We start from the raw sequence: 557,537 nt of genomic DNA, 5'->3' as shown, positions 1-557,537 counted from the left end.
TATCACTGGAGATGCGGCAATGCTGTATATTATATATTATGCCTACGCTTCCTGAATCGCGTAGTTCTGGCTACCGAATAGCGGGATGATCTATACTATTGTGTTTTGTTTATCGAAGGACATCGCGCGCGACTAAGGAACTTATGCCGAGTTTACACGAGGACAGTATGCATGACAGGTGCTATTTAGAATATAGTTCAGTTAAACACATTTTTAAAACTATCAGGTCACGCTGGACTTCAATGTGACATACCCAAAACTGAGTAGCCTAATCTTATTGATGAGGTTATGTACGGTACTTCGTGATTAAAGCCAAATACAGTAGAGATAATACGTGACACTGAGCGAGATATCGAGGGACAACTATTGGAGCTCACTCTAGTGGATAGACCTGAACAGTACTGATTCTCTCATAAGAGCACGTGTATTATTGTGTGAAGTTTTTGGTGTTATTTATGCGTTTTCAGTGAGTTGACATAATTAAATAGTAGCGTGTGTCATTCCTTAACATCTCCTCTCAACATGCGGGGAAAGATATGTGCTGTGTTTGGCTGCAGTAACTATGAAGTAGAGAAGAATGCGTGGTCGTTCTTCAGGATCCCTCGTGATAAGAACTTGTAAGTAATATTGTGTTTGCATATATATTTTTCCAGTGACAGAGATTTTTACAGTACTTCATAATCTTCTGACCTGCTCGACCCATATTTTAACTGGCTTAAAATGTGTTGTTGTAGGTGTGATCTGTGGGTTTTGAAATGTCACAGAAGCGATTTGGATAAGGTGTACAGAAAGAAGGGACGTTACGCTTATATAAGAATTATAGGATCTGTTCAGATCATTTCCAGGCCAGCGACTTTAGAAATCCTCGACAATACAGCCAAGGGTATGTTACATTTTTGCTCTAATTGTACGTACATATTCCTTAAAGAATCACTATCGACAACATTTTCATACTTTTCTTACTTTTATCCCTCTTCTCAGATCAAAGCCTGAATTTTATAGATTTTCTTTCTGTTAGTAGGCTTCATATTAAGAGAAAAATTGTCCAGATTTTAATTGTTAATTCATTGCATCATGTGTGTGAGGAATGTGCTGATATTTTTATTGACAAGTGCCTTAATGTGATGATAAAATGTTTTTTTTAATGAGAAAAAAGACAAATCCAACCGTAAAAGTTCAGGCAGGAATGCTAAAGCTAAAAAAGCAATGCATAAATGAAATATAAAGCCATTTCACAGCAGCCCATTTCATATCTTGTTTATGTGTCTAATTTCAGTCTTTGAATAATAACCTTTTGAATAATTCTTCATTCATTTATCCAGAATTGCTTTAGCAACTTCGAAGTTAATATCTCAATAACACTTTCTTTCTAGACATAATTTATTTATCCATTTCCGTATATACATTTCCACTGATATTTGAATTTAGCGCGATTTGTTCAGGTCAAGTCACTAGGAGCGCCACCGACGAATTGTCTCCCATTTTAGGAAGGCGCAATCCGTATTTGTCTCTACTGTATTTGTTAAAGCTGCAGTGTGAATTGCACTTCCTCAAAATAATACAAAACTTGCTGTTACCAAATCAGAGAGGCAGAAATGATAATTATCCAGCAGCAATGGTTGCTCTTGACTGCACTCATGTTAAGGCCGGTCTCCACTGATTAACATTTAACAACAACGTAAAGGTTTGTTAAATGTTAACTGGTGACACCATCTACATATTAAATGTTGAATACTGTTTCATCTAACATTGTGTCCACACTTAATAAACATGATAACATGACCCTCTTTGTTTATATATAGGTAGTTCATCATATCAATTTGCGGTAATACATTTAGGTGGTGTCTAGCATTTTCAGACAAGGACAATGGACTCCGATGAAGAGGATTTGGCCTTTGTTATTGCCACTGTTGCTTCTTGTTATGATTTAGAAATGCAGTTTTATTAGACACATATCCTCCCCTCATCCTGCTCATCGCTTGAAAAGCAAACTTCTTTGAAATATAAACTTCGTCCGCTCCCCCCCCCACCCCCACCCCCCGACTTCCAACTTTTCAGATTTTGTTGCAATACTCGACTCTACTGGGTGCAGAGGGACGCTAGGGTTTTCTTCGATGCACTCGCGGGAATATTTATAGATAATTTAGAGTTATTGAAAACTGTCGGCTTTCTTCGCTTTACCTCTGTACTCCTTTGATGAGACATCCCACAAACAAGGCCTTTCTATTGTGTCATTAATTAAGTCCAAAGTAATCTTGCTCCACACCATTTCTGACTATAATTTTTTGTATAATGTAGAGAGAACGATACACGTGCGCACACAGGTACCGGTACTGTATTTGTAGCTTATAACAAAGAGAATGAGTGTTGCGCAGTGTTGTAACTATAATCCTAGTTCACGAGAAGCAGGTCCTTTGCGTCGTTTGGCTATCTGTTGACATGGAAACGGCAAGGAAGTTGCCGAAGCTGTGCCAACATTTCACGAACAACGAATTGACTTGACATGTTTTCCGCTTGGAGCGGAAAGCACGCCAACATGTTAATAGTGTTAACCTCAACATTCTGAGTTAACATGCAAAGTCAATTGGAAGACACAATCACCAGATACATGTCAATTGTAACATGTTAAATTTAACATGTTGGTGTTAAATGTTAATCAGTGGAGACCGGTATTTAGGCCTACATATTAGGGTGGTAAGTCCGTAAACTAGAAAGGTAACAAATGCATTTTCCTTCTGGACTTTTATGATCATTCAGAATGCTAGGCAGGTGTTTCATTTGGAAGATTCAGTACACAGGCCTAGATATAAGATAAAAATTTATTTTTACTCTCACTTTCACATTAGGCCTATTTATCGACCGAGCAAGTTCGCTACGCTGTTTCGGTCACATATTAGTTAAATCCTGGATTCAAGATATAGGGGTTCGATCCCAACTGTCGGCATCTTAGAGGATGGTTTTTCTGCGGTTTATTTTCTTACTTCGCAAATCCTGGGGCTGTACCTTGGTTAAGGCCACTTTCCTATCCCATGTTCGCCGTAAGACCTATTGTGTCGGTGCAACGTAAAACAAATAATAATAAATATCATTTAATTATTCTTTCGTTCCTCCTGCACATTACTTGTAATATGGTTTGAGTTAGGCCTAATCCCAAAGCCTCAGACATTTCCTTCCGAGATTTATTAAAATTATGATGAGTATAGCCTAGAAAGAAGGAAGGTAACGGTAATGAAAGTATTAACATGCATGTGTGGTTAAAGTCGCACATTTATTTCACTCTAATGTTCGTGTTATTTATCATTTGAGTCGTCGTGCACATTTCTACGCTCTGCCCTCGTATGGCTTGTGTTTTGGTTTAAAACATTTCATTCAAAGTTTCGGATATTATGCTAATGAGGAAATACTATGAAACTCTTAACGTACCGTAGACTACATGCACTAAATTACATTTTAATTCATTTTCATTTTCGTATTATTTATCTTTAACATTATCGCACACGCTTCTACCTTCTTCAGTACCAGTACCCTGCTTATAATTTGTTTTAAACGGACTCTGGAGCGTCGGACTGTAATTACAGAAGAGAATATTCCCGCAAAATGTTATTGGCGGAATATTTGCCATTGCTATGAGTAAAATACAACTTGATGTGCATTCAGACGGTTCCGAAATGGTATCGCTCTCGTTGAGATTATGTATGATGACAATCTTACGCAACATGAGTACCTGCTCAGTTTCAAATCATCCTCATGGCGGTGCGTTTAAGTACCTACTACATTGAAAGAGAACATTCTTATTCTTACCAAATGGAGTGCATACTACTTGGACTGATAATATACTCCTACTAAGTGGTCGTACTCCTAAGTATAGCCTATATTTTGAGTAAGAACTCAGGTTTTATTCATACCACCCATTCTCATCAAGACGCGCCGGTCGCCTACGGGAGTCAACTTTTCCTCAAACTCTCCGGGCACTAAAAGCCATTTCATTTCATCTCGAATAATTAAAACAACTTGTTTACATTTTCAGTCACCTTTCCTTTTTAAATTATAACTGCGCCTATGAAAGATGGAGTCTTACGTATTTTTTAAAAACATACACAATTTTATGTTATTTATACTGGTGAGAGTCTTTCTAAGAATAACTGAACACTATAACACCTAACACTATTCAGATGGCCGTTTGAATTCCAAACTTTCAGAACTGAAACTATAAAAATTCTAACATGAAACATCTGATGAAACCCGCAATCCTAGTTTATTTATTTACGGTACAAAACCTTCTTCTAGACAGTAAAGAAATATTGCAGAAGCTTGAGCAAGCTCTTGGAAACGCACACCCCTGGTTAAATTATTAAGAAATATTCTAGCATACAACAGTGTAATTCTTAACGACTCCACATCAAGTTTCTCTGAGATCATCCAAACAAACGGAGTTACTGGGAGACCTCATCAGTCCGCCAGTGTTTAACATCACAACCTCAGACACTGTGAAAGCAATCGAGGAATCGACTAACTTATCACTGTACATGTACGTAGATGAGATAATTAAGGCTAGGAGCGTATTCTGCGGGTTACCGGGGCTACATTAAAAATAAATAACACTTTATTACAGTTTCAACAGAGCATTAAAACAATCTTGACATTCATGCGCATTCTTCTTTATCAAAAGAAATGATGGTTAGAGATTAGTGAATGCAGCAAAGTTGTGGAAACCGCGACCGGAGAGTGGCAGCCTTACGCCACTCTCCCCCTCACTCCTCACTAACACTCGTTCAGTGAAAGCGAGCCAGTTGCTACATGTAGCAGTTTTTTACCAAGTTAAAAGCGCTTAAAACAATAAATAGCCTCCAATAAATGTACACTATAATGATCATAGATGTGAATATGTTTTAGAAGTTGTAGTATTTTCAATTTGTGATTTGATTAAGTGCCTGTATGCTGAATAATAAGCTTACTTATAGTGCCTTGTTTTAACTAGTCCAGCTTTGGTTTTGTGAGAAAATGACGGAACCAACATCTGCGGGGGCTGTTAATCCCAATTACTGTATAATAGAGAATGTGTTAAAAGTTTCTTTTTTCAGTCGTCGTCCACGCAGTGACAAAGCTCAAGTTATAGATATGACAAGAAATTCATACGCCTGAACTGCAATTCTGTGCCGAAATGAAGGAAAACAGCGTCGATATACAAGCCATTTCATATCACCTACTGTACATATGACGGATGGAATTGGTTGTCTGGTAGTTCTCAGTCGAAACTGTATTGCTGGCCATGTTGTAATAAATTCGAAAAGATAGTCGTGAAAGGATGAACTCTTGGCGCACAGCAGTTCAAAAATATGATAAATCGAAGGCTCACATTTGCAGTAGCATGAAATTTGCAAACTTTGGTGATACAAGAATAGATTTACAACTAGATAAGGATCATGCTCTACACACTGACCAAAGTAAAGCTCCTGTAAAAAAATCGTAAAAGTTTACTACGAATTCCATTTTTCGAAAAAACCGTTCATGAAATTATTTCCGGTTATATGAAGACAGGCTAACCCAAGTTATTCCTGAAATTCAAAATTGGCAACATTAATTGTGACAATACCAGCAACCTCAGCATCTCTAGAAAGTACTTTTCTGCGCTGAAGAGGATAAAGTCATAACGCAGACATTAATGTGAAATGAAACGTCCTTCCATCAGAAATTTCGCAAGTGACCCGACTACAACTACTACGATGACAGCATCATGAAGAAATTTTCGTCCCAAACATATAAATAGATAGATATAAATAGATAAGGTTAAAAATTATATAATTTAAACATTTATATATTACTGGGCTGAGTGGTAGCCCAGAACTTCAGACCAGTATACGCCACAGGTTCTGGCTTCAAAAAAACAAAGAAGACCTTCAGACGGGACTAGACAGCAAATGCGACTGGGCAGATGATAACAGCTTAAAAATTAACGATAAGAAAACAGTACAGATGATCTTCAGAAAAGGGGAAAATAGATGCGAAGGACGGAATAACACGTCCTTTAGAGCCCATATAAAAGATGCCTAGATCTACAGCAGCAATAAAAGGTATACACTATATAAAGAACGTACCACAACTATCGCTAGAAACTGATATGAAAAATTTCTACGCAAAAATTGTACCCGGCCTAACGTACGGCATTGAAGTTGTGTGGTCCAAACTATCCCTCCATGATCTAGTCCACCCTTCGAGGAATGCCAGCCAGCTTCTCAGGTTAGATTCGATTAGTCTAACTTGGATTCCGAAGAAGGAGAGTGGATGCCGATGCGCCGTCTGCAAGGTTATCTAACTATCATTCGCTCTGATGAATATCCATCCATCCTACGCGTGGCTGAATTTAATGTACTCGAAGACTTGTCATCTTAATACTAACTCACCTTATAATAACGTAGAATTCATAAATAGACACTTCAAGATAATTTTAACTTAGACTTATTTATTATACAAAGTATGAAAATAATATTTAGGAAGAGAAAAATAAAGGTAATATCGTTTATCAAACTCGTAACTGGTCAATAAATCAATGTCTCTTACGTTCAATTCATTCAGCTCGATCCTGTCCCTCTCACTTATTTACATTGAAATTTCACTGAAATTAGCTAAAGTCTGCGTTATGTTCAACGTTAATCAGTTATAATAATGGACTTATACACTCTTCTCTTAAGGAAAAGGTAAATTAATTTACACAAACAGTTGCTCAACTTACAACATTTCAATATCTGACCTATCACTGTATGAAGCTAGCACAGTTCACTAATATGCCACTTCGTGGGTTAATTTCTTTTCTTTTGGATTTGTGGTGTTATCTCATGCTCGTGCATGGTCTTACAAGCTGCAGGATATAAGATAAGTCTCCATTTATTTCAGCTCAAAATACGCTGACAATACCTAAATTTAATCCATCATCTATCATAATATCTTAGAATTAGCATTCATTCGATTATCCTCATAACTTCTCAATTCAAAGAACCTGTGATCCTTATTGACGTCATTCTTTTCAATAAATATTCGATATAGTCCATTTCTTACTTCAACTCGACGTAGAATACGTTTAGATTTACTCTTCCATTCGCTTCCTTTACGTAACATATTACTATCGTGAATAATCTCTCTCCATTCATATTTCTTGCGATATATGCCTCCTCTTAATATTTATAACTATTTGGAATGTATCTTCGAACATATTTATTAACATTCAACTGTTTGATATATGTACCAACACAAATATTTACAAGAAAAGGTAAAAATTTCCCAAACATACCGGCCACCAAAAGGCACTGGCCTTTTAAGAAGGGAAGAAGAAAGATAATTCACTTCAGGAATAAACACATAACACAGATAGTCAGGGAGTTCATAAAGGTATAAATCACATCACTGTGTAACTCGAAACTTTTAGTATTCTTTCTCATTCTCAGGCAAAACACACAACTTCTTGATGGGTCGTTTTATGATACCGGAATTTGTTCTCACAGTGGCGACCCGTACGAGGTTGTCTTCACCAGGATGAACAGACTCTATTATGCCCATTCGCCATTGCAGAGGTGGTAGGTTGTCATCTTTGATGAACACAAGATCTCCAATTCGAAGATTAGGATGTTCCTCAGTCCACTTGTGGCGCTGCTGCAGAGTGTTAATATATTCCCTATGCCATTGTTTCCAGAAGTCCTGGGTCATCTTTTGAAGATGTTGCCATCTGGAAAGTCTGTTTATGGCACAGTGAACAAGGTCATGATCAGGAAGTGCAGTAATTTGTTCCCCAATTAGGAAATGAGATGGGGTTAAACAAGATAAGTCTGCAGGATCATCGCTGAGTCTTGTTAGAGGACGAGAATTCAGGCAGGCCTCTATTTGGGAAGAAAGGGTAGTTAATTCTTCAAAGGTAAGCACCGTGCTACCCATAGTTTTTCGCAGATGGTACTTGAAAGATTTCACCATGGACTCCCAAACTCCGCCGAAATGCGGTGCTGATGAAGGGATGAAATGCCAGGCTATCCCCTTTGTGGTTGCAGCTTCGACAATATTTCTGTTTTGATCAGAATCTTGGAGAAATTCTTGCAGTTCTTTCAGCTCCCTTGCAGCACCGACGAAGTTAGTGCCATTGTCGCTATAGATATTTGATGGACATCCTCTGCGTGACGTGAAACGTAGCAGTGCGGCCATGAATGCATCCGTTGTAAGGTCTGAGACAACTTCCAAATGGACAGCTCTTGTGGCAAGGCAAGTGAAGATGGCGACGTAGGCCTTGTCCGTTCTTTTGCTTCGCAGTGTTCCAATTCTTATAAAAAATGGACCAGCATAGTTTACCCCCACGTTCAGGAATGGTCTTGCAGGGATGATTCTTTCTTTGGGAAGATTTCCCATCTTCTGTTGATTTGTTATCAATTTTAATTTGTAGCATGGCAAGCATGGATGAATGCACCCTTTAACGACTTGTCGAATTCTTGGAATCCAATATCTCCCACGTAATGATGATATCAGGAGTTGGGGTCCAGCGTGGAGTAATCTTTGATGTTCACTTAAAATAATAAGTTTCGTGAGGTGATGCTTGGGAGGTAATATAAGTTGATGTTTAGATTCATAAGAGATGGATGATGCATTGTACAGTCTTCCACCAACACGAAGATAGCCATGTTGGTCCAGAGGCTAAAAAATTCCTAATTTTGTTAGCTGAGTGAATGTTCTTTCCTTGCTCGAGGCAACGAATTTCTTCACGATAGGATATTGCTTCAACAATATTGATACATACATTGAGGGCATTACTTATTTCTTGAGGCCTTAACGGGGGCATGTCGCGATCATCGGGGTTTCTCCTGCAGTTTGAAGCAAATCTGAGGCAATAGCTAATCGTCCTGAGTAGTCGGTTTAACGAAGAGAATGTGTTTAGAAATGAGTCGTTATGTTGCACCATAACAAGTGAAGTTAATATTCTTTTGTCTGGTATCTTGTTAGGGTCGGAGATAGTTTCTTGTTTCGGCCAAGCTGAGGGGTCTAAGCATAGCCAAGCTGGACCGTGCCACCACAGCATGTTGTTCTTCATGTCTGTTGGTTCAATACCTCGCGAGACGAGATCTGCTGGGTTATCCTGTGATTTGACATGAGACCAGTGATTCGAGGGAGCAATTTCTTGAATTTCTGCAACCCTCTTTGCTACGAACGTCTTCCATTTAGTGGGGCAGGCATTTAACCATGGTAGTACAATTGTCGAGTCAGTCCAAAGCTGTATTTTAGTGAATGGCAGTTGTAGAGAGGCAAGTGTTTTCTTCAGGAGATGGGAGAGCAGTAAGGCACCACACAATTCTAGTCGGGGAATTGAGACTTGCTTTAAAGGAGCGACTCTCGATTTTGCGCATAACAATCTGATAAGAACGTCACCCTTGTTGTTCACAGACCTTACGTAAATACAGGCGCCATAAGCGTGATGTGAAGCATCGCAGAAACCATGGATGTCTATGGACTTGATTTTCCCTTTAGCGAGAACACACCTTGGGACCTTGATGCTATTAAGCGTGGGGGTCTGATCATATAATTTCAACCAAATATCAAGTAAGTTTACTGGTAAAGGGTCATCCCATCCTGACCTTTCCTGCCAGAGACGTTGCATGAAAAGCTTGAAGCTGATTACTACAGGGCTTATAAATCCAATTGGGTCGAAAATTGAGGATATCTTTGAGAGCACCATTCTCTTTGTGAACGTCGTATCACCCATTAATTCTTGAAAATTTGCGTTACAGTTTATTTGAAACATGTCCGTGGATGGATGCCAAGTCAACCCTAATGTCTTTACCATGTCACTAACGTTGTCAGTTAACGAGTGCTTAGTTTCTCGTAAGCTTTCTGGGATGGAGTTCAGTAATTCAGGGCTATTGGAACACCATTTTCGCAAAGGAAACCCTGCACGACTGAGAAGCTGTTGTAACTCGATTCGCAGCTCCAGGGCTTCTTCTAAAGTATCTGCTCCAGAAAGACAGTCATCAACAATGAAGTCACGTTTGAGGATCGCGGCCGATCTCGGGAATTCGGACGCTTCTTCGAGTGCTAATTGCTGGAGACATCTTGTGGATAGAAACGATGCTGCAGACGTGCCGTATGTCACAGTGTTAAGAGCATAAGATTTTAGATTATCTTGAGGATGTTCTCTCCATAGGATGCACTGTAAGTGTCGATGTTTAGGATGAACCATTATGTGGCGGTACATCTTTTCAATATCAGCGGTGAAAGCAATGTTGTGAGTGCGGAATCTCATAACTATTGAGCAAAGATCTTTTTGAATTGTAGGTCCTACCATTAAGATATCGTTTAAGGCAGTACCGTTGTCAGTCCTTGCTGATCCATCAAATACGACTCTTGTTTTAGTAGTGCTGCTAGAATGCTTGACAACAGCGTGATGAGGCATATAATATCTTTCTCCTTCAACGGGTTCTGACTGAAGTTCCGTCATGTGTCCAAGGGTCTGGTACTCTCTCATGAAGGTGATGTAATTTTTACGAAGGTCATCTTGAGTTTGTAATTTCCGTTCTAATAGATGAAAACGTCGGCTGGCAGTCTGCATTGAGTTTCCAAGTTGCAACTCTCTCTTAAGGGGTAGCTCTACGATGAATCTCCCGGTTTCATCTCTTCTTGTGGTGTCCTTGAAATGGGCTTCACATTCCTTCTCTTCAGGTGAGTGTGTAACATGGTTCACTTCCTCGAGGCTCCAGAACTTCTGAATTTGTATTTCTAAGTTGAGGTCAGGTCTGATAAAAAGCGACTTGGTTGGTGTCTTCTCTTCCCTTTCTCGATTGAGTTGTGAATATTCTTCGCTTAGAATCCATCCTAGCTGTGTGTTCTGTAGGCATGGGTACCCTTGTCGACTTTTTCTTCCGGGTTGCAGGAGCTGTAAGAAAAACTGTGCGCCAATCAGTAAATTGGTAGCCTGAGGGATGTGAAAGTCAGGATCAGCGAGAGTGATGTCTTGTGGAATGTTCCAGTCCTTGCAATTGATATGTGAGACAGGTATATTGCCAGTTATTCTGGGAAGAACAATACATTCCATGTTGAAGTGATAATCGTTTATTGTTGAGTGAACCTCAATATTCACTACTGTGTTTGCTTGGGATGTGAGTTCACCAAAAGCTTGCAGTGTTATGGCGCTGGTCTTTTTCTTTTTCAGTCTCAGTTGTTGCACCATGTGTTCGGATATAAAGTTACTCTGCGAACCATTGTCGAGTATGGCACGAACTAAATGGAATCTTCCCTGACCGTCCTTGATCATTACTAAAGCCGTACTCGGTAGTATCTGATTCTTGGATGTGCCTCTCAGAGAATGATAAGATGATTGTTGTGGATTGTTGTTTTGATTTGCAGGAGATGATATATGGTCAGTCTCATGATGCAACAACGTGTGGTGATATTTGTTACATAATCTACATGTTGTTTTTGATGTACATGCCTTCCAAGTGTGAGATGAGATCAGGCAATTGCTGCATAGATTTTTATCCTTTACTACTTTGAACCTTTCATCACAATCTAATTTAAGAAAGTCTGGGCACCTATAATGCTGATGTTCATTTGAACAGATGCAACATTGTCTTGACTTTGTAATGTATGACTGTTGAGATGCGATTTTTGACCTTGAACCTGTCTGATGGTTTTGCGATAGACTGGGAGAGGGGTTAGAGGCACAAAGTTGCAATGTCTGACAACGTCTCTCCAAGAACTTAACAAGTTCTTTAAACTCTACAGCTTCTAGATGAGAATGTTTATTTTCGAATTCTCTCAATTTCTTATCCACTCGCGATAGTAAAAGCTCGTTTAGGAGAAGATCTAGAATGCTTATCTTAGTATCGAGTGCGTTCAGCGCATCAATGCTACCTCGGAATTTATTTACGAGTTGGCGTATCTCTGTTTCGGTTGAACATACTTTACCCGGTGATTCTAGGATCTGTTTAATATATTCAGCAGTTATTAATTTTGGCGAGTGATACCTGCTAACGAGAAGGTCATAATCTACAGTAAAGTTTGAGTCTGAAATGCCAATATTCCTAATAGCATCCTTGGCTTCACCTTTAAGCGACGATAACATATAATGAAACTTCTCAACATTTGACAGATCATTGTTATTAACTATCAGGTTCTGTAAGGTGTCCTTGAAGTGAAGCCAATTTGTTAATGTACCGTCAAATGTAGGGAGCTTGATTTCTGGCAATTTTATTTGCCTTGCTACATCATTGGTTGAAAGAGAACGTACTTCGTCAGCTAAATGTGAAGTCTGGGAAATGATAGCCTTTCTATTCTTAGCTTCAAGAAGATCGCTCTTATTTTCGAATTCCTGGTGGTAATCGATATGTGAATCGATACTTTCGTCATCATTTAGCTCGAGTTCAGTTTGAATGTATTTGAAATCTTCCTTAAGAGAAAGTAGCCTATTCAGTTTTACTTCGCTTAAAGTTGTGTCTGCCGTATCAAGTTCTGAGCTCACAAAGCTTTGTATGCGTGTTAAACCGGCTTTAAGAACGGATCTTTTCTTCATTAGAGCTCTCTTTCTATCGGGATCCATGTTGCATGTAGAGATTAATACGAATGACTGGTGTCGTCTTTACGTGTCAATTCCGTCTAATTTCCTCCTTCTAAATCATGTGGCACGAATGTAACCATGTTGGAATTTCCGTGCCATAGATATTAGTTCTCATATGTCACACTAGATGACGCTACTTGTCATTATAACGATGTGCAATCCGTTGTTTTGTACAGGTCGCTTATTCTCTTTGGTACAGGTTAGTTTGTAAACACTACGGTAGATGTCATAATCGAAATGTCCAAGGCAATGCGTTGAAACACACAAAATCAACATGTTTCACGAAATTGATGCAGTAAGTAATAGTATTTCATTAGATTATATCCTTTGATACCTTGTAAATACCAAAACTTGCCAGGTTCATGGAGTTTGCCGTTGAAATCCATATCCAGGCCGGAGGACCAATATTGGGAATGTATCTTCGAACACCATATTTATTAACATTCAACTGTTTGATACATGTACCAACACAAATATTTACAAGAAAAGGTAAAAATTTCCCAAACAATAACCTCTATTGACGCATAAATACCTTTCTATAGGGAGCGTGCTCGGCCGCTCTTAGCGCCTCTAGCGGAAGAAATCGGTAACATTTTGGTGATCTTGTCTTCAGCGGTCAGTCCAGGCTGTGTAACTGTGGGTGTGAAATTGTGGTGATAGTAGTAGTAGTAGTAGTGTATCAAAATGCCTAAATCAAATAGAAACTGTTGTGCAGTGAACAGCCAAAACACACAAAGAAACACGGATGGAAAGGAATTACATTTCACACATTTCCTGGTCGTCCATAGGAATCGGACAGATGCAGGAAGTGGATTTTGGCTGTTGGAAGCATAAAGTAAGTACAGTAGGCTACCTTATTTCATTTGTGACGTAAATCACACATTTCATATCACACATTTCAAACATATCAGGTATGCCAAGTCAAGAACACGTTCATTTAAGTACACTTTGTAATAGATTTCATTTCAATTATGCATTGCAGCAGGTTCGTATGTTTACATTCTAGTCCTTCCATGCGCACGTGTCTTGACTACGCCGAATAATAATAATAATAATAATAATAATAATAATAATAATAATAATAATAATAATAATAATAATAATAATAATAATAATAAATGTTTTCCTGCATTTCAGTCAGACGGAACTCCATTGGAACTCACCAAATGCTCCGTCATTTGCAGTGAGTATTTTGTTGGAGGAAAGCCAAGTAATATTGAAAATCATTCATCATATATACTATCTGTGTTTCATGAGAGCTGTAAGAAGAAACCGAAAAGAGAATGTGATGTATCCCGGTTATAAGAGCGAGTAAACGAATGAAATGTTCAAATATAAATACGTCTTCTAGTCAGGAAACTCATGAATTTATTGTGAAAAATGAGTGTGAAAAACTACATAAGTCGGTGCAAGCAGCATTTGAGATTGAAGCATCGACTTTCGAATGGGGAATGATGTAGACACACAGTGCTAGTCAATCACAGTACCTCCAAATTTTTCGGAAAAGGTGGATAAAAGTTGTGGTCCCAACATTCCCTTGGATATATGCAGAGGATTTTATGGATACCAGAGCATAAAAAATGAGACACAGTTTAATTTGAAACATTCAGTTTTTTTACTTTCTCTCCTTGTTTCTTAAGTGCCTGTAAATATAAGTAATAACGATGTTTGCTTACTTTTTAATGAAAATGAAATTGGGTATAACCTATGCTGCCTTGGCAGTCATATTTGGTGTACATCGGACTACTGCTGTGCGAATATTTTTTACTGCTCTCGGAGTAGTCAAGAAACGCCCTACTAATTTTCTTTTGTGGCCTAGTAAACAATCCCTGCATAACACTATGCCTAGCGCTTTTAAAACATTTTATCCTGATGCACGGGTTGTAATAGATTGCACAGAAATGAAATCAGAAACGCCAGCAAGAACATATGAGAGATGTTACATGTATTCTTCGTACAAGTCATGTTATACATTTAAATTTCTATTAGCTGTGGCCCCAAACGGAACTATTATTGTGGTGGAAGAACTAATAATACTTTTATTGTTAACATTTCAGGCTTCCCAAATCTTTTGAGTGAAGGGGACGTTATATTAGCCGACAAGGAATTCCCAGGTTTTAAAACACAGTCACATCATTCTTTACTTGTTATGCCGCCTTTTCTTCATAATGGGAGATTTACAGAAGATGATGTGTTACAAATTCAGAGTGTAGCAAGTGTGCGAATTCATGTTGACAGATGGATACACAGGGTGACCGTTTTCAAAATCTTGAAAACTATTCCTCAAGAATTGTTTCGGTATATCAGCGACATTGTTTACGTAGCTTGTGTGCTAGCAAATTTCTTGCCACCAATAATAAAGAACGTAGAACTGTACGGCCCTGCACATAATCCACTCATATAAATCTTTCTTATCAGAACTTCGCTTAGCAACATGATGTGTTATCTACTTATTCCAACTGAATTCCTGTTTATTTGCTTACCGGATGCTGCCTGTCAATAGTCAATTTCACCGGAAATCTTACTCGCGAAATTTGACTTTTTACAGATCCATAGATATGAAGTAGTTACAATATTGTTCTTCATTTCGTCCTGTGACAACAATATCAGGTTTGAATGTATTTTTATATGTACAGCATTACAACTTCCTTAGAATTACTTCATATTTATCATGACGGCAAGATGCAACGATATTTTTTGCCGTAACTATAAAGCAGATCTTCCAGCGGAACGCACTCTCACCGTATTAATTATCGGAACTCCACCAGAGCGCTCTGTTACTAGTACCGTGCACGCCTCCCTATAACATAAATATTCTCAATTGGATCCTTAGCTTGTCAATACATCGTAACATTTCTCTTCTGTGATGTTTCAATTTCACATAAACTTCCTTAACACAACAACGTATTCCTACATATGCTTTCTGAATCACATTGCCTACAATCATATGACATTGCTACTTAGAATATAATTCAATTCCAACCTATTTTATAATGAGAACTACAACATTGGTTCTGGCACAATGAAATTTAGGCTGAATTTGTCTGTCCTTATAATCGATTTCTAGTCAAGTTACTCGCGAGAATATCAAGCACTGTTTATTTTTCTGACTACTTTAGCGGTACCACACCTAACTTTCAATCACGTGAGGTTAAGACAAGTATTATCTATTAAATATGTATATTATAACCGTTCAATAGCGAGTGAGTCAGCTGTTGAGACATTGAAGGTTATGCCACAGAAATGATTAACAGGAATTACTTGGAAATACATCCAGTTGTATCAAATACCCGGAATAACTCGCCCATTCAAACAGGAAATTGGATGGATATAAGTTGAGGAACGAAATTCACAAGCTCAGAACCCCGTGGTCACCGGACGCTTACAGTCACGAAATATTATTTTATATGTGGGCAGAAGTTAGTAAAATAAGTTTACATTCTCAACAGCATTAAGAAACAAGTCTACCACATGGTACTCAGGTCCAGCGATGACGCAGATGAGGCCATGACTTGATACTACAGGTTAAATGATCAAGAAGGCGCTGAAGAGGATAGATCAATTACATACGTCATGAAGACAAAATGGTGAAGTGTTCCTTTGTGCACCTTTCCAATCGGATGGGATGACGTTATCTTGGAATTCACTTTCTAACTGTCAAAACAGATGGATGCGAGGTTACAAGTCAGCGAGTTGACCTAACATGAAATGCAGACCAATATTATTAGTATAATAATTTCAATAAACTTTTGTTTTATGAACAATTGTATCGCATAAAAATTGAGATTGAAGGTTGAACTGATAGTAATTCGCACGTCTTTAAAGGGTACGCCTGCATTAGTAGGACTTAAAATGAATATTAAAGGACGTTGTAAAAGATAATATTACTGTATCGAATAGCGATCTGAGATTCTAATACTGAATAAGGCGCGTCTTCTAGAATAATTGTGAGATATTGTAAAACGCCTGTGTCACTGTGTTAATTTTGTTTCCTAAGTTTCAGGTCCATGTACTCAAGCAGGTGTGAAGATTTTTCCAATTATGTAATGATGAAAGCGAATATGAGGGCTTAAACAACCCAATGTCCTAACAGGCCCGGAAGATTATGCCAAAAATGAGGGCCAAACTATGATCAGTGGAACGAAGGCCTGAGAGCGGTGTGACATAATCTTCACCGATAAGTACCAAGATTTCATTTCATTACCCTATCTTCTTATAGTTGCATAGCGGTAGAGTAGAGTGTATTTTAATTTCATGATGAAGTGACATAAAATTAAAAATATTTGAGTGACCTAATGCGACTGTCACTAGGGTTCAATTATTTGTGATTACGGTTAAGTCTGATATTATAATATCGAGATCATCTGTCATACGCAAGATTTAGCTTGTAAATGCGTGTCTTACCGTGAGTTACCCGGAATTTTCTTCACGTTTCCGGTGAATGTAAGAAGGGGTTGTCCTCATTAGTGAATCATACTAGTATTGCAAATACTTCGTGAGGTGATATAATTTAATATTCATTTGTAGAAGGTCTTCTTGCGTAATAATACCATGTGCTTTCGTTGTGCAGTTGCGAATATTTTCGTGATATTAGTGTTGCGTTGATTGTGATATATTGGTGATGATAAAATTCTTCGGACAAATGCTTGTAAATTTCTTGGGTAAGTAAGTATGAATATGTATGGTGTGCTTGAATATGGTGAATAATAAGGATAGGGTCGTCGGTAAAATGTTTATGATGAATTAATGCTGTTATGGTAAAGTGGTTCGTTGAGAAATAGATAATGGGGGCGTGACAAATAATTCTTCGAGATTTCAATGAACTTACGATTAAGAAATGGACTTAAGCGCTCGTCATACAAATTAGGAACCCGAAATAGGCAAGCAGTTATGTCGTCATTATTCTCTACTGTGTAATATGTCCGAAAGTTAGGAGGAGGGTTTGATGTGGGGTCATCGAGACACTGTTTTTCGCGACATGATACGGTACAGATACCGCTTAGTTGAAGGAATGGTCACTAATAAGAAGTCTTCAACATTTAATAAGCATAATACACTGACTGACAGAGCAAATGCAACACCAAGAAGGAGTGGTCAGAACTTTATGCCAATTGCAGGGTAGACTGACGTCACTGAGGTATGCTCATGATGTGAAATGCGCCGCTGTGCTGCGCACGTAGCGAACGATAAATGGGACACGGCGTTGGCGAATGGCCCACTTCGTACCGTGATTTCTCAGCCGACAGTCATTGTAGAACGTGTTGTCGTGTGCCACAGGACACGTGTATAGCTAAGAATGCCAGGCCGCCGTCAACGGAGGCATTTCCAGCAGACAGACGACTTTACGAGGGGTATGGTGATCGGGCTGAGAAGGGCAGGTTGGTCGCTTTGTCAAATCGCAGCCGATACCCATAGGGATGTGTCCACGGTGCAGCGCCTGTGGCGAAGATGGTTGGCGCAGGGACATGTGGCACGTGCGAGGGGTCCAGGCGCAGCCCGAGTGACGTCAGCACGCGAGGATCGGCGCATCCGCCGCCAAGCGGTGGCAGCCCCGCACGCCACGTCAACCGCCATTCTTCAGCATGTGCAAGACACCCTGGCTGTTCCAATATCGACCAGAACAATTTCCCGTCGATTGGTTGAAGGAGGCCTGCACTCCCGGCGTCCGCTCAGAAGACTACCATTGACTCCACAGCATAGACGTGCACGCCTGGCATGGTGCCGGGCTAGAGCGACTTGGATGAGGGAATGGCGGAACGTCGTGTTCTCCGATGAGTCACGCTTCTGTTCTGTCAGTGATAGTCACCGCAGACGAATGTGGCGTCGGCGTGGAGAAAGGTCAAATCCGGCAGTAACTGTGGAGCGCCCTACCGCTAGACAACGCGGCATCATGGTTTGGGGCGCTATTGCGTATGATTCCACGTCACCTCTAGTGCGTATTCAAGGCACGTTAAATGCCCACCGCTACGTGCAGCATGTGCTGCGGCCGGTGGCACTCCCGTACCTTCAGGGGCTGCCCAATGCTCTGTTTCAGCAGGATAATTTTATAATGCCCGCCCACACACTGCTCGCATCTCCCAACAGGCTCTACGAGGTGTACAGATGCTTCCGTGGCCAGCGTACTCTCCGGATCTCTCACCAATCGAACACGTGTGGGATCTCATTGGACGCCGTTTGCAAACTCTGCCCCAGCCTCGTACGGACGACCAACTGTGGCAAATGGTTGACAGTGAATGGAGAACCATCCCTCAGGACACCATCCGCACTCTTATTGACTCTGTACCTCGACGTGTTTCTGCGTGCATCGCCGCTCGCGGTGGTCCTACATCCTACTGAGTCGATGCCGTGCGCATTGTGTAACCTGCATATCGGTTTGAAATAAACATCAATTATTCGTCCGTGCCATCTCTGTTTTTCCCCAACTTTCATCCCTTTCGAACCACTCCTCCTTGGTGTTGCATTTGCTCTGTCAGTCAGTGTATGTGTGTAGTAGAAGGTCATACAAATCAAATTATCGCCACCTGGTAGTAGGTTGTATTCTTGTATAGCTGCTTATAGTATGTTTCTTGTAGATAGTGTGCCTTCAAGAATTTTCTTTCAGGAGGACAGTGCCGGTGGAAGCAGATGCCGTTAATCATTTTTTAGATCAATGATTATTTTAGTATCAGCTAGATATTGTGTTCTTTTAGGTGGCTGATGTGAATTCCTGGGAATGCTGTTGTCTATTGAATTATGTCATCGTGAGATCCAATTATTATGTATTTTTACACTGTATGATCGCACTTTATGGATAGTCATACTGGCAACTGGTCACCATTAGGGAACTCAAGTTGGTTAGCAGTTAGGCGATTTATGAGATGACGGATGAAGTGTAGGGCATTGAAGATGAAATATTGGATAATTTATGATAAAAGCAAGTGAAGTGAATTTGATTTTGAAATTTCATTCACTTCTATTATTTATGACGGGTGGACGATTAGTAACAAATATTGATGAATTGCCTTCATCAAGTTTGTGTTTCAGTTCAAGTAAGATTTTGATAATGATGGATTATAAATATTAGCCAACAAAAACTTTCATTTCGTTTATTCAACTATTATCCAATCATCCTATGATGTACTTATCATTGTATTAACTTAAATATTTGACTTCATTAAACAAAAAATCCTTCCAAGAAAGTAACATTCATTTTCTTATTTAAATGAGATACACTTAGCCTTGCATAGTCTATTGGATATTATTATTACGATCATAAGAATTTTGGTTACGAAGACTGATAAAGGAGGTTCAGTAGTACTAATGGACAAAGATACGCACAGTAAAGAACAGAAGAATTCTTCAATCATAATAATTACACAATAGTTTTAAAGGATCCATTAATAAGAAAACAACGGATTTAAAACCTTTAATTAAGAAATTAGCATTTTTATTTAATGAACAGGACCGGCAGAAACTCATCAACATGAATCCTAACATTTCATTAGCTAGAGCCTTACCTAAAGTACATACTAAATTTATCCCTATCCGACCTATTATTAATTGTCGTAATAGCCCAACTTACATGGTATCTAAATGCATCCATAAATTCCTAAAAACACTACGTTTTTAATAATAAACAACCCTTGAAAAACTCGGTCAAATTTTGCGACATTTTAAACAAGTTTACCTTGAAACCCAATCAAGTAATGTGCTCATTCGACGTAGTCAATATGTATGCTAATATTCCTGCTAAAGAAACTGTCGAAATTATTTACAATAACATCTCCAAACACAGTGGCCTTAGTAAATCGGAAGTGAATGATTTTATGAAGGTACCGTATTAGAATTCGTATTGGACAACAAGTTTTTTCATTTAACGGTAAAATTATTCAACAAAATGGACTGGCAATGGAAGACCCTATATCTGGTATCATGGCGGACATATACATGGACACGTTCGAACACACGAAGATAAAGTAAAAATCAGAGGCATATACTTATGGTTAAGATACATAGACGACACATACATTATTATTGATAAGGACATCACTAATAGTAATGTGCCCGCTGCATTTTCAGACGTGTTCCAAAATGGCGCCTAGGAAAGGTATAGACCACTCAGACCAAAGAGAGTATACAGCAAAGTTTTAACATTTAGATACAATAGGAGGCCATGATTAAGAACGACTACATTTGAAAGGCGGTGCAGAACAGAGCAAGGTCAAGTGAATTCTTTCAAAAAACAAGTAAAATAGAATAGATTATTGAAAAACTTACTTGAAAAACTGAACTCGAGAAGACAAGAAGCAAATTGCTGTTGCACCGTAGAAGAAAGGAAATTGTAAAAATTCTGGCAGAAATTCTGAAGAAAAGCTATTCTAATTTAAAAGAAAACGGTAAAACAACCTGAAGAAACACTGTGGAGGATATAAATACAGAGAGATATATTTAAATACGTATACTGATAGACCCGAGGCGCAAGATCAGTGATACTTCGGGAAACAAATTGGAAGCCGTAAGAAGAGAAAAGGATAGGAGAGATTTACTCCATTAGAAGGAAAATCGAGGAAGGAATAATTTTAGAAAATAAATAATTTAAATTTGAAGATTTTCGTAAGACAAGACTAGAGATCTCACGCAGACTAAGAGAATTGGTCAATTATAACACAAGAGAAGACTAAGAGAATAGTTTAAAAGAAATATGATTCTAAGAAAATCTAAAATGAATATTTACTTCTCGATAATATTTGACTTTATTGGCATTTATTCCGAAAAGAAGATGACTTGCTAAGCATCCAGATGGACCAATCTCAAGGGAGATATCATCCGAACAACTGAACCTACCCAAGATGAGAGGAAGGATTCGCCCAGCCGAACCAAACTAAGATGAGGTGAGGAGTCCAGCCGAACCTCGAACCAGGGCCAATGAACCAGCCATGTGATGAGCAGGAGGAGAGCAACTGACGGCTGATATGATGAAAGACGAGCTAAGTGTTTATAATAAGTAATATAATTCTTAATATAGCTAGGCATATGCATTAGAATAGAATATTCTAAGTGTGAAATATTTAAGAGTGCAAGTGAAACAGTGAAGTGCGTTACATTTAAGCTGCTAATTAAGTTTGTATATGATTAAATAGATATCTTTGCTTTGGATTGGTGGGGTAGAACTGAACCGACGTCCAGGGGAAATATGAGCTGGGAGGACATGGAAGCAATTAGAAAAATCGTAAAGGAGGTGGTAGCGGAGGCCTGTCCTTTTGAGCAAATCAAAAACATGATCCGGGAACAAACGAGGGAGTTTAAAAAATGAAGGGGTGGTTCCAAGAAAAGGCAGAAGACACAGCTTCGCAGGTGAGGAAAAATGGCGCAGAAGTTGTAGCATTAAGAGAGAAAATAGGGCGATTAGAAGAGGAGATGGCGAAACTCAAAGCCGAAGTAGTTACTAACACTCGAAATCGTAGAAATAAATGCCTATTTATATACGGCGTGCAAGAGGGGAAGAAGGAAGATAAGACGAGTATAATTTATAAAGTAGTGGACCTAATTCAAGGGAAAATGAAAATAAATTTCAGTCAAGTGGACATAGATGATGTGCAGAGAGTGGGAAGATTTAGAGGTAATGGGCCTATCAAAGTGCAACTATTTTCTACATTGATGGCTGATATAGTGGTTGGTAATGCAGATAACTTGCGGAGGGAAAATATGGATAAAGAGGGACATGGGAACTGAAGCGAGGAAGAACGAAAGAATCCTTAGAAAACATAGGATACGAACCAGGCAGCATGGGTTGAGAGCAATCATTAGAGGACAGGAATTAGCGGTGTCAGGCAACAACTGGAGTAAAAACTGGTCGGTGGATAGACTGATGGACCTAGAAATGAGTATGAAACAAGACGAAGAGGCAAAGAGAAGTGTAGAGAATAGTGGGGAAGATAGACAAGTGAAAGATATTAGGCAAGTGAAAGATATTGAAAATGGAGAAGAGGAGGATGATAGAAGTGTAATTATCGAAAGTATTAGTGAAAAATGCGAAGAGAGACAGGGAGAGGTGCTAAGTGGAAGTGAGTGTTTGAACATCGACAAGGAAGGAACAGGACGGACAGTGCCGTGTGGAGATAGAAGAGCACGCGAGTGAAGGGGTCAGGGAGAGTGAGCAGCAAGAAACTGTGAGTGCAGAGTGTAGTGGTGTTGTGAGCAACAAGGGTTCCGAGAAGACTGATCAGCAGGAAGGTAAAGCAATTATGAGTAAAGGAAGAAGTAAGGGTTTAAAAGACATCTGGGGAATAAATACAAGGAGCAAGAATAGAGAGGGAGACTTAGAAGGGAGGGAGAGAAAGTTATAACTATATTGGAAAATAGGATGTGTGGATATTGGGGGAGTAATGAATAAATTACGGAATAAGAAAGTCCGGGAAGTAATAGAAGGTTTCGATGTTGTGGCACTCTTAGAGACGTGGCTGGATACAGGGAGGGAGATTTCATGGAAGGGGTTTGTGACAAAATAGAAATACAGAAGAAAGGAGAGGAATAAGGGTCGCTCCCCAGGAGGGATGATAGTTTTAATAAGGGAAGATATTAGTCATCTGGTAGAGGATATAGAGACGGATATGAAAGAAACTATATGGTTGAGATTGAATATGAGAGGGGTTGCGTGAAAGGGGAAATTAATAAATCTAGCTTTCGTTTACTACCATCCTAGTAGTTCAGCATATGCAAACAAATATTTTTGAAGAGTTATTGTTGGACATTAGTAGGATAAGAGGAAAGTTTCCAGGAGAAGAGGATATGTTGTTATTCGGGGATTGGAACGCGAGAATAGGGGAACAGAGCCCAGTATATAGTAGGGAGGGTGGATTGTGTATGTTGAAGAATAGAAGGAGTTAGGATAAAATTATAAACAGTTATGGGGAAAAGCTCTTAGATATGTGCGCTGTGGGGAATTTGTATATCCTGAATGGATGGATGGAGGGTGACAGTAAGGGGAAATTGACATATGTTACTGAGAAGTGTGGTAGTGTGATAGATATGATCTTAAGTTCAGAAGGAGTGACTGAGGATATTGTAAGAATGGAAGTAGGAGACTGGATTAAATCACACCATTTCCCAGTGTGGGTTATGTTGAGAAGAGGGGAAGAGAAGGGTACAAGGAAGAACGCTGAGACGAAGGATAAACACGGGAGTAGATATAATAAGTATAAATGGACGGAGGAAGTGGGAAGGGTTTGGAATAGGGTAGTAAAAGAGGAAGTACAACTTCTTAAATATGAGTGGGAAGGGGCGTTAGAGGAGAATAATATTGATAAAGCCTTGGAATTGCTGCTACATCCTATAAAGATGATAGCGCAGAAGGCGGAATGTGAAAAGAGAAATAAGAAAGAGGAAGAAGCATGGTTTAACAGAGAGTGTGAAGAACGCGGAGAAAAGTGCTGGGCGCGTTAGGAGAATACAGAAAGAAAGTTGGGGCCAAGAAAGGGAGATTTTCTACAATTTGAGGAAGGAGTATAAAAAGAAAATTTGTGAGGTAAAAAGGCGTGGTTAGAGGAACAAATTGAAACCGTAAATAATTATTGTAAGTCTAACAACTTTTAGAGAGTATGGGATAAGATTAATGGAATAATTAAAGGTGGAAGGAATATAGAGAGAGCGTGTATTGAGGAAGTTCAATGGGTGAGGTACTTTGATGAATTACTGGGGGAGAAGGGGAAGAAAGATGGAGAAGGGAGGGGGATGAAGTAATTTGGAGGAATAGGAGAGTGCCAATTTATGAATTGGACATGGAAATTACAAGGGAGGAAATCCTGAGAGTGATAAGCAGAGTTAGAGGAAAGTCGGCCGGGGGATGTAATGGGATAAATAACAAGTTTTGGAAAGAAATTACCAAAAATGAGACTATGATAGAGGGCATAGTTAAATTATTTAATAAGATCTATGAGGGAAGTAACTACCCAAAGGAATGGGAAATAGGAATTGTATGTCCAATATATAAAGGTAAGGGTAGTAGGAACAGTGTGAACAATTATAGAGGAATATCACTGTTAGACTCCTTAAGTAAAATATACACTGGGGTGTTAGCGAACAGATTAAGCGGGTGGGCGGAAGAAAACGAAATATTGACAGATTTTCAAGGGGGATTTAGGAAAATATAATAACAGTGAAGACTGTTAAAAGTACAAGAGTATGGCTAGAAGTACGGTTTATGTGGCAGCAATAGCTTTTGAGAAAGCGTTTGATAAGGTGAATAGAGAGGCCCTATTAAAGAAATTAGGTAGGCTGGGGATTTCAGACAAGATGTTGAGGGCAGTAGAGGGTATGTATATATATATATATGGTTGTTAGGTTTTGTGTAAAATTGGGAGATGAGAGACAGAGTAGACCCTTAGAGTCCAGGGTGGGTTTAAAACAAGGGTGCAAGTTATCGCCAATATTGTTTATTTTATTTATTAACGATATGGAGGGGCATGGGGCAAACAACTGGGCTGTGCCGGTAATTAATGGCCTGGAGGTACCGGGACTGATATTTGCTGTTGACGTGATATTGATGACTCTAACTTCAAGGGGATGAATAGAGCTTTAAATGCAGTGTCGCTGTTTGCGAAGAAATGGGGCTTGAAAATTAATGGTAATAAATCTAAAATATTAGTAGTTCAGGGAAACAAAGGTAGAAAGATGGAAGGGAAATGGATACTCCAGGGAGAAAGATTTGAACAAGTAAGGAAGTTGGAATATTTAGAAGTTATTTTTAACAATAAAGTAACGTGGAAATATCAGATTAGAAGGATGAAAAACAGAGGATTGGCAGCCCTAGCCTCAGTCAGAAACTTGATAGCCAAATTCCCCGGTATTAGTTATAACACCTTGAGGCTAGTTTTAAGATCGGTTATTTTTGGGAGGGTATTGTACGGCGCAGAAGTTTGGGGGTTGGATGAGAGAAGAGGGGAATTAAGAAGTATTATTAGTAATTTTGGTGAAATAGTAATGGGTTTGCCGAGGTGCACAGCAAATGCAGGGGCGGAATTAATGTGTGGGGAGGATTTAGAATCCGAGGGTGTGAAAAGAATAGTTAGATACTGGATGAATTTAAAAAGACAGGAAGGTGGGAGGGTTTTACAGGCAGCGTATGAACAGCAAAGTAAGAGCATGTATAAGGGCAGATGGCTAGAAAAAATTAAGGGATATTTGGAGATGATAGGATTAGGACACCTGTGGGGGAGGTATGGACGAAGACAGAAGTTAGAGGGATGAAGATCCTTGACAGGAGGATTGGAGATATTAATAGGCAGAAATTATTGGGGGAAAGTAGACTGAGAAATTCGCTGAATGTTTTGACGAAAATAGAGGAGATAGCAGGGATGAATATTAGATTCATTGACAGGTCTAATATGTATGGGGTGATGTGGTGGCTCTTAGGATTGCATAGGAATAAGGGGTGGCTGCAAGGGAGGGACAAGACTATGTGTATACTTTGCGGGGTAGTAAATGATGATTTTCACTTATTAAGGGACTGTGAAGATATGAGTAAGATAAGGCAAAGATTATTGAGTGCCGAGCATAAGAAACTATTGGGAAGAGGGGACGAGCAATCAATTCTGAAATGGATTATTAAGCAGTGGGAAAGCGGGGGTGAGTTGAACAGGTATTTATGTGCGGTAAAAAGTCCTGTGAGAGCAGAATGAAAGAGGGTGAGTTAGAGGGTGGACAAGAGGGCAGGTGATTAGAATAGGCATGTAGGTTGAAGGGAAGAGTGAGTAATAAGCAGTGCTTAGGCAATGGAAGGAGAGAGTACGATAAAATTGAATGGGAAGGAGAGTATATGTGTGCAGTATATTGTTAAGCATGTGGAGTTGGGTATTTGATATGTGATTTCATAAAGGCAGGGTCTCCTTGTTTATGTTATGGCGGGTTGGAATGGAAATGCTGAATGTTGCTGTTTTGGTATCGATCGGGAGTAGGTCAGGGAACAATGATTGTGACGAAAGTGCTGAGTACATAAGGACACGTGAAGTGTATGCTAAGAACCTTGAGACAGTGACTGATACAGCTAACAGTTTTACTCCTATTATTATTGTCATTAGTATTATTATTAGTATTGATATTATGATTATTATTGTTTGTATTATTATTATTATTAATACTATGAATATGTTGGTATGCTAAGAACCTTGAGACAGTGACTGATACAGCTAACAGTTTTACTCCTATTATTATTATTGTCATTAGTATTATTATTAGTATTGATATTATGATTATTATTGTTTGTGTTATTATTATTATTAATACTATGAATATGTTGGTATTATGCTTACTACATAAATTGTATTATTAATATTATTATTATTACTATAATTATATGTCGTTTATTATGTAAGGGTGGGCGTAATGGTAAGGGCTGGGTATTTTGAAGTGATTATTTAAGGCTGAATTTTATGCTGGAAGGTGGTGCAGGAGAAGTATAGAGAAATGATGGTGTAGATGGCAAGGAAAGAGGGACGAGGGTGAGGAGAACTTCACCCGTAAGAAGTCTGGGTGGGGAAGGGCCCAAGACAAATATACTTAGGTGGGACATGACATGAAAACACTGAGGATGACTACTGGGTGACCCTATCAGAGGGAGTCACATATCCGGAGTATCCGACGGACTTCATGGCATGTCCAAGGGGTACGTTTAGAAAAGGAATGGTGAGAGGGAAAACATTGTCATCGGGATAGATCTTGGGGCCTTCAGGAGGTCTTCACGGGCAGGGCCGGTCGGGTCATCATCGGGGGGGGGGGGGGTGGCCTTCTCACCAGGGGTGATGACTCGGCCGGGCAGTAGGTTTTTATCTTTGCCTATAATCTGTGGTGTTCTTTTCTTTATTTGTTTGTATATTAACTATGTCTGTTTGTTTTAAAGTTAGTAGAAGTTTGTGTGTGTGGCTAAAGTTGAACGCTGTTATTTTTCTCATTCAACGGATCAATTTGGTATTTGTTTACTGTGATCTAGAGAAAAATATTAATAATAAAGAATAAAATAGATATCTTGTGAAGTATGACTATGTATGAACAAGTGGATCAACGAGCTAGTTAAGAATACGAGTAAGAAGAAAAGTTATATAACAGCTGAATGCATAGATTGTCATAGGGTAAATAATATCTATGAATCTCGCGAAACCACTCAGTCAAAGATTACGTCATAGGTGGACCGCATGTGAGAAGTAAAAGATATAGTCGAGTTATTCCTTGTTAAGTAATGTTGTTAAATGCACAAACGCAGTATTTAAGGTTAAGCATCGTAATTTTGGAAGAGAATTGATCAATGTAAAGGAGTATTTATGTACAGAAGAATGTTATATCTCAGTAGTAGCAATTATTATGAAGGAGGTTATGAATGATGAATAGATATTGAGAAAGATGAAATGAAATTAATTGATGGTTGTATCAGGTAGTAAGAAGATATGTGAATTGATTTGAATAAGATAATGTGCGTTGTGGTAATTATGAGACATATATATGGATGGTAGATGCTAAATATGAATGATATTGGATCAGTTAGACGATGCAAGCACAGGGAAAGAAATACACCGCGGGAGTGACATGAAATAAGGTACGGATGGTGAATATTCGTATATAGTTGAGATTTGAGAGGTGATGTAGTATCGAATACAGCTGTTAATATTAAGATATATGAATTTTGTGACGTATTCTCGTAACATATGTGAAGTGTGAGGTATGTTAAGACGATATACAGGGTGTTAGGTGTATACGTGCAGATATTTATTGTAGCAATAGAGAACGATGTGACGAACCACTATATATCAAACTTTTAGTAATCCTCGGAAGTTATTTCCGAGAGCAAAGGGGTACGATGTTTTTAGAATAGGTAGTATGCCTTGTTCTTGTGAATGAATAGCTTTCCTTTGATAACAGGCAAGTCACGCGCCATCCCTGCCAAACTGGTTTCTGTTCTGTTTATGTTTAAGAGCAAATCTACTACTGTGACAGCTGAGCGCTCCCTATTCAATGCCACGAGATGTTACGTAATATACTTGCCAAACTGGTTTTACGTTTACGAGCAACTGACCTACGGTAACAGCTGAAGGCTACCAGTCTACAACATGTTACGTTACATTATCGCCAGACTGGTTTGTTGTTGTTAGTATTTAGTTTTCGTCTTAGGGGTTTCAGACAACACTAGTTATCGGTTTCGGACCCTGGAGATGTATTGAATTCTCAGCGTTAATACTGGTTCATTTGCTGTTACGTCCTTTAGGGGATAGGGATATCTGTGGTCGTCAGCCCTGTGATCTAGTGAGTATGGAAATGACCTGAAAACCTGTTTCGGTGCGCGACCTGTACGAGCGTGTGATATAATTATTGGTTGGGATACGCACGCCGGGACGTGAAATGCGGTACGATCCCCGTTGTGCATTGCGTAAAGGTAGAAGAACGAACAAATGCATGGCATAGGATATCCATATGAGTAGAATCAGAATTGAATTATCGAAGCACATCGAACGTTTTGTTTCAAACGAAAAATGGACATATTATACAACTAAGTAAATTAAACGTACCTACATTTCGTGCTTCCTGCCTGGTTGAGTGGCTAAAACGGTTGAGGTGCCAGCCTTTTGACTCCAACTTCGCATGTTCGAACCTGGCCCCGTGCAGTGGTATGTGAAGGTGCTCAAATACGTCAGCCTCGTGTCGGTATATTTACTGGTACACCGAGCTCGATAGCTGCAGTCGCTTAAGTGCTACCAGTATCCAGTATTCGGGAGATAGTGGGTTCGTACCCCACTGTCGGTAGCGCTGAGGATAGTTTTCCGTGGTTTCCCATTTTCACACGAGGCAAATGCTGGGGCTGTACCTTAATTAAGGCTATGGTTGCTTCCTTCCCACTCCTAACCCTTACCTGCCCCAAAATACCTATCTGTGTCGGTGCGACGTAAAGCAACTTGTCATTCGAGCCAAGACACCACTGCGGTTCAGAATATCCTCTGGTGCTTAAACATACGTTCACGGAGGTCATCCGAAGTGGTTACCTCAGTTCGGTATACTTTGTTTCTCATGTCCCCCCAGGCATAACAATCCACTGGAATAAGGGCTGGCCAATTGATAGTTCCACATCGTCCTGTCTACCGTTGAGGAAATGTCTGCACCATCGTGTAAAATCCACGTGGTTCGGCGTAGTCGAAGCGACACGTCCTCTGAAAGCTCCAGTAACGTACTGTATCTACTGTACAGGAGCAAGATAACATTAATAAAAAGATGTAACCGACCTCCAACTACACCCATCCTGATATTAATTAGAACCGGTGCTGGAAACTGCCTTGTCCTATTGAATGGGGATATTCCACAGCTCATGAGTGGAATATAGTGGGTTCCAACCCCTATGTCGGCAGCCCTAAAGGTGGTTTACCGTGGTTTTCCATGTTCACACCAGGCAAATGCTGGGGCTGTAACGTCATGAATGCCACGATCACTTCCTTTCCGATACTAGCCCTTTCCCGTCCCATCGTCACCATAAGGAAAGCTACACCGATCAAATTTATGCAAGTAAGGTGATTGGTACCGGTCTGAGTGTCTGAGACCGTTGAGGTCCTTATCTTCCGACCTCCAACTTGGCAGGTTCAATCTTGGCTCAGTCTGATGATATTTGATGGGGCACACATACGTCAGTCTCGTGTCGTAGAAATACTGGCACGTAAATGAACTCCTGCGATATGAAATTTCGTCACCTCAGCGTCTCAGAAAACGGTATAAATAGTATGTGGGACGTAAAGCAAAATAACGCTAATAAAAAGACGATTGGTCAAAGAGACAGACTTCCCACTGCATCCATCCAGATATTAATTGAGAGCCGGTGCTAGAGGTTGCCTTGGTATACTAAATATTAAACACTCCTTCTATAAAAATTGCCTCATGTGTCACTAATACACTTGACAGAAATTCTGGATTGAGTGCTTGATCAATTAACCAGCGGCAGAAATCCAATCTTAAATCATCACCGAGCTTGATAGTAGCAGTCGCTAAAGTTCGAACAGTATCCAATATTCGGGATGTACTGGCTTCGAATCCCTCTGTCGGCAGCTTTAAAGATGATTTTCCGTGGTTTTTCATGTTCACAGCAGGCAAATGCTGGGCTGTACCTTAATTAAGACCACGGTTGCTTCCTTCCCGATCCTAGTCCTTAGTTATATCTGTCGCCATAAAACCTATCTGTGTCGGTGCGACGCACCGATACAGATAGGTATTATAGGACGATGGGATAGCAAAGGCCTAGGAGTTGGAAGGAGGCGGCCGTGGCCTTAATTAAGTTACAGCCCTAGCATTTGCCTGGTGTGAACATGAAAAACCACGGAAAACCATCTTCTGGGCTGCCGACAGTGGGATTCGAACCCATCATCTCCGGGATGCAAGCTCTCAGCCATGCTTCTCTAACCGCACGGCCAACTCGCACGGTAATAATAATAATAATAATAATAATAATAATAATAATATTTTTTGCTGCCGGGCAGAGTGGCTCAGACGGTTGAGGCGCCGGCCTTCTGACCCCAACTTGGCAGGCTCGATCTTGGCTCAGTCCGATGGTATTCGAAGATGCTCAAATAAGTCAGCCTCGTGTCGGTAGATTTACTGGCGCGTAAAAAGAACTCCTGCGATTCTAAATTACAGCACCTCAGCGCCTCCAGAAACAGTAAGAGTAGTTAGTGGGACGTAAAGCAAATAACATTACCGGTATTATTATTATCAGGTCATTAGGAGCTGAAAGGCAGGGAAGAAAATAGTAAAATATGCGTGGTGTAGGAGGAAACAAAATGAAATGTACTTCACCCGTGCCTACATCGCTCGCAGTAGTTTACTACAGGATAGTATGCGTAAGACCAGAACCAGGTCTCTTTGCGATGAGTCAGGTGTATCTTCGTTTTGTGGTTAGCACTAGAGGACAAAGTGGGACAAACAGGTTTTGTGTATAAACATCAAACATGCACAGCAACAGACACACACACGCAATGTACCCAAACCAGTACAGTGTAGAATGAAGAACTGCCATGCTGTGTTCAAGGTCAATATCTAGCGTTTTAACAAGCACGTCTTCCGTGTGTTGTGTTCAGCTTGCGCCACGTACAAGGCAATCGCGAACTGAAACTCTAGATTTATAATTTTTGTTACCGGTACTTCAATTTTTCTGCTCGGATTTATGAGAATATCGAACTATCGAGACTCAAAAGACTACATCGATTGAGAACTGAATTCCCAACTCAATACGCTGCAGAAATGGTGTATCATCTGACATACCAATGTGAAACACGTAGCAATTGTTCAAGTGACCTCCCTGGACTACTCTGCAGGCTTCACTTCTCCGTACCCGGCGAGTTGGCCATGCGGTTAGGAGCGCACAGCTGTGAGCTTGCATCCGGGAGATTGGGGCTTCGAACCCCAATGTCGGCAGCCCTGAAGATGGTTTTCCGTGGTTTCCCAAGTTCACACCAGGCATTGCGGGGGTTGAACCTTCATTAAGGCCACAACCACTTTCTTACCATTCCTAGGCCTTTCTTGTCCGATTGTCGCCATAAGACCTCTCTGTGTTGGTGGGACGTAAAGCAACTAACAAAAGAAAATCACTTCTCCGAAACCAGTCTTCCGTAATATCCATTGGAGATCTGGCGGGCCATTTGATGGGTCCATGTAGTTCTATTCGCCATAGACCAAAGGACTGATCCAAATGATCACGCAGTAAGCGGCTTATATCAGGTGGTGGACCATCGTGTAAAAACCACATGTTTCTGCGTAGTCGAAACGGAGCGTCCTCTGAAAGCTCTAATAACATACCTATGAGGAACTCCAGGTAAGATACCCCTATGAACTGTGCAGGTAAGATGATGATAATAATGTCATTGGCTTTACGTCCCACTAACTACTTTTCACGGTTTTCGGAGACGCGGATTTGCAGGAATTTAGTACCATAGGAGTTCTTCACGTACCAGTAAATCTACTGACACAAGGCTGACGTATTTGAGCACCTTGTCAAGACTGGACTCAGAAGGCCAGTGCCTCAACCGTCTGAGCCACTCAGCCCGGCAAGATGATTGGTGCAGCACTGCGTAAAGTGCTGGGCTTCTGAACCCAACTTGGGAGGCTTGGTCTTGGCTCAGTCCGGTGGTATTTGAAGGTGCTCAAATACGTCAGTCTCGTGTCTGTAGATTTATTTGCATTAAAAGATACTGCGATAAAAAAATTCTGGCATTTCAGCGTCTCCGAAAACCGTGAAAATTAGTTAGTGGAACGTAAAGATATTATTATTATTATTATTAGTAGTAGTAGTAGTAGTAATATTATTTTTACGGAAGTTCTAATTAAACGGGTCCATTACAGTCATCATTTTACCTATCGGTACTTGCTGTTCAGTAATAAGCCTTCCGTCCGCCTCTGTGGTACAGTGGTTAGTGTGATTAGCTGCCACCCCCGAAGCTCGGGTTCGATTTCCAGCTCTGACAAGAAATTTGAAAAGTGGTACGAGGGCTGGAACGGGGTCCACTTAGCCCCGGGAGGTGAAATGAGTAGAGGTGGTCCGATTCCCACCTCAGCCATCCTGAAAGTTGTTTCCCGTAGTTCCCCCCTTCTCCAGGCAAATGCCGGGATGGTACCTAACTTAAGGCCACGGCCGCTTCCTTCCCTCTTCCTTGTCTATCCTTTCCAATCTTCCCATACCCCCGCAAGGCCCCTGTTCAGCATAGCAGGTGAGGCCGCCTGGGTGAGGTACTGGTCATTCTCCCCAGTTGTATCCCCGATCCAATGTCTCACGCTCCAGGACACTACCCTTGAGGCGGTAGAGGTGGGATCCCTTGCTGAGTCCCATGAAAAACCAACCCTGGAGGGTAAACAGATTAGGAAAAAGAAGAATAAGCCTTCTATTAGAAATGCCCGGCGGCAATTCCACAGTAGGTCTTTTTCCTTCGAGCAATGTTCACGATGGATGCAACTACGGTTTTTGAAATTTGTCTCATTAATAACAATTTCACTGAATACTTATAGCCTTTTCTTTCAGTGTCCACCGTCCTTTCAATGACCTAAAAAGTTTATGAATAAGCATTGACAACCCGCATTGTCTATTGTCAGAAATTAATCGTAGACTGTCGCAATAACAGCACAGAAATGTTGCGCCCATATTTCATTTACTTATTAACCATCTCCTTTCATTTTGTCAGCTTGGATCACTGAGTAATGCCATTGACGTTTAAAAATCGCACACAAATACACAACACTTGATTCGCACGTATGTGCTTGTACGGATCTTCGACGTCACTGTAAGGATTCTGTGTACTTTTCACACAGAGTACCCTACACCGGTTTTCGAGTACAGCAAGTGACCTGGCACGTGAGTCATCCTCTTCTACTTGCCAAGCCTTTAGGGGAAGTGCACAACAACATGTGTTGGCCTGCGATAAGAAACAGGTTCAACAAGCTCTATACTCGGCTACTGTACTTCCGCTACGCGTGGACAGAATGACATCACCGGCGTATCCTGCTACGGCCGTTCAAAACACATTAGGTCCTGAAATATTTGGCTCAGTTATGGGCAAACTAATAGGACAAGGTAAAAAGTACATAGCATATATTATGAGATGTATTTTTCTTAGCCGACTAGCTTAATATCTGCACGTATACACCTAACACCCTGTATATAGTAGAGGCGACGTATATACATAGTACCGAGATATATTAGAGCAGCCGTGATTTAAGAGGGAGTAGGGATGTAAACCTTAGCACGTCAGTCATCATAATACAGTTCTTCGCAATGATATTCTACATTAACGAATTCAGATTTCATGACTTAAAAATTTATAAATTATATGGAGGAAGTCCAAAAAATTTAATTATAATGTAATTGTGATACAGTGATGCATGTGAATGACTAGTTTAATTTTTCAAAGATGATTATAGATATGGAAACTTTAGTTCATTTCAGAAACAGAGAATTCATTATTTCATATTATTTTGCTTAGTAAGCCAGCGTTGACTTAAATATTGAATTTCAGGAATAATTATTGATTAGTTTAATAGTTTAATACATATGTTTTCTCATTATTTTGTAATACAGTGCAGGGGGTCTCTTCCCGCATCGCGCTCACTTTTTCTCTCCCTGGCCGCCTTCTGCGTGACGTCATGTGATATGAGACAGCGCTCGCCCTTCCTGCTGACACGTATTACCACTACAGTCTAAAATGGTCATAACTTCTGAACCATTCATGCAAATAATGTTCAAGGTTATTCTAATCCTTATAAAATACTGGAGGAGGTCAAACAATTTATTCTGATGAGGAACTCGAGGATAAATCGAAATAATTATTTAATTTTAAGGAGTTATATTATTTACCGCGAACTATTGCATAAAATCGCTTCTAGAGAGCATCCGGTTGGAAATAGGTATGTGGCATCGCGGACTTTTTGTAGAGGTTTCTATGCTCTACATTTAGTACGCTTATACTTGGGGTCTATCGTTGATGGTTTACGCAGCGTTAGCCAAGAGAGCAAATGACCGACCGACATTTTTAATTCTTGCTACGTATTTACTGTATTTCGGATCACGGATACATAATACTTTTATAGTGGTTTACTACGGGAACACTGTTCGTGTTGTCGGTATTTGAAGTAGAACCACTGTACTGATTAAAATGTCGTCAACATATTATGGAAACGTGTGTGGCGCTATAAATTGTCGGCACGTAAAAGAACTCCCGTGGGACAAAATTACGGCACCGTGACTCTCACAAAACCGTAAATGTTGTTAGTGAGACGTAACACAAAAACATTATTATTATTTTGCATGTTATAAAAACAATAAAGACAACAACCATCATAGCCAGTTAGTTTGCTACTATGATGGCATAACAATCTTCTCGTCAGCAATGCTTGGTTGTTGAAACACTTTGTAATAAACTCTTGAATATCTCCATTATTACAGCTCGTACGGTAAAAAGGTCTCAGATATAAATGACTGAATAAAAATCATATTTTCTATAATTATTGTTATGTACTAATAGCCGGGCTGAGTAGCAACTCAAATGGTAGAGCGCTGGCCTTCTTAGCCCAACTTAGCAGGTTCGATCCTGTCTCAGGCCGATGGTGAAAGTGCTCAAATACATAGTTAGTGGACGTAAAATCCAATAACATTAACATTATTATGTGGTAATAACTTATATTTCTGAATATATTTCGAAGCTCGTGAAATAATACAGTATCCGTGATCCGATATATAGTAAATACGAAGAAAGAGACAGAAATGTCGTGCGAAAAGAGACCTGTTACTGGATCTCGGTTAATTCAAGAGGGGGCCTCCAACATCCCAGATGAATAGTTAAATAATATAGTCCAGTTCGAAATTTCATATGGTGTGTTTCACGGTAAGACTGTATCCAGATGCAAAAACGTAATGAAAACTCTTATTTCTACTATTTAGTCAAAATTTATAGTATTCCATGACAAAATAATTTGTCTCTAGGTAAGGACCAGAACATTTGTTAGGATATGGCATTTTAATGCAGAGAGTAAGGAGCCAGCACTGAGAAAATATGCTGGTTCATCAAGTAATTAATTCTCCTGATACGTACGTTTTAATGATTTAATATAATTCCATAAAGATGTCCATATGATGTATATTTTCCTATGCCATTTGATATAAACATTTACTTCATCAGGAAATACATTAATTATTTTGAGTTGAATGGCAATATTTTATTTCTTATCGTATTATATGTCATGTATTTGATAGCTGCTCAGCATGTGACGAATTTAACGCATTTTCACGTTTTTAAATCTATTGGAAGTGGCGTTACTTATCGAATCGGACTAAACCAGACTATTATTTGATGAAATATTGAGAAGATGTTTCACAGGCAAGAGAACCCACAGGCTTGCTGTACTGCGACTGTGTACCTTACTCGCTATCGTTCATATCCCGTGAAGTCATAGCACTCCAGCCAATGGAAGCTTCAACCGCCGGAGTAGCCTACCTTTTATTCTAGTTACCTTGAATACAATGAGTGAAAATTTGTAGTAGTTTTTAGTAGATTGACTTAGATTTAAGCTGTTTATCATGCGATTTGCGTTAGAATTATGCGGTCGGTGATGAATTAACATTTCTGTGCGATAGGATGGAGACGTTCATCGGTGATTATCGCGTACGGTCCCTACCTTTTCTTCGAATTCACGTAAAGCCTAATCTACAAGAAAAAATATATATTTTTCTTATTTGATGAGATACCCTAAGATTACATCTGACTGTCGGGAATTTATGGCTGTGTCTTACTTCAAGCGGGAAGGGCTCAGTTATTTTTGGCAGCCCAACGTGGAGCTCGAAGAGAAAAAATCCGGGGTGACTAAGAAAGAGAGAAAAACACTGTGGGACTTGGCAAGAAAGTCGCCACAAATTAAAAATTGATTGATTTACTAATTGTGGGACCTGAGTTGAAGAGAAAGATATCGAAAGACTTATCAAGAGAGAGAGATATTGAAATAGATTTCTAAGCAATTGAAATTAATGCGCAATATGATTGTAGCTAGAAGAGGAAAGTATGACAGGACCTTACATGAAGAAAAGAGATAGAGCTTGGATGAAAGTTTAATAATTTAATACGGGAAATGGAAATTGGATGATATTTGAGAATGATTTGTTCTTCGAAAGTTGATTGAAAATGATTAGAAGTAGGATATTTTATTTTTTCTCAGAATAATTTAAAATATTTTCATTTTAATTCTTTATTTTAAAATATTATTGAATTGATTCTTGATTTTATGATGAATGATTAGTATGTAAGTGAGTGATTAATACCATATAGTGAATAATTGTTTCTTTTTGAGAATTCATTCTGAAATGAACTCAAAGAAATGCAGCCTGATTTCGTTTATAAGTGGCTCATAGTTAAGCTGGTAGGATGATATCGATGTTCAGGAAAGTCCATATATTAATTTCTTGGAAAAACAAAGCTAATAACTAGTGTGTATGATTTAAATACCGAATTTTGTTAATTCATTAGGGTAAGAAATTGAAGAACTTTTATATATTTTGTTGATATTGTGTGATATTACAGAACTTTAAAAAAGATTAGAGAATTTGTTAGGAAATTAGAGAAACCATATCGAATATGCCTTTTTAATTAAATCATGGCAACTCAAGGAATAGCACAAACTAAGGAGCAAGAGGAGGAGTTGAAGAGAATAGATGAAAGGATAGGAACAATGAGGAAGAGATGAAGAGAATAAGAGAGAAACAGGAAGGAATTCAAGAATGGTTCGAAGAATGTATGAAAAAACAAGAAGATAAGGAGAAGAAGCGAGAAGAAAAAGAAAGCAAGCAGAGAAGGAGAAGAGGTGGGATGAAGAGCGAAGGAAAGAGAAACAAGAACGAGAAGAAGAAAAGAAAAGGCAGGAAGAAGAGAAAAAGAAAGAGAAACAAGATCAAGAAGAGAAAGAGAAGAAGCAGGAAGAAGAGAAGAAGAAAAAGAAGAGAAGGATAGAAGACGGACAGAGAAAGAACAAAAGCAACTCGAAGAAGGAAACAGAGAAAAGCAAGAATTATTGCAGGATCTCGATAGAAAACAACAAGAATTGTTAAAGGAATTTAGTAAGGAATAAGAAAGGAAGCACGAAGAATGGCAGCAGAAACAACTCGAGAAAAGGAGAAAAGAACAACAGGAGTGGCAACAGAAGCAACTCATGGAAATAAGAAAGAAACAAGAGGAGTTGTTACAAGAATTCAGTAGAAAACAGGATGAGAAAGAACAAGAACGGAAAGAAAAATATCAAAGACGCATGGAAGAAATGAGAAAAGAAAGAAGAGAAGATCAACAGAAACAGCAGGAATCGTTAGAGGAAATCATTTGGAAACAAGAAGATAAACAAAAAGAGATGATCGAAGCCTTAGAATAGAAACAGGAAGAGATGAATGAAGGATGGCAGCAGAAGCAAGAAGAGTGGCAACAGAAACAGAGGAGCTGATGGAGGAAAAATGCAAAAATTCTGTCAGAAATATCGGGGATTAAGAACGATATACAAGATGTGCGAACCGAAATGACCGATAACATGGAAAGTAAAAACAAGGAGAAGCACGATGAGAAAAATAAAATAAAAGAGTAAGTAACGGAAAGCCGAAGCGTCATTCAAAAGCAAATGGATGAAGGAATTAGTAAATTACCCGACAACCTGGACGAATTAAAAGTTAGTAATGAAAAGAAATGGGAGGGAATAAATAAAATAAATGAAAAAGTAACGGAGATTCAAGAAATCATGATAAAATTGTAGGATGAAGAAATTAATGAATTAACAACCGGCATGGAAGGATTGAATGTCAGGCACCAAGAGTTAGAGGAAAAAGTCAATCAAGCTACGGGCCACCTAACCGGTAAAATTAATGAATTAAGAGAAAAGATGGAAAAAGATAAAAATTAAGCAGACAAGAAAATGGAGAAAACAGAAGAGGAATTGAAACAAATTGGCAAGGAAATGCACGAAATGAAAATGGAGAATCAGACGACGAAATCTGTTATTTCGAATCCTAGCGAAAGACAGATAGCAATTGAACTTCAAATCAACGAGAGGGAAACCACATCAGGGACAGCAGATCCGAATAAGCAGAATTTTGATTTAATAAACGGAAATAGCCATAGCAATAGTCCGTGCTTAATAAATAATTTAAAAACTTATGACGATCATCCAAACGACTTGGATAATACAGCGAAAATATCCCCAAGCAATTTTTGAGAGAAATAGAAAAACATTTCCGAGAGAGTATGGTGCAAAAAGAAAAAAACGTGCGGATAATAGAGAAACATCTGGACGGAAACCCAAAAATATGTCCAAGCCTCTAAATACTGTTTCCAGAGCTATGAGTAATTTAAGGCATTACTCATTACTTGAGTTATAATCGAGAAAATTTTCATCAACAGGCCAGACGCGGTAGAGTGATTATTTCTCCTACCAATTCCACCGATTTCACGACTTAGACTCAGCACCAAGCGAATTAGAGGCCATAAAGACTATCCCGAGACAGTTTCCACCTGAGGTGCAAAGATTGTTGGCGGCCTCAAATGTCGAAACTGCAGTCGGCGTGGAAAACACGTTAAAGCAGATTGACATGACATCAACATATTTAATAAATAAGAATCCACGGAATACTAGCTAAGGGGAGACCATAAACGCTATTAATCCCGAGGACATGAATCATACAGAAAACAAGAAGTCGGAAAATAGATCGGAGAATTACAACAGAGAAAGAGAAAGAGGACAGAAATGGTGCAGTTGTCAATGTAGTGGAAACCCAAGTGGAGATATGGGCAGAATGTTTTTAGGTATAATCCACACTATAGAATTAATCCACGATACAGAGGAAATAGAAACCAACAATACTACAGAAGTAAGACACGGTTCAGCGACAGACGAGGACAGAATAATTATAGGAGAAATGAAGAGAACCGACGGTATATCCAAGAATTGAGAGAAGAAAGACGAAATAAAAATCGTCGGGAAGGAGCCATCAGAGATAAATGAGATATCGAGGGAACAGAAAGCCTGGAACTGCAGAGTTATAAAGGCAGAAAGGCAGAAGAGGTGAGGTTAAAGCCAGATACTCCAGAATTTACGAATAATTCAGAGTTATCTGAGAAGAAAAACGCCGATTTCAAATTGAGGAATGGCGAAATTGTAAATAACGAAATAAATGAGACCTCGGACAAAATTCACAGTTGGATTATCGCAATTGCATGGGATAATCAACCAGATGATCTAATTGAGGATAATATTCTTGGCGAAGAAAGATCAAAATTCAGGTTACCAGTGGTAATAGTAACAGTGGCTGACGTTAAGTTACATTGCTTCGTAGATTTTGGGGCTAGCATCAGTGTCATGGCGTAAATCGGTAGAATGTAAAATGCAAGCATATCTATCATGATCGGGAAGCATAAATTTGAGCATCCCTTCATGATTATGAAAAAATACAATACAATACAATATCATTTTCGAAATAGATTTCATGCTAGCAACACGGGTGACTATAGACATGGAGAAACGAGAAGTGCGATTTCCAGTGATAGAGAGTAGTGGAATACACTCAATAGAAACAATCCTAAACAATAACACCGTAGATGAGAATGAACACCTGAAGATAGAGGGAAAGGAATTTGATACTATAACCAAAGAAAGTCAGTAGCCGGATAGAGTTGATTATAGTCAAGAGATGGATTTCGAATTAATCGAAGGAATCGAGAAAATTAATATCGAGGAGCAGGAAGAAGAAAATTCTGGAATTTGGAATAGCATTGCTGAAGCTGAAGTATCATCTGTGGAAAAACGAAAATTATATGGGATTTTCGAGAAATATCAGGAAGTATTCAAGAATAAACCAGGATATATACCCAATTTCAAGTATAAGCTGTTAGTCAACGATTGGACACCTTATAAAGTGAAGATATACCACGTCCCAGAAAAATATTCTTCGGAAGTGAAGAAAATTATCGATGAAATGTTAGCCGATGGGATAATCACAAAGACAACCACTCCATATTTAAACCCACTCGTAATAGTAAAGAAAAGTAATGGGAGTCTTAGGCCGTGCCTTGATGCGAGAAGGATCAACGAAAAGCTCATCCCAGAATACAACCAGGTACCAAAATTTAACGATATAGTGAAGAGATTTAGGGGCATGCGATACTTTTTCAAGCATGGAGTGTACCTCATCATTTCACTACATCGTATTGGAGGAAAAGTTAAGGTTATTAACAGGATTTATGCCTAATAACCAGACATATGCGTACTGGAGATTACCATTCGGTTTAAAGAATAGTTGCGCTGTGTTAATAAGAGCCTTGGACAGAAATTTAACAACTGAAGTGAAGGAATTCGTGAGCTGTTATGTCGATGACTTGGTATTTGGTAGTGCGACATTCGAGGAACATTGTGAGAAATTGGAAATATGATTAAGTAACTTACAGAGAACCGGATTTAATTTTCATTTGGCAAAGTCTAAATTCTGTCAAAATCAAGTACTTTTCGTTGGACATGTGATAAACGGTAAGGGAATAAAGCCTAACCCTGTAAAGATAAAGGCTATTTGTGAATTCGCACGTCCTTCGAAGGTAAAACATGTTAGGCAATTCCTGGGAATGACCGGATTCTTTTCTGACCACTGTGAAGGTTATACCGAAATAGCCGCACCGCTACAGAATCTATTAAAGGTAAACAACAGGTGGAAATGGAACGAAGAGACTGAACAAGCTTTTATCAACATGAAAGAGCTAATGTGGCAAAGCATTAAACTAGGATGCCCAGACTATGAGAAAGAATTCGTTATCCAGGCAAACGCATCGAACGTTGGTGTTGGAGCATGCTTATATCAGGAAGAAAAGGAAGATCAGAAGCGGACGTATCTAGAATTTACTAGCAGAAATTTACGAAAACATGAGCAGCATTACACAACAACAGAGCTAGAACTTCTTGCTATCGTACATGTGCTGCAGCAATGGAGACGAATCATTTATTGATATCTTGTGATCATCAGAACAGATCATAAGGCACTTACATTCAGATTGAAAGCAAAAATGGTAAGCGAGACGGCAACCCGATGGATGTTGTTCACCCAGCAATTCGACATAAAAATTGAGCATTGCAGTGGTAAAGAGAATCTCTTGGCAGATGCATTAAGTCGAAATCCGGCAGACCAAGAGGAAAATATTTTACAAATTGTGTTAGATAATCAAGATGAGGAATTGTTAAAGAAGTTAGGAAACCTAGAAGAATTTCAAAAGTCGGACAAAAGATTAAAGACCATCATTAATAAATTAACGGATGATGAAGAGGAATCGTAACTCAAGAAAGGTACGAAATGGTGGGCGGCATACTGACAAAATATATGGATAACACCATGGAGAAGAAAAGGATAGTTGTACCACAAGAGCTGCAACGAGAATTGATATGGCATGCACATAAAATAACAGGTCATGCGGGAATAGATACGATAATAGGAACTTTAAAAGAAAAACTCACCTGGACAGGACTAAGAAAATTGGTCGGGATCGCAGTAAAAACGTGTAACATATGCAAGCGTTTTGAACAGAACAATTTCATTAATAGCCACCAGCCTATTGCCAGGTCGGAGATATCTATGCGATTGATATTTTTGGAAAGTTACCAACAGCCAAGAAAGGCAGAAGATATATATAGTTAGTAATCGAAGTCTTCTCAAAATACATATCTCTGCAGCCTATACAACGGTCAAATACAAAGCAGGTTCTACGATGCTTAGAAAACTAAAGTCATACCTGAAATGGGAAAGGCCGACAAGATATTGACAGACAGGGGAACGCAATTCACGTCTGTAATGCTCCGTGAGCAGATGGGAAGTATGGACATAAAGCATATACTATGTTCAGTACGACATCCCTCAGCTAATTCGGTGGAAAGATATATGAAAGAGATCGCCAAATTCTGTAGAATATATTGTAGTCACTGTCACTGGAATTGGGTTGACGTACTAGAAACCATAAAGGAGAGCTTAAATAACACAGTTAATGAATTAATCGCCCAGACCCCAAATGTTGTACACAATAATAAAAACCCACATGGTTTACTTGCTTATCAAATAATTGGGCATCCACGTCAATGTCACCGCTTCCAGATCTGTACACCTCAAAATATCAAGTATCTTTTGTGCAAGACCCTTATACATAGAATTTCAGAATTCGCATACTTAACATTTTCATAGCTTACAAATTCTTCTTTCTCCAGTATAAATGCTCATTTATCCTATAGAATCTATCCTAACTCTGGGATAAACACTTCGGTTCCGGGAAAATGTTTCGTCAATCATTATGTCACTTCTTAGTCATGATTCAACTCCTTGTGTAATTCTGCCGTATAAATAGGTATTGAATTACTTAATTCTGTATGTTTCCTTACAATACTTCTACAGTTTAACACTACCTAATTATACACAATTTTTAATTGACTTCGAGCTCCCAGTACTCTCATCACCACTCCATACCTAACCTCGTGTCCATGAATGAATATCCCTATAACTCTAAACAAAATCTATAACATAAATCTACAATTGCAGTTAAATTTAAGTCTATTGGCGCGTAGATCACTAACGCCTACATATCTACCAATCTCACTCCCGATTTCCTATGTACCTATTCTGTGACGTGTGCTGCGAGAGTTTATATATTTGGCCTACTTCAGAGATTTTCTGGATCATTTTAAAATTGTTTCAACGTCAACATTTGTGGGACATTCTGTACCGCACGTGTCGATTTTTCTCGGACTTGCACAAGATACACGCTTCGAGAATTTTCCAACGCAAGACAACAAGCGTCAAATTAAAAATACGTTTGTTTGTTTTAAATAAATCGAAAGGTAACTCCCGTGCGATAATTTAACATTAATTTTGCTGTGCCACTTCTTGTTGCATCACCCAGCGCGGGCTACCTTCGGGAAGCGCGTCTCAGGAGAGCTACATTCTCTGTCTTCCAGATCATGTAGAGCGGACGTGTTGTCTGGGAGCTCTGTCTTCCATGGGAGCTCTGGTTTTCCTTGAGGTAAGCAAGCCTTAAAATTCCTAATGTAATTTTATTTTATTTTGTTTCAGGATTTAATATGTCACAGAAGTTTACCCGTCGAACTGTGTATCAGAAATCAATTGTAATTTATGGTGGTGTAAAGACGTTTTATATCCATCTTCACGTTGGCCCGTGGCAAGGTTTTTCTAACAGTTTTGAAACAAATAAATTTCGCACTAAATTTGACCTCAGTAAACCTGCTTCATTTGGAATTGTTTTCCTATGACCTGTATTTTTTGCTGAATGTGGTCACTTCGCATTGTCAACGTGTAATTTTCTTTGAACACTGCGCAGTGGAACAGTTTGGAAGTATTTTCCATAGACTAGTACCGGCAAGATTGTAAGAATGTAACTAGATAACATCAGTGTTTTTATTTCCATTTTGTGTTTATGTTACATGTAATGTTCCTTATTTTCTTTTCTTAGATGTTTTTAATAATAGATAGGTATTAAGTATAAGTAGGTATTAACTAAATTATACATCGGTCGAGGTTTCGGTCACAAAAGGCCTTCAATCGATAACCTCGTAGGGTTCCTTCCGCTGTCATTTTGCAGTCCCTTGCTGTGTATTTCATTCTGTATAACGTTTACGGTATTTTATGACTACCTGATGTACCCGTGCTTCACTACGGGTTTCTCAGAAAGACTGACCTTGTGGTTTTCCTAACTGAAGTCAACATAGGTCATTACAAAAACGTCAGTAGGAATGTAGCCATTAAAAGGACTGTTATCGATCAGATGAAAAACTGCACATTTTCTCACTTTTAACGAACAATACTATGGTGCACATCTAACAGTCCAAAGTTCCAGAACTGGAATGACCAGGCCAACGACAGCCGTGAACACTTTTCTGCCATTATTCCGTTAAATAAGCACACTTCTCGTTCCAATCAGTGCCTCAGAGTAGGGATTGAATAACTCGAATGCTATGATGAACCAGTGTGTTAGGTACCAGTAGTATCGAAAAAATTATGAAACAGAGGAATGGCACCAATCAATCAATCAATCAATCAATCAATCAATCAATCAATCAATCAATCAATCAATCAATCAATCAATACTGATCTGCATTTAGGGCAGTCGCCCAGGTGGCAGATTCCCTATTTGTTGTTTTCCTAGCCTTTTCCTAAATGATTTCAAAGAAATTGGAAATTTATTGAACATCTCTCTTGGTAAGTTTGCCCCAGTTTGTCCTCTTGGATTCCAACATTATCTTTATATTGTGATCTTTCCTACTTTTATAAACGCCATTCAAACTTATTCGTCTACTAATGTCATTCCACGCCATCTCTCCGCTGACAGCCCGGAACATACCACTTAGTCGAGCAGCTCTTCTTCTTTCTCTCAATTCTTCCCCACCCAAACATTGCAACATTTTTGTAACGCTACTCTTTTGTCGGAAATCGCCCAGAACAAATCGAGCTGCTTTTCTTTGGATTTTTTCCAGTTCTTGAATCAGGTAATCCTGGTGAGGGTCCCATACACTGGAACCATACTCTGGTTGGGGTCTTACCAGAGACTTATATGCACTCTCCTTTACATTCTTACTACAACCCCTAAACACCCTCATAACCATGTGCAGAGATCTGTACCCTTTATTTACAATCCCATTTATGTGATTACCCCAATGAAGATCTTTCCTTATATTAACACCTAGATACTTACAATGATCCCCAAAAGGAACTTTCACCCCATCAACGCAGTAATTAAAACTGAGAGGACTTTTCCTACTTGTAAAACTCACAACCTGACTTTTAACCCCGTTTATCAACATACCATTGCCTGCTGTCCATCTCACAACATTTTCGAGGTCACGTTGCAGTTGCTCACAATCTTGTAACTTATTTATCACTCTATAGAGAATAACATCATCCGCAAAAAGCCTTACCTCCGATTCCACTCCTTTACTCATATCATTTATATATATAAGAAAACATAAAGGTCCGATAATACTGCCTTGAGGAATTCCCCTCTTAATTATTACAGGGTCGGATAAAGCTTCACCTACTCTAATTCTCTGAGATCTATTTTCTAGAAATATAGCAGCCCATTCAGTCACTCTTTTGTCTAGTCCAATTGCACTCATTTTTGCCAGTAGTTTCCCATGATCCACCCTATCAAATGCTTTAGACAGGTCAATCGCGATACAGTCCATTTGACCTCCTGAATCCAAGGTATCTGCTATATCTTGCTGGAATCCTACAAGTTGAGCTTCAGTGGAATAACCTTTCCTAAAACCGAATTGCCTTCTATCGAACCAGTTATTAATTTCACAAACATGTCTAATATAATCAGAAAGAATGCCTTCCCAATGCTTACATACAATGCATGTCAAACTTACTGGCCTGTAATTTTCAGATTTATGTCTATCACCCTTTCCTTTATATACAGGGGCAATTAAAGCAACTCTCCATTCATCTGGTATAGCTCCTCCAACCAAACAATAATCAAATAAGTACTTCAGATATGGTACTATATCCCAACCCATTGTCTTTAGTATATCCCCAGAAATCTGATCAATTCCAGTCGCTTTTCTAGTTTTTAACTTTTGTATCTTATTGTAAATGTCATTGTTATCATATGTAAATTTTATTACTTCTTTGGCCTTAGTCCCCTCTTCTATCTCGACATTATCCTTGTAACCAACAATCTTTACATACTGCTGACTGAATACTTCTGCCTTTTGAAGATCCTCACATACACACTCCCCTTGTTCATTAATTATTCCTGGAATGTCCTTCTTGGAACCTGTTTCTGCCTTAAAATACCTATACATACCCTTCCATTTTTCACTAAAATTCGTATGACTGCCAATTATGCTTGCCATCATATTACCCTTAGCTGCCTTCTTTGCTAGATTCAATTTTCTAGTAAGTTCCTTCAATTTCTCCTCACTTCCACAGCCATTTCTAACTCTATTTCTTTCCAGTCTGCACCTCCTTCTTAGTCTCTTTATTTCTCTGTTATAATAAGGTGGGTCTTTACCATTCCTCACCACCCTTAATGGTACAAACCTGTTTTCGCATTCCTCAACAATTTCTTTAAACCCATCCCAGAGTCTGTTTACATTTATATTTACCGTTTTCCACCGATCATAGCTACTTTTTAGAAACTGCCTCATGCCTGCTTTATCAGCCATGTGGTACTGCCTAACAGTCCTACTTTTAAGACCTTCCTTTCTATCACATTTATTTTTAACTACCACAAAACAGCTTCATGATCACTAATACCATCTATTACTTCAGTTTCCCTATAGAGCTCATCTGGTTTTGTTAGTACGACATCCAGGATATTTTTCCCTCTGCTTGGTTCCATCACTTTCTGAATCATCTGTCCTTCCCATATTAACTTATTTGCCATTTGTTGGTCATGCTTCCTGTCGTTCGCATTTCCTTCCCAATTGACATCTGGCAAATTCAGATCTCCCGCTACAATCACATTTCTTTCCATGTCGTTTCCTACATAGCTGACTATCCTATCAAATAATTCTGAATCCGCGTCAGTGCTACCCTTTCCCGATCTGTACACTCCAAATATATCAAGTTGCCTATTATCTTTAGAAATGAGCCTTACGCCTAAAATTTCATGTGTCTCATCTTTAACTTTTTCGTAGCTTACAAATTCTTCTTTCACCAGAATGAACACTCCGCCTCCCACCCTTCCTATCCTATCTCTACGATACACACTCCAGTGCCGTGAGAAAATTTCTGCATTCATTATATCATTTCTCAGCCATGATTCAACTCCTATTACAATATCTGGTGAATATATATCTATTAAATTACTTAATTCTATTCCTTTCCTTACAATACTTCTACAGTTCAACACTAACAATTTTATGTCATCCCTACTTGATTTCCAGTTCCCTGTTCCCTTATCACCGCTCCCTAGGCCATCCCGTTTCCCTGAATGTACCTCCCTATTACCCTTCCAAACAAATTTCCTAACTTATACGTACCACTGCGGTTTAAATGAAGGCCATCTGAGCGCAGATCCCTTTCTCCTACCCACCCATTTGGATCTAGAAATTTCACTCCCAGTTTCCCACATACCCCCTCCATAGTCTCATTTAAATCCCCAATCACCCTCCAGTCAGTATCCCTTCTACACAGTATTCCACTAATAACAATCTCCGCTTTCTTAAACTTCACCCGTGCTGCATGTACCAGATCCCACACATCTCCAACTATGTTGGTACTTATATCAGCTTGCGTTACGTTGTTGGTACCAACGTGAAACACTACCACCTTCTCCTTCCCCTCCTCCCTCTCTTCTACTTTCCTCAACATCTGCCTCAACCTAATTCCTGGATAACACTCTACCCTGGTACCCTTTCCTCCACACACTTTCCCCACGTGTCTAACGATGGAATCCCCCATGACCAGAGCCTCAACCCTACCCACCTCGTTTGATCCCCTCCCCTCCTGGTCAGCCCTATCTTTCCTGATAACTGCAGAAGCTACTTCCTCCTCCCTTTTCTCCTTCCCATGACCCTGTTCCACCTGTCTTTTCCTATCATCTACTCTACATTTTCCTTTCCTACCTTTTCCCTTCCTCCTACTCCCACACATCTCAGCAACAGTTCCCTGTCCCTCATCTTCCCTCTGTTGTTCTACCTGGAGTGACTCGTACCGATTTTGCACAGACACCTGTCCTGAATTCTGATCCTGAATAGAGCTCTTAGCCTGCAATCTCCTTCCCCTTAGAACATTAGAACACCTGTCTTCTACAACTCCTCCCTTTCCTTCCCCTCTTGTACACCTACTGTAACCTGTACGTTGTTTGAGGGAGTCCTATCTTCCTTCCTGTCTTCTGTGAGAATCCTAATTATCTCCCTCAAACTTTCCAACTCCTCCCTCATACCCCTCAATGCCTCGCCACACCCACAGAAACTACACTCGCGCTCCTTAGCCATTCTTTATGGGGGGAAAATGAAATTAAAAAATAAAATAACTTATTTGCAAAAAATATATGAACGGAGGGATATATTGTCTGGGATAGTACACAACAATAAGGTAATTAATATACGACTACACTACAATACTACTTAGTCGTGCTCTAGTTTTTTTATCCTACAACCCCTGACAGGATAAAAACTGCTGTTAATTACTGAATATCGAAAGTAATAGCCTACACGAGAACTACACAATTCCAAACTGTAATTAAGCCTATTCTAATTACAACAACAGTATTTTAGTACGAGTTTCTACGGATACCTCTACTACACCAGTACTACACAAATATTTTACAATAATAAAATAATCACACTAAATTCTAATAGGATATTACTCGTATACTACTGTACAGTACACTACAGTAATGTTAAACTACTTTCAGACGTATCCTAATTACGGAACCGTACCGTATGTCACTAAACTAAGCACAACAGAAATGAAATTTGCAAGAACTACTGTAGTCAAAGATTACCAACGAAGATAAATGCTTAGACAAATTATTATTAGTATTACGGTCTAATAGATACACACGAAAAATAACACACGAATATAGCAGGCAAGATACGGCACTATCTAAATGTACTGTATCTATACTACAATGTATCTACACTACACTACCCTGCGTTTAGTTAAATGCTTAAGTATCGAAAAGATTGCCGTACACGAAGAAAAACACGAGTATAACTGGCAAGATACTATCTAATATATTATACCTTATCTTCACTACAATTCTACTGAAATGTGGTTATGTGATTATTACAGCTGGTGGATTACTATTATTTTCCCTACTCCACGGGACGGAGAATAAAAGTGTCCTTAATTAGGCCTACTGAAAAATACGAGGTTGTCTACAGCAATTTCGCAAATATTTCTATCAAAACTACTACTACTACTACTCCAGGGACTTGAACTGCAATTACTGGGATATATGAACTTTATTATTATTAGCTAACCGCTCATAAATACTGAAAGATCGAGGGAGCGAAATATAAATTACGGATACTCTAACTACCTACTTAGAAGTACCAATGAATGAAATACAAGATCAGCTGATTTTTATTTATATTTACTTGACTACACTACACCCTTTGTTCACAACTTAGCCAACAATGCAATATTTGAATATGAGGACCGACAATAATCAATAACAATACAACGACTGTTAACTATTACCGTGTAATCTCTTTAACGTCTTTTTAAATGGAGGTTTACAGGCGTATCGTGTTTTTTTTATGTAGTAAATTATTACCTTCGCGATAGTTTGAATGGATATCTATACGAAATACCGGAGAAGTTGCTGCAGAAGTTACGGTACTATTCCTTATGATAACCTACCTTTGTAAGTATAACCAACGAACCTACAGATATTTACAAATATTTTTAAAGTTAATATTATTACCTAAAGTATTTCCTAAACCTAAAATCGAAACAAGGTACACCTAGCTAGCCTACTTAACCTAGAAAACGTAATTTACTGAAGACCAACTGAATTACTTGTTACAAAATTTAAATAAATGTCACTACTCCCAATTTCTACCAACAAGCACTAAACACCACTATATAAACAGCACTAAATGAATCAGATATACACAAAATTTAGCTATTTCAATAGGTTTTCACTACTTTATCACTACAATAATGCAAGAGCTCTCTCAACAGCCAACCGTTCTCAAGCGCATCCAACAATGCACACCAAAGAAGAAAATTTACTAACTCCCCAGCTATTTCCCGCCAATATTTAGGCAGACTGTTACACTCAGTACGACATGGCGAGTTGGCCGTGTGGTTAGGGGCGCGCAGCTGCGAGTTTGCACCCGGGAGAGAGTGGATTCGAACCCCACTGTCGGCAGCATTCCTTGGTCTCCCATTTTCACACCAGCCAAATGCTGGTGCTATACCTTAATTAAGGCGAAGGCCGGTTCCTTCACACTCATTGCCCTTTCCTATTCCATCGTCGCCATAAGACACAAATGTGTCAGTGCGACGTTAAGAAAATTTAAAAAATACGCAGTATGCAGCAGTAATCCTATCTATCGGAGATGAGTGGCAACAGAAGACAAAGCACATCACACAAACAATGGTCAATGTAATGTTATTGTTGATCCATTTTATGAGATTTCTATATTGTAGGCCTTCACAGTTAGTTTTCTTTAGACTCTGTGATATTAGGGCGTCTTATAAAATAATTTATAGCGTAGACTGTAGTTTCTTATTCTCCGAATTAACATACCGATTTTCATTAAATCCTGTTTACTCATTTTCTCGTGACTTGCCGCTGATAAAGTCTTAGTAACAAAATTCCAAATTCATGAATATCTATGATCATAGCCGGCATGGCAACAATGTATAATACATAAATGTTCGAAAATATAATACTATATAACTTTAGTTGTACAGTACTTGTCGATACGACCACTAATAATATAATTATTTGGGAATTAAATTTTGGGCCTTCCCCTAAACTACCACTTCAGTCAGCGTGAATAAAATTATTTAAGGTCTAGATTGTAGCGAATTATCCCCGACTTTGCATACTGATTTTCATTAGTTTCCCTTCGGCCGTTTTCTCGTGATGCATGTACATACATACATACATACATGCATGCATACATACATACATACATACATACATACATACATACATACATACATACATACATACATACATACATACATACATACATACATACATACATACATACATACATACATACATACAGGCAGACAGAGAGACAGACAGACAGAAATTACGGAAAAGTAAAAAAGTGCACTTCCTTGATACTGCGGGCACGACTTATACAGAAATACCATCCTTTTTAAATTCAAATCAAAATCTCTTCATTTGCAAATGAGGTTTCTACCTCGTTGGCAAATGGTACACTAAAATACATTATTGTAGAGCACTAAATTTTAAATTAACAAGAGAAGAAGGAAATATTCCTAGAATACAATATTATACAATTTATGCTAACAATTTTTTCTATTAAACACACAGCTCATCCTTAATAATTTATATTGTTTACAACATTCTACTTATAATATCTCCTGTACTTACAAACATAGTCAACTCATATACAGTATGTGGAATTACTTCAAATAATACTATACAACTGGTATAAGATTAAAATTTACATTGCATTTATTTTTTACCCCTTTTGGAACCTAAGTAGCATAACGAACTGCTGCGTCTTAACCAGAGCCCTTTTCGCCACCACTTTTCAGACTTCCTCAAGGGCCTTCCCAGCTACCGTAGCGGTCCCCGCGGTCCTCGAAGTCCCAACTGTACTTCACCCCTACAGGCAGTCCCCTACTTCGGCTATCCAAACTCCATAGACCAGGGGATGGAATTAATTTATTAATTTATTCACACACATTTTTTATTCTGAGCAATGTACAGACAAATCACTTTTATATGGCCTATATAAATACAGTTTTAACGATTCTAATTTCCTATGTTCTAAATTTGTTTAATTTATTATCGCTATGTTAAGCAACCAATAACCGCAACACACGCAATATTGTCTTATTTACATACGCGATCACCTTCTACTAAGTATATCAATCACTCACTCAATCAATCAATCAAACAATCAATCAATACTGATCTGCATTTAGGGCAGTCGCCCAGGTGGCAGATTCCATATATGTTGTTTTCCTAGCATTTTCTTAAATGATTACAAAGAAATTGGAAATTTATTGTACATTTCCCTAGGTTATTCCAATCCCTAACTCCCCTTCCTATAAATGAATATTTGCCCCAATTTGTCCTCTTGAATTCCAACTTCATAATCATTTGTGATCTTTCCTACTTTTAAAGATGCCACTGGAAATTATCCGTCTACTAATGACATTCCACGCCATCTCTCCGCTGACAGCTCGGAACATACCACTTAGTCGAGCAGCTCGTCTTCTTTCTTCCAATTCTTCCCAGCCCAAATTTACATCCTTACTACAACCCCTAAACACCCTCATAACCCTGTGCATAGATCTGTACCCTTTATTTACAATACCATTTATACGATTACCCCATTGAAGTTCTTTCCTTATATTAACACCTAGATACTTACATTGATACCCAATAGGAACTTTCACCCCATCAACGCAGTAATTAAAACTGAGAGGACTTTTCCTATTTGTGAAACTCACAAACTGGCTTTTAACCCTGTTTTTTATCCAAGTTTATCATCATACAACATTATCGAAGTCATTTTGCAGTTGCTCACAATCGTGTAACCTTTTTTATTACTCTGTGCAGAATAACATCTTCTGCAAAAAGGCTTATCTCTGATTCCACTTTGCTAGATTGTAAATGTCATTGTTATCATATGTAAATTTTAATACTTCTTTAGCATTATCACCTCCTCTATCTGGACATTATCCTTGTAATCAACAATCTTTACATATTGCTGACTGATTTTTCTCCATTCTTCCACAGCCATTTCTATTTCTTTCCAATCTGCACCTCATTCTTAGTCTCTGTATTTCTCTATTATAATAAGGTGGGTCTTTACCATTTCTTACCCCCTTTCAAGGTACAAACCTGTTTTCACATTCCTGAACAATTGCTTTAAACCCATCCCAGAGTCAGTTTGCATTTTTATTTACCGTTTCCCACCGATCATAGTCACCAGTACTTTTTAGAAACTACTTCATGCCTGCTTTAACAGCCATATGGTACTGCCTAATAGTCTTTTTTATGACCTTGCTTTCTATCGTATTTATTTTTAACTGCGACAGAAACAGCTTCGTGATCAATAATAACCATCTATTAATTCGGTTTCTCTATAGACCTCATCTGGTATTACCAACACAACTTCCAAGATATTTTCCCCTCTAGTTGGTTCCATCACAATTTGAAACAGCTGCCCTTCCCATATTAGCATATTTGCCATTTGTTGGTCATGCTTCCAGTCGTTTGGATTTCCTTCCCAATTGACAATTGATAAATTCAGATCTTTCGCTACAATCATATTCTTTTCCATGTCATTTCCCACATAGCTGATAATCTTATCAAATAATACTGAATCCGTGTCAGCGCCACCGTTTCCCGCTCTATACACTCCAAAGATATCGAGTTGACTATTATCTTTAGAATTGAGACTTGCGCCTAGAATTTCATGTTTGTCATCTTTAGCTTTTTCGTAGCTTAGAAATACTTCTTTCACCAGAATGAATACTCCCCTCCCGCCATTCCTATCCTATCTCTACTATACACACTCCAGTTCCGTGAGAAATGTATGCATCCAATATATCATTTCTCAGCCTTATTCAACTCCTATTACAATATCTTGTAAGAATATATTATCTATTAAATTAGTTAATTCCATTCCTTTCTTTACAATACTTCTATAGTTCAGCACTAACATTTTTATGCCATCCCTACTTGACTTCCAGATCTCTGTACCCTTATCACCGCTCCCTAGACCAACCCATTTCCCTGATTGTACCTCCCTGTTACCTTTCCAAACAGATTTCCTAATTTATACGTACCACAGCGGTTTAAGTAAAGGCCATCTAAGTGCAGATCCCTATCTCCTACCCACCCATTACGATATAGAAATTTCACACATTGTTTCCCACATACCCACTCCATAGTCTCATTTAAATACGCAATCACCCTCCAGTCAATATTCCTCCTAAATTGTATTCCACTGATAACATTCTCCGCTTCCTTGAACTTCACCCATGCCGCACTTACCAGATCCCACACATCACAGTTCAGCCTAAGCCACTGACGAGTGCAGACGTACGGAGTGGAAGGTCCCAGGAGTGGGAGAAAGGAGTGCAGGTGCTGAGTGCATGAAGGCAGTGAGAAGTTTGCTGGCAATGATTGGTGTGGAGCAATACAGAGCGAGCATAGGAGGATGGCAGGGAAGAAAAAAGAAAGAAGAAGTGAAACCAGGAGGGCGTAATAAGGAAATGGAAACGAAAGGAAAATTAATGCTAGCAGCGGCGGTGATAATAGTATTGCTATGGATCGGGGGTCGAGCTGAACCCAGGTCCGGCTTCGAGCGGAAATATGAGCCGGGAAGACATGGGAGCAATTAGAAGAATTGTAAAAGAAGTGGTCGCAGAAGTCTGCCCCTTTGAGCAACTCATAAATATGATTCAAGAGCAAACGAGGGAATCGAAAAAATGAAGGCATGGTTCCGAGAAAGGGCAGACGACACAACATCGCAAGTGAGAAAAAATACTCAAGAAGTTGCAGCATTAAGGGAGAGAATAGGTTGCTTAGAAGAGGAGACGCTGAAACTGAAAGCAGAAGTGGAAGCCAACACTCTAAGTCGAAGGGAGAAATGCCTGTTTATATATGGTGTGCCTGAGGAGAAGAGTGAGGACAAAGTGCTTACAATTTATAAAGTAGTGGACCTATTTCAGGGGAAAATGAAAGTTAATTTTATTCAAGTAGATATGGACGATGTGCAAGGAGTGGGAAGAATTAGAGGGAACAGGCCTATCAAGGTACAACTGTTTTCTACGTTGATGGCGGACATTGTGGTTGGAAATGCGGGTAATATGCAGAGGGGAAAAATATGGATTAAGAGGGACGTAGGAGCTGAAGCGATCAGGAATGAAAATTTTTTGAAAAAACATATGATGCGTGCTAGACTACAAGGGTTGAGAGCAATTATCAGAGGACAAGATCTAGTGGTGTCAAGCAGCAACTGGAGCAGAACCTGGTCTGTGAATAGATTGATAGACCTAGAAACGAAGATAAAACAACATGGAGAAAAAGAGAGAAGTGTAGTGAATAATGGTGATGATAGGCAAGTGAAAGATAGTGATATAGGAGAACAGATTGAAACGAGTGCCGGAGAAGGCAGACATTATGAAAAGGCAAGTCCAGGAACCAGTGCGAACAAGGTAAACAGTGAGTTGAGTGATCTTAATGTGGAATTGAGTCCGGAGGAAAGAAGGAGAAGGCAACAAAGTTTCGACGAGTTTTGGTCTGACACTGAGAAAAAGAAAATGTGGGCCAGAGAATTAGGTAGAGAAATAAGAGGAGAGTCCGGTGGGGGGACTGTTTAAGACCAACTGGGAGTGAATATATTGTACGGAGTGAGAAAGTTAATAAGAGTGAGGAAGTCAATAAAAATAAGGTTCTACATAAAGAGAGAAGTAGGAGCTTAAAAGATTTATGGGGGAAGATAGATAAAAGAGAAGAAGGTATAGTAACTAGGAGTCAAAAACTAAGCAATTTAGGGCTAATGTTTTGTTTGGATTGCTGTTCTTGATGGTAAGATGGTTTTTGATGGTTTGTTATGATGGGTAATAGGATGAGTGTGATGGTGGTATGTGTTGGTATAGAAGGTATAGTGAATTAACGGAATAAGCTGTAATTGGTATGTAGTAATGTAATTTGGGTGTTAGTAAATTTTGGTTTGGTGGACGTGATGGCAAATTTAATGTGGAAGATGGCTTGGTATTTAAATTGATTAAGCATGGTTGAATATAAGTGTGTTTATTTATTGCTGAAATTTGGAGATGGAGAGGTGGTATATGAGGTGGAGCTGAAGTTGTAATTGGTGTGTTTGTATAGTGAACTTGATGGTGATGGTGGTATGCGTTGGTATAATAGGTATAGGGTAATTATGGAGTATGTTGTAAGTGCTATATAGCAAGATAATTTAGAATTGATTGGGAATGTTAAGTGTAAGTGAATTATTGCAGAGTTGGATGGAGTTTCCGGTTGGTAATGAAGTATGTTTATTTATTGCTGAAAGGTAGAGATGGAGAAGTGGTGGTATATGTAATGGCAGAATGTAAGTGTTGAGAGAGATCAGAATGGAGAAGTGGTGTTTGTTTGTAAGTTTTGATTTGGTGGACGTTGTGGCAAATTTAATGTGGAATATGGCTTGGTATATAAACTGATTAAGCAGGGTTGAATATAATAATAATTTCGTGTGGCTATTTCTAGCCGAGTGCAGCCCTTGTAAGGCAGACCCTCCGATGAGGGTGGGCGGCATCTGCTATGTGTAGGTAACTGCGTGCTATTGTGGTGGAGGATAGTGCTAGTGTGGTGTGTGAGTTGCAGGGATGTTGCGGACAGCACAAACACCCAGCCCCCGGGCCATTGGAATTAATCAATGAAGGTTAAAATTCCTGGCCCGGCCGGAAATCGAACCCGGTACCCTCTGAACCGAAGGCAAGTACGCTGACCATTCAGCCAACGAGTCAGACAGGGTTGAATATGATGTGCAGGAACAGATCAGTAGTACAAGGATAAAGTTGCAACGTGAGCAGAATATATAATTGCAGAATGTAAGTGTAGCGAGAACATTATGATGAGGTACACATACCCGGCTGGTGATGTAACGTAAGTCTGGACTCAGCAACCCCGAGTGGGTCAAGTAAAAAGGTAAGATGAATGGAATGTGCAAGGGCTTGCGTGTCTAATCAAGAGGGGCATGAAGGTCTTTGACATCCTTAATGCCGCTTATTTTATTTCAACTTTATTTAATTAGATTTTATTTAAACTGCACATTTTGGAAAGACAATAGAAATATTCAGGGGAGACGCTGGACGTGGCACGAAAGGGCCGAGGATGGCTTCCGTGGTAACCCTCACTTTATTTTTAGTATTATTATTAATTTTCTTTCCCTTTTCTGTACAGTATGTAGAGTTTGAAAGAGTGAATATTGGCATAGGCTGGACATTGTTATTTTTCTCATTTAACGGATCAAATGAGTAGTTGTTACTGTAGATCTAGAGAAAAAGAATAAAGTATCAGTATCAATATGATCACACACATCCCCAACTATGTTGGTACTTGTACCAGCTTGCCTTGCATTGTTGGTACCGACGTGAAACTCTACCACCTTCTCCTTCCCCTCTTCTCTTCTACTTTCCTCAACATCTGTCTCAACCTAATTCCTGAATAACACTCTACCCTGGTTCCCTTTCCTCCACACACTTTCCCCACATGTCTAACGATGGAATATCCCATGGCCAGAGCCTCAATCCTACCAATCTCATTTGATCCCCTCCCCTCCTGGTCCGCCCAATATTTTCTGATAGCTGCAGAAGCTACATCCTCATCTTTTTTCTCTCTCACATGACCGTGTTTCACCGGTCTTTTCCTATCATATACTCTATATTTCCCCTTTCCTACCTTTTCCCTTCCTCCTGCTTCGACACATCTCAGCAACAGCTTCCTGTTCCTCATCTTTCCTCTGTTGTTCTACCTGGAGTGACTCGTACCGATTTCTCACAGACACCTGTCCTGAATTCTGATCCTGAATAGAATCCTTAGCCTGCAATCTCCTTCCCCTTAGAACATTAGACCACCTGTCCTCTACAATTCCCCCCTTTCCTTCCAATCCCTATTTTACTCCTACTGTAAACTGTGCATTGTTTGAGGGAGGGCTACCTTCTTTCTTGTCTTCTGTGAGAATCCTACTTATCTCCCTCAAAATCTCCAACTCCTCCCTCATACACCTCAAAACACATTATCGTACTGATGACAATGTAGTTTAAGTCCCCTGTAACCGTACAACAGGGTTACAGATTCCATTCAGTATTTATTATTATTATTATTTTTATTATTTTTTATTATTATTAACCCGATTCATTAGATTTTATATTCTTTTTCTCATCATTTAGACTGTAATAATTAGGTATCACGCATATTATTGTATTTAATCATAGGTTAAGTGAATTTTGTTTGTAATTATTCTGTATTGTAATAAGCGAGATTTGTTGGTTTCAAATAGTCATGCTGTGCCTTGTAACTCTAGCCAAATGAGCTGGCAGAGTATTTTGCAATAGAGGATAAGTTTAACTGAGAATCTAATGTGTAAGTAGGTTTTCCGGTGACGCATGCAGCATAGTCATCTTTAGTCCGCTTGGGGACGCTTATACGACACATGACTGATGACATCAGTGCGTGGGCACGTGATTGCGACCAAGTGTCTGTATTCGCCAGCTACTGTATGTTGAGGTGGAAGGGATGAACCGAGAGTAGAGAGACGAGTGGTCATCACGAGGTTATATAAGTCGATGCAACGGTGGTGAGAGGCATCAGAACATAAAAATAAAATGGAAGAAGTGAGGGAAGAGTGATGGTCAGTGGTTTTAGAGTAGTGATCAGCGCTAACAGTTGTGTTTGAAGAGGTTTTGGATTCATCGAGGAGGTCTACAAGTGGTAGTTGGATCCGAGTAGAGACTGGTACTATGCTGATAGTGAAACATCATTTACTTGTGAGGATGGACTTCACAAGGTGTTTCAAATATATTTTTCAATTTCTTACGATCTATTGAGTGGACGTAATTACATTAGAGATTCATACACGCGTACATGGTATGTATGTCAACTCCTTGTTACATAAGAAGATAACAGCAGACGGCTCCTGACTTCAACTCATAGGTTTTCCAGGAATTTCAAGTTCATCAGCGGTATATGCAAACATCAGGTAATGAAAGCATCAGACATGTTATGTATTCATAACATGAAGAAGAATGTAATCAGCGGCGATATCACATTTCACTTCAAGTTCATGCCCATAGCTTTCTTTGTTTAGATTAAATTTTCTTTTTATTGTTACCGCAAATCTCACTAGGCCTATATATATTTTTGTTAAATTAGAATAAGTCAATGCTTGTTCATTGTGACGTTAATTATAGTCATAAACTCAGTTTTATTTTAATTATAATAAGTGATTCTATTTCCAAGTACAATCCTCAATTGTGGAAATGCAACCGTAATCTACAATTGTCCTGATCCATATCCCTGTATATTGCCAGATGTGTGAGTTTATCACCTCACGCCTTGATATAATTGATATAAGAGGTATGCTCCACCGAATTTTGTTGATTTTTAAAAGCAACTGGCGCTCAAACAAATGTTATTTATATTGTGTGGAAGATATGAAGGTATAAGAGTAGTGGTAGCCACACCCCGATCACCCTTTAGTTAGTATCCCACTCATAATAATTTCCACTCCGTTAAAATTTTCTCAAAGGCGTCATATTCTCACCACATATATACATATCTACATTAGTACCTAACCGTACTTGCCTTACGTTGTGGGTACCAAAGTGGAAAATTACTACCACCTTCTCTTCTACTTTCCTCAACATCTTTCTTAACATAATTCCTGGTAGCCTTCAAGTATCTACTTGCTCCTCTCTTTCCAACATCTTCCGACCCTGCTACACCTCTGTTTTCCAAACGTCGTCGGTACTTTCCCGTTTCCTACACTAGTGCCATTTTCTTTTGTCTCACCACTCCTCCGTAACACTTCCCTTTTCCCCATCTTCACTCTGATTTTCTACGTGCTGTGACTCAGACCGATTCCTCACCGATACCTCTTTTGAACTCACTCCTAATGAGAAACGTTAGCCCTCATTTTCCTTCTCCTTTCTTCCAAAACTTCTCCCTTTCCTTCCCCTCCCTCTTGCCTACATATCTCATACTGGTGGGAGAGTTGTAATAAAAGATAGCTCTAAATCAGGGGTGAAAATCATCACCTATATTATTCATACATTTTATTAACGATGTTCTTTTTTAAATGAGGGAAATTGGAACATGGCAAACCCAAGTCTCTATAATAAAGGGATTCCTGGCATAGTCGTCGTAGATGAAATCCATCTGGTTTCTTTAAAATCGTTTGGTATGCAAAGGAGCATACCAAAAATGCAGAATATAGCATAAAATGGAATTTAAAAATTAACATTACTCAAACGAAATTTATGGTATGAAAAAAGGGAAATAAACTAAAGAGAATGGAAAGGTGATGGTTAGAAGGTGTAGAGTAAGAGGTAGTCAATAAGGATAATAAGAGGGAATATTTAGGAATAATACGAGTACTAACATTTAATGGCATGTAGGAAGAATAAATAAGAGGAGCAAAAATGAAAGGACTGGCAGCTTTATCTAGCACGAGAGATGAAGATGCCAAATACTGAATATAAACTAAGTAAATGAAATGGTAGTCCGCCTCTGCGGTGTAGTTGTTAGCGTGATCAGCTGCCACCCCCGGAGGCCCGGGTTCAATTTATGGCTCCGCCACGAAATTCGAAAAGTGGTACGAGGCCTGGAACGTTGTCTACTCAGCCTCGGGTGGTCAACTGAGTAGAGGCGGGTTCGATTTCCACCTCAGCCATCCTCGAAGTGGTTTTCCGTGGTTTACCAATTCCCTAACTTGAGGCCACGGTTTCTTCCTTCTCTCATCCTTATCTATCCTTTGCGATCTTCCAATCTTCCCATGCCCCCAAAGGTCCCTGATCAGCAGAGCAGGTGAAGCTGCCCGGGCGAGGTACTGGCAATCCTCCCCTAGTTGTATCCCCCGACCTAAAGACTCAAGCTCCAGGACACTGACCTTCATGCGGTAGAGGTCCGAGGGAAAAAGTCAACCCTGGAGGGTAAACAAATTAACAAGCAGAAGAGGAAGAAGAAGAACTGAAATGGCGTATGGCTTTTAGTGCCGGGAGTGTCGAGGATATGTTCATCTCACCATGTGCAAGTCTGTTGATTTGACTCCCATAGGTGACCTGCGTGTCTGTTGTTATTGTGTGCACGTACAATACATGTCGTGATACAATAGGGTACTCGAATCAGGAAATGGCAGACATGCACTCTCTGTATGGATGGGCTTAGTGTAACGCAGATGAAGCACGGCGTTTGTGTGCGGAACACTTTCCTAATATAGGTTTACCGAACAACAAGACGTTAAGAAAGAATGCATGAGCGTCTTTGCGAAATAGACACGTTTAGCAGACGTGTTGCTGACAATGGACGACCTAGGAGCACAAGAACACCTGACACAGAGGAACGATTTCTCAACCATATTGAGAAAAATAGAAGGAGCAGAACCAGGGAATTAGCTGCAAAGGTGGATATGAGTCACATGACAGTGTGGAGGATTCTACCAGAACAGCACTTTTATCCATATCACCTTCGAAGAGTCAAAGGTCTTAATGCAGCTGACTTTCCACCCAGAGCAGCATTGTGTACCTGGTTAGGACAGGTGTGTGTTCAGGAGAAACATTTCGTCTCTGCTATTTTACCAGAAATGGAGTGTAGAACTTTCACAATACACATGTATTGCGAATTAAAATCCCAGAGAAGTTGTAAAAACCAGATATCAACAACAGTTCAATATTAATGTTTGGGCTGGAATAATATGTGACACATCCCTCTAGTACCCAAGACAATTAATACTGGCTTGAGAAGTTAACTTTTTCTCTGAAAAGGGTTGAAATTGTTTTTTATTGAAGGCAGTTTATAAAGATATTTAAAATTTGCTTTTATAACATTTTATAGCCTTTTTTACTTCGTTGTTACAACTGTGTAACAGTAGGCTTTAAGGGATACTGAACGTTCAACTTCAGTATTAAGTATATACATGTGTTTTAGTTCAAATGAAAGAATTTATTGCTTATTTGGCACCACAAACATCTTCAGCCTTTACATTCTATCAATTTACACTCCTGATAAAGTTCACAAATTTACAGAAATACAGAAATACCTTCGATTGAGGACATTGAACAATAACTGTTACATTCCTGAAATGACAGTAATTAAATTTTTAGTCATCACAGTGAAGAAATAAGAAAGGAAAACTAAAAAAATGCATATTTTAGAACTAAATCCGTAAAAACCTCAACTCTCTAATAATGGAATCTCCTGAAACAGTTGCGGTCTCTGTTCAGACAGAGGAAAACTTTGCACTGAACAAAAGAGTTCATATTTTGTCAAATTTTTCACCTTCATCGTTCCACTGTGGAAGTGTTCATACTTATCCTTCTGGCAGTCCGGCACGGGTGTAACTCTAGTTGCTAATTTCATCACTTTCTTGGACATATCCTAAGCACTTGGTCGTCCCCTCTTCAGCTTTCCCTGACCTGCAGAGATCAGTGCACTGACAAGGTCAGTCTGAAATATTTTCAGAGGGGCATGTTTCTCACACAGTACCTTGCAGTCTTCCATGTATATCAACCAGCGGTTTACAACGGCAATCGTAACAATGTGCCAAAATATGTACAGGTCCCACCTCCTTGATGTTATGGCAGACTTGTACAGGGAAGTCAGCATATCGTGGAGATCAAAACCTCCCATATGACTGTTATACTCGTGAACAATGTTTGATCTTGGGATGAGAATGCTCTCTTTCTTAGTCTCAGTATCTCAGTGACAGCGGCGCTTACTTTAAATTTCAGCAGCTCGGCTATACACTGTCCTGATAAACTCGATCGTGTTGCTGTTGTCTCCATAATTTGCTCGAGGTACTCGTCGTGGAATTAGTTTCTTTCCTATTTATTCTAAGTCGCACCGACACAGGCAAGTCATCATTTTCATTGAGATCCGAAAGGTCACTCAAATTTGGATCATTTACAAGCTCGGTTACGTCAACAACAGACAACTGTAACAAATAAAAATTAAATAAACTGTGATTCAAGTAAACATGCTGAAAATATGTAAACATAACCACGAGTACCCAACGTTACATATATGTAACATAACTTCATTGAGAGGTATTGTACTCATGTAAAAACTTTAAATGTCATAAAAACTAATGATTTATTGTTTCGTTCATTCCTGGAAAGGAGATATTTTTTATACATCCATGTACACAAAGATAATGAAGTAAATAAATAGTAATACATACCTTGTGTTTCATGCTAGCTGCCATCTTGCAAACTGCTCACCAAGGAACATACAAAACAGTTCTTCAAGGAATACCTGCATATTAGTTTTTAGTTATGTTCACAGAATGCGACACATACACCTCACAAATATGTAACAGTGGGTATTAGTGAAGGAAAGACACCCGGAGGCCAGTGGGATATATGTAACAGTGGGTATTAGTGAAGGAAAGACACCCGGAGCCAGTGGGATGCTTGAAAGCGCAGTGTTACATATATGTAACACAGGGTCCTAGATGGATTGGTCCTTTCATTTTACCGATAACATTGAAAGGAGCGTTATACTGCGCCTTATTAACAAATAATTTACATAGTTTGTTGGAAGACGTTTTACTGAATTTAATTCAGCGCATGCGGTTCATGCATGATGGAGCACCGCCTCATTTTGCTCTTGTTGCAGGAGCAATTTTACATCAGCGATTTCTCAGACAAGTGTTTAGGGCGTCAGGGACCTACACCGTGGCCTGCTCTTTCTCCCGATCTGAATCAATTAAACTTCTACTTACGGGGTCATTTGAAGTTCATTGTATATGCTACACCTGTTCGTAACGTGGAGATGCGAGAAAATAGTGCAAGGATGTCAGCAGATACGACAGTCTTCTGGGATATGGGAATGAGCGTGACAGTCAATGATGCGGCGCATAGACGCCTGCATTACAGCTCGTGGTAGCCAGGTTGAGCTCCTTCCGTAGAGAACTGTAAGTAGTAAATTACACCTTATCAACACAAATGGCCAACCTGCATAGTGAAGTGGTCTGAGTTATGAACACTACAAACAATGCCTGTAACACGGTAACGAAAGAAAATAAACCATATGTTTACAGGACATGTTCTGCTTGTTTTCAGATCCTCTATCGAATCCCCGGAGCTTTCCCACATGTTTAGTTACACCCTGTATAAGAATGTAGGACCAAAAGGACATTACGGGAATTCAGTGATATTTTGCCAAAACTGTCCATTAAGTTTTAATTACGAATAGAGATGTAAGAGTTATATTACGGAAACTAATGGGCGCGTATGGCCTCGGGGTGTAGGGGTAGCGTTCGTGCTAACTCACTCAGATGCCCCTCGTTCGATTCCTGAACTGGTCAGGTATATTTTAACTAAATCTGAGGGCTAGATCGAGGTCCACTCAGCCTATGTGATTACCATTAAGGAGCTACCTGACGGTGAGATGGCGGCCCCGCTATAGAAAGCTAACAATATTGGCCGAGAGGACTCGTCTTTTTGACCACACGATACCTCGTAATCTGTAGGCCGTCGGAATGATTAGCGGTCGATTGTTAGCCTCTAGCCTTTTGGGGCTGTTGCGCCATGGGTTTCTTTTTAGGTTTTAATATATACCTATAAGAATAAGAGAGACGCACCGGGTAGGTCAGCAAAAATTGGGATAGTAAACAATATGTGGCAAAAAAGAGAATAAGCACTAAGTCAACATTTAGATTTATGGTTGTGTTGTTGTAGTCATTGTTATTCTTCTTAAGGTAAATATATATCAAATTGCATGTGAATTTGCTTAGGTTACAATAGATGAAATGTTCCTTCCTCAGATATACATTCATTCGCTCATTCATTCAATAATCAGGGCACACTCCCCAGTTGATGGTTATCCGTGACAGGGATATAATTATTTTTCATGCATGCATAAATTCAGTTCATTCATTCCTTCATTAATTAATTCTAATCATTTATTCATCCGCATTGGGATGTTCTTAGTTTATCAGATGAGATACGTAGAAGTAGGCTGAGAGCATTCAATTCATTCAATAATGCAATCACTCATTCAACAATGAATGCTCTCTCCCCAGTTGGTAGCTATCCGTTACTAGGAGATAAGCGTGTTTGTACATTGATGCATGCATGAATACAATCTAAATGCAATCGCACTTGTATTGATAACACAAATAAAAATAATAATAACGAATGAGATTTTTAAATAGAGTAATAAACTTAAGGTTCAACAAAAGCATGGCCGCACAATACGTAAACGAACATGTTAGGAAACATGACAGCTACAGAATGGATGTGGAAAGCGACATGGAACCTTGAGAGGCAATGGAACGTAGCCTTTTTCGAAGAAAGAAAACGGAGATTGTAATTGCTCTTGGATTACAAACATTTATTTTAAAAAAGGAAACAAATACAAAACTCAAAATAGAAAAATCTTTATAAAGGGCAATTCAAGAATTAACAGCGCCTGCAGACGTGGGACGTGCATTAAAAGAAATGTAATCACTGAATTTCAATCAAAAAGAAAACCTATTCAACGATAGGCCTACATGTCGATTAAAATGAGGACTAATTCCAATCTATACAAATATTGAAATAAAATCAGACGCAGAGGTACAGTAAATTTGCATCACTATCTAAAACTCTTCAACTAATGTACATATATTTCCATACTAATGCAAGTGATGCATAAATACCGGAAAAGCAAACCCAAGGGATAATTGCATTATAATTATAAGTTATAAAGATAAGAAAAAGTGCATTCCCTTCGAAACAAAAGATATAAGATAATGTATAGGATTTGCTGAAAGTCTAACTCATTACGACAAATTTAGCTGTGAACGTGAAACACAAGGATAAACTCCTGCGTAGGAAAAAGGAAATTTTCACATTTGAATGACGTCAAATACCGAAGGAAACGTAGAAACAGTGCTTACCCTGAGACTGGATTTCCCATGAGAAGACCAAAGAAGGAGCACGTCCGCTCACTAAGGTGGTCAGATGATCAAAGACCCAGATACTACATCGCTCCCTCAGAAGGAGCGGGGTAAAATCGAGAAAAAGGAAATGGTGCTATCACCGAAGAGAAATCAGATTCAGAAATCACCTTCGACTTTCACATTCGTCAATTATATTAATTCGTATTTTCTCCAATCAAAAGTCGCTTCGTTCTTCGTTTACGCAACAGGAAACGGGCTTCCAGAACTGCGTAGGTACACAAATTTTAACAATAAAGAACGAAAATATTAAAATTCACAGATAAATTATAATTTTGATACAACCCACATATAAGATTTTCTAAAACAGAATTTAAAATGATCTGAATATATCTAGGTTTACGACATCGAAACAGTTCTTCGAAGTCGAAAGTTCCAAACAACAAAATTTCATACAAAAAATTAATTTTTAGTACAAAAAAATAAGAAATTTCAATCCATTCCCACTCCTGTCTTTATACTTTCACATCCTCCATCTCAAAAACTCGAGCTATGCTCGAAAACTGACACAAAATTTTCACATTAAATGGAGGGTTTTCCACACGACACACAATTCTGATGTCATTCACTGTGGGAACGTCAATATGAATCCACATCCTTTCCTTTCGGGTATCACTGATTTAGGTAGCTGTCGACACCAGCCGTTTGCCAACAGACTACCCGTACACGTTCAGTACAACCATGGAAATCATGAACATTCCGTCAGCTCCGATCCCAGTATTGGACCGCTGCAAGCAAATAGTGTAGTGCAGTATCCAGACGGTCACATTAGTACGTCCATCAGATGGACATAAAATTTGCAGCAACTGCAACACAAACAGATACCCAGCAGAAAAGAGAATATGACAGACAAGGCCAACGTGCAACAATATTGAATGGTTTTGACGAAGACAAAAGATGAAATCCAAGACTGTTTTTTACTACTACAATAATGAAGCTATAATATAAAAGCATCACCCAACCGGTGACTCAGTATGTGCTCCAATGAGAGACTCCCTCTCACACTCGGGATACCGATAAACCCAAGGCAAACAATAATTTATTAATTTAGAAAAGGACCAAAGATAAAAATCTACAGATCTATAGATGAAAATCTACAGGAGTTTACACCAGAACCTCTAAGTTACAGTTATAATTTCCTAAGTCATGGCCATAAAAACCAAATCTTACATGACCTAATCATTAGCACACAAAATCTACTTGCATTTAAAAAAATCCCTAACGAGGATACCTAATATAATCACAATTACAATGTTAATTCCATAAATCATTGATACTTATCATACACGAATGTTTATATACACAGGAATAACACGTATGATGGCTGGCCAGCAATTAAATTAATACAGACGTTTCTTGCAACTAAGACGTAAATGGTCACAGATAAATGAATACATATCAATAGCCATAACTAGGGTATCTTTATCTGCGATAAATGCACTTTACTGCTCCTTTTCCTTTCAGGATAACTCACCAATAAAGATACCGGGGTAAGAAGTTTCAAAACTGTCCTGGGACTTCGAAACCTGCGGGCTAACTTACTAATGATATGGTCCGCAGCACTGCTAACAGGATGAGTTAAAAATTCCTGGTCACCCACAGACAAATTGTGCGGCCTTCGCCCGTGATTGTAGTTCTGTTAAACTTTAGCGTAATAAACCTTAAATTTTTTCGCGCACGATGCCAAGTAGCACGGATCGTTTCTGGGTTTACGACGTCAGGAAGGAGATCATTAATAGACCATAGATTCGAAAGTGTACAATTAGGAGCAAAAGCTAGCATTAATGAGGCGTGGGTTTGCATGTGTCTGTCATGAGCAGCAGTATTAAAGGTAAAATACAAATTGAGCCATGAATGCCACGTTGTGTCGTCAACAAATCAATAGGCAATAAGAGCAGATCTAAGATTTCGGTAAACACTTTCGGCTTAATTAGGCCTCGGATAATACGCGATGGTGGTTAAGTGAGAAATTGACAAATCAAAACTGAAATTACTGAATTGAACAGAGGTAAAACTTTGGCGTTGTCGCTCACTAGGAATTGACAAGGTCCAAAAAAGCAAAGATCTGCTTCAAACAAGCGATAGTAGAACTAGCGTTAGCCAAACGAGCTGGGAACAGCTACGTAAAAGGTGAGAAGGCGTCAAAACACACGAGTATGAAACGTTGGCCGGTCCGTGACCTCGGGGAAGGACCAATGTAGTCTATGAATAATCTCTCCATAGAACGAGAAGCTTGCTCAGATTACAACAGACCTAGGTGAGCATTAGGTGCAAGTTTAATAATGTTACAAGTTTTCAAGATTCGATAAGAGTACGGATTTCACTGCCCATGAATTTTCAAATGATATATTTACAGGTATCCTCTCTAGTTTTTAAAACACCAAGATGACCACCAACTGAGTATTCATGTACATATTTGAGAAGAGCAGGAACCAGGTATAATAATGGCGTATGGCCTCCGAAGAGGCCTGGTGCAGGTCTTTTTCTAGTAGACCGCCTATTAGGCGACCTGCATGTCTGTGAAGAAGAGGGCCCTGCCTTGGATGATTTCTAATGTTGAATACGCCACACACAACCAGCCCCCGAGCCATTGGAATTAACCAACTAAGGATAAAATCCCCGACCCGGCCGGGAATCGAACCCGGGACCCTCTGAACAGAAGGCCAGTACGATGACCATTCAGCCAACGAGTCGGCAGGAACCAGGTTAGATGGAACAACAATTTTTGGGTCTCCTCTACCGCGAACAGAACAACATAGAACACTATGCTTAAGAACGTAAGGTTGAACATAAGGTTTAACATGTACACCAGATTTAATCCTGTCAATAACAGCATTCAATTCAGGATCATCTTCCTGTTGTTTGGAAACATTTTGGAAAAGAAAAGGCGAGTTAGTTAAAACTAGTTTCACAAAGGCAGAAACCTGGTTAGGAGAGGGATCTGATGACTCTGATTGAGAATCAGAACTACTTAGATAGAACATTCTGAGGCACAACATTTTCAGTGCCACAAATGTGACGAGCTTCAAACTGAAATGCTGAGATATGTACTGCCCAACTCGCAAGACGACCGCTACATCTTGATTTTGCCAATACCCAACTTTTTTTGCTGATTTATTTACAAACAACAGTTAGTACATAGATAATAATTTCCAGTAGTTTAATAAATTGAACACGTAAAATAGATAGGAAGAACACAATAAAAAACCATCCTTGCAACTTCCTGTTGCCTGAAGTTCGTGAACTAAATATAATATGACCCTTTTTGCAGTTTTTTGTTTTTTGTTTTTTGTAACTTAAAAATATTTATTTTAAACTGACAAACACAAATAATTGAACGATAACTTGTACAACCAGGAAAATCAAGACATTTTAAAAATATTCCACACTAATGTCAAATAAATTAAGCAAATTCAAAAGAGTCACTGTTCCTTTCTTCTATTCCTTTTTCACGTTCACACTGTAATACTGGAGCACTCATTTTGTGAAACCGCCCTTGCATTTGGTTAACATAGGCCAGCGACTGGCATAATTTCCGAGGCACATCCTTTTCTTCGGACAAGTAAGAGCTTTTCTTATCCAGACACTCTTATCCAAGAAGATATCTTCTTCTCTCCCAGAACTTTTAGTGTGAAACACGCTGTGAACATAACACCCTAGTAACAGCACTACTGCACTGTTCAATTCAGATGGCCTCAAACTGAAGGTCAGACGGATTAACCAGTCAGACGCAGCGTAGATATGTGACTGATTTATGATGGTTTGTAATAGCCCCCTCAATTTTCTCCACACCTTTTGGATGATTTCAAACTAAGCAAGTGTGTAATGTATGGTATCACTATAGTTCCTAAATAAAATGCACAACTCGCTTTCTTTCACATGGAAGCGGTGTAGTTTACGATTTGTAGGTTTTTTTAATCATGTATTACTCTGTACCTGATTTTCTGAAGTGTTTCGGGAACTGCACGATTCCATGCATTAATCCAAACACGGTACCAGCTGAAAATCAGCGCCGTCTTCATGATATTAAGGGCTTGATATTATTGTAGAAGCATATGGTTGTACAACTTCGTTGTTATTTCTGTAGATGTAAGGAGGTCCTGAGGAAGATAACTCAGTTCACATCTTAGGTACTGTCCAAGCGGCGCGTGGTGATTGATATCATACACTGCGGGTGAATTATTACTTTCGCTGGGGTTTCACCATTGCATTAGGAATATTTTTGATGTGGGGTGTCCAAGTGATTGCATCAATTGCAAATTTCGTTAAAGGTCTTCTGAAAGCAAATACTTCTCCAGAATAGTGACCGTATTTCCCTAGTTGCGTTTCAAGCTCTTAGAAATCAGTGTTGTGGTAAAAAGAATCAGGGTGGCATCATCAGCATAAGTAAATATATCTAAAGTTCCTGGTGAAAATGCGCGCTTTAAATTACTAATCAAATGTTCTAACGAGATAACAAACATTACCATAGATTAGGGACTACCTTGCCGAACTCGTCTCCCAACTCTGATTGCACCTGTTAGGTAACCATTTACATTGATCTTGGATGTTGCACCAATCACTATTTACTCAATTATTGACGTGAATTGTGCGTTGAAACCCAGAGCTTTAAATTCCTTCAGCAGATATCTGTGACTTACTGTATCAAAAGCATGGTAAAAATTCAGTGAAATGAGCTGTCCACGTTGACTTTCGGCCAATAATTTGTTAATTGTGTCTCGAATATCACAGACGGTATTAAGGATACTGCGTCCTTGAACTGCACCTGATTCATGACTGAATATTACGTACTCAACAAAAGCGCTAAGTGTACGTTTCAAACATCTGGTATCTTATTGGTGGTGTTGGTGGTGGTGGTGATTTTTGTTTTAAGAAGAAGTACAGCTAGGTAATCATTCTCTCTGAACCAATTAGTGGAAAATAAATTTAAAATAAAACAAAATTATTTATTCAACAAAAGACTTTAGAAAAGCACTACAAAATAAGAACAGTAAATAATTTAATTAGGTTAAAAAAATTACTAACCAATCAAAAGGGAACGTGCGTTCCCTGAACAACAGTACACTTGTAATTTAAACACCCGTGATTAATCCACTGTCGCATGTAAAGTGGATGACGAGTCATCGGCTAATATGCGTTCTAGCGTTTCCTGCAGGTCGAGGCTCCGTCTTAGGCCAGAGAGATCGGCGCACTTTGTAAGGATGCGGGCCACGGTGAAGTCGGCACCACAATAACACACTGGGGGGGGGATCTTCGCTCTTTATGAGATAAGAGTGCATATCGTCCATGACCTATCTTCAGCCTACAAAATACTATGGCTTCTCTTCCTGATGGCCGAAAAGGGAACCGCCACACGGTAGTTGTCTTCTTAATTGCTCTCAGCTTGTTGGGAGTTCGGATAGCAAGCCACTCCAATTCCCAGGACGCCAAGATGGTTCGACGTAGCTGAGAACAAATATCTTTATCAGGTATATTGATATGACTTGAAGGTAAAAGTACCGCTTCCTTTGCAGCTTCATCCGTACGTTCGATTCCCGCAATCCCAACGTGGCTTGGAAGCCACGCGAAAGTGATTCTGGTGCCGGTGTCACTTAACCTGGGTGACTGCCCTAAATGCAGCTCAGTAGTGATTTATTTATTGATTGATTGACCAGGCGTTTTATAAGCGCAGTTACTCGATTCGAAGAACAACCTCAGCAATAACCTGTCTAGAAGATGATGAATCTGCTGCACCAGTGGGTGTTGCGAGAAACAGGTTTCAATAGACTCCAGAGAACTTAACGGGTCGGTACACATAAGAAAATTATTTCTTTCGTCATCCAGTGCAAACTGCGGAGGTTCTAAGGTAGCGTAAAGCTCCGCAGTATACACGCTGCATACACTAGGAAGCGAGATCTTCATACCCATATCATCAGTGACGAAAGAGAAACCAACATTTACTCCGATTTTAGAACCATCCCTGATGATATGCCTTGCGGCCGGATACTGGTGAACGAAGTCCTGGAAAAAATGACTCCGATAAACGGAGGAATCCATGTTCCCCTTGGGTCCACGGAGTAGATCTAGAAGTATATCTGGTCGCGGAACAAACCACGGAGGTACCCCCTAAAAGTATGTTCAAGACAACCACCGATATCTATATTTAATTCACGACACAAGCTATCAATTCGAAACCCAACCGGCCGTGTGGCAATCGGCCGGTCTTGGTACCTCTGGCGGTACTGGGTACTAAAGATACATTGATAACTTGGATGTGGCGGTATTTCATGAATTTTGGCAGCGTACGTGAGGAGTAACTGCTGCCTCCTTATCCGTAAATATGGAACTCCCGCTTCTACGAGTAGGCTGGGAATGGGGCTAGTACTGAAAGCTCCCGTTGCCAGCGTAACTCCACTATGGTGAATACTGTCTAAAAGGCTCAGCGTAGATTTTGTTGCTAAGCCACGACCCACACTACCAAAGCCCATTCGGTATTGGACCGTTGCCATGTAAAAACGTAGCAGCACCACACGTTCAGCCACCCACGAAGTGCCGTTGAGAAATTAAAGCATTTAAGTCTCTTCATGCAGGCAACCTTCAACTGACGGATGTGGGGTTGCCACGTTAGTCTCCTATGAAATTGGACACCCGGAAATCTGCAGGTGTCTACCACTGGTAAGACACTGTTTCGCAAGCGCAGCTCTGGTTCATAACACACAAGCCGACATCAACAGAAGTGTACAGCTGAGGTTTCCGCCGCTGAAAATCGAAAACCATGTTACAGGGCCATCTGTCGACTCGGTTAATATCTTGCTGTAGCTGTCTCTCAGCAAAGGCCAACTTCCCGGAGTTATAATATATAGCTAAATCGTCTCTTCGTTCTTGCTTATACAGTGATAATAAATGTTAGAGAAAAGTCTTCGTTTACGCAACAGGAAGCGCACTCCCAGAACTGCGCGTGTAGGTATACACATTTTCACAAGTTTTGACAACAAAAATTAAAAAAAACGAACATACTCAAATTTACAGATAAATTATAAATTGATACAAACCGTACGTACGTGTTTCTAAGTCAGAATTTAAAATGATCTGGATAGATCCAGGTTTACGAGATCAAAGCAATTATTCCAAGTCCAAAGTTCCAAACAGAACAAAATCTTATACAGCAAAAAAGCATTTAATTCAATAAAATAAGAAATTTCAATACATTCCCACTGCTGTCTTTATTCTACCACAGTGTCCCTTGTCTGTTTTGGCCGATACCTTCATATTTCGAAGTATAGGATCCCTTCCATTTTGTCTGTGTGATTAATGTTGCATAGAGGATCATAGTTTCACTGGCCAACAGAACAAATGAAAGGTGTATGCTTTCCTTACAAACATAGTCCATTCCAACATTAAATCTGTCGTGCATATAACATCAGAACACATTTATTAACCCTTGGATTCAAATATATATCAAGGGTATATCAGAAATGTTGGAAAAATCTGAAATTGTGCAACGTACTAGGTATGGGTAGCAAAATGTCTAAAAAGCAAGCCTTCTCACGTGGCGGGTAAAATCATTAAATGTTTCATAGTACCATATTCGGCTTTACTAAAAATGCATACACGCAATTTGTTTTTACAACATGACCTGTAAAATAATGCACGAGAAATCACGCTGTGAAATCTGTAACTCTACAGACTTCTTGGGTTGTGAACAAATATGTATTTTTTTTAGGCCTTCCTTCCCTATTCACACGCTCGAAACGTGCTGCCTAATTCCCATAGTGTCCGAAACGACACCCAAAATTTCAGACAAATTCTTGAAATTGATTAAGAAGTTAATACCACCCAGCGCAATGTAATAAGCACTTCAAGACATTTATCGATATTTTTATGTTTGTACAACTACATGATCTTTATTTTCTAACAGTCAACTAATGGTCTGCAGCAGCGAAATAACATTTTCACTCCCATCGGGATTTCTGGTCCTACGTCAGTTCGCATTGATGTTAGCTAGATTTACTCCAAGAAACAAAGACCAAATTTAAAAGTTCCTTAAATGTGAAAACACTTCTTCTTCTTCTTCTTCTTCTTCTTCTTCTTCTTCTTCTTCTTCTTCGTTTTGCCTCATGACTGAGGCGTCGTGACTATCATAATATTCAGCCCTCTAGCCGATGTGAAAACACAGCCGTTACTAAATGTGGATGATGTGCTCTCGTACCACCATTCTCTTAATCCATTTGTCTCCAAATGTTATTGCATTCAATGGGCCAACATTGGTATGAATACGTATTTTATACTATGAATACAGTATAATAAATATAACGAATATTTTATCTGTCCCCATCAGAATAAATGCTTATCAGTGAACATGGGGTCACAATCAAATCGATCGCGAGATAATAGCGGAAGAGTGCTGACGTTGGTGCTGGTGTTATATCCTGTAGCCTACACATGGAAACAGCGGGTGTTTACAAGTTAGTGCACCCGGCACCGTCGTTCTAGTATATTCCTAGTAACCTAGCATACCATAAGCCTTATTAACAATAGCCTGTTTTCGATGCTATATATATGTTACGTTACAGTACAGCACTTATCTGTTTCAGGAAGATGTGAAAATGTGTCCTCGTCCTTGTTCAAAGCTGTAGAAAAGACATTAAATTCATTAAAAGCTGTTGTTAACGAGGTGTAAGGTTTGTTTCGGCTATCTGGTACTGTCTAGTCCGACAGCGCCGTTTGTACAAACGCACACGATGTATCCATGTGTACAAGCAATCATGAAAGAGGCAAAACGCTATCATACGTCCGCTATTATCTTGCAAACAGTTCGATTGCAACTCCATGTTCACTGGCATTGTTTTTGTTAGAGTGTACGTTCCACTCATCGGCTATGCCATCACTATCGATATATTTTGTGTATGTATACAAGTACCTAAACGAATACGTGGCTGCGCGGATTTCGTCACATTTCTATCAGCTTGTGGGTTCGAACCCTCCTGAAGGCAACCCTGAAGATGTTTCTCTATGGTTTCCCCATTTTCACACCAGACAAATCCTGGGGCTGTATTCTAATTTAAGTTCACTTCTAGCTCTTTCCAATCCCATCGTCGCCATAAGATCTGTCGATGTGACGTAGAGCTAACTGTAAGGAGAAAGGAAGCAAAGAAAAAACCCAACAAGTTGTTGTGGAAATCCTCCCTATTCTTTATTACGTAAGAACCTGTAGTGTTCACTGGATCGTTTCTACGCTTTTGCTTTTCGGTTTTGGTGTACTTTTGGGACATCACTTATTTCTTTTGATAAATAATAATAACAACAGCAATAATAATAATAATAATAATAATAATAATAATAATAATAATAATAATAATAATAATAAGAAGAAGAAGAAGAAGAAGAAGAAGAAGAAGAAGAAGAAGACATGGCGGCAGGGTAAGAGTGGTGTGATGATCGGCTCCTGAACATTGTGTAATATCGTGTGTAACATAAAGATACGTATCCTGTGCAACCAGTGTAAATGTGAAATACTGCAAGCGTGAACGTATAAACGTAACTAGAACTAGTTAAGAACGGCAGTTTCATTTATTATTAATAATTTCTTTGTGGATCCAACGAAACACAAGAACATGGCAACCTGTGCTGTGTGTGACAAGGAGCTGGGCAAGAAGAAGAAAGTACAGTGTGGACTATGTGAAAAATGGGCTCACGGTAAATGTAGTGAAATGAAAAATGGCAAGTGTTGTGGGGCAAGTACGAGTCAAAAGCAGTGCTATTCTATTGAGGACGTGGTAAAGTTGCTACTAGAGCTGCAAAGTGAAATAAGGGAACTCAAATCTGAGCAAATGAAGAGAGAGTGAGCTAGGGAAGTCTATAGATCTCTGCCATGAAAAGACAGACAGCAACACTAAGTCTATTACTGAGCAAAACGACCTTATTAGGAAAATTAGTGAACAGGTGGAAGCAATCCGGGTCGAGAATTCTAATCTCAGAGCTCAGTTGAAAAGTCTCGGTACTCGATTAACGGAGTCTGAACAATATTCTCGCAGGAACACACTTGAAGTATTTGGTGTTCCAGAGAAAGCCAACGAAGACGTGCTGGAAACTCTACAGGGCATAGGGAGAGCTCTGGACCTTCAAATAGAAGAACATATGATTGATGCCTGTCACTGGTTACCTGGACTACCCGGCCAGTCTCACAGTGAGATCATCGTGAGGTTTGTTCGACGTTCCGACAAGGAGAACTTCATGCAGAGAAGGCGAGTTAAATACAACTTATCAACACGACACCTAGGACTTCCGGACGACAACATCATTTATGTGAACGAAAGCCTGGCGCCGGAGAAGAGGAAGCTGTTAGCACTCGCTCGCAGATTCAAGACGGAGCACAACTACAGGTATCTATGGGTAAGAAATGGAATCATACGACTAAGAAAGAGTGAAGGTTCAAAGATATGTGTAATTAATGAAACTGATGACTTGAATAAGTTGAATTAGAAATGCCAGCTATGAATTCAGTTATGTTTCATGTCCTTTGTATTGTCTGTAGTATTAGGAAAGTGAGTGTACTCCGAGTCAGGTATGTTCAGAGAGCAGCGGGCCTAATCTTCTTTACTTTCACTTTGCAAGGGCTTCTATTCAAAGTTACCGGCATTCCTCCCTGCATTACTTGAAGAATTCTCTCTAAGTAAGTCATTAAACGTGTATTACCAAAACTGTAGAGGTCTAAGGACCAAGCTTGATTTATTTTATACAAACTTATTAGGTGAGAACTTCGATCTGTTGGCTTTGACGGAGAGCTGGCTAAATTCTTCTATTAGCAATTATGAGCTCTTTGATCAGAGATATAATGTATTTCGATGCGATCGTAATAACATATCTACAGGTAAAGAACTTGGCGGAGGTGTTGTACTGGCTGTCAGCAACAAATATAAGGCCTCACAGGTTGACATAGATGTTTCGGCTGAGCATGTATGTGTTAAACTTCTGAGGGAAAATCTTGATAGTATCTTTATTTGTGTGGTATACTTTCCGCCTAGTACTAAACTGGCTGCATATAATGAATTTTACGAAGGTATTGAAGCCAGTCCTATTTTAAATAGTAAACAGTTAGTAATATTAGGAGACTTTAATTTACCACAAATTATTGAAGAAAACTATATAACGTGTACATCCGTACGCATGAATAATTTCTTACAATTCATGGGATTAAGAAATGTTAACGGAGTTGTTAATAACAATGGCAGAATGCTTGACCTAGTATTGTCGAATATCACTCACATTACTGTCGACCAAGACTTTCATCCTCTCGTACCAGAGGACAAACATCATCCGGCCTTAAACATTACTTTTTGTTACCAAAAGAAGGGAGAAAAATGTAATGATGCGGGAAATAAAATTGTATACAATTGTAACAAGGCAGATTTTGAATTGTTATACAGAGGACTTTCACACATAGAAAGTTATGTTTCATGTCCTTTGTATTGTCTGTAGTATTAGGAAAGTGAGTGTACTCCGAGTCAGGTATGTTCAGAGAGCAGCGGGCCTAATCTTCTTTACTTTCTGGAAAATTACACTGATGTTAACCAGGCACTAGATATATTTTATTCTAAATTTTATTCTGTTTTAAATGTCTGTGTTCCGGCAACCGTCAGGAAAAAGAAACGATACCCTTGCTGGTTTACGCAAGAGATAATAAGAAATATTAGGCGGAAAGCATACCATCACAGGAAAATGCGCGAAGGGCAGAAAAATCAGACTTCCCATTTTTTGAAATTCAAAGAATTGAGAAGAAGTGTTAAGAAAGATATAAGCATCGCGTATAAAGCCTATATCGGGCAGGTAGAGCACGAAATAGGCGTAGATACTAAGAACTTTTGGGCATTCGTCAAAAGTAAGCAAAGGAACCCCTATGTCAGTGTAATGAAATACAATGGAAAAGTACTAATAAGCGACAAATCTGTTGCTGACAGTTTTGCAGGCTATTTCTCATCTGTATACTCAGAGAAACGGGCGCGGTATGATTTACCGAAATATGAGAATACGGAAATAGATCCATTGATGAATGTACTAAATGTTAATGAAATTAGTACTACCGAAATTCAAAACGCAATACGCAAGATGAAACCTAAAAAAGCCGCAGGCCCAGATCTAATCCCTCCGTATGTGATTAAAGGCTGTGGAGATATTTTATTACACCCTCTCTCAATTATTTTTAACATTTCGCTAAAAACTGGAAGTTTTCCTACAAAGTGGAAGACTACGCGAGTTAGTCCACTTCACAAATCCGGGGATAGGTCAGTAATTAATAACTACCGACCCGTTGCAATTTCTTCCGCATTAGCAAAAGTCTACGAACAAACCCTATATCGGCATCTGTTCGAACATGTAAAAATTATCATCAGTGACACCCAACATGGCTTCAGACCGGGGAAATCGTCAACGACAAATTTGTTGGAGTTCACTCATGAAGTGTCGGCAGCCATGGATACAGGAGGCCAAGTGGATGTAGTTGTCACAGATTTTAGAAAAGCATTCGATAAAGTTGATCACGATGTACTTTTAAATAAATTAGCTTATTATGGACTCTCTCACAGCTTAATAAAATTATTTGCGTCATATCTCTCTGATAGACAACAATTTGTGTCTTATAAAGGATTTGAATCTGAGTATTACAATACTCGATCTGGTGTCCCACAGGGCTCAAATCTTGGACCATTACTCTTCTTACTCCTTATCAATGATCTTCCTAAATGCGTACAGTATTCAAACATATTGCTATTCGCAGACGATGTAAAAAATTTCAGAACCATTCGTTCACAGGTGGACTGTAGATTTCTTCAGAAAGACCTCAATAGCATATCACATTGGAGCGTTATTAACAAGTTAGATTTTAACATTAACAAGTGTCATGTAATGGTATTTTCCAGGAATAAAAATAAAATTAGTCACTCATATAATATTTTGAATACTAATCTGTCATCAGTGAATTTTATCAAGGATCTTGGCGTGCATTTTGACGCTAAATTGACGTTCTCTCTGCACGCAAACGAAGTAGTTGCAGATGCTTACAGAGTATTAGGATTTATTAAGAGATGCACACGTGACTTCACAAATCCCGAGGCAATAAAGCTATTATACAACTCCTTTGTAAGAAGTCGGCTGGAATATGCACCAACCATTTGGAATCCCACCTTTAAACTATATGAAAACAAAGTTAAAATGGTGCAAAACAAATTTCTTAGATACCTTACGTACAAAATAACTAAGAATTATCCTAAATTTGATTCGTATGATGACTTAATGAAACAACTTGGCTATAAGTCCTTAGCAAAAAGACGAGTAATTGCAGTTCTTCTATTTGTCTCCAAATTATTTAACAATATTATTGGTAGCTCTAACTTGCTCTCTCTGTTCAACTTGTCTGTCCCTAATCCATCTACACGCCAGAAATATGTTACTTTCTACTGCTCTAGATCAAGAACCCAACAACATAGTAATTCACCAGTGTTAAACTCAATGAAAATATTTAATAAATATAGCAATGAGTATAGAATAGATATATTTGCAACTACATACACATCCATAGTAAAACAATGTACACAAATAACATAATTGTTTTCTGTTCTAAGTTAAAATCCCACTTTGCTGATTCCCATTGTTAGCCTCATAACTTTAGTTAATATTCTAGTTTCTAGTTATACCATCTAGCTCATCATCATTATTATCTTCGATAACATCACTACCATCATGTATAATTACAGTACTAATGCAGCTTTAAAGCAGTTCGTAAATAATTTTAATTGTAATATTTTAAATACCTTGTTATAATATGTGCATATGTAACTGAATATTTGTAATAATATGTTACTGAAGAAAAGTGTATTTTTTATTTCATTTATGACTTTATTTTACAAGGACTTTCATAAGAGGTATTATAATTTTAATTTAATATTTGTTTTTATCTAATGTAATAGTATATGTATATGTGTTTCACATCATTAGGTTTGTACCTGTCTGAAGCACAATAAATAAATAAGTAAATAAACAAATAAATAAATAAATAAATAAATAAATAAATAAATAAATAAATAATAATAATAATAATAATAATAATAATAATAATAATAATAATAATAATAATAATAATAATAATAATAATAATAAGCAAGCATTGCTGTAAACTACTTGCCTTGATACCGTATTTCCATTCACAAAGTATCCTAGTGAAAGCGCTTGTCAGGCTCGGCACTCGAAGCACCATAATTGTTTGGAATAAAGTTAAGATGTAATTGAAGATATTGATTACCGGGCGATTTGGCCGTGCGGCTGTAAGCTTGAGCCCGGGGGATTTTCGAATCCCACTTACGGAAGTCCTGAAGATTGTTTTCCGTGGTTTCCCATACACATCAATCACTACTGATCTGCATTTATAGCAGTCGCCCAGGTAGCAGATTCCCTTTCTGCTGTTTTCCTAGGCTTTTCTTGAATGATTTCAAAGAAATTGGAAATTTATTGAACATCTCCATTGGTAAGTTATTTCCAATCCCTAACTCCCCTTCGTATAAGCCAATATTTGCCCCAATTTGTCGTCTTGAATTTCAATTTTATCATATTTTGATTTTCATACCAGGTAAATGCTAGAGCTGTACCTTAATTAAGGCCATGGCCACTTCCCACTCCCAGGCCATTCCTATCTCATCGTCGCCATAAATTATATCTGAGTTGGTGCGACGTAAAGCAACTCCTGACTCCAATGGTCCTCAGATCAGTCTCCACATCCTCCACCCATTTCCTCCGGGGCCGACCTCTCCTTCTCCTGTTCCCAGGGTGTCCTGTCAGTACTTTCCTTGGAAGTTTTCCCTCATCCATCCGTTGTACATGCCCCAGCCATCCAGTTCGTCTCATTTTGATTGAGGTTACCAAGTCCGGCTCCTTATACAATGATCGTATTTCTTTATTTGTTCTGATTCTCCATAAATCTCTCTCCTTCACTGGTCCAAATATCTTTCTCAGTACTTTCCTTTCCCACGCATTTAATTTCCTCTCTGTGGCCTCAGTCAATACCCATGCCTCACTCCTATACATAAGGTAAGGGTTATTCTGCCCGAAGGCAGGTCCGAACCTCCGCAGAGGTGTTTCTGAGCCGGAGTTTACATGAGGTAGGGTGGCCAGTTCCTTTCCGCTCCTCCATTCCCTTAGCCCCCACCAACAGCGCGTGGCAAACCATTCAACTCCTGACCACGCCCAATGTTGCCTAACTTCGGAGATCTCACGAGATCCGGTGTTTTAACACGGCTACGGCCGTTGGCCCCATACATAAGCACTGGTTTAATTATTGTTTTGTAGAGAGTCAGTTTTAATTTCCTGCTTAAGTTTTTACTTCTCAGAAGGGGATATAGTGCCCTGTAGGATCTGTTATCAGCCTTAATACGATTTACAACATCTTTCTCAACTTTATTTCCTGGTGTTGTTGTTGAGCCAAGATATGTGAAGCTATCTACTGCTTCAAACGTGTAACTATCCACTTGGAGTTTTTCAGTGTGCCTTCCACTTCTCTCTGTTACCATATATTTAGATTTAGCCTCACTCATCTCCAAACCCAAGGATCCAGCCGCATCTTTCAGCTCCCTCAAGGCAGTTGTAACTGCCTCGTTACTTCTAGCAGATATCACCACATCATCTGCATAAGCCAAAATTTGGATCAGTCTATTGTAAATATTACCATCCGGATTAGTAGTTACTGATCTTACAGCTTTTTCCAACACTCGATTAAATAACACTGGTGATAAGGAGTCTCCTTGCCTTAGGCCTTCTTCGGTTCTGAAAGATCTTAACAGACTTCCCTGCACTTTTACCTGACTTCTGCTGTTCTCCAGGGTCATTTTAGTCAATCTTATTAACTTCTGTTGGAATTTAAACTCCTTTATTGTTTCCCACAATGTCGATCTCTTTACTTTGTCATAGGCTTGTTTAAAATCTATAAAAAGGTACCGGTATCGTAGTCGAACGTTGTATTCATATGTCTTTTCCAGAGTCATTCTCATGGTGAAAATATGGTCCATCGTCGATCTTCCAGGTCTGAAACCAGCTTGGTACTCCCCTATGATTCTTTCTGCTCTACTACTAACTCTCTTTGTTATGGCTGTAGAAAGGATTTTGTGTACTATACTCAGTAAGGATATACCTCGATAATTCTTGCATTGCATGCGTGACCCCTTCTTATGTATAGGGCATATATTTGCTAGTGTCCAGTCCTCAGGCATTGTACCTGTTTCCCACACCCTTTTAATTATCTCATGTATTTTCCTCACCAACACTTCTCCTCCATATTTTACCATTTCTGCCGTTATGAGGTCATTCCCTGGGGCTTTACTGCTCTTCAATTGTTTTATAATTTCTCTTATTTCTTCTCTCGATGGTGATCCCATATCGTCTTCATCCTAATCTCCATTCTCCTCATTCCTCTCTTCCCCCTCACAGTCATCTCCGTATTTACCCTCCTTATCTCTCTCTGAAGTTTCAATACGGCCTGATCCTTCTCTTTCTTCATTTATTGGTCTGACAGAAAGTAATGTTTCAAAATGTTTTGCCCATTTTCCAGAATTCGTTCTATCAGTCTCATCCGTAAGCATATTCACTCTAGGTTGATATCCCTTCTTTACTTGTCCATCCCCATGGAAGGATTTTCTACCTTGTTTGTTTTCAAAATTCTTCTGCATTTCATCCACTCTCTCCCTTTCTTCTATTCTTTTCTTGTTCCTTATGAATGTCTTTGCTGTTCTCCGTTTCTCTTTAAAAACTGCTATATTATTTCGAGTGGGTCCCTGTAGAATTCTTTGTCGGCCAAGATTTCTCTCTTCCAGAACCTGACCCCCTTCTTCGTCATACCATTTATTTCTACTCTGTTTCCTTCTCACTCCAGGCAGCACTAAAAGCACTATGTGCAGTTAAAACAACATCAAAATTGGTATGGGAATGCCAAAGGATGTTAGATCAGCTGTGTGAATTTAGCTCAGTTACCTTATTATGGGTCCCTGGGCACACAGGTATCAGTGGAAATGAAGAAGCTGACAAACTAGCGAAACAAGGCTCAAAAGGTTCTTTCACAGGACCAGAGCCCTTCCTGGGAGTTTCACTCCGAAGTGTGAGACTGGTAATATCCCAGAGGACAAACCAGTCTCACTTAGATATTTGGAAGAGGTTAACTATAGCAAGGCAGGCACGTGAACTTATCAAAGGGCCTAGCCAAAGTTATAAAAAGGTCCTAATGAATTTGAATAGGACCAGAATGAGAATGGTAGTTGGACTGTTAACAGGCCACAATACCTTACATAGACACCTACACATCATGAAAATCACCCAGGATCCGATGTGTAGAAGATGCGGTAAGGAGGAGGAGACCTCCGCGCATGTGTTATGTCAGTGCGAGGCTCTTGCAAGCACCAGACATCGATACCTTGGCTCACATTTTGTGAGCCTGGAAGATATCAGGAAAGCCAATATCCGGACACTAGTATCCTTTATACGAGCACTAGGGCTGGACTAGGCAAACCTGTTTAAGGGGCACAAAGGGTCTTCATAGACCTACGTGTGGAGCTCTGCGAATACAGGGCTCACCCATTTCTTATCTATCTATCTATCTATCCTTCTATCTCCAAGTACTTCCTGCGCCGTTGTATTTATTGCTAGCTTGGTTTCCTCTCACATTGTGTTGATGTCCACATCTCCGTTACTGCGCATCTGTAGCTTTCTTTGCAGCCGGTCTCTATACTCTTCCTCCTTCTTCTCATCCCTTAAGAGTTCTATATTATAGATCTTGCTCTGCTCAGCTCTGTCCCTGGGTTTAATTGCCAGTGTTTCCCGGAACTTGGTCCTCACCGGTATGTAATCTGAATCACTGTCTGCACCACGCATGCTTCTCACATCCATTATATTGGAGGCATGTCGCGCATCTATCAGCACATGGTCTATTTGGTTCTTTGTCAGACCATCCGGTGATATCCATGTCTCTTTATGGATCTCCTTATGAGGAAAACACGTGCTCTTAATCACCAGCTCCTTGCTGAAGGCAAAGTCAATCCATTTCCACCAGTTTTCATTGGCTTCTTGGTGTTTACTGTGATATCCTACCACTGGGTTGTTTTCTTTCTCTTTGCCTACCTTGGCACTAAAATCCCTTAGGGCAACTTAAACATCATACTTGGGCAACTTGTCATATATTTGTTCCATTTTTCATAGTACTGTTCTTTCTCTTCCTCTTCGGCATCCTCTGTTGGGGCATGGACACTAATAAGTGATATGTTGGCAAAATCTCCCTCTCAATCTTAAACAGCATAGTCTGGGGCTTATTGCTTCACTAGCTGATGTACCCGTGCTTCGCTACGGGATTCTCAGAAAGATTAACTTGGTGGTTTTCCTAACTGAATTCAACATAGGTCATTACAAAAACGTCAGTAGGAATGTAGGGATTGAAAGCAATGTTATCATATAAAATACTCTATCAAATGAAAAACCGCACACTTTCTCAATTTCAACGAACAGTACTACGATGCCGATCGAAGAGTCCAAAGTTCCAGAGCTGGAATAACCAGGTCGCAGACTGCCGTGAACACTCCTCTGTCATTATTCCCTTAAATATGCACACTACTCATTCCAATCGGTGCCTCAGAGTAGGGAATGAATAGCTCGAATACTATGATGAACCAGTGTGTTACATAGGCCTACCATATATATCAGAAAATGTATGAACCAGAGGAATGGCATGCTAAAGAAGAAAGTTATCTTACTCCCCAGCTACTTCCTGCCAATATACAGACAGGCTGTTACAGTCGGTACGACCAGCCGAGTTGCCCGTGTGGTTAGGGGCCCGCAGCTGTGAGCTTGCATCCGGGAGATAGTGGATTCGAACCCCACTGCCGGCAACCCTGAAGATGGTATTCCGTGGTTTCCCATTTTCACACCCGTCACACCAGGCTGTACCTTAAAGCCAAGGCCGCTTCCTTCACACCACTATTCATTTCCTATCCCATCGTCGCCATAAGACCTACCTGTGTCGGTGCGACGTCAAGCAAATTATGAAAACCTCGGTACGCTGCAGTAATCCTATCTATCGGGGATGAGAGAAAACAGAAGACAAAAAGCACATCACAACAAACAATGGTCAATGTAATGTTATTGTTGATAAAGTTTATGAGCTTTCTATATTGCAGGCCTTCACATTACTTTTCTTTCGACTCTGTGATATTAGGGTGTCTTACAAAATTATTTATATCGTAGACTGTAGTTCCTTATTCTCAGACTTTACATACCGAATTTCACTAAATTCTGTTTACCCATTTTCTCGTGACTCGGCGCTGATATGGACTTAGTAACAAAAAATCCAAATTCATGAATATCTCTGATTATATGCGGTACGGTAACAATGTATAAGACATAAGTGATCGGAAATTTAATAACTTCTTACATAACTACTACTAACTTACGACATAACTAAAGTTATGTTAGTTATGTAGTATTTATCGATACGACCACTAATAACATAAATAACTTATTTGAGAATTACATTTCAGGCCTTCCCCTAAATTACCATTTCACTCAACGTGAAGAAAATTATTTGTAGCCTAGATTGCAGTGGTTCATCACCAGACTACACATACCGATTTTTATAAAATTCTCTTCAGCCGTTTTCTATTGATGCGAGTACAGACAGACAGACAGACAGACAGACAGACAGACAGACAGACAGACAGACAGACAGACAGACAGACAGACAGACAGACAGAAATTACGGACAAGTAAAAATGCATTTTCTTGTTACTGTGATCATGACCGATACAGAAATACCATTCTTTTCAAATTCTGAGCAATGTACAGATAAAACTCTTATTTTATATAGATTACATTTCAGGCCTTCCCCTAAAGTACCATTTAACTCAGTGCGAATAACATTATTGACAGTCTAGATTATAGCAACCTATTCCCCGACTTTGCATACCAATTATCGTGAAGATACGACCACTAATAAAATAAATATTTGACAATTAAATTTTAGGCCTTCCCCTAAACTACCATTTTTCTCAGCGTGTATAGCCTATATTGTAGCGACTTATTTCCCATCTTTGTCTAGCGATTTTCATTAAGACACGACCACTAATAACATAAATATTTGAGAATTAAATTTCAGGCCTTCCCCTAAACTACCATTTCACTCATCGTGATTAAAATAATTTATAGCCTAGATTGTAGCGGATCATCACCCGACTTTACATTCCGATTTTAATTAAATTCTCTTCAGCCGTTTTCTCGTGATGCGTGTACATACATACATACATACATACATACATACATACATACAGACAGACAGACAGACAGACAGACAGACAGACAGACAGACAGACAGACAGACAGACAGACAGACAGACAGACAGACAGAGAGAGAGAAATTACGGAAAAGTAAAAAATGCATTTTCTTTTTACTGTGGTCATGACCGATACAGAAATACAATGATTTTCAAATTCTGAGCAATGTACAGACAAAACTCTTATTATATATATATAAATATTCAATCACATTATGACTGACCGATTTCTTGACCATAAACCATGTTCCTATTCTATTTTCTTCCTCCCCACTATTGAACAAAATATAGTGCTGTAGATCTGTCACCTCGATTGTCTTCCATCTTATCTCCTGTAATGCTGCCACATCTATGTTTGTCCAACCCTTGTCCCGTTTCCCTACGGGGTTGGGTATGAGGTGAGATGAATTTGTCGTGGCGGTTTTTTATGACCGGATGCCCTTCCTGACGTCAACCTCATCAGAGGAGTTAATGAGAGATGAAATGAATGACGTGATATATGATAGTAGGGAGAGGGTGAAACCCGGTGCCGGCACATAGCCTACTCCTGTCGAATAGCACCAAGGGGTCTGCTCAAGGCTTAACGTCCCCATCCGACGGACGAATCACCATCAACAGCGTCATATGCCCTCACTCCATATGAGCACTGCGGAGAGGTTTGGAATTTAATCCAGGCTTTTGGCACGCAATCTAGTGATTAGAAATTGCATACCACCACCTCCCCTACCCTGCCGGCCAACATTCTGATGGTGAAAATTTTTTCGACCAACGGGACTCGAACCGGCTAACCTCGGTGTTAGACCGTTTTTAAACTTCAGCGCCTTAACGATCATGGCCACCAGGCGGGCTGCTGCCACATCTATCTGATATTTAATTAATTCCTCCTCCAATTTTCGACTAGCCCCAGCCTGAAAGATTCTTTTCACATTCCATGTTCCAATATATCGGTATCGTTGCCATTTAGCGCGCTTTAGTCGTCGTAAGTTTGGAACCGTCCGGTTATCTTGATTTGGTTTCTGAACAATATGTTGTTTTGTGGTAGTGGAGTTGTTAGCCCCACGTACCAACCCCCAACCTGGAGGACCAGGGTATCACTCTTAGTCTGGATTATTACCTTAGACCTGCCCGGCTTGGGTGGCCCTACCAGGAGCATATGCTCCCGCCGGCATAGCTCTAAGGATCATTTGAACACGCAAGCCTCCAAAACACCCGGCAAAATGTATTTTGCCTTCGTCAAAGTGGTGATACCATCGGGAGGAAGGTCGCACTTAACACTAAAATAAATATACGACCGCTCAAGAGTTTATCCAACGGAAACTGCTGTTAGTAACGCACTAATAAATTATTAAACACTTTGAGGAAGAAATAACATTGGCAATTATTCTGCACAGTTCAAAATTCAACTCAGTTTGAATTAAGTATCGCTCACTTCAACCCAGTATTTGAAGAAATAATGAAGTTAGCAATTATTATACACAGTTGTAAATTCACTTCATTTTGAAACGAGTATCGTTCACTTCTACCCATTTCTCTTGTGTCGAAGTACACGAGTATAAATTGTGTAATAGATAATCACTTGCATTCATGGTAGTGAAAATTTTAAACACTTTGATGATCACTTCTACTTAATAAATGAAAGAAAATAAACTGAGTTTTAAGAAATTCCACAGTTAATAATATAATGTAGTAGTGTGTCACCTTGAAATTCACAACACTTGTTGATAAGAAACTAAGTTCCACAATTGTAAAGTTGTAAGAAACTGTTCAACGATTGTAAAGTGAAAAGAAATTAAGTTCCACAATTATAAAGATTTGTCACATATCGAAGTTTCTACACGTGCACAATTTCTGAGTTCCAGTCAACTGTCAGAATCTAAGTCCACTGTAAGACCTGTCACATATCGAAGATTTTATACGCGCACAGATTCTAAGTTCCAATAAACTGACAGAATCTAAGTCCACTGTAAAGTCTTGTAGAATTCGAAGATAAATTTGGACGGCACTTTGTCTCGGCGAACAGAATAATGGTGCAGCGTGGTGAGTCAGATTGGACTCCCAGCTATGACTGACTGACTTGGTTTTTTTAAATTTTTTATTAATCGGCGGGGGGGCGAACCCCGCTCCCCCCCCCCCGCGTGACCAACGACTCAATCTACATGGCCCCCGACATGCTATTAGTTCTAAGAAGAGAAAGATAGCAGGGAGGAGTGGAAGTGTGATATACTACAGGAGTATCTGCCTGTCCCCATGCTCAGCATGCTACCAGGCCAGATGTGGTGGTGGGTATCAATAGTGATGTAATCGGGTAATAAGGGTCAGGACAAAACCACATAGGCGGAAATAGAAATATGCCTACATGTAAAACCTGACATTTTGTAGATAGCACGTGCAAGGATGTGGTTCTGGAGAGGTCCAGGTAATTGCGTTAGTTGGGAATAGGTATCATGCTCAAGTCATAAGCCTATTCCACGCCAGTCCAGTTATTCAGGGGATCAGTCCTTCTGGGCACTGCTGTGGCTAGCGCGGGCCTTGTCGGCTGCGGAGCCATGCGTCGAGTACCACTAGGGGTCGCCGCACAGCGCCACCTCCTTGGGGTCCCTCGTACCCAGGCTCCGATCCCGGAGAATGAGGCCAAGCCCACCGAGGCGGGAGCCTCCTGGAGGGGGGTGGGTCATGGTGTCAGGCCTCCTTCCTCTCTGCCCGCTCCACGGCCCGGTATACTGGGCATCTGCGATGGGAAGCCGGGTGGCCCCCCGCGCAGTTGGCGCATACCGACGCCTCCATAAGTGTAGCGAAGGCCGTGTAATGATGATCACCACCACAGCGGTTGCACCTCACTTGGAGCCCACAACTGACCTGACGATGGCCCCACCTCAAACAGCGGAAACACTGCAAGAGCTGTTGAGGGAGACGTTTCAGTCTCACTTGATTGCCGCTACCCGCTGAGGTCCTCTCCTGATTGGCTCCTCGGTCGACTGCTGTCCAGGGGGCAGTCCTGGGTTGCGGCTGTGGCGCCCTCTCCTGGTAGGCCGTCGTCTTCTTCTTCCTCCTGGTCCGGGGGCGGCGTCTCCTTCCCGGGGTTCTCTTCTCGACAGGGGAAGAGGCCTCGTCCTGGTGGCCCTCCTCCCGGCCTGGTGACCTCGGGATAGCGGACGGCCCCACTGCGTCGCTGTCGTCTCACTCCTGGCTGGCGGCTGCGTCGCTCGTTGCTGACATCTCTGTGCGATCCCTGTCTGTGGGGCGCATAAGGATATCTGTATTGTGATCGAGGTGCTAGCAGGCCGGGCCTTGGTAGCAGCCTCTGAACGCCCGCGAGCATCCGCGTCCGTGCCGCATTCCGCCGTCCGGGTCGCCTTCCTGGTCTGCGTCCAGGTGGCCCGGGCAGATGGTGGACGTTCCTGGTTAGTGGTCTTGTTGGTCTGCGTGTACTTCGTGAAGTACAGCAAATCAACCTGGGTCGCACCTTCGCAGCGCTCAGGAGCGCTGCCTTCGTCATTGGCCCTCGGCTCCAGAGGAGCCAAGAAGCGTGGGTCCGTTCCCACCTGCTTGTGCCTCTGCCTCCTGGCTGTCTGCGTCCCGACTGTAAACGTCCTCTGTGACGTCTGGGTGGCTGTCTCCTGGCTGCCAGTGCCGGTAGGGAAACTTCTCAATCCTGGTAGTCGGGTGACCTGAAAGTAAGCAGAAAAGCTCCTCTCGTAGCGGCTGATCTGGCCTGGGTCTCTGGGGCGAATGATAATCGCCCAGTTCGGGATGTCCATGATGTCGTTGGTAGAGAGCTCCTTCCCTGTAGCCCCCTCCAGCCTAGTGAGGAGGTCGATGATGAGGTATGCCATCCTGTAGGGGTCGCTTCCCTGCCGGTACTGCACCAGTAGAGCAGGAAGGGCCATGTTCAGTGGGACGGTCCTGTGGTCGACCCAGTGAATAATCTCCGCCACTGCTTCCTTGAAGTTCTCTGGTAGGTCGTCTCGCAGTTCCATCATCCCTGTTGCTTCCTGAAATAAAAACCTGAAAGAGAAATAGCACTAAGAAGTGCTTCCTGACAAGCTCGTACTGCGTACTTAAAAGTACACAGTAGACAACGCTCTTTCGGAAATGTACCGTACTAACAAGTACAGCTGCCTGACTAGTACTACGAAAGTACAGTTCGCATGGCGAGGAGAGGGACAGCGGAGCGAGAGACACGTACGTGTTCTCGCTAGCGCAGTCAGGCTCGTCCTCGACTGACTTGGTCAAATGAGCAATGATTTTAATTAGATCCCAGTACCGGTTTCGCTTTAGCGATCCTCACCTGGGCTGTTTGGGAAATAATAATAATAATAATAATAATAATAATAATAATAATAATAATAATAATAATAATAATAATAATAGATGGATTGTGATATTGGCATTCGTGGGAAGAAAGTCGGTTATTAACATTAGTTTGGCGAGTGAATTTGTGGCATCGTGCCATGACTGTTGTAATAGTTCCTGTAATATATTTGTTTCAAGGACAGGTAGCAGACTCGGCGGTCACCCATCCGGGTACTAGCCATGCCCAATGTTGCTTCACTGTGGAATTTGCAGTGTTGGCGCCAGAGGGCCCTGTCATTGTTGGTTACGCAAAAATTAGTCTGCGTGTGCGAGGTGTTAGTAGCACTGTAAATTTTGAACTAATTTAAGGTAGCATCGTAATTTGCAGCTTTGTGTGTGACCCGCCTCGGCATCCAGTTGTTTTCAGTGCTTCTGTTATGGTGGATTTTTGGTTATTTCTTATGGTGTTTGTGGTAGGTATTTGTGGTTTGTGAGTAGGTTATTGCGGTTGGGATCTTCTTGTGTGGTTGTTGCAAGGCCAGAAGGCTGCTGTTGTTTGGTAGGAAGTGAGGACCCTTGGCGGAGTTTATGCTTGGTTGGGGCTGGGGGTGGGAGTCGTGATTTTATTGGGGGGGGGTGTGGAGGTAGGTTGGTTGATCTGGTTGGAGAGTAGGTTCAGTATTAATAAGTGTAGAAGTGTACTTGTATCAGGGCTGTGAGGGGTGGAACTGATTGTGATGGGTCTTGGGTTCGGTTGTGACTGCGGTGTAATTGTGAGGCTAAGAAGTGAGGGTGGTGTTGGGTTTGGACGTAAGTAGCGGGATTGTCTATAGTGCGCCTTAATTGCCTGCTTAATGAAAGGGCAGCCAGGAAATGAGGCCGCGTGACTGCCTTGGCAGTTGGCGCACCTCGGCTGGTCCCTGGGTACCTTGCAATCTGTGTGACGGTGCGTACCGCCACACCTATTACAACGGGTAGCCTCAGAGCATGAAGCTGCTATGTGATTTAATTGAAAGCAATTAAAACACTGTGTAATTAAGGATGGGCGTGGGAGTGTGCGGGCTGGTGTTGGTGGTGATGAGTTGTATGTGCGTGGTTTGGTGACAATTTTTTACGCCTGCTTTCTGTCTGAGCATGTGTCTGTGTATGTTGGTTTCGGGTTGGTTTGGGCAGGAGCGGACTTGGTGGGTAGTGGCGGAAGTGGGGGTGGTGGGGGAGGGGGAAGGGGATTGGTTTGTGCTTGAGTTGACTCGGTAGATGGTGGTGGTTTGGTTTGGGTTTCGATATTTCTGGTGGCTGATGGCAGGTTGGTTTTGGTCGGTGCTGAATCGGTAGATAGTGGTTGGTTAGTGGTACTGTTTAGCGGGTTGATCACTATTGGGGTAGGTATGTCGGTGTTTGTGAGACGGTTTAGGATATAGTTGAGAAATATGTTTTTGATTGGGGTTATTATGAGGAGGTTGTTATGGGTTTCTTCTATTACATATATAGAGTGTGGTATGATTAGTTTTAGTGCTTCTATGATTAAGCGGCGGATGATAGGTATTGGTCCTGTGTTTGAGAGTGGAAGAATGATTGATTTGCATTTAGGGGAGATTGGGAAGCGGGTGTCATATTGCAGGTAATGGTATGGTTTTTCATAGATGTCTTCTTCTTCTTCCTCCTCAGCAGGTTCGGTGGGATGAGGGGATTTGTATGGGTCCCAGTTACTCAATCCACCGGGATTGTCCATACTTGACTAGGGTGAGGAGGTACTGGGTTCGATACTGTTGGATAATGATCTTGCTAGGTCAGCGAAGGCTTGGAGATAGTCGAAATCAGGTGGGTGTTCTTGGTGTGGGTTCATGTTTGGGTACAGAGGTGCGTGAAGCACTGGAAACGGTCAAACTCTTTTGAGGACCGGCGCTAGTCGCACACTCAGTGGGCACGGTCGGAGCAAGTGTAGTTTTACCGTGTCGCAACGGGACGAGCTCCGAACCAGTGACCACACTGAGGGCTAGACAAATGCTCAAGCCTGCATGTTCTGGGCTTACATGCCACTGGTTATACTGCCTCAATTCTTGGTTGGCAGTTGGCTATTGTTGAATTCGAATAGGCTCTGGCAGGTGGCCTATCTACAGGAGCGCGCTGGCTGGCTTCTGGTTCTTGGCGGACTGCTGGTGGTTGGCGAGCTAGGGCTCATCGAAGGTCTTGTTAGTGGCGGCGATGTCGCTAGCGGTCAGGGTGCTAGTGTCTTGGCTGCCGGTGCTTGGCTCTCGCGATGTGCTCCGTTCGAGCGCTGGGCTGAAAATCGTCTGTGTTCCGTGTTCGACTGACTTGGTTTGGTCGAGCTCGTCTTATATACGATTTGTGCGCCTACGTCATCAGATATCATGATTTCTATGAAGTGGAATAATTCGAGAATCCCGCAATGGATTTACTTGAAACTTAATATTAGAGACGTTTACACGATTCTCTACAAAATGGCGTATCCCTCGAGTTGATACGATCATCATTACAGTAGTTTTGAAAATTTCCCAGTCGAACATTCGGGAAGGTGTGACGTTTCTTCTAGAACACGCCAGTTCTTGCTGGGTAGCACATGGCGGAACAGGGGGGTTGCCTATCTTGCTCCTGTGTCCACGTCACTCGTACAGCTGTAGCTGTCTCAAGCCGACTCGTTTCACCGAGCGTAGACAGACTAAGCTCGTAGAAAATGTATTGCGTGATGATTAAATATTATTTATCTAAAAAATACGACATGTACCGCGCATTACTGGTACAGTACTGATGAATTATCTTACCATGAGGAAAATTGCGTCCCGTTGGTTTCAACAACAACTTACTGTCGTACAGAAATCGCACCGGTATGCCCTGGCTGGCTTCCACTTGGACATATACCGCAACGAAGGAGACGCATTTCTGCAGTGTATTGTCGCTGTTGATGAGAGGTGGGCACGAGCCTATAAGCCTGCATTAAAGCGTCAATAGAATGAATGGCGTCACCCAGGTTCGCCACGTCCACAGAAATTTCGATAGGAATCCAGTCGGTTGAATCTTATGTTGATTGTGGCATACGACTACGAGGGTGTTATTCTTACGCATGCAGTGCCTGCGGACAACCGGTCAGCAGTGACTACTGTTGCCGATTTCTGGAGTGACATCTGCGTCCGGCTATGCGGCGCAAACGTCCACGTTTATTGCGGGACAATTGCCCTATTGTGTTGGATGACAAAGCACGTTGTCATATCGCAAAAAAGTTCAAGCTCTTATTGCAATAGTAACATTGTTAGGTATTGGAACTTCCTCCGTACATATGCTACTAGATATGAGTCCTTCGTGTCTTCGACCTGTTTCCGAAGTTGAAGGAACCCCTCTGAGTCCGCCGATTTTCTGACGTGGCATCTGTACTTCGTGCAGTAGTGCGCTCTGTCACTGTCATAAACAGAGAACGTCTTGCCAACGGTCCGCAAGGGCTTCCCGACATTTACAAAAGTAATAGACTTTGCTGGTGACTACGTTGAAGGATTGCGATTGTACTTGTTCGTTCGTTAAATACCGTATAGCTTTCTATCAGTATTGCCACTACCTTATTTACAGCCCTTGTATGTAGTATTTTCTTAAATGATTTCTGGGAAGGTGGAAATTGATGGAACATTTCCCTTGGTTTATCATTTCAATTCATAAATACCCTTGCTAAAACGAATATTTTAACGCATGTCCTCTTGAATTCCAATGTTATCTTTCTACGTTATACTTTTTAAACTCAAGCTTATTCACCTACTAATGTCATTCCATCCCATCTGTCCACTTAGAGCTTGATATATAGCGCGTATACTAGTAGCTCGTCTCCTTACTTTCAAGTCTTTCCAGACCAAAATTTGAAACATTTTCGTAACTATACTAATTTGCTAGAAATCACCCAGGACAAATTGTACTGCTTTCCTTTGGCTTTTACCAGTTCTCTCGAATCGAGTAGTCCTGGTGAAGGTCCCGTACACTGGATCTGTGCTATAATAAAATTGGGTTCTTACAAGTGACTTATACGTCCTTTGATTTACGTCCTCACAACAACTCCTACATACCTTCATAAGCGTACGAAAAAAGTATCAGATGAAAGAATTACTGTACACTATTCACGGATTTCAGGACAGTAATGCAAGCAAGATACTAACTGATAGAATAACTATTCTACATTTTCTATTTAGGCGTGTCTTATTTATAAGGTAATAGGATTAACAGTCTAACTGAAACTACAGCAATGCACAGTAGTTACACTTAATACGTAATTATGCACACAGATTATTTTTTATAATAAATATTACTATGCGCAAACCGAAATTAATCTCCAAAGAGACTAAGCATGACTTAGCAGAAAATTCCTTTAAATGAAACATCGCCATACGCGTCTTGAAGAGATGAAAATTTAAGATTTACAATGCAAAAGATCATATCTCACCGTTTTTTTACGGTTTCAGTAGTGAGTTGTTTCGTTGTCGTACCCAATTCGGCCAGGAGGATGCGCGATTGCTCGCGTCATGTACTTTCGTTTCTCGTCAGTGAAGCACATGGACGTGCACGGAGAATAATAAGGATGTGCTTTTTCTGTGCTTTATGAAGTGTAGCATGAGCTGAAAATTGACATTTCAGTGGTGTTGTGGATATTTATTAAGAAAGACACATGCGCAAGGTAATGCCGTTTTATTTTGAGGTGTAATAAGTCGAATAATCTCCTGTGCGTTATTTTGTTTTGTCTTCATTTCGTTTTGCCGCTAGATCACTATACTTTTAAGGGCAGGTTTACATTCAATGTTGTCGGTGGCATGTGAATGGTGAGAGCAAGGTGAATGCAGTACTTACAGATGGGATTTACTGTTGTGAACTTGTGACTGAGTTCGTCAAGAATTTTTAATTTGGTTCATAGACATCAAGAAATGTCTTACTAGTAAGATGAGTATTAACACTTTGATTTATAGGTTATGTTCTGTATATTCCGGTTTACCTCATATTTATTATAATGGCCATTATTGCTACAGCAGTATTTTTACAGGTATTGTGTGGCCTTAGAACTTAATATTAGTTGTATTTTGACGTGGAATGCTTGAGGAAATCGTTCAATTTTGGAATTGGTGTTATTGTTGGGTCCATGTTGTGGTACATTTGTTGGTTTCAGTGGGTAAACGTAATATGGTGCAATAAAAATAACGCATATTCGGCGATTCATTTCGACATAAATTTTGCTATCCTTCAGATGTACTTGATTGTAGTAATATTACTTATTTCATGTGGCATTTTAAAAGTAATTTAGTGTATTAATTTCCACCTGATACTTAATTCTCCAGATGATACCTCTTCAATGATTCTGTAAATATCTAGTAACTACTTCTTGTTTTCTATAATTAACTCTGACAGTATCAATCAGTCTAAAGCAGCCCTCTTGTAAACAGTAGCCTATGACATGAAGCAAAAGTACAATAGCTGTGTGTGTCTTGTGTATATGTGGGCGTTTGGTAGTAGTGCTGTACAGCTGAACAAATGGCAACAAAACATTCTCTCAATCTTAATTTTATAGTGGGACATGATGTAGCTATGATTATTAAAGTGAAAAATTGGCATTTTTACTGGCAATGTATGGACTAGTGACTCACTCTCACCACTAGAAAACATTTATCAGTTAAAACTTTAATATAATCTTATATAGAGAGCATAAATTTGGAACAAATGTCAGGCTCGTGTGTATTTACAGTAATAATCTGTGGCAGGAGCCACAAATATCAACTTTCTCCTGCATAGAAGAATATCTGTCAAACTTTGCTTACCTTATTCTGGACTGTGATTTGTCTTAATAAAATATTTTTTGCCTTGCATGTTAATATGTAATGCCTAGTGTTTACAGTGCACTGTGTCTTCTGGTATGGGCTAGGCCAGTTTTGTTACTTTCATTGATCTGTCTGTCTTATCCTTGGCTTTGACAATATGAAAATGACTGAGGTATGAGTGATGCTAGTAATGCAGTCCCTGGTATGAATGGTGTGAAAATGTTGCTCAAAGGGTCAGTTGGTGCATGCATTTCAGTCAGCTTGGCAGTTTGATATGTAATTACAACTTTTGGCTCTGTGGCAATTGTAGTACGCGCACCTTTTAGTGATACATGCACACCCTAGTGCTGAATCAGTCGACCTCGGTTATTTTCGAGATTCGTATTGGCAACCTTTGAAACACAAACCATGAATCGCTTATGCATCACTGTGCAACATCTGGCGTACACTTTACGTACTTTTTTGCTTTACGTCGCACCAACACAGGTATGTCTTATGGCAACGATGGGATAGGAAAGGCCTAGGAACTGGAAGGAAGCGGCCGTAGCCTCAATTAAAGTACAACCCCTGCATTTGCGTAGTGTGAAAATGGGAAACCACGGAAAACCATCTTCAGGGCTGCCGACAGTGGGGCTCGAACCCACTATCTCCCGATTACTGGATACTGGCCGCACTTAAGCGACTGCAGCTATCAAGCTCGGTACTTTACATACTATTACTGTTGTTGTTTACACAGCAAAGCCAAACTATAGAATTCATGCTAGGAACAAAATTCGCATCGAGAAATGCTATATAATGTTAAATAATGTATGTGTGACACAGTTGTTGGCGTAAGCTAATAAATGTTTAGAAAATTGATATTGATCGATCATATTATCGATTAATTCAGATTTAATTTCCATTCAGTTGGCAGTATTACTGGAACCGGGAGAGCTCCCTCCTTACTCCTCAACCCCGTATAAAATAATATTGCTAAAAGGTGCGCGCACTGTACCTCAGTCCTCATTTCCTTAGTACGCCTCTTCAGTAATACCTAGGCCATCTAAGACAGCTGATGGCGGAGCTGTTGAGGATCCAACTAGCCTTAGGGCTTAAGACTTAACATACACGTTAATATAATTATATTTGCCTATACACTTGTGTAGTTCTATTATAGTAAAATTGCAGCAAGCAGTGTTTCAAATAGTTTATAGTGAGTTATCATTTAAACTTGGTTCTAAAGCACAGAAGTGTGCCCTTTTATTGGCAAAGTGGAGATAATCTTATTTACATTAACCATCCAAGAAATCTCTGCACAATGCCCTCTTCCTTTTTGGTCAGATTTGTACTGAGGGGATCACTTTTTGAGTCAGGAAGTGTACCTAATACAGCCAAAGTGGTAAATATGAATTATAAGTAGTAATCGAGTAACTGTGGCGATGATGATGTGTCAACAGTGAATATTTTAATGTTCAGAATTGATAATAGGTCTCGTGCAAATGGATGGTGATGCACCCTGGTGAGAAAAGTGGAGTTCTTAATTGGGAGAGTAGTGCTTGCTTGCTCTATTGTTGCATGCGGTTTGCATTGACATTAGCTTCTATCTGGCGTAATATGACGTCCAAAACTGATTGTCATTCCACTATTTCTAACAGTAACAACAATTATTGTTCCTGGAGTTGGGTGTAACTTTACATACAGCAACTCTCCTCCTGGAACTAAGTCTTTCTCAAGTTTCCGAATGACAAAATGTGATCAGAAGGAAAGCGTGGACTAAATCTTTGAAATGAATCACGAAGGATGAAAAACCAAGACGAACGATTCCAGTATTTACATCTATCATTTTGTAAAATGAATGCTTTGAAGTGATTCTGGCAGCCCTGTGTAAGTAGGGCTACTTAGATTACTTTTGACCGGGCAAGTTGGCCATACGGTTAGAGGCGCGCGGCTGTGAGCTTGCATCTGGGAGATAGTGGGCTCGAATCCCACTATCGGCAGCCCTGAAGATGGTTTTCTGTGGTTTCCCATTTTCACACAAGGCAAATGCTGGTGCTGTACCTTAATTAAAGCCACGTCCGCTTCCTTCCAACTCCTAGGCCTTTCCTATACCATCAAAGCCATAAGACCTGTCGGTGCGACGTAAAGCCACTAGCCAAAAAAAATACTTCTGACATCAAATTCAAACAGTAAATGGAAATTGCTAGAAAAAAACATTGCTGAGTGTTTAAAAAAACTAAAATTAAGGCATTACATTGACAACACAGCCAAAAATTTCATAGGTATTAATGTCTGTTTGATTATTGACGCAGTTGCACGGGCTAGTGAGATAAACGTTTGATTATTGATGCAAGTGCACGGGCTAGTAAGATAAACAATTTTAATACCATGTTTTGCTCATTAGAAAATGATGCAGGCATCCCAATTAACCTTCCAATGCAGTACCAGTTAACAATCAGACAATTACGGACAATTGATTGACAATGGACGAAAATATCATAAAAGGTTTCTATAACTTCTGTATCTCTTCACCTTTATTTCTGTTCTCGGGCATACATTGCTTTTTACCATTGTTGCAAGTACGTTGTTTTGGAAGCGTCTCTCTCAGTGTTTACAAATAAACACAAGGCAGCAATGAGCTTGCACCTTTCTGACAAGCCTGTCTTACATAGGCAGTTCCCAGATACCAAACATCTATCAGAGTCAGCCTGAAAAATATTTGTACACGGAAAATGTGTTAATGTCTTTGAAGTGTACTGTGTTTTGAAATTAGTGTTCGTATTTCTGCTTTTAAACTTACACTGTAGTATGCAACAATTCTCAACACACGGTGATTTATTAATATTTGTCTCCCCTCAACACAGGTTGGATATTTCTCCTGATCTTTCTTCAACGTTAAAAACATTGGGATTGTCATTCAACTGCTCTCCTTTCCTTACTGTAGAATCCTCGAAATAAGCTGGGTTCCATTTCACAATCTCACTGAAATGCTGCCCAGACTAATGATTGTCTACTACGTGTATTCGCTACTCTCCCGTCTAGGTTTGCCTTTCCTTGCTGCTAGGGGCACCATGGGCACCAAACAGCTTCATTCGCACGTGGCATATAGAAGAACAGTGATGACTTTTGTACCACAAGTGTGAGATTAGTCTGAGATCATTCTGTGTAGCTTAATGACATGCAGCATAGGCTAGTTCTTTTAAATTTGTAATCATTAAGAAATATCGTTACATTCAAGATTAATTTTTAGTTAGCCTATGTGGGTGTATTCAGGATATCTTATTCATAAGTTAGAAGTAACAGACATGAAAATAGCGAGAATGATTGCTGGTACAAACAGGTGGGAACAATGGCAAGAGGGTACTCGGAATGAAGAGATAAAGTCTCAGTTAGGAAATAATTTGATGGATGAAGCTGTATGCATAAACCTGCTTCGGTGACGGGGTCATGTGAGGCGAATGGAGGAGGATAGGTTACCTAGGAGAATAATGGACTCTGTTATGGAGGGTAAGAGAAGTAGAGGGAGACCAAGACAATGATGGTTAGACTCGGTTTATATCGATTTAATGATAAGAGGTATAGAACTAAATGAGGCCACAGCACTAGCTGCAAATAGAGGATTGTCGCGAGGTTTGGTAAATTCACAGAGGCTTACAGACTGATGCTGATGTATGTTGTTTTCTTCTAAGATATTACATAGAGAACCATTTGCTGGCTTTTAAACCCGACCCTCAGAATATTCTAACTCCGTTTAATAATTCCGCCCTGTTGAAAACCGTTCTGTCATTTTATGTCAAGAAATGATTTTTTTTTTAATGGTCAGAGTGAAGGAAGGATTAAAACACTTTTGCTGTTGTGATCGGTAATATTTTCTAGAAGAAAGGTTATCTGAGAGAATTGGTCGTGGTTCATATATTGCATAAAGTAGTTGATCGGTTCAAGTCCCACCGTTGGCTGCCCTGAACAAGGTTTTCCATGGTTTCCCATTTTCCGTCCAGGCAAATGGTGGGTCTGTACTTTAATTCAATTCATGGATGCTACCTTCCCAATCCGAGCCCTCTTTCATCCTTGCATCGTTGAAAACCTTGGATTTGTTCGTGTGATGTTAATAGCACCCCGATCTGCTGTACACGAGCAAAAGGAATGTGTTAATAGTTATAGAAGTAATAAGAATGATTGTGCTGGTGGGAACAATGACAAAGGATATTTGTAATAAGCTTGAAGAGATGATATTTAACTTTGATGAATGCGAATGGGGCTGTGGTCATGTATTCAAGTATTGGCTTTGAAATTGAATGAATGGAGGAGTTTAGGTTACTTAGGTGACAGAGATGGATTCTGTCACAGAGGAGAGAAAGCCAAGGAATTGATGCAAGTGCACGGGCTAGTAAGACTGTGTTAGTTGAGGGGCTTGAAAGCAGAAGAAAACACAGTTAACTGATAAGGGAGGAATGTTCATTGAAAATGGATTCTGTCACAGAGGAGAGAAAGCCAAGGAATTGATGCAAGTGCACGGGCTAGTAAGACTGTGTTAGTTGAGGGGCTTGAAAGCAGAAGAAAACACAGTTAACTGATAAGGGAGGAATGTTCATTGAAGAAGCTTGTAGACCAAGTGCTGAAGGGCATACCGTTCTATAAGTACAATGTATGAATGTTTTGTTATGGATGTTGCTCGCAGTAGCTTTCATTATTCGAAGTTTTATGTTTTGTAGCTGTTTTTATTTACAGTATATACCCGCTGAAAGTGATTTATGAGGGTCCTCCTTTGTAATGATTCGAACAGGGAGCTGAAAATTAAAAAAAAAAAAAATTGTTGAAAGTCTCTTGGTAAAAAAAAGTGACAAAAATTCTTGCCTGTCTAATATAATGTGTGCTGGGATGAGTGGCTCAGACAGTTGAGGCGCTGGTCTTCTGACCCCAACTTGGCAGGTTCGATCCTGGCTCAGTTCGGCGGTATTTGAAGATGCTCAAATACGTCAGCCATGTGTCAGTAGATTTACTGGCATGTAAAAGAATTCCTGCGGGATTAAATTCAGGATGGTTATGAATTTCATGTTTTTGGTCCGTATTGAACTGAGAATAATATATAAGTAATAATAATAATAACGTAAATGTTTCCACCTTTTCAATACAATATATTCACAAAATTACAAAATTATACGGTACTAGTTTCGACCCATCTAGGGGTCATCATCAGCTGTATTGGAGCAAAGATCATTTGTGGCGAAATCCTAAGACAGTATTATTTTAAAGAATAACAAGTGAAGTGAGATGTTATGGTAATAGTTAATAATACAAGGAATATACATACTAAGAGGTTTTTAACAAAGAATAAAGTATAAATGGGGTGTTGTAAAAATTATAATCATGGAAATCAGTAAGTTCTTGTATTGAAATGAAATATGGCTTAGGAAGAGGGCTTAAGGTGGGGCTGAAGGGTGCGGGAGAAAGTGTAATTGTCTTTAATGCCAGTCACAATCTCAATGAAATCTCAGAGAAACCCAACATACTCTTCGATCTATTTATCACTTTCCTCAGAAACAATAATGCAGCCAACCTAAACTCAATCCTAAATTTAATCAAAGGTACTTTTCCAAGACAATTACACTTTCTCCCGCACCCTTCAGCCCCACCTTAAGCCCTCTTCCTAAGCCATATTTCATTTCAATACAAGAACTTACTGATGCTCTTCGTGATGCCACACGACTTTTAAGATTAAAACCTCAACTCAGAATCAATTGCGATTTGAATCTTAGCTTTCCATGTGTAAAAGCAGTAGCTGAGCTACTGAGCTAATCATCGTCATTTTCACTGCCGCTTGTTCAGCTCCTGCCAGGTCAGGGTCTGATGAACACTTCTCAACCATTGCCTCTCCTTCCACCACTCCTCTTCAGTAATTGTATTCCAATCCAGTCTTCTGTTTCTAATACTCTTCTTGACAGAGTCCATCCATCTTGCTCTGGGCCTCCCTCTTTCCTTCTATTTTTGTCTCCAACACTTGTTTTGGTACCTTTCCCTCCTCCATCCTCATAACATGTCCAGACCATCTCATTTTATTCTTCTTTATCCTATTGCTCCAATTTTCTACCCCTATCTCTTTTCTGACCTCAACATTTCTTACTCTGTCTTCCTTGTCTTCCCTACCATACTACTCAGGAATTTCATCTCACTGGTCTGAATTTTACTCTTAATTTCTTGCTGTCAGAGTCCAAATCACTGATGCATATGTTAATATAGGAATGTAGTACATCTTGTACATTATCTCTTTACATTTCATAGAAACTTCTCAATACCACACCAGGTTCTTCCATTCTAGTAGAACGTATTTCCCGCTTGCACCCTCCTGCTTATCTCCTTATCCAACCTTGCATCTTGCATTATTTTACTTCCCAGATGTTTGAAGTATTCAACAACCTCAAGGTTTTTTCCCCTGATACTAAAGATTCCTTCTCTTTCCCTCTTGTCATCACCATTGTTTTGCTCTTCTCCACACTGATTTTTGTACCATATTTCTTGTTGTTGTTTTTTGAGTCATCAGTCCATAGACTGGTTTGATGCAGCCCTCCATGCTACCCTATCCTGTGCTAACCTTTTTATTTCTTCATCCTACATTTGCTGTAATCTGCTTGTCATATTCATATCTTGATCTACCCCTTCTGTTCTTGCTGCCTACACTTCCTTCAAGAACCAACTGAACAAGTCCTGGGTGTCTTAAGATGTGTCCTATCATTCTATCTCTTCTTCTTGTCAAATTTAGCCACAACGATCTCCTCTCACCAATTTGATTCAGTATCTCTTCATTTGTGATTCGATCTATCCATCTCACCTTCAGCATTCTTCTGTAACACCACATTTCAGAAGCTTCTATTCTCTTTCTTTCTGAGCTAGTTATCGTCGATGTTTCACTTCCATACAGTGCCATGCTCCAGATGAGTCTTCAGAAACGTCCTCCTAATTCCTAAATCAATGTTTGAAGTGAGCAAATGTTTTTTTCTTAAGAAAGCTCTATCACGTGTATTCCACTGGTTGGTTCCACTGTGTTCAGAATGGGTCTGCGTTACCTGTGAGTAATACCACTTTATAAGCAATACGCCCGTGATTAGTACCACAGGTTTTAATTTGGGGCCCTTTATAAAATGAGTATCATCCCAGTAATTAACGCATTGTGAATTGGATTCACAGATTGTTTTTGTGTCAGGATCATTTTTCATAATCATTTGTTTTAGATTCTAATCATTGGATACATTTTGATATTTTAATTTTCGCTTCATTCACCTTGTACCATTAAGGGCCGATGACCTAGCTGTTAGGCCCCTTTAAGCAACAAATATCACCCTCATCATCATCTTTCCTTCCTTCCTCTCATCCTCCTCTCTATTATTCTCTCCAATATTTTGTCTACTTGTGACAACAGTGTTGTTCTTCGTTAATTGTTATGTACCTTCCTGTCACCTTTCTTAAATACTGGTATTATTACACCTTTACACCAATCACCAGGTACTTGCTTTTTCTTCCATATAACTTACACCTTAGCAGCCTGTATAACCATTGTATACCTTTATTATTTCCACACATATTTCATCCATCCCTGCTATATTTCCTGTTTTTATTTAATGGTTATTTCCATCTTTGCCATTGCAATATCACTGTCCATTTCTGGATCATCCTCATTTACCACTACACTCTCTTCTGCATCACTTCTCACATTCAGGAGTTTCTAGAAATAATCTTTCCATCTATTCCTTATCTCCTCTGGGTCTATTATTACATTTCTATTCTCTTCCTTCACTTGTTTTGTGTAGATATATATTTTTTCAATCCATACATCCTTTTCCAACTCTTGTGTGAATCTCTCCCAACATTTTCCCCCCTCATTTACCACTTTTACTTTTAAAAGTAAGTAAAATTGAATTGAAAATTCCTGATAATCTTACTTCCTTCTTTCCTATCTCTATTCTCATTCTTGCCAAGCTTTCTTCTTTTGTTTAACAACCTCCTTCACATTTTTATTCCATTTTTCCTTCACTCTTTCTGAAGGTCTGCACAAATCTTCTCTGTACAGCTTACAAATGTGTGTTTTAATTTGGTCCATTCTTCTTCTACACTTTCTATTTCTGTTATAGGGATGTGCTGTTTTAATTTCTCCGGACATTTCTCCTGAGTTCTTTTAATTTCCATACTTTTATTTTCTTCTGTCTTATTTTTTTTTTACTCTCACAATTTTACCTACTTTCAATTTTGCTACCACTATTCTGTGGTCTCCCATCAAGTGCCTTGCCTGGTAGTGCTGTAACTGTTTACATTTCATTTTCTCAACCAAATTATTATTTAGCGTATGGCTTATACAGACAACACTTAATGCACATGCTACATTTATTTTTGTGTTATTTTACTTCTGTCTAATTACTTACCAGTGTAAGATTATATATTACCTTTAATAATGTTATTGGCTTTACGTCCCACTAACTACTTTTACAGTTTTTGGAGATGCCGGGGTGCCAGAATTTAGTCCCGCAGGAGTTCTTTTACGTGCCAGTAAATCTACCGACACGAGGCTGACGTATTTGAGCACTTTCAAATACCGCCGGACTGAGCCAGAATCCAACCTGCCAAGTTGGGGTCAGAAGGCCAGCGCCTCAACTGTCTGAACCACTCAGCCATTTTGCCTTTAGCAAAGATGGCAAAATTTTGCAAAACAAATGATATGGTTGAATAAACGAATGAATGAGTGAGTGCATTGAGTAAGTCGAATTATAATCTCAATTATTATTATTGTTGTTATTATCATCATATGGCATTTGCAAGCATAGGCCTAATGTGTAAAAATATACAGTTAACATATAAATTAAAATAAAGAAGTAATTAAACTTTAATGTCCAGCTTCGACAACCAGTCCACTGCACTTGGTGTCAATTCATGCAGAGCCTGTAAACCGTCCTTAAATGCTGACAGTGGACAGCTCTCAACGACATGAAGCAGTGTCTGCTTCTTAGCACCACACTCACACGCAGCACTTTCACAATATCCCCACTTTATCATCATATATCAGCACCTGCCGTGGCCTGTTTTGAAACGGTTGAGGTTTGACCACTCATGTTGAGGAAGATTGAAACCTGGCACTTTTTTCGTTGGGTCTTTAATCAGAAAGGCGTTGGTGGGTGGACATTGTTCCCATCGCTGTCTCCATTCTGCTATTACACTGAATTTTTCATAGGACTGTAGATCTGTCCAGAGTAGATTCTGGGATTTTAACATCATCACAGGTGGATCTCGTAAGGCATTGAACAAGAGTGAGTTCCTGTATGCAAAGGTCTTCTTAAGCAACTGTACTTTCGCTGCTTTTCTCCTCAGATCTGGAGGAGCATATGTTTGCTAAAACAGGCAGCCACTGAGTAGAAGTGGATCTCACTGTACCAGTAACAACTCTCATGGTTTCATAGATCTGTACGTCAATCTTGCTCGAATGTATGCTGTTTTCCCACACAGGAGCGCAGTACTCACCAGCCGAGTATGCTAGAGAAAGTGAAGCAGTGCGAAGAGAATTTGCATCTGCACCTCAGTTGCTGCCTGCTGGTTTATGCAGCAGATTTACTCTTGTACTCAGCTTCTTACACAGATTCAAGCAATGCTGTTTGAACAACAAGGATTGATCCAGTGTGACACCCAGATATTTTGGTAAGAAGTTGTGGGAGACTTATGTTCCGTTAAAAACCACATGTAGCTTCTGATTAGCTTCCATGTTATGCAAGTGGAATGCTGTTACTTCCGTTTTACTAGGATTTGGGTGGAGTCTTCATTTGTGAAAATAGTCGCACATGGTAGCTAGGTCCTCTGTAAGTACAGCCTCACAGAGTGCCAAATCTGTACTCTGAGTAATTAAAGCTAGATTGTCTGCAAACTGTATCTTCTTTGAAATTGTTCTTGGCAGGTCGTGGATGTAAAGATTGAATAGAATGGGAGGTAATACTGACCCTTGAGGTAAACCATTATTAGAGATCTCTACCTGCTTTTTTCACCGTTCAGAAATACAAGAAGTCGAGGGTTGGATAACGTTGTTTAGTAAGCATGCTAGCTTCTGACAAGGGATGACGTGAACAAACTTGAGCAACGGTCCCTCTCTCCAGACCACGTCATAGGCTGATGTGAGGTCGACAAAAGCTGCAGCAGTCTTCAGTCTTTTCTGGAATCCTGCTTCAATCTGTGTTGTCAGTGTTAACACCTGATTACAACAACTACGATTCTTTCTGAAACCCCCTTGTTCAACTGGGATGACTCTTCCTATTGCCTCCTGGATATGGTTAAGTATCATTCTTTCAAGCATCTTGCACATTACGCTAAGGAGTGAAATTGGTTGATAATGTGAAGCATCCGTTCCTTCCTTTCCTGGTTTCAAGACAGCAATTACTTTGGCTTGTTTTAACAACTTAGGTAATTTACCAGTTCGTAGAATTTCATTGAAGTTGACTAGCCAGTGTTTTGTGCCAGGGCCTATGGCCTTCAGAAACTTAGGATAGATTTCATCCAGACCAGCAGCTTTATTTATCTTTATCTTGGATAGAGCCTTGTCCAGTTCTTCAGTACTGAAGTCACAGGAATACTCCGGATGGGATGTCAACTGTGATCTTCTCGTTCTTAGTTGCTTCTTAACACTTCTTGCGTGTACCTTATCCATCTTCGCACTAGAGATTTGTGTCAGTCTGGAGGCAATGGTGTTTGGGTTCATTGGCCAACTGCTGCATTTCGTGGTACGGTCACTACGAAGTTTTCTTATGAGGTTCCAGGCTTTTCAACTAGAGTGTGTGAAGTCCATCTCTGCCGTAGTTCTGTGCCATTTCTGTCTCCTAGATTTATTTATAGCCCTTAGCAACTCATCAACTGTCGTTTTATTAGGAGAGTTCTGATATTCGGTGTAGAGCTGATTACATTCTTCTGACCATCCTGGTATATATGTCTTATGATATCCCCAGGAAATGAACTTCGTAGCATTAGCTTTTATGGTGTTGACAAATCTACTGTAATTTTCAGGAACTGTTTGTATCCACTGTATAGTGTTATCAAGCCCTTTTGCAAATTTATCCCACTTTGCTAGTCGAAAATTCCAACGAGATTGTGGTACTAAAGGCACAAGAGGGATCTCAGTGCCATAGTGAATAATAACTGGTCTGTGTTGACTGTGAGGAAAGGAACTGATGACCTTTCGTTGTACCATGTGTTGATTCTCAGAAGTTGACTGTGGCACTATGCACAGGTCAGGAGAATAATCCTTTTGCCATCTGCCAGAATGGAATGTGCCAGGATGTGTTTAGCATTGTGGACGAGTTGTAGGGAGTTTGCTTCAATCCAGTTATTTAGGTTGGACCCATTGTCATCTTCGAATTCGTATCCCCATGCTGGGCTGTGACTATTCAAATCTCCGATGTACAAAACAGGGTGATCAAAAACTTTTAAGGAAGGGCTAGACCAACTGACTCCTGGTGGTTAATAGACATTCACAACAGTAATGCCTGAGATTTCCACTGCCAGGACAAAGATATCTGTTGAGCTGTCTTCACAAACAACTTTACAATCAGTTAATTGGGATCTGATGTTAGTTGCGATCCCATAACGTTCATCATTGATTGCCCCAACAAGATTGTACTCACCTATTTTTCCTCTTCTGAAGAGATCTTCACTGTCACTGGTGTGTGTTTCCTGTAGTGCTATCAAATCCACGTTGTTCTCCAGCATAAGGCGAGACAGATACTGACTCTTTGGTGGTGATATTGATTCAATATTTAAGTGACAAATACGGAGGTTGTTACCAAGTCTGATCGACATGTGTTCTGGTTGGTCCTGAAAAGGACTGTTAGTGGACTTAGTACTTGCTATCATCTGCTTGTTACTGTGTAGCAGCGCCTTCGTGGAAGAATCAGCCGGTGTACCACCGTTGCCCAGGGAACACCCGAATGCCTTATTTAGCAATCTTCGGGGAGGCTCCTTGCGTGTTCCCCATATAATCTCAATAGTAATTACTAATGGAAATATTTGTTTAGTATTGAGTAGCTGGTCAGAAATAGGTACGAATATCATCACCTAGAACCCCAGCTTCACCATAAAGTTCTAGCTCCTCCATTGTAACATTTTTTGTGAACAAGCATGATGACTTAAGTTTACACTACTCAAGGTGTGTTCGCATATCACAATGCTAATCACTGGCATAGCTTCTGATCAAATGACTGCACATAAAAATTTATGTTAAAAAAATCATGAACCAAAATATTCTGCACTGTTGTATTGTAACATGCTAGCATCATTTTCTGTGCAGGGTGTGGAATAAGATTTAAAATTCTGTTCTAATGCTACATTAAGAATCAGTCACCCACAAAGTAGTCTGCAAAGTTTTTTCTATGTTAGTGGGATGTTTTCTTCCCAATAATGACAATCACCACTTCTTTCAATCAAGGGTATTATGAGGGATGTGACACGTCTTCTTTTAGCCAGTCAAGTAACCACTGACCAAGATTTCCTGCTACGTTCATAAGGCAATGGTGGTGTTTTTTTTTTTTTTCAGAGGAAGAACTGTTGTATTAAGGCTTGATACCGAAGTATTGGGCATCTATAAATAACCTGACGCTCTAAGGGAACCCTATAGCTTATGGCGAATGAGTTTGTTTAGGATGATGATGGAAGCTTGGTGGAGGAAATGTCAGTAGAATTCATCAGGCAGTGTCTCTGCACTCCAGATTAGGAGTGGCTGCCAAAGGCATCTGTTCTCCATGTTAGGGACAGCCTTCCATTTCATTTCCAATGGCAGGTGAAGCAACAGATCAGTTAGGAAAATTTCGTCCGTCACATCAACTGATCATGCCACTTCGAAGCTAATAATATTATTAACTCGGAATTTGCTTCATTGTCATGTAAGATCTCTGAACTACCATGTTCACTGTTAAAAGAGGTGAAATTCACTTGTTTTCAAGGTGAGATTGTATTACTTTATGTTGACAACACTAACACAAATTTCGGTGGTGTCAACAGGTGTGAAAATATAATGTACGGCACAGGCTTCAGTCTAAGTTGTGTAAGGAATTAATTTGGTTTTGTTGCAGTGTGCAGTTCTTGCACAATTGTTTACAAACTGTTGTGGATTGTCTTCCATGGAAACACTAGTTTCTTGTAGTTAGGGCTGGCACTAATATTGATCTTCGATATTCTTGATATGCTTTTACTTCTGTTTTGAACAGCACTTTGTTTGTATTTGTAATGCATCAAATTCAAGTGTTCAAAGAAACAATACAAATGAAAGAGATGGATGATAAATCAGCCACAGAAGTTTCATTGTACATTTCTTCATTAGAGAAGGTATTAAGAGGGAGACTGGATAAAAAATGTCTGACAATAGTGGTCAAAACAAACTGAACCTTTTAGGTTATATCTGCATCAGAAAAGCAGAATTTCTCGTCATGGTTAAAACTGAGAAATTTTAGTGAGTTCTCCAAAGCGTAATAGTTCCAATATTTAGAACAATTCCTAGTAGTTTAGTGAAACCTAATATCTTGTCTAGTTCAGATTCAGGAACATTGTGCAGCTCGAAAATTGAAAGCAATGGAGGAAAATTTTGATGTATTTGGTAGACAGATGGATACATATAAACTGGAAATGGAACAAATTAACTATAGTGATCGGCAGAAAAGCCGACCCCGTGGTGTAGGGGTAGTGTGCATGCCTCTTACCCGGAGGCTCCGAGTTCGATTCCTGGCAAGGATTTTTACCTGGACCTGAGGGCTGGTTCGAGGTCCACTCAGCCTACGTGATTAGAATTGAGGAGCTATCTGACAGTGAGATTGCGGCCCAGTATCAAAAGCCAAGAATAACGGCCAAGATGATTCGTTGTGCTGACCACATGACTCCTCGTAATTTTCAGGTCTTCGGGCTGAGCAGCGGTCGTTTGGTAGGCCAAGGCCATCCAAGGGCTGTAGTGTCATGGGGATTGGAGGGATTGGCAGAAAATATCATTTCAATTTTTTAAATGTTTTATTTCTTTTCCTGGAACCATGTTTTTCATTGATTACACATCACTCGTATTAACTGTGCCCAGTGCACATTATTTTAATCGTCACGAAGTTCAGTGTTAAGTTTTTAAAAATATTTTGGGACTTTTTCCTAAGAGTTTCAAATGTTTGCAATTTCAGTGAATATAATTGAATTAAAGTAATTCACAATATTGCAACCGAGCATTCTCTTGCTGTCACTGATTACTTTCCTCACACTAGTATAGATTTTTTCCATCTCTAGCGATGATCACAGAATCCGTGCACTGCGACTTGCTATTCACAAGGTCCTGGATTGTTTTCTGGGGTTGGTGCATCCACTCCTTCAGTAATGTTGGTCTCATTTTGTTTGGGGTGTCAAAATTTTAATGTTAGACATCTTACCGAAGCATATCCCATAAGGTGTTTTTGCAATTTGTTTTACGTCGCACTGGCAATGATGGTATAGGAAAGGCATAGGAGTGGGATTGAAGTGGCCGTGGCCTTAATTAAGGTAGAGCCCCAGCATTTGCCTGGTATGAAAATGGGAAACCCACAAAAACCATTTTCAGGGCTGCCGACAGTGGGGTTCGAACCCACTGTCCCCCAGATGCAAAGCTCACAACTCCGTGCCCCTAACCACATGGGATTGATGTCTAGGCTTCATGCTAGCTAGTTATGATTCGTATTCTGATGTGTTAAAGGAATTTCTACTTCAGGATAAATCCTGGATCGACAGAAGAGACAGCTACACATGTCAAAAAGGTTTTGCACCTTGTGAATTGCTAAGATACTAGGCTGCTTGTGACCCATTGGAAAGTATGGGAGAAACATACACATTTTCTGTTAAGGAAAACTTGATTGCTTTGAAGAATACACACAAACGTATGAAAAACACAACACCTTATTTGACAAAGAGCATCTGTTTAACAAACCTGGAAATTACAATCTGCATCTTCATGTGGTGTTACTCCATACTGTGTATTGAGACATGCTTTGATTATGCTGCCTACCTGGCAGTTGAGGCTGTCCTGCTCCATCTTGTCCCATGCTTCGACAGCAGAACTCCAGAGGTCGTTCAGGGGGAGAGATAGGTTCCTGCGTCTTCATGCTGGCTATTTCACCGGACCACAGGTTTGTTTAACTGGATTCATGCCAGCGTATTTCAGTCCTGATATTATACACTTGCAATAGTGCCCTCAATGATGAGTGGTGTCCTACATCCATACATAATGCCGGCCCAGAATAGGAAAGATTCTTCTCTCTGCTGGACATGTAGTGGTGTGTTTATGAGCTGTGTGATGTTACCTTGCTCTCTCCTCACTTTCCTCTGATGATTAAGTGGTGTCAGACAAGTTCTGCATCTATCAGTGAAGAAGGCATGTTAGTCGAAGTGTTACCTATCTGCACCTGGTGCCGTGGTGATGAAATGTATGTACAAATTAGAGAATGGCAAAGGCAGCTGATACACGCACCCGCCAGTACCTGGAGAAACATTTGCAACAGGCGGGAGTCACACTGTCGAATGCTGGTTGTGAGTGAGCTACCCACCCGAAGGTCAATGTAAGGGGGGCGTATTGAGAGAGGAGCTCGCTTCAGGTGGCAAGAATTGGAATGCAAGTAATATAGACAGTTTCATTCAATGGATGATATTCTCGTAAACTCCAAGTACAATTCCACTGAGTCTTCTTCAGAAAGGATTACATATAATACCGTAAATGATAAATAGCGTATTGTTATTCACAACTGTATATACAAACATCTAAAACGAACAAGTAAATGTGTAAACTGAAGAAAAAAAGCAGTATATATTTTAGCACCGAAAATTGCTGCTAAATAGGGGACTAAATTACTTGCGTTCTGAAAAATATACGTTACGCTCAATTCGTTGCAACTATCGTAGGCCTAAGCAAAAGTATGTTTCATAGAGCTACAGGAATACAAAATAAAATAACAAAGGGAGGCATTAACTCCAACAAACCTTTCTTAAAAGTGAATTAGATCCGACATTATAAACGAAAAACGAGTATTTATCTTCTCAGCTTCACGCATAAATATATAAAACGAACAGTTGAACATATGAACCCTAGGAAAGAAACATAAAATAATATTAGCACTCTATTATATACAGGAAATATAATTATATTTCCTGAGAAACCTAAAATCTGCTTCTGTATTAACATATTGTAACTGTCGTAAGCAATAACATGGAGCTCACAGCTACAAAATACGGAGAGAAATGGTACAGAAACATACCGATTCTAGACACACGATGAGAATGGCATCCACGGTTTCCGGAGATAACCACGTTCTTCTCTTTTGTACAACAATGCCTGCCTTACTAAAGTTCCTTTTGCTGAAAGTAATGATGGCTGGAATACAAAGAAATCTTTTGGCCAGTATTGCTAATTTTGGGTACTCGTGTTCATGTTTTCCCAACCAGGAAATAACTTCTTTTTCTGCGATATTAATGTCAATGGCTGCAGAAATATATCAGCTTTCATCCCTTCCTGCAGGAACCGGAAGCCACTCGTCAAAGTCGGGTTCAGTTAGACTTCTTTTCTTTGACGGTTCTTCTGTTTCATTTTCTGAATATTACATTTAACATATGAGTTATATACCGAGCTCGATAGCTGCTGTCGCTTAAGTGCAGGCAGTATCCAGTATTCGGGAGAGTGGGTTCGAACCCCCGTTTTCACACCAGGCAAATGTTGGGGCTGTACCCTAATTAAGGCCACGGCCGCTTCCTTCCCATTCCTAGCCCTTTCCTGTCCCATCTTCGCCACAAGACCTGTGTGTGTCGGTGCGACGTAAAGCAAATAGCAGAAAACAAAACAAAAAAAGTTATACAAATATCGTTACTGTTCCTTTACATACTATTTAAACTGCATGATTTAACAGTTTTACCTTCTCAAATATCTTTTCTGACATTAAAATAAACTTCTTTCTCTTCAGACGACAACATACTCATATTTAAATGATGGAAAGGTGGCCATAGAAATGTTCGTGTTTTGTGGGTCATTGTTATCAATCAATCACTACTGATCTGCATTTAGGGCAGTCGCCCAGGTGGCAGATTCCCTATCTGTTGTTTTCCTAGCCTTTTCTTAAATGATTGCAAAGAAATTGGAAATTTATTGAACATCGCTCTTGGTAAGTTATTCCAATCCCTAACTCCCCTTCCTATAAACAAATATTTCCCCCATTTGTCCTCTTGAATTCCAATTTATCTTCATATTGTGATCTTTCCTACTTTTAAAGACACCACTCAAACTTATTCGTCTATTGATGTCATTCCACGCCATCTCTCCACTGACAGCTCGGAACATACCACTTGTGATGATATAGATGTTGATTCCCATAGGGAACCTGGTCGAGCAGCTCGTCTCCTTTCTCCCAAGTCTTCCCAGCCTAAACATTGCAGCATTTTTGTAATGCTACTCTTTTGTCAGAAATCATCCAGAACAAATCGAGCTGCTTTTCTTTGGATTTTTTCCAGTTCTTGAATCAAGTAATCCTGGTGAGGGTCCCATACACTGGAACCATACTGTAGTTGGGGTCCTACCAGAGACTTATATGCCTCTCCTTTATATCCTTTCTACAACCCCTAAATACCCTCATAACCATGTGCAGAGATTTGTACCCTTTTTTACAATCATATTTATGTGATTACCCCAATGAAGATCTTTCCTTATATTAAGACCTAGGTACTTTAAATGAACTCCAAAGGGAACATTCACCCCATCAACGCAGTAATTAAAACTGAGAGGACCTTTCCTATGTGTGAAACTCGCAACCTGACTTTTAACCCCGTTTATCATCATACCATTGCCTACTGTCCATCTCACAACATTATCAAGATCATTTTGCAGTTGCTCACAATCTTGTAACTTATTTATTACTCCATACAGAATAACATCGTCTGCAATAAGCCTTATCTCTGATTCCACTTCTTTACACACATCATTGATATATATATACAGGGTGAACTTTAATAAAACCAACAAACTGCAGGGACTTGTTCCTGGCTGGAAATGGAGGAAAAAATTTCCTACGAACATGTGTCCGGAGATGGGCGGTGTGCGTGCAACGACATCAAATAGTCCCGGAACACAGTACATAGCTGAATCGCATCCACATCACAGCAGATGTTCAAAGTGTGCTGAAATTCACGCGTTCAGACGTATCATGGATTGCCTCACTCTTTCGCACATTCCGGCCTCTTGCCGAATAGTGTCTCAGGCGTCGTGAACACGCTGTTGAAGGGTCTGCAAATCAGGAACTGGTTCAGCGTACACAATGCTTTTCAGATGTCCCCAGTGGTAAAAATCCAGGGGGTTTAAGTCCAGTGATCTAGGAGGTCATGCAGCAGGGCCTCTGCGTCCTATCCAATGCCTGGGGAAGATGATGTTGAGGTGTTGGCGAATTGTATTGTGGGAGTGGGGTGGTGCTCCATCGTGCAGAAACCACATAAACTGTCTTCTTGCCAAGGGCACATTCTCAAGCAATCCAGGCTGAGTATTCTGCAGGAAGTCCAGGTACGTTCCTCCGTTGAGGCGTTGTGGAATAATAACTGGTGCAAGTATGTGTTTGCCAAGAATCCCTGCCCAAACATTGATGCTGAACCGATGCTGGGGAGACGCTTTAACCATTCCCCAGGGATTTTCTGTAGCCTACAGATGAAGATATGCCATTTCTGGTAAGGTTGCTTCATCGTTAAAGAGGACTGACGACAGAAATCCCTCAGCTTAAAATATCAAGGATACCCTGCTTATGACTGTATGTACAGGAACCAAGAAGATAAGTGTGTTCTTGATTTTTGTTTAAAAAACAACCAGTTCATAACAATACATGGTTTTAGAAGCTGCTGAACTGTAAAATTACAGGATACAGTTGAAATAGGGAACAAAAGTATATGAGCAATAATATTATCCCGGATAAGAGATGCAGGCCCTTATTGGTGATCTGAGAACTGCTTGAAGAAAGCTTGGGCAGTGACTACAGGTTATTAATAGTCACTCTTGAAGAAATCAAATTGAAGAAGGCTTAAACCTAAGATCAAATTAGGAGAATAAAAAACTGGAGGGAAAAAATCTAATATCCAAGGGAAGTCTGTGACCAGCTACTGAAATGTGACTTTGAATCAGGAGTAGATGGATGGAACAAATTTGAGAAGAATTTTATTGACTCTACAATCAATATAGTAGGTAAAACAAATAAAAATAGGGAGTTAGAACAATCACATGAAAAGACAGTGATCCCAGTGATGAAAAGCTGTATGATGGTGTTAATCAAGTTCATGGATCAGAGCAAACCATGAAGACAGAGAAGATCCATTGATAGGAAAAGGAAAATTCCATAAAAGAACATGAATAGAGCCAAGGTGGCAGGTATTAATGAACTAACTGCTGACATGATCAATGGGGACAACCCACATACGTATTGGCAGAGCAGCAGATTTTTTGCATTGCACCCAGCCAAGACAGACTCAACCATGAGAAGCCAGAGCAAACCTCCATCACTGCTGCTACCTTCGCAGTGACACTACTGTGATTAATTTGCCGCTTTAGTGGCAGCAAAGCAAATTCTGTCTAACTGCATAGTGTCCTGGGATCGTGATTTGTCTATGGCATTGGTCGCTGTAAAACCTAGCCCTGTCACAACTGAGGCAATAAGTAATCATACACTGTCCGGTCTGGAAGTGAGTTTGACCACCACGAGTGAAGTACAATCAACCACAAACAAAATTGAGTCCACAACCATCAACCAGCTGCAAACTCAACTACTACTTTGACAAACTGTCCTAAACCAACAATAGTCCAGCAGCCAGAACCCCTGGGCACGTTCTGGCCTCTCCCTCCAAATACTGGAAACCTCCCAGATAGACGTTCCCCACCGTCCAACACCTGGCATTGCACCTTCTGAACCCAAGGACCCACCTTCGAACCTCATCAGAAGCGGTCTATACCACTCACAACTCAAACCAATCTCCTTTTGAAACTAAAACCTGCTGAACATTCCTGCCAGGCTGAGATGGTTGAGGCGCTGGCCTTCTGACCTCAACTTGGCAGGTTTGATCCTGGCTCGGTCCTGTGGTATTTGAAGGTGCTTAAATATGTTAGCCTCGTGTCTGTAGATTTACTGACGTGTAGAAGAACTCCTGTGTGACTAAATTTGACACCTCGGCATCTCCTAAAAGTGTAAAAGTAGTTAGTGGGACGTAAAACCAATAACATTCTTATTCTCAACTTAGTGTAATCCTCCTAACTACTAAACAATACCAAAAGTCCACGCTCCAAGAGTCCCTCATAGGGTCGGTTAGTGCCATATTTGACTGGGCTGTACAGACTGATATATATTAGTACCTTCTGGCATGGCGAGGAAAGCAATAGAAAACTACCTAACTCTCATTTCCCTAGTATGCCTCGTTAGTAAAGCCCAAGCTTTCAGTGACAGCTGATAGAAAAGCTGTTGAGTATCTAATCAGCCTTCAGACTGAGTACTAAACATGTATTTTTTAATGGCCATAAGCATTACTGAATTATAATATTTTTTTTTTTAGCTGGGCTGAGGCGCCGGACTTCTGATCCCATCTTGGCAGGTTCGATCCTGGCTCAGCCTTGTGTCGGTATATGTGAAAGAACTCCTGCAAGACAAAATTTTTTTCATGTTCTAATTTATAAAAACAATTGTTAATTGACTTCTTGTGTTAAAATTTTAGCCAAATTTTCATCATTATGAAGATATTACTGTGTTTTGGACGTCAATGTCATTAGAATTAACGAATATTCCAATTTTAGTATTGTCATTCATATTGTTAAACTGTCCATGTGTTCACAGATTCCTATGTTTATGTATTTTACTACTTAATTTTAAGCACAAATTTGCCAAATGCAAATTAACAATGACAGGTCTTAACCTTGAGATGATTACAGAGGCTGAGGATGCTTGAAACCAAGCGAAACATGTCCCTATAAAGTAGTGTTGTATAATATGAATTTCTAACAACATAAAATCAATTGTATTGAAAAGGTGGAATAGAAAAATAAAAAATACAACATTGTAAGCATATTATACAAAACCCTGTCGGCAATTAGACCTGTAAAATGGAGACAAGAAGGCAATTCCTGTGAACGCTTGTTTTTCTCGTAAAAGTAAATATATATAAATAGATTGATCTACTTACGATATAATCCCAAATTCCTTTCATCTTCAGAAAATGGGGTGTCTTTTTTGTCACACTCTGCAAAACAATTCTGAAGGCACTACTACAGTCCACGGATCGAATGACTTCTGTAGTGGGCGTTTTGTTGTATCTAGGTGTAAAAAATCAAATATTACCATACATGGTTAAACATGCAGTCACCATTCTTAAAAATTATAAGAAGTCAGATTTTACCTGTCATTGTAAGAACGTTGTCTCATCGGACGACTAATCATTGTGCACCTCTTGATCTGCTTTGACATTTCTAATTGGGAAGATACGAGGTATGTGCGAACTGCAGTGTACTCGTAGTAAAGAAGTGTGGCCGGGAAGGGGGTCATTCATTTGGCTCGAGCGAGCAGCCCGACTATACACTGCTCGCGTCCGCTGCTTCGCTCCTCCCTATCTCTCTGCCACACCTCGATACTCCCGCGGCACTTTTAAATTTACGACTATTTATTTGTTCAATGTTGGCATTCAAACTTGTGCTAGGCACATGGAGGTTTCACCTTAGCATTCTACAGCCTCCCATGAATACTCCTAATCAATTACAACCAGATCCGAGTGTAACACATGTATGTGTTCCCTCGTCAAAGATTAAGCTGGATTATGTTATGTAAATAATAAACTAGCTATAAGAAACTGACAAGTATTGGAAGGTGGGAATCTCCTTGTAACATAACCTTAGTTGGAAGATGATAGGTTCGAGCTGTACTGTTGCCTGCCCTGAAGCTGAACATGATTTCAATGGTTTCCCCATTCTCACATCTGGCAAATGTTGAGGCTGTACCTCAAAGTTATAATCGTTTCCTTTCTAGTTCTAGCCCTGTCCAATCCCATCGTTGCTGTAATACTTCTCTGATGTGCGATGTAAAACAGATAACAAAACAAAACTGCTGTGGATTCTGTAACTACTCTTATTATATTAAGTTCACCTATTTAATTATGTTCATTCAGTCCTGTGAGATTTTGCAGCAAAATAAAAATAATCTTTTTAAAATTTGTTTCTCGATGTTTGTCAATATTTCCTAAACAAAGCCTGTTGAAAATTTTGAACAAATTTTTCTTTAAGTTATTGACAGTTCAGAATACAGTTTTGTTGAAGTAAAATTATGTTCATTTGTAACATCTTTCTTGATTGAATTTTCTTTGTGCTAACTTGTGTTTTAGGAAGATGTGATTAAGAAATATTCATTTATCGCTGAAAATGGAATATAGCAGCTTATATTTGCTAATATTATTGCTGTGTATAATTTTGTTGACTCATGTCTCTATCTCTTGTTGGCCTTGTTGCGTGATTTACAGACCTCTCGCATTAAATTGCTGGCTTTTATTATTGCATTTGTATCAATTATTTACTTATGTGGTTGGTCATTGCAGATTGCTTGTCTGTGACGGTTTTCTTCCGTTTCGTCAATATGGAAGCCTTATCTGAAGTAACTGATGTTATGGTTATCTTGCGACAGTGGGAAGAGGAACATACACAGTATGGCTATGATCCTGTTCCTACTCTGACAAGGTAGGTATTGCTGTCTTGTTTAAATTTTTATAAAGTCTTTCTTGCTAATATGAAATTAACAGAGATCTGTGCAGCCATAGTAGGCTATAGTTTCTGTTCATGATTTTTTTAAAAATTTTTTATTGTAGGACATGTATATCATAGTAGGTGGCTCCACAGAAATGTTTAAAATAGATGAAACATTGCAAATGGTTGTATTTATGAAGTTAACTAGTGACCTTGATAATTGTCATTGTAACAACATTGATATCTCACACACTGTCCCCACTCCACCAAGGCATCTTATGGCATGGAGCCCTATTAAGGCTGCCAACAATCAGTGATACTCCATACACTAGCCGTTGGTTGCCTGGGTGGAAGAGTGAGGATTGCAGTAGCTCGTACTTACCTCGGTGCTTGCTCCCTCGTTAGCCACAACACTGCACGCCGCGTTGGTGTTTGAAAGGTGGTCCTTTGATTATATTTCCACCTTCCCATACGACTGCAATGTCACAAAGGAAAATTTGTGTGATTTCTCAGGGTACTTTGAATTCTGACTTCTCTGGATATGCAGGAATGCAAAAACATATAAACAATCAATATCCCCCTCATGTCCCTCTCTCGTAACATTGATCTTCAGCAATTATCATTCTGTGTACTGGGTATGTATTTCTGGATCATCAGGTTGCACTAACTCAATTGAAAGGTTCATAGTTTGGTGAATATATTCCTCACATTGGAACTGGCAGAGCATCGTCTGCCCATTGTAAATGCTTTCATATCTGGAAGTAAAGAAGAGACATACATACATACATATGTAAATGATTGAAATTGATATATAGAGAAAAAATTTTATTAGATGAGTAATGCACATCACCGTTACTAAAACCCACTAAAAGAACAGGGAAAAATCACACTGAAAAGTTTTGCATTCCACCATATAGGCCCAGAAGGCAAGGACTGTTGGGAAAAAAACAATTGTCACTATCAGCTGTCAATGTAACAAAATCTAGTAATCAGGAGACTAGAAGAGACAAAATTAATACTTTTTAGACACGTGGTTATTACCAATAACTACCCCCTCCAGTGTTTGTCGTTGTTGTCATTATTATTATCAGGGAACGGATTTATATGTACTAATAATTATTGAAATATGTACTGCGCCGTTCCCGCGTCCAGGCAAGGACACAAGAGATCCTGACTAGCTCTAACTTCAATAAATCTGGTAACTAAGTTCTACGGGTGTGAGTTCCGTAACAGAAAAACGTCCAGGTCGACCAACGGTAGTCTCTAACTAACGCAGAAAGACGTCTCTTACTCGTATCTGGTTAGGTACCATTCTCATTATTTCTTATGGAAATCGTCGTCGCTTGTTACTACTACAGTCTTACAACTAATCCTTATTCTAAGAACACAGAGAAAGAGTGTTTAGGTTTCACTATTCCATATTTATTCAAATATTAAATAAAATATTCAAGAAATTATCTCAAGTCTTACTAATGAAGAAGCTCTTGTAATGAGTGACTCTTTGTCAATCTAATAATTCATGTCCTTCCACAACTTTTAAAGAAATCACATCTTTCGACTTCCACCTAAATGAGTGCCTTCTCGGCTTAAATTGCTTCTTTTCTTAAAAGTCATTCATCTCCGAAATCCTCAATTGTCAGTATAAATTACATGTAACTTCTTGGAAGATTCTTGAAAAAGCTACCTTTTCCTTCTCTTGCAATTCACCTACCGAGTTGGGTGATGACTAAATAAATTAACTTGAACACAGTGGTATTTACAAGTGCCTTCTTGGCAAGAAAATAAACATTAAGATTAAGTACATTAAAAATATAGGATGCATCCTCAGAAAAAAAAAAAAAATCCTACTAACTATTATTTACAGTCTTTCTAGTGGTATTCCTTTGAGAAATAAAGAATCGCACCTGGAATTTCTGAGCTAATGTTCAGTCAAGAAATGGAGTTCCAGTCGTTTAAGTCAATTATTCTTGGAAATCGCATTAGATTCTGGTAATCAACACCTGATACCTACTCGAAAAACTGTTACATTCCTTAAATTTTCACTGACTGATTGTCTGATTGCAGTTTTAAGACTATCAATAAGGCTATTATAAAGTTCTTCTTGCATTGTTTTGACAAGTACACACGTAGATGTTTACATTTTAAACATTCCTCACTGCCTACTTATTTGCTTCTTAGTCACTCATATTTCCTCGTGGTACACATCATGAGCTAAGCTACGTCCATTGTAAGCCGTAATCGCCCTATAAGTAACATTTTCGCAAGATTTAATTCATGAACTTAAGGTAATATGACCTTATCTTATTGACATTAGACTACGTGCGTACGAAGTAGCAAGAAACGTCACCACACTGGTCATACAGAGTTATAATAACACATACTACTAATGGAAAATCTATTTAATCGTATGACACTATCTTCAGCTAAAAGAAAAATGATTCTTCTTTGAAAATCTAGGTCACCAGTGATCAGTCTATAGGTTGAAATTTATACAGAAATGTAATTATATTCAGTGAGAGTTTTTCAAGATCGTCCTAAGTAAATCAGTGAAGGCTCAAATCCTATCCAGAATACATACATGCTTCTCTAAGTAACCTAATATGGATAAAAGAAAACACTGCAGTACACGTCTTGAGATCATGTCCTGAACTAGGTAAAAATGCGTAGGCTTCAGAATCATTGAGTGGAATTGGCGAGAAATCAGTGACCTTCTCAACTATGACATTAGAAGTCACGAGACCTTACTTCGTACAACTATGACTATCTCTCTCGAAGAAACAATAACTACAACCATCATACATCATCAACAACTCTATATCATATCCATAACGCGTCAATTAGTACTCATATTTCATATAAAGCCACATAATCACTTCATCATGTAAATTATTACCTTTACTTGCACATCAACGTGCCGTGACGTTACAAAAATGCCTACTCTAGAAAATACCGTCATAGTGCCAAATTTTAACGTGAACTTGGAGTAGTCTACTGCCATTCCTTCATAACACACATCCTATGCATGATCTCGAACAGATTGACGTTGCTTAAATTTAGTACACGCAGGTATTAATGCTAACTTCACTCTATACACATCACTGATAATAATAATAATAACTCTAGCGATCTCTCCTCACATATCTCTGGAAAACATTACGATCGGAAAATCACTTGGTGACCACGCCTACAAATGGAATTGACGTTTCATACGGATGAGTACCTACTTCCAATCAATTCCGCTAGATGTTTATCTACGCACAGTGTTCGCACAAACAAATATTAATAAGCAATAAAAGAAATGATATATTCTTACTTACGAAAACGACTTGGATAATGGACTTAGCTTTGCTCTAGATGGTCTCGGCGCTTCCTCCTCCGGTCATCTGAGACTAGGATCTCGTCATCTGGTTCCTCCACAAGTGGTCGGGTACATCGTAGCTTCTCAACATCGATCACTGGTCATCCGGGACAGCCAACATCGTTTCGCCTCGTCAGGATCCAAGCAGCATCGCCTTGCTTCCTTACAGACCCATGGTGAAGACTCGTGCGTATGGAACAGAACAATGATAGAATATTTGACTCATTGCTGACATCTTCCAATTACTATAGCTCTTGCGTTGCTCAAATTGCATAGGTTTTACTGGGGTACAGTTGATCCAATAAATAGTTCAAAATTCTCTAAGACAGATGTTCGGTATATTCTGATTTGAAAATAAATTTCTTTCCGCTGTCTTTTATTAGCCTAAATGCATTCAATTACTGGTCCGTAGGTGTCTTTCAATGTTAAACGATATCGGGAAAATTTCACCGAGGGCTTGCGTCACTGCGTGACGTAGTTCCACTGTAGTATATCTTATCTCTTCTTGTTCACGTATTAAATCTCCCGCGGCGTTTAAATCTTGATCTCCGCAAATTAGCGTGTAGTCGGGAATTAATCTTCGTTTCCAATCCCTTGTATACAGCTCCGCTGGATAATTCCTTATAAAATGAGTTTTACGTCTTCTTAACACCTCGAAGTTAGATTAGATAATAAATGATGAGCATTTTTTTTCTTGAATAATGGTTTCAAATAATGTCCATCTGTCATTTTTTTCTGCGCCTTCTATACGCGGCCATTACCGTAACTGATCGACGAAAAGACTTGCAATTCGGCCCGTACTGACGTTAAATGTATTTTATTTGACATATTGATCGCAGAGACTCCATCTTTGTTGCTCTAGCTCTTATAAAGAACTGTGAAACGGCACATTAACTTCCCCTACGTTGAAAGAAATATATGGCTTGCCATATATTTATTATATTCGTCTTCCTTCTTATAATGGGACTTTTCACTGTTCTTTAGGAGTTCTCTTTTGCCTTACTACTCCTTTCTTCGGAACAATCTGTTTATTCATGATGTAAGTGGCTTCAATCTGTACTTCTTTGACTCGTCATCACCTGAGATGGTTTGCCCCTTCTCTATTCCTTGAAATATAACTTGATGTTTGCACTGTTATGTACTCCTTTACTGTTTCCATTTAAGTCGTGAATTTCGTATGCATTATTTCTGAATGAACGGTTAATCCTAAATGGTCCTTCGAATAAATGCAGGAATTTCGCAAAGATTTTGTTCGTTACACTGGAAATTGCGGGTTTCTTTATTAATACAAGGTCGCCTTCCTTCAACTCAGGTTTGAATTTCTTATGCTGTACTCTCCTTAACCTTCTCTGTGCTTGTCTGTACAGCCTCTCTCGAACCAGTTTGTTAATTTCGTCGATATCTAAGTTAGGTTCAGCAGGTAGGTGAACAATTGCGTCCCAAGGTCTTTCAGGTTTAATACTATGATGAATAATTTTAGGTATCTGTCCGCTGGATTCATGTATTGTGTTATTCATGCTGTCTTCTATTATTCCAATTACCTCTAACCACTTCCAGTGTTGGTTTGGACAATAGATTCGACAGAATTTCGCTATTTCTTTCATGCATCTTTCAACAGGATTGGACGCTGGATGTCTCACCGAGCAAAGAATGTGTTTAATTCCTAACTCTTCCATGGTTTCTCTGAATTGAAGCGACGTAAATTGTGTCCCTCTGTCTGACAGTAATTTCTCAGGCTTTCCCATGTTAGGTAAGGTGTTTTTGATTAGACGTTGTAATACCTGCTTTGTGTTGGCGCGTTGAATTGGTTGTAACGACACATATTTAGAGAATACATCCATCACTACGACTATGTACTTATGTCCCCTTCTGGCAGTTGGGAGTCTGCCAAAGATATCTATAGCATATAATTCACGAGCTTTATGCGGTAGTATAGCTCTGGGTTCGTGTCTTACTGTACCACTGCCATGTTTGACCTTTTGGCATATGTCGCATGTTCTTACTGTATTCCTCACAGTTCTTCGAATACCTTTCCAAGTAAATTTCTCGAGTATGACTTGTGTTACCTTTTCCACGCCACCGTGACCTGTAATTCTGTGTATGTGCCAGATTACTTCCTTGTATAACATCGAAGGTAGTACTATACGTATCCTCTTATGACCTTTACCAGATTTAGCCATTAGTATTCCTTGCTCTAAGCTGTAGATTTTCGCAATTTTCGACCTTGTTTCACTTTCACAGTTTCCATCTTCCAATTTATCTATAATTTGTTTCAACCTTTCGTCTTGACGCTGCAAGTGTACTAGGTTCAGTAGTTTCTCTAATGTTTCTTCATCGTCCGGGACCAATTCAATTTTATGAATTACTTCCTCTTTCTCCACAGGGTTACGACTTAAGGCGTCAGCAAGGATGTTTTCCTTTCCCTTACAATACTCGATTTTTATCTGGAATTGCTGCGTGAACAACATCCACCTTGTTATCCGCTCATTAGTCATTGCAGCTTTCAATCCAAACGTTAATGCCTTATGGTCTGATCTGACTGTTATTGGGTATCCGTAAATAGTTTTTCTCCATTGCTGTAAGGCGTAAATGATTGCTAATAGCTCCTGTTCTGTCGTAGTATAGTTAACCTCGTGGCTCCTTAATTTTCGGCTAGTGAATGCTAGATATATCCTTTTGGGAGGTGTTCCTTCTTCTTCTTGGTACAAACAAGCTCCGATGCCAACATTAGATGTGTCTGACTGTATTATAAACTCTTTTTCATAGTTAGGATAGCCTAATTTGATGCTTTTTGTTAACAAGGTCTTTAATTCTTGGAATGCTCTTTCTGCCTTTTCATCCCATTTCCACCTGTTGTTGATCTTTAACAAATCCTGTAAAGGTGCGGCGGTCTGGGTATATCCTTGACAATGGTTAGAGAAAAACTGCGCCATACCAGGAAATTGTCTGACGTGCTTTATACGCTTCGGTCGGGGAAAATCGCATATGGCTTGGATCTTAACTGGGTTAGGCCGTACTCCTGTACCGTCTATCATGTGACCGACGAATAGGACCTCTTCTTGACAGAATTTTGATTTTGAAAGGTTGATCTTAAATCCAGTGGCTCTTAGGTTTCGAAACAACTTTTCAAGCTTGTCACAATGTTCTGTAAATGTTTTAGTTGCTAGAATTAGATCGTCCACGTAGTAAGTTAAAAACTCCTTTACTTCCGGCGCTAAATTTCTGTCTAATGCTCTCACCAAAACAGCACAACTATTTCTCAAACCGAATGGGAGACGACAGTAGATATATGTCTGATTATCAAACATAAATCCGGTTAACAATCGGGATTTTTCCTCCAGAACGATGTGATGATATGAGGATGTAAAATCCATGGTTGAAAAATACTTCATGTCACGGAATTTCTGAATAATGTCCTTTATTTTTGGAGTTTGATTATACTCTGGAATCAATCGACCATTCAAAAAACGCGCGTCAAGGCACAAACGGAGTTTCCCGTTGCTTTTCACCACAATTACCAAAGGGTTCAAATACGGACTTGATGTCTTCATTATAATGCCATCGTCTTCCATTTCCTTTATGATCTTCTTCACTTCTGGGAAGTGTTTCTCCGAAATTCCATAGAGTTTGCCCTTATAGGGTGTCCAATCGTTCACTATTAGTTTATATTTAAAATTTGGAATCTGTCCTGGTTTATTCCTAAATAAATCGGAATATTCCTGTAAGATTTCATGAAGTTTTGATTTTTCAGTCGAGGAAATCTTAGCATTCGCCACTGCTTCCGCTATGTTCGGCCTGTCTTCTTCCTCCTCCATAGCCATCACCCTTTCTATGCTTGCAACAATGTTTTCATCCGCCAGAGATATCTCTCCTTCCTCTAATTGAAAGTTCGGATGCTCTTCCGATGGTACGTTTTCTTCTTCCGATACCTCCTTGTTATCTATGATCATAATGTCGTCATTGATCTTAATCCGTTCTTGGTTTTCCCTGGTGTGTTCGTCAGATATAGGGAACCTTATTTCTTGTTTCTCCATATCGATCGTCATTCCAGTACCGTCATGAAGTCTATTCCTAGTATAATATTATATTTAATCTTGTTCATGACTATGAATGGATGCTCAAGGTGCCTGTTTCCAATATTTATTTCCAAATATGTTTGTATATTGCATTCCACTCTTTTATCCGGAATTATACCTCTTATTTTAATTTTCGAAACTGGGATGGTTAATAATTTCATTCTTCTACTCATATCTTGGAATAATTCCTTCGAAAGCACACTGATGCTAGCCCCAGAATCAACTAAGCAACGTACTTTCAGCTCTCCAACTCTTGCTACGATAATAGGCAATTCATATTTTCTTTTCATGTGATGTACTGTCAAATCCTTTATCAGTTCTTCCGAATCAATTTCCCATGAATCAACCTGCGTTATGAAATAACTGTGAATTTTGGAATCCAATGCGTTCTTTATATTCTCAACCTCACCTTCTAATTCAAAATCGGAGTTTTTTTTTTTTGCTTGTTATCTTTTCATTTTCTCTTCGACATTCGAATTCTCTCGCGTTTGGATCGAGGATCTGTTCTTCCTGTTTCCTCTTTTTGTATCTCTGCAACTCAAGACTCTCCGCTCCCTCTACATCAGCGTTGACGTCCTGTTCTCTAATTGCTTTTTCCCACTTGATCTTTTCGTTTCGGTCCTCATTTACATCGCGTGTAGGTCTCCGATTATAAGTTTCCCTTCCTTGGTCATCTCTCACATTTCTTCTTCCGTAACCATATCTTCCTCTGAAATTATTTCTTCCTCTGTTTTCTCTATACGGGTTCCTGTATCGCATGTTGGGTCTATATGCTCTATTTCCCCTATACTCTTCTTGGTTGTAGGACCCTTTCCTGCAATAGCATTTTTCTTCATCTCTCCTTCCATTCTCCTGGTTTCCCCATTGTCTCTTCCTGTTCATTTTTCCTCTTTCTTCAGGGGTATTTCCATCGATGTTTTCCTGTGTGAGCACATTAACCGTTTCTTCACCGTAAGCATTCCTAATCATTCTTTGAGGGTGTGGTGCTGTAGTCATATCGATCTGTCTAAGTGTCGTTTCCATTTGCACTGCCGTAGTTGGGTTAGCAGTAGCCAGCAGCCTTTGTATATCTGAGGGAAATTGTCGTTGTATCGTCTTGATCGCTTCAAGCTCACTGGGTGGCGAATCAAGGTCTTGAAAACGGTGAAACTGGTAGGCGAAGTAATCACTAAACCCTGTTTGACCGTTCGTAGCATACTTACGAGAGTACAACTCTAGGCGTAAATTCTGCTGCATTTCCGGACTCCAAAATTTCTGTAAGAACGCCGTTTTAAAGTCACTATACTCATGGAAAGTATATTTAAATGCTTGGAACCATAAGCTTGGATTAGCATCTAAATGCTTTTCCACTATTTTCAATTTCTTCTCCTCAGCGATGCCATGTTCCTTGAAGTAATCCTCCATTTCCCTAAGGAAACGTTTGGGCGAAATACTGGTGGAATTATTAAAGTGCTTCGGTCTATCATCGAAGGTTTTTATGACATTAATAATCGTAGGATAACCACTGTTTCCGTTATCCACATGTGTCTCCCCCATACTGTGGTTAGAACGTGTGGCTGGTATGGGTGTCACTTCTCTTTCATTTATTTGAAACTCAACTCCTCTGTTCCGCTCGCTACTAGACATCATAACAGTCTTTCCTGTTCCTTCCTCCCGAATTTCTTGTAACTGAGCTTGCATTTGTCTAAGCCCTTCTTCAGATTTCGTTATTCTTTGGTTTAACTCATCCTTGTGTTGTTCTATTTCGTCTCTTATCTCCGTTATTCTGCTTCCAATTTGGTTTGCAGCTTGGTCGTATTTCTTTTCCAGACTTGTACTCGTGGTTAGCACGTCCTCACCTAGTTTTCCTATGCTTTCCTCACATAATCTCCACTTTTCTTGGGAATCCAGGCTTAACTTTTCCATATTATCTGATAAATCCTTTATTACATTCTCCTTTAAAGACTGGAGATAGTTATTGTTCCCTGTCATTTCTCTCCTAATTTAGTTTATTTCTTCTCGTATCTCTCGGTTCTTCTCCTCCATACTTCCACTAATTTCAGCTTTCCATTCATCTATATTGTTCTTCATCTCCTCCATCATTATCTTATGTCTTTCTTCTTGTTCCCTAGTCACCTCTTCCATCTTCTCCTGATATTTATTCATTTCTTCCTTTTGTTCTTGATGACCTCTCCTTATTTCCTCCATCATTTCTTTATGTTTCTCTTCCATAAATCTTTGGTATCGTTCCTCTTGTTCCTGCTTCTCTCTCTTCCTCTCTTCTTCCTGCTTCTTCTCCTTCTCCTCACGTTCCTGTCTCTCTTTATTCTTCTCTTCCTCTTGCTTCTTAGCCATTTCTTCCATCATCTTCTTCAACGTCTCTTCCTGCTTTCTCATTTCCTCCTGCCTCTCTTTCTTAGCTTCCTCGTCGCGTCTTCTAGCTTCTTCCTCGCGCTTTCTGTTCTCTTCCAACCTCTCCTTTCTAGCTTCTTCATCACGCTTTCTGTTCTCTTCCAACCTCTCCTTTCTAGCTTCTTCATCACGCTTTCTGTTCTCTTCCATCATTTCTTTTATGGCCTGCAACAATCCCTGATGCTCTTCTTTCTGTCTTCTTTCTTTCTCTTCCTGTTCTTTTTGATATTTCTCTTGTTTCTCTTCTTGGTCTTTCCGATACTGTTCTTGTTCTTCTTGTTGTTCCCTTTGATACTCCTCAAATTGAGCTTTCAAATGGCTTAACGTCGTCATATCGATATTCAATTAGTATTCTAACTTCTAAAAATCCTAATAAACTCTATGGTTTCCCTAAATTCTCCACAACTTAAGTTCTCCAACAATATCTCTCCCACTACTCCAATCAACAATATATATATTCAGCAAATACACAGGCAGGCTTCACTACTTGGATCTGATTCAGCTCACGATGTTGACCCAATCACACTAGGAAATATGAGGTACTATGTACTTATGACTCCAATTCTTAACTGAAAATAACTCAAATAACCTCTTACAATCTATCTCTTATATCTAAGTTACATCTAAATACATTGACGTATTAGCAGTAATCTATCCTTCTTTCCTAGTTCTGACTGCTACCAACTATTTTCTGTCATCCTCTTCAGAGCAATCATCCATTTCTTCTTTCTCCTATTCCATTATCTATACTGGGCATCTACTCGTTCTCACAGTCTAATATCTTGCTGTGTCCACTTCGATCCCCTAAGATAATAACACATAACAGTCCAGTAAGAAATTACCGTACGACATCTCCATCTCCATGCAATCATCTTGCTGATGCCATTAATAATTCCTCATCCATTAATTTCTAAAATATCTCCATCTTACCCACTTCTTTTGAGTAAATTCTCCCATTTTACTCTAATATTGCACCAAAGATCCGTCATTCGACTATCATCTCTGTCATCTTCTTACCAGGTTTCCCGATGTTTTCCGCATTCTTATTGCTACATATGGGAATCGACCTCTTCACAGTTCTGTGTCGTATTCTTTCTCTTGAATTCCCACGACGACTTTCTCTTGAATTTGCACATACATGAGTATCTCAAAAAATTCTATTTGGTTTGCAACCAACAGTTCCTGTGGCGTTTTTCTCCATTCGCATCACGTTGAGGCGCCATTTTCTATTTGGCGACCAACAGTTCTCGACCACGGTGTCTTTCTCAAATTGCCCCACGTTGGGCGCCATTTTCTACTTGCGCCGTTCCCGCGTCCAGGCAAGGACACAAGAGATCCTGACTAGCTCTAACTTCAATAAATCTGGTAACTAAGTTCTACGGGTGTGAGTTCCGTAACAGAAAAACGTCCAGGTCGACCAACGGTAGTCTCTAACTAACGCAGAAAGACGTCTCTTACTCGTATCTGGTTAGGTACCATTCTCATTATTTCTTATGGAAATCGTCGTCGCTTGTTACTACTACAGTCTTACAACTAATCCTTATTCTAAGAACACAGAGAAAGAGTGTTTAGGTTTCACTATTCCATATTTATTCAAATATTAAATAAAATATTCAAGAAATTATCTCAAGTCTTACTAATGAAGAAGCTCTTGTAATGAGTGACTCTTTGTCAATCTAATAATTCATGTCCTTCCACAACTTTTAAAGAAATCACATCTTTCGACTTCCACCTAAATGAGTGCCTTCTCGGCTTAAATTGCTTCTTTTCTTAAAAGTCATTCATCTCCGAAATCCTCAATTGTCAGTATAAATTACATGTAACTTCTTGGAAGATTCTTGAAAAAGCTACCTTTTCCTTCTCTTGCAATTCACCTACCGAGTTGGGTGATGACTAAATAAATTAACTTGAACACAGCTAATGGTATTTACAAGTGCCTTCTTGGCAAGAAAATAAACATTAAGATTAAGTACATTAAAAATATAGGATGCATCCTCAGAAAAAAAAAAAAAAAATCCTACTAACTATTATTTACAGTCTTTCTAGTGGTATTCCTTTGAGAAATAAAGAATCGCACCTGGAATTTCTGAGCTAATGTTCAGTCAAGAAATGGAGTTCCAGTCGTTTAAGTCAATTATTCTTGGAAATCGCATTAGATTCTGGTAATCAACACCTGATACCTACTCGAAAAACTGTTACATTCCTTAAATTTTCACTGACTGATTGTCTGATTGCAGTTTTAAGACTATCAATAAGGCTATTATAAAGTTCTTCTTGCATTGTTTTGACAAGTACACACGTAGATGTTTACATTTTAAACATTCCTCACTGCCTACTTATTTGCTTCTTAGTCACTCATATTTCCTCGTGGTACACATCATGAGCTAAGCTACGTCCATTGTAAGCCGTAATCGCCCTATAAGTAACATTTTCGCAAGATTTAATTCATGAACTTAAGGTAATATGACCTTATCTTATTGACATTAGACTACGTGCGTACGAAGTAGCAAGAAACGTCACCACACTGGTCATACAGAGTTATAATAACACATACTACTAATGGAAAATCTATTTAATCGTATGACACTATCTTCAGCTAAAAGAAAAATGATTCTTCTTTGAAAATCTAGGTCACCAGTGATCAGTCTATAGGTTGAAATTTATACAGAAATGTAATTATATTCAGTGAGAGTTTTTCAAGATCGTCCTAAGTAAATCAGTGAAGGCTCAAATCCTATCCAGAATACATACATGCTTCTCTAAGTAACCTAATATGGATAAAAGAAAACACTGCAGTACACGTCTTGAGATCATGTCCTGAACTAGGTAAAAATGCGTAGGCTTCAGAATCATTGAGTGGAATTGGCGAGAAATCAGTGACCTTCTCAACTATGACATTAGAAGTCACGAGACCTTACTTCGTACAACTATGACTATCTCTCTCGAAGAAACAATAACTACAACCATCATACATCATCAACAACTCTATATCATATCCATAACGCGTCAATTAGTACTCATATTTCATATAAAGCCACATAATCACTTCATCATGTAAATTATTACCTTTACTTGCACATCAACGTGCCGTGACGTTACAAAAATGCCTACTCTAGAAAATACCGTCATAGTGCCAAATTTTAACGTGAACTTGGAGTAGTCTACTGCCATTCCTTCATAACACACATCCTATGCATGATCTCGAACAGATTGACGTTGCTTAAATTTAGTACACGCAGGTATTAATGCTAACTTCACTCTATACACATCACTGATAATAATAATAATAACTCTAGCGATCTCTCCTCACATATCTCTGGAAAACATTACGATCGGAAAATCACTTGGTGACCACGCCTACAAATGGAATTGACGTTTCATACGGATGAGTACCTACTTCCAATCAATTCCGCTAGATGTTTATCTACGCACAATGTTCGCACAAACAAATATTAATAAGCAATAAAAGAAATGATATATTCTTACTTACGAAAACGACTTGGATAATGGACTTAGCTTTGCTCTAGATGGTCTCGGCGCTTCCTCCTCCGGTCATCTGAGACTAGGATCTCGTCATCTGGTTCCTCCACAAGTGGTCGGGTACATCGTAGCTTCTCAACATCGATCACTGGTCATCCGGGACAGCCAACATCGTTTCGCCTCGTCAGGATCCAAGCAGCATCGCCTTGCTTCCTTACAGACCCATGGTGAAGACTCGTGCGTATGGAACAGAACAATGATAGAATATTTGACTCATTGCTGACATCTTCCAATTACTATAGCTCTTGCGTTGCTCAAATTGCATAGGTTTTACTGGGGTACAGTTGATCCAATAAATAGTTCAAAATTCTCTAAGACAGATGTTCGGTATATTCTGATTTGAAAATAAATTTCTTTCCGCTGTCTTTTATTAGCCTAAATGCATTCAATTACTGGTCCGTAGGTGTCTTTCAATGTTAAACGATATCGGGAAAATTTCACCGAGGGCTTGCGTCACTGCGTGACGTAGTTCCACTGTAGTATATCTTATCTCTTCTTGTTCACGTATTAAATCTCCCGCGGCGTTTAAATCTTGATCTCCGCAAATTAGCGTGTAGTCGGGAATTAATCTTCGTTTCCAATCCCTTGTATACAGCTCCGCTGGATAATTCCTTATAAAATGAGTTTTACGTCTTCTTAACACCTCGAAGTTAGATTAGATAATAAATGATGAGCATTTTTTTTCTTGAATAATGGTTTCAAATAATGTCCATCTGTCATTTTTTTCTGCGCCTTCTATACGCGGCCATTACCGTAACTGATCGACGAAAAGACTTGCAATTCGGCCCGTACTGACGTTAAATGTTTTTTATTTGACATATTGATCGCAGAGACTCCATCTTTGTTGCTCTAGCTCTTATAAAGAACTGTGAAACGGCACATTAAATATATATTTAGTTACTTTTATTGAAATATGGAATTATATATGGACTTAAAATTACACATATAACATTAATTTCTATTTAATATCAAAGTTCGAAGAAGCTAAACAAAGTAGATCTACATGCAACATAATGTTGCATTTCCATTTTAATGTATTTGAAGAACACACAATCTTTTATTCTCAATTACCAAAACAATGGATTACAAAATGTTCTTGTAAATGCTGGAAAGTGAATCTTCTCCTATTATCTCTAAGGACAGATTTATATTGAGTGAAACTGCGTTCAACATTGGAAGAGGTAATGGGGGCATAATTCACTTTTTCACAATATCTGCTGGGGTTAAATCCAATGTTAATTTTACACTTAAATCTCCACACAGCATTGCAGAAACCTTTGTCATTTCTTCATATCCAGGGTTCTTTGAAAGTACAGTGGCCATCTTCATGTTTGCTACATCTGCAACTTTACCTGTTGTTGTTACCTTTAGTTGTTCCACAGTTTTATTCACAATTTCACAACTTTCAGAAAGTGAGAGATGCGAGTTTCGGAGCCTTTTCAGTGTTTTTGTGATGCATGAAAAACTATGCTGAATGTAACATAAGTCATTTCTCACAATTGTATCGCAGACAACTGTTTTCGCGGCTTCAAGTGAGGCTGCATCTTCAGAGTTCATGGCATGCAGAACGTTCTTAATACAGTCTATATATTCAACATAATATTCAACCGCTTGCAACCACGTACCCCACCTAGTTAGAATCGGCTTAGGCGGCAATGGAATCTCTGGGTACATTTCTTTCAAAAGATGAACTATTCTGTGGGCTTTGAGAAAAACATTTTTCACTGAGTAAATCAATAAATCTACTTTGGGGTAACTGCCTCTTATCACTTCTGCCACACGATGAAAGGCATGTGCTACACATGTTAAATGAGTCATCTTAGGATATACAACACATAATGCTTCTCCGGCTTTTATCATATAAGGTGCGGCATCGCTAATAAAAAGTAACACTTTGGCCAGGGGATACCCATAGCCTCATTGAACAGTTTTGCTATAGTTTTGTTATCGCACTTTTCTAGAACATCGCATTGTAAGAGAATCCGTTTACAATAATCTTTGCTTAACAAACCAATGATTACGTTGCCAATTAGCCTGCCTTCTTTGTCTGTTGTCTCATCAATGGAAACCCAAATTGGACCGACTTTAATCTCTTGCCTTATCTTCCAAACAGTTTCATCGTATATGGCTGAACAGTACGTTTTTCTGAACGTTGACTCATCCGGGATGGATCGTTTAGTACATTTCTCAAGGAATTCCCTGAAGCACTGATTATTCGGTTTGAATAGAGATATGTCAGCAGAGATGAGAGCACGGCAGAGATCGGTGTTGAACTCGGATGTTACACTGGAAGTTGCTGGTTGTGTCGGAAACAACTGTCTCTGCTTGGAATCTCGTTGTTTGTTAGCCTGGTGTTTACTGGTTGAAACATGCTGTTGCACAAGGAACCTTTGAGTAAATGTCACTGTACAATGACACAAATTACAAAATAATATCTTACTGTCAGTTGATAAACCATCTTCTTTAAATTCTGATACGTAACTTTTCAGTTTTAAACTGGTTGACTGAGCTACTTTAGGCATATTGTAACAACGTTAATGTCTTCTATGAATATCACTATACAACTGCACACACTAAACGTACAAGAACACTATGATCCGTCTCACTGCTAATTCAAACTGTGAATGACTGGTAGTGAACTAGATGGAGTTATGAATCAATCAAAGGGAATGCCAGAATTACGAACTAATCCGGAAACCACTAGGACATCGTCGATGAATGAGATTTCCCTAGTTACAAAATTACGTCACAGACACAGTCGATGTTATGTAATGCAGCTTATCTGTGCTGTAAGTGTGATTCAGGTAGTCACGGTACTGACCGGCTGATCTCCACCACTTCCGGGCTCAACCCCTCTCTTTCTTCGCACTGCTTATGAGCTTATTTTACCAGCCCAGACGTAGACAGGCGTGATAATGACCTACACACCAGTTAAAATATTAATTTTTTGAATATAGATTTTTAATTTATTTCTCCATTATTGAGAGGACTACTTTTTAGTCGAAATATGGACTATATTGATTTTAATGACGAAGAATATGGAACATATGTGCTAAACTCCAAAATATGGAAAATGAATACTCCATTTTTCAACTCCACACGTCATGATTCGTAAAGATAATGCAAAATATAATTCATTTTAGCTTCCTAAAGAGATATGTATTTACATATAAATCCGTTCCCTGATTATTATTATTCACAAATACATTGCATTTGGGAGACACCCCAGTGGTAGTGCTTGCTTGCAGTTGTATAACAGTGAAAATGAATTAGAACACAAGTTAGATAACAGTGACACAAAAAATTCAACAAACAATTTCATTTTACAAAGGTAAAATTAAGTGTTTCCTACTAATTCAAAACATTATATAATTCCATCACTAGGCCTAGATGGAGTAATGAAATTCAAACATATTTTGACTCATTTGAACCATCGTCAGTCGTTTTATAACAATTCAAAACAGGAATAAGGCAAGCAAACCAGCCAACATTGTGCTGTTGCTGATCCTGGATAAATAAATAAATAAACAATAATAGAGAATGGGACCGCTAGATTGAGAAGAAATTGAGAATGCTGCTATTCTAAAGTTTTAAATTTCATCGGCGTTTTTCCATCACTTGTCACATGCATTTTCGCCTGAACGTTATCTCAGGCTTGGTTTCTCAAACATTTTCGCTCCCACTCCCAGCCATTCGATCTGATGGTGTTTCTACAAAGGCAGACTTTCGTTCTGAATTTTTCACACAGCGATTTCATCCTGTTTTGAATTGTTATAAAACCAAAATTTTGTAGATTAAGAGGCCCGCAACCTCGCTATGTGCACTTATTGTTCGTTTCTGTATCATTTGTTTTCATTTCTTTTCTTCTTAGGTTAATACTGTTTTTAGATTCAATTATGTTTTGTATTAACCCCTGTTTTCACTGAATTTTATCGTAGCGAGTTGTTTATTTCTCCATGTGATGATGCAATGCCTTTGCTGGCAAGGCCTAGTGATTACAGTGCACTGTGTCTTCTGGTATGGGCTAGAGCAGTTTTGTTACTTTCATTGATCTGTCTCTATCTTATCCTTGAATTTGACAATATGAAAGTGACTGAGGTATGAGTGATGCTAGTAATGCCATTCCTTATGCAGTCAGTCCCTGCTATGAATGGTGTGAAAATGTTGCTCATAGGGTCGGTTGGTGCATGCATTGCAGTGGGCTTGGCAAACTGATATGTAATAGCAACGTCTGGCTCGGTGAGGAAAGCAAGGGGAAACTACCTCACTCCTCATTTCCCTAGTACGCCTCTTCAGTGATGCCTAGGCCATCTGTGACAGCTGATGGCAGAGCTGTTGAGGATCCAACCAGTCGTAGGGCTGAAGACTGAACATACAAATACATGATGATGTAAATATTGTATATTGTGCTGTTTTTATTTCTGTCATGTCTCTCTTTTGTTTTTTCATTTGTTCCTTCATTCTTTTTCTTGACACATTTTTAGCTTGTGTTATGTAAATTACTTCAAATACCCCCCCCCCCCCCACTTTCACTGAAGATGGCTCAAACGAATCAAAACATGTTTGAATTTGATTAATTTGATTACTCCATCTAATGATGGAATTATATGATGTATTGAATTAGGAGGATACTCTTAATTTTACCTTTGTAAAGTGAAAACCGTCAATACGGAATGATACTAATATCTTGTAAACAAAATATAACAAATTTTATAAAACAAGAATTTTTATGATATTGAAAGAAGAATAAAAAGATAACTTCGGACAGAGTAGTGTGTATAAAATCACCTGTGAAACTGTGAATGTTTTCACATTGGACAAACTGGAAGAGAATTTGAGATCAGATTTTTTTCAAGAACACCTGGTGACACGTCGGCTGCATAAGCATTTACATATGACACTGGACATGAAATATCAATTATTCAAAATTCTCTCAGTTTTACACACACACATAACCAAAAGGGATAAAATTGAACAATAAGGCCACCAACTAGGACTCAAAATAGATAGAGGGATATGGAGTTCTCAATAAACATTGGTAAATCACCCCATAATCCCCACTGGTATAGGGTGGAAATAATTGCACACCACCAGGCAGTATTGTAAGCCTGCGCGAGGTCAAAGAACACGGCGATCAAGTAATCTCTCTAAAGAAAGGCCACAGCCGCTTCCTTCCAACTCCTAGCCCATTCCTGTCCCATGGTCGCCAAAAGACCTATCTATGTCAGTGTGACGTAAAGCCAATTGTAAAAAAAATTAACAGTGATAATTGAATAAAAATGTTTTCTGGTATAGAAATACGGGTTTCTTCCAGTGATACTACTATTTTAGTGTGCATACAATATATTATTATTTTCTTGAAAAATATAGAAGCCCCATTTGAAGTTTTGATTATTATTTATTTTATTTTTTTCATTTTAAATTTTTGGCATGTGATTGTTGCTTTGGTTGGCATTATTGTGTTAATGCATAATGTTTTGGTCACCGTTTCAGTCATGGTGGATTGTGTGGAAGGAGAGTGAATTTGTCACTTCAGCTACATTAAGGAGAAAGAAGTTGTGACATAAATTTCAAATTGCTGGTTTTACACAAGGCAAAATGTACTATTAATGTACAGGCTGCAAAAAAGTTTGAGTATAACATATAATGGTGGATAGTGGACCTGTAATTGTTTTTAGAAATTGCAATTGTGTTTTGTAAGCTTTTGATAAACATAAAATAGAGATTTCCCTCCCCCCTTCATAATTAAATTATGTGTATGGGAAGGTTTAAGTACACTCTGGGCCCTAGCATCCATATATATTTTTCAAGAAATCCTTTGAAGGCTATATGCTTCACCCTGTGGAGTGGAATTCCTGCCTGTTTAAAAGCTGCACAGCTACACAAATCAATATTAAATACCTTTAAATTTTGGTTCTTGGTAGAATACTCCTGAAAGGCATTTCGTAGCATAGGCTGATGGTATTTGCTACAAGGGGGGTGGGGGATCAAGTATAAACTGGATTTAATTTCTTTTAAATTCATGTATTGAAGAACACAAGGCAATTACAATTTATTTTTCCACATAGTTTCCTGCTTTGGAAATGCATTTGTTCCAGTATGGGCAGCTCTTTTTGATGCCCTCATCGTAAAAAGAACAGGGTCATGTCACCAGGCAGTTGCGCACAAAGTCTTCCACACACTCGTCATCTTCAAATCATTGCCCTCCTAGAGCTTCTTTAAGCAGTCCGAACAGATGGAAATCGCAGGGCGATAAGTCCGGACTGTAAGGACGACGATCGAGTGTAGTCCAGTGTATTTCCTGTAGCTTGGAGACAGAGCTGCAGTATGGGGCCGCGCATTGTCGTGGATGAGGATGCCCTGTCGAATCGGTTGGTCTCGTCTTTTGCGGTGATATGCAACTCTCGCCTTGTTCAACAGCTTGCAGTAGTAAGCAGTATTGATAGTGCGTCGCTCGTGCAAAAAATCAATAAGCAAAATGCCTCGCCGATTGAACAAAACGATTGAAAGAACATTGCCAGCTGACAGTCGAGTCTTACCTTTCACTGGTGCTGCCTCCCCTTTCCTCCGCCACTCCTTACCGGCTTTCTTGGATTCGGGAGTGTAATGGCGGACGCATGTTTCATCGCAGGTGATGATCCGACTCAAAAATGTATCACCTTCTTCCGCAAACTTTGTTGTAAGCCTCTGACAGACCTCCAAACGTCTCAACTTCAGATTTTCAGTCAAAAGGCAAGGGACCCATCTGGAACACACATTACGGAACTGTAGGTCATTTGTAATGATTGATTGACAGCTCTCATAACTGATTCCGACTTGTTCTGCAATTTCTGATAATCTCGCCCATTGATCGTCGTCAATAGTGTCTTTAACCGCACAGATGTTTACGTCTGTAATGCTGGTTCGAGGAAGGCGATCGTGTCGCTGATTTTCCACACGTTCTCGCCCTTCCTTGAACTTTTTATGCCAGGCAAACACACGCATCCTTGACAATCTTTGATCACCAAACTGTGCAGTCAATCTCTGGCAAATTTCCGCCGCTGTAACTCTCTCATGAGCAAGAAATCTTATAATTGTGCATTACGCAGTGGAGGGGTGCACCTGTTGCTCCGACATCGTGAGCGTTATTGATGAAACGGGGAGAAATATCTAACAACACGCTCTCCCCACTCCTAATGGTCCTGCCTAAGCATAGCAGAAGTGCGGGGCCAGTCCTACCAACTGTTGATGTTCAGGAACAAAAATTCTGTTTGTATTAGATTAACCTTCGTTTATTGGCTTAAATATAAGGCACTTGTTTTTGTGTGTGTTAAAATTTACTAATAAAAACCGTAATTGTCTTATATGCGCAGCCTAACATTTAAAGACTCGTTTTTGTAAAAGTCCATTTGTATCATTCCCCAACTGTATTGGTTTGTGCGACGGGAGTTGCCACCACACACAGCAGCTGAGCTCAATGTTACAGATAAACTGAATCAAATCAAAATCATTTAACACTGATCTGCATTAGGGCAGTCGCCCAGGTGGCAGATTCCCTTTATTTTGTTTCCTACCCTTTTCTTAAATGATTTCAAAGAAATTATTAAAATTATTGGAATTTTTCCAGTTCATGAATCTAGTAATCCTGGTGAGGGTCCCATACACTTCAACCATGCTCTAGTTGGTGTCTTATCAGAGACTTATGTACCCTCTCCTTTACATCCTTACTACAACCCCTACACACCCTCATAACCATGTGCAGAGATTTGTACCCTTTATTTACAATCCCTTTTATGATTACCCCAGTGAAGATCATTCCTTATATTAACACCTAGATACTTACATTGAACTCCAAAAGGAACTTTCACCCCATCAACACAGTAATTAAAACAGAGAGGACTTTTCCTGTTTGTGAAACTCTCAACCTGAATTTTAACCCCGTTTATCATCATACCATTGCCTGCTGTCCATCTCACAACATTATCAAGGTCATTTTGCAGTTGCTCACAATCTTGTAATATATTTATTAGCCTACTCTATACAGAATAACATCATCCACAAAAAGCCTTATCTCTGATTCCACTTCTTGACTCATATCATTTTTATATATAAGAAAACATAAAGGTCCAGTAATACTGCCTTGAGGAATTCCCCTCTGAATTACCGTATAATCCTGAATACCACCTGCCACCGAATAAGACCCGCACCCTAAATTTTAGACGGCAAAATACGGAAAAAGAAAATCAAATAACTTGCATACCTATTTAATTTTCTTCAAATATGCCACAAATATAAATTCAAACAGCTTACAATTAATACAATCATCACAAAAATCGTAAATTAAGTCGGTACAATACTCAGATCATTCACAATTCACAGTCATCTGAAGTTTCACCATAGGAACTTTCGTCACTGGCATCTTTCCACAAATAGTCGTCCTCACTACCATCCACTGAATTTGAATTTCCATGTTTCATAAAGCTTTTGGACACTAGATCATTGGGAATAAGCGCTCATGCGGTCTTGATCCAGCTACATATTAGTTCCACTTCAGGCCTCTTCATTCGTCCGGTTGGTGTTAACGCGTGATCACCATCAGACATCCATTCGGTGTACAATTGTCTCATTGCAGTTTTGAAAGGCCGGTTCACTCACACATCCAACGGCTGTAGAATAGAAGTCCTCCGGGAATTATCGCAAGATCGGATTTTCCTTTCCTTGTTTCTTTTACGGCGTCGGTTGTATGTCCTCGGTAACTGTCCAACACGAGCATGTTTCGTTTTTGTAACAAAGCTCCCGGGTGACATTGCCAAACGCATTTCACCCAGTCCTCAACTAACGCACTGTCCATCCAGCCGGACTCGTGTTCTAACAATAACACCGGGCGGCAAGTTTCCGTTCGGAAGTATTTTCCTTTTCAGAACCACACCTGGAGGGAGTTTGGTTCCATCCGCTAATACGCACAACATTACCGTGTGCTGTTGCTTTTCGTTACCACCTGTTCTGATGGTTACACTTTTACAACCCTTCATAGCCACTGTATTTTCCATCGGCATTTCAAAATATACAGGTGTCTGGTCAGCATTCCTGATTTGCAAAAGGAAATAAGAATTTTGTTTCCTCAAATGAATAATGTGACGCTGAAAGGCCGTTAATTTTTCTTCATATGCCCCAGGGAGACGTTGTGAAATAGACGTACATCTCCGAATGCACAATCCCTTTCTTCCATAAAAGTTTCGGATCCATCCACGGCTTGCAGTAAAACCCTGTGTTTTGAGTTTTTTGGAAATCTCTAGTGTTTCAGTTGACACATTTCACTAGAAAAACCATATGCTAACTCACGTTTTTGTATCACAAATTTGTGGAGTCGTTCTTCAATTTCTGGAATCACTGCACTCCGCCCGCGGAACGCTCCGCGATTGCCGTTACTGTTTAGAAGTTTCTCCTTTTTCCGCCAATCACGAATACACGATTCATCAATATCGTACTTTCTGCCAACAGCACAATTTCCGTATATTTCAGCTTCGCTTACAACTTTTAAATTTCTCATGCACATTAAATGACAGCAGACGCCGTTTTAAAACCATCGCTTACTATCGAGACAGCAGTTTCACGGGACAGATACGGAACTCGAATGTGGGCGAGGTAGACTTCAGTAACCAACAGTCTCGACTCTCGCAAAGTACGATATTCCATGAGATCAGCTATTCGCGCACCCAGCATGCCCGCAACACTTGTGAAACAAATGACGATCGAGCATCCGCAGCAGCGGATTTCATATTTATTGCATATTTACCCATATTCTTTGATTTACCATATTTCATTACCTTACATTATGCGTATACATGCCACTGTAACCGTATTCAGAAAAATTGATCTTGTTTTCTAGAACGCAACTAAAACACAATAAGACCTGAATGCCCGTGTAGATGTGGTATATTGAATACAGTCACCATATTAAAATCTGTTTCAATACTCCATGTAAACGTAGTAAATACGATAGTTGGGGCAAAAGTCATGGCAACTAATTTTTTTTCCTTGAAGATACCAGTACGGTTGGAAAATGTGACATATACAGACGAAAGGACAAGGTGTTAACTACGTATGTGGACAATGAATAGCACTGAAATGTCGTAACACATTAATTTATTACGGTTGTATAACGTGCAATATGGCCTTCCCGGTGCAAAAGAATGACAACACAGTACACATAAAGTTGACATGACAAACCTGGGCCTAAGGACCCTCAGGTAGTCACCTGCTACTGACACCACACGCTGCCAACGATATGGGGGACCCTGAATACCATCTGCCTCAGCATTTGCCGCACCATGTGTGAATAGGGTCACCTGTTGGCGCACATCATTAGCAATGTCCTCTCGTGTTGCAAACCGCCAACCACATAGTGATTCCTTAATCTTTCGAATGAGATGAAAGTCACAGGGCGAAATGTTGGGAGAGTACGGTGGGTGCTCTAATTCTTCCCATCCCCAACATTGCAGTAGCTGCCCTACACACTCTGCTTTATGTGTTTTTGTATTGTCGTGCAGGATTATTGCACTGTCCACAAGATACGGACGTTTCTTCCGAACACCACGTCGTACCTGTCCCACCAGGAAGTCCCTGTAGTACTGTGCGGTCACTGTTCTGCCATGTGGAACAAAGTGTCAAACAATGACACCCCTGACGTCATACGTGACGATTACCATCAATTTGACTGGGTAAGGATTCTGACGGACCTTCTGCCTCCTTTGTGATCCAGCATGTCGCCACTTCGCAGACTGACGTTTCAGTTCTGGTTCGTATGCCCTGGCCCAAAATTCATCGATGGCGATTATTCGTGACAAGAATTGATCACCGTCCTGTTGCCAGTGTGCAAGGTTGTCGGAGCATATTGCATAGTGCACCCACCTTTGAACTTCCGTCAGTGCATGCAGTACCTACCGCGATGCGGTTTTGCGTAGTTGCAGCTCATTACGCAATATCCTGTGGATGGTGCGTTTCTCAATGCCACTTGCCCTCTCTAACTCCAGTCCCGTCCATCGTCTGGCTTCATCCAGGAGCTGCTCGATGACGGCATGTGCCACGTCAGTCCGCACACTGACAGGTCGTCCCGGACGTTGCTCATCACTGGTTGACACACGTCCTTGCTGAAACTTTTCCTACCCACCGTGCTACTGTACGGTATGGTAGGGCTTCCACTAATTCACTGTGACATTCCATCGCATTTCTCCCTCGGAGAACAGCTATTTCGATGTAAGCACGCTGCTCAACACAGGTTACGTCCATCTTGCACAACACTCACCAACTGACTGATTTCACAGCCCTCGCTGTGATACTACCAGCTATCGCAGAGCCATCTGTTGTTCTGCATACACACTATGGCTGGAGAACTTCCACAAGACTCATATACGTTTGTGATCCGTTCACATATCTACAAGAAAAAAATAGTTGCCATGACTTTTGCTCCAATCCTCGTATTAACAGGAATGAACGGCTTGAATATGGCCTGCACCCAAGATTTAGAACGAATGTTTTGGGGGAAAAGTGCAGGTGGTATTTGGGATTATACGGTATTACGGGGTCAGATAGCCTCGCCTACTCGTAATTCTCTGAGATCTATTTTCTAGAAATATAGCAACCCATTCAGTCACTCTTTTGTCTAGTCCAATTGCACTCATTTTTGCCAGTGAAATTCCTTGAGCTTCAATATTTATTTATTTATTTTTCAATTTATAGCTTGTGACCTATTGTTTGTTTTTTTGGTTTGCATCATTCTGTTAATGTATTGTGTTTTTGTCACTATTCGGTCATGGTAGATTATGTAGGAGGAGAGTGTGTTTGTCTCTTCAGTTAAAAAATGGAGAAGGAGGTCATGACATATAATTCAAATTGCAGCTTTTGCACAAGGCAAAATGTACTAATAATGTACAGGCTCCAAAAAAGTTTGAGTGTAATTTATGTCGTTGTTGGTGGAAAGATGAAGAAAATTTAACATTACCGGCACATAAGGAGAAGCATTCAGAGGATGAAAGATGCAGAATTTAATTATATTGATGGATTTACTACTAGATTCATGGAGGAGAAACTAGACTGGGGTTATCAGATAAGTCTCAATGTTATTAGAATGAAGGCTTTGCAGGTGGCACGTGAGTTAAAAGTTCTGGTGACTGATTTTAAGGTGAGCCTGTGGATGTAAACAAATGGTACAGTGTTCAGGACTGTATTTACGACATTGCGTTGTTGTTGTTGTTGTTGTTGTTGTAGTTGTGCTGTGCCTACCATTTGATTATGTTGATAAATGTTGTCGCCTATGAGTTTAATATAATAAAACTTTTATTCTTAGATTTACCATAGAGCTTATTAAATTATCTTAGTTATAGGAGAACATGAATATGTTGTAATTATATTAAGTAATTTGTTTCGTAAATACCTTCCTAAAATTCAGGATCGACATATGCGAGGCTGTCTTATATTTGGGCCATGTGTTATTTGTTTCAAGAGTCTAGGGTCTATTTAATTTCTTGAGCTGGAAATACAGTATGTTGCTGGATGTGATCTCACTGAAATGTTTTGTGTACCATGATTTTTGCATCTAAAAAACAGTAGTTTTATATTTCCTTCAGCTTCATTGCAATCTTGCTTAAATTCCTGAGCTAGGACAAAAATCAGATTTGGATATATTCAATATTACAGCACTTTGTACTGAGCTTGTCAGGTAATAACTATATATTCACTATGACAAGAGACTACTGATTGAAGTGAAAATGTGAGAATGGAAAGTACATACATTAGTAAACTCCCCACACAATGAAGTATCTGTGCACTTGACTGGTGTAAGATACGTAAACTTTTTTTACAAAAAGATTGTTACTTCATAGACAAATTTAGCGATGTGATGTCGCGTGACCTCTGGAGAGGCCTCAAGCAGGTCTTTCAAGTTGAAACCATGGGCGACCTGCCCATCTGGATGTTCGATGACAGTGAGGTAGGGAGAAGGTTCCTTGAAGAACTGCATGGGCAAATTTATTACTAGGATTTGTTTTGGTTTTCTGATCCTAAAAGGTGGCCAGCCCTAGTGGTAATGAGGGTTGTTAGTCTGTCTTTCCTCTGGACACAAGGGGCGCATGCCATTTAAAAGGCAAGTGAGCGCTGTCTGTCTAGAGGATGGTTGTCATATTTCGTGTTGATTATTTAAACATATCAGCATTTCACTTATTCTTAAGACAAAATATAAATATAAAAATCTGGTTATGAACTGAAGCACAAACTAATATGGAAGAAAGAAAAACAGGCAGACTGATAGACAGAAGGAATTGGCAAAATAAACTCGACAAAGAACTTTCAAATAGATGTAAATGATTGCCATGAGCTATTTATACATGTAAATAACAGGTCTTCCAAAATGCCAAACTTTGATTCATATCAAAGTAGGCCTATTAAAGTATTACTTTTATGCTAGTAATATCAGTGTCTCGCTTTCAGTAAAGAAAATAAAATAAAAATCATGAACTAGGGACTGGAATGATGATGATAGTAGTACTATTAATGATATGGGTAATACATCCCTTTTAACTAATGCAGCTTAGATCAAAGAACAGCACGTCAACCATTTAGCCATGGAGCAAGACAATAATAATAAATCATCATCATCTTGACTCTGGAGGCCCTGGAATGAGCTACATTTCTAACAGGGTCTCTCTATCTTGATTCTAGTTGCTATGGAGTGACAGTTGCCACTAAATTCTTCATTATTGCTCTGAAGACAATCCTGGTTGCAGGTTCAAAGTATATCAACATACAATAAGTATTACAGGGAGCCTGTTCCATTCTGTTTTATTGAGATACATACTGTTGTTAATGACGTCTTCCAGTGTCCTTCCCCGGGCTGCAATATCCAACCTTAACATTGCCATTCATGGAAGGAAACCAAATCAGCTGCTACAAATGATAGCTTGGGTTGTCCATCATGGTTACACAGTTTTGGGTCACGTGATAGGTTCCTTAGAAGATGGGACCTAAACCAGTTTTCAAAAACTTGAGCTGTCATTTCACAATGGCTATCAGCTTGCAGTTTCAAGTGTTTTTAGCCAATAAATAAAGACAATTCTCATCCCAGCCCTCGCTGTTTCCAGTATGCAATACCATAATATGCTTTCCTAGCATTGTTGGTACCTTCTGTATGCAATTAAAAGCTTCATCATCCCATTTTTCCTTCACAATTTCATGAGTGTCTTAGCAAGTTTTGTCTAGATGGACAGCTCTGCACCTGTCTGAATGCAACTTCTGGAGATTGTCTATGAATTTATATCGCCAAGTTACTTTTCTGTCAGATTTCATTAGAGACTGTTTTTTTCCACTCAGAATACAGAAACTAACCCAAAGTTTAATAACAGCTGTTGTAGCCTAGAGGGTTTTTTAATTTATTTTTGTCATAAGGAAAGCCACATGCACTTTTCAAATGCCTTAACAGTTCCTGAACGGTTAGTGACTTACCTTTAGTAAAGAACTAGCTGATGTACCCGTGCTTCGCTATGGGATTCTCAGAAAGACTGACTTGGTGGTTTTCCTAACTGAATTCAACATAGGTCATTACAAAAACGTCAGTAGGAAAGTAGCGATTGAAAGCAATGTTATCATATAAAATACTCTATCAAATGAAAAACCGCACACTTTCTCACTTTCAACGAACAGTACTACGGTGCCGATCTAAGAGTCCAAAGTTCCCGAGCTGGAATAACCAGGTCGCAGACTGCCGTGAGCACTCCTCGGTCATTATTCCGTTAAATATTCACACTACTCATTCCAATCAGTGCCTCAAAGTAGGGATTGAATAGCTCGAATACTATGATGAACCAGTGTGTTACATAGGCCTACCATATATATCAGAAAATGTATGAACCAGAGGAATGGCATGCTAAAGAAGAAAGTTATTTTACTCCCCAGCTACTTCCTGCCAATATACAGGCAGGCTGTTACAGTCGGTACGACCAGGCGAATTGCCTGTGTGGTTAGGGGCGTGCAGCTGTGAGCTTGCATCCGGGAGATAGTGGATTCGAACCCCACTGCCGGCAACCCTGAAGATGGTATTCCGTGGTTTCCCATTTTCACACCAGTCACACCAGGCTGTACCTTAAAGCCAAGGCCGCTTCCTTCACACCACTATTCATTTCCTATCCCATCGTCGCCATAAGACCTACCTGTGTCTGTGCGACGTCAAGCAAATTAAAAAAACCTCGGTACGCTGCAGTAATCATATCTATCGGGGATGAGAGGAAACAGAAGACAAAAAGCACATCACAACAAACAATGGTCAGTGTAATGTTATTGTTGATAAAGTTTATGAGCTTTCTATATTGCAGGCCTTGACATTAGTTTTCTTTCGACTCTTTGATATTAGGGTGTCCTACAAAATTATTTATATCGTGGACTGTAGTTCCTTATTCTCAGACTTTACATACCGATTTTCACTAAATTCTCTTTACCCATTTTCTCGTGACTTGGCGCTGATATGGACTTAGTAAAAAAATCAGAATTCATGAATATCTCTGATTATATGCGGTACGGTAACAATGTATAAGACATAAGTGATCGGAAATTTAATAACTTCTTACATAACTACTACTAACGACATAACTAAAGTTATGTTAGTTTTGTAGTATTTATCGATACGACCACTAATAACATAAATAACTTATTTGAGAATTACATTTCAGGCCTTCCCCTAAACTACCATTTGACTCAACGTGAATAAAATAATTTGTAGCCTAGATTGCAGTGGTTCATCACCCGACATTACATACGGATTTTCATTAAATTATCTTCAGCCGTTTTCTATTGATGCGTGTACATACATACATACAGACAGACAGACAGAAATTATGGGAAAGTAAAAAAAATGCATTTCCTTGTAACTGTGGACATCACAGATACAGAAATATCATTCATTTCAAATTCTGAGCAATGCACAGGCAAAACACTTATTTTATATATAGATTACATTTCAGGCCTTCCCCTAAACTACCATTTCACTCAGTGCGAATAACATTATTGACAGCCTAGATTATAGCGACCTATTCCCCGACTTTGCATACCATTTTTCGTGAAGATACGACCACTAATAAAATAAATATTTGACAATTAAATTTTAGGCCTTCCCCTAAACTACCATTTTTCTCAGTGTGTATAGCGTATATTGTAGCAAATTATTTCCCATCTTTGTCTAGTGATTTTCATCAAGACACGACCACTAATAACATAAATATTTGAGAATTAAATTTCAGGCCTTCCCCTAAACTACTATTTCACTCAGCATGATTAAAATAATTTACAGCCTAGATTGTAGCGGTTCATCACCCGACTTTACATTCCAATTTTCATAAAATTCTCTTCATCCATTTTCTCGTGATACGTGTACATACATACAGGCAGACAGAAATTACGGAAAAGTAAAAAATGCATTTTCTTGTTACTGTGGACATGACCGATACAGAAATACCATTCTTGTCAAATACTGAGCAATGTACAGACAAAATTCTTATTTTATATATATAGATTTATATACCTTGGATCTCAGCAAGTCACAGCAAAATTCATCAATTTTATTAAAAATAACCCTATTATTACCACACTTTATCGGAGTTGTAGGGCCCCTTTGTACAATTTTCCTAATAGTTTTCCTGTCAAGTTTCAAAATTTTATCTGTCTCTAAGTGTTATACCACTTGCCTACGTTGTTCCCCGTAACGTATTCGTATGGAGGGGATACTTTGTTTACTTAAAAGTTGTAGTTGCCTTTCTTTTCTTCACAGAACTACTTGTACTTCTAGGTTGGGTATCACTCGTGGGCACGGAGCCAGTACTATTTGGTCGAATATCGCTGGTGCTTGGTTGAGGATCGTTTGTAAGCGCTGGTAGATTTCATTTCCTCTCTTGTAGTGTATTTGTTTCCAGGTTTGATTCCCACAACCTACACATTATTGCAAGCTAAGTGAAAATCAATACACTTTGCAAATATTCATTATTGAAGCTTATATTACAAGACTTTCAAACAGCAAACAAAGCATGTGCGAATTGTGTGAGTGAAATAAAGAGATTGATGTCTATTCAAATAAGAGGTGCATTGGCAACAGAGTTGTGAGGATTTCTGTTGGGGAATGAGAAGTTCTGTTTTGAAGCCCACTATCATCATAAATAACCCCCTGCTCGGCAAATGAGGGGGCAGGAGATCAGACGTATGCAGTTTTCTTAGCTGCCGTCTGGGGATACGTTCGCTGTCCCAACTTTATTGATGTTATTTGATTATAAGCCATACGATTAATAGTGTAATCCACCATTATTTATTTACTGGGTACTACTATTACATGTGAATCATCCAGTATATGATTAATATTTTCTTCTGTTTCATAGAATTGCTGAGATAATTGAAGCCGAGACTGAGAATTACATGAAAATGGACCCAGATCCATTTGATGAAAGACATCCATCAAGAGCTGACCCTGACTGTGCTTTGGGACATATTTTGAAGGTGTTGTTTCGGAAGGATAATTTCATGACAAAAGTAAGTAAATATTTATCATCATTTAACCGTATCCAGTTTTCTGCGTGTGGTGCTAGAGCTCTCTCCACTTATGTCTATGCAAGTACACTTCTTCTTATTCTTCTTATTTAGCTTTACACAATTCCACTCCTCTTCCTTGCAGATAATCTTTTATTTCTGTGATCCGTCGTGTCCTTGGTCTGCCCCTAGGTCACTTTCCCTCCAGATCTTTGTTGAACCATTTTCGTGTTACCCTCTTCAGATCCATCCTCTTCAAGTGACCGAACCATCTCAAGCTTGATGTTGCTAGAATTTCATTGAATGGTTTCAGTTGGATGTCTTCGTGGACTTTTTCGTTCCAGATCTTGTCTCGTCTCGTTTTCTGCAGCATTGACCTCAGGAATTTCATTTCAACAGCCTGGAGTCTGCTGTTATGCCTTCTGTTGATTGTGCAAGTTTCCAGACCATATGTGGTTATTGGTACAAAGTAGGCCTGATACGAAGTTTTCTTAGATATTAAAGGAATTTGGCTGTCCCAGAGGAGGTTCCTGACTTGATGGTACAAATTAGCTCCTTTCTGAATCCTATTGGTTATTTTATCTGAGCAATGGCCATCTCGAGTTACAATGCTTCCAAGGTATTGAAACTGATCAACTTCTGCTACCTTCTTTCCATCCATCATAATATTCATACTTCTTTGCCTGCTAACCTTCATGGCTACAGTCTTCATAGGGCTAAATTGTAAGCTGAACTCCTTAAATTGGTTATTGCAGGCATCTAGTTTCTGCTGTACTTCATCCTCTGTGGAACCCCAAATCACCACATTGTCTGCAAAAGCCAATGCCTTGAAATTTTGTCCATTATAGAGATGAATAGCAGTGGTGACAATGCACTGCCTTGTTGCACTCCCTTCGAAGTAGCAAACCAATCTGAATATCCACTCCCTATACGGACACATCTCTGACAATGGGTATACAGTATTTTCACTTTCTGAAAAAAGAGTGTTTGGAAAGTTTCTTCTAGATATTATAATTAATTAATTTTTTACTCTTATAATCTTGCTGTTGCTTGTGTATTTGGGACTTCTTGAAATTGTTACAGTTAGTTAATGACTACTTACGAGACAACTATTGGGCTCGAGCTGGGAACTCTTCTAAAGATTCCCGTAAACTGAATATCGCTGTATGCCGCCTTATGTTAGACCTTATGCCAGGTCTGGAGACTTCTGCAGTATTCCAAATGGTGAGTAAAACATGTTTATCATCTATCCATTCTCTTTAACATTATCAAAACCGAATATTTTAATGCCTTCTCATTACATCTCTGTATAGGCCAGGGCACATGTGGTTTGAATATGCGTGTATCTAGTGCACTCTTTTTGTATGGATGTTGGCAGTCTGTTCAGATGCTTTATGTGTGCTTGCCAGTTTCAAACCTGACATCATGCAGTTTGTTTTGCTGTCTTACCTTATATATACCAAATTAGTAAGAAACACAATCATTGAAGAAGGCACCCTGGTAAGAGAGGAAGATATATTCATAGCCGAATCTATGCTGTATATCGCCGTCTCAGAGAAGACAGTGGTAAATTCTTTAATTTATCTATATGCTTGCAGCCTCCTTTGATTAATTTCTGTATTATATAAAGAACAGTGTAATGCATAAAAATACAAATATGAGGCATGGAATTGCACTTGAGGGGTTGTTGGCAGTTACCGTATAATTCTGAATACAGTAAAACCTCGTTAATTCGAAGTCGTTGGGACTCAAAAATCGGACTTCGAATTACGTGATTTCGAATTAACCGCCAATTCGCAATTCAGAAGTACCAACCCTTGCCGCGTTACAAAATATTCTAAGGCATGCAGTTAACCTTGATTCACAGTTTATACCTTTCAAATGCCATGAAAAAAGAACTATTTCCAAAATGTATCCAAGAAGGTGCATTTACAGTATTCAAATAATGCACTCGGATATCTCACTGGTAAACATAACCTCACGCAACGAAAGAAAGAAAATAAAGCACGATTCAAAGACGAGGAGAAATCTATGCTCGCTCCCATGTGCAAGTACTTTATTAATTGGATTACTATACTGTGTGCATTTTAGATGCCTTGTATTTACACAGAAAGTACCCGATGCCCTTAAAATCGAACTTTCCTATGACTATCCTTGTACGATTTCCCGCCATGGCACTTCTCTCGTACTTCAGAAATGTAAACACTTGCCGCGTCACGAAGTATTAATACAACTAATACATGCAATCACCTCGATTCACAGTTAATCCTTTCAAATGCCATGGAAAAAAACTAGTTCTGAAATGTATCCAACAAGGTGCATTTACAATGTTCAAATAATGCATTTGGATAAATCACTGACAAACATAACCTCACGCAATGAAAGAAAAAAATCGCACAATTCAAAGACGAGGATAAATTATGCCGGTTCCCCTGTGCAAATGCTTTATTTTTTGGATTTCTTTACTGTTTGCATTTTTATTATATATGCTTTGTACTGGCATGGAAAGTGCCCTACGCTCTTAAAACATTGTGGCTTATCGAAGTTTCCTTTGGCGAGAGGATAAAGTATCTCGCTTCCATGTGCATTGCAACGCACTACTATGACCCCCGTCCCTCACACTGTACGATTTCCCGGCTGGCAATTTCTCCTTTAAAATCATAAGACCGTTTGGGCTCGCATTAAAATAAAGCAATGGAGTTTCACCGGCAATGACAATATTGTTCGGTGCCTACTAATTTATTATATTTGCCACGTTTTTTCGTCAACTGTCGGCATCACCAGTGTTCGCGGATTCTGTTTTCCCGCACACTGCCTGTTGCGTGATATTACGGCGTTGCTTAAAAGGTTGAACACAAAAGAATTCCGATTTCATTCAACTTAGTAATCATGAAGCGCACTGTAGACCCACCGAAGTAAGTGTACGTGCGATAAGCTACCCCTCCATGTTCCGGAACGCACGTTCTATTATGACGCGGAGTGGATAAATTTCGAGTTGAAATTACTCTGTAACATACTATTGTTTTAAAATGTAAAGACAGTTTCGAATTAAAAGTCTGAATTTCGGTAATGGGGCCGACATTGTACTTCGAATTACGAATTATCCGTATTTCGAATTAAACAATTGAAATAACTTGCAAAACTGTATCTCATATTTCCGGGAACGAGAGCTTCTTCGAATTAGGCGGGACTTTGAATTAACCGATTTCGAATTATCGAGGTTCTACTGTACCACCCGCCACCAAATAAAACCCACACACGTGAATTTCTAAAGACAAAACTTGGAGAAAGATAAAATACATTTTTATTTACCAATTTTTAAAATTTCTGCAAATGTGGCACAAACTTGCTAATTTAAAACACCTTACAAGTGATAAAAAGATGCCTCAATATCTAAAGGCAAAAGTTTATAAGAGTGTGGTACGCCCAGCAGCGATCTATGGGACTGAATGTCGCCCCATGACGAAACAACAGGAGCAAATGTTGACAACCATGGAGATGAAGATGCTTCGATGGTCCATGGGGCTGACCCGATGTGACCACATAAGGAACACGGACATCCGGCAAAGGTTTGGTGTCACGCCCATCATAGACAAAGTGAGGGAAGCCCGTCTCTGCTGGTATGGCCACGTCATGAGATAACAGGACGACTCAGTTGCCAAAACAGCGCTCCACATCAACCCAGAGGAAGACGGGCAAAGAGATGGACTGACAACATCAGGGCAGACATGCACAGTGTTGGCTTAACACCAGAAGATGTCAACGACAGACAGAAATGGAGGAGATGTAGCAAAGCAGCAGACCCTGCAAGTCGGGATTAATGCTAAGAAAGAGAGAGACAAGTAATAAAAGCACTAAAACATACCGCAATAAGAAATAAAACTAGTACAACGTCAAATCAGTCACGATTCATCATCATCAGATCACTGGTAAACACCATCCACTCGGTATAGAACTGTTTCAATGTAGCATTGAAAGGCCAATTCATACAAACATCCAATGACCGTAGCATAGAGGTTAGACCTTCTGGAATTATTGCCAGATCAGTTTGTCTGTAGTTGTGTCTTACAAGGGGACATTCCCTACTCGTCACCACCGATTTCGCTCAAATTTATAGAACATGCAGGGCTTGGCTAGAAATGAAAGTACCCAAAGTGGGAACTCCAGATGGCCAAGCGTATATAAAATAAAAATGTTGACGTGGCTCACGCACCGTATAAGCCACTTACGTTAGTGCGCACGCTGAGCAGTTGTTGGCGTAGAAGTAGGAGCTTGGACTAGTAATTCGGTGGTCGTGGGTTCGACTCGCCGTGTAGAGAATATTTTTCTCAATTTTTATACTATTCATTTATTTTAATTTTACTTATGCAAAAGGCATATAGGAGGTTATTTTTTTTTTTTAATGAGCACACAATTGTAGAAAATTTGGAGTTGCGAACTTTCCCGGCGTGTTCAAACAGAAATTCTTCTTTTTTCTCCTTTATTGGCTTATCTCCCGTCCTTGGGGAATGTGCCATAAACGTGAATAGTCGTTTCGCTGCAAGATTCGTTTTCACCTGACAAGTGAAGGTTGCTTCTGGCGGCTGTACACAAACAATAGTTTCTTGGCTCAGGTAGACAGTGACAATGAAATCCCAATTTTTTTTACCTTTTCTATGCCTTTTGCATATAAATAAATGAAATGAATTATTCACTTCTTTGTGTAATTGGAAAATGAAAAATATAAAATTTGACAGAAAAAAAAACAGTCTCCACACGAGGAGTCGAACCCACGACCATCGAATTACTATTCAAAGATAAAAATTTCATTGTTCCGTATTGAAATTATTGATGTTAAAAATTAAATAACTGGAAAGGAAGTTCAACCTATTCAATACTCAAAAGAAAGAAACGTAGCAATCACATTTCTATTTAAATGGGACCGGTTTCGACCTTAGTCTAGGTCATCATCAGCCATAAAAAACATGTAAAATGTTTATGAATGTTGGAGGTCAGTTTCACTCTCTGTTGGGCACAAAGACACAACACCACATTCTGTCCTGCACAAAGTCACAACACTACCAATCCACATGCGAAGATCAAAAAGGCTTGAATTCGCAGACGAACAGATCTGTAGTAGAAAGCCGCCAGCTCCCGGTGACCAGCGCGGCACACTCAAGGTCACGCGCTGCGGCCAAACACCAAACACCAAAGTAGAGTGGAGAACGTTTCAAAGGTCCAGAACCTGTCACGGCTGCGGGAAGCCAAGTACGTATATAAAAATATACGACGCCAATTAGTACAACCGAATGAGCACCCGTACTCCAGTTAAGTTCTTGTTAAACAGTTGACTTGAAAAAACAATTGTAGAGAGAAGAAAAAAATGTAGTAAAAAGCGCAATATCGGAAAACAAATGAAAACTTATATGCACAGTGCGCTATTTTTTAAAAAGAAAACATTTTTAGGTTATGATTGAAGTAGTCGAAGTTGGCGCAAGACAAAAATTTTTGAAAGAGGAGAATAAATTAAACGAGGAAGAGTGATAGTGAAAAAAGAGAAATTCTTTCTCTTATTTCACTATCACTCTTCCTCTCGTTTTTAAAAAATAGCGCACTGTGCATATAAGTTTTCATTTGTTTTCCGATATTGCGCTTTTTACGACATTTTTTTCTTCTCTCTACAATTGTTTTTTCAAGTCAACTGTTTAACAAGAACTTAACTGGAGTACGGGTGCTCATTCGGTTGTACTAATTGGCGTCGTATATTTTTATATACGTACTTGGCTTCCCGCAGCCGTGACAGGTTCTGGACCTTTGAAACGTTCTCCACTCTACTTTGGTGTTTGGTGTTTGGCCGCAGCGCGTGACCTTGAGTGTGCCGCGCTGGTCACCGGGAGCTGGCGGCTTTCTACTACAGATCTGTTCGTCTGCGAATTCAAGCCTTTTTGATCTTCGCATGTGGATTGGTAGTGTTGTGACTTTGTGCAGGACAGAATGCGGTGTTGTGTCTTTGTGCCCAACAGAGAGTGAAACTGACCTCCAACATTCATAAACATTTTACATGTTTTTTATGGCTGATGATGACCTAGACTAAGGTCGAAACCGGTCCCATTTAAATAGAAATGTGATTGCTACGTTTCTTTCTTTTGAGTATTGAATAGGTTGAACCTCCTTTCCAGTTATTTAATTTTTAACATCAATAATTTCAATACGGAACAATGAAATTTTTATCTTTAAATGCACAAGCTAACCAAGCTAAACAAAAAGCCTTCTCTTACATGGGCCTTAAGATCAAGATCGCTAAATTAGGAAAAGACATCAACTTCCTGAAACAATGCATATCCTACAATCTTACCCCCAAATTTCTTCAAAGTTGTACCAGAAAAAACATTTCTTCTCCTCACTTGTTAAAAACCCAAAAAATAACCAACAAAATTTGGTTAAAAAACGAAATTCGTTTCTTATACAAGAAAAATTCATTTTTAAACAACAGATTATACGAAACACATCTAGAAATTGCTAATCTTCTCCCGAGTGCACAATGGAACCTCTTCCTAACTCAAGTAGACGATAAATTATTTCATGTACTGTCAATTAAACAACAAACCCTAGAGAAAAAACTCAAAATTCTTAAGAACAACTCTTCTTCACATAAATTCCAGTTTAAGAACCGTAACACACCCTCCAAAACTATTGAACAATTCCATCCTCCCATCGTAAATCTATCTAAAACAACTCTGAGTGATGATGAAAACTCAATCCTTTCGAAGGGCTTCAAACACAATTGGCCCAATCTCAACACTTTCAATGTAGCCACCAATTTAATTATTGAATCTGAAATAGCCATTAACAAAATGCCAACAGATGAACAAGATGAAATCAGATATGAAGTAAAAAGGAAACTTGAAAAAATCTTCATTAACAATAACAAAAACACTTCTCTTATTAATTATAATAATAATAATAATAATTTAATTAAAGATAATAAAACCATTTCAGATCTTAAACAGAAAATCAATGACAATAATCTCATTATCACCAAATCTGATAAAGGCAACACTACTGTCATAATGGATAAAACTGACTACTTAGATAAAACTAAAAACTTTTTCAGTGACCCTTCTTTTTCTATAATAAAAAAAGACCCAACCACAAAAATCCAACGCCTACTCAAACATACTTTAAAAAACGTTTCCTTTCTCCTCACAGATCAAGAAACTAAACTAATAAACATGAACCCTGGACTACCCACTGCCAAAGCCCTCCCTAAAATTCACAAAACTAACATTCCTATCCTCCAATTATCAATTACAGACCCAGTCCCCTATACTACACTTCTAAATTCATCCAAACATTTTTACTAAAAAATTATCGATTTTTATCCAACAAATCTATCAAAAACACTTGTGATCTAATCAACAAATTAAAAAATTTTGAAATCCAACCTAATTTTTCTCTCCATTCTTTTGACATTGTCAACATGTACCCTAGTATTCCAATTCCAAAATTATTCCCCATTATAAACAACAACCTAAACAAATTCAGTAACCTAAGTAAACTTGAAATTCAAGACTTCATGTCTATTTTAAAATTAGTTCTCAACAATAATTATTTTACCTTTGACAACACCATTTATCAACAAGATGGGTTGGCTATGGGCTCACCTGCTTCTGGCATTCTTGCTGAAATTTACCTCGACTTCTTAGAAAACACAAGAATTAATAATAATAATAATTTCTCCAACATCCTCTTTTGGGCGAGATATGTCGACGACACATTGGTAATATTAAATGAGGAATCAACCAACGCAGCCTCTACACTTCGTCATCTCAACAACTTAGACTCTAACATTAAATTCACCCTCGAATCAGAACACAACCAAACTCTTAATTTTCTAGACCTAACTATTACTAGACATCCTTCTTCTTTATCTTACAAAATTTTCAGAAAACCAACCCAAACAGCAACTACAATAAGACAAGATTCTTCCCACCCACAAGCTCATAAACGTGCTACTTATAACAGCTTAATTTTTTGTGCCTTCAACACCCCTATGTCCAAAAAAGATTTAAATAATGAATTAAACACCATCCGCAACATTGCTAAATTTAATGGCTTTAACAACTCCTTCATTAACCGCATCATCAACAAATTCAAACACCGTCCAAAAACCACTTTATCTAAAGACACAATAAACTAACTGCTTTTTCCACCTTCACTTTTACTCAGGATGCTTATAAAATAACTAATATCTTTAAAAAACATAATATGAAAATTTCTTTTAGAACTAACAATAGAAGTCTTGATATCTTACACAACTCTAAATCTCTAAATAAGTCTAATGCTTTTTCTAAATCTGGTGTATACAGATTTAAATGCAACAACTGCAGTTCCTCCTACGTCGGACAAACTGGCCGCAACTTCAATATCAGGTACTCTGAACATGTCAACGCCATTAAATACAACAGATTCTCTGCCATAGGACAGCACATACAAGACTCCAAACATAGTTTCACCAGTATTGACAATGACATAAACATACTTAAAATCATTAACAAAGGCCCCCTCTTAAACATTACTGAAAATTGCTTTATCCACCTTGACCAGTACTTCAACCCTAATTTCAATTTAAACGACATTTCTGAAAAACCCAATATCCTTTTTGACTTCCTAATTCTTCTTCTCAAAAATTCCAAATTCCAAAACCCCAATTCTATTTTCCATGTCTTACATAGTTCCCACCCACATTTTCTACCTCCAATAACCCACCCTCCTAACCCACCTTAAACTACCCCTCCTTCATTTCCCTATCTTATCTTTCCTCATTACCATCTAACTTCAATTTCTTTTATTCTTTCTCTTATTTCACTATCACTCTTCCTCGTTTAATTTATTCTCCTCTTTCAAAAATTTTTGTCTTGCGCCAACTTCGACTACTTCAATCATAACCTAAAAATTTTTTCTTTTTAAAAAATAGCGCACTGTGCATATAAGTTTTCATTTGTTTTCCGATATTGCGCTTTTTACTACATTTTTTTCTTCTCTCTACAATTGTTTTTTCAAGTCAACTGTTTAACAAGAACTTAACTGGAGTACGGGTGCTCATTCGGTTGTACTAATTGGCGTCGTATATTTTTATATACGTACTTGGCTTCCCGCAGCCGTGACAGGTTCTGGACCTTTGAAACGTTCTCCACTCTACTTTGGTGTTTGGTGTTTGGCCGCAGCGCGTGACCTTGAGTGTGCCGCGCTGGTCACCGGGAGCTGGCGGCTTTCTACTACAGATCTGTTCGTCTGCGAATTCAAGCCTTTTTGATCTTCGCATGTGGATTGGTAGTGTTGTGACTTTGTGCAGGACAGAATGTGGTGTTGTGTCTTTGTGCCCAACAGAGAGTGAAACTGACCTCCAACATTCATAAACATTTTACATGTTTTTTATGGCTGATGATGACCTAGACTAAGGTCGAAACCGGTCCCATTTAAATAGAAATGTGATTGCTACGTTTCTTTCTTTTGAGTATTGAATAGGTTGAACCTCCTTTCCAGTTATTTAATTTTTAACATCGAATTACTAGTCCAAGCTCCTACCGCTACGCCAACAACTGCTTGGCGTGCGCACTAACGTAAGTGGCTTATACGGTGCGTGAGCCACGTCACCATTTTTATTTTTATTTTCTATACGCTTGGCCATCTGGAGTTCCCACTTTAGGTACTTTCATTTCCAGCCAAGCCCTGCATGTTCTATAAATTTGAGCAAGGTCGGTGGTGACGAGTAGGGAATGCCCTCTTGTTAGTTGTGAAGTTTGTGTGAACTGGAGTATAAAATGGGGAAGTTAAGCTGGCTCTTACTCACTCCCTCGCCACTCTTGCAGCTGGCTTGCTCTAGTGACACTTTCTGTTTGACTAGCTATGGCTAACTCCGTGCGCCCTGTGTTGTATCTGTGTGTGTTATGTGGAGGTGTATGGGTTGGGGAAGGATGGGTGTATGAGGTAGTGGCTGTTCTCGGAGGAGGTTTTCTTCTGTGGGCAGAGCTTTACGTGTAGCGATTTATTAAAATTTTGAAAGATGCTTACTTTTATTTTTAATAATTGTGGGATTTGATTGTATAAAGGATTTTTAGTCTGTATAATGTTATTTCTGTTAAAAAACCTGGTCTATAAAAATGTAGATTTTTTCGTATTCATTCGTTAATTTGCCTTTTTTAATACTCTTTAGAATGGTTAAATCTTGTTCTGTGGTTGTGTATGTATGTCCAGTTTCTTTCGTATTTACACTCATGGCTGAGAATTTATGATGTTTGTTTGCAGTATAGTGTTCTAACTATATTGTTGAGAAACTTCGTACTGTTTGTCCTATGTATGAGGCGAAACATTGAGTACATGTGAGTTTGTAAATCCTGGAACCTGAGTATTGGTCTTTGTTAGAGTTGACACTATTGTGATTTAGGAACATGCTTTGGTTGGTGTTTTGTGTTTTAAACGAAATTTTGAAGTCATGTTTTTAAAAAAAAAATTTTTATTGAGTTCGGAACTTGATATATGTTGGGATTATTGTAAGTAAATATGGCAAATTTGGCCTTTTTTGTTTTGCCGGAATGAATTTTGAAATTTGTCTATTTCTGATTTTTCTTATTTGGTTAACCATTTCTGTATTTAAGTATTTTATCAGTAAACAAATACCCAGGATTGTGGCTATTTTGATCTTAGTGTGTAGGATCAGCAGCGGAAGATGCCTAAAAATATAGGTGAAATGTCCTGCTTAAGACATACAGTGATAATGTAATTTTTTTATGTAGGTCAATAAAAACGTATTGTATTGAAAAGATGGACTCTCAAAAAAACCAGTTAGAAAGTAACATAATAATATATGATAATATTAAAATACTAGATCTGTGTTAAGAAGGAGCAGTTTTGATTCCTGCCTGAAAGCCCAGTGACCAAGAATACCTAATAAAAGAAATAGTGTGCAGAGGAAAGCGGCAAGATTTGTAACAGGGGATTTCAGGAGAAAGAGTGTGTATCGGAAATGTTAAAGGAACTTGGGTGGGAAACATTAAGTAAGAGAAGGGAGGAAACTAGACTTACAGGATTATATAGAGCATATACAGGAGAAGAAGCATGGAGAGATATCCTTGAGAGGCTTCAGTTGGAAAATAATTATATAGGCTGGACTGACCACAAGTATAAAATTAGAAGGAATTTTAGCGTAAGTGATTGGGGTAAATTTTCATTCAGTGGGAAGGGCATGAAGGAGTGGAACAGTTTACTAGGGGTAGTGTTTGATCCTTTTCCAAAATCTGTACAGATATTCAAGAGGAGAATAAACAGCAACAGAGAAAATAAATGTTAGAAGGCATTCGACCAGTGCAGGTTATTGTAAATAAAAAAATGTGTGTGAATAAATTAATTCCATCCCCTGGTCTATGGAGTTTGGACAGCCAAAGTAGGGGACTGCCTGTAGGGGTGAAGTACATTGGGGACTTCGAGGGCCCTGGGACCCCTATGGTAGCTGTGAAGGCCCTTCAGGAACTCTGAAAAGTGGTGGCTAAAGGGGCTCTGGTTAAGACGCAGCAGGTTGTTATGCTACTTAGGTTCCAAAATGGGTAAGAAATAAATAAATAAATGCAATGTAAATTTTAATCTTATACCAGTTGTATAGTATTACGAAGAGTGTTTTTTTAAGTAAGGTCCGTTTTGTTGTAAAGACTAGTAGTTCGCACGCATATTACAATGAGCGCGTGCGTCATGTACCGGCATGCCTCGGGAACAACTCTGCTCAGTTTCAGCTCTGTAGCTAACCTGTACGGTTCTCTTCTGCGCTTTCAAAATGTTTTAAGACCATCAACTCGACCGCCGCATGTGAGGTTCGGTCAGTGATACGGTTTTTGTCAGCAAGGAACCTGTCTGCTGCAGAAATTAATCGACAGATTTGCGAAGTGTACGGTGATACTGTTATGAGTGAAAGCAAAGTGCGTAAGTGGGTACAACAATTCAAAGATGGCCGTGACAACGTCCATTATGAGGACCGCTCTGATCGCCCTTCTTTGATTACAGACGATTAGATGGCTTCAGTTGAAGCAAAGATTCGTGAGAACAGGCGCTTCATAATAACAGGTCTCTCAAACAAATTTCCTGACGTGTCGAGATCAGTGCTTTATAACATTGTTTCTGAACACCTAAAGTTTGGGAAACTGTGCTCCTGTTAGGTCCCAAAACTCCTAACAGAGGACCACAAAAACCAAAGATTTGAGTGTGCGATGAAGTTCTTGACTCGTTATCATGAAGAAGGTGACGGCTTCTTGAGTTAGATCGTAACTGGAGACAAAACATGGGTTTCGCGTATCACGCCCAAATCGAAGCAACAGAGCATGGAATGGAGACACTCGCGCTTGCCTGTAAAGGTGAAGGCCAAACAGACTCTGTCCCAGCGCAAAATCATGGCGTCAGTGTTTTGGGATCAGCACAGTGTTTTGTCGGTCGACTTCATGCAACGAGGAGCCACTATCAATGCAGAAGCATACTGCCAAACCCTGAGAAAGTTACGCAGAGCGATTCAAAACAGTAGACGCGGCATGCTGACAAAGGGAATTGTCCTTCTCCATGACAAGGCAAGAACTCACACTGCAGGTCAGACCCGCGATTTATTGGACAGTTTTGGCTGGGAAGTTTTAGACCACCCACTCTACAGTCCTGATCTTGCACCGACCGATTACCATCTGTTCCTCCACCTCAAACATCACCTCAGTGGCAACCATTACAATAATGACGACGACGTGAAAACGGCAGTGAACTGTTGGGTATTGGAGCAGGCGGCAAGTTTTTATGAAGAGCGTATTTTAAAATTGGTACGAGGTATGATAAGTGTTTGTACACACTTGGCAACTATGTTGAAAATAGTGAAATATGTACTTCTGAAAATAAATTTACTTTTTTGAAATAACCTTTCGTTGTGTACTTATTTTCAAATGGACCTTACTTAAAAAACACGCCTCGAATTTGAAGTAATTCCACATACTGTATACGAGTTGCCTATGTTTGTAAGTACAGGAGATATTATAAGTAGAATTTGGTAAACAGTATACATTTATTAAGGATGACCTGTGTGTTTAATAGAAAAAATTGTTAGCGTAAATTGTATAATATTGTATTCTGGGGAAATTTTCTTCTCTTGTTAATTTAAAATTTAGTGCTTGACAATAATGTATTTTAGTGTACCATTTGCCACTGAGGTAGACACCTCATTTGCAAATAAAGAGATTTTGATTTTGATTTGACTATACAATGAATGCCCTGAGGGAAGTGCGAAAACCTGTTCGGTGATACAATCGAAAAAATAATTAAATACTGTAAATAATAAACATTTAAGTCTGGACACAATGTAGATGTTTTACAAGTATGAACGTTTGACGAAACTTGTTCAGACTTCATGTACAGCTGTTGAAATTCGCTCTGTATCCTTCCAATAGTCGCCACTATCTGCTTTATGATTTCGGAGGATTCTCTTAATAGTACCTCCCAAATGCGATCCTAAGTTGGTCCCTTATGCAAGTTCACTTTTCCAGTACAATGTACTTGCTTTAATTATCGCAGTGACGGGGCGTTAATGCCAAGATCCACTTGATTGAGGAATTAGCCTTTATGGGACTGAAATTTCTGGACAGTTGACCTGGGAAATAGTTTCTTCTAGGAACGGATAACGCAGGATTTTTACAACATGATTTAATTAGGATACTTGCGGGACCACGTAATTTGGATGAATGCTCCGGGAAAATGTAGTTTCTGGGAACGGATAATCGAGGTTCCGCTGTATTTATATATATATATTGTAAGAGGTTATTTAAGAACAAATAGGCTTTCAGACATCAGATATTATATCCTAGTTCTTACATCAAGCTGGAGATCCGAACTGAGTTGCTCGGATGGTTTTCTGGCTTTCTGAGCCCAAATTGGCAGGTTTGATCCTGGCCAAATCTTGTGGTATTCGAAGGTGCTCAAATACTTCAGCACTGTGTTTGCAGATTTACTGGCATTCAAAAGAACTCCTGTGAGACAAAATTCTGGCTCCTCAGCATCTGATAAAACCATGATAGTAGTTAGTGGGAACTAAAATCAATAACTATTTTTTCCTCTCTCGAGTTTTGCCTCTATGGACTGCGTGTTAACAGTTTGTGTCATTTTCAGTGTCTGTGTCTTGTTCGTCTGCTGGCTTTGACAACCTGCCAGTATCTCTTAAGCCCATCGATCAGTGTTTTCTTTCACTCCTCTGGTAAAGGGCCTCTCTTTTATCAGGGTTCTGTCTCCACCATAAAACCCTGATAGCTTTTCACCATCCTTCCGAAACTAATCCTGTCATTGATTTTATCCTCTGTAATGCCCACCTCCCTCGGATCTTTCTCATACTCTTAGAACCATCTCAACTTAGATGTCTTTGGTTTTAGAAAATTTCAGATTTTCTTTGTGAGCCACTCATTATTCATACGGAAGATGTGCCCATAGAACAGCAATCTTCTCTTTCTAATTATTGTTGTTAACGGTTGCACAAGATCTTCCGCAGTAGCTTGCGTTCTCTTTTAAGTAGTAGATTGCTTGCTTGCTTGCTTGCTTGCTTGCTTGCTTGCTGATACTTATGGGCTGTGTCTACGACATTTCACCCAGTCAATACTCCCTTACTTATGACATAGAACGAGTACTAACGAACACTTCCGATCAAGAATATATGTTTGATCTTGCAAGTAGGTTACACAAACACTATTTTTCACTATATCACATAATAATCCTAGTTTGCTACATAACACTGATCCCATAAGGGAAACTTCCGTTCTTGCAAACACACTTCTTCTATAGTCACACACTCTGATAAACCGACATAGCACTCTCAAGGAATACTCTAATGATATGAGGAATCACTCAAATGGAACCATCAAACACATGAGAACCTCTCACCATATATTGTTGACAGAATTATAACACAATATTTGCTTCATCTAGAAACAAATTTAGAACTCTAATAATCTCTACGGTAGGATTATATAGCAAACAAGAAACACTGGTTGGAAATACCTGCTTGAGTCGCGTGAGATTAGTCATAAGTTTTTTACGTGGGTTGTCATATAAAGAACATTCAAATATGATGTGGTTTGGGTCTCCATTAGTAATATTTGTACCACACGAACAGTTTGTGTCCTGCGTTAAATGGAAACGAGATATATATTGTGGGGTAAGGGCATGATTAAACCGTAACCGAATGGTGTTAATAATATGTCGTCTAGAATAGGATCCTCGCATAAACCATGGTTTAACTGGAATTGTTGGTTGTAAATGATAATAAAAGTTACCTTTGACTTGTGCAGTCTGTCGCCAGTAATTCTGCCATTCTTTACGACCAGCTTGTCGAATAGCAACTACATAGTCAGAAGAAGGAACAATATTGTTAGTATTAAGGAACAGGGAGACGAGAAGCTTGTTTTGCAGGACAATCTACTTGTTCATTTCCTAAAATACCCATATGTCCTGGTACCCATACTAATGTTATATAAATACCGAAATTGTCAAGCATATAGAGGAGACTCTTGACATTGTATACATACCAATTATAGGATAACCCATACAAGACCAACGACTGTAATGCACTCAGCGAATCCGTATATATCGTGACCCTCGTATAGCCGTGACGCTGAACAAAAAGTAAAGCCTGCTGTATAACGAATAGCTCCGCAGTAAAAATCGAACAGTCACTAGGTAAACCATATTGTTTTTTGACATTTAGAGAAGGTATATAATAAGCGGCCCCAACTCCAGTAATATTCTTGGCCCCATCTGTAAATATGTTTAAGCTTTGCGCGATACCGGAAAGTTTCACTCTTTTAATAGGACGATTCTCTGTCTCCTGCAAACAAATAACGCTAGTATAGCTACTACGTGTAGGCCATATTGTCTGAGGCTTATAATAAGAAACTGGGTAGGGTAAAGTATAGAGCATTAAGTTAACACTGTGTATTAATGTATGCTGTTTCGACTTCAGTGTGGTGAAAGCATGATACAGAACTGGCAATCGTTGCAAACCCTGACGCCGTAAGGAATAATACTCCGAGAGTAGCTGTAACTTCGGAATTAAAGGATGACTTGTCAGAGAAAATTTCTTGAGTAAATATTGCGTAGCAAGTATTTTTCTACGCACATGTAAAGGAGCTTCACAAGATTCGACTAAAAGTGCATTTGTAGGTGTTGACTTCAAAGCTCCAATACATGAGCGTATTGCTTTATATTGACAGATGTTAAGAGTATTCAAGTTCGTATCCGATGCCAAGTCAAAAATATGTGATCCGTAGTCCAATATTGCTCTAATAGTAGTTTTATACAAGGATAGCGCCACAACTGGATCTGCTCCCCATTGCCTACGGGTTACAGCTTGTACTATCTAAATATACCTGTCACTTTTCGAACGCAAATATAAAAAATGTTGTTTCCATGTAAGTTTCTGATCGATAAATAACCCAAGATATTTATGGTGACTAACTACGGGGATTTCATACTGATCAAAGGAAAGTGGTGATCGGTCATAGGTTCGGTGATGTGTAAATATCATCGCTCGACATTTCGCTATAGAAAGATTTAACCCATGGGCTTCTAACCATGTTCTGGCTTCGTGAAGCGTGTAGATAATATGTTGCCTACAGAGCTGTAAATTCTCATGCGTATAATAAAGCAAAAAATCGTCAGCATACGCCTGTATTCGAGCATGACGGAGAATTACCGTTTCGAAATCCTTCATGAAAAGAGCGAAAAGATTACCACTCAAAATATCGCCCTGCGGCAAACCATTACTTACCTGCCGGGGTTGGATTGAATAATGTGACGATTTAAATCTCAGTGTTCGATATGTAAGAAGTTGTCTGAGAATAATAATAAATCCCTCAGGAATCTTAAGAGTTGCAAGCTTTTCCCATAGTATGTTCAGAGGTACGGAATCATAAGCCCGCTGAATATCAGGAAAACCGCTATGGTACTATATTTTCTGTGACGGGCTAATAACAAGTCTATAACAAAACTATTAAATGCATCATATGTACTATGTCCCTTAAAAAAGGCATATTGATATCGAGGTGTCTTATAGTATTCCAATACCCATATAATCCTTCGAAGTAAGATCTTTAAAAAGACTTTATGGAGGCACGAACCTAGCACTATACCACGATAATTATTAGCTTCAGTGGGTAATTGCTTATTTTTAAGAATAGGAATCAGAAAAAGTTCATTCCAATTAACTGGGGTACTGTAAGTGCGAAAAATATCATTGTACATGTTTAATAACACCTTCTTGGCCCTAAGAGGTAATAATTTAAGCATCTGATATGATACATTATCTGGACCGGGGGATGAATTCGAACACGATTGTAGAACTGCCTCTAATTCCTGATAATCGCATAGTTGTAACAATACGGAAAATCTTGGATCTTGTGTGTCGTGTGAATGAACGTACTGTGATACGACATAGTCTGGTGTCTCTCGAACAAGAAAATCGGACAAGACCTGACCTGGGATAGTCATGGCAGGGTAATGTTGCGTAACTCTTGTGATTGCCCTAATGGCATTCCAGAAGGCTGCGATTGGAACCTGACACGTGAAGGACGATATAAACTCCCTGCAAGCAACACAACGGTTTTTATGAAAAATTCTGCGAGTCTGAGCTGTGTGTCTTTTGAGCCGAAAATAATTTTCAGATGTGGCTTGCTGCCTATATTGTCGGAAAAGCACCTTACGGGTTTGAATCAGTAAATGACATTCCTCATCCCACCATTTAATATTCGTAGGTTTCCTAGAAGATAAAGGAGATGTGGCGATGATGGGGTGGTGAAGATTAATATAATCTGTTAAAATCTGAAGTAAAGTTTGATATGAAAAAATATTGTCCAGTATTTTTTGCAAAGCATCCTCAATGTAAGAGGTATATATTTGCGGTTTAAATCTCCGCAACGAACGAACCGTGTTATTGTGAACTGTATGCGTCGGTGAAGAAATAGGTCGTCCTACACCATATGAAATAGCAATGGGAAAATGATCACTTGAGTAAGTATCACTTAAAGTGTGCCATGTAGTGATAGACACCATACTTCGCCTACACAATGTTAAATCTACTGCGCTAGGAGGGGCAGAAGGCGCAGTCAATCGCGTAGGAGAGCCATCATTCAAAATAGCAAATGAATGGTTGTTTACTGCATTAAAGAACTGTGTACCTTGAGGTGTGTCCAAATTTCCTCCCCGCACCGTATGGTGAATATTAAAATCCCCAAATATAAAAACATATGGTTCTGTAGTAAATTGCTGAAAAAATTGATCCCATTGTCTCTCATTAATGGAAACGTCAGGTGGACAATAGTTGTTCACAAGCAAAATATGCATATAATATAATCCTAGAACATTTTTTTTTTTTTTTGGGTATGGCCTGAATATTCGAATGAATTCTATATGTCACTGAAGAGTGTACCAAAAAGGCAACCCCACCATAACCGGGGCCATCATCACGCAAAATTTTATAATTAGGATACGCGATGCGAGTAGCAGGATCAAACCAAGTTTCTTGTATAGCTAAAAATTGAGGTACGGTTTCCTGAATCAATTTAAAGAGCTCATGACGTTTGTTCATGAGATTTCTAGAGTTCCATTGAGTGATTCTGATCATAGAATTGAATGAAACTGCAAATTTTGTCTCTTAACTGGTATACATTATGAGCTAACGCTGTGTGATCACCCAACAATTGCACCAATTGATGAATAGATTGATAAAGACTACTTTGGAGATGGTCTCTTTGCCTATGAAATGATGAAAGCGGTTGCGCCATTGGAGCGCTACTAGTGACAGCGGGCTCGTCCAAAGATGCCTCCATCCTCTGGCTTGCGCCATTGGAAAAAGTTGTAACTCGTGAAGTAACCATCTCCGTACGTGGAATCTCTCGAACCAAATTATAATAACCATCCCAATCATATCCTGGGGCTGGTACTGGTCTAGGTGATTTTAAAATTACTTGCATAAATTTTCTCTTACGGGGATTTTCCTGTGTAGGAGTCGGCTCCTCCCTAGTTAAAGGGGGAAAATTTTGGGAATTGTCCACAACATTATATTCAATAGGTTGAACTTTCTGTACAGCGTCCTTGAAAGATAAGTTCTGATAAGTAGTAGATTGACTTGTCATTTTTGATTCATTCACAGGGTCTCCAAAGTATATAAACCTTCTGGCTCTGAAACTCAGCATCTTCTTATTATATAGATGTTCTCAGTCAATTAGAATGCTCGCTCTAATTTCCGGGGGCTGATGACCTTCGATGTTAAGCCCCTTGAAACAGCAAGCATTATCACCATCAGCTCCAATTTCCAGATGCGGATATTGGTCACTTCATGTTCTAGCTCATTCTCTTGGATTACTTCACACATGTACTTCAACTTCTTGTCTCTTCCAATCTTTCCGTGATCTGTTAACATCCATTCTGGACCATCACTGTTGTTCATCATATACCGTATTTGCTTGCATGTAACTTGCACTTTTTTGACAAAAAATAAGTGCAAACATTTTTGGTGTGTGATATACTGGTATGCGGGAATTTGTGTGCATAAGATCGTATTTCTGAAAAAAGCATAAAATTTGCATTAGGCTATTGAAAAAAACAAACTGGCATACTTACCCTATTCATTGTCACTGCCTTGTCTCCAAACTATTCTCGCATGCATCATTCTGATCACCATCCCATACTGATAGTGGATGAGAACTGCACAAATCAGAAGAATTTGAAAAATGATAAGGGAGATCTTTGCTACAGAAATTGATCTAGCTCTTCTGCTGTTGCTGCTGCTGCTGCTGCTGCTGATGATGATGATGGCTTAAAAATGGCTTATTGTTACGGAGATTTCATGGCTCACAGGGGAATAGGAAGCACCTGGATTGAATGCCTGGAGATGGGATTACTTTAACAAATTTTGAAATTTTACTTCTTTCCTTTCGTAAAATTCCACAGAGAAATTTAATACACAGTTAAAAAAAAAATTAGGGGAACATGTTTTTGAACGTATGCCATGCTCCACAAAACAATACCTCACACTCAGGTATATTACCAACTAAACCATTATTCTTTACCGTTGAAGTATACAAAAGAGCATCGATGGATTCACGTTCATTTTTAGAACACAAACTGTAATGTCCAAATAGGGGTGAAAACAAAGTGATAACAGTCCTCCAGGGTGGATTTTTATCATAATTGGAGAGCTTCAGTATGGTGTATGTCCTCTACGAGCAGTTATCACAGCTTGGCACCTACGTGGCATGCTCCGTATAAGTTGACGGAGGTCACGTTGCGGCATCAGGTCAAATTCTTCAATGAGAGCCTGTTCGAGGTCTTGGAGAGTCTGCGGTGGAAAAGGACGCCCACAAACACTTCTGTCAAGCCTATCCCACACATGCTTGATGGGAGTAAGGTCGGGAGTCACTGCTGGCCATTCCATCTCTTGAATATCCAGTTCTCATAAGACAGCTCTGGTGATGCACGCTACTTGAGCCCTGGCATTGTCGTGCATTAGTACGAATTCCAAACCAACACCATGTGGAGCAACCAACCCATGCTGTAGCAGTATCTGCTCGATGTACCCCGCAGCGTTAAGATAACCACGGATGACAACAAGATCCGTACGGCCATCAATACTGATGCCACCCCACACCATCACAGAACCTTGTCCGAATTGGTCGCCTTCCTGGACAACATTTGGCACGTACTGGTCACCACGGTGTCTCCATACACGACGTCCATCACGCTGTGTCAGCGGAAGTCTGGACTCATCGCGAATAACACAGGTCTCCATTGGTGAAGTTGCCAGTTGACGTGGGTACGGGCAAACAGAAGGCAAGCTGTACGATGTTGCTGTGTTAAATGGGGCACTCAAACAGGACGTCTGCGTTGTAAGGACACTTCTCTTAACCTGTTCCTTACTATCTGGTCAGACACCATGACTCCAGTGACCCTCCTGAGGTCTTGTTGCAGTTCTCCGGCAGTTGCTGAACGACACCGTAACGCACAGTTGGTCAGATATCGGTTATCTTGTGGGGTTGTCATATGTCCACGACCTTGTGCAACCCTCCTTGTGAACAGGTCTGTCTCACTGTAGAGATTCCACAAGCGTTGAATAACTGATGGAGAGACAAAAAGTCCATCCTTCCTGCATCAAAGTAACAGCTCTTGCGACTTGAACCTCGTTAAGTTGTCTCGTGGGATGTTCTGGTTTACGTACAACATGCTCAAATGACCGCAATAGTCTGTGTACCTCACTACGATACATGAATGCACCGCTATTCACTTTGTTTTGAGGGGTCACCTGACAGTTTAATGCATGCCTATGCCTACAGATGAAGTATGCCTTCGATTTGACATACCCTGAGTAGGTAAGGTCTCAAGGTATGCTATACGACCATTGGAACCCCAACTACCAAATTAAGGTTCACATACCAGATGTTACAAAACATGTTCCCCTAATTTGTTTGAACTGTTTAGTATAGCAAAGAACAGTTCACAGTGTTAACGAGCCCGTCAGCTGCAACAATGCGTTGGACTTAGAAGTCCTAAATCAGGTTCAAAATAAATTGGGAGTAACTCTCAGTCGTTAAATTATATAATTGCTCCTGACAGGTACAATATTATGAAAGAACTTAGTTCTACACAATTATAAATTATTGATTATAGAGCATAGTTGCTCCAAACAGGTACAATTTATGTGAGTCTCAGCTCCAAGATACAAGAGGCTAGCCTCAAACAGGCAATCAGTTGCTTTTTACACTCTCAATTACACATAGTAACCCCTAAGGTGACCCCTCTTTATAATGTTCATACACTGGGTGCCCCATGGTGAGCTTACCTATTACCAAGGTCCACAATTAGTTTAAGTCCTGTTCCGAAAGGGAACCAAAACGTAAACATGGTTACCCTAAGAACAGTAAAATATAAACATCGGTATAATTACTAATAAGCCTTAAGAATAAAAAGAAAAGTTTACACACAACAGGCCATTAATCAAAGGCAAGGAGGTGAATCACCAGTACTCCTTAAAGAACATTCTGGAAGAGATGAGAACCTAAGTGGGCTTAAGGCTCAATGACAGAGGCTAGTCCCATACTAAAAGGGAGTGAGTAAAGGAGGAAAATTTAAAAGCCGAGAGAGGTTTTCCAAAATTTAAAGTTTGAAAACATTAGTCACCCAGCTCTTAAGTTGAAGGGGAGTAAATTGAGGGGCACCACTAGTGCTCCCTTATATTAAATATTTTCTCAGTAGGGTATAGTATAGAGTCCGAAGACTGCGCAGAAGGTCGTACATTTCACCCCAAAACGAACAGATTACATGTTAGGTATTAAGAAAACTTGCTGAAACCTTTCCCTCAAACTACCCGCAGGCCCGATCACATGTTTAATTCAATTCTGGCTTTACCATCTAGCGCTGGATCTTCTTCAAGCCAGCTGCGCCCTGCCCTCCAGCCCTCTCTGGCCTCAGTTAAGCCGCACTCTAGAGAACTGGAGCAATTCAGACAAGGGGACCCTAAAGTGCTATCCTTAAATAGTTCCGTAGGGGGAGGTTCCAGACTAAATTCCAGCACCTGGTCTCATCCTTTCTCATTATCGTATATCATGTCATTCATTTTGTCTCATTAACTCCTCTGATTAGGTTGCATCACGAAAGGAATCCAATCATTAAACTATACTCATCGGCTAGAGAACATAGTTACAAGCATGTGATAGGCAGATTACAATAGAGGAGGAACCAACTGAAGTGTTGACAAGTTTGGTACATTAAAAAAATCAATCCTCAGCAAAAAAAAACGTTTACAACTGCAAAGATGAAATTTCTTCAGCAATTAGTTTGTGTCTAGCCATTAGATGTCACTACCAAATAGATGGCAGTGCCATCTAACCGTCAGAGAAGAAAGTTTCAGGAAGTTTTAACGTTTGCGTCCTATTATAAACCTATACTGACCTATGTTTCAGCAGCCTTGACGTTGACTAAGCGGAACCAAAGTAAGATACGAGCAGCTGAATTGAGGTTCTTGAGGAGCATACAGGGAAATACAAGACGAGAGAGAATAGAAATGAGGAAATAAGGAGAAGCGTGGGAGTGTATAAACTTCAAGAAGAGATTGATATAGCAAAGCTAAAATGATTTGGACACATGAGAATGCCAGGAGAGAGAATACCAAAGAGAACTTTCATGGATACGGAGGCTGGAAAGAGGCCTAGAATGAGATGGAGGAGCTCTGTTGCAGACTGTATTGCAAATAGAGGAGTCAATTGCAATAAAGTATTAGAAGAGAAATGGTGGAAAGATCGTGTAAGGTGGAGGGCTTTGGTACACTACCCTACCCAGAGAGAATCTGGAAAAGGGAATGGATGAAGAAGAAGAAGGTTATTAAAATGTTTCAAACCCTATGAAATCATCAATGTAAAGAAATTTCATGTTGTTTTTATTTTTTATTTAGAGGGAAGTTATATTGTAATTTCTTTTATTGATCTAGTGTGTGTAATTCTCCTTCCATTCTTTTTAAATTGACATCCTAATATCAGTGCTCATCTCCCTTCCAATTGGTATTTGCAATTATACCCAAATTACTTGTATCCCCGTCGATATGGATTTTGGAAGTTGCAGTATTTCCTCTAATAATTGTCTTATAAATTGCAGTGTTTGTATGGAGTGAGGGCATATGACTCTGCTGATGGTGATTTGTCCATCGGATTGAGATGTTAAGGCGTGAGCAGACCCCTTTGTGCTATTCGACAGGAGTAGACTATGAGCCAGCACCTGGTTTCATTCTTTCTCATTATCGTATATCACGTCATTCATTTCATCTCATTAACTCCTCTGATTAGGTTGCATCACGAAAGGAATCCAGTCATTAAACCATGCTACAAATATTCATCGCAGTTCATACCCGACCCATTCAGAAACAGAACAAGGTTTGGACTTGCACAGACAGCACACACACATACAGAGACCGGGGAGAATTATCAGTTTTAAGAACTAATTATGATCAATTCTTCCAACGCTTTCACGTTTATATAGAGTGTGTCAGAACTATACCGACAAAAAAAAAAATCCGGGGTGCTTTTCGTGTTATGTTAAGAATGGTGGTGCAATCGTACTGAAGAAAATTTTTCTTTTAGAGTAAATGAGGTTATTTTGTTACTTCCGGGTGCACAATTCAAATTGACGAACTTGCTTTATTTGTTATGCCAGAGAGCTAGCCACTGCTTGTTGCTGTGCGTCAGAGGAGGGAAGTGGGAGACAGTGGTAATGCTCTGTGCAAATGCACAAGTTTCTCGTTCGTTTTGCATGTTTTGTTTTGTTTTCCTGGACTGACAAGTGTGTCTTAATTGCAGTGTGTTCTTATATTGTATGCAAAGTTATGGCTGTTTAATAAGCGAACTGGAGTTATTGCCTGTAAGAGACAAGGACAGTCCTGTGCGAGTCAAACGAGGAAACTTTTGCATACGCGCAGAGCATTATCTCTGCCTCCATCAAACACCGTACTTCCTCTCCCCTGAAGCACAACAGTGACTTGTGCTCTGGCGTAGCAGATACAGTGAGTTCGTCAGTTTGAATCACACACCCGAAAGTAACAGAGTAACCTCATTTTCTAGAAAAAATTATCCGTCTATCTGATTGCTCCATGTTTCTCAACATAACACGAAGAGCATCCCTGATTTTTTGTTTTGTTTTTGTTTTTTGATGTTGGTATAGTTCTGATACACTCTGTATAGTTTTTCTGTTTCCTTGTAGGTATAGTCTTATTTCTGTTAGGTCATTTGAATGCATGGCATGCACAGAGACTAATGGTTATTCAGATTTATAGTAAAATTCGTTGTATCTTGTATTGCTCTTTTTGTAGCCTGAAATGGAGAGTACTATATTACGTCTTTTCTCATGGGCTGAGAAATCGGTAGAACCCCTCCAAAGTTACGCTACGGGCATGCTTGCGGCTGCAATGGAGGTACAGGATATTGCAGCAAACTTCAGGTAAGACCATCACTCTTTTATATTTGCTTTATACTTTCAATTACAATGACTAAAATAGCTTATTTTTGGAGCATCTGTGCTAATTTTCTTGACAAACTAAATCCATTACCATTACATACCTGCCAAGTATTACGGTTTTTCCGTAAAATGTATGGATTTTGATTGTGTTTTATTGTTGTATGGATGAACGTTATTGTACGGATTTTAAATATTCGCACTTGATTTTGCTTTCTGCGTCCAAATCAGATTTGTTTGACTTTCGATAGTAGCTGAAATTCAACCGGTAAATGTATTGATAATCACATTATCGATTATCACCTTGCTTTTGTCACCTGTTCGACCTCAACTGCTACTTCATTCACTCTTCACTGTGATGTTCCCAGAGAGGTAGCAGGCTGTGAATTTATAGATAACTTTAGTAACTGTGTCGTGCTTCGTAGCAGTTGAAAGGCTTTGTTTGTGTGTGGGTATGACGTTATGAGTAACATTGGTGGTTGTTCTGAAACTCGTGGAATTGTGTGACGAATTTGTAAGCGATTTGCTATTTTTAGTGGTGTTCATAATGAGTTCAACTAAGAAACGATATTAACAATCTTTTAGGGAGTTATATTCTGCTGAATTTCCTTGTTTTATACGATCACGAAAAGACGAAACATTCACATTCTGTTCCATGTGCTCGTATGATATAAACGTTTCTCACGTAGGTAGAACAGAATTAGTAAATCACATTAAATCTGTTAAACACGTCTCCAATACAAAATTTATGGGTGGCAGTCTGAAAATTAATTAATTTTTACCTCTTCTGGAGCCGACTGATATAGTAAGAGCTGAATGCTTGTTCACTTCATTTTTAATTGAACATAATATCCCCTTAGCTGCTGCCAATCATGCTGATGCTGTGTTTAGGAAAATGTTCCCAGGTTCAGAAATTGCAGGAAAATATGGCTGTGGTCGTACGAAAACCACACACATTTTGAAAGAAATGACTATGGAGTCAAGAAGTGAACTCATTGGTTACATGCAACGTGAACCATTTTCTTTAGCTACAGATGGGAGCAGTAATAGTAATGTCAAGCTTTACCCTATTGTCACCTGTTTTGTTGCAAAGCAGGAAAAGATAGTTAGTTCAGTGTTGTCTGCTCGAATGATGCCATGTTGCTAAGCAATGTCTGTTTACAAACTCACATGGTCTTCAAAGAATGCGCAGAAAGCCTGATTTCAAAGAGATTATAGCTATACATTTCTTCAAATTGTCGTCGAAGGATAAGCCTACAGCTTATTGTACCTGTAATTCATGCACGCGCAACCTGACAAAGGAGTTATATAGGGGGAAAAATTAATGCCCGACATAGGATCTATGCGGGATATTCTTGTTTAAATCTAAGAATTTCATTTTTTGTCCGTATTGAACTGAGAACGTAAGATAGGAAACTTAAAAGGGTCCACCTTTTCAATGCAAATAAATGTTATAGTTTATTTACAACATATATTTACACTTGGAACTAGTTTCGACGCTGTTTGGCGTCATCTTCAGCCAAAATGTGGGAAATAGGCATAGGCGTAAGCATGCAGACATTTATATTATACAAGATGTTAAATCAGTGTGATTAAATGAGACACATGAAATCGTGAAGTACAATGTCAGTTTCAAAATGCTCATGAAGGGTGAGTTAGGGCTCAAAAACATAATCACTTAAAAAACCTATAAACTGTAACAAAACCACGCGGAAGTTCGAGATGATTGGCATTGGAGATTCAAATTATTTCAGACACTCTTCCATTGAATGTTGCCTGCCGCGAGTGTAGTACAAAACATAGGCTAGATTTCAGTAAACACAATCGTCTCAAACATGCACATAACATTTTAAAAATATTTTTGGGTTGAGATGAAATTTGGCAGTTAGGGATTGGAATCATTTATTCACTAAGCGTCAATTCAAAACCAGCTGTGAAGGGTGAGACAAAATTGCACAAGCGTGAGTTTGGACTCGATATTCTTGTTGTTGGGCATGGCCCGCTGCGTGAGTGCTAAGGGTTAATAAAACGCATTTGTTTTCGCGGGAAAACAAATTTGACGTAATCAAGAAGGATCCCTTCAATAACCTGCAAAAAGAATTAAAATCAATTGTCAATTGTAGTACCTCCCTTTTCAATGAATTTGAAAAGTAAAAACTCATTGCCATTAACCCTAGGTTAAGGTTAACACCCCTATACAACCAATTATCAATTTTAGGGGTAGTCCGACATACAGATTATCTCAATTTATTCAAGATTTCCTTAGTACAAATTATCACTACCAAGTGAATACAACGATAAAGAACTCCATAGAACTTTGCAAAAGAATAAAACATATAAAGGTACCAGAACACCACAAGATCCTTCATTTGATGTAGTTGGTATGCATGCCAATATCCCCGTTAAAACCACTATAAATTTGATATGGAATAATTTAAACAAATTCAGAAGCATTGATGAAATAGATGAGTTCATAGGCCTATTAAAATTCTCTTTATGTAATAATTATTTCATTTTTGAGAATTAAATCTACCAATACAGGTTTACCTATGGAAGCACATACATAGATAAAATCAAGGCTTTAAAATACTGGACACGTTATGTCGACGATGTGCTAGCCATCATAGATAGCAGTGTTAATGAAGGAAAGGAAATTTTGGAACTACTCAACAGCTTAGATCAGAATATTAAATTCACTATGGAAATGGAGAACAATAACTCGCTTAATTGTTTAGACATAACATTATCACGTCATTAGAATAATCACCTGGCATTTAACATTTACCAGAAACAACTTACACTGCTAACACCATTAACCTTCCGTCAGTCGCAATATATAAAGTTTCAAGGCAGGTCGCATAAGTATAAGTTTCGGGAAGTTCACGTGGGCAGTTATGAAGTACTCCATATGTTATATAGGTGTGTTTGAGCCAGTTAAAAACAGTTTAGCGAAATTCTGATCCCAAAATAAGCCGCATTTTGTAACCAACTATTTTCTTCCAAATTTTAGGTATCTTTGCAGTATTTACAAGTTTAATCGCATAGAAGATCTTATGTTGGCGGAAACTATGTTCATACGTCTCGGCAATAATAACAATCGTGGGAAATATCATAAACAGGGCTAAACAGGTCATATATTCTTCAGTAAGGATTCTACAAGAACACTAATATTTTCGACACAAAAGAAAATCTGTGTTGTTTAAGTGGGCAGTAATCAGAGAGCACTAGCATTTATGTGATACTACACATGATGACAACACGTGAAATAAAAACATTTTCTTCCAACTTTTCATCTAAATTTACATTTTCACCTAAACTGTATGATTTCATGCAGTTCTCCACATGCCGCATAAAAAAATTTCGCAGAGGCGCTAGTCGATCATGTTCCTTTCTTTCTTCACGGGTTTGGCGATCGTCAAATCTTAAACAATGAATCAAGAACTTAAAAATCCTGAGGCTCATTACCAGTGCAAACTTTTCTGTACCATCTCCATCACTTCCCCAGAGATCTTCAAGTCTCTGCCTATTCCCTCTGTAAGATCCTGCCAATTACAATAGGCCATAGAATGCTTTTATCTCTGTCTGGTCTGTAGCCTCAGCATTCCTTTCATGAGTACAATTTTGTTTCACCTAGTCCACGTATTGATTTGTGTAAGGTACAATAGTGTATTATTTCCTCCGTAAATAAACACTGCCAGGAGTCAAGTGGTGATTTAGCTTGCCTTGCTAGTCCTATAACTCCAAGTAGATATCGTACGAGATTGTGCTTCCTGACACGGACCCGTTGGCATGGCGGCACCATACACCATTTTGTCTTGTCTTTCCCTTTGTAATAATTAGCACTGGCCTCTAATGCTCCTTGTTCAACAGCATCACCTTTGTCATTTTCTTGTTCTGTTTCCGAGTCACCATCTCTTGATTCCAGAAGATCGTCACTGTTTGTGTCACTTTCATCTTCAAAATGCTCATGTAACGCATCTTCATCTTCATCCAGCAATAGTCGTTGGACATCCTCCACATCTTCTGCTCTGTCTTAAGTTAAAATATCCCTTCCTACTGGCTGTAATGTATAGTAAATCTAAAATAAAGAGACATTGGGACGTAAGTAGTAGCAATGTTCATGTGAGGCACTGGGCTTATATTGCACTATCTACATGCTTACATGGGAAATTACACCAAATTTAGGGTGAAAGAATAATTTAACTACTTACAGTACAGCAATTGTTTGCATCTCTTTGAAACACCTATCGCAGCGGGAACAATCGCAATGATCTACCAGATCAGTTGGAACACTTACGGAGCAAGTGAACACAGACTGCCTGTCACATGACTAATGAACGTGGCAAGGAGCGAGGCTAGTCAGAGGATGAGAATTGTAGGTCCTCGCATTGGAGCGGTAGCGACCAATGACTTCAGCCTGTGCCTGTCAGGTCAGTTGCAACCGACGGAAGGTTAAACAAAATTCAATACATCCTGAAGCTCACAAATAAGCTGCCTACAATAATATTATTCAAGTTGAACTGTCTGATTTTTAGTCTGTAAATGTAAAATGGATAATACAAATCGAATTAAGGTTGAAAAGTGGTGACTAACAGGAACAAACATTTAGGCCCGATTGTATAAAACAGTTGATCCTAGATCAAGGCGTAAAACTGATTCTAGATCACGTTGATCCTCAAATTTGTGTTGTATAAACGTTGATCCGAGATCATTTTTCCTTAATCACGAATCAAAATTGATCCAACGATTTCCTTGGATCAAGCCTTGTGATCCGGATCAAGTAGTGTTCTTGTACCGGTATTGTAGGCCGCACTTATCAACGTGAAAAGAAGAGGGCTTTTGTAGTGAAAAATAGTGCCGTAACAATAATCACGGTAAGAAAAAGAAAAGATGTTCTGCATTTTTACCGGTATTTAATTTGATGAAGGGATTTTTATCGCGATTCTGTCTTTGAATTACAGATGTCTGACTTCTCCGATTTTTCTTCAGATGACGATAATGAAGAATTTCGGCGGTCTCTCCGAGTATTCCAAGAAAGAGGAAACCCATTATTAGAACTTAGCGACAAAGCTTTTAAGATGAGATTCCGTCTAACCAAACACACTGTTGAGGTTATGGAAGGTAGACTTTGAGACTGTCTAATGAGACGAACGAATAGAAACCAGCCACTTACTCCAATGTTCCAGATTCTATTGACTCTGCGATTTTACGCGACAGGGAGTTTTCAAATCGTAGTTAGTGATTTATTCAAAATTGATAAAGCTACGGTTTGTTGAGTCATCCATAAAGTAACGCGAGAAATTGCTGCGTTGAGACCTCAATTTATCAATATGCCAACTGACCAGAGAGGAGCAAGGAGAATCATGCGTAATTTCTATGACATAGCTCATTTTCCAGGAATTCTTGGTGCTATAGACTGTACGCATGTGCCTATCATATCGCCAGGGGGTAACAACGCTGAAGTGTTCAGGAACAGGCACGGATGGTTCTCCTTGAATGTACAGGTTATATGTGATGCTAATCTGCGTTGTCTAGACATAGTAGCAAGGTGGCCTGGATCTGCACATGACAGTAATATATTCGATAACTCTAGAATTCATGCTCGGTTTGAGGCGGGGGAAATGCCCAAAGGATTTCTTCTCGGAGACAGTGCCTACCGTTGCTGCGAGTACCTTCTCACTCCAGTAATACACGAAGCGACACCTGCAGAGATGGCATATAACAGAGCTCATAAGAGATCGCGATCCACAATTGAAAGAACTTTCGGGCTAGTTAAAAGACGATTTCCCTGCTTGAAGATGGGTCTTCGAGTGAAATTGCTTCGGGTTCCTCCTATTATAGTGGCAACGTTTGTCCTACATAACATGGCCTTAGATTCCATAGATAGTGAACCTGAAGTAGAAGGAGATATTTTTGCAGGAAGAAGGGTTTTCGAGGAACTTCCTGTCTTCGAGGAAGCTGGGATGAATGGAGGAAATACTGCTGTTAGGAATGAAATAATTAACAACGTGTTCAGGTATGTTTTTAATATTTCTAAGTACTAACAAGACTGTACATTTGCTTTGGCTTTAGCCGTCACTAGCTCATATTTTTTAATTTCCTGGTCTAGTTTGAGATTTTCCATTTTTATGGCGTGTTCTGCCTCTAGACATTCCAGTCTTCTCTTGTAGAAGTTGTCCCTTAAACTTCCCTCAGCTTCAGCTCTTCTCTTTTTAGGAGGTGAAGTTCGGCTGCTGGGGCCAGGACTGACATCTGTATCTGGTACTTGTTCCTAAAATCAGTCAGTCAGAATTGAAATACGAGAATGTGATGATAAAGAAGAAGAAGAACGGTCGTGCTGTAAAAGCTAGTCGAATAGTAATAAGGAACAGTTAAGCGTGTGAAAAGTATATTTGATTTATGACCGGTTTCTGGAATGACAGTTATCTATAGATGAGTAGTTATCAGTGACTGAACATGGTGATACATTTAAAATGAGTTTCCGAAACAACAGTTATCGGCTTATTCACAGTTATCTGCGCAAAGACTGGTAACTGCAGCTAGTGCTGTAGGTACCTCTATGCTAGAATTGATCCCAGCAAATTAGTTTTAGTGATAATGAACTGACTATACTATATTTACAGTCATTCATTCTAGTTTTAACGTGCTTGGGTGTGCTAGAGTTTACAATATTTCGGTCCGTAGGTTTACTTCCACGTTATCACTGGCTTAGTAACTGATTCTACCTGTATGGTGTCATCTGTCCCAGCTGTTTCGATTACAATCACCTCGGAGCATGACGCTCCTACTGTAGATAAATATTCTAACACAGGAAATGAATTGTCAAATAAAATGGAACTCAAATCAAACGGATTTTTACCAGGCTCAAATTGATCTTTCAGTGCAACTATAATGTTAAAAATTTCTTTCATCAGGCTTTGAACCACGAGTCTCAACAACAGTTAGTGAACACCCAATCTGAAATTAGGGAGTATTTACCATTAGCATTTACATTTGTACTAAATGATCTCTTAGGTACCGGTATGCACTTACTATAAGTCTGCTGAATAATAAATAGTTTGCCGATTTTTGTTGATTTTTTAATGTTACCGTATTATATCTTTTAACCGGTGACGTGAGGTCTGATAGACTCCCAATAAACATAAAACATCTGGAGTTCTTTAATTAATCTTTAATTAAAAATCTCGCAGGGAGCTGTAGTTTATGTTAGCTTCTTATCTGTGGACTTAACGTCAGCAGTTGCGAGAGTATTTTTGTCAAGGCATGTTGCGTGGTCAGTGTAAGTAAAACTTCTCAAGTGACTAGTCCGTTGCAGTTATAAGAAATACAAATCCTCAGTTCGAAGAGTACATTACGGAAATACTAATGAAAAATGTAGTGGTACCGGTATCTATTTTATTTTGGCTATTGAAGATTGCAGTTTGTAACGCTTTCGTATTGTGCCGTGAAAGCCCAGAAGAAATGGAATTCTTGAAGAGTTTGGCATCTGATCAGGTGAAATTACATGCACTTTTTTTCATTTATATTATTATTGTTTACGCTTGTGTTCTGGATCAGAAAAAAGTGATCTGTTTGGTAATTGCGGTGTATTTCTATAATTTTAGTGACGAACGCATCTAGGTGAAATTTAAGACTATATATGCGTGCTGTGAATAAGAAAGAAGGAGAAATATAACTAGTTTTTGCGTTATTAGATCAGATATATTCTTATTATGAGAGATTATTACACGCTGAATCAGATTGATTGAAATGACTGTGTACATATTTGCCAACCAGTTCTCATTATAGGAAACTTCTGCTAGTAAAAGTAACTAGATATTACCAAAACTACCCTAAAAACATTTGCGTAGATACATCTATTGGAGGACGAGAAATACTAAACATGACGATATCTGTACTGTTCATTACCAGGGCTTATTAATATGGATTTAAGTTTCCAATTAACAGCGCAGTTAGTTACAAGCACATTTAGGTAACTCATAGGGAAATGTAGTGTACCAGAAACCGGCCATTATATGTAATATCTATCTGAATTAACACCCTTAAGTTTTTTGCAACATACAGTAGTCACGTAACTTGATACATTACCATGTTGTAAGAAACCCCACTGACAGCTATTTCCTCCGCGAAAGCAACGGATTGAGTTTGTGATTCGTTCACTGCAGTTTACATTGCAAGTGCAGGATCCTCCACATCACATTCACGTACATCTAAATAATAAAATTAGACATTATGTACTTCCATAGTAAATGTGCACTGTATTTAATTAACCTGTCATTCGTCAACAAGGGGTAGTTTGTAATTTTTTATTGGAGTTACCGATGACCGATTAATTAAGGTAAAGGGCTTATCGCAATATTTACTAGAACGAAAAACAAACTAACATCAGACATAGTCCTGTGTATCGGTAATTAATTTACAATGCCTTATGCTTGTGAAAAGCGTAGCTCTGTATGAGTCTACACTTCGAACATTCTGTACCAGTATTCCTAATTATTTATACCAGGATTTCAAGGTTAACTTACCAAAAATAACTTCTTGGTGGAAGTTCGCATCGCAATCGGACTCGCAGGCTAGTGGAAGGAATTGGGGTTTTAATGCTGCTACGAGTTTCCGTCCAGCTTCATCCACCGTAGGTTGTACGAATGGACCTCCGCCTGTTTTATGAATGCTGACCTAGTAAGAATGTACAGTTGGTTAAGTACAATACTCCGAAGTCTCAACTAGTGATTAATACGCAAATATGTATTTCTTTACTTACTTTATCGTCTGCAGCCGACTTCTTCGTTCGTCGTTTTACATTCTTGTAACATAACTGCAATGTTTTCCAATCCCGTCGCGCCACATTTGCGTGGGAATTGAAGTCTGAAGCTAGTGCTTTCCAGGCGTTTTCCTTCTCTTTCGTACTTACAGAATCAGTCTTTTTATTTTCAATCGTATTCTTATATTTAGTAACAACTAAATCAATCAACAACTCCTTTTCGTACGCTGTAAAATTCGGCGCTCGATTTCTTCGCTCATTGACATCCAAGTTCATGTCCATTTTTCAATCGGTGTTTGAGATCTGATTGACACCAAGATTGACACTACGTCACAGAGGTTAAAACATGAAATAACGTGACTTTACTACCAACATACTCCTTATTAGTACGAATTTCCCACACTGTTTACGACGTTGCCAAGCGAAATTCTACGATGACGGATCAAAGTTGATCCGGATCATGAGATCCGAGATCAATGTTATACAACACAACGAGCAGCTTGGAAAGGATCATTTTCTGATCTCGAATCAAAATTGATCTCGGATCAGCTATGTTTATACAACCGGCCCTTAGATTAATTTATGAAGAACGAAACGTCTATTTATGTGTGAAGTTTCATCTTAATTGGACGTGAAAAAAAAAAGTATTAACTAGGAGGATTAAAATAGTTTTTGTACAGTTTTGTAAGAAGTTCAACCATCAATATGGATTCAACAATGAGATTCATAGTCTGTAATACAGAATATGTGTCGAAGAGGAATGTAGTAAAATACCAGTATAACAACATTTTGGGGACCTCAGAATTTATGTTATACTGAAATATGTCAATGCTTAAGAACAACTTGCCTGTTATTTTTTCTGTTGCAGGATCCACCTTACTTCAGATGAATTTACATGAAAAAAGACATAATATTAATGAGATTAAAGACACAAGGTAATGAATAATGATATACAGTATTTGCAAGAGGAAAGCGGGACTGAGAGAAGCTGAGAAATTTGAAAGAAAGATCCTTCGCAAAATAAGGGTCCAAAGTTTGTAAACGGACAGTGTAGGTTGGAAGGAAGGGAAGAACTTTACCATGACAATGAAAGGCTAACGGAGTCCATGAGAAACGGAGACTTAAATTCTATGGGCATTTATTTTTGAATGGATGAGAAGAGACTATCGAAAAAAGATTTTTTACAATACTGGACAGCAGACCTAAAGTGTCGGACAAATGGTTCAGGGAGGTGAGAAAGGATCTCAAGCAGGTGGGAAAAAATTCAGAAGACATCTCAAACCGAACAAAGTTTAGGTCAGTGATCGACAAATTTCAAGGATTCCATGACGAACCAAACTTAACCGTGGGTGGATGGAAGAAGGAAAACAGGCTGCTGGAGAAAGGATGCTAAAGTTTTGGGCTGTGAAGAAGGCTCCAGAAACATGTAACTGTTACCTAACCTGGTCTCTAACGGCCGTAAACGAAAAAATATCTATGTCAAATTTTACATTCTTCTGTTACTCTATAGTTCTAGACTTCACTTCTGGAACAAAATAAGATTTCCTTCTGAACATGTCCATATACAAAAGTCTGTTCAAGATATTCACCATCACTGCACATGAATTTACGACGGATTCTGGTTTATCACTGTGTGACAGAAGAACATTTTGAAGATACGTGCCATATTTGTTGCCTGCACAAGGTCAAACTCTGTCAAATACTTTGAGGCACATATTCCTTTTCCACCTCATCATCACGTTGATTTCTATCACTCATAATATCTGCCACAATTTCATCATCAGTGATTTTTCTTTGCGCTGACACTTCACAGTTCACATTCATGTAGTCGGTAAGATTCACACTTATTGGCACATCCAACTTTCAGTTCTTCTCTCTTTCTGTGTCATCCAACATTTTACTTTTTATGATGTCTTCTGCATAAACCACTCCACCTTTTCTGAAGTACTTTGCGATTATTTCTTCTTTCAGTGATCTGCGTGCAGCATTGAACATCTGCATTGCTTCCAAAATGTTCGCATTAATGTCTCTCCAAGGGGATATTACACAGCATTTGCTGGTCCACATGAGCTTGGTAATACTGCTTCTCTGTGTGAATCATCCTCTGATTGATCGCCTGCAGAATTTAAGTACAGTAGAAGTCCGCTATAGCGAGTACGGTATATAACGAGAACTCCATTATAGCGACGACATTTTTCCCTACAAAATTCCTATATTAAACTGTATATTGCCCTTCGGTTACAGCGAGAACTCTATCACTGGCGTCTCCGTTATTACGAGCGATTAAGCGCGCGCGATTTTTTCTGTTACTGATATTTATGCACCCCAGCGATGATATTGCATGCGATCGATTACCTTCGGCATTGTTTCCTCGCTATATGCACTAGCGATTTCTCTCGTCGACATTCGAAGGCGATGTCGAAGTCGATTAGTAATATCCGTCGACAGTTGTTCCGTAAAGAAAATTCGAAATGAAAGAGAACATATTTTCGTGATAAATGCGTAAATGTGTCCGATAACGGTTGTTAATACCAATATAAATGGTCCGTTATTGGACATTATAAATTTTCCAGCTAACTCATTCCTGGTTGCCAGCGTTTCGCCCTCGTGTGCTAGGCTGGGCTCTCCAGTTGGTACCTAGCACACCTACCAAGACGCTGGCTAGTGCATACCGTAGAGGCCACTGTGTAAGCTAATTGTAGCCACCGGCAGTGCCAATGCACTATGAGACACTTTGTCCCATTATCAAAAATTGATGCCTGCTTGGCCATCAGATGATATAGATGTTGATTCCAATAGGGAATCTGAAATATTTGTTCCGAATGAGTAAATTTATAATACCAATATAAATAGTCCGTTATTGGACATTATAAATTTTCCAGCTAACTCCCAGGGAATCAACATCTATATCATATGATGGCCAAGCAGGCATCAATTTTTGATAATGGGACAAAGTGTCTCATAGTGCATTGGCACTGCCGGTGGCTACAATTAGCTTACGCAGTGGCCTCCACGGTATGCACTAGCCAGCGTATTTGTAGGTGTGCTAGGTACGAACTGATGAGCCCAGTCTAGCACACGAGGGCGAAACGCTGGCAACCAGGAATGAGTTAGCTGGAAAATTTATAATGTCCAATAACGGACCATTTATATTGGTATTATAAATTTACTCATTCAGAAGAAATATTTCAAATTCCCTATGGGAATCAACATCTATATCAACGGTTGTTAACTCGTTAAAATTAAGGCTGACTAAACGACCGCTTAATTTATTGAGGCTAAATACTGCAATTAAGTAAGAATGGGATACACCTTGAGATATGGCAGAGTGCTTAATTGATTTCAGAGGTTAGTTTATATTTTGTCGCGTCTGGTTAAATTACGGAAAGGCTATTATGAAAATTTATAGCGAGAAAGGTATCATTTCTCTACTGGCGCTTGAAGTGTGTTTTAATCATACGTATAGTATGGTTAAGTTAGGATACGTGACGCTGTTTTAATAAGAAAACAGAAACGTTTGCAACAAAATGCTATCGATCATCTTCAGTACGGTATAGTTTTCTCACTTTGTGCATTTGCGAGCTCTCTCGTTGACATTCAAAGGAGATGTTGGAGTTTATTAGTAATACCCATTGACTGCTGTTCTCTAAAGAAAATTCGAAATGAAAGAGGAAAACACCTTTTCGTAATAAGATATGGCAGAGTACATCACTGATTTCAGAGGATATTTCATATCTTCTCGCGTCTAGCTACGGCTATTTACATGTAAATTTTTCGCGAGGAGGTCATTTCTCTACATGAGTTTCAAATATGTTTTCACGATAGACTACATATACGGTTAGGTTAGGTGACGCTGTTTGAAGAAGAAAGCTGAGGTGTTTGTCACAGAAATCTCTGGAGTGATACCATATTTCTCCGAATCCAAGTCTTTTTTTTTTTTTTTTTTTTTTTTTTTTCAGACTCTCATACGAAAACTCAAGGGTTGTTGCATTCGCGGCCTAACAGTAAGTTAATGGATACCACTGGCAACTACCGCGGTAACCACGATGCTTTTTTTCACACGCGCACAGAACTCATTGACAATAAACGACCTCCTCTTTACCACACATCGCTAGCCCCGATAACCGGTTGTACAGAGCCTGTGTGTTTCTCAAATCTGCAGAATGACATCAAAGCCTGCGACCCTTCGAATTCTTAGAAAAGCCATGGCTACTCAGTGGCAGAGTCATAACGCGTCTATTGCACTTGAGGCTTAGTAAAATTAAGGGTTATAGACAGCAGGAATATTTTCGTGATGGATAGTCGTATTGTAAAGATACGTGGAAAAGTTATTGCCGGCAAATTTTCAACGGGTTCTAGTTGATATTATGATGCCAATTATAAGTTAATGTTTATTAAACACACGAAAATGTAGAGTAATTATGCAGCCGCAAGAAAATACGGCATAGGCCTGACTAAAGCCAATATTTGGCGTTAACGTGAAGACAAAGAGCTAAAAAAAATGCGTACTGTACAAAAAATGCATTCAGTGGTCCGCAACAAGGACGCTTCAAAGAAGTCAAAGATGAAATTGTGAGGTTTGTGCACGAAAAACGCAAGGGCGGAATGGCCATACCGTGGCCCAATACACTCGTTCGTTGACTTTCAACGTTCACGGTTAGGCCAATACATCGCTAGCCGCTGAATTTGGCCGGACCCGACATGCGAGACGTGCGTGTAGCGGCAGCCGGTTATATCTGACGCTGCGTAAAATTTTAACAGTTTTATAGACAGCAAGAATAATTTCCTGATTGATCGTTGTATTGTAGAAACGCATGGAATAGGTATTGCCGGAAAATTTTCAACGAGTTCTCTTCCGTATTGTGATGCCAATGTTGAGTTAATGGTCCTTAAACCCGCAGAAATAAATAATTGTGCAGCCGCCAAAAATAAAGAAATACGGCGTGACGAAAGTCAATGTTCGGCGTCTAAAAATGCGTAGGCCTACTGTAAGACAAGGCATTAGTATGATTTTACAAACTTCTTTTTGAGCCTGATTTAAAATTTTTGAAGGAAAAACTGGGGTTCATCTTGGATTCGGAGATATACGGTACTAAATATTTTGCAGAATGGAATTAAACATACACTTTCACGTAGTATCGGATTACGAAAAATAACAAACAAGTAAGCTGTAGTGTGGATATCATCTACGGAAACGCAAGTTTTGAACAAACTGATTGCTGTTTCATACCCATTTTAAAGTGCATGAAACGTTTTCCGACTTTTATACAAAAATCTGATATAACGACAATCCGTTATAGCGAGTAAATTTTTCGCTGTTGTGAATTCTCGCTATAACGGACTTCTACTGTAGACATGCTCCAAATGGCGATGCACTGTTTTGTGAGAGGAGCCGTTTTCTGTGATGAGAATTCTCCTCTTTTTGGCCTTCATCCGATGTTCCAGGCTCTACAACCACTCTTCGAATATCACTGATGTTATTCATGCCTTGGAGTATGCCTATATTCACAGGGTAGAGTTTGCACTCACTTGAAGCACCTTGGCTTCCCAATCTCCTTATTACAGACTATGAATCTCATGTTAAATCCATGTTGTTGGTTGAACTTCTTACAAAATTGTACAAAACTATTTTAACCCTCCTAGTCAGTACTATATATTTTACGTCTAATAAAGACGAAACTTCACACTTAAATAGACATGTTTCGTCCCGGCATTGGGTCATCCTCAGTAAGATATTTATGATGAATTAAAAACGTGGGAAACACACAAAATGAAATGTTAGTTAAAAAGTTTTTTAAAAAGCATGATGAAAATTTAAAAACTGTGAAATGTTGATCGTTAAAACAGTCTTGAGCTGGAGGTCTTTTTGTTTCAATGTTTTTTTTTTTGTCTCTTGGTGTGGTTCAGCTGGTATCTGTGTATTGTTGGCTTAGTTGTACTCCGACATGGGCTGATGTACATAAGCATTATTGAAGTTGAACAGTCTGATTTTTAGTCTGTAAAATAGATAATACAAATTGAATTGAGGTTAAAAAATGGTGACTAACAGGAACAAACATTTAGATTAAGTTCTGAAGAACGAAAATTAACTTAGGTTATGTGGCGCACTTGTATCACCCGTGTTCTCTGATTACGGAGTCCAGCTCTCGACTGACTTGCTCCCAGTTAAATTGAAATAATAAATATGGTAGTTCAACCTATTCAATACAAGTAAATAAGAGATGTAGAGATTACATTCTTATTTAATTAAAAGTGGAAATGGTACCGGTTTCGACCCCAGTCTGGGTCCTATATATATATACATTTTCATGAACTAAGCAAATACTTGATCATTAATCTATCCTTCAATCTCCGTCAGCGTATGAAACCACAGCACTTGACGTTGTAAACAGCGCGCCGATCTTCTGGAGCTTGCAAGTTACTTCGGTTGAGCTGCTCGTCTTCGGCTTCTTCACGACTTTAGATCTTCATATTTGGATTGTGTTGTGACTTTGTGCCTGACGGTGTATGCAGTCTGGCTCATTTAAGTGTTCTCTGCTTTTCGTGAACATTATGAGACAGTGCCAAACATTGCATGTGCCGTGCTGATTCTCGGAAGATTACGCATTACTTCTTTTAAGTGACTTACATTCCACTTCGTCTGAATTTTACAGTGCCTACCCCCGTCATTTTTATATCGCCTCTTCAACTGATATTGTGTGGACTTGACCGTTAACTTCTTTCTTACTTATGCATTGTTTTTCGAGTTATAATCGGCTGATGATGACCCAGACTGGGGTCGAAACCGGTACCATTTCCACTTTTAATTAAATAAGAATGTAATCTCTACATCTCTTATTTCCTTGTATTGAATAGGTTGAAGTACCATATTTATTATTTCAATTTAACTGTGATACTTTTCAATACGGAACAATGAATTTTTTATCTTTAAATGACTTGCTCCCGCAGTTGAGATGCAAGACGTGTTGCTAAAAGGAAGTGGAGTGGGGAAATGGCATGGGGCTTGCAGGAGAATGGGAGGATGTGGAATAATGGGGGCGGTGAGTGAAACCGAGTGTAATAGTAGTGAGTTCCTATGTTCCTGTTCTTTACTACAAATGATCGGAGTAAAGTTTCCCATATTACGTTCTTTTTTTCATTTGTCTCGTTTAGGTTGAGGGCTGGGTTCTTATATTGATCCATGCTGATGTAAAATTTCTCTAAAATGTTGACTAGTGGACCTTTTTTGTTCACGTTGTAGAATTCTTAGATCTTGATCTATTGTAGTATAATTGTGATTATAGTCTTTGTGATGGTTACTCATGGCAGAGAAACGATTATATTTTAAAGCGTTGCGATGTTCTTTTTATCTAATGAGGAAGTTCCTAACAGTTTGTCCAACGTAACTTGACCCGCATCCCTGACATTTCAGTTTGTATATCCCAGAATTTTTGTATTTATTGCTAGTAATAATATACACACAATCACAAACGTCCTAAGGAAACAGAACCTAAAAATTGCTTTCAAAACCAGCTACACTGATGAAAGTATATTATTTAACTCTCACACAGTAAATATTGACCATTCAAGCAATGGATGGGAAGCAGATGATTTCAAGCTACACATAAATATGATTTGCATTGTTTTACTGAAGTTTGTTTACTACCTAATATGTATTGAGTCCTCAACATGAAGGCTTGTAACATCTTCAAGAGAACCAGCAGCTCTCATGGTGGCGTTAAGTCAGGGGTATTCATATTTTTTTTCCTCTGGAGTCCAGAATACAGGTGATTAAACAATGAAGTGGATAGGAAGTGCAGGCAGCTAAGAAAGTATGGCTGAAGTAGAAGTGCAGGGATGTTGAAAGTTGTATGGTCCTAGGAAGGGTAGATGTTGCATACAGGAAAATCAAGGAAAGGTTTGGAGAAAGGAAAACTGGGTGTATGAATATTAAGAGTTCAGATAGAAAGCAATTTCTAGAGAAAGAAGACAAGGCAGAAAGATGACAGGAACATATCCAACAGTTGTATCAAGGTAAGAGTGTAGATGATATGGTTCTGAAACAAGAAGGGGCTGTTGATGCTGATGAAATAGGTGACCCAGTTTTCAGGTCAGAATTTGATAGAGCTTTGAGAGACCTAAATAGGAGCAAAGCACCTGGAATTGATGGCATTCCCTCCGAATTACTGACAGCTTTAGGAGAAACCAGCGTGGCATTTGGTGTGCGAGATGTATGAGACAGGAGAAGTGCCATCCAATTTTCAGCAGAATATTGTTATACCTATTCCCAAGAAAGCCGGTGTTGACAAGTGCGAAAACTACCACACCATTAGTTTAGTATCTCACGCCTGCAAACACGTATTATTTGCAGAAGAATGGAAAGACAAGTTGAAACTTTGTTGGGAGAAGATCAATTTGGCTTCAGAAGAAATGTAGGAACATGTGAAGGAATCCTGACTTTACATCTGATCTTAGAGGATCGAATTAAGAAGGGCAAGCTCACATACATGGTGTTCATAGATGTAGAAAAGGCATTTGATAATGTTGATTGAACCAAGCTATTTGAGATTCTGAAGGTGATCAGGATCAGGTACTGAGAAAGAAGAATTATCTACAATCTATGTAAAAATCAGTCTGCAGTGATAAAAATAGAGGGCTATGAAAAAGAAGCAGCAATCCAGAAAGGGGTGAGGCTAGGCTGCAGTTTGTCCCCCTCCTTTTCACTGTTTATATACAGCAGGCAATAAAGGAAATCAAAGAAGAATTTTAAAAGGGAATCACATTCCAAGGAGAGGAAATTAAAACCGTAAGATTTGTCAATAATATTGTTATTTTATCCGAGACTGCAGAAGATCTGGAGAAGTTGCTGAATGGTATGGACGGAGTCTTGGATGAGGCGTGCAAGATGAAAATAAATGTCCGAAACAAAAAAGTAATGGAGTGCAGTTGTACGAAGTCGGATGATGCAGGAAATATTAGATTAGGAATTGAAGTCTTAAAGGAAGTGGATGAATATTGTTAGTTGGGTAGTAAAATAACTAATGATGGCAGAAGTAAGGAGGCCATAAAATGTAGGCTAGCACAAGCAAGGAGGGCCTTTCTTAAGAAAGAAATCTGCTCTCTTTGAATATTGATACCGGAATTAGAAAATGTTTTTGAAGATTTTCGTTTGGAGCATGGCATTGTATGGAAGTAAAACATGGACAATAACTCCCTCAAAAAGAAAGAGAATAGAACCTTTGAAATGTGGTGTTGCAGAAGAATGCTGAAGGTGAGAATGATAGATCGAATCACAGTTGAAGAGATACTGAATTGAATTGGTAAAAGGAGATTGTTGTGGCTAAATTTGATGAGAAGAAGAGAGAGAATGATGGGACGCATCTTAAGACATCCAGGACTTGTGCAGTTGGTTTTTGAGGGAAGTGTGGGTAAGAAAGGTAGGGGTAGACCAAGGTAAGTATATGGCAAGCAGATTAGAGTAGATGTAGGATGCAGCAGTTATGTAGAAATGAAAGGTTAGCATAGGATATCGTGGCATGGAGGCCTGCATCAAATCAGTCTGTGGACTGATGACTCAAACAACATAATTCATTTACCAGATTTCGTAATAGGAATTTAATCATGGCTGAGAAGTGATATTATGGATGTGGACATTTTCTCCCACAACTGCAGTGTTTATCTTGAAGACAATAGGAGGGGGAGTATTTGTACTGGTGAAAAAAAAAAATTGTAAGCTGCAGAAAAGTAGCTGACAAACATGAATTTCTAGGTGTAGGACACATCTCTAAAGACAATAGGCAACTTTATGTTTTTGGGGTGTACAGACCTGGCAAGGCTGGTGCTGACACTGATACAGAATTATTTGATAAGATGATCAGCTATGTGGGGAATGACACAGAAAGAACCGTTATTGTAGCGGGTGATCTGAACTTACTAAATGTTAAGTGGGAAGTGAATGCGAATGACAGAGGGCATGACGAACAAATGGCAAATAAGTTATGGGAAGGAAGCTGAATCAGAAAGTGATAGAACCAACTAGAGGGGAAAATATTCTAGATGTGGTGCTGATAACATCAAATGAGCCCTAGAGAGGAACTGAAGTGATAGAAGGTATAATGGATCATGAAGCTGTCTTTGTCATAGTTAAAACAAATGTGTTGGAAAGGAATTTCATAAAAGTAGGACTAATAGGCAATATCATATGGCTGACAAGTGTCGAATGGGGACGTTTTTAAAAGGCAATTATGATCAGTGGAAAATTGTTGAGTAATGTGAAAACAGATATGTACCTTAAAAATTGGTAAGGAGTAGACATCCAGGACTTGTGCAGTTGGTTTTTGAGGGAAGTGTGGGTAAGAAAGGTAGGGGTAGACCAAGGTAAGAATATGACAAGCAGATTAGAGTAGATAAGGAAATGAGATTAACAAGGAAGTGCAGATTAGGAAAAAATAGTTAGGAATGGTTGCGGGAGTAAAGAGAGATTGAAGGAGCTCACTAGGAATTACAATTCAGAAAAGAAAATCGGCTAAGGATAACATAATTTGCATCCATATGGATTTCACGGAGCAATAGAAGGATATGTATAGATACTTCAAGGCAGAAACAGGTTCCAGGAAGGACACTCCAGGGTTATTTAATGAAACAGGGGAGTATATATGTGGGGAGTATTCATTCAGTAATATGTAAAAGTAGTTGGATATAAAGATAATGTACAAAGAGAGGAGGTAATACTGGTGAAATACTGAAATTGACCTATGGTAATAAAGGCATTTACAAAAAGGTACAAACATTGTACATTTCTTGTTTTAGGGAGCAAAACGCCAAGCTTGTACCTCTTATGCTAAAACGACTTCATAAGTTGCAAGCTAAGGCTGCTGAAGAACGTCAGCAAGTGGCTGCTCGGCCTTTTGCTCATCTCGGCCACACAAACAGGGATGTTGAATCTGACAACAAAAAGGCTCTTAACTCTTCTCGTACGAAGAGAAAAGGTAGGTGCTGTGATTTTTCCGAAGAATTTAATTATATTTTGTGATATTTTTAGCCATTTCTTGTAATTTTCGACTCAGTCAATTTATAACTGTTAGGTTATTCAGTCAGTCGAAACTAATTTGTGAATAAATAAATTTAGAAACTACCTGAAATAGAAAACATAAGATAACAGAATCACTCAAAATCAAAATCATGAAAATTGACAAACCCACTGCATTTGATATTAAAAAATGTTTAGAGTTAAATATCATTCCTAAAATATGTTCCAATAAAGACTAAACTGGGCACATTATGTCATAAAATCTCAACATCTCAATCAGGAAATGTGTGGATAAGAAATTAAATAAGATTCGAATTTATAAAAAACACAAGAACTCAACAAAAAATGTTATGCCTTCACTTAAACCTAAGTAATTTCTGGCACCCGGTGCAATGGGCTTCATACACTGATCATTTGCATAACTATGTAAAAAATGAAGCAATCCAAAAAACAAGCAGCAATTGATAACAAAATTTGTAATCCATTCAATAATCAAACTAAGACCAACAACACCAACACCATCACCAAAATCAACATTAAACAAATTGAGTTCTTGATTTACATGTTGGGCAGTCGCCCAAGTACAGATTCCCTATCTGTTGTTTACCTAGTCTTTTCTTAAATAATTGCAAAGAATCTGGAAATTTATTGAACATCTCCCTTGGTAAATTGTTCCAAATCCCTAGCTCCCCTTCCTATAAACCAATATTTCGTCGTTGCCGGGACAAAACCTCCTATGTGATAATATTTTTGAAGATATACTGACCCGCAGCACATACGTTATGAAGAGCGAGAATGCCTTGACAATATGCACACAATATTGCACCTTAGATGACAGAACCTTACCGGCCAAAGTTCTAAGCTAAAATATTTCACATAGGAGGTTTTGTCCCGGCAGCGACGATTTGTCCCAATTTATTCTCTTGAATTCTAACTTTATCTTCATAATGTGATCTTTCCCATTAAAAAAAAAAAAACCACTCAGACTTATTCTTCTACTAATGTCCTTCCGGGCCATCTCTCCACTGACAGCTCGGAATATACCATTTAGTCTAGCAGCTTGTTTCCTATCTCCCAAGTCTTCCCAGCCCAAACTTGCATCATTTGTGTAACGCTACTCTTTTAACGGAAATCACCCACAACCAGTCGAGCTGCTTTTCTTTAGTTGTTTCCAGTGCTCAGTCCGGCTCCATGGCTAAATGGTTAGCGTGCTGGCCTTCGGTCACAGGGGTCCCGGGTTCGATTTTACCTGGACCCGAGGGCTGGTTCGAGGTCCACTCAGCCTACTTGATTAGAATTGAGGAGCTATCTGACGGTGAGATGGCGGCCCCGGTCTAGAAAGCCAAGAATAACGGCCGAGAGGATTCGTCATGCTGACCACACGACACCTCACAATCTGCAGGCCTTCGGGCTGAGCAGCGGTTGCTTGGTACGCCAAGGCCCTTCAAGGGCTGTAGTGCCATGGGGTTTTGTTTTTTATTACTTTTTGAAATATGGTGTCAACCAAACATAATAAAAACCAAGATGAATTAGGTAAAAGGAATTAGTGGAGGAAAGTAATGTTGGTCAATGATAATGAGATGTAATATGAACTCAATTAAGTGATGCATTTGGATGAACTTTGAATTCATGGATAAGATTGTTGGTTTTTTTATGGTCATAGCTGACATAGAAGAAACATTGATTTGATAACTTAGTTGACAAATTCTTAATAGATGATGATATTAGGGAGTGACTTAAAGTAAATAATTACCGGGCGAGTTGGCCGTGCGCGTAGAGGCGCGCGGCTGTGAGCTTGCATCCGGGAGATAGTAGGTTCGAATCCCACTATCGGCAGCCCTGAAAATGGTTTTCCGTGGTTTCCCATTTTCACACCAGGCAAATGCTGGGGCTGTACCTTAATTAAGGCCACGGCCGCTTCCTTCCAACTCCTAGGCCTTTCCTATCCCATCGTCGCCATAAGACCTATCTGTGTCGGTGCGACGTAAAGCCCCTAGCAAAAAAAAAAAAAAAAGTAAATAATTGTGTAAAATTGAACCAAATTTTCATATGAGTTGACGAAGGTAATGAATGACGTATCCATGTACAGTCTGAATTTTTGTTTATTTGTGTAGTTATTTTACTTTGCCAAAATTTAACCTTTATTTCAATAAATCTGTGTTTTTACTAAAAGGTTCTTATTCAGATCTTTTTATTTAATTTTATCTTCTCTCTCATCCTTCCTGCTTAATGATTTAAGGTTAGTTTATAATATTCAAAGATATCTCTGTGGGTTGTACCCAGTCAGCGACCCTGGGATTGTCTTATGCCGGTGCCACATTTCAAAGGTTGGAAGGGTAGAGGGTTGAATATAAATGATATGAGTAAAGAACTGGAATCAGAGATAAGGCCTTTTGTGGACGATGTTATTCCGTTATGGAGTAGAATAATAAATGAGATTGTGAGCAACAGCAAAAAGACCTTAACAATGTTGTGAGATGGACAGCAGGAATTGGTATGATGATAAACAGGGTTAAAAGCCAGGGTGTGAGGTTTCATTAATAGGAAATGTCCTCTCAGTTTTAATTACTGCGTTGTTGGGATGGAAGTTATTTATGATGATCACTGTAATTACCTAGGTGTTAATATAAAGAAAGACCTTCATTGGGGTAATCATATAAATGGAATTGTAATCTCTGCACAAGGTTATAAGGGTACTTAGGGGTTGTAGTAAGGATCTGCTGTAAAGGAGAGGACATGTAAGTCTTTGTTAAGACCTCAAGTAGAGTATAGTTCCAGTGTATGGGACCCTCACCAGGATTACTTGATTTGAGCACTGGAAAATGAAATGGCGTATGGATTTTAGTGCCAGGAGTGTCCGAGGACATGTTCGGCTCGCCATCCTTTGATTTGATGCCTGTAGGTGACCTGCACATCGTGATGAGGATGAAATGACGATGAAGATGACACATTGACCCAGCCCCCGTGCCAGAGAAATTAATCAGTGACGGATAAAATTCCTCCCCTTTAGTCATAACAAGAGTTTTACTCTTTCCTACACTTATTTTCAATCCACATTCTTTGATCTTCCCATTCACCACATCCAGCTGTTGTTGAACATTCATGTCCTCTTCTCCACAAATCACAATATCGTTTGTAAATAACATGATGTTCATTTCTCTATCCTCCATATGCTGCTTTTGCTGTTCTCATGTCAATATGCCTTCATGCTCATGTAACTTGCAATACATACAATTACTTTTAGCATCTCAAGCAAAATCGACACTAAAGGTGTTTCATCCAAGGCATACTGAAATTTGTCCCAGTTCTCAACTACACTACCTTGGCTGAAAGTAACAGTCAGATCCTTGAGAGTAAATTCCCCGAACTTTGCAGAATGAAGTTTTAACAAACTTAACACCTTAATTCTTCGTTGTGATTCTAACACCTGTTCTACTGAGACATTATACATGCAGCCTCTTAACCTTCTCTACGCTCTGAATCTGCCCTCTAGACTGTCGGAATGTAAAGAGGAAAACATGAAAGCCTGAATGGTAGTGGCAGTCTCCTCCTGGGCCGTTTTCAGCCACCCCTATTATCTTCCCTGCTATACAAGTGAATTTGGAATTGACATAGATCTTCTCCAGCAAAATAGTGACAAGTTTCTCATCATTCAGGAGCTTAATTTTTCTCTTAAAAATGATTTTTGCAGAGTGCCGATACCAGAACTGTTTGGACCAAGCACGATAGCTGCAGTCGCTTAAGTGCATCCAGTATCCAGTAATTGGGAGATTGTGGGTTCGAGCCCCACTGTCGGCAGCCCTGAAGATGGTTTTCCGTGGTTTCCCATTTTCACACCAGGCAAATGGTGGGGCTGTACCTTAATTATGGCCACGGCCACTTCCTTCCACTTCCTATGCCTTTCTCATCCTATCGTCGCTATAAGACCTATCTGTGTCGGTGTGACGTAAAGCAAAAAAAAAAAATTGTTTAGGACCTATTTTGGACAAGAATTGTCTCAGAGGTAGTGTCATTATGTTTGTTCTTCTCAAAGATTAATAAGCCCCTGGATGTGAGTAAGACATACTTGCAGCCCATATTAAAAGATCTGCTGAATATTTAATTTGACAAGCAGAAGCAAGTTCCAACTGTTCTAATGCAAACTGTATCTTTCCAGCCCTCTTTACATTCATATCAGCATCAAGTAGCAAACCCTCCTTTGTAACATTTATCAATGAAGTTATTCTTTCAGAGAGAGAGACATTTTCCTCATTATAATTAACAAGACAACTCACCAGATTCTCCAGCTTTCTCCATCTATCATACTTGTAGGTTTTGTTTCCATTACACTCCAAGATGCAGACACAGATTCTTGTAAAATACACTTATATCTAAATTGCTGGAGACCTTCAAGTACATGGACACTGATGGAATATCTCAATATCCATTATCATCTACAGAGTGGCACGAAAAATGCAACTCCCAGTAAATGATATGTAGTTATTGTGTAATTATCTATTTAATCTACGTGAAGAACTTCAACCTATTTTTTTTTTTTCAAGACGGGGCTTGTTATTGGCGTTGCTCTGCAAGCAAAGTTGTTTGTTTATTGCACTAGCCTCAATTGTTCTTTCCAGCACAACCTGGAAAACAGATCGCTGGACATGAGTCGATGTTTTCCCGCTCTTGTAGCGCTTATTGTTGTACCTTTAATTGTTCCTCTTTCAATCACACGTGGTTGTAGGACCTTGCTGTGATTGTCTTAATCAGCTTTCTGGAGTAAACATGCAGTTAAGCCCTGAACAAGCTCCGAAAGCTGTTGCTTTGGTAGAAGATGGTCGCAGCATCTATTATGTCGCAGAAGTATTAAGGACCACACCTTCCATGATTTCCAGAACCATACGAAGGTACAGGGAAACTGAATGCTTTGCAAGGAGACCAGGATCAGGCCCAAGAAGAGCAACATTGCAGAGAGATGACTGCTTCTTACAACTTAAAGTTCTCCTTAAGCATGACACCACTGCCGTTGAAGCACGAAATCCACTCCACCGAGTTCAATGAGGGGTCAATGATAGTGAGAGAACAGTTCGTAGAAGACTGGAAGAAGCCAATCTTAAGTCCAAAAGACCAGCTACAGGTCCGGAATTCATCAGAGAGCATTGCACAGCTCGACTAGATTTCACAAGGGAACATCTTGGCTGGACAGTACAACAATGGGATCAAGTGTTGTTCACCGACGAGTCGCGATTTGGCCTCTGATCACCTGATGAAAGAGAGAGAGTCTGGAGAAGGTCAGGGAAAGGTATTCTCCTTGCACATTCTCATTCAGGACGCATTTTCAGAGTGGTTCTGTGATGGGTGGACAGGAATCAATACAGCTGCAAGGACGGATTAGGTCTTTGTGGAGAATGGGGGCCTTACCACACATCGATATCAGGAGGAAATCCTTTAGGAGCATGTTGTGCCTTTTGCTCCATTTTTTGGTGATGATTTTACAGTAATGCATGACAATGCACGCCCACATGTTGCGAGAATTGTGCAAGAGTTCTTGGATGAAACAGGGATTCGTGCTATGGCTTGGCGTGCTTGAAGCCCTGATTTGAATCCTATTGAGCATGTTGAGGACCAGCTGGGTAGAAGAGCCCATCAGCACTATCCAGAGACCCTACAGGGCTTACGGAACACCCTCCTGGAAGGATGGGAGGTGATTCCTCAACAGGACATTACCACGTTAATCAGGAGCATGCCTGAAAGGTTGAATGCTGTCATTGGTGCAAGAGGTGGCAATACACACTTTTGAAGATACAAACAGAGGTCCCCGAGATCATCTCCAAGGTCTGTGAAGTGAAAGTGTGAAGTGTTTTAACATCAAAACCGAAGTGTATTACTGTTATGAGCTTACTCAATATTTCCTTGAAATGTGCATTTCTGGCTTAATTTGTTTAATTTGTTTATATATATATAACCGAGCTCGATAGCTGCAGTCGCTTAAGTGCGGCCAGTATCCAGTATTCGGGAGATAGTAGGTTCGAACCCCACTGTTGGCAGCCCTGAAAATGGTTTTCCGTGGTTTCCCATTTTCACACCACTCAGTACCACTCAGTGTATTTTAATGAAACTAACATAGTCTTCCTTCACAATTGTCATGAATGGATTTATCTGCCTATTCTTAATTTCACATATGTCAAAATTTGCAACAGTATCCTGTTCACACTATTCATTAAAATTCTCCTCATCTCTCTCGTGATATCTGCTGCACACGTTCTTTAGGATCTTTTCTTCCTTTATTAAGCCTCACTGTTCGATATGATGGTTGATTAGGGAAAATTGTGGTATAAGCATCTTCTTCTTCTTCTTCTTCTTCTTCTTCTTCTTTTATGACCACATAGGATCACTTTAGTCAGTCCGTCGTTCAGGTCTCTTTGAAGGGATTGTTCGGGCTTTGCGGTCCTCCCAGTACTTCTTCAGACGCTCCGATCTTCGTGCCCTTTCCTCAGTTGAAAATGTGCGTGTTGTTGGTTTGTTTTGTGTAAGGGTAAAGCGGAGGTTTGTATTCTTGAGTTTTGTATTCAATTTTATCTTATTTTTGGTGTCTTCTGTTGTAAGGCCTATTTCCTTCAGATCCTCTCTTACTTCTCTGATCCATTTACATCCTGTTGTGGTATTTTTTGAGACGAGATTGTGTTGTACTAGTTGTTTCAGAAGTCTCGAGTCCTGCATCCTCATGATATGTCCAAAGAATCATCAAGCATCATTACTTAGTTTTGGATATTTTCGTGGAACAGGAATAGGTTCTCCATTTAGAACTGGAAAAACATCTTCCCTAACCACAAACATATCCTCAAAATGGTGTATGCATACTACTGTTTTATCATTGATTTCAAAATTGTCATGGTGTATACTCCTAATCCACTTTCCTCTTAATGTTTTCTCCTTATGAAACTTAAAAATAGTAGTACAAGAGGCATTGGTAGTTTGATTTACAACCTGGCACACAGCATGCACGACCCGTGTCAAAATAAACACATTTTCACATTATTGCACATAATTACACATCCTAAATGTCCACTGACTCACAATTACATGATTATAATAAATTGCCTTAAGTTCCTGAACTACACAGGATTTGGGGCTGGGGGGGTGCAGTTTTTCTTCCATTTGCGGTTACACAAAGCATCAAAGCATAACTGTACACCCCCCCAAAAAAAACTATGTGAACCAGGAGCGTGTTGCCAACCTTGACACATATAAAACCCGCATTGCAATTTTGTGCCTCAAATTTCAAAAAAAAATATATGTGGCGATTATTCACGTAAATACGGTATTATTTCATTTTCTGTGTAGAGATCATTTGTTTTTTCCAGCACCACATCCTGAATATTCTTCCCTCTAGTTTGTTCCATCCCTTTCTATTTCAGCTGTCCTTCCCAAATTAACTTATTTGCCATTTGTTAGTCATGCTTCCTGTTGTTTTGCAGTACCTTCCCAGTCGACATTTGATAAATTGATATCACCCGCTATAATCATGTTCCTTTTCATATAGTTTCCCACATAGCTGATTATCTTATCAGATAATTCTGAATCAGTGTCTGACAACCCTTTCCAGGTCTGTACACTCCAAAAACATCAAGTTGCCTATTATCTTTAGAAATGAGCCTTACACCTAGAATTCCATGTTTGTCATCTTAAACTTTTTTGTAGCTTACAATTCTTCTTTCACCAGAATGAATACTCCCCCTTCTACCATTCCTATCCTATCTCTACAATAAACACTCCAGTTCCGTGAGAACATTTCTGCATCCATTAATTAATTTCTCAGCCATGATTGAACTCCTATTACAAAATCTGGTCAGTATATAGACCTATCTGTTAAATTACAGCCAAAACTGGTTATTTTTTTTTGTATGAGGATGTGCTGAAAAAATGAAAAGAAAGCTATTAAATTTAAGGTTACGTTTGAACGTAAAAATAATTACGATAAACACAAAGAAACAAGTGTTTACAATTATAATTAATGAAATGAATAAAGAAATAGTACATTTTATAATATCAACATAGTCAAATATTTAGGAAAAACTTTCTTAGAAACCCGAACTATGCACGCTAGTATTTGCATTAAATTTTTAAATGCTCAAAAATATTCAAGAATACGATACAGAATAGAGAAACACATGTTTAAAATTACATAGAGTAACATAGTGTAGAAGTACATTCAGGGAAACGGAGTGGTCTAGGGAGCAGTGATAAGGGTACAGAGATCTGGAAGTCAAGTAGGTATGGCATAAAAATGTTAGTGTTGAACAGTAGAAGTATTGTAAAGAAAGGAATAGAATTAAGTAATTTAATATATATATATACTTACCAGACAATGTAATAGGAGTTGAATAATGACTGAGAAATGATATAATAGATGGAGAAATTTTCTCATGGAACTGGAGTGTGTATCGTAGAGATAGGAATGATGGGAGGGGGAGTATTCATTCTTGTGAAAGAAGAATTTGTAAGCTACGAAAAAGTTAAAGATGACAAACATGAAATTCTAGGTGTAAGGCTCATTTCTAAAGACAATAGGCAAATTGATGTCGTCGGAGTGTACAGACCGGGAAAGGGTAGCGCTGACACGGATTCAGAATTATTTGATAAGATAATCAGCTATGTGGGAAACAACATGGAAAGGAATGTGATTGTAGTGGGAGATCTGAATGTACGGAATGTCAACCAGGAAGGAAATGCGAACAACAGGGAGCATGACCAACAAACGGCAAATAAGTTAATATGGGAAGGACAGCTGATTCAGAAAGTGATGGAACCAGCTAGAGGTAAAAATATCCTGGACGTGGTGCTGGTAAAACCAGATGAGCTCTATAGAGAAACCGAAGTAATAGATGGTATTAGTGATCATGAAGCTGTTTTTGTCGTAGTTAAAAATAAGTATGATAGAAAGGGTGGTCTTAAAAGTAGGGCTATTAGGCAGTACCATATGGCTGATAAAGCAGGCATGAGGCAGTTTAAAAAAAGTAATTATGATTGGTGGAAAATGATAAATATAAATGTAAAGAGACCCTGGGATGGGTTTAAAGCAATTGTTGAGGGATGTGAATGTAGGTTTGTACCTTTAAAGGTGGTAAGGAATGTTAAAGACCCACATTATTATAATAGAGAAAGAGACTAAGAAGGAGGTGCAGATTCGAAAGAAATAGTTAGAAATGGCTGTGGAAGTAAGGAGATATTGAAGGAACTTACTAGGAGATTGAATCTAACAAAGAAGGCAGGTAAGGATAACATGATGGCAAGCATAATTGGTGGTCATACAAATTTTGGTGAAAAATGGAAGGGTATGTATAGGTATTTTAAGGCAGAAACATGTTCCAAGAAAGACATTCCAGGAATCATTAATGAACAAGAGGAGTGTGTATGTGAGGATCTTCAAAAGGCAGAAGTATTCAGTCAGCAGTATGTAAAGATTGTTGTTTACAAGGATAATGTCCATATAGAAGAGGTGACTAATGCTAAAGAAGTATTAAAATGTACATATGATAACAATGACATTTACAATAAGATACAAAAGTTGGAAACTAGAAAAGCGGCTGGAATTGATAAGATTTCTGGGGATATACTAAAGACAATGGGTTGGGATATAGTACCATATCTGAAGTACTTATTTGATTATTGTTTGGTTGAAGGAGCTATACCAAATGAATGGAGAGTTGCTATAGTAGCCCCTGTGTATAAAGAAAGGGTGATAGACATAAAGCTGAAAATTAGAGGCCAAGAGTGAGTGAATGGGTTGCTATATAGAAAATAGATCACAGAGAATTAAAGTAGGCAAAGCTTTATCTGACTGTGTAATAATTAAGAGGGGAATTCTGCAAGGCAATATTAATGGACCTTTAATTGGACCTTTATGTTTTGTTATATACACTGCTGTTTGTAGAAAGTGAAACACCAAGACCGAGAGCTGTGATCACAATACAATTTATACCACATATTACGGACATGACAAGACACAAATGATTACAATTACAGAACTGTACATACACGGTGACTGTGGAAATTCCGTACTGTGTAGTGCCACCACACGCAATCAGAGCCACTAGATGTCGTGGCATGGAATCAAAGAGTCCCTGAATATGCTGCTGGGGAATACTCTGACATGCGGTTTGTAGGCGCGTCCATAAACCATCAACAGTGGCTGCAGGAGAACCTGAACGAACATGGTGCTGACCGACCATATCGAAGAAATGTTCAGTGGGTGACATTTCCTGCAAACGGGCAGGCCAGAGAAGCAATGGTATCCGTCGTTCTTCGAAGAAGGCTTGCACATTCCTCGCCACATGCGGCCGGGTATTGTCCTACTGGATTATGGCGTCTGGAACAGCCTGCAAGAGGGGCAGTGCCTCGGGCTCTAAAACCTCCCTGATGTAGCGGTAGCTGTTCAGATTGCCCTCAAGACGTAGGAGGCGAGATCGCATGTTATATGCAATTGCGCTCCAAAGCATCACACATGGCGTGTGTCCACTATGCCACTCAACAATACAGTCTGCCCGATGGCATTCACCACGGCGGCGTCTAACGTGTATGCAGCCATCACTGTTGGACACTACATTTTGCCACTCAGCAGGCCAGTGTCGGTGTTCACATGTCCATTGCAGTCTACGGCATTGGTGGTTGCTGGTCAATGGAAGCCGGCGCAATGGCATGTGTGCCACCAGTCCGTCCCTCAGAAGACGGTATCGAACCGTCAATGCAGACATCCCCACACCCGTTGCAGTGCTCCAACGTCGAGCCAGCACCGTGGACGAAGCTGTTCTCTCCGTTACAGCCAAGCGGACATGATGGCAGTTATCTCGCGCTGTGGTCACATTGTGTCGTCCAGTACCCTGTCGGCGCTGTGTACGGCCCCCTTCTCTCCACTGGTTCTATATATGCCTCACTGTTGAAGCAGCGTACCCTGTACCAGCCACAATGTCACGGAACGACAGACCCATCTCCCAGAGCCCTAGCATTCTGCCCCGTTTGAACGGACTTGCATTCTGATATTCCCTCCTGTGATGTCGGCGAGGCATAGTGGCACTTAGGTAAAGTTTCCACTTCGTATGAAGGCTCCGCACTGACTGAGCATTGCGTAATATTGCCCTGGTCGGTCACACACAGAAGGGCACTGTTGGGCCTACGTGCACACCATCTCTCTGCAATTTAAAACACTTATTATGGTTCCAATGTTCTACACGTCCTATGATTTTGGCGTGTTTCAGACCATTGCTTCTGAGTGTTTCACTTTCTACAAACAGCAGTGTATATAAATATGAGTAAAGAAGTGGAATCAGAGGTGAGGCTTTTTGCGGATGATGTTCTGTATAGAGTAATAAATAAGTTACAAGATTGTGAGCAACTGCAAGATGACCTTGATAATGTTGTGAGATGGACAGTACACAATGGTATGGTGGTAAATGGGGTTAAATGTCAGGTTGTGTGTTTCTCAAATAGAAAAAGTCCTCTCAATTTTATTTACTGTGTTGATGGGGTGAAAGTTCCTTTTGGGGATCATTGTAAGTTTCTAGGTGTAATATAAGGAAAGATCTTTATTGGGGTAATCACATAAATGGGCTTGTAAATACAGGGTTCAGATCTCTGCACAAGGTTATGAGGGTGTTTAGGGGTTGTAGTAAGGATGTAAAGGAGAGGGCATATAAGTCTATGGTAAGACCCCAAGTAGAGTATGATTCCAGGGTATGGGACCCTCACCAGAATTACTTGATTCAAGAACTGGAAAAAATCCAAAGAAAAGCAGCTCGATTTGTTCTGGGTGATTTCCGACAAAAGAGTAGCTTTACAAAAATGTTTAAAAAATTTGGGCTAAGAAGAATTGGGAGAAAGAAGACGAGCTGCTCGACTAAGTGGTATGTTGCAAATGATAAAAATCATTGTTATCCGTATTGAAGATATTGAATGTAGGATGCTAAAGGGTTTATTGTGTCACCTATTCAATACATATAAATTTTTAAACATTTAGGAATTTATTTTTAATTCCATTTGAGACATGTTTCGCCCTTCATTGAGGGCATCATCAGTCAAATTACCTCCTCAAGGCAAGAATCAGGTATCTGATTAGTAATTAAATTATAAATATTAAGATACATTACAATGGGAAAAATTAAGCAACCAAGAAAAATTTGTTTACTGGTGATACAGTTAAACAATATAAGTTTATAGACAAAGTAGTCGGCACCAATGCGTAAAATCACTGGGTATTTTAGCAGAGTCAGCAGTGGTGTTCCGAAGAATAGTTGACGCACTCATTAGAAAATCATAGGAAATTATAAAGTTTATACAAATATTTACATTGAAACAGTCAGGGGAGAAAGGGTAAGTATCTGGCGTCAATGTTCGTACATTAATTACTGCCGTTGGTTGATCAGCATAGGAGAAGGATCTATAAAAACGAGAGATACAGAGCTAGAAGTAATTGTTCACTTCACATACTTGGGTGGTTACTTCCTATAAAATCCATTGCTGCAAATACCATACTGACCATTCATTTTGTTCTTTCTGCAGTCCATAAATCAGGATGAATAATGAAAAAATAATGTGCAGCAGCAACTACCTTTTGCAAGCAAAGGATAACTATGTACTCAGTAGATTAGAATAACACTTTCTTCTATCTGTTAAAGATGTTATGTCAGATATATATTTCTGAAACTAGAATATGAGTTGCATTCTTACCTGAATTCATCACTCTTCCTCTTTTATTTTTTCCATTATTCAGCAGGATTTATCAGCTATATTCTGATATCATTTCTGGTAGTTTCTTAATCTTTAAATGTAAACCAAATGATTAGGAATTTAATCTATATCAGGCCAATAACTGTATGAAAACAAGTTTTGTAACGTTGCTATTTTTCTTTTTAATTTAAGCTGAGAGTCATCATAAAGAAAATGGGGGCTTAAAGTACCGCTCACCACTAGCTTCACCTCCTTTAATGAACTCTCCACCACCTTGCGACATACACATGGAGGTGGAAGGTGGTCATATCAATGGAAGTTTGCTAAGAATAGAAAATGGGAAGAAGATAAAAGAGATTGAAGATGGTAAGTTCACACCTGATGTTATTCATTATATTGAAGTTCTTGCCTTTTTTTTTTTTTTTTTGTGGGAGTGTTATTTTCACCTCTTGTTAATAATTTTGATTGTCCTGTGTACTGTAATATTAATTATATTATTTAGTGTGTGTTAGTGATTATGAAAGTTGTTTGAATTTTTCTGAAGATGGTTCTTACAATGTCGAAGATCGATTACAGTGGAAGGAGACCTTTCTTTTTATAATGCATGTTGCAATTTCAGTGTGGTATGATGGAAAGAAATTGGGGATGGACTGATGTCAGCATAAAGTATTAGCTGATATGAGCCATTTTAGCTCTAAATTTACCTGTTCCTTATTGCTAAAGATGTCTGTTTTGTATGGCTGAAGTTAACCCGGTGTTCTCATGGTAACATGCAGACATTACAGCAACCAATTTCAGTGAATAAGTATTTGAACTGGTAGAAACTAATTGTGTGAAACTTGGCTATAAACACCACCTGTGCTCAGTCATGTGATTCCAGCTCAGTTAGCATAGAAGAAATCTGTCACTAGTTTCATTGACATGTTAAAGACAAAATTCTTGCATTCTTGAGACCACTTGTAACTAAATTAACAATGAACATTGAAATATATCAATATGGAATAACTCTATTTGAACTTTATAACTAATATCTTTGAATATAAAAATGGGTTTAGTATTATACAGTGATTTTGTATTTAACTTTTCGTTCTCTTTATGTATTGTGTAGACTTTAATGAGCTCCTTGGTCATTTCTAAAGTTTTTTTTTTTTTTTTCACTATTGTGGTGTGTTGTATTTTATTTAAAGGGAGCCAGTGTTTCTTTAGTGGGCTCTTCTTCAGAACTTGGTGTGATGTTGATATTTTCTTCTAAATAGATACTGAGTAGTTTGATTTAAAAGTTTATATAGTATTGAACAACATTCTGGATCTCACAAAGAATTGTATTGGAGTCACATAGTTACCTTGAATAAATCAGAAACCTACCTTAAACGGACCTTGTTTTCAGTTTCATGAAGCTATATGACAATCTCTCGAAAACATAACTTTCTCCATGCAGAAACAAAACAATTTCAACAGTCGTGCAACAGTGAAATACTGAATAAATCAGAACTTCCACCGATATAATGAACAAACAAACCCATGGTGCAACATCCTACTAAGGGCCTTGGCCTGCTTAGATGACTTGCAGATACTGATGTGTCTGCAATATTGCTTGGCTTTTGCGATCAAGTCTGCTGACTCACAAATCAGGCAGTTCCTCAGCTGGTCTTGCAAGGTTGAGTGAATCCCATTCCAGTCCTTAAATAAAATCCTTGAACTGGTCAGGTATTGAACCTGGCGCCTCCAAGAAAGGGTGAGACTCGCTTCCCCTTCACATAACATCTCTGGCCAAATCGATGCAACACAATAAAATACTGTAATTTAAATAGAGAAATGGCAGACAGGGAACAGTGTGCCATACTTGTGTTGGTCACTTATCGAATATCATGGAACATTTTTGGTTATCTTTACCATGTCCTGTTGAGTGTGATAACTGCGTAAACATTGGATGGTCTTGTGATATTTGTATTTACGTGTTGCTTTGATAATTAGTTGGTCTCTTGGTATAGGGGTAGTGTTCCTGTCTCTTACCTGGAGGCTCCAGATTCATTTCTCAGCCAGGTCGGAGATTTTTACCCGGATCTGATGGCTGATTCAAGGTCCATTCTGCATATATCTTGAATATCTAGAGACAGAAAAAACAAGATATATCAAGAAAGAGCTGGCCAACCTAAAAGCCACAAGTAAATGTGGTTCAGAATATACCAGACCCGTCACCACCAATGACATTGACACAGCTCTGACAGATGTCAAAAGTGGTAAGGCATCATGATTTGATGGAATACATCCCCAATTCTTCATAAATTGTGGCAAACGCACTCGACTGTGGCTATCCAAGCTATCCACTAATATTGTTCAGACCAGCAAGCTACCTCGTTTGTTTAAATTGGCTAGGATCGTTGCCATATTGAAGCATGGGAAACCCAGTGACAGAACAGACAGCTATAGACCTATCTCACTGTTGAGTGTATGCTACAAGTTAAGTGAGAGACTAATCCTGAGCAGAATCGCCTCAAAAGTGCTTGAGGTAATTCCCATAGAACAAGCAGGATTCAGACCACAACGGAGTTGCACAGACCAAGTACTGTCATTAGCCACCTACATTGAGGCAGGGTTCCAGAATCGCCAAAAAACATCTGTGGCATTCATAGACCTTAAGGCAGCTTATGACATTGTTTGGAGAGAGGGTGTTATTTATTAACTACTTCAGGTTATCCCTTGTAAGACATTGGCTCGTCTTGTAAGCAACATATTGAATGATAGAAGTTTCCAGGTCATCATTGGCTGTGAAATCAGCAAGCCAAGTAAATTAAAGAATGGACTTCCTATTCTCAGCCACATCCCTCCACCTCATTTGTGGTGATACAACATTCTGATAAGTGAATATCAGAAGATCCAGACCTACAAACAACTACCTACTCATGGTGACGATCTACATGTGAAATGATTACGTTCAAGACATCCATCTATATGCACATCCCATTCCAGTCCGGAATTAAAATCCTTGAACTGGTCAGGAATTGAACCTGGCGCCTCCAAGAAAGGGTGAGACTCGCTTCCCCTTCATATAACAGGTCTGGCCAAATCGATGCAACACAATAAAATACTGTAATTTAAATAGAGAAATGGTAGCTAACAAATTCAGTTTGGCTGAGAGATGGTCTCATGATTGGAATTTGTTTGCCCCTCCAGAGAGTTCAGAAATGCCTTGCATAACTGAGAAGGTGCCAGGGTTCATTCAGCCTAGAAAGATCTGGTTGAAATTAAATAGAATTCGGACCAATCACGGTGTATGTGGGGATCTCCTGTACAAGTGGAGGAAATGACCTTCACCATGTTGCGAGTTTGACACTGTAAGACAGACGGTTAGGCACTTAGTTCAAGAATGCCCATAAACATCTTACAGTGGTGAATTGAGAGACTCCTTCCTAGGGACACCACAGGCACTTCAGTACATTTGTAATCTTGATGTAGAATTATAAATAATTTTCATGTATGCCATACAATAAATAAATAATGATAATTACAATACGAGATAACTGATGGTGACACAATGCCCCCAGACTAGAAATCCAAGAATAATGGTCATGAGGATATGTTGTGACCACAGAACACCTCGTAATCTGCATGCATTGAGCATTGGTCACTTGGTAGGCTAAGGCCCTTCGGGGCTGTTGCACCGTGAGATTTTGTTTGATTATTATGATCTGCTCTGTGGTATCTTAAAATCTTCAATAAATTCTGCGGTTCTTTTTATGCTCTAACTACAGTAGAGTCTTGATTAATCAAGGTTCCGAGTATAATCAAGCCTAATATACTTAAATAATGATCATGTTTCCATCAGTGTCAAATAATTTAATTGTTTCATGGCACATCTAACCACCCTCTTCTGATCGGTATCTGACTGAACACTCAACGCAGTGACTCCGTTGTTTCGCGCCTCGAGTCTATTATCACCAACTGCTATCCTATTGCTGTTTTGCTGCTTGATTTCTCAGTACTGTAATCACTATGTCTGCTGTCTGTCAAATGAGTGGAAAAAAGAAAATGAGATTTCATATAAACCTGATTTGTTCATTCTGTTTAGTCCAATGAGTAAAGAGATGGCCTAACTTTTAATCAAAAAACAATTTTTCAGTAACCATTTATGTTTTATCCAAGTTCTTGGTTATCAGAGGTATTTTTCATCCACTTAAACTCGGATAATCAAGACTACTGTATGTACTTGAATACTGTATAATACAGATTAATTTTTCAAAGAAAGTTTAAAGAGTGTATTTTCAATTTGTGAACTGAAAAAAACACATTGTACAAAGTCGGTCAACTTTGTTTTAAATGGAAAACTCTCTAAACCTGAAATAGAGTATTTCCTTTGGATGAAGCTTAACAATTTCCATCTTAGACTGCTTTGATGAAAATATGCAAGATGATTATGTTAATTGGCTTTTTTCTTCTGTTGTCTTCAAGGGAAAGGAACATCCCTTTGCAGTAAGTAGTAGTCAGAATTATTTTATAATTGGTTGCTTATTTGAAATCCCTATGTTAGAAGTCTTTTGGTAATGTTTGAGAGGAAGAATTCATTTACTTATTGAATTGTAGTTTGTGTAGTGATTTAATTTTGTTGCATGACATTTGTGTATTTTTGTTGATTACAACCTTCAATTTTCTTTATTGTTAGAACTACAGATATAATCTCAGTTGTGAGTAAATCACATAACCACCTCATTTCCATCTGATGTTATTGTGTATTGTTATTGAAACATTGACATGAGGAAAGTATGCGTATAATTCATGAAGTGATCCTAGTGTTTGTTGTTCTTTCATATTTTAAGTTGTCTCTACTTGTTCCAGTGACTTCCTGGAAAGATTCTCAATTCTCTTGTATTTTTAATAGGTGTTTGCTTATAGAAAGATTATAATGTCTTTGTAGATAATTATATATATGTACATCTATCAGTTTTCTTGTGATTACCAAGCTTCTTGTTCGAAAATTATCATAATTAATGTTCACTGTCACATAAATAAATTATTATGCCAAAAGTGATTGTTTAATGTTTGTTTCTGTTTTTTTATACTTTTTTTATTCTATAAATATCATCATTTCCAAGTCCGACTCGTTGGCCGAATGGTCAGCGTACTGGCCTTCGGTTCAGAGGGTCCCAGGTTCGATTCCCGGCGGGGTCGGGGATTTTAACCTTCATTGGTTAATTCCAATGGTCCGGGGGCTGGGTGTTTGTGCTGTCCCCAACATCCCTGCAACTCACACACCACACATAACACGATCCTCCACCACAATAACACGCAGTTACCTACAAATGGCAGATGCCGCCCACCCTCATCGGAGGGTCTGCCTTACAAGGGCTGCACTCGGCTAGAAATAGCCACACGAAATTATTATTATTATCATTTCCAAGACTAAAATGGTGCCTGTTGGAAGATGCCTAAGTAGATTGAATTGAATGCTGGGTAAAAATATGAAATAGGACAAAAAGTACTCGGAAATTTTTCTCATTGGATAGAATTAGCGAGAGAAATATAATTGAGGTATAATAAAGTTTATTGTACAGATTTTGAGATGACCAAGTTTATTTCTGCACCTCTCAGTTTTTAGGCAGAATTGCTGTTTAGAAATAGGACCTTAAGCTGGCTGAAGCAATATAATTGTCAATACAGAAAGTAAAAATAATGGCAGAAGGGTGTTTATAACGCTGATCTTAAACATATTGATTGAGGCTGCATATGAATCAGTATCTATTAGCTTGACCTTGATGGCCACCAGTGGTCCATATTGAATGAATTACTATTATTATGTCAAGCTCCACCTTGTCAATACAATTCAAAATCTAGTATATATACTAAACCATCAAATACTTAAAAATATATATATGTTTCAAGAATTAAAATGTTAATTTCTGAAATAAATAAATTACGTTTCTAAGCATCAGTGCAAATGTCAAAAACGGTATGCCTATGATTATTATACCAAAACATGATCACCAGAAAACCAATTGCACAACACAATTCATTAATTACTAAGGTTCAGAAGTGAATGTGTGAATGACGGTCCCTGAACCTGGTTAAAGCAATTTGATGTTGCATATTTTGGCCATTTTCATTGCTTTGATCAAATTTTGCTCATTTTAGTAATATACAGTTATAATTTCTCAATTTTTATTTAAATTGAGGTGTTGTTATAAGGGTACCTGTTATTTGTGATGAGTTTCAAACGCAGGATTTCCAAATATAATAATAAGAATTTGATTGCAGCCAATGGCCATATAAGAAATAAATAAAATATCATTCCACTTATTGTCACCAAGTTTGTTTGCACTTTTAATTGTCATGTCCACTATTCATTAGCAAGCTGGGTGGTCGTTTGTTGCCTATGCTTGCACTTTAAAGCATGATACTTCTCACAGTGTTGGTCACAGAGTCTGCACACACAATCCGGGTCTGGTTCATGGTAATTCAAGGTCTGGCATACTTTATGATGAAACCCACGTATGGCAAACCTCGTAACTGTATGCCGTAAGTCATATCCTGTGCGTGTCCATTCACAGTTGATCACGGCGTCTGTCCCGTAGAAATCCATCCCAATGTCTGCTCTTTTTTCTTTCAGTCCTTGTAAGAGTTCCCGATAACTTGTTGTGGATGGTAGCAGTAGGTGAAGTCTTACATCCTTCACTAAAAACGTTTCCCTCGCCAATACATAGACTAGTCAAGATGGAGTGTATTTCGAGACGCTTAGAGTTCGCTTGAGGAACCTCTCTTTCAGACTTTCCAATTCTTGCAGTTGTTTCTTCGAGAGGAACTCCCATATTAACTCCAGACTATATGTGGCTACAGGCATAACCTTGATTACAAAAAGTTGCATGGCTGTCTCCAGGGACAGGCGTGGTAGTTGCTTGATGTTGTTGATGTTCCCAATTGCTGCGGCTATTCTTTCCCTCAGGTGTATCGAGAAAGACGTTCCAGTTACCTGAATTGTGATTCCGAGGTATTTGTAGGCGTTACTATTCCTGAGCCTCTGTCCTTTGCACTGTATAAAGTCCTGTTTTGCTAATTTACCACCTTTCCTGAATACTACTAACTCAGTTTTGTTTATATTTAGTGCCATTTCATTCTCATCTGCCCATTCTGTGATAAAATCCATCGCAGTCTGCAATTCATCTCTATTCTCTGAGGCCAATGCCATGTCATCAGCATATATGTATGCGTTTACACTCTTAGTGCATCTCTTGATCTTCGCTGTCACATCATGCGTTAGGACATTGAATAGTAGTATATATGTTTTTCTTTCTTTTCCCAGAACAGACAGGTTGCAGGTTTTGAAGACCTGATTCCAAGAAGGAATTGCTGTACAGATGTCTTATAGCGCATTTTTCTGGACAGGTTAGACTGCAACGCAATACGCGTGAGCTCACGGAACGTGATGATAGTGTGATTCCACCTTTCAATAGGGCAATTTCGCACTGCGGTTTATGGCGCACAGCTATAAGCTTGCATCCAAGCTTATTAAGTGGTTCAAACCACACTGTTCGCAGCCCTGAAGAAGGTTTTCCATAGTTTCCTATTTTCACACCAGGAAAATGCTAGTTCCAGGTCAAGGAAATTAGACAGAAGTACATAGATACGATAATTCAAAAGTCCAAACAATGGACAGTAACCAGGTTCAGGATATAGAAAGCTAATAGGTGGCATACAGGGATGCTGTAGTTAGGGAATTCGATCCCGGCCCTTATTTCTAATCCCGGGATTTCGGGATTACACTTGGTCAATCCCGGGATTATCCCGGGATTGAAACAAATAAAAAATAAGATCTCCTCCCAGAAATCAGCTGTTTAATCAGCAAATCGAAATTTAGACAAAATAAACATATTTTACGGTATACACCTAGCTAATCTAATCACTCTAACTAATCAGACTTAGAGTCAGACTAACCAGATTGAAAATCACTCAGTCTCTATGTGAAAATTATTCTTTTCCAAGAATCAGTGAGATCTCTTTAAACTTACATAAAGTTAAAAAACCCTTACGTAACTAACTATGCAAATAAACTTTGGAAATTAACAATCTCTCTGAACATAGACTAAATAGAGGACTTTCATGTAACAACATAATAAGTAGGTAGAAAATTTCTTAGCAAAAAGTATTTAAAAATAACATTAACCAGTCACATTTCATATTTCTCGTAAATATAAAGAAAACTAATTTAATAGCAACATTCTAGTTTGAATTGCAAAAATATGATCTGAGAAATAACAACGCGTCCAGTGTCTCATCACCAAACCTGCTTCTCAATTTGTTGCACATATATGCAGCTGCTGAGAAAGCGCGTTCAGGTTCGATGGAAGTTGGAGGAATCGTAAGTAAATACTTAGAAGCCTGCTCTAGGTTATAGCTCTGAGTAGAATTTGAAGACTCGTATAAGTTCATTTCTTTCTTAACAATTCTGGAAAATTCATTTTTATTTAATGCTTCAGGAGACATAATTTACATGCTGTTTTCTATTTCCAGCTGAAGTTTTTCTTTGAGCGTCAAATCACTGTTTTCTGTATTTGTAGGCTCGACTTGCATATTTTGTTCTTCCTCTTCGTTTTTTTACCATTTAATCTCTCAGTTAAAGAAACAATGTGTTTTTTATCAGGACTTTGCTCAGACTTGAAAATGTACGCTTTATTTCATCATCGAACGCCACATTGTCACTATGAAGATTTTGTAGATAGCATAATACGCCATTCAACTCATTTCTTCGGCGATCTTTCATGCGCTATTGTAAATATATCTTGAATTTGGAAGCCAACTCAGAGATATTGTCATTTAACTGCTTAAAAAGAAACTTTAGGGCAGCACCAGTTGTGCATAAATATGCATCAGTGCGAGAGTGCTTCTGCAGTTAATTTGACTGGGGCCAAGACTTTAATGATTTGATCGATGAGCTCGAAATCGGACTCTTCCAACTGCACTGGATTATACAAAGCTATAAGCGCCTTTTTGACGCTAAATTTCAAGAAGGCATTCACTCATCTCACTCACACAAGAGAGGTAATGTACTAATGCACGCATTGTGCTCAGACTTTCGCGCACATAGGGGATGAACGCATGCGCTAAATGAGAACAGGCATTTACACACCAAAAAGACGCATAAATAACACACTGAGAGTTTCGCTTCACGCAGTCTATTTTACAAATTTTTAAAAATGATGTCAATCCCGAAAATCCCAGGATCCCGAAAACGTAATCCCGAAATCTACGGGATTAAAAAGCGGCCGGGATCGAATCCTCTAGCTGTAGTAGAAACACCAGAGGAATCCCTAGGAACAAGTGTGTGTAAAGATGGGAAAAAGCAAACATCTTGGTGGAATGATGCAGTGAGAGCAGCTTGTAAATGTAAAAAGGAGTCTTATCAGAAATGGCTCCGAACAAGGGCTGATACAGGCAGGTAATTGTACGTAGATAAAAGAAACAGAGTGAAACAGATACTTGTTGAATCCAAAAAGAAGTCTTGGGAAGATTTTAGTAATAACCTGGAAAGGTTAGGTCAAGCAGCAGGGAAACCTTTCTGGACAGTAATAAAGAATCTTAGGAAGGGAGGGGAAAAAGATATGAACAGTGTTTTGGATAATTCAGGTGAACTCATAATAAATCCCAGGGAATCGCTGGTCAGGTGAAGGGAATATTTTTAAAATCTTCTCGGCGTAAAAAGAAATCTTCATGGTGATGTCGCGAACAACAGAGCTCATGGGGAGGAGGAAAATAATGTTGGTGAAATTACACTTGAGGAAGTGGAAAGGATGGTTAATAAACTCCATTTTCATAAAGCAGCTGGAGTAGATTAAATTAGACCTGTAATGGTGAAGTTTAGTGGGAAGGTAGGGATGAAATGGCTTCATAGAGTAGTAACATTAGCGTGGAGTGTTTGTAAGGTACCTTCAGATTGGACAAAGGCAGTAATTGCACGTATCTATAAGCAAGGGAACAGGAAGGATTGCAACAACTATCGAGGTATCTCATTGATTAGTATACCAGGCAAAGTATTCACTGTCATCTTGGATGATCATTGGTTGAGAGTAAGTTGGTGAAAACCAGAGTGGTGTCAGACTACAGAGGGGCTGTCAGGATCAGATTGTAACTGAAAAATGCTGCAAGAGGAATAGACCGTTATAGACATGATATAGGCTTATGTTGTGTCAAGAAAATAAGGTGAAATTCTTTACGTTTCACAGAGAACTTTGCTCTGCGTCATCAGAAGAAAATCTTGACTGTTCACGAGAAAGGCTTCTTGTACAAAGTTCTCTGCGAAACGTAAGGAATTTCACCTTATTTTCCTGACATGGCATAAACCCAAAAGCCTATGCCATGTCTATAAATATGGCCCGTGAAAGCATCAGTGGCAGGAATAGACCGTTATGTTTGATTTGTAGATCTAGAAAAGTATATGACAGAGTACCGTGGGAAAAAGATGTTCCCCATACTGGGAGATTGTTGGATTAAGGGTACATTATTAAAAAAAAATTAAAAGGTATTTGTGTTTGCAATTAGGCTCCAGTGAGAATTGATGGTAGAATGAGTTCTTAGTTCAAGGTACTTGCAGGGGTTAAGCAAAGCTGTAATCTTTCACCTTTACTGTTCATAGTTTACATGGATCATCTGCTGGAAGGTATTAAGTGGCTAGGAGTGATTCAGTTAGGTGGAAATGTAGTAAGCAGTCTGGCCTATGCTTACGACTGGTCTTAATGACAGATTGAGCCAAAAGCCTGCAGTCTAATATCTTGGAACATGACATTACAGACGATGAATATGATATGATTGCTGCCAGTAGGTAAGAAATCAAAGAGAATTGAATGGCAGATTGGGGATATAAAGCTGGAACAGGTAGATAATTTCAAGTATTTAGGATGTGTGTCCTCCCAGGATGTAGTATAGTAAGTGAGAATGAATCAAGGTGCAGAAAATATAATGCAGCAAGCTCTCAGTTGTGTTCAGCAGTATTCTGTAAGAAACCAGCTCCTGGATGAAGCTATCTTTACATTGGTCTGTTTTTAGGCCAGCTTTGTTTTGTGGGAGTGAAAGCTGGGTGGACTCAGGATATCTTATTCATAAGTTAGATGTATCACAAGAATTAAATTTCAATCCATATTGTCAACCTGAACAAGATAGAAGGTCTTAATGATTGGGTAACTCCACCTTTAGAATACTGTACAGTATTATTCCTTTTTATTTTATTTTTAAAAGGGGCATGTTTAGTCTCTTCCATGTGAGACAACTTCAGCCTAAATAATTATAATAAAAAAACACATTATATTCTTGGTAGCACTAAATAACAATGACTTATCCATACATTTTTAATATTCAAAGAGACTCAGTCTAGCATATGTTTTCACATATTTCATGTTGTTAAAATATTTTGTCATAGGAGCAAATTACTAGATGATAAAAGTTCCATTTATTTAAAAAGTCAATGTGATGATCACAACGTTCTAAAAGTAGAAATAATATTTTGATTAGGTTAATGTCGTCTCAAGTTTATGGATGCTTCAGTTTGAACAGGGCTTGCTTTTCAACTCAATGATATCCATCAAATGCTTCTCCTGGTAAAGCTGTTACATCCATCAAATATCTGCAGTTTGTCGTTTCCATCAGAAAGTAATCAATTATTGATTTTATTTTTCTGTCACCCCAGCCATATCTTGTAATTTTCCTGCTGTTTTTCTTCCGAACCCATGAGTTGCCCACAATCATTCCATTCCTTTCACAAAACTCAGCTAGTTTATCTCCTCCTTCATTCCTTTTCTCAGATCCATATGTTCTGATTACTTCTTCCTTTCTGTGTCTTTCATTTTCCACCTGTGCATTTAAATTTCCCATTATAATCACTTCCACATCAGGTATCTTCTTTTCTAGTTTCTCCAGGAATTCCTCAGCATCTACCAATATCTACCAATATTCCACTTAACAAAGTGAACAGTGTGAACCTCTGGAAATTCTTAACTAAATACACATTGCAGATGATCCCAGATGAGGCAACATAGCAAAAAAGTTATTTGCCCTCCTGTTATGAAAAGACACTTCAAAAAATTAGAATTACTATAGGCAACAATAGCGTGTGGGTATCCGTATATGAATCTTCGGATGTTTGTTGAAGGTATGTTGCGAATGTTATAATTGGCATACTTCTCTTCGATCGTCCGGGTGATGCATATTTACTTCACTCAGTGGTTCTAGATCTAGCTAACTATTCCATATGCCATGAAGCTTTTGTGGGATGGTGAAGTTAAGCGAGAATGAATGTTGTTAGTAACTGATGCTGCCCCATACATGGTGAAAGCAGCAAGATGACTTAAGGTACTTTACCCAAAAATGGTCCATGTAACATGTCTTGCATATGGATTCCACAGAGTTGCCGAAGTTATATGGCAGAATTTTCCTGCTGTTGACCGGTTAGTACCAAACGTTAAGAAAATATTTGTGAAGGCTCCACTGAGCGTGGCAAAATTCAAGGATCACACACCTCCTCTTCCTGTTCCTCCTTCGCCAGTGCTGAATGTGGCTTAACGCAGTGGAGTATTGCTGTGAACACTACGAAACTGTGTAAGAAATTGTTTCTTCTTTTGACGTAGTGTGAGGCATTATCAATAAAAATTGCACAGGAATTGTTTTCCGATGATTCATTGAGAACATGAGTATATATTAGTAGAGATCTCTCAAAAACTATCTCTCACCTAGAAACTGCTGGTTTAGAATTATTTGAGAGTTTGGGAATGGTAAAGGACATGATATCGAGAGTAGGATAAAGAAGAAGTAGAGTGTCATGGTGAAGAACAAACTCGGTAAGGTACTGAGTGTAAATGAGGGATATGCAACAATGTGCAGAATTAGTGCCATTTTAGAGGGTTGTGGATCTGCTTTAGGCAAAGACGACCAGCAGTGAACTGACTATGTTTAAATACGCCCCTGTGATGTCATGTGATGTAGAAACGAGCTTCTCCCAGTGCACGCACAAAAAAAATATATATATATATATTGAGCGAACTTTGAAGGAGATTTCTTTTCGACACCCTGAGAATGCACATGGTTGTCATGTGCTATGCTGACAGAGAAGTAGATTAACCCATTCCAGTCTGGGCCTGAATGTCCCTAACAATCATTCTGGGCTGGGCATTTTTAAGGATTTAAAAAAGAATTTATCTCTGTACCTATAGGGGATATTTGCATGATTCTTTTCTCTTTGTGCTTGTTTGAGCATCTAGATTTGAAAACTGTCTTTTGTTTCACATCAGCTATCACTTGAGATTTTAAAATTGTTCATATATTATACCATGTTTTGTGAATTAAAAAGAATGTCTGATGGATTACTGAGTAAGTACAGTTTTCTGAAATACAGTAAAACCTCCCTATTACGGACACCTTCGGGACTGAAAAAAATGTCCGTTATGAAGGGGTGTCCGCCCGCGAGAGGTTATGAAACCGGTACCATTAAACATAAGTTGGAACACAATAACCCATGTATAGTATGTGTTAACAATTCTCGCAAATGTACCTTTAATTGTATACTGTATACAGTATTGTACAATATACTGCACTGTACTCACATGAGAAAGTTGTAGATGGGCTGCTGCAGCTGCGATGCACTGTATTAAAGAGACAAAAACACTTCTGTGGAAACCTCTATTGAGCACACTGTACACTATTACCGTTCACCATATTAAAATTAAAAAGAACGTATGAGTTTTTGAAACGTCAAATCAGTATGTAGATGTAGCAATATCTAGCACAGTACAGTAAAACATTAGCACTTGAAAAAATCCTTAATGTTCGTTTGTTTTGTCCATTTCGGTTTAGCAATGATGTTTTCACTATGTGCAATTAAATCCTGGGTCAAATTTACACCTTTTTCATCGTTTTGTTTACAATAAAATTCTTTCAGTCGCTTAACAATGCCGAGAGCCTCACTGTACGAGGTTATTAGCAGCACATTCATTTCCGTATTTTCTTCAAAGTCGTCATTAGCATCATCTTCACTCCCGCTTTCGTCAGAATCTTCATTTTTGTCCCTCTTCCCTTGGATTGACTGAAGAATCGTTTTCGTGTCTCCACTCTTACACTCTGTTGGAATATCTGATTCAATTTCGATATAGGTGTTCACTTGTACACTGTAACCTGCTGCATTAATCAACTCTTGTGTTGTTTCCATGCTGTCAGGAAGGGTATCCGATTCTATTTCGGGATGTCCACCACTAGCGGGAAACCCAGCTTTCAGAAAGCAGTTACGAATTGTTGAGGCCGTGACGTTTTTCCATGCATTGGTTATCCATGAAATTGCTTGGAGAACATTCAGCCCCTTTGTCAGTGTTTGAAGGGTTACTTCATTCTCGTTAAGTTCTGATACTATGTGTTTCATCACTAACTGTCTGTACATAACCTTGAAGTTCTGGATCACTCCTTGGTCAAGCGGCTGAGAAACTGATGTTACATTTGGTGGGAGAAAGACGATCTTCACATTTTGCAACTTAATTGTATCCGGATGCGATGCTGCATTATCGAGGAATAATAACACTTTTCGCCCCTAGCGTATCATTTTTCTGTCCAATTGTCCTAGCCACTCTGTCATTATTTCTCTGGTCATCCATGCTTTCCTATTCGCTTTCCATTCAATGCCAAACTTCGTAACGTCCATATTTTTAAAACACCTTGGTTTTGCAGCTTTTCCTATCACAAGGGGCTCCTCCCGTTCTCCACTCATACTTGCACATAACGAGACAGTAAGACGTTCTTTCGCAACTTTTCCACCAGTACAACGATTTCCTTTGAAACACAAAGATTTGTCGGGTAAAGCACGGAAAAATAATCCAGTTTCATCGGCATTCAAAATATTTTCCGGAGCATACCCGTCTATGATTGAAGGTATTTTTTCTTGCCAGTTGTCAACAACCTCCATATTAACACTGGATGATTCTCCGCAAATCACTCTGAAGTTGATACCATGTCGCTTTCTGAATCTTTCTAGCCAGCCATTCGAGGCTTTGAAATCTCCAATACCTAATTCTGTCGCGAATTCTCACGCTTTTGCTTGTATCATTGGTGCTGAGACAGGGACATTCTGACTTCTTATTTTAGCGAACCACTCTAGCGTTGCCTTGTCAATGAGAGCTCCACTACCACCTTGAAACAGTTTAATGCGCTGTTCGTTGCCATTTAAATGCCATTCTTTCACTAGTTCCTCTTGCTTTTTCACAATTTGAGCTGCCTGTGTCTTTCCAATCTTAAACACTTCTGACAGTTTATGCACACCACACTTCTCACGTTTATGATAGTCTATTATGCCTACCTTTTCTTTTAAAGTTAAAAACTTCCTCGGAGCCATGTTTACACACACTTACTAACGTAAAATTGAACACATCAAAAGCCCACGAGTCAATGAAAAGTAACCTGACAGTGAAGGTATGAATTCCAGGGCTGTCGAGCATGTCAGATCACACAACTTCCGGAAGTGATAGCGTAGCATAGTGTTGCCTTCCAAGAATGTGTACAGCCAGGATCAAAAGTTACGGTGTCTGTGATTCTTGGAAGTACCGGCTGTGCAAAAAGTAAGCGAATACATACTGTACAGGACACAAATACAGAATTTTTTGAAAGTGTCCGTTAGGAGAGGTTTAATTGAAGTTTCTCGTGGCTATGGTGTGCCCGTGTCCGTAATAAAGGGTGTCCGTATAATAGGGGTAAATTACTCTTACATAACATGGCATTTAATTACGGACCTAGAAAATCGTCCGCCAATGAGGGGTGTCCGCCGATGAGAGGTGTCCGTTAAGACAGGTTTTACTGTAGTTTTATTCACCCTATTTTCATAATGTAAAATGTGCATTGCAATTACTAAACATAATAATGAAAATGATATAAAAATAATAATTGTTCAATAATAATAACAGTAATAACAATAACGAAAATGGGAGCTTTTATGAAATTTTATTTATATATTTCTGTGATAGTGGCTTGGAAAGTGATGTTAGCGAAGATAATCAGAATGAAGATGATATCGAAGGTATGTAATTATAATTTTGGGCATAAATGGAAATATTATTGACATCAAAATATGAATTCAGAACATCATCTTACATTTCATTATGCCTGGAGTTCATTTTACAGGCTACCACATGTTCCCATGTGTTTCATATTTGTGTGAATACGTAGGTATATCTACGTATTAGTAAAGTTTTCTGTTTTGTTTTAGATATGAGGGATTACAATTACATAAAATATCGAAGGTATCATTTTTATTAAGCACTTGTTTGCTGCGAGAAGCCATGTTTAAGAGCACATTGAGTGACGTTCTAATGCACACTCGTTGATAATATTTTAAATTATCTAACTCAGATGATACTGCCATCTTTTGAAATACTCTTGTAACTAATACATGAAGAATGTGATGTAGCCACCAGAATGTGTGCATAGCTCATTCTCAATTTTTAATGAATCGTCAAACCTTACTACTGGCTTTGCTCGCAGTGCGGCGTGAATGTAAGAGTTAAGAGGTACGTATGATAATGACCTCAATAAACTTCCTGTTAGGGAGCGTCTTCTAACTTACACCGACAGTTACTATAATGCATGCTAATACTGTGTTTTTTTTTATTTCATTAGGAGCGAGAACTGCACCTCAGGCCTCCGTGGCTCAGGCTGCAGCGCACTGGCCTCTCACCGCTGGATACCGTGGTTCAAATTCTGGTCACTCCATGTGAAATTTGTGCTGGACAATGCAGAGGCGGGTCAGGTTTTTTTCCGGGTACTCCAGTTTTCCCTGTCATCTCTCATTCCAGCAACATTCTCCGCTATCATTTCATCTGTCAGTCATTAATCATTGCCCCAGAGGAGTGCGCCAGGCCTCAGTAGCCGGCACAATTACTATCCTCACCGCAAGTTGGGGGCTTCACTCCTCCCATCCCTGACTCGGTCATTGACTGGAAAACAGGTTGTAGGTTTTAATTTTCAACTGCACCTCAAGGCTATGATACTAAACGAATGTTGAAAGTCAGTTCGTATGATTAAATATGTCTAGTGTATAATCTTCGATCACATTTTGGTACTTAAGACGTTCGATGTTAGTAATACCCTACCGAGCGAGTTGATGCTGCAAATAGGATCGCGCAGCTGTGAACTTGCATTCAGAAAATAGTGGGTTCGAACCCCACTGTCAGCAGTCCTTAAGATGGTTTTCTGTGATTTTCCATTTTCACACCAAGCGAATACTGGGACTGTACCTTAACTAAGGCCACAGCCACTTCCTTCGTACTCCTAGTTCTTTCCTATCCCATTGTCGCCACAGGACCTGTCTGTGTCGCTGCGATGTAAAGTAACTTGTAAAAAAAAAATAATAATAATAATAATACTCTTAATATTTGCTACCCCTAAAATTCATATCATATTTTTATCATTTTTAGATCGCATATATTGCTAGTTTTTAGGGCAAAATTTGTTGCACATTTTGTACGTCTTTAGGTCATAAACTTGCAAACGCTTTTTATTACATATAAACTCATATATATAAATCATTATAGACTGTGCCTTTCATTATTTGGTCTGTGCCTCTACAATCAACTTCTTGCATCCAGCTCTGTGGTCTCATTTAAATAATAATAATAATAATAATAATAATAATAATAATAATAATAATAATAATAACATAACTGGAAGTGTTAACAAGCAAAAGCATACCAATTTTTCAAAGTAGATGGATATTAAGACCTGGAGAAGATTAGACTGTTAATTCCTTTATGAAAATAGTAATTTGGCTGTGCTGAGTGGCTCATACAGTTGAGGCGCTGGCCTTTTGACTCTAACTTGGCAAGTTAGGTCTTGGCTCAGTCTGGTGGTTTTTGAAGGTTTTCACATATATCAGCCTCATGTTGATTGATTTACTGGCACATAAAAGAACTCCTGCGGGATTAAATTCCAGCGCCTCAACATCTCTGAAAATGGTGAAAGTAGTTAGTGGGATGTAAAGCAATTATTATTATTATTATTATTATTATTATTATTATTATTAAAATATAGAGAACAATCAGAGGCTCACCTCCAGAATCTTCCACACCATCTCTAGAGGGAAAGCGACTAATGCCAAGTGGGCAAGACTCGTCAGAAAAGACCTTCAAGAATTGGACATTGCACCCAGTGAAATTTATGACAGGAATAGGTACAGAACGTTGATCAGAACATCAAACACTCTCCAGTCACTAACAGAAAAAACAGTACGTCCGGGAGAAGGTGTGAAATGGACCCAGGAGCGAAAAGACTTTCACAGTGCAAGGATGAAGGAGTACTGGTCAAAGAAGAAAGCTGCTAGAGATAAGAACCACGTGGTCCATAGCAGGCCCAAACGGAACTAAAAAAAAATAATATAGAGAATGGGTGGCATACAGGGATGCTGTAGTAGAAACGGCAAGGGATTGCCTGGGAACAACTGCATGTAAAGATGGGAAAAAGCGAACATCTTGGTGGAATTATGAAATGAGAGCAGCTTGTAAACTTAAGGCAATGTATCGGTGAAATTTGGTGAAAATTGTGAAAAAAATCCATTTTTAGTTTTTTACGTTCTTATAATGTTTATACCTTGTACTTTATTTTTGAGCTTTGTTTTATTTAAATATCAGCCATTTAAAGCCCTTAGTGGCCTTTTAAATGACCCGGTGCAAGTGGGCGTTGCCGACCATCGACACTATTCTCATGAATATCTTTCGTTTTTCGAAGATTTTGAATTGAGCGTGCGGGTTGAATGTAAGAAATTTTGTTGCTGTGGGTCTTTATGTTGGCTATTCTGATGGACTATCGATATATCGAGTGGAATTGGTGCTTATTTCAAGGATCGAGCTTGTCCATGTGTTGAATGTAAACAAAGAGTTGTGATCTCACGTTTTGTGTTTATCATTCGTGTTTTAGGCCTACTCTGCATTTCTGTAATTTCTTAAATGTTACATTTGTAATAAGTGTATTATAAATGGTCCATAAACATTAATAGTATCTACTTAGTGCAAGCAGCTTAGTTTTTGAGGTTGGGATTTGTGAGGTTGTGTAATATTCAGTGTACATAATGGGCAGAAGAATTGAGACTTGTCGTCGCCGGAAGAAACGACCTAGTAAAGTGTTGGATAAAGTGAAACAATGACATTTCTAACAGGAATAAGAATGTAAGTACTATTTTACAAGATCAAGTAGGGGAAGTTAAAATCCCCACACCAAATATTGTGCCCGGGGAATCCATAATGTAATTTGGGCTAAGTATTCGAAGGAAGTGTTTATGTCAAATAAAGAACTGGAGATTGCTGTAACATCAGCAATTGCTGAATTCAACATGGGTTGTGAAGCAAGTGAGAAACTATAAGCTGGTGTTAGGGGTGTTAAAGTTAGCAGCTCAGGACAGAAAATTAGTGTAATGAGGGACAAGCATAGAATTGACCACAGTGGAGTGTCTGGGCGACAAGGGTTCAAAACAGCCCGAAGGAAAATAAAACTCTCTAAAAAGCTAGTGAGGCCAGGAAGAAGGCAGCAGAGGGTCCAACATATGGTGCTGGAGAGTTTTAAGTCGACTAGATTCAGGTACTGGACTATTGTTCATCTCTAAAATTTCAATCTCTTTTTCCTCAGAATTTATTTTCCAGCACTTTTCAAGATTCAAAATGCTCCTCGTGCCAGAGTTTTCAATCAATCTTCTTGAAACTTTTAAGATAGTTTCAGATACAACATAATAACAAACTGATGTGCACATTTTAAAATACATGCAATAGTTCAGTGGCAGTCTAGTTTTTTCTCATCATGGTCATCATAAAATATATTTAAAAAGTTAAGCCTATGTGAAATAATTTGTTTCTTTCAGTGTAATTAAAATTTGTCAAAACCCACACATCACTTCTTTTATATTGATCTTTTAAAACCAAGATTAAATTTTAAGCCAGATCTGTTGAGCCGTTTGGCACGAGGAGCATTTTATAAATACATTGAAAATTGTTAAAAATATTGATAAATTTATGAATATCTCAAAAACTGTTATTGATAGAAACTTGAAACTTTGTATGTTGTATCATGCTGATACTGATATTAAATGATCAAAATTCTAAGGTGATAGGATGAAAACTGTAGATTCTAGGATTTTCACAGATGCATTGCCTTAAAAAGAAGGCTTATCAGAAATGGCTCCAAACAAGGGCCGAGGTAGACAGGGAACTGTACGTAGATGAAAGAAACAGAGCTAAACAAATAGTTGTTGAATCCAAAAAGAAGTTGGGAAGATTTTGGTAATAACCTGAAAAGGCTAGGTCAAGCATCATTGAAACCTTTCTGGACAGTAATAAAGAATCTCAGGAAGGGAGGAAAAAGGATATGAACAGTGTTTTGGGTAATTCAGGTGACCTCATAATAGACCCAGGGAATCACTGGACGGGTAGAGGGAATAATTTGAAAATCTTCTCGACGTAAAAGTAAATCTTCCTGGTGGTGTCGCAAATAACCGAGCTGATGGGGAGGAGGAAAATGATGTTGGTGAAATTACACTTGAGGAAGTGGAAAGAATGGTTAATAAAATCTATTTTCATAAAGCAGCAGGAATAAATGAAATTAGACCTGAAATGATGAAGGCAGGGATGAAATGGCTTCATAGAGTAATAAGATTAGCATGGAGTGTTGGTAAGATACCTTCAGATTGGACAAAAGCAGTAATTGTACCTATCTATAAGCAAGGGAACTTGAAGGATTGCAACAACTATCGTGGTTTCTCATTGATTAGCATACTAGGCAAAGTATTCACTGGCATATTGGAAGGAAGGGTGCGATTAGTGGTCGAGAGTAAGTTGGATGAAAACCAGTGTGGTTTGAGACCACAGAGGGGCTGTCAGGATCAGATTTTCAGTATACACCAGGTAATTGAAAAATGCTACGAGAGGAATAGACCATTGTGTTTGTTTCGTAGATCCAGAGAAAGCATATGACAGTGTTCTGAGGGAAAAGATATTCGCCATACTGCTGGACTATGGGATTGAGGGTAGATTATTAAAATCAATCGGAGGCATTTATGTTGACAATTGGGCTGCAGTGAGAATTGATGGTAGAGCGAGTTCTTGGTTCAGGGTACGTAGAGGGGTTAGACAAGGCTGTAATCTTTCACCTTTATTGTTCGTAGTTTACATGGATCATATGCTGCAAGGTATAAAGTGGCAGGGAGCAATTCAGTTGGGTGGAAATGTAGTAAGGAGTCTGGCCTATGCTGATGACTTGGTCTTAATAGCAGATTGTGCCAAAAGCCTGCAGTCTAACATCTTGGAACTTGAAAATAGGTGCAATGAGAATGGTATGAAAATTAGCTTTTCAAAGATTAAATTGAATGTCAGATTGGTGAAAGAAATTTCAAGTATTTAGGATGTGTGTTCTCCTAGGATGGTAATATAGTAAGTGATGTTGAATCAAGGTGCAGTAAAGCTAATGCAGTGAGCTTGCACTTGTGATCAGCAGTATTCTGTGAGAAGGAAGTCTGCTCCCGGACTAAACTTTCTTTACGTCGGTCTGTTTCAGACCAACTTTGCTTTATGGGAGTGAAAAATGGGTGGACTCCGGGTACCTATTCATAAGTCAGAAGTAACAGGCATGAAAGTAGTGAAATATCGCTAGTACGGACAGGTGGGAACAATGTCAGGAGGGTATTCAGAATGAGGAGATAAAGGCTAAGTTAGGAATGAACTCGATGGATGGAGCTGTACACATAAACCAGCTTCGGTGGTGAGGTCATGTGAGGCAAATGGAGGAGGATATGTTTCCTAGGAGAGAAAATACCTCTGTTATGGAAGGTAAGAGAAGTAGAGGGAGACCAAGACAACGATTATTAGGCTCGGTTTCTAATGATTTAAAGATAAGAGATATAGAACTACAGTACATGAGGCCACAGCATTAGTTGCAAATAAAGGATTGTGGTGCCGTTTAGTAAATTCACAGAGGTTTTCAGACTGACCGCTGAAAGGCATAACGGTCTATAATGTATGTATGTATGTATGCATGTATGTTATTAAAATACAAATTTTTGTGGCTATTACAGCCTGGTGCAGTACTTACACGGCAGACCTTGAGATGAGGGTGCACAGTGTCAGTCATAGTTAGGAAATTGTGAGTTGTTTAGTGTTTGGGGTATGAAGATTAAGAGACAGGACGAAACACTCGGTCTCCAAACCACAAAAATTAACCCTTTGGCTGGGAAACTTGGAATCCCATGGTCCGAAAACTAAAAGCTGAGCATTTTGCCGTGGAGTCAGACTTTCCATTACTAACATCTTTAAAAAATATTTAAGATAGAAAGCACTATCTACGAAGAAATATAACAAATCGAAACAGACTTTAAACCTATTAGGTCGTGTTATGTACACTCGGTACGTGTTGAAGGGATGTTAGGTACAGAACAAAAATGGCCAACCGGACACCAGTGGGATCCGTACCCACAACCTTCCGATTTTGCGTCGGTTGCTCTACCAATTGAGCTATGGTGGCCTAGACCATCTTTGTTGTGTTGGAAATAATCTAAGCTACAGGTCTGGCACTACTGCCGTCACACTGTAGAGTGCGTTCAAGTCGCCCGTTGAGGGCCAAGTCAATGAATATTGAATTTTCACGACCGTGTTGTAATCGAAACAGACTTTCAACCTATTAGGTCGTGTTACGTACACTCGGTACGTGTTGAAGAGATGTTAGGTACAGATTGTGGGTTCGGATCCCACTGGTGTCCGTTTGGCCATTTTTGTTCTGTACCTAACATCTCTTCAACACGTACTGAGTGTACGTAACACGACCTAATAGGTTGAAAGTCTGTTTAGATTACAACACGGTTGTGAAAATTCAGTATTCATTAAATATAACAAAATCTATAACAACTGTGACAGCTCAATTCCGTGAAATCAGAATAGTGGAGAATTGCGTGGAGTAAATAGATGAAGGGAACAGTAGAGAAAGGGCCGCGCCATATCCTTGGGCGGGCTGGGACGTTCCCTAAAGTGGCTTAGCCATCCCTTTCAGGAAATACCGAAGTGGCTGCGACAAGGCTGACGGTCGCTTGAGCATATAACAATACAAATGCTGCCGAACTGGGCTTGTGAGCCCTACTTCATGTACAAATGAGTATCCTATTCATTAGCGAAGGCAACCACAGCGAAAAATACAAGGGGACTGGATTTTCTTGAAAACTTTTAGACACACAAAGAAAATGCATGTGACATTTGTTGTAGAAAATGTAATTTCAAGGACACAGGGTGCACTTCATTTTTTGATGGGTCCAACCGTTTACCCATTATTTTAGTTTTCACTGTGGACCACAACCAAAACATAGGAAAGCTGAATTTAGTAGGTTCGAATCCCACTGTCAGCAGCCCTGAAAATGGTTTTCCGTGGTTTCCCATTTTCATACCAGGCAAATGCTGGGGCTGTACCTTAATTAAGGCCACGGCCGCTTCCTTCCCACTCCTAGCCCTTTCCTGTCCCATCGTCGCCATAAGACCTATCTGTGTCGGTGCGACGTAAAGCAACTAGCAAAAAAAAAAAGAAAAAAAGAAAGCTGAATTTTCTCAGAAAGCGTTAGAATTATAAGTAAAATGTAATGATGGTTCTTGTAGAAAATTTAATATCAAGGCTGCATGGTTCACTTCATTTTTCAATAGGGTCAACCGTTTACCCGTTATTGTAGTTGACTAGGGCAAAAATGGCCCAAATTTTGGACATACCCCTGTAAAATCCTCCGCTAGTTTGAAACATTGAAATTATAAAAATCATAAATTATGATGCATTGAAATTCGAAAGTATTCCTTGCGTGACTCAGGATTTCAGGCTAGATCCTTACAAAATTTCAGCTCAGTCTGTTTGAGTCATTTTCGAGTCTAGCCAGAACAAACACAATCTTGATTTTATTAATATTATAGATTTTTTTGTAGAAAAGATTGGCTAAGGGTGGCAGGTGGAGGAACTGTAGGTGTGGGAGGGAATTAAGGAATACAAAGGAAGAGAAAGCGAGGTTGAGGGGGATAATTAGGCTTTTAACGGAGGACAGGAATGAAGGTAAGTCTCCCTTGATCAATGTGCATGATACGGTAGGTGGGCAAGAAGAAGGGGAAGGAAGAGGAGAAGTTGTGGAAGACAGGTGAGCAAATGTTTTAATGGGAAGGAAAGTGAGGGTTAAGAGTTCTCCTCAGGGAGTGAGGTGAGGAATCGGTATGAGTCACTACAATTAGAACAGTAGAGGGAAGATGGGAGAAACAGGGAAGTGATACAGAGGAGGGGCGATGCAAGAGGAAAGGTAAGGAAGGGAAATGTAGAGTAGAGGGCAGGAACAGGGAGGTGGAATAGGGTTGTGAGAGGCAGAAAAGGGAGGAGAAAGCAGATTCTGCAGGATTCAGGGAATTTATGGAAGACCAGGAGAGGAGGGGTTTTCTTTTTGCTTTACGTCACACCGGCACAGATAGGTCTTATGGCGGCGATGGGACTGGAAAGGCCTAGGAATGGGAAGGAAGAGGCCGGGCCTTAATTAACACATTGCTGACCGGATGCCTGAGCTTGTCACGTACCCTGTGGACCGGACATCTTTCTACTAAGCATACTAGGGTGGACTTGATTATAAAAATGTACGAAAATATTAAACCAGTCAAGATTTTATCTTTAAAGTTGGTATGAGTAATCAACCTGTGCCCCTAGTAGTACTTCAACATATCTAAGATTAGCAAGCAAATGCGTGTTAATTCAACAACACATAATTAATATTTACATCATTGTCGTCGTCAGAGTCAGTTGAATAAATAAGCACACTAGGTAAATTACGGCGTGTAGAGGCTTGAATATCACTTCCACTATCACTCTCACATTCAGTTTTCACTAATTCATTATCACTATATCCATTTGAACGATCATCGGCATATAATTCTTATCGTCGTCAGCTAACACTGTATTCCGCGGGCGCTCCATCTTGTCATTGACTGAACCGGCAGAAAGAAAGTCGACGTTTCGAAACTAAATCAAAGAATAAAAGAGGCCGTGAATAAAAGAAAAGTGGCAGATATACATCTACGATTTATTCTACTCAATGTGCAAGTTTGAAATAGTTCAATATATGAACAAGAGATGTCACAGGAAGACCGAAAACAATGTCATGAACAAAACCGAGATTTCTCGGTGCCTGTCACCTACTGCTGGCGAGCGTACTACGAGATTTCTCGGGGCCCGTCACCCATGTGTTAAGGTACAGCCCCAGCATTTGCCTGGTGTGAAAATGGGAAACCATGGAAAACCATCTTCAGGGCTGCCAACAGTGGAATTTGAACCCACTATCTCCCGGATGCGAGCTCACAGCTGCGCACCCCTAACCGCGTGGCTAACTCTCCCTGTAGGAGGGAATTAATGACGTGGCTGGGGTTAAGGCTTTGGTCATGGGTGGGTTAAGGCTTTGGTCTTGGGTGAATCTATTGTTAGGCGTTTGGAGGAAAGGGAACCAGGGTAGAATGTTATCTGGGAGTTAGATTAAGGCAGATGTTGAAGAAAATAGAAGGGAAGGAGGAAGAAAATAGAAGGGAAGGAGGACGGTTACGAGAAGGTGGTAATTTTCTGCATCAGTGCCAACAGCGTAAGGCAAACAGGAAGAGGTAGTAACATACTTGGGGATGTATGGGATCTCGTTATGGCAGCACGTAAGAAGTTTAAGAGAGGGGAAATCCTTATCAATGGGATGTTGTTTAGAAGGGTTACTGACTGGAGGGTGATCATGGATTTAAATGAGACTGTAGAATGGTTTTGTGGAAAATAATGAGCGAGGTTTGTAGATCCTAATGAGTGAGTAGGAGGTAAGGATATACACTCAGATAGCTTTCACTTGAACCGCAATGGTACGTAAAAAATACAGGGTGGTTTGGGAGAAATATAGGGATATACATTAAGGGAAACAGGCTGGACGAGGGAGTGGTGATGAGCATATAGTGTGTTGGAAGGCATGTAAGGATATTTACTAGCCAATCACCTTGATATCTTGGTTGTAAACTCTGGAAAAAAGTTGTTGCTTATTATATTAGACACATTTGCAAAATTACTCACTGGTTTGATAAGAGACAAACTCCAGGCAAATGCTGGAGCTGTACCTCAATTAAGGCAACAGTTGCTTCCTTCCCACTCCTAGCCCTGTCTTATGCCATCTTCGCCATAAGGCGTATCTGTGTCGGTGTGATATAAATCAAATTGTATAGAAAATATTTCAAAACCCCAGAAATTTTAGGTTCCAGGAGGTCATTCCAGTGAAGCTCAACTGGAAGGATTCCAGCATGATACAGCAGATAATTTAGAGGTCAAATGGACTTCATCACTATTTACCTAACCAAGGCTTTTGATAAGGCAGATCATGGGAAACTGCTGATGAAAATGAGGGCTATTGGACTAGATAAAAGAGTCGTTGAATGTGTGACTAAATTGCTAGAAAATAAAACTCTGGCAATTAGAGTGAGAAGGTGAATGTTGTAATATGAGTTGAATCACGTTTGAGAAATGTTGTGGATGCGGAAACATTCTCACAGGACTGGAGTGTTTATATTGTTGAGACAGAATTGGAACGGTAGGAAAGTGAAAGGAGAATTTGTAAGCTACAAAAGAGTTCAGGATGAGAAATATGAAATTTTAGGTATAAGGCTCATCTCTAAAGATAGTAGACACTTTGATGTTTCTGGGGCGTACAGAACTGGCAAGAGTGGCACTGACTTTGATGCAGAATGATTTGTTGAGATGATCATCTGTGTGGGGAATGACACAAAAAGGAATGTGATTATAGTGGGTGACCTCAATTTACCAAATGTTAAGTGGGAAGGTAATGAATGATTGAAAGTATGGCCAACAAAGAAAAATAAGTTAATCTGAGGAGGACATCTGAACCAGAATGTGACAGAACCAACTAAAGGAGATAATATTCCTGAAGTGGTGCTGATAAAACAAGATGAGTTCTATAGAGGAAATGAAGTGATAGATGGTATGAGTGATCACAAAGTTGTTTTTGTCATCAAAAACAAAAGTTTGTAAAACTAGGACTATTAGGCAAATCCACATTGTTGATAAGAGCGGTATGGGGGAGTTTCTAAACGGTAATTATCATCAGCTGAAAATGGTAAATAAAAATTGAATGCCTGTGGGATGGGGTTAAAGCAATTGTTGAGGAGTGTGAAAATGAGTATGTATTTTTTAAGGTGGTAAGGAATGAGAAAGACCCACTATATTGTAACAGAAATAAAGAGATTAAAGAGGAGGTGAATACAGAGGAATAGTTCGGAATGGTTATGGAAGTAAGGAAAGATTAAAAGAACTTACAGTACTATAAAATTTAATTTAGCAAGAATATTGGTTAAGAATAACATGATTACAATAATAATTGGTAGTCAAATGAATTTTAGTGAAAAAATGGAAGGGTATGTATAAGTACTATAGAACAGAAATAGGTTCAAGGAAAGACATTCCAAGGATCATAAATGAACAAGGCAAGTATATAATATAATTACAGAAAATTTATGGGAATAATAAACCCAATAATGTAAGAGAGGATCTGTCATTCAATTTTTCCTAAACCCTTTATTTAATCATATCTTTCATGTCTTGCGACGTTGTACACTCAATTCGCAACAGAACGTTAGCGGTGAAGAGTATTAATATTAACATTCAAAATTCCTAAGGAAAGTGTAAGTGTATGGGGTATGCAGAAATTATCAGAATATCTTCTAGTGAACGGAGTACAAACATGAGTGTGTGACTAACACACAGTATCAGCTGTTTACATGTGCTATGCAGTTGGCAAGCTATACAGTAGTGTGCATTGTGCGACTCAACACATGTAGGGGAAGGGAGTGAACAAGCAGGGCATTGGGAAGGATAAATTTAAAGCATTGTTTCTTGTAAGTTTCTGCATTTATACCCTACGCTGCATGTAACACACCACAAAAATTAAATAAAAGTATTAATGTTCACAGTATGTACCATGCATGAACAATTAGCAGAAATCAATGATCACTAAACATATCTCCTCAATGGCCTTAGGACTCTATAAAGTCGAACTGGGAAGGACCGGCCTGTTATGTCAGGAAATCTAACGTAAAGATTATGTTTGGCATTAATAGTGGTGTACATTTCTGATTAACACGTATCAAAACACAATAGTAATGTACGGATCTACTTTGGATTATATCCTAGGATACTCTGTTCTGAACTACCTTAAATACCTGTCAATACCACAGAACGTGCTTGCAATGTTTACTTTTATTACATAAGTTATGTCATTTCAGTAATTATTTTTTAGTGTTGGTGCATTTTTACACACTTCATAAAACCAATGCACTATGTTTACCTGAAACCGACAGGAGTTTTACTACCACCTAGTATTCCAGTTTTGTGCACCAGTCGGTTCAGGATACCTTAGCACATGATAATAAAAAGGAAAATAAAAACGCTACATTATCCGGGCAAGATGATCAGATGCTGCTCTGGCATACACCGCCAATACTAGTAAGGTTGCATGCGAGTGAGCGACATGTCAGTATACTACAGTAGTGCACCACCCAGCGTTATCAAGCCAAACAGCTTGGCTGGCTACACACTGCATAGGCTTGTTAGAAGTTGCTCACGATTGAACTTAACATTTCTTTGTTCATTTACTGGTGAGCTTTCATTAGGAGGAAATTTAAAAAAAGCCACATTTCGATTTTTTGTTTCAGATCACTATGTCTGTCTGTTAGGTCATCAGGCCAGAGGCTGGTTGGATCCTCAAATAGCACCACCAAAGGCTATGCAGTTATAGGAAAACTGCAAAAACCAATGGCAGAGCCCAAATGAGGCGTACTAGGCAAGATGAGGAGTGAGGTAGTTTGCCATTGTTTTCCTCACTGCCACGAACCTACTACGCTGGCGTAACTGGGGTAGAGGTGATACTCCCACGTAGCGCGTCCCAGGTGGCGGATAGGGGGGTCCTAACCGGCTTGCCAGTGGACTTGAGGGAAATAAAATACCTCTCGCGGACCAAACACACAACCCCCTGTGGGTGGGGGACTCAGACAAAGAATACACCCACGGTATTCTCTGCCTGTCGTAAGAGGCGACTAAAAGGGGCGACAAAGGGATGATTGGATTAAAACCACGAAACTACTTGTGATTAGTACCACCACGCGGGGAACTCCATGGGTCGCTATTACTTGCGCATAGTACCTTTATGTTAGGTACCAAATAGGTTTGTGATTAGTAGCACGCAGGAGCACCTCGCGGTCAGGCTTTTACGGTACCTGTGATTAGTAGCACTATATGAGTGACACCAGGGTTCTGGCTTGCCTATGATTAGTACCCACTATATAAGGAACACCACCGGATAGTACAAGTCCCTGTGGTTAGTACACTTATGTGTTGAAAACCATAGGTTTGCGTTGCCTGTAAATGGCACCACTATGTGCGGAACACTATAGGTCTGTATTATGTGCGAATTTCGTAACCTGTCAGTAGTACCATAATGTGTGGAATACCGCGAGTCTACGATACTTTTGATTAGTACCGCACCATGACATATACCATGGTTCTACTTTCCAAGCGATAAGTACCATTATGAGAGGCCAATAACCTATATTTTGGACCCCTTTAGCTTGCAAGCATCACCGATTCAGTATTGAGCTACAGAAGCAGTCCATTGGTCAGTATTACTATTGTTTTCCATCAGTTTCTGAGACTGAGGCATTGTGGGTCGGCTCCACTGATTGTTTTAAATTCATATCCATCCGTTCATTTTTCGTCCTCACGCTTTGAATTCTGGTCAGTGGGGGATTTTGAATTTTATTTTTTCATTGCATTTCGTCTCATTTCATACCATCAGGGGCCGATGACCTAGATGTTAGGCCCCTTAAAACAATAAGCATCATCAGCATCATCTTTCCTCAGTGGACCAGAAGGTGCCACTGCAGCACGACTGATCCTATGAGCAACACCTTTCATAACACTCAGACACTAGTTGTGCCCCAAATGTCATTACTCAGCACCACCCATACCCCAGCAGCTTCCATATTGTCACAGCCATGGATGAGACTGGGACTTTGGTGGAAGCTACACTTTGCTCTGGCCTGTGCCAAGAGATGGATACAAAAATACTGCATCCATCAAGAAATGGCAACAGGCGGTCAGATCACTATATCCTGTACAAAATTTCCATAACTTATTTTCAGACGCCCTGTATATGTGAGGATGTACAGAAGGCAGAAGTATTCAGTTAGCAGTATGTAAAGATAGTTGGATATAAGGATAATGTCCAGGTAGAGGAGGTTACTAATACTGGCAGAGTACTGATGTTTGCTTGTGGTAATAAAGATGAAAATAATACTAAAGTTCAAAGCTAGAAAAGCAGTTGGGATCAGTAAGATTTCTGGGGATATATTAAAAGATCGAGGTGAAATATGGTGCCATATCTGAAATATTTTTATTGCTGTTTTCATGAAAGACTATACCAAATGAATGGAGAATTGCTATAGTAGCTCTAGTGTACAAGGGAAAAGAAGATAAACATAAAGAGAATAATTTCAGGCTAGTGTCTCACAGAGCAGTATTATTGAGCCTTTGTTTTTTTATATGTATAAATTATGTGAGTAAAGAACTGGAATTACATTTAAGGCAGTTTGCAGATGTTATACCAGGTGTCCACAATTAAACTGGTGGTGTTCAGCGTGGCACAGCATGGGCTGTAATATCCATAGGAGTCTGAATTGTTCTTAATTAAGCAATGCGCTCACGAGTTATGCCACAAAAATATTGCCACCAGGAGAAAATATGGCAGAAAGGTTTTTATTTTGTAATTCTGATGTCAGAATGGTGTTATGGTGAAATTGTGTTGTCAGTTCCTTGGTTGTTGCATGGTGACACATGTTGATTCTTTTTGTGAAGCAAATCTTTGTTGAAACTTATGAAAGTTGTGAACTTTTCCATGTGAAATGTAATGGGTATTGAGAAGAGTCTGTGCACTGCTTGTGAAGTTGTTTTACCAGAATGGCATTGCAGGAATATTGGTGAAGGAAACAGCTGAGAAGAGGTTCCTTGTCTGTTAATAAGCTAAAGAACATGATTAAGAAATTCAAGGAAATAGGTGAATCATGTGTTGTACCAGAGAGAGAGGACAGCAGCCCATCCCCATGTATGTTATTGACATAGTTGCTGTACCCATAGTGATCATGCAGCACACGCATCCAATTCTGCTACCAGTGTTCTAGCTATGTCACGTTAATTGTCGTTCACCCGGTCAACTGTTCACAAGATTTTGTGGTATATTTTACACTGGTTTCCCTACAAACTTCGTAATGTTCACAAATTGAAATTGCAAGAGGTTCCATAACACCATGACTTTGCTCTTTCCTCTTCGGGGCCGATGACCTAGCTGTTAGGCCCCTTTAAACAACAAGCATCATCATCGCCATCAACTTTGCCCTCCCTTCGGTTTTTGCCACATATGGAAGTGGACATGTGGCCGCAGAATATTCTGTGGACTGATGAGGTGCATTTTACTCTGGAGGGTGCAGAGAATTCACAGAACTGTCGCATATGGGATTCAAATCTTCTACACGTTTTGCAGGAACAACCATTTTATTCAGCCTATGTGACCGTTTGGTGTGGTTTTACAAGCTCCTTCATTCTTGGTCTGTATTTCTTTGAGGAGATGACCCCTCATGGGTCTGTCATTTGTACAGTAACATCTGCACGTTATAGAGAAGTGCAACACGTGATTCCAGCTTTTCAAGAATGTAACTATGACCACACCGTTATTTTCATGCAAGATGGGGCAACACCACATGTCGCTCACCAGGTGAAAGATTTGCTGCGCGAAACTTTCAGTAACGACCGCATCAGCTCTAGGCGTTTACCAGATCCGTGGCCTTCAGGGTTCCTCGACCTAAACCCATGTCACTTCTGATTAAGGGGATATTTGAAGGATCGTATCTATCAGGGACATATCCGGTCTCCGCCTGATCTAAGGCCAGCATATGACGACGTGTCTTTCTGATTTCACCCGATATGCTGCAGGCAACTGTTAACCATTCCGTGTTACGGATGCAGCATGTTGTTGAGTTGGGAGGCCATATTAAACAGGGTTTGTAACCATAAATCCCAATAAACATGCAAGAACAACAGTTCTCTGTATTTGAATTTTCCAGCCTCTTTTCTGTGACCTTACCACTACTTACAGCGCCATATTTTCACATGGTGGCAAGACTTTTAACTAATAATTTTTGTGATATAATTCTCGATCACATTGCTTAGTTAGCATATCTACGCAGACTTCTACAATCATTACAGCACAGTGTGCCACACTGAACAGTCAGTTTGTGGAAACCCAGTACTATATAGTGTTTTTTTTTAAATATCTTAAGCAATCTCTTTTCAGTTTCCTATCAGTTAATTTATAACTTTGGTTCTTCAGTCTGCCAAAACTAATTTTGAGTAATAAATTTAAAAACTATCTGGCAATAAGGAAAAGAGAAGAAGTACCCACAAAATTCTATGGAACTGGGGCTGATACATGGACAGCAGCAAATTTTGAGACGAGGCACATGTTTACAAGACTTGCAGTACATGGATTCCACCATGTCATTTGCGAAATCCCGACATACCACGAACCGTCAAACTCATGCAAGTGTACATTATGTGGACAGTTATGTGAACGATATCACTTAGAATTCTGCAACAAGAGGACTAGATCAATCAGAGACTATGGGACCAATGGTGCAACTGTTAAATTGTTATAATACCTTTCACTAATGTATGGCTATTTTGCTGCAATAAATGTTTTATTTAAATCACATAAATGAGGTTGTAAAGAAAGGTTACAGATTTCTTCATATGGTTATGAGAGTGTTCAGGGGTTGCAGTAAGGATGCAAAGGAGAGGGCATATAAGTCTCTGGTAAATCCCAGTTAAAGTACGGTTCCAAGTGTATGGGACCCACACCAGCATTATTTAATGCAAGAACTGGAATAGATCCAAAGGAAAGCAGCACAATATGTTGTGAATGATTTCAAAAAAAAAAGCAGTGTTACAAAAATTTGCAAACTTTTGACTGGGAAGACTTGGAATTAAGGAGATTAGCTGCTTGACTAAGTGGGATGTTCCAAGCTGTCATTGGAGAGATTATGTGGAATGACAGTTGTGGAGTAGCGCTTTTAAAGGTAGGAGATGGAGATAAAGTTGTAACTTAAGATGCCAAATTGACGCAAATATTTATTTTTAGGATGAGGAATTTGGGATTGAATAATTTACCAAGGTAAATGTTCAATAAATTTACCAATTCTTTGAAATGGTTTAAGAAAAGATTAAGCAAACAACTGACAGGAAATCTGCCACCTGGGCGACAGCCCTAAATGCAGATCAATGATTGATTTGATTAATGTATTGTTTGGTAGGTTACCAAGGAAGGGAGTGCATTTTCAATTGCGTATTTCCATACCGAATATAAGAGACTGTGCTTTCTGGGCACTGTTATGTATGATACTTGAGCTGAAATATGTAACAGTAACAACTGAAATATATGCCTTAATGTTCTGGATGATTTTCATGGGATCTAGAATCAAGAAAAAGTGGTGTCATCATTGTCAAATAGTCTGAAGCTCTATAATTTTCTTTTGGAGAATGCTGCATTGTATGAATAGTACTATAAGGTTGTGTACCAAAGGCAATTAATCAAGAAAAGAAAAAATGATATTTCACTCATGGGGTGTATTAGTGGTTACATCTCAAAAAATACTAAATCAGGGTTATTGCAGACTCTAGTATTATCTGTAAATTTGTTTCATTATTATTAGCAGCAATTCCCAAAATAGTCCAGCATAATCTATAAAACCATTGCAACAGTAGTGACACATCTGAAAACATGTAGGTAATGATTCAGCAAGGGGAATGAATGAGCAATTTTTAAGTAAAATTTTTATGAAGCCATTTAGTACTGCTTACTCTTTATTACTTTGATTAATAGTATGATTTCTGCAGTTTACTTCTAAGAGAATTTGTACTCATTTATCTGAGGTCTTGATTTTTTGAGCTGTGCCACTGTAACTGATTATTGTAACGTAAAGGTAAGTAAAATATAACATATTCAGGAATTTCATACTCGTAACCTTTCCAACAGTGTTTATGGCAAATGATGTAGATTTCTGTGTCTATATAGAGTTCTGATTTCTACGATAGAAGTTTCTTTTCATGCATGTTAACAATGGCTTAGTGATGTTCTTGTACTAATATTTATCCTTACTTGATTTTTATCAAAGTAGTTATTTTCATCATTCTATCACATTCCCCATTCATGCCCCCCCTGCTTTGCTGTTGAGTGATACTGTAGGTCATTATCTTTGTTATAATTTATGCCCTCATGAAAGAACTTATACTGATGATGTAATCTAACGAAATCTTGTTTCTCAAGTTGTGCCCGTTGTTCATTTCTGCATGTGCTCTTGTAAATTGTTGTTAATATCATAATGTTAGTGATTATCAGGCTTTGGATAATTATATATTGTGCATATTGTATATGCAGTTGCATATTTGGAATAGTTTTATCTTAATGGTGCATATTTTGTGCTTTCCTCCAGTTAGGGCATATTTTGAAAGTGTTCTGCGTCTTGAGTGTAGACATCAGCTTCTGCATTGGAACATATGGCATGTATTTGAGATAACTTAAGTGCTGGAAACCTGTGCACGACTCATGCCATATTCAGGAAGTTGAACGGTGCTGGTAGCCTGTTTGACAGTTGGGTAGCACGTTTATAATTAACAACACTAGCTCTACAGCTGACTATTGCTTTGTCCACCTGGAACCCAGTTAGGCAAGTAATCTACTGATTCCTGGAATTTCACTTATGACAGTTCTGTCTTTTCCCCACTTTCTAAATAGTTAAATACAATGTCCTTTCATGCGCAATTAGTTTCTATCAGTCCTACTTTGGTTGTGTTGGAACAGGTTGTGGTTCATAGTACATTAAAGTACTGTCTTGCTGCTACTTCATTTATAATACCTAAGGAGAAGACAACAGTTCATGATGTATTGAAAGCACATGTATGGGAGTTTGAAGACTTCTCAATTGACGGATATATTTTGTTTTGTAAATATTTCAGCACAGCTGTAATGGCAACTAAAAAAGTGTCAATTTCATCAACATCTTCAAATGACAAAACACAAATTAAAAATGGTAAACTTGAAACAAAAAGACCACCCTCTTGTAACCACAGCTTTAGTTAAACTGGGACCAACATAAAGTAAATTCACTGAAGACTTGTGTAAAGCATTTGTCTCGGCAAACATACACTATTGGCTAAGCTCGAGGGAGAGAAACTCCGATAACTGCCCTAATACTAGGGAAACCATGAAGGTTCAGTCTACTTATTAATCCATGAGGACAATAAATTATAAATACATTTAAGTAATTTTCATGGAAATTTTATAATGTTGTAATGTTCATTATTTTAGTGCAGCTACCTCCAATGGATTCTATTGATTCAAATCACTTCAAATTATACACATGATTTTGTACAATTTGGAGTGAATCTCTCAAAATCGCAGTTGACATATCTTGCAGAGTATTAGTAGGGAGTCAAAACCTTTTGAAAATATTCACAGAGGAATTTGAGAGTTCCATACACACCACACAACATACGAATAATTTCCCAGTTATTAATTTTTATACCTGTGGCCCATGTTATGAAAACAAAGCTCATAGTGCCTCTTCCTTTCTGTATCTACTTTTTTCGACTGCTTTTTATGTCGTTCAGATCTGACTGTTGGATTGATGATGATGCGTTTGTTATATTTCCTACCAATGGCTACAATGTCCATTCATTTAATGGAACCTTCAGTTGATATACAGGTTACTTTTTCGTATACTTCAAGCTGTTTTGTACTTTCAAGGCAGTCGGCTATCCTTCTTCTTAGTCTATGATGCCTTCCCTTTGTGGCAGAAACCATAAGCGCGAGGAAGGGTTTCAGTCTCATTGCACTCATGGCAACAGGCATGTAGGCTTTTGCAGGGAACACTACGAACCGCAACAACATTGCAGTTCATCCGTTGAGAAGAAAATAGTCCATTCTTCGTCGATATCCAACTATTAGATTTCTTCCCCTCTGAGAAGAGACATACACCTCTGCCATGATGGGGTAAGCTTTTCCACGTTTCAAATTCCTGATTGTGCAGTTTCTTTCTAATTTTTTTTACATTGTGCTCTTTCATTAATTTCTAGTTTAAGATGTCTTAAACTTTTGCGAATTTCCTTTTTTGAAATTTCTGGAACGTTGTAGAAGCATATTTGGACTGCATTTCAGGCAGTTGCATATATTTATATGTTTAATTGCTTCCCATTAAGCCTTCATAACATCCAAACCTCAGATAGTTCTAGATGAATACAGCATTGAATGTGGGCTGTTATTTGGTTTGGTACTGCAATTGTTTCTTTTACAGCACTTTTGACAAACTTACCAATGTCTTCCAGAAAGCTAAGTCAGATTTTAGGAAGGGGGCGCACTATAAGGGATATGTCAGATTGGGCCAAATATATTGATTAATTTTCTTTTTTTATCAGGTCTTAAGAGTGACTAGTTAACAAGCTTATTTATACTGGAATTTAATTTATTTATCACAGATCCTTCATCTAATAATGTTTCATCATTACAAGTTGCACCTAGATACGTATTTTTTTTCCGTGTCATCAGTTGAGGATATTGATATCCTGCTCATTGTAGTAAGTGCTGTCTTTTTCAGTTTACCATTCTTATTGCTATTGCATTTCATTTTTGTGGATTTAGGTTGAGGCCAATTTTCAAAAGATCATATGTGTCATAATTACAGCAGAGTCTTCATCTTTGGGTACCAGTGCAATAATATCAGTGAAGCCAGTGCTCCTAAATTTTTGAAATCATCCACAAGTGTATATCAAAGTTCAGAGTCAATGTCATTACTATTCATTTCCCTTAATGTAAAATCAGTACCAGCATTCAATAACAGAAGCGATAAGGGTAAACCGTGAGCTGCTCCTCTATGGATTTGAATGTCCTTTGTGGCGCTGCATCTGTTTTGACATTAATTACAATAAAGCCCCAGCATGGATTTGAATGTCCTTTGTGGCAGTTCATCATTTTTGACGTTGACTGTGTTGTTAGTCATAAATTTTAGCAGTAAGGATTGTACACATAGAGGAATTACTTTAGTGTTCAAAGTTAACTGTAGATGTTTGCGACCAATTGGGGACCTGAATTCTAAAACATGCTAACTCCAAAGAAGTCAAAATTGAGTTATGCACAATGTTGGGCTAGACACATGATAAGACATGATACTTTACCATAAAAACATTTTAACTCCTGCTTGAAATACTGTGTAAAATGTAACATTGAAACTTCATCTGAATTCTAAACCATGACATGTCCAAGGAGTTAGCATGATTTGGAATTCAAATGATCGACTGGAGTTAGCATAATTAGATAGAAACAAATTTATTAAATAGGTATTTCAAGATATCTTGTTGCAAGGAAAAAGAGAAATTAAGTACTTTGAAGTACAAAGTAATGAAGTACAGCAGAAAACATAAGAATGAAGTCCAGGCAGGTGACTTCAGCGATGTCTGGATAAGTTCCCCCTCTTTTATGTTTTAGAAACGGAACAGTAAACATATACAGTGACCGTCATAATGTTTCAAACAGGCAGAGTTCCTTTATATTTATCATAAAAAGATTAATAACAAACATACAAGGGTTGCGGTAAAAGTCATGGCAACTATTTTTTTTTTTTTTTCTTGAAGATACCGGGCAACAGGACGGCAATCAATTCTTGTCACGAATAATCGCCATCAATGAATTTTGGGCCAGGGCATACGAACCAGAACTGAAACAAGGAGTTAACTACATGTGTGGACAATGAATAGCACTGAAATATCGTAACACACTAATTTATTTCGGTACTATACAGGGCAATATGGCCTTCCCGGTGCAAAAGAATGACAACACAGTACACATAAAGTTGACATGACAAACCTGGGCCTAAAGACCCTAAAGTAGTCCCCTGCAACTGACACCACACGTTGCCAACGATGTGGGAGGCGCTGAATACCATCTGCCTCAGCATTTGCCGCACCATGTGTGAATCAGGTCACCTGTTGGCGCACAGCGTTAGCAATGTCCTCTCGTGTTGCAAACCGCCTACCACGTAGTGGTTTCTTAATCTTTCGAATGAGATCAAAGTCACAGGGCAAAATGTTGGGAAAGTACGGTGGGTGCTCCAATTCTTTCCCATCCCCAATGTCGCAGTAGCTGCCCTACACACTCTGCTTTATGTGGTTTTGCATTGTCGTGCAGGATTATTGCACCATCCACAGGATCCGGACGTTTCTCCTGAACGCCACGTCGTACCTGTTGTACCTGTCACACCAGGAAGTCCCTGTAGTACTGTGCGGTCACTGTTCTGCCATGTGGAACAAAGTGGCAAACAATGACACCCCTGATGTCATATGTGACGATCACCATCAATTTGACGGGAGAAGGATTCTGACGGACCTTCTGCCTCTTTGGTGATCCAGCATGTCGCCACTCCGCGGACTGAAGTTTCAGTTCTGGTTCGTATGCCCTGGCCCAAAATTCATCGATGGCGATTATTCGTGACAAGAATTGATCACCGTCCTGTTGCCAGCGTGCAAGGTGGTCAGAGCATATTGCATAGTGCACCCACCTTTGAACTTCCGTCAGTGCATGCGGTACCCACCGCAATGCGATTTTGCACAGTTGCAGCTCATTACGCAATATCCTGTGGACGGTGCGTTTCTCAATGCCACTTGCCCTCTCTAACTCCAGTAGCGTCCATCGTCTGTCTTCATCCAGGAGCTGCTCGATGACGGCACTTGCCACGTCGGTCCGCACACTGACAGGTTGTCCCAAACGTTGCTCATCAGTGGTTGACACACGTCCTTGATGAAACTTTCCTATCCACCGTGCTACTGTACGGTATGGTGGGGCATTATTCCCAAGGGCTTCCACTAATTCACTGTGACATTCCATCGCATTTCTCCCTCGGGGAACGGCTATTTTTATGTAAGCGCGCTGCTCAACATGGGTTACGTCCATCCAGCACGACAGTCACCAACTGACTGATTTCACAGCCCTCGCTGTGCTACTACCAGCTATCGCAGAACCATCTGTTGTTCTGCGTATACACTATACCTGCAGAACTTCCACAAGACACATGTACGTTTGTGATCCGTCACATATCTACAAGAAAAAAAAATAGTTGCCATGACGTTTGCCCCACTCCTCGTATATAATTAAATTTTCCTTACTCCAAAATGAATAGTTACACATACAGATACCAAAAATAAATATGCACTTCATTTCGTGATACACAAAAAATTGCAACTTATGAATGTAATTACAATAATAGAAAATTGCCCGTCCATAGATATTCGGACAAGAGTCCTTGTAGGAATATTAATACTTCGTGATTCTTTCCTTCCTGTGAAGCACATCAGTCAAGCGTCTCGGCATGCTCTCTTTGAGTTTTCTTGTGGTGGAATGGGACAATTTTTCCCACTCCTCTTGCAGTCGTCTCTTCACATCACCTTTGGAATTTATGGGAAATTTCTGGATGTTGTTTTCCAGTATATCCCATAAATTCTTTATGGGGTTAATGTCAGGACTTTGTGGGGGAGGATTCACAACTTTAGGACAGTTGTACAACCACCATAGCTGTACATTATAGGCCGTATGTTTCGGGCCGTTGCCCTGAAAAAATTTAAAACAGTCCCCAACTCCCATATTTTCTGTACTTCTCTTCAGGGTTTTTTTTTAAATTATATATCTGAAGATACTGGCGGTGTCCGTATTTCCATCTATAAAAACCAGCTCACGTACTCCTTGAGTCGACATACAGCCCCAAACCATAACATGTCCCCCTCCATGTTTTACCGTTGCCTTCATATTTCTTTCTTCAAAATCATTATTGGACTGTCTGCAAATTATGATACCAATATAAATGGTCCGTTATTGGACATTATAAATTTTCCAGCCAACTCACTCCTGGTTGCCAGCGTTTCACCCTTGTGTGCTAGGTTGGGCTCATCAGTTGGTACCTAGCACACCTACCAAGACGCTGGCTAGTGCATACCATGGAGGCCACTGCGTAGGCTATGATAGCCAAGCAGGCATCAATTTTTGTTAAAGAGACAAAGCCTCTCGTAGTGCATTGGCACTGCCAGTGGCTTCAAGTAGCCTACGCAATGGCCTCCACGGTATGCACTAGCCAGCGTCTTGGTAGGTGTGCTAGGTACCAACTGATGAGCCCAACCTAGCACACAAGGGCGAAACGCTGGCAACCAGGAGTGAGTTGGCTGGAAAATTTATAATGTCCAATAACGGACCATTTATATTGGTATTATAAATTTACTCATTCGGGACTAATACTTCATCTGCAAATTATGATGCGCCCATCTGAGCCATATACATTGAATTTTGATTCATCGCAGAAAATTACAGTCTTCTACCAATTCACGTCGTTTCTAAGATGCTCCTTAGCAAATCGTCGCTTGATCCTATTTATTTTGATATAGGGCTTCCTTCTTGCAGTTTTCCCGTGATAATCACCTTTATAAACACCCTCAGATTGTACTTGCACTGATCTTCTTTCCAAACTCATTCTCAACTGCAGCAGCAATACTGGTTGTAGTAAGACGTGGATTTATTTTCACTTTTCTTACTACTGCCCTCTTCTCTCCTAGTAAGGACCCTCAATTCTGTCTTGAAATTTATATTGGCAGATATCATTTACAGTACTTTTCTTCACGTTCAGCCAATCTGTGATTGTGCGACTCATAACGTGTAATCTGTGATTTGTCGACATGTTTTCCCTTTTTCAAGTTGGAATATTACTAATTGCCTTTGGTCAAATGTACTGTTCTTTCCTCTGCTTTCCATTTCACCCGTGAATCGTTGGGTCTGCTTTTTGCATGAGGAAGGCACTGACTGGGATCTGCCTGCACAGTGCATAAGAAGTGCAAAGCATGCCTTGAGTAGCTAAACATCTCTTGTCCGAAAAATATTGACCAGCAAATTTTCGTATCTCAAATAATTAAAAGGTATTATTACTTTGTAAACTCATCTACAAATCGCAATTGGATAATTACAGTACCTACGAAGTGCATTAAATTCACAATTTAGTAATTTCAAATTTATTACCTGTTCTTTCTTTAATAATAGGATTATTCTGTCCAAAAAATTCTGACTGTCACTCTACATATTTTTACAGCAGGGAATGTATGGTGATCTCTGCACAGAGTTTGAAAGGTTTTTATGAAGTGAGAAGCAAATTTTGTTTTGTTAATTATAAACAAAGTGGCACAGACAGACAGAGACAAGTACTGTGGATTATAATGTAATAAATATGTCATGAATAAGTAGAAATAACAAACACAACTTATGTCTTATTCCTTCTTTCACAATAGGTTTTTATGGTATCTACTAAACCATGCTAACTCCATTCTTTATCATTTTTAAGACATGAAATAATTTATACAAAAAGTATTTGTTACCTTTAATTAATGAATTGTGTGGTTAGTATCTTATGTAAAATAAAACTCAGTAAAAAATACCTAGGTAAACAGAACGTAAATATTACATTTTCCTCTGTCCTGAATGTTGTAAATTTTGGAGTTAGAATGGTTTGGAATTCAGGTTCTTACTTGTATCAAATGCTTTCGATACATCAAGGAATGTAACACAACAGTCTTGTTTCTTTGTCTTAGCATCTTACAGGCAGCTGTTTACAGATGAAAAGTTATTGTATAAATTAAGCATTGAAACAAAACCTCTTTGCTGTTCTGATAAATCTATACATGGTCTAAGTTTCCTCTTAAGGGGAGACCCTACTGAGTTTTAATTTTTCTACAATTCTTATCTGATTTTCACCAAATTTTGGTAGTACATTGAGATAAGTAAGTTTAAGCTAATTATAACATTTGAATGAATTTGAATGGATATTTTTCAATTGATAACAATTTTTTTGAAAAAAGTACATCATTTTCAAAATGTCCCATGCACAATATTTTTGAAAATATTTTCTTGAAACTTTCTTACAATAGTCACAACACATATTGTAATAATAATTGGTATTCATTTCAAAAACAATCCATTGGTTATCCAATTATTTCCATTTATCTCGCTACACCTCATAACCATGTTAAAACCTATGAAAATTTTGGATTTCACACCCAATATCTCTGAAAATTATAATTACATTTTAAAACGGATACTAAGTTTCATGAACCTTATAATGTAGAGTGTGTGGACACAGTTTGAAGGTAATCGTGCAAAAACTGTTGTGCAAGGAATGTTTTAAACATCTGAAATTGTTAGTTCTGAGAAAAAGATAGTTTTATAAATAAACATCTGTCAAGTAATAATACCTTCATCAGAACTTCCCAGCACCTATGTATCTCCTTCCTTAGCCCTTTTTCTCTCTTCAGCAACTGATTTTGACTGCTTCTGCTTCTTGCTAACAGTTTTTTTGTCTTCTTTACTATTCATGGCACTTTTCTGCTTCCTGTCTCTGTCACGTTCATGACCCACTTTGTAAGTGGTTTCACTCAATTGTCTGCCATCAACTGCCATTTTGACCTTTTGACAGGCTACGGAACCCATATTGAACTCACCCACAACATTTACAACAGCCATGTCCACCCTTGCTTTGGAAACAAAGGTCTGTTTAGGGCATTTATGCCAAATAACAGATTGTAAACTCTCATTTGGATTCTGAGTTTTTTCCCCTAATACACCTCTTCAACAAATCATCAAAAATAAGATAACAGATGGCAGCACTAGGCCATTCCTAAACATCATGCTCAAGAATCAAGTTGAAACACAAAAGAATCTTTGAGCTATGCCATTTTATCTGCAAGGAAGCGGGCGTGTCCATTCAAACTGAAGTGCACGTGTCATTTTAACGCCCCCGCAGAGCATTTAAAAATGGCCGTACAAGAAAAAAAATTATATCACAATGCGCGGCAAGGAATGAAATATCATCTGATGGAAAAATCTCATTTTCGGTTTGTGGACCATTTTTGACTGAAAAACTCAGTAGGGTCTCCCCTGTGTCCTCTCTATGATCCTTGTCAGTATTGAAAATGTAATGGTGTGCCATTTCTCGAGTCTCCTGATTTGAAAATCAAAATAGTACAGCCTTTCCTGAATATTTGTGGCACATGACCCCAGGCTAACATTATATCTGTATATATAAAATAAGAGTTTTGTCTGTACATTGCTCAGAATTTTAAAAGGATGGTATTTCTGTATCGGTTGTGACCATAGCAGCAAGGAAATGCACTTTTTAATTTTCCGAACTTTCTGTCTGTCTATCTGTATGTATGTATGTATGTATGTATGTATGTACACGCATCACTAGAAAACGGCTGAAGATAATTTAATGGAAATTGGTATGTAGTGTCCAGGAATAAGTCGCTACAATCCATGCCATAAATAATCTTATTCACGCTGAAAGAAATGGTAGTTTAGGGGAAGGCCTAAATTTAAATTCTCACATTATGTTATTAGTGGTCCTATCTTAATGAAAATCAGTATGCAAAGTCGGGAAATGTGCGACCGGTATCCAGTAATCGGTAGATAGTGGGTTCGAGCCCCACTGTCGTCAGCCCTGAAGATGGTTTTCCGTGGTTTCCCATTTTCACACGAGGCAAATGCCGGGGCTGTACCTTAATTAAGGCCACGGCCGCTTCCTTCCAATCCTAGGCCTTTCCTATCCCGTCGTCGCCATAAGACCTATCTGTGTCTGTGCGACATAAAGCAAATAATAAAAATTTAAAAAAACAAGAAGTCGGGAAATATGTCGCTACAATCTAGCCCATAAATAATTTTATTCACGCTGAGTAGAATGGAAGTTCAAGGGAAGGCCTAAAATTTAATTCTCAAATATTTGTGTTATTAGTGGTCCTATCGACAAATCGTCGCTGCCGGAACAAAACCTCCTATGTGAAATATTTTAGCTTAAAACTTTGGTCAGTAAGGTTCTATCAGCTAACATGCAATATTGTGTGAATATTGTCAAGGCATTCTCGCTCTTCATAATGTATGTGCTGCGGGTCAGTATATCTCCAAAAATATTATCGCATAGGAAGTTTCGTCCTGGCAACGACGAAATACTACATTTCTAAAGTTATATAGTATTAAATTTCCGATCATTTATGTCTTACACATTTTTACCGTACTGGCTTTGATAACAGAGATATTCATGAATTTGGATTTTTGTTGCTAAGTCCATATCAGTGCCAAGTTACGAGAAAATGGGTTAACAGAAATTAATGAAAATCATTATGTTAAGTCTGCGAATAAGGAACTACAGTCTACGCTTTAAATAATTTTGTAAGACGCCCTAATATCACAGAGTTGAAAGAAAACTAAATATGAAGGCTTACAATACAGAAAGCTCATACATAACATTGAACAACAATAACATTACATTGACCATTGTTTGTTGTGATGTGCTTTGTGTCTTCTGTTGCCAGTCATGTCCGATAGATGTGGGATTACTGCTGTATACCAAGTATTTTTTTTAAATTTGCTTAACGTTGCACCGACACAGACAGGTATTACGGCGACGATGGGGTAGGAAAGGGCTAGGAGTGGAAAGGAAGTGGCCCTGGCGTTAATTACGGTACAGCGACTGGTGTGAAAATGGGAGACCACGGAAAATCTTCTTCAGGGCTGTCGACAGTGGTTTTCGAACTCACTACCTCTGGGATGCAAACTCACAGCTGCGCGCCCCTAACTGCATGGCCAACTCACCCGGTCATACCAAGTATAACAGCCTGCCTGAATATTGGCGAGAAGTAGCTGAGGAGTTAGATAACTTTCTTCTTAAGCATGCCATTCCTCTGGTTCATAAATTTTATGATTCTACTGGTACATAACAAACTGGTTCATCATAGCATTCGAACTATTCAATCTCTACCTTGAGGCACTGATTGGAATGAGCCATGTGTATATTTAACGGAACAATGGCAGAGGAGTGTTCACAGTTGTCTGCGGCCTGGTCATTCCAGCAATGAAACTTTGGACTGTTAAATCGGCATCGTACTGTTCGTTAAAAGTGAGATAATGTGTGGTTTTTCATTTGAGTGAGTATTTTATATGATAACATTGCTTTTAATCCCTACATTCCTACTGACATTTTTGTAATGGCCTAAGTTAACTGCAGTTAGGAAGACAGTCTTTCTGAGAAACCCGTAGCGAAGCACAGGTACATCAGCTAGTTAGCAATAAAACTAATGACTTCAGCACATTTTAGTTCCTTAACCACTTTCAGTTAAACTCACTCTGACCGAGCAAGTGGCTGTGCGGTTTGGATCACTTAATTATCAGTTTGCATTTTGGAGATAGTGGGTTCGACCCCCACTGTCGGCAGCCCTGAAGATGGTTTTCTGTTTCCCATTTTCATACCAGGCAAATGCCGGGGCTGTACCTTTATTAAGGCCATGGTTGCTTCCTTCCCACTCCTAGCCCTTTCCTATATCATTGTAGTCATAAGAACTATCTATGTTGGTGCGACACTAAAGCATATTGTTTGTACACTCAGTCAAGCCTAAGAGCGCTGTTGATATTCATTCTTTTCATAGGCTGGTAAACTTCTGCCTCGTTAAGAAGATATTCTTCTTCATTGACCTCATGGTTATCAAAATAATGGTAATCATCTAAGCATTGGGGATTTTCTACACCCACTGATTTTAAAATGAATTCAAGAACATATTAACCCATTAGTGCCTGAATTAATTTTTTTCTGAGATTAATTTCTTTATTGTGTTTTACCGCATGTTTGAGACCAAAATAAACTAATGAAACAAGTTTCAGAATTTTGGGACCACTAGGTCATAAGATATTTGATGTTGCCTTATGGCAACACCAGGCACTTGCACTACCTAATTTTTAAACAATGAGTGTTGATAGAAGAATTTAGGTTAGAGTAGATTTTTGTTTGTCGTACAATAACAGTGTTGAAAAACTTAACATTATTTATTGTAAGAATATGGAATATCACTTATTATTCGCATCACAGCTAAGAAAATAGAATTATTGAACAAAGGAAAAGATATGTTTGAAATACAGAGACACATATCGTCGTTGCCAGGACAAAACCTCGTATGTGATAATATTCTTGGAGATATACTGACCCACAGCACATACATTATGAAGATCGAGAATCCCTTGACCATGTTCACACAATATTGCAGCTTAGATGACAGAACCTTACTGGCCAAGGTTTTACCCTGCCAGCGATGATATGTATAGTTTGTTGCCTGTCAAAACAAAATCCTCACTGGAACAATAGAATAAAATCAAGAATAAGAAAATGAAGAACCAAAGAACTTCAGATACAGTTACACACTACAGAGTAACTGCAGTGGTCAATATTTTCTGTGACAGATAAAAGCCTACCCTCCAAACTTGATGTTAGGCACAGATATAGAGTGACAATCTTTTACTGTCTTCATATCATCCTGTGTCTCTCAATAAGAACACTTGAAGGGCATCTAATTGTATCCAGAAATGAAAAGTATGGCGATGAGGCAACGAATTTCATCAGAAGTTATTTGTGGTCCGTACAATTTAGAAACATTGCATGCCTTCAGATCTCTTGAACTAAATGTTCAATAACCTGGTTATCCACAAACAATTCAAAACTGTCAAAATAGTCATGGAATTGTACTTGCTATAATTAGGCTCTAGAATTGTCAATAGTCTCCCTAAATCAAAATAAGCCCCTTCGGTCTATCTTGGTTTTTAATTTGATTTATTCTTTTCTCTTATCAGTTACCCACTCTTTTGCAGTTTCGGGTATTGAAACAGATCTTGGATCAGTAGACACAAAAGGCACTTCATCCTCTGGTAACACACTTTCACCATCGTAACTAATCTCATATTAGCTTCATTTCAGTACTGGCATAGCTGAGATTATCAAGAAGCCCACCGTCGTCTTCATCATCAAAGTCCTTGTCTGTAAGTACACTTACATCGGGCGGTTACACAAAAATATCACCATATCTTCAGTCAGTAGCATATCCAATGCTTCCGAAAGGGAAAATCCCTTCCTGCAAGGAAGATGTGTGAATTGGGATAAAGTAACGTGATCTGACAGCTGCAGCAATTTTGCCGAGTATAAACACCTAGTGGTTGCCATATGGCAACAAGCACTACTACAGCATTGTGCGCCCGTACCATTTCAAATGCTTACAACATATATAGTGAAGTGTGCACAACAGTATTGAAAACATAATCTAATTAAACAACTTCATTTTTAAATTTTATATCCTTCATACACAAAGCCGGCAGCCATTTCACGGGAATCTGAAAATAACCAACAGTCCACCACTCCTTGCGACACAACAATAGATTTTAAAATTAAATAAATGTGATTACTCGATTCTACAAACACTTCTCTAACTGTCAGATGACACCACAATTTTCCAGATTCTTCCTTGTTGCCAAGAGTACTAAAAGAAAATGGAATGAAAGTCATTGCCAAATGGCTATGCACGGCTCTAATGGTTTTTCTTACGTTGCATCTATTACTGTCCCAGAGGTCCATAATGTTCTGGACTGTTTTCTTCCTTCTATAGTAATAAAAGTTTTACATGAGTTCATATCAGTATTTGTTCTTTGTGTTCTCTCATAATCTTTTGTTGTGATGTTGTGGCTTATTATTGTACAGCCAAGCTTTCCTAACCCTGTAGTACTTAGCAGCGTTTAGCAATTTCAATCGCCAAACATGTAGGAAGGTAGCAAAAGGGTTAAAGAACATCGTAGGCACTTACGTCTGCCAGTCAGAGAAGTCTGCTGTGGCAGAACATGCCATACATAATGACCATCAAATAATTTTTTATGCAACTTCTGGCATTTGTAAAGAGAAACATTTTATTCCTAGAATCATTCATGAGGTGATTGAAATTGCTAAACGCTACTGAGTAGATCATGGCTACCCTCCATAGTTAACTCGTCAACATCTTTCTCCGTGACTCTGGAGGCCCTGGAATGAACTATATTTCTAACAGGGTCTCTCTGTCTTGAGTCTGGTTACTATGGAGTGACTGTTGCCATTTTGCATTATTATTGCTCTGAAGACGATCCTGGTCGCAGGATCGAAACACGTCAGCTGGTATTTAATATTACACTACCTAATATCCCCAAATAATTATCATTATGTCATTTAGAGGTCGTGAAAGTCTACTTATTAAGATTTTAAAAAATTGTTGGTTCATCGATACTGGAAATCTCTGATTTCTTTAAGTGAGAGTTTGCTCCAGTTGTGGCATGTGATCTGGAGAGCGTTTTTTCTGGATACAAAACCATTTTAAGTGAAAATAGGTGTAAGTTTGTCTTTGAGCACCTCTTGCATCATGCTGTGATTAAGTGCAATCAAGGTGTGTGAATTTCATTGAAAAACTGGAGCATTTTATGTTGGCATTGTTTTTGATGGTTTTTTTTTTAAATTTTGGTGATATTTAAAGTGTAACATTTATTTTTATAATATAAATTTATTGGTAATTGATATCAGATGTATGTTTTTCAATGCATACTTCAACATTTTTGTGAATATTTTGACACCTTTTAGCGCATATTTTGGCATTTTTAAATGCCTAATTATCTGAAGCCTGGTGATTATATTATAATGTTGGTGTATTTTATTTTCTCATTTTTAAACTGGGGTTTACTTGATAATAATGCCGGTCCCATGGTCTAGGGGTAATGTGTCTGCCTCTCACCCAGAGGCTCTAGGTTCAAGTCCTGGCTAGGTCGGGAATTTTTTTTACCTGGCCCTGAGGGTTGGTTCTAGGTCCAGTCATCTTACGTGATCACAATTGAAGAGCTAGTTAACAGTGAGGTGGCAACCCCGGTTAGAAAACAAAGAATAACTGGCGAGAGGTTATGTTGCATTGTCTGTGCATCACTTTGTAATCTGCTGAGCAGTAGGAAAAGGCCCATGAGGGCTGTGGTGCCATGGGATTTGTTTATGTGATAATGCTCTTATTTCTTGAATGATATACTGCTGCTAAATCTATATTTTGTTTTCTTTATATAACATATTGATGAGGATGGACATTTTTTGTAATATTAAGTCTTTAGATTTAATTAATTTTAAAACTATTTTTACTTCTATATGCCAGTGTTCTTTTCGTTTTTTGTATTTTTTGTATACTCTGTCCATTAGGGCAGTCTCAGTATTTGGGAGAGTCTATATAAAAAAAATTTAAAAAAATAATTAAATAAACCAAACCCTAACAACCTCAAAGGGCCATGGTGTACCAAGTGACTGTTGCTCAGCCCGAAGGCCTGGATATTATGAGGTGGTGTATGATTGGCATGAAGAATTCTTATTCTTGACTTCTAGACTGGGCCCCCTCTTATCAGATAGCTCCTCAATTGTACCACGTAGGCTGAGTGGATCTCGAATTAAAATTCCATTTTTATTATCTATATACATAAAAGCAAGTCAGTCTGGAACGATGTATATATAAGTATTTAAAAGTGAAGAAAGGCGTGAATTAATGAGGCACTTCCAGAAATCTCAGAAATTTGGAACTTGGTACCAGAGAAGCTAATGACTCCCAGGATCACTTGAAAAATACAAAATTCTCAAAATTCCCTGAAGGGGCATGCTGGGGGCTTCAAATTTTGGGCTCGTCATAAGAACACAGTCGTATAATTTATCTAAAGCGACAACCTATAGGTTTCTTTGGCTTAAAAAATTTTCAAGAATTTCTTAATTTTTATCCCCCTTCCCCCCCCCCCCCCCAAATCAAGATGGTGGCACAATCTGCCAGGCGAGATAGGAAATTGAAATTTGGCAAATAGATAGGTTTTGCCTCTAACCGACGGAAAAATTCCAAGATGTTCAAATTTTTCACTTCTTACGCCCAAGGATATCGAATTGTGTAGGCAATTTTAATGACTGTGCAGATATTCTTTTTGAGGTATTTTTTGGCTAAACGGTAAGTCGTATCACAAAACGGATGGCACATTCTCCATTCAATTTGGAGTGATCTACAACTTTGGTCCTATGACTCTTTGTCGTATCTCTCCCCTTTATACGTTAGATTCATCCATATTTCTGGATTGTTTGTAAATTTTGTGATTTTTGCACATTTATTTCATTGTTTGACACACTTATGGGAAAGATTAGAGTCATCAAGTTTGGTGCGCGCATTGGCTCGATCAAGGGCCATATGTGCACAAAATTTCATGATTATACCATATTCATAAGTATGCAAAAAATAATGTAAAGCATTAAAAAAGTACCCAAATTTTGCCCTATCTATCAAATTTTCGAACTCAATTTAACCCATAAATATGGGAGACACGAGAAAATAGTTTAGAAACAAACCTGTAGAATGATAAAAAGAGCGTCTGGTGGCGTAAACCATTTGTTAATATGATGTACCGTTTAGAAGTAGTGAATCTTGAAGTGGAGGTCTGCACTATTAAACGTGCTTATGCTTATCAGTCATCTATATATATAAAAGCAAGTCGGTCTGGAGCGACGTATATATAAATATTTTTAAATGAAAAAAAGACGTGAATTAATGAGGCACTTCCAGAAATCTCAGAAATTTGAAATTTGGTACCGGAGAAGCTGATGACCCCAGGATCCCTAGCAAAATCAAAAATTCTCAAAATACCATGAAGGGGGCACGCTGGATGGCTTCAAATTTTGGGCTCGGCATAAGAACGCAGCCGTATAATTTATCCAAACCTATAGGTTTCATGGGCTTAAACAATTTTCAGGGATTTCCTAATTTTTATCCCCCTTCCCACCAAATCAAAATGGTGGCACAATCTGCCAGGCGAGATAGAAAATTGAAATTTGGCGAAATTATAGCTTTTAGCCTCTAACCGACCAAAAAATTCCAAAATGTTCAAATTTTCCACTACTTACCCTCCAAGATATCGAAATATGGAGGCAATTTTAATGACTGTGCAGACATTCTTTTTGAGGTATTTTTTTGGCTAAACGGTTAGTCGTATCATAAAACGGATGGCACATTCTCCGTTCAATTTGGAGTGATCTACAACTTTGGTCCTATGATTTTTTGTCTCATCTCTATCCCTTATATGTTAAATTGGACACTCTTTCTGGATTGTACCTACATTTTTAACTTTGTACATGTGTAATTGATGGTTTTAATCACTTAAATGAAAAGTAGGATTATCAAATTCTGCACGAATATTGGCCCATGCAGTAGCCATATGTGAGCCAAATTCTATGTTTGAAACTGTCACATAAGTATCTGAAAAGTAATTCAATATGTGGAAAGCTTGCACCAATTTCACTGTATTCAACGTTTCTAAAACAATCTTACCTTTAAATAGATGAGATACTTGAACATATAGGACCAGCTGTTTAGATCGCTAAATGAGGCCAGAGGCGTCTTATCGTACAATCCGTTTTTCGATATGATGTACCGTTTAGCAGTAGTTATTCTGTAAATGAAGGTAACATCCATATACTTCCATATGTTGATCTATATTTATTCATTGAAGTCGATTTGTAGCGATCTAGAAAGGGCGTGTCTGTCATTGTAATTAATACTTTACAAATCCGTATACAGTGAAGAGTACCGTAGCGAAGCACGGGTACATTTGCTAGTTTACAATATAAGGAAGCCGTTATTTTTCTAAATATACTGTTAATGTTCAAAACTAATGTTTTATACTCGTTGTCAGGTTTGAACATTTCATCTTAATCCCAAGTATGTTAAATCACATAACTTATAACTTTCATTTCCATGTTGACGTTGACTTATATAATAGGAATCGGTTGAGGAATGTTCCACCATTCAACATTTTATGTAATATGTAACATTTATTAAATGAAGATCAGTTTTCAATACTTGCCTAGTTTGACATTTCTTTCCTGCCGTAAGATGGCACCGATGACTTAATTTCCTGTAATGCTTGTAAAATGGATGTGTCCTTTCTATTGATCTTATGTTTTCACTAGGATAGCTTATGTAGGAGAATAATGGACTGGGCCTTGGAGGTAAGAGAAGTAGAGGGAGACCAAGGCAATGATGGTTAGACTTTAGTTTTTAATGATTTAATTATAAGAGGTGTTGAAGTAAACAGTGGTTGCATTCTGCTAGGTTTTGTTCCAAGACGTTGACCTGAAAATACAAATTTTGAAATTATTTTATATTGCATGATAGTTTAAAATTATATGGTGTCTTTATTTCGTGCTCAATCACACATAAACTACTGAACTGATTGAACTGAAGTTTGATATGGGTGTACCCAGAAATTTAGTTTAAATACAAGCTTTTTCTAATTATTTGATAATTATTTTATACTAGCTGATGTACCCGTGCTTCTCTACGGGATTCTCAGAAAGACTGTCTTTGTGGTTTTCCTAACTACAGTTAACTTAAGCCATTACAAAAACGTCGGTAGGAATGTAGCATTTAAAAGCAATGTTATCATATAAAATACTCGATCAAATGAAAAACTGCACATGTTCTCACTTTTAACGAACAGTACTACGATGCCGATCTAACAGTCCAAAGTTCCAGTGCTGGAATGACCAGGCCGCAGACAGCCATGAACACTCCTTTGCTATTGTTCCATTAAATATACACACTGCGCATTCCAATCAGTGCCTCAGGGTAGGGATTGACTGCTATGATGAACCATTTTGTTACGTACCTGTAGTATCAGAAAATTTATGAACCAGAGGAATGGCATGCTTAAGAAGAAAGTTATCTAACTCCCCAGCTACTTCCCGCCAATATTCAGGCAGGCTGTTATACTCGGTACGACCTGGTGAGTTAGCCGTGTGGTTAGGGGCGCGCAGCTGTGAGTTTGCATCCGGGAGGTAGTGGGTTCGAAAACAACTGTCGACAGCCCTGAAGATAGTTTTCCATGGTCTCCCGTTTTCACACCAGGCAAATGCTGGGGCTGTACTGTACCGGTAATTTACGCCAGGGCCACTTCCTTTCCACTCCTAGCCTTTTCCTATCCCATCGTCGCCATAATACCTATCTGTGTCGGTGCGACGTGAAGCAAATTAAAAATATACTCGGTATACAGCGGTAATCCCATCTATCAGACATGACTGGCAACAAAAGACACAAAGCACATCACAACAAACAATGGTCAATGTAATGTTGTTGTCGTTCAGTGTTATGAGCGTTCTGTGTTGTAGGCCTTCACATTTAGTTTTCTTTCGACTCTGTGATATTAGGGCATCTTAGGAAATTACTTATAGTGTAGACTATAGTTCCTTATTCCACGACTTCACATATCGATTTTCATTAAATTCTGTTTACCCATTTTCTCGTGACCTGGCGCTGATATGGACTTAGCAACAAAAATCCGCATTCATGAATATCTCTGTTATCATAGCCGGTATGGTAAAAATGTATAAGACATAAATGATCAGAAATTTAATACTATATAACTTTAGTAATGTATTTGTCGATGGGACCACTAATAACACAAATATTTGAGAATTCAATTTTAGGCCTTCCCCTAAACTACCATTGCACTGAGTGTGTATAAAAATATTTATGGCCTAGATTGTAGCGACTTATTTCCCTACTTTGCATACCGATTTTCACTAAGGGCCACTAATAACATAAACATCCAGAATTTAACTTTAGTCCTTCCCCTAAACTACCATTTCTTTCAGCATGAATAAGAGTATTTATGACCTGGATTGTAGCAACTTATTTTCCGACTTTGCATACTGATTTTCATTGAGATAGGACCATTAATAACATAAATATTTGAGAATAACGTTTTAGGTCTTCCCTTGAACTACCATTTCCATCAGCGTGAATAAAATTATTTATGCCTTAGATTGTAGCGACTTATTTTCCGACCATGCATACTGATTTTCATTAAATTCTCTTTAGCCGTTTTCTAGTGATGCGTGTACATACATGCATACAGACAGACAGAAATGACGGAAAAGTAAAAAGTGCATTTAATTGTTACTGTGGACATGACCGATACAGAAATACCATTCTTTTCACATTCTGAGCAATGTACAGACAAAACTCTTATTTTATATATATAGATATATAGATGGTGGCTCTTTGTATTAAGAGCCAAAGTTTGCCAAAGTTTTATGTGCTAAAAACCAGACTAGTGGACAAATGATTAGTCTTATCCTAAAATGAGCCCAGTATGTGATTTACAGTACAGTTTTTTCATATGCATTTTCTTTGTGACTAATGGTTCTGGAGGAAATTATGGTTTTGTGTGTCAATGTAATTTTAAAGCTTTTCACTCTGTCAAAAATATTAATTATAACACAAAACACTATAACATACCTGTTAAAAAACACTTAACAAAAAGAAATTGTGTGTTAAAGCACACATTCCAGAGCCCCTTAAACATATTAATAATAGCAATACACTGCACGACTGAGCAAGTTGACTGTGCAGTTAGGGGCGAGCAGCTGTAAGCTTGTATTCAGGAGTTTGTAAGTTGGAACCCCACTGTTGCCAGCCCTGAATATGGTTTTCCATGGATTCCCATTTCCACTCCTTAATTCAGGCCACAGCCGCTTCCTTCCCACTCCTAGCTGTTTTCTATCCCATTGTCACCATAAAGACCTATCTGTTTCATTGCAACATACAGCCAATTGTCTTTTTGGTGTAAAATCAGAAAACTGAATATAAAATGTTAATTCTTACACTGTCTGGCTCCATGGCTAAATGGTTAGCGTGCTGGCCTTTGGTAACAGGGGTCCTGGGTTCGATTCCCGGCAGGGTTGGGAATTTTAACCATCATTGGTTAATTTCGCTGACACGGGGGCTGGGTGTATGTGTCGTCTTCATCATCATTTCATCCTCATCACGACGCGCAGGTCGCCTACGGGAGTCAAATCGAAAGATCTGCACCTGGCGAGCCAAACATGTCCTCGGACACTCCCGGCACTAAAAGCCATATGCCATTTCATTTTCATTCTTACACTATGGCTGTGAGTGCCATTTAATAACTAACATCATGTAGGATCAAAAGGAATACATTCCCATATCTGTCTCCAGCAAAATGCTCAATCACTGCACTATTTTAAAGTTCAGTCTTTTGATATTCATCATCATTTCCCATTATCCAGCTGTAGCCGAGTAGGGGCAGATATGGTTCCTCTCCACTTTCTTCGGTCTTTCCACCACTCCTCCTCCAACACTTTGTCCCAGTCCAGGCTTCTTTCTCTAATTCTGCCTTGGGATTGTGCCCTTCCATCTCAGTCATGGTCGTCCGCGGCCTCTCCTTCCTTGCATTTGCCTTTCCGTAACGTTTTTACCATTCTTTCATCACTCATTTGCTTTAAGCGCCCAAACCATCTTAATAGGCCCTTCTCTATTCTAACATTAATTTTTTCCACTCCAATTTCTTCCTGGATTTTCTCATTCCTTATTTTGTCTCTTCTAATCTTCTATATCATACTCATCAAGAACTTCATTCCTTTTGATATTACTGTTGCTTATTTTGTATACTTACAAACTTAGCCTTGAAGAATTATAAAATATAAACCCTTACATTGTCTATCTGTATTTAAACTAATTTAATTTAATAACCCTTCCACTTTGCCTTTGCTGGCAGGACCTATTGTTTACAGTGCACTGTGTCTTCTGGCATGGGCGAGAGCAATTTTGTTACTTTCATTGATCTGCCTCTGTCTTATCCTTGGCTTTGACAATATGAAAGTGACTGAGGTACGAGCGATGCTAGTAATGCCATTCCTTCTGCAGCCAGTCCCTGCTAAAAATGGTGTGAAAATGTTGCTCATAGGGTCGGTTGGTGCATGCATTTCAGTGGGCTTGGCAGACTGATATGTAATAGCAACTTCTGGCTCAGTGCAGAAAGCAACGGGAAACTACCTCACTCCTCATTTCCCTAGTATGCCTCTTCAGTGATGCCTAGGCCATCTATGACAGCTGATGGCAGAGCTGTTGAGGATCCAACCAGCCTTAGGGCTGAAGACTGAACATACCTACAACCCATCCACTATAATTCTTGTAAATTTTATGAAAAGATTGGGTATTTTCATTTGTTGTTATGGGAATTTGGTTTAGTTTTACAAAATACTTTCCAGTTTGTAATATCAGTCTTCAAGATTATATTTTTATAACGTTACACTGGTGAAAACTTGGTGCAATCTGTGTTCAGGAGGTAATGCATTATAGCCTTGTTTAGAAGGGCTCAGCATGTGTTCATTAGTGATACCATGATAAGAAATGTGGAATGGGATTTGGGAGGTCAGTGATGAGCCAGGATTTTATCACTTTCATATAATTACATGGCTATCATGCTATATACATGAGATCAGAAATAGTCTTGAAACTCTGAAGTACGTTGTTTAGATGAAAAGATAGGCAAAGGATGCTTAGAGGAAGCTATTCTTTTTTTTTAAGAAGGTGAATATCTTACTAACAGTTTCAGTTGATCTGTAGAATTCTATAACTTGTGTTTGCAAAAGTACCATCAATCCTGTACTACAGAAGGATGAGTGACTGCACACTTAACAGATGAGACCCATTCTTTTTGCAGTTCATATGCTAGATATTCTGGCATTGTTTGATGATGTAATTTCTACAGTTTGTATCAACTGACGGGTCTAATGTACAGAGATTGGAAAGTTATTATGCAGGAGTCGATCTAGGACGTAGTTTTCATTACACCTCTGCAGCTCCAATTTAACATTAAAACCAGAGAACACTTGTATTTTAGAATGTGCGGACAATTGTTGTACAAGTTTCAAGTGTCTAAATGTCTTCAATTTCATTATCATTATTTTACTTGTCACTGTAACTAACCTTCTCTGTCCATTGCCAGCATTTTCATCTCTTCATAGGAGCTCCAGTTCATTTTCACCATCGAGTTCCTGATGTATGAAAATCTCCCTCTTCCTGTTTTTTTCCTAATAACTTTTCTTTCCGTGTTATTGAGTACAATAATAAGATAAAAGTTTTTCCATAATTAATAAGACATTGGCTGAAGTATAGTTGGGTTTAAGAGACCTGAGACAATATTGCCATTAATCCATGTGAGCGTGATCTGAACATGGTTTCCTGGATAAATTTTGAACATTATAAACAACATGTTATCCGAAATATCTGTTTAATAGCCTCCACAAAACAAACTTAGTTGTAAGATGCTTTAGTTTTATGTGTTGTAGATATCACTTAGTTGCGTAGAATCGTGATGGTTACTTCAAATAAAAAGACTTGAGGTTTCCACCTTTTCAATACATAATATAATCACATTAGTGATTAAATTACATTAATGCCAAAAATATTTGCGGGACATGTTTTATCTCTTTCAGACATCATCAGTCACTTATTTCCAGAACAGATTAAAAATATACATGTACAGGCAGTAAAGAGTTGTCATACACTCACAACTCCTATAAAATACACTTTGAAATAGTCTGCAAGATTAAGAACAATGGATTCACATCAAGACTAATTTTACAAGGACGATTCTACCTCATAGATTTTTAAAGAAGTGTATTTTTAAGTAGAGCAAGAACAAGTGTAATTGTTTTTTTTTTTTTTTTAAAGACTTCTAATCGGTGATTTTGATGCACTTTTTTTTCTGATCTTAGTGGACATAAGTGCAGGTTTTTATGGGAATCATGAGTGTATGACAACTGTCAATATGTACCAACAATGAAGTTTTTAACATGTAATCATGATGGTTCCCAAAAATCACTTAGTCAGTGTTGCCAATTTAGTGGATTTTCCGCTAAGTTTGGCAGAATTAGAGGACTCCGGCAGAGAAATATATCATTTAGCGGACAGCGGATTTTTTGGCGGAATTCTAGATTTATTATAGCGGAATTTAGTGTTTTATCCATTTTATGTTTTTTTCTAAATTTTGTACTCCAGTCTGTCTCCAAGCTATTCTGTATTTCTTATCAGGAGCTAGCAGTCACATGAGGAAAACATGTTATTTGAATTTGATGTTATGAGATCATAAATTTGTAATGCATGGGGAAAGGGTACTTATCTCTTAGTTGATGAATGACGACAGATAATGAAACTGTGAGAGAGTAGCATTTATATTTATGCTATGAAGGAAGACCGTGTAATGAACTGGCCTGTTTTGTGTGTGGCCGTTGAGGTAGGGGATTCATCTAGTTTGCACCCGGCATTAAAACGCCTACAAGCTTTAGGTCGCCGGCTCGCAGGCAGGGTTTAATCCCAGTAAAACTCACAGATCAGGTGAGTGCAGACTTATTTCCTTCTTAATCTGTTTACCCTCCAGGGTCGTTTTTTCCCTCAGACTCGGCGAGGGATCCCACCTCTACCGCCTCAAGGGCAGTCTCTTGGAGTTTGACTCTGGGTTGGGGGATACAACTGGGGAGAATGAAAAGTACCTCGCCCAGGCGGCTTCACCTGCTATGCTGAACAGGGGCCTTGCGGGAGGATGGGAAGATTGGAAGGGATAGACAAGGAAGAGGGAAGGAAGCGGCCGTGGCCTTAAGTTGGGTACCATGCCGGCATTTTCCTGGAGGAGAAGTGGGAAACCACGGAAAACCACTTCCAGGATGGCTGAGGTGGGAATCGAACCTACCTCTACTCACTTGACCTCCCGAGGCTTAGTGGACCCCGTTCCAGCCCTCGTACCACTTTTCAAATTTGGTGGCCGAGCCGGGAATCGAACTCGGACCTCCGGGGTGGCAGCTAATCACACTAGCCACTACACCACAGAGGCGGACTGAGTGCAGACATTATTATTATTATTATTATTATTATTATTATTATTATTATTATTATTATTATTGTAAACAAGGTTGGGTTTACAAAAAGCACAACTTCTTTATTTGCTTCACATGTAAAATTACAATATTTACACTAACAAAACTGAAAGTTATCTTGAAGCAAATTGAACTATGAATTTGGAGAAAGAGTCTGTCTTTGTACACTATATACACGTAGGAGTATTCACTTTCACTACTATTTCGGAAAGATAGTCTTTGTGACATGAAAAGTTCTTGATAGTTGAAAACTATCAGAAGCACTGACGTAAATATCTCAGAGAGTCCTTCCTTGTTGAAGTGTCTGAGTTCATTAACGTAAGTTCAATGACTGAAGAGTTCCTACTTAGCGAAACTAAGTTGATAATGGGAGCTTGCATTAGCTAGGGAATGATAGTGGCGTATAATGGTAAGACTGGGCATGGACAGCGGAATAGGCAAGAGGAGCGGTGACCCAAGGTGAGACCTCTTACTGCCAGAAATTCAGTCCACCTGGCCGAAGCACATTTTCAAGAGGAGTAGCCTCCGTGCTCGACGTAGGGTGTATTCTGGAGCTGGACACCGGGGTCAGTGGGCGTCTGGACAGGCTAGGAGCTCCTTTATATAGCACACACGATGTTCCAGGCACGCGCACTGAGGGCTGCGCGTCGAGGCTCGAAGAATAACACACTGGCACGCGTGTTGCTGGCTGGCGGATCGAGAAGGGAGCGACGGACATACAACAATTATTATTATTATTATTATTATTACTACTCTTTTTTGCTAGTGGCTTTACGTCGCATCGACACAGATAGGTCTTATGGCGACGATAGGATAGTAAAGGGCTAGGAGTTGGGAGCAAGCGGCCATTGCCATAATTAAGGTACAGCCCCAGCATTTGCCTGGTGTGAAAATGGGAAACCATGGAAAACAATCTTCAGGGCTGCCTACCGTGGGATTTGAACCCACTATCTCTCGGATGCAAGCTTACAGCCGCGCGCCTCTAACCGCACGGCCAACTCGCCCGGTTTGCTCATTTTTATTGCTCATTATTTAAGATCAGATTTCTTGGCAGAATTTTAGTGGATCTTGAAAATATAAGTTGGCAACACTGCTTACAGTTGGGAGAGAGTGGTTAGCTTTGAATCTTTAATAACATTTTATGGAATATTTCATAAATATAGGAATAAAGGCATCTTTATCATTAGTATGGATTGACTCTGTAACATAATTGGTCAAATAACTGGTCTGCAGTGTGGATTGCATGATCAAATCTTGATCTAGTCAGGTGTCATGGTGATATTTAAGGGTACTTAAATGTGACCAACTTATGTCAGTATATTTACAGGCGCATTAGAAAACTTCCAGGTATCCTCTGGCTTTTTTGTTAAACCCCTTGCGGGTGGCGGACGCACATGTAAAATACACCCGCGGTATCCCCTGACTGTTGTAAAAGGCGACTATAAGGGGCGACCTAGGCACGGACATGGATTGCGGTTGGGTACAATGTGTTGGACCCCTTGTGGATGGGAGGGGCTGAATACATTCACAGGTAATCCCTGCCTGTCGTAGAAGACGACTAAAAGGGTCATGTGACCATGGCCCCCTCTTTATTTTTTATTGTTTGTTGAGGGTTAGTTGTAGAAAGATTCAAAATTCTCAATGTGCGTGCTGCTAGGAAATAGGCCTACTATGTGTGCGATTACGCTCAAAAGCCTGTGCAGTGACCACCCAGGGATCGGCGGGTGAGTGTGTCATGTACTCTTGCAGTAGTATCCGCCTGACAACACAGGTCTGTGCACAGCCGAATGCCAGGACATATTATTATTGTTTTTTATTTTTTCTCTGTATTTAGTGCTCTGTACACGCTACGGGGTACATACTATTGCGGGTGATTGGAGGAAGGGAGTCCTAGTGTATAAAAACAAAAAGTAAATATTCGAGTTGCTTGAAAAGTGGAGCGGACAATCAAGTTAGAAATCACTTCTTCACACTTTCCTGTTGCAATAATTGCACACAACACCTGCAATTTGTTCACATTTGTCCTGAGCACGTCAACCAGGCAGATTTTATCATTATGCACCATTCTCAATGCAAAATCAGTTTCATAGTTTATCAGATGTTGGTTATTTTAAAAAGTATGGTAATCTTGAGGTATCAGTGGTTTCAGTTGCTGGTGATCCAGATATTTGTCCTTTCTTATTTTTACAGGTGTGCTTTTAATACTTTCCACTAACTTCCACTGCTCTTTCTTTGTTTTTAAAAAAGTTCTTCCCTGGTACCTAAAAAAAGCCAAACTTTACAATGGAGAAAATCTGTTACACAAATAAAATAAAAATATTTCATCACGAATGAAACAACTTTGAAATCCGTCTTGATCCTCACTTCATTGTCTAGGTAGTAGCAGATGCAGCAGAGGTTAGTAACTGTAAGGGCCTGGCACAGGAGGAGGGACCAATGGGGGAAGACCTGAGAAATCAATCCAGATGAGCCTGGGCAAACGCACTACAGTCTTTTACGCAGAAGTGATAGCTATCACAACATGTCTTGAAGAAAATCTGAAAATGAACTATGGGAATAAGAACATTTTCATTTTTACAGACAGCCAAGCAGCCATTGATGCACTAGAAGCAGTCTGGATAATATCCAGAATTGTCTGGTATTACCGTTCACTTCTCCTGAAGCTCTCAAAGAACAATATTGTCAAAAAAATATGGGTACCAGGGCATGCAGGTATAGAAGGGAAAAAAAAAAGGGTGGATAAAATGGCCAGGAAAGGGGCAGAAACACATTTTGTAGGCCCAGAACCTGTATGTGGGATTTCCTGTGGACAAGCCCGACACTTCATAGGAAAATGGGTACAAAAGAAACAAATAGAGAACTGGAAAAATACTCCAGGATGCAGGCTTGCAAAGGAACCGATAAAAGGACCAAACAAGAAGCGTACTTAAGAACTGTTGAAACTCAGCAGAGAAAATATAAGATGAGTAGTAGGACTGTTGACAGGACACTGCTATCTGAAAAAACACCTACATGGAATTGGAGTAATAAGAGACAATATATGTAGTAAATGCAATGAAGCAGAGTAATGAGCTGAACACATACTTTTCGAATGTGAGGCGCTGGGTGTTCTTTAGCAAGAAACTTCTGAGTGGTGGTGGTGGTGGTGGTGGTGGTGGTGGTGGTGCATTTCTGTTTTTAGCTAAAGCGAAAACATTTGCTAGTATACTGTTTCTGTTTTGATAGCCACAGCCATCGGTGTAAAGTGTAATCTCTTTCTCCTGATTGATAAGCAATATTTTCAGTATCAAGTCACACTTGGTGCTCACTAAGTAACTTGCAGTTAATCTTCCTTTACCTTCATGCCATAAATAGCAATATCCTTCTTGTGTCTTGACATAATACACAATTAAGTAATGTACTTTGAGCTTCATTTTGTAACAGATGACAGGTGCTTGTAGTTAGAGGTAGAATGAAACAGACTGCAAATCTATAGTGAACATATGTTTGGCATTGTCTTTATGGAAAGCCTTTTCCTCTCTGGCTGATTCCTTTTCAAACCTGTGTATTATATAGTCCTTTTCTGACACATTTCCTGCTTTGTAGCTATAGTATGCATCACATCTGTCTTTCTTCGGGCAAAAGAGACCTAGACTCATTTGACCAAAAACCTCATGAAATGTCTTTATAGAAAAAGCCTGAACTTTCAGCCTTTCACAATAGTTTGAAGTCCATATAGGTTCTAGATATTTTTCCGATGTAGTTGCTTGGTAGTAGTGACATTCTACTTCAGAAGGTCATTGAAGAGTGCAACTAATGTTTGTGTTTTGTGCTCTCCATTTTGTAGTTCAGATGATGTTCTAATCCTTTTCTTGACAGATATACCATCAATTTCTTAACCAAAGGATGTTCGAACACATTTGTATTACCATCCTCACTTCAGTGTTTTTTGCCCCAGTTATCCACGGACCCTTCACCAATACAGAAAGTATTAAAAACAGTATTTTACATACCCTCGTCCTGACCCTGTTTTGTTTTATATGGAAGTAAATGCTGTTGGAATTTTAAGGCTCATCGTTGTTTTGATGTTTCTTGTCCTTCAAAGCCTGTACATCTACAAGATGCCTTCTTTTCTTTCCATGAGCAATATTTCCGGAACTCGTCAAAGATCTGTCTTCGGTCATGTTCTGTGAAACTCCTTTAGTGCACATTGTCTGACTGTGTACTCGTAAAATAATGGAATTTGGTTTCATTTCTCTCGACGGTCTTCCCAAGTCATATTCCCAGTTCCTCTCCATGAATTTCCGTGTTCCCTTGTACGAATTACCATGCATTCTATTAGTTTCATTTGTAACAGATTTCCAGATAGGATCCTTTGATGATCATTTTGTTTTTCTTCCACAGCCTGCAATGTCCCCATTATCAGTAATATCAACATTCTCAGGGATTTCTTGTAGGGGTTCTGAGGAATTCGTATAACCTATTTTTTTCCTCCAGTACCGTTAAAGGGGTTTGTGTTCTGTTTTCTTCTCTTCCTCGAGCCGCAGTTGCTTCTACAGGGCCGAGCTTTCTTCAGCTGCTGACATATTGTCTGTAGGAGGTGAAGAACCAGAAAGTGCAAGGGTTTGGTCTGATGTCTCTTTAACAGCATTTGCAGTGCTGTTGTTCTCTACAAACTTGTTTATGGCATGAAAACAACCAGTGTTATCAACTACAGACTCTCCCAGAGATAACTCACTATTTTAAATAACTTTGAAATCCACATGTTTGAGCGAGTTGATTGTGTGATTAGGGTCGCATAGCTATGAGCGTGCATTTGGGAGATGGTGGGTTTGAATCCCACCGTCCTCAGTCCTGAAGATGTTTTCCATGGTTTTCCATTTTTGCACCAGGCCAATACTGGGACTGTAATAATAGCCAATAATAGCCCTCTTTCAGTCTTCTGTCACCAAAAATGTCAGAAAAGCCCACTAGCAAAAAAAAAAAAAAATAATAATAATAATAATAAATAAATAAAATAAAATAAAAATCCATATTCAATTTGCTTGGCTGAGATTGTGAATACTAGTCATGTTCATCAGTGTCAGAAGAACCTGTCATTTCTTCAATAGTCAGGGTAATTTTCTTTGGTTTCTTTCCTGTCATCTGTTTCTTTTATGTAATTCCCATGTGCAGTTTTTACACATTCCAAATCAATCCCCAACATGCTCATAATCCTTCAACTGATTGTCTCTGAACTGAAATGACAAACATGTTGTTACCTCGAACTCATAAGTTCATAGCACAAACAATGAGAAAATTATCTGTACGAGACAGCCTTGGAAACACTGCTGATTTATGAAAGAATGTAAAATTAAATTTTAGACCATCTGACTGCTTTACAGTTTTTCCTTGGGAACCTTGTTTGTAGGTACTTACAGTTTTGTAACTGCAGGTGGCGAACAACAGCTTACATTCATAAAATAGCCACTGACACATGACAGTTTTGCATAGCAGTATGCACTACGTAATAGCAACTTGCCATTATACTTTGCATGTATTGTAGCATTGAATCGATGCAATAGCTGTTTACTTACCATACAACAGAATGTTGTTTAATTCATTGTTAGAAGTGGCGCACATACAAGCAGCTTGAACAAGAGCAGTGTTACATGTTCTTAAGTAAACTTCCTGTCCTTGCTTATAAAATAAAAATATGTATGTCTAACCAGAAGACCATGAGGTTTTACAGTCACATTTTAAGGTTGAGAATGATACAAGGTGTAATTTATTTTAAATAACTTTAAAAATCTGCGATAGACATACAAAGATTTATCCAGCAGAAAGAGCGAACATAAATCATATAAAATGCTTCAAACCTAGAAATCAAGCATGGTTTCGTTTGATGTTTATGTTACAGTACAAGCGTATATTGAAAAAATACCAAAGTAATATTTTAATACTTCTAAGAGATGTAATTTACTAATATAATACTAAAAATATTTCCCAGAAGGAAACCGTAACTTAATTTCGATTTCAAATGTTTTTAATATAATACTCATCTGTATGAGAGAGTATAGGGCCTTTTGGAATAGCCAGAGTATCATATGGCTTATAATGACTGACGCATGCAGATTTCGTTTCTCTTTTTTTTTTTTAAACTCATATCCATAATATGGGTATGATTGTCCTCTCATAAAGCTGTAAACCTCATAGCATGTGATCATAAGACTGTTAAAATCCATACTTGACTTCTGACTTAGATGGATTTGGTAGCAAGATCTACAGTATATTATGAGATAATTTCTCACTTTCAGCATTCATTGTACATGGCTGTAGAATGAATTTTTATATGTTAATAACTTGCTGCTAAACGGAGACAGCATGTGAAGTAAATAATCTTAGATATTATTTCAGGCAAACTGACTTTCCCTTTTTACCAAGATAGTGGATTCAGTCATAGGTGACGTCTGTGACAGTTGAGGGTGGTGTTACACAACAACTTTTTATCATTGATATCTGGCATGTTAAAAGGCCCCTGGAGAAACTAGACATCTAAATGTATAGCAATTGCAGGGATATAAACCACATTGGTACTGATTTCAAATTGAATGATAAAGGTATTAGTGTTACGTTGTTAACCAGTGCACCGTGGTGCCGTAGAGCGACTTGAGTGACCTCCAGGGTTGCTGTGGAGTTCTCCATATTACTAATGAAGAAAACAAACAAGACATTATGCAAAGAAAATTGAAAAGAAAACTTTTTTTGTCTTTGTGAAATTGTCATATACAGGGTATCCATAAACGAATTTGGGCGTATTGAAGTTACAAATATTTTAGTGAAATCAAAAATTAAGGATAATATGTTGTACATGGTTTGAAAGGTAATATTGTCAAGTTTAGATCAGTTCAAGATGTGCCCCATTTCTGACACGGCATACATCCAAACAGAAATCTAGCTCTTGCCACATTCTGGGCAACTTGTTTGGGATGATGGTTGCCACAGAAGGGATTATCATAGCTAGCAAGCAGCATTAGTTAACTCAGATTAGATCATAACCGTAAAAATTAACAGTCAATACAATTAAATCCGCATCTCAAAAAGTTTTATGCATGACGTGAGCGTTGCGGAGCGTTGACCTTGAAGTGACAGAGTAGCAGCCTGACCTTGGCAGTACAGTGTAATGGCGACGCCACAACAGAAGGCTCTGTGTGTTATAGGGCTCATAGAAACTGGATCAGTTGTTACTGTACTGTGGAACTTTTGATGCCAATGTAGTGGTGATGCGCCTACAGATAGAACCGTTCATCAGTGGCTTCATGCTTTCAAAGAAACTGGAAGTGTTCTGAAACAAAAGTCCCCAGGTAGGATGGATGGATGGATGGATGGATGGATGGATGGATGGATGGACGGATGGATGGACGGACGGACGGACGGACGGACGGACGGACGGACGGACGGACGGACGGACGGACGGACGGATGTTGTGTTGCAAATGGGGCACATATTGAACTGCACTAAATTGTAAAAAAGAACTTGACAATATTACCTTTGTACCCCCTGTGGGTGGGGGATGCAGACGAAGAATTCACCCATGGTATCCCCTGTCTGTCATAAGAGGCGACTAAAAGGGGCGACCAAGGGATGATCCAATTAGAACCATGAAACTATTTATAATTAGTACCATCACGCAGGGAACACCATGGGTCGCATTTACTTGCACGTAGTACCACTATGTTAGGTACGCAATAGGTTTGTGATTAGTAGCGACAGCGTGTGAATCAGGAGGTTGGTCCTACAGTACCTGTGATTCGTACTCCTATATGAGCGACACCATGGGATTAGCGACACAATGGTTCTGCCTTACGTATGATCAGTCCCCATTATATGATGAATTCAACGGGATAGTATGAGTCCCTGTGGTTAGTCCACTTATGTGAGAAACGCCATAGGTTTGTGTTGCCTTTATAGTTTTGCGTTGCCTGTAAATAGCGCCACAATGTGCAAAACACCATAGGTCTGTGTTACACGTGTGCATTACACCACCTGTGAATAGTACCATAATGTGTGGAATACCACAAGTCTCCGCTACTTTTGATTAGTACCGCAACATTACACATAGTATGGTTCTACTTTCCTAGCGATAAATACCATTATGAGGGGCCGATGACCTGGATTTTGGACCCATTTTGATTATAAGCATAATCGATTTAGCATCGTGCTATAGAAGCAGTCCCTTGGTTAGTAATATGATTGTTTTGTGTCAGCTTTTGTGCATGTGAGGCACTGTGGTCGGATCCACTGATCGTTTTAAATTCATATCCGTCCATCCATTCGTTCTTTGTCCTCACACTTTGAATTCTGGTTAGTGGAGGATTTTGGTCTTTTAAATTGTCATTTCATTTCGTCTCATTTCGTACCATTAGGGTCCGATGACCTCGATGTTAGGCCCCTTTAAACAACAAACATTAATCATCATCAATCAATATTACCTTTCAAACCATGTGTAACACATTATCCTGCATTTTTGATTTCATTAAACTATTTAACATAAAAACCCTGGAGTTCTTTCATGGATACCATGTATTTGTATTTTCCCCCTTCAATTTTCTTTTATTGCCTGCGCTCAAGAATTTGCTTGTTTGTGTGAATTGGATTGCATGCAAGCTTCTTTCATAAACCTGTGCAGTGTTGGCTTGAATTAAGTCCTGCAAACTGTCATAAATGCAGTGAACATCATTAAAACTCGACCTCTTAAAGCTAGATTTTTCATTAAAATGTCCCAAGATATAGGAGTTGAACATATGTCTTTCTGATACTAGCACTCAATGACATTTTCATCGGAAATGTATTACCCTGTGTTTTTTAGCATAGGCGGGAAATATATTGTTATATAGAAGAAGGAAACCACTTTGGTGCTAAGTGCTTTATTGAGACTAACTTTCTGTTGAAAGTTGATTTCACACCAGGCTGTAATTAAGGCCACAAAATGCTATCTTACCAGTCTTAGCTCTTTCCCATCCTTTCATCGCTGAAAACCTTTGATGTGTTAGTGCACGTAACTACTAGACAAAAAGTTGCTTATTTAAGTGATCTTTTTACAAAATTGAACTTGTTGAATAAGTCTCTGCAAGGAAGGGCAACCCATTTGATTCAGCTTATTGACGAAGTTTCGGTCTCCAAAATGAAGCTGCTTCTCTGGAAGAGGAAAAATCAACGAAGGAGGAGAAATGGACTACTTTCCATGTCACAGCATTTCATAACAGAAAATGAAATAAACTTTACTGCAGAAATTGTTTCCACAATAAATGAAAGACACTTCTCTCAATTCAGTGTTTATTTGGAAACTTACTCTCCTGAAAACTGTGACAAGTATCAGTGGGTTCCAAATCCTTTCACCAGTGATTTTGCTTCGGACTTCAGTACTGCAGAAGAGGAAGAACTGATAGAACTTTCATCAGATTCTTCGCTAAAAGTGAAATTTCCATGCATGACGTTGCCACAATTTTGGTATTCTGCAACGAAGGAGTTTCCTAGCTTGAGCTAAAGAACACTGAAGATATTAATTCCTTTTGGAACATCTTATCTATGCTAGTGTGGGGGTTTTCAGCAGTGGCCCTCATAAAAACCAAATACAGATCAGGACTATGTAGAGAAGAAAATGAGTGTAGCTTATCTAAATTAGTGCCAAGATTTGACAAACTGTGCAACAAGCAAGCTCAAGTTTCACATGGATAAAGTTTTCTGAGATGAAATGTACTTCATAATATTTTGTTTTTTATCATTTTCCTTTTATTTTTGTTTTAGGTTTTAATTTTCAAGAATATTATTAAGAGAAGATCATTGTTTTGCTTTTCATAACTTAGTAAAGGGTTTCCATACTGCACTTTGTGTGTACAAGTGCTTTTCTTCTAATTTGGTTTATTTTTTCTCAGATTTTTAGAGTGAGTATCAAAATATTGATAGTTTTTACTGGGCATCCCACAGGGGAGACAAGGAAAGAATATTGTTGGTCATGAGAGCTATGGGTTCAGAAAGGTTGAAAACCACTTCTCTAATAGGATATTTCCCGTTTTCCTGGAAAGTAAACGATCAAAGTAAAGAAACTCGAAAAAGGGATGAACGCAAGAACTAGTTGTGTCTGTGCTGTTTCATATTTAAGTTTCTGATCTGACCAAAACATATGTTACTGATATAATAGCATTTTGAATTTTAATATAATAAAGCATCTCTTAAGTTTCCTTGATCAGTAGTTGTGTGTTGACCCATGAATCCCAAGGTAATGGATTCTAACCAGGCAGAGGTAATCAGATGTTTAAGGGGAAGACAAAAGTCTATTTGGCTCTCCAAGTTGTTCGGAGTTGGTACCTTTTTTTGGTGTTTACCCAACAAAAATTAGATAGCCCAACAGAGGTCTGGTTTCTTGCCATCTTGTTTAAAACGGAGCATCAAGATTGAGTCAACTGAGCAACTTGGCGATGCATTTTGGGCCATGTAGCTGTGAGCTTGCGCTCAGTAGATAGTGGGTTTGAACCCCACTGTCAGCAGTCCTGAAGATTATTTTCTGTGATTTCCCATTTTTACGCCAGGCAATTGCTGGGGCTGAACCTTAATTAAGGCCATGGCTGCTTCCTTCCCTGTCCTAGCCCTTTCCTCTTCATCATTGCCAAAAGACCTAACTGAATGGGCATGACATTAAAACATTTGAAAAACTCACAGGCAATCTCAATTGCATCCAGTTAAAATGAGTGGACTACTCAAGTTGATGTGGATGGTGCGCTGACCAGCACTTGCCCACTCAAGGTGCTGGAGGAGAGAGTATTACATTTACTTTTCATAGAAGAGGAATAACATCGGGGTGCATAAACTTCATACTCGCTTTCCATATTGATGGCCACTTTTTGCTATACACTCTGTTGGAAAAAATGGTCCATGAATACCACAAGCAGTTCTTCCAGCTGGGCATATTTTAATTAATATTGGATCATAGCCGTCTAGAGTGACGATAATGGTAATCATTCCCTCTTTGTACTTATTTTAGAATTTCATCAAGACACTGAAACAGTGCATGACTTTTAAACAACTAATTTATCACATTGAATTTTCGTCCACATTTTCTCACTTATGATATTTTAAGTTGTTTTGTTTCCATGTTTATTAGCCGAGGATGACCCATATGAGGTCGTAACTTGTCATAGTCACACTAGTCTTTCAGTGTACAAACCATTTAGTTTTTAGTGATATACATTAGAATTGTATTGAACAGTTAGACTGATATAAATATGAGGACCCTAGAAGTCAAGGGGTCTTGGTAATAAAAATCATTGTTTTGAGAAAACTCGCATCAAAGTTGAAAATGTTTGTTAATAGGGAAAAATAATGAGAATTTCAACATTTTGACCATATGAAATAAATGTTCAGCTCCTTAGCTTTTTATTACCAATGATAAGAAACAGGTACAACATCCAGTTTATGTTTTATATGTAGAAAAAATTGGAGAGTCCACACATGGACCCTTTTACCTATGACTTAAAATTGCAAAAGTGAAAATGTTTAGAGTACTTCATCAAAATAATATCCTTTATTGTTATAAAAAGTACAATGTTTTATCAAAATTTTACTTGCTCAGTTTATAGAACAAAATACGAGAGGTCAACACTTTTAAACATGTATTACTTGTTTTCATCTATATCGTAGATGTTGTTACCCAAGTCAGTAGCGACATAATCTTCATTATCTGCAGGAGTACCAGGGTGTGGTAGTTCACCAATCTTTGTTTGATGGGATAGGCTTCGATAACATGGGTGGTGGATTGGTGGCACAAACTGCAGAAGTTCCATCAGGTCTTAATACTTTCTGTATTTCAGCTTTGGCTGTTCAGCAATCAGCTGAAGGGTGGGAGGTTGCGCAGGAAGTTTACCTGTTAGTTTTTTTCTCATGGGCTTTTCCTGGTAAGGCAGAATACCTTGTGCTGATGTTGTCTTATAAAAAAGAGTGGTTGGATTCGTCTTTTCATAATGCAGTACCTGCATTCCTCATATCCCTGGCACGGTTTTCTTGTAGTAGTGATTTAGTAGTTGAAGATAAATGAAGTCTTCATCATCTTCATAACAAAAAATTTTCAACTTGCTGAGGCAATCAGATTTATCCAGTCTTCTGGTACATATAAATTACATTGTTTCTTCTTTCTTTTAAGTTCAATGTTTCCAAAGTCTTGATCACATTCATTGTACGAATGTCCAGCAATTAATAAGTGGTGATCAACAGTTTCAATTTGGGAGTTCTGAACAATATAACACCAAAACTTTACAATTAGGTGGCTTTTGTTCTGCCCTCCACAGTTGTCACTGAAGACTGAGATTTGTTTTACAGCAGGAGGAAGAGTTTTGATGTACTACAACAGAGAAGATGCTATCTCCTGGCAGTCCCTACTTGCCTGCCCTTCGTGCCACACATACATATGGGCCACTGGTTAGGTTGTGAATATTGAGGTTGTATGTCCACAGTCGTCACATATAGTAGGCATTTGAATTTGTTACATGTGGAGTCGGCATCATCTTTTGAAAATCAAAGCATATTGCAACTTGGTTGTCATCCTTTAACTCCTTGCATTTTCTTTTGGCTTCCTTTGCTGCCTCTCCCTTCCTTAGATGAACTTCTTTCTCAACTTCGGCTGCATGCTTTTCGTCAGGTGTACCATGTGTCGTTTTAATTTGGAGCCTGTCACAAGTTATGCAGGTATTAATATGGGGCCTGTGGAAGCTTATATTGAATTCTGTCGTGTATATATGTCTGTAAAAGCTTTCTTTTTCAGGTTTCATATTTACTTCTTGACAAAATGTTCCATATATTTTATACATTATTGGCACACTTAAGTCTTAAGTCTTCAGACAACTTCCTGTTTGGAGCTTTTGCCCTACTGTAATGACTTGAGTAGAATGGGAATTTCCTTATATGCTTCCTGATTATTTCAACTCTGTTTGCTGGGATTTTGTTCGGTGGCTCCTCCTTTCCACGTTTGTCACGTGGTGAAATGCCAGATGGATTTGCTTTTTCGTTAACAATATTGTTTCTTATCCTTTTGTTAGATATGTCAAGTATTAAAGAAGAAAGTTTTGCACACACTAAAACCTCTCAGGTTATAATTGCATGATACATCTATGTGAGTGACAGGTGTGATTTTCTTCCTTTTCACAGGCTGTATCTCTTCAGACACCATTTAAGAATGACGTCGGAAGTTCCCAGCTGCCTAGTTTCCAATAGTCTTTAAATATTACTTCCCTCTGCTCATCAGGAATATTTTCATTACAATTGAACCCACACTGGTGATTGTATTCACTAAATTTCTGGCCTTATGCAGCTTCTTATTACAATCAACATAAGGCTGTCCTGTGTTCCTCGATTTCTTTTTCTGATGACATTTCCAGATTTGCTCTCTTCTTACCTTCTTTCTTACTTGCTGAGGTTCAGGGGGCACAGCATTGGCCGGCAAGTCTTTAATTACACCAGGTATTTCTTCTCCTTCTTCTGTGTTACCTAAACATAATAAATACAACTAAATCAATCTTTTTGAAAAAAGCAAAGAAGAAATAAAACACTAAAAAGTGAGTTATCCAGCTTCAGATTAATAAAAGGTTAATCTGTAGCTTACCGGAAAAAGACTCGCTCATTTCATCGTCATCAGGATTATAATCCCTGTCATTATCAAAGTCATGACTAACTCCAAACAGTGGGGCATCACTGCTATTACTTGTAGAACTGATATTGCCATTATTGGTATCTCCATAACTGTTTCCATTATCTTCCTCAGGCATAGCATCTGAAAAACAATTATTGTTTTATAATTGTGTACACACCGCTTTATTGTTTGCTGTTATCACTACTGATAGGATTGAATGATATACACATATGCTTCTATTAAATAAATAGATTGTTAACCAAATATACAATAAGTACGCAAGTATAAAAGCTTAGCATTGTATTTACAAACTTACTGGCTACTTGTAGGTTAGGTTGAACTTCTTCCTCATTCCCATTCATTTTAAACAAATTATGATGTACTGACCTTTATATGATTAAACATGGCATTAGAATAATCTTTCTTGTCAACTAGTCTTAAAACAAGAACTGGGTGAAATGGTGGTTTTTTTTTTTTTTTTAACAACACTGCCAACTGCTTGCTTCTACTAACAGAATCATTTGCAATTGTTGGTGGTAAATGGGTCCTAGTGATTTTGGACCTCTAGTGATCCAAGGTTGAATTACAACCCTCAAAGTAGTCAAGGGGCATGACGCTAGGTGGCATTACCTGTCAAGGAAATCACTTCGATCCTTTTACCATCTACAAGATTAACATTTTCACATCCCATTCCTGTACCTAACTCATTTTTGTCAAGAATGTCACTTACACCCCTTAACCTCTGGGGTCCTCATATACTCTTCTAAGAATTGTATTAAAAAATTGTCATTGCAGAATCAAGTATGAATTTCATCACTTGTAATGATTAAATTCTTCTTGCTTGGGGACTATGTTAGTCTTAATAAATTTATCTTAATTTACATATAATACAGTACCAACTACCACAGAAACACATAGGGTTGGTGTCGTAAAGAACATGTGGCCGTAAAACTGAGTCGCGTCCATATCACATGCCAACCCCAATTAAGATAGAAATGGGCCAGGTGTTATTATTATGCTAATGATTATAATGACGACCGGCAGCAACACTCTGACGGCACCTAACATCCTGTATGTCAGTTATATCCGAAACACTGACTTTCGAAAAATTACACCAACTTCGTCAGAATCAAATTCAAGATCACTCTGTGAGTGAAAGCTGATACCCTCTGATAGATAACAGCCATGATCAAAAATGCAAGTACACTTCTAGTAAGATTAAACAGTAATCCTCCCTCGGACTACACATGCAAGTATATTTTACAGCATGCAAATCTCACCTATTGTTTATACACTAAATCAATTCTGTCCTTGAGAGCAACAGACCCATCCCTGATCTTGCTACCTGTAAAATGGTGTATCTAGGAAACTCAACACTATTGTTAACTAGGTTCATAATATCCTATTGATTAATGTGTGGCACATTGTAATTATAACTGACTTGGTCTCAGAACACCCAGCGGAACTGACCAGCAGTTGAGCCGAGAATAAGAAAGGAGGAGGTGGCCTTCACCTAAAGGATTTTCCCAGGACTTCTGGGAAGGGAACAGCAGGTGGCTTGTGAATATTGTCTCTTAACTTTAGTTCCACATTCTTTCAAAGACAACATGCTTGAGGGAATATGGCATCATAGTTGTCAGAGCAATGAACTGTTAAAAGAAAACATAACTAATAGATGCTCGTTGTGACCTGCTATCCCTTCACATGTCCTATTAGGTGAGTCCAGGTATAGAGTGAAAGGGAAAGAGAGCAAGGGAGATAAATAGCTCTGCGTCTTTCTACTCGAAAAGCTTGACATTGGTCTAACACTGACTTAGAGGCAATGTTATCATGTACCTAAAGACTTTTTTTTTTACAAGTTGCACCGACAGTAGGGTTCGAACCCACCATCTCCCAAATACTGGATACTGACCGCACTTAAGCGACTGCAGCTATCGATGGTTATGAATTTCATGTTTTTGGTCCGTATTGAACTGAGAATAATATATAAGTAATAATAATAACAACGTAAACGTTTCCACCTTTTCAATACTACAATATATTCATAAAATTACAAATTACACGGTACTAGTTTCGACCCATCTAGGGGTCATCATCAGCCGTATTGGAGCAAAGATCATTTGTGGCGAAATCCTAAGAAAATGTTATTTTAAAGAATAACAAGTGAAAAGAGATGTTATGGTAATAGTTAATAATACAAGGAATATACATACTAAGAGGTTTTTAACAAAGAATAAAGTATAAATGGGGTGTTGTAAAAATTATAATCATGGAAATCAGTAAGTTCTTGTATTGAAATGAAATATGGCTTAGGAAGAGGGCTTAAGGTGGGGCTGAAGGGTGCGGGAGAAAGTGTAACTGTCTTGGAAAAGTACCTTTGATTAAATTTAGGATTGAGTTTAGGTTGGCTGCATTATTGTTTCTGAGGAAAGTGATAAATAGATCGAAGAGTATGTTGGGTTTCTCTGAGATTTCATTGAGATTGTGACTGGCATTAAAGTATTGGTCTAGGTGTATGTAGTAATTTTCCATTATGTTGAGTAAAGGGCCCTTGTTTGCTAATACGAGGATGTCCATGTCTTGTTCAATATTGGTGAAATTATGGTTATAATCTTGCATGTGTTGGCCTATGGCTGAAAACCTGTTGTATTTTATTGCGTTAGTGTGCTCGTGGTATCTGATAATGAAGTTTCTCCCGGTTTGCCCGATGTAGGTTTTTTTACAGGTGGTACATTTGATCCTATAAACTCCTGATTTTAAAAAACTGCTGGTCTTGTTGATGTGTGAAGTATTGTATAAAACGTTCATGTTCTTATTGTTGGTTTTGAAGCTATTTTAACGCCTTGTTTCTTAAAGATGTTGGTTAACTTGTAGATATCATTGTTGAACGTGAAGGTGGAAAATGTTAGATTCAGTGCACCCCCAGTCCCACAAACGAGCCACATACAACAGCATAGTTCACCGAGCCTTCAGCATACCTATGTCCAATAAAGATCTAAAAAACGAACTCAACACAATCCGCGGAATCGCAAAATTCAACGGCTTCAGCAATCATTTTATATTGTATATCCTGGAGCATATTATTACTAATTTAATTTTTAGATTTTAGAGGAAGGTGAAGAGCCCTATCGCTCTCTTCAGCTGACAAGCTGTTCCTGGAAGAATTCTGACCTGTTGTGTTTCAAACCAATTAAACTTGCAGCCACAATTTACAATAAACTGTAACTGTTCACTGTAAATATCCTTAGCGCATATGCCCATTCCAAAACTGGTTTGATAAGCTTCATCATACTTTTGCGAATGATTCCCTTGTTCTGCCATCGGTTAAGCTTCCTCAGCCTGTTTCCAGTCATTTGACCAGATTAGGAATGGAATGAAGCCCCATCTAGCAGCATGGATAGAAATTGTACCGACTGCCAAAGTCAGTCGCACTCCTCTGGGGTAATGATTAATGACTGAGAGATGAAATGAAATGATATTGGAGTATTGCTGGAATGAAAGATGATGGGAAAAACAGAAGTACCCACAGAAAAACCTGTCCCGCCTCCGCTCTCTCCAGCGCAAATTTCTCATGGTGTGATCAGGATTTGAACCACGGAACCCAATGGTGAGACGCCGGCATGCTGCCATCTGAACCACGCAGACTCCATTCATTAAGCTTATTTGGTCAAATATATATTACAAGCTGCATTAGGTATTATTGTAGGGGCTCTGTATATGAAAGTTCATAGATGATTTGAACTAATTCTAGATGGTTTGTACAAATGTTATATGGTATTATCAAAAGAATAATTAGGTTGATAAAGGAAGCTATTTCTTGTCTTGCAGTATGAGTGTATGTATATCTTTCAAGTTGTGTGATGCACACATTTTTATGAGGAGGAGTTGGTCCCATTTTCAGTAGACCCTGCATTTTTCTTTTCTTTTTTTTTTTTCCAGGTTATCATTCAGAGATGGGTGTTAGCATTTTAGGATCATTTTAACCCATTACTGTGCTATGAAATATTATACTGTATTTTGAATATGCCTTCTGAATATAGTGATTCCTATGTTCAGTCCATACATCTTTTAACTTCTTCAGACTGTATATTTGATGCAGTTTGCTAGTATTGTAATTTTTTTCCCTCATGTTCATCAGTATTCATCTTCTCTGTTGGTGTTTGACCTTAAAGTTCAAATTGTATTGTAAATATAATGTCTATTCAAATCTCTTTAGTTCATCAATCTTGTAGGGTACCAGCATTATCCTCCTCAAGTATGGTCAGCTGCAACAAAATTAGTGCATTTAATTATATTATGGTGTTGGTTACTGTAGTCACATCCTAGTTCGTGAACCATGGGCAACAGCTGAGTCGCCTAGTAAGTGGTCCTGAGAGTCAGGATAGCAGTTGCTATGGAATGGGAGTGGGCATCTCGGACATATTCTGAGTCATGGCCCTCCTTGTGCTCAGGTGGCTAGGGCTTTACAATCCACCATTGCTCCCTAACCCGTTAGAGGAGAGATCCTCACTTGGACTATGTGTAAGTAGGGTAGCATCCTGCTTCATGAATTTACTGAGCTCAGAACATTTTAAGCAAGCCTCGGATCTATGGAAGTAACAAAGTCCCACACCCATTTGACAGACGCAGGACTCCTTGGAAACAACTTGGCGAACAAAATGGTATTCGATGGGGAGCTATCAATATTAATGGGGCTTATGAAAGAAAAAAAGTAGAACTGGCTGAGGCAACAAAGAGGATGCATCTGTATGTGCTAGGAGTAAGCGATATTCGGGTAAGGGGGGATAATGAGGAAGAGATAGGAGATTATAAAGTTCACTTGACGGGTGTTAAAAAAGGAAGGGCTGAGTCTGGGGTAGGGCTGTTCATCAGGAATACTATTGAACGCAACATAGTTTCTGTTGGGCATGAAACAAGCGAATGATGTGGGTAGATTTGGCAGTTGGAGGAATTAGGATGAGAATTGTCTCAGTTTATTCACCATGTGAGGGTGCAGATGAGGATGATGATGATGATGATGATGATGCTTGTTGTTTTAAGGGGCCTAACATCGGAGGTCATCGGCCCCAGATGAGGATGAAATTGACAAGTTTTATGAAGCATTAAGTGACATCATAGTCAGGGTCAACAGTAAGGATAGATGGGATAGTACTAATGGTCAGTTTCAATGCGAGAGTTGGAAATAGAACTGAAGTATACAAAAGGGTGATTGGTAAATGTGGGGAGGATATGAAAGCTAATAAGAATGGGAAGCGTTTACTGGACTTCCGTGCTAGTATGGGTTTAGCAGTTACATGATGATGATGATGATGATGCTTGTTGTTTAAAGGGGCCTAACATCGAAGGTCATCGGCCCTTAGCAGTTACAAATACGTTCTTCAAGCATAAGGTTATTCACTGCTACACATGGGAGAGTAGGGGTACCAGATCCATAATAGACTATATCTTAACCAACCTTGAATTCAGGAAATCTGTTAGGAATGTACAGGTTTTTCGGGGATTTTTCAATGACACAGACAACTATCTGATCTGTAGTGAACTAAGTATCTCTAGGCCTAGGATAGAGAAAGTGAAATCTGTCTGCAAACATATAAGGGTAGAAAATCTCCAGGATGAGGAAATTAGAAGCACATGGTCATAATTAGTGAGAAGTTCCGAATAGTGGACAGTAAACAGATTCCGGATGTAGAAAGAGAATGGGTAGCATACAAGGATGCTGTAGTAGCCTAGGGACAGCTGTGTGTAAAGATGGGAAAAAGCGAACATCTTGGTAGAATGATGAAATGAGAGCAGCTTGTAAATGTAAAAAGAAGGCTTATCAGAAATGACTCCAAACAAAGGCTGATGCAGACAGGGAATTACACGTACAGAGTGAAACAGGTAGTTGTTGAATCCAAAAAGAAGTCATGGGAAGATTTTGTCAATAACCTGGAAAGGCCATGTCAAGCAGCAGGGAAACCTTTCTGGATAGTAATAAAAGAATCTTTGGAAGGGAGGGAAAAGGAAATCAACAGTGTTTTGAGTAATTCAGCTGAACTCGTAATAGATCCCAGGGAATCACTGGACAGGTGGAGGGAAGATTTTGCAAATCTTCTCAACGTGACAGGAAATCTTCATGGTGGTGTCCCGAACAACCAAGCTCATGGGGAGGAGGAAAATGATGTTGGTGAAATTATGCTTGGGAAGTGGAAAGAATGGTAAATAAACTCCATTTTCATAAAGCAGCAGGAGTAGATGAAATTAGACCTGAAGTGGTGAAATATGGTGGGAAGCCAGGGATGAAATGGCTTCAAGAGTAGTAACATTAGCATGGAGTGTTGGTAAGGTACCTTCAGATTGGACAACGGCAGTAATTGCACCTATCTATAAGCAAGGGAACAGGAAGGATTGCAACAACTATCGAGGTATCTCATTGATTAGTATACCAAGCAAAGTATTCACTGGCATCTTGGAAGGGAGAGTGCGATCATTGGTTGAGAGAAAGTTGGATGAAAACCAGTGTGGTTTCAGACCACAGAGAGGCTGTCAGGATCAGATTTTCAGTATGCGCCAGGTAATTGAAAAATGCTACCAGAGGAATAGACAGTTGTGTTTGTTTTGTAGATGTAGAGAAAGCATATGACAGGGTACCAAGGAAAGAAATGTTCACCATTCTGGAGGACTATGGTATTAAGGGTAGATTATTAAAATCAATCAAAGGCATTTAATTTGACAGTTGGGCTAGAGTGAGAATTGATGGTAGAATGAGTTCTTGGTTCAGAGTACTTACAGGGGTTAGTCAAGGCTGTAATCTTTCATTGTTGTTCGTAGTTTACATGGATCATCTGCTGAAAGGTATAAAGTGGCTGGGAGGGATTCAGTTAGGTGAAAATGTAGTAAGCAGTCTGGCCTATGCTGACTACTTGGTCTTAATGACAGATTGTGCCGAAAGCCTGCAGTCTAATATCTTGAAACTTGAAAATAGGTGCAATGAGTATGGTGTGAAATTTAGCCTTTTGAAGACTAAATTGATGTCAGTAGTAAGAAATACAACAATTGAATATCAGATTGGTGATACAGAGCTGGAACAGGTAGATAATTTCAAGTATTTAGGATGTGTGTTCTCCCAGGATGGTTATATAATAAGTGAGATTGAATCAAGGTGCAGTAAAGCTAATGCAGTGAGCTCGCAGTTACGATCAGCAGTATTCTGTAAGAAGCAAGACAGCTCCCGGAGGAAACTTTCTTTACATAGGTCTGTTTTCAGACCAACTTTGCTTTACGGGAGCGAAAGCTGGGTGGACTCAGGACATCCTATTCATAAGTTAGAAGTAACAGACATGAAAGTAGCGAGAATGATTGCTGGTACAAACAGGTGGGAACAATGGCAGGAGGGTACTCAGAATGAGGAGATAAAGGCTAAGTTGGGGATGAACTCAATGGATGAAGCTGTACGCAGAAACCTGCTTCGGTGGTGGGGTCATGTGAGGCCAATGGAGGAGAATAGGTTACTTTACTCTTATGGGGGGTAAGAGAAACAGAGGGAGACCAAATCAACGATTGTTAGACTCGGTTTCTAAAGATTTAAAGATAAAAGGAATAGAACTAAATGAGGCCACAGTACTAGTTGCAAATAGAGGATTGTGATGATTATTAGTAAATTCACAGAGGCTTGGAGACTGATTGCTGAAAGGCTTAATGGTCTATAATGGTTATGTATGTATGTATGTAAATTATATCATGGTCCACACACAGTCCTTCAATGAACTGCTTGCACATTAATCTCCAGACTTGAGCAAGTGAGTTAAAAAATTTTCACTGTAGGGCTGTTTAGTCATCATTGCTGTAAAGCCTTTCATTTTGAACCATACAAAATTATGACCGCTCTGCATCATATCATCATCATCATCATCATCATCATCATCCTAGTGAATTTCCGCTTGTGCAGGGTCTGCTCTTTGGCTCTTGTAACGCCACTTCGTTTGATCCAGTGTATCCTTGGGGTGCAAGCCAATTATTTACTTATCCTTATTAATAGTGTTCTTCTACCTCTGCTTTGGCTGCTCATATGCTCTCTGGCTTTCATTTACAGTTGTTAAGTGGTTTTGGCAATGGTGGAATGTACTGCCCTTGGGACATGTCCATGCCAGCAAAGCAGACTTCCTCTCATCTTCTCTGTAATGACACACTAAATTGCCTCTGAATGGTGACATAAGTTACATGGTCACAAAGAGAAATTTCCATCATCCATCGGTGCATGCATATCTCTATGGCATTGTTGCTGCCCAGCACTCAGTTCTATACAGTACCAACCATTCAGATGACAGTCCTGTAGATCATTGATTTGAGCCAGGCTGACTTTAATCTCATCACATAGTACACCACTGAATTTCAGCCAACACATCCAGTCCATATTATCTCTTGCTCACATGTCACCACTGTTGCTACCATCACCTTGGAGAAGGGAGTCAAGATACTTGAAAATGCCCTCCTTTTCTAAGTTTTGTCCATTGATTTTGAGTATTCCAGGAATTGTAATAGTCTCCAGATATTTAATTTTCTTGGTGTTCAGCTGGAATCTGAAATGGTTCAATTGGTCTTTCCAAGACTGGACTTGCTGCTTCAGTTCATATTTGGTAGAAGCAGCAAGCATGACTTCACCGGCGTACAGCATGGTCCGAGGCACATTCAGCTGTAAGTCCCGTGTTATGGTGTCCATGACTGCTATGAGCAGAATTGGTGACAGTGCTGGGCCTTGATGCACTGAACCATCATTGGAAAACTGTTAAAAAGACCAGCCAAACTTTGCACACAGTTATTGGTATACTTATGAAGCATTTTGATCCAGTTGATGAGTCTTTCTGGCACACCAATCTCGCAGGTACCGTACCAGAATACTTAGGGTGTAACATGATCAAAAGCCTTCTGTAGATCTGGAAATGCCATGTCCTGTGGTTGGATCTTTTCCCAGTGTTTCTCCATTAGCTGATAAAAATGGCAACATTTCTTTCACATCCCTTAACAAAACCACCCTAATTGATAGTGAGTTGAAGTATATTGTGAATTTGGTGGTTTGAGTATTCCTTCAGGGATCATCATGGTGTGAGACATGCGGCAGATTGGACAATAGTTTTTTAAGTCGGTTGGGTCACTCTTGAAGGTGGGAATTGTTATGCTCGTTGACCGATGAGTTGGTACAGGCTCGCTGTCCATAATGAAATTGAAGAACTCGGTTAGCTTCTCCACATCCTACCATCATCTCCTCGTATCCAGGTGCTCCGGGCAAGTTGGCCGTCCGGTTAGGGACGCGCTGCTGTGAGCTTGCATCCGGGAGATAGTGGGTTCGAACTCCACTGTCGGCATCCCTGAAAATGTTTTTCTGCGGTTTCCCATTTTCACACCAGGCAAATGCTGGGGCTGTGCCTTAATTAAGGCCACAGCCACTTCCTTCCCACTCTTAGGCCTTTCCTATCCCTTCATCGCTGTAAGACCTATCTGTGTCGGAGCGACGTAAAACAAATAGCAAAAAAATATCCAGGTGCATCTGGATTGTGTCACACATGGTTCCTCTCCCTCTTGACATCAATCAGTATGTTCCACTCCAGATCCCTTTACCTTGTACTGTTGTTAATGTGGCCTATTGTTTGTAATTTCATCTTTCTCAACTTCTGTTTCATGTATAATTTCATACCTTGTTTTGGCAATTTTTCTTCATTCATCCATGTCTGAACTAACTTCTCTTTATATTTGGTCTGCATTGATTTGTGTCATTTGTCTTCTTCAAGATATTCTGTAGCCATTTCCTTTCAGTTATTCATATCCAATATTCATCCTCTTTTGTCACTCACCTAGTCTCATTTTGCATATCATAATACATATATAGTGTGCTTTGTGAATTATTTCCTAGACCTTTATTGATACATCTTTGTAACATGGTAGGTTCTCTATGCAGTGAGAGAAAACCTCCAATTATGTCCTCTTGCTGATTTCCATATCCAGTCTTGAATTTCCCATCTGTTCATTTCCTTAGTATTGATGTTGTTCTCTGTAACTTCCATATCCTAAATTGTGATTTTTTTCTCCTTTTCTTTAAAATGACTGCAATTATGAAAATAAATACAAAAAATATGTCTGCCATCATATCCATCACTAATCTCTCTCTCTCTCTCTCTCTCTCTCTCTCTCTCTCTCTCTCTCCTACCTAGCTTGCTCTGACCATTACATATATGCTCCTGTCAATTCAGTGAGTAAAAGCAGCACTTTATTATTAAATGGTTATCCAGCTTGAGGAAAAACCATTTTTAAAAAATTTCTTGTTTCGATTCTTAATTCCTGTATGAAACAACTGACAGAACATGGGGGTTCCCATTATCCTAATCCCTAGCTACTTGTCCTTCATAACGAAAAGACTAACAGTGGATTCTATTACCGTTTAAAAAAATATTTTTCTTTTCTTCCTTCTTTGTATGATTTGATTTTCATTGGGTAGTAAATGATTGATAACCAAGGGTAGTATATGAGTGTGTTATAGAATTGCATATACTGATTTGGTTTTGATTGGTTGGGAGTCCCCACATAATGGTGCTTGGTATTTCTAGACTTACTGGAGTTTCCTAAGAATGAGGTGTCTACTCAGACAGCCACCACCCCTACCAGGGATTGTTATGTTATGTCACCTCCACCTGTGTCGTACTTCAAGCCCAGCTATAGTTCAGGACTAAACTCAGTATCAGGTAGGACAAGAAGTATTGACAGTGCTGTTTGAACCATCAGGCATTGGAATGATAATGCTTCATAAACTGCACTGCTGATTTTTAACTTGTTTTTTTGCTTAGTTGCATGAATTAAGTAGATTTACCTCACATTTAGAATGGAAGTGAACCTATTCAGTTCTACGAATAGTAAAACAAATCTTTAAAAGTGAGAAATAGTTTGTGTATTATGTGTTCTTTAGTGCTAAATGAATTGTAATATTTATTGTCTTGGCATGTTTATTGTGCTGCATATTTATGAGCATGAGTGTAATTTTTTCCAAGTGGAAACGCATCCTTCAGTCATTTGTTCTCCATTTGTGGTACTGATGCTTGCTTAGTAGTTCATTATGGGCATGGTAACTGGTCATTTCAACTTGAAATATTGTTTATTTTTCAGTATACATTAGGGATAGTTCTAGGAACTGAGTCACCATTTCATGGCATCATTCTTTTTTTATTCAATATTATTGTGAAATAAAATCTATTGTGATAAGGTTTTGATTTTGCATAAGCCACATTGTACCCTGAATGAGTGAAAGCATGCATGGAGTTAAATATCCTATTCATTTCATTACTTTCATTTGTTCATCACAGCTACGAGTTTTTCTATCATTGTGAGGTCTGCTAGAGTAAAATTAACAGTTTATGAAATTGAAACAATTGGAGGATGAATATTTTAAGAAGCTAAACTGAAGAGTAAGGAGTCCATTAAAAGCAATTTACATTTCCAAATTCATGAAAATTTGAGAATAATGAAAACCAGAATAACTTAATTTACTCCTTTACGAATATTATATTTGTATTGTTTTTCCCTGTTTATTTTTTGAAGCTTTCTTTTTCAGTATTAAATTGTTCTGAATTTGCTTATAATATCCATAGTATCTTAGTATATGAGACATTTATAAGGAATGTAGTTTTCATTTGTTGATGTATTTTCAGTCACTTGGCTCCACCATCTGTGGAATCTTCCAATTGCCAGTTATATCCATTGGGGGTCAGCGCAGTTTCATGTCCTATATTTTTATGTTTTTAGTTTTCACAAGATATATTTGATGCAAATTATTTTCATTTTTCTGTGTCATATTTCTTTCATTGGTAATCAAATTGACCTACAGTGGAGTGTCAAGTGTTTGCTTAGTAATTGAATCTCTATAATTTGATTGAATATAATGTTGTTCCAAATCCTGCATGGCTCAGGTGGCAGAGCGCTGGCCTCTCACCTCTGGGTTCCGTGGTTCAAATCCCGGTCGCTCCATTTGAGATTTGTGCTGGACAAAGCGGAGGCGGCACAGGTTTTCCTTCGGGCACTCCAGTTTTCCCTGTCATCTTTTATTGCAGCAATACTCTCCAGTATCATTTAATTTCATCTGTCACTCGTTATTCATTGCCCCAGAGAAGTGTGACAGTCTTCAGCAGCCAGCACAATTCCTATCCTTACTGCTAGATGGCGGCTTCATTCATTCTATTCTTGACCTGGTCAAATGACTGGAAACAGGCTGTGGATTTTTAATAATGTTCTACAAGCTATGAATTCTTGGACTTTAGAATTATCATGGCTAGATAAAATGTTTGAAGTATTGACTTTACTTTGAAAAGAGATTGTCTAAGAGTTGTATTCTTCTCATATCTAAGGAAAGTTGTATATGGTACACGAGTTGTGAACAAAACTCTCATATGAGAGATGTACATTATTTTTTTTTTTCTGTACTTGCCATCCCTTCAATCTGTACTATATGTGCTTAACACGACCTAATACGTTGAAAGTTTATTTTTAGTACATTATTCCACTTTACAGTAAGATATAGAATGAAGAGGGAACAGGAATATTTCTTGTTCAGTGTGTGTTAATATTTTGAGTTCCTTGCCATGCTGGAAGCATTATGAATTCTACTCTTACTCCTTTCTTTTTAAAATTTTGATTTTAAAAGCATTGAAACTTAATTATTTGATGATATTTATTATATCCATACCTATTATATAATGCCAATATTTCTTATAACCCTTTTAAAGATATTGTACATGATGGTCTGATAAGCAATTGTTGAAATGTGCTTAACTTTTGTTGCCTCCTTTTTACCCTAAACTATGCATTTTATTTAGTAATTTTCAAAGCGCAACCTACCTCTCTCTTAAAAAGAGAAATAAAGTGTTGTAACTATCCAACTTCCTTACTTACCTAATTAACATGTTAACTTTGTACAACAGGAGCAGCTAGTGAGTGTAGTAACTCTTCATGGGCAGAAATGGAAAGCTATGTAATAGGCAACATTCAAATCTACCCACCCACTCTAGCCACAAGACAGATGCTGATTCTACGCTACCTGACACCAATGGGAGAATATCAGGAGGTAATTAGTTCTATTGTTTGCTAGATATGCATGACAATAAGAAATGTCCTTGGAAACAAATATTTGCAAAATACCATTCCTTTCTTCATAATACTTCTTTTTTATTTGAAAGATATAGGTTTGTTGGCAGAGATTTACAATTCTTCTTATGTCTTTCTAAATACCGTGTCTCATCTAATATGATGATATATACACTAGAGTCCCATTGATCCAAACCCCGTTAATCCGAAAGTCCGGTTAATCCGAACTGAAATATTCAATTTTTAAAAATGTTATCCTTACTGATATGAAAGAACATATTATAGAATGAAGATTTACTTGCATTTTATTAGTCATAATTTACTAGAATATCTTAATGTAAACATAATTACACATCATAAACCATCAATCACTGGTCGTTTATCTTTAAAACGTATGTTAGTTTCTTTTGCCCTAGTGATTGGAACCTACTCAAAGATGCGGTGTTAAACCAGCGTCTCATAAACATCACATCAGTGGGCATAGCAGCGTAATGTTGCTCAACGCAGCGTGCGGCAAGTTCTAAGGCGGCCGCGGCATCACAATGTGACACTAGTTGTTAATTGTGGTCTTCTTCGTCGTCACTCTGTTCCTCATTAACTCCAGATTCTTTCTCCACCATAGCTACAATTTCTTGGTCTGTTTTTAATTGTTGACAGTCAGCTTCCATCCACTCGCTAATGTTATTGTCATTGACGTTTTCTCCTCTACGGATTCGTAACTACCCTCCTGTAATTTTATACAGTATTTTATTAATGTACTGCTAAAGAATGGACATTTCAAATTAGAGTATGACCGAGCTCAATAGCTGCAGTTGCTTAAGTGCGGCCAGTATCCAGTATTCGGGAGATAGTAGGTTCGAACCCCACTGTCGGCAGCCCTGAAAATGGTTTTCCGTGGTTTTCCATTTTCACACCAGGCAAATGCTGGGGCTGTACCTTAATTAAGGCCACGGCCGCTTCCTTCCCACTCCTAGCTCTTTCCCGTCCCATCGTTGCCATAAGACCTATCTGTGTCGGTGCGACGTAAAGCAACTAGCAAAAAAATAAAAATATATATACAGTATGTACTGTACTGTATTGTAGAAACTAGTTTCCTCAGACGATTGAGGCGCTGACCTTCTGACCTCAACTTGGCGGGTTCGATCTTGGCTCAGTCGGTGGTATTTGAAGGTGCTCAAATACGTCAGCCTCATTTAAGTTGATTTTCTGGCATGTAAAAGAACTCCTGGGGGAGAAAATCCCGGCACCTCGGCATCTCCGGAAACCGTAAAAGTAGTTAGCAGGACGTAAAAACAATAAAATTATTACTAGAAAATATTTTCAGGTTAATCCGAAAATGTCGTAATCCGAACAGACTCTGGTCCCAATTAGCTCGGATTAACAATACTCTACTGTACTGTACATTAAAAGCTGTTCTCAGCAGTATTAGAAACGGCCATGTCAAAAATCAACTGGCAAAGTACAGGAATCAAAATCAATGGGAAAAGGCTAATTTAAGGTTTGCAGGTGACATTACACTTTTGGCCAACGACATCGATGAACTACAAAGTCTAATACAAGATCTTGTCTCAGCCTGTCAAAAAGTGGGACTATCCATGAACCTTTCTAAAACCAAAGTAATGCTCAACAAATGGGCCCCAGCAGGAAAGCTGCATTTAGGGAAACTCCACATTACAACAGGTCATTGAGTTTGTTTATCCCATGAACCTTTCTGAAACCAAAGTAATGCTCAACAAATGGGCCCCAGCAGGAAAGCTGCATTTGGGGAAACTCCACATTACAACAGGTCATTGAGTTTGTCTATCTTGGGCCGCTTGTAAACATGAAAGGGGACTTAAGACCGGAAATCTTCCGACGTATCAAACTAGGCTGGCAAGCTTACGGAAGAAATTCTTCAATCTTCAAATCCAACATGCCAACCTACCTGAAGAAGATAGTCTTTGACCAGAGTGTTCTCCCTGTACTGACTTACGGTTGTGAAACCTGGACATTGAGTGAGTTTGTTAAGCAAAAACTCAGAACAACCCAAAGAGCTAAGGAACAGTTCATGCTAGGCTTCACGAAGAAAGACAGGAAGAGAGCAGATTACATCAGGTCAGTCACAAAGGTCAGTGACATTTTAGAAAGGGTATTTACCCTAAAATGGCAGTGGGCAGGCCATGTTGCTCGGAGAACTGATGGTAGGTGGACAAAGCTTGTGCTTGAGTGGAGTCCAAAAGATCATCTGAGACCTAGGGGAAGACCACCAGACAGATGGGATAAAGACATCCGTTAGATTACTGGGATCAATTGGCAGAACATCGCTCAAGACCATCCCAGATGGAGAAAGAAACCTACCTTGCTTCGGACTTAAAGAGGCCACATCGTAAAAACGATTGAATATGGCTGATTGTGATAGTGATGTTGCCAAGTTTCATTATGCCTTTTCCTCTTAGTATAATATTTCTTAATATATTTTGAATGTTTTCAATATTATTGTAATAATTCTTTATTACTTCCATTACTTTCCTTGATGTTGACTTGAGGATATCCATATAACAGCTTCCATAAATGATCCTACCAATTTTCTTGTTACAAGTTGATAACGTGTATGTTCCAGTTTGACATGAAGATGATAGAATTCTATCATAGAATGATAAGTCAAGTGAAAATGATGTAATTAAAATAATAGAAAATATTAAAATTCCTCTCTTTCTGCCTTTCTTCCTTGATGTTTCTCAAAATGATTGGATTTTTTGTTAGTGATAACTATTCATATTGTAAAATGTGTTCCTTTAAAACTTCATTCCTCAGTTTTATACTTGCAAAACAGTGTGATTTTTTCCTTTAAGTGAAACTGCTTTTTCTTTCTTTTTTTGAAGCAAATTTATCATTATGAACATCAACATTTCTATTTGTCAAGAGAAATTATTAATTTCTTGGTCACATGTAAATATGTTTGAATAAAAATGACATTGATTGAAAGATTGTCTTACTACTGTGGTAACATGTTGTATTCTGATACTGGGGTTTGCAGGCATGCCAATGATGTTTGTGTCAAATGTCAGTACTTTGACAATATTGTTTAGTTATCTTTTGGAAAATTGTATGGTGAAGGCTCTGATTTCCTTCCTGACATCCTCATTTCTTACTCCGACCTTTCTTGTCGTTCCTGTCATATTTCTTAAAAATTTCATTTCACTGTCTTGGATTTTATTCTCCCATCTTTTTGTCAGTGTCCAGGTTTCTGCTGCATATGTCAGTGTTGGATACTAGTACATCTTATACATCACCTCTTTACACTTGATTGGTACTTCCTTTCTCCACACTTTCTCACAATGTGGTAGAATGCATTTCCCTGTTGAATCCTTTTACTGATCTCCATGTCCAGCCTTGAATCTTGCATCAGTTTGCTTCCCCAAGTACTTGAAGCTCTCCACAATGTCAAGGTTTTGCCCCCTTATTTTGATCATTCCTTTCCCTTCACTTTCTCCTTTAGTCAACACCATTATCTTACTCTTTTCTACACTGATTTTCGCTCCATAATTTTCACTAATATCACTCATGTATAGTTACCCTTATACTTCTTTCTCTCTGTTTCCCACATCACAGTATCATTTGCAAACAACAATAGCTAGTCTTTGTGTGAATAATTTCAAAGTAGTTGGAAATGAAACATATGTAACATATTTCATACCTAGCAACTCGGCCGTGTAGTTAGGCTCACATAGCTGTGAGCCATTTTGGAGATGGTGGGTTCAATTCAATCGGCAGCCCTGAAGATGGGTTTTCCGTGGTTTCCCATTTTCACACCAGGCAAATGCTGGGGCTGTACCTTAATTAGGGCCATGACTGCTGCCTGCCCTATCCTAGCTCATTCCCATCCTTGTGTCGTCGAGAAACCTTTGATGTGATAGTGTGATGTTCAAGCCAGTAAAAAAAAAGAAAGAAAGCTGTACTTACTTTGTTGTGTCAAGCCTTTTGCAATTTGTACACAACATTTAAATCTTTCTGATGAGGTATTCAGGTATTCAAAGTTTTCTCATACTGTTCAGGATTACTGATCTGGGGACATTATCGTATGCCTTTTGAATGTCCATAACAAAATAATTGGGTATTTTTCCTCTTTCCCATTATTTTTCTGCCAGTATCCACTAGGCAAATATCAAATATGTTGACCCCCTGTGGGTGGGGATGCAGATGAAGAATACATCCATGTATCCCCTGTGTGCCGTAAGAGGCGATTAAACGGGGCGACCATGTCTAAGGCGTTAGGTAAAGTTGGATGGCGTGAACGTATTCTGTTTTGGTTGATAGTTCGTAGATCTTCATGTACAGGAAGATCGGGGTTCCTTAAGATTTTATTGAATTCCTTGATGAGAGCGGTGGATCTGCGTCAGATGGCATTATTCCAGATAGTCGCGGGAGCCAATAAGTTGGAGTAGATCGAATTGTGCCAGTTGTTATGCGCATAGTGGAATTCAGTTCGGTATCAATGAGTCTTGTGTGATGACTGTTCATTCATACTGGAGCACAGTACTGAGCACTTGAATACACCAAGCCTAAAGCTGAAGTCCGTAAAACGCTTGCCGAAGAACCCCAGGTAGTTCCACAAAGCTTATGAATGATGTTGTTACGTGTTTTCAGTTTCTGTGCAGAGCCCAGCAGATGTTGCTTGTAGGATAGTGTCCGATCCAGGGTTACTCCAAGATATTTTGGGTTCCAGTTGTGGTGAAGTATCCTGCCGCAGAAACTTACATTCAATTTAGTATTTGCTAAGTGATTGTTTAAATGGAAACAAGACAGCTCCGTTTTATTGGTGTTGGGCTTAAATCTCCAGTTCCTGAAGTAAGTTTCCAAAATGGACAAATCCCTTGTTAACATATCTTCAGTTCTCTCCAGTTCTTTGTGTTGCACAGCTAGTGCTGTATCATCAGTGTAACAGAATTTCCGTGATGTAACTTCAGGAAGATCAGATATATATAAGCTGAAAAGAAGTGGCGATAGGACTGAACCTTGAGGCAAACCTTTTTTAAGCTTCCTCTCCTTGCTCACATTGTTCCCGATAATAACCTGAAACCTCCTATCACTCAACATATTGTTAATAAGTCTTGCTATCTTTATGCATGGTATGACCCAGAGAACTCAAGATCATTGACATTCAGTTGTAGGGAGCCTTTTCTTGTTCATTGTTTTCTTGTTATGTAAATATGTATATAATATATTTCCGAACTCAACTTGATTGTATGGGCCATACACTAAACAAAATCGGGAAGCTCTTCCATATGAGGTCTCCAGGGATATGATTCCATAGTATCAAAATCCACTAACAGAGCAGCTGAACTTCCGGGCACTGAATGCGACCAGTTGACGTCAGTGTGTGATTATCAGCCGACATCCATTCTGTATAGAGCTGTTTCAAGGCTGCTTTAAATGGACGGTTCACACAGACATCCAGCGGCTGTAGCATAGATGTCGTCCCTCCTGGAATGACTGCTAGGTCGGTTTTCCCATCATTGATATGTTTCTTCACAGCGTCTGTTGTGTGGCCGTGGTAACTGTCGAGAACAAGCAAGCTCTTTTGCCCTAGTAATGCACCAGGGCGAAGTTGCCAGACACACTTTACCCAGTCTTCCACAAGCGAACTGTCCATCCAGCCGGAGTTCTGAGATCTGACGATAACACCAGCGGGTAGACTTTTAGGAAGTGTCTTTCGCTTGAGAACAATGTACGGCGGCAATTTGGTTCTGTTGGCAATAATACATAACATTACCGTACACCGTTGTTTTTCATTACCACATGTTCTAATGGTAACACTTTTCGCACCCTTAACATTCACAGTCCTATCCACTGGCATTTCAAAGTAGACTGGTGTCTGATCTGCATTCCCAATTTGGGAAAGCAAGTATCCATTTTCCTTCCGCAACCGAATTACGTGACGCTGAAACGACAATAACTTCTCATCGTAGGCACCAGGAAGACACTGTGAAATTGAGGTATGCCTTCGTACGCTCAACCCATTTCTTTTATAAAAATTACAAACCCATCCTCGGCTTGCTTTAAGCCCTTCCAATTAAAGTTCCTTTGCGATCTCTAATGTCTTTATCTGACACATTTCAGTTGACACACCATATCCCAATTCCCACCTTTCTGTCACATATTTGTTTTTTTTTCAATTTCTGGAAACTGTACACTCAGTCCACGAAAAGCTCTATGATCACCACTACATGTTAATACCACGTTTTTCTTTCTCCAATTGTGAATACACAACTCGTCAATATCGTATTTCCTACCGGCGGCACGATTTCCAATAATTTCGGCTTCCTGAATTACTTTCAGTTTCTCACTCTCAGTAAAAGATCTGAAACACTTTATGGAATTCATGTTGATACTCCAAGAACATGCGTGAGACTGACGCCAAGCGGGGGAGTAGTGTATAGTGAGAGCGGAGAGAGCATTGTTGCCAAGCCGCGCCGGCGGTGATGGCCGATTTACGCGCATTCAGAAAGATAAATTTCCCAAAATAAGATCCGTACCCAATTTTGGAAGCGATATTTTCGAAAAATCAGTGCGGGTGGTATTCGAGATTATACGGTAGTTTTATTGTGCTCCTGATGTCTCTATATGTCTGTATATTGCAAACTGTAGTACTATTAGCTGTCCCTATTGCTGTGATTGTTTCTTTATCAAATCTTTCACTTTTTTTTACAATTCTGTACAGCATTTTCATATTCTGTTTATTGTCCTCTTCCAATTTAGAGATAAATTTGTCCCAATGTTTCTCTTTTTGCTTTCCATGCTATTCTCTTAACTTCTATTTTCCTGTGCCTAGATTCTTTTGCAGTCTCTTCTAATCTGCTATTATCTCTATGGTCACTCTTATTCCTCTCATTAGATTTTGTTAAATCTAGGGCTTTCTTGGCTCTATTTGTCTTTCCTATTTGTCTTTCGCTACATGATTACACCATAATGATCTTTTCTTGTTAACTCTCCTGCTTGTTGCTAACAGAACTTGCCTTGGAAGTCATTCCATAATTTCCCATTCTCAGATCTGCTATTGGGAGCTTGGCTCTGATATCCTCTTGGGACTACTGCCTGAATTCAGTTTCCGTTCCTTAATTCTTGCTGTTAATAAACTTAACCACGATAGGTTAATATTGTGTTTGGTCCGTATTGACTGGCTATAAGGTACAAAGAACACGTTAATGCGGTCAAACATAAAAGATATTCGGCAATGGGAGAACATATGGTTGAAATGAATCATAAATTTACAGACATTTCCAATGACATGAAATTATTACATTCGACCAAAAAGGGAAAACTGATGAATGTTTTGGAAAATTTAGAAATTTACCTTACACAAAAATGTAATTCTGAATCAAGTTTAAATGAGAAAAGTACAGAAGATAACCCATTGTTTAGGCTAGCATATAATCATTTAAGGAACAAAAAGAAGAAGAAAAGAAGAAAAACTTGAAGATCCTAAATTTGTATAGTGTTCTCATTCAGTTCAACCAAAATTGTATGTATTGCTCATTTTTATAATATTTCATAAGTTCTCTTTACTCTTTGATATGATGTATTGGGACACAATACTCCTTCAGATTGTAAAACAAAAGATTGTCATATTGTGTTTATTCTTTGATCTAACCACTGATGAAGGGAATGGTTGAGATTTCCCGAAGCATGTTTGGTTTCATTAATAATGTTTCTTTCATTTAATGAGTGTATTGATCAAGGCGGATTTAAATAAACTATTATAAATAGTTATATTATACCTTAATTCTTGGTCGCACTAATGATCGCTTTAATTCCTCTCAGGTCTACAACAACAAATCTGTGGTCACTATCGAGGCATTTACTATCTTGCACTCTTCCTCGGCTTTGCCACCACATAATCCATCACACATCTGTAATGACCATTCCAGCTGTATCTAATCTTGTGACTGTCTTCTTTTTCTGAAACCAGGAATTCTTCACCATAGGTTGATTTTATGTGCATAGACCATAAGTTCTTCTGCCAATTACATAGGGCCCTAAGATGCCTTCATAACCTTTCGTATCAATTCCTACTTGGGCATTGAAATCTCCAATTATCATCAATAATATCTTCTAGTTTTTCCAAGAATTTAAGTTCACTTTGGGTATGGTTAGTCTCTTGTTAATGAAGGTGACAGCTACATCTTTATGGAGGATAAAACCAACGCCATTCTTTGCCACTGATTTATTCCCACTCCAATATAATTTATATCTATCCTAATTTCAGTCAAACTGGGCCAGTTGGCCATGCGGTTAGGAGCGCGCAGCTGTGAGCTCGCGCCCGGGAGATTGTGGGTTCGAACCCCACTGTCGGCAGCCCTGAAGATGGTTTTCCGTGGTTTCCCATTTTTACACCACACAAATGCTGGGACTGTACCTTAATTAAGGCCACGGCGTTTCCTTCCCATCCTTAGGCCTTTCTTGTCTCATCGTCGCCATAAGACCTAACTGTGTCGGTGCAACGTAAAGCAAATAGCAAAAATTTCAGTCATTGGCAGAGACTCTTAATGCTGGTAGAATGAGCAGTGCCTCATCTTTTATAATAATTTGCTATAAAAGTGAATATGATTGTGGGGACGGGTCAGTGGGTCCTTACGCTTGCAATGAGCACATTACTTCCCTCCAGCCGCACAGAGTATTTAGTAGACTAGGATTATATGCCATTGGCATCCCTTGTGCTGGCTACCCATCTCAACCAATGATTATATCCACACACACACATCACATGAATTCGTTGTCATAGTTTTGATAATTGCATTCATCATGTATTCATTATGACATTGAATTGGCACCCACTGTCTGAGGATTTTACCCCTAATTCTGCTACCTGCTTATTGTCATGAAAGCATTCTCAAGAGTCTCTACAACATTTCTGAATAAGGTAAGGTGTGCTTTAATTGAGCCATGCTTACAACTGAGTAATTTCACATTGATCAATTGACACAATTTTAAATGGAACAAAGATAAACAAAAATATAAGTTTTTAGTACAAACCAAAGTGGAAGATGAAATGAAAGGAACGGATTAACTCAGTCATCATTGATCTGCATTTAGGACTGTCGCCCAGGTGGCAGATTTCCTATCAGTTGTTTACCCAGTCATTTCTCAAATGATTTCAAAGAACTTTGAAATTTACTAAACAGCCAGGCTGAGTGGCTCAGGTACTTGAGACACTAGTCTTCTGACCTCGACTTGGCAGGTTCAATCCAGGCTTAGTCTAGTGGTATTTGAAGCTGCTCAAATATGTCGGACTTGTGTTGGTAGACTTACTGGCTTGTAAAAGAACACTGTGGGACAGAATTCCAGCACTTCAGTATCTCCAAAAACTGTCAGAAAGTAGTTAGTGGAACGTAAAAACAAACATTATTAATTTATCCAACATTTCCCATACTAAATTATTCCAATCGCTAATTCCTCTTCTTATAAATGAATACTTGCCCCAGTTTGTCTCTTGAATTCCAACTTTATCATAGCATGAAGTCCCTTTAAAAGCTCCACTCAAGCTCATTTGTCCACTGTGTCATTCCACGCCATTTCTCTAATGACAGCTCGGAACATCTTGCTTAGTCAAACAGCTCGTCTCCTTACTCCCAAGTCTTCCTAGCCCAAAGTTTGCAACATTTTCATAACACTACATTTTTTGCCTCATTCAATCCCAAATTCTACAGTGACTCACGAAATCTGGGTTACTTATAACCTTTTCTTTGTTGGTTAGATTAAGTGAGGTTCAGTAAATTCAGTATTTTCCAGATGCATAATGAGTATTTCAATATGTGAAACAAGTCCTTGGTGATGAGTTCATTATGTTATTTGATGTATTGCTGCATCTATTGTGATGATGAAGAAAAATGTCTGTTACATCTATGATGATGTTTTTTCTTCTATTAGACTGTATATCAAAGCTTGATGATACTGCTCATTTTTGATAAATGCATGTTTTAATATACAACAACTTGTATAGGTGCGTATACAACATGGCTACAAGTGTTACGTGTGACAACGTGTGTGTCAAGTCTAGTGAAATGAAATATGTATTCTTCTTCTTTCCTTGTTATGTTAAAGAGTACGTTTGAACTTATTATCTTGGTCTGGTGGTGGCTGTTTCTTCTTCTTCTTCTTCTTCTTCTTCTTCTTCTTCTTCTTCTTCTTCTTCTTCTTCTTCTTCTTCTTCTTCTTCTTCTTCTTCAGTTTGCTGTGTTGATTTTTGCATTCTTCTGTCCACTGTTTTCCAGTGGTCTTTTAAGCTTTTCCCACATATGTGTAATTGTAACCAGCATTCGAAAGGCTTTACAATGCTTTATGGTTTTATATTTAGTGTTCATTTTTTTTGTAAATCCTGCTTGATTTCTTCCAACCAGTTGATCTAGACCTCCTTTTTGTAGTTTATTTATTTATTTGTATCAGAAGCAATACATCATATAAATTATTAGTTAAGAATGAGAAATAATTAGATAGCCTAACTTGTAAAAACATACTAGAGGTACATTCAAAGTAACAATTATATCATATCAGACCAGAATTTGGCAAGATTTCGACCATTTGGTGTGGCCTTCACTAGATCTTGCATGGTGCAAACAAGAGGGCAGGAGTTGCAATTAAGGAGGTGCGCCATGGTTTGTTCTTCTCCACAGACACAGAAGGTTGACTCTTCAGATAGACCCCACTTCTTCATATTCTTAGATCGACCGACCCCAGACCGTAGCCTGTTCAGACTCTTCCATGTAGACCACGACTCTTCATAACCGGTTGAAAGAGTTTCAGATGGATCCATCCATCCATTGAGATGAAGGTTTCTGGATTTCCAGGAAATTAGTCTTGATGATTGAGGTGACTCCGAAAGGCACTCAGTTTCAATCATTGGTGAGCAGGTTGATAATCATGTAATGGATGTGTTTGGGAAATGTCTACTTTAGATTTTTCATGTTTGGCAGCTACTTCACGTCTAATATCTAGGGGAGCAATGCCAGCCAAGCAATATACCTTATCACAAGGTGTAGATCTTAGGCAACCAGTTATAAGCCGGCAAGTTTCATTTAAAGCAATATCCACCTGTTTGGCATGACATGATCTATACCAAACAGGGCATGCATATTCCGCTGCAGAGTAGCTCAGTGCTAAAGTAGTAGTTCTCATTGTTTGAGCTTGCATTCCCCAGCTGGTACCGCATAACTTGCAAAGAATGGAATTTCGCATAGATAATTTGTGTTTTATGTTAAGACAATGCTGTTCATACGCGAGTGCACGATCCAGAGTCACCCCTACATATTTAGGTGTTGAGCAATGATCCAAGAAAGCACCTTCCCAGAAAATGTTCTGTTTTCTTCTTGCCTGCATATTCTTTAAGTGAAAAGCGCAAACTTGCGTCTTTGAGGTGTTAGGCTTTAGATGGTTTTCTCTGTAGTATGGACTCAGTTCATCTAAGGCTTCCATTAGTCTCCGTTCAACACTCTCAAACTGATCACCCTGGGTGACAATAGCTCGATCATCTGCATAAATGAAGCTTTTTGTTCCTTTTGGCAAGGGTTGATCATTCGTTAATATTAAATAATATTGGAGACAAAACACTACCTTGGGGTAGGCCATTCCTGAGGTTCTTCCAACGACTATGTCGCCCTTGGAAATCTACAAAGAATCTTCGATTTTCAAGAAGACATCAAAGAAATTCAGTCAGCTTCTTGTCCTTTGTCATCTTATAAAGTTTACTCAACAGAATTTGGTGACTGTGTCATAGGTCGCAGTTAGATCGATGAAGACTACTCCAGTTATTTTCCGATTTTCAAAACCATATTCAATATATTGGGTCAAATGGAGGATTTGTGATGTGCAGTTCTTCCCTCTTCTAAAACCAGCTTGCTCTGGGATCAAAAGTGGTTCCCAATTATTTTTGTAAGCCTTACCAGAATCATCCGTTCTAAGATCTTGAATAAATGACAGAGTAGTAAGTCTATTTAAATGTGACCATAGAATTTAAATCAGTTTTGTTTGTCTACTTGGGAAATTATTCCACATTTGGTGATTAATGGTTGATTGTTGAATCTTAATTTAGTTACTTCCATAAACTGCGTCTTTTCAAATGAAATTTGAAGTCTGGTTTTTACGGCTATTTCATGCAGTTTTTCTATGGAGTGGATTGCTTCTTGTCTGTTGTTCGAAAGGATTGCAAGGTCATCTGCGAAAGCTAAACAATCAAGGTGAATTTTGTCTTTAAGAGGTCTGTCAATGTTTATACCTTTAGTTTATTTTCTCTATTCACGAATCACTTTTTCCAAAACTAAATTGAATAGTAGTGGGGATAGTCCATCTCCCTGTCGGACACCAGTTCTGATTTCGAACGGTTCAGAAATTTCTCCCAAGAACTTAATTTTTGATGTTGTGTTGGTCAGAGTTTGTTTAATCAATTCCCTCGTTTTCCTGTCTACTTGAAGTTCCTCTAGTACGTTGAACAGGGTCTGCCGATCTATGGACGATATTTGGAGGCCTGTCTTCGATGTTATCTCATGTAACTGCTGTGTGGCATACCTATTTTCGTCACTAGTCTTTGCATTGATAGTTGCTACCTCGTCAGCAAAATCCAGGCACTTCACCTTCACTCTTTGTCCCAAATAGCACATTGAATGAAATGCCAAGCTTGTTCTGTATTGCTGCAGTCACCCTAGATTGGTGAAGTCCATCGTTAGACAGCAGCACGTATGGCAACATATTGGCATCAGACATACTATAATCATCTTGTTAGGTGCATTCTCTTGAATAGATGGATATTTAGACAATTCTTTCACCAGTATGTTTAGCTTTATGAGATCTATTTATATTTGACATTTCAGTGATGTTTATTCAATAGAAATGGAGACAAGCACTCAAGATTAAACTTCCATGTGAAATTCGTAACACAGTACACAAGTTGAAATAGGCATGACAAAGAACAAGGGAAAGAAAATTTTCTTAGTTCTTAGACCATACTTCTAGAAGCTTGTAGTAATATAGACATTTTAAAACAACCATTATGCTATGGAGTGCTTATTTGAAAGCAAATGTGCTGGAATGTTGAATGTGTGATAATTACTCATATGATATTAACTCTTATAATTGTCTTTTCTTCCAGTTCCTTAGCCATGTTTTTGAACATAATGCATTGGATCTCATCTTGAAGTACACTAACTTGAAGGAGTCCAAAGATTCACGGCTTGCATTTGAGGCACTGAAGTATCTTGCCGCATTACTATGCCATAAAAAGTTTTCCATTGAATTCATTAACATGAAAGGACTTCAGGTAATTATAATTTTCAATAATTTGTAATTGAAGAATTATATAAACAGAAAGGAGTTTGAATTCAGTAGAACCTTACAATGCAGTGCAATGAAAATATGTTATTCATCTTGTTTGATAAAGCCAAATTTATTAAGACAACTGTCCCTGATAATCAAGCTGTTTTCTGTAGAATGTTTCTTTGGTTCAAAATAACATATTGATCTATTTTATTCGTATATTATTTATGGGAAATACAAGGTAGCATTCAGAAACACTCTCTTTACGTCAGATGTGCTGTGTGTATGTCCAATCCTTGTCCTGTTTCTCTACGGGGCCGTGTGGTTAGGAGCGTGCAGCTGTGAGCTCGTATCCGGGAGATGGTGGGTTCGAATCCCACTGTCGGCAGCCCTGAAGATGGTTTTCTGTGGTTTCCCACTTTCACACCAGGCAAATGCTGGGTCTGTACCTTAATTAAGGCCACGGCCGCTTCCTTCCCATTCCTAAGCCTTTCCCGTCCCATCGTCGCCATAAGACCTATCTGTGTCGGTACGACGTAAAGCAAAATAGCAAAAAAAGAAATTTCCCTACAGGGCCAGGTATGGAGCAAGATGAATTTTTGTAGCGAGTTTTAACAACTGGATTCCCTTTCTAACGTCAACCTTATTATAGGAGTTAATGAGATGAAATGAATGACGTGATATTTGATAATAGGAAGAGAGAGAGCCGGCTGAGTGGCTCAGACGGTTGAGCCACTTGCCTTCTGACCCCACCCTGGCAGGTTCTATCCTGACTCGTTTCAAGGTGCTCAAATAAGTCAGCCTCATGTCGGTAGATTTACTGGTACATAAATAAACTCCTGTAGGATAAATTCTGGCACTTTGGCGTCTCCAAAAACTGTTAAAAGTAGTTAGTGGAATGTAAAACAAATAACATTATTATTATTATTAAAGTCACAAACGGCTCGTACTTTGACTTCACAAAGTAGACTGTAGAGTAATACAATGGCGGACATTCTAAACATAATCTAGTTTGTAAAAGATGTTGAATGTGTCCAGGAGGTTATGCAAGCCCCATATACTCCTCGTTGAGTTATACAAGATGTACAAAACCTGACGGAGTTCTACAGGGATAACGAATTCAAAATTAGATACAGATTCGATAAAAGAACTCACAATGTTCGGATGATGGAAAATCGAACAGGACTACCTATTCCTCCAGCACACGTACATCTGCTAATTGTTGTAAGATCTTAAGCCAAAATCAAAAAATTCTCCCCTGGTAATCTGTTTTAAAAGTGAACAAGGGGAACTCATTATTGGTGACAAGAAGAATTGCGAGTATCTGGCCAACTATTTCCAGAATCTTCTGAACTGTGAACCTCCTGAAGATGGATTGCTGTTTGGAGAGCCTCAATTCGAATTGAAGGATTCATTACCACCAAATAAGGAAGAAATTGGGGACATCATTAAACAACTAAGAAACAACAAAGCTCCTGGGAAATATTCAATTACTATAGAGTTATTCAAATTTGCAGGTGAAAATATAGTGGAAAACTTGGAGGAATTATTCGCTTTAATTTGGGAAAAAGAAGAAATACCAAGTGATTGGAAGAATGCACTCATTCATCCCTTACACAAAAAAGCGGACCAAACTGACGTCAGCAACTACAGAGGTATCTCTCTTCTTCCTTTAGCATTCAAAATCCTATCCAAACCATTGCAGCGGAGACTTGAATCACATCTAGATAAACAAATTGGTGAATACCAGGCTGGGTTCAGGAAAGGGCGTTCATGTGCTGAGCAGATTTATATTCTAAATTCACTTATAAAAATAAGATCAATGAGAAATCAGAAGAGGACAATCATAACCTTTGTTGATTTCAAAAAGGCATATGACTCCATAGATTATGGAGTGTTCATGAACATTCTGCAGGAGTTTGGAATAGATGAGAAATCTCCGGCTATAATTCAACAATCTCTTACAAACACCTTTCCTCAAGTCAAATTTATGGGCGAACATGCAAATCCATTTGAGATAAAAACAGGTTTGAGGCAAGGAGACAGCCTTTCTCCACTACTCTTTAATTGCATTTTAGAAAAAGTGATTAGGGAATGGAGGTTGAGAATGGATAATCTCAAGGTTCATAGAGCAGCGGCAGTCGCGTACCAGAAGTATAAGCCCAAGGTTCACAGAGCAGCGGCACCGACATACCAGAAAAATAATCCTGAGTTTCATAGAGCAGCGGCAGCTACACACCAGCAAAATAATCGCGAATATCACAGGACAATTCAAACGCGATATGAGCAACATCACCCTGGGGTCCGAAAAGAAAGACAATTGCGTCCATGTAAAATTAAGTTTCGTTCCAGGGTGTCTTACGATCCTGAAATTAATTAGGAAGATAACTGGTACAATGATCCATGAATGCCAATTCTGCAATGCTCTCAAGTGGAAAGATTAAACACCAGGCATGTGTTGCGATTCTGTCAAGGTTCAGCTGCCACCACTCTAATTTCCACCTGAACCATTGTACAGTTACTAATGGGTGCCTATCCAGATCATGGTCATTTTTTTTTATCGAATTAGGAAATATAGCAGCTGTTTTCAAATGACATCTTTTGGTGCTAAGCAAGTCATCCAACCCGGCTTTGCACCAACTTTCAAAGTGCAAGGTCAAATTTAGCATTCCATAGGCAGTCTATTGCCAAATGCTCATCAAGATCCTGGATTTTTGCAGATTTACTTTAATGAGACGGCTAATGAAATAAATGAAGCATTGCTTGCATATTTTGATGCAGAAGAAAGAGTATAAATCGGTCGGCACGGTATTACAAACGGACGATGCTGTGAATTATCCAGTAGAATTCTTAAATACCCTACTCTTAATCCTCCAGGATTCCCATCTCACAAACTTCGTTTGAAAGTAGGAGCACCATTAATGTTGTTACGTAACCACAAACCACCTAAGTTGTGCAATGGCACTAGATTACGTGTGACGGGGTTAAAAAAGGTAATAGAAGCTACTATTATTACAGGGTGTTCTCCAGGAGAATTTCATTTAACAGCAAACTCGGAATACACGTGAAACTTTTCAATTCCGGCCTAAGCCGGGACGGGGAAACACATCATTTACGTTCATGTTTTACATTTATTACGAAAGTCGATGAACGCATAAGGTTGGTTCGGTGGACTTCAAAAGAAAATGGGAAATAAAAGAGAATTGAGCCAACGGCACGTGGTGTTCCCAAGCGGTCACCCATCCAAGTACTGACCACGCCCAATGTTGCTTAACTGCGGTGATCGGACGAGAACCGGTGTATTCAGCATGGTATGGCCGTTATATAATGGGACATAACTCAACTATGGCGCGAGCGAAGCCGCGGGCAAAGCGCTAGTGTGTATATATACCTTGTCCAAATAGCTTCAGTGATCTATTTCCCTCTAATTTTCTCCTTGTAAAAGGGATCGGAGTTGTCTTGTTCGGGTTGACTGATAGTTGTTCTTCCCGACACCAGTTCTCCACAAGGTTTAGTGATCTTTGCTTGAGGTCCTGGTTAACACTCATCACCTTACCTCATACCACAATCACTAGATCATCTCCGTATCCTTGGGTATAAAAACCTGGTTCGTCGAGCATGGCTATGATTTTGTTCACCACGAGGTTCCACAGCAGAGGCGAAAGAACTCTTCCTTGAGCACAGCCTCGGGTGGCCCTAACCGTCGGCGTTTCTTCAAACGGGGTTGCTTTTATCTTCCTTCCGTCTAACATGGATTTAATCTATTTGACGACGGTTTTCTCACCTTGCTCTTTTCCAATGCTTTGTTCATGGAGTCATAGATTGTATTGCTGATGGCTCCTATATCTAGAAATGCCACCAGTGCAATTTTTTTTTTTTTAATATTCGAGGCTTCCCTCTAGTTTACAAACCAACTGGTGGAGTGCTACTTCAGTTGGTCTGCCAGGTCTATATGCAAACTGATTTTCATGTAATGTTGAGTTCATGTGCACTGTTCTTCTGATATATTTATCCAGAATTTTCTCCATTGCTTTCAGCATTGAGGAGGTTAAACATAATGGTCTGTATGCTTTGGCTTGGTCATAATTTGCCCTTCCAGGCTTAGGTATGAATACCGCTTTAGCTTCAAACCATGATTTCGGCACGTACCCTAAAGCTAGGCTAGCTCTGAAAAGGTCCGTCAGGGTATTGACGAGTATCTCCCATCCTTCCTGTAGGAGTATCAGAAGTATCTCATCTGGCCCTGGAGCCTTTATAGGATGAAAGGTGTCGATTGCCCATTTTACATGGTTATGTTTTATTATTCTGTTGGCACAGTTCCAGTCTGCTCTTCAAGCTCCAGTCTCTGTTCCAACTGTTTTTCTTCTGTCATCTCCTCAGCCTCAGGAAAGTGACACGCCATTAGTATCTCAGTGTGTCCCTCCCCGCCTGAGTAAATGACCCATCTGGTTTCTCCAGTTTTCCCACTTGATTTACCGTATTTATGCGAATAATACCCGCACAATTTAAAAAAAAAATTGAGGTACGAAATTGGGGTGCGGGTTTTATTTGCGTCAATGTTGGCTTTTTTTTTTTTTCAAAATAAGCCTACCTAAAGTTAGGGCGCGGGGATTATTCGCGTAAATACGGTATATGGGTTGCTTTCGGAACCTTCTGGAGCCTTGCTGTTTCAGTGTGTGATTCCACTTTCTCACAGAACTCTCTCCAAGATTTTCTTTTTTGCTTTCCATATCTCTAAGTTATACTCAGTGAGTTTCCTATGATATACGTCCCACATACCATTTCTAGATGATATTCTAAACAGCATCCTAACCTCTTTTTTTCATTTTGGCTAGTTTGTTGTTCTACTTTTTTGGTGTTTTTCTTTTCTTTGAGAGGACAATTGTCATGGAAGAAGTCCATAGTGGCCTCTTCTAATAGTTCCACTGCCTCGTCCAATTCTTTCTGTCCTCTCACGTTAGTTGGAATTTTTTGTGCAGCCTTTCCTAGAACTTCTCTGTATCTATCCCAGTTAGTACTTTTTGGGTCTCTGTACATCTCAATCCCACGTAGTCTCACATCTATTGCAAATTGGATGTGCTGGTGGTCTGCCAATGATGGTTCTTCCAGCACCTTCCAGTCTTTGATAAAGTTTGCAATATGGCGTAGTGCGTAGTGTATTACCTCCCTACGATTTTTATTTATAAATGTAGGCTTGTTTCCTAGGTTTAGTATCGTCAACTCAGTTCCAATAATAAACTCTAGTAAAGACTCACCTCTTGCATTGCAGTTCATCCTGCCCTATGCCGTGTGGTGTGAATTTGCATCTGCTCCAAGGACTAGGTGTTCGTCTTTCCTCTTTGCATTGCAAATTAGGTTCTCAACTTCTTCTGATGGGGCCATTGTTTCAACTTACATACTTGTTAATTTTGTCATCTTCAGTATACCAAGTATTACAGAACACTTTTGGTTCTCATTTCAAGTTGTGCTTATGGGAATGTTCAATTTATCTTTTACATTGATGGTTTCAACAACTCTGCAGCATGTAAAAATTCTCTTTCTTTTCCCTATTATAAGATGATGCAAAAGTCCATTTTAAATTATCCAGCATTTATTGGAACATAGAAGTTTATACCCATGCAGAATATAAATTCTCTTATGAAATTTGTTGCCCATATTGACTAACCTTAAAATCTCAGACACTGATCCAATTTGCTGCATCTGTTCAGCAACTTTTAAAACATAAAAGTTTGTTAAGAACGACATATATGTTGTTCTGAAAGACTGCATATTTGTCGTACAATGATTTGCTTTATTCTAGAGACTCTTCTTCAACTTTTGAAATTCAGTTGTTTATGACTCGTGAAATATTTGATGAGCAGGGACGGGTATTTGTGGAGATAGCAATAATTGCGACATGTTAGATATGGAACTGATTTTTACTAATGTTAATGATCTGGGGTTCTGAGTAATAATATGTGGAGAAAGCAATCACAATCGTGAATGACCATTATTGTAAATAATAAAATAATTACAGTGAAACATTGTTAAGATGTTTCTGTAGGGGACAAGGAAAGAGAGCGTGTTAAGCGAGAAAACGTACTAATGAATATACAAAAGAATCTATCCAACAGGGATATTAAAATGCTAGATACGATTTTTTCTGACATAGGATATTTTACGTTGAGTATCTGCAGGTACAGTGAAAACTATAGGCCTATCTACCATTTCTAAAGATGAGTGGAAAGTATTAAAAGGTGTGAAAACACGAGAGAACAAATATTTAAAACCTTTTCTGCTGGGGGTTATAAAATAACAAGTACTGGTACACTGAAAGGTGTGAAAAACACCAAAAACAAATATGAAAACATGTGCACAGGGGCCAACAAAAATATTGAAGTATTATTGCAGATGACTCTCTTTGTAAAACAAATGTTAGTAGAAGCCTTTTATTTTCGAGCAGTGGGTTATTAAACATTTTTTTTTCTGGTCACACTCTTAAACGATGAATTGGAGGTTATATTCAACCATGTGCAACTGCGAGGAATTACGGTACTTTGACCGCCATTTTGAATCAAACAAAACTTTGACAAACTTGAGTGACCGATCAAAACTTTGCGTGCATATGCCCGTACAATTTCTGATGAGATTTTACTTCATTATTAAGGAATTTTACAACATCCATATCCATAACTAGGCTGTTACAAGACATATATGCACCACGTTAGTCAATTTCACATTATTATGTTCCTAATCCACATGTAAGGTACTGTGTCACGCGACAAATATTAGCTACACTTCACTGTACCATTCAACACAAAATACATTTCTACCTTTTGAATGGAATGCAAAATACAAGCAAAATCAGGCTCACTCTGCTATTCAGCAATCTTGCTGCTAACCAGCAAGCAAAATTGAACATTCCTGAGGCTAACGGCTCGCTCCCCAAATTTGTTAAAAATGAAGCCATGTTTTCCAGTGTTGATTTAGTTAAATGTAACAAAGGCTTTTCATTAGTGTGTGTTTTACAGGTATGTTTATAGTGTTTTAATTTACATTGTATTTGCTGTGTGTTTGACAGACTGAAAAGCCTTTGTTACATTCGCTCCCCAAAACTACAACTTATCCTTTGAAGTTCAGGAAGACGTCACACCGCTACAACACACGAAGTACGAGAACTGTAACTGTCAGTCGAGCTGGCGACAAGAATGACACGATGTTGTCACATACAACACAAGGAGACATTTCTAACATTTCCTCAATGGATATCATTCTTCCATCTAAAAAGCTAGTATTGGATGCGTCTCCCATTCAACCAACATCAAGACAGTGGCCGACTCCACACCTTGAACACTTTTGAACCATTGTTGTTCTACCTATCCTTGTTATTCGCTTATTCTCGAAACCATTACAGCGTGCAAATTAGGTTGTCAGTCAACAATGACCGTTTTTTAAAATAGCATAAACCAAGGGCTTGACTACAACATAACTCACAGCTGTTTCACTTCCACAATATGTTAATATGCCGTTTGTAATATAACATCCCTCAAGGATGATTAAAAGATGTTATTGTACATCAGACATTGTAATTAGCAACCAGACATCTGAAATCTTTACCCTGTGACTGTACATAGTGCCTTAACGTGGTGTTTATTTTATATCAGGTGTGAAGTATTGTACATAATGTCTTAACATAGTGTTTTATTCTGTATCATGTGTTAATAGCCTCTTTAAATGTTAAACATTATTTCATAAGACTGAGAGTGCTTAACCACATGATCATCATTTTAACAAGTGACAGCACCAGATATCTTAAAAACATTTCGAAGACTCTTTCAAGAACTCCACTAAATCTTGTTTACCTCTCAGTAAAGGACCGTCACATTGTATTTTTAACCCATACCACTATTTTAGTTATGTTAGTTTTAATATGAATGTATCGGGTTCCCGATGTCAATTGATTTTGAGGCTGAGAGATAGGCTGACGATGCCCACAAAAGGACAAAAATGTCCCGATTTAAGTGTCATGCTTAAGTTATAAATATTCTCACAAATTTATTGTATTGAATAGGTTGACCACTACAATAAACTTACTTGTTTCATATTTGTATACTCCATGTCTCAGAACCATACAGAAGTACTGGTCAAATTATTACTTGTTTCATATTTATATACTCCATGTCTCGGAACCATACAGAAGTACTGGTCAAATGATTGTATTGTAGATAATCATTTTTTCATTCCTTGTTAAAAACTTTTGTAAGAAATTTAATCTGCATAACCAGTGTATAAGGACATTGGGTTAGCAGCTCTGAAAGGATCGTTAGCAATAGTAAAAAATCATCTATACTCTTAGCTATGTCTTTGTCCTATGAAGAATCCCTCATGGATTTTAAAATTATTGACTGATACACATTTTGAATTACTGTATTAAGTAGGCTTTAAATATAGTATACTTATCATTTATGGATATATTATAAATGACCCTTGTAGTTATTAATCAAATTTACATGTAAGCTTTGTCTTTTTGGCAACCTCCAAATGGGGGGAGCAAAAATAAATGCATTTCTCTCTCTCTCTCTCTCTCTCTCTCGAGCTCATAGAGTAAAATACCTTATTTGCATTCTTAATTCTAGCTTGGTGTTCCTGTTGCCTTTGGTTTTGCTTATCGATTAATACACCAAGGAATTTAAACTCCTCTACTCTTCTGAATATATATTTTCCAATCTTCAAAGGCAGTCTGTCAATCTCCTCATGATTCGGTCTCTGTACAACCATGTAATATGTCTTTTGATCATTTTTCCCGTAAGCCAATTTTTGCTGCCATTTCCTTAGTTCCACAAATAACTGCCTAATTTCTAATTCATTGCGGCCAATAAGAACATTATCATCTGCATATGGAAGGACTTTGTTGTCTCCCCATTATGATGCCAGCAGGTACAAGAGCTAATTTCCTGATAATCTTCTCCAATGCAATGTTGAATAGAAGAGGAGATAGTGCATTCCCTTGTCTCAGACCAGTTTTATTCTGGAAGGAACTTGAATTTCTGTTGAGCAAAACACAGCTAACATTACCATCCATACACAGTTTGCACATGTTAATTTTATGGAAAAGCCAAACTCCATCATGATGTTCCACAGCCCTTCTCTATGGATTGAATCATATACCTTGAAGAAATCTATAGAGAGATAATGAACTGACTCCTTGTGTTCCCACACCTTATCATTAATAGTCTTAATTGCATATATGTTGTCTGTAGTGGATCTGTTACTACAAAAACCATTCTGATAGTCCCCAATAACATTTTCAGCAAATGGTTTTAAATGCTGTAAAAGAATAATAGACACAATTTTGTAGGCCGTGTTTACAAGAGATATCATGATAGTTTTGAACTTCTTCCTTATCCCCTCCTTTATGAATTGGGATAATAAGTGATTCCTGCCATTCTTTTGGAATAACCTCATCATGCCTTATCCTTAGAATGATATTGTATATGTATTTATGTAATATTTCTCCACCATATTTAATTAGCTCAGCAGGAATGTTGTCACTACCTGAAGCTGTATTGTTTTTTAAACGTATAATACTTTGTAATACCTCTGGATATGATGGCTCTAGCATTTGTTCTTCTAATGGGGAACTAGATGGTTTACCAATACAGGTTTCTGGATTAGTACAATTCACCAAGGAATCGAAGTATTGCTTACAGTAATTTAACAATTTGTCCTGATCAGCAATTAAATTTCCAAACTTACCTCTCTTAATACTCGATCTTGGTTGAAATCCTTCTTTAATTGTGTTGACAGTTCCATACATCTTGCAGATGTTCCTGTTTCTGTAGTCATCTTGCGTTGACTCAATCTATTATCTCAGGTAGACTTCTTTCTTTCTACGAATTAATTTACTACATTCTTATTAGACTTTAGCCTCTTATTTTGCCATATTGCCAGTTCATTAACTGCATCTTATCATGCCTCATCGAACCATTTCTTTTTCTTACTAACACCTTTTAGTATCACTTTCATTGCTACTGTTGTCATGATTTGTTTTATATTATTCCACATTTGTTAACAAACTTCATTTGTTTCATCAATGTCTTCTATAGGATCTTCTTCCAGAATATCAAATCTGTTTGTAATTTCCACATTGTACTTTAATCTTTCATCCTCCTGCTTCAGTTTCTCAATGTCAACTTTGCATCTTTCCTCAGTCTCTGACTTACAAGAGGTTTTCAATTTCATTTTAAGAGAAGTGTGGGAAACATAGCAACCAAAATATCAGCCAAAGGAAAAAAAATTAACATCTTTGAAGGCCTGAAATATAACAACTTATGACAACATACTGCTAGAGTCAGTAGGATTACTCCTCCCATATCTAGTAGTTCGAGCCGAAAGGAATAGTCACTATGTATGCTAAATAATGTGAACCATATGCAACAGATAATAATATTCACCTGGAAAAAATGATAGAAAACAAACAAAATACTGTATTCCATCATGCAGTTGATTTAAAGATATGTAACATTACTTTCCTCTAAGTCTCCTTCTATCGATGTTCTGAATATTATCGTGCATCATGGCAAATCCAAATGAAGAAAGTTACGAGCGCATTGAATAATAATTTCCATGTACAGTGAAACCTCGTTAGTACGCTTCTGCAGGGGACGACAAAAAAATCGTGGTAAGCGGGAAAACGTACTATCGAATATCCCATTAAAAAACTATCTAACAGGTAGATGATATCACTTTACACACTAGTACATTTTACATTTTGTGTGTGTGTGCCCCGCGTGCATGCGTGTGTGTTTCAGGAGATAAAGGAGAGCCCTAAAAAGTGTGAAAACCGGGCGAGTTGGCTGTGCGGTTAGAGGCGCGCGGCTGTGAGCTTGCACCTGGGAGGTAGTGGGTTCGAATCCCACTGTCGGCAGCCCTGAAGATGGTTTTCCGTGGTTTCCCATTTTCACACTAGGAAAATGCTTAATTAAGGCCATGGCCGCTTCCTTCCAACTCGTAGGCTTTTCCTCTCCCATCATTGCCATAAGACCTATCTTTGTCGGTGCGACGTTAAGCCACTAGCAGGGAAAAAAAAAAGTGTGAAAAGGTCAAGAGAACAAATATTAGTAATTCTCTACTGGAGCCTGTTAAGGTAACAAGAGACTGTTAAAAGATGTGAAAAACTCTGAAAAACAGATACAACATTCTTTTGCCCTTTAGCTCATAGAAGTAGCTACAGTACCTACCTAAAACAATTGTATAATTAATTGTTAGTTGAAGCCTTAAGTTTCTGACCAGTGGGTAATTAAACACTGTTTTCAGGTCACTTTGTTCAAGCATGAATTTATTGCGAGGTTATACTCGCCATTCCCGATTAAGCGCCTTCGGCTGCCATCTTGAACACGAAACTTCGGCAATACTTGGCATTGGTTTGGACAGATTCGCCGATGAATGAACGTGCCAACTGTCGACTAACAGTTTGTATTTTTGTATGAATGGTACACTGCTTTACCTTCAATTTATTGTGTTGAATGGTAAAAAGAAGTGCAGTGATTATTTGTCGCGTGACAGCCTACTTACGGACTAATAGGATAATCGTGAGAAGTTCAGTAGCACGGTATGTACAGTATCTGTCTTGTGATAGCCTAGCTATGGATAAGAAAAGGGTCGTAAAACAACTCACTAATGAAGAAAAACTTTAAATTCTTCAAGAAAAAATTAAATGAAATGGTGTATGGCTTTTAGTGCCTGGAGTGTCCGAGGACATGTTTGGCTCGCCAGGTGCAGGTCTTTTGATTTGACTCCCATAGGCGACCTGCGCGCCTTGATGAGGATGAAATGATGATGAAGACGACACACACACCCAGCCCCCGTGCCAGCGAAATTAACCAGTGATGGTTAAAATTCCCGACCCTGCTGGGAATCGAACCCGGGACTCCTGTGACCAAAGGCCAGCACTCTAACCATTTAGCCATGGAGCCGGACAATCCATCAAGAAGTAGATAGGAATCCATATCTTCAGCGTGTAGAGTTGGCGCGAACAAATATTTCAGATTCCCTATGGGAATCAACATCTAATCATCTATTGTGGGCAACCGAGACAAAATTGAAAATGTGTATAAGCAAACTAGAAACAGAACAAGAAAATGATTGTGCGAAGGGAAGTTTCCGAAGTTGGAAAGAATGATTTTGAATAAATATTCTAACAAAAAAAAAAAACACTTTTCAGAAAATCAAATGATCATAGATATGACTCTCAGTCATGATCATCACCAATGGCAGCACGGTTGCTAGAGTTACACTTCCGTTACACATTTTGTTGGTAACTTCCGTGATGCATAATTTCAGATGATTCCCAGCCATAAACTATGTATGTCAACAGGACAGCTTTGAAAAAAAAAAAAAAAACCGCATAAAAACTGAATTCACCTCTCCTAGCCGCAGTGGAATCTATTACTGTGCTTTAACTTAGCACTGTCCTGTCTTGTTCTAGTGTAAAGTCTTTGCTGCCTACCAGTGACGCAAAACTAAATTTTACCTTAGCTAACAGCTTGCCCCTTGAAGGAGCAACATCCTCAGTGTTCGAGAATTCAAGGTCATTTCCTCTTATCACACAACTTTCTCTGACCGACCCGTGGCAAGAGCTCTTATCTCTGTTGCAAATCACATTCCGTACATAAGGGATGACAAAGAACACTTTCAGGTCTGGGGAATATATAATCGTACTAAGTGGTAAAGGCAAAAATTCGTGATGTGTTAAGCGAGGGATTTTTTATACAGATTTAATACGATGGGCATCGGGACTTCAAATTTTGCTACTGATTCTGCTTTTCTAATTAGTTTCATATCTACACCTTTAGTCCTTAGTCGGTAATCAACTCCGGTGTATGAAACAAAGGCTTAGATACAAACCAGGTTTCGTTCCACAAGTTACACAAAAGTACACAGTTTCCCGTCGACCACGCTTGAGTTTCGTATTTGAATTCACTGCGCAATCCCTTGTGTTACTTATCTCATTGGAATAAATAAAGTGTGGTTTCCCATTCAGCCTTTCACACGTCATGCTTCACCAATCCTCACGCAGACCTTCTCTCATCCAATAGTTTTTCCAACAATTTTCTTTCATTTCTTCTGAAATATCAGAGGAAAACATATTATCACTGTCAGAATTCTCAACTGCATCAATAATGTCTGAATCGAAACAGACTTTCAACGTATTAGGTCGTGTTACGTACATGTAGTACGTGTTGAAGAGATGTTAAGTACAGAACAAAAATGGCCAGCCGGACACCAGTGGGATCCGAACCCACAACCACCCGATTTCGCGTCGGTTGCTCTACCAATTGAGCTATGGTGGCCTAGGCCATCTTTGTTCTGTTTGAAAGGATCTGAGCTACAGGTCTGGCACTGCTGCTAGCACACTGTAGAGTGCGTTTAAGTCGCCCGTTGTGGGGCATGTCAATGAATATTGAATTTTCACGACCGCATTGTAATCGAAACAGACTTTCAACATATTAGGTCGTGTTACGTACATGTAGTACGTGTTGAAGAGATGTTAAGTACAGAACAAAAATGGCCAGCCGGACACCAGTGGGATCCGAACCCACAACCACCCGATTTCGCGTCGGTTGCTCTACCAGTTGAGCTATGGTGGCCTACGCCATCTTTGTTCTGTTTGAAAGGATCTGAGCTACAGGTCAATTGGTAGAGCAACCGACGCAAAATCGGGTGGTTGTGGGTTCGGATCCCACTGGTGTCCGGCTGGCCATTTTTGTTCTGTACTTAACATCTCTTCAACACGGACTACATGTACGTAACACGACCTAATACGTTGAAAGTCTGTTTCGATTACAATGCGGTCGTGAAAATTCAATATTCAATGTCTGAATCACTTATAAAGATGCATTTACGTTTCTTATCTATATTACTGGTAGACGCCATGAAGCTGAATGAGTATGCAGAACATAAACAGCAAAACTTGGTTGTTTCTTGCTAGAATTCGATAGTAGTTTTTTGATATATAGAGAGATATTTTATTAACTCCTTTGAGAAATTAACACAAATATCAGTATTACGTAAAGAAACTTATAATTCCTGTAAGATGATCGTAAATCACATCTCGGGTTGCGCCAGACATTCAGCCTCCTCGAGAAAACACAATGTCTGGGTTGGCCCGCCATTCAACCAGTAAAGGTTAAAGATCTGTATATCAACAACACATAATATCATTTCTAACAAGCCTTTGCCGGCGAGACCTAGTGTTTACAGTGCACTATGTCTTCTGGTGTGGGCTAAAATAAATTTGTTACTTTCATTGGTCTGTCTCAGTCTCATATGAAATATGAAAGTGACCGAGGTATGAGCGATGTTAGTAATACCATTCCTTATGCAGCCAGTCCCTGTTATGAATGGTGTGAAAATGTTGCTCATAGGGTGTGTTGGTGCAGGCATTTAAGTGGGTTTGGCAGACTGATATGTAATAGCAACTACTGCCTGGTGAGGAAAGAAATGGGGAAACTACCTCACTTCTCATTTCCTTAGTATGCCTGTTCAGTGACACCTGTTTATTACAGCTGTTGGCAGAGCTGTGGAGGATCAAACCAGCCTTCGGGCTGAATACTCAACATACATATTCATACACATCATTGTAACACTCTGTATTTCAACCTAATCTTTATTTAACCTGACAGTATTCTTGAAGACTTCCTAACATAGCAAATTAGTTCTATGTTCACTTTGAAGATCTATCCATTGTAATGTACCCATTTCTCCTTTACCTGTAGTAATCTCATATAATCGTACCACACTTGAGATTATTTAAAGATTGTGTCCCATATTACATCAAAATTCCTGCAATATTCTTCTTCTTCTACCACTTTTCCCACATCTGTGGGGTCACAGATGCAAACTGTGTCGTACATGTGGATTTGGCTCTGTTTTACGGCCGGATGCCCTTCCTGGCGCCAACCTTATATGGAAGGTGTAATCACTATTGCGTGTTTCTGTGGTGGTTGGTAGTGTAGTGTGTTGTCTGAATATGAAAAGGAAAGTGTTGGAACACACACAAATACCCAGTCCCTGAGCCAGAAGAATTAATCAAACGCGATTAAAATCCCCGACCTGGCTGGAAATCGAACCCGGGACCCTCTGAACCACACGTCTCAACGCTGACCGTTCAGCCAATGAATCAAACGTACAGTACTCTAATTAATAACTCTGTATGTTCCTACTCTATTATATTCTCATGTGAACTAACTTCTACTGTGATCTTTTATCAGTCTGGATAATCCCCAGCTATTATCTGCAATTAAGTTCATTACAGCAAAGTGAATGAAATATTCATATTAAAAATGGATGACTTGTCTCTTAACCTCTCAGCTTGGGACGACCCTTCACTACCTGGCTACCCTGTGCTGCAAGATGAGTATAGCGCCAAGCATGCTATGAGTGCAGGCTTTTAGTTAATCGGGCATAACTGATAAACAGTTCAATCAATTTTACCAAAATTTTCAGTTTGTTATTAATGCATAAACACACAAATAGTATAAATTACTGGAATTACATAAGGTCAGTGAAGTGGAGGAATCTTGTAATGCTTTCAAATCGAACAAGGGATGTAGCTGAACCAAATATAAGAGTAGCTAGTGCCCTTTTTTTTTTTTTTGAGAAATAAGATCTCAATATAGGTTTCTGTACTACGCTCATTAATATATACAATGCAAAAACTTCACACATTTCCTCCACTGTAACTGGTACCCGTTCATTTACCCTCGATCGGAACGGAAAGAACATACCATTTGACCGCATGTGATGTTGAGCATAAATATCTGCCTGTTCTACTATCATCTTTACGAACTCGACAGTAAAAAATAACTGAAAATTTTTCACCGGATATAAGCCATTCCTTGCAACATTCTGAGGTCCTTAATCTGCCGTATACATTTCCCTTTGCCATCTGCAATTATCCATGTCTTCCCACACAAACCCACTGTCAGTAACATTACACATGATATTTTCCCGCATATCTAAAGCAGCATCAATGTTTTGATCTCTACTTTCACTCTCAAGTTCTATATCCTAGCCCTTGTTTAATGAAACGAAAAGATCGTTAATTTTCGAATTCGTGATCACAAGAAAAATGTTTAGCTACCATGATGTCAACAACAGAACTTGTTGCTTTTTCAGATGCAATATATCATACATAATCGATAAAAACTCGATAGATATACACATCAAATAAAACATCGATGCTTCTTCTATAGATATATCTTACTACATTTGTAATATTTCAAGAACTATTCGTTAGATAGAAGCACAGAACAGAAGCTGTTACGCGCGTGCAATGAACATCACTCCGCGACAGAGAGCATTGGGATGTTAGCATGCAGCGTACGGCACTCCACGTTGAGTGGTTAATTCTCCTCCAACATGAGATTCATAACATATTTATACAGCTCAATAAACGCTGTGAATTATTTATGAAATTAATATGATCGTTATATCTGTGCTATTTCAAATATTCATGACCAACCCAGTAACAGATTCTCAAATGAATGCATGCTAAATCTTGTAAAGATTACATATGCACGAACCTACTACGCTGGCTTAGCAGGGGGAAAGGTGATACTCCCACGTGGCACGTCCCAGGTGGCGGATGGGGGGGGGTACTAACCGGCTTGCCGGCGGACTTGAGGGAAATAAATTACCTCTCGCGGACCAAACACACAACCCCCTGTGGGTGGGGGGCGCAGACGAAGGATACACCCACGGTATCCCCTGGCTGTCGTAAGAGGCAACTAAAAGGGGCGACCAAGGGATGATCGAATTAGAACCATGAGACTACTTGTAATTAGTACCATCAAGCAGGGAACACCGTGGGTCGCATTTACTTGCGCGTAGTACCACTATGTTAGGTACGCAATAGGTTTGTGATTATTAGCAACACTGTGTGAATCAAGGTGAGGGTCTTGCAATACCTGTTATTCGTACCCCTATATGAGTGACACCATGGGATAAGCGACGCCATGTTTCTGCCTTGCCTATGCTTAGTTCCCTCTATGTGAGGAATACCACGGGATAGTGCGAGTCTCTGTGGTTAGTCCACTTATGTGAGGACAGCCATAGGTTTGCGTAGCCTGTAAATAGCGCCGCAATGTGCAAAACACCATTGGTCTGTGTTACACGTGCTCATTACCCTACCTGTGAATAGTACCATAATGTGTGGAATACCGCGAACCTACATTACTTTTTATTAGTAACGCAGCATGACAAATAACATGGTTCTACTTTCCTATTGATAAGTACCATTATGAGGGGTCGATGATCTGGATTTTGGACCCGTTTCGACTACAAGCGTCATCGACTCAGTATTGTGCTTTAGAAACAGTCCCTTGGCCAGTAATACTATTGTTTAACGCTAGTTTCTGGGAATATGGGGCATTGCGGGTCGGATCCACTGATTGTTTTAATTTCATATCCATCCATTCATTCTTCGTCCTCACATTTTCGAATTCTGGTCAGTGGAGGATTATGAATTTTAAAATTGTCATAACATTTTGTCTCATTTTGTACCATTATTGGCCGATGAACTAGATGTTAGGCCCCTGTAAACAACAAACATCATCATGATTACATATGATTGGATGACCTTCCTGATCTTTTCAAGAGTCTTTGTATTCCGCATTAAATTCACTTTCTCCCTCTGCGTGTTATAATTTTTAAAATGCATGGAAAAATTAAAAGTATTAATGAGTAGCCACAAGAAAAGATGTTAATTGAGCAGAGGAGGAATAATTTGTACTGTATACAATAAAAGAAGGAAAGTAAAATCTCCTTATCCTTCGTAAATACATCCACTGCATCCTGATGTAACTAGCGATCAATCATTGCAGTCTCCTCCAAAACAATTTCTATTCACCTTTGCTGCAATATTGGATTTAATGCAGCATCATGACCACATTTCTTTTCAGTTTAATATTCACTTCTGTTTTCACCAAGGTAGTTACCTGAAAGTCAAGTAGTTGGAGTTAACACTTGGACGACTGTATTAATTCCTCCCCTATATGAGGTCATAACATATTTATACAGTATATAATGTAATGGTCATAGTGCCCGCCATGTCAGCTGGCAGTGGGCCCGACCCAGCACCGTATAAAGCCTTACGCTTCAGCTGCGCCAATCACTAGCAGCGCTTAAGTGCTAGGCCAGCCCCACTCGCTTCCACTCGCGGTCCCATAGCAGAGGATTATGGAGATGACTCCACGATTAATCTGGAGTGTTCCATCTCGCGATGTTCCTGGATCCATCCAGCATCCGGACGATTCTAGAAGAGTCAGCGCAGATATATAAGAGACGAATGACCTGTCAGGAGTTAGTGAGAGTTAGACTGAGTTAGAAGTTGGTGTAGTTCAGTCGTGAGCGACTGCCAGTGTAGTAAAGTATGTGAACTGCCGTGAGTATCAAAGTAGTGTGCTACATTGCAGACTGTCGGCGAAGGAGAGAACGTGTAGCTGAGCAACGTGGGACCTTGTGCGTGAGTGTAGAACTGTGTAGTGTGAGAACAAGTCAGAAACGAAGGGAGAGAGAGCGCGCGAACTGCGTAAGTGTGTGTTATGAGCAAAAGTTTTGTGTAGTCTTCTGTAGTTTAGTGCCTAGCTAATAAGTCTTAGTATTGAAGCTACCAGTCTAGTGTTAATTGATCCTACTACCCTGCCAACTCATTACAATAATTTTGGAGATGTTCCTGCTGACATTATTAATCTGTTTCACCTTGTCCTCACCACCATGTATTTCAGTTTTCATGGTACTGTATATGAGCCAGTGGATGGTGTTGCCATGGGATTGCCATTGGCACCAGTCATCGCTAATTTCTATGTGCAAGATTTTGAAGAGCACTGCACACTCAAGCCTTCAATCTGCTTGAGATATGTTGATGACACATTTGTTACCTGACCCCATATTTTTGGATCAATTGGACAGCATACATCCAAGCATTTATTTGCTGTGGAAACTAAACATGGATGTTCTTGCTGTTCTTAGATGATTTGATTTCTAGGAAATCAGATGGAACTTTAGGTATTTCGGTTTACCGCAAACCCTCGCATACTAATAGATATCTTCATCGGTCCTCTCACTATCATCATTGTCAAAAGCATGCTGTGCTTAATACCCTTGTCAGCTGAGCAAGGAAGGTTTGTTAAGAGGATAAATTAAACAGTGAACTTGAGTTCCTAACCATGTTGGCCAAACAAGTAGGAAGGTGGCAATGAGGGCACTTACATCTTTGCCAGCCAGAGAAGTCTGCCAGAACATGCCATTTATAATGACTATCAAATCATTTTTGATGCAACTTCTGTCATTTGTAAAGAGAAACACTTTATACCTGGAATCATTCATGAGGTGATAGCTAAACATCCGAATCATTTTAGCAAAGGGTACGGCTATAATTATATTGAGTAGATCATGGCTACCCTTCATAGTTAACTCTTAAACAGCTATCTCTTTGACTCTGGAGGCCCTGGAATGAACTACATATCTAACAGGGTCTCTCTGTCTTAAGTAGTTACTATGGAGTGACAGTTACAACTAAAATCTTTGTTGTTGCTCTGATGATGATCCTGATTACAGGTTCGAAGTGCGTTAGCTTTTAATAAGTATTACACAACCTAACATCTCCGAATTTACTGCAGACGACGCAATGAGGTAGAAACTTTGGTACATGTCTTAGGATCCTGCCCTTCAGTGAATGCCTGTGAAGCACCGGGCATCATCACATCCGGTCGTCCTTGGCCAATGTGCTACGTGGAAAAGCGTATGTAATACTCGAAGAGGTCCATGGCCTCGAAGTTGGCAGTGGAACAAGACGAATCAACATCATCTTCAAACCAGGAAGCAAAACTGGTTTCATTCTCGATCCAACAATCAGATTTGAATTGCATGCAATACAGCCCACTGAAGTCAGCGAAGGAAAAAAAGAAAAAGAGGATATTTTCACCAGCCATTCCCTGTTACCTCAAGAAGTACAATCTTGAAGACATCAAGGTCATAGGGCTCGTGCTGGGTTCAAGGGGCACCATTCCTAAGCTACTGGTTACCTATTTATGATGTTTTAGTGTGCCAAACGAGACCACTTTTAAGCTGGAGCACACATACACAGTACTGCCATAAGTTCTGTCTGTACTTTCAGTGCATATAACTACTAAATAAAACTACACAAACCCATTAATATGCATGCATTCTGAGAATAACAAAACAAAACAAAAAAAGCTACAGAATGAACATACTCATATTCAAAACGATCACCATATGTGGCAACATAACGGCAAAGACATTGAGGCCACTCGTCAATAACTGCACGAATCATGTCCAGTGGAATTTTTTGACAGCTCGCGTGATTGATTTTTTTTAACATCTCAGTATTGCGGTGCCATTTTTTACATGCTATCACCTAGAGCTTCTGCCACAGAGAATAATCCAACGGATTGAGGTCCGGACTTCCACTAGGCCAGTCAGCAGCAACGATAAACCGTGGGCCATTGGTTGTTAACCACTGATACATCGTTTTTTGCTTTGCTTTTTGCAGCAGCACTATCCTGCTGAAAAATCCGCAATTTCCCTTCAAACAGCTTTATACGTGTTGATGTGTGGTATCATGTTTTCTAACATTGTCTGGTCTGCAGAAGTCTTTACTCCACCTTCGCAAAAGTTCCCCTCCGCTGCTCCCTACCAGGATACCACCCACCATACCATGACAGAAGCAAGGTGATGTCCGCGCTGCAAACACAGAACTTTCTTTCTCGCTTCCTTGGAAAACCATGTGTATACGCGATTGTTTTGCTTGTTAAACGACTCTTCCACAATGAAAGTTTTTTTGTCTGTGGAGAGGATGTCGTGATATTGGTTCTCCCATATGTCATTAACACAAAGCTTGGGATCAAATCCAGCGTATCTCCTTTTATTTTTCAGTTAGTATCGTAAATGCCTTGTGTATCTTATATGCACCGACAAGTAAATCATCCTTTAAAATATGTGGCATAGTTTGTGAAGTTATATTCATTTCATGAGATAAAATTGTTTGTTTACGCAAAGGATTGCGTCGAATACTTGAACGAACAGCAATCACAACTTCTTTTCTGCGTACACACCTAGAGCGGCTCGATCTGATGCGATCAACAGTTGTTGTTGTCCAAAACACAAATCGTTCATTGATACCGAGAGGTTTCAGTGTAGAAAAATTTCCTTAGCTTGCTTTCTGCAACAAAATAACATCAATACAGCAATATGATTCTCGTACTCTCCCCACTCCATCTTTTGCTGCTGCCTGCTCTTGGCACACTGCAAGCCGGTTACCAGCGGAGTAGGTGACCTTGTAGACAATAACATACAGCGTTACCACGCTTCTTTTTTCACAATTACCATATTACAGTGCGCTTAGATTTTACTGACAGAACTTACGGCAGTACTGTGTACATTGAAAGCCTTGATATCGATCTTGAGGCATCACCTCTGTTCTGCACTCACTTAATTATATCAGTTAAAGTATTTTTCTTTTGTATTTTATCTGCTTCTTTACAATCAATTGTAAGGAATAATAATAATTATTATTATTAATTATATGGAAGGTCCTTACCTTTGATTGTGATCAATTTGTCAATATGTATCCAGAATGAAACTCATTGCTTATGCTTCTTGTCACTAATGCGCCGTTCCCGCGTCCAGGCATGGACACAAGAGATCCTGACTAGCTCTAAATTCAATTAATCCGGTGACTGAGTTTTACGGGTGTGAGTTCCGTAATAGAAGAACGTCCAGGTCGATTAATGGTAGTTTCTAACTAACGCAGAAAGACGTCTCTTACTCGTATCTAGTTAAATACCATACTCTTATTAGCTCTTAGAGAAATTGTCGTCGCTTGAAACTACTACAGTCTTACAACTAATTCTTATTCTAAGAACACAGAGAAAGAGTGTTTAGGTTTCACTATTCCATATTTATTTTAAATATTAAGTCAAATATTCAAGAAAATTATCTCAAATTTTTACCAATGAAATAGTTCTTGAAATGAGTGACTCACTGTCAACCCTATAGTCTATATCCGTCAACAACATTTCAGAAAAATTACATCTTCCGAATTCATCCTAAATAAATGTCTTCTCGGATCATATTATTTCCTTTCATAAGCCCATTGATCTCCAAAATCATAAATTATTAGAATAAATTCTATGTAACATCTGGGAAACTTTTGAAAAAGCTATGTTTTCCTTCGTATACAACTCACTTACAAAGTTGGGCGATAATAAAATAAATTAATGTGAATACAGATAATGGTATTTACATGTGCCATACTGGCAAGAAAATAAACATTAAAATCAAGTATACTAAGAATATAGGATGCATCCTCAAAGAAGAAAAATAAAAAATTGTATTAATTACTATTTACAGAATTTCTAGTGATACTCTCTTGAGAAAATAAAGAAACGCTAGTAGAATTGCCGAGTTAATGTTCAGTCAAGAAATGGAGTTCAAGTTGTCTGAATCAATTATTCTTGGGATAAGCATTAGATTCTGTTAGTTACCACCTATTCCTTACTCTATAAACTGTCACATTACTTAATTTTCACTGACTGTTTGTCTAGATGCAGGTTTAAAATTCTCAATAAACGCTATCACAAAGCTCTTCTTCCTTTGATTTGACAAGTACTCTCTTGTATGTTTTACATTTTAAACATTCACTTCCGCCTACTTAGTTGCCTCTTAGACGCTCATATTTCCTTGTGTCACACACCATAAGCTAAGCTACGTCCATTGTAAGTCGTAATCACCCTACAAGTAACGTTATCGCAAGATTTAATTTATGAACTTAAGGTAAAATGACCTTAGCTTATTGATTATTAGACTACGTGCGTACATGGTTGCAAAAAAAAAAAAAAAAAAAAAAGTCACCACACATATCATATGTAGCTATCATAACACATACTATCAACGGAAAATCTACTTGGTCAGATGACACTATCTCTGACTAAAAAAAACAAAACAATAATTCTCCCTTGAAAATCTATGTCACCAGTGATCAGCCTATTAGGTTGAAATTTGTCCAGAAATAAAGTTATACACCGTGTGAGTTTTCAAGATCATCCTAAGTAAATCAGTGAAGGTTCAAATCTTATCTTGAGTACATATATGATTCTCTAGGTAATCCTAACATGGATAAAAAACATTGCACTACTCGTCTTGAGATCATATCCTAAGCTATGTACAATGCGTATGATCCAGAATTATTACATGGAATTGGCGAGAATTCTGTGACACTCTCCGAAACATCATTTGAAATGACTAGATCTCACTTCGCACAACTATGACTATTTCTCTCTCGAAGAAAACAATAAATACCACCATCATAAATCATTAACATCCTTATATCATATCTATGACGCGTTAATTAATACTCATATTTCATATATAACAACTCTTTCACTTCATCATATGTAAATCACTACCTTAACTTGCACATCAACGTGCCGTGACATTCATAAAATGCCTACTTTACTTACTACTGTCATAGTGCCAAATTTAACATGAACTTGGAGTAGTCTACTGCCATATTCCTTCATAAAACACATCCTATATACGATCTCGAACTGATTGACATTGCTTAAATTAGGACACACAGGTATTAATGCCAACTTCACTCTTTACTCAACACTGGTAATAATAATAACTCTAGCTATCTCTCCTCACATATCACTGGAAAACATTACGATCGGAAAATCACTTGGTGACCACGCCTACAAGTGGAATTGACATACCATATGGATGAATACCTACTTCCAATCACATCAGCAAGACGTTTATCTACGCACTGTCTTCGCACAAAACAAACATCAACATGCAATAAAAGAAATAATATACTCTTACTTACGAAAACGACTTAGATAATGGACTTAGCTTTGCTCAAGATGGTCTCGATGTTTCCTCATCTCCGGTCATCTGAGATTAGGATCTCGTCATCTGGTTCCTCCACAAGTGGTCGGGTGCATCGTAGCTTCTCAACACTGATCACTGGTCATCCGGGACAGCTAACATCGTATCGCCTTGTCAGGATCCAAGCAGCATTGCCTTGCTTCCTTACAGACCCATGGTGAAGACTCGTGCGTATGAAACAGAACAATAATAGAATATTTGATTCATTGCTGACATCTTCCAATTAATATATCTCTTGCGTTGCTCAGATTGCATAGATTTCGTTAGGGTACAGTTGATCCAATAAACTAGTTCCAAATCGACTAAAACAGATGTTCTGTATATATTCCAATTTGAAAATAAATTTCTTTCCGCTATCTTTTTGTTGGCGTAAATGCACTCAACAACTGATCAGTAGGTGTCCTTCAACATTAAACAGTATCGGGAAAATTTTATTGAAGCCCTGCGCCACTTCGTGACGTAGTTCTACTGTAGTCTATTTATCTCCTTTTTTTTTTTTTACGTATTTAATCTTCCGCGCAACGATTTAATCTTGATATCAGCTGATTGGCGTGTAGTCGCGAATTATCTTTCGTTTCCAACTTATAATCTTTAGCTCCGCTGGATAATCCCTTTCAATCTAGTCTTGAGTCTTCTTACAGCTTCGAGTTCAGATTATATAATAAGTGATGAGCACATTTTTCTTGAATAATGGTTTTAAATAATGTCCATTTGTCATTTTTTTCAGCGCCTCCTATACGCGGTTATTTCCGTAATCGACCGACGAAAGGACTTACATTTCGGCCCGTACTGACGTTAAATGCATTTTATTTGACATTTTGATCGCAGAGACTCCATCTTTGTTCCTACAGCTCTTATGAAGAACTGTGAAACGGCACACTAAGGATTGTTTTCTCAACATTATCATTAGAATTATTGTCATATTTTATTCTATATTATAATTAGATTACTAAATTTATATTGTATGGTATTTTTTATCAGTTCAGCAACCTCAGTCTTTTGACGATATATATACTGTATATGTTGTCCCAGGACGAGTAGTCAACATTCAGGGATATGACAGGAAGGATCTTTTGAAGCAAAAAACATCATATGGACATATGCTCTATTCCGAATGGTTTCCGAGGTAGAACACGTTGAATGTACATTTGTTTATGGACTATTGACGCGCACATATGTGTCTTTGATATTTTGAAATGGGTACAAGTTTTCCGCATGTAATCTGTGCCTTACATGTGTTTGTGGGGCATTGATACGTGCAGAAAGTCGCCGTGTGTTGGTAGTAGGACTACGCTGCTCCATTTCAACAATGTTTTGCTGTTCCTGCACAGGTTGTTGAACTATACGTTCAGTAGAAAAATGGGAAGGTGAAAGAATACCTGTTTCACGCAGTGTGCTGAAAACTTTGTTAAACGCTCTACGATCAGGAATTAAACGTGTCGGAAAGCGCCAACTGTATTCCTTGACAGCAGCCAGAGCACTACGATCACAGAAGCCATAAACATACACAGTATATGCAAATTTTTCATTAGTGCAGATGTGTGGCATTTTAGCCAGTGCATGTACAAACACAGTTAACTGATGCTTCTCTCTGATACACTCTCAGTCCCTCGCACTACTTCACTCACAACACACCCTGGACAGCTGCGCGTTCAATGGCTAGTTTAATGGCAGAAAGACATCCCGAGCAAAGAGGTTTAAAGCAACGAGGTGGGTTGGGCTAGAATAATAAAACGTCAAAGAGGTTGGATCGGTAAGACACATACGTGCACGTCACTAACACAAAAACAAATAAAATATGCATTAAATGTGTTCTATCTCAGAAATCATTCAGAATAGGGCATATGTCCATATGAAGTCTTATTGCTTCAAATGATTGCTCATATGGTATGGGGTTAGATCCACTTAATCAATACAAATTTGTTTACTAAATCACTGTATATACATACATAGATATGGGACTAGTTTCGACCCGAGTTGGGGTCATCATCAGCCTTATAAGTTAACCTAAAAATCAAATTGGTATAGTACATAATAAGATGTTTTATTTACATGGCAAACTTTGAACATGCTAATGTATCCGAAATATAATAATATAAAACACAATGGTGAACTATCAGTTATGTTTGGCTATAAAACACTGAGTGGAAATGTACATTGGTATTGTGTACAGTTAGGGACGATATTTGACAGCTGTAGTTAAATGCTGTTACATTGTTTGTGGGTCCCTTTAACATATCGTAGAACATGTAGTGCATCATCAGCCATAATTTGGTTGTGAAATATGAACATTCAACTACAATCATGATAATATGATGTCAAAATTCAAATTGCAATCTCTAACGGTCAAAAGTATGACTGTTGGTTGGCACATTGTTTATGGGTCACTCCAACTGTTAGATACTAGATTGATGAAATGTTGCCATAAAAATCTAATAAATTAAGTTCACATGAGGTAAGATTGGAGTTAACTTATCTACTTTGATGATCGTTCCTGTCAAATCCCTGAATATTGACCATTCCTCCTGTGACACCCTGTATATATAATGATAAAGTAATATTTATTTTTATTGCAGACTCTGTTAGAAGTTCCACGGCCCAGTGTTGCTGCCACAGGTGTATCTATCTGTCTGTATTATCTGGCCTATTGTGAGGATGCTATGGAAAGAGTATGTCAGCTGCCTCATCATGTCATTACAGATTTAGTCAGGTAATTTAGTATATATACTTTACATAAATCTTCATTGTAGACTGTTATGCCTTTCAGTATTCAATCCGCAGGCCTCTGAAAAATAACTTTGTGCCTCCACAATCCTTTATTTGCAACTAGTTCTCATTGTCCTACATGACTTATCTTAATCTTTTATTCATTAAAAACTAAGTCCAACCATCAACCTCTTGGTCACCTTCTATTTTCCTTTTCTTTCATGGCCGGTTCCATTATTCCCCTAAGTAATTAGCCTCCTTCATACACTTCACATGAACCCACCACCAAAGCTAGTTTATACACACAGTTTTATCTACTGAATTCATTCCTAATTTAGCCGTTATTTCCTAATACTCTTGCCTTTCTTCTCATCTGTTTGTGTCAGCAGTCATTCACGCTACCTTCATGCCTGTTACTTCCAACTAATATAGCAGAGTTGGTTTCTAAATAGAGTGCTTGTAAAGAGTATGAAAACACACTTCTTTCGTATAAAATACTGTCGATTGCAAGTACAAGCTCACTGCATGAGCTTTGCTACAACATACTTGCCAACCCTTCCGATTTACCTGGAAACTTTCCGTTTTTTAACTCTTCTTCTGATTTATTTTTAATTCTTTCTATTTTTGACCAATATAACCTCCAGTAGGGTCAGTACTCTTCCCCTAGGATAAAGGATAAATTCTTATGTGGTTGTGTAATTTATACAGCCTCATTTTCAAGCCTATTTATTTGATGCTTTATTTTGCGAGTGTATCATCCATTGCCTTCATGTATCGTGTTTCCTGCTCACCACAGCAGCATGTGTGCTTTTCAGCAGGGAATTCGGGACGGCAATCATCCTACAAGCAAGAGAGTAGCTCACGCTAGCATCTCCATTAATTAGGACGAAGGAATGAGTTTATTATTGTGTGGTTAACATCATTTCTGTGCGTATTTTGTTGGAGTTGTAGGCCACGTGTTTTTTCTCGCATTTCTCTGCTTTCCCCCTGTTAAATTTGCATGTTAATAATGTGTGAGACATATTGAATCATTTGTACCTATGTGGTAGTTTTCTCTTCACGGTATGGCCAAAATATATAACAAACGCTATCTCCAAGTGTTCAGAGATACCTGTCAATTTCCGTTCATTTTACTGTCTAATAAAGGAAACTATTATGCATTTTGTTGCTTGTGTTGGTGTGATATAAATATTATTATTCGTATGTGTCATAAATGAGTGATTAGGTACATTTTCTTGTAACCATTTTTATGTTTTCTTAGTTTAAGATTTTAAATTTAATGGTCAATTTGCGATGTAAATGTAGATACGTATGCCTTTTATCCTGTCCTTTTTTTCACCTAGACCATGGCACAATAAATGTGATGAAATCCCTATTTTTTATTTCTAAACGTTGGCAGGTATGCTACAACTTCATTCAGTTTCATTGGAAGTATGCACGCCCTAAGTCCTTCAAATGATCTGCCTGTTTCAATTTTGTATTTCATATCTGACATTCAATTCTCGCTAAGTTTCTTGCCTACTGACATCATTTTAGTCTTAGAAATACTCATTTCCATATCATATTCGCTGCATCTCTTTTCAAGTCCCAAGATATGAAAACAGACTTTCAGCACAGTCTACCACTAAGATCAATTCATCAGCATAGGCCATTCTGCTCACTGCGTTTCCTCCTCCTCCTCCTTCTTCTTCTTCTTCAGTGGAAATTCCAAGGTAACTTGCTGATTTTTATTGCAAATTTTGTGTCCCTCCACCTATTACATGTCTGAGTAGGGTGGGCATGCTTGCAATAGCAAAAATGCAAAGTCATTTCCGTACAGGCCAGGAAGGCCTTGTGAGGGGTGGAAGGTAAAGGCTTCCACTATCCATAACCTCAGCACTTGATGGGTAGAGTGGTTAGCTGTATGCCTGGCTGCCTTTGCTCCCAGGAATTAATCTGGTATTCATTTCTGACGTAGGCTGAGTGAACCTCAGGACCATGTGCACCTCTGAGAAGGGGAATCTCATTTAAATTTTTCAAGTTCCTGGTGGGAAATCGAACGCATGTCCGTGCAGGTGAACAGAGCGTGCCTTTACCAGTTCAGTCAGGCAGCCCAATATATTTAGGGAAAAAAAGTCCTGTTGTTCCATTATGTAACATTGGTTTTGATTTCTAATAAGTCGCAAATTGTATTGAAAAGGTGGACTTCTATGAGATAATTCTTTCATGAGCTTAGTTGGCTTCATGTCGCACCAACACAAATAAGTCTTACAATGACGATGGGAAGGAAAGGGCTAAGATTGGGAAGGAAGTAGCCGTGGCCTTAAATAAGGTACAGTCCCAGCATTTGCCTGGTGTCAAAATGGGAAGCCACAGAAAACCATCTTTGTCTTTGTAGCAGCCTGCATAATGCTGCAGGAAGACTTAAAAAAAAAAAAAAACCATCGGGAATCACTAAACGTTGAAGGAATTTTATGAAAATCTCGAGTAAAAGGAAATTATGAACAGCCAAATTCATGGGGAAGAGAATAATGGCAAAAAAGTAAGGCTCAGGAAAGGGGAAAGGATGGTAAATAAAATATACAGTGTTATACAGCAGCTGGAATGGATGAAATTAGACCCAAAAAGGCAGAGCGAATTGTTAATCATGCTGCAAGAAGAAAATATGATAAGGACGAGAGTTGTGGTACGGTACATGATTGCAGGTAAACAGTAAAGCTTGTCTTGAACAAACAATAATCACCCTGCATTTTGCCGACTAAACACTAAGTTTCCAGAAACCAAAAAACAGGATATGCGAATACGAGACTGAAAAGAGACAGTTTGGATGTGTGGCCATGAGTGTCGGTTACAAGCTAAATTAAGGGGTATAAAGCTAGCTGTCACTCATGGTTTTGAATGAAATAACTTCCATTTTCATAAAGAAACAAACATTGGCTCTTCTTTTCTGCAATACCTGTGGACACTGTGTCCGGTATGTTGATTAAAGAAATTCCTCAATTGTTGTTGCAATCTTCCTTGTTCCCTTCCTTATAGATAGGTATAGTTACTCCTTTATGCCATCTGAAATGACCTTACACACATTCCATGCTAATCCTATTACTATATAAAGTCATTTCATCCCTGGTTTCTCTCTGTGTTTCAACCATTTCAGTAATGTGGAGCTTTCTTTAGCTGTTAACAACCTATAATGAAAACTCTCACCAGCCATCCTAACACATGCTACTACTTAAGCTGATGCCATTCAAAGGATGTGTGATATGTATGCAGCACACTTCTCGGTTGAGGCGGGAACAGAGTTGCTAACAGTTGGATTGAAAAATACCACTTCCAGATTTATGTACAGTATGCTATGTGGGTGGAGGACAGCTCGTGGGAAGTTTGCATGATGCAAGTCTGCTAGATACTGAGTGGTGAGGGAAAAGAATATAAGATGATTCATAAATCAGTTGTTTTAAAAGTGTCCCTTTTTTATTTGGTAGCAGTCATGAACTTTCAGCTTCATTCTAAATATAAATTTTCTCTTAGAGAATTGCTTTACATCACACTAGACACTGGAAATCACCACCATTTTCCTGTACACACAGTCCTACCCATTGTTGCTTGCTCCTGGTAGCACTCTACAACATATATAGGCCAGTACCATTGATTTAAATGTTGTTGGTCTTCAAACAGTCAGTTCTTCATAGTCAATTTTGATACATTCCATCTTTGAGGAAACCCCAGAAGAAATAATCTTATGTCATATAAGTTCATTGATCTTGGTGATCACAAGTTCTTAGAAAGGACTTGTTCTTCAAAGAATTAAGGTTAAATTGAACTAATTTTTTTTTTAATGATAAAAATACACATAAAGAATGGCTTGTGTGATAAAAGGAACATAAGAGATTGTGTCTGCAAATGTTCAGTGCCTTAAAAAGTGGCACAAATTACACTTTCAAATTTACCACGTCAAGCAATGCAATGTCTGTAGCAATTTATCACTTTAGTAATAGTGCTGACTTTCAACCCTCCTATTGTGACTCCTTCAGCTCTTGACTTTTTGACTTTCAAAGTGCAGAATAAACTGTGGTGATCTGCTTAATGCACTGTTTTTGAGTTATATGTTCTGTTTCTCACACTTGTATGTCATTCCAATGGACATTCCCCATTTTTAGGACATCGTAATTTCTTATCCCTAAGTCAGCATTCAGCCTTTCCTCATATTGTTCTTCATTACATTGGAAGAACCTTTCTCATTTTTGTTTGATTCATCTGTGTTCTAGTAACTTTTATACCAAATGTCAAACTGCACTCTTGTTATTTCTTCATATTTTACATTCATCACAGAATTTTTATAATACTTTCTAACCTAATACAGTGCTAATCTCGTCCAGTAGTTCAGAAAAGTAGCCTCATTTGTGTCATGTTGCATCTTATGAAATATCATTGGTCTTTACAGTTCTCCTTATGAGTTCTATGAACTGCATCTGCTGCCAGTTTTGTTATCTAAAGCTGGGCTGAGTGTCTCAAACAGTAGAAACCCTGACCTTCTGAGCCCATGTTGGCAGGTCCAATCCTGGCTCAGACCAGTGGTATTTGAAGGTGCTGAAATATGACAGCCTAATTTGGGTAGATTTACTGGCACATAAAAACGGTTGAAGGAAGGAGGTCAGTGGGAAGACGTAGGAAGAGAGGAGGGAACTGGGAGTCAGTGCTGAGAGAGAAGGTATTTCTGGATAGACAACGATGGCAAAGATTCATTCAGCACCACCCTACCCGGCACGTTGGAGGGGTTCTATGATCATCATCATTATCACTGTCTTCGTAATCATCTTAACTAGCCTTCCCTTTGAACCATGTGACTTTGTTACAGTGGGTAGATTTGCGTGCCCCAGTGAAACGGATGTTGTCTCTCTAGTGCAAGCAGCCATGTTGGGTAGGCATCTGTTGAGACCAGACTAGAGAATGCCTCATAAATTATAGCAGCTACATGTGAATGCATTTTTTTCCTTTCTTATACAGTTTGGTATCTTTCATCATGATGATCACATAGCAGTATGAGTCAAGTCACTCTTTTCATTTCCTGCAAGAGTACATTTTTATTTTTGAATTGTATTTTTCCAGATACTCTCTCTGGTTGTTGGAATGTTCACATGATTCAGGTCGCTGTCATGCAACAATGTTCTTTGGACTGTCGTTCCAGTTCAGAGTTATTCTCATGGCTTTTGATGCAGAAGATGGTCTACGTAAGCTGTATAATTTAGTGAGTGTCTTTTAATTTTTGCTAACTATTTGCCATGGTTATGAAAATTTTATTCATACAGGAATTGTATTTCAATTTTGGAGGCCTAATTTATATGATCATAGATTTTTTCTTCTGAATTAAACATGCTGAATGTGAATTGTGCTTACTAAAATTATGCAATTTTATTTACAGATTAGTACATTGCCAATCTTATCTGTGGATGAGGAAAGCACTTTGAATGATGATGAGGAAAATGCTGCTCGCCAGATTGTGCGGCACGTTTGTGTGGCCCTGAAGAGATATCTGGAAGCTCATTTGTGCATCAAAGCAGAAAGTCTTCATAGAAATCAAATTAGAGATACATGTGGACAGATGGAACCATCTGTCCTTCCTCCAAAGGTAAGACATCTGTAACAATCTCAGTAATTTGAACTTTTTTTAAAAACATTTATATTTTGTAAATTATGGTTTCCAGAAAAAAGAGGAAGCTAATCAATACTTGTATAGTGTTAATTATATTTATTAACGTTTAAAAGTACATTATGGGTGCAGAACCAGTTTCGATCCTCTGTTGGGATCATCTTCAGCTGCTAAATGTATCATGAACATAAAAATATATCAAGATAGCAATACATTACATTCCTATTTAAGATATGTACTATTCTAAATTATGGTGATAATAACTCATGTTAACGTCCTCATCACATATTTGAGTTTGTTCAAGATTCACTTTCACACCTCCACATACTAGTTGCAGCAGTGTACATAGAGCATTGTTGAATTAATATTCACATGCACAGGTCTGTGTCTAAATGTTAATAATCACACTAGCACTTGTCACCATTTGTTGAGAAAACTGTACAGGATCTGCTATGTCAGACAGATATACACAAATTGGTTAAATGTTCGAACAGAGTCTGTGTTAAAACATGGAATCAAATCAGTGACGTCACATTCAGTAAAACAGGGCTGAAATAGTTCCCTTTAAAAACCGGTATGGAAGTTCTTGCCGTCTATTGATGTGTTATCTTTTTATGAGTATTGCATTTGTGGTTAGGAGGGAACCTCCCTTAAAAAAGTTGGTATAATTTAACTGGTGGTGAGCTATTGATAATTGATTTTGTAAAATGGGATTCATGTAAACGTAGCCTAAATTACAAAATGAAAAAGAAAACAAACCCATTAAAAAAGCTCATTAGACTATCCCAATAGTAATAAAATAATTGATGGCAATAAATAAATAAATAAATTAATTAACAAAAAATGTGGAAGCCATTCAGGTAAACGTAAATTACATTATCATTAACCCACTAGCGTTACCATATGGCAATGCATGTAACACAATAGTAAAGCTGTTACTGTGCTTTAAACAGTTAAGCTGGAGGATTTGTACCACTACTTTTCGCTCTGTAAAGGAACCGTGCTTGCGATAATGTAGTGGTCATTGACGTGTTTATTACAATAACAACATATAGACGGTTTAAAAATTGCTATCGCTGAATGTGGAGCAAACGTGGATATTTGCTTCAAGTAAGTGTATTTTTATAAGTTTAGAATTATTACATGGATTATCTTTTGGTATTGTACTTATCCATATAGTGCAATATATATTCTGCGATAGTTACCAATGATTCTATTAAAAACATGTTTACCATATGGCAATGCTAGGCATTTATACTTAGTAAGACGTATAATTTGCTTGATTATTTTAGGAGCAGGTTTTCACATGCTAAAGCACTGGACATCATTTACAAGGATGAAATTGATAGTGATGCATTCATTGAGCCACAAATACCAAATGTAGACACCGATGAGGATTCTGGAAATGAGGATGAAGGCAGATCAGCTGACAACCTGACGTCTTGTCAATTACTGGCTAACGCAAAATTAAAATTATCCAGCGACGAAAGAATAGGTCATTATAAGTTAAAAACTACATATTCCCGTATTGAACTGAGATTCACAATTAGAATTAAGGAAGGTTCAACCTTTTCAATACAAAATGTGTTATATAAGGTGTTCACAACATATTATTTATTATTAGTACCGTTTCGACGCTTATTGCGTCATCATCAGCTAAAAAATCACAAGTGGGCAAAGTACATATCACAAAAGTTGTATAAATAATTCTTGCATGGCAAACTACAAATGATGAACTGCTTTTCTCCTTAAAGGCTAGAAGAGAAAATGGGTAAAATATGATGATATAATATGACACATAAAAGCGTTATAGTCTAATGAGATAGATGAGTATAGTGCAATAAAATTGGTCTGATGATTGAACATAAAAGTCTGAATGTGATAATAAAACTCTTCTGTTGTTTTTCAATGGAGACTCATAAGTCTGGGTCCGATGTTATGTGAGGTTGGCAAGACCATCAAAAGGATTTTGTCTAAGGACACCTGATGTTAAGCGATTGAATAAGGTTGATCTTTAAAGTTGTCTCAGCTCAACAAGGGTGGTGAATCTTAAAAGAAAGGAAAGAAAAACTAAGTTAGTGAAATGGAAATCTAAAATGGGATCGCGGCCAAGGATGATAGAATATGAGACTCACCTTGTTCAGCGTGCTGTGTGTGTAGTGTGAGAAGAGTTCACAACCTTATTATCACAAAAGCGATAAGGGCAATACAACGGTTATCATGGATAAAAACGATTATATCGAGAAAACAAAAAGTTTTTTCAATAATGGTTCTCTCTCCATGGTCAAAAAAGATCCGACTCAGCAAATCCAACATCTCCTAAAACAAACTTTAAAAAACACATCATTCCTCTTTACAGAACAAGAAAAAACAAGATTAATTAATATGAATCCCGGCCTGCCTGCCGCTAAAGCTCTCCCCAAAATCCATAAGACCGGCGTCCCCATACGCCCCATCATTAACTATAGACCTAGCCCATTATACAAATTGGCCCAATTCATACAAAAATTCCTTAGTAAAAACTATAAATTTCAGTCGAAGAAATACGTAAAAAACACCATTGAACTAATCGAAAAACTGAATAAATTTGAAATACAACCATTTCACACCCTTCACTCATTCGATATCAATAACATCAACACCAAAAAACTTCTTCCCATAATCCAAAATAACCTAAAAACATATAGTGGGCTAAGTAAACTAGAGATCCAAGACTTCATGCAGGTCCTAAAACTTGTGATACATAACAACTATTTCGCATTTGACAAATGTATTTACCAACAAGATGGACTGCCAATGGGGTCGGCTGCCTCAGGAATTTTGGCTGAGATGTACATACTGATACTATTTAATAAGAAGAGAGCTTGGCGCCTGTGGAAAGACTTCCCTAACCCACACACTCACAATACCTTCGTTAAAATCCGCCGCCACGCGAGGTTTATGGTCAGAAGAGACTACAAAACACACGTAGACACTGTCACTGAAAACGTCCGCAGCAATTCCAAGCGCTACTGGAGTCTCATCAACACACAGAGAAGGACTGAGCGAATTCTTGTCAGCGTGAACCACAACGATGCAACAGCAGATGGCGCCAATCGCAATGAACTGTTCAACAGGTATTTCTTCTCCAACTTCTCCCCTCCCTTACAAAACCAACCGCTCCCTCCCGTTGGTACAGCTTCAAACAGAACCCTATCAAGCATAACTACCACACCAAGTGAAGTTCATAACCTTCTTCAAACTCTTCGTACCAACAAAGCTACCGGTGCCGACACTATAGGTCCTCTTTTCCTAAAAAATACTGCCAGCACTCTTTGCGTCCCTCTCTCTAAATTATTTAACAGATGTTTTGCTGCGGGCTATTTTCCTATTACCTGGAAACAGGCAAATATTGTTCCACTTCTCAAATCAGGCAATAAATTTAATGTTTCATCTTACCGACCAATCTCTATTCTCCCCACACTATCCTTTATCTTTGAAAAAATTATCCACCAGCGTCTCCTCGCATTCACTTTGCCGTATATCTCAACCAAGCAGCATGGTTTTCTACCAGGTGGCTCTTGTCTAACAAACCTGGCCACTCTGCATAGCTTTGTATCACACGCCATTGCAGCTAAATCACAGCTGGATATCTGCTACGTAGACATTTCGAAAGCTTTCGTTTCTGTTGACCATACTCTGTTGCTCCATAAACTCTCCGAACGATTTAATATAGATGGCAGTCTTCTGACCCTTCTTGCTGGCTTCCTACATAACCGTTGGCAGAGAGTGGTAATATCAGGCACTTCATCCTCATGGTTACCAGTCACCTCTGGTGTCCCACAAGGCAGTACTCTTGGCCCCTTGCTGTTTTCTTTGTTTATGGACGATCTGCCATCCGAACTCAACAAAACAGCGAATACCCTACTCTTTGCTGACGACTGCAAGATATTTAGAGAGATCAGGAATCCAGCAGATGCAGCTCTGCTACAGTCCTCATTTAATGCCCTCTTGAACTGGTGGCATACTTGGAAACTTATCCCCAATCCACAAAAATGCAGCCACATGACCATAACACTGCGTAAATCTCCTCTACCGACATCATATTACCTACTCGACAAGCCCATCACCGTGGTTACGCAACAGCGTGACCTAGGTGTAATATTCGATACAAAATTACAATTTAAGACCCATATAGAAACATATACAACCAAGGCTATGAAATTACTAGGCATTCTCTATCACTTCACAGAAATTTCTGACCCCATTGCTCTTCGTCACTTCTTCCTCATGATGGTTCAACCTCTCTTAAACTACTGCTCTCTGATTTGGACAACAGCTGCCCCCTCCAATACTAAGCAGTTAGACAGAGCAGTGTCCTCCTTTGCTGCAATTGTAAGGAACAGAAACCCCAAGCTCAGAAATCTGTCTACGCAGCAGGTATTAATGGCAATTAATGTGTCACCGCTGCACATCAGGCGACAGGTAGCTGACCTGAGTTTCCTCCACAAGATCTTAAATGGACATTCCCGCTCGGAACATCTTGTTTCTCTCTTCTCTCTCTGCGTTCCTTCCCGCTCCACCAGAACCAAAGACCTTCTCCACATTCCCCACACTCAGCACTCAATACTTCAACGATCTTTCCTAATCTGCCTCCCAACACTCTTTAACAATATTAATAGGAGACAAGAGCTTGATATAGCATCAAATAAAAGTGTATTCGAGAGGTGTGTAAATAGTATCTTAAAGATAAGTTGATGTGAAGGGATTATACCGCCATCTTGACCCACGACGACTTGGCTATGAACATGGACATTCTCATGGTTTTCGATTTGGACTGTTATTAGTAGGATGTGTACCTGATCTTGTTATATTTTGTTATGTTTGTTATATTTTATTATGAAAGTTTACGTTTGTTAAATAGTCTGTTGACAGTGCAAGTGAAATTTGCTCAGTGTAGCTGTATCTTGTGCTTCGTGAATAAATAAATAAATAAATAAATAAATAAATAAATAAATAAATAAATAAATAATTTCCTAGAAGACACTGCAATTAATACCAATAACATTTTCTCAAATATACTCTTCTGGTTTAGATATGTCGATGACACTCTGGTTATTCTAGATGACAGAACGGTTAATGCAGCTACCACCCTTAACAACTTAAACAAGATAGATTCTAATATAAAATTCACATTAGAATCTGAGTCCAATAACTCAATTAACTTTTTAGACCTTACAATTAAGAGACTTCCTTCTTCTTTAGAATACAATATCTACAGAAAACCAACCCAAACAGCAACTACTATCAGAAGAGACTCCACACACCCACACGCACATAAATGCACCACTTACTATAGTATGGTAGACCGTGCACTAAAAATACCGTTATACAAGGAAAACCTAAAGAAGGAATTGAACACCATTTGTGCCATCGCTAAATACAATGGTTATAACACCTCATTCATAGAACGCTTTATCAACAAATGTAAACATAGACTAAAGACAACATTAACCAAAAAAGACCTAACCCTGCCCTATTCGCCACCTTTACCTTTAACGAAAACATACACAGTGTACCTAACGTCTTCAAGAAACATAATATTGAAATTTTGTACAGAACCAGCAATAGAAACATAGATATAGTTCACAATTCCCAGTCAATAAATAGTTCTGATATTCATGCAAAGTCAGGTGTTTACCGTTTTCAATGCAATAACTGTTTTTCCTCATACATCGGACAGACCGGGCGAAGCTTCAGAATTAGATACTTAGAACACGTCAACGCCATCAGATATAATAGATTTTCTACAATAGGCCAACACATACATGACTTAAAGCATAATTTTACTACCATAGAACAAGACTTAAAAATTCTCAAACACATAAACAAAGGCCCTTTACTTGACGTTACGGAGAACTCTCATTCACCTAGACCAATTTTTTAATCCTAATCTAAACCTTAATGAAATTTCAGAAAAATCCAATATCCTTTTCAACTTCCTAATCGAAGTCTTTAGAAGTATCAAAATCACGGGAGGAAAATCGATCTTTCACGCTCTCCACAGCACTCTTCTACGTCCCACACCACTACCACTCCGCCCTCCTGACCCGCCTTGAACTCCGCCTCCCTACCCTTTCCTCTCCCCTTCCCCCGCTCCCTCCCTCCCCTTTCCACCCGTCTCACTCTACCTTTGCACTTATTCAACTTAGTCACACCCATCTCACTTGTCCACAACTCTTCTCACACTACACACACAGCACGCTGAACAAGGTGAGTCTCATATTCTATCATCCGTGGCCGCGATCCCATTTTAGATTTCCATTTCACTAACTTAGTTTTTCTTTCCTTTCTTTTAAGATTCACCACCCTTGTTGAGCTGAGACAACTTTAAAGATCAACCTTATTCAATCACTTAACATCAGGTGTCCCGGCCTTAGACAAAATCCTTTTGATGGTCTTGCCAACCTCACATAACATCAGACCTGGACTTATGTGTCTCCATTGAACAACAACAGAAGAGTGGACTACTTTACTACATCGTTTTATTATCACATTCAGACTTTTATGTTCAATCATCAGACCAATTTTATTGCACTATACTCATCTATTTCATTAGACTATAACGCTTTTATGTGTCATATTATATCATCATATTTTACCCATTTTCTCTTCTAGCCTTCAAGGGGAAAAGCAGTTCATCATTTGTAGTTTGCCATGCAAGAATTATTTATACAACTTTTGTGATATGTACTTTGCCCACTTGTGATTTTTTAGCTGATGATGACACAATAAGCGTCGAAACCGGTACTAATAATATAATAAATAATATGTTGTGAACACCTTATACAACACATTTTGTATTGAAAAGGTTGAACCTTCCTTAATTCTAATTGTGAAAGAATAGGTGTCGAAGATAACGAGCACAGTCCATCGGTAGAGCCACACACACTACAGGCAGCTTCACCTAAAATAATATCTACCACATTATCTGAAAATAACTCATATGGGTTGCTGAGAGGGAAACATTTGAAACGTGATGGGAAAAAGGAGCTGATTTTGTCAGTGATAAAACTTCTCATTCCCATTCCAGATTATTCAAGATATAAACACTTATCAGTAAGAAATTTTTGAATTTTTTATTGACCATGAATTCATAGAACATTTGGGGGAGGAAACCAGATGCTATGCATTATTTTTGAATTATCAGGACCCAAAGATAACAGCAGAACAAATACGCTGCTTCATTACCATTGTATAATGTTAGTGACTACAATAACTTGCCTTCTAAAAGGCAATTCTGGAATTTGAACGATGAGATGAAGAACCTGGTAGTTTCTCGGTCAATCAGAACAGACAGATTCCTACAAATCTGTAGGTTTCTGCACTTTGCACACTACAATAGAATTGATCCTAATGATAAAGCATGAAAATACAGCCTATAATGGAAAAGTTAAAGAAGAGATATACAGTGAGACCTTGTTAGTGCGTTCCTCATTAACATGTTTTCCCTCTTAGCACGTCATAAATTTGAAGTCCCGATTCTCATCATATTAAATCTATATAAAAATACCTCACTTATCACATCACAAATTTTCGCTATTACCGCTTTGCACGATCATATTTTTCCTAGCCCTAAAAATTATTTGTCATCCCTTGTGGAAGGAACGTGATTTCCAACTCAGGTAAGAGCCCTCGCTGCAGTTGCGTGATAAGTGAAAAAGGCCTTGAATTCTTGAACTTCACAGGATAAATTGCACCTTCGGGGAGCTCAGTTTTGCTTGCCGGTTATCAGTGAAACTGCAGAATAACAAATGAGCATGTTTTTGCTTGTATTTCGCATACCATTCAGGAGTTAGAAATGTATTTCGTGTGTAGTTGTACAGTGACGGATAGCGAATATTTAGGCATAGAATCTCAAGGATAATTTAATAAAACCACCTATTCAATACTTTCCACGTTTAATGTGGTTTGAATCTACATGAATTTATGTACCGGTAGCCTTATCAGGTCAAGTACATGTCTCACCCATTATTTGGGCATCTTCAGTCTGTAGACAACCTTTAGGTCAAAGTTTGGGACCTTTTTAACCATATATAGTATAGTATACAAACATTAATAATCTCTTAAGACTAACATGCCAGGATAATAATTTAAAAAATGTGAACAAAACATAACTGTGAGTAAACACAATTAAAACTTGTCAGTCCTATTCTATGTAACTTAAACATATGTTGAAAACTAAAATGGATCTTCTTCCTCTATCATAAGTCTTGGGTAAATAGGATATTACAAACCAGGGTTCATTTGACCCACCTATATCATTTCATGTTCTTGGCGTACCGTAACTAATGTCAGAATGTGTTGTCAACCACAAGTGGAGATTTAGAACTGATTGTTAGTTGTAGGCTGGTCAAGATTGTTGTGAATGAAAATATAAATTTAAATTAACGGTGTTTTTTTACACAGTTAAAACTTGTCAGTCCTATTCTATTTAACTTAAAAATATGTTCAAAACTAAAATAGTTCTTCCTCAAGTCTTGAGAAAAGAGGATTTTGATACTGGGGCTTATTTGACCCACATATTTCATTTTCATGTTCATGACTTAACTAATGTTGATATGTGTTGTCAAACACTAGTGGAGATTTAAAACTGATTATATAAAACTGATTGTAATAGCGAATATTTGTCGCGTGATAGCCTACATCTGGAACTTAATCGTGTGAAGTTGAGCTGCGTGGTCCATATTTGTCCTGTGATAGCCTAATTATGGATACGGAAAAAGTCGTGAAATTCCTTATTAATGAAGACAAAATTAAAATCTGTCGTCTAGTCGACTGGCATCTACATCTTTAAGCGCGCCGAGTTGGCGTGAATATTGAAACTCGCACCTTCCAATTTCGACTCGATCACTCGAATCGATCTTCGTCGGTCGAAGATTTGTGCAATTCAAACTGGTGGCCAGAGTCATTCTGTTGCAGTCGCACATGGCCATGTATAACCTCCAATTCAATGTCTAAGTGTGTGACCAGAAAAATAATGTGTAATAACCCACTGGTGCGAAATAAAAGGCTTTCTCTAACATTTGTTTTAGAAAGGGTGTGATCTGCAATAATACGAGGGGGGATCAAATATAAATGAGATTTTATTTTTCATTTAAATTCATTTATTGAAAAATACAAGGCAATTGCATTTTATTTTTCCACATAGTTTCCTGCTTTGGAAATGCATTTGTCGCAGCATACAGGCAGCTTTTTGATGCTCTCATTGTAAAAAGAACAGGGTTGTGACACCAGCCAGTTGCACACGGTCTTCCATACTCTCATCATCTTCAAATCGTTGCCCTCCTAGAGCTTCCGAACTATTGGAAATCACATACTGATAAGTCCGGGCTGTAAGGAGGATGATCAAGTGTAGTGCAGTGCATTTCCTGTTGCCTCGTCTTTTGTGGCAATGTGCAATCTTCGCCTTGTTCAACAGCTTGCAGTAGTAAGCAGCATTGATTGTGTGTCACTCGTGCAAAAAATCAATCAGCAATAATATCTTTAACCACACAAATGTTTTCGTCCGTAATGCTGGTCCGAGGACTGCGATCGTGTTGCTGACTTTCCACACATTCTCGTCCTTCCTTGAACTTTTTATGCCAGGCAAATACACGCTGCAACAGTCGGACAACGTCCCCAAACTGTCCACACTGCCAGCATCAATGGTAAGGACAGAAACCAACAAGTGGAAGCGAACGTCACCTTAAAAAAAGGCACAACACCACAAGGAAAACAGAGTACTTACCCTAATCTGTGCAAGTAACCACAAACCGTGAAAGGAAAAAAGGATGCGCCACTGTGTAGAATTGTAAGTAATCTACAAGAAAAACAAGTTTCTTTTTAAGAAAATTAGGCAAGATTCAATTTTTCAAAAATATTATTAGGACAATAAAATGCAGAACACCTTCAAGAAGTATAAATATAATATTGAGCAAACTAACCCCTTCAAGAAAAACGATGGATTCATCCTAATTAATAAGATTGGTATTAATTGCTATGAATTCACCTGCTCAACCAATTAATCTAGTTTAGTAAAATTTAAGAAACACAGAGCTTGTAACCTCAGTGCCATAGGTTTCTCCTACTTTAGTCTTAACACCAGTTTTAGGTATACCTTTTCCATGAAATGTTTGTGCTAAATAATAGTATTGAATACTGAAGAATTTCTTTTAAACAAAATTTAAAACCTTAGATAGAGTGACATGCAAGGAGCTTTCACAACAAAATTAAACACACATTCCCCAGTAGAATGAAGTCAATTAAATAAATTATGCAAAAGGAATAAAAACATAGGATAGCAGAAAAATATCCAGAAAGCAAAACTGGGATTGGGTGCTAATAACACGCAATCTCCCACAAATTATCTGCATTCAGTTAAATAGGCAAGGTCATCAACCAGCACGAAACAAATTGCCACCACAACATTAATAATCAACACCATCAAAACTCAACAAACACACCCACCTTTAGAAAGAGTTGGGCCAATCCCAAGCACGGACGCAACAATGCAAAAGTACCGAGCTCGTTAGCTGCAGTCGCTTAAGTGCGGCCATTATCCAGTATTCGGGGGATAGTAGGTTCAAACCCCACCGTCAGCAGCCCTGAAAATGGTTTTCCGTGGTTTCCCATTTTCACACCAGGCAAATGCTGGGGCTGTACCTTAATTAAGGCCACGGCTGCTTCCTTCCCACTCCTAACCCTTCCCTGTCCCGTCGTCGCCATAAGACCTGTTTGTGTCGGTGCAACGTAAAACAACTAGCAAAAAAAAGAAAAATTTGCAAAAGTAAGGGAAAATGAAAAACAGAAAAGCAACTCCCCACAAAATTAAAGGAAAAGATCAAATGAATTAATAAACCAAAATAAAATTAGAGAGGGGAATGAAACTTCAAAGCATAAATCTTGTGAAAACTACCTTGGTCAAATGCTTTCAATTACCCGTATACAGCCCTACCAGACAGGGCTAGACAATTTATAATTACTTTAATAGTATTAAAATGGTTAACATACCAATTTTAAATAAATAGTTGCCCAACAAGGCAATTAATCTAAGGGATTGTTGATTTTCAACAATTTTACTACATCCAAAATAATAATAATAATAATAATAATAATAATAATAATAATAATAATAATAATAATAATAATAATAATAGTTCCCTAACCCAAGTTCCCAGAACGTAGAATACACAGTTTGAAGATTCCAAAATTTCACATGCACAACACATTTAAGTGATTTATAGAACTTCGTTGAAATACCAATATCCTTATAACTCAGGTGCTCCAGAAACTAATTTAGTGTTGTCAAAAGTTACACACTCGGAGAGGTAGTTGAACTTCCAAGGCACACGCCATTACTTAAGACGATGAGGTTCGAAGATAATCACTCAAGAAAATTTAAAAAGTAGATGAAGGTGTTTCTGAACTTCAAAGGCCAAAAGAGCTTGAAGAGAGTCCTTGGGATACAACCCCGGATCCATTGGTTCAAATAGATTCACGACGAGGCGTGAATAAGAATCCCGTCCAGCCTCCATGATTGCAGTAGACAGACTGAACTCTCACTTCAGCATCAACCAGCTTGCTTACACACGCCAGGTAGGTTCCCAATCGGCTGCATAGTAGTTTAGAGCAAAAGCAAGCAAGTTCAGGCCCCTCCAGGAGAGAGCAGCATCAGACAGAGGCATACAGCCTGAAACATTAGTTCCAGTCGGTTCCAAGTAAAGTTCAAATGAGTTGAACCGCGTTCTCAGACTCGGAAAATATGAGCAGTTTGTGACTTCAGATCACATTTAAAATAAAATTAATCCACATCTTGATGGAAGGTATCCGTATACGAATTTCGATGGCAATAAAACCCAGTTCTGAAAATGTCAGTCAAGCGAGCTATTTAGTTTTACTCCGTCATAACGCATCCTTGACAATATTTGATCACCGAACTGTGCAGTCAATCTCTGGCAAATTTCCACCGCTGTAACTCCTTCGCGAGCAAGAAATTTTATAATTATGCGTTGCGCAGTGGAGGGGTGCACTTGTTGCTTCGACATTGAGCGTTACTGACTAAACGGCGGGAAATATCTAACAGCACGCTCTCCCCTCTCCTAACGGTACCACCTAAGCATAGCAGAAGCGCAGGGCCAGTCCTACCAACTGTTCAGGAACAAAAATCCCATTTATATTTGATTGGCCTTCGTATTTCAATATTTTTATGGGCTCCATTCGAATGTTTTCATATTTGTTGTTTGATATTTTTAACACTTTTCAGTGCACTATTGTTATAAGCCCCAGCAGAATAAGTTTTCACATTTGTTCTCTCGTGTTTTTTCACCTCTTCTCATAGAGTTTCACTGTACCCGTGGATATACGACGTAAAATCTGCTTATGTCGGAAAAATTTGTATCTAGTGTTTCCATATCCCTGTTATAGTTTTTATTCATGTATTCAGGAGTACATTTTCTCATTTAACATGTTCTTTCTCCTTGTCCTCTGCAGAAATGTCTTAACGAGGTTTTACTGTATTGATAATTTCATACCCGAGGAACACCTTTGATGAATGTATGGTGAAATATTTTGGCCGCCGTGGATGCAAGCAATTCATTTGTGGTAAACCCATTAGATTTGGGTACAAGATCTGGAGCCTGAACACCAAGGATGGATATTTAGTGAATTTTGATTTGTACTAGGGTAAAGGACCAAAAGCTAATGACAGTCATTTTTCCATGGCATACGGAGCCCCATCTGCGTCTGCAACATTGTTAGCATGCCGCGACAGCGAGTACGTGAACCGTTTTTGCAACTGATGGAGTTTGAACAAGGGCTTATAGTGGGCCTACGGGAAGCCGGGCGGTCATACTGCAGAATTGCGCAACATGTGTGGCAAGAGGTCTTCATAGTGCATTGATGTTGTCACCAGTGATCAGCAGAAGGTGCACATGCCTGTCGGCCTGGGTCAGGACAGTAAAGACGCACAGATGCATGCCGAGACCATCACATCTTACGAAGTGCTGTATTAGTCCGCACTGCGATGTCACAACAAATTAGGGACACTGTTGCTCTGGGGGTATCAGCGAGGACCATTCGCAACCGTCTCCATGAAGCAGGGCTATGATCCGGCATGGCAGTATGACTTCTTCCGCTCATGGCCCCCCACCTCCAGTGGTGTTGCGATAAGCACTTATGGAAGGACGAATGAAGGCGTGTCTTCTTCAACGACGAGAGTTGCTTCTACCTTTGTGCCAATGATGGTCATATGCATGTGTGGCATCGTGCAGGTGTGTACCAATATCTGGAGTGTATATGACAGAGGCACACACTGGGCGAGTTGGCCATGCGATTAGAGGTGCGCTGCTGTGACCTTGCATCCGGGAGATAGTGGTTTCGAATCCCACTGTCGGCAGCCCTGAAGATGGTTTTCCGTTGTGTCCCATTTTCACACCAGGCAAATGCTGGGGCTGTAACTTAATTAAGGCCATGGCCGGTTCCTTCCAACTCCTAGGCCTTTCCTATCCCACCATCACCATAAGACCTATCTGTGTCGGTGCGACATTAAGCCAATAGCAAAAAAAATAGGCACACAGGGCGAACAAGCGGTATCAGGGTGTGGGGAGCCATATCCTACACTGGGCGTTCTTCTCTGGTGTTCGTTGAGGGAACATTGAGCACTGCACGGTGCATTCAAACCATCATTAAACCAGTCGTTCTACCGTTCATGTACCAACAAGGCGATGTGTTTTTTAACAGGACAATGCACCTCCACATGTATCCTGTGCCACCCTATGTGCTCTACAAGGTGTACGTCAACTACCTTGGCCTGCACGGTCTGTACGATTGGCAGGAAATCTGGTCCAATTGAGCCACCAGGTGGAAATTGCATGACAGGCCATTCCGCCAGACTACATTCGTCACCTCTATGATCGTCTGCTTGGGAGAATTGCAGCCTGTATTGCTGCAAAGGGAGGGTATACACGGTACTAACACTAATATTGCGCATGCCTTGTTGACCGTACTCGGATGCCTATGGCTCTGTTGGTGTGATCATGTGTTGTATAAGTTCTCAAGATTGTGTCAATAAAAGTTCCCTCTGCTGGGCCGACGAATTCATGTGTTTTTTGAGTGTATTTGGTAAGGCTGTAAATCCCCTACTTCACTGCTTGATGAATTTCCAGATGAGAAGAGGAAACTGAGCTACAACTTCCTCGTGGTCAATTTATTTTTTTCTCATTTCTCAAGTATTGTGGCTACTCTGCCATTGGTACTATTCGAGAAAATCAAATTCCTAAGGGATGTCCATTGGAACACAAGCAAATATTTTCAAAAAAAAAAAAGATTGTGGGGCTTATGACAGCATTTAAGAATGATCGACTGCTTTATGTCAGATGGATGGATAACTCGGTGGTCACAATGATCTTTTCTTGGTGCACAAAAAGTCTGTCAAGTGAAGAGATTGTCACAGCAGCAGAAGCGAAATATACAGTAATGATGCCAAGGCTGATCGCCAAATACAACTCCTAGATGGGGGGTACTAAACAGATGGATCAGAATGTTGCCTGCTATCACACTGGTATATGAGGCAAAAAATGGTACTGGCCTTTGTTTACGTGGATGCTACATGTGGCCGTTCAGAACAGCTGGATTTTGTACAATTAAGTGAGAAGACAAAGAATTGCTCAGCTGGATTTCAAAAGAGAAATAGCTTCCATCCATCTCCAGTGATACCAGACTACCAAAGGGAGTGGACAACCAGTAGCTTAAAGAATATCTCTTAGCGGTCGTATATCAGATTCTGTAAGACTTGATAAAACTGGCCACATGGTTCAGCACATGGAAGCAAAGAAAAGCAAAAGGTGCACTAATAAAAACTGTAAATCCAGTGTGAGGACATTGTGTTTGAAGTGTGGTGTGGGATTGTGCATTGACTGTTTTGTTCCCGTTCATACTGGCTACATATTGTGTGATTTTAAAAACTCGGAAAGACTGACGTTTTGCCTGCAGTTGCTGCTAGGTGAATTGAGTAGCTCAGTAGTTGCTGTTGCCGGTCCCAAGCCCGGATAAAGGACGACGGTTCAGCGTCAGGCTTACAGCAACAAGCTGGTTAGTAATGCACTGGCTAGAAGAAATATTGAGATACAAACTGCTAGGGCGTTCCCCCACTTTAAGTGACGTGCATCATCATCACCTGAATGGTGTGAGAAATGGGCAAGGGCTACCCACTCAAGGACGTAGTGGGCTAAAGAAGCAGGTCCAACAAATCAGGATGGCATCCATCAACATTGGTACTCTGAATAGTTGAGGTCTAGAACTTGCTGATGTACTGAATAACTGGCACATAGACATTGCATGCATCCAAGAAACAAAGTGGACTGGTTCCAAGGCTAAAGATATTGGTGAAGGATGCAAGTTGTTCTACCATGGGAAAACACCTAACAGTAATGGCGTAACTATTGCGGTAAGCCCTAGCATCCGAGATCATGTTATCAACGTTAGCCGTTTATCCGACTGACTGATGTCCATCAAGATTAGTAATGGAACTATATTGTTGCGCGTAATCTCTTGCTATGCTCCACAAACTTGATATGCTGACAATGAAAAGGATGAATTCTGGACCAGTCTTGAAACTCACGTACAGTCTCTTGAGGAAAACAATCTCCTCTGCATTGGTGGTGACTTAAATGGACATGTCGGGGAAAAATAGGGGTAATATGATAGAATACATGGATGTTAGGGCTTTGGAGAGAGAAATGAGGATGGGAACAGAATCTTGGATTGTGCTGCGACATTTGATCTGGCAGTAGGCAACACCTTTTTCATAAAAGGTCCATCGCATCTCATTACTTTTAGTAGTGGAGGAAAAAGTACACAGATTGATTACTGGTTAGTACGAAGGCATGACCTGAAGTCGGTCATTGACATTAAGGATATTCCATCTGATAATATTGCATCCCAACATCATCTGCTCCTCCTCAGGTTTAGAATGCACCCTGTTCTCTGTAGGAAAACCCTGAAGTCGCTACGTCTGAGAAAATTAAGTGGTGGAAAATAAATCAGCATTGCACCCAGCTGAAAACCTCACTCAGTTCTTTAGTTGTTACAACATGGTCAAAATGTCAATGAGGCCTGGGCAACAATCACCGAACACATAAAGACTTGTGCCATGACTATTGTGGGTACAGCAAGACCTGGATGTCGTTTCATCAACAAGGAGGTTTGGTGGTGGGGAGAACATGTACAAGACGCCATTAAAGCAAAGAAATTAGCCTATAAGACCTGGCTCAATTTGGGAGCTGATGCTGATCGTGAACAATACAGATGACTAAAGTCACTAGCAAAACTGGAAGTTGCAAAAGCTAAAGAAGAACATTATAGACACATGTATGATAATCAACACCCCAGAGGGAGTAAAATTTATTTACCAACTAGCGAAAAATCGTCACCGAGCAACAGAGGATATTGGACATGTCATTACCATAAATGATGAACACCAGAAACTCCTACAATGACCAACTGAGATCCTTGACCGATGGAAGAATTCCTACACCTGCCAATACCAACAGTAGATCCTGTGTATGGTCCAGCTCCACCCATCGTGGTTGCTGAAGTAGAGGTCGCCATTAACAAAATTAAAAAAACGAAAGGCAACTGGACCAGATGACCTTCCTTCAGAGGTGTGGAAGATGCTAGGACCACAAGCAACTATGTTCCTGGCAGACCTATTATACAAGATCATTGATGCAGACTGCACCCCTTCTAGTTGGCTTACTAATGTTACGATTCCCATCTGGAAAGGGAAAGGATATGTAAGAGACTGCTCCAACTATCTACCAGTTCGTCTGCTTTGTCATACAATGAAGATATTCGAGCGCATCCTAGACACACGCCTTCGTGACATAGTCCACATTGCTCCAAACCAATGTGGCTTTGTGAAAGGAACGGGAATGATCATTGCTATACATGCAACATGTCTTTTGATAGAACGTCACAATGAAAAGAAGAAACCACTCCACATCGCTTTCTTGGATCTCGAAAAGGCCTTTGACAGGTTGCCTCGTAGTCTTATTTAGCATGAACTCGGGCTGCATGGTGTACCAGAAGTATGTATTCGATGGATCCAGCTTCTGTATTGGAATGCCACCAGCTCTGTCTGATGTGCTGCTGGGGAATCTGCCACCTGGGCGACTGCCCTAAATGCAGATTAGTATTGATTGATTGATTGAATGTCTGCACCATTTCACATTCAAGTTGGCGTTCATCAGGGATTGGCTCTATCTCTGCTTCTGTTCATCCTCTGTCTCGACACCATTAGCACAGAAGTGTTAACACCACACCCGTGGACTCTACTCTTGATGCAAGTGTGATGAACTGATATAACTTGAAAACAATATTCTCTCACCCATGGGTAAATAATGCAAGAATCGAGCTTGAATTATTATTATTATTATTATTATTATTATTATTGTTGTTGTTGTTGTTGTTGTTGTTGTTGTTGTTGTTACGGAGTTATCCGTGGAAGTCAGAGGTGAAAGAAGGTGCAGGCTGGAATGGGTCTAACTACAAGTCCGAAAGATGAATTTAAAATGTAAATAAAGGTTATATTTTCAACAGACAACATGGTTTTAAACGATTTTTCACCAGGTGAAATAACAAAAATATCAGGTAAAATGTAATTTTACACATTCTGGGCTACGAGCCCCAAAGTCTGAGCTCTCAGCTCATAACCACAAATCACCAAAGGGCAGAAAACCCCTAATTACATGGAGCATTAGCTCCCAGCAATCAAAAATGTCACGCCTCCCCAAGGCACCTTTCAAAATACCAAAAAGAGCTGACCCGCTCTCGATTTTTCAAGCCTATTTAAGAGGCCATAACCTGACTTTACACTAACTGCCCTCAAGGCACATTTATAGTGGCACAGGGGTACCTCGTACCCAATCTACTGGGCCTTCTCAGGAAGGAAAACCAAAACGTGTTACATAAATGGCCCAAAATGCAAAATTGAATGGAGGCGGGTACTTGCACTCCTACACTAAAGTTTTTTAAAACCTATGTGGCGCTAGGCCAATAATACAGGGGCTAATCCCAAGCTAGGGAGGTGACTCGTATGAGAAACTTTAATACATTAAGGAAGAGAAGAAACGGTCACGAAAACGTAGTCACCTCAATTTCAAATGAAGGGGAGCTCGAGAGGGTAAAGCACTCTCTATCCCCGAATTAAAGTTCAAGAAAACTGAAGTTTACCAGGAAAAGGGTTTACATGTTTAATAGTTTACATATTAAAGGTTTCGAACCTTCCCCGGGAGTTAAACTGCTGAGCTAGCAAGAAATAAAGATGTTAAAAGGCCATTACCTTGAAGAAGAGCTGCTGCCTGGTGAACGGGGCGCTTCCCGCCCCCTGCTACATATCCACACACTAAGCTAGATGTTACTGAAGTGGCCCGGAGACAAGAAAGCAGTTTTTATACCCTCGTGGAAAATTCGAGACCTTTCAGGAATGAGTAGACACACCCACTCAATTTTTATTGGTTGACTAAAAGTTACACATGGAAATTCGAAGAAGAAAGCAATGATTGGAGGAAAATTAATTACAGAAATTACTGATTGGCTTAATTCAAAATAGGCGGAAGGAAAGGATTAATATTGCCAACCCACAAACCACAGAACAAAATTTAGTAAATACAAAACTTATGAATACAAAATTTCTTCAAGAGAGTTCATTCCATTGCACCAGAGTGTATTACCATAGTTTTTGGTAGAGACATCTGTTAGAGAATGTCCACACTTCTTGATCAATTAAAAACAAAAGCAAATCCAAAACACACAGTGACATCTTCTGATAACCAGTAGAGTTCGTTCAGTTGTTAAAGTTCCAGGTTTCTCCAGTAGAGAAGTTTCAATTTGGCGCAAGATTTGAACTTGCGTTGTGGAGATGTACCGCCCGGTACAATTATTATTACTTGTAATGTATGGCGAATGTATAGCGATGAAGTGATAACATCCCTTTGGTATTAAGTATTATTATTACATCACATATACATACGATACAATCGTGTTGTTTGTGAGGTTATGTCATGAAACGTGTGCTGTACATAAATATTTATGAGTTCAGTTAATGTAAATACCTGTTAATTAATATTATATCATTTATTATTACCTGTACCTGATGTGTAATCTGCTACAGAATTGTGAAACACACTGTAACAACCAAAATGGCTCTAGATCAGATGAGGTGATGGTAGAATATTCTATAATCATGTTGTTAGGCACTCCAGAATTTATGAGAAGGTATTTTGGTAACGTATCTTTCTAGAAGCCTGGCCAGGCACATATATAAAGAGGGGGGGTTCTTGATGGTAGATGAGTTTTTTAGTGGTGTTATGATATATTTGTTTTTGCTAGTGGCTTTACGTCGCACCGACACAGATAGGTCTTATGGCGACTATGGGATAGGAAAGGCCTAGGAGTTGGAAGGAAGCTGCCATGGCCTTAATTAAGGTACAGCCTGGTGTGAAAATGGGAAACAACAGAAAACAATATTTAGGGCTACCGACAGTAGGATTCGAACCCACTATCTCCCGGATGCAAGCTCACAGCCACGCGCCCCTAACCGCACGGCCAAATCGCCTGGTGGAGTTACGATTTAACAGGAAGTACATATGTGACCTGGTGTTGTGTTGAACCGACATATGTGCCGTCAGCAGTCAACTGTTTCAACTGTGTTTTAAGGTTGCAATTTCTGTGTGGCATGTACGTAGTGATATGCAATTGTTGAAAATGGTGGCTTATTGATGTTTACGGAGTGAAGTGTTTTGTTGTTACGGCAGTGATTTAGGTTATGTACATTTAATTTGTAAATAATTGTAATTAAATCCATGTACACAAGTTGACAGCATTTTGTGTGCATCATTGTGGATACAACACTTTATGCTGATGAAGTTATGGTCGCCTGTGAATCCCGCCAAGATTTGCAACAATTAGTCCAACATTGGAAAAACTCCTTGGACAGATATGGCCTGTGACTTAATGTCGGGAAGACTGAGTACCTAGAGTGTGGGGTACAAAGTGATGGGTCAATTAACATCGACGGCATTGATGTTCTGAAAACATCTCAATTTAAATATCTGGGATCACTTATTCAATCGGATGGTGACTCGCTCCCAGATTTTCAAAGCAGAATCAATGCTGCCTGGATGAAGTGGCGTCAAGTCACAGGAGTCCTTTTTGATCTGAAGGTGCCAATATATCTGAAATCCAAAATCTATAAAGCCATCATTAGACCAATGGCACTGTATGGAATCGAGTGTTGGCCAGTTGCAAGGAGACACGAACAACAGCTACATGTCATGAATATGAAGATGCTTCGCTGGTCAATGGGACTCACTAGACTGGACCACATCAGAAATGAGGATCTTCGGATGGCATTTGAGAGAGAATCGTGTGTGTTGGTATGACCACGTGCTACACAGAAACGGTTCTTCAGTTGCGAGAAGGGCATTACACTTAAGGCCTGAGGGCCGGAGACCAGAAGAGCAACCAATGAAGCGTTGGCTCGACACTCTGCGGGAGGACATGCTTTGGCGAAAGTGTCTCCTAAAGTTGCACAAGACCGCATCAAGTGGGAACGAAAGTGCACAACAGCAGACCCTGCAATTAAGTGGGATAAATGCTAAGAAGAAGAAGAAGAAGAAGAAGAAGAAGAAGAAAGCACCAATGCGTGTAATATATCATACTTAAAGTTCTAATTGTTATTGTGTTTTAGTAGAATTACTTTTGATAATAATGTATAATAGTAGCCTCCTGAAGAGTCAGACAGCAATTTTTTAAACAAAATGGTACTCAATAAAACTTCCATCCCACTCCTATCATCACCTTCAGACCTGTCAGTGTCGGTGCGACGTAAAGCAGATTTTAAAGAGGGAGAGAATGAATAAAAAAAAAAAGAATACCATGAAAGATGTTAAATATGAAAATGAAAGCAGAAACAAGTTCGTTGGAGAGTGGAAAGAAATAGATCTTTGAATAATATTAGGATTGATGAAGCATCAGCCTGTCCATGAAATCAACAGTGTGTAAAAATATGGAGTTGTGATGTAATATTCACCCTTATCTCTGCTGGCATTGTGTTCTTCCTCATGTGGTTCTTATCCTCCCTCCTAGCTTCTTATCTTTGATGATTCCTATTTGAACATTTGTTGATTCTTTTTCCATTAGGCCTACTTTAAATTGAGACAGAGTAAAGATAAAATTATGTTGTTGGTTTTTTTTGTTTTTGTTTTTACAGCTTAAGTCCAGCCCAGAAGATGTTCGAGAACAAATTCAGACATTGTTTGACTTAATGCCCTTTCGGTCTCACTGGGAAGCTGTGGAGCAGTTGATTCGCTTGGGAGGCATCACTCTTCTACTGCAGATTATTGCTTTTGCCTATGAATGGAATTCTTCTGGTGGACGGTTAGTTTCTACAATAGGTACATACTTTTCCTTAGAGGTATTTTTAATGATTTTTTAAATTGTTCTCTAGAAAGGGAAAAATTTGTCCGTTTTCTCAGGCGAAATAGACTTGATTGGCCTTAATAGGTAAACAATTAATGTTTTAAAGGGATTATTGTTTTCCATACTGTTTATGAGATTAAAAACAAATTTGTTGTCTACTCTTCAACCAGTACTTTTTATTTTCAGTTCTTCTGCCATTTGTTAGGGAAGCACTAGGTTATATAATTAAATGCCAAGTTGTAATCACCAAAAGTGTGTATTTTCCATGAACAGTATTTTTGAAATGTACCTTCTGCAAAAGAAACCTAGACAGGAGAATGGAAACAATGGCAGGTCAGAGTAGATTAGTGAGACAGTCGAAACAAGAGGTAAGGACCAACTGGAAAACACAAATAGAACACGAAACATCCCAGTTCTAAAGCTTTTCTTCTCTCATCCCCCAGCAAGCTTGTTTCTGCTACCCAGTTTCAGTCGGAGGCAGATGTTAATATTCAGTGAGGGCCCCAGTCTTCAGTTTTACTATTGGAAGTGAAAGTTGTGGAGAAAATTGAAATACAGGAAACAGGAGAGATGGGGGGGGGGGAAAAAAGTTTTATACAGGTAATGCAAGTTTAGTAACATAATATGAGAACAAGAACTCAATGTGTTAATAAATAAATGTAATAGAATTGGAACAACCAAGTGTTTGAACGTCCAGTAGAAGTCTGTTATAGCGAGAATTCATAACGACGAAAAATTTACTGGCTATAACAGATTGTTGTTACATCTGATTTTTTGTAAAAGTCGGGAAAACATACACATTAAAATCGGTAAGAAACAGCAATCAGTTTGTTCAAAACTTGCATTTACGCGTATGATATCCACACTACATCTTACTTGTTTGTTATTTTTCGAAATCCGATACTACATGAAAGAGTATTTTTAATTTAATTCTGAAAAAATTATAGTATCATTCCAGAGGCCTCTGTGGCAAATGTCCCAGTTTTCTTCTTCAAACAGCGCCACCTAACCCAACTGTATATGTATCCCAAAAACATATTCCAAGCACACGTAGAGAAATGATAACTTCCTCACTACAAATTTACATGGGAAGAACCTGTCTGAAATGTAATTAAAAGCAGGAAAATATCAACTATCCTCTGAAATCAGTGATGCACTCTGCCATATCTTGAGGTGTAGCACATTGTTACTTAATTTCAGTATATAATATTAAAATTACTTCAGCCTTTATTTCTAATGAGTTAACAGCAGCTATCGACCACGGTATTTATGCATTTATTACAAAAATGCGTTACGGTATCCTCTTTAATTTTGAATTTTCTTGTAGAGAACAGCAGTCGACAGGTGTTACTAATCGACTTAGACATCGCCTTCGAATGTCAACGAGATAGCTCGCAAGTGTTCATAGCGAGAAAACTATACCGAAGGTCGCATTTTGTGGCAAATGTTTGTTTTCTTATTCAAGCTGTGTCACCTAACCTAGCTTAACCACACTACATGTATCATGAAAACATATTCCAAGCGCCAGTAGAGAAATTATAACATTCTCGCTATAAATTTACATGGGAATAGCCCCTCCAAAATTTAACCAGACACATGAAAATATAAACCAACCTCTGAAATCAGTGATGCGCTCTGCCCTATCTTGAGGTGTATCACATTCTTAACTTAATTTCAGAGTAGAATCTGAAAATTAAGCGATTGTTTACTTTGCCTTTATTTCTAACGAGTTAACAATTGCTATCGCCCACGTTATTTACGTATTTGTTACAAAAACATGTTCTTCTCTTTAATTCTCATTGTCTTTACGGAACAGCATTTGAGAGGTATTACTAATCAACTCTGACGTCATCTTCGAATGTTGACGAGAGAGCTCACAAGTGCACATAACGAGAAAACGATGCCGTACCGAAGATTGATTACATTTTGTGGCAAAATTTCAGATTTTGGTATTGGAGTAGAAAATGCATTTTCTACTTTCACTCAAGATGCTTATAAAATAACTAATGTTCTTAAAAAACACAACATGAAAATTTCTTTTAGAACCCATTACAGAAATCTTGATATATTACACAACTCTAAATCACTAAATAAATCTAATGCTTTTTCTAAATCTCGAGTATACAGATTCAAATGGAACAACTGCAGCTCCTCGTACATCGGACAAACTGGCTGCAACTCTGCAACTTCAACATCAGATACTCCGAACATATCAACGCCATTAAATACAACAGATTCTCCGCTATAGGACAACACATACAAGACTCCAAGCATAATTTCACTAATATTGAAAAAGATATAAAAATACTTAAAATCGTTAACAAAGGCCCCCTCCTAAACACTACTGAAAATTGTTTTATTCACCTTGACCAATACTTCAACCCTAATTTCAATTTAAACAACATTTCTGAAAAACCCAATATCCTATTTGACGTCCTAATTCTTCTTCTCAAAAATTCTAAATTTCTAAACCTGAATTCAATTTTCCATGCCTTACAAAGTTCCTACCCACATTTTCTACCTCCAAAAACCCACCCTAAACTATCCTTCCTTTATTTCCCTATCTTATCCTTTCCCATCCTCTTTTAACTTCAAATCCTTTTAATCTTCTCTTATCTACTAATCCTCTTCCTTTATTAACTTATCCTATCTTTTCTTTTCACCTCTCCTCTAAAAAAAAAACCTACTTTCCAAATTGAACTGTATAATAATATACTATATTGCCACCTGCATTTTGGGTCTTCACATTCAAATTTAAACTCATGCCTTGCGCTGACTTTGACTACTTCAATTATGACCTGAATTTTTATCTTCAAGAAATAGCGCACTGTGCATATACGTTTTTCATTTGTTTCCGGTATTGCACGTTTTACCATTTTTCTCTTCACAATTGTTTTTTACGTCAACTGTTCTAAAAAATCTACAAGATCCTAGTTACGTATTTCAATTATATTGAATTGTATTATATGTATATATTTATATGTACAGTTTAGCGACCGAAGCAAATACTGGATCATTAAGCTATTCATCAAGTTTAGTTGGCGTTTGAAAGCACAGAGCCTGACCTTGAATATGTCGCGCTGATCTTCGGGAGCTGGCAATTTACTTCAATTGAGCTCCTAGTCTTCGGCTTCTGCACGATTTTGGATCTTCACATTTGTTGGATTGTGTTGTGACTTCGCGCCTGACAGTGTATGCAAGCTGGCTCATTTAACTGTTCTCCGCTTCTCGTAAACATTATGAGACAATGCCGAACTTTGCGTGTGCTATGCTGCTGTTCGGAAGATTGCGCCTTGCTTCTTTTAAGTAACTTACCTTCTACTTCTTCTGAATTTTACAGTGCCTATCCCCGTTGTTTTATATTGCCTCTTTAACTGTTTTTGTGGGGACTTGATCTTTAATTTCTTTCTTATCTATGCATTGTTTTTTGCGTTTTATTCCGCTGATGATGACCCGGATTGGGGTCAAAATCGGTACCCGCTTCCACTTATAATTAAATAGGAATGTAACACTACATTTCGTATTTATTTGTATTGAATAGGTTGAACTACCTTATTTATTATTTCAATTGAATTGTGATACATTTCAGTATGGAATATTATGAAATTTTTATCTTAAAAATTCTGAATGGAATGCGAAATACAATCACAAACAGGCTTTCTAGGTTATTCAGCAATATCAGTGAAAACCAGAGAGCAAAACTGAACTTCCCTGAGGCTAACCGGCTTCCTTCCCAAAGGTCAGGAATTCAAGGCCATTTCTAGTTTCTGTGCAACTTTCTCCGACCGGCCTCCTGCGGCGAGGGCTCTTATCTGTGTTGGGAATCTGTTCCTTTCACAAGGGATGACAAAGAACATTTTCAGGGCTAGGAAAAATGTCATCGTACAACACGGTAACAGTGAAAATCTGTGATGCGATAAGCGAGGTATTTTTATATAGATTTAGTACAGCATGAATCGGGACTTTGAATTTACGGCATGCTAAGCAAGAAATTGTTTTAATGAGGAAATCCCTAACGAAGTTTCACTGCATTTTCTCCCGTCTGATTACATTTCGGAAAGGCCATTCCCATGTATATTTATAGCGAAAAGGTTATCATTACTCTACTGGTGCTTGAAATATATTTTTATAGTGCATATAAGTTTAAATATGGTTAGATGACGCTGTTTGTATGAAAATAAACTGAAACGTAAGCCACTGGAGTGATACTACTCCAATTTTTCAGAATTAAATTGAACATACGTTGTCACATTGTCTCAGAATTAGAAAAATAACCAACGTGTAAGCCATAGTGTGGAAGTCTGCAAAAATGCAAGTTTTGAACAAACTGATTGCCATTTCATAACGATTTTAATGTGTGTGGGGTCTGCCCCCCCCCCCCCCCCCCCGAACTTTTTACAAAAAATCAGATATAACGACAATCTGCTATAGCGGTTAAATTTTTGGACGTTATGAACTCTCACTGTAACAAACTTCTACTGTGTTTTAGGCTTTAGACTACTATACTTTTAACAATTATGGTCCAGTATGTTGATTGTCCTACAAGGCATCAGTTGTGTGAGCGAGCTTTCAGACAAGAGAATTACATAGGCCTACATCAGATATGTCTGGGATTATTTTTTACAGTTCATGGAAGTGAGCCGATAGAGAATGTACATTAGGTGTGAATGTGAAGGTCATTTGGATGAGCAGAGACACTGGTGTGTAGCAGGTCTAGTTGAGAGAGGTCGAGGGTTTCCCGAAAATGCCTGAGGGTTGCTGCTAAGTCCAGGCTGTGTCACGGTACAAGGTTGCATTACACTGTGGGGGAGGTGGATCTTTCGTGAAGGGTAAGAGAGTTATTTCTAGTATTTGCTACCTGGGGAATGAACCTGCTATATTTTGCATCCGGGAGATAGTAGGTTCGAATCCCACTATCGGCAGCCCTGAAAATGGTTTTCCGTGGTTTCCCATTTTCACACCAGGCAAATGCTGGGGCTGTACCTTAATTAAGGCCACGGACGCTTCCTTCCAACTCCTAGGCCTTTCCAATCCCATCGTCGCCATAAGACCTAACTGTGTCGGTGCGACGTAAAGCCCCTAGCAAAAAAAAAAAAAAAAAAAAGAACCTGCTATTGTTAAAGAAGCTAGTCTTGTTAGATAATATAGCTGCCAACTAAAGATTTTAACTTGGCTAAATGAGAATAAATTATAATTAACTAAACTATTCTAAGCTAAAATTTAATGATATTGAGAGAAATAAAATAAAATATGGGCTAATCTAGGAATATAACCCACACCATTAGGTGCATTCAGTACAGTGAATTGTTACGTTAGCTGCTGTCTTCTTCCTAAGGAATGTCATTCAGCCAGTTAATTCTAATTTTACTCACATCTGGTATTTTAATGATAATATCTCTACTTGAGGTCCAACAATTGCCCGGAGTAAAATGGTGAATAGCAGCCTTAAGATCTGATAATATCGTGAAAGTGAGATCCTTGTAAATAGTTACAGGAATACCTTTCAATTTTCACTTAATGCAAAATACTTCCTGCCTTATTTGGTAAGATGTGAATTCAAAAATGATTGGCTGAGTTTCCCCTGGAGATTTAGGTTCACTCGGTGACTCCTATCAATGTCTTGTAAATTCACATTTATGCCTCTCTCCCTAAAGATATTTGCTGCAACTTAACCTGTATTTTCACTCAGACTTTCCTGTACCCTGAAGATTCTAATGTTCTATTACTGTACTGTTCCAGTGAGTCACATCTTGCAGCAAATTCTTCCCTCTTTATGCAGATTCCTTTATCCTGGCTTTTGAATTATGCATTCACTTCTGCCCCTATTTCAGAATTTGACTAGAGAGATTTTTCTAGTTCCTTTATGACAAGTTCATACACACATTCTTGTATGGTGGGTATTATTGTTTCAAGACTTAGCAGAGCTGATGTTTTTGTGAGTATCCTGATGACTGCCTTTTCAACAGGGTGGGCATTGCTGCACGTGGTACTACTGCTTAGGTCACTGGTGTTGCACTTGATAAAGCCCATGTTGCTTAAGAAAACACTGCTTAATATTGATGAACTAATTGTTACAAGGAGGGATGTTCACTGGTTTGACTGAACACTGCATCAAACGCTCGTGCACCACTTATTATATATATATACACCTCCCTTAGCTCCCTTTAGAATAACCCCTTTTAATTCACTTCAGCTGAGGAAGTGGTCTAACGCCTGTCCATCACTCTTGACCATCTTGGACCAAAACTTTAGGACACAAATTGAACAGCTGTCTCGCACTGGGCGAGTTGGCCATGTGGGGGGCGTGTAGCTGTGAGCTTGCATCCGGGAGATAGTAGGTTCGAACCCCACTGTCGGCAGCCCTGAAGATGGTTTTCCATGGTTTCCCATTTTCACGGCAGGCCGAATGCTGGGGCTGTATCTTATTAAGGCCACAGCCACTTCCTTCCCACTCCTACACCTTTCCTATCCCACGTCGCCATAAGACCTATCTGTGTCAGTGCGACGTAAAGCAAAATTGTAATAAAAAGCTGCCTTGCAAGCAAACAATTTGATTCAGTTTATAAAGTGTGTTTTAAAATAATTGTTGACAAGAATTCTAATTGAACATAATACTATAACTAATGGATGACTATTTTAAAGGAAATAGTGAGTTTGAACCACACTGTTCGTATCCCTGAAGGTGGTTTTCTGTGGTTTCCCATTTTCACACCAGGCAAATGCCTGAGCTGTACCTTAATTAAGGCCACTGTCGCTTAGTTCCCACTCCTAGCACTTTCCTATCGTCGCCATAAGACCCATCTGTGTTTGTGCGACGTAAAGCCAGTTGTAAAAAAAAATTTAAGGATGTTAAGAACTTTATTTCACCTCATTTTAATTCATGAATAATTAATCAATTTTCTCAAAAAATTGTGACAAGACAAAGTGTCACACAGATTATAAATTCTGATGCTTATTGATACTACTTACCTTATTTACCTACTGGTCAGGAATAAAACAGAAATTTTTAAAACTTAAGATAGGATTTACATGTGCGATATAACGTATGAAGCCATTATTTTAAGTCTTTAAAAATGCTTGTTGTATTTTTTGCAATATTGTCTCCGATTAAGGAACTGAAGCATGTTCCCATGATGGGACGAAACCTGTATTCCTATTGTAAAATAATGTGAAATTGAAAAGTGTAGTACTAATTTTGTTGAATTGAACAGACCTTCTCATCTGATAATTTGATACCCATGAGCATTTTCTTTTATTTATTTCAAAAGAGGCACCTGGCCAAGGCTCATAATGGTGCAGTACAATTAATTACATTTGGCAACAGAGATGAGATTTGTGAACATCACCTTCTACGTATAATACACTGTACAATGAATTATAATAATAATAATGATAATAATAATAATCTTGAGGTATCATAGTGATACTGAGGTATGAGCGATGTTAGTAATGCCAGTCCCTGCTATGAATGGTGTGATAATGTTGCTCATAGGGTTGGTTGGTGTATGTATTTCAGTGGGCTTGGCAGACCGATATGTAATAGCAACTGTGGCTCGGTGAAGAAAGCAACGGGAAACTACCTCGCTCCTCATTTCCCTAGTACACCTCTTCAGTGATGCCTAGGCCATTTATGACAGCTGATGGCAGAACTGTTGAGGATCTCACCAGCGGAATCGCTGACGGACTGAACATACATACATCATAGTGATAGAAACCAAATATGAACAGCAGTGATATAGTATACTAAATCAGTACTCTGTAGGCTTGACATTTTTACTTTTAGAAAATTAACAAGCTTGGTTTTAAAGATGGGTAATTTAGTGGCTTCTCGAATATGCTCAGGAAGGCTATTGAAAAACTTTACAGAGTAATGCCATAAAGAATTAGTGCCATACTTAGTAGACTTGGATGATTTACAGTGAATTTTAGTAGATCCTCTTGTACTGTATGAATGTATATCAGAATTCAGGTTGCAAAGTGTGTTCGAATGAGCTTGTCCATTTTTCAGTTTATACAACAATATATAGGTGAAGCTTTTTTACAAAGACCATCTAGTGACAGCACATTACAATACTGGTAGACCTGTATGGTTGGTGTTAAGGTGGGTAAGTTGAAGAGTATTTTCAGTGCTCTTTTCTGTAAGATACTGATCTTTTCAAATTGTTCTTTACTGCAACATGCCCAGAAATGAAACATTTTATTCGGGTGGCTTTCAATTAGCGCATGATAAATACTCTTCAACAGTCCACGAGAATGTATTTTAATCGGCTGAGTACACCAATAGCGGGAGTTATTCTTTCACACAGCATTGTGATGTAATTCTCCCAAGTTAGTGACTCATCTATGCAAAGTCCTAGAAATTTGGTTGATTGAACTCGAGGTATCATTTGGTCATAGAAACTCAGGTTGATGTCGAGGGGAAATGTACATATGGTTTGTGAAATATGATATAGTTAGTTTTAGTATGATGAATTCTTAGTTGGTTGAAAATAAGCCAGGTCTGAATTAAAGATATGTCATGTTGCATCTTTTCTTCAAGATTATATATACAATTTCAATATATAAACAATACATTTCCAATATTAGGTGATTTGTAGGGAGGAGTATTGGTAGCTAACTTTTTTGCTATATTAATAAAATGGTCATTAAATAATTTTGATATTTCTACTGGACAAGTCACAACCTTATCTTGAACTTTGAGTTGGAAATTCCTGTTTTTGTTAAAATTGATGTTAAGATTTCATTGACGATTTTCCAAGGATTGTTTTTGGCATTACTTAATCTATTTATGAAATATGCATTTTCCAGCTCTCTTAAGTTCAGTTACATTATTACATAATAGCTTATAGTCATTTATCAATTGCTGTGATGCATAATCACAGCCCATTTTTACTCTAAGTTGTTGTCTTTTTATTTTACTGTAAAGTTTATTCTTTGGTCAATGAGGCTGGAAAGTGTCCCATTCATCCATGGGTGATATTGCCTACCGTTGAATGTCTTATTATTTGCTTTATAATTCTGATTTATAGGACTACTGCTACTATTGGCTTCCTGTAGATAATTGTTAAGTTTGTTTACTATCACATCACAACTATCATCTTCACTGATGATCAAAGAATTGTTCTTCACATTACATATTTTTGGTTTCATTTATGACTTTTCCGTTCTCACTTTCGGTAACACATTTAAATCGCAGACTAATAAATTATGATCACTATAATCATTATTATATTATACAGTTTGCATCTACACAGCTTATTGACATAAACATGATCTAACAGACTAGCTGTACTGTTAGTGATCCTGGTGGGAAATCTGCTGTTACATGGATTTTGTTTATAGCATTCACATAACCTGTTAAGTTCAGACATTAGTAGACTCTGCTGAAGTTTGTCAATATTCAAATCTCCTACAGTAAAACATATATAATAAAATTACTGTATTTATTCCATGTGTTCTCGAGTACATTATGAAACTCTTTGGAAAATTTCAAATGGGGATGATAACATCCCAAAATAAGAATATACCTCTACAGACCGCTCATTATAACCAATTGTACGGAGTACCAGGAGTGTTAATCAAAACTGATATTTTATCTCTATAGGGTTCTTTAGTTTACATAGCAATCCCTCCCCATCTATCTTATGTTCTGGAACAAAAATAACCTTCATAACCTTCAAGATTATAATATTTCTCATCTTGTGGAAATAACAGAGTTTCTACTATAATAATGGTTTCTGGCATCTCTTCATCTACAATTAAACAGGTTAAGTTTAGCCATTTATTAACGGAGACTTTGCGAGTTAGCATAAAAAATTCTGAGATGGCAATCTCTATTTTTAAGTTGTCTTAAGTTTGTTAACTGAGCCTCTAAAATTTCCATATCATAATTCAAGCTGATTCAAGATTAAGAATATCTTCAATATTTCTTATGCTTATCACATTAGAGTTGTCCTCCTTCCTAACAAAAATCTTACCTTCTCGTGTCCACACATACAAATCCTTAGCTCTCTTAAGAAAACCTTTGACTCTCGGTGTAAGATGATCATTGATGTAAATCATATGATCTGAAGCATTGAAGCCCACTGCTACAGATGATATCTGCCAGACATTCTTCTTTGCTGCCATAAATTCCTGTTTTTTTCATCTGTTCACAAATTTGACAGTGATGGGTCTGGGTAGTGTCTTGTTTGCCAAGGGAATTCTATGAGGAATGTCTACATCACACTTACTTAATTCAAATCCAATAGCTTTACCAATATTTGTCACGACACTATAAACGTCTTCATTCGGAAGTTCTGGTGCGCCATGGATTTCAATATTGTTTCTCCTTAAGTATTGGTTAACATGCTCTGCTTCATCATGGGAATCGGCCTTCATCGTGTGAAGTTCCTACTGAAGTTCCTTGATCCTTTCATCTCATTGCTACCGTGACTCTTTTGTTTGTTCTTGGACGTAACCTTAAACAAAAATTCTGATCTCAAACACAGTTTCACACTTAGTTTACATAAAATAAATGATATTTCTTATTCACCTGTGACAATTTTCACACGCACAGGTCGTTGTTACACATAACTAAGTCACCAAGAATCACTAATATCCACATGAACACAAATCTTCAGACTCATGCCCAATGCTCTCTTACTCGGTTGCCATGTGAAATTTGCTTTTAATATAAGTGCTTTACTCTACTTTTCTCAAGTGGTGTCGTGGCTCTTTTTTGAGTGCCCAGAAATGGATGGCGCTTTAATGCGTTACAATTTTAGTTTCTGTAGTCATTGATTCTAAAACAAGTGATTGGTTTTGTAAAATGAAGTGGTGCAGTTGTCGAACTGCATCTACTTCTAAGAAGACAGCAGTGCAAATGTTAAAGAAATAGTTACACAAAGGAATGGCTATGCATATTTGCTTCACGTGTTGCTGAAAATCACGTGCTCAGCAGCGTGTGCTTGTATTATGATTTCTCTGTGGCTCTCGGTGGATAAGATGATTGCAAAAGACACATAGAATCAAAGAAACATAATACATATGGTGAGTCAAATTAACAAAACAAATTTGTTTCATCATTCTTTGTAGAAAATGTCAAGTTGGTCATGTCATCTTCTACACATCTGTGCACGAAAGCAGCAGCTTCCAATGTCAAGAACTTTTTGTTTCATTTATTTTACTATCTTGTAAAGAGTTCTGAAAGGCAAAACACACTGAAAGTATATCAGGCTGTTTCTGGCACAAAGGGACACAAAATTTTGAAATATCTCTGTACCCGTTGGCTCTTGCTTCTTCAATCTATTGATCGAGTTCTTGGGCAGCGGGAAGCTTTGACGCTCATGTTTTGTAGTGAGCCCCACCATAAAAATGAGTGCATCAGGCAGTTTGAAACTGTAAAGTCTTTCTTACAGGACTCGCACACAAAACTGATTTGCTATTTTCTTGAGAATACACTTCTTGTCTTTAACTCAGTGAATTTATTTCTGTAACAAGATGCTCCAGTCATACATCATCTTCAGAGGAAACTTAATGGACTTCTAACTATCCTATTGATCAGATTTGTTCAGCCATGTTCTGTTTAGCCAGAATCTACCTCTCTTTTGAGTGTTGAATTCAAAAAGAGGAAGTATCATAAAGGCAATGAGTGCTGGTAATAGGAGCAAAAGCAAGGGCATACGGGAAAGAAATAAACTGTGTTGAACAGATGTTTTCTAATTCTCTAAGAGAGTTTTATATGGCAGCTTGCAGTTACAGTATCAGGAAATAATCCCTTGATGAGTATCTTCAACATGCCGAAGATGTAGACGTCTCTCTTAGAATGAAGGTTTCCTATTCATTCTTGAATATTTTATTTGAAGATTTCCAAGTTTGGTCAAGAAAATTTGGAGAGGAACTTGCAGTTTACCAGTGTGATACTTTCCCTTAATATATTGTACTTGGGCCTAAACATGGAAGAACTTAAAAATAAAAGTGGACATATGAAGTCAGTTTAACAGTAGATGAACTTGGTGTATATTTATCAGTACTTATCTTCTTGAGTAAGAATAATGACTTAAACAATGATTATTAAATTACCTTAAAAATATTACTTTATGAACTTAAAATCAATTTAAAATGTCCTAAATAGAAACTTCAAAATTTTGAATTTTTATCTCGATACACAACACTACCAATTAGTTGACACTCAGTACAGCATTGTAGAAATTCTGTCAGTTTTCATACATGAAGGACTGGCGAGTGTCTACTAAAAGCATCTTATACATTGAAAAGTTTCTTTCAAAATTGACTGAAGACATGGGTGCATACTTGAAGGACCAAATATCGACAGGTTCCAGCTCATCTTCCACCCCACCAAGGAAGTATTTCTTTCCTGCCAGAACATCAGCATTCTTGCATACTGTGCCAGTCCCACTGTTCTTCTTCAAAACTGTTTCCAGTTTATGAAACACAGGCTCACCAACTTCACCTTTCACACAACTTAGGTAGTTTACCTTGAAATGACTTCACGAAGTTATTTTATTTTACATAGAGCAACCACGTTGTTCCAAGGACATGATACTTGGCAGAAATCCAAAATTTGATTGTAAATATGCCAGTTTACCTTCCATTTCTGTGTTGAAGAGTAGGTCTTGGGAAATTTTAACGGTTGCTGTACTATCACTATCAATTGAGTTTAGTATCTTGTTTTCTTTCCACAATTTTAAAATGTTCACAGTAATAGACACAAGCATTCAATCAGGCTCCCCACATAGCAAGCACTGGTGCTGTTGGAAAAGCAATCCCAGGGACTTCACCTCGGAATTACTGAGCGAGTTGGCTGTACGGTTAATGTTGTGCAGCTGTGAACTTGATTTGAGAGTTTGTGTGTTCAAACCCCACTGTCGGCTGTCCCGAAGATGATTTTCCACGGTTTCCCATTTTCACATGTGGCAGAAGCTGGGACTGTACCTTGAATAAGGCTGCAGTCGGTTCCCTCTCACTCCTAGCCCTTTTCTGTCTCATCACCGTAAGACCTATCTGTGTCGGTGCGACATAAAGCAGCTTGTAAACAAGAAGGCCCTGAATGTGAAGACAAGGGTCTTGGTTCATCTGACAGGATTTGTTTAGAATTTGAACATGAAGCTTCAGCAATACTGTATGCTTGCTGCCAAACAAATGTTGGGTTTTTTTAGACCGCTGATCTGCGTTTATGGATTTTCCACAAGTTTGACAATACAATATTTTCTCATGTACTAAAAATATCTTTAAACTCACTGACATATTGCTGCAAACCGAAGCTTAAACTTGTTTTGGCTTATAGCATTCTAAACATTCAGGCATGACACGCCAAACTAGATCACTCGAGGCTGAAATGAATGCAATCCGTAAAGCTGGATACAACTGACTGAACGTTGCACAATGCCACTTGATTTCAAAACTGAAAGGGAGAAATTCCAGGATTCTCTGTTCTCACATTTCATCATTTGGTCTCTGTCTCATTGTCCTCATCCTTGTTATCTGCACATTACCTTAGCAAGTTATGGGTTTCGCTATCTAATCTAGATTGCTTGTGTGTCATCCCGAATACTATATCGCTTCATGGGTACGGACAGTCTCCAGCTTCTTTCGGGAGTGTGATAAGATAAACTCACTGAGCAAGTTGGCCATGTAGTTGGGGTCACACAGCTGTGAGCTTGCATTCGGGAGATAGTGGGTCTGAACCCCACTGTCTGCAGCCCAGAAGATAGTTTCGCATGGTTTCCTATTTTCACACCAAGCAAATGCTGGAGCTGTACCTTAATTAAGGCCACGGCCACTTCCTTCCCACCCCCGCTCCTTTCCTATCCCATCATCACCATTCGACCTATCTGTGTTGATGCAACATAAAGCATATTGTTAAAAAAAAAAGAGAGATGAACACCGATGCAAGCTGCTTGTGCAGAAACATACACTCTGCATTCATAGTAGTGAATGTTTATATTAAGACTAGATAGCTTACGAGGAAGAGTTATACTCGCAACAGGTTCTTCCTCATTTAAGTAAACCTAAACAAAAATGCAATGCAGTTAAAAAATGTAAAAAGAACAAAGTGCCAGTAATGACTTAAAAACAGGAATGTATGTATTTATAGAAGTGTTATTTTAAGATGCAATTTGCATAAGAATATTTATTTAACAAAAAATCCAAAATCACGGAAAATATATTTTTACATAATTATCATAAAAAGATATTTTATTTACCTAAAATCCTTTCCCTACTCATAATCTATAAAGCAATTACATAGACATAAGCACCAGCATTTTTGGAAATTGTGAGTACTCGTACAAGTATTTATCGTAATTTTGTCAAATATCGCTATAGTGTATAAGTTCTGCTGTGTATATGACTGTGGATATTTTATTTTTTTCAGAATATCTTCTGGAAGTGCTGAAACTGTTCGTAGTGCTCTGGATACACTTGCTATATGCTGTGTGATGCCACGGGTTCAGCTGCTGCTCTGTGACAAGGTAGATCTTCCCGATGATTCGATGACAGTAGGAACTAATATTATCCTAGGAGCCGCAGAAGGTGAAATTGTTGTTGATGCTGATGTTCAGCGATCTGCTCTTAATGTCATCATCAATTGTGTATGTGCTCCTATACATAGGGTAAGTGAATATACCTCTCTATTCGCATAGTTTATACACTTCTGTCTAAAAAATGTATAAATGTTAGCAGAAATACAAGATTTGTGAATTATACTAGAAATTCTGAAAGAAAATTTGTAGTATAAATTTGGTTGTTTAACAAAGGTAGAATACAGGTGATAAATCAGGGTGAGCCAATTGAAAACTATGTATGAATCTTAAAACTTTCTTTTTTAACATATTGGTGGTCTGTCCGACTTATCCTGATAGTTGTTAGTGAAGTAGAGCAAGTTTGTAATTGGGTCATGTATTTATAGGTATCCCAATACCATTGAGTTCTGTGTTTTCTTATCTCAATTGTACAGTCACTAAAAAAATCTAATGAGCACATGGTATTGTATAAATTTCTCACAGGTACACTTTTCTCAGATATACTGTTTGTTGTGAGTGTTCAGAGGATTTGTATCTCCATGGTAAGTAAATTCTATTTTCATAATAATTACAGTCATGTTTGATTCAATGTGAGGAGCATACAATACCATGCGCTCATTCTAGTGTGTATTTTTTTTTTTAGCAATTGTGCAGTGTTCTTTTTATCTTAGACCATTGTTTAATGGTGCTGGGGTTGCCTCCATCATGTACAGTATGTGTATACAACACAAAATTCAACAGTTTGAGGCCCTGCAGACCTCATGCTGCTTTTACGAACTGCATGATTCCCCTCTAGTTCCCCTCGGCTCTGTGTGTGGTACCACCAGGTGTTGTCAAGGCTATCAGGTCCTTTGCGAGGTCATCCTTCCAACATAGTTGTGGCTGTATTCAATTTCCCGTCGAATGCCTTCTTCACTTGATCTCTTTTTTTGCATATGCAGTGGAGATAGTCTGCCCACTGGATTCTTCTGTTTCTGCAGGATAGTTTGTTGCTGCATCACAAGGTAGATTTCTCGATGATCCATTCTCCAGTACAAGATCCTCAAATTTTCCTCTCATAACTCATAGTTTTTCTTTTTCTCTCTTTGTCGGTCCCCCGGTTTCGAAACCAAACGGTACTTCAGGTCATATTGTGGTGTTCGTTGAGATTGATTTTGAGATGAGTTTGCACCTCAACCCCACTGCTGTCCTCTCTTTGATGTCCATTGAGAAGTAGTCCTTGTCACTGCTAAACCAAGATCCATAGTCCTTGAACCTTAAGTCATCTATCTTAAGGGAATTCATCCTGTCCTTGCTGTCTGCCCATTTCCGTGAACTCTGTCTGGCTCTGATTCACCAGTAGTCCAACTTTCTGCACAGAACTGTGTACTTCCCAGTACATTTCTTTCAGCTCTTCTTTTGATTGACTGAGTAGCTCTCTATCAATCTTGCAAATAATTAGAGGTCTACCATAAAATCTACAATCCCACATTTCTTACTCTCAGGATTACTGCTTAAAGCAGGGCCAGCACAATTTCAGGACAAACCCATCTTGAATGCATTCTGTTCGTTCAATAGCGGTGACAGATGATCCATTCATACTAATAGTCATTAAATTGTTTGTTGTTTCAAATATTAGCATGCTTCTGTGGGTAGATTTTATTCAGTTCATTCAACTGAAACCACGTTCATGTGCAGCTGTAGATACTGGCACTGCTGCATCACTTGGCAACAACACACTAATTATCATGAAAAGCCAAGACTGAGTTTAATGTTTTTGCACAGCGTTTCAAATTATAAGTCTTTGCACACTTGTTTTAACTCAAACCATTCATCAAGTAACTGATCTTCATTGAATTCTCGAAGGCAATGTTGGAAATGTTCTGCCAATTCCAATATTTCTTTGTTTCCAGCTTCAGCTGAATGTCAGTAAGCTGGCAACTTAGCTGTGTCAAATACCTCCATGTTTGACAAAACAGAAGATGTATTAGTAAATCTTCTTTTCAGATAGACTTCCCCATTGTTACCCATAATTTTACTATCTACTTGAAAATTGCCTCCTCTCTATCTGAATTTTGAAGAGCCACTCTGTTGAATTTTCCACCAGCTACCTTCGAATTAAATTCCAATTCCTGTCAACTTGGAATACTGCACTATTTTTCCAGCTTTAAAATTGCATTGTCAACTGCATCATGAACTTGTGTAATTAAAATATTCTCCTTTTGAAATACTTCTGAATGTGGCTTGAAAATGTACAAAACTTCCAAGTAAGAAATTTCACATATCTGTATGACAATAAGAATTTTAACAGCCCTTTTGCTTTCTTTCCATCTTCTTTGTTCAAATTTGATGTTTTCAAGATGTGTAATTTCAGCTGGCCAACTAATCGGTGAAATTTCCACAGTCCTCCTCTTTCAGGCAACCCACCTTAGTGAATGTAAATCTCCAGTTTAAATAGTTTAATTTCCAAAGCAGCAGCAACTGCTGAAAGTTCTAGCAGTCTTTTAGGTGACTGTTGGTAAAATTTGAATAATATTCTTACAGTTTTCTAAGATTCCATGATATATCTTGCATTGGAACAAGCATCTAAAACTGCCCGTTGAAGTCTGTGATCTACACAGCGGCTCTGGATTAGCTGCAGTTTGATCTCTCTTTAAGTTTTTCCCTGAGGTTGTCCTTTTCTTGCAAAGCATACTTGCAGCCCCATCAGTTCCCAATCCAAAAATCCAATTTCTTTTTCAGTGGCAGAGAATTTTTTTCTGATATGTTCACATTAACATTGTAATATCCAACACTACTTTCACTAACAAAAGATTCTAAGCAAAGGAAAGATTTACAGATTGCATTGTCCTTTAAATATGAAATGTATACAACAGTGCAAGAACTGTATTGGAGCAGTCTGTTGAACCATCAGCTGGGGATTTTAAAATTTTTAGGCTTACACAACAGAAAGGAACTACACTACTATCAGGTTCTTGTGGGGGTTTTTTTTTGTTTGTTTTGTTTTGTTTTTTCCAAGCCAATCAAGGCTTGAACCAAGTCCCTTGTTTAAGCCTAAAATTTCTATCACTTTTTAGTTAGGATTATCTGTTTTACTGGTATGTTTGGATTTACCAGAAATGGTATGCTTTCAAACTGTTCATTTCCAGTTTGGGTACTCGGCTTATTGGAAACACTACCACCAGGCCCATGAGACTCTCACAATTGCATATTTACATTTTTTTAATAAACTACTGCTAGTACTTCTCATTTAATTGGCAATCTTTTGTCTTTTCCAAAAAGAAAGGATACGGTATTTGTTTACATTGACATATGACCCGTTACGAAAGTGAACTCAATTTTACCTAAAATATTTAATGTATTGAAGTAACACTCACTAGTCACAAATGAGAGGCAGCAGAGAACTGCACTGCTCATGAAACAAACAAACCTACTAATGTAACTGATGCAACAAGCAAACACAGCATGACTCAAGCAGATATGATACAAACACTGGCAGACAGCTTAGTTGAATCAGTATCTTTCATGGGGAAAGTAGCAACTCTGCCGCCAGGTACCAGTCCAGCATTGCTAACCTCATAAAGCAATATGCAATATTCTGCTACTAATGCTACTTCAGAGATAATGCAGAGAAGTTAAAATTCAAATAAAAAAGATTTATGGAGGTCTTCTAAATTTGAGCGCCATGTCATTGGAATGTTAGGTGCCCACAGAAATAATATAGACACCCAGAGTTGAAGTCATTGCCCATCTGCACTCCAGTCCACTCCTGCTGGCTGCATTTTCTCATCACTTTCTACAGAATCATGTTGAACTGCACACACAAAAGTGTATCTCCTTGTCTGAGACCAGTCAGATTTCAAACATGTCTGTTGTGATCCCTTGGAACTACACTGTTGCCTTCAGCCTCTTCCATGCAAACTTGTACCATTCTCACTAGCTTACCAGGGATTCCAAAGTCACACAGTGTATACTAGAGGCTCTCTCTGTGATACTGTTGTTGAAAGTAGATGAAAAGGTTATGCCCATTGTTTCTCAAACAGTGCCTCTATGTGAAAATGTGGTCTATGGTTGATCAATTGAACCTTGAAGCCAGCTTGATAGTCCTGGATGATGATCTCTCTGATGGTATATAGTTTCTTAAGGATAACATTGGACAGCACATTGCAGGTCATGTTCAGGAGACTGATTTCTCTGCAGTTGCTGCATTCCATATTGTTTCCCATTTTATAGATCAAGCCAATTCTAATTCTACTGGCAGTGCCTCAGTCCTCCATATCAGCTGAATTAGTTTATGAATTTGAAAGCATAGGCCCTGTCCTCCCTTTTTGATCAGTTCCGCTGCTTTTCCATCCTCTCCTGGGGCTTAATTATTCCTCAGTCTTCTTTTGCATCCCCCACATCTTCCTGAGTCATGTTACATTCTTCTTCACCCTTCATATCCTTCGGGGCTCATATGGGAAATGTCTTGTCTGGTCAGGGTAGTTCAGAAGCTCTGAGATATATTCCTTCAATCTTTCCACAGACCCGTCCATGTCAGTTAAAAAGTTCTTGCCTTTATCTCTGATGAAAAGAGTTGCACTCTTGTCTCCCCACGATTTCCTCCACTACTCTCACTATAGTGGTTTTGATCTCTACCGCATAGAGTTCTTTAATTTTTATTGCCACGTTCTTTGCCTGTAAGAGGGCAGGATAAATACAATGATAAGAACAAAAATGGATAAAGAAAGGAAAAGAAAGGTAAAAAAATTGAATACAGATGGTGAAAGGCTATGAATACAGAACAAATACACAAGGAATCCCAAGTGGTCAGTAAAGTTATACTTAACAGCTCAGCATTACATAGCCAGTGTAATAGTATATTAGACAATATTATAGTTCATGGTTGCTTATATCTTGTATATTTTATTTGACTCAAACATATCACTCTGAGAAAATTATGAAAAATACATCATACAGAATAGGTGCTCTATTGTTCCAGGTTGGAGGAAATGTGGGTCGATATCCACTGAGTGGTTCAGCGAAGAAGAAAGCAAATGTCAAGAGTAGTGAGGAGTTAATTGAGAAGATATGGGAGAGTTTCAGGACCAATAATGGCATAATGGTAATTATTATTATTATTATTATTATTATTATTATTATTATTATTATTATTATTATTATTATTATTATTATTATTATTATTATTATTTGTTTATTATTTTTCTCGAGATCTACAGTAAACAATACCCTTTTGATCTGATAAATGAGAAAAATAACATTGTACAACCTACAGCCAGATTTAAACTAAAATGATATAAACCACAAATGTTGATAAATGGCCATGCACACTCCTTTCCGGAGATCCAATGGCCATTGCATTACGGCAGTAACGGCACACATATTTACAACGGCAAAATTAAATTGTTAGAGTATTATGGCAAAATTAAATACAAACTAAAATGATATGAAATGCGCCACTGATAGGAGCAAAATTAAATGACAATGAATGCCAGATGCTGATACCAGTTGACTTGACAATGTTGTGCACCCACTGGGGTTACGCAACATTGACCATGTCCCAGATTGTCTGCCTAAGTCAGCTAGTCTGGCAGCACACTTCCACTCCTAGCAAACCCAGGCAAGATTGCATTTACTGCTGAGTGCTCATACTTTTCTGTTTACACAGGGCAGACCTCTATCATTTAAATTCCTTAATGACATTCTTACACTTACTCAATCTGTTGTACTGTACTACCTCTATTACCTCTCAACCATTGCACTATTTAGAGTTCCAGCTTACCCTCAATTGAGCAATGGGAAGGCAGTCCAACGCTTCGACCTCTTCGACTATATACTCTGCCAGCTCTACTTCCAATAAACAAACAACACTATCAAATAACCACTAATTACTTTTCCACATTACCTTCAGACTTACAATTAGCACCATACTTATGCATCTATCATTACACCAATTTTTCAGTTTCCTCAACCTTATACCACCTTATTCCTACTCCAGATCATTTACAGATTATCTTACTATATACCAATTACAACTTATACTTCATTATCTACCAAAACTCCCTCCTACTCCACAATCATTCGCTTACACTTAACACTGAATCAACTCCAGATTACCTACTACATACCAAATAATGACCTTATTACTCTTGCTCAATCTGCTGTACTGTACTATCTCACCATCACTGCACTATTTAAATTTCCAAGCTTTAATTGTCAATACACCAAATATTCACTTTTCTCAACCTTATACCACCATATTCATCAATTCACTATTCATACCAAACACATATTCACCTACAATTGCCATACTTCATTCCTAAATCCAATAAACAACACACCAATTACTTTACCAAAATTTAATTAAATACCTCCCATTCGCCTCTTACCAAATATTCGCTTTTCTCAGCCTTATACCACCATAAACAAACCTCCAACAAATAATGCTCTCAAATAACCCACTAATTACTTTTCCATATTACCTTCAAACTTCCATTCTCTCCAATCTCATACCTCCCATTCGCTTCTTATTCATATATCAAACTCTCCACGCTCCTACCTCCCACTTACTTCTTATTCATCAATTCACTATTCATACCAAACACAGTTCACACACAATTAGCATCCAGCATATACATCTATCATTACACCAATTATTCACTTTTCTCAACTTTCATTTTGCCTTCAAGCTTTCATCCTCATTACACCAAATATTCACTTTTCTCAACCTTATACAAACATATTCTTCAATTCACTATTCATACCAAACACATATTCACATAAAATTACCATACTTCACTCCTAAATCCAATAAACAGCACATAATTTACTTTACCAAATTTCCTTGTACCTCCCATCTGTCTCTTATTCCTACATCATACCAAACACAGATTCGCATACAAATAACATAAAATTACCCTAGCCCATTTCACAAAGATACCACTCTCACTCCTTTTGTTGTCACTCCGCCTTCTGTAACAATTCTCTTACTTCTTGCTAACTTATTTTTTTTAGCAGTACCCTCATCATTTCCTCCTGTTTCCCACACGTTTCTTAGACTTCTACTTCTTAAACTTCTGCTCCACCCTTCTTTCCAGCCCTGCTCTACTCTCTTCCAGGTTGCCTCCTAGCATTCCCTTTCCCACTGAGCTGCCATTTCTTCACTGTTTCCACTCTGCTGACTTCCTTTGACTCTAGCTGTGACTGTGTCTGTGACCCTAGGCCTACCTTCTCTCGCACGATTATCCTCTGCTCCTTCCTTATCGGTGTTTATGGCCACATTTTCACTTGGCACCTCTCCCTGACTCTTTTCGCACAGCACATTGGTTTTTTTTTTTGTATTAACATTACTACCTTCCCCCTCTTCTCTCATATCACTATCTTTTACTTGCCTATCTTCCCCACTAATCGCTACAGTTCTCTGTGTTTCTTCGTCTTGTTTTATCTTCATTTCTAGGTTCATCAATCTATTTGCAGACCGGATTCTACTCCAGTTGCTGCTTGACACCACTAGTTCTTGTCCTCAGCCCTTGATTTCTAGCTCGTATCATGTGTTTTCTAAGTATTTTTTCGTTCCTGATCGCCTCCATTCCCACGTCCCTCTTGATCCATATCTTTTCCCTCTGCATGTTAGTGTGTCCTCCACCTGGATATTCGATGGCTCACAAATTTGTCTGGCTCTCTTGGCAAGTGTTGTGAGAATGCCTTGTTTTTGTGCTGGATGGTGTTGAGAATCTGCATGAAGATAGCGATTTGAATGGGTAGGCTTACAATAGACGGTATGTCCTAAGTAGCCGCCCTGTTTCTTTCTTACTAGAACATCCAGAAAAGGAAGGCATCCCTCAGACTCCATCTCCATAGTGAATTTATCTTCTTGCTAGTTGCTTTACGTCGCACCGACACAGATAGGTCTTATGGCGACGATGGGACAGGAAAGGGCTAGGAGTGGGAAGGAAGTAGCCGTGGCCTTAATTAAGGTACAGCCCCAGCATTTGCCTGGTGTGAAAATGGGAAACCACGGAAAACCATTTTCAGGGCTGCCGACAGTGGGGTTTGAACCTACTATCTCCTGAATACCATAATGAATTTAATTGAAGGATGTTGCTGATTTAGGTGGTTTAGAAATAGATGAAATTTCTCTGGACCTTCTGCCCAGACCACAAATACATCATCTATATACCTCCACCATATCATAGGTTTGTTGGGCGCCGAAGCAATAGCCTCCTCAAAATGCTCCATAAAGAAATTAGCCACTAGGGCGTAAATGGACTTCCCATAGCCACTCCGTCCGTCTGTTAGTAAAAATTCCCACCCCACAAGAAATAGCTGGAAGTCATGCAGTGGTAAAATATCTTAGTAATGTCCTCAGGGAACAAGTGTTCAGTGAGAGACATGACCGAGTCAATCGGCACTTTAGTGACTCTTCCATTACTGTTTTAACATAAGCATTCTGGTTTACTAATGCATCTACTAGTTCCTCTTCAATAAAGTTAATATCTATGCCATGGATAATGATTTTGGGGTTCTTCTTTAAAGGATTTTTTGCACATAGCTTGGCATTAGATCTTTCAATAGTTCGTACAAGTGTTGCACATTCTTCTTTATTCCTTAGTTCAATGATTATACCTTTGTTTCTGGTTTTCTTAATGTTCTTGATTCCATTGTTAATTGAGGTAGGTTTTGTTGTAGTCTGTTTCATTTTCAGGGTTTGTTCTGAATCTTTAATATCTTTGTCCTCCATTGGTGACATCATCACGACATTTCTAGTGTGAACATTAATGTCTTGCCTTGGTTTGGGGAGTTCAACAGCACTAGAATATGTTTTAGTTTGATTGAGGTCAATTTGTGAGGTTAGAGTATTGTTTACCCTTGTCAGTTCTTCATTATAAACATCAAGAATCTGTTTTATACTATTCACTGAAGTTAAAACCTTCTCACACCAGTTTTTATTTGCTCTTTTATCCTTATTTAACACCGTTTGAATAAAATATATCTTTTTCAGCAGAGCTAAAGAGCTCTGATGTTTACACTCACTGCCATCTTGATTCCCCAAGAAAGGATGTTGTTTTATGAAAATGAAAGTCCACAGCCTGTTTCCAGTCATTTGACTGGGTCAGGTATTGAATGAATGAATGAATGAATGAATGAATGAATGAATGAATGAATGAATGAATGAATGAATGAATGAATGAATGAAGTTCCCATCTAGTGGCGAGGATAGGAATTGTGCCAGCTGCTGAAGCCTGTCACACTCTTCTGAGGCAATGATTAATTACTGACAGATGAAATGAAATGATGATGGAGTGTGTGGCTGAAATAAAAGATGACAGGGAAAACTGGAGTACCTGGAGAAAAGCCTGTCTCACTTCCGCTTTATCCAGCACAAATCTCACGAGGAGTGACCAGGACTTGAACCACAGAACCCAGCAGTGAGAGGCTGGCACACTGCTGCCTGAGCCCCAGAGGCTATATATTGTTTTATAACTGTAACAAATATTATTATATTAGTACACATGTGATTGGCAGATAGCAGTGTATGTGTTTAATTTGTAGATATTGGAATTTTTTTTCTTTGTTTCATGTGAAACTAGGTGATGTACCCGTCCTTCGCTACAAATTCTCAGAAAGACTGTCATTATGGTTTTCCTAACTGAAGTCAACATAGGTCATTACAATGACATCAGTCATCAGTAGGATTAAAAGCAATGCTGTCATAAGAAATACCCCATCAAATGAAGAACCGCACATTTTCTCACTTTAAACGAACAGTACTACGCTACCAATAAAGTTCCAAAGCTAAAATGACCAGGCCTCAGACAGCTGCAAACACTCCTCTGCCATTATTCCGTTAAATGTGTGAATTACTCATTCCATTGAGTGCCTTAGAATAGGGATCGAATAGCTGGAATGCTATGATGAACCAATGTGTTACGTACCAGTAGTACCAGAAAATTTATGAACCAGAGGAATGGTATGCTAAAGGAGAGAGAGACATCTAACTCCTCAGCTACTTTCCGCCAATATTCAGGCAGGATGTTATGCCATTGCCTACAGTTATACTCGGTACGCAGCAGTAATCCCATGTATCGGAGATGAATGGCAGCAGAAGACACAAAGCACATCACAACAAAGAACAATCAATGTAATATTATTGTAGATCAATTTTATGAGTTTTTTTTAATATTGTAGGTCTTACAGATTTACTGTAGTTTTCTTCCGACTCTGTGATTTTAGGGTACCTAATGTAAAGCGAGTCCTCCTTTCTTTCACGACTCCCTCTTTTGTTATTATTCAAGTGATCGTTTCTTCATGATTTTTTTTTCTCATTCTTATAATCATCTTCACAATTTAATCACAATCACCACCAATCTTATTATAGTCTGTATGATAAAACTGAATAAGACATAAATGATCAGAAATTGTATTCTCTATAACTTTTCTTATGTAGTACTTTTCGATATGACCAGTAACATAGGTAATTAATTATAAATTTTAGGCACCTTCCCCTAAACTACCATTTTAACCAGAGTGAATAAAATTATTTATAGCGCAGACTGTAGTTCGTTTTTCCCGACTTTATTTACCAATTTTCATTAACTTCTGTTTACCCATTTTCTTGTGGCTTGGCACTGATATGGACTTAGCAAAAAAATATCCAAATTCATGAATATATTTGTTATCATAGCCAGTACGGTAAAAATGTATAAGACATAAATGATCGGAGATTTAATACTACATAACTTCAGTTACCGGGCGAGTTGGCTGTGCGGTTAAGGTCATGCAGCTGTCAGCTTGCATCTGGGAGATAGTTGGTTCGAAGCCCACTGTCGGCAGCCCTGAAGATGGTTTTCCGTGGTTTCCCATTTTCACACCAGGCTGTACCTTGGCCATGGCCGCTTCCTTCCCACTCCTAGGCCTTACATATCCCATCGTCGCCATAAGACCTATCTGTGTCGGTGCAATGAAAAGCAAATAGCAACAAAAAAAACACTTTAGTTATGTAGTATGTATCGATAGGCCCAGTAATAACACAAATATTTGAGAAATAAATTTTAGGCCTTCCCCTAAACTACCGTTTTACTCAGCAAGAATAAAATTATTCCCCGACTTTATATACCGATTTTTCATTAAATTCTCTTAAGCCGTTTTCTCGTGATGCACGTACATACATACAGACAGACAGACGGACAGAAATGACGGAAAATTAAAAAGTGCATTTCTTTGTTACTGTGGTCATGACGATACAGAATTACCATTCTTTTTAAATTCTGACCAATGTACAGACAAAATTCTTATTATATATATATATATGTGTGTGCAGAATTTGGAATTTTCTGCTGGAATCATTCTATAGTTTTGAAGTGTTACTTATTATCATTTGTCTTTGTTTACATCTGCTAATCAAGAAGAAAGGTCAATACTGTATTATAAAATGTACATGGATTATTTAAAATTTAAATATAGAAAAACATAAATATTGCCTTTTGTTTGGCAATCAGAGCATGAAAACAGGTATGGCTAGTTTATTAAAATTCAAAAAATATTAGATTTGTTGATGGACATAAAGCACTGTCGTAAAAGGAAAGTATTGTGGCAAGTTATAAAGGTCCTTAAAACTAGAATTACTACACAAAGAAGTGATGTGTTGCACTGTCCACTAAATTTTATTTAACTACTATTTACAGTTATTGACAAGTTCACTTCCATTTGAGTTTACTGCTCGACACAGGTTTTACTTGTGATCATAACAAGCTAACACACACTCGCTCACTCTCTCTCTTGAATACCAGCGTGTCTCCACTCGGCTTCTCACAGCACATTATCGTTCCAGAACATTCCACAATAAGCAAGCCTTGTTGTACTCTTCTTAGTCATCTAACTGACTCACTCCCACTGAATGATTCATCTTACTTGCAACTGTCTGCTTACATTCAAAATTCATTAATTTGACCATTTTTGTAGTCTCTTTTGGTCTGTATTGACTTTTACCATTAATCCCATTACACTGAAAATCAGAAGTTTAATTGGAGTCTGTTTTGTCAATCCTATACTCTTAACACCTCAACGATGATTAACATTTGAGTGCCAGTTTACCTCAGATTATTTTCAATTGTCTATAGTAAAGACTTAAAAGAATGTAGTTTATATATATATTGAGTTTATATTTACGGTATAGTCTATGAATGGAGAAGACACCTTCCACATTTCATACGGAATGAAAGTGACATTCTTGTATTTGCATGGGTTGTTTCACAATGCAGTGAAAACTAGGATAATTGTTACCTTCGCAACCTTGAGCAGAAAAACCGGGTTCAAAGATTCATTTAACAAAAATCCAGAGTTAATGGGACGATTAGTTCATAAGAAAGATGGCGTGTACTTTGGCGTATTTCATCGTGCATTACTTGGTCTTGCACACCATGCACTCTCATTCCGAATATTATGCATCTACTCTTGTTTTGCTTAGTTCAGTCTGTGTAGTGAGTGCTGTTCTAGTCTAATATATTAAAACTTAATTACTTTTCTTTTATTTAAACCACACCAAGCCATGCTTCTGCGCCACGTAATACCGTATTTTGAAGTGACGGCGAGTCAAGTAATTATAAGTCGTAAGAGGTTTCAAGGCGTTGAAAGAATTTTAGGAATACTCACCAGATGTCAACATGCATATCAGTGAAGGTGACTAATGCTATCAGTCTACATAAGGAAACGTCGTGTAGTGTTACATACATACGACCAAGTGAGTTGGCCGTGCGGTTAGGGGGTGCAGATGCATTTGGGAGATAGTGGGTTCAAACCCCACTGTTGGCAGCCCTGAAGATGGTTTCCCTTCGTTTCCCATTTTCACATCAAATAAATGCTGGGGCTGTATCTTAATTAGGGCCACGGCCGCTTCCTTCCCACTCCTAGCCCTTTCCTATCTCATTACCATAAGACCTATATGTGTAAGTATGACGTAAAGCAACTTGTAAAGTTACATACATATGCTGGAATGCAGCAGAAATATAAGTCTATACTGTATGCTCTCAAGCAGAAAGAGGTCAGGAAGAAAAAAGAAACCCTGATTTGGGCTGATTCATACATTCAAGGAAGGCAGAAATCTTCCTTCAAAGATATACCATTTCCATTTCTACAACTTTAAAACTTTACAAGCTAGAACAAACTGAAGTTAGGCCTACAGAGGTCTGTACCACGCAAAGGCAAGTGACATCTTAGCTTTAAGTTGTTTTAGCAACGCCTATTGTGTTGATAGTTCGAATGGAGCGGTCTACTGCCTGACGAATCTCTGGAACAGTTCTGAAGTGAATGCCACGAAGTGGTTTCGTCATCTTAGGAATCCAGTCAAAGTTACAGAGGCTTAAGTCCAGGAAGTATGGTGGATGGTACAGCAGTTCCCAGTCCCATCAACTGAACAAATCAGCCACAGCTTGTGCTGTATGCGGTTGAGCATTGTCATACAAAGTGATGGGTGGGTTGTGCAGAAAGTGTCACCGCTTCTTTGTCAAAGCTGGTCACAGGTTGTATTCCAAAAATGAATGATGATGCTGCATATTGACAGTCTGCTGTGGAGGTGTATTTTGCATTAGGATAACACCATCACAGTTGTACACGAGAATAACCATATACAACGTCCATAAGTAATGCGACCAATTTTTTTCTGACGCAACTGTACACCGCAGCGTGTTCTAACCTGCTGGGCTAGGTGGAAGGGGATGTTAGCTTCAAACGCTCTTTGTCTCATTCGGCAGCGAGCTGCCGGAGAGTCAGGATGTTCGTTTCCGTCAAGCCCGTTTTGAGTTCATGTAACACGGCACAATGGATCATTCTGTAGAGCAACGGTACGCTATCAAATTTTGCGTTAAACTTGGGAAGTCCGCCACCAAAACGTTTCCATTACTTCAACAGGCCTTTGAGACTGATTGCTTGTCCAAATCACAAGTTTTCTGATGGCATAAGTCGTTCATGGAGGGCCGAGAGGAGATCACCGACGAACCTCGCAGTGGACGGCCATCAACCTCACGAGTCGACGAAAATGTGACGCATGTGCGCGATTGTTTGAACTCTGACAGACGGCTGAGCCTTCAATTGATAGCACAAATCCTAAACATGGCGAAAACAACCGTTTTCCGCATTGTGACCGAAGATTTGAACATGAGAAAGGTGTGTGCCAAACTGGTCCCAAAAGTGTTGACCGACGAACAAAAGGACATGCGAGTGCTTCGGTGGCGAGAAATGTTGGAAATGTGTGAAAATGATCCTAATTTTTTTAACTCGGTTATCACTGGTGATGAATCATGGATTTTTTAGTACGACCCTGAGACAAAAAGGCAGAGTTCAGAGTGGCACACCCCATCATCGCCCCGTCCCAAGAAGGCACCCATGAGCAAGTCCAGGATCAAAACCATGCTCATTGTCTTCTTTAACGTCAGAGACATTGTCCACCACGAATTCGTACCTACCGGGACTACAGTGAACTCAGCTTTCTACTTGGAAGTGCTCAAAAGACTGAAAAGGAGGGTCTCGCGCTGCCGAAGCGACATCAAGGACACGTGGAAAGTTCATCACGACAACGCGCCGAGTCACAGCGCCTTCATTGTCAACAACTTCCTGGCCAGGACCAACACCCCATTGGTTCCCCAGCCTCCCTACAGTCCTGACCTGGCTCCCGCTGACTTTTTTTTGTTTCCTCGGTTAAAAGGAGTCATGAAAGGAAGACATTGGGACACGATTGAAAGAATCCAGGCGCATGTTACATCGACTCTAAAAGACATTCCGGAAAAGGCCTTCCAGGCATGGAAACACCGCCTCCAGAAGTGTATCGATGCAAGAGGGTGCTATTTTGAAGATTTTTTTATTATTTGTACGAATATATTCAATGATTTTTTATGAATGTGGTCGCATTATTTATGGAACGCACCTTGTATTTCATATTGCTAGGGTTCTGACGAACTTTCAATCTTCGTGGTGACCCGTAATTATGCCATTCGTTTGATTGGCATTTCTGTTGTGGCTCGTTCGATTTGACACATGTCTCATCCAACATAATGATACGGCATTAGAAAGCCTCTCCTTCACGTTCATAGTGCACCAGGTGGTTACGACCAGCTTTGTATCATAACCATTTCTGCATTTCCGTTGAATCACGCGGAACCCCTCGTGATGCAGTTTTTCTCATGCCCAGGCGTTCCTTCAGAATGTGAAGCACAGTCATATGCACTAATCCATTGTCTCGGATCAGCTCGCGAATTGTATGGTGACGATCAGTGTCTAGTAATATCGGGTTGATTATGTACATCTTCACTGGCACTAGAATGACCTGGCTGGGGCATGTCTACCAAATTTTGGCGTCCCTCATTGAAGGATTTTACCCACCATGTCGCTGCAAGCCTCTTGAAGACCTTGATGACACTATTGTGCTCTACGACCTCTGGCACATTCATTCATTATCCAGTTCCATAGTTTTTGTTTCGAAAACATTGTGACAACTCTACCTTAAATTGCCAGCTAACACAAGGCTCTGGTCCTCTTGCCAGATTACATGCGCGTGATGTGGGAAGGGAGGGTCCATGTGCTCTGAGTTAGGTATGTAACTAACATGTGCTATCAATGACATTATTAGGTTCCGTTGCACGACTTCTCTACAACAGTGTTGCCACTACTAAAGTTCCAACCTTTGTATCTCTTTTACAGTTAGTGTTTATACAAAAATTGCTTACAACAATATTGATTTAGAATAATATTTACAAACTTTTTTGTCCTAACTTTTTTCCTACAGTAAAAAGGAAATGGTAGTGGTGGTAGTCTCAAAGTTCTTGGAGAGTTGCTATGAAGATCATACTGGCAGTCTTTTAAATGTTTTGTACATCTCTCTCTACTTTTTTAATATTAACCTTATACATGATTTATGTACTAGGGGAAGGAGATCAAACGTAAAAAATAAGAAAAGAAGCTGCACAGAACCAGAAAGAGCCAGGAAACGAGTATGCCACAACAGACGTAATCATGCAATCAGTGATGGATGTAACAGTTAGTGTAATATATTAAGAATTTGACTGATTATGGCTCACTGTTAGGATCACTTTAATTTCATAAGTTTATATCCCAAAGTTCTACTAATGTATTGTACACATTAAGATGCAATCATCTTTGTGAGGGCTTAATTTATTACCATTCTTTACCAATGCTCTTTTCGTTTCTGTTCTCGTACCCATTTTATTCTGAAAATCCACAATGTAATATTGCTTGCATCTTGCCAAGATGGTGGTTTGAATCACACTTGAAACGTGGCATTTTCTAAATGAAAAATCACATCCTGTTGTGATTCCAATTTCACACGATACTGTAGGCAGTGTGGTTAATGTTCACTGGATTTAAAACTACAGTCAGCTGCAGGATTGTGTTATATTCAGAATATTGTACTAAAAAAAATATTGCTTTCGAAATCTAACTCCTAATGAATTTGAGATTCTGAAGTACATGAACTGTCATCTTCTCATTTCTGATCTTTGCTGTTTAACAGGTTCTTCTCCAACTGATGATGGTGAAGACTCCTATTACAGATGCAGATTCCATTCGTGCATTGGCCTGTCGAGCACTTGCTGGGCTTGCTCGTAGTGAAACTGTGAGGCAGATAGTGAGCAAATTGCCCCTCTTCACTAATGGACAACTTCAGAGTATGTTATTCATTCACCTATCTATATATCTATTTATTTTATTGAGAGAGAGGGGTGCTGACACTTTATTCAACTTCCAAACTAAGTGAACTATATTCTAATGCTGGTGACTTTGAATAGTTGGTGGTAGGAATGACTTCAGCCTTGCAAATCCAAATTTCAAATTGCACCTGGAAGCTGTTCCACTGAATGCAATAAACATGAGCAAGTGACTGGTAAGAAAGAAAGATAGAAAATGGGAAAATACTGGTTGAATATTGTACATATTACAGTGCTTTTACTATATTAGAAAACTATTGACGTCCGAAACGGGGGAGGAGCTTACTGTCAGCTGTTTCCAATATGACGGCGAGATAGTGACGGGATGTAAACACGACAGTGATCGGGTGTGCGTCTGTAGGATTTATTAAGTGTTCAAATTGTCTTTGGTGTCGTATGCGCAACTGTTGAGAGTTGTCGGAGATTTCATGCGTCCATTAGTGGAAGGGGAAGAAATATTCAAGCGTAATTACTTGATATGTGTAGGTAAAAAGTTTGAAACAGAAGATGAAACTGGTTGTGTTTACAATCATCCCACATCGATTCAAAACCGCACCAAGTTAATGTTGTCTTGAACAAGGGGGTGAAAATGTGAAGTGCAACTGTATATGTAAAGCGGGTTTGTCAGAGAAATGTTACCGCTGACACGCTAATTCACCTTAACAGTTAAGCTACTGTAATTTTCCACTATTAGAGGTTATGGAGTAATTTCTTAGCCAGGTGACGGGGGAGTTACCTGTTTTGTAAACTGTAATCTTGGGGAAGAAAGTAAATAATAATTCTACTAAGTAAATGTTGTAAAGCAAATAAATCCTAGGCTTTATACAGGCTTGTGTTGGAACAGCCCACATAAACTTAAATGTTCTTCCATTTTTACCATCAGCACAAAAGTTAGAACTTAGAACCGACAATAATAAGTATAAAAAAATTATAACTACCTACAGAATATGCAGAGCAAAGTTGGAAAATTATAATTTAAGAGTACTATAACCTCGACAGTCACAGCTGTTTGGGGTTGAAGAATACTTGGTTTGTCCAGTTCTACCAAATAATTAGGTTATGGCTTCTAATTTATGATGACCGGGCGAGTTGGCCGTGCGGTTAGGAGCGTGCAGCTGTGAGCTCGCATCCGGGAGATAGTGGGTTCGAACCCCACTGTCGGCAGCCCTGAAGATGGTTTTCCGTGGTATCCCATTTTCTCACCAGGCAAATGCTGGGGCTGTACCTTAATTAAGGCCACGGCCGCTTCCTTCCCATTCCTAGACCTTTCCCGTCACATCGTCGCCATAAGACCTCTCTGTGTCGGTGTAACGTAAAACAAATAGCAAAAAAAGCTAATTTGTGACGGCAAAATACTACATATTTTCTTTCATTGATAGAAGTATTATATAGGCAATTTGAATTCAGTGCTTAATTACTATCAGTTAAAGATATTACTCACATGTAGATAGTTAATTTACTGTCTGCTGTTACACATATGAAGAAGTTTACAAAGAGCGGATTACATTCTATGTGCGGCACAGAAGTATTAGGCTACAAGTTTATCAGTATTTTTGATGTAGCTAAATCTTTGTGAATACAAATTAGAGATAATAACTATCAATGAGTACAATACACAGTACCGGTACCTACGCTGTGGAAAGAAGTCGTCTTCACGAGAATGCAGACTGCGCACTGCCATGTATCGCGCAACGCGTTTTCCAATTGACAGCGCGGAAACCCATCTTTCTCTCTGAACTTTTTGTACAGGAAAGTAGTGACCAGATTTCGCATCCGTTTTATATGATTTGCAACCTTATACAGAGCAGTACCTCCTCAAATTTGACAATTTTCTTTCTGTTTCCATCACGACGTCAATGCTTCGCCATGTAAATATACCTCACCAGTCACTATGTTGCAGCTTCAACATTCTACCGCGTGGCTGCGCCATCCAACTTTTCTGACGTCAATAGATCTTTAGAAGTATGTTTTAACATGAGAGATTCATATTACCAGTAAAAATGAATGCTTGTGTTATCACAGTGACTGTGCCTCTGTAAAGATTGTGAGAAGGTGACAGTTTTGAATACTAGCCCATTACTATATTCACTACCAACTTCAGTAGTTACTTTATGTATGGAGAACACTATAGTTATTCAGTATACCTCTCATCATTTTTTCCCCATTTCAAGGTAGAGAAAATTTGCTTCTTCATAATTATAAGAAGTAGCTCTCTTATTTGTGTTCTTAACCATGAACTTTCTGTGAGTTTCTCTCATCGGTTGGACGGCAGGTTAGTAGTGCCTGCCGTTGACTCATCACTCACCGCTCTGTGGCATAACAACAAGCATGGCACTTCCCTCACTTTGTCCATGCATGACATAACGACTAAAATTATGAAAATAAGCACGTACGTCATGACATGAAATATTGGAAATCATCATCTCCTATAGTCACTCATTTTTGGCATTGTGTTAGGTAACTCTGATTCACACGCATGAGTTCGTCTTCCATAATTGAGGCTATTTCTTTCCTGATATGTTTTGTAGCTCGCCATGCTGAGCTCTTCAAAACTCCGATTTCTTGTCCAAGTCATCATAGGGATTTTGTTAATGTATGTTCTGATTTTTCTGTGATTTTGTTTACTCTCTTCTCATTAAACACACGTGTTTTTACCCTTTGCTTCTTATTGAGTAAAGAGCCCATTCCTCTCAATTTGTTTACAAGTTTCCAGACAGTATCTTGATGTGGATAGCATACACCTGGAAATTGTATTATAAATAGTCTAACAACTTCACTGCAGACACTGTTTTCATGTAACTATTGCATATAAGTACCCTTTCCTGTACTGTGTACACATGTGGAGGCATTATGAGAACTATACCCCGAATTAACACATAACTCGAGAACAGTTGGAGCGATACATCCCACTTGTTAAACATTGTTTGCTCAGAGCCCAACTCAGAAACTGAGGGAATCGCCGTGCTTGTTGTTATGCCGTAGGGATGGGGGGAGGGATGAGTTATTGGCAGGAAGGCAGGATCTTCGCGTCCTCCGGCTGACGGATGAGAGAGACTTACTGTACATGGTCAAGTAGCAAATATTTAAGAATATACCGTATTTACGCGAATAATCCTCGCCACCTTGTAATCCCCGCACCTTAACTTTAGGAGGGCTCATTTTGGAAAAAATGCCAACATTGACGCAAATAAAACTTGCACCCCAATTTCATGCGTCAGATTTTTTTTTTAATATGCCGGGATTATTCGTGCAAATACGGTACTTAAATATTGTATTTAAGCAGTCCTCCTATTCAATACATATCTATTTTGCTCTAGAACATGTTTCTTCTCTTAAGGGACATCGTCAGCAAGAATATTTCACAAAATACATCGGATATAAAATCATATTAAAGTAAAACCTTGTTAAGACGTTTCTGCAGGGGACAACAAAAATGAACGTGTTAAGCGAGAAAACTTACTACTGAGGGATATGGAAACACTAGATATGATTTTTTCCGACATCAAGGCATTTTACATTGTGTATCTGGGGTACAGAGAAAACTATATCTATCACTTCTCAAGATGAGAGGAAAGTAATAAAAGGTGTGAAAAACACGAGAGAACAAATATGAAAACCTTTTCTGCTGGGACATATAAAACATCAAGTGCACCGAACGGTGTGAAAAACACCAAACAACAAATATGAAAACTATGCACGGGGGCCAATAAAAATATCCCAAGTATTATTGCAGATCACTCTTTCTAAAACAAATCTGGTCACACTCTTGGACAATGAATTGGAGGTTATACTTGGCCATGTGCGACTGCAACAAATAACTTTGGCCGCCATATTGAAAAATTTTGACTAAGTCGAATCGATCAAGTCGAAACTCAGGTGCACGTTCAACATTCGCGACCTCTGCGCACTTAACAATACGGATGCCAGTCACCTTTCTGAAAGATTTTAATGTTTTCTTCATTAGAAAGGAATTTCACTTTTTCCATATCCATACCTAGGCTATCACAAAACAGATATGCACCACACTAGTCAATTTCACACGATTATGTTCCTAATCCACATATAGGCTACCATATCACGTGAAAATACTTCATGTACTTCTAACCGCACCAGGTATAAATGGCTACAAGTAATAATAATAATAATAATAATTGCTACCATTGTGCAACCACCTTGTTACACACCAACACAAATGAACGCAAAGAGACATAATAATAATAATAATAATAATAATAATAATAATAATAATAATAATAATAATAGTAATAATAATCATAACATCTACGAAATTGAAACCATGCGCACGTTAAGCACAGAAAACAGTAACAAACAGGTTAACCCACATGACGGCTAAGGAAGAATAATTGGGAAGTGACTGGGAACCATATCCAGGCGGTGAAAGGTATTGGCAATGTTGAAGAAGCGAAATCAAAGGTGATTCCAATTAAATACGTTTTACTTAACAATTTAGAAAAAAATTAGAGCACAAATATCAACAAAATACACCTTTAAAAATTGGAAATGGTTACTGAAAAATAATTACAATTTACCCCGAGGGTAGATTTCAGTAATTTAACCTTAGGCCGGAACATCTCACACAGTGTTCCACTGTTCATGGCGAAACATTTTAAATACATAATACTGATGGAAAGAAAAAGGAAGGTAACATTATACAGTCATAAGTATGTACATGTAAGAAAGGGAAACAACATATAAAATATTTATCCTAGTGCAGGGCACCTTTAGGAGGCAGCCCCCTCAAAAAACACTTCTGAGAAAGGGTGCCCGTCCTAAATGTAAATACTCTAAGATGATACGGAATAACATTATACAATCATGAGGATACACGTTAGAAAGAAAATACAATCTTTAAAAGATAATCTTGGCACACAGCACCTTCAGTAGGCAGCCCCCTCATTTCTGAGAAAGGGTACCCATCCTAAACGTGAATACTCCAAGATGAAACGGGATAAATGAGACAGCCCCAAGGGGAAATTTACACATTACGATTACATTGAGAGGCGTTGAATATCTAATTTACAAAATCAGAGAAATGGGAACTGTCTCTTAACACAAATCTGTATTGACTTGCCGGAAGGCTAAGTCATTTTAAGAAAAATTTGACGATTGAAGGAAAAAAACTAGTTATCTCCGGCAAAAGACGTTAAAAGGAACACTACATTTGAAGATAACCTGAAGGATGGAAAACAACGAAGTGCTTACCTGTTGGAGGGGCCAAGAAGACCCGTCACCTGCAGAAGGCAACCTTTTCCTGCACTGGTCAAAACCGAAAGTGCTCAACAGAGCTTGGTGTTACCCATGAGCTCTTCTCCGGAAATTAGGAAATAGTAAAACGACCAATGAGCATACGTATTTTCCTTTGTCCGCCAATCACAACTAATTTTATAATGACCAATAGGGGCCCAGGAATAAAATCTGATAAGGACCACCGAGTGGCATCCAGAAACGTCGAAATTGATGCAATATGATGGAACCGGAAACACCCCATCCCGATCTGGCGCGTGTGGTATAGTGTGTTTCCTAATTATTACATCTTACTTTAATTTTTCACAACAACCAAACCATCTTAATTAAATAATTCCAAAATTCATACACAAAAAATACAACCCCTAAATAAATACACGATATAAAATTCCCCAATCTTTCAATTTCAAATAATCACTACATTCTCCCCCCCCAACTTGGAGCATCGCTCCATATAAAAAAAATTTGATTCACTTTATTAGCAGTCTAGTTCTGCACAATTTTTTAAAACAATCAATATTCACTGAAAGAGAAAGGACATAAAATATACACTGTGAAGGGATCAAAAAATTCAAACTGTTCTTTTGTGTCCATCAAGCACCAACACTGAATTATTTTCTTTTTAAAAAAACTTAAATGTCCCCTGGAAATAAAAATGCATCATGGAAAACAAAATAAGAAAAGAATATCTTCTGGCATTGAGTTTTGAGGCTGTTTCCTTATTTACACGATAACACCACTAGTTTTTTCTGATTATGTGACTGACGACTCGGCTGATGTCTTCAGCTTCCATATTATAGCAGTTCAAACTGAGTTCACCAACACGTTGTTACATGGCTCCTCCATAACCGAGCGCAGTCTAGCACGACTGGCGTCATTAGAATATCTGGTTACAAGGTTGCGCTTTTGATTGACATGTCCAAAAATGTATGTCGATATTGCGTGCCACAAACGGCCACGTCAGTTTCTGTCCGGAAAATATGTAGTCATAAGGATCCTTGGTGTAGGACCATAGTCACCACCATGTGCATGGTGCCCCTTAACCAGGCACGTCCGGTTGTCAGGCAGGAACAGTAGTTCCGGTTGTCGGGCAGGAACAGTAGTTGTCACCTGGACATCTGGTCACTGGGTTGCGGTGCAGAACGGCAGGGCCCAAGACATAACGCACCTCTCCTCTAGGCAACAGAAGAAACGGGGATTGCATCTCCCTTCCGGCCACTGCAACATAAATTTATCCTCAGCAGACAGGGAATTTCAGAAGCTAAAGCCACCCTCGTGGACAATAGCTTGGAGGTACCCAACCGGTGTCGCCACGACCTTCATTTGGGAGGTTCCTCCACAGGTTTGGGACTACCTTACCCCCCCCCCCCCCCTTTAGGCAAGCACTATAGATAACTTCAAGATAAAATTTAGAAAATGGTTAAAAGAAACTCAAAAATTCTACCGGAGTTTACCCTGATTCCAAAAGTAATTCCAAAATTATTTTGTTTTACTACAATTCCTAGTTATGAAGATCTTAATTCCACCCAAAATACATACTTAATTATACCTAACCTGATCATAATTGACCATTCCCATTACAACTAAGGTGACTTAACTATATTATTAACTACAAAACCCTAAAAAATGCTGCGCAACAATTAATTAGAATTTGCTTACAACTAATTCCTTATAACTACCCCAAAACAAAAATAGTTCCCAAAGTATTATCTCATAACTAGGGAATTTTTACTTGCGATAAATGCACACAACTTATCCTTTTTCTTTCAGGATCACTGACTAACAATGACACAGGGATTAAAAATTTCAAAATCGTGCAGGGACCTCGAAATCTGGGGGATAACTTACTAATTACTTGGTCCACAACACTACTAATGGGATGAGTCTTTACATAGACCTGGTCACCCACAGACAGATTGTGCGGTCTTCGCCCGTGATTATAGTTATGTTGAACTTTAGCGTAATAAACCTTCAAATTTTTACGCGCATGATGCCAAGCAGCACGGATCATTTCTGGATTAGCGACATCAGGCAGAAGATCGTTAATGGACAATAGATTAGAAAGTGGAGAATTAGGGGTGAATGCCAGCATCAGCGAAGCAGAAGTTTGCTTATGACTTTCATGAACAGCAGTATTGAAAGCAAATGATAGCCAATTAAGTGAAGAATCCCTCTTGGAGTGGTCAGAAGCATGGTATGCAGTAAGAGCAGATCTTAGATTCCGGATGACTTTTTCTGCATAATTAGGCCTGGGATAATAAGGTGTAGTCACATGAGAAATAGATAGGTCAAAACAGAAATTACAGAATTGCATAGATGTAAAATCTCTAGCATTATCACTCACCAAAAATTGACATGGTCCGAATGAAGCAAAGATCTGTTTCCAGCAAGAAATGGTAGTACTAGCATTAGCCATGCGAGTAGGAAACAGCCATGTAAAATGCGAGAACACATTAACACCCACAAGTATGAAACGATGGCCGGTCTGTGATCGCGGGAAGGGACCGATGTAGTCTATAAATAGGCTCTCCATCGGGCGAGAAGCTTGCTCAGATGACAACAGACCAAGGCGGGTATTAGGCGCAGGTTTACTAATGTTACAAGTTTTACAAGATTTGACAATGGTGCGAATTTGACCATCCATAGATTTCTAAATGAAATGCTTAACGAATTTCCTCTCTAGTTTTGAATACACCAAGGTGTCTGCCGACAGGGGATTCATGAAAATATTTTAAAAGAGCAGGTACTAAATTAGCTGGAACAACAATTTTGGGGTCTCTGCGACCATGAGCAGGACAACACAGAACACCATTTTTGATGACATATGGTTTGACATGTTCACCAGACTTAATCCTGTCAATAATACCCTTCAATTCAGGATCGTCTTCCTGATGTTTAGAAATATCTTTGAAAAGGACAGGGGAATAGGTCAAAGCTACATTAACAAAGGCCGAAACTTGTTCAGGAGAGGGATCAGCAGGCTCTGATTGAGGATCAGAACTGCCAGGGTAGAACATCCTACTGAGACTGTCAGCAACAACATTTTGAGTTCCACGAATGTGACGAGTTTCAAATTAAAAAGCTGAGATGCATACTGCCCAACGCGCAAGATGTCAGCAACAACATTTTGAGTTCCACGAATGTGACGAGCTTCAAATTAAAAAGCTGAGATGCATACTGCCCAACACGCAAGACAACCTGTTCTTCTTGGCTTGGCCAGTACCCAACTCAACACCTGCCTATCCGTTTCAAGATCAAAAGGCAGATGTTCACGATACATTCTAAATTTTTCCAAAGAGAAAACGCCAGCTAAGGCTTCCAGTTCATATATAGAATAGTTGCATTCAGCAGGATTTAGACTACAGGAAGCATAAGAAATAGGATGACGTCCAACTTCAAATTCCTGAAGGAGAACACCAGATATACCTGTAGATGAGGCATCGGTTTGGAGAATGAAACGTTTAGAAAAATCTGGCATCGCCAGCACAGGAGCGTTACATAATGCAGATTTCAGATCATAGAAAGCTTCAAGTTGGGCATCACCCCACTCAAATTTATCATCTTTTCTCCTCAAGGCGTTTAATGGGGCTGCTCTTTCAGCGAAATTGGGGATGAATTTACGGAAGAAATTAACCATGCCAACGAACCTAGCAACAGCCTTGACATCTTTAGAGTTGGAAAATTTTGAATAGCTGCAGGACGAGATTGGTCAACAGAAACACCTTTCTCGGACACGATATGCCCTAGGAAGGACATCTGAGGCTGTGCAAAAATGACTTTGCTAGCCTTAAAGGTTAGTCCTGCTTTACGGAGTCTTGCAAGGACTTCATTGAGATGAACAAGGTGCTCTTCAAGAGTTTTGCTAAATATTACCAAATCATCCAAATAATTGTAAACAAATTTGAATTTAATGTCTGACAACACGTTATCCAGCAGCCGAGTGAGGATGGCAGCTCCCATGGCCAATCCAAATGATATTCTTTGAAATTCATAGAGGTTCCAGTCAGTGGCAAAAGCCGTGAGATGCTTGGATTCCTCAGCAATAGGTATCTGATAATACACCTAATTCAAATCGAAAGTGGTAAAAATTTTGGCATTAGCAAACCAAGAGAAACAAGAGTGTAAGTCAGGAAGAGGAACGGATTGAAGCACGACTCTCTTATTCAACATTCTGTAGTCAATTACATGCCGAAAACTACCCTGTGGTTTAGGGACCAGAAATATGGGAGAAGAGTACGCAGATTTACAGGGACGTATTACACTGTCAGCAAGCATTTGGTCGTTGATAGCCTTAAGGGCTTTCATCTTCGGAGGCGACAACCGATACGGAGGAAAACGAACAGGTACATCGTCAGTTACTTCAATTTTATACTCCAAAACATTGGTCACACCTAACTTGTCTGTGAACACATCAGGAAATTTATCACATAGATTCCTAAGTTGGTTGGCCTGGTCATCAGGCAAATGATTAAAGTCAAAAGCTTTTGGTTCACTTGTGTTCTCAGAGACAGCATTGACATGATAAGGAAGGATAGGAGAACGGTTACACAATTTAAAGATCCTAATGGAAAATTTAAACTGGAATTCATTGTATTGAAGATCCAAAATCATACCAGTTTTGGCAATAAAATTTGCACCGAGAATGAAAGAACAAGATAAATCTTTCGCCACTAGCTAACAGGCACTTTCCATGTGAAATTACGTGTTCTAATTTTGGCATTTAGACTTCCAATCACATTCAAGGAATTAGAATTTGCCGTATGGCAGGTTAAAGACACAGGTTTTAAGGCAGGGAACTCACAAACAGATTTTACAGAGTTATACCAATTTTCGCTCATCAAGGTGAGGTTATTTCCAGAATCAACTAAAGCACAAACAGGTTCATTGTTCACTTCTAGACATATATAAGGTAATTTACATGGAGGAATAGCAGAAATACCACAAGATTGTGGAAAATTGACATTAGGATCAGACTGAGGCTTATAATTAGCTACAGGTTCGGGTAAGTCTTCATCTGACAGCGATAACAGACGAAACATGAAGGTACGCTATAAGGTTTGGCACAAGAATTGGCGGTTAGTCATCTTAAATTGCCATTACCAGAACGCCCAGACCCAGAAGAATTGCGAGGACACTGTCTAGAAAAGTGTCTATTTGACCCACAGTATCTGCAAGAATTAGTCGAGGAAGAAACTCTACTCACGTTAGGATTTGAATTGCCTAAGGGCTCAATCTTAGGACAATTCCTTTGGAAATTTTGAAGTTGACCACACACAACAGGTTTTGAATTGCCTAAGGGCCCAATCTTAGGACAATTCCTCTGGAAATGATCAGTGGAACCACAACTATAGCATGCACGCGAATTACGAGGCTTGGAAGAAGTAGAAACGGTACTAGTGACCTGAGGAGACATGCTCATAAGAGGAGGAGCTAACGCAACGCGTAACTAGTCGGCATACGTAATGCCTTCAACAGAAACAGTGATAGCTTCCAACTGAGCGAACATAGCGGGTCGTGGTGACAGAGCAAGATACGACCTATAATTTGGTGCAAGACCCTCAACAATGCCAGCAACCATTTGAGACTCAGAATAGTTGAGCATTGAACTTAATGTCCTAAATGTATTCAGACAATGTTTCGTTCAAATGCTGTACATGAAAATAATACTTCTGCACCAAAGAAGACAAAGCACAGGAAGGAATAAAGATCTCAAGCACATGCGCATGAAATTGGTCAACTGTCCACTTTTCAGAAATGGCTCTTATGATATGCTCAGAAAGAGCTCCAGATACATGTGGATATAAGAATTGGAAGAAATTGTCAGTACTTAAGGAATCACTATACCCTGATCTTTAAATTCAACCAAAAAACATAGAAAGACAATGATTTCGTCAATTGAATTAGCGGTGTTCTTGGATACACCCATATATATAGCAGTTAATGGGAGAGGTAAATTTGAAACAATTGGAGAAGCAGCAGGTGTAGTAGATACCTGAACAACACTGGATTGGTTATGAGAAGGCATCACAGTTGTATAGAAATCTTGATTTGAACGCCCCTGGGAAAGGGTGGGTGTACTAAAAGTGGGGTTATCGAGTTCGATAGCTGCATAATTGAAAAGGAGGTTCAACCTATTCAATACTTAAGTATTGAATTATTTAATTTTTAACATCAATAATTTCAATACGGAACAATGAAGTTTTTATCTTTAAATTCGATAGCTGCAGTCGCTTAAGTGCGGCCAGTGTCCAGTAATCAGGAGATAGTGGGTTCAAGCCCCACTGTCGGCAGCCCTGAAGATGGTTTTCCGTGGTTTCCCATTCTCACATCAGGCAAATGCTGGGGCTGTACCTCCCAATTCCTAGGCCTTTCCTATCCCATCGTCGCCATAAGACATATCTGTGTCGGTGCAACGTAAAGCAAATAGCAAAAAAAAAAAAAAAATAGTGAGGTTAGGACTGCAGCTAGATTGCATCGAAACCGGCACAGATATTCGCATCTGCGAAACATTTTTGCACATTTGTGACACCACCGAAGCATTTGATACAGGTGACACTTGGACACGGGGATATCTTTGCACAATAGGAAGAGAAACAACTTGGGTCGCAACCAAAGGTTGCAGTAGAATTAACGGTTCCCGTAGGAACGGTAGACATACCAACTTGTGTTCAAGAAGCGCCACTGTTATTACTCATGGGCAGAGAAGCATTAGTAAATACAGCAGGAGAAGATTGCAGAGGAACATTATTACAAGTTAGCACTGTACTAATTTGTGAAGCAGTTGTTACAGAAATAGTGTCACTGTCACAAATTTCATATTGAACAGACACATTAACTAGCGAACTGGAGCTAGGCAGTGCATTACCTTTCATCAAGCCAACAATATCATCGAGAATACCAGAAAACTGTGATAACAACTCCCACTCGTTTCGCTTGTTTTCAGATAAATTATGAGCTAACAGGTCGCGAATCCTGTCCACGTAATGCTGCACTTGGGCTTTCACACGTGTTAACTGAGCATTAGACGGTCCAGAGGAACAAAAGGACACAACAATGGCTTTGCAAAGTTCGTAAGCTAATTCCTGCTTCCTCAAATGGAACGGAACCAGGATAGCATAAGACATGTTGACCAAAAGGCACTGTGAGATAATACTTTAATTAAATCTTATGTTATAATCACCATCAACTTCCCTTCTCCAACAACCCAAAACTCTAATACCATTCTGTAACCGCACCGGGTATAAACGGCTACAAATAATAATAATAATAATAATAATAATAATAATAATATTTGCTACCATTGTGCAACAACCTAGTTACACACCAACACAAGTAACGCAAAGAGGCATGATAATATTATGTGCATAATTGAAACCATACGCACGTTAAGCATAGAAAAAAGTAACAAACAGGTTAACCAACATGACGGCTAAGGAAGGATAATTGGGAAGCGACTGGGAACCATATCCAGGCGGTGAAAGGTATTGGCAATGTTGAAGAAGCGAAATCAAAGGTGATTAAATAAGTTTACTTAACAGTTTAGAAGAAAATTAGAGCGCAAATAATCAACAAAATACACCTTTAAAAATTGAAAATGGTTACTAAAATATAATTACAATTTACCTCGAGGGTAGAATTTCAGTAATTTAACCTTAGGCTGGAACATCTCACACAATGTTCCACTGTTCATGGCGAAACATTTAAATCACATAATACTGATGGAAAGAAAAAGGAAGGTAACATTATACAGTCATAAGTATGTACATGTAAGAAAGGGAGACAACATATAAAATATTTATCCTAGTGCAGGGCACCTTTAGGAGGCAGCCCCCTCAAAAACACTTCTGAGAAAGGGTACCCATCCTGAACGTGAATACTCCAAGATGAAACGGGATAAATGAGACAGCCCCAAGGGGAAATTTACACATTACGATTACATTGAGAGGCGTTGAATATCTAATTTACAAAATCAGAGAAATGGGAACTGTCTCTTAACACAAATCTGATATGACTTGCTGGAAAGCTAAGTCATTTTAAGAAAAATTTGATGATTGAAGGAAAAAACGAGTAAGCTCCAACAAAAGAAATTAAACAGAACACGACATTTGAATATAACCTGAAAGATGAAAAACAACTAAGTGCTTACCTGTTGGAGGGGCCAAGAAGACCTGTCACCTGCAGAAGGCAACATTTCCCTGCACTGGTCAAAACCGAAAGACCGCTCAGCAGAGCTTGGCGTTACCCATGAGCTCTTCTCCGGAAATTAGGAAATAGTAAAACGACCAATGAGCATACGTATTTTCCTTTGTCCGCCAATCACAACTAATTTTATAATGACTAATAGGGGCCCAGGAATAAAATCTGATAAAGACCACCGAGTAGCATCCAGAAACTTCGAAATTGATGCAATATGATAAAACCGGAAACATCCCATCCCGATCTGGCGCGTGTGGTATAATTGATGCAATATGATAAAACCGGAAACATCCCATCCCAATCTGGCGCGTGTGGTATAGTGTGTTTCCTAATTATTACATCTTACTTTAATTTTTCACAACAACCAAACCATCTTAATTAAATAATTCCAAAATTCATACACAAAAAATACAACCACTAAATAAATACACGATATAAAATTCTCCAGTCTTTCAGTTTCAAATAATCACTACAGTATTACTCAACACAAAATAAATTTCTAACTTCTGAACGGAATACAAGCACAAATAGGCTCTCTTTTTCCGTAATCACACAACTGTGCTGACGGATCACACCCAAATTGGAAATCATGTTTGTTTCACAAGGGATGACAAATAACATTTTTAGGGCTAGGAAAAATTTGATCGTACTAAGCGGTAAAAGAGAAAATTCGCGACGTGATAAGCGAGGTATTTTTATATAGATTTAATGCGATGAGAAACGGAACTTCTAATTTGCGACCACGAACCTGCTACACATGCGTAGCAGGGGGAGAGGTGATTATCCCACGTGGCACGTCCCAGATGGCGGATAGGGGGGTCCTAACTGGCTTGCCGGCGGGCTTGAGGGAAATAAAACACCTCTCGCGGACCAAACACACTACCCCCTGCGGGTGGGGGACGCACATGTAGAATACACCCGCGGTATCCCCTGCCTTTCGTAAGAGGCGACCACAAGGTGCGACCAAGGGATGATTGAATTAGAACCATGAAACTACTCTTGATTCGTACCATCATGCAGGGAACACCATGGGTTGCATATACTTGCGAGTAGTATCACTGAATTGGTACGAAATAGGTTTGTGATTAGTTGCAGTAAAAAGCCTGGCCTGGTGGATTCCAGTACCTGTGCGTTGTACCCATGTGAGCAAACCGCGGGTCTGGGTGTAGCCTGTGAGTTGTACCGCTATATGAGCGACACCGTGGATCAGCGTTGCCTGTGATTAGTACCCACTATGTGAGGAACACTACGGGAATACCGGCGCCCGTGACTAGTACACCTAGGTGAGGAACCTTACCGGTTTGCGTTGGCTATGAGTGGCGCCATTGTGTGAGAAACACCATAGGTCTGCGTTCCCTGTACGAATTGCAATACTTGTGAGTAGTACCATCTTGTGTGGACCACCGTGAGTCTTCGCTAATTTTGATCAGTACCCCAAAATGGCATATACTATGGTTCTACTTTACTCGCGACATGTACCATTCTGTGGGGCCTTAGACGTGAATTTAGCACCCCTGTAGACATCAAGCATCATTGTGCTTTATAAATGGTCCCTTGGTCAGTAATACTCTAATTAACTACCTTCTTTTTGAGTCTGATCCACTGTTTTTGTTTGTTTTTTTGTTTGTTTGTTTGTTTGTTTGTTTGTTTGTTTGTTTGTTTGTTTGTTTGTTTGTTTGTTTTTGTTTTTTGTAGGGTTCATGTCCATCCATTCATGATATTTTTTTAAATTTTATTTTGGTCAGTGGATGAATTTGAATTTTTTGTTATTTCATATCGTACCATTAGGGGCCGATGACCTCAATGTTAGGCCCCTTTAAACAACAAGCATCATCATCATCATCTAATTTGCGACTTGCTAAATGGGAAAACGTGTTAATGAGGAATGCACTAACGAGGTTTCACTCTAATGGATTGATAAGGCATGAGTTAAAATAATTTAATTGAAATAAGATATATAATGGATCAATCTATTCAATACAAGTAGAAATAGAAATGTAATGTTACATTTCTAGTTAATTACATGCGGTACCTGTTTCGACCACTGTTCCAGGTCATCATCAGCCGATCACATAAAATATAAAAACAATGCAAAGAAAAACAATAGCAAATGCAGATAATGATGCACTATAATACTTAAGGATTAGCACTTCATGTTTAAAAGTCACTAAAATCCTGAAGAAGTCGAGGATCAACCACATAGATGAAGCCAGAAGCAAGTTCTTGAAGAGCAGCAGAACATACGTGCTGACCGGCACTGTGCTTCTACAGTAAGTGTTTATGAAACTCGATGAAAATAGTTCATGGATCAGGCCTGCAAACTATGTTGGGCTCGAAATCATACAATACCGTTTAATATATTTTACGATAGAAATATGTATGAATGTTTATAGAATCTCGAATGTCAGATTCCTGAAGATGGAGATGAAGAACAGTCGACATAAAAAACAATTGTGAAAAGAAAAATGTTAAAAGATGCAATATTAGAACAAATTATAAATGCAATTTATGCAGTGTGAGATTTCCTGAAGATAAGAGCTCAAGTAGTTCTTGAGGTGGTGTAAAGAATACATTTTAATTTAAATGTTGTAATATTGTGAGTCGTAAGTGATATTATACACAGTTCAATGTGGGGAAGAGAAAAAACAAAGATGTTAATAGAAGTTTCTTTTTAATAGAGTAGAGTTAGGTAGGAGATGATTAATATAGCTGGAAATGGAATGAAGAAAGAAAGGAAAAGATAGGACAGGGAAATAAAGGAGGAGTAGTAGTTTCTGGTGGGGCAGGAGGATGGGTTATTGGAGGTAGAATACGTGGGTAGGAACTGTGTAAGGCATGGAAAATAGAATATGGATTTGAAAATTTAGCATTTTTGAAAATAAGAATGAGGAAGTCGAATAGAATATTGGGTTTTTCAGAAATGTTGCTTAAATTGAAATTAGCGTTGAAGTATTGGTCAAGGTGAATAAAACAATTTTCAGTTGTATTTAGAAGGGGGCCTTTTTTAATAATTTTAAGTATTTCCATGTCCTGTTCAATTTTGATGAAATTATGATTAGTGTCTTTTATGTGTTGTCCTATTGCAGAGAATCTGTTATATTTTATGGCGTTGACATGTTCAGAGTATCTGATATTAAGGTTACGTCCAGTCTGTCCAATGTACGAAGAGCTACAGTTGTTACATTTGAATCTGTATACTTCAGATTTAGAAAAAGCATTAGATTTACTGTATTTAATGAGTTAGAGTTCTGTAATATATCAATATTTCTCAAACTCATTAAATAAATCTAATGCTTAGGGGAAGAAACATGTTTTAGATTAGAATAAATATAGTATAAATACAGTATTTAAGCATATTCTTAAATATTTGCTGCTTGATTTCAAGTCAATACTGGTTTTTTTTTTTTTTTTTTATGAAGCTGTTAGAGCTTGTTACTTGCAGTGTCACTGTAGATGAGTATTACGTATATTTCATGTCAATTTTCCTCCACTGTATGATCATTACACTTATGAATGAAAGTTCACAGTCACCGATGGCTATCAAGTTACTATGTTGCCCCTCCTTCTCTCAGAAACATAGCCTAAAGAATGTGATACACTGGTAGCTAGCTTGTCATATAAATGAGACTAGAAAAATGTAGTTGTTATTAATTTTGTTTGTTTGTGTGTTGTTGGTTTTACATCCTACTAACTTTTTTTATGGTTTCCGGAAACTCCAACGAGCTTAAATTTTGTCCCACATAAGTTCTGGTAAATCTGCCAAAGGCAGGCTGGCATATTTGAGGATATTCAAATGCCATTAGGCTGAGTCCGAATTGAACCCACCAGCTAGGGCTCAAAAAGCCAGTGCTTCTACTGTCTGAGCCACTCAGCTCAGCTCTTTAAATTTTTTTTTTGTGCATAGTGCTGAGTATATTGGTACAAAGTACTCTATATTTCATCTGCACCAAGGCATTGTATTGTATCAACACTTGAAATGTTTTCGTCATTTCAGATGGGTGTTAATTTTAAAGTCTGGCCAGGGGAGCTTTGGTACAATGATCGTACAGCCAACAACTCTACGCCGAGTACTGGGCAGCGAGAAATAACCTGGTACCGTAGGGGAGCCATCTAGTTTGTGAGCTTCCCCAGGTGGGTATGTGGAACCCAAATGGAGGAAATATACCTTTTAAATCCATATGAAAACCTCTATTCTTCAGGTGCGGAGTGGCTGAAAATTATACCTGAAAGTAGGCAGCAGTTCTCCCAGTCCTGAGAGTGGGGTTATAGGAAAACTGTTTCTGCTGAAGCCCATCCTCAGATAGCTAAGTCAGGTTATGTGGCCATGGTACTGTGGGGTGGAAAGCAAGGAGAAACTACTGCTCTAATCTTCTCAAGAGTAACTGTCATAGTGAAACTGTGAAAACCAAAGGCCCCTAATCCCTGGCAGACCTTATGTGGTCAAGAGATTCTAAGAATCCCCACGATGAATGATCCAAACAAAAGAAATAAAAACTGACTACTTAGAAAGACACTTCAAAGATCAGCACAGGGAATGTCAGGAGTGTGTACATGTCTGTAAAACTCACAATATTGTCGAAGAAATGAAAATTTGTTATAGTGGAAGCCATTTCGACTTAGTTAATCTTTAACTGAAGTTTTGCAGTGTGGTTTCGGTAGAAAATGTAAGAGATTCGACTGTGTATTATTCTGGTAATCAAATCGCCACACCACCCAAATGGATGTGTGATAGTAGACAAGTGGAATAAATAGATCTATCAATTTTGTCCCATATTCTGAACATGCATTGGTGATACAGTCCGGCTCCATGGCTAAATGGTTAGTGTGCTGGCCTTTGGCTACAGGGGTCCCGGGTTCGATTCCTGGCAGGGTCGGGAAATTTCGCTGGCACAGGGGCTGGGTGTATGTGTCGTCTTCATCATTGCATCCTCATCATGACGCGCAGGTCGCCTACGAGTGTCAAATCAAAAGACCTGCACCTGGCGAGCCGAATATGTCCTTGCACATTCCTGGCACTAAAAGCCATATGCCATTTCATTTTATTGGTGATACATCTAAAGGCAGAACTAAAGAATATCAACATAATTCAAGTTTATGCTGCTACAGCTGACAAACCTGAGAATAAGATAAATAAATTCTATCTGGAATCAAACAATCTTTATGGATGCTAGTAAAATATCAAACAATAATGGCTGTTTGGGAGAGTCCATTAGGAAAGTAGCAAGGGCTAGAAGACAAAATATCCATTTGACGAAGAATTCTTAATACTGTAATTCACTTTGCCATGGGTAAAAAGTACTGATGCACCTCTTTACAGGTTATCAAATAAAATTGAAATGTGTCACGGTTTTATATCATGTTAGCCCAAAGGTAGAAAAATACAGATAACAGTCGCCCAGGTGGCAGATTCCCCTATCTGTTGTTTTCCAAGCCTTTTCTTATATGGTTGCAAAGAAATTGGAAATGTATTGAACATATCCCTTGGTAAGTTTTTCCAATCATTAACTCCCTTCCTATGAACAAATATTTGCCCCAATATGTCCTCTTGAATTCGAACTTTATCTTCATTTTGTGATTTTCCTACTTTTAAAGACACCACTCAAATTCGTCTGCTAATATCATTCCACGCCATCTCTCCACTGATAGCATGGAACATACCATCTTAGAACAGCAGCTCATTTCCTTTCTCCCAAATCTTCCCAGCCCAAACTTTGCAGCATTTTTGTAACGCTACTCTTTTGTCAGGTTTCACCCAGAACAAATCAAGATGCTTTTCTTTGATTTTTCCCAGTTCTTGATTCAGGTAATCCTTGTGAGGGTCCCATACACTGGCACCATACTCTAGTTGGTGTCTTACCGGAGATTTATATGCCCTCTCCTTTACATCCTTACTTCAACCCCTAAATACCCTCATAACCATGTGCAGAGATCTGCACCCTTTATTTACAATCCCATTTATGTGATTACCCCAGTGAAGATCTTTCCTTACATTAATACCTAGCTACTTACAATGATCCCCAAAAGGAACTTTCACCCCATCAATGCAGTAATTAAAATGGAGAGGACTTTTCCTATTTGAGAAACTCACAACCTGACTTTTGAACCCCATTTATCATCATACCATTGCCTACTGTCGATCTCACAACATTATCAAGGTCATTTAGCAGTTTCGCACAATCTTGTCACTTATTTATTCCTCTATACAGAATAATATAATCTGCAAAAAGCCTTCTCCGATTCCACTTCTTTACTCCTATCATTTATATATATAGTGAAACCTCGGAATGTGAGTAATTTCGTCGACGAGTGTTTTGAGAGACAAGCAAACTTTTAAATAAATTGTAACTTGATAACTGAGTGAAGTTGCGCAATACGAGCGTCACGTGTGCCTACGTTTTCCCCTCCCCTCTGCCTCTCTCTTTCCTGAGAGAGTGTGTGTAATCATCTCCAGTGCTGGACTTCAGTTGGCATGCCTCGCTCGCGTACTCAACACCATACGAGTGTACCCCTCTGGTAATTCTTGATGCTTGTTGCTTGTTTAAAGGAGTCAAACATCTAGAACATTGGCCCTCTGGTACTTCTAAAGACATCAAACTTACCCTGTAATATCCATCACTGCTGGGGATGTTCTTAAAATTATACAGAGGTATTCCTTCAAATGCACCTGAGGAGTGTCTTTTCAGTAAATGCAAAGATGTTATTTCCCTCAAGAAGTCAAGGCACCAATTATTTAGTAAAAGAAATGGCAAATTATTTTAAGTACTAAATGTCACTGAAATAAAAATTATGACAGTCATTTTGAAAGTTCCAAGATATTGGTATCATGCTTAGCCGTGTATCATGCAAAAAAAAACAAGTGATTTCCTTTAAGACTGGCATTCTATGAAGGAATTTTAATTTTACTGATTTCTTACTGAATAAAATGTATTTGTAATCATAACCAAGTAAAATAGTTCTTAGGAAACTAATTCAGCCCAATTACTTTCCCTTTGTACTTTTCTCATCACCGTTAATAAATAATACTGCTATAAATAATATTACTGGCACACTGTAATGCCCTCCCTGCTAGCAATAACATACTTCTTCTTGTAGTTTATGAATTCATAACCTCTTTCAGAAACAGAAAAAACTAGGTGTTTTAAATCCAGAAGTAAACCAGTGATAGGGAATCTTCCACCTAGACCAGGGCTTCTCAAACGCCCAGAATCTCACGCATGCAAATCGAGTCGCAGAGGCTCCGTGCACTGTGCATCGGTGTGACTCGGTTCAGCTCGGCTTGACTAGGATGGTGTAGTGTGCTGAGAGCGACGAAGCGATCAGTGATAAATGACTTGTTTATCAGTGGAATAGATAAGCGCAAGACAACAACATAATAATCAAGCAACCTGTTTCGAAGAAAGCAAAGATTTCCGAAAGTACATTTCAATCAAACTGGGAACTTTTGTATATTTTTGTCAGTCGTGACGATAAAGCCAATTGCTTACTCCGTGGGACAATAATTATATGATAAGTTAATCAAAAATATCTATTTTCCAATACAAAGGCTTTACTCAAATTCTACGAGAATTTGTGGAAGGAAGATTTTCCTAAGCTGCATCGAGAAGCAGCTGTACCATATTTGGTTCTACATGCATATGTGAAAGGTATTTTTTCCTGTTTTGACTTGTACAAAAACTAGATTGCGTGCGAGGGGGCCTATTACTGATTGTAATTAAAAGAAGGCTCTCAGAATTGCTGTCAGCCAGTCCCTTGTTCCAGGCATAACTGATATCATTGCAAAGATAAAGGAAAAGAAGAGCTAGAGAAGATAAATTGTCTGCTCAAAGCAAATTGAAAGAAGAGTGTTTTAACACCGGGAGCATTGTCCCATACAACAGTGTTACCGCTCACCGCACATAAACATTTCGCAGTGAGGGGAGAATCAGCGGGGAAGGTGGAGAAGGCGAAGACAGGCTGAACAGGTGAGAACAGGTATAGGGGATCGCACTCTGGTCAACCTAGTGAAGTCGTCTCCTGCACCTTGCGCCGTGCAGTGCATCAGAGATGAATGATTGGCATCAAAGCTGCCTACAGCAAGCATATGTTTTAGTGTAATAGACTTGCTATTAAGAAGAAAACGGTTCTTTTATACGTACAGTGAAGTTCAAAAAACTCATCACAGTTCCCTGTCACTGAATGGGCATGCTTTCTCTTCTTTCCTGATGTAGTAAGCTTCTCTGTCTAGTCTGTTCTTTCCATGCACTCTGAACAGCTGACGCAGACATTCCAATAAACTCTGATGTTAATTCTACACAACTGTTCAAAGCTAGAATACTTCACCACTAACTTACTGAACGCATTCAACACCATTGCCTTTTCACAACTCTCTAGCAGTTCACCTTGTGTTTGTTTGAAAATAGATTTGAACTCGCAGCCACTTCACAATTCTTCACTAAGCTTACAACACAAACAAAATGAAACTCGCTACTAGGCGAGGTACTTCATGTTGTTGTTGAGCATGGCAGTTGTAATGCTTTAAAATGTTACACATTCCGTGAAGTTAAGAACTTAAACGTAAGGAACTTCATATTATTTGTCCGTATTGAACTGAGATCACAATTGAATTGAAAATCTAACAAGTTCCACCTTTTTCAATACAAAATACAATGTTGTTGGATAGTTTTTTACAACATAAATTTCATTACAGAACTAGTTTCGGTGTTCCTGTAGACACCATCATCAGCTGCATAATAAATGAAAAAACTTGGCGATATAAACATGAACAACAACAACATATTGCTATACGTAACTCCTTAATATCTGTATTAAGCTAGGTTAAAAACTCTAATTTGTAACAAGAAAAACCTTGTAAGTCGAAAATATAAAATCTCTGAGTGACGAGTTGTTTCAAATTCCGTAGTGGCTATTAATCTATAAATCATAAATGTCAGTTCTTATATGATCTTAAAATTGAGGAATAAAGTTGAATACAGTCTTTTAATGTTAAAATGTTCATTTCATATATACGTTGATAGCCATTTGTTGAATAAAAACTCGTTGTGTACAATAAAAATTATTAAACTGCACCATCATCTTAACTTTGTTGGTGTGCAGAAACATAGTTTTTATGCTGTAAATGTAATGGTTGGAACTGTGATTTTAATTTACCCTGAAGTTTTTTTTAATTTTTTATTAATTTACCCTGAAGTTATTAGGCGGGCATAGCTTCTCAGTTCAGTGCAACCCTGTAATGATAAAAGCCCAATGTTAATACAAAAGCAAGAAAAATTGATGAAGAACTGATAGGATCAAACTATTGATGAGGCCAACTCACCTTCTACGGCTGTATACTTCACGTGACGACTGAAGCACAAGTGTGTCTGCTCGTATCGTCTGCTATGTGATGAAGCGCTAGGAGGGGGGAAGTAGGGGTGGCAAGGGAGATGTTTCTAGAACGTTGACGATATAGTAGAGGGTCCGGGGGAATGTTGTACATGAAGACCATAGTACGAAAAAATGTTTCAGAGAGTTTGAATTCGTAGCTTGTCAAGTAATAGAATCAAGCAATCATATAATACTTTGGGTTTCTCCGAAATTTCATTCAGATTAAGGTTAGCTTTATAATACTGGTCTAGATGTATTAGACATGCTTCCGTAATGTCAAGCCTCGGTCCTTTAGCTAGTGTTTCCATGATCTCAAGGTCTTTATTTATGTCTGTGAATTTATGTTTGTACTCATGGATATGCTGGCCTACGGCTGAAAATCTATTATATTTTACGATGTTAAAGTGTTCTTGATACCTGACATTAAAGCTACGTCCAGTTTGCCCTATATATCCGCTTCCACAGTCTCTACATTCGAACGTATATACACCTGATTTTGAGTATGGATTGACTTTATTAACAGCTGAAGCATTATGTAAAACTACTGTACTTCTGTTATCTGTCTTGAACGCAATCCTAATATTACGTTTCTTGAAAATGTTTGTAATTCTATAAACTTCTTTATTAAACGTGAAGTTCGCAATTTCTTTTAGTTCTGGTTTATCTTTAATCAGGTTCGTGTGAGGGCGATATTTAAATTTATTTATTATTCACTCTATAAATTTCCCTTTAAAACCATTAGCTTTAGCCATGGATCGAATGATGTTCAGTTCATTGTCCAAGTCTCGCTTGGACATTGGTATGCTAAATGCACGATTCACCAAGCTGTTATAGGTCACGCATTTGTGAGCTGAAGGGTGTATCGAATCCTGTCATATTGTGACTGAAGTTTGTGTGGGCTTTCTGTAAATGCTAAAAGAAAATGAAGAGGCGTGCCTATTGATCTTTAGGACCAGGTAATTAATGGATTTTTCTATTTCGGATTCCAAAGTAAATTTTATATCGGTACCTATTGTATTAAGGGGCTGCCTGGCCGAGCGGTAAAGGCGTGCTCGGTTCGCCCTGAAGGACGTGGGTTCGAATCCCCGTCAGGAATTCGTCAAATTTAAGAAACGAGATTTCCACTTCCGGAGGTGCATATGGCCCTGAGGTTCACTCAGCCTATACCAAAAATAAGTACCAGGTTAATTCCTGGGGGCAAAGGCGGCGGGGCATAGAGCTAACCACTCTTCCCCATCACGTGCCGAGGTTAACAATGGTGGAAGCCTTTACCTTCCACTCCTCCAAGGGCCTTCATGGCTTGTACGGAGGTGACTTTGCTTACTTTTATCTATTGTATTAAGATTGTTAAGAGTAGTAGAGGCGTTGGTTATGCGTTCATCCAGAATAACAAAAGCATCGTCTATGTACCTAGACCAAAATAGAACATTCTTAAATTTGTTAAGAACTTCACATGCACTTCCTAGAAACAGTGCTGCCATGTACTTTTGATCATAACTACAGTGAAGTTAAGACAAAAGACCATAACTGGGATGCCAATTACCTCCATGTTGAAGTGAGAGAAGTGTTCATGATTTGGAGTATCATTTGCAACAACTGTATGCCAATTCAAGAAAATAATGTAAAATTGCTTTAAAACTGGGGAAATACAATACGAGCTTGAAAGGGTACCTCTTCTCTTTCTATATTAGAAAAACCCACAACCACTTGCTCATTTTCAGTTTTCAGTTAAAGAAATTGTGAAGAACATTTTTCCTAGACCCCTTAAATTTTATTGCTGCTTGTTAAAGATAACTTACTGGGTAATTAATATAAAGGTTGCTGTAGAAAAATAATACATTGAAAGGAGTTCATGATGTCTTAATTGTTGTTGTTGTTTTGATGAAGATACAAATATTTTGGGTATGTCAATTATTTGCAGAGAATAGTTTTTAGAAATCATGTTTATGTTTATGAAGTTGCTTTTACTCCAGAACTGTGTTAATTCAAGGAAATGTTTTGATTTCAGTGTTGATGCGGGATCCAATCCTTCAAGACAAGCGCCAGGAACATGTAAGTTTCCAGAAATATGCCCTGGAACTGATGGAACGTGTGTCTGGAAAGAGTAAGCCTACTGGTAGTGAGTTGGAAATCTCCCTAGCCAACATGCATAGGGTTCGTATTGCTGTAACTAGTTTGTTTTCCAAAGACATAGATATAAACAGAATGAATGGGCACATGTAAGATATTTTGCTTGCGAGAAGCACTGAATGATGTGTAGATCAGACATTGATTATATTGACAGTTCAGAGCAATACTATGGCAATTCTGACAATACTGACAGCTATAAGTCTCCGGGTTGATTTCTGTCATACATAGGAACTTTTAATTGGCTTTAATGTAACATTTGGAAAATGCTAGTTACAATAGTATTGCTCTGAACCATCGTATTGATTCTCAGAGAGATGTATTTATAAAATATGGGATAATGCTTTATTGAGGTACAATCAAGTAGCAAATATTTAAGAGTAATTTAAATGTTATATTTAAGCAGTCTATCTATTCAATACATACATAATTTATTAAATCTAGTACATGTTTTTCCCCTAAGGGACATCATCAGCTAGAATAAATCACACAATATATCAGATACAAAAATTACATTAATAGATTGGTAAAACAAAATTGAAGTACACTATTATACACAAGGACATTTAAAATAAAATATTTGCAAACTTTGTTAAAGTTTCAAGTCATATAGTCAATAACGAAAGATTCAAGACAATAATCTTATAGTTACAAAGACATATAAGGGTATTGTTAGTCATTATGGACAAAACTCAATATATTGAAAAACCAGAACAATTCTTCTCAGAAAGCAGTTAAGAAAGATCCCACTAATGGACTCCAAAGAAAGTTGAAACAAATTTTGAAACACAACATATTTCTAATGAATGAACAGGAAACTAAAAAGCTATTCAATATGAACCCAAAACTTCCTATTGCTAGAGCATACATAAACCAGGGGTACCCATTACACCTATCATAAATTACAAGACTAGTCCAACTTATAAAATGTCATAATATGTTCAAAAATTTCTTAGAACATATTTTAAATTTGACAGCAATAAATCTATAAAGAACTCTGTCGAATTCTGTAATGCTACTAAAAATTCCAGTCACACAATACACTCATTTTATATTAAAAATATGTATCCTAGTACTCCAATAAAAGAAACCATTAACATTATTGAAGAGAATTTGAGGCAATTTAGCCACTTGAGCCATCAAGAAATAAATGAATTTTTCATCATCCTAGAATTTGTCTTAAATAAAAAATATTTCATGTTTAACAACAAAGACTACAGACAAAAAGGTCTTCCGATGGGTGCCCCATCATCGGGCATCGTAGCTGAAATTTACATCTACCACATGAAAAAACTAAAATTATTGATATACTTGAAGGATTATACCACTGGTCTAAATTTGTAGGTGACACCTTTATAATATTAGATGAAAGAATAAGGGTCACACCTTTTTGAATCACCTTAACTCTCTTTATTCTGAAGTAGATAACAGTTTGAATTATTTAGACTTGAAAGTTACTAGAAATAATAAAAACCTATCATTTAATATTATTAGGAAACTAACGCAGGTTATTAACATGATCGAAAATGATTCCATACACTTGGAAGCTCATAAAAAAGCCAGTTTCTTTAGTATGATCTACAGAGCATATTGTAATGGTTACCATGTCTGCCATGTTGGAATTTGAGAGAGTCTGACGACGTCACAATTTGGTCCACCCGTTTACTCTTAGACTCTGTGATTGAAAAACAGAGAGGGAAAAAAAAATAAGAAAAAGGAACAGTAGAAAGTGTCGTAGCGTCGATGGTAAACAAGAATTGCGTCAAGAGAGAGATCTAGAAAAGTGTGTAGTCTGGTATCCTGACTGTGTACCAAGGTGTAAGTGATAATTAGCAGTAGTTAATAAATTTTAGTATACAAGCTACCAGTATAGTGTTAACACGTTGACTGCCAGGACACATAGCAAGAAATGTCCCGGTGGCCAAAGCATTTTTTCTTCTGCATGTAGTAAATAAGCAATAAAGCAAAATTTGAAGTGATATTTCACTTAAGTGTTCAATGTACGTACGAAATACAATAAAAATTCCCAGCACCCCAAGGTACCGCCGTGGCCCCACAGAAAAGTTCACTGCATGGCACAATCGCAAGGCATTCATTGCTTTACAGTAGGCTGTGTGTGAAATACTTCCGAGATATTTCTAAGTTATTTTACAAGTGAACAGAGACGTTAGTTATAAAAATTCAACCGTTTTCTTCTCGAACTTGGGAGATAAGGACGCTAGCCCTTCAGTATGAGAATTCTGGTAAGAAGTGTCCATGTCAAACTGATCTATAACGTTTTGCAACACAAACATTCTTCAAATTAAATTTGAAATATATTTATTTCCTATTTACTCCCTGCCAAATGCTTAATGGTAATGTAAAATGCTGCTATGTTGTCAATTTAGAAAATGCAAATACACTCATGTTTACGCTATATTTATTGCGATAAGCGTAGAAATCAGCTCAGGTATGGGTGCAACAATTTGGAAGGAATCAGCGTGGCCCATTGATTAAGTAACCATAAGCTTGGGGTGAAAATGGGAAATCACAGAAAACCATAACCAGGTTTCCTGACAGTAGGAATCAAACCCACAATCTCCAAAATCTTGAGCTTGCGAGTTAGCTAACCTGGCACACCTAAGCGCATGGCTAAACTGATTGGACAAATACTCACATATTGCCAATAAAAGGAGGTTGGATTAATAAAACATAAAGACTATATTTTGGAAACCAAGTACGACAGGATTTGCTCCGAGGCCATAGCGCTACGCTAGCATAGTGAATTCAACAGCTCATCAGTCCGCTGGCCCGGCAGGGAAAGTCATATAGCAACACCTGTCAACTGTACTTTGTACCGCCGTGGCCTCATGAGACACTCACTCAGCGGTACAATGTACCGCTCTGGCAGCCAACGTGTTAAACCCACCAACTCGTCACAATATAATATTCCCCTTTCAGCTCCGGATCTAAAAATAAAATAAATAAAAATGTACCATATTCTGAATAGCATATAATAATGACTAAAATAAAGAATTTGTAGACAGGATTATAAATAAAATATAAACCTGTCACTACTTTAGTGAAAGAATAGAAAGAAGAGAATAAGAAATTTGCTGTATTCACATATAATAACAGTAAATTATATAGGATTATGAATTTATTCAAGAGATGTAATTTAAGAATCGCTTTTAGGACCAACAACGCAAAATCTAAATTATTTTCTAACACCCATATTTTTAATAATAAATTTCAGAATTCAGGTGTATACAAATTGAAATGTGCGAGTTGTTTAATTACATGTGTCGGTCAGAGCTGAAGAAACTTTGTTATATCAGGAACATGCCCGGACTAAGAAATACAACAGATACTCGGCCATGAGTGATCACATGACATACTTCGACCACATGTCTACAAACATAGGCAGTGACCTTAACATCCTGAAAACTTTAAATAAAGGCCATATTGAACATATACAAGGAAATTTACTTATATCTGGACCAGAGGAACAATCCGATGGGTAGAGTTTGTGATTTTTAGCATTTGCGATAAATGCGAAATATGCCGAAACTTTGTCAGTGTATGTGCCTTCATCTTATATGACCCATACGGGTGGTTTTTAGCGATTTCGAATTCGCGATAAAATGCGAAATTGGTTCAAAATGCTAAATTATACAATAGATGCGAAACTCTCCGTTTTATACGAAATAAACATATATTTTTAAAAAGTATGCATTTTTCTTAAAAATAAGATATAAATGTTGTTATTTATTTCAGGAGAAATAATTATTACGGCGCCCACTGCGATCGTAAAGCGGTAACATGCTTTGACGGACACTTCCGTCTTGGTGCACGGAACATCTATAAGTTCATTATCGCAGTTAGCTGGTCGGAGAGATTTATTCTCTTTGTTTCACAGCCTAACCGATTGATGTCAGATGATACCATTGAACTATAGGTAATTCTGGAATGCTGACAGTACAGTGGAACCTCGATTATCCGTTCCCGGAAAATACGTTCTCCCGTAATATGCGTTCAAATTACGTGGTCCCGCGAGCATCGTAATTAAATCACGTTGTAAAAGTCCCGCATTATCCGTTCCTCGAAGAAACGATTTCCCGGATCAACCGTCCAGAAATTCCAGTCCCATCAACGCTAAATCCTCGATCAATCGTTTTTTAATAAACTGTATCTCACAAAAGGACGGCTATGGCATATTTATGGATCTTGGCGTTAACGCCCCGTCACTGCGATAATTAAAACAAGTACTGTACCGGTACTGGAAAAGCGATCGGCGGTGAACTTGCATAAGGGACCATCTTAGCATCGCATTCGGGTGGTATTGTTTAGAGAATCTCGGAAAATCATAAAGCAGAGAGTGGCGACAACAATTGCAAGGAGACACGGCGCATTTCGACAGCTCTGCTTGAAGACGGAACGAGTTTCGTCAAATGTTCGCATTTATAAAACGTCCACATTATGTCCAGGGTTAGATGTTTATATTTTTACATTTTTCGATCGTACTGCCGAAGAGGTTTTTGGCACTTTGCTCACGGCACTGCAGAGTAACTGGGCTTTCAGGCAGGAATCGAAACTGCTTCTTAACACAAATTCAGTATTTTTGATATTATCGTACGTGATTATGTTAGCGAGACAAAAACACATGTTGCACCTAAATGTAATTTTTTTTAAAAAAGAAAGCCATGGGAGGTCTTCGAATTGCCTATTACCGGTACTGTTTAGGTCCTAATGTAAGACTGGGAATTTTACGTTTTCGTGTTAAAATACCAAAAACCGCAGTCGTTTTATTTGCGCACGTTACATTTTAAATGGTTGGTATAATTTCAAACTCGTACTGACCTGTGCAGCGAGCGCGCTTTCCAGATGACCTCAAGGTCACGAATAATCGTAATTCCTGAAGTTTTGATATTTCTTTTATCTTTCCAATTTGATTGGATTTGTGGACACGCAGAATTGAATATAATGCATTCGAGAACTTTTAAGAATCGATACTTACATTCGAAACCATATTTTCGAGTTCAACATAACCTTTAAAAGTCGACGTATGCCTAATTTGCGCGGTACGAGATTTCCAGAAACTGACTACAAACAGTATACCGGAGACCAAATTACAATGAAAGATTAAGAAATGAACGGATTTTGCATTCATTTTGGGTGCTTTCGTATCTAATGTGCTTTATTTTATTAGATGAGAGAATTAAAAACTACTTGTGGTCGATTGTCGTTTGGCTTGGCGTTATTAGATTTTTCGAAGAGTTTGGCTAGCCTAACCAAAGTCGCTGAACTGAAAGAAGTTTTCACGGGAAACTGACGAAGATTCCCCTGTAAAACTAAATATAAAGTATCGAGATTTTGAACTCGCGTACCGGTAATTAATGCGGTTTCGTGGTCTAACATGCCCGCCTCTCATCCAGAGGCCCGGGTTCGATTGCGACCAGGTCAGACAATTTTATGTGGATATAAGTCTGGTTCCAGTTCCACTCAGCCTATGTGATTACCTTTAATTGTGAAGCTATCTAATGGTGAGATGGCGACCCCGATCTACAGAGCCAGGAATATCGGCCGAGAGGATTCGTCGCACTGACCATGCACACCTCGTAATCTGGAGTCCTTCACGCTGAGCAGCGGTCGCTTGGCAGGCAAAGTCCCACTGGGGCTGTAGTTTGGTTTGGTTTAGGAGTTTTGTAAGATTATAATTATACATATTTCATTTTTGTGATGTTTAGCCAAATTGTTGATGGTTTTCATTCATTCCCGGATTTGCCGTTTTCCCGTATTGTACGTTTTATTTTCATGGTCCCTCGAAAAACGGAGAATCGAGGTTTCACTGTAGTGGTAGCTTTCGCAGAAAACTGCTTCCTGTTCCTTGGCTAGTCACGCCCCCTCGTGTACTGCAAAGTTGACAAGATACAGAGCCTGGAACTTAGGTGATGTGTTGTGTTTGAAGGACTCTTTTGGTAATATTTGACCGTACGTCAAATTTGAGATACAATCAAGATGCCTATTTCTTGTGTAGCATACGGTTACACTAACAGACAGCAGAAGGAAACAGATGTGAACTCACAAAAGCTTCGTTTCCACAAGTAAGCAGTCTAAGCACTATCTCACTGCAAAGCAATAAATATGGTATTTTAAAACGATAGTTACTATTTTCTTCCGGTTTGGCTCTTTTCATTAAGTATTCTATGTTTATGGGGATATTTTACATGATATTCTGGCATATTAAATGTCGTACGTTACGTTTTATAGGTTATAGTCAGAATGATATTGTTACTAGTATAGAATTTATGACTTCAGTTGCAGATTTCCGTGGAAACGTCCGGAGGTATTAAAAAGTGGGTTATAGCTGTGAGAATGATACATTGGACCCGAACAAAATGGGAGATGTTGGATACATTTTCAACTTCTTTGAAATCATTTCAGAAAAGATTAAAGTAACAACTGATAGGGGGCCCTAAACACAGGACAATGGTGATTGATTATTTTGTAAAGTGTACGTACATATTTAGTTTATTAAGTGTATATTCCAATGCGAAGTTCTGTATTGGGTATGAATATATGCATGCATACGTATGCTGCCTTTGTCCTGATAATAAATATGGTTAAAAATTGATTTCAAAGTATTTTCAATTGACCATCATTCGCAGATATGTCCCGTCTAAAATCAATACCGGTAGGCTATAATTTTGTACACATATGTTTCGTTTGTATGGTGTCTATTTTATTGCCTTTCTAGTGTGGGTATTAGTCTCGAAAGTCAAGAATAACGGCTGAGAGCATTCGTCCCGCTGACCCCACGACGCCTCCTAATCTGCAGGCCTTTCGTCGCCATAAGACCTATCTGTGTCGGCGCGACGTAAAGCCCCTAGCAAAAAAAATCTGCAGTCCTTAGGACTGAGCATTGGTTGCTTGGTACTCTCTGGCCCTTCGAGGCTGTTGCGCCAGGGGTTTGGTACATTTTTGTGTAGGAATACGCATTTACTGTCTTGTGATCTCTTAAAGAAAAAATGTTTGAGAATAATCAGGCCTAGAATATAGTTTCATTTTATTCAATATTCCAGGCCATTTTCAGTTTCAAATTGCTATTAATCCTCTGAAATATATATTTCACCGCAAATCAAGTGAAATTTGCAAGAGACATTCCGCCTAAATGTTTAAAATTCGTTAAGATAGAGGGGAATTGGGTAATATGGAATAGTCGGCCAATATGGAATACCACAATATCTTGCCTGTAAGGTACTCCTCTCAGGTGGAAACTCGTCGAATTACGGTAAATGTTCTCATGATGCTTTGTATTCAGTTTCGACATGCTCGTGAGTGAGGTTAGTGCGTGGAGCAAGAATATTTGTTTTTCATATTTGAAAAGCTTTTGCAGGTAATTCTTTTAAAGCTTTTATTAATTGCCAAAACTGAGTTTAGTCCCGGGAAATCCAATGTTACATATTGTACAAGAGTTGCTTATATTGCTACACCAGTGTAACTTCCTTGTTGTGCAAAGTTTATGGTATGACGAATCCTTTAATTCAAACATATGGAATACTGTCTTAGTTTCAAATTAAAATGACGTTTAAAGTTAATTGCATTAATCCTGGTATATTATAACATTTAATTACCTATAGATCTCAGTTTCTGCATCTGTGACTTTTGTCACTGAATGAACAAGTGACTGTAAAAAGAAAATTCTGAATAAGTGTATACAGATTATTATTTAAGTTAATTACCAATTTCATTCTTTCGATTTTTTAAAATTTCTGTACGTCCACCTGTAAGAACGTTCCTTAAATATAACTGAAATAATTTATTGAAGCTCTATTTTAATTTACATATTATTTACCCTACTATTCCATATTAGCCGACTATTCCGTATTACCCACCAAGTGCAACTTTTTGAAAGAAATAATTTTGACGTGAAGACATTAACAATTTTCATTTTAAAAATATAGAGAATCTTGGCTAATTATTTGAATTTTCAAACCATATTTATTTATATTTCATAACTGATTTCGGTAAGAAGTTATACTGCCAAAAGTAAATGGTATTCCATATTATACGACTCTCCTCTATCTGTGTCTCGTCGCATGTACGTATACGTCAGGCATGCCTCTATGCCGTACAAGGAGTCGCCCAGGAAGCCGCACTTCGCTCCCATACAGTCAGCGTTCCAGTATTACCTATAGTTCAGTGGATGATACCTGAAGCTATTTTCTCTGTGTAAAAAGTAACTCTGAGCTGAAATACGGAAAATAAAAAGCACCTCATTTTGCCGCTCGTTGTAAACAATCATGGCGGCATCCATGCACGGCATGGATGAGTTTATTCGTAACTGGCTTGAAAATAGTGATGTTGAAAGTGGAAAAGATTCTCTGGAGAGTGAAAATTCTTCATCTTCAAATGACAGTGATGAAAGTGATTCCGAGATGATAGTGCCAATTGAAACTACGTGACAAAACCAGAATGCAACAAGAGCGAGTCAGAAGTCTACTTTATTTTTTTGCTTTACACTTCGCACCGACACAGATAGGTCTTACGGCGACGATGGAACAATACCAATATAATGGTCCGTTATTGGACATTATAAATTTTCCAGCTAACTCATTCTTGGTTGCCTGCGTTTCGCCCTCGTGTGCTAAGTTAGGCTCGTCAGTTGGGACTTAGCACACCACCCAAGACGCAAGGCTAGTGCATACCGTGGAGGCCACTGCATAGGCTACTTGAAGCCACCAGCAGTGCCAATGCACTATGAGAGCTAGGAATGGGAAGGAAGCGGCCGTGGCCTTAATTACGGTACAGTCGTAGCACTTGCCTAGTGTGAAAATGGGAAACCACGGAAAATCATCTTCAGGGCTGCCGACAGTGGGGTTCGAACCCACTATCTCCTGGATGAGCTCATAGCTGCGCGCTCCTAACCGCACGGCCAACTCACCCGTTGAGAAGTCTAGTAAAATGATACTTGGAATTATGATCTTGTTGACAATAATGTAACATCTAAACCAGTTTTTGAAATTCACTCTATAGTGAGGAGGGGGTTGGGTAATAATCCGAAAGAAATGGGCTTAGGGAATGAATATCTAAAACCACAGTTCTGGGATCACGTTACTAAGGAAACCAATACCTATGCCTCTACATTTCTTGCTAATTTATCTGCTTCCCTTGAAACCAGTAATACTTACGAACAAAAACATTGGTTTCCTGTTACTATAGACGAGCTAAAAGCTCACTTTGCTTTGTGTATTCTTATGTAACCTATGTGATTAATCAAATTTATGATAAAGTGACGAAAAAATAAATAGTATGTAAGGGAATATTTCCTTTCACAAGTAATGGCAGGCCAAAGGGTTAAATCATTCAATGTGTGGAATTCCTTTCACTGGCTAAAGAGCACTGCAAAGACCAGTCAATCAAACAGCAAATACACTTTCAAGCACCACGTTCATTCTCTTTGTGTGTTGACCCTTGATCTTAGTCGGTTATTCTTGACATTGGTGTTGAGTAGTAGTTCCGTTTAAATGTACGGTAGCGATTTATTTTATTGTCTGTTAGTCATGGGTCGAAGAGAAGTGACGATCAACAGCATGCCGAAAGTCACAAATCGGGACATATTTATGTAAGGATACAGATGGCCTATATTGATGTGCCGACTCTGCAACCAAAACCTTGAAGAAGAAAAAATGTTTTGCAGGCTTTCCTTTGCCTTGGCAGCACTTCTGTGCATTTGGGCCTCTACGAACAGTGTCGATGTAGAGTTTTTTTTTTAGCAAGTACAACATAATTGTAACTGATAGGCGGTCTCAAATGAAGGAGGACACCTTTTAAATAATTGGCATGTTGTACTTAAATCATCATTGAAATTCCTCTTCCTTGTAGGTGTGTTGTACTGTGATAAATAAATACGTTCAGAATAGTATTTTTCACTTTGAAATTGTGTTTGTAAATTTGAAAATAAGCATATTCCTGTGTGTTCGTTAATACTTCTTGCAGTCTTATGTTGATGTTTGTCTTATTTTCCATAGTGAATTCAAAACTGCATGACGAGCAATGTGTGATTAAACAGCATGATTTTACTCCCAACTGTTGTGCGTGCAATTTAGCAAATTTTGCCTATTTTTAACCAATTTGCTACAAAATGCTAAATTTGAGAAGTTTAGATGCTACAAAACGCTAAATTTGAAAATCAAAACGCTAAATCACTGATTTTTAAATGCTATAAACCACGAACTCTACCGATGGGTAATATAAATGATCTTTCTGAGAAGATTAACATCTTTTTTTGAGGAAATGATTAAAGTGAAAGTAAAAAAAGAAACTTCAAACTTTCATGCGTCACACACTTGGTGACACTCGGGTCATTCATCTGCCCAGAACACGCCCTCCCACTTCCCCTCCACACTCCCCGCTCAACGTAGCTACTGCTAGTTTGAATTCAGATAGACACGTACCTTAGCAAAGGTGAGTCCTCTTCCGCACATCGGGACCAATAACAAGGAAGTAACACAAATTAGATCTTTTTTTTCATCGTCTGTCTCTCTTCACTTATACTTAGTTTTCTTTTAATTTCAGACTGATCATTATTTCAATTCTACAGCTAACTTTATTGCTTTGGCCCCGTTTTGACTTGTAATCCAGAAGAGTTCATTCATAAATGCAATTTAAAGGAAGTTCTATCAAAGATTTTATGGATCCTTTATCAAGAAATATTTTAAATCAAAGGTTTTTACTGACATCAATGTTCATCTTACAATTTTTCAGATACAAATGTTAGTTTCCACAAACTTTGTTATCAGGAATTTTAATGAAGAGTTCACATCAATTTTATTGACTATATGACTTGAAACTTTATCAAAGTTTGCAAATACAGTGGAACTTCGATTATCCAGTCCGAGAACCTACGTTTTCCTGGATCATGTGTTCAAATTACGTGGTCCCGAGAGCATTGTAATTAAATCACGTTGTAAAAATCCCACATTATCCGTTCCTCGAAGAAACGGTTTACCAGATCAACCGTCCAGAAATTTCAGTCCCATCAACGCTAAATCCTCGATCAAGCGTTTTTCAATAAACTGTATCTCACAAAAGTACGACTATGGCATATTTATAGATCTTGGTGTTAACGCCCCGTCATTGCGACAATTAGAGCAAGTATTGTACTGGAAAAGCAATCGGCAGTGAGCTTTTATAAGCACCATCTTAGCATCAAATTTGGATGATATTGTTTAGAGAATCTTGGAAATTATAAAGCAGAGAGTGGCCGCAATAATTGTAAGGAGATACAGAGTATTTCAACAGCTGGGCTCTACCGGTACTTGAAGACGGAACGAGTTTCGTCAAATGTTTGCACTTTTACTTTTTTCGATTGTATTGCCAAACAGGTTTTCGGCACTTTCCTCAGGTCACTGTGCAGTAACTGGGCTTTCAAGCAGGAATCAGAGCTCCTTCTTAACACAAATCTAGTATTTTAATATTATCGTATACTGGTACGATTATGTTATTGAGACTAGAACAGATGTTGCACCTTACATACAAAAAGCCATGGGAGGTCTTGGGATTGCCTGTTACTGCTTTGATCCTTATATAAGACTGAGAATTTTAAGGTTTCGTGTTAAAAGTAAAAAACCGCAGTCGTTTTATTTGCGCACGTTACATGTAAATGGTTTGTGTAATTTCCAACTCGTACTGGCATGTGTAGCTAGCGTGGTTTCCAGCCGAGCCTAAGGTCATGAATAACCGTAATTTCTGAAGTTTTGACGATTCTTTTTCTCTTTCCAATTTGATTGGATTAGTGACAGGTAGGGATGTCAATACGATTTATTATTTACCTTTCACCTTAACATCTAGTACATGTTTCGAGAATATTTATGCATTCTCTTCCTCAGCTAGTGGATAAAATAGGGGGCCCACCATTAAAAATTAAAAACTAGGACCATTACAATGTAACATTTAAAATATTTGGATGGTAAAAAAACATGGAATTAAAATCCCATCTTGTCATGTACAAATAAAAACACAATATAGTAATGTCTGATTAAATATTGAGTACAGTGTCTTATGGTGATATGGGTTCACAATATCCTTGATCTTGCAATGCTATCTTGCGAAGTTCAAATAAAGTTGAGTTAAGAATAAATGAAATTGCATTGGAACTTGAAGTCTTGCCGATATCTCCCGTTAATAGGTGTTAAAATAATGTCTACATGAATTAAAATATTGAACACAGCGTAGTACATTGATGTGAGTTTACAGTGCCCTTGGAGTTGTAATACAAAGTTCAGTTAGATTTGTATAAGAATAAATGAAGTTGCATTAAAACTAGAAGTCCTGCCATTATCTTCGGTTAATGGGTGTATTATGCAGCCAGGTTGAAATAAAGTTAAAATGGTCTGTAAAAAGGAAATAGAAATTAACAAAAAGGCTCGAGACATGAACAAAATGAGAATACAACGGGCCAAAAATATTAAACCTTACCAGTGTGTTGATGTAAATATTACGTGTGGCGTGCATATGTTGAAGAGATGTGAAAGCAACTGGTGTTGTACGTCAACTGGTTGTGAAATTACATTGAGGATGCACGCTGAATGGAAAGAGGGGTGGAAGGTACCGCCCCTGATACTATAGTCATACTTCCCCCCCTTACGCGCATGATCTCATTCTCTTTTGCCCTCTTTCTAGGGTATTGGGTCACCAATTTAAACAACTGGTTGTCTTCTGCCATGTATTCATTTAGGCTGTTTTCACTATCAAATTTTTGCAACTTGTATATTTCTAATTTCTCGAAGGTAAACACATGAATGCCCTCCATGCAGCTCTACAATACGACGATCCATCAGGAAATTATTCTTGCTGTCTATAAAACTGTTACTTTTACTCAGCGTCAGATATTGTATAACCGGCTGCCACTGCACGCACATCTCGCTTGCCGCCTAACAATGTATAGGCCTAATCGCGGACGTTGAAAGTCAACAAACAAGTTTATTGCACCACGGTATGGCCATTCCGCCCTTGCGATTTTCGTGCACATACCTCACAATTTCATCTTCGACTTCTTTAAAGCGTCCTTGTTGCGGACCACTGAATGCATTTTTTGTACAGTACGCATTTTTTTAGCTCTTTGTCTTCACGCTAATGCCAAATATTGGCTTTAGTTAGGCCTATGCCGTATTTTCTTGCGGCTGCACTTCACATTTCCGAGTGTTTAATAACCATTAACTTAAAATTGGTATCATAATATCGACGAGAACCCGTTGAAAATTTGCCGGTAGTACCTTTTCCACATACCGGTATCTTTACAATACGACTGTCCATCACGAAAATATTCCTGCTATCTATAAAACTTAATTTTACTAAGCGTCAAGTACGATAGACGCGTTATAACTCTGCTACTGAGTAGCTGGCCTGTCTAAGACTTTGAAGGCTCGCATGTTTTGATGCCATTCTGCAGATTTGAGAAATGTTTTTGTAGAGGCTCATAGAACGTCATTCTCTCTTCACTATATCCGGAGATCCAGTGATGTTACACACAGGCACTGTACAGCCGGTTGTCGCGGCTAGCGATGTATAATAAAGAGGTGGTCATTTATTGTCAACGAGTTTTGTGTGTGCATGCGCGTGCGGGGGTGAAAAGGAGCAGCATAGTTGCCAGTGGTATCCATTAACTTACAGTACTGTTAGGCCGCAAATGCAAGACAACCCTTGAGTTTTCGCATGAGATTCTGAGAGAAAGAAACGTCGTCTTGGATTCGGAGAAATACGGTATCACTCCAGAGGTTTCTGTGGCAAACACTTCAGTTTTATTCTTCAAACGGTGTCACCTAACCTGACCGTGTATGTATCATGAAAATATATTTGAAACACATGTAGAGAAATGATAACCTCCTCGCCAAAAATTTACATGTAAATAGCCTTTTCGAAATTTAACTAGACGCGAGAAGATAAGAACTATCCTCTGAAATCAGTGATGTACCTACTCTATCTTGAGGTGTATCACATTCTTATTTAATTTCCGTATGTAACATTAAAATTAAGAGATCATTTACCTCAGTCTTTATTTTTAACGAGTTATCAACTGCTATCGGCCACGTTATTTATGCATTTATTACGAAAACGTGTTATCCTCTTTCATTTTAAATATTTTTTTTTAGAATAGCAGTCGACGGGAATAACTAATCGACTCCAACATCGCCTTCTAATGTCGACGAGAGAGCTCACAAATGTACATAGTGAGAAAACTATACCGTACCGAAGATGATCGATCACATTTTGTAGCAAACGCTTCAGTTTTCTTATTCAAACAGTGTCACCTATCCTAACTTATCCGTATTATACGTATGATGAAAACACACTTCAAGCGCCAGTAGAGAAATTATAACCTTCTCGCTATAAATGTTCATAATAGCTTTTCCGTAATTTATCCAGACGCGAGAAAATATAAACTAACCTCTAAAATCAATTATGCACTCTACTATATCTCGAGGTGTATCCCATTCTTACTAAATTGCAGTATCTGGCCTTAAAATTAAGTGGTCATTTAGTCAGCCTTTACTTTTAACGGGTTAGCAACCGATATCGAACACGTTATTTACGCATTTATTACGAAATTGTCCTCTTTCATTTCGAATTTTCTTTACAGAACAGCAGTCGACGGGTATTACTAATCAACTCCAACATCGCCTTCGAATGTCGACGAGAAAACTCGCTAGTGGACATAGGGTGGAAACAATACCGAAAGTAATCGATCGCATGCAATATAAGCGCTGGGGTGCATAAATATAGGGAACGGAAAAATTGCGCGCGCTTAATCGCTCGTAATAACGGATGCGTCAGTGATAGGTCTTTCGCTGTAACCGAAGGATGATACACAGTTTTATATAGGAATTTTAAAGGGACAGAAATATATTGTCGCTATAACGGAGTTTTCGTTATATGCCGTACTCTCTATTGCGGACTTCTACTGTATTTCTAATGTACGAAGATGTGTTTGTATACAATACACCATTGGTATGACAGGACCTTCGATATTTAATTTGTACCCATTCAATTTATAATTATTTTGCTGCCATATATGGTAATTAGTCCGCCTCTGTGGTGTTGTGATTAATGTGATTAGCTGCCACCCCTGGAGGCTTGGGTTTGATTCCCGGCTCTTGCACGAAATTTGAAAAGTGGTACGCGGGCTGGAACGGGGTCCTCTCAGCCTCGGGAGGTCAGATGAGTAGAAGTGGGTTCGACTCCCACCTCAGCCATCCTAGAAGTACTTTTCTATGGTTTCCCACTTCTTCTCCAGGCAAATGCCGGGACGGTACCTAACTTAAGGCTCCGGCCGCTTCCTTCACTCTTCCTTGCCTATCCCTTCCAATCTTAGCATCCCCCCACTAGGCCCCTGTTCAGCATAGCAGGTGAGGCTGCCTGGGCAAGGTACTTGTCATTCTCCTCCGTTGTATCCCCCGACCCAGTATCTGAAGCTCCAGGGCACTGTCCTTGAGGCGGTACTGGTGGGATCCCTCGCTGAGTCCGAGGGAAAAACCAAACTTGGAGGTTAACAGATTAAGAAGAAGAAGAAGAAGAAGAATATGCTAATTAGGAAAAGAGAAAGGAGGGAGAATAGTAATAATAACAAGAAGAAAATTTGAACATAACTGAAGTCCTGAGTCCGATAGGATATAACTGAACTTTCAGGATCTTTAAAAATGACATCCCACAATCCGTAGATATTGCATGTTGCGAAAATGCATCACTGGACGCACAGGGCAGGTATTATGTTCTTGTAATTCTAGTGGATTAGTCATTAATAATTCAATATATTTCGATATAAACTTATTTTATTACCAGGAACATCCGGTATTTGACATCAAAGAGCAAAGAAGATTGCCACGCAACTGATTTAGTACAAGGAAATCACTCGTAGATGGCGGGCCTTACTCCTGCTTGAGTACTGCTCGATCTGCATCGAGCTGTGACGTCATCAGCTCGAGCTGCACTCAAGCCCATCCCTAGTGATAGGCAGAATTTAGTATAATGCATTCGAGAACTTCTGAGAATCAATACTTACCTACGAAACCATGTTCTCGGGTTCAACATAACGTTTAAAAGTCGATGTAGGCCTAATTTATGCAGTAACAGGGTGGCCACCCGTATGGAAAACCGGGGAAACCGGGAAATGTCAGGGAATTCGAAAAATGACTGGAAAACCGGGAAATGTCAGGGAATTCAGAAAAAAATCTGGAAATTCGTTCTGGCATATAAAATTGACATACCGTATTTATCCCTTAATAGAAGCACATTTTTCAGTTTTTAAAAACATTAATCTAGGGCATGTCTTTTATGCCAGGAATAAATTGTAAAGAAAACTGAACAAACATTTAAAAAAATCAAGTGTGATCTCGAACGTGAAGTAACCAATAGCATCAGTAGCTATATGGATAGGCTATAGCAAGCAGTAGCGACTATGATAGATCGATTGATCGATCGAATTTTCAATGTTATGATCTGCTTACTATTGAATATGCTGTGTTGTTGGGGAATGGCGAGCATGTTGAATTAGGCCTATATTGCGTTCTCAGTTTTTCTAATCGCTTAAATACATGGCTTCCACAACAAAATATGCATATAGACAAAATTACACAACCCAACGGATGACTGTTTGTTTAGTGTGTAATGACGTGTGCCATAGTCACTACCTCATAAAATGTAAAAACAAGACAACAAACACTGACTGAATGCAGGAAAGTGCGAAATTCACTTAAACTTAATACTCATTCGAGTGTTCATGATTATTATTATTATTTTTATGATGAAATGCGCTGATGTAGGTAACACCGTGGGCCGCGCCATGTTGAGTTTCTAACCTAACTTTCGTGAGAGGGGTTCGGTAGTTTTCAAGCACGACTAGTAGCTTGTAATATCACGTGTAATTTTGTGAATAGAGAACAAGATTTAAAATACAGTGACATCACACTGTAAGATGAAGGTTGTTTGTTGGTTAGGAGATTTTGAGTTTGTGAAGTATATTTGTATGTATTCGTTCTTTATCCAGTCAATCCCAAACCACCATTCATATCGATTTATATCGGTTGAGCGCAATCTTGAAACCTGTCTGCCAACTGTATTGCCTACATCACCACGTGGTTAAGTTACCTAACTCGGCGTGTGTGGTATATAGGTTTAATAGTGTTCAATGTAGTTGTAATTTTACACTGACTGACAGAGCAAATGCAACACCAAGAAGGAGTGGTCAGAACTTTATGCTAATTGCAGGATAGACTGACGTCACTGACGTATGCTCATGATGTGAAATGCGCCGCTGTGCTGCGCACGTAGCGAACGATAAATGGGACACGGCGTTGGCGAATGGCCCACTTCGTACCGTGATTTCTCAGCCGACAGTCATTGTAGAACGTGTTGTCGTGTGCCACAGGACACGTGTATAGCTAAGAATGCCCGGCCGCCGTCAACGGAGGCATTTCCAGCAGACATACGACTTTACGAGGGGTATGGTGATCGGGCTGAGAAGGGCAGGTTGGTCGCTTCGTCAAATCGCAGCCGATACCCATAGGGATGTGTCCACGGTGCAGCGCCTGTGGCGAAGATGGTTGGCGCAGGGACATGTGGCACGTGCGAGGGGTCCAGGCGCAGCCCGAGTGACGTAAGCACGCGAGGATCGGCGCATCTGCCGCCAAGCGGTGGCAGCCCCGCACGCTACGTCAACCGCCATTCTTCAGCATGTGCAAGACACCCTGGCTGTTCCAATATCGACCAGAACAATTTCCCGTCGATTGGTTGAAGGAGGCCTGCACTCCCGGTGTCCGCTCAGAAGACTACCATTGACTCCACATCATAGACGTGCATGCCTGGCATGGTGCCGGGCTAGAGCGACTTGGATGAGGGAATGGCGGAACGTCGTGTTCTCCGATGAGTCACGCTTCTGTTCTGTCAGTGATAGTCACCGCAGACGAGTGTGGCGTCGGCGTGGAGAAAGGTCAAATCTGGCAGTAACTGTGGAGCGCCCTACCGCTAGACAACGCAGCATCATGGTTTGGGGCGCTATTGCGTATGATTCCACGTCACCTCTAGTGCGTATTCAAGGCACGTTAAATGCCCACCGCTACGTGCAGCATGTGCTGCGGCCGGTGGCACTCCCGTACCTTCAGGGGCTGCCCAATGCTCTGTTTCAGCAGGATAATGCCCGCCCACACACTGCTCGCATCTCCCAACAGGCTCTACGAGGTGTACAGATGCTTCCGTGGCCAGCGTACTCTCCGGATCTCTCACCAATCGAACGCATGTGGGATCTCATTGGACGCCGTTTGCAAACTCTGCCCCAGCCTCGTACGGACGACCAACTGTGGCAAATGGTTGACAGAGAATGGAGAACCATCCCTCAGGACACCATCCGCACTCTTATTGACTCTGTACCTCGACGTGTTTCTGCGTGCATCGCCGCTCGCGGTGGTCCTACATCCTACTGAGTCGATACCGTGCGCATTGTGTAACCTGCATATCGGTTTGAAATAAACATCAATTATTTGTCCGTGCGGTCTCTGTTTTTTCCCCAAGTTTCATCCCTTTCGAACCACTCCTTCTTGGTGTTGCATTTGCTCTGTCAGTCAGTGTATTTACATCTGTGTGTTGGTTACCATATTGTTCATCTGTGTACCATACCCCTGTATAGTTCGTGCAAGACAAGCGGCAAGAATGTGACTCGGCAAAAATTGACACCGTGGTATTGATGAGCCATAACCTCCTTCTTATGCCGGTCATTAGCCGCGAATAATTTATTTCTTTTACACTTTATAATAATGTACCTATTCTTGTTTTAGTGTATGATATTGTTAGGAAGTTTTGAGAATTTGTTTTCACTTGTGATTTGCGTGTGATTTTCATAGTAGGGTATTACATTTTACGAGTGCATCAACTGTTATCGAAGCAGTAGAGTGCTGGCAGCATAGGTAAGGCAGTGCTCACTTGTTTTGCGAACTGTCAGTTTACAAGAAAGTTGTGCGGAGTATAGGACTATTTTTTTTTTTTTACAATATATTTACTTTTTTCAGCTAACAATGTCTTCATCAAAGCCAAGGAAAACTTCGTTTAATGAAAGGTGGTTGCTTGATGATACTTTCAGAACGTGGTTGAAACCCATGCCTCAGGACAAATTTTCAGCATATTGCATAATATGTAAAACATCATTTTCTGTTAGCAACATGGGGAGGCAGGCATTAAAAAGTCACATGGTAGGAAAGAAGCATGCCAGTAGTCTCAACTTCAGCCAGTTCTCATCATCCCTTTCAAGTTATTTTAAAAAAGAACATTCGAATAGTGAAGTAAAAAATGACTTAAACTCAGTAGATAATACCCTGGCCCCAAACACAAATTGTCCTCTGCCTGCCACAGCTACCACAACGAACTCTATCACATATGACTCCATTGCTGCTGTTTCTTCTTCTTCTTCTTCTTCTACTTCTTCTTCTTCTTATTCTTCTTATTCTTCTTCTTCTTCTTCTTCTTCCATTAAAGAAGGTTCACCAGAGACGAGATGTCTACAGAATTATCTTTCAAGAGAGCAAGTAACCAAAGCTGAGATTATATGGTGCATGCATACGGTCATGCAACACCATTCTTTACGTTCCAGTGAAGCTAGTGTACGTTTGTTCCCAGTAATGTTTCCAGACTCTGAAATAGCTTCAAAAGTTCAACTGCACAGAACAAAAATTGCATATACAATCACTCATGGTTTGGCCCCCTATTTTCATAAGCAAGTTCTTGAGATGTGTCATAAGTGCACACATTTCACCGTTGGTTTTGACGAGTCACTGAATAAAGTTTCTCAGATGGGCCAAATGGATCTTGTAGTTCGTGGTTTCAATCCTGATACCAATGAAGTATGCACTTCTTATTTTGATTCCGTGTTTCTTGGTCACTCTACCTCCTCAGATTTGTTAAATGTTTTTGTGCAAGCACTGCAGGGACTCAATCTAAAAAAACTCTTACAAATTTCAATGGATGGTCCAAATGTTAATAAAAAGTTCCTTCAGGATATTGGTAATTTATTAAGTGATGATCCAGATGCTCCTATTTTGGTGAACATTGGATCTTGTGGCTTACATACTGTGCACAATTCATATAAAATAGCAGTAAAAGAAACCCAGTGGAATATTGCCGAGTTTCTTCGTGCTCTTCACTTCTTGTTTTGCTACGTTCCTGCAAGACGTGCTGATTATACACATTATTCAGGTTCAAACGTATTTCCTTTGAAATATTGTGCTATAAGATGGCTTGAAAATTCGAAAGTCATTGAACGTGCTATAGATATTCTACCTAATGTTGACAAATATGTGGAAGGAACAAACACAGACAAGAAAACCCCAAACTGTAACAGCTTCAAAATAGTATCAACTTCAGTTAAAGATAAGCTACTTAAGGCCAAGTTGTCATTTTTATTATCTCTTGTTGGAGATTTGGAACCATTCCTAAAACAGTTTCAGACAGATCTTCCATTTGCACCACTCCTGTATGAATCTCTCATTGCAACAATGAAAAATGTCATGACAAGGTTTGTTAAGTCTGAGTCACTGCAGTCTTCAGGAAATGTCCTCAAAATTAATTTAGACAGTAAAGAAAATCTTCTGCCTGCATCTAAAATTGACATAGGTTATGCTGCTAGAGCAGCACTTCGTGGCACTCCTGGATTAAATGATAGAGATATATTAGTGTTTCGCACAGATTGTCTAAGAGGAATGGTAGCTTTGTGCAAGAAGACACTGGAACGGTCACCACTGGCATATAAACTGACTAAAGGAATTTCTTGTTTTGATCCAAGTGTAGCCAAGCAACCTCTAAGCAGCAAACGGCTAAGGGTAGCTTTAAATGTCTTTGTTGAAAACAAATGGATCTCGGGTAATGAAGCTGATCATATACAAAGGGAGTTCACTTCTGTGTGTGAGAATGATACTTTCAAAGAAGTAATGAATTCTTTGTCTTCTAAAAACGGGAGATTAGATCACTTTTGGCTCCGTACTGCCTTGCCAACAGTAAATTTGAACACAGAAAAGTTAGCTTCATTTCTCAAAATGATACTAATATTGTTTCATGGAAATGCTTCACTTGAATGTGGTTTTTCTCTGAATAAAGAAATTATTGTAGAGAACATGCTACAAGAATCCCTTGTAGCACAAAGAAGAGTATATGATGCTATCTCAAACCTTGGTGGAATTGAAAGGGTCTCCATTAATAAGAACATGCTCCATGCTGCAAGGAGTGCGCATGCTTTGTACATTCAAAATCTAAAGGAGAAACGTGAAGCATTGGAAGCAGAAGATTCTTTGCAAAAAAAAATAAGAGAAAGGCCACTTTGTTGCTGAAAGAATTAGAAGAAAAGAAGCGGAAGGTGATGGCAGAAGCTCGACAGTCGTTGCTCGCTATAGATGAAGAAATTTCTTCACTGAAGCAGTAACGGTAATAACTTTTTAAAATCTTGAAGTGAATTAAATTGGACTAAATTAAACTTGCAAGTTTTGAAATTTAATATGTACATTAATTACTCATTTATTTTTTGCATGTTAAGGTTTCAAAATGTATTTTAATATTATGGCCATACCTGGAAACCTATTATAATTTAATTTTTTTGTCATTGTGTGTCAGGGAAAAAATTGTTTTTATGTCTGGAAAACAGGGAAATGTCAGGGAAATTCAAAATCTGGATTTGGTGGACACCCTGGGTAAGTTTACAAGATTTCCAGAAACTGATTACGAACCAGAGACCAAATTACAATGGAAGATTAAGAAGAGAAGGGATTTTGTCTCTAATGTGCTTTATTTTATTTGATGAGAGAATTAAGAACTACTTGTGGTCGATTGTCGTATGGCTTGGGGTTATTAGATTTTCGAAGAGTTTGGCTAATCAAAAATCAAAGTTGCTGAACTGGAAGAAGTTATCATGGGAAACTGACGAAGTTTCCCCTGTAAAACTGAATATAAAGTGTTACGGGGTTACCCGTGGACCAGCAGAGGTGAAAGAAGGTGCCAGGATAAATGGGTCTAACTACAAAGTCAAAGTTAATTAAAAATTTTAGCAAAAGGTTATATTTTTTGAAAAGTAACAAAACTTTAACAACTTTTCACTTAGTGAGAAAACAATGATATATCAGGTACCATGACAAGGTTCAGACAAAGCAAAAAAAAAACCAAACTTTAGTGACGGATTAGTAACCAGGGCTTCCAGCCCCTCGCTTTACATTATCTGAGCTCTCGGCTCAACTTTATAAAAGATGACAGTTTTACACAGAGGGCAGAAATCCCCTAATATCTGGAGCACTTGCTCCCAAAATTGCAATGTCAGGCCTCCCAGAGGCAATTTTACAGTTCTCAAGCCTATTCCAGGCAACACAATATGAAAATCTAATAATCACTGGCCTTACAAGGCACTATTTACAAATAGCCATCTTATTATACAGAGGTATCTAGTGCCCAACCTACGGGCCCATAGTGAAAAAGAACAGCTTCAATAAACGGCCCGAGTACAACTGGAATGGAGTCAAAGATTGAGCTCCCCCCAAAAAATTTAAAAACGTATAGGGCACTTGGCCAACGAATCAAGGGCTAATCCCAAACTACTGAGGTTGTGCGCATGGAGATAACTTCAGTACATTGCAGAAACAAATGCAGTACCTCAAACCAAGATGAAGGGGAACTCAAGAGGATATATCACTCTCTATCCCCAGTTAAAGATTTATGAAATTTTACATTAGCCGAACGGAGAATTACACCTAAAGGAAGTTGGTTACAAAGTTAAAGTTTCATACCTTTCCCTTGGGTTAAACGGCTGAGCTAGCAAAAGTGAAGATGTTAAGTGGCCATACCTTGTCGGAGAACTGCAACCTGATGAAAGAGGCACCTCCCACCCCCTGCTTGACACACACACTTAGATGACGATGAAAAATGGCCAAGAGACGGGAAAATCTGCAGTTTATAAACCCTCGGGGAAAGTTCGAGACCTTTCACAAATAAAACAGCCACACCCTCACAATTTTATTGGTGGATGAAAAGTTTACACTCAATATCAAAGGAGAAATACGGGATTGGTTGAAAATAAATTACAGAAATTCTTGATTGGCTAAATTCAAAACTGGCGGAAAGAAAAGATAAATATTGCCAACCCAAAGATGAATAAGCAAAATTTAGTAAGAAAAAAAAATTATGAATACAAAATTTCTTCAAAAAGATTCTTTCACTTCACACCAGGGTGCATGATCATAGTTTTCTAGCAGTGACATCTATGAGAGAATGCTCCAACTTCTTGATAAATGGAAAACAAAATGAGTTGAAATTCCAACAGTACTGGAAACTTCACTATAACAAAATTTTAGTGGTGCCATCTTCAGAGAAAATTTATAAGTTGGTCCAGTTTCAAGTTCACTGTTCCTGTAGAGGCGTTCTTTAGGATGCGAGATTTAAATGTGCGACATAGAGGTGTACCTCCCGCTACATAAAGTATCGAGATTTTGAACTCGCGTACCGGTAATTAATGTTAGATGACGGTTTTGCGGTCTAACATGCCTGCCTCTCATCCGGATGGCCCGGGTTCGATTCCTGGCCAGGTCAGGCATTTTCACCTGGATATAAGCGCTGGTTTCAGGTCCACTCAAGTCTGCATGATTACCTTTAATTGAGGAGCTATCTGATGGTGAACTGGCGACCCCGGTCTAGAGAGCCAGGAATAACGGGCGAGAGGATTCGTCACATGACTACGTAATCACAAATAAAGATGGTGGCAGGTACATCACAGATGTAAAGGTCATCCCTAGTGAAAGCATGGACAGACTTCAAACATAAGGCAAATGAAACGCAGAAACTTATTATGAAAAAACCAAGGGTTAAAACTTGGAAGTTGCAAGAAGTCCAAATAAAGGAATACAAACTAAGGATTCAACAGAGTTTGCCGAAGTGTGAAGTAACCAGCGTTAATGAAAAATGGAAGGCCTTCAAAGACACCTTTGTGGGAGAAGCCAAAAACCTATGTGGAGTTACAAGTTCTATCAAAAGAAAAAAGGAGACACCATAGTGGAATGATAGAGTGAAAACAGCGGTGAAAGAAAGAAACCAAATAAAGAAGGCACTGGACAAGGAAAAACAAAAACAGGGACAAGAACGAAATGAACAAGAAATACAAAGACTTCAAGGAGTATACAGGAACAAGAAACTTGCTGTAAAGAACATTGTAAGGGAAGAAAAAGAGAAGAAATGGAATGAGTTTGCAGACAAACTGGAAGAGGACAGTAGAGGAAATATGAAATTGCTATACAGAGTAGTGAAAAACAAGCGAAGGGATCAAGAGACCATAAAAGCAATAGAACGTGATGATGGAACTCTTGGCACAAGAAGAGGGAGAAATTAAACAAGAACTCTAGATCTATTTCGAAAAGCTGCTGAATGGAGATACAGAAAACATAACAACGGATAGAGGAGAGCCAAGTCGAGGAACCACAACTGAACCACCAATTACATGGCTTGAGGTTGAAAATGCGCTCAAGAGCATGAAGAAAGGAAACGCAGTGGGCATAGATGAACTAAGTGCAGATATGCTGAAAGCAGCGGGAGTTCCAGGAATCCAATGGCTCTATAGACTGCTCAACAAGATATGGGAGGAAAATACTATTACTGAGGACTGGAAGATGGGCATCATTGTACCTCTGTTCAAGAAAGGAAGCCGACGAAAATGTACTAATTACCGTGGTATCACACTACTGTCTCATGTCCTGAAAATATTGGAAAAAATAATAGAGACCAGAATCAGAGATATTGTTGAACCAATTTTGGAAGAAGAGCAGTATGGTTTCAGACCAGGAAGGTCAACTACAGACCTTATATTTGCAATTACCCATGAAAACAAAAATGACATTGTACAAGTCCTATTATACACCAATTCTTACATACAGTCTCGAAACCACAACACTGACCAATAGAGATAATTCCAAACTTCAGGCAGCTGAAATGAAATTCCTACGCACTATGATCCAGAAAACCAGGAAAGACAAGATTAGGAATGAGAAAATTAGAGAAGAAGTAGGAATAGATGATTCTCTCCTCAATAAGGTTCAGATATCAAGACTGAAGTGGTTTGGTCACATGAAGAGGATGCCAGTAAACAGAACTGCAAAGAAGGAATTTGACAGAAAGGTAGAAGGAAGACGACCCGTGGGAAGGCCACGAAGGAAATGGATAGATTTACTTAAGAGCGATGTACTGCTGAGAGGTCATGATTATGACAAGTTGGTGGAGGAAGAATGGTACAAGGACAAGATGAGATGGAGAAGGCTCATATACCACACCCTGGAAACTGGAGATGGTTTAGGATGATGATGATGATGAGGAGGAGGATTCGTCACACTGACCATGCGTCACCTTGTAATCTGCAGGCCTTCAAGCTGAGCAGCGGTTGCTTGGCAGGCAAAGGCCCATTGGGAAAGTACTTTGGTTTGGGTTAGGAGTGTTGTAAGATTATAATTATACATATTTCATTTTTGTGATGTTTAGCCAAATTGTTGATGGTTTTCATTCATTCCCGGATTTTCTGCTTTCCCGTGTTGTATGTTTTATTTTAATGGTCCCTCCAAAAATGGAGAATCAAGGTTCCACTGTATTTTATTTTAAATGTCCTGTGTGTAATAGTTTTTTAATTTGTTTTCCCAATCTATCAATGTAATTTTTGTATCTGAATTATTGTGTGATTTATTCTAGCTGGTGATTTATAAATTACACGGATCAGCCAGAACATTATGACCTCCTACCTACTATAATACCAATATAAATGGTCCGTTATTGAACATTATAAATTTTTCAGCTAACTCATTCCTGGTTGCCAGCATTTCGCCCTCATGTGCTAGGTTGGGCTCATCAGTTGGTACCTAGCACAGCTACCAAGTGAAGTGCAATGTCAGTGGAGGAGGGAGTTTGAAACACAACCCCCAACACGCCTTACAATTAAATGCATTACTGGGAAGTTTGAGACGCATGGAACGATTTGTGATATTCACAAAGGAAGATTGGGAAGAACGCGCACAGCTACCAGTCCTGCTTCGTCAGCTCACGTGTTGAAAGTTTTACTAAATCTCCACAGAAGTCTGCTACGCAATGTGCATGGGAAGTGCGGATTAGCAGTACAAGTGTACGACGAATTTTGAAAACAGCTAAGTGGAAAGTTTACATCCCACGGTTACTGACGAAATTAGTGTGGTCTGATGAAGCCCAGTTTAAACTTAACAGAACAGTGAATCGACTTAACAGTGCCTACTGAGCTCCGAAAAATCCTTATGTTCATGTGAACAAGGCGGTCAATCTACCAGGGGTTAATGTCTGGTGTTGACTGTCGTCGAGGGTGTTACTAGGACCCTTTTTCTTTGATGGTACTGTCACTGGAGCAGTGTACTTGGAAATGTTACGCACACTAATTTTACCAGCTGTACGTGCACTTTATGGAGCCGATGATGAAGTCTTCTACCAACAGGACGGGGCGCCACCACACTACCATGTAGCAGTACGAGCTTTCCTGGATGACAATCTGCCAGGACATTGGATTGGACAACGAGGGCCCATTGAGTTCCCCCGATGGTCGCCAGATCTTACCCCTATGGACTTCTACTTGTGGGGAACTGTGAAAAGTCAAGGCCGGCCCCATGGTGTAGGGGTTGCTTGCCTGCCTCTCACCCGGAGGTCCCGGGTTTGATTCCCGGCCAGGTCAGGGATTTTTCTCTTGACCTGAGGGCTGATTCGAAGTCCGCTCAGCCTACATGATTAGAATTGAGGAGCTATCTGATGGTGAGATGGCGGCCCTAGTCTTGAAAGCCCAGAATAACGGCTGAGAGGATCCACGTGCTGACCGCACGGCCCCTGGTAATCTGCAGGCCTTCGGGCTGAGCAGCGGTCGCTGGGCAGGCCAACGCCCTTTCCAGGGTGTTAAGTGCCGTGGGGTTTGGTGGTTTATTTTTTTGTTGTGAAAAATCAAGTCTATCGGCGTAAGCTATGCACGCTGGAGGCCCTTCGCCAGGAGGTTACAGCGGCATGTGCAGAAATCCCCATTGAAACATTGACGGACGTAGTTACAGCAACCACTCGTTGTTCTACTATGTGTCTGGCACCCAACAAGTACACATTTTGAACATCTCATGTAACCATATGTTTAACTAAAGACAGTACTACATGTGTAATCAAAATTTAAAACCGAGCTCGATAGCTGCAGTCTCTTAAGTGCGGCCAGTATCCAGTAATCGGGAGATAGTTGGTTCGAGCCCCACTGTCGGCAGCCCTGAAGATGGTTTTCCGTGGTTTCCCATTTTCACACCAGGCAAATGCCGGGGCTGTACCTTAATTAAGGCCACGCCCGCTTCCTTCCACTTCCTAGGCCTTCCCTATCCCATCATCGCGATAAGACATATCTGTGTCGGTGCGACGTAAAGCAAATAGAAAAAAAAAATTATGTAAAAAGAAAACCACACAATAAATAGTTTTTGTTCCGTAAAGAGTGATTCTGAAGACAGCTGTAACTTAATCAGTGAAAAGGAGACATCAGGTGCAAAATTAGGTATTTTAGATTTACACCAGTCAGATTTTGTTTTGGTTAAATTTGAAGTAGCCAGGAAGCAAAAATCAGTGAATACAGGTATGTGTGTGTTATACAAAATGTAATTGATGATAATGATGCTGAAGTGATGTGTCTAAAAGTGTGTGGACAAACAAAATATGGTATTCAGGCAAGACTTTAATTAGCCATGTGAATATTATAAAGAAACTGCCACAACCTAAATTTGTTTGTTATAAATTTTCAGAGTCCATAGATGTAATGGAGAAAACATATAGAACCTAGGTCATTGGATTAGGCTACTTTGACATATTGTAGACTGTAATAGTAGCCTATTCTTTTTCCCAAACATATATTTTATTAGGTACCCTGTGGCGTTTAACACTGATAATGTGTATCGAGTGATGTTTTTGCTTATTTCAGAAGTATTTGATAAAAAAATTTACCAAAATTTTAATTGGGTAATATGTATGGACAGTGGTAATTTCTTATCCCAAATGTTATGTATTTTGGTGGGAAATAAAAGTGATTATTCTTGCTTTAAGTATCAAGTAATTTTTACCAGTTAAGAAATCTGTTTTTTAACTAACGAAAAACAGCATAATATTGGGCTAATTATTCTTTTTTTTTTTTTTTTTTTTTTTATCAGTCACATAATATGAATACACTCTATCCCACTATTGCCTCAGTATCTGTCAAACAAGCTTTCTCATTGAATTATCACTGTGTCCCTCTTTTGCCCCATGCTTGTCCCAACATTGCCCCAAACCATGGGGTAATTTTGGGACATAGTTTTTGTGGAATTACTAAACAGTTATAAGATTTTAATAAAATTTCTTCTTGGAAATGAACTGTAAGTACCAAATTACATTAATTTAACATCATGCCAACTTTCTACTTTGAGATTTAGTGCCCTAGAATTTGAAAGTTTTCATTTTTGTCCCAGAATTACCCCGGTTGACCCTATACATTTTACTGGTGGACCCTGTATATATTCCTTAATATTCGCTACTTGCTTGTATAATTAATATGGGTATTTTTAAAAATCAGAAATGAAGCTGTTAAAGCTTGTTACATATAATATGATTGAGATATATTCAATATAGTCTTTAAATAGAATTGAATTGGAGAGAAATCGCTTTGTTGTTTCAGGGAACTGTTGTTATATCAGATTTAATGCGGATCCCTTGTTAAGGATACCTTTAAAAAATGCATATAAAATGGAATCGTATTTTCCCATCTTTGTTTGGTCATTGTCTTGAAAACATCATGCATTCTCTTCTCATTGCCACATGATTTTCATTTGTTATCTTAACCTATGAACTCTGTCCTGTCACATCCTTTCTCATTGTGATTAATAAAGAAAGGCAAAGAGAGAATTTTAATGAACAATTCACACCAATTTTATTGATTATATGACTTGAAACTTAAACAAAGTTTGCAAGTATTTTATTTTAAATGTCTTGGTGTATAATAGTGTAGGTATTTTAATTTATCTTTCCAATCTATCAATGTACTGAGCTTGAGTGATAAATAGTGTCACATATTGACCTTGACAAGAATTTTATGTCCTTGCCCTCTAGTGTTATTACTTTTATTTTGGCAATGTATTTACCCTGCAAGATTTAAATCTGGAATTTCATATATTTTACAGGCTAACGTGGTTGCACAGACCCGAATACAGTATAACGACCGACAGTTGTATCAATTGATCCATCAACACCTTTTGAATCGAGGTTTAACAGAATCGGCTACGATGTTGCACCGAGAAGCGGGTCTTCCTGGTCTCCCACTTAAGCAGATTAGTTCCAGTTATCCTACATACTGTTACAGAGCAGGGTTGACACCTCCTGGTCCTTCAAGAGTAAGTAGCAAACATACTGTCACTTCTTAATGTTGTGAATACACTTTGAAATAAGAATGGTGAGATGAAGTACTTTCATTGAATTTTTAACCAACTTGCATTCTAACATGTTAAAATTGTAACTCCCAAGTCTGGAAATATAATTGTACAAACATACTATTCTGAAGAAGTAAAATACAGTGTCTTCCAAAGTTGTGCAGGGTAGTTGTAACGCTAACCATACAGACGACCTCACCATGTCCAGCCATAGTATCAGTTATCTACAGCATGTTGCCAGCTACTGAGCTTGGGTGATGATATTTTAATGCGTGACACTGATAAATAGTTCACTTATTGACTTCGACAAGAATTTAATGTCCTTGTCCTGTAGTGATATTACTTTTATTTTGGCAGTGTATTTTCCATATGAATATTTTTAATATAACACGTTTTCATTGAGGCATGCTGTGCAAATTATTCAGCTGTCAGGGAGTGCCACTTCCAGTTCAGTCATGGATTGCCTGGTGTCCATCTTCCAAGTAAGAGTGTGATAAGTAATCTGGTAGTGCAGAAATTCTGCACTAGATCTGTTCTTGCAGATTCCCCAATTTAAATCCTATGATTGTTACATGTGGGGAACATTGAAAGAAAAAGTGTGCGCTAATGACCCCCACACAAGAGAAGAACTGCAGTAGAATATTTGACAAGTTATGTTGAACGTCTCGCAGACTGAGATTCACAGGGTACCTGCAATTAACTACCGTATTTACTTGTGTATTACACCCCCTCGCATATTAGTCCCCCCCGGCTCTTTGGGACAAAGAAAATGAAAAAAATAAATCTTGCATACAAGACTCCCCCAACCATAATTTGTCAGAGGAAACAATTCCGCTTCAAAGCAGGTACAAGCTTACTGTAGCTTCGATGACATCACACATATTTGTGAATAGTTTTGTACATATGACCCAAGCAATGAAAACACGCATTACAGTCATGCGGTACATCTGTGTTTCTTAGTTAAGAAATGCCGCTTCCATAGTGTAGGCCTACTGCAGCTCTGACGACGTCATACAAATAGATGAATAGTTTCGTGTCCGACCTACGCAATTAAAACATCCATCAGTCATGCTATATGTCTGGTTTTTGTAGTTAAGAATGTCCGCCAGTGTAATGTTTAGCACAGTTAGCTGCTGTTCTCGGGGGGCTTGAGTTCAATTCCCGGTACTGTATTGGCAGAGATTTAAGAATGGCAGGAAAGTTGATATGTGGTAAAAATGGTACATGCAGCTCCCCTCCATTGGGTGCTGCATCACCTCGGGATGAAGAAACAAGTTTAATTTACTTAAGAAATATTCACGGTTGTTTCTATTAATATGCAGGCGAGATCATTAACAAAGTGATCATTTAATATCTCCCAACTTGGGCCAATATAGCCTACGTAATCTCTTGAGAGAAGTAGGTTTAAAGCGCAGTAAAAACAATCCAATCATAACGACTGTTTTACTCGCCAACGTACCTAAATAATAATAATAATAATAATGGTATTGATTTTACGTCCGCAAACGACTTTTATGATTTTTGGAGATGCCAAACAGAACATACTGTATGTTAATAAAAAAAAATATGGAGGCAACGAACATGCGAAATTTAACATTATGATAATAAAATGCATTACTGCCACACCTGTAGATATCCATAAATGTGTCAAGCTTTCCTGGTATTTATTTTTATTCTTTCCACCATGGAACTTCGACACTAGCCGAGTACTTAGTAGCATACATAACCTAAACAATGCGGTCTCTCTTATCTCAATTACAGCTGTTTAGGTAAATCCTGATGTGATAAATGTAGAGAACAAGCATGAAATATACTTAGAAATACAGGTGTGGCTTTCAATAGCCGCAGTTATCCAAAGAATGCTTCCAATCACTATGCGTTACATTTGGAAGTACAATTCGTAACATACGCTAGTTTTCAGGTGGTGGGTTGGCACGCGTTTTACAGCATGGCTTTATTCAGAAATGGTGTCTTCTGCTACACATACACCAACTGGAAATAACAGAGACCATCTCCAGAAACCATTTGTGAATAGATTCTTACAGTTTGGACTCTATAGTCGGGAACAAAACTTTTTAAGTTGCAAAAGACAGGATCTTGAATACTCACGATGGCTGTGAGGTGCCTTCATATGAAATGACAACACGCCGGTAGCATGGTAGTTAGCGGCACAAGATGATAATTCAAATGAGCTGATCAGGTTTACTGTGTGCTAGGCCTACTGCTTAACTGACAGACACAAATTACTGCCATTATGTTCTTTTGTGTTAATATTACATAATACGATACCCTTATCCCTTTTCTCTACGGGGTGGAGTGTGAATTGGGACGAATTTTCATCGCGAGCTTTTACGACTGCATGCCCTTCCTGACATCAGCCACATCAGAGGAGTTAATGAGATGAAACGAATGACGTGATATAAGAGTAACTAAAACTGACTGTATTAAATTTATATAGGCCTAAAAGTCATGTGTTCATACTTTTATTCTTTTTGAATTTAGAAATACTGCCTTCCAACAAAAATAGCCAGTAAAACTCAGAGTATATTCGTAGGTTTGTTAAAGAAGAGTGTTGAATGTTAACGTGTACAATTTATAGCTCTTTATAGCCTAGAAGTCATGTGTTCACTGCACAAAATTTGAGGTTATCACATATTGCCCCTACCCCCACCCTACTTTTCTTGGCTGTAAATGTGGAAAAAAAAGGGGGGTCTAACACGCGAGTAAATACGGTACATCTCAGGAGGTGGAAAACCTGTTTAAGAACTTAAGGTTGTCACTTGTGCATCTTCTTTAATGACAGGTAAACTTTTAATCTCTTAGTTTCACCAGAAACAGCTATCATTGGCGCTGACAAGTGCACAGACTTGGTACTTATTTTATGGGCCAGTGGATGAGTCTCAATGCAGCAGTTTTCCATAGCTTAAGTGATGCTGTTGTACGGCTATAAAATATGGACCCTGTATAAACAGTAAACTAATATCACCATATCACTTCATTCTTTCACCTTGAATGCATTATAGAAGAATCTGAAAATTATACCAGTCATGCATGACATGTAGTGGATTTCTGCAGAAATCATCTTGGTATTATCTTATTCTTTTTTTTTTTCTTTTTTTTTTTCATATTAAACAGCTCCTCTGCCTTTGATTGGTGTGACTACAGCATAAGTTATTGGAAAATTGATTTGAAACAGTGTGCTCTTTTGTGTGTTTCTTTAAACTGACAGTCTTCCACCTTTAACTGCTTGTTCTGTTATGTTTTGTAGCCAAGATTATCCACCTTTTCCCCATCATCTTCAGGCAGTCATCATCATCGTTCTTCAAACGCTTCAATCAATGGATGTGTTACCAATAGAAGTTCCAGTATTATGTCTACATCGTCTTCCACACTTGTTCCAGTCCAGCCAGCCCCTAGTGGATCACAGCCTATCCGGTTTAACCTTTCCAATACAAGGTGTGTAACATTTATTATGATTATATTTAAAACATTTTAGTTGCTACTTTACTAACTAGTAGTATATATATGGAATAGATGAAGTAGCCATAGAAATGGTCAAGGCTGCAGGACCAGTGGGACTCCAATGGACATATAGAATACTCAAGTGTGTGTAGAGCGAGAAAAAATGCCCAAGGATTCGGAAAAGGGGGTTATAATACCAATATTCAAGAAAGGGCATCAGAAGATGTGCAAAAAATACTGAGGAATCACCATCCTCTTCCATGTTGCCAAGATAATGGAAAGTATATTGGAAAGAAGAATTAGAGGAAAGGTGGAAAATCAGTTACAAGAGCAATAATTTGGATTCAGAAGTGGAAGATCAACAGTAGAATCCATTCTCATTATGAGACAGATGATGGAAAAGAACTGGAAATATGGGAAGAATATACTGTATTTTCTCGCGCAATTAACACGCTTTGACAAAAAATACAGGCAAAAACTTTGGATGCGTAAACTATTCAAGGAATTCAGATATTTAAAAATTATTTATAAATCATTTACATTTAAAAGATTCATCAGAAATAGTACAGTGGAACCTCAATTGTCTGTTTTTGGAGGGACCATGAAAAAAAATCGTACAACACGGGAAAACGGAAAATCCGGGAACAAATGAACCATCAACAATTTGGCTAAATTTCACAAAAATGAAATATGTATTATTATAATCTTATAAACACTCCAAAACCAAACCAAACCAAACTACAGTCCCAATGGACCTTCTCCCTACCAAGCGACCGCTGCTCATCATGAAAGCCTGCAGATTACGAGGTTACACATGGTCAATGTGACAAATCCTCTCGGCCGTTATTCCTGGCTCTCTAGACCAAGGTCCCCATCTCACCATTCGATAGTTCCTCAATTAAAGGTAATCGTAGAATGATTGAACCTGGAATAAACTCTCATATGCAGGTAAAATTGCATGACCTCGCCGGGAATCGAACCCGTGCACTCCAGGTGAGAGGCAGACAAGTTAGACCGCAGGACTGGCTTGAAACATTAACTATCGGTACGCGACTTAAAAATCTCGAAACTTTACATTCAGTTTTACTGGAGAAACTTCGTAAGTTTATTGTCAAAACTTCTTTTAATTCAGCAACTTTGATCAGCCAAACTTCGAAAAATCTAATACCGGTAACGCCAAGCCAAGCAACATGATATAGATGTTGATTCGGCCACAAGTAGTTTTTAATTCTCTAATCTAATAAAATAAAGCACATTAGATACAAAAGCGCCCAACATAATGGCGAAATCCCTTTTTTTTTAATCTTCCATTTTAATTTGGTTACCGGTAATGGTAGGCAGTTGATGGAAATCGTGTTCCGCATAAATTAGGCCTACAGTACATAAAATTTTAAAGGTTATGTTGAATTCGAGAATATGGTTTCGAATGTAAATATTGATTCTCTAAAATTCTCAAATACATTATATTCAGTTCTGCCCATCACTAATCACAATCAAATAGGAAAGAGAAAAAATATCATCAAAACAGAAATTATGCTTATTCGTGACCTTGAGCTCAGCTGGAAAGTGCGCTCGCTGTACAAGTCGGTACGAGTGCGAAATGCTAGAAAAGTTTTTAATGTAACGTGCGCAAATAAAACTACTGCAATTTTTATAACATTTTAACACAAAAACATGAAATTCCCAGTCCTATATTAGGACAAAAACAGTAATAGGCAATCCCAAAACTTCCCATGGCTCTATGTATGTAAGGTGCAACATCTGTTCTGGTCTCGATAACGTAATCGTAAACGATGATATTAAAATACTAAATTTGTGTTAAGAAGGAGCAGTTGCGATTTCTGCCTGAAAGCCCAGTGACTATACAATGCCCTGAGGGAAGTGCCGGAAACCTGTTCGGCGATACAATTGAAAAAAGTATAATGTAGACGTTTTGCAAGTACGAACATTTGACGAAACTCGTTCCATCTTCAAATAGAGCTGTCGAAACACGTTCTGTCGCCTTCCAATTGTTGTGGCCACTCTCTGCTTTATGATTTCCGAGGATTCTCTAAACAATACCACCTGACTGCGATGCTAAGATGGTCCCTTATACAAATCCACCGCCGATCGCATTTCCAGTACAGTAGGTACTTCCTCTAATTATCGCAATGACGGGACGTTAACACCAAGATCCGTAAGTATGCCGTAGCCGTCCTTTCGTGAAATACAGTTTCTTGAAAAACGCGTGATCAAGGATTTAGCATTGATGGGACTGAAATTTCTGGACGGTTGATCCGGGAAATCGTTTCTTCGAGGAACGGATAATACGGGATTTTTACAATGTGATTTAATTGGGATGCTCGCGGGACCACATAATTTGAACGGAGAATACAGGAAAACGTAGTTTCCGGGAATGTATAATCGAGGTTCTACTGTTTAAACACAATTGGTTCAACTCACTTTCTGTTATCGTCATCTGGCGCAAAATTCCGGCATGAGATTTTTCTGAAAAGTCAAATAGGGTACATCAGGTAAGTTTGACACGTGGGTTTGAAGTACCAATACTGGAAAATATTCTTCCCTTTACAAGCTGACAGTACGACCTGAAGTGAAATAAACATGAACTAATAATATTATAACAATGACATACTGTTATTTAAAGTTTTAAACTTCATAATTGATCTGTATTGAACTGAGAATCACAATGTTAAAAAGAGAGGTGTTCCACCTATTCAATACAATGATAAACTGTTGTACAAAGTTATGTCCCAACATGTTTAATTTGGTTTGAGACCGGTTTCGACACACATTTCTGCCATCATCAGCCGATAGAAAAAACATGGCAAGAAGTACACAATTATCAACACACAAGAAAACACATAAAAGGATAACTGTAACACATATAACACTTTCCCATACCTGTGCTCAATTTCTGTTCTTACTTCCTCTTATACTTCATGGCAAGCTAAATAAGGTGAGCCTCATAGTATTACTTATCTTACCATTTTTTCCTGTTTTTTTTTTTTTCCTAACTTATTTTCCTTTTTCTATAGATATCATGAATCCATATCAATACTGATAAGTTTATATCCTACAATATACTCTATGAGTTTTTATATATATATCACTATCCACCTTTAGAAGTACCAAAAACAAAATCATGTTATTCGTTACCTAGCAGCAAGGGTATTCCTTGGCTAGCAACAATTGTAAATTATGCTGCATCCTTCAAGATCCTTTTTAACCTCAAGATCTAATATATTGACTTCGAAGCTTGCAGCAAGAGTGCTCAAGAACGTCGCACTGCTTATGATCTCTACAAAAATTTATCCTCATAGAAAAGTGTTACGTTTCACTTGTATCCTTCAGTTCTTTTAACATTCACAGCAAGAGTGTAAAAACTACTTGAACTTCAATTGTTCACTTCTTCATGAAAGTGTTATATGTGTTACAGTTATCCTTTACTGTGTTTTTTTTTTTTTTTTTAAATATAATTGTATACTTCTTGCCATGTTTTTTCTATTGGCTGATGATGACATAAATGTGTCAAAACCGGTCCCAAACCAAATTAAACATGTTGCGACATAAGTTTGTACAACAATTTATCATTGTATTGAATAGGTGGAACCTCTCTCTTTTTAATATTGTGATTATGACATACTGTCCCCGTTTCTACCATCAAGGTAATTTGCCCCACACTAGTGAACCGCTCCCAGGGGTGCTCAGTTCAAACTATGATTTAAAAAATTGCCCTAACATTACATACACCCTGGATTTGATGGGGAACATATAACTAAATATGGACATGGTGAGGTCAACTAAAAACTACTAACAAAGCAAAGCGAGGCATGGCGTCAGTTTTTGGAGGAAATCTGTTTATTAAAATAAACAAGAAAGTATGAAGAAGAAAAAACGAAGAAAAAAAAAAGCAAAAAGTCTCAAATGATCCAAATTTTTACACGATTCAGTTTTTCCTTCGGCTTGATAAAGCCATCTTGAGAATCAAAAATATACGTACAATGTATGTCGACACAAATACTTAACATATCAAATCAAATCTTGAAGTTTCATTAATTTTACACCTTGGGCTTGCATGCTCGCACCATGCTTCTGGCTGTACTTTTTGTTAACACTTTGAACTGTAGATGAGTACGTTCCCCTTTCCTTCGCACTTGACATTGCAGTGGAGATCCCTAACCTTAAGAAAAGACGTGATTTAAAATTGCGCAAAAAGGGGAGACAAAAACTAATCAAACTGTACAAAATATAACACACTGAGTGGTGAAACATCCTACACACAAATATATACACATCGAATCATGAGCAACCTCATGAGCACAACAAACAATGTGGATCAGAATAGCACAAAATCAAAATCACGTAAATGGCAAATATACACATTCAAAGAAACAAAAACATGTCATATTTTCCAGGGCTCACCAAGAAAAGCATGTGGCATTCACGCAACTTTCATTCACTCAAAGCCTCGATGGAATATATAAGGAAACAAATTACACTTTAAGAAACACTTCCTATTCAACGCAGGTTCCTGAAATAAATTACATGACCAAAAAAAAAAACAGAGTAGGCTTTAACTTTCAACACACAATTCAACGTTTTATCCTGAAAAAGATTACTTGACACAAAATATTCCTCAGAGCGGTTATATCCTGAAAGAAAATCCAAACTAAACGCCGCGATAAAAATTCATCAACATTAACATATAGTGACATGGACAAAAAAAAAAATTCATGAAGTGTAGGCCACTCAAATAAAACTCTCCTCGGTAGACAAACATATCACCCTCGCCAACACACAGCGGAATGACTCAAAGCAGAGATTCACGTCTCCCAAAATAATGCAGCAAACATCAAAACCACAGGTCCAACCCTTCACACACTCTGCTCAACAGTCTACCCGAGGCAAGTCACACAATCAAGAAAAATGCAGGCTTTTCAGATGAGGAACGCGTCCTCTTACTCAAAATCACACTAAATGATATCTCGTGTCTTAAAGTTAGTGAATCTGGAAAAGTATATAAAATGACGTCGTCTAACATACGTTCACATGAAAAGAAACAAGACCGCGCCGGTCACAAATCAAAGCACTCGTGCTCAAAGTTAAACATGAATAATAAAGTGGCCAACTCGGTAATGAATATGATAAATTGAAACTAAGAAATTGCGGCATTGACAATCGATCATATCTGAACAACGGAAAGTTACTGAAATATCTCTATCCTACAACTCGAGAAACTTGCATCGATGATAATAATAAAATAATAATAAATTTTACAGTAAATTTATTCTAACATTTGAAATTTGAAATACGAAACCGCGTTCGCGGAACTTGTGAATCAATTACTAATTTACAAACTTGATATAAAAAATAGTCGTGAAGATGACACTATCAACATTTGCTGAACCAAACTCCACCGTCTCACACACACTCATTCACACATCATGCAATAAATCCCAGAAAACGTGACAGCATGTTTCCATACACTTTGAGCTCCCATTAATAATACTTCAATCTAGTCTTTCCTGACTTTAATTTGAATTCTTATTTACATTTAAGCCCCGAGACGTACACTGTGTCTCAAACAACAAAGCAAAACAAATCAAAAATATATATGAGGCTAAAACAAGAAATTTACTCGTAAAAGAAATGACGCTAACCACTCAGCTAAATAAATCAGAATACACTATAAGAAAGCAAGCTGCGACCTTATGCAAATGGTCCACATTCACTTTACTATTATATTTATATTAATAAGCTTCCTAACATTTACATTAAATAGGACACTGTCCTTCCAAACTAAACAAAATTTACTGTCATTAAATATTAAAACTAACCCATCCCTTTTTGCAACATTAACACACGTTCACACTCACACAATTACATTGAAAATTCTGTACTCGTCTATTTCGTTGACTTATCGCCGCCAGCCTTTCAGGACAGCTGGCCCCCATCGTGTTTTAGCCAGCCATATCGATGATGATGCCTTAAAAAATGACTTGAGTCACTCATTTGATCTCCATTCTTTTGTCGAAAAGTGATGTCGTATTTTCCGTCTCTACTTCTGGATGTCGTCTAAAACATCCCCTCGTTCACGATATAGAAACTAGGTCAAGATTAAACCAGCCAGTTACTAGAATATTACAGCCGGGGTAATTTCCACTGACCATGAAACCAGTTCCCATTCATTCGTGGAACAAGTCTTATCTAATCCTGTAACTAGGTTACATATTTCCCATTTAAAAGCTGGAGTGGAAATCGTAAAGTTTATGTCCTCGGGAAACTATTTACACAGGCAGGCTACTATGCATTCAAAAATCGATTCTGGAAATCTAAAGTTAAATGCCATTATCCCAGTATTTGAAAACTTGAATAGATTAAATGCAGACTGAGCGTCTTCCAACAAAATTTACAAGTCCCCACACGATCACTCGCGTAAATGAAAACTACTACTCACGATGTTACCTGCACAGAATCTCACCGAATAATAGGGTCGCTAGCCCACGCGGTCATCGTTTTTATTCATTCGTCCTCTAAGACGCCGTTGTATCCTCGATCGGGGCCTTCACTTCCATAGACCAGTGCCTAGCCATATTGACACTGGCTCTATCATTTCATTGACTCAACACATCGCGTACCTGACGCTTACTTCAAATGTGTGTTTGCAGCTCGTATAGCCTCTCGCTGGGCCTCCGAAATGTTCATTGGAGTTCTTTTGTTCCCTTGTTCTGCTTTTTCTACGTTACGTCAAAATTCCTCCTTCTAAACTTAGCTGGCGAGCAAACAAACCCGAGCTCCAAGCTCCCTGCAAAAATTGCAACATGTGCTGCTGAATGTAGACGTTCCCTGCCAGTCACTAGTTTAATAAAAATGAAATATTCTCTGTACATTTGAATAAGTGACTGATTAATTAAATGAGCACTTCAATAAGGGCTCAATACCGGCAAGAAAAACAACTGTCCAACACAAGAAAGGGCCGGGCATCAAAGGAGGGACTCTGCTAGATTTCCCCAAACCGTTCATATCCAATCTTATACAAGTGACATGTCCATCCCCACCCCCACACCCCCCTTCTTCCTTCTTGCATTCAAAAGTGAATCCCTCGCAGAAATTTTACTTTAGGCATTGTTTATTTTTTAGAACAATGTAACCAAACCCCATGGTGCATCAGCCCTTAAGGACTATGGCCTACCAAGCAACCGCCGCTCAGCCCGATGATGGCTTACAGATTATGAGGTGTCGTGTGGTCAGCACGGGGCCGCTATCTCACCGTCAGATAGCTCCTCAATTGTAATCACGTAGGCTGAGTGGACCTCAAACCAGCCCTCAGATGCAGGTAAAAATCCCTGACCTGCGCGGGAATCGAACCCAGGGCCTCCGCGTAAGAGCAGGCACGCTACCCCTTCACCGCGGGGCCGGCCTAGAACAACGTACGGTGCAAGCTTTCTGCCTTCAGCTGTTACAGCAAGCATTGCCGTTTGCAGTATATCATTGCTTTTCACTTCCGGTAGCATGTACGATAACACTCTATGTCCCTTTCTTATCGATTGTTCAACTTTGTGGCATATGGAAACTAATTGTTGTCGGCCTGCGGTTCCTATTTGGGAGATCAAATATTCATTCACTTTACCCTTCTCAATCACAAAGCGATGAAAATCAATTACTATTTAGTTGAAATCATTCAACATTTTTTGGCATTATGTTCTTCTTCGAAGAAAAAGTCCATTTCCCTTCATAAAATTAATCATCCAGTAGCAGCTAACCTGCAAATTCATAAAATTAATCATCCAGTAGCAGCTAACCTGCAAATCCAAGAGACTTGATTCCATGTGCAGCGGCTATTTCTTGTTCTTTAAAATACAGCATTTCATGAGAAACAGCATATCCAACATTGCATAATAAAATCGTGTATTTAAGCCGATCCTCCTCTACTTGCGGAAACTTTATACCTATTCCCGTATATTTCGGTGTAACTGATCACCGCGAGTTTATATGATGCAGTATTACTCAAATACTTACTCACTGTGGGCTAACAAACAATTTTGAAATTACAGGAAATGCTTGTCCTGTACCCGAAACATGCGTAAAATATGTTTGTACCAGATTGGAATAGTGCCTCACTAGTCACTTCTGGGCTGATTCTCTCATTGAAATAATGCAGTAGTATTTGCTACTGGCTAATAACAGCACATTGCCCTGTATTTGGAATGCCCGCGTTCCCGATAGAAAGGCTGCTACTTCAGTAGTTGACATCTTTATTTGAAAACTCATCCAGAGCTGCGTGATGGATGTTCGAAGTGTGCGTCAAATAAGTGAACATTTCTTTTTCTCCACTTTAGACCCAAAAATACAGTAATAATGATAAGAGCCTGGAAACTAGGCAATTTGCCTTTCTTTTTTTTAAAAAAAATACAAGGTTGATAGAAAGAAATGGCGTATGGCTCTTAATGCCGGGAGTGTCCGAGGACAAGTTCGACTCGCCAGATGCAGGTCTTTTGATTCGACGCCCATAGGCGACCTGTGTGTCGTGATAAGGATGAAATGATGAAGACAGCACAAACACCCAGCCCCTGTGTCAGAAATCGAACCCGGGACTCCTGTGACCAGAGGCCAGCACGCTAACCATTTAGCCATTGAACTGGGCGGAGTAAAAGAATAAGATACAAGAGTGCGGTGGTGGTGGTGAATGCTGTTGTAAGAGGAAGCACAGCGTGGTAACCGTCCTTTCTTAACAATCTAAGACAAAGAAGACGGACCCTTCAAAAATGAAGATATCGACAAAAGAAGGGGAAGGACCATGAAAGGTGTGAAAATGGAAGACTCCAAAGGCTTTGCAAACCTAATACTCTCAGTGTCAGAAGAAAGCAAAAGTTGACCAAAAGTTGGATAGGAAAGATGAAAGTGAAGAGCCTGACACAAGTAAGCGGAAGCAATAGTAGACTCAGCTAAAGCTCCCTGATCGCTGACCCTCACTAAGATTAGTAACTACCAACGGGTGGACTTCTCTCAAGAATGAAAATTACTTGGTGGTGACTGGCCATTTCATTGATGAAAGTTGTTTTCTTATGTTGTATTTATTGTTTTCTTGCAAATTTGTTGACAGAGATACAGCAGAAAACAGTACCAAAGAATTGAAGAACTTCACAGCAACATGGGGAAATAACAGGAAGTTCGTTTCTTCTACTACAGACAATGCATCAAATTTGGTAAAAGCGGTGCAGTTGTGTAAACGGTGGCATGTGCCTTGTTCTGCACATAGCTTAAATCAAATTGTAGAAGCTGGTCTAGAAATAATTTCTGATACCAGAGCTAAGGTGAAATCGAGTGTAGAATTCTTTACACAAACCCTTCAAGCACTCGGTATTCAGAAGCAAATGGATTGCCCTATTTTAACTCCCAAAGAAGATTGCCCTACACGATGGAATTCGACGTACAAAATGTTGGAAAGAATCCTACAGATAATAATGGCATGTAGCCTCCGGAGAGGCCTGGTGCAGGTCTTTTGATTTGACTCCCTTGGGCGACCTGCGTGCCGTGATGAGGATGAAATGATGTTGAAGACGACACATACACCCAGTCTCCGTGCCAGGGGAAATAACCAATTATTGTTAAAATTCCTGAACATTATAAATTTTCCAGCTAACTCATTCCTGTTTGCCAGCGTTTCGCCCCCATGTGCTAGGCTGGGCTCATCAGTTGGTACCTAGCACACCTACCAAGACGCTGGCTAGTGCATACCGTGGAGGCCACTGCGTAGGCTAATTGTAGCCACCAGCAGTGCCAATGCACTATGAGAGACTTTGTCTCCTTATCATAAATTGATGCCTGCTTGGCCATCAGATGATATAGATGTTGATTCCCATAGGAAATCTGAAATGTTTGTTCCGAATGAGTAAATTTATAATACCAGTATAAATGGTCCGTTATTGGACATTATAAATTTTCCAGCTAACTCATTCCTGTTTGCCAGCGTTTCGCCCCCATGTGCTAGTCTGGGCTCATCAGTTGGTACCTAGCACACCTACCAAGACGCTGGCTAGTGCATACCGTGGAGGCCACTGCGTAGGCTAATTGTAACCACCGGCAGTGCCAATGCACTATGAGAGACTTTGTCTCCTTATCATAGATTGATGCCTGCTTGGCCATCAGATGATATAGATGTTGATTCCCATAGGAAATCTGAAATGGGGTCTCTCTCTGTCAGTCAGCTTCATCTAGGCTCGCTGACTAGCTTAGCTTCCTTTCACAAGTACCTGATAAATTTGATGGAGCATGAACTACTGCTGACGTTACCCTATGTAATATGTTATCCTCTTTATTCAATGTGCTTTTTCTGTGTAAAACAAAGATCTTACATTGTGGAGTACATTGTTTGGTTGGAAAGTAATTGTTCGGTTAGTAACTTGACTTGTGGTTTGGAGTATGGAGCATCTATTAACGAGTGTCATCTCATCTTTAACGTAATGTAATGCAGAGTGTTTCTACAGAGGTGAGACGATAAATAAAGCACTGTCACCGTTTCAAAGCGTTGCTGTGTCGAAGCATTGATGTAGCTGATGTATATTGAACAACTGGACACTGACACTCCGATAGGAAGTTCTCTTAAATCACCATAAACACTATTCTGAGTTCTAATACCTGTGTTGTTACATAGTCAAAATTATAATTGATCATATTGTTCATGGTACCTGAGTATATCTGTCCCGAACTGAATTGCTAAAGACGAGGTGTGAATGTTACTAATATAACAGTTTATTGCTCAATTTATCCTCCTGTTCAGTACTGCAAGTGTTTTACATCTAAAATTTACTTGTATACGTGTTTCAACCCTGATTGAATCATCTTCAGTAGAAATTAATTGTACATAATAATGATTAAAAACACTTCAAATTAACAATGTGCAGTCTACATCTAATGCATAGATCTTGTTTTGGATGATTTCATGATCTTAAAAGTTTTAATTGTTAAAATTCTTTATGTTTGCACTAGTAATCCACTTAAGTAATATTTTGGATAATTGAATGTCAGCTAACGAGAAAAAAATAGAGAAATTTAGATGATGGCAACAATTATTGTAGTGTTAGGATTGCCTCCCATTGTCCAGTCGATGGTGTGTTCTTATGTGTGGTCTAGTCCCAGGAGGATAACTTGGGCAATAAATTGCTATATTAGCGATTTTAGCTGTCAATACAGAAATCATGACTCATATCTTGAGGTTTGAATGATTAAGACAACAAGTCTATATGGTATGACACTGTGATTAACCGGTTTGAGTCCCGTTGGTCGAAAAAAAGTGTCATTCATCAGAATGTTGGCTGGCAGCATAGGAGAAGTGGTGGCATAGGCCTACAATTTCTAATTGCATGCCAGAAGTCTGGATGCAATTCCAATCCTCTTCACAGTGATCATGTGGAATGAGGGCACATGACACTGTTGATGGCGGTTAGTCTGTCAATAGGGATGTTAAGCCTTGAGCAGACCCCTTGGTGCTATTTGACAGGAGGAGGCTATGTTGCAACACTGGGTTTCACCCTTCCCTCCTACTATTATATTATCATGTCCTTCATTTCATCTCATTGACTCTAATGAGGTTTATGTCAGCAAGGCCATCTGGTCGTAAAACCTCGCTACAAAGATTCATCTCACTTCATACCCAACCCCGTAGAGAAATAGAACAAGGTTTGATATGAATGTATACTCCCCTGTTACTAGCTGAAATCGAGAACACAAAACCACCCAGGGATGTTCCTTCCGCGAATGGCAAACCATTCAAATAAATCTAAGAGACATCCCGTAAAGGCATTTATGACCTTTAACAATTTTCTCAGGTGAGCCTCCAAAGGAAGGGCAAGCATGGCATGCCTTAAACAGTGTCTGTTGCCCTTTGTGATTTAATTGTAAATAAGAGATTATGTAAAAGGAATTGATTGTCATATCTCATCCCTTTCTTATTTCTTTTAGCACTCTCACAACAAGAAATGAACATGATGTTATTTGCAGATGATATTGTGATTTGGGGAGAAGACGACAGGAAGGTTCAAGAACAGTTGAATGTGGTGAATGGGAAGATTGAAGAATGTGGATTGAAAATAAGTGTAGAAAAGAGTAAAACTCTTGTTATGACTAGAGGGGAGAAAGAAGGGAAAGGTCAGATTAGACTTGCAGACAAGCACCTGGAAGTAGTGGAAACGTTTAAATACCTGGGGAGTGAATTAATGGAGAATGCTCGACTGGATGCTGAGATTAGTAAAAGGATTCAAGCTGGAAGTTGTTTCTATCATAGTGTAAGAATATGTTATGGGACAAAGATGTGCCAATGGAAGCAAAGGATACTATGTACAAGATGTATTACGTACCCATAACAACTTACGGAGCAGAAACTTGGACAATCACAAAGAAGGATGAGAGTCGAATACAGGCGGCCGAAATGAAACTCTTGAGGAGTATGATACAGAAGAGTAGAAGAGACAAAATAAGGAATGAGAAAATCCGGGAAGAAATTGGAGTGGAAAAAATGAATGATAGAATAGAGAAGAGCCGACTAAGATGGTTTGGGCACATAAAGCGAATGAGCGACGAAAGAATGCCAAAAAAGGTGGTGGAAATGCAAATCCAAGGAAGGAGAGGCCGTGGACGACCACGATTGAGATGGAAGGATACCATCCAACGCAGTATTATAGAAAGAAACCTGGACTGGGACACAGTGTTGGAGGAGGAGTGGTGGAAAGACCGAAGAAAGTGGAGAGGAACCATATTTGCCCCTACCCGGCTACAGCTGGATAAAGGGAAATGATGATGATGATGATGATGATAACAAGCATCGAAGTTTAATTCGCGGTGAGGCTTTCATGATTTGTTCCTTAAACTTTTCTCCATCTTCGGAGGCTGTCTTTTATGGGGTGATTTTTGTTTCTTTTATTGTTTTGTGAGATATTATGGCAAATCAGGGAATATGAAGAACAGCACCAGTTTTCAGTTTCCATCTCTTTCTAGGAATTTCAACATGTTCGCCTTGTATTACAAATGAGCCTGATTTAACTATAAATTCATTAGCTCAATTGAACATTGAGGCCTTTGGTTCAAAGGGTCCATGTTTGATTCCTGGCTGGTTCAGGGATTTTAATCATATCTGGTAAATTCCTTTGGCTGGGTGGTTGTGTTTGTAACAACACACTCCTCTTCATTTCACATAGCATGGTGCACTGCCAAACTCTACAGAAACACACATTAGTTAATACATCCCTCTATACAGGACTGGGATCAGGAAAGGCATCCGCCGTAAAACAGGACCAAATACACACGTATGACACAGCTCACACCCATGACCCCACCAGGGTGTGGGAAAAGCAGGCCTGGTAAGAAGTTTACTGATTTCATCCCACCCAATGTAGTCAGATTATGAAGAATGGACAAGGAATCTTAGCACACTAAGCTGTAATTGTTGTCATGTTAAAGACCTCTCATAGTGCAGTACACAAATTAACTTGGTCTTTGAAACTATCCAATAGAAACCTTTTCACTACAAGATGACTGTGCAACTGGAACATTGAAATTGGTATGCTGGCCACCTAAATGACACTACTTCAGAAAATCTGCAAGTTAATGTGTGAGGCCTTACAATTTATCACCACCACCACTGTTGGTTTGACAACTGCTACACGCTCGGCGACAGGCTGCTGGAAATTCTAATCCATAAAGTTATGTTTTTTGTAACTTTTTTAATCAAATATACATTTTGAACCAGAATGCTTAAAAATTACTTTTATGTTTAAGTTGGTCATGTACATTTTCCTCATGAATCCAGTAACAAAAGAATAAACTTTTAAGTCATTTTGTAAACCCGTAGTTTAGTTTATGATTTTTAAATCATGTGTAGTCTTTAAACTCATCCAAAAATTTTACTTCTAAATATGAAGTTAATTGCCAGTATAACAAACCAAAGCAATATATACCTAATACAGCAGTAATGATTTTATATAAATGCTTAAATTTATTTAGCTGTTTTATTAGTATATTCCCACCTGGTAAAATTCTAACACTTCTAAAGTAAAAAATATCTGAGTTTTCTCTATTTTAAAAAAATAAAAAAAAATAAAAAGAATCTTTAAAAGTCTTCCAAACTGTATGTTCTTTTTGTAGATATCATTGTTTTCTAAAGAGTTTTCTTTCCAGGAAGAGTGATCGAACCATCAACATTACTAGTACCCCTACGTCAAGTGGTTCCTGTCGCTCCCTTCAAAAGCAGACATCTTGGGAACAGTCAAACATCATTAGTACATCCTCTCCTATTATAAAGACTTCAACTGGGACTGAGTCACGTGTAACGCTAGATTCAATCATAACCGAGTACCTGACCAATCAACATGCACTTTGCAAGAATCCTGTTGCACCATGTCCGCAGTTCAATTTATTTGTGTAAGTACTCAATGTAGAAGGATTTTTTTAAAGAAAGTATTCCTGGTTTAACATAGAACTTTCTTAAATTCACTCATGTTTTAATTAACTAATGTTGTTCTATTACAGACCCCATAAATGCCCTGATCCCAAAGCCAAGAATTCAGCCCCTACAAATTTTGCCATACGTGTTTCAAGACGAGCATTGGCTTTAGGTGGAATGGACAGCCTCAGACATGACAGAAGACTAGTTCATAGTCGTTTCTGTCCTGTCAGGACATTCCGGTTAAATGATGAAGATGGTTTCTTTACATGCTGTGAATTTCTGGTGAGCCCAACATTCAATTTAACTACACACCATAACATTGTTATTTACCCCAACTTGTTCTGTAACATGCTAGCCCATACTTCATAAGTTTTTCTGAACTCTGAAGTTAATGTGATCTGATAAAAGTTGGATTGATGATAGATTTCCGAATGACTGTTATTATTTATTCTTCAATGAAATTCTCACACATGACAATCATGGGTGTATTATATTATTATAATCCAGTTCATAGTGTTTATTGTATTTAACTTACTGCAATATGTTCAGGTGATTGTGAAAAAATAATATTCTTCCCAAATTATATATTCCGTTATCTTGTGAAAAGATACTTTGTAATAATCAAAATAATCAGGCAAAGCTGACTATCACTGATCATACTGTTTCCCCAAGATTCTTTCTAGTACATATAACATTCTTCACTGCCTTCTATTGATACAGTGCCCACTGTTTACAAAGAATGACCATGAAAATTCTGCTAACAATGTGAAAATACTGCTGGTATCACTGGGAAAACTTCAAAACCAGTCCTTCAATTGGAAATGAGAATTTGTAAAATAAGTTATATTTACAGCAGCAACAGTACTCCACTCTACGCAATATAGTTGTTGAACCCATCATGGTGAGGTTTAATAATAATAATAATAATAATAATAATAATAATAATAATAATACCTCATAGACATTTGGAATACTGAAAAAATGCCCGAAGAGTGGAATATGGCGATAATACACCCTTTACATAAAAAAGGTGGTAGATCAAATCCCAACAATTATCGGGGGATATCATTGCTGGATATCACTTACAAAAAATTTTCAAAGTTATTATACATGAGGATTCAAGAACAACTTGACTGTGAACGTGGAGAATACCAAGGAGGATTTCGTCCAGGGAGAAGTTGTCCAGATCAAATTATCAGTTTAATGTGGATTATGAAACATCATAGGGTTAGAAACAAAAAGTTAGTTATCACTTTTGTTGATTTTAAAAAGGCGTATGATAGTATCCATCGTGAGTCATTATTGAATATCCTAAAAGAATTTGGTTTACATCCAAAATTTATTCACCTTATTGGAATTACCCTTAGGAACACTAAATCTAAAGTCAGATTTAGAAATGAACTCTGAAAGCCATTTGGCATTAATACTGGACTTCGGCAGGGAGATGGACTCTCACCGTTATTGTTTAATTGTGTGTTGGAAAAAATCATGCGGGAATGGAATAAGATGTGTCAACCTAACATCAAGATTGGCAGAAAAATAAGACTCAATTGTTTAGCATTCGCTGATGATCTTGCACTACGTGCTAATGATATGGAAGAAGCTAAATTGCAAATAGAAGAACTTGATAACATAGCAAGAAAAGTTGGATTGCAAATTTCATATGAAAAAACAGAAATAATGCCAACCTTCCCTGTTACAGCACCAACCATTACCTTAGCCAATACCAAACAAATTAAAATTGTGAATAAGTTCAAATATCTTGGTGAAATTATAACTTGGAACTCCCAATGAAAAATCATCAGTAGAAAGCAGAACATTTAAGTTTAAAAAAACACAACGAATTACTTGGCCAACGTACAAGAAAAAGATCTCTTTCACTAAATGCTAAACTTCAACATTACTGTTCCGTCATTAAACCTGAAGCGACTTATGCTTGTGAAACACTATTTAAATTGAACACCGAAGCAACAACTGATACACTGCAAAAGGTTGATAGAAGGATACTCAGAACAATCATTAATAAAAAACATCAGGTGGATGGACAATGGAGATTATTGCCTAATGCAGTGGTTTATAGGGAAAGTGAATCTATAATAGATGCGATGAGAAAAAGAAGAATTGCCTTTTTCTGTCATCTTTCTAGATTAAATGATAATAGGATAATAAAACAACTATATAATTACTTTTGGAAAAGTAAAACAAAAAATAATTGGTTTAAAGAAATTCAGAATGATATAGAAGAGCTGAATATTACAATGAAGCAAATTGAAAATAGAGAAGAAAAAAGGATTCTCAAGAACAAATAAATAAGATTGTCATTAAAAACTGTACAACACAATGTGTCATATCTGATGAAGAAAGAGCAGCCAGGTCAGCCAGAATGAAGAGGTTTTGGGAAAGGAAGAAGATGATGCAAGCTAAATCTTCAGTTAATTCTTTGTTAACATAAATGTATTTGGGTTTGATTTAAGTGCTCCAATGTGGGCGTAAACTATGTAAATAAATAAATAATAGTAATTAATAATAATAATGTGACACATGATCCGCAACCATGTCATTGACATCACAGATTTCTGATGTCACTAGACCTTTGCCAACTGACAACTTCTCTCTTACAGCACCCCAATCCTCATCATTATCAGTTGTCACAGGGACATTTGTTTCACCAGGTGTTGTACCATGTCCCTAAAAAAAGTTTAAATGGCAAATTAACCCCTTAGTGAAACAAAAACATTTTATACAAAAACAGAATATCCACAGCCTGTTTCAAGTCAACCGACCGGATCTGGAATGGGAAAAATGAAGCACGTAATTGACAATGGTCAAAGGAATTGTTCTGTCTGGTGAGGGCTGTTGCACTCCAGGGCAATGATCAACTAATGAGAAATTAAATCATACGATATAAACTTCATGGTTTTGATCCGTATTGAATTGTGATGCAATGTTTATTGCATAATATAGCATCGAAAAGGTGGAGCATTACGACATAAGTTTAGTTATTATTGTGAGAAATTAAATGATTGTGGAAAGTGTTGCTGGAATGAAAGATGACGGAAATCCGGAGTGCCCAGGGAAACACGTTCTACCTCTGCTTTGTCCAGCACGAAGCTCTCGTGGAGTGACTGGGAATTGAACCACCGGAGCAGCAGTGAGGAGTCTATTGTTCTACAGTCTGCACCATGGCAGGGTTTGTTTTATACAGAAGACCAACAAAATACAGTACCCTTATATAACAACATTTAGAATCTTACCTTGAAAAAGCCTGCTTTATTAAAGCAATTGGCGATGGTCCGCACTTCGACACCTTTTTATGCAGCGGAGATGAAATTCATTGCATCCAATAAGGTGATGCGGTTGATGGTCTTCGCTTCGATACTTTTCCATGCAGCAGAGAGAGTTCTTTTATCTTTTAATCTCCATACTTTTATTTTCTTCTGTCCTATTTCTTTTACTCTCACAATTTTTCCTATTTTCAATTTTGCCACCACTACTCTGTGGTCTCCATCAAACGCTTCACCTGGTAGTGCTATTACATTCATTAGCTGTTTATGATTTATTTTCTCCACCAAAAAATAATCAATTGTTTTTGTCCCAGCCATATCTAGTGATCTTTCTACTATTCTTCTATCTAAACCAAGTGTTACCCATAATTATTCCATTTCTCTCACAAAAATCAATCAACATATCTCCCTGACTGTTTCTTTTTCCTTATCCAAATGGACCAATCACTTCGTCTTTACCAGTTCTGTCATTTTCAACCTGCACATTGAGGTCTCCTAAGACTATAACTTCCACATCGGTGATTACTTCGTCGAGTGTCTCCAAGAATTCCTCTATATTTTTCTCACTGTTACCAGTTCGGATGGGCATAAACTTGGATGAAATCTTTCACTTCTTCCATCCTGAGTTGTACTCTGATTATTCTACCACTAATGTAGTGCACCCTGTCCACATTTTCATCCAGGATTTTGTTAACAATCACTCCTACTCCTTTGTTTGCCTCACCTCCTCCACTCCAATATGGGGTCTACCCTCTACTCATCCTCTTCACTCCCTTTCCCTTCCACGTGACCTCACTCAGTTCCATCATTGCAACATTCTCCCTCTCCATAAAATCAATCAACTCTTCTGACATTTATTATTCCCACCTTCATAATATTAAATGTTAGTTGTCCAAGTATCACAGTTCCCCCAGCACAAGAACTGTATGTTGCTTTTAGCAGGGTACGCCCTAACCTTTTCCGAGGCTGATAATTACCACCACTCATTTTAGGCCACTCTCAAAGGCATTTTAGAGCCATTAGCCAGCAATTATCCAGGCCGCCCCTTACATGGGGAACAGGTGCCGTTGCGGCTGCCCGTAACATGGGAAACAAACGCTGATGATGAAAAGTGTACTCATACTATTCCCAGAGTACTGGGTTGCCTTGTCCACAATCTCCACCATTCTGAAGTCCATCTTCTCCACTGTAGATTCCGTTGAGGTCTTTGCTCATAACCCTGAGATGGGACCCTTACCAGATGCTACACACTGGGTTTCACATAGGTAGGGGTGCCACTCCCTGGGCAGGGCTGCCTCCAAAGAGGGTCCCTACCTGCTACCAATACTGTTGTTATATTGTTTTTAAGTTCATCTGTGGTGTGAGAATTATTTCTGTAAACATTATTTTTTAGGGTTTCCCACAAATAAAAATCGCACATAGTAAGATTACAATTAAATTAGAATCTAGTGGGTTCCACCTTTTCAATACAAAATACAATGTTGTTGGATGATATTTACAACATTATTTATTACAGAACATGTTTCGGTGTTCAAAAATTGAAAATCCAAAACATGTTCTGTAATAAATAATGTTGTAAATATCATCCAACAACATTGTATTTTGTATTGAAAAGGTGGAACCCGCTAGATTCTAATTTAATTGTGATCTCAGTTCAATACGGACAAAAAAGATGAAGTTCCTTACGTTTAACACAGTAAGATTGCCGTACAGATTTAGTGAGAGATCATTCTAATGAAGTGTTAAATATTGTTGATTTTTTCTTTGATAGAACCCTTTATTTCAGTTTAGGATCCCGTTGTTCTTACTTTATTCACAAGATGTCTGGCTCCACGGCTAAATGGTAGCATGCTGGCCTTTGGTCACAGGGGTCCCAGGTTCAATTCCTGGCAGGGTCGAGAATTTTGACCATAATTGGTTAATTTCGCTGGCGCAGGGACTGGGTGTATGTGTTGTCTTCATCATCATTTCAACCTCATCATGACGCGTAGGTACGGGAGTCAAATCAAAAGACCTGCATCTGGTGAGCCAAACTTGTCATCAGACACTCCCAGCACTAAAAGTCATACGCCATTTCCATTTCATTCACAAGATATCTGTTTCTCTACCTGGATCTGGAGTCCCGGGAAATCTCTCCTGAAATCACCTGCACACCTGTCTACATGACTGGGTTGTTACATGTGTGTCATACATGAAAATCTCTATTCAGGAGTGAATATCACTGGCATTTCAACGGTGTTGTAATGTAATTAATCTAATTAATTCTACTGTAATTCAGTCACATGTGCTCTTGCAGCAAACACATCACTTCACAGCTTCACGGTTTCCGATGACACAAACTCAAGTAACTGACCACCTCGTGGCTATGCAGTGAGTCAGCACGAGGTTATGATTACCACACCACTCAAAGTGTGCATGTGCGTGTCAACTGCCCGTTCCGCTGGAAGTGGGACACATTGTACTTTGTACAATAAGGGAAACTGTTCCAATCAAAACATATAGGCAAGAAGCTTATTGAGAAGATTCAAAACATTTCAACACATTTTCTGAACATCATTTGAAAATATCAAATATTGATTTATTATTTTTTACATCATACCGACACAGATAGGTTTTATGGCAGTGATAGGATAGGAAAGGGCTAGGAGTGGGAAGGAAGCAGCCATGGCCTTAATTTATTTAATTTAGGTATAGCCCCAGCTTTTATCTGGTGTGAAAATGGGAAAACACAATAAACCATTTTCAGGGCTGCCAAGAGTGGAGTTCGAACACACTATCTCCCGAAATTGAGATATATTATATTCTAAGATACACACTAATATATTTATACATGCAAAAAATAAACAACTGATCAGCCCACTGCTATACTGGGGAGAAACACTGGTTATGTCACGATTGAAGAGGCCTGAAGAGCTTAGTTCATGCACAGTCAGTTTAATGGTTCCTTCAGAGAACTTAATTATTGAAATTATCATAATCATTCTCCTTTCCCTTTATTCAGCTCCTGCTGTGTGGGGGTATTTATGCCACATCTCCATCTTCCTTTCTCTCCTTCTGCCATTCCTCTTCCATTATTTTGTCCCAGTCCAGGTTTCTTCTTCTTGCACTTCTCTTTATTGAATTGATCCACCTTGTTCTAAGTCTCCCTCTCACTCTCTTTCCCTTGAACTTCATCTCTATCATCAGTTTCGGTATCCTTTTCTCCTCCATCCTCTTTACATGGCCAAACCGTCTTAGTTTATTCCTATCAATTCTCTTCTTTAGGTTTTCCATTCCAACCTCCTTTCTCATATCTTTGTTTCTCAATCTGTCATTCCTTATCTTTCCTATCATACTTAGGTATTTCATTTTGCTGGCTTGAATTCTACTCTCCTTCCTACTCGTCATTGTCCAGGTCTCAGCTGCTTAACTCAGTATGGCTGCATAATACATTTTATACATTATTTATTTACACTTCCTTGGTACTTACTTATTCCAGACAAGCTTTCTTGCATTCTACTAGAATGCATTGCCTGTTGCACCCTCTTGCTAATCTCCATGTCCAACCTTGTCTTCTGTATTAATTCACTTCCTAGGTATTTGAAACTGACAACAATTTCAAAGCTTTGACCACCAATTTTCACAATGCTTTTCCCTTGTCTTTCTCCTCTTGATATCACCATGGTCTTAATTTTCTCTGCAATGATTATCATACCATACTTTTCAATTTTCTCTTTAAGTGCATAAAGTTGTTCTTGCACTTCCTTGCTGTTCATTCCTCAGACCACAATATCATCTGCAAATATGAGGAGTATAATCTCCTTACTCCTCATATGCTTCCTCTGTCTCCTGTTCAGTTTCATCCATAACCATTAGAAGCAAAAAAGGTGACAACACACTCACTTGTCTTAGTCCTGTGTCATTTCTAAACCATTCCTTCTTTCCAACTGGAGTCTGTACACTGCCAACACAGTTGTTGTACATTACTTGCACCATTTCTATGGTTCATATACGTAGCATACCTGCCAACCCTTCCGATTTACCCAGAAACTTTCCGGTTTTTAACTCGTCTTCCGATTTTCCGATTTATTTTTAATTCTTCCGATTTTTTACTAATATAACCTCGAGTACGTCCAATACTCTTCCCCTAGAATAAGGGATAAATTCTTATGTGCTTGTGTAATTTACAAAACCTAACTTTCAAGCGTGTTAATTTGATGCTTTATTTCGTGAGTGTTTTGTCCGTCGCCCTCGTGTATCGTGTTTCCCGCTCACCACAGCAGCGTGTGCACTTTATACAGCTGGGGATTCGGGGCGGCAATCGTCCTGCACGCAAGAGTCTAGTGCGCTCTAACGACTCAGTTAATCGGGACGAAAGAATGAGTTTGTTATTGTGTTGTTCGCACGCTGTTAACATCGGTTCTGTGCGTAGTTTTGTCGGAGTTGATGGTCATGTGTTTTCCCTTGCTTTTCTGTGCTTTCCCCTCCTGTGTCAATATGTTAATAATGTATGGGACATATTAAATTGTTTTGTATGTGGTAGTTTCGTGTATTTAAGTGCATAATGTTAATGAGTTGAATGTTTTTAAGGGGTTGTGTCGGTGACAGTCTCTGGTATTTTCTTTTCTCGTTATGGCCAAAAAATATAACAAACGTTATCTCCAAGTGTTCAGAGATGCCTATAAATTTCCGTTCATTTTACCAGCCAATAAAGGAAACCACCGTATTTTCTTGCGTAATTGACGCCCTTGCATAATTTACGCATCCCAATATGTTGGGGCCCAAAGTGGGGGAAAAGAATTGTTCACGTATTTGACACACCCGCAACTTCGAACATCCATCACTCAGCTCCAATTGCGTTTCAAAATAAAGATGTCAACTACTGAAGTATATTTGGGGACAAAACATGACGGCCTCAGTTCCTGGAAGCGAGCTGAAAGTCAGTAGTCAATCACACCCTGCACCCTGCTGAGTTAACGAGTTCTAAGTGATTCTTGTTGGTTTTGGAGAGGCTGCCAAACCACTTTCTTCCTCACTCTCTGTAGTATTTACCCTTTCTTCGTGTAGTGTGTAGTAGCCAACTTGGCAGCTCTGGCTGCAGTAGAGGTAGTAAATCCTATAAGTCGCTAATAGACACCGAGCTGCCGCTGGAAAGTAGCGGTGTGAGGCGAGGTCACCATGATTAGTTCCCAACTATAGCAGGCTTCCTATAGCGAAAGCGGGTACTCCAAATATAAGGCAATGTGCTGTTATTAGCCGACAGGAAATCCCACTGCACAAGTTTTACGAGTGTTTTGGTTACGGGACATTCTGTGATCTCAAAATTGCTTGTCAGTCCACGGTATTCGATTAATGCTGCATCATACGAGCTCGCGGTGATCAGTTACGCCGAAACATACGGGAATAGAGCAGCGGGCAGCAAGTATTCAGTGTCCAAATTAAACATCCGCTACCGCGGTTACAGAAGTGCACTTTAAGCGGCCAACAAGTCTCGCAAAGCATTTCGCGCTCATAAAAGCAGCAAGTTTCCGCAAGTAGAGGATTATCTGCTTAACTATATGATTTTGTTACGCAATGTTGGATAAGCCATTTCTCACGATATGCTGTATTTTAAAGAATGAGAAATAGCCGCGGCACGTGGAATCAGTGTCTTGCATTTGAAGGTTAGCCGAGGCTTGATTAATTTTATGAAGAGAAATGGACATTCTCTTTGACGAAGAACAACATTATGCCAAAAAGTGATGAATGATTTCAACCATTTTCATCACTTTGTGCCAACGGCCGTAGCCGTGTTGAAACACCGGATCCCATGAGATCTCCGAAGTTAAGCAACATTGGGCGTGGTCGAGAAGTGGATGGGTTTCCACGCGCTGTTGGTGGGGGGTAAGGGAATGGAGGAGCGGAAAAGAACTGGCCACCCTACCGTACGTAAACTCTGGCTCAGGCACACCTCTGCGGAGGTTCGGATCTGCCTTCGGGCAGAACACACCCTTACCTTACCATCGCTTTGTGATTGAGAAGCGTAAAGTGAAGGAATATTTGATCTCCCCTATAGGAACCGCAGGTCAGACGCGAATCAGTTTCCATATACCAAAGTGGAACAGTCGATAAGAAAGGAACATACAGTGTTATAGTACGTGCTACCGGAAGCAAAAAACAATGGCGTACTGCAATGCTTGCTGTAACAGCTGATGGCAGAAAGCTTGCACCTTACATTGTTCTAAAATGAAAAGCAATGCCTGAAGCAAAATTTTCGCAAGTGATCCACGTTTGTATTCAAGAAAAAGGGTGGATGGATACATCACTCGTACAAGATTGGATACGAACGGTTTGGGGTAATGTAGCAGGGTCTCTCTTTCTATGCCCGGCCCTTCTCATGTTGGACAATTTTCTTTATTTGCCGGTATGTCATTCAGGTCGTATTGTCAGCTCATAATGGGAAGAATATTTTCCAAATACTTCATACCCACGTGTCTAACTTACCTGAATTTTGCTCCAAATGATGATGACCGCAAATGAGTTCAACAAATTGTGTTTGTATTATATTTGATGTATTTTTTAAAATGTAAATGAATTGTAAATAATTTTCTAATATCTGTATTCCTTGAATAATTTATGCATCCAAAGTTTTCTCCTGTATTTTTTGTCAAAAAGTGCGTTACTTATGCGAGAAAAAACGGTATTATGCTTTTTGTTGTGTGTGTCGGTGTGACAAATATTATTATTCTTATGTGTCATATGAGAGTGATTAGGTACATTTTCTTGTAACCATTTTTCTGTTTTCTTAGTTTAAAGATTTTAAATTTAATGGTCAATTCGCATTGTAACTAAATATGTATGCCTTTTTTCCTGACCTTTTTTTCACATAGACAATGCCGGAGTATACCGTATGTGATGAAATCCAAGAATTAAAAAATCTTCCTATATTTTTGGTTTCTAAAAGTTGGCAGGTATGACCTAGTCTATTTTTGACCATGGTTTCCCAAACCTTCTCCCTGGGAACACTATCGTATGCCTTTTTTAGATCTGTGCCATGACCAGATCCTTTCCACAATTTCAATTCTTTTCCATTAAGAGCTTCATGCTGAAGATTGAGTCTACTTCCATTTCTAAAGCCATACTATTTCTCTTGCAACTCTCCTTCTACCTTTCTCTCATTTTCTTCTCTAATATCCTTTCCAGTATTTTTGCCACTTGTGATAAGTGTAACTTAAAAGCTTTTCAGTCTGTTGAACATGCAGGTTACACTATAACATACCTGTAAAATAACCACACTATTAAACAAGAAATAAATAGTTATAGTGTGTATTTTTATTTCTTTGTTTAACGCGTAGAGAGCCAGACAACGATATATCGTTGTTTCGTATATATGTGTAAAGTGCCAACCACGGTATATCATTGTTTGGATAGCGCGTAATTCTACACAAATTAGTACCACTTGGGCCGTCAAATTGCAACATCTTACGTGTCGAGTCCATACAGAATTGTCATTAGATTTTATCTACGCCGCTAGATAGTGCGTAGATTCATTTGTTATCATGCATTGAATGTCTAAAGTCCGTGTTCATCTACGACGTATGATCTCCATGCCGCGTAAGTAAAATGGCGACTAACAGGAGAAGTTATTTTGTTAACGATGACGAACTGGCTGTATATCTTAATAATTTTTAGTGAAGAAGAGGATGATGAAGACTCAGATGAGGAATTCATTCCTCCAACAAGCGAGGAAGGAGAAAGTGAAAGTGTTATTGGGAGTGATAACGGCAAGTTTTCTGTAAACACTCAACCACGTGCTCATTGTCTGAGTGTAAACATTGAAAGCGGTAGTGACCGTCTGACTGACAGTACTGATGATGATGATGAAGATGACGACTGTAACATTATCCAACAGCAACAATTTCCTGTTTTCTGTGAAATTCAGTTAGGTCAAGATTCAAAATACAGACCCTCACCTGATTATTATGAAACTCTTGGCCCGAGACATGCCCCTTCGTCAGACGCAAACCTATAGCGTATTTTTATTTTATTTTTCATGGCTCAATTATGGAACTTCATTACAGAGACAAACAGATATGAGAAATCATGTCTTGTCACCACATGCCAGAGCACAGCAGTGGCACCTGGTTACATTGACTGAAATGAAGGCTTTCATTGCTGTTTTGTTGGAAATGGGTATAACTAGAAGGCCGAGCATATTTTCTTATAGGATCAAAAACTCCCGTTATATTGCATGGTTTGGAAATATGTTCTCAAGAAACTGATTCCAATTGATCTTGAGATTCTTTCTTCTTGTGAACAATGATAATCCTATCACCATCTGGTCACCCTGACTACAACCCATGTGCCAGGTTCGATCCCATTGTTGAACATGCCAATTGTATATTATGATACCATTGTACATAACTCTTAAAAGACTGAAGATAAAAGTGTAAAACTTTACATGTTTATTCATCTGAAATAGGACATTTCGAAGAAGTTATCAATATATCATTGAGTTGAATTTTCTGATTTTTTTCTGTTTTGTTTCTGATTTTTAATTTTTGGTGTTTTAAAATTGTTTGGAAAATATTTGTTTCAAAATACCCAAGAGCATTTTAATGTTATAATTTAGTTCAGCAGTAAGAGTGTCTTCTTGTTAACATTTAATAAAAATTTCAAGTCATAGTTATAATATTTGTGAACTATATAGTCCAGAGAGTGAGAACCTGCAAAATTCTCTAAATCTGTCTGGCACTCTTGGCATACTGTGAGCACCCAGGCCTGGCACTAAGAGGGTTAATAATGTGTTGGTTTTTTTTTACAAGTATGTTATAATGTAATACTGTATTTATTTTGAATCTGTGTGTTCAGCAGACTGAAAAGCTTTTTAAGTTACATTTAACGGAGTCAGCACTGGAAAGTATCGACTTCCTTCTTAACAAACTTGTGATAAGAGTGTATGTGATTTCTCTGTAGTTTTCACACACTTTTTTGTCCCCTTTCTTAAAGACTGGTACTGTTATTCCCTTTCCCCAGTCTATGCCACACGTTTTTGTTTCCATATGCACTTTAATAATCTGTACACCCATTGTAGTCCAACAGGTTCAACAGCCTTTATCATTTGCACTCTAATTTAATCCATCCCTTGTGCCTTCCCCATTTTCATTTTATGGACTGCTAATTCCACCTCTGACATCATTATATCATCTGACAAGTTGTCATCACACTGTATTACTACCACAATTTCTCATATTCAGCAGTTTATCAAAATACTCCTTCCGTCTTTTTATTTCTTCTGGATGTGCTACCTACTCTCCACCTTCCTTTTTCATCAGCTTTTCTTTCCTATTACTTTGTGTAATTATAATTCCATACAGCATTCTTTTACTGCCAGCTCCATCTGTTTCCATCTTTTGTGTAAATTCTTCCCAACTTTTTTTCTCGTACCAGTTTCTTGCATTTCCTTTTATTATCAGAATACTTCCTTTTGCTTTATTCTTTTTTTTAATCTCTATTCCATTCTTGTCATGCTTATTTTTTTTCTTTCACTGCTTCTCTCACCTCATTCCACTACGGTGTCTCCTTTTCCTTCACTCTTGTCATTGTTCTACCCCAGGCACTGTTTGTCCCACTTATAAATGCCCTTTTGAAGTTGGACCATTCATCTTCCACATTTCCTAGTTCAGTAACTGTAATTTGTTGTTCAGTCTCTCCTGTACATTCTTATCTTTTAATTTCCATGCTTATATTTTACTTTCTCTTATCTCTTTTAACTTTTTCATTATCCCCACTCATTTTTGCTAGCCGGGCTGAGTGGCTCAGACGGTTCAGGCGCTGGCCTTCTAACCCCAACTTGGCAGGTTCGATCCTGGCTCAGTCCGGCGGTATTTGAAGGTGCTTAAATACGTCAGCCTCGTTTCGGTAGATTTACTGGCACGTAAAAGAACTCCTGCAGTACTAAATTCAGGCACCTCAGTGTCTCCGAAAACTGTAAAAGTAGTTAGTGGGACGTAAAGCAAATAACATTAGTATTACATTTTTGCTATTACAACTCTGATCTCCATCAAATTGTTCTCCTGGTAAAGCTGTTATATCTCTCAACTGTCTACGATTTGTCCTTTCCACCAGAAAATAATCAATTACTATTTTTATTTTTTTCCCCCCTTCTGTCACTCCAGCCGTATTTTGTCATTTTCCTGCTGTTTTTTTTTCCCACTATCATTCCATTCCTCTCACCAAACTCAACTAGTTTCTCTCCCTCTTCATTCCTTTTCCCATATCTATATGGTCCGATTACTTCTTCCTTTCTTTGTCTTTCATTTCCCACATCTGCATTTATGTCTCCTGTTATAATCACTTCCACATCAGTTATGTCCTTTTTGAATTCTGCCAGGAATTTTTGAAATAAGTGACTGTTTAAAATATACAGATCAAGTCTGAACATACAATATAGGCTCCTAGCACAAAAGGTTTAAACGGCACGTGCATAAAATCGCTAGACAGTGTAGGAATCAATTTTGACATCTCGAACTGTAACATATTGTAAGCGTAAAAGTTTGTTTTGATGGCTAGCTGAACACAAGACTCGGCGCAGGGGTGACTGGTCCTTATCTGACTTGTTACAGAGGAGAGGAAAGCAAGATAAGTATAATGGAACACTAAATTTTTTTTTTTTTCAAAAGTTTATTCATAATAAAGTCAGAATTTAACATCACCTCAGCACAGCAGTTACAATGAGTACTTCTCATTGGGTTGAACTGGTCCTAATACATTGTGGGGTTGCAATGTTTGCTCATGGTGCCACCATCTTCCAAGCCGGTCTTGAATATCTGGAAGGTCTCAAATATCTCAGAGGTCTGGATGGTCTAGGAGCACTCATAGTCTTAGTTGTAACGTGGCACTGGGGTATGAAATGGACTCAAAGTAATTGGTCTGCAAAAATGAGATAATGGTTAGTAGCAATCTTGAACAAGTCATAAGCTACACTCAATTGTCTTCACAATTGGATTTCACTAATTAGTTAGACGAACACAGTCATTGCTGATGGATAAAATTGAACTCAAAACCGAACTTGTGATTAATCACGTAAAACAAAAGTCACCTTATTAAAGTTAAGTGTGAGAATATTGTTTGAATAACGATGTAGAAAACAAGGTATCCCGTTAATACTTCACACAACATGAAATGAAAGGAATAAGTTCTGTGAGTTTAGTACTGTTCACTATCAAAACTGGAAAAAGAAAACACTGTCCTTCCTGGAACCGTCCTGAGTTCGACACAAGTCTTGTTAAAGAATGTTAAATGCATTAGATCGTTTAAATGTAGTACTGAGTTTATGCTCATGTAAGAATCTGGACACTTGCAAAAAAGAATCAAAGTTCAATGACACTGTTAAATGTAATTAGTTATATCAGTCGTTCGTAATATAGACGTACAGTTTGAAAAATGTTCTAACACCTTCGGTATAACAACTATGCACTGTGATGCTTCACTACCGTAAATTCAATAATCTGAACAGTCTACAGATATTGGATTATATTCCACTACTAGCACAGTTTATCATAGGAAATCATGGACAGTTTGACGTCTCACTGACTATCACGTTTCAACACTTTCAGTATTCAACGTAAAGTTAATCACTTTCATTCAAATACGAACATCAAATTATATTAACGTAATATCGTATTGGTGAAAATGTAAGTTTCAGTCACACTGTTCTTGTAAATAATAACACTCCTCAACTGTTCACATTTCCTCTAAGACGCAGTTTCTGTCACCATACACACGACACTGAAAATATTTTAAGTCTTGCAGTGCGTCGTAATACGCTGACTTAAACTTTCGTAGAGAGTCGAACTGACGACTTACATTTTGACCGCAGAATACCCAACAGCCGGCCGTCCGATCTCGGCTGTGGTACAAGGTGAACTGGCTTGACAAGCGAAACGCCTGCCTATTTATTAGGTATCCCCAAGAAATTGTAATGGCTAATATCTTCCGTAATTTTCAACCGATCCCCTTGAAACTTGGGAATAATGATTATAAAAAATTAGGCTACATGTTGATGTAGTTCATTTCTTCATATCTTAATCCATTTAGAAGAAATTGATGATGGAAGAGAATAGAACATTCTGTCGTCTGACGTAATACAACCTTGACCAAGTTACCCAGTTGTGACGTCTCACTTCCCCGCTGCTCGCAGCTGACATGCTCGCAGGGGAGGCGTGTTCAGCGGGCAACATAACTGCACACACATCGGGGACTTTAATTTAGAACCGTGTTACGGGTATAATATAGACAATCAATGTGTTGAGATCAAAATATATCAGTTTTCCATGCAGTCGATTGTGGATGATGTCTTGCTGTATATCACGGTTTTCATTACAAAATTTGTTCAGGTTTGTAAAAAAATCTGAATAGCATAAGAAATCGTGAAATACTGTATGGTAAAGTGACTAAAATTCATGAAATTTCACTACTGTTAAACATTCGTAAATTGTGCAATAGACATTAAAAATCACTTATATTGCATCTACTTTCTAATTTAGACTAGCATGTACTCGCGACTTTGCCCGCGTTTATTAATTCAACTGTTTTATGTAATTCAAAAAAGCATTTTTTCCTTATGGAGCTTCCGGTTGAACTATATTAGTGCCCTTCCAAATGGAGCTAGTTTCAGAGTCATGTTCATTGCAGAGGGTAGGATTATTATTCTTAAGAAGGATAATCGGTGCCACAATCGTCCGCTCTAAGATGTTCGAGGGTACTCAAGGTGACTCCAAGTCTTTCAAAAGCTCTGCCGTGTAGTCGATAGACTTGTTACTTTCTAGAACATCGGGTAATTCTTGTAAAAGTTTCTTGTTGATGACGTTGGCAGCTTCACTTCTTGGAGCAAGAATTGCTCTTTCACATAGCCATGCGTAATTGGTGAAATGCTGTGGCCACAAATGTTAAACATTTCAGATCTGTGTGTGTTTATTATAATCTAATCTTCTTTATGTTTTCTCTAAATGAAATAATAAAACATGAGATTGAGTTTGTCCTATATGTTTCTTCTAAACGTATACATTTCTAACCCTTGTCCCCTTTCTCTACGCGGTTTGGGTATGAATTGAGATTAATCTTTGTAGCGAGTTTTTATGACAGGATATCTTTCATGACGTGCCTTTGCTGGTGGCCTAGTGTTTACAGTGCACTATGTCTTCTGGTATTGGCTAAAGCAATTTTGTTACTTTCATTGATCTGTCTCAGCTTTATCCTTGGCTTTGACAAAATGAAAGTGACTGAGGTCTGAGTGATGCTAGTAATGCCATTCCTTCTGCAGCCAGTCCCTGCTATGAATGGTGTGAAAATATTGCTCATAGGACTGGTTGGTGCGTGCATTTCAGTGGGCTCGGTAGACTGATATGTAATAGAAACTTCTGGCTCGGTGAGGAAAGCAACGGGAAACTCCTCACTCCTCATTTCTCTAGTACGCCTCTTCAGTGATGCCTAGGCCATCTATGACAGCTGATGGCGGAGCTGTTAAGGATCCAACCAGCCTTCGGGCTGAGGACTAAACATACATACATACATACATACATACATACATACATACATACATACATACATACGTACATCTTTCACAACATCAATTCAACCTAACCATATGAGTTAATGAGATGAAATGAATGACATGATATATGATAGTAAGAATAAGGAGGATGAAACCCGGCATGGCACATAGCCCACTCCTCTCGAATAGCTCAAGACTTTATGGTACGTCCCCATGAACGGACGAATCACCATCAACAGCGTCATATGCCCTCGTATTATATAAGACCAAAAACGGCTTTCTACGCCATGGACTAAAGTGGCTCCTTGAATTGTGTTCTCTACCTACCTTATGTACAGTACGTTGCCTAGCGACAGTGACTATCGTCCAGCTCCATGGCTAAATGGTTAGCATGCTTGCCTCTGGTCACAGGAGTCCCGGGTTCGATTCCCGGCAGGGTCGGAAACTTTAACCATCATTGGTTAATTTCACTGGCACGGAGGCTGGGTGTATGTGTCGTCTTCATCATCATTTCATCCTCATCATGACGCGCAGGTCGCCTACGGGAGTCAAATCAAAAGACCTGCATTTGGCGAGCCGAACATGTCCTCGGAGACACTCCCAGCACTAAGACATACGCCATTTCAGTGACTCTTTGCATATAATATTGGTGACAGCACGTTGGATTGTCATATCCCAACACACGTTTTCCAATGGTTTTTCCTTTATAACTCACCAACAAAAGTGAAAATGAAAATTCCTGCTTCGAGGTGCATTCGGATCCCCTTCCATCTACCTATATTCAAAATTTCAGATCTCTGCGAGCTGTACATTTTTACTGGGCATCGCGCACAGACAGATAGACAATCACTTCCTTTTATTATTATAGATAATCTTGCTGCTGTACGAATACTGGAGCACCGAGCTCGATAGCTGCAGTCGCTTAAGTGCGGCCAGTATTCAGGAGATAGTAGGTTCGAACCCCACTGTCGGCAGCCCTGAAAATGGTTTTCCGTGGTTTCCCATTTTCACACCAGGCAAATGCTGGGGCTGTACCTTAATTAAGGCCACGGCCGCTTCCTTCCCTGTCCCATCGTCGCCATAAGACCTATCTGTGTCGGTGCGACATAAAGCAACTAGCAAGAAAAAGAATACTGGAGCTAACGTTGCCATGGTTACGGCAATTAATTTCTATATCCGATTCCTAGAGCACGTGTAGTGTGGTTCCAATATCTCCATAACGGTGGGTTTTAGGGCCTTAAAACATGGTTTTCGGGCCCGTAAGGCTTAGCAAGTTTTGTTCTTTGTGTCGAGAGGCTTAAAATGAGCTTTGTCTTGTGCTTGTACGACAAATTCCATTTCACCTATATTAGCCTATTATTTTTATACCTCCCCCCATCACCCCTCCCCCCTCGAATTGTTTTGAAAATAAAATACAGTCCATGTTACTCACTAGCAATGTAGTTTTCTATAGGTGAAGTAATTTTTAAAATCGGTTCAGTAGTTTTTGAGTCTATCCATTACAAACAAATATACAAATCTTTCCTCTTTAAAATATTAGTATAGAAGAATTCATGAAAAAACCCAATCATAAAAATAAGGGGTCGCTAGGTATTATACAAAATACAGTTGTGCTTGGACATCCAAGTGAGTTGTCCGTGCGGTTAGGGGTGCGCAGCTGTGAGCTTGCATTTGAGAGATACTGGTTTCGAACCCCACTGTCGGCAGCCCTGAAAATAATTTTCATTGGTTTCCCATGCTCACACCAGGCAAATGCTGGGGCTGTACCTTAATTAAGGCCACAACTGCATCCTTCTCACTTCTAGCCCTTTCGTATCCCATCATCACCATAAGACCTACCTTTATCAGTGCAACGTAAAGCCAATTGTAAAAAAAAAAAAAAAAAAAGACATGTGCCTGGACGAGAGGTGCTACTGTTGGCCATTGCTGTAGCTAGACAACAGCAGGGCATGCAGCAGAGAGCACTATGCATAAATAAGCAGTAGTCCTTGGCATGACTGAGTACAATCATATTTTGAACACCTACCTCCCTTGTATTTTCCTGGAGAGTGGAATTTGTCAGGAGAAAACCACACTCATTACAGCTACATCATTGAATATAGTGTCTGTCTCCTTGGCTGAATGGTCAACATAGCCGCCTTCGGTTAAGAGGGCCCAAGGTTTGATTCCCAGTCAGGTCTGAGATTTTAACCATAAATGGTTAATTCCCCTTGCTCAAGGACAGGGTGTTTGTACTGTCCCCAACCTCCCTACAACTCGTACACCACACACAACACTACCTTTCACCACAATAACACACAATTCCGTATACTCGGAAGATGCCGCCCTTCCTCGTCAGAGGGTCTGCCTTACAAGGGCTGCACCAGGTTAGCAACAGTCACACAAAATTATTTTTGAAGATAGTACAATGTATTATACTGTATAATGTTTAAAATTACAAAAACATTTTTCTGCAGATACATATTGTACCAAAAAATAAGCTGAACAGAAATTCTTCAGAATATTTTCCTACAATTTTTGTTGTATGAACCTTTCAAAAAATTAACTGTTGGGTAAATAAGCGCAGAGAAACAGTTAGAAGACCTCTCTACTTAAGAGTATTGTAATACTGTGTGTAGCCTAGTTTTCTTTCCAGTTTGCTTTCTGTATGATATTACATTCTTGCCAGTCATTGCAGTAGACTTAGCATGCACATCCACAAACAGACACAAATAAAATTGAGGTTGGAATACACAAAGTATTATCTGAAAATTCAAAATGCATTAAATGTTCTTCCTAGCTCCTATTCCTTCCTTTAAAAGGCGCATAATACTTAGGAACAGAGGACATGACAGCTGATATTGCACTTCTTAAGTTTTTGCTTTTGTAACACTTAGGCCTGTGTTCACTAAGTTTTCATTTCAATCTGAATTTGAACCGCAAATTTTTCATACTAACGTATGGAAAACAAATGACTTCGTACTGCTTCCACTATCGAAATGTAAAGAATTATTTCATTTGGGGTTTGCAAATAATTTGCATAAATTACCGTATGTCTGCTATTGAGCAGAAATGAAGAAAGAAGCCTAATATGACTTTCCAAGAGAGCGAATTGTTATTGTACTTGGTGGCAGAGAGCATTAACAAAGGGAATAAGAAAACAAATTATAGCCTACTCATTGTACAGGGCAATTCAAAATGATGGACCTGATTTCATAAATTTGTTCTATGATATCTAATGAACATATCATACTGTGAGATATGTGCAAAGAAAGGCAAACTCTCAAAGTTTAGTTGAGTTTAGATTTCATCCCACGTGGTTTCATTTTCAGCCATTACGAGCGCGCAGGAAGCGAGTAAAGACAATGACTGCGGCTGGAGAGCAGAAGTCGTTCTGTGTACTTGATTACCATGTAAACAAGTCTGTGATTAGTGTTCAACTGCATTTCCGTATCAGGTATGGAAGAGACCCACCTACTGGAAAAGCCATTCATGCATGGTATGCAAAATTCAGAGACACGGGCTGCATCTGTAACCGAAAGTCGACTGGCCATCCTTCGACCGGGGAAGAGAGAGTGGAACGTGTTCGCGCGAGTTTCGTGCGGAGTCCGCGGAAGTCCACCTACCGCACAGCAAGGCCACTTGAACTTCCGCAGACAACTCTTTGGCGCATTCTGTGGAAACGTTTACGAATGAAACCCTACCGCTTGCAACTGGTGCAGGCCTTAAAATACACTGATAATGCTGCTTCAGCATCCTTCTGTGCTGATTTTCTCGCATTAATGGAAGAGGATGGATTCTCCGAAAGGGTAATTTTCAGTGATGAAGCGACTTTTCACCTTTCCAGGACTGTGACTATACACAACGTAAGGATCTGGGGAACTTCTAATCCCCATCAAGTTGTGGAGCACCAGCGCGATTCTCCCAAGGTGAATGTGTTTTGTGCCATTTCCCATGAGAAGGTTTATGGACACTTTTTCTTCATTGAAACTACTGTGTCAGGAAATGTTTCTTTTATATGCTGCAACAATGGCTCCTGCCACAGCAGAAGAGGATAGTGCAGATTTCATCCTCGAACTGGATGGTGCCCCTCCGCATTACCATGGCAACGTTCGGAGCCATCTCAACGAGACTTTGGCACAACGCTGGATAGGTCGTACATCTCAGGAGCATCAAACTCTCATTTGTTGGCCACTGCGTTTCCCTGACTTAACCCCATGTGATTTTTTTCTTGTGGGGTTTCATAAAGGATCATGTTTACGTACCACCTCTTCCATTAACATTGGACGACCTTCGTGCCCGCATCACAGCAGCCATCGCAGAGATTGACCGTGACACACTACATAAGGTTTGGCAGGAGATAGACTATTGGCTTGATGTATGTCGTGTTACACGAGGTGCTCACATAGAACACTTGTGATATGACTGAAAAAAAACTTTGAGAGTTTACCTTTCGTAGCACGTGTTTCACATTACGATATGTTTATTAGATTTCACAGAATAAATTTATGAAATTGGGTCCATCATTTTGAATTGCCCTGTATATCACTTAAAAAATAAGGTACCGAGCTCGATAGCTGCATTCACAATGAAGTATTTATTTATTTTCCACCTAGTCGATACAATGATTGCCTAAGGCAATTTTTATTGGTCAAAAGTGGTACATGTTTCGTATATTATCAACATCTTCAGCCACATAACACAGTTTAGATGAAAAATATAAAATTGACAAAGTAATGCTTTAGAGGAAGTGTCCTTGAAATTAACATAAGATTGACAAGATTAAAACAAACAAATAACTCAAGAGAAAATATATAAATTATTTCTACAATAGAAAGCAGTCGTCAAGGAAACACTTGTACAATATTCCATAGAGAAATTGTCCTAATAAATATTCTTTTCTTAATAATCCATGAAAAAAGATCAATTTATAAATTAAAAATTATACATTTTATAAGTAATTATCGAAATGAAGAAATCCTGATATCACAGTGCGGCTCTTATTATTAATGTAGATGAAAATATAACTAATTCCTAGTTGTCAAATCTTATTAAGCCTGCTTTCCTTTGGAACAGTAACTCCTGTCATTCTTTCACAGTTTTGCGCCGGGTGTAATATTGATGATGCGTTCTTCCTTGTTCTTGCACCTGAGGAGGAGGAGGAGGAGCGGGGGATATAGGTGTGTCAAGAACTTCCTTGCTGTCACCTATAGCTTCAACTGAGGAGGAACAAGTTGTAGGGCTATCTGTAGGTGGAGAAATTCCAATTCTTTTTTCTTGATCCTCCTCAGGTGCAAGAACAAGGAAGAACGCATCATCAATATTACACCCGGCGCAAAACTGTGAAAGAATGACAGGAGTTACTGTTCCAAAGGAAAGCAGGCTTAATAAGATTTGACAACTAGGAATTAGTTATATTTTCATCTACATTAATAATAAGAGCCGCACTGTGATATCAGGATTTCTTCATTTCGATAATTACTTATAAAATGTATAATTTTTAATTTATAAATTGATCTTTTTTCATGGATTATTAAGAAAAGAATATTTATTAGGACAATTTCTCTATGGAATATTGTACAAGTGTTTCCTTGACGACTGCTTTCTATTGTAGAAATAATTTATATATTTTCTCTTGAGTTATTTGTTTGTTTTAATCTTGTCAATCTTATGTTAATTTCAAGGACACTTCCTCTAAAGCATTACTTTGTCAATTTTATATTTTTCATCTAAACTGTGTTATGTGGCTGAAGATGTTGATAATATACGAAACATGTACCACTTTTGACCAATAAAAATTGCCTTAGGCAATCATTGTATCGACTAGGTGGAAAATAAATAAATACTTCATTGTAAATCTATTGAAGTGCGATACGGACCATGAAGCTGATTTTATGTAACTCGATAGCTGCAGTCGCTTAAGTGCGGCCAGTATCCAGTAATCGGGAGATAGTGGGTTCGAGCCCCACTGTCGGCAGCCCTGAAGATGGTTTCCGTGGTTTCCCATTTTCACATCAGGCAAATGCCGGGGCTGCACCTTAATTAAGGCCACGGCCGCTTCCTTCCACTCCCTAGGCATTTCCTATCCCATCGTCGCCATAAGACATACCTGTGTCGGTGCGACGTAAAGCAAATAGCAAGAAGAAGAAAAATAAGGTGGTATTCCTTAATTCTTCATTGAAAAGTCACCCAGTCATGTACCGTACAAAATATAAACTATAATCGAGAATTCATCTTAGGCCTACCTATGTGTTGGGAATTCCAGGTTATGATCGGAAGCTTTAGAAAATCAAAATCAAATTGGAGCCACTGGCAATCTCCCATAGCGGACCAACTATATTGGTATAATAAATTTACTCATTCGGAACAAATATTTCAGGTTCCCTATGGGAATCAACATCTTTATCATCTGATGGCCCTGCAGGCATCAATTTTTGAAAATGAGACAGTGTCTCTCATAGTGCATTGGCACTGCCGGTGACTCCAAGAAGCCTACGCAGGGGTCTCCGTGGTGTGCGCTAGCCATGCATCTTGGTAGGTGTGCTATTTACCAACTGATGAGCCCAACTTAGCACAGTGGAGCGAAATGCTGGCAACCAGGAATGAGTTAGCTGGAAAATTTATAATGTCCAATAGCGTACCAACTATATTGATATTATAGCTTTAGATAACCTAAAATGTCTGAAAATCAGAGTCATCGTAGTCCTGGAAATATGTCGCACGTTCTTTTATCCATCTAGGATGTTTAATAATTGCATAATCTTGATCATATACTCGTTGCTGTGATTTTATCATTCAATTAGATATTCCACCCGCCTACAAGCTGCCATCTTGGAAGGCTATTATCTTATATTTCCCATTTTACTGGTCAACCAATTGCTGGTAAAGTTTTAAACTGTTATCCAAGATAATGTTGGATTATTATTCTTATTATTCTTGTCCGTTTCACCCTCTTTGGGGTACGATAGATCAATCAATGGTTAGTGAGTCGTGTTTTCCTGTCCTCCCAGTACTTTTTCATTCTTGCAGATCTTGCCTTCCTCTCTTCTTCAGAAATTCTGTATAGTCGCTTGGGCTTCACCCTGTCCTGAAACCTCATTTTATCTTTGGTTATTTTCTTTGCAGATCCATCTACAAGCATCTCTTCTGTAATTTGGAATTCTCGTAGGTCCTTCTCAGTTTCCTTAAACCAGTTCGGCTTGGTTTTCTTATTACGGAAATTGTCGAAGATTCTTTTAGTTATCCTTTTCGGATCCATTCTTAGGATGTGGCCATAGAAGTCAATTCTCCTTTTCCTTATTGTGTCAGAAATCCTTTCTGATTTCCTATACAGAATTTCATTGTCGATGTGTGAAAGTTCGTTGTTATGAAATTTGGGGCCTAGAATTTTTCGTAGAATTTTCCTTTCCTTTATCTCTAACCTTTCCATTGGACCATGCATAGTTATAGATCGAGTTTCTGCAGCATACAGGGCTTCAGGCTTGACTACTGTATTATAATGTCTGATCTTGGAATTCCAGGAGAGGGATTTTTTGTTATAGGTGTCTTTCGTAAGCTGGAAGGCTGTTTTTATTTTGGTTCACCGAGATTCCATTGCTTTCTTCTCAAGACCATTCCAACTGATCCATTCTCCAAGGTATTTGAAATCTGTGACGATCTCTATTTTTTGTTCCCCCAATTTCAAATATTTTGGAGGATTCTTAATGTTGGTTATTATTTTGGTCTTTCCAAAGGCGATTTTGAGACCTATCTTCTCTGCTTGCTTCAGCAGTTCAAAGGACTGCTCCTTGGCTTCCTCCCACGTCTCAGCTAGTAAGGCCATGTCGTCTGCGAAAGTTAAACATTTGATCTTGATACCCTTGTTTACCGATCCCAATCGAATTCCACCACTAGTTGTCTTATCCCATTCTCTGACTACCTTCTCCAAGGCACAATTGAACAGTAAGGGGGACAGTCCGTCACCCTGTCGGACACCAGTTTTGATCTCAAAAGGAGCCGACAATTCTCCCATGAATTTGACTTTGGAAAATGTTGGTTTGTGTTTTTTTTTTTTTTTTTTCCGTGTGGCTATTTCTAGCCGAGTGCAGCCCTTGCAAGGCAGACCCTCCGATTGAGGGTGGACGGCATCTGCCATTTGTAGGTAACTGTGTGTTATTGTGGTAGAGGATAGTGTTATGTGTGGTGTGTGAGTTGCAGGGATGTTGGGGACAGCACAAACACCCAGCCCCCGGGCCACTGGAATTAACCAATGAAGATTAAAATCCCCGACCCGGCCGGGAATCGAACCCGGGACCCTCTGAACCGAAGGCCAGTACGCTGACCGTTCAGCCAATGAGTCGGACAGATAATGTTGTTGATGAATACAAACTTAACTGTTATCTCAGTTCACGTAGCTTTAAACTAAAATAAAAGCTTTTACTCATGTTGGTGAATATGAGCCTTAGTGCATGTTTCCATCCGGTTTTGTGTATTGTGACTTTTATCTGGGGTGTTGAGTAGTGTAATGTATGATCCAGGCATACTGTTGGCAACACTTTTCAGGAGACTTTTCTGGGCCAAAATAATGTTCTATTTACCAATCGTGTGAAGGCAAGGAAATCCACATTTACCTTTCCTTAAAATAACTGTCATATATTGGTTATATACACTGCCGGACAAAAAATTGAAGCAACTAGAAGAAATGGTCAATGTAACTTCATACATGTACACACCATTGGCAGGAATGTTAGAGTTACAATTCTCTGTGACAGGTAGAACGGCCACCAGGGTACATTAGTGTTGCTTGTTTTTAGTGTTGTTACCAGGCCTGGTAGGGTATATAAGAAGGTGAACAGCATCAGATGTTGAGTGATCACTGTGGAGGTCACAGAGATGCCGCGTACTCATGTGAAACGGCGTTATCAGCACCTGGCAGAGTGTAAAGGGGCCTCATTTAGGGTCTCTGTTTCGCCGGCTTGTCGAATCATGCAATATCCAGATTTGTGGGTCTTTTGGATGTGACAGTGTCCCGATGTTGGACTGCATGGGAATGTGAGGGCAGACAGCTCATCCTCAAGCTTCTGGTCAACCACATGACCAACTCAAAGGAGGATTATTGTACATTGAAACCTCTTCACATCCGCACCTGCCATCCGAGAACAAAGAATGGACTCCTGCAGCACTCTGTGTCATCCCTTGCCATTGGTCAGAAAGTAGCAACAACCGGACTAGGGAATTACCATCCGATACATAGTCTGCCATTAACACCACAACACAGACGGCCACGTTTGGAGTGTGTCACGACTGGGAAGCATGTACTGCTGATGAATGGCATCACGTTGTGTTCAGTGATGAATCGTGGTTCTGTACTACCCCGGATGACCATCGTCTGCAAGTATGGCGGCAACCTGGGGAGAGGTTCCATTCTTCCAATGTTTTAGAGAGGCACAGCGGTGTTACTCCTGGCATCAAGGTGTGGAGAGACATGGAGTATGACTTCAGGACACTGCTGGCAGTGACTGACAGAACTTTTATGGCACATCAATACGTCGTGGACATCCAGCGCCCTCATGCGTTACCTCTCACGCGACAGTATCGCGGTACCATTTTTCGACAGAATAATGCTCGTCCACACACAGCACGTGTCTCTTTGAACTGTGCGTGATGTTGAGGATCTCCCGTGGTCAGCAAGATCCCCATATCTGTTGCCGATAGGACATGTGGGATGAGCTTAGATGTCATCTCCATCCCAGTGCCAGTATCCAAGATATCAAGGACCAGTTACAACAGTTGCGGGCCAGCTTGCCTCAGGAGAGGATACAACGGTTTTATGACACCCTTCCCAACCAAGTACATCATAATTTTCACATCTGCTATTGCCGCCCGAGAACAAGTAATGGACTCCCTGCAACACTGTGTCATCCCGCGCCATTGGTCAGAGACTAGCAGCAACCGGAGTAGGTAATTACCATCCCATATGTAGGTTGCCATTAACGCCACAACACAAACGGCTGCGTTTGTTGTGTGCCATGTCTGGGAAGCATGTACTGCTGATGAATGACATCACTTTGCGTTCAGGGGTTTGCGCTTCTGCACTACCCCGGATGGCCATCGTCTGCGAGTAGGGCGGTGTTTCAGAGAGGTGCAGAGGTGTTACTCCTGGTGTGGGGAGCCATCGAGTATGACTTCCGGTCACGGATGGTAGTGATTGAGGGAACTTGACGGCACAACGGTACATCATGGACATCCAGCGCCCTCAAGTGTTACCTCTCATGTGACAGTATCGTGGTGCCATTTTTCAACAGGATAATGCTCGTCCACACACGGCACATGTGTCTGTGAACTGTCTACGTGATGTTGAGGTACGCCGGTGGCCAGCTAGATCCCCAGATTTGTCGCCAATAGAATGCGTGGAAACATCTCGGACGTCAGCTCCATCCCATTGTCAGTATCCAGGATATCAAGGACCAGATACAACAGTTGTGGGCCAGGTTGCCTCAGGAGAAGATACAACCGTTTTATGACACCCTTCTCAACCAAATCAGTGCATGCATCTAGACCAGAGGGGTATAAAGTCATACCGATAAGTGGGCTTGTACTGCCAAGTTCTTTGTAAATTTGACTCTATTTTGTAATCACTCAAATAACATCGCATACCCTCTCAACACGTGAAGTTCCATTCAGTTTCCTCCTCCCTTTCTGCGTGCTTCAATTTTTTCGTCAGGCAGTGTAGATTGGAAGGCAAGTCCTATAACAAGGCTAATAGAATACTTTCTCCTCAGTTCCAGGTGATCCGGAACTAGGGGATGAGAGTATTCATTTATTGCAATTCATATTATTCTGATACATGAATGCTTTTCTTATTACATTTAAGTTTATCTACAACTACTTTAAAATTTACCGAACCGAACCAAACCTAATGGCGCTTCAGCCCTAAAGGGCTTTGGCCTACCAAGCGAGTGCTGCTCAGCCCGAGGCCTGCAGATTATTAGGTGTTATGTGGTCAGCATAACGAATCCTCTCAGCTGTTATTCTTGGCTTCTTTGACCCGGGGCCACCATCTCACTGTCCGATAGCTCCTCACTTGTGATCACATGGGCTGAGTAGACCTCGAACCAGCCCTCAGATCCAGATAAAAATCCCTGACCTGGCCAGGAATCGAACCCAGGGTCTCCGAGTAAGAAGCAGGCACTCTACCCTACATTGTGGGGCCGACTAAAAATTTACACTTACACCTAATTACTATATCAAAATTGTAGTTTTTCAAAAATATATTTATTTTGTTCATAGACATTAACAGTGTTTTATTGTCTAGGACAACATGTATCTTACCCTTATTATTAATTGGCACAAGTATTTGTTTTGTTACGAGTCCGAACAGATTTCTCCTTAGCTTACAATGGACATTGTGAATTCTTGACCTGCACCTGAGGAAGAAACATTTCATCTATTGCAAGCTAAACAGATTCACATGCAATTTAACATATTAACAGTGACAACAATAATACAACCCTGATTTTAAACGTCGACTTCATTCTTGGTTTCTTTTTATACTTTTAGTTAGTGCTATTCTTTTTCATTTCCTTTTGCCACATACTTCTTAAAACACACAAAAAAAACCTTTATTATTCATCCTGGTGTGATCCATTCTTTGTTTAACAATTTAGCAATAGTATAGAATTCTTTCTCCCTTTCTATTTCTGATTTAGTGTATATTCACCACCCAAATATTTAATTCTAAGTTCATCAGTTCCCCTACATACTCTCATTAGATGAGCCTTTTCCATTTAAAATATTTTTGTGTAGCTTGTATTCAGTATTTGGCATCTTCCTTTCTAAAGAGTTTATGCTTGATAAAGCGGCCAATCTTTCATTTTACCCCGTCTTATTTATTCCTTCCACATCCCATTCAATGTTGTTATAATTTATAAATATAGTAATTTATTGACAATTTCTAATTCTACACCTTCTAATCACCAGCACCTTTTGTTTTTCTTTAATTTGTTCCCTCTTTTACAGACCATTACGTTTGTTTTCTTGATATTGGTTTTCAAATTCCATGTTCTGCAATATTCAGCAGTTTTCTTAACACTTTGACTGCTGGCCTATTCCACAGTACCCTTATTGAAAGTGCTGGAAAATTTTATATTTCAAATTCATATTACAAAAACAGTTTTAGACCTAAAAAGATAAGAATCACATGCCATGAAAATGTGAAATTTTCTCTTTTAAATGCATATAAAGACTTTTATTTATGTATTGTAGTATTTTCGTTCAAAGTAAATAGGAAGGGGCAAAAACAGATGGGGGGAAAAAGGTTGAATGGAAAAATTAAAAATACTTATTTTATATTAGAAATATGTTTTGCAATTTATTTTTGCAAATAAATGCACTCTGACACACAAAATAATTGAAAAACATAAATAATAGGACTAACACTTTTTTTGAGTGGAAAAGCTTGAAACAAGGATTCACACACAAAGCAGTTTTGCATTCACTGCACCCTGTGTCCTTTCTTTTTGCTTTTCCTGTAACAGAGTCCTTCTTGGATGAGCACACTTTACAGGTTTTCTGAAGACCTTTCTTGCCCAGCACTGGTGGAATTTTCTCCAGAAAATGCTCCCCAGCTGAGAGTCTTGACAATTGTCCACCAGATGTTCCTGGGGCTTCTTCTACAGTTGCCAGTTGCTCACAGAGGTGTATCAGGAACTCTGATGTAGAGAATTCCTGCCTCTGTACTTGGTTGTAAAAGATGCAGGCAATAAAAATGCACATTAGAAAAATATGGAATGCCATTTTTCTCCACCATTTGACCGAGCGATGATCAGATATCCCATATGACATCCTCTGATCAAATAGATTGACACCAAACTACTTCTTGTTGTACTTTAAAACACAGACGGGCTTCATTTTTTTGTGTCCTCTTCTGTCTCTGTAAGTGCTCATGATAGCCTGCTGTCTTGTGGTTATCATGCAGACATCTCTCTTGTCCTTCCAGCAAAGGGCTAGCACATTCCCATTTCTTTGGAAAATTTGTACTCCACGTTTGAGGGCTGGCCTCTGAAGAGGCTAAGCCTGTTTTTTCTTTTTCTTGTTCTCTTGCTAGCGTTGGGCTTGTGTAATGTCTATCTGTATACACAGTGTGTCCTTTTCCTGCCAATGTACCAAGTATTGTAGTTTTTTCACCACACTCACCACAACATTTTCTTGCCCACAAAACACATCATAATTCCAAACATAGCCAGTGTCAGATTCAGACAGCATATACAGTTTGATCCTGTATTTCCTGGGTTTGTTTGGCAGATTTTGCTTGAAGTTAAGCCTCCCCCTGAATTTGCACATCCTTTCATCAATTCTAATGACTTCTGCTGGCTCGTATGCATTCTAAAATTTCAATTTGGTTGTTTCAATTAGAGGTCTAATTTTTTGCAGGGGGTCAAAACCAGGTTCACCCTTTTTCCTCACTGTACTGTTGTCATTGATATGCCATTGTCCATAATCACTAAGAAACGATTACGACTCAAAAGATTAGGGCACAAGTTGCACGAGACTACAGGATTTTTTGTCCAGTGATCGGTTATTTTATGCTTTTGGCTAGTGCTCATATGAAATGTTATGGCCAATTTCTTTTTTTATTTCACACAGAGGAACTGTTTTCCATTTACTCATTCTTGAATAGGCAGTCAGTGTGTTATTACTATTTTTCTTTCTCAAAATTTGTCTTGCATAGAGATTTGTTTGCTCTTTTATATGATGCAAAAAATCGTTGTCAATAAAATATGTAAAGAAATCACCTAGGCTGCTGTCTTCATCTAATTTTGCAGTGTCCAAAATCCCTGTAACGCCACTAAGTACATCAACGTTTGGTACCTGGTCCACTGACGTCCACCCTTCTCCTGAATCAGTTCTTCGACCACGCCTCCCTTCACCAGACTGATATACATGTGCACGCTGTCATCCGATTCAAGCTGCTGGAAAACTTCTGCATACAAACTCACACTTGTGGTAGAGGATACTAAAAGAACGAAACAGAACGGAAAGGCTACATGCAACGACCTAATCCTCTCGGTACACGGATTTCTCGATCAAAACGTGTGTAAAGAACAATCCTGTCATATGACGGAATCAGCATTTATCTAAAGTTCTTGGAATCCGCCAGTTAACGGAATCGGCTGTTAAATTGTTAAGACCGTTTTGCATACCGATTGTTAGTGAGAGCAGAAGGATGTCGTCTAAGAGAACTAGGCCAGGAATTTCTTTGTTGTTTAAGCAGGAGCTTGTCCTGTCCTCCTTCCCTTGGCAGACCATTACATCATTAATAAAACTCTATAAACAATATTGGTGATAATTTACATCCCTAGCCAGGCTGAGTGGCTGACCTCAGCTTGGCAGGTTCAATTCTGGCTCAGTCCGGTGGTATTTGAAAGTGCTCAAATATGTCAGCCTCGTGTCTGTAGATTTACTGGCGGCACATAAAAGAACTCTTGGGGGACTAAATTCAGTCACCTTAGCATCTCTGAAAACTGTAAAAAAAAAAAGAAATTTAAAAAAAGTATTTAGTGGGACGTAAAGCAAATAACATTATTTATTTACATCCCTGCTTAAGTTCGGTACTGAAACCTATCCTTCCTACCATTAAATCTTCCTTTACTTTAATCGAGCACATCACTTCTGTATATAGTTCTTTTATGGCCTTAATCATTTTATTTGACATGCCTATCCTAGCCAGCTTACCAACGACAGCCCGCCTGCTCATCGAATCTAAAGCTTTTTGAAGGTCTATTGCTACAATATGTAATTTACCTCCTTTCCTCTTTAAATCTTTATCTTTTTTTAATTATTACTATAGATATATTATCTGTGATTCTCATTCCTTTCCTAAATCCTGACTGGTACACTGAGAGTATAGAGTAATCCTCTGCCCATTTGCCAAAAAACTTGGTGTAGATCTTATTGAGTTGATCCAACAAGGTAATACCCGTATAGTTACAGTATTTGTGTTTGATCTTTCCCCCTTTCTTTTGTATATCAGATATATTATTCTTGTCAGAAACTTAGAATATTTCTGCCATCAAAGATTTTGTTGAATATTTTAGTTATGATTTCAAGCATTTGGCTGTTATTCCCTAGCTCTTTCCAGAATTCATACATAATTCAACTGACAGCACCTGATTTTCCTCCCTTCCCTTTTTTCAGTGTGTCTAATACCCCATCTGTGGTTATTACAACCTGTGACAATAAAGTTTGGTGAATAGTCCTGTACTATCAGCATAGATGAACCATGCACGACAGTGGCCTTACTGTTTTTCGAAATAGTCCCCCCCCCCCCATAACTATGCACTGCTGAGATCGGCAGTACATGTCGTGGAAACTTCCCAAGAAGGCTTTCTTTGGGATGGTGTTCAAAAGCCTCGTCACGTTTTGTTGGATGTCAGGAATATCATCAAATCTCTTTCCTTTCAAAGCGAGTTTGAGTCGTGGGAATAGGAAGAAGTCTGGAGGATTGAGATCTGGCAAGAATGGGGGATGTTCAAGTCGCACCACCCCCTTTTTTTGCCATGAACTGTTTGACGATATTGACTGTGTGTGGGCGAGCGTTGTCATGGACAAAAAAACCATTAACCTTGTTGTGCGTACTGGGGACATACCCTGCGTAGAAGTTTCATGAAACGGGTCAAAATTTCAATGTACTGTGCAACATTCAACGTTGTTCCCTCAGGTAGAAATTCCTTGTGGATAATGCCTTGACTATCGAAAAAGGTGATGAGCATCGTTTTGATGCGTGACTTTTTGGCTCTGCCTTTTTCCGACGAGGGGATCCCGGAGAACACCATTCCACGCTTTGCTGTTTCATTTCAAGGTCGTACCTGAGACACCAGGTTTCATCCTTAGTGACGATACAGTTCAAGAAATTTGGTGTTGCATCCGCTGTTTCGACAAAATCCTGTGAAGTCTCTAAACTTGCCTGCTTCTAATTGTCAGTCAAGTGATGTGGCACAAGACAAGAAGACATTTTGTTTTCCTCTTCCTTAACTTCTGGGTAATGATTTGTCATACAGATTCACGGTTAATTTGCAGTTCATCCGCTATCATGCGCCCAGTTAATCGCCGATCGTTCATGATTAATGTCCTCACCTTCTCAGTGTTTCCATCACTGACGGCGGTCACCGGTCTTCCGCTATGGGGGTTGTCAGAAACACTTTCCTGGCCTCCTCGAAAACGGGTGAACTTAGGTGTCTTGCCAAACTTAAAACAAAACTGTACATTGATCTTTTGGTCGTTCATGTTCCTGTTCGCAGTTCAGAACCAACGCACTAAACGCGCACTTTGTCAAACAGGTCTTGCATGGCACACACACGATGCTCAACTGAACAACATTGGGAGCAGGTGGTCAAAACCTGATGCTACGCAGGTGCAGCGTTGCGTGTCGCCAGTGTTGCCGGATTGACCATTCTGACTTAATTCACCGAACTTTATTTTCACAGGTTGTATATCATCTAGTATAGGCAGAGTGAACCCCACATGTCTCAGTATGCCAGTCTCAGTTTTATTCCTTTCCCATATATCTTGACCCCCTAACAACCCCTTGAGTATAAATAATTTCTTACTATTGTTAATGAGCCTTTCAGGGCTGCTAACCTAGAGTCCTTAATAAATTGGTTATCCAACTTAAAACTTCTATGGAGTCCAGATGATATTTCTCAGCATAATATGGAATTATAGGTTCATGTATCACAGGGAAGTGTTCTATCACCAATACTGTTTACATAGTATTGGATGACATCATGAGAACAGCAAAAGCAGCATATGGAGGAAGAGAAATGAACATGTTGTTATTTGCAGATGATGTGGTGATTTGGGGAGAAGACAACAGGAAGGTTCAAGAAAAGTTGTATGTGGTGAGTGGGAAAATCGAAGAATGTGGATTGAAAATAAGTGTAAGAAAGAGTAAAACTCTTGTTATGACTAGAGGGGAGAAAGAGGGAAAGGTCAGATTAGACTTGTATACAAGCCCCTGGAAGTAGTGGAAACGTATAAATACCTGGGGAGTGAATTAATGGAGAATGCTCGACTGGATGCTGAGATTTCCAAGAGGATTCAAGCTGGAAGTTGTTCCTATCATAGTGTAAGAAACATGTTATGGGACAGAGATGTGCCAATGGAAGAAAAGGAAACTATGTACAAGATGTGTTATGTACCCATAACAACTTACGGAGCGGAAACTTGGACAATGACAAAGAGCGATGGGCAGCCGAAATGAAGTTCTTGAGGAGTACGATACAGAAGAGTAGAAGGGAGAAAATAAGGAATGAGAAAATCCAGGAAGAAATTGGAGTGGAAAAAATGTATTATAGAATAGAGAAGAGCTGCCTAAGATGGTTTGGGCACATAAAGCAAATGAGTGATGAAAGAATGCCAAAAAAGGTGATGGAAATGCAAATGCAAGGAAGGAGAGGCTGTGGACGACCACGATTGAGATGGAAGGACACAATCCAACACAATATTATAGGAAGAAACCTGGAGTGGGACACGGTGTTGGAGGAGGAGTGGTGGAAAGACCAAAGAAAGTGGAGAGGAACCGTATTTGCCCCTACCCAGCTACAGCTGGATAAAGGGAGATGATGATGATGATGATGATGATGATGATGATGATGATGATGATGATATCACATTTATCCTGTGTTGGGTGTACAGAAAGTGTTACATCACAAAAATGTGATTTCAATAAAATAGCTTTTGAAAGTTTAGAATAGTATGAATAATTCCATAGCAGAATGAGCATTTTATTGATGATAGAACAGTTTGTACTATCCTCAATTCACAGTAAGTGACACAACTATGTCTTATTGTAGGTTATCTCCTCCTTCATGTTTCATGAATTAACACCTTTTGCACACCCAACACAGAGTTTTCTTGCCACTAAATTTAAATTGAGACAAATATCCATTTATAAGATGAGAAATAAGGGATTGGAATAATGTATCAAGAAAAATGTTAGATAAATTTCCAAGTTCTTCAAAAATATTTATGAAAAGGTTGTAAACAATTGATAGAGAATCTACCACCTTAATGACAGCCCTAAATGCAGATCATTGATGAATTGATAAATGTTAAGTGCTGGTAGATACAGTTTGAAATAGGACTGAAACAGTGTAAAGAAATGGTAACATTTTTTGTTGATATCAAGTTACTCAAGAGCTTGAATACTGCATATCTAAATATCTAAACATATTGATTTATAAGGTTATCATATTTGTTTTGTTGATTCCTTTATTCATAATATCAGTGAAAATTACTTATTGATTTTATTTTTCAGCCCTGTGACAGGTACCTAATGATGGGCACACATCATGGTGATATCAAAATGTTCAATCTTCATAATGGTGTGGTAAGTACTTTTCACTTTACCTCTTTTCTGTGAAATTTGAATAGTAACCATTTTATCAAAATCAAATTACTGCTCGCAAGGGACCTTTACAAAAAGATTATATTTAATACTAATTGTTCTAAAAATTTGTTATTTAATTACTACTACTCCTGGGTAATTTTAGAATCCTATTCATACTTCGGTACCAAGAATTTTTTTCTAACCCTGACTCCTAATTATTATATCCACTCACAAGTTCATTAGACAAATCCTCATGCACAGTGAGTAATTATAGCTGATACATTCAGTTAATCATTTCTTCAGCCTATAGTTTTTTTTTCCATGTGCCTTAAAAATATCCATGCCTTTATTAGAAATATTAATTGCTTCTGTGTTAGAAAACACTTCTATATTTTGTTTTCATCCATGTATTCCATCTTCTTTTAGGAGGAAGCATCATACCAAGTTCATGAATCAGGGGTATCAAACTTGGCTGCTAGTCGGGACGGCACTCTGCTTCTAACATCGTGCCCATGGCATCGGCCCTTGTCTGCCCTTTGGACTATTAATAGGTTCTTTGAAATGAAGTAAGTTACACATAAAGAAATTACTTCTTATTTTTTATACATTTCATTGTTTAGCAAATTTGTTTAAACTTTGTTTTTACCGAGCTCGATAGCTGCAGTCGCTTAAGTGCGGCCAGTATCCAGTATTCGGGAGATAGTAGGTTCGAACCCCACTGTCGGCAGCCCTGAAGATGGTTTTCCGTGGTTTCCCATTTTCACACCAGGCAAATGCTGGGGCTGTACCTTAATTAAGGCTACGGCCGCTTCCTTCCCACTCCTAGCCCTTCCCTATCCCATCGTCGCCATAAGACCTATCTGTGTCAGTGCGACGTAAAACAACTAGCAAAAAAATAAATAATAAACTTTGTTTGAGTCCATGGAGCATCAAAAGCTGAGTCTGTATTTCTTTCACTGTTTTAGGCTCCACTCATTCATCTTTGCTATTCAACATCCCTTAGGTAAATTGGATACATTCTTTCAACCCTGATGGTATTAGCTTCGTCTTTATCTCATTTTTCATCATGCTTTCCATTTCTTTACTTGATAGCAGTATTCTCTTAGGGAACAAACTCTTTCTGTTCCCTCTGTGAATGTTGTCACAGCTGCTGATAATCCATTTGCTTTGTCCTCTTAAATTAACAATCACTTAGTTATGGATCAGAATTTTTTTTTGCTAGGGGCTTTACGTCGCGCCGACACAGATAGGTCTTATGGCGACGTGGATCAGAATTAAAATTACAGATGTAGCCTAGGATGTCCATATAATGTTTATATACAAATTTACATTTTTAAAATGTTGGGAAGAACCACACGTTTCTTCTTCTTCTTCTTCTTCTTCTTCTTCTTCTTCTTCTTCTTCTTCTTCTTCTTCTTCTTCTTCTCCTCCTTCTTCTTCTTCTCGTTTGTTCCGCCTGGTGGCAGGGTCCACTGTGTGGATTCGTTCTCTCCATTTAATTCAGTCTTGAGCCATGTCTGGATGTAGTCTTACAGCTTTCAGGTCGTTGTGCACTGTATCGGTCCATCACTGTCTTGGTCGTCCCTTGGGCCTCTTTCCAGCAACTTCCAATGTATTTGCTGACTTTGCCAATGGGCAGTGTTAAGACACTTTGGTTACCCTGAACACTTTGTTGGCCTTGTTTGAGTACTTCATGACTGTATATCTGTCAGGTTCTCAATCAGAAAAATATCTCTGATGCTTTTCCTAACACATATGGATTGAAGCAAGGGTGTATACTTGCCCCAGTACTTTGTATGTGGCTGCTATGCTTTGTGATACATCATCTATCAACACCTTTGGCATTGATTTAATGTATCTCTTCAACTTGGCAAGACTCTGTTTATGCCATATTAACTTTTGTCATAAGGATAACTGAACTGTAGTATACTAATGACACTGCACCACCTTCCGTTATACCTGAGGAGTTGCAGCATTCAGTTAATAGTTTCAAGTGTCAGTTTGGTCTCGCCATTAATGCACAAAAAACCAACATTGTTGCCCAACTTGCCACAGGGTCTAGCCTTTCAGAGTTCAATGCATCTATCTCAGACATGATTCTGGAACAGGTAGAAGACTACCTTGAATACCTTGGAAGAATCTTGTCTAAACTATGCACCTCAGAAGAGGATGTGGAAACCAGACTCTGTGCTGCCCACTTGGCATTTGGTTGGTTATCCAACTGGGTCTTCAAGAATTTGTGCCGAACTCATGGTGTATAAAGCAGTCATCATCTCAGTGTTACTCTTTAGATGTGAATCTTAGACCCTGTATTGCTGTGACATCAAGAAACTTGAGCAGTTTCCATCAACAGAAACTTTGTTCCATTGTAAATATCGAAATGGGAGAACCCTGTCTCTAATATCACAGTCCATGAGAAGGCATGCATGAACGGTGTAGAATCCTCATGACCATCGGCTTTGGAGCATTGGGCATGTCTGCTGTATGAGCAACGCCAGGCTTCCTTGCCAATTTCTCTATGGTAAACTTTCTTCAGGCACAAGATCCCATAATGCCTCTTTGAAGAAATATAAAGACGAGCTTAAACAAACAATGTAGGTCACAAATATCAACCCTCAAACCTGTGAAACACTTGCCAAGGATTGCTTGCTTTGGCGCTGAAGCACCTCTACTTCTGTTGAACTCTTTGTGCAAGAGCGTCACAGGCAGAAGAGTTCAAATGACAAATATGCATCCTCCCCCATCCATTGAGTGCAGTCTGTGTAAACACATGTTTCATGCTAGAATTGACTTGTTCAGTCATCGGAATTACAAGAACAAAGAGCATTGAGTGAAAGTGGATTGTAAGCAGGAGAAATTTTATAGCCAGTCATAACTTTCAAATAGCACTTGAACTCACATTTCACACTCTTCAGCTCAGCTCACAAAAAAAAAAATTGGTGGTGAGGTGAGGTATGCATTCCTGTTGAGAATGGTACACTTCATATTTAGGATATAACCCTTTCCTACACATTCCAGGAAATTAAATATTTTGTATGCACTGTCTAGAAGCATATTATAATAATTTATTCCCAGTACTGAAAGCACAATGTGAAAAGTAAGACTTCTAATCATTTGAGTGAGAGAGTGTGGCTCCTTGGCTTACTGTATAATAAATTGTAATGTAAAGTCTTTCCATAATTCATCCATATTCCCATTATATTTGCTGTATGTCATTTGCACTCCCCTTACCGTTTCCATTGTTACAGAAATGTTGTTAAAGTGTTAATAGATGTTTCTAACTTTGTTATTTACTTTTAGATTTCCATTGCCTGAAGAGGAGTATGTTGAATTTAGTAAAGTTACTCAGGATAGAATAATTGGCACAAAAGGAACCACTGCTTCTGTAAGTATGCATCACGTAACTTTTTATTTCTCTGTAATTTAAAAGATTTTCAGTCTGTCATACACACAAGTTCAATAAACAATATTACACTATGACGACATACCTGTAAAAAGAACACACTAATAAACAAGGAATAAAAATAATTGATTAGTGTGGGGTTTATTTTTTTAAATTTTTTTTTAAAGAGGTATGTTATAGCATAATATTTTATATTGAACTTATGTGTTTGAGAGACTGAACAGCTTTTAAGTTACATTTAACTCTGTAGACACTGGAAAGTATGTCTTCCTTCTTAACATTTTAATTCTCAGACGAATTTTCAAGTTGTACGTATGTTATCTCAGAATAAATATTCTGTAGTCAAGAAATCATGTGAAATTCCAATTTGTGTATTGATTAGGTTTATATTCAGCACATATGTTCTCTAGGTTCATTGTACGTAACATACTTTTCTCCCTTTAACCTTAGCCAAGCATTACATGTGTTTATCCGGAACTCGTCTGTTCCCGCGCGAGCGAAAGAAGTCTTATCCAGAATTTCAAATTACACGCTTTTGAGTTTGTATGCTTTAGATTATGTTTGTAAATTCAGCCGATATATGTAAGGAGTGAATACACAGGCCTCTTAGTTAGGCTTTTAACACAGGGATTTAGAATGAAAAAGAACAAAGGTCTTGCTGCTATGCACGATTTCCATAGTGATGTTCTTTTCAAAAAATTGTTTACTTCGTAAATGTTCGTGTTTTAGCTGTTGTAAACATTATATCCTGAAAAAAGAATTAAAAATGGCTCTGAAATAGAGGCATAATTACTAGATAGTGTTGATGAATGCTGAAAAATGAATGATAATGGGTAGTAAAGTGAAATTGATGCAGGTGAGTGTGAAAATAACTTAAGTGACAGGACAGATTCAAACCATGAGTACCTACGTATTATCATTAGAATTTATCTTCAGAATTTGACACGGTCAGTAATAGTGTGAGGAAAGCATAGCATGGTATGAGATCACAAATCAAGATCTGGGACCACAAACTATTCCAGTTTACAACATAGTGTCAGTTTGCTTCCCATTTTGACACATAATGTATTGTGCATCTCTATTAATTATTTTTTTCAATTTCAATAATTATACTGTAGTATTAGTGATTATGGATTTTGAAGTAGGTAAGAAAGTGAATTACAACCAAGATTTGTGGATGTAAAATAAATATAGTGTTTTGTGACATTAGTCAGAACTATTGTGTTGTGTGCCTTGAGCCACTTTTGCTCGAAAACAGACAGTTGAGGATTTATTTCTTCCAGTTAAATGGATACCTGCCATCTATTCTGATGAAATTACATAGAAACGGCTTATTTATGCTTATCTACTTATATTTTCAGAGTGATTATGTTTGTTAACAATAAAAATAAAATCACAAAAATTAATTAGGCTCACAACAAAAAATTAAAAGAAATAAGTTTCATAATGATAGATCCGTATTGAACTGTGATTACAATAGAGTAAATTAATATATTATTTTGGATCCACCTTTTCAATACAAAATGTAAATAGTTTAAATTACATAGGGACTAGTTTCGACCTAGTAATAGTAATAGCATTTGACCCTATATACACCAGATGCAACAGCTGCAGTTCTTCTTATATTGGACAAACAGGAAGAAGCTTTAAAATACGATACTTGGAACATGTCAATGCCCAAAAACACAATAAATTTTCTGCAGTTGGTCAACACATGAATGATTATAATCATAAATTTACTGACATTAAACAAGATATGGTAATTCTCAAAATTATGAATAAAGGACCCCTCCTTAACATAACAGAGAATTGCTTTATAAATCTAGACCAATATTTTAATCCTAATTTCAATCTTAATGACATTTCCGAAAAATCGAACATTCTTTTTGACCTGCTCATTCAACTTTTCAGACAATCAAAATCTAATATTAAAGGTCCGATTTTTCATTCTATTTATAGTACTTTTCTTAATCATTCTTCCATATTCCCACATCCCTCAGCCCCACGTTAAAAAAAATCCTTTTCTTCTCCTTCCTTTATTTTTCTCCCTTCACCTCCTCAAGTTTTCCTTGCATCTCACCTACCACCATTTTCTCTCTTCAGCTTATTACAACACGCGTCAATTCTCTTATGACATAAATATTGTTTTCCACCAGACCAAATATTGTTTATTTCCTTACTGTCATTTATTCAAAAAAAAGAAAACTTTTCTTCTCCTTCCTTTATTTTTCTCCCTTCACCTCCTCAAGATTTCCTTTGAACCTTACCTACCACCATTTCTCTCTTCAGCTTATCACAACACGCGTAAATTCCCTTATGACATATTTTATTTAAACATTTTCTTCCACCTGACCAAATTTATTTATTTCCTACTGTCATTTTTTCAGAGTCAATTTTATGGTCCGCATTGAACTGCGAATTTATATCCACCTTTATTTAACTCCATATATGTTATTCCGGCTCGTGAAACATCCATCGTCCTTCAAGATTCCAGAAGCAGAATAGCTTTCTTCTAGTATCTTACTTCGCATCGACAATTATTTCTAATTTATAAACATCTTGAGAAGACAATGTTACGGTACTTTAATTTCAATTGATCTCTGAATGAACAACATCTTCGCTTGAAAACCAACCTTTTTCGATTTCCACTTTCACAACTTGTCATTTTTATACGACGCACGGGACTTTTTTATGGATCTCTATTTTTTAACATAATATAGCGCTTCTCTGGACTCCTAAGACTCCACGCGCAACAGTTACCTAGTTCCAACATCCATGTGTTTTGACGTCTAAGAATACCTTAAAAAATGATGTAACTTCTTTGAATTTACAACAGCAAACTCAAGAAGCCAGCATTCAACTGATAATTCTTCTTTATAACATCTTTTAGTGCACACTGGACTTTTAATGCTGTATGGCGCACTGAACTTTATTCGTAAGTGAATGACGTCACTTCTGCTCAGTGCTTCGTCAATTGGAAGAGTTATTATTTTTAATATATTGCTGCTCAATATCCCACATGGTATGTACTTTTAAAAAGACTGTACTTGTGTTTACATTGTTTATTTTTTCTTCGATATTTACGCTTTAATTTACTTCAGGCTGATGATGACCTATTACTAGGTCGAAACTAGTCCCTATATAATTTAAACTATTTACATTTTGTATTGAAAAGGTGGACCCAAAATAATATATTAATTTACTCTATTGTAATCACAACAAAAAATGAATCCGGTTGACAAGGGTTAACATTTTTCTAGACAGTAATGTTAAATTTACTATGCATGAGAATAGACAATATCTAAAAAAGAAAATGTAATTGATTGATATTTACCTGGCAGCCTCCAAATTCTTCCCACTGGTTACCTGGGAACGGTTCCCTTCTCTAATTAGAACTCGCCTCGATTGTTCTGCACTTGAGGATTAATATGGTCTTCGAAACTAGACGCATATTACTCTGTGGTATGGTTCCATGGGAGTAACATATGACTTCAGTGTTGATGAATCTGTCGTAGCTACTACGGTATTTTCATGATAGCATTATACTGTAGCCTGAAAACTTCACTATACAGTGATCTTGCAACCTATTTACAGCTTAAGCCCAAAATAGAAAATAAACTGACACTGGGAAAAATTATTCTATATCTGATAACTTCTTGATAGACATCTCATTAAATCTTTATAAGAAATATAAGGTTTGGGCCAAGCCAACATTACAGATGGAAAGAAAAAGTAATTGAATTGTATTTTATGATTCTTTTTTATGCTAGTACAGTAGTTACAGTACATGATCAAAGCACCAAAACCAGTTCGTAAAATTCCCTGCAGTACTTTAAGAAATTTTGTGGTCTGGTTTTCTTTTTCCTTCCATTTTTCATGGTCATCCATTGTTGTATCAGTTATCCAATAACACATGTTGTCTACTGTTCGGAGCCACCAGTGAGTAAGATGTGTAGTTGTAGTGCGTCTTATATCCATCTGTAAAGAAGAACTGCTCTTCGTTTGTGGTTTCAAGTGGGTATTTGTGATTTTATTTTGGGTGCTGAGTTTATGTTATTGTTATCTAGTGGGTCCACGTACATTTAATAGTGTTTTAGGGTCATATTTATTATCGGTTTTGTGCCCTAAATATCTGCCATCTTGTTCACTGCTACAATCGTTCCACAGATATCACTACTTAGAGGGAAACTCGTTATATCTATTTTAAACATTTTGCCCTAACTGGCACCCATTTTGTTTCGTCTGCCATCACTACCATGGAGACCACAAAGAAGAAGTGCACTCTACTCTCTTTTCACGCAGTTGCCTAGGACATAGAGCCTGCCCATTTTGTCAGCCATCTTAAGAAGGGCAATTTTTTTGGTACGACGTGTAGACAACCTCCAAGTGGTGTACCCTAGGCAATGGACTGCAAGAGCAGGACGGCAGAAAGTCTACACAAACGGTAACCGAACTAGATCTCGAATCTCTCCCGATTTTTATGATCTACAAACTTATCCCAACGGCTCCTTTAAGAGCCAATTCACACAGAACTCAAAATGCATTGGACCTTGTGCCCGTGTCCTACAACTCAACATTGAAGGCATATCCAAAGATAAATGCGAATACCTGAGTAAATTATCTAAAGAACATAAAATTGATCTCATCGCCCTACAAGAAACCCATCTAAAAGATGATCAGGTAGATTCTAGAGCAAGAATACCTGGTTATAAAATTGTAGGCATGTGCTTGGTTCAGAGATTTATGGTTCTATCATGTACATTCGCCAGGACATATCCGACTACAGTGTTACTTCTTGCTACCGACAAAGTAATACTGAAATCATCTCTGTCAACGTAATGGGAACAACAATATCTGCAGTGTACAAACCACCACAGGAACGCTGGCCAGATCCCCCTCTTCCAAACATAAGTCATCCAGGTGTTTACCTTGGTGATTTCAACAGTCATCACACTTCATGGAGGTATGACAAAAATAATGAAAACGGTGAAAAGCTATCAGATTGGATGGACCAGAACCAACTTCATCTGTCCTACGATGCAAAAGACAAAAAATCTTACCATTCTGCTAGATGGCCTAAAGACACCAATCCTGATCTCTGCCTAAAAACAATGGATGCTAACCATATTCCTTTACCTCACACAAGATATTTACTATCAGGTTTTCCACGCAGCCAGCATCGTCCAATTATTTTAACCATCGGTTTACAAGTCCCATTAATTACAACAAAACAAAAACCCAGATGGAACTTCAAGAAAGCGCAATGGATGAAGTATTCTCGTGAGGTTGATTCTCATCTTCGCTGGATTCCACCTAAACTAGAGAATTATAAACGCTTTATTGGAACAAATATTGGAGCAGCAAGACATAATATACCTCTTGGGTATAGAAGGAACTACATTTCTTGCTGGAATGAAGAGGCTGAAGAGCTTGCTAAAGCATATGAAGAAAACGGAGATCCTTCCTTGGGCATGCAGAATCTACAATCCTTGAACACTCAAAGAAGGGAGCACTGGCATAGCACAACACAAGGTCTTGATTTTACTCCCTCCAGTCACAAAGGTTGGTCACTTCTTAGAAAACTTGGAGCAGCAACACCACTGCCGATTTCCAGAACTGAACTTAATCTATCTGCCATCGCACAACACATTAAAAAGAGGTCAGAAGATGTTCCGATAGATGCCTGCCAATACAAAATTATACAAGAGAGTCTTAAAGCAATCAATGATCAGCTGGATGATAACCCATTTTATTCCTCTCCTTTTATGAGTACTGAACTCAATCAAGCAATTCGATCTTTGAAATCTGGAAAAGCAGCTGGTCTGGATGGTATATTCCCAGAATTTATAACTCACTTAGGAAGTAATGGCAGAAAGTGGCTCAGGAATTTCTTCTCAGACATCCTCGCCAAAGGACAAACACCACCAGAGTTCAAAATTGCAAAAATCATCGCAATCCTTAAACCTGGTAAACCAGCAGACGACCCACCAGCTACCGTCCAATTTCACTCCTCAGCGTTTGCTATAAAATTCTGGAACGCCTAATCTACAACAGAATATACTGCACATTAGACAGCAGAATACCACCAGAACAGGCTGGTTTCAGGGATATACGAAGCTGTTGTGAGCAAGTCTTAGCTTTAACATCTTTTATAGAATCAGGTTTCCAAAGAGGATTGAAAACATCCGTGGCTTTCATCAACTTAACTGCTGCGTATGATACAGTGTGGATTGATGGATTAATGTTGAAGATAAAACAAGCACTACCGTGTAGAAGACTCACTGCCCTGTTATCTACCATGTTAAGGAATCGTTATTTCAGTGTGTGTTCAGGTGACAAGATGAGCAAGTCGTACACCATCAAGAATGGCCTCCCTCAAGGATCTGTCTTAGCCCGATTGTTCTTAACCTATATACAAGTGATGTACCAGAAACAATGTCCCATAAGTTCTGCTATGCTGATGATTCTGCCATAGCAATTCAAACTGACCATCTTGAAGAAGGAGAAGAAATCCTGACACAGGATCTACAAAAACTAGAAAACTATTTCAAACAATGGAGGCTTTGCCCAAACCCATTAAAGACGGAGGTCACAGCTTTTCACCATAACAATAGAATCTCCAAACAAGAGCTGAACATTACATTCTGCGGAAAAAGGGTGAGAAACAATCCTAACCCCAAATACCTGGGAGTTACTCTGGACCGCTCTCTGACTTACAGAAAACACCTCGAGAATATTGCAGGAAAACTTAGGACCAGGAATAACATCATTCGCAAACTAGCCGGCACAACATGGGGTGCTGATGCAAGTACTCTTCGTATGGCAAGCCTTGCACTGGTCTACTCTGTTGCCGAATACTGTGCACCAGTATGGTATAGAAGTGCCTATGTCCACAGAGTGGATACTCAGCTCAATGAGACCTTAAGGATCGTAACGGGCACATTATGATCAACCCGTGTGCCAAGGTTGCACGTACTGGCAAGTATACCTCCTCCACAACTGAGAAGACAACAAGCTGCTTGCCAAACTTGGAAAACTTACATCTGTCCTGACTTTAAACACCTTCCGATTTACTCAGTGCTGAGTAATCCACCAACCATGCGTCTGAAATCCAGGAAGCCCATTTGGGATGATAACATTATTAAGCAGCCAGGGCCTTTCAACATCAACAGAGTCGGGAAGGAAGGGTGGAGAGATTTTTCATCATCTCGTCAAATCCAATTAGATGATCCTTCCCAGCATGTTCCAGGTACTGATCTTCCAAGAGCTACGTGGTGCCAACCAAACTGCATACGAACTGGTCATGGTAGGTGCAAAACAGCGCTGCACAAATGGGGATGGCCAGATTCACCTGCTTGCGACTTCGGAGCTCAAGAACAGACGATGAACCACATCATTCGGGAGTGTCCACAGTGCAGATTCACAGGTGTTTGGGAAGAGTTCATGAAAGCATCAGCTCCAGCGCTTTCCAGGCTGAAGGGTCTTGATATTCATTTTTAATTTATTACGTACATACTTGTGTTAAATAATGTAAATCATTTGTTCCATGAAATATATACATGGTGTCATATAATATTCCCTTAGAAAAGTGCACAGTGCTGAGTACCCTAAGCCTCCAAAATAATTATATTTTCATACTGCAGTTTAACCTGTTCAGGACAGAGCTGACAGAGGCCCAATCTCTTGAATACTCAACCGCACAAAAATTGGCCAGCAAAGCAATATTGAATTTGATACATCTCAGAACACGAGGTTATTCATAAACTGTTGATAGCCATTGGCCAAAGAGACGATACTCTGAATCCTACAATCTACATAATATGTTCATCCTATTTCAAATGTTTGTGGGGTTGAGTGTACATTTTGGACAACTTCCTTATTATTATTATTAACGAATGAAGATGAATTGTCATCTGTTTCATTGTAATCTGCATAAACTAAAAGTTTCCTGTTAACTACTTGAAGTAATACAAGTGTATGTATATATATATTGTTTCAGCTGCCTATTATATAGTCCATAATCAGATCATCCTGATAAATCTATAAACACAAATGTTGCAGTAAAACTCTTCAAGTATGTACTTTTCACTAATGTTGCCAATGATGCTTTCACGGCCCTACTTATAGACATGATATAGGCTTTTGGGCTTATGCCGTGTCAAGAAAATAAGGTGAAATTGTTTGCATTTCACAGAGAACTTTGCTCTACATCTTCAGAAGAAAATCTTTACTGTTCACAAGAAAGACTTCTCAAATAATGAGGTTTAAATTTAGACATTATAATAGAAGTGGAATTGGTACATTCCTTCGTCACCATTTGCTACCGGATGCGGTACAGCACTAGCGTTCAAAGCGGAAGCTGACGGAACCATCAGAATCAGTCTGGGAGGGAGTCACGTTACATAACAGGTGTACACACATATGAAAGTATGACATAGACTCAAGTCTGGAATGAAACATCTGGCAATGAGGAACATATGAATTTGGAAAACACTGAAATGAAATAACAGTAGTGAAGGGACGGGGAAGGGAACTACCTACGTAAGTCCTTAATGGTTGGCAACCCCATATTACTTAATTGATAGCCAGTGTACCTGTTGAAATTGTTAGGATTTCTACATATTTCCACAGCTTTCTGTATAATCCTGGACCTGTAGTGTCTAGTGTGGGTAAGAGCTTGAGCATCTTGGTACACATCATCATGACCCGACGATAGAGCATGCTCAGCTATTGCTGATTTGTCTGGCTAGTTTTAGACGAATATTTCGTTCATGTTCCTTGATACGTGTACTCTTGAACCGGCGTGTTTGGCCAACGTATACCTTGCCGCAAGTACAGGGAATTTCATATACCCCAGGGTGTAAAAGTGGGGACAATTTGTCCTTGGTTTTACCCAGACTGTGACAATTTTAGTGACGGTGCCAAACACGGTTTTTATATTGTGTTTGTGGAGGACCTTGGCAATTCGATCTGTAGTGTTGTGAATGGAAGGCAAGTAAGCAGTTCCCTTCACTTCTTCCTTCTGCGAGCTTTGCTTGGTCATTTCTCTGGGATCCAGGGCTCTATGAATTTGCAAATCGCTGTAACCATTACTCTTAAATGGGACTTTGAGTGTGTCCATCTCCACCTGGATATTTGATGGCTCACAAATTCGTCTCGCCCTTTTGGGGAGTGTCGTGAGAATGCTTTGTTTTTGTGCTGGATGGTGGTGAGAATCTGCATGAAGATAGTGATTTGTGTGGGTAGGATTACGATAAATGGTACGTCCTAAGGAGCCATCCGGTTTCTTTTGTACTAGAACATCCAAGAAAGGAAGGCATCCGTCCGACTCCCATCTTCATAGTGAATTTAATTGAAGGATGTTGCCGATTTAGGTGGTTTAGAAATAAAGTTTCTCAGGACCTTCTGTCCAGACCACAGATGTATCAACATACCTCCACCAAATCATAGGTTTGACGGGCACCGAAGCAATAGCCTCCTCCTCAAAATGCTCCATAAAGAAATTAGCCACTCCGTCCATCTGTTCAGAAAATTCCCACCTCACAAGAAATAGCTGGAAGTGATGCAGTAGTAAAATAGCTTAGTAATGTCCTCAGGGAACAGATGTTCAATAAGAGACATGACTGAGTCAACCAGAACTTTCATGAACAAGGACTCCATGTCAAAACTCGCCAAAATTGCCGAGAGTCCCTAAAGTATGAATCATTTTGTCCTATGTGTAGAATGAAGCAATTTGCTTAGGTATTTAGCCAGAGCATGCGTAGGAGAACCTATCGCTGAGGGGGACATCCTCTGTGGATCTTAGGAAGTTCATATAATCTAGGTGGCACTGTGTCCCCTGGGGACAGATGTTTAGCCTCCTCTTTTGAATTGAAGATTGCCTTAAGAGCTTCACGGTGGTGTTGGACACATGAGTTGTAAGGTCACATGAGCTCAGTCTGTAAACAGGTTCTGACAATATGGCCAAGATCTTATTCTTATACTCGTCATTGTCCATAACCACCGTCGCATTACCCTTATCAGCTGAGAGAATGGTCAGTTCAGAATCATCTCCAAGTTCCTTCAGAGCTCTCCTCTGTCCTCTAGTTAAATTGATCACGAATACAACAGCGGACCTTATGAGTCTTATTCATTTTTGTCTTAACTCCTCAGCCTCGTCCATAGCTAGGTTATGGATTGCTGCCTCAACAGAAGTAATTAACTCCTCAGTGGGAATTTTTGAGGGAGCGACAGCATAATTAAGACACCTAGCTAGGACTGCCGTTTGGTTCTTGTCCAAGGGTTTCTTGGAAAGATTGACGACAGTTTTACTAGCATCCGAGTTTGTGCGAGAGACCGCCTGTTTCTGAGCAAGTCGGAGGAACTTAGATTTTTGTTTAAATGACACCTGGTTGAATTTGCGTTCAGCCTGTATAGCAGTAATGCGATGGAAAGACAACTACAATTTCTGTGAGAGAGTGTTGATTAACAGCAGGTGTAAATGAAACAACTCCCGGGAGACTGAGTCCAGTTCCTTACAAGTGTAATGCACTCTCTCGATCACAAGAGCCTTGCTAGCACATTGATATATTCTCCTGGCCTTCAGAATATTTAGCATGTGCTTCAGCTTCACACAGTTGGGAACGTGACTCCCTCTCAGACTGATTCTGATGGTTCCCTCAGCTTCAGCTTCGAAAGCTAGCGCTGTACCGCATCCAGTGAGCCATATGGTGACGAATGAACTTACCACTTCCACTTCTTTTATAATGTCTAAATTCACACCTCATTGTTTGAGAAGCCTTTCTCGTGAACAGTCAAGATTTTCTTCTGAAGACGCAGAGGAAAGTTCTCTGTGAAACGTAAAAAATTTCACCTTATTTTCTTGACACAGCATAAGCCCAGAAGCCTATATCATGTCTACTTTTCACAAACTACTTTAAAGGTATTAGCAAACTAATGTAATGCAAATTAGCACTCCTTAGGCCTGACAGTTTTACATACTGTGTTGAAATGGATCTTGTTACCTAACATTCTTTCATCCTAGATAATATTCAAGATCATCATTTGGATTTTTTAATGCCAGCAAATATTTTGTAAGTTTTCTACACACCTAAGAACTCTAGAAAAGTTAGTTGTTGAAGTTTCATCTGTTGTTGGTGTCATCATTCATCATGTTCGTTGTTATTTAGGACTATCTCAAAGTGATATGAGCTGTTTGCGGTGAAGAACATAATCTTCATAGACATATTCAGTGCCATCTGTGTCAAACTTCCCCCTTCAAACAGATCTACTTCATCAATTTTTCCACAGGATGAAAGAAAATTGACATTTCTGAAATGCTTGAGATTCTCTCTTGGTTTTTTTCTTTTCTTCTGTTGCTGTTTCTCTGCATCTAGCACAATGTTACTGGTACTGTTTGCACTATACATCATAACTATTATAGCCTGCAGACTGTAATAACTTTTCAATTTTTATATCATACCTTGATCTATGGACTGAGTCGTAGAGTGAGGACTGAACTAGTGTAACACTGGAACAACGGAGAATTTTGCTTTAAGTAAAGAGTGGGCAGTCATTCCACAGGAGGCAATTAGGGGCCTAGTATGCCGTATGCCTCAGTGTCTTTGTTGCCATCAAAGCTGGAGAAGGCAATATATGTTTTTATTATTTACATGTTTAGTTTAAAAATAAACAACAATTGGGCAAGGAAACAATTCAGAAATTCCTGAATTGTCCAAATTATCCAAAATGTGCCATAGCCCATAGGATATGTTTGTTTTGTTACTTTTATTGGAATATATAAGTAAATAAAGCTTACTTTTTTGTTTTTTCTCTCCATTTCTCAAAATACAGTAACTTTATATTTCAGGAAGACAGTGCACTTTGTTTCAAATTTTTCTCACAGATATTCAAACTCAGGTTTATAGTTGATAATCAGATAGTATTGATATACATTCCATCTTTAATATGTTATGACGGGCTGTCAAGAGTCCTTAAAACTAAAATCAGTATTCAGAGGTAATATGTTTTATTATCCTCTAAATTTATTCAGCTACTATTTACAGTTGCTAACAATTTCACTTGCATTTGAGTTTTCCACTCAACACAGATTTTACTCATGACTGAAACACATAGCCCATTGGTGCGTCAAGCAACATGGCTTATCACTGTCCAGCGTCATTCTAGAACAGTCCCTTTCTCGTAACTCCTTTCGTGGTTGACAAACTCAAGATTGACTCAGTCTCACCAGGTTTGCTCTTTGTATAGACTTGCACAAGATTCTCGTAGTTTCCACTTCCAAATCATGCTGAGACCTGCTCCATTGTTCATCAGCTTCCAGCGTCGTCTGCAAACATCCTTATCGCAAGTCTCAATTGTTTTGTTCACCTTATCCACGTCACCACTGCACCGCAATTATCGTCTATCTGTGGCATTATTGTCGACTGCCCTGCACTCAGCCTTCATTGTCTCAATATGTTTACTGGAAAGAAAAATAATAATAATTTCTTTTTTATGTCATGTAGTGTATATACAACTGCTGTAAGCCTTTCACTAGATCTGCATTATTGTTTGATTCATATTTGTTCTTTAATTGCAGATTTATGATGTAGCAACAGGTAAAAAGATCCAGACTCTGACACCAGAAATCTCAAATCAGTATACGAAGAACCGTGCTACGTTCAGTCCTACAGATGAATTGGTGCTATCAGATGGTGTTATATGGGATGTAAATGCAGGCAAAGTTGTCCACAAATTGGATAAACTTAATCAGACTCTGAGTGGGGTCTTTCACCCTAATGGACTTGAGGTAATGTGTGTGAAAATTTTCAGCCAAAAATTGACATTGCAGTTACTTTCCTAATTGTGTTAAAACTCACTGTCTGGGGTGTAGATATGTGGCATTTCTTTAAAAAATTAAAATAGAAGAAGAAAATTTAATCATAATATTAAGCAGAAATTCTTGGTGAATTCAACAGTAAGGCTTATGAGACCTCAATATTCACTATAATAAATAATTAACCTAAGATGCAAACTGTCTTCTAAGAAGACAGATAATACTTAAACAAAATTGTGCCAGTTCTTGATACTTCTTGTCTTCCCTTTCAATAGTCTTCAAGAAATAAATATCATCATTATCATCACCATCATGCACAGCTTCCAGTCACTGGCCAGGTCTGTTTAGAACTTAAGCCACTCCATTGCCTCCTGTCTTCCCACCACTCTCTGTTGTCAATTTAATCTAGTTCTCCCCTATTCTGTTAATCTCCTCCTCTGCTCCTTTTAGCCCTCTGTCCCTCAATCTCATTTTTTGTCTACTACCTCTGCTACCTTCCATCTTGTGCATCTTCCTAGAAATTCTCTTCTTCTCCATTCTCTTCACATGTTCATACCATCTAAGCCTTGATTCCTCTGTCCTCTCCTGCAGTGGTTCCACTTGCACTGTTTCTCTAAACTTCTCATTTCTTACCCATTTTTGTTACTCCCATTCTACTTCTCAGAAATTTAATTTCACTTGCCTGGATCCTGTTCTTCTCTCTTGCCCTCATTAACAAAGTTTCTGAAGCATATGTCAGTATAGAACTCACTTGCCTCGATCCTGTTCTTCTCTCTTCCCCTCATTAACAAAGTTTCTGAAGCATATGTCAATATAGAACTTTGTTTATATACTTTTCAGAGGACCAAAGGTAAAAACATATAAGTGTGAAAAATGCTTGCAGTGGAACCTTGATTATCCATTCCTGGAAATGTTTTCCCAGATTATTCGTTTAAATCATGTGTTCCCATGAACACCCTAATTAAATCATGTTATCAGCACTACTACCTTTTGAAGATCCTCACATACACACTCCCCTTGTTCATTAATGATTCCTGGAATGTTCATCTTGGAACCTGTTTCTACCTTAAAGTACCTATACATACCCTTCCATTTTTCACTAAAGTTTGTATGACTGCCAATTATGCTTGCCATCGTATTAATCTTAGCTGACTTCTTTGCTAGATTCAATTTCCTAGTAAGTTCCTTCAATTTCTGCTTACTTCCACAGCCATTTCTTACTCTTATTTCTTTCCAACCTGCACCTATTAGTTTTATTACAGTAGAGGACCAGTTTCATCTCATCATGAAGTCATCTTCACCTCAAATATTAAAATCAAGAATCATTATACAATTACATACATACATACATACATACATACATACATACATACATACATACATACAGCTAAAATGTAATAAAATATCATATGTTACATAATATCAAACCGTCGAGGGTTTTGGAAAATAATTCCTCAATGTCCGGTTATTTATATTTATAAAAGTGTCTCTGATTTAAAACTCATATTGAAAGTAACTAATTTCATGTATAAATAAGTTATGCTGCAGTAAGACAGAAATTATTTCTTGTAGAACGCTGACACTTCTGTAAATTGTGGATATTTTAATCTTTCCTGCTACAAACATCACAAGCTTACTGTTCTCTGTGCACAATGTCATAATAACAAGCAATAATCAGCTTAAAGGAAGTTCCCTTCCTAAATGCCAATATATTAACCAGATTAGACAGAACTTTGTAAACAAGGCCCATTTGACATTGTTCCAATACTGTCATCTTCATACATAACACACCGCATAAGCAACTACCACAGAAACATGCAATAGTGAATACAGGCTTACACGGGTGTGGGAAAAGCGGTAGAAGAAGAATTCCTTGTGTAATAAGTTTCCTAAGTAGGCTACACTCCAGTGGCATTTCAAAATATAGACTGCTGGTGTCCAGTCTGCATTACCAACTTTTCTGGTACAAAGTGATAACAAATCTGTGAAAATTCACTAACATTTCTTCATAATCAGCTGTGAGATGTTTTGCTACGTTTGTTTTCTTATGAAAGCTAAGTTATTTATTTTTAATATGCGCGAGTCATCCACAGCTAGCCTTATACCCCATAAGTTAGCTTTCAACCACCACATTTTACTCATGGCCGCACATCCAATCAGTCTCTTCACATATTCGCATATCCGATTTTTTATTTCTGGAAACTTCGCTTTTTGTTTGCGAAATGCCTGGTGGTTACCGTTTGTCAGTTCAAGACCAGCTTTAGTTTTCTGTAATTCTTGCCCTCAACATTTTTTTCCCACAGCACAATTGCCAATTTGCTTCTTCAATAATGTGTAGCTTTTCTTCAGCCGTGAATGACCTATAACAAGAACTCGCACCCAGTCATCCTAAACACATCCTGCCACTTAAACTGACGCCGAGCAAATGACATATGTACACGGCGTACTTCTCAGTTGTGGCGGGAACAGAGTTGCCAACAGACCAAACAGAAAAAATACCAACTTCCTGATTCTTGTATGTCTGGAGCACTTTGCCAACTTCAATGCAAAAAAATTATGCACACATTAACTTTTCGTTTTCAGATTTTGAAAAATGTATGTGGAAGTAATATTGGTGTAAATATGGTATCTTCAGTATTCTCCTGACTTGGAGTTTGGCAGATTGCATCAACGTTATCAATGTCTAGGCACTGTTCAATATCATTTCACCATAATTTATCATCACCAGCATGCTTCAAAGTTGCCTGTCACTATAAGGAAAACTTCTCAAACCTTCACACCAAACTTGCTTCATCACATGTAGAATGAGAGGAGCGTGGAACATGTCGAGTGGTGCCCATAGTACTGTAGCAGAGTTTGGCATTGCTCTCGCTTGCTTGTTCCAGGCTCGTATGTCTGTGAGATTAATCATATAACTGGCTGTTTTTTCTGTGATATTTAACTATTGCCGAAAATTTGATCAAGTGATAGATCTACTTATTTCGAGAGATAGCGGAACCGAGCTCGATAGCTGCAGTCACTTAAGTGCGACCAGTATCCAGTATTCGGGAGATAGTAGGTTCGAACCCCACTGTCGGCAGCCCTGAAAATGGTTTTCAGTGGTTTCCCATTTTCACACCAGGCAAATGCTGGGGCTGTACCTTAATTAAGGCCACAGCCGCTTCCTTCCCACTCCTAGCCCTTTCCTGTCCCATCGTCGCCGTAAGACCTGTCTGTGTCGGTGCGGCGTAAAACAACTAGTGAAAAAAAGGAGAGAAAAAAAGAGATAGTGGATTTGAATCCCACTGTCAGTAGCCCTGAAGATGGTTTTCCGTGGTTTCCCATTTTCACACCGAGCAAATGCTGTGGCTGTACATTAATTAAGGCCACGGTCGCTCCCTTCCCATCGTCACCATAAGACCTGTCCGTGTCGGTGCGACGTAAAGCAGATTGCAATAATTGTCAATTTTCTGGAGACATTTGTAGAGAGTAGTGTTAGGAAGAAAAAGAAAAGAAAAGTACAGACTTCTCTTCAATAAAAATTTGTAAGTATCCAACAAAGAAAAATGTTCCCTTTAAGGCATAATAAAGCTGGTTTTAAAACACCAGCTTATAGTTGTAGAGAAAATGTAATGGTATTGGTGGAGCCGAAGTATTATATTGTGCACATTATTCTATATCTCAAACATTCAATAACTTGGAAGTATTTTCAGCCTCCACAAGCACTTCGAGATATCGAACTTCAACTGTAATTTAAATACAGTAGAAGTCCGCTACAGAATTCATAATAGCGAAAAATTTACTCACTATAGTGGACTCTCATTATACCCAATTTTTTTTTGTAATAGCTGGAAAAACCGCTATACACATTAAAATCCGATACTACGTTAAAGTGTCTGTTTAATTTCATTCAAGACGACCCTGAATGCATTACGACCCCCACTTTTTCCTTCAAAAAATTTTAATCAGGCTTAGAAAGTACTTCATAAGATCATATGAATGCCTTTCTTGTACTGTACGCATTTTTAGACTATTTTTGTCTTTACGCCAACGCCAAACACTGGCTTCAGTTATGCTGTATTTTTTTGCGGCTGCATAATTATTCTTGGCATCATATTATCGAAGAGAACGCGTTGAAAATTTGTTGGCAATATCTATTTCACATATGTCTACAATACGACGATCCACCAGGAAAATATTCTTGCTGTCTATAAAACTGTTACTTTTAATCAGCATCAGCTACAACCGGCCGCTACACGCACGTCTCACTTGCCGGGTTCAGTCAACTTCAGCAGCTAGCGATGTATAGGCCTAATTGCAGGCATTGAATGTCAACGAACAAATTCACTGTGCTGTGGTATGGCCATTCCGCCCTTGCGTTTTTCGAGCACATACCTCGCAATTTCATCTTCGACTTCTTTAAAGCATCCTTGTTTGTCGGCCATTGAATGCCTTTTTTATATAGTACTCATTTTTTAGCTCTTCACGCTAACGCCGAATTTTGGCTTTTGTTAGGCCTATGCCGTATTTCTTGCGGCTGAACAATTATTCTACATTTCCAAGCTTTTAATAAACATTAACTGAAAATTGGCAACATAATATCGAAGATAACCCGTTGAAAATTTGCCGACAATACCCGATGCACGTATCTTTACAATACGACGATCCATCACGAAAATATCCCTGCTGTCTATGAAACTTAATTTAACTAAGCGTCAGGTACAGTAGACGCATTATAACTCTGCCACTCAGCCATGGCCTTTCTAAGAATTGGAAGGCTCACATGTTTTGATCCCATTATACAGATTTGAGGAATGTTTTTGTACAGACTATTTCACTATTTCCCGAAATACAGTGACGTTACATAGAGGTACTGTATAACGGGTTGCCACAGCTAGTGATGTATAATAAAGGCGGTTGTTTGTCAACGAGTCTTGTGTGTGCGCGGGGGGTAGGGAAGCAGTGTGGTTACCGCAGTAGTTGCCAGTGGTGTTCATTACTGTTAGGCCGCGAATGCAAGACAACCCTTGATTTTTTTACGTAAGATTCTGAGAAAAAAAATCGTCATCTTGAATTCTGAGGAATACGGTATCACTCCACAGGCTTTTGTGGCAAACATTTCAGTTTTCTTCTTCAAACGGTGTCAGCTAACCTAACCGTATATGTATTATTAAAACATTTCGAACACGTGTAGAGAAATGATAACCTTCTCGCTAAAAATTTACATGGGAATAAATAGCCTTCCCGAAATTTAACTAGATGCGAGAAAATATAAACTATCCTCTGAAATCAGCGATTTACTGTGCCGTGTCTTGAGGTGTATCACATTCTTACTTAATTTCAGTGTATAACATTAAAATTAAGAGTGTGTACTTCAGTCTTTATTTTTAACAAGTTAACAACTGCTATTGGCCACGTTATTTATGCATTTATTACGAAAACATGTTATCCTCTTTCATTTCAAATTTTCTATAGAGAACAGCAGTCGACGGGTATTACTAATCAACTCCAACATCGCCTTTGAATGTCGACGAGAGAGCTCGCAAAGGCACATAGTGAGAAAACTATACCATGAAATAGATGTTGATTCCCATAGGGAATCTGAAATATTTGTTCCGAATGAGTAAATTTATAATACCAATATAAAGGGTCTGTTATGGGACATTATAAATTTTCCAGCTAACTCATTCCTGGTTGCCAGTGTTTTGCCCCCGTGTGCTAGGCTGGGCTCATCAGTTGGTACCTAGCACACCTACCAAGACGCTGGCCAGTGCATACCGTACCGAAGATGTTCGATCGCATTTTGTGGCAAACATTTAAGTTTTCTTATTCAAACGGCATAGCCTGTTCTAACTTAATCATGCTATACATATGATGAAAACATACTTCCAGCGCTAGTAGAGAAATGATAACCTTCTCGCTATAAATTTACATGATAATTGCCTTTCCGTAATTTAACCAGACACGAGAAGACATAAACTAACCTCTGAAATCAATGATGCACTCTGCCGTACCTTGAGGTGTATCCCATTCTTACTTAATTGCAGTATTTAGCATTAAAATTAAGAGATCGTTTATTCAGCCATTATTTTTAACGATTTAACAACTGTTACATAAAATTAGCTTCATGGTCCGTATTGCACTTCAATAGAATCACAACTAAGTATTTATTTATTTTCCACCTAGTCAATACAATGATTGCCTAAGGCAACTGTTATCGGACACGTTATTTATGCTCTTATTAGAAAAACATGTTCTCTTTCATTTCAAATTTTCTTTACGGAACAGCAGTCGACAGGTGTTGCTAATTGACTCCGACATTGCCTTTGAATGTCGACGAGAGAGCTTGCTAGCGGACATAGCGAGGAAACGATACCAAAGGTGATCAATAATGCACAACATAATCGCTGGGGTGCATAAATATCGGTAACGGAAAAAATTGTGCATGCTTAATAGTTTGTAAAAACGGATGCGTCAGTGATAGGGCTCTCGCTGTAACCGAAGGTTAATACACAGTTTAATACAGGGCTTATGAAGGGACAGACAAAACTTGCCATTATAACGAGGTTCTTGTTATATGCGTACTCGCTATAGCGGACTTCTACTGTATGTAAAGAATCAAAACATACTCAGCACCTTCAATAATGTAAATTATATGTTAATCTTCTTTTGTCACTTGATGGTTCTTCCTAATATTTTTATTGAACTCTAGCTTTTGTCTGTAATGCTACACTCCATATTCTGGTCTTAAAACTGTTTCGCTCACAAATTTTGTTTTTATTGTTATGCAGGTGGTATGCAATACAGAAGTTTGGGATTTGCGAACTTTCCATTTGTTGCGCACAGTTCCAGTGCTTGATCAGTGTGAAGTAATGTTCTCACCTACTGGGAACATTATTTACACTGTCGCTCTTGAACAGGATTCTGAAGATGATCTGCCATTTGAATCTTCATTTAAGACACTGGATGCATATGACTACTCAAGTATAGGTGAGTAATTCCGACATGGCTGTTTTCCATAGCATTACTTCTATTGTCTTTAAATTAGTTCTTTCTGTTTAGCAAGTCATGAAAGTATTCCTTCCATCCTCTTTTGTTTCCTCTGGTATTGTAAATATTACATCATCTGTATCCTTCACAAAACTAGTGTTAAATTTTCAGTCTTTCTTCTGTAATGTTCTTCAGTATACCACTTCCTACTATCTTCAGTCTGTTGCTTCCATTTTTTCTAAAATGTTTTCCTTTTCTTATCTTGCTCATTCACCATGGTGTCTCTTTCTTACCATTCCACTGCTCTCTTAAAAATCTCCCTGTTTTGCTTGATGTTTGCAGTTTCGTTGATAGTTAATAGTTGTTTTAATTCCTCCATGAACTACTCTTGTATCTGCTTATCTTACAATTTCTATACCACCAAGTGAGTTGGTTCTGCATTTTGGGTCATCTGGCTGTGAGCTTGCATTCAGGAGATGTTGGGTTTATACCCCACCATCGGTAGGCCTGAAGTTGATTTTCCATGGTTTCCCATTTTTACTCCAGGCAATTCTAAATTAAGGTGATGGATGCTTCCTTCCTAGTCGTAGCCCCTCCTATCTCACTTGGCTTTCATGTAATAGAAATAAAATATAAAGAAACACAGAAGAGAAAATGACTCGTATTTTTACAAATTTTACAAATTAAAATTAATTAAATTGTAAAACAAGTTGTAATTGACAGAATGTTAAACATGAAACTACAACACCACAATACAGATGTCAGATACATCAGTTCAATGGAAGATCATTGCTGAAATAAAAAAGTATATATTCCCTAAAATGTTCTTAGAAATGCCATGCAGAAATCATGGCACAATCATGTGAGAAATGAGGATGTCAGATCATCTTTGGAAGTGGAGCACCCTCTGAAAGAAAGATTCTGCAAGACTTAAATATTTTGAGCTATATGGAGAATGCCAGGCATTTGAACACCACATGCATACATGGAACAGACAGTCAGTGGAAGGAGACCTGTTGAATGACGAAGGAAACGATAGACAGACCAACTGAAGGTAGACATCTAGAGTAAAGGAGGGGACTGGAGAGTGATCATGGAGGGAGAGATCTGCATGGATAGGCAAAACTGGCGATAGCTCATTCAACACCACCCTACCCGGCAATCTGGAAGGGTTTCATGATGATGTTGATGAAAAGTCACATTTTGTTCCACCAAGTGAGTTGGCTGTGCGGTTAGGATCATGCAGCTGTGAACTTGCATTCAGGATGTAGTGGGTTCAAACCCCACTGTCCGCAGCCCTGAAGATGGCTGTCCATGGTTTCCCATTTTCACGCGAGCCAAATGCTGGGGCTGTGCCTTAATTAAGGCCACAGCTGCTTCCTTCCCACTCCTAGCCCTTTCCTATACCTTCGTTGCCATAAGACCTATCTGTGTCGGTGCGATGTAAAGCAGATAATAATTTAAAAAATTGTTCCCTGCTGGTATATGCATGTCTAACTAGGTTTTAATGCAGATCCAGTGATTCTCATCACAAATAAGTGGTTTCTGTTTGCCATACACAGTAAAAACATGTTTAGGTCTTATTTTGATATTAGGTCCTGTGTTGAGCATTTGTAGTAACTCATATTTTAGTCTTACCATATATACGCATATAATCTACACAACTGTATAATTCACACACCCTAATTTTGGGAGAGAATTGAAAAAAATTGGCATTAATTTGTATTTTATTTACAAGAAATGAATCCTTCATAGGTATTTGGTTTTTAAGAAACACATCATAATCTTGACATGCTATCGTGTAGGCAACCCGCTTGAGCAGAATTGTCATGTGGTTTGCTTACCTTTCCCTGATATTTGTAATCAGCTAGTTTTGCCTATGTTTTGTCATAATGAGTGTGCTGTCTGGTATTAGCTGTATAGGAATGTGTTGTGCAAAATGCCTGGCAATCTTTTTTTTTTTTTTTTTTGTCACACTTGGTGTTTTCACCCATTGCAAGTACAGCTTTTGGTGAAATTGTACTTTGTTCTTGGTGCACAGTTTCCAGTGTTCTCTGCATCGTCAATAACCCTAAGCTTCTCTTCAGCACTGAACAAGCAGTTATGAGAACTTTTAGCCATAATACATGGCTCACACTTCACTTCTAACGTGCTACTAACTGACCATAGGCAGACATTACTATAAACTCTTTCCAACTAGAGAATAAAGTAAGCATAAACAAAACCATGTGACTTTGAGTGCTTCACACTTCTTTCCTTCTTCGTCTGCCAAGTAAATAGTCCATTTCTAAATTTATAAATAAATGTTGTTTCTGAAAGTTTGAAGTATGCAAAAGCGTTTTATCGATTGAAAATTATATTATTGATCTAAGCTCCTGGTCAATAACTTAAATAACCGATATCTGCTCGCGGAAATCCCTTTTTATCAGGTATCAGTAGCTGTCATCCGCAACCGTGAGGATAGTTATGCGTGGTTGCACGACCTTGAGTCAGTTCGTTTTAATGCTGGTGACGTAGAACATAAGCGATGAAAACCTTTGAAAAGTACTTAATAAGTTTATGGAAACATATCCCGACAGTTCAGTCGACGATATCATGAAATTAACATTCGGGTTCACTGGTGTGTCTGTTTCAAGTGCTTACAGTGTGTGGAAAGAAATTTTTACTACCGGCTATGTTACCACACCAGGTAAAAAAAGGCCGCATGTTAGAAGTGTTTTGGACGTGGAGTGCTACGAATTTGTTCGTTCTGCTATCTGAAGGAAAGTGCACATACTTATTAATAATTCATTTTGATGGCAAATATCTTTTATAGCAATAATTATGTAGTTTTGTTACCATATCTCAAATATGTTCTTATGTCTATATCCATCATTTTTTGTTTATGTTCATAATGACATAAAGAGCAGGCAGTGAGACATATGGACACACAGAGTGATACAAAATATTTGTTTATGTCTACTTTATTCTTGAATTAGAGGCAAAACAGTCCCAGCCTTATTTTTAAAATATGTGCACACCCAAATATTTTTTTCACTAAATTCTGGAAAATATGCACGGAATATTTGCGTATATATGGTATTTGGGTGGTTTGACTGCAGCTTTAGAAATCCCCTGTTGCTGAGTTGTTTTCTTTCACATAAATTGGTGTCATTTAACAGTGTTTTATGTGGTTGGGAGATAATAACGTATCACAGCCCACTGGTACCTACAGTGTGTATTCGCAGAAAATGTACTTCAATATGCCCCTAGCAGCTTAGTGAGATGCAAAGGGCTTTGTAGAGCAGGTCACATCCCAGCAGGGTGCTAATTATTTTCTTCACCAGCTCACTTCTTCCCTTGCTATGGCAAAAACTCTTTTTTCTTTTTTTTCCACCTTTACCTGTGGAAACAATGGACATTTTACACTGAATCACATTGTACTACTTGTCACTTTGTTTCTCAAAGGGCTGTGCAATTTCCCGTATTTAACTCTCCATCCATAGGACTGTCCTCCCCAGTAAGGGTCTAAATTCTTTACAGTATGTGCCATGAAACCAGTCACTCTTTGTCAGTAGAAGAGTCACTGTTGTTATTCACAGTGAACAGTTACTTTCGCTCAGTATAGATTTCATCATGCCAAAGGAAAGGTATTCTACGAGTATGATTTCTAGCTTCCTGGAACGCTATTCTTACTCATCAAACTTTCAACACTATGTAAATATATTTCGACTTTTTAACATGTTGCATGTTCTTATAGGAATTATTTTAAAGGTAGACCTATTGTACACAATCTTGGATAATAATCTGTTTGATAGCTGATCCAATGAAAATGGACTACCTATATTAAATGTCTGTATTCAGAAACCTGGTATGAAAGTAGTAATAATAATAATAATAATCATAATAATAATCATAATAATAATAATAATAATAATAATAATAATAATATGTTGCATGTTCTTATAGGACTTATTTTAAAGGTAGACCTATTGTACACAATCTCGGATAATAATCTTATTATAATATAATAATAATAATAATAATAATAATAATAATAATAATAATAATAATAATAATAATTTCTACGTCAAAAATAAAAAAGATTACGGCAATTAGAAAGAATCGTATTTCTTCCTGTCATTATTATTATAAGTTGATCAAATATTATATCATGATCAATTATTAGTACAATAGTTTTACTTATTTTACCTTTAATCTTTAAAATAAAACAGTAAAAAATTGATTGATAAGGGCAAGTAAGCCTTTCATGCCAAATATATTAATTTATCATATTGGAATCGAGGAAGAGTTCCTCGAACCCAAATAAATATAAAAGCTAAAAAAAGTCAACTTAAAAAAGAAATAAATTGATAAAACATCCCCTCACAAGAAAATTATACAAAATAATATTCTTATAAACAAAATACTAGTATATTCAGCTAAAAAAATTAAAGCAAATACACCTCTTCTATATTCAACATTAAATCCTGAAACCAACTCCGATTCCCCTTAAAAAATATAAAAATTACAAAATATATTAAAGATTGAACCCCCATCAATAATCAATGAAAAACATAGAGGGATTAAAAATACAATTATAAATATAAACTTTAACATTGTAAAACTCTAAATGTTTGGAAAAAATCATTACCTAATCCCTTACTTACTGGCAAGGTATGGAGGCCTTGATATGTTCCCTCTCGTGTGATATCACGTCATCGTTGGACTATGGTTATAATTAAAACTAATCCTAAAAACAAAAGGGAATTATCATATTGGTGAAATCACTTAATTATTCCTATGGTAGTTGCTATAGCTCCAATGGCACCAGTTAGAGGTCAAGGTCTTGGGTTAACTAGATGATATGGGTGATTTGAATGTGTTACCATAATTTACTTCTCTAGAATAAGGGGTGGCTAAAATAGCAAAAACATTTGATTGATTAATAGCTACAGCTCATTCTAATGTTATTAAAAGTATTTGAGCAATAAGTAGAATAGAGAGTGTTGAGAGTACTAAAGAAGGTCCGGTGTTTCCTAGAAGAGTTAAAAGAAGGTGACCTGCAATTATATTAGCTGCTAAACGAACAGCTAACGTTCCTGAGCGAATGATGTTTCTAATATTTTCAATACAAACTATAAAAGGTATGAGGACTGATGGTGTTCCTTGAGGGACTATATGAGCGAATATGTGAGTTGTGTGGTTGATTCACCCATACAATATGAAAGACAATCACAAAGGTAGTGCTAAATGCGAGTGTTAATACTAAATGGCTGGAACTTGTGAAAATATAAGGAAATAATCCTAAAAAATTATTAAATTAAATAAGTGAGAATAATGAAATAAAGATGAAAGTTCTTCCGTTATGACTAGTTGGTCCAATTAAAGTTTTAAATTCATTGTGAAGGGTATTTGTTATTGAAAATCAAGTAACGGTAACACGTGATGGGATTAAGCAGTAAAATGTTTTTGCTATTTTAGCCACCCTTTATTCTAGAGAAGTAAATTATGGCAACACATTCAAATCACCCATATCATCTAGTTAACCCAAGACCTTGACCTCTAACTGGTGCCATTGGAGTTATAGCAACTACTATAGGAATAATTAAGTGATTTCACCAATATGATAATTCCCTTTTGTTTTTAGGATTAGTTTTAATTACTCTAACCCTAATCCAATGATGACGTGATATCACACGAGAGGGAACATATCAAGGCCTCCATACCAGTAAGTAAGGGATTACGGTGGGGTATAATTTTATTTATTATTTCTGAAGTATTTATCTCCTTCTTCTGGGCTTTTTTTCATAGAAGCTTTTCACCCAGTATTGAATTAGGAAGACTTTGACCACCTTGAGGTATTCAACCTTTTAATCCTCTCCAAATCCCTCTTCTTAATACTACCATTCTCCTTGCTTCAGGAGTAACCATCACCTGAGCACATCATAGTTTAAAAGAAGGAAATTATAGTCAAGCCACCCAAAGATTATGTTTTACAATCATGCGATTCGAATTATTTTGAAAGTATCAATTTAAAATTAGTGAATGGGAGAGTTTATTTTATTAAAATAACATTAATTATATATGTTTTAGTATAGAAATAGACAAATTTATTTATTTATAGTGGAGTAGTACTGTGAAGGAAAATTGAAAAAGGTTGAAACTAAATTTATAAAAAAGTAAATTGATATTGTACCTTGTGTATCAGGGTTTATTAAAATTGGAATAGAGATTTATTTTTCCCACATTAAAAAGAGCTAATTTGTTATGTTGTCAAATTGCCTTGCTTCTTCCTGTCATTATTATTATAAGTTGATCAAATATTAAATCATGATCAATTATTAGTACAATATTTTTACTTATTTTATTATTATTATTATTATTATTATTATTATTATTATTATTATTAACATAACAGATTTTTGCAGTTATTTTTAATTTAAAAATGGCCATACATAGTTAATTAAGGTCATACTGTATATGCTTGCATATTTGGACAATTTTTAGGTCCTAAACATCCAAACCCTAATCATAAACAATAGCAACTATGATATGTTTGTGTTACTTTTTTTGAAATGTTCGGGTATATTGTCCATCTTTCTGAGAAAGGATGGAATGTCTACGCCTGCTTTTAAATCAACTTTTGGTTCCAAAGATACGCTTAACAGAATTTCTTACTGAAAAGTCAACTGAATTAAATAGTTCACTGTTGATGTCTACTCTGTCTTCCATCAGTGTGTTTGTATTGAAGCAATATATAATCTAAATCATGTTTAGGTCTATGGAAGTGATACCATTTTTTTTAAGTTTTACATAACGTTAAGCAAGCACATTATCTTTTTTACTCTAGAGAACATTAACTCACTGGGGTAAGCTAATCTAAAAATGTTTTAACTGGGCATGCACAAAGAAGGTATAGGTGCGTGTAACAATGGGCTAGTTTTCCTGAAACCTATTCTTCCTCATCAAACTTCTAACACTGTATATTTCGACCTGCCACGGATTGGGTGACCAGGGAAGGCTGAACTCATTCATCTTATCCTGTCGCTTTGGCAAGAACAAGACACTGGTTGTGTGTAAGGAAGGGCTTCACTACACAGATTCGCTGCATGTGCCTTTCAGTAGTATGTTAAATTCAAATATATTTCCTTTTATTTCTTCAGAACATTTTTTTGGAAAAGCTCAGCTTTCCCTGTCAATTCTCAGGCTTCACTACTGGCTGTGTGTAGTTTATGCAAGCAAACTGTACAGTGCAAGCAAATGCACAAACAATGTAGAAGAAAATGGTGAAAGAAAAGAGAAGCAGTCAAAACAGTAGGAGAGTGACAATACCAGTACATTAGAAAATTGGTATCCAATAATTGGGGGAGGGGGGGTAATAAATCCTTCCGTAGCTGCAAACATTTTCTTTAATGCTAGGTATCCCCCGATGATGATGATGATGATGATGATGATGATGATGATGATATGAAGTGCAATGCTCCGTAAGTTAATATTTTAAGAAAGAGAAGAGAGAAAGTAATTTAACAGACTTTCATTTTTATATTCCGTTTATATTTTGTTCTGATACAGTGACACATCTGTTTGTATTTGTTAATTGGTTCTGAACACCTATATGATTTTATTGGTCGTTACATTCTTAACTACCGAGCGAGTTGGCATGATGTTAGGGGCGCACAGCTGTGAACTTGTATCCGGGAAATAGTGGGTTCGAACCCACTGTCAGCAGCCCCAAAGATGGTTTTCCATAGTTTCCCATTTTCACACCAGGCAAATGCTGGGGCTGTATCTTAATTAAGGCCACGGCTGCTTCCTTGCCACTCCTAGACCACGCCATAAGACCTATCTGTGTTGGTGCAACGTAAAGGAACTTGTAAAAATTCTCAACTAGGTATCATGAGAAACCAGAATACAGAGATCTGTAAGTACATCTGTTTTCATCTCACAACAATTACTCAGTATTTCTCAAGTTTTCAACATGTAATGGTCTTTGAGGGGCTCGGGAGTAAATAATGGTAAGGGATATGCCATGTTTAATAGCAACCAGAAATGAATCACAACTTTGACAAGTTTGCAGTTGCTATAAAACATGCCATGTCCCTTACCATTACTTGCTTGCTTGCTTGCTTGCTTACTTACTTACTTACTTACTTACTTACTTACTTACTTACTTACTTACTTACTTACTTACTTACTTACTTACTTACTTACTTACTTACTTACTTACTTACTTACTTACTTACTTACTTACTTACTTACTTACTTACTTACTTACTTACTTACTTACTTACTTACTTACTTACTCACTCACTCACTCTACCCTTGGCCATCTGCCATATCCAATATCTCCTATTTAACATTATATGGACTGTAAAGTTGTCCCAAGTATGTTGATAATTTTTGTGCTTTCGATGATTACCACTTTTCTTCATCTTATATAGCCTTTTCCAATTTCCAAAGAAACTAATTTATACTTTAATCTGTGTATCATAATATTGATGTTGTCTCTCCTCAGTAACATCTTCAGTTTTGTGAGTTCTTATGCAGTGGATATGAATAATATAAATGTTTCTTTCTTTCTTGTCTTTTGATTAGCTACAATTGATGTCAAGAAAAATATCTTCGATCTGACATGTAACAAGTTTGACACTCAAATTGCCATTGTGGAAAACAATGGTTTATTAGATAATGTCCAAGAATCTTCAGTACGTTTATATGATGTGGGACGAAGAAGAGATGATGAAGATGAAGGAGTAAGTATAATTTTTCCTTGCTACTTTTCTGTGTATGCAGGATGGATTGTAAGTCAGCATACTCAAATCTGGTGGTGGTGATAAACAAACAAATCAACCTTCTAATAACCTTAAATGAAGGAGAAAAGGAATGAATTCTGGCCTCTCAACGAATATATTGGGTAAAGATTTGGAAGCTCCATGACCCTTAGGGCTTCACAGTCCTATACTGACAGAATCAGAACAGATCAAAAGTTACCAAGGAAGAGCAGAGATTGTTTCGGTGTATTTTTTTAAGGGACAAAACCATGAGATTTTTAACCTCATTAAAACTACTAGTGAAGGGAGAGATATGATTCGCATTGGATACTTATGCACTAACGATCAGACACATCACTGAAAAATACAGCAGCTGTTGAGTGATTCACCTTAGGTAACCCATTGATAGTTTGTGGATATGATTTGTGTCTTTCTCTTCTTCCTCTCCTAATATTTTGAATATAAAGTTAATCGCACAGGATGCTCTTCTGATCTGTCAGTTGGCTTACTTAGTAATAATCAGCTCAGTTCATCTTTCTGATCATAGCACAAGTGCATGACTTGACCAAAATGTATCTAAATTATACCAACAAAAAATCAGGGTTTCTCTTCATGTTACATAAAGAACAATGGCACAGTGGATTGACGGAGAATATTTTTATTTTCGAGAAGATTAGGTTACTTTGCTACTTCCGGGTGCATGACTCAAGTTGACAAACTCACCATATTTGCAAACCGCTGCCCATCACTGTGCTTCAGGGAAGGGAGGGGAAGTGGGGGTGGGGTGTATGATAGACAGAGACAATGCTTGGTGTGAATGCACAAGTTTCTTCGTTTGACTCTTGCGGAATTATCTTTGTCTCTTACAGGCACTATCCACAGTTTGTTTATTAAGCAGCCATAATTGCACATACAGTACAAGATCACACAGTAAAAGGGATGTACTGAAACACTACTGACAGATGTCTCACCGGCAGTAGACAGTATGCGCTTATCGATCATCATTTGTTCCTCTTAGTTTTTAATGGAAGTTGCCGAGTTAATTGATGAAGTTATTTTATTATATTCTAATGACAACAAAGAAAACAAGAAAACTGTGATGCCTGACAGTTGCAGTATTCCAATGTGCCATAATCAATTCATCAAGTTTGAATTGCACTCAAAAAAGTAACAAAGTGCCACTCCAATTGCCCTCACAGAAGAAAAAATCAAATATATCCTATTAAGAGAAAATTACCCTAAACTTGCTCTGACTCGTCCCATGTTACTCAGTTCACAGCGGTCAACTGCCGTGCAAACTACTAGGTACTGTACTTTCACCACCCTCAGCTCTTAGCTAAGGCTGTACCTGATACCATTAGGCGTGCATTGAACTCTAAGGAATTTACATTGCCACATTTCACTGAACTAAACTACGTATTTTGAGTCTGCGACGGGATGCAGGAAAAAAATTCCCCTCAAATGTTGTCTCAAAATTCAGGTGCGACTTATACACGTGAACGGCCTATGCGCACATTATTACGGTGTTGTTCCACTTATTTGTGCCAGGCTTCTCTTTCATCTTTCCTGTCTTACCTCTCTGGCATTCAACTTTTATTTTTTTCCTGTCCATATGGTATTAAATTTCAAGTCTAAGAGAGTGTCTTATTTTTCATTCCTTTCGTGACCTCTTTCTTTGCCGGTACAGTTCATTAATTCATTCATTCATTTATTCATTCACTCATTCATTCATTCATCAAAGAGTCAGAACTCTTTCTTCTATGGTGTTAAGATGGGATCATAAACCTGCCTACACTGAGAGTTGGCCATGCGGTTAGGGGCGTGCAGCTGTGAGCTTGAATTCGAGAGATAGTGGGTTCAAACCCCACTGTCAGCAGCCCTGAAGATGGTTTTCCGTGATTTTCCATTTTCACACCAGGCAAATGCTGGGGCTGTACCTTAATTAAGGCTACGGCTACTTCTTTCACACTCCTAGCCCTTTCCTGTCCCATCGTTGCCATAAGTTCTACCTTTGTCAGTGCGACGTAAAGCCAATTGTTAAAAAATAAAATAAAAATGGTTTTGATTTCTTAAAGTGACAATCGTCATAATTACTACCTCATTATGTGATTTAACATCCTATGGTGTTCTTGGAGATGTTTAAAATAATATTCTTAAGAAAATGGAGCAAGTCCAGGGTAGCCCGATTTTCGTATGGCAGATACGGAACACTTTGATTTTCTTACCTTAGAACATGGAAACAAAATGTCACAGCCATTTAATGATGAAATAAGATATCAATAATATAGCAGTCTACAGTATTTACAGTAAGTTAGTATAAACTTACATTTCACAACTACTTCTAATTGGATAACGCCACGTTAAACAGTTTCTTCTTCAACAAAACTTTTTTGCAAAATTCCATACAATTGGTTGGAACCAGTAGTGACGAGTGGTCTTTGGTTAGAACTAAAGTGTGTGGTATGTAATATTTTGTACTCCTTTTTCAAAACCACATACTTTTAATAGCAGTGCTATGGTCTAAAGCATGAGATTTTAAAATAAAGAATTTGTTTTCTGAAAAACAGAAAAGTCAGCATACTCTTTAAGAAAACAATAGGAGAAAAATTTATGTTGTTCCGGGTAAAACCGCATATCTTACAATTCTAAGCAAGTCGGCACATCTACAATATCTGATAGTACTATTTTTGTCAGGAGAAGACCCTACTTTGCAGCTTAGTTCAGCTTCAGCCCAAAGGACCTAGCTCGATAGCTGCACTCGCTTAAGTGCAACCAGTATCCAATATTCACAAGATACTGGGTTTGAATCCCACTGTCGGCAGCCCTGAAGATGATTTTCCATGGTTTCCAATTTTCACACCAGGCAAGTGCTGGGGCTGTACCTTAATTAAGGCCACAGACGTTTCCTTCCCCCTCCTAGCCCTTTCCTGTCCCATCGTCGCCATAAGACATATTTGTGTTGGTGCGACGTAAAGCAACTTGGGGAAAAAAAAGCCAAAGGGATGGTTGGTATGTAGAATATTATGAACTAGTTAGCTGAAGCATGGGTCTACAATATTCCTTTCCACTGACTAGTTATGCTAGATTCAATCTCTCTATGCACCCTTCGTGTTTTTAGAGGACAATGATAACAGAATCTCTCTCTATTGATAACAGGAGTATCAAGATGAAGAGGAAGAATAAAATTGTTAGAAATTCATTGATGAATTGATCATTAAGCTGGCTTTTGTTGTAGCTAAAAATAAATTCGATAGAAAGGAAGGTTGTAAAACTAGGATTATTAGGAAATACCATGTCGTTGATAAGAGAGACTTGGGAGAATTAAAAAAAAAAAAGTAATTGAGATCAGTGGAAAACGGTAAGTAAAAATGTAAACTGCCTGTGGGATGGGTTAAAAGCAATTGTTGAGGAGTGTAAAAATAGGTATGTACCTTTAAAGGTATGGTAAAGACCCAGATTATTATAACAAGGAAATAAAGAGATTAAGAAGGAGGTACAGGTTAGATAGAAATTAGGAACGGATGTGGTAAGGAGAGATTGAAGGAACGTACTAGAAAATTAAATTTAGCAAATAAGTCAGATAAGAATAACATGTTGCAAACATAAGTGGCAGTCATATGAATTTCAGTGAAAAATGAAGGGTATACGTTCGTACTTAAAGGCAGAAAAGGTTTCAGGAAGGACATTCCAGGAATAATTAATGAACAAGGGTAGTGTATATGTGAGGACTTACAGAAGGCAGAAGTATTCCATCAGCAATATTTAGAAATAGTTGAATATAAGGAAAATATCCAGGGGAGGAGTTTACAAATACTGACGAAGAACTGTAAGTTACCTGCAAAGATAAAGTTACTTACAAACAGATACAAAAGTTGAAAGCTAGGAAAGCATCTGGGGGGTTGATAAGATTTCTGGAGATATACTGATGGCAATGGATTGGGATATAGTGCTGTATATGAAATATTTATTATTACTGTTTGCCTGAAGGAGCTATACCATATGAATGGAGAGTTGCTATAGTAGCCACAGTGTACAGCACAAGGGAGAAGGTGGCAAACATAAAGTGGATAATTGCAGGGCAGTCAGCTCAACATACGTTACACGTAAGTTCTGGTAAAGTATTCTTTCTGATTATACTAGATACATTTGCAAAACTACTAACTGGTTTGATAGAAGGCAGTTCGGGTTGAGGAAAGGTTATTCCAGTGAGGCTCAACTGGTAGGTTTCCAACAAAATATAGCAGATATTTTAGATCAAATGGATTGTATCACTTTTGACCTATCTAAGGCTTTTGACAGGGTAGATCATTGGAAACTGCTGACAAAAATTAGGGCAAGGGAGTGGTTGAATGGGTGGTTAAATTTCTAGAAAATAGAAGTCAGAGAATTATAGTAGGTGGAGCCTTATCTGACCTGTAATGATTAAGTGGGCAGTCCACAGATCAGTATTGTTAGAGTTCATGTCCTATTATGTATATAAACGATATGAGTAAAGAACTGGAATCACAGATAAGACTTTTCACATATGATGTTATACTGTAAAGAATAATAAATAAGTTACAGAATTGTGAGCGACTGCAGAAAGACCTCGACAATGTTGGAAGATGGATAACAGACAATGTTATGATGATAAACAGGATGAAAAATCAGGTTGTATGTTTCACCAAGAGAAAAGGTCATTTCACTTTTAACTGTCATGCTGTTGGAGTGAAAGTATCTCATGCAGGTGACTGTTTGTTCATTGGTGTTATTATAATGAAAGATCTTCTTTGAGGTAAATTACATTAACAGGTTTGTAAATAAAGGTTATGGATCTCTTCATACGATTATGAGACTAGTAAGGATGTAAAGGAGAGAACGTATAAATCTCTGATAAGATCATTTAGTGTGGTTCCAGTGTATGGGACCCACACCATAAATACTTGATACAAAAGCTGAAAAAGATCCAGAGGAAAGCAACGAGATTTGTTCTGGGTGATTTCAAACAAAAGTGTACATACATACATCTTCATTATAGACCATTATGTCTTTCAGTGTTCAGTCTGCAAGCCTTTGTGAATTTACTAAACGTTGCCACAATCCTCTATTTGTAACTAGTTCTGTGGCCTCATTTAGTTCTATACCTCTTATCTTTAAATTGTTTAAAACTGAGTCTAATCATCATTGTCTTGGTCTCCCTCTACTCCTCTTACCCTCAATAAGAGAGTCCATTATTCTCCTAGGTAACATATCCTCCTCCATTCGCTTCACATGACCCCACCACCAAAGCCGGTTAATGCGTATAGCTTCATCCATTAAGTACATTCCTAACTTAAACCTTTATCTCCTTATTCCGAGTACCCCCTGCCATTGTTCCCACCTCTTTGTACCAGCAATCATTCTCGCTACTTTCATGTCTGTTACTTCTAACTTCTGAATAAGATATCCTGAGTCCACCCAGCCTTCACTCCTGTAAAGCAAAGTAGATCTGAAAACAGACAAATATAAAGATAGTCCTTCTCACAGAATACTATTGATCGCAACTGCGAGCTCACTACATTAGCTTTATTGCACGTTGATTCAACCTCATTTACTGTACTACCATCGTGGGAGAACACACATCCTAAATACTTTAAATTATCTACCTGTTACAGCTTTGTATCCCCAATCTGACATTCAATTCCCTTGAATTTCTTACCTACTGACGTGATTTTTGTCTTTGAAAGGCTAATTTTTATACCATACTCATGGAACCATTTGGCATAATCTGCCATTAAAACCAAGTTGTCAGCATAGGCCACACTGCTTACTACATTTTCACCTAATTGAATCCCTCTCTGCCACTTTATACCTTTCGGCAGATGATCAGTGTAAACTATGAACAACAAAGGTGAAAGATTACAGCCTTATCTAACCCCTGTAAGTACCTTGAACCAAGAACTCATTCTATCATCATTTCTCACTGCAGCCCAATTGTCAACATATATGCCTTTGATTGATTTTAACAATCTACCCTTAATCCCATAGTCCCCAGTATGGCGAACATCTTTTCCCTCGGTACTTTGTCATATGCTTTCTGTTGATCTACGGAACATAACTGTCTCTTCCTCTCATAGCATTTTTCAGTTGCCTGTCTCATACTGAATATCAGATCCTGACAGCCCCTCTGTGGTTTGAAACTACACTGTTTTTCATCCAACTTCCTCTCAACCACTTATCGCACCCTCTCTTCCAAGATGCCAGTGAACACTTTGCCTGGTATACTGATCAGTGAGATAACGGTACCTTGATAGTTGTTTCAATCCTTCCAGTTCCCTTGCTTACAGATGATAGGTGCAATAATCCCTTTGACCAATCAGAAGGTATCTTACTAACACTCCATGTTAATTTGATCATTCCTGCCTTCCCAGTATATTTCACCATTTCAGGTCTAATTTCATTTATTCCTGCTGCTTTATGACATTGGAATTTATTTACCAACCTTTCCAGTTCATCAAGCGTAATTTCACCATCTCATTCTTCTCCTCCCCATGAGCTCGGTTGCTGGTGACATTACCAGGAAGATTTCCTTCTATCTTGAGAAGATTTTGAAAATATTCCTTTCACCTGTCCAGTGATTTCCAGGGATCTCTTTTGAGTTCATCAGAATTACCCAAAACACTATTCATTTCCTTTTTTCCTTCCTTCCTTTCTTTATGACTAGCCCAAAAGGTTTCCCTGCTGCTTGATATAGCCTTTCCAGGTTATTGCCCAAATCTTCCCATGACTTCTTTTTGGTTTCAACAAATATTTGTTTCACTCTGTTTCTTTCATCTATGTATAATTCCCTGTTTGCATCATCCTTGTTTGGAGCTATTTCTGATGCGTCCTCTTTTTACATTTGCGAGCTGCTCTCATTTCATCAATCCACCATAATGTTTGCTTTTTCCCATCTTTACACACAGTTGTTCCTAGGCATTTCCTTGCTATTTGTACTGCAGCATCCCTGTATGCCACCCATTCTCTTTCTATATCGTGAACCTGCTTATTGTCCACTGTTAGGAATTTTTTACTAATATCTATTTACTGCTAATTCCCTCATCTTGGAGATTTTCTACCCTTATTCGTCTGCAGACAGATTTCATTTTCTCTATCCTAGGCTTAGAGATACTTAATTCACTACAGATCAGATAGTGTTCTTCTGTATCATCAAAAAATCCCCAGAAAACCCACACATTCCTAACAGATTTCCTGAATTCGAAGTAGCGGTGAATAGCCTTATGCTTGAAGAATGTATTCGTAACTGCTAAACCCATCCTCACACAGAAGTCCAGCAAACACTTCCCATTCCTATTATCTTCCCCACGTTTACCAATCACCTTTTCGTATCCTTCAGTTTTGTTTCCAACTGTCACATTGAAACCGCCCATTAGTACTATCCTATCCTTGCTGTTGACCACAACTACGATGTCAATCAATGCTTCACAGAACTTGTCAACTTCATCCTCATCTGCACCCTCCCCTGGTGAATTCACCGAGACAATTCTCATCCTGATTTGTCCAACCGCCAAATCTACCCACATCATTCATTAATTTATGTGCCTAACAGTAACTATGTTGCTTGCAATAGTATTTTGGTGAACAGCCCTAGCTCACACTCTGCCGTTCCCTTTTTAACACCCGTCAAGTACACTTTATAATCTCCTATCTCTTTCTCATTATCTCCCCTTACCCGAATATCATTTACTCCTAGCACATCCATATGCATCCTCTTTGGTGACTCAGCCATTTTAACTTTCTTTCTTTTTTCGCCGGGCTGAGTGGCTCAGATGGTTGAGGCGCAGGCCTTCTGCTCCTAACTTGACAGTTTCAATCCTGCTCAAATACGTCAGCCTCGTGTCGGTAGATTTACTGGCACGTAAAAGAACTCCTGCAGGACTAAATTCTGGCACATCAGTGTCTCTAAAAACCGTAAAAGTAGTTAGTGGGACATAAAGCCAATAACATTATTATTATTTTTCTTTCTTTCTTTCATAAGCCCCATTAATAATGATAGCTCCCCATAGAATTCCTTTTCATTCACCTTGTTGTTTCCAAGGAGTCCCTTGGTTTTCAAATGGGAGTGGGACTCCGTTACTGCCATAGGTCCAAGTCTTGCTTAAAATGTTCTGAGCGTGCTCTGTGAAAATTCTGTAAAGCAGGATGCTACCCTTACTTACACACAGTCCCAAGTGAGGATCTCTCCTCTGATGGGTTAGCGACCACTGTTGGATTGTATAGTCCTAGCCACCTAAGCACAAGGAGGGTCACGACATAAAATATGTCCGAGATGACCCCTCCCATTCCATAGCACTTGGTATCCCGACTCTTAGGACCACTTACTTGGCCACTCAGCCATTGCTCATGGTTCACGAACTAGAACATGACTACAGTAACCCACACCATGAACCATGACAAAAGAGTAGTACAAAAATGTTGCAAACTTTGGGCTGGGAAGACTTGGGAATACTGAGACTGATGGACTTAAAATGAGTAGACAGTACTCACAGCTTTGATCATTTACTGGGTTACAGTGAATCTTAGAAATTGTTTCATAAAATATTGAGATTCTTTGTTCCATTCATTTGGATATTGCAATCCTGTATTTCTTTTCACAGGAAGAAGAAGATGATGATGAAGACATGGAAAATAGTGATGATGGCTCTGGGTCAGGATCAGGATCAGATGATGATCAACAAGATGGTAAAACATACATAACTTTCATAATTTCAGTGACAATTCAATGTTCACCTTAAAATAAGATTTTCTTAATTGATTTATATTTTAACATGTAATTGAGTTATAATTGGCATTGCCTCCTTTTACTTTCCCCAATTCATCCTTCTTCTTTTTTTCCCCTCAAGATTCCTTTTAAATCATCCCGTATCTTTCATGGTTCTGAATATTTTTTTACCATAGACATGCTTGCCTGTGTATTATTGTAACACTACCAAGTTAGTCAGTTTTTGAGAGAGAGTATATTAATGTATACGAACCATGTAATTTGATATTTCCTTCTTACCCTTTATAATGCAAAGAAACTTTAATGATCATCTCATTGACGAGCAATGTGTAAATTCAATATGTTGTTCTAAGTCCAGCAATATTCTGTACAATGCACAGTAAATAGAATTTGCATTATTGTTTTGTCTGAAATTATTGGGGTCCTTTATAGAGGCCCTGTTAAATTTGCCTGTTCTTTACATCATAAAATTTTGAGTGATATTCTACCTGTGACACCTTGGGAGTGGCTACCCCATTGTAATAAGAGCCTATATAAGTTTCATTCATTACATCCCTGACCCAGTCAATGACTGGAAAACAGGTTGTAGGTTTTTTTTTTTTTTTTTCATTCTACTTGTGAATTTATAAAATGTTTCCTGTTTGTTTCAGTTACAGACTGTTACTAGATGATCTGCATACATTTAAAATTTGCTTCTTGATGAAATAATTACTGTGTATTGTAAGAAGCTTCATATTGCCTATTTGCTTTCAGCTTAATAGCCAAGAGACACGCTGTGGATGTGATTACTTATTAATAGGGCATACGAAGGTAGTAGTGTTTCTTGTTGAAAAGTGTGTTGTTTTTTTCTCTGAAAGCAGTGTTATTTTTCAAGAAAGGGTGTTATTTTTCAACTTACTGGAACTTATCAGTGTTGGCCTGACAACGGTCAAAAACCTCAGTAATATTATTATTAAAACAAAGGAGCAGGAGATAAGTACTCTTTAATCTGTAAATAAATTGAGGGTTATACATAGTGATATAATTTTCTAGCTTTCAGATGAAAAGAAATTGCCAATGTATGTTTATTACAACTTAATGCACAACCAATTTTGGTGAATATCATCAAAGTATATGCTCCAACATGTGATACGTCAGACGTTGATGTCGCAGATTTTTACGTGAAAATCGAAGCAGCGCTGTCGTACACCAAACCACCTGAGATAAGCATTATGATGGGCCATTTCAGTGCTAAAGTCCGCCATGGCCGACGGGCTGATGTAGTCGGTGACTACGGATTAAGAGCAAGTAATCCCCGAGGTGATCGACTGGTACAAAGGTGCCACGAGGAGGGCCTTATTATAGCAAACACATATTTCCAGCTACCTTCACGCCGTCTCTATACTTGGACCTCAAATGCTGACAGCAGTATTAGGAACCAGATTGATTACATCACAATTAACATGTGGTTCAGAAATTCCATCAAATATATGAAAACGTACCGTGGTGCCGATATCAACTCAGACCATAGCCTACTGTTTGCTTCTATGAATCTCAAGCTGAAGAAATACCATTTCAAGAGGAGTGTTAGTCTGACTGAGATTAAGTCATTTCCACAATCCCTCATGATTCAACTCACCCTATAACTCACCAATGGGCCACTTACAATAGTTTAGTTCATAGAGCTTTCACTATTCCTATGTCCAAACAAGATCTAAAAAGTGAATTAAATACCATTCATTTCATTGCTAAATCAAACGGATACAACAACTTTTTCATTGATAGAATAATTAAGTACAGACATCGCCCTTCAACTATAATAAAAGATAAACCTAACACCTCAACAATTTCAACCTTTACTATTAAAAAGGACATTTACAAAATCACTAACACCTTTACAAAAAACAACATAAATATAGCATTCAAAACTAATAATTCAGACATCTTATACAACTTCACCTCTATTAACACGTTCAGTACCTGCTTCTGAGCGGGACACTTGAATGCCTGGACCAGCCATTTTCATGCCCGGCCCTCTAGACGTGCATCACTTAATACAACTTACATTTACTCCTAAACTAAAAGTGTTAGAAAAATGATACTTTGTGCTTACCTGTAGTAAATATTTAAGGTGTGATATATGATGTGACAGGTTTCAAAATACGTCTAATTTTATACAGCCTATCTGTATTTTTGGCATAACGATTACTGTCACCGAAGTGAAGAAATGAATATGAAGGAAGCGTATTCGGAACATTGTTTTAGAAAATATCGTAGTATGAATAACAGGGTCTTCGGTCCAGTACATTTTTATATCAGGATTTTGGACTAATCGGTTTCCACGATTGCATGATAGAATTCTTTGAGAAAGGCCAGGGCGCCGCACTTATCACTTGACTCGCGTAAAGATTGGTCTGCTCACACATACTGATAAAATTCGTCATTCATGAAAATACTCACATAACTCAAAATATCCTGCTTATTTTCTATTTGAACGTTTATACCTGAATTCTCTGTAAATGGTGGAACGGGTGGACAATAACTAGAATGATATGTATCAGGCACTTCACTTTTCTCTATAGGCCTATATAATTCGGGAATCGCAATTTCCTCACCACTCTCACTTTCACTATCTGAGTCTATTTCAGGAATAAGTTCATCACCAGAATAATCATTGTGAACAATATCTATTTAATCTTCCGTAAGAAACTTTGTATTATAAGCCATTATACTACACTCGGTAAGGACGACACGCACTGCATTGGAATCTCAAGTACCGAATTGACGCGCGAGGAAGTTATGAGATTTTCCAGCTAAAACTGCTGAGATAAACATGAGCCCACTCAACGCGAGGGTTATGTTAACAAGGTCAACCAACTTCCTGCTACAACCAGTAACGCTGACTAAGGTGTAAGAATGCATAGATGACGAATATAAACAGCATTGCTTCGCGCGGAACATTAAACGTCTTACGCCGTCCACGGCCCGCAGCATAGGAGCAAGCTTGAACGTCTTACGCCGTCCACGGTCCGCAATGAGTTAATAAATTTAATTGTTTCTCTAAATCAGGTGTTTATAGATTCAAATGTCATGATTGCAATTTTTGTTATATCAGTCAAACAGGGAGAAACTTTGTCACTAGATTCTCAGAACTTAAGAATACCATTAAATACAATAAATTTTTGGTTGTAGGTCAGCATATGCATGACTATAACCATAATTTCACCGATATTCAACAAGACCTAAAAATTCTTAAAACATTACACAAAGGCGCAATACTTGATATAACAGAGAATTTTTTCATACATTTAGATCAATATTTTAACTCTAATTACAACCAAAATGAAATATGTGCAAAAACCAACATTTGACCTTTTTATCATTATTCTTAAAAAATTTAATTTAACCAATCTAAATTCAATCTTTCATTCTATTCATTCCACCTCTCCTCAGCATTTACCCCCATTCCCTCATTTTTCAACCCTGCTTTAAGTTTTTTCCCTCCATTCATAACACCTTTCATTATAACTATATATTTATTAAATTTTTAAACCTTAGTATGTTTCTTTTTTATGTCTTTTGCTTCCAAGTACGTTAGTTTGCTAAATATGTCAAACACTTGATTATGTAAGATGAGCCACATTTTGGCTTATTTCCTTTCTTTCTTTCTTTCTTTCTTTCTTTCTTTCTTTCTTTCTTTCTTTCTTTCTTTCTTTCTTTCTTTCTTTCTTTCTTTCAATATTTTACATCCCTTAAATTTCATTATTATTTCCTAAATTTTTCTAATTTTATTTATTTTTCCTTTCTTTTATATCAGCATTAGATGAGAATTCATTCCACCATTTTTATACAAAGAATATAAATTTTTTAACTTAATTCATATCTTCAAGTGCCTTTTCACTTTCATTTTTTAAAGTGATTAATCTCCATGAATACCTTCAACATTTTTTACATTGTTTTCTTTATACACAACTCAATAGAAATTTCCTTTCCACTGCAATAATAAATTTGTTCAACTCACATTTTACTAAGACAATACTTTGCAAATATGCTCAATTCTACATCTCATCAAGATTATGAATAATTTTAAAGTGTATCTACACTTTGCAGTCATAAGAAGAATATCATAAGACCTCTTCTCCTCTATCACAACAACACTATGCATATATGCCCATTTCCACATCTCGTCAAGACTGTGAATTTTGAATTGTATCTACGTTCTTGAATACTGCGAAGAATATTTTAAGACTTCTTCTTGTATATTCCTACAGCTAAGTAAACTAACTTCTTACAACAAATGCGTTTTCAGAAAATTCAATAAACAATTTTTCATAGTGTCAAACTTATATGTTTTAAGACCATCTTTAAAATAACAGTGTTTCAGATACTTTATTCTACACGTGATATGGCTGAAGATGACCTTTAAATAGGTCAAAACTAGTCACATTAAATGTTTATTTAGTAAACACTATTTAATTTGGATTGAAAAGGTGGAATAACTCACTTATTATTTTATTTGTTTTAAAATTAAGGGATGCTGGAAGAAGGAAAAATAAACCTTGGATGACAGAAGAGATTCTGAAGCTGATGGACCAGAGAAGGTCTTTTAATAACAAAGATCCTGTAAAGTACAAAAGTTTGCAGAAGTTGATAGTACAAAAGTTTGCAGAAGTTGATACGACAAAAAATAAGGAATGCAAAAGAACAACAACTCTCTGAGGAATGGATCGAAATAGCATTACTGAATTCAAAACATGATTTTTTTCAACTTGTACAAGAAAGTGAAACAAGTATCTGGTGCATACAACGAGAAGGATAGTGGAGTCCTCCTTAATAAGAATGGTGACCTCTTAGCAACAGTGGCGGCTCGTGAAAAAATCGTCCTACGTGCTACAAAAAACAAGCTAAATACGCTGTTTTAAATCTCCATATTGCCATGATGAACAATGCATACTTCAAAGTTAATAATAATAATAATAATAATAATAATAATAATAATAATAATAATACTTTTCTCACAATTTATAACTCAGAATAAACAAAAACAACATTAATTTGGAAGCAGATGAATTCTTCGACAACTGTCTACGAGATAAATAATTCATTCGAGAAATATTGTTTTTACTAACCTAATGGCGCAACTTACATCAGTGCTAATAGAATCGTGGGAATATAGATCCCCACTAAGAACACTAATTTCACTTTATATACACTGCAGTGGATAAATAATTTTATAAATCTCCGTATAAACTTTAGCACTAACACAATGACAGAAAAACACGCACCAGTAATATAACCGCGATATTAAAAACCGCACAAAGCAACTGAAAGAGCTGCCAACTGATTCATTGAGACCTCCCCTATTACCAGAGTAAATGTCCGGCTCCATGGCTAAATGGTTAGCGTGCTGGCCTTGGTCACAGGAATCCCGGGTTTGATTCCCGGCAGGATCTGGAATTTTAACCATCATTGGGTGTACGTGTTGTCTTCATCATCATTTCATCCTCATCACGACTCGCAGGTCGCCTACGGGAGTCATATCAAAAGACCTGCATCTGGCGAGTCGAACATGTCCTCGGATACTTCCGGCACTAAAAGCCATACGCTATTTCATTTCACCAGAGTAAATTACATTGTAATGCGGGATAACATTTAGGGTCAGCCAAAGATTCTTTGACTCACCTACGAATTCCTTATTTTTGACACAAAAGGAAGATGGATATTTTAATAAGCATGTGCCGAGATAGATTGCCTCCCCTTATGCTTTACTTTCGAGCCCAGACGATGCTACTCTCTAGTGGCAGACTCGCTTACCACGTTCAACATCAAGGTAGCAGGAGATATCGAGTACTTCTACCCCCTTGCAGGAGAGGGATCAGTGAAAGTTGATCCCGGTTTATGGTATACTCCGCCGGCTAGGGGGAGTGTTGCAAGCTTGGCTGCGCCTGCGTATTGCTTCCTTCAGGCTACAGGCAAGGGCTCACTTACCATGAGCACGAGCCTTGTTCCGCGGGAGAACGGCACTAGGTGTTCGACAGATCTCCTCCTGATTTTCACAAAACACACATTCATATCGTACTCAAAACAACGAAAAGGCATCAGGATAATTGTACTGTACATAAATAATATTCCTTACAGTTCCAAGCTATGTGCTGGAGCCCGGTAGCACGTACTGACCGGCCGCCACTGCTTAGCAAGCACAGAAGAGAAACTGAAGGAATGGATGGAATATGTACGGAATCTCTCCTTGGACCACAGAAGTGAGGATCATGGTGCTTGGGCAGACGATGGTGTGGATATCACACGTGCAAAAGTAGAGTATGCCATAAGAAAAACGAAGAATGGGAAGGCTCTAGGCCCTGATGAGATATATGCTGAGATACTGAAACTGCTTGAGAAAGAAAAATCCCTTTCATTATTAGTTGACCTATTCAACAGTATTCACCACAGTGGAACCATTCCTCATGACTGGCTCAAATCAACTTTTGTAATATTGCCTAAGAAAGCCTATGCAAAATTCTGCAATGAATGTAGAACAATTAGTTTGATGAGCCACTTTCTGAAAGTATTCCGATAGATCTTGCAGTGGACAGTTTATCATAAATGTGTGGAGAATATCGGAACCTCACAGTTTGGCTTTTGACATGGTTTTGGTACTAGAGAGGCATTATTCAATCTGGAGGTATTAGTCCAACAGTGTCAAGATGTCAGCGTCCTAAAGATGGTTTTCCCTGGTTTCCCATTTTCACACCAGGCAAATGCTGGGGCTGTACCTTAATTAAGGCCACAGCCGCTTCCTTCCAACCCCTAGGCCTTTCCTATCCCATCGTCGCCATAAGACCTATCTGTGTCGGTGTGGCGTAAATCCACTAGCAAAAAAAAAAAACTACAGGAACTATTTAATGCTGTCACTGAAGCCAGCAGCACCATGGGCTTGAGGCTTAATGTAAAGAAGACCAAATGGATGGTTGTAAGCAGGAAAGAAGATGGCATTCGAGGTAATCTCACAGCTAAATTGAAAGAAGTTATATAATGGTTCAACCTTTTCAATACATATAGAATTAGAAATGTAATGTTACATTACTAGTTGATTATAAGCAGTACCAGTTTCAACTACAGTTCCGGGTCATCATCGGCCGATCACATAAAATATAAAAAACAATGCACGCGAAAATAATACGTGATGTATAAATTTTCCACTAGTTGTAGTTCATGAAGTATTAGAACACTTTTGTCAGTAGCACTGCGTGTTGAAAGTTCTTAAAATCTTCAAGAGGTCAAGGATCAATCATATAAATGTAGCCAGACATCTTGGAGAGCAGTAAAACTTATGTGCTAATGGCACTGTGTTTTTAAATGTTTATGAAACTCGATGAAACGTTTAAACAGCTCCAGGGTTAAGTTTGTAAACTTTGCTAGGCGTGAAATCGTGTAATACAGTATAATATACTTGACAATAGAAATATATAGTAAGGTTTATAAGATCTTGTATGTCAGATTCTTGAAGTTTGGAGATGCAGAACAGTTGACATTAAAAAAAAAAAAAACAGTTGTGAAAAGAAAAGTTAAAAAGTTCAATATTAGAACATTGAGAATCGCATTTACACAGCGTGTGATTTCTTGAAGAGCTCAGGTAGTTCTTGAGAGAAACAAAGATGTTAATAGAAGATAAAATAGGTGTGGAACAGGATATAAATAATGACTAAAGCAGTGGAAAAAAAACACTGGAAGAAAAAAACAAGCACAAACAAAAACAAGAAGCAAGCACATCCCGGGACGGGACGGGGCGTCAGCTGGATTGGCCGCCGAGGCAATAGGTTGCCACAAGAGAGTAATCCCTCTCTCAATTGCTAGCTTTATTAGGCGAACAAATGTACATAGCAAATAATAATGAGTGTGTAAAACTGGTCCTCGTCCGGTTCTCAATGTCCATAATGCCACAGCACTGTCCGTATATACATTAAGTTACAAGTAACTAATCTCATTTTGTTCCGTATTGAAGATACAATAAGTAAACTCTTTCAAGATTAAAATGGGAATACTACTTCAAATATGAGTGATAAAATTTCAATAAAAAAATTGTTTATTCCTCTCTGGTTGATATAGGTGGGGCACATGCTTGGATTAACAATAATATCAGAGAGGTAAACATAAACTGAAAAACTGATTTCACTGTTATCACCAAGACAAAATAAGATATATCTTTTTCTACCATTAAAAAATTGAAATTTACTTTTAGCATGACATTTTATATGTTGATTCTTCTTTTCTTTGAGGCCCAATTGTCTGCCGCTCTTATATAATTGAATTCTGTTGAGTCTGGTCCCTCTAGTGAAATCAGCATCAAATTGTTGAGTGTGCTCTGCTTCGTACGATTCCTCTTAAGAGGTTTTAACTCTCTTTAAAGCCGAAAATCCCCTTTCACATTCAGCTGTGCTCACAGGTATGGACAGTCCAATAGCAGCTAGTCTTGCTAAATTTGGAAAAGATTCCTTAAGCTCGAATGTTGTTGCAAACTTCATCATTATTTGTTTAGGTTTTAATCCAATGTAGGACTCTCCTTGGAACATTTTTGATGCTACAGACCATTCCAGTTTAGCGCTATTGTAATTTATGACTGGAGGGCTTCCCATTTTAGAGTAGAAATCAAGAAGCAACTCAGAAGCTTCATTCTGATCTTGACTTTTTGCATTAAACACTCTTGAAAAGCAGGAAATGATGGGCATATCTGGAAATCTGTGTTCTAGATGTTGGATAACAGTATCTATGTACTTGTTATAAATTTTTGTCTTGAAGGTCACAACATTGACATCTGAATAAGTGATGTGTAAGTCTGACCATTCACCAGCAAGATGGTGACTGAGACTATGAAAATGATTTCCTGGAGTCTCTTTCAATTTTAAGACGCTGAGTTTTGTGGCTTCTAAGATTGGCTCAATTTCTGTCAAGTCAATATCTTGCGTTTGCCAAGCTCTAGACAATGTGCACAGAAGAGGTAAGATATCTGAAAGCATCATAATTGCAGCTAAGAAATTGTATGTCTTCATGTACTTGCTTAAGCCTTCAGCTGTAATATCATTCCTTTCAGTGGCCTCTCTTTCAAGTGCAGCAACAACACTCACCATAGATCTTCTTAGAGACTGTACAGCAGAGTCATGAGACAACCATCTAGTATCACTGGCCAGTTTTAGTTTAATTTGAGGGCTGTCCATGATATTCTGGATTTCATTTAAACCAGCCATCCTGACTGAGGAATTTTGAAAAAAGAAAAAGAGTTGTCTTAAAATGTCATTAAACTTCACTAAATAAGGCACTTCATCTGCTGCCTGGGCACTAGCAAGTGCCAATCTGTGGTTAATGCAGTGACAGTTTACCATGAGTCCATTTGTTTTCTCTCTTAGCGGTGTTGCTACTCCCTTTTGCTTACCAATCATGACAGCTGCCCCATAGATCCTAGACCTACCAAATTACAAGTTTTTAACCCTAAATTTTCAAGGATTTCAGTTAGTTTATTTGTTATTGTCTCAGCTTTACCATCAATGATGTTGCAGGTTGACACAAAACTAACAGTAACCTCTTTTTGAAGTTGGTTGACATATTTTATGTACACAATAAGTTGCTTCAGTACAGAAATATCTGTAGTTTCATCACACAGAACACTGAAATAATCTGCTGAATGTATGTTCTTTAATATTTCACATCTAATTTCTGAAGCTATAAGATCAAGTAACTCCTGCATTATGCTTTCTGAAGTATAATTAGCATTATCACCAATATTAAGATGCTTTAGATATGTACAACCCATAGCCTCACAGTGTTTGAGCAATTTTCCGTATAATGCAGTGTGTGGCAGCTCATTTTTTGCCAACCAATACATTGATCTTAGGGCTCCGAGAAAAGCATCTCTCTGTAAATTGTTTAAAATAGAAACTGATTTTTCTATTTGCCCAAATCCAGTTTCTTTGAATGCACGTCTTTCACTTAAGTTTGAACAAGAATCGGTATGCAGCTTGCTTTGTTCATGGTCAACTAAACTCTCCTTTCGAAGTCTTGCACACGGTATAGTCGCCCGAGTCACTTCCTTCTTTGTCGGTTTCTTCAATGAACATTTTATACATGTGGAACAAAACATACCATTTTCTTTCACAACTAACCATGTAAATTGCTTAAACCAGTCATTACTGATGCCCGATAAGCGGTGTTTAGAAGAATGTTTCACTTGTGATTTTTCATTTTGAATTCCTTACAATTCACCAGATGAGCCGGCATCAGCAATGTCCTTTTCGGAAATCTCTCCTGGTGTTGAATTATTACTTTTACTAGGTTCTAGTAGATGTTTGACGAGATTTCCTACTCATTTTGAGAACACACAATTTGGCGTCAAAAACACGAAGAAAGAAACGGGCAGTTCATTTAGGTAATTCCCGGCAAGAGATTGAAAATAATACCAATATTCGTGATGAATTAGAAAGTAAAGCACGAATGGAAAACGCTGACAACAATAGTTAAAATGTAATTAAATTGGAACTATAATTCAACTGAAGTCCATTGTTAGCAGTAGTAAATGTTAAAGAAACACAAAGAACACCGAACAAACAGATTTGCTTCGAAAACAACTAAGTTGGTGACACTGAACACTAACACATACTCTCTCGATTCATATGTTTCATATTGGATTGTAGATCGATATTTTCCATCAAAATGGCTGCCACAGCAAATGCGCAATACCAAATATTGAATTGAAGGATTTGGTAAAATGTTGTGATAAGCTAGCGATGGAGTGGAGTCGAGAAAGTCTGTCTCGAGTTGAGTTCTATGTCTGGAAATGGACACTGCGCCGGAATCGAGGCCATGGGTATCTCTGACCATTCGTAAAATTATCTGTAACAACGAAACTAGCGGGAATGAAATCGTGATGTAACGAAGGAAGTGTGTTTAAAATAACACTTAATGACTCCAAGACAACGATATGGTTCAATATATGCGAAGTACATACATTTCAAATCAAGAATAAAATAATGAACAAAACCCCAAACTCGGTTAAATCTTAACTTAGCATAATCTCATATATTAGTGTGGTATTCGCGTTACCACTTCATGAAATTAAGTATTTCCGCTACGGAAAAATTAAGTAAGATAATCAGTATCGGTACAGTTATACATTTTTGCTACTCCAAATTGTCACCAAAATGCATATAACCATACCGACAGAAAAGTAAAATCACTACAGTTGGATTGATGCTCCTGACCAGTTAAACGAAGCAGGGAAAGATTATGCATTGCGCTAATGCTACAGAGAGCTGTGTGGGACGGAAAGCAGTGGGATTTCTCGGCATCGCCATCATTCACTCACTTTTTCTCTCCCCACCGCTTACATTACAAACAACATTGAAGTTGAGTGCGGCTTCCAGCCAGCACACACAAACTCCATGAACTCAGCACATTACTCGGTACCTGATTGTGGAACAAAGCAAGTTTGTTCTCAACTCACTTTTTAGTTTGTTAGAACAACCTGTTATTCTTAATATTAACTGTGTAAAATAAATAACGGTGTGCCGGGCTGAGTGACTCAGACAGTTGAGGCGCTGGCCTTCTGGTCTCAACTTGGCAGGTTCGATCCTGGCTTAGTCCGGTGGTATTTGAAGGTACTCAAATGTGTCAGCCTCGTGTCTATAGATTTACTATCACATAAAAACTCCTGCGGGACTAAATTCCGGCACCTCGGAGTCTCAAAAAACCGTAAAAATAGTTGGGGGGGATGTAAAGCATATAACGTTGTTGTTGTTGTTATTATTATTATTATTATTATTATTATTATTATTATTATTATTATTATTATTATTATTATAACCGTGTATAATCCACTGTCTTAAGTATCAAAGAATATAATTTTAAACAACTTTGTGCACACATCGCGCCTTAAGGCTGTACACACCTGGTTGAAATATGTATAGAGAATGGATCGCAAGATTCTGCTGAGAGAATGATTTGAAAAGAAAATGAAAGGCAAATATTCATAATATTAACCGTGTAAAATAAATAACAGTGTGCCAGGCTGAGTGGCTCAGACAGTTGAGGCACTGGGCCTCTGGCCCAACTTGGCAGGTTTGAGCAAAAGCTTGATCAATGGTATTGATGATTACAGCCAATTCATACTCTACATAATTGTTTCACTTAATGGTTCAACATGTTTTGCTCCTAGTGGAAGGTTCACCTGTGACTGTTTGATAATTTGCTGCTTTAAAATGATTAACAGTGTGGAATTTTCGGATGTGCCCAAAGCTATGGTATTGTGCACTGCTCTGTATAGGTCATGGCTTGTGCAAGACTGAATAGTTCCACCTAGTTTCCTGATCTGTGAGTGAGCCTAGTAGCAGAAATATCCTGGGATCACTGTGTATAAAAGGGATAGATAAGACATCGGATTTTCCATGCATAATTGCACTTGGAATCTCCACAAAAATTTCTTTCTACCCTCTTCATTGAAAAATAGATAATAACTTTGAACTATCAATACTGCTTGTGCCAGTACTCAGGATCTTCATGAAGATACTCTTGGAGTGTGTCCAGCTTTTAATATTGAAGGGGTAAATTATGCAAAGGAAATAAAATTCAGAAAAATGTTTCTTTAATCGTACCTTGATTGATGATTTTAAGATATATATTTGCTCTGTACACAAATGCCCTTTCCTGAACCCTGCCTGATAATCACCTATATCTTTGTCCAAATGATTTTCAAGTCTGTGTTGTGCAAGGCTTTTGAAAGGATTTTGTATGCTGTAGGAAGAAGAGAGATACCTCTGTAGTTTCTGACATTGGCTCGGTCTCCTTTTTTATGCAAAGGGCGAATGAGTGCATTCTTCCAATCACTTGGGATTTCTTCTATCTCCCAAATATGGGCAAATAGTTCCTCTACTTTCTTCATCACATTTTCGTCAGCATATTTGAATACCTCTGCAGTAATTGAGTCCTTCCCCAGAGCTTTGTTGTTTCTTGGTTCCTTAATTTAAACGTGGGTTCTCCAAAGAAGGTTCACAATTCAGAAGTTTCTGGAAGTAGTCAGCCAAGTGTTTGCAGTTTTTCCCATCCCCAGGGATGGGTTTCCCATGTTCATTTTTAAAGTACAGATTTCTGGGGGTGAATCCTTCGATTTTGTTCTTGTACTTGTGGTAGAAATCTCTCATGTTTTTTTTTTTCTTGAAATTTTTTTCTATGTGGAGCAATTGTTCTTTCTCGTACCTTCTCTTCATGTTCCAAAGGTTTTTTGCCATGAGTTGCCTTTGTTCCTTGAAGTCTTCAAATTTTTTCTGGTTAGAACACTACTTATTCCATGCCTCGGACCATTTCTGCAGGGCTACTTCACAATCTTCATTCTACCATGGGTATTTCTTCCTTTTGGGAAGCATTATAGTCTTTTCAAGTGCTTCTTGAATCCTTCTGGCCATTTCATCCCATTTGAAGTCTCCAAGACCCCAAGCTTTTGTCTATACTTCTCAACAATCTCTTGATTCATCTTCAGTTTGTCAGTTCAGTATCTTTACTTTGGGTGGAGTTTTCTTATTAGACTTTAGAGTAAAATTTATCTTGACTTCAATCAGGTAATGGTAAGATTTTATATAGTATTAGCCCCATTTTAACATTTCAGATTTCTGATGGGCTTGATGTGGCTACGTGAACTATTTGAAATTCTCCCAGCATGGGATTTGGTCAACACCAAGTCATTAAACTTTTTGCTTTCTCTTTTGAATCGAGTAGACATTAACTTGAGATTGAATTCTTCACGTACTCCAATCCTTCGTCGATTTCTATTGGTTCTCATATGCCCAGTATTTTCCTGTATTATCTTTCCTTCCCAACCTGTGCATTGATATCACCCATTAGTATTTTGACGAAATGACCAGGCATTTGCAACAACTCTTCTCCTTAGAGACCAGAAATCCTTGACCTTGTCTGGATTTTTCTTGTTATCCTTGTTAATTGGAGCATGTCCATTGAAGATCGCATATGATATTTCCACTTTTCAGGGTTAAGACTGAAGGCCCTCGGGATGGTGTTTTAAAATTAATGATGCCTTTATAATTAAATTGTGGACAAGGAATCCTGTTCCCAGAATGGATCTTCTTTTATTGCCAGTTTTATTTTTCCTGATTGCTGGTTGTGTCTTTATTATCCTGTAGTTGCCCATCATAGATACTTCATTGGAAGGGAATCTTGTTTCCTGTACTGCAAGCAGCTTGATCTGATATGTCTCTTATTCATTGATGACCTCTATGTGTTTACCAACTCTTAGGAGGGGACTCGCATTCATTGTTGTGATGAATTTTTTTTTTTTTTTTTTTTGGTTCTGATCTTGCAGGGTGAGGAATCCTCCAACTGATCCCAACATGAGGTGCAGAGCCACCAGAATCCAATGGCCTACTTAGACCAGACTTTCTCTGGCCCCGAATTTTACCGGCTGGGGTAGTTTCCGATACATGTTTTCCCACCGTGGTAGTTTATGTGAATCTCTAATAAAATAATAATGTTATTTGCTTTACATCCTACTAACTACTTTTATGATTTTCTGAGACAGCGAGGTGCCAGAATTTAGTCCCACAGGAGTTGTTCTAGTGCCAGTAAATCTACCAATACGAGGCTGACGTATTTGAACACCTTTAAATAACACTGACTGAGCCAGGATTGAACCTGCCAAGTTGGGGTCAGAAGGCCAGCGCCTAAACCGTCTGAGTCTTAACAAAGTAGTTTTCCCATATGCATAAGAGACTTCTTGTAGTTAGTATAATATTTATGCATAGTAAAATGTATGTTTCTTCCATTGCAGATGCTGGTGGTGGTGGCGGTGGTGATGATGATGCTGATGGTGATGATGGTGATGGGGATGGCGACGGTGATGGAAATGGCAATGACGACAATAATGGTGATGGGGAGAATAATGCCAATAGTAATAATGACGATGATGATAGCCTTGTACTCTCTGATTCTGATGACATGGCAGTTGTGTCTGTGTCACTCTCTTCTGATGATTCTGACGATCTGGATGACATGTTCATTACATGATGGAAAATTTTACATCTGACTCGTCAACTTCTTCCATGTTTGGCTACAGGTCATTTCCAAGGCTGACAGTTTAATTCAGCTTTAAACGTGAACAGTGTCGGTCATATAAATGAGTGAATGTGTGTGTGTCTGTGCGTTCACGTGTGCGTGTGCATGCACTTACGTATATATGTAAATATGGAATGGGCTATACTGTCTCCTTCAGTGGTTTTTTTTTTTCCTTGTACAGATTGACTCCTCTGTGGGCATAGTTTTTAAGAGTTTTTCTGGTAATTTACCTTGTATAGCATTGTGGTTTCATCTACTTCAAGTGGATTTAACGTGCTTCATGTCCTCATTGTTACTCATTTGGTCAGAAAAGTGTTTTACGAAGAAGACAGAAAAGTAAGAACTGTTACTCATTTAAAAAATGGTTTTGTATGGAATTTACATCAGCACTGAACATGAATTTCTGGCCAGCTTTACAAGTCATCCTTCTCCAATACTGTGGCAATGTCCAATAAGGAAAATATAGAATAAAATAGAAAATATAAGAAATGTTTTCATACATCTAAAGTACCTGTACTGCTTGATTACCTCAATTCAGTTGAGGTGTGTTGCTTATCTTCCCTATCCCAAGAAATAAAATTTCAACATAAAAGGAAGAAACTTATTTTAATGCAGAGGGGCTATTTTGTTTAACTTACTTTTAACTATAAATCATTTATCAAGTATAGAAATAAAGATATATGAAATGAGAATAAAGATCTGATAGCACACACACACAAACAGGAAAACTTGGTAGGAGGCAATTTTTATTTTGTATGTGTGTGTTCCTTTATTAAATGTTTTTGGTAAAATTATGAAGATATTTTTCTAAATGGCATCTTGTAATTTTGAATGCATGTTAACTTCAGAGTATTATCACTGTGATATTATTTTTTATTATATTTATATCGTGCTAAGAATTTTTTTTAAAGAAATTGGTTATGAAATGAAATAGCCCTTTAATAGTGTAATTCTTCAATTTGGAACAATTTCTTCGTCTTCAACCAATATAAAATATGATTGGAGCAAACAAATATTTGTAGAATCTTGTACAGGTTTGTTTAAATATACCAAGAATTAGTTTTAGTGTCTGAATATATGATAACTTTTAACTCCCAGCAACTGATCAACCTTGAGAAGTATTGTTTTAGATTTACCAGAGTAGAATACTGAGAAAGTATAATTGTTGATAATTGATGGGCACATTCAGACAGTAAAGCTAATTTCCCGAAGATAAACCTGAATGAACAAAAGTTACCTTGCTAATAAGTATGGTGGATGTCCCATTGCAGTTTCCTTGCCTTTGTTCATACAATTATATATATATAATAAAGTTTGAAAATTGCCTCATTATCAAGTAAAATATTACAGGAATAAAAGAAATATTAGGAGGTGGTTTTTTTTTTTTTTTTTTTTTTTTTTGCATGTTGAGCTGCACACAAACATTTTGGCCCTAGACCACATCTATCACCATTTTTTTAGACATGTTTCTTTGCCTATTACTCATGTTACTTTGTTACTTTGATGATTGATTTCATTAACCCAATATTTATTTCGTAAGATGAGTTCTTTTTATTTTACATTTTGCTTTATGTCACACCGACACAGATAGGTCTTATGGCTACGGTGGAACAGGGAAGGGAGCATCCGTGGCCTTAATTAGGGTATAGCCCCAGCATTTGCCTGGTGTGAAAACTGGAAACCACGGAAAACCATCTTCAGAGCTGCTGACAATGGGGTTCAAACCCTCTATCTCCCAGATGCAAGCTCACAACTGCACGGCCCTAACCACACGGCCAACTCGTCCGGTAAGATGAGTTCTAACCTAAGGTGTAGTTTTGCCCAAAGTAGTTACCATAAGCTGCCGTACATTCCTAACATTTGGTTATTACACTCTCTATAGCTCTGCTTGCACAATTCTTTCAATATCTACCCTAATTTTTCTTCTATGTTTCTGTGGAGTTGCAGGGGACGTAATTAGCATAGTGGCTTGACTGCTGGCTTTCCACTTGGATAGCTGAGGCTTCAAATCCCAATCGAAGCCATGTGCTGTGTACAGATTGTTGTCTGTTGTTGACTAGAGGTAGCGGCCAAGCGGAGGAAGGCTTGAGGGGGTCGAGGGGAATGGTGAGTGGGGGAAGAAGTAGGGCGGGCTTGTATTCTCATTAGGCTTTCTTATAAGAAAGTATTAATTATTTTTTCGGAAAGGATGTTGAGATTCTCTGATATTTCATTCATGTTACCACTGGGATTTGTTCTTTGGTCGATGTCAATGAAGATATATCCATAAATATTGAGTTAGGTAGTTTTATCTGTTTGTAGGATGGAAAGATCTTGTTCTGTTGCAGAAAAAGTTTGGTTTGAGTCCAACATGTGGGAGCTCATGGCAGAAAATCTGTTGTGCATTTTGGCGTTAGTGTGTTCCTGGTAACAAATAAGAAAACTACGTTCCATTTATCCTATATAACTGGCTTGGCATTGTAAGCAATTTAGTTTGTATACTCCTGAGTTCATGTATTTATTA

The 557,537-nt window shown here is 38.7% G+C and overlaps 1 protein-coding gene and 1 non-coding gene across 4 annotated transcripts; one reads left to right on the top strand and one right to left on the bottom strand.

Moving 5' to 3' along the window:
* The first annotated feature begins 95,619 nt into the window (after positions 1–95,619).
* mahj (LisH and WD40 domain-containing protein mahjong) lies at positions 95,620–555,968 on the top strand. Of its 3 annotated transcripts, XM_067136681.2 has the most exons (30): positions 95,620–95,755; positions 119,451–119,589; positions 150,348–150,498; positions 151,579–151,719; positions 175,382–175,509; positions 195,074–195,252; positions 208,188–208,361; positions 291,017–291,151; positions 293,378–293,520; positions 306,658–306,825; positions 333,350–333,483; positions 338,565–338,703; positions 338,878–339,084; positions 360,395–360,561; positions 374,981–375,218; positions 380,089–380,211; positions 391,627–391,780; positions 416,652–416,797; positions 445,981–446,190; positions 449,495–449,682; positions 463,861–464,103; positions 464,212–464,410; positions 499,200–499,271; positions 499,698–499,837; positions 502,572–502,656; positions 515,252–515,461; positions 522,259–522,457; positions 531,035–531,192; positions 539,826–539,910; positions 554,751–555,968. In XM_067136681.2, exons 2-30 carry the CDS (start codon positions 119,489–119,491, stop codon positions 554,984–554,986), a joined length of 4,653 nt encoding a protein of 1,550 aa, XP_066992782.2. In that variant the 5' UTR covers positions 95,620–95,755; positions 119,451–119,488; the 3' UTR covers positions 554,987–555,968. The 3 variants fall into 3 exon arrangements, with proteins under 3 accessions (XP_066992782.2, XP_066992783.2, XP_066992784.2); XM_067136682.2 differs by lacking the exon at positions 291,017–291,151 and having other exon boundaries at positions 554,751–555,967; XM_067136683.2 differs by lacking the exon at positions 306,658–306,825 and having other exon boundaries at positions 554,751–555,967.
* Positions 310,028–310,146, bottom strand: LOC136859449 (5S ribosomal RNA). The gene has a single exon (XR_010859012.1). It is a non-coding gene; the product is annotated as a 5S ribosomal RNA (ribosomal RNA).
* Positions 555,969–557,537: the final 1,569 nt, after the last annotated feature.

Source organism: Anabrus simplex, chromosome 1 (assembly GCF_040414725.1).
Source record: "Anabrus simplex isolate iqAnaSimp1 chromosome 1, ASM4041472v1, whole genome shotgun sequence".
Taxonomy (NCBI): Eukaryota; Metazoa; Arthropoda; class Insecta; order Orthoptera; family Tettigoniidae; genus Anabrus; species Anabrus simplex.
The sequence above is the reverse complement of the archived record's forward strand: the minus strand, read 5'-3'. Positions and strand labels throughout refer to the sequence as shown.

Excerpts from the sequence above, each read along its gene's own strand:
- mahj (XM_067136681.2), top strand. The coding sequence starts at position 119,489 with ATGGAAGCCTTATCTGAAGTAACTGATGTTATGGTTATCTTGCGACAG. Across the intron at positions 338,704-338,877 it reads TACGTAAGCTGTATAATTTA|ATTAGTACATTGCCAATCTT; the intron begins GTGAGTGTCTTT and ends TTTTATTTACAG. Across the intron at positions 539,911-554,750 it reads AGATGATGATCAACAAGATG|ATGCTGGTGGTGGTGGCGGT; the intron begins GTAAAACATACA and ends CTTCCATTGCAG.